A 537,659-nucleotide genomic window follows, 5' to 3' on the forward strand; every position below is an offset into this window, starting at 1 on the left:
AGATAGGACAATTTAAGAGGATGGTTCTGAGTTGAAGGGTTGCATTTGGGATGATGTGGGGGGAGGGGAGATTTGGGAACTAGTGAAGTCGATGTTGATGCTGTGTGTTTGAAGGCAAGCATTACAAATGTGCACTCATTATTGATGAAGTGCACAGTCAAGTAAACAAAAGGCAAAGCATCTTAGGGGGGCAGTTGTTTAGTGGAATTATCACTGGATTATTCATCTCGAGACCATGGTAATGTTCTGGAGATCTGAGCTCAAATCCCACCATAACATCTGATGGCAATTGAAATGTTTTTATCATCTGGCTTTAAGAGTCTAATAATGACCATTGTTGATTTTCAGATCTGAAGAAGGGTCACTGGACTGGTAACGTTAACTCTGCTTTCTCTCCTCAGGTGCTACCAGACCTGCTGAGTTTCTCCAGCAATTTCTGTGTTTGGAACCTTGACTTGTTTCTCCAACTCTGTTTTTAGTTCCCTGACTCATGGCCTATTCCATCTCTTATATACCACATCATAATTTGCTTTGGAGTGAACCGAATTGTGTCAGCTGTAACTTGGATTTGCCCTTGTCATTCTATCTTGACAATAGTTGGCATAAGCAGTTGGTGAAAGTCTGAGCTGATAACAGTGCAATGAGCGCAATCAACTATGTATTTCCTTTAACAAAGGATTGCGAAATAAACAGCACAAGAACTGAGAACGAAGTGCAAACTAAAGTGGATGAGTTCAATGTCAAATCACATACAGAAAGATGAAAAAAATGGAATTAAAATACAAAAGATAAAAGCAAAAAGAATTTTTTAAAATTGCATTTCACATTTTTAAAATCTCCACCAACAATTCAAAATTGAAGGAAGGACACTCCAGCCTTGTAACAGATAAATATTTGTGCCAAAAAGATCCATTGGCAGTAACTAACAGTTGGCTCATTGTCAAAGTCATCTCTGACTGATAACTCAGGTTTTGTTAAAATGTGTGGGCCTTGATTGACTCTATATTAGTCTCCTTGACTCATTTCAAACCAGCTGTTACTTCCTGTTGTCAGTTGAAATTGTATTTGTTGCACGAACAAGGTGCTGCTTCTCAATGGGTTTGGAAGGAGCGAGACAGACTGCAAGTTTGGTGAAGCTATTGGGAAATTACATCTCACATACACGCTGCAGTGTCCAAACAACAAGTGCTTCACTTCACCATTTTGACAAGAAATAATCACCATCATCTCTGCGTTAACAATATGTTTAGCCAAGCTTTAGAGCTGAGTTTTATCAAAATCGAATAAATGTCAGTCTTGGAGGGATTTGTGGATCTGATTATGTGTGCACCAGGTCTCGATATCACCGTGCTTTCGCATTAGTGTGTCTCACCAGTGGTGGAAATACATACCAACCAGGATCTGCTGAGATATCTGATGCCAACACCATATTTAAACAGGTCCATTGCTGCTTTGATTGATCACTGTTGGCAAACCTGACAAGCTACCCAGCTACATGTCTGTGCTAAAATGCAGGGCAAAAACAGTCCTCTCAGCCTGCAAGTTCTGACTGAGGCAACAACATGCTAAAAGGCTAAGTAAGGCGGGAATGATGGGAGCATCCGTGTGGATGCAGAGTGAGTGAGCATGAAGAGAGCACGCAAATAATGCTGAGATCCAGCTGCAGTGCTTGCGATGGGTGACTGACCCTGCACATGAATCAATTTAGCAACAGCATTGCAATGCCAGGTCAAATTACAACATCGAAGAGAAGAGCTGCATTCCAAGTGAGTCTGAGATGTGCCAACATGATGTGGTGAGGCTGATGTATGTTTGATGCCAACCTCCTTGGACAAGAGGTACAGATGGTCACTGCCCTTGGCACATGCCCTGAGACACTGTTGGCCAAGAGGAAGGTCACACAGGAACCAGTAGCTTGCTGGAATTGCTTGGCACCAGCTCTGACTTCCATGGCAGGAATTGTTGCGGTCGCGTTTCTGGGGAGAGTAGAAACCTGGTTATAAATGAGACAAGAATACGTAACAATGAGAAGTTTGCTTCGTAATGCTCACCTGTGAGATTCTCATTGCACTATTCAACCCTCAGGCATACAACCAAACATTACATTCTCAACATCAAATATCCCCTTATTTAAGGAATGATCATTTCTTTGGAGACAATTCAGAGAAGGCTCACTAGCCTGTGTATGGAGGGACCATTTAATGAGCAAAGGTTAAACAGGTTGGGATTCTACTCAGGGAGAAAGTGAGGACTGCAGATGCTGGAGACCAGAGCTGAAAATGTGTTGCTGGAAAAGCGCAGCAGGTCAGGCAGCATCCAAGGAGCAGGAGAATCGACGTTTCGGGCATGAGCCCTTCTTCCTGAAGAAGGGCTTATGCCCAAAACGTCGATTCTCCTGTTCCTTGGATGCTGCCTGACCTCCTGCGCTTTTCCAGCAACACATTTTCAGCTGGGATTCTACTCACTGGAGTTTAGAAGAATGAAAGTTGATCTCATTGAAACATATCAGATTCTTAATGGGCTTGACAGGGTCAATGCTGAGAGGAAGTTTCCCCTCATGGGGGAGTCTAGCACCAGAGGGCATTGTCTCAGAATAAAGGGGCATCAATGTAGGACTGATATAAGAAGGAATTTCCTCTCTCAGAGGTTTGTGAGTCTTTGGAACTCCTTGCCACAGAGAACTGTGGGGGCAGGGTCCTGGTGTGTATTTAAGGCAGAGAGAGAGATTTTTGATCAGTCAAGGAATCAAAGGAAAGGACAGGAAAGTGGACACGAGAAACGTAGATCAGCCATGATGTTAATGAGTGAAGAAGCAACTTGATGGGCCAAACAGCTGACTCATGTTCCTATTTCTTATACACCTATTTCATTTTTCCAATCTGGCTATACTTTCCAGTTGCATTTTGGTAAAACAAACAAGGGCAGGACTAACATGGTAGTGCCCTGGGTAGCATTGGTGAACAGAGAAACCTAAGCTTTCAGATGCAAACTTCTTTGAAAGTTGAGTCACAAATATACAAGGCAATTAAGAAGGTGTTTAGCACACTTACCTTCATTGCTCAGACCTTTGAGTGTGAGAATTGGGCTGTCATGTTGAGGCTGTACAGGGTGTTGGTGAGGCCCCTTCTAGAGTACTGTGTACAGTTCTGATTGCCCTGCTACAGGAAGGATATTATTAAGTTGGAGAGGGTTCAGAGAAGATTTACCAGGATGTCCTTGGCAATGGAGGGTTTGAGCTATAAGGATAGGCTGGATAGGTACGGACTTTTTTCACGGGAGCATAGGAGATTGAGGGGTGACCTAATAGAGGTTTATAAAATTATGAGGTGCATAGATAAGGTGAATAGCAAAGGTCTTTTCCATAGGGTGGGGGAGTTCAAAACTAGTGGACATATATTCAAGGTGAGAGGAGAAAGATTTAAAAGGAACATTTTTACACAGAGAGTGGTTTGTAAGTGGAATGAGTTGCCAGAGGAAGTTGTAGATGAAGTAAAAGACATTTGAATAGGGACATGAATAGGAAAGTTTACACAGTTAGGGGCCAAATACAGGCTAGTTTAGTTTGGGAACATGGTCAGCATGGACAAGTTGGACCATGGGTTTCTATGCTGTATGACAGTGACACTATAACTGGCTCACCATTGCCCACATTGTTCAGGGGCTGGAAAAATTCAGTCCATAATTTGTTTTTGGGGAGGTGAGATGTTGCACAAACTAATGTCCCTCGACCAGTAACCCCAAGCCCCAGAGTAATGCCCTGTGCACATGGAAGCTAGTGGAATTTAAATTCAGTACGTAAATCAGGAAGTAGTCTCAGTGCCATATAATCATTGTCAATTGTGATAAAATATATTAGATTTATTAAAGTCCTCTGAAAATGTTTTGCAAACCATTCAGTTCAAGTGCGGTTAAGGATGAAGCAAAAACATGCTGGCCTCATCAGCAACACCCATGGGCCTGAATGGGTGCAGTTCCAATGGCACACAAGAAGTTTGATGCCATCTAGGACAAGGCAGTCCTCTTAACTGGCACCCGATCTGCAAACATTCACCCCATCTACCACCTTTAACATTCACTCCCTCCACCACCAATGCTCAGTAACAGCAATGTGTACCATCTACAAGATGCACTGCAGAAATTCACCAAGGCATTTTATTCAGCACCTTCCAAACCCACAACCACTTCAACCTAGAAGGACATAGGAACACCACCATTCGCAAATTCCCCTCACTCACTTGGAAATATGTCCTGCAACACCATCCCTAATGGCATTGTGGCCTACCTAAAGCAGTGGTTTAAGAAGGTAGCTCACACCACCTTCTCAAGGGTAACTAGACAAGGGCAATAAATGTTGACCCAGCCAGCGACACCCACATCCCACAAATGAAAAGAAAATCCTTGAAGGACTAAAAAACAAAACACCGAAGGAATTTATAAATTTTAATTACCTTTTCTTTTCTCACACAGAGCTTTGTAACCGGAGGGGTTATTTTAAGCAATGTAATTCTATCAGCTGGTCATGATAAGTTCCTCATTACTAAGAGGAGTGCACCACTAAAATCTGATAAACTTCACGGTAATGAAACTGGAGCTAATAATTCAGGTATCAGGAACTAAACATTGCCCAAGGCTGGATTTGAACCCTGACTCCTATCAACTGAACGTCTAAGTGGCACAGATTTCTCCAGTCCTCCATTTTAAAGTGCTCATTTGGTTCAAAGAAAATTATTTTTTGGTCATTTGAAAATAAATAGTTAAGACATTGAGGTAACTGAGGCAAAAGTTATCAATTGGAACTTGGGGTCACTGTTTTAAAATAAAGCATTGCCCACTTAAGACCAAGCTGAGGAGAGCCGTTTTCTCTCGGGGACCTTGACTCTTTGGAACTCTCTTCCTCAAAAGATGGAAGAAGCAGAGTCTTCAAATAACCTTCAAGCAGAGGTAGATAGGTTCTCGATAAGCGTGGCGGTAAAGGTGTTCAGGGAAGTAGAATGTTCTGTGGGTGTTCAGAACACCTATCATCTTATTGAAAGGGCTGATTGGCCACCACCAGTCTCGAGTTGATATGCTCATACATCACCTTCTTTAATACCTTTTGGGAGGAAGGGAACTTGTTCCCTTTTTGAAGCTGCTATCTCAACCATTCATGTTCGTGAAATAGCTCTTCTCCTGTGTTTGATCTGTAAATGCAAATTCTGTTTTCAGACCGCTAATCTTACTTTGTTTACTAATTTTAAGTGAAACTATAACTGCAGTGCCAGAGAATTTAGATCTGTTAAGGAGTTGCTGCAGAAGATAGGCTGAAAGTGCAAAAGATCAAAGGCCTACATCACAATGACATTGGCCCAAATAAATAATGCCGTCCGTGATTGAACACTGAGATTGGGTAATTGGCATTGGAAAAGCATATTGTGAGGTTAGCACTGCTGCCTCACAACACCAGGGACCTGGGTTTGGTTCCACCCTCGGGTGACTGTGTTGAGTTTGCACATCTTCCCCTGTCTGTGTGGGTTTCCTCTGGGTGCTCCAGTTTACCCCATAGTCCAAAGACATGTGGGTTAGATGAATTGGCCATACTAAGTTGTGCAGGCTAGGTGGTTAGCCATGGGAAATGCAGGGTTATAGGGTAGGAGTTTGGGAAGGATCTTAGAACTTAGAATCTCTACAGTGTGGAAGCAGTCCCTTCGGCCCAACAAGTCCACACCTACCCTCCAAAGAGTAACCCACCCAGACCCATTCCCTTATTTCCTCTACATTTTTCCTGACTAACGCACTTAACACTACGGGCAATTTAGCATGGCCAATCCACATAACCTGCACATTTTTGGATTGTGGGAGGAAACCGGAGCACCCAGAGGAAACCCACGCAGACATGGGGAGAATGTACAAACTCCACACAGACAGTTGCCCGAGGCTGGAATCGAACCCGGGTACTTGGTGCTGTGAGGCTTCAGTGGTAACCACTGAGATACCATGCCACCCACAATCCTTTTCATAGGGTCACTGTGGGCTGAATAGCCTGCTTTGACACTGTGGGATTTTATGATTTGAAAACTTGTATTTAGAATTATAATGAAAGTTTTTTTTGCAGACAAACTTGAAAGCCAATTTACACACCGCAAGGTTCCTTTAAAAAAATGTGATAAAAAAGTCATTCCATTTGACTTTGGTTGAGAAATGATTTTGATCAAGGACAGCTGCCTTTCTCCTCTGAAAAATGCCAAGGGAATCTTCATGTTGTACCTGAAGGCTCGGTGTGGCAGTTATTGCAATTGTCTGTACACCAATAACAGAGACCGAACCAATCCTCTTTCCCAGCTTTACACTGCAGCCCCAGCCTAGATCATGTCTTTCAGTCCTGGGGCTAGTGCAAAGTACTAGGTGTCCTGGAAGAACATTTAGCCCTGCACCCCAAGCCCCCAACCAACAATTAACTTTCAAAAATGAATATTGTGCATCAATATGAATACAAGTGTCACTTGCAAAAGGAGAATTTGTTGATGGCACATTTTCATTGTTCAACACTTGTCACAGGATATCTACAGGAAAGTAAAGATTATAACATTCAATATGCCTCACATGATGTAATACTGTGCGTTCCTGCCCTAGTTACTCACCATTTACACAATGGAATGGATTAGATTAAATTAAGACTTTTGATATGATTGAAGAGTGAGGCTTTAGCTCAGGAGTCTTTGACAAGGAGGTTGAGTGAAGTGATTACGCCACAGTTGAAGAGGGTGAAGACATGACTGCCAAGCTGGTTCAGTGCTCTACCTGCTTGATGTGGGAGATCAATGACTCTGGTGTGTCTGGCTCGTATAAGTGTGGAAAGTCTGTGCACATTCAGCGACTGACAGAGCATATTGCAGCACTGATGAAAGAACTCGAGGACCTTAGGCTCATCCGAGAGAACGAGATCTTTCTGGACAAGACCTTCAGCGAGGTTATTACACCAATCATACCAGAAGAGAGCAAAAGAGAGAGGACGATGAGGAAGGCAGAGAGGAGACAAGTGCAAGAGACCCAGGGGGAAGTACCTGTCAGGAACAAGTTGAATCTTTTGGAAACCGTAGAGACAGATGACACTGCCAGTCCGCGAGGTGGCCAGGTCTGTCAATCAAAAGTTAGCGCAGAGGCAGAGCGGAAGAGTCAGTCATCGCACAGAGCCGTGATAATAGGGGACTCCATCGTGAGAGGAACTGACCGGGGTTTTTGTGCCAGCAGGCGGGACTTAAGGATGGTGTGTTGCCTTCCTGGTGCCAGGGTTAAAGACATCACAGACAGAGTGCAGGAAATCCTCAAGGACGAAGGTGAAGAGCCAGAGGTGGTGGTACATGTCGGCACAAATGATGTCGGGAAGAAGAGGAGGAACATACTACAGCGGGACTTCGGAGAACTAGGAAGAAGGCTGAAAAGCAGGACGTCCAAGGTGGTTATCCCCGGTTTGCTTCCAGTTCCTCGGGCAGGTGTGGCCAGAAATAGGGAGATAATGGACTTGAACGTGTGGTTGGGGAACTGGTGCAGGAAGCAAGGATTTAAATTCTTGGATCACTGGGGTATGTTTTGTGGTAAGCATAAATTCTACAAGAGAGACGGTTTGCACCTTAATAGGTTAGGGACCAGCATTCTGGCAGGCAGGTTTTTTACTGCAACACTGCTACATTTAAACTAAGTAGCAGGGGGGATGTTTAAGAAGGAAATTGAAGAGAGAGTTAGAACAAGGAAAGTCAAGAAAGACAACTGCATCAATGAAGCAGAAAACTCAAAAAGGGATCATGCTGTAAGGTTGAGTGAAATAGGAGTTGATGGGAAGGGTGAGGGCAGTAACAAATTAAAAATACTATACATGAATGCACGAAGCATTAGAAATAAGATGGATGAGCTTGAGGCTCTTTTGGAAATTGGCAGATACGATATTGTGGGGATAACTGAGACATGGCTTCAAGTGGACAGGGCCTGGGAAATGAATATTCAAGGCTACACGTGCTATCGTAAGGACAGACTGATGGGCGGAGGGGTGGGGGGGGTGGGAGGGGGGGTGTTGGCCATGTTGGTAAGGGATGATATTCAGTCCCCTGTGTGGGGGGACCTAGAATCAGTGTGGATAGAGCTGAGAAATTCTAAGGGTAAAAAAACCCCTCTTGGGAGTTATCTACAGGCCCCCAAACAGTAGTTTGGATGTTGGATGTAAGTTGAATCAGGAGCTGAAATTGGCCTGTCGCAAAGATGATACTACAATTGTTATGGGGGATTTCAACATGCAGGTAGACTGGGAGAATCAGGATGGTATTGAACCTCAAGAAAGAGACTTTGTGGAGTGCCTCTGAGATGGATTCTTAGAACATCTGGTGCTGGAGCCGAGCAGGGAGAAGGCAATTCTGGATCTGGTATTGTGCAACGAACCAGAATTGATCAGGGACCTCAAAGTGAAGGAGCCATTGGGAAGTAGTGACCATAATACAATAAGCTTCAATCTGCAATTTGAGAGGGAGAGGGTACAATCGGAAGTGACAATATTTCTGTTGAATAAAAGGAACTATGGAGCTATGAAGGAGGAGCTGGCCTAAATTCAATGGTGCAATACCTTAGCAGGGATGACAATGTCAGAACAATGGCAGATATTTCTGTGTATAATGCAGAAGATGCAGGATCAGTTCATTCCAAAAAGGAAGAAAGATCCTAGGAGGAGGCAGGGGTGGCCGTGGCTGACGAGGGAAGTTAAGAAACAAATAAAGTTAAAAGAGAAAAAGTATAACATAGCAAAGATAAGTGGGAAAATGGAGGACTGGGAAGCTTTTAAAGAACAACAGAGAAGAAAATACGCAGAGAAAAAATGAGGTATGAAGGTAAACTGGCCAAAAATATAAAGGAGGATAGTAAAAGCTTTTTTAGGTATGTGAAAGGCAAAAAAATGGTTAAGACTAAAATTGGGCCCTTGAAGACAGAAACAGGGGAATATATTACGTGGAACAAAGAAATGGCAGAAGAATTGAATTGGTACTTCAGATCTGTGTTCACTGGGGATGACACAAGCAATCTCCCTGAGGTAACAGTGGCTGAAGGACCTGAACTGAAGGGAATTTATAAATGTCAGAAATTGGTGTTGGAGAGACTGTTAGGTCTGAAGGTTGATAAGTCCCCGGGGCCTGATGGTCTACATCCCAGGGTACTGAAGGAGGTGGCTCGAGAAATCATGGATGCGTTGGTGATTATTTTCCAGAGTTTGATAGATTCAGGATCTGTTCCTGCGGATTGGAGGGAGGCTAATGTTGTACCATTTTTTAAGAAAGGTGGGAGAGAAAAAGCAGGAAATTATAGACCAGTTAGTCTGACCTCAGTGGTGGGAAAGATGCTGGAATCTATTATAAAGGATGAAATTATGACACATCTGGATAGTAGTAACAGGATAGGTCAGAATCAGCATGGATTTATGAAGGGGAAATCATGCTTGACTAACCTTCTGGAATTTTTTGAGGATGTGACTCTGAAGATGGATGAGGGAGATCCAGTAGATGTGTGTACCTGGACTTTCAAAAAGCTTTTGAAAAAGTCCCACATAGGAGGTTAGTGAGCAAAATTAGGGCGCATGGTATTGGGGGCAAAGTACTAACTTGGATTGAAAGTTGGTTGGCTGATAGGAAACAAAGAGTTGTGATAAACGGCTCTGTTTCGGAATGGCAGGCAGTGACCAGTGGGGTACCGCAGGGATCAGTGCTGGGACCGCAGCTTTTTACAATATATATTAATGATATAGAAGATGGTATTAGTAATAACATTAGCAAATTTGCTGATGATACTAAGCTGGGTGGCAGGGTGAAATGTGAGGAGGATGTTAGGAGATTACAGGGTGACCTGGACAGGTTAGGTGAGTGGTCAGATGAGTGGCAGATGCAGTTTAATGTGGATAAATGTATGGTTATCCACTTTGGTGGCAAGAACAGGAAGGCAGATTACTACCTAAATGGAATCAATTTAGGTAAAAGGGCAGTACAGAGAGATCTGAGTGTTCTTGTACACCAGTCAATGAAGGTAAGCATGCAGGTACAGCAGGTAGTGAAGAAGGCTAATAGCATGCTGGCCTTCATAACAAGAGGGATTGAGTATAGAAGCAAAGAGGTTCTTCTGCAGCTGTACAGGGCCCTGGTGAGATTACACCTGGAGTATTGTGTGCAGTTCTGGACTCCAAATTTGAGGAAAGACATTCTGGCTATTGAGGGAGTGCAGTGTAGGTTCACGAGGTCAATTCCTGGAATGGTGGGATTACCTTACGCTGAAAGACTGGAGCGACTGGGTTTGTATACCCTTGAGTTTAGAAGACTGAGAGGGGATCTGATTGAGACATATAAGATGATTAAAGGATTGGATACTCTGGAGGCAGGAAACATGTTTCCGCTGTTGGGTGAGTGCCGAACCAGAGGACACAGCTTAAAAATACGGGGTAGACCATTTAGGACAGAGATGAGGAGAAACTTCTTCACCCAGAGAGTGGTGGCTGGGTGGAATGCTCTGCCCCAGAGGGCAGTGGAGACCCAGTCTCTGGATTCATTTAAGAAAGAGTTGGATAGAGCTCTCAAGGATAGTGGAATCAAGGGTTATGGAGATAAGGCAGGAACAGGATACTGATTAAGGATGATCAGCCATGATCATATTGAATGGCGGTGCAGGCTCGAAGGGCAGAAAGGCCTACTCCTGCGCCTATTGTCTATTGTCTATTGTCTATTGATTTACTAGTTTGCATGTTTTTTGTTGGAATGGCTGCAATGTAAATACACAGAGAGTCTACTGCTGAAAGCCTGTTTGTCCACTTACACAGTTTCAAAAATCATTCATTCAAATTTTGTACTGTTCCCCAGATCTCAGTGACTGTCTGGTTTACTTCACGGATACACTGGCTCTGCTCAAGGCCTGGGGCTTTCTGCCTCAGAGGAAACATTACTGCTACTGAGTCAAGGTGACACTAACTAGGTATGGGTGGCAGTGTGGCTAGCACAGGTGCCTCACAGTGCCAGAGCTGTGGGTGACTGTCTGTGTGGAGTTTGCTCATTCTCCAAGCAGGTTAGGTGGATTAGCTATGGTAAGTGCAAGGACATGAGGATAGGGTAGGGGCATGGGTCTGCCTGCGATGCACTTCGGAGGGTCAGTTCAAACTGAAAGGGTTGAATGGCCTCTATCTGAACTATCAGGTTCCTGGTTCTAACATTGATCTGTTATTGCATCCAATATCAATACAGCATGATTCCTGTACAACACAGCATGAGTAGGCTGGTCAGAGTAGATGGAGAGAAACTGTTCCCACTGGTGAAAAGGAGCAAGCCAAACAGTCAGGGCAGGCAGGGACAAAACAGAGAACAAGGTAGGATTGATAAATTATTTCAATGCAAGGCACCTAACAGGGAAGGCAGATGAACTCAGGGCATGGTTAGGAACATGGGACTGGGATATCATAGCAATTACAGGAACATGGCTCAGGGATGGGCAGGACTGGCAGCTGAATGTTCCAGGATACAAATGCTAAAGGAAGGATAGAAAGGGAGGCAAGAGAGGAGGGGGAGTGGCATTTTTGATAAGGGATAGCATTACAGCTGTACTGAGGGAGGATATTCCTGGAAATGCATCCAGGGAAGTTATTTGGGTGGAACTAAGGAATAAGAAAGAGATGATCACCTTATTGGGATTGGATTATAGACCCTCTAATAGTCAGAGGGAAATTGAGAAACAAATTTGTAAGGAGACCTCAGTTATCTGTAAGAATAATATGATGTTTGCGGCAGGGAACTTTAACTTTCCAAACATAGACTGGGACTGCCATAGTATCAAGGGTTTCGATGGAAAGGAATTTGTTAAGTATGTACAAGAAAATTTTCTGATTCAGTATGTGGATATATCTACTAGAGAAGGTGCAAAACTTGACCTACACTTGGGAAATAAGGCAGGGCAGGTGACTGAGGTGTCAGTGGGGGAGCACTTTGGAGCCAGCGACCATTTTAAAATAGTGATGGAAAAGGATAGACCAGATCTAAAAGTTGAAGTGCTAATTTGGAGAAAGGCCAATTTTGATGGTATTAGGCAAGAACTTTTGAAAGCTGATTAGGGGCAGATGTTTGCAGGTAAAGGGATGGCTGGAAAATGGGAAGTCTTCAGAAATAAGATAACAAGAGTCAGAGACAGTATATTCCTGTCAGGATGAAAGGAAATGCAAGTGGGTATAGGGAAAGAAATTGAGGGTTTGATTAAGAAAAAAGGAAGCATATGTCAGGTATAGAGCAGAGAGATTGAGTGAATCCTTAGAAGAGTATAAAGGCAGTAGGAGTATACTTAAGAGGGAAATCAGGAGGGCAAAAAGGGGACATGAGATAGCTTTGGCAAATAGAGTTAAGGAGAATTCAAAGGGTTTTTACAAATACATTAAGGACAAAAGGGTAACTAAGGAGAGAATAGGGCCACTCAAGGACGCCTTTGTGTGGAGCTGCAGAAAATGGGGGAGATACTAAATGAGTATTTTGCATCAGTATTTACTGAGGAAAAGGATATGGAAAATGTAGAATGTTGGGAAATAGATGGTGATATCTTGAAAAATGTCTATAATACAGAGGAGGAAGTGCTGGACATCTTGAAATGCATAAAAGTGGATAAATCCCCAGGACCTGATCAGGTGTACTCGAGAACTCTGTGGGAAGCTAAGGAAGTGATTGTTGGGTCTCTTGCTGAGATATTTGTATCATCGATAGTCACAGGTGAGGTGCCGGAAGACTGGAGGTTGGCTAATGTGGTGCCACTGTTTAAGAAGGGTGGTAAGGACAAGCCAGGGAATTATAGACCAGTGATCCTGATGTCAGTGGCGGGCAAGATATTGGAAGGAATCCTGAGGAACAGGATATACATGTATTTGGAAAGGCAAGGACTGATTAGGGAAGTCAACATGGCTTTGTGCGTGGGAAATCACGTCTCATAAACTTGATTGAGTTTTTTGAAGAAGTAACGAAGAGGATTGATGAGGGAGTGGTAGACGTGATCCATACGGACTTCATTAAGGCGTTCAACAAAGAGTCCTGATGAAGGGCTTTTGCTTGAAACGTCGATTTTCCTGCTCTTCGGATGCTGCCTGACTGGCTGTGCTTTTCCAGCACCACACTTTGGTTTGACAAGGTTCCTCATGGGAGACTGGTTAGCAAGGTTAAATTTCATAGAATCAAAGGGACAACTAGCCATTTGAATACAGAACTGGCTCAAAGGTAGAAGACAGAGGGTAGTGGTGGAGGGTTGTTTTTCAGACTGAAGGCCTATGACCAGTGGAGTGTCACAAGGATGGGTGCTGGGTCCACTACTTTTCATCATTTATATAAATGATTTGGATGAGAGCATAAGAGGTATAGTTAGTAAGTTTGCAAATGACAACAAAATTGGAAGTGTAGTAGACAGCGAAGAAGGTTACCTCAGATTACAACAGGATCTTGATCAGATGAGCCAATGGGCTGAGGAGTGGCAGATGGAGATTAATTTAGAGAAATGTGAGGTGCTGCATTTTGGGAAAGCAAATCTCAGCAGCACTTATACACTTAATGGTAAGGTCCTAGGGAGTGTTGCTGAACAAAGAGACCTTGGAGTGCAGGTTCATAGCTCCTTGAAAATGGAGTTGCAGGTAGATAGGATAGTGAAGAAAGTGTTTGGTATGCTTTCCTTTATTGGTCAGAGTATTGAGTACAGGAGTTGGGAGGTCATGCTGCAGCTGTACAGGACATTGGTTAGGCCACTGTTGGAATATTGCGTGCAATTCTCATCTCCTTCCTATTGGAAGGATGCTGTGAATCTTGAAAGGGTCCAGAAAAGATTTACAAGGATGTTGCCAGTGTTGGAGGATTTGAGCTATAGAGAGAGGTTGAATAGGCTGGGGCTGTTTTCCCTGGAGCAGCAGAGGATGAGGGGTGACCTTATAGATGTCTATAAAATCATGAGAAGCATGGGCAGGGTAAATAGACAAGGTCTTTTCCCTGGGGTGGGGGAGTCCAGAACTGGAGGGCATAGGTTTAGGTGAGAGGGGCAAGATATAAAAGAGATCTAAGGGGCAACTTTTTCACGCAGAGGGTGGTGCATGTATGGAATAAACTGACAGCGGAAGTGGTGGAGGCTGGTACAATTGCAACATTTAAAAGGCAAATGGATGGGTATATGAATAGGAAGGGTTTGGAGGGATATGGGCTGGTGCTGACAGGTGGGATTAGAATGGGTTAGGATATGTGGTCGGCATGGACGGGTTGGACCGAGGGGTCTGTTTCTGTGCTGTACATCTCTATGACCTCATGGTGAAATGAACAAGAATAAGACGACTTCACGTGAAGTGATGAGAAATTTTTCCTTTCAGTGAGTATTTAAGGTATTCAATGGTTGAAGTGTTGTGGAGGGAGGTTGAATTGAGGCAATCAAGAGGGTATTGGATGATTGGATAGAAATTATGTGTAAGGTGTAGGAGGGGAAAGCAAGGGATTGGCTCTAGGTATTGACATTCTCCAGAAAGACGTCAATGATAAAGGGGGACATCTGGATGCAGAGCTCCACACTTTGTACCTGAATTATTTGATATTCTTCGATAATGGGTAAAGACAAAGTCAGAAGTCACACAACACTAAGTTATAGTCCAACAGGTATATTTTGAAATCACATGCTTTCAGAGCGCTGCCCCTCTGTCAGTGCTCTGAAAGAGCCTGGTATGGAGGGAAGGTCTTATGAGGAAAGGCTGAGGGACTTGAGGCTGTTTTCATTAGAGAGAAGGTTGAGAGGTGACTTCATTGAGACATAAGATAATCAGAGGGTTAGATCGGGTGGACAGTGGGAGCCTTTGTCCTCAGATGGTGATGGCTAGCACGAGGGGACATGGCTTTAAATTGAGAGGTAATAGATATAGGTCAGATGTCAGAGGTAGTTTCTTTACTCAGAGAATAGTAGGGGCATGGAACGCTCTGTCTGCAACAGTAGTAGACTCGCCAACTTTAAGGGCATTTAAATGGTCATTGGATAGGCAGATGGACAGGAATGGAATAGTGTAGGTTAGATGGGCTTCAGATTGGTTCCACAGGTTGGCGCAACATCGAGGGCCGAAGGGCCTGTACTGCTCTATACGTTGAGTCTAGGAATTGGGAGGTCATGTTGTGGCTGTACAGGTCATTACTTAGGGCACTTTTGGAATATTCTGTTAAATTCTAGTCTCCCTGCTATAGAAAAGATGTTGGGAAACATGAAAGGGTTCAGAAAAGATTTACAAGGATGTTGCCAGGATTGGAGGATTTGAGTTGTAGGGAGAGGTTGGGGCAGTTTTCCCTGGAGCATCGGATGCTGATGGATGATCTTATGGAGGTTCATAAAGTCATTAGGGGCATGGATAGAGTAAATAGACAAGGGTTTTTTTTTCCCCAGGATAGGGAAGTCTAAAACTAGAAGGCATAGGTTTAAGGTGAAAGGTGGAAGATTTAGAAGGGAGTTTAGGGGCAACTTTTTTCATACAGAGGGTAATGTGTGTATGGAATGGACTGCCAGAAGAAGGGGTGGAGGTTAGTACAGTTACAGCATTTAAAAGGCATCTGGATGGGTACATGAATAGGAAGGGTTTAGAGGGATATGGGCCAAGTGCCGGGAAATAGGACTAGATTACTGTAGAATATCTGATCAGCGTGGACAAATTGGACCGAACGGTCTGTTTCCATGCTTACATCTCTATGACTGTGATCACAATTAAAAAGTATTTGGATATATCCTAAGAGGTGGAAACAACCAACAGGGCAAGGGCTTGATAGTGATACTCGACTCTTTTACAGCCAGCACAGACACAATTGTTCAACCAGCGTTCTTTGTACCACAAATTTCTGTAACCCTGTCACCCTTCAATGAACTTCAACCCAAAAAAAGGAATACTTTGCACAAAGTTGCCTAATAAATCACACCACTGTATGTTACCCAGATAGCACAGGGTGAGATGATGAACTGTAACCATTTCTCTACTCCCCGTAATGCCCCAGCCAGTGGATAACTGAAATCCCTCAGAACTGGTGAAATGTAGAAAACAGAAAGTAACTGTTTTTGTTGGCCTGATACCAGCTTAATAAATTATTTTGAAATCCACATTTTCTGACTTTCAACCAGGAAAGAATATACTATGGCTCACCACCATGTTCTACAAGATAAATAGGGATGGGTAATAAATATTGGACGAGCCAGTGACACCCAAATGAATTTTAAACAATTATTTTTTTCACAGCCTGTAGCCTATCCCTAATTGCCCCGCTGGATCATTTAGATAGCAATTAAGAGTCAATCACGGTGGGTCTGGAGTCATGTGTGGTTGAGATGGCAGATCTAATTCCCTAAAGGGCAACAATAAACCAAATGCGTTCTTATGGCAAATTGAATATAAGTTCACCAGGCATCATGGTAGGATTCAAACCTATATTGCCAAGCATTAGCCTGGCCTCTAGATTATTAACCCAACACCACTACCTCTTTGCCAGCATCTCAAAAATAACTTGCTAACACTTCCAATTTGATTTATGGTAAGGTGATGGGTTAAGTTCCAAATTTCCAGTCTGAAACAGTGCACTTTCATTGTTTAGTTAGGGACAAAAACATAGAACCAGGAGGTCATTTCAGTGAGCTATTTGTTTGTATCCAGCATGCCCGATGGACAGAAAATTCAGATCCACAACGGCAGAACTGCCCCTGTTAAAAAATAAACTCCTATTGGTGCAGATTTTGTATATCACAGCTCCTTGTTTACTAAATAAAATCCTAGGACAAACATTATTCCACTGGATTGTGGCAGACAATGAAATTCAAAACAGAAATCCTTCAATGTCACTTTTTTTTTGCATATTTGGAGGAGTAGAAAATCATTTAAGGAAATGACATGCTACAGGAATGGATGTTCTGTGTGTTGCTTGAATAAATAAATAAATTGGAAGACGTCGATTGAAGTTTATTATAAACTCTCGCGTAATGTTGTTAAGACAACAGAGTCACAGTACAGTGGTCTAGTTATGATCAATGCACTCCTTACAATCGTTATTAAACAAAAATGAACATTTTACAAATAAGAGGCAGATTTCGAACACCGCTTCATAAAATAATGGGTCCAAAAGGAGAAAATAAATGCCCTATTGCAACTCCATGCATTTTTGTTCTTCTACAAGAGCACAAAGACAATACGGCAGTTGGCAAAAAAGCTTCACCTCTTACTGGAAAAACTCAACTTTTGGCAAATTACCATAGGCATGTGTACGCATTGGCAGTTCATTCACCTCAGTTTGATTAGTCACAATGACATCATTTCAGAACAAATAACCCTGTGAGAAAGGTTAAAACCATTTCATAACACGTGCAGATAGCAGTGATTGTGGGCTATTAGCTGTGGCTATTGCCGGTCTATCAACCAGTTTTGTTTAGTTTGTAAGAAAGCAGATTTGCTACCACTTGCATCCACTGAGCTAGCACAGACCTATTTAAATCCGGATGTATATTTACCAAGTAGGGTATTAAGACAGTGCACTGAAGTAACACGAAAGAAAATGAAATAAACAATATCTCCATAGACCCAATTGGTAAAATAATTTCAAGAGGAACTTCTGCACTTTACTGCACAAACCTGTCCCAAATTACTATTTACAAAACCACAGGGTGAAACTGTGTAACATTTTGAATTAATAAGAATGTTAACTTCTCATTAAGAAATATGGAAAAATCTAAATTAGAACAGAGTGCACAAACATACTGTAACCACAAATCTGAATACAACTTGACAAGACATCCCTAATATTGCAACCCAGCTCCATCCATGATACCTCATTTCGTTTTCCTGTCATGTCATCTCAAGTCACAAGGGATCATTCTTCTCTCTCTACATTAACTGCATCACCAAACGTTTGTTTTTGTGATATTCCTTGTCACTTTCAACAAGGCTATTCAGCCCTTTTCAACAGTTAGCACCAAACCACAGGGCACCAAATGACATCCTTAAAGACGAATGAATTAACACTTGTTTGTTCCTCAAGTTAGAACGTTATGCATTCAGAGACAAGTAATTTTAATAAGCCTGGATGATTCATACAAAACCCTAAACAGCCTGAAAATCCTAAATATATAAAACCAAAATCAGCTTTCGACACATAGTATGTTTAATTGATTAAAATATTCACTTTGCTATGTAATTCACAATTTGAAATTCATCTCTAGCTAAAATGATGTCCAATTGGACATAACAAATATGTTTTCTAAGTAGATGAACTATCATGTACTCAATTATGAACTGAAAGAATGCATTATTAGGGTTCTGTTTAGTACGAGCTAAAAAAGAATAACCACAACCCAATCTACCATTTATGTTAACAGTTGCAGACATCTAAAATATCGCAAACTCTCTAGTTAACAACTGACCAAAAGTGTCTCTAAATTTGTGTAATTCTTTATGAGTATATATCACTGTGATTAGTACAAGACTTTAAAAATGCTACACTTGTATGTACAAATCTGAAAAAAAATTAAAAACTAGATTAAGCACAATTCCAACAATCCATTTATAAATTTGAAACTGAAAAGTACTGACCAATTTATTTAAATAAAATGATTATGTTTTCAGTTGACTACATTTGTGTTCAATCCAATCCCAGATGCTGGTGACAAAATGTGAGCTTTACCTCTGCAGGAGATTGCTACAACTCAATGAATAACAATGAATTAAAGTCCAGGTTTTGACAGGATTGTCCAAAATTTGCTGCATAAACTGATGTCTATGCTAACATCAACAGATGGTTTCAAGTTACACTGTGAGAACTCTTATTGCATTTCCCATTAAAAGGAAGGCTACAGTTAATAGTGATTTAGAAATACATCATCTTGTAAAAAGAAATTGCTTTCTAATTGTGCATATTTTCTAACTTCAGAGGCAAAACCCTACAAAAAAATCCACCAAAAAGTATACTTGGTGGCTGAACGGTCAGATTATACCTTAGCTGCAAAGCACTTCCCAAATGAATCATTCTTGCAGCTTTATGCTTTTATTCAACTTCAGGAATCGGTGTGTAGTCCTTGCTTTTTAAGAGACTAAATGCTGTGCGTTCTTCAGTCCAGCCACTGGTTGGTGTCCTGCACGTGGGTAAATTCTGAACACCTTTCACAACTCGATGGGAGGTTTCAGCCACAGGAGATGGCGGTGAATCGCTTTGATATGCACGACATGTTGTGAAGGACGATGCCAAGTAGGAAAAGGAGGACACACGCCACGAGGAGAACAGTGCAAACGCCTGAGCAAGTGGACGTTTTCACACCATCCTGGCCCTCCTCCTCTTCCTGGTCCTCCCTGGGTCCATGTGGCACCTGGTGTTGTCGGGGCACCTGCTGCTGCTGCTGATCCCCGGGGATGAGCACGGCGGTTACAGCCTTCCGCTGATTCCCCGGCAACAGTCGGCAACTGCCTTCCCCTGGCAACAGGGCATTCTCCTTTGTGACAGTCAGCGGGACCATGTAGCAGCCGCTGGTCGGGAGTCTAATAAAGACCGGGGTGCGCTCTGACGTGTGAGGGATGCTGATCACAGTGATGATTTCTGGGTCGTCAGGCAGCTGAGACACAGACAGACTGGGAGAGAGTTTGGTGACACTTCGACACCAGGGACACATCAGCTCCTTCTGACTGCTCCTCATCTGCTGAAGGCAGACAGAGCAACAAGTGTGCTTGCAGTCCAACTGCTTCGGGCGGCGATGTGGGCTGTAGTAATTAAAACAAATCTGACATTCCATTTGTGAATCTTGGGAAACTGTCTCCATTGTCACGCCGGCCACAATCTTTGCCCCTTTCAGAGAGAATTCGAGGCTTCCAAGAACAGTTCAGCTCTTGCTGTGTTTTTTTTTTCCCCTCCCTTGAGGAGCCCTGGCTTTCTGGTTTTAAAAGGTTTTTCGAATCTTTACCTGGTTCTTCAGGAGGGAACCAGTTGTACATACACTGTCACTTTCAGCAAACACCCAGCTGATTTCTTTCACTCCCTGTGAAAGAAAAATAATAAAGATAAGACTGAAGCCAATTTCGTCATTAAGAAGTGGCCATGTGCTGGGTGGTACTATGGGCAGTCCTTACAACCCTTTGTTCCACATTGTGAAGTGAACTTGTCTCTTTCATTCCAAAATGAATAGGTAACCAACAACAGCTTATGTTGATAATTGCACCTTTAACATGATAAAACATGGCATGCTACTTCACAGAGTCATCACTACCAAAATATGCCACCACACCACAAAACCAGAAACGTGGTCAAACAGGTAGGTTTTAATTAGATGTCTTGAAAAGGCAGGAAAAATTTAGGAGGAAATTGCACAATCTGAGCCCAAGGTAACTGAAGGAGCGACTACAGTGATACTGTGATTAAAATTAGGGACACTCAAGAGGCCATAACTAGAGCCGCACACAGATCACAGAAGGGTGAAAAGACACTACAGATAATATGGAGGGGCAAGGCCATGGGTTTGAAAATAAGAGCGGGAATCTTAAAATTGAGATTTAATTGACTGGGAGCCAGCGTAGCTCAGAGAGCAGCGGTGACCCAAGTCTGCAGCGTGTAGAATTTGGGAGCCAAACCACCAGTAACTGGAACAATCTAGAGGTAATGAAGGCATAGAGAGTAGGTAAGCTGATTCAGGGACGAAGTCAGGTGGTCTCAGTGACTACGTAAATTCAAGATCAGAACTTCATCTCAGCAGCAACTGTGATAAACAGAGTGGCTTAACTTCACACTGTTGCTAGGGAGAGGGGTGGAGTGAATACATTAGGGAGCAGAATTTGGAGCAGGGTTTGAAAATGCTTCAGTCTTCCCAGTACAGATCCAGCTGATCAAAGAGCAGCACTCTGAAAGCTAGTGCTTCCAAATAAACCTGTTGGACTATAACCTGGTGTTGTGTGATTTTTTAACTTTGTACACCCCAGTCCAACACCGGCTCCTCCAAATCAGTACAGTTAGTTCTTCTATAACGTGATGGTTGTGTCTTGTACAACCCTACAATATAGAAAAACTACACTTTAGAAACAACACTTAAAGTGTTGGCGATATAATTGCATTACCACCAAATCACATTTTAAATAATTGTACTTTAGAAACAATGTCCCAATTCATCAATCACATTGTAGCAAATTCAGGTTAATGGAGTGTACATTATAGCAGAATGACCTGTATTTAATTGGAAGAAATTTCTGTTCATCCAGTACTGGCTGTCAGATAGTCACATACTTAACCATATTGAAATCTTCCCAAATCCCAGTTATCATCAAACATTTCATTGCACAAATTTAAAGCAAATTATTCATTAAATATGGAAAATATCTCCACTCAGTGGCCTAGTGGTAATGTCATTGACTAAGGTCAAATCCCACCACAGCAGCTGATGGAATTTAATTTCAATTAATAAATCTGGAATACAAAGTAATAGTGACAATGAAGCTATCATTGTTGCAAATGGTTCAGTAACACCCTTCAGGGAAGGTCACTGCCACCAATAAAAACCTGAAATTGAGGAACTCAGCAGGTCTGGAAATATCTGTTGAAAGAAAACGCAAGTTAGCATTTCAAGTCCAGCGATTGGTCTTCAGAACTGGTAACTACAGAAAGCAACTGCTGTCCTTATCTGGTCTGCCCTCCACATGCATCAACATAAGCAACTCATTCATTTTCTCATTCTTTAATTTTTTATTTTATAGATTATTGATATTTTTATACCATCCTGTGAGCTGCTCAATTCAAAGCAACAAAGGCTGGCTTTGCCAGCAACTGCCAGGTTCTATCAAAGATGAAGACAGAAGAATATATTAGAGAAACGAGTAAAAGTGAGGAAGTGGTATGCAACAGATAAAATTCCCTACAGTATGGAAACAGGCCCTTTGGCCCAACAATCCACAATGACCCTCCAAAAAGAGTAACTCACCCAGACCCAGTCACCTATCCTACATTTACCCCCGATTTGGCAACTTAGCATGGCCAATCCACCCTAAAACTGCACATCTTTGGATTGTGGGAGGAAACTGGAGCACCCAGAGGAAACCCACGCAGACAGGGAGAGAACGTGCAAACTCTACACAGTTGCCTAAGGCTGGAATCAAAGCCGGGTTCCCTGGCACTGTGAGGCAGCAGTGCTAACCACTCAGCACCGTGCCACCCCTATGCTGCCCCATTCCATTTGGCATAGCCCAGTTGGACTGTCTCTTATTAATTCACAGGATGTTGATTCCACAGGCCAGGCCAGCATTTATTACCCGTCCCTAATTGTTGAGTCAACCATATTGCTGTGGGACTGGAGTCACATGTAGGCCAGACCAGGTCAGGGCATTAGGGAACCAAATGGGTTTTTTTTCCAACAATCAACATAGGAATCAAGGTCAAAAAGTGTGGTGCTGGAAAAGCACAGCTGGTCAGGCAGCAGCCAAGGAGCAGGAGAGTTGACATTTCAAGCATAAGCTCTCTCCTCCTCCTTGGAGCTGCCTGATCGGCTGTGCTTTTCCAGCACCACACTTGCTGACTCTGATCTCCAGCAGCTGCAGTCCTCACTTTCTCCAAAGGTTTCCAGGTCACCACTTGTCTCTTAATTCCAGAAATTTTGCTTTTGAATTTATGTCACACCACCTGCCATGGCAGGATTCGAATCTGGATCCCCAGAATATCACCTGGGGACTCTGGTATGTCTCAACAAGGAAGAACTAAAAACAAAAGAGAGTCACCCTGGCTATATGGTACGCCACACGCTGTCTCACTGACACCTGCAGCATTAAGTCCCTACTTTTGTACTGAATTCCCCACGCAATAAACGATAACATTGTTAGTTTTCCTAATTACTTGCTGTGCCTACATACTAATTTGTTGAGATTCATGCACTAGAACATCCAGATCCTTCTGAAACTCCGAAATTTTCAATCTCTCATCATTTAGATAATATACTTTTTCCTGACACATTGGACAATTTCACATTTCCACACAGTAAGTTCCAATTTACCAGCTCTTTGTCCAATCATGAAGAAACAGCCTATTTGAACATCCTCTCAGACAGGAATAATTGGTATCAAGAGACTGCAGAAACAAAGAATACATGAGCGCACGCACACACACACACTTCCATCTGGGTTCTGCATGAGTGAAAAGATTGCAATCAGTAGAATGTGGTTTTCTATCTAGAAGGATAGTATTCCAATAGTTCTTTCATGAAATGAAATGTAGAAAATTATTATATGTCAACCATAAATCAAAGGCACTTTCCTGTCACAGAAGACAAGGTTAAAGATTTTGCAAACATTATTCTGTGTATTCCAGGTCGGTGGCCATTCAAACTGTGGGAAGCAAACAGATTTCACAGGCGGAGCCATTCACTATTTGCAGCTGAACTAATTTCCGGTTATTCAGAGAAATATTTCATATTTCTCTCCAACGTGTGGCTTGTTTGTCCTTCCAGAAGGAAAGATTACAGCCACAAATGTTACTGAGCTGCAAGGGGTCCAAAGATAAATTTACCTTTCACTACTTCAGGAAACCAAAGCAAAGAAATATTATTTTGAAACAAGTCAATGCTGCATTGTACTCAAACATAGCAGACAAATTGCGCACAGCAAGCTCCCACAAACTAAAATGAAATAAACGGTCAGATAATTTATGACACAATGTGGGAGATAATTATTTGTCAAGCCAGCTGCTCGGCTTCACTTTGAATAGTGTCACTGGTCTCGGATGTCAAGGCAGCTTCGGAAGGGCCTCAGTTTAAACATCTGAGAGACAGCATCCCCAACAGTGCAGCACTCCCTCAGGATGACACTGAAGTGTCAGTCTTTGTGGCTGACAGATGAGAATGCTATCACTGAACAAAGCCACTGTTACCGCACATCATCCATTAACACAACCACTTGATGAAGGAGCGGCGCTTCGAAAGCTAGTGTTTCCAATTAAACCTGTTGGACTATAATCTGGTGTTGTGTGATTTTTAACTTTGTCCACCCCAGTCCAACACCAGCATCTCCAAATCACACTCCCATTGCTATTCTGTCTCAATAGCAGGAGGCTGGTAGAAGGGTCAAGGAGTAGAGAAAACCAGAGGCAAAAACAAAGGAGAGAGTGGAGTATTTCAGATCTGGAACATGTGTGCAAGGCAGACTCAATTATGGTTTTCAAAAGGTTTACAGCAGGGTAAAAATAAAAGTGCAGGGCTACAGCGGGAAAAGGAGAAAGTGAGGACTGCAGATGCTGGAGATCAGAGTCGAGAGTGTGGTACTGGAAAACACAGCAGGTTAGGCAGCATCCGAGAGGCAGGAGAATCGACGTTTCGGGCATGAGCCTTTCATCGGGAATCAGTGGGAAAAGGTCAGGAGTGCAGCTATCCAAGTAGTTCTTGCAGAGAGAGAGATAGCATTGAGACTAAAGGCTGAACGCCTTCCTTCTGTGCTAAAATTCTTTTGTCAATTCTTTGTTCTAACAGCCGAGCAACAGAAACCCTCCCAACATATGAGGAATAGTTGACCTGTCAAAGCCAACGTCTCTACTTGACCCATCTGTTTATTGTCCTGGAGAAAGTATCGGCAGGAGGTGTTAGGCAGGGTGGTGGTGGGCCACACTTTGGTGTTAAAATGCATTGAGACAGACTAAGCAGTATAACCAAAACGACATATTCCTCCTATAGCAAGTTGTTCGTTTTAGAAAAAAGTTAAACAATTACAAACAATTGAAAAGATTATTTATGGTAACCCAGAAATGCATACTTTTTTAAAGAAGCAAAGTAAAACAAAATTGCACCTATTAGATCGGTAGTGCCCTCAATCCCATTGCCTGTCTGACAGTTCTGTTACACAATGCCCTCTATAGCACAGTACAGTGAGACCCATAGACTGAATGGGACCTGCTTTATCTCCTAAATGTCCCGTATTTAAAGCAAATATTAAGCCATTACTTTAAATCCCACGAAAACATCTGGACCAATATAAATGCGACACTTTTTGTTTTTAACCGCGAGGAGGCAGATGTTGGGTCTCGCTGGGTGAAATTTCTTTCGGATCTAAAAAGGGATTTGCAAAGCACCAATCCAACATGCAGATATTGTCACTTTTCCACACAGAGTCACGGGTCCGGGGATTTTTGCGATGTGCTAATTAAAGGGAGTCTTCAACCGATACCGATAGGAATTTTCCAGCCGTTTGGACCCTCTGCTTTAACCAAAACAGCTTCACGATTGCAGACATTTCTGCTCCAAAATCAGCAGGCTGCTTTTTTTTGTTGGATGTTCCCTCTCCACCTGATCACATCTCAATAAAAAAAGCCTTCGCTAAATATGCAGAGGGAAATAAAACAAGGGCAGCGAGATTAGGTAATGCCAAAGCTGCTGTATTCATCTGATGCTGACCCACTTGACGGTCCGAAGTATTATTTTGCGGAGTAAATAAACTATGATAGATCGCATCACATCAACATGTCCAAGGCTTCATCACAATTGTGGGAAATGGGTGTATCTCCCGCTGCTTTCTTTTTTGGTGATGTTTACATTATTCCACAATGCAGCCCTGACGAGCACTCGGCCCATTATACCCGTGCTTCCCCCCTTACCCCACCACCCAAACCGCATCTCCTGCTCGCGAAGCTCGCTTTATCTCAGCAACACTGGGCTGCAGAGGGTTTAGTAGCACTGCACGTCAATAAGCCCGCCTCACACCACAGCTCCGCATCTTCATTCAGAAGTTGCGATTATTTGGGTCGGCGATCCCTTCTCCGTTGCAAAGTGCAAAACGTCCCCGTGAACGACCCCGACCCTCCCTTGCAGCCTGCACTGAGCTTACAGATGACCAGCAGAATATTGCATCTGCTCCAGCGCAGCAACACAAGTCACTGACAGCTCCCCTGCCTTGCAATTGCAGCAGGAAGCAAACATGCAAACCTCCCAAAAGAAATTGTCCGGAGAACAAAAACACAAATACCTTCAACAAGCTCTGATACCACTTGCAAGCTTGTTGAGATTTTCACAGATTGAAGATTCTCTGATGAGTGGATGCCTGTCTCTTTATTTACTTATGTTTTCTCTGACGCCCGACTGCTCTGCAATTCTTCCCCCCCACCTCTCTGGAAATTGCTGTCTGTCTGTGTCTGTCTGCTCCCACTAGCTGGTGCAGCAGCCGCCCGTCCAATCCGTCTAATCCGCCGCTCCAGCTCCACTTTGTCTGGCAGCTTCCTCACCCAGCGCTAGCCTACATGTCGCTTCACTGGGTCGCGGGGCACGCCGGGAAGTTGTAGTTCCACAGCCGGCCCCTCCCCCTTGGCCGACCACTGCAGAGACTACAACCCCCAGATGGCCCTGCGCCAGCCTTTCCCCGGGCTCACCCAGCTGATGCAGGTGAGGGACGCTCATTGTTCCCCTTTGATTGACAGGTCACTGGGCAGGTGGAGCTGCTCATGATTGACAGTTCGGTCCCTGCACAGGTAACAGGCTCTGTATTTAGAAAGGACATATTTACAATGCAATGGGAGGCAATTTCTTGAATGCATTTAGCGTGCTTTTTCCCGTTTGTAGCTGAGCTGTCACCTAAGTTTGGCATTTTGGGCTGTGAATTGAAAGCATCAATAAGAACGCCATGCTTTGGAAACAATCAATGTACATTCAGCTCCAATTTCAACGCTTGCAAACGGTCAAATAAGCCCCCCGCCCGCACACCTTCAAAAGGCACCTTTCATTGCAGATCTCGCTTCCTTCCCTAGCTGAGAGGTCAGCAGTGTATTTTATGATTTCATTCTTAAACTACAGGAATACATTCGGGTTTTGTTTTTAAATACGCCGTGTAAAGATAACAAAAGAAAAATAAAATGCTTCCCCTGGGGTTGTCCACTTGTGGCAAGAAAGAACATTGCATTAAAACGATATTGGGCAGATGCATTTGCACCTGAGGAATAAAATGCTGTAAAGGTGCAAGAAAGATAAAGGTAAACTATGTAAAATGGCTTCACATTACTTCCCATAGTATCTGTCCTGTTTATAACGAGAGAAGGGAATAATTCAGTGTGTACCTTCTGCATGAGCGGTATATTATTGCATGAAGCTTTGATCCTTCTCTGTGTTGCTTCTCTTCCTGACCTAGCACTGGTTTCATTGCATTCTGCCCTCCCACTGAACGTCTGCAACTCGCAGACTTTACCATCCAGCAACAGCCAAGGAGTTAATGGGAAGATGAGCTCAGAATGGTCCAGCAGACAATTGGGAGGCCATTCAGCCCATTGTATCTGTGTTGGAGAAGAGGAACATTGTTCTGTAACTGCACCACTGGGAGACAGTCTGGGCATTGAAGGGTATCTGCATGCCACTTGATGCTAAAAGAAAGTTGGGGTGGGGGGTAAGGGGTACTCTTTCAGTAATGGTTCTCTCTACACCCTTCCCAGTTTGGATCACATATTGTGCCAGAGGGATAAAAAAAGTCTTGGTTTCAGAATGTCGCTCCAGTTCGAGAATTGCATTGGTCATTTCATTGGCCTTGGTGAAGAAGTCTTTGATAATGCAATTGTGCTTTTCCTACAAGTCAACATCACCTCACAAGTACAGAAAGTAATAGCGATAGTCCAGGTTGACTATCTCCCCAATATATCAATGGAAGATGATGGTTTAGTGGTATTATCACCAAGACACCCCCAGGTTTGAAACCTGCCATTGAGATAGAAATTTGTAATTAAGAATCTAATAACCATGAAACTGCTACTGAGAACTACCTGGCTCTCTAATACTGCTGAATGAGGGAATTCCATCATCTTTACTTGGTCTGGCCTACATATGACTTCAGATCCTTAGCAATGTGTATTTGACTTTTAACTACCCTCTGGGCTGGTCAATAAATGCTGGCCTAGATACAGTGCCCATATCCCATGAAGGGAATAGGGGCAGTAGTGTGGCTCAGTGGTTAGCATTGCTGCCTCACAGCACCAGGGATCCGAGTTCAATTCCAGCTTCAGTTGACTGTCTGCGGAGTCTGCACATTCTCCCGTGTCTGTGTGAGTTTCTTCTGGGTGTTCTGGTTTCCTCCCACAGTCCAAAGATGTGCAGATTGGGTGGATTGGCCATGCTAGATTGCCCTGTCCAGGGATGTATAAGTTAAGCGGATTAGCCATTGGAAATGCAGGGTCCCACGGATAGGGCAGGGAGATGGGTCTGCGTGGTCTTGTTGAGCTGAATGGTCTATTTCCACACTAGGGATTCTATGTTCCTTAAAAAGCTTTCATTTGGTGAGATTGCTGCATTAGTTAACTAAGTCTGGCACCGTTACAATGTCCTCAAAGGCATCAATGATATCACTGATGGATGGGATGAAGTCATGATGCTGTGGTCTGAGTGAAGAAGAAGGATCTCCCGATGCCGTCCCTGAGCTCCAGCATGAAATCAGGTCCTTTCTACAGGAGACTGAAATAGATGAGGCTGAAGTAGAGGAATTGATTGCATCCAATAGTGAGGAATAGTCCAATGAGTACTTAGCACTTATGAGTAAACAAGCTTGAAGGGAAAGCAGTGAAACGCTACCATCTATTTAAGTTTGTCAAAGAAACAACTGTCAGGAGCTTTCCAACTCATGGATGAGGTGATGGAAATCTTCACAGACAATGACCTGAACAGAGAGTGTAGTTCCAAAGCAAACCAAGGAATCAGTGATACCATGAGCTATTACAAGAATTCCTACAGGAAAAGATAAATGAGAAGTTTTCAGGAGGGACTGTCTTCTGGGGAGAGATTGGGGAAGTTGGGCCTGTTGAGTTTTAGAATAAGAGGGAATCTTATTGAAAATACAAGACTCCTAGGGAACTTGATGGGAGAGAGGTGGGAAGTTTGTTTACCCCTTGCGGACCAGACAGCATAATCTCAGGATAAAGAATTGCACAGTGAGAAATTTCATCTTGGAGGGTAGTCAATCTGTGGAATTCTTCATCACAGATAGCTGTTGAGACTGAGAAAGACAGTGTTTTTGTAACCTGTAACAGAATCAAGAGTTATAGGGAAATGCAAGAAAGCGAAATTAAGGATAATCAGTCATGATCAGAGCAGACTCGATGGGCTGAATGGCCTACTCCTGCTCACGCATCTTATTGTCTTATCCTTAAATAATTTTTCCAAGCCTGTTGGTAATGCTGGTTCTTCCTTCTGTTTCTTCTAGTAGGGACCTAGCTGTTCCAAACTGCCTGGAATTCAAAAGCAGCATAGTCTTCAAAAGATCTTCAAATTCCAGTGGTAAGACTGGCAGTACAACAGCAAGGTTCCACCCAGAGACTAAACACCAGCATTCATGCTCAACATGATTCAAAGCCACCTCCAACAGAATGCTACCAGAATGTCCCCAAGCATTTCGGAAGATGCCAAACATCTCCGGAAGTTCATGGTTACCAGCCAAAATTGGGACAGGTTCAGTTGGGAAAGCAGGAACGCAGTCATCAATTTCCAAGCAATATCTGACCACAGGAGGAAGAGTCTACAGATTGCACATTGAACTCTGCGCCGATCTCAGAACCCATTGGCTAAGCTGAAGCAAGTTAGTCCAGAGCCGGAGAAACTGGTAAATGATGCCTACTTTGAATTTACACCATATTTTTGTTATATTCAGTGATTTTCTTTTTATTGAAACTTATTTTAACTAGACATGCACAGTGCTGTACATCTTTGGTACAGTAATTTAGCTCATGCATTGCTTTTTTTTCTAGGCAAGAAATGTTTGCAAGAACCTTACATTGAGTTTGCATCTCAGAAACAGCCAATTGACCTAAAAGGTTTGTACTTCCCTTGATTCTACTCACACCCCTTCATCTCAGCCCAGAAACAGATCCTTCCATCCTGTTCTCCCTCCTGTACTTATCCTCCCCACAGTCAGCACAGGCTTCCTAAGAAACTCAGTGATGTAAGTTTAATTGTTACACCCGAAATCCACGATGTTGCAACAAGCCATCCTCAACTATCACCAGAAACTGTGAGCTCTGACTTGGTTTCACCAAGAGAATTCCGATGAGCTGAATTTTGCAATTCAGTTCAGTTCCAAACAGAACTGCTGCTATTTGTGGCGAGTTGAGACTTGCAAACATATATTGTTTTTAAACCTTGCTCTATTCACTGATTGACACTGGGTGGGGAAGGGATCCTGAGGGTATTTGTTATTCAGTTCTGTGCACATTTCTATTGCTGTGACTCTGGTTCACCACTGGATCCAATCACTGGGACTCTGACACTTATTCCTGTCGGACAGGGTTGTACTTAGTTCCTGAGTTTGAAGAAAATTTAAAGGATTATGTTTGGGCTCACACTCTTATCTGAGTCAGACACTATTTTCAAATCACAACGGGGGCTTACACCCAATCTCCAGAATTACACTGAGGCTGCCTTGTTCGATGCCTGGCCTCTTCGGGAGATGCTGAGGACATCATGGTGCCCTTTAGAGTAAAAGCAGGGAAGAACATCTCACCACAAACCTATCCTTCAAACAATACCTGCTCCATTAGCACATTGCCATTTGTAGGATCTTGCTGTGCACAGACAGATGTCACATTTCTGACATTACGAAAGAGGCCACGTGTAAAATACTTTGGAATGTCCTGAGATCTTGATAAGTGCTACATAAATGCAAGACTTTCCTTTTTAAGAATGTCTAACATTAAGATATAGATTTAATTCTTAATGTAGGAGCAAATTATTGCAGATGGTGGGATCCACCCTGAAAACAGCAAATGCTGGAGATCACGGCAGGTCAGGCAGCGTCCATGGAGAGAGAGCGAGCTAATGTTTTGAGTTTAGATGACTCTCCATCAGAGCTGATATGAAGTGTGGAGGGGGCAGCATTCATGCAATAGCGTGAGGGTGGAGTGCTGGGAGAGAGAAGGTGCTGATACAGCAGATTAAGTGATCGGAATGGCAGAACAATGGTGTGTTCTTAATGTTAAGGTGGCGTTTTGGTGGAGCAATCATTTGGAAGATCACGTCAACATATTTGTGCTGTATTGCATGATTAAATTTTGGCTCAAGGCTGTCTTAACGTATGCTACCAACAGATCAACCTCCAAGTCAACAAAGGCACATGTTGAAACCCCATCTAACTCCATATTACATTGCCTTAGTTTTTTCAAATACTGGTCTCTTCAAGCAGGAGGAGAGTAAGCGGGACAATTTAGGCAAGAAAGCTATAAGTAGTCAGCTCTCTATGTGTAAGATAAATTCTTTCAATCAGTCAGCATTGTTCAGGGATCTCAACCTGTTCAGTGTTTGAATGGATGATAGGTGTTTCAACTAATATAGCTTGCTTTAATAACAGTGATGCTAAAGTACTGAAGAAACAAGTGTCGCTGTGTCTGAAATAGGATTCAATTTCACTGACCATAATCTGTTAAAAAAGAAAACGCACATCTATATCATCATTTCTTTTCTATTTCCACTACTATGTAAATCTGCTGATTTTCTAGTACAACTACTCATTGACAGCAGAGATTTATTTTTTGCAGACTGCTGTATTAAAGCGTGGTGTAACTGCAACAGATATACAATGGGGGGGAATAGCCTTCCAGCTTCTGCACAGCGAGAGGCTGGCAACTGTGTGGAGCCCTAGAGCTGGACAAAAGGTGACCAAGCCTGATCCATTCACTCTGTTTCTCTCCCCAAAATGCTGCCTGAACTGCCAAGAGCTTTCTTTCTTCCCAGCTTTCCTTTTCATAGAATCGAATCCCTATAGTGTGGAAACCGACCCTTCAGCCCAAAAGACCACACGGACCCTTCAAAGAGTATCCCACCCAGACCCATTACTCTACATTTTACCTCTAACTAATGCACCTAACCTACACGTCCCTGAACATTATGGGCAATTTAGCATGGCCAATTCACCTAACCTGTATATCTGCAGGAGGAAACCAGAGCACCTGGAGGAAACCCATGCAGACACAGGGAGAATGTACAAAGACAGCCTCCCAAGGCTGGAATCAAACCCAGGACCCTGGTGCTGTGAGGCAGCAGTGCTAACCACTGAGCCACCCCACATTACCTTCTTATCCCTTCAGTTTTAGAAAATAATCTATCAATGTTCCAACAGGACTAGACAGGGAAAACACAGGAAGAATGTCCCCCAAGAACGGAGGAGTCCAGAGCCAGTGGTCAGCCAAAGGCCATTGAAGACTGAGATGAAGAGAACTGGCTTCATCCAGAGAGTGCGAAACCTTTGGAATTCTCCACCATAAAGTGGTTGGGGTCAAAACATTGAATATTTTCAAGGAGCTAGGTGTAGTTCATAGGGTGAAATGGATCAAAGGATATTGGGAGATAGGGTCAGGGGACTGAGTTGGATGATCAGCTATGATCATACTGAATTGTGCAGCAGGCTTGAAGGGCCGAATGGCCAACTCCTGCCCCTATGTTCTAAGTTTCATGCCTGATATGGGTAAAAATTGTAAATGCCTGGAGCATTAAAATCAAATTGAGGCTTCTCCAAGTGGAACACACTTACTTTTGGAGATAAGCTGTACTTCCTATAATATTCAATATGAAATGTTTTGGAATATACTTTTACAAATCATATGAATCTTCTAAGATGGCAGCTGAGTAGCACGCCTCAGCTGGAACTCATCCACTCAGTCCATTTTCTTTTTGGTTTTCTTTTTGTTTGTTTCCTTCTCGGCCATGTCACGAATCCCGGTCTCAGCCAGGGCCCGGCACGGGGGTGTCTGAGACACGACCCGGCATGGGGGTGTCTGAGCCACGACCCGGCACAGGGGGTGTCTGAGCCGGGACTTGGCATGGGGGTGTCTGAGCCACGACCCGGCACAGGGGGTGTCTGAGCCAGGACCCGGCACAGGGGGTGTCTGAGCCACGACCCGGCACGGGGGTGTCTGAGCCAGGACCCGGCACAGGGGTGTCTGAGCCACGACCCGGCACGGGGGTGTCTGAGCCACGACCCGGCACGGGGGTGTCTGAGCCAGGACCCGGCACAGGGGTGTCTGAGCCAGGACCCAGCACGGGGGTGTCTGAGCCGCGACCCGGCACAGGGGTGTCTGAGCCACGACCCGGCACAGGGGTGTCTGAGCCATGACTTGGCACGGTGGTGTCTGAGCCACGACCCAGCACGGGGATGTCTGAGCCAGGGCTCGGCACGCCGGTGTCTGAGCCGGGACGTAGCACGGTGATGTTTGAGCCACGACCTGGCACAGGGGTGTCTGAGCCAAGGCCTGGCAAGGCTGTCTCTGAGCCGGGACCTGGCATGGGGGTGTCTGAGCCGAAATCTGGCACGGGGTGTCTGAGCCAGGACCCGGCACGGGGGTGTCTGAGCCAGGACCCGGCACGGGGGTGTCTGAGCCCCGACCCGGCACGGGGGGTGTCTGAGCCACGACCCGGCACAGGGGGTGTCTGAGCCACGACCCGGCACAGGGGTGTCTGAGCAAGGACCCGGCACAGGGATGTCTCAGATGCCTTTGGCAGTCTCTCGGCCAGGAGTGGGGGTCCTTTTTTGGCCTGTTGTCAGAGAAGTCTGAGAGTGAGAGCAGGGCCTAGTGCATTCCCGGTGATCGGAAGCTGCATGCAGGTACCATCTGGGCATGTGGTGGAGAGAGCAGGAAGAGATTTGGGAGGCGGCAGCTTCAGTACCACAGCCCAATGTGGGATCACTGAGCAGTGAGAGAGATTCCCGGTTTCTGCGGCAGGAGGAACAGGCAGCAGAGGTCACCCAGAATGTGAGCTGAATGGAGGAGGTTTGCCCCAGCATGTCTAAGCACACAAAGACTTTAGAGTTCAACTTTATTCCTTTTATTTTACTAATTTATATTAAAAAGGACTTTAACGTTAGCTATTACCTTATTTATTTATTTTTCTACTTATTCTATGAAGGTTTGTAATGCTTATTTTTTTGAACTTTGTTCATCTCTTTTACGACAGATTGTTCTGTTATAATATGGTTTGTTAACAAGAATTCGCTGTAATGCGATTGACGAATTGAGGACTGTTTCTAAAGTGTGAACATTTATAACGTGTTGACCGTAACATAATTACATCGCCAACACTTTAAGTGCTGCTTCCAAAGTGCAATTTCTCTATAATGCAGGGTTGAACAAGAACACAACCATTGTCTTATAGAAGAACTGACTAACTGTACTTACACAAAGATGGTGGCATATGTGGCAACGTTATACACTTTTCACTGTACTCCTGTGCTTGAGTACACATAGCAATAAAATCTAAAGCTGAATCTAAAGTATAGTTTTGGAAACAAATCCCCATGTTGATGGAAGCTGATTTAATGGCATGTCTAACACAGGCATGCTTTTGTTGTTTGTGACGCCAATCTATGGACAGGACAGTAAATGGTATGATGCAAGATGCAAGGAGGGAGACAATCAATTACTAAACTGTTCACCTGCCAATCCCCTTCATTAATAAACATTAGGAAAAGATTAGTTACCTAAAATTATTTCTGGAAAGAGGCATTTTGATTTTGGGTTCTGTTGCCTCAATGCTATTCATATTTCCAGCTAATCTTAATAATACATTTTCAATGAAGTCCAGACACAAAGCCCTGAGTGCTTACTACCATAATAAGTTGCAAATGAAATGCTGATTGAGTGTGAATGATGGAAGGAGCACACTGCATACCACCGCCTCCTTTACCATAAGTAAGAGACCTTGACAGCTCAGTAACATCTGTACGTTGTACTTGCCAGATGTTTTTCTTTCAGGGTAAATTATGTGGCCACAGCTTTACATTTGTCAAAATCAACTGCCAATTATCATCTGTGACCAATGTTCACTGTAATACTAGACAAAGAACTGAGGATGCTGGAAATCAGAAATAGAAATTGCTAGTGAAACTCAACAGGTCTAGCAGCATCTGTGGAGAGAGAAACAGAGTTTATGTTTCAGATCTAGTGACCCTTCTTCTGTAACACTGGTTTTACAGACTCTGATTGTTACAACTTATAATTTCTGTAAGACCAAGGTCCCCCCCCCCACCTCCCCCCGCACCCCCCCCACCACCCCACCACCACCCCCCCACAAACACAATTTAAACCTTAAAGGGAACATCAATAGTGATGTCGCCATTTTCTGCACTGATCCACTGTCAGTGCGCAGACTCGTGAGCATCTGTGACCAGTTCAAACTGGTTTCAGGGCTAAAGGAAATTGAGGTTAGAGTGAGGCTAGGTACTTGAGGAATTGGGTCAACCAATTTTTTGTCTAGAGTGTGGTGCAGGAAAAGCACAGCAGGCCAGGCAGCATCCGAGGAGCAGGAGAGTCGACGTTTTGAGCATAAGCCCTTCATCAGTAATGGATGCTGCCTGACCTGCTGTGTTTTTTTCAGCACCACACTCTCAACTCTAATCTCCAGCATCTGCAGTCCTCACTGTCTCCCAATCCTTTATCCACTTCATCGTCAGGACAGATTGCCTGAAGATGCTGAGAATGTGGTTTGGTGGGGACTGGGGCTTGTGCAAAAACCTGGGAACAGCATATCACCAAGGTGAGGCAGAAATTGGGTAGATGGGAGCACCGGTTCCCCTTCATCGCGGGTAAAAGCCTGGTCATCAGGTGCGAGGTGCTCTCTCTCTTCTATGTGGCACAGGTCAGGCCCATTCCCAGAACCTGTGGCAATGTAGTCACCCAAGCAATCTTCCACTTCACTTAGAGGTCAAAGATGGACCCTGTCTGCAGGGACTCTGTATACAAAAACTGGAATGAGGATGCAAGGGGGAGTGAGTGGTACGTACCCAATGCCACCCTCAGCCTGATGGCCACCTTTGTATGCGACTGTATCAAGCTGTGCGTAGACCCTCGGTACACAAATACTAAGTGTCACTACGTACCAAGGTTCTACCATCCCCAGTGTTGCAAAGGACGGGTCTGTTGCCATGGAACTCTCTGAGTAGTTGGACCGTTCTGTATCACCTGTTCCCTGTGGAGAAATTTGTAAAGAAAAACACCTTTGACCATAGTCCATCAGGAAGTGGTCAGCACGTAGTGTCCTTGAGACCCTTCAGGAAAAGGAGAGGGTGGATCCTGTCGCATTGTTCCCTGAGCAAACTGTCAAAGTCATTTGGCAGGATGCCTCATCGCCAGAACTTACTCTCTTGGAACTCTTACACATTTGAGGAAAGGTTAGATAAGCATCTGAGGCAGAAAGGGAATGAGAAGGTTATGCTGAGAGGGTGAGATGACCAGAAGCTCAAGGAGATGCATCAAAAAGGTCATCATGATTCCTGATGAAGGGCTCTTGCCCGAAACGTTGATTCTCCTGCTCCTTGGATGCTGCCTGACCTGCTGCGCTTTTCCAACACCACATTCCAACTCTGATCTCCAGCATCTGCAATGCTCACTTTCTCCTAATTGGGCTGATTGACCAGTTTCTGCACTGTACATTTTATGTATTGGGAGTCCTTGATGTTTGGCAGTCTGACCAAGAAACACAATAAATTCGTTCAGACTTGCATCTTTTGTTCTGGTTCAGTGAAAATGTACTCGTTCACCATAAACACATAATACATTCTCATTTTAATGCTGCAAATTGGCCGGTTGGCATGGAAAAGAAAGCTTAGCAAATGGTGCAATTTGCTTGTAAAGGATTAATTTACCACAGAAAAAGACACAAGGACATAATGTGATGGCCCTTGCTATCACTGTGAATTTGAAAAAAACCTGCTTCATTGATGAAGTTTATTTTTTATCGATGTGCAAGGGATAAAGAATTGAGTTAAATACAAAAAAATTCTGCATAGTGCATTGTAGACATAGCATGGATTGGAAGTAAATTACACTCAATACCATTGGTTACAAAATGCTCCTCTAAAAGGTCCATAGACTCAGTTTGTGTTTGCAGGAAGGATAATTACAATATAAAGAGCAGAATAAATTAACAGCTGATGTACCTCAGTTTCAGCACAGTGAGAGGTAGGATTACTAACCTTACAGCAAACTTACAGCATTTCATGTTAACATCTGTTCTTATTAATCATTCCTTAAACGCCTTTTCATTTTGGTTGCAGAGCTGAGGTTTGACAGTGAACTGTTATTGTACTTATGAGTGATAGTGGAACAGACCTTTCTCCTCAGCCACCTTCTCCAGAACCCGGGTGCAATTCAGGCATAGAGTACCCAAAAATATTCCCATGTGGCCTATCCTCGGGGAGTTTTATGTTCCACACAGGCTCAGCAGTTCCTAGATTAAGGGCTGTGCAATGGCAGGACATTGAACTTGGAAACTGAGCAAACTCTGTTGGGTACTTTAACAGCCTAAATCAGTAGCAACTACAGAGAAAAGGGAACAGTACTGAATGTAGCTACTGAGCATCTGCAAAAGAAGTAGGTCAAGCAAGGTGATATGTAACTGGAGCCGTGTTCTTTCGAGCTGCAGATCTCTCACCATCCTCTGTAAGCATCCTGTGTAGATGGTACACATTGCTGCTACTATGCAGCTTAGGTGGAAGGACTGAATGTAGACAGCGGTGGATATGGTGCCAAACAAGTGTGCTACTTGTCCTGGATAATGTCGAGTTTCTTAAGTATTGTTGGGAGCTGCACTCATCCAGGCAGGTGGGGAGTATTCCATCACACTCCTGACTTGCACCTTGTAGATGGTGGACAGGCTCTGAGGAGACAGGAAGTGAGTTGCTGACTATAGAATTTACAGGCTCTGCTGCTGTTGTAGCTCCAGCATTTACATGGCTCAGTTTCTATTCTATGTTAATTCCCAGGACACTGATAGTGGGAGATTTAACATTGTCTCCCCCTGACATTCAATGGCATAACCAGCCATTGCCAGGCACTTGGATGGCATTATTGTTACTGAATGTTGCTTATTGAGATCAAATTCTGTTTTGATCTCAATGATAGATAGGGACTTGAAATTTTGTTGTCGGCACATATATACTCAATGGATATATTTGCATGAGATGCCTCTCTCTGTGATTGTAGTAGAGATAACAGTCCATTTCAACAGTGAAAATCAGCTCCAAGTTAGAGCAATTTTAGATGAATACATTAAACATTTGTATATTAATGTCCAACAGCATAATTTCAATTCCTTAGAGAATATTGGTAATCACGTTGTTGAATACTATCTTCATTCCATGATTAAAAGAACAACTCTCGAGAGATATTTTCACCAGATTTTATACATCTTCTTTATTCATTGAGGATGATATTACTGGGTAATTATAGAAAACTGTTGATGAAACTTATTAATATTTTGGTTAGAAATTGAAACAGAACGACACAAAAGGGATGTGCAATGGAGCTCTGATTTATTTGGGTTACAGCATCCCATGGATTTGATGAGTTTCGAAAGATTGAAACCATTGTGTTCAGTCTCAAAGCCACAACCAGACCCACCCTGGGCGACTATGGGTGCCAAGGGCAAATGACACCGTGTAACCCTGTCCCCAGTGGTAAATCACACTGTTTAACCCCTCTCCCCCAGGGGGCAAATCACACTGTGTACCCTCCCCCCCCGGGTGGTAATTCACACTGTGTAACCTCCTCCCACATGGGGTAAATCACACTGTATATCCCTCTCCCCCAGGGATAAATGACACTGTGTACCCCCCTTTCCTAGGGGGCAAATCACACTGTGTACCCTCCCCCCCCCCAGGGTGGTAAATCACACTGTGTATCCTCCTCCCCGACGGGGTAAATCACAATGTGTAACCCCCCTTCTCTGGGGGGTAAATCACACTATGTACCCCCCTCCCCCAGGGAGTAAATCTCATTGTGTAACACCCCTCCCCTGGGGGGGTAAACCACACTGCGTACCCCCCTCCTCCAGGGGGTAAATAACATTGTGTAACTCCCCTCCCCAAGGGTGCAAACCATACTATATACCCCTCTCCCTGAGGGTATATCACTGTGTAGACCCCACTTTCCCCAGGGGGTAAATCACATTGTGGAGGAACCCCTCCCCCGGCAGGGGGTGAGGAAGGTTAATCACTCTGTGTAGTTCCCCCAACTGCCCTGGGGGTAAATCACAATATAGCTGCCCTCTCCGGGGGGGGTTGACAATCATGTTATGTAACTCCTCTCTGTAAGTGAAACCTTGCTGCTTTCAAGTGCAAACAGAAATTTGATGAAAGGTCACACAGTGTCGCTCAATGTCAAACCCCCCGCCCCGGGGGGGAGCGGGGGAATGTGTGAACCCAGTGTGTGACCCTATCAAAGCTCAGGGCCTGGGGCAGTCCCTCCCTGACCCGCCGTACCCGAGTGACCATCTTGGCCACGTTTTCTGTTCCCGGATTCATTGAGTCCTTCCCCCCACCCCCTCTCTCTCTCTGTCACTGCAGCAGGAAGCAGACCATTTGCAATCTCAGGATCCCATCTCACCCAGAAGTCGGCTCCACCTGAGAGACCACCCATGCCCCCCTCCATGTTATTACCCATGTCTGCTTCTACCCTGCTTGCTGAAAAGCTTGTCCATGCTTTGCTCCTCCAGCCTTGACTATTTCTTTGTCTTCCTGCCAACCGCCACCTGTGGCTCTCTGCAAATTTTAGCTCACCCACCTTCCTGTTGCCTACAGGATAATTGGTACAAAGTCCCTTTCATTCATTATTGTTTACTCACCGTTAGCTGCCTGGAGGGGTGTGTGTGTGTGCACGTCCAGGCAGGGGCTTCTATTGCGGTGAGGTAAACTGCCTACCACTGGGATCCTCCAGGATTTGATGACCAAACAAGGTGCATTTATACCTTGTCCATACTAGTTGGCTATCACACTGAAATCTGATTAGCCAATCACCATTGAGAGCCAGAACTGTCTAATAACTGCGAGTAGCAGTGTCCTCACGTTTAAAAGATCCCATGCCCCACTGGTTCTTGCCCTGAGCAAGTGTTCTCCTCATTCTGAGGAACAACTTGAAAATTCTCATCCTCCTCTTCCAGTACATCTGCATTCAGACCTCTCTCCCTCTCTCTCTCCCCCTCCCCCCTCTCTCTCAGTGAGCTCCTTTCAAAAGGAGCTCTTAGCATTTCCAACAACAGAGTCCTTCTTGGTCACTCTGAGCTGGGCAGTGTGTACCCTCCTTGGTCACTGTGAGGTGGGCAGAGTGTACCCTCCTTGGTCACTGTGAGGTGGGCAGCGCATTCCCTCCTTGGTCACTCTGAGCTGGGCAGTGTGTACCCTACTTGGTCACTATGAGCTGGGCAGTGTGTACCCTCCTTGGTCACTATGAGCTGGGCAGTGTGTACCCTTCTTGGTCACTCTGAGCTGGGCAGTGTGCACCCTCCTTGGTCACTGTGAGGTGGGCAGCGTGTACCCTCCTTGGTCACTGTGAGGTGGGCAGCGCATTCCCTCCTTGGTCACTCTGAGTTGGGCAGTGTGTACCCTACTTGGTCACTATGAGCTGGGCAGTGTGTACCCTCCTTGGTCACTATGAGCTGGGCAGTGTGTACCCTCCTTGGTCACTGTGAGCTGGGCAGTGTGTTCCCTCCTTGGTCACTGTGAGATGGACAGTTTGTACCCTCCTTGGTCACTATGAGCTGGGCAGTTGTACCCTCCTTGGTCACTCTGAGTTGGACAGTGTGTACCCTCCTTGGTCACTCTGAGCTGGGCAGTGTGTACCCTCCTTGGTCACTGTGAGCTGGGCAGTGTGCACCCTCTGTGGTCACTGTGAGCTGGGCAGTGTGTACCCTCTGTGGTCACTGTGAGCTGGACAGTGTGTACCCTCCTTGGTCACTGTGAGCTGGGCAGTGTGTACCCTCTGTGGTCACTGTGAGCTGGGCAGTGTGTACCCTCTGTGGTTACTGTGAGATGGGCAGTGTGTACCCTCCTTGATAAAGACAAATTGTTATTTGTTATGTTTCTTCCACTTGCCCCTTTACCATCCCCATTTTGCCTCACACATAGACATTTAAATCTCTCCTGCCAACCTCCACACCAATCCAATCGAAGACCTTCCCTTCGTTTTTAATCTCCCTGTGCCCATGCCTTGTCTCTAATTGCTTCAAACTTGTTCCAGTTACTGATTTAAAACGTCAGTGTGGATTTTGTCCCTTTACAGATGTTACCAGACACACAGAATAGTTTCAGCGTTTTCAGTTCAGACTTCAGATTTCCAACACTCTCAGTGTCTTATTTCATATGTTCATGGTAATTAGAACTCTAAAATTTAAAACAAAATCTATTCAGACATGCAATGATATGCCTCCAGGGAAGGTAGGACTTGAATCTGGATCTTCTGGCCCAAAGATAAGGGCATTGCCACTACACCACAAGAGCCAAACCTAGATATAAGATTCCAGCATTTCTCACGTGCTATCACATGATCCTAATGTAGAGCCAATAGATGCATCTAAACTTTGATTGTTCACTCCCTAATGGAACGCCAAATATATGTAAACAGAACACTGTTTCTGCTAAAGCAACTGAGGAAGCAAGTTCAGACAAATTGGAAAAGTGTCCTGTGTTGTCATGTCACGGCGAGAGTGGTTACAAAATCCATAAGAACTACAGCACAAAACATCTGCTGCCGCTACTGAATGTGCCACATCCTCGCTTTTGTTCCCAGCATACAGCGTTGAATAAAATTCAAATCTGAACAATGTATTCTCCGAAAACACAAATCAGTGAATAATAATGGCCTGTTTCTGGGAAGTGCACACTATAGGGCAGATAAGCAGACTAATCAAACATGATAAATGCATTTGCCTTGGGTCTTGATCCGACCTGGGATTGTAAGGTCGGAGTTTTGACTCAGATTTATCATTAAGGTCTTGATAGTCTGTCATTTCTAGACTCATAGAATATTACATCATGAAAAGAGGCCCTTCAGCCCATCCTGTTTGTGACAGTATTCAATCATTGATTTACTCTAATCCTGTTTCCCAACATGTGGCCTGTAACCTTGTGTACAATGGCATTTCAAGTATTCATCTAAACACTTCGTAAATGTTGCGATGGTTTCCTGCCTCCACCTACTCCTTCAAATATCAAAGAAAGTTTTCCTTAAATTTCCCCTCTGAACCTTCAGCTCCTGACCTTAAATCTATGGCCGGTGGGTATTACTAATCCCTCAACTAAGGGGAATGTATTCTCCCTGGCTATATCTCTCATAATGTTCTCTTAGCCTTCTCTGCTCTAAAGAAAACTCTCCCAGACTATGCAGCAGCCTCTGTCCACCGCTGAAATGCTCCATCCCAGGCAACACCTTGGTCAACCTCCTCCACTGAGATCACATTCTTCCTACAGTGTGGGGATCAGAACCTTACAGAGTACTCTAGCTGTGGTCTCTTTTTTAATTGTGTCCCTTCTGCTCTTTGCACATTTTAGTGACTGATCAAGAAATATCTGCGTTCAGCTATCACTGACCAGACCCAGGGAATGTCAGAACAGTTTGTGTTAGAAGCACCAACAGGCCTGCCACGGAGTGAGTGTTGGGAAGATGTTTCCCTTAGCAGGAGAGACTAGGACCTGACGGCACAGCTTTAGAGTAAAAGGAAGGCCTTTTAGAATGGAGATGACGAGAAACTTATTCAGTCAGAGTGCGGTCAATCTGTGGATTTCATTGCCACAGAAGGCTGTGGAGGCCAGGTCATTGAGTATATTTAAGACAAGACCATAAGACATAGGAGTGGAAGTAAGGCCATTCGGCCCAGCGAGTCCACTCCGCCATTCAATCATGGCTGATGCGCATTTCAGCTCCACTTACCAGCGTTCTCCCCGTAGCCCTTAATTCCTCTAGACAACAAGAATCTATCAATCTCGGCCTTGAAGACATTTAGCATCCTGGCTTCCACTGCACTCCGTGGCAATGAATTCCACAGGCCCACCACTCTCTGGCTGAAGAAATGTCTCCGCATTTCTGTTCTGAAATGACCCCCTCTAATTCTAAGGCTGTGTCCACGGGTCCTCGTCTCCTCGTCTAACGGAAACAATTTCCTAGCATCCACCTTTTCCAAGCCATGTATTATTTTGTATGTCTCTATTAAGTCTCCCCTTAATTTTCTAAACTCCAACGAATACAATCCCAGTATCCTCAGCCGTTCCTCATATGCTAGACCTGTCATTCCAGGGATCATCCGTGTGAATCTCCGCTGGACACGTTCCAGTGCCAGTATGTCCTTCCTGAGGTGTGGGGACCAAAACTGGACACAGTACTCCAAATGGGGCCTAACCAGAGCTTTATAAAGTCTTAGTAGTACATCTCTGCTTTTATATTCCAACCCTCTTGAGATAAGAGACAACATTGCATTCGCTTTCTTAATCACAGACTCAACCTGCATGTTTACCTTTAGAGAGAGATAGGTTCTTGAGTGTCAAGGGGATCAAAGATTATGGGGAGAAGAGGGAAGAATGTGGTTGAGAAACTTCTCAGCCATGATTGAATGGCAGAGCAGACTTGATGGGCCGAATGGCCTAAATTCTGCTCTTTTTTGGTCATTGGTAAGCCAGTATTCCTTTGCCCTTCTCAGTTGCTTTGTAGAAGGTGCCTTCTTGACCTGCTCCAACTTACTTGTCATAAGTACACACACAACACTATTCCAGTTTCATTCCTTTCTCCACACATTTTAGTAATTTGATACAATGGAGTGGCATGCTCAGCCATTTCAGAGGTTAAAGTTTAACCACATTTATTCATTGATGGATGTGGGCATCACTGACTGGACCAGCATTTATTGTCCATCCCTAATTGCCCAGAGGGCGATTAGGAAAGAGCCACATTGCTGTGGGTCTGGAGTCACATATAGCTCAGACAAGTCTGTCTTTTCTAAAGAGCATTGGTGAACCAGATGGGGTTTTTACAACAAAACAAAAAGAATTGGTCAGAGTATCGAACATAGGAGTTTGGAAGTCGTGTTATGGCTGTACAGGTTAGGCCTCTTTTGGAATATTGCATGCAATTCTGGTCTCCTTCCAGAAGGATGATGTGAAACTTGAAAGGTTTCAGGAAAGATTTACAAGGATGTTGCCAGGGTTAGAGGATTTGAGCTATAGGGAGAGGCTGAACAGGCTGGGGCTGTTTTCCCTGGAGCATCAGAGGCTGAGGGGTGACCTTATAGAGGTTTACAAAATCATGAGGGGCATGGAGAGGCTAAATAGACAAATCTTTTCCCTGGGGTGGGGGAGACCAGAACTAGAGAGCATAGGTTTAGGGTGAGAGGGGAAAGATATAAAAGGGACCTAAGGGGCAATTTTTTCACGCAGATGGTGGTGCGTGTATGGAATGAGCTGCCAGAGGATGTGGTGGAGGCTGGTACAATTGCAACATTTAAAAGGCATCTGGATGGGTACATGAATAAGAAGGGTTCAGAAAATATGGGCCAAGTGCTGGTAAATAGGACTAAATTAGGTTACGATATCTGGTCAGCAGGGACGGATTGGACTGAAGAGTCTGTTTGCGCACTGTACAGCTCTATGATTCTAACTGCAGATGCCTGGAAATCAGAAACTCAGTAGGTCTGGCAGCATCAGTGGAGAGAAAGCAGATCTAATGTTTTGGGCCCAGTGACCCTGCCTCAGAACTGATTGTAGCTTGGAAAAGATTGGTACATATGCTGAAGATGGGAGGAGGGGGGGTAAAGGACTAAATGATAGGTGGGATCCAGACCAAGCAAACAGCAATTGGACAGACATAGGAATGGGTAAAGGTCAGCCTTGGAGAATGAATAGCTGCTGATGGGAACTGTTTGTGGGTGACAATGGGACAGTTGTGGTGGCAGCACATGTGATAACAAGGCCTGGTGTGTGGGGGTTGAGGTAATGACATGGAAGAAGGTGCTCAGACCCTAAACTTATTGAACTCGATATTGAGTCCAGAACGCTGCAAGGTCCCCAAGCGTAAAATGAGGTGCTGTTTTTACAGTTTGCACTGAGCTTTGCTGGAGCACTCCAGCAAGCCTGAGACAGAGATGTTGGCCAGGGAATAAGGTGGTGGGTTAAAGTGGCAGACAACTGGAAGCTCAGAGACATTTCTGTGGATAGAACATTGGTGCTCTGCAAAGCAGTCAACCAGTCTGGACTTCATCTCTCCAATGTAACACTGTGAGCAGCGAATGCAGGGACTAGATTGAATGAAGTGCAGGTATATCACTGCTTCACCAGGAAGGGTGTATATTGGGCCCTTGGATAATGAGGAGGGAGGAAGTAAAAGGACAGCTGTTACACCTTCTCTGATCACAGGGGAAGGAGCCAGGGGAGTGTTGAGCCGGCAGGGGTATGGGGAGTTGGGAGTGAAGGAGGAATGGATGAGGGTGTCCCGGAGCGAATAATCCCTTCAGGAGGCTGAACGGGAGGGGGAGGGGAATGTGTATCTGGTGGTGAAATCCCGCTGGAGGTGGTAGAAATGGCGGCTGATGATCCTCCGGATGTGGATGTGAGTGGGATGGTATGTGAGGATGAGGGGGACCCTATTGCTATTGCGAGAGGGAAGAGAAGATACCTTCAAGAAGGGGAGTAGGGATAATCCTAGTAACTATAGGCCAGTGAGTCTCACTTCTGTTGTGGGCAAAGTCTTAGAGAGAATTGTAAGGGATAGGATTTATGCACATCTGGATAAGAATGATGTGATCAAGGATAGTCAGCATGGTTTTGTGAAGGGCAGGTCGTGCCTCACAAACCTTATTGAATTCTTTGAGAAGGTGACGAAGGAGGTAGATGAGGGGAAAGCGGTAGATGTGGTATATATGGATTTTAGTAAGGCGTTTGATAAGGTCCCCCATGGTAGGCTACTGCAGAAAATACAGAGATATGGCATTGAGGGTGAGTTGGAGGTTTGGATCAGGAATTGGCTCTCTGGAAGAAGACAGAGGGTAGTAGTTGATGGCAAAGTTTCATCTTGGAGTGCCGTCACTAGCGGTGTTCCGCAAGGATCTGTTTTGGGACCATTGCTGTTTGTCATTTTTATAAATGACCTGGAGGAAGGGTTAGAAGGTTGGGTGAGCAAGTTTGCGGATGATACGAAAGTCGGAGGAGTTGTAGACAGTGAGGAAGGATATGGCAGGTTACAGCGGGATATAGAGAAGCTGCAGAGCTGGGCAGAAAGGTGGCAAATGGAGTTCAATGTAGCTAAGTGTGAAGTGATTCACTTTGGTAAGAGTAATAAAAAGATGGATTACTGGGCTAATGGTAGACTACTTGGTAGTGTGGAAGAGCAGAGGGATCTTGGTGTCCATGTACACAGATCTCTGAAAGTTGCCACCCAGGTAAATAGTGCAGTGAAGAAGGCATATGGCGTACTGGCTTTTATTGGTAGAGGAATTGAGTTCCGGAGTCCTGAGGTAATGCTGCAGTTGTATAAGACTCTGGTGCGGCCGCATCTGGAATATTGTGTGCAGTTTTGGTCGCCATACTATAGGAAGGATGTGGAGGCACTGGAACGGGTGCAGAGGAAGTTTACCAGGATGTTGCCTGGTATGGTAGGAAGATCCTATGAGGAAAGGCTGAGGCACTTGGGGTTGTTTTCTTTGGAGAAAAGAAGGTTTAGGGGTGATTTGATAGAGGTGTACAAGATGATTAGGGGGTTAGATAGGGTTGACAGTGAGAACCTTTTTCCACGTATGGAGTCAGCTATTACAAGGGGGCATACCTTTAAATTAAGGGGGGGTAGATATAGGACTGATGTTAGGGGTAGGTTCTTCACTCAGCGAGTCGTAAGTTCATGGAATGCCCTGCCAGTAGCAGTAGTGGACTCTCCCTCTTTATGGGTATTTAAGCGGGCATTGGATAGGTATATGGAGGATAGTGGGTTAGTGTAGGTTAGGTGGGCTTTGATCGGCGCAACATCGAGGGCCGAAGGGCCTGTACTGCGCTGTATTCTTCTTCTAGAAGGGTTGAAGGTCGAAGTGCAGGCGATGGATCGGACACGACGGAGGGCCCTGTCAGTCACCGTGCTGGGGAATCCCCGGTTGAGGGAGAAGGTGGACAATTGTTTAATGGTCATCATTAGACACTTAATTCCAGACTTTTTAAAAATTCCACCACTTGCTGTGATTCAATTCCAGGTATGACCAAGATCTTTGAATGACAAGTCCAATAACAATAACACTATCCTACTGCCTTCCCTCAATGCTTGGAAATAGTTTGGTGGATGACAGTCAGGAGTAGTGTCCTTGATAGCCAGACACATCAGTCACATTGACATTAACGTTTGGGCATAAAAGGAATGAAAGGTTAGGGATAGGACAGTACAACAGAATTCAGGTAGATGTTCAGCCATTGGGTACTGAATGGGACAGGAGGCTAAAAGGCTGAATGGCTTCCTCCTGTTCCTTTTTTATATGATCTTATGGCACAGTCTACATCAAATGGTCAGCTGCTACCTCAGAGAATACACTGACTCCACTGGACTCTATTCGAAATACAGGAGCTTACACCATTTCAGAACGTTTGAGGAACAATAGGGAGGTAATGAAATAACAGTAACATCACTAGACTAGCAATCCTGAACCCCAGGCTAATCGTCTTGGAAATTACTGTCAGTGAGGGCCTGTTTCCACACTGTAAGTAATCTAATCTAATCTAAAAATTTGCTTAATAAGACCTGGGTGTTACTGGCTGGGCCAACATTTACTCCCCGTCCCTAGTTACCCTTGGGATGGTGGTGGTGAGCTGCCTTCCTGACATTAATAGTTTAATGCTTGACATTAATAGTTCACTAATGCCACTTCGAGAGAGAATTCTGCCATCCTTAGCTAGTTTGGCCTGCATGTCACTCCGGACCCACAGCAATGTGGTTGACTCTTAATTGCCATCTAGGCAATGAGGGATGGGCAATACATCCACGTCCCATGAACAAAGAAAGAAGAAAACGGGTTGGGGTATTCATTACAAATGATTTTTATCACCTCTAAATTTGCTCTTTGACAGAATTAAGAAACTAGTATTATTCTCTTCCCTGATAACTCGTTTTAACCTATGTTTCTGAAGATACCTCAGCAGCACACAGTTCGATCAGCACAAGTCTTTGATTTCAAGGCACTCAAAGCAACTGACTTTGTCAGAGGTCTGAAAACAAACAGGTTTTCCTACTTATTGATCATAGAGTCATAGAGATGTACAGCATGAAAACAGACCCTTCGGTCTAACCCATCCATTCCGACCAGACACCCAACCCAATCTAGTCCCACCTGCCAGTACCCAGCCCATATCCCTCCAAACCCTTCCTATTCATATACCCATCCAGATGCCTTTTAAATGTTGCAATTGTACCAGCCTCCACCACTTCCTCTGGCAACTCATTCCATACACTTACCACCCTCTGCGTGAAAAAGTTGTCCCTTAGGTCTCTTTTATATCTTTCCCCTCTCACCCTAAACCTATGCCCTCTAGTTCTGGGCTCCCTGACCCCGGGGAAAAGACTTTGCCTATTTATCCTATCCATGCCCCTCATGATTTTATAAACCTCTATAAGGTCACCCCTCAGCCTCCAATGCTCCAGGGAAAACAGCCCCAGCCTGTTCAGCCTCTTCCTGTAGCTCAAATCCTCCAACCCTGGCAACATCCTTGTAAATCTTTTCTGAACCCTTTCCAGTTTCACAACATTCTTCCGATAGGGAGGAGACATAACATTCCACAAGTGGCCTAACCAATGTCTTGTACAGCTGCAACATGATGTCCCAACTCCTATACTCAGTACTCTGACCAAAAAAGGAAAGCATACCAAAAGCCTTCTTATGTTTTACCTCAAGCTCATTCTCTGCAACAATTTACATGCTGTTACTATTGTAACGTTGTTCGGATGTTTGGTTTGATGTTTACAAACTAGTCACGGACCAGCTACTATGTCCATCTGTACATATTAAAACAACAACTTGTATTTGCATAGCACCTTAATGTTGTCGAACAAAGCAAGACACTCCACTGGAATTGAACCAATACTTGTCACTGAGTCGCAAAGGAGATATAAGGAGAAAGCAATTAGGTCTAAGAAGCAACTTAGAGGGGAGAGAGAGAGATTGAGAGAAGAAATATTTTTATAGTTCATGGGACGTGGACATCAGTGGCTAGTTCAGCACTTACTGTCCAGAGGTCAGATAGCATTAACCACATTGCTGTGGGTCTGGAATCACATGTAGGCCAGACCAAGGAAGGACAGCAGATTTCCTTCCCTAAAGCACATTAGTGAATCAGATGGGATTTTACGATCATGGTTTGTCATTTGGGTAGCTATTATGTTTCTTATTTAGCAGGCTTTTTATTCCAAAGTTTGTTTGAATGAAATTCAAATGTCACCACCTGCCATAGTGGGATTTGAAAATTCCTATTCCCAGTCTGGGGCCTTCTGAGACTATCAATGCAATGACATTCACAGTATGCTACCACTTGCCCTAATTCCACAGGTTAGGACCTCAAACAGCTGAAGACTGGTCGTCAGTGGTATTGCAATGATCATCAGGGCCAGAAAGGCTAGAATTGAAGTGGCACAGATATCTCGGAAGGTTGGGGATGGAGGGGATCACAGAGGTAGGAAAGGGCAAGGCTACAGAGGGACTTGAGAGCAAGAATGAAAATTTTAAAAGATGCTCCAAGACACGATATCAGAGGAATCTACTGAGGAAAGTTTGATGCTGTGATACGGAGGTATGAGAGCAGATGAGCAATAGCTTGGTCACAGATATAGGTTTACTAGAAGAATGATATAGGTTTAGAACTGAATTCTCTGCTGGTGTGGAAATTCCTGAGTTCTCTCATTTAACTCTGTCCTTAGCCAGGTTACTCAATCACATTGTACTCAACCCTCATAAAGTAGCAAGTTAACAACAGTTTAATGATTTGCCACATAGAGATTGGTTATCCTTTCTTCTTTATAGAGTCTGGCCTTTAGCTATAGGGAGGGATTTAAGTCACATGTTAAAATCTGGTAGGTGATCACAAACAGAACTAAAAGATATTTTCCCTTCAAAAGATTTTTGAAAGTGTAGATTCATAACTCCATGTTTTACCCAGTTCATGTCATTAACTTTTCCTAACACAGCGAGAACAATTCCCTGGAACCTTTTGACCTGATCATAGGACAGCGATTCCTTCAATAAACAAAAGGGAATTACAAATGTTCCTTTGCAGCTGCCTTTGTTACTATTTTATCTTCCAATAAATTCCTATGTAAATTAAGACATCTGCAATAACTAGGACACTCCTACAGTGCACTAGTGCAATTTAAGATCACAACCACATTCTAAATAAAATGCTTTAGAATTACCCAAAATAAATCATAATTACTGATTCATTTGATAAAATTACTTGGCATTGTGTCTTGTCCAGTGTTTCTATTCTAATACTCAAAGGAAAAACACATAATTGAACTTGAATGCACAAAAGTTTAACACTGTTTTTTTTAAACTTAGTCAGCTTGTTGAATTATGGTCTTTCAGGAGCCAGAATGTAGGTTCCATCATCAGGAAGTATATCATTATATGTCGCTTTTTAAGAGGATGCTACGGTCACTTGTACTTTGGTTTCAGGGGAGTGATGCATCATTTTGTGTATGTAGGAATAATTAATAGATTTAATCTGTAGGATTCGGAGTGTGGCTGAGACATTAAAGGTACAGTAAAGTCATAGACATGTACAGCACTGAAGCAGACCCTTCGGTCCAACTTGTCCATACCGACCATTTATCCCAACCCAATCTCGTTCCATCTGCCAGCACTTAGCCCATGTCCCTCTAAACCTTTCCCATTCATATACCCATCCAGATGCCTTTTAAATGTTGCAATTGTACCAGCCTCCACCACTTCCTCTGGCAGCTCATTCCATACATGTACCATCCTCTATGTGAAAAAGTTGCCCTTAGGTCCCTTTTATAGCTTTCCCCTTTCACCCTAAACCTATGCCCTCTAGTTCTGGGCTCCCCGACTCCAGGGAAAACACCTGGTCAATTTATCCTATCCATGCCCCTCATGATTTTATAAACCTCTACAAAATTACCCCTCACCCTCTGACGCTCCAGGGAAAACAGTCCCAGCCTGTTCAGCCTCACCCTATAGTTCAAATCCTCCAACCCTGCCAACATTCTTGTAAATCCTTTCTGAACCCTTTCAAGTTTCACAACATCTTTCCGAAAGGAAGGAGACCAGAATTGCACGCAATATACCAACAGTGGCCTAACCAATGTCCTGTACAGTCGCAACATGACCTTCCAACTCCTGTACTCAATACTCTGACCAATAAGAGAAAGCATACCAAAACCTTCTTCACTATCCTATCTATCTGCGACTCTACTAGGAACTATGAACCTGCACACCAAGATATCTCTGTTCAGCAATTCTCCCAAGGACCCTACCATTAGCTGTACAAGTCCTGCTAAGATTTGCTTTTCCAAAATGTAGCACCTTGCATTTATCTAAATTAAACTCCATCTGCCACTCCTCAGGCCATTGGCCCATCTGATCAAGATCCCTTATCCGAAATTCTCATGCATACAGGAGTCAGGTTGCTCACTTTGGGAACTGATTGTTTGATTACATCTTGTACAATCCTTTTGATCAAACCGCGCTGACGGTATTTATACACGGTCCTATTCACACACACATATACGTAACCAGTGTGCATTCCTCGTGTATGCCTGAGACTCGGGAGATTGCTGTACTCAATTTCTACCTCTTGGTGAAGTGGATGTGCAGAGACAGCAGGATTTAGAGAGCAGCGAAACACTGTCCGGTGGATCACTGATGATTCAGTCTGACTTGTCAGCTGATAATGTATTGTGAAGTTTCAGGGTTCACGAACCAAAGTGTCCCTTCATCCTGAAACATTTTCAAAACTAGCCGGCAGTACTCAGAGTGATAAACACCCTTTACCAGCAGCCCAGGGATGACTAGAGGGTAGTTCTCTGACTGTGACCTTCATATCACAAGTGAACGTTCAATCGCAATAGCAGTAGAGTTGAAACTAGCTTTTTAACTTCTATCCTTATGCATTCTTCAAAGGGAATAGCACAAAGGGTGTCAGTAGTTTGGGGCTTAATCCACAGGAGGTAACTTGCTGTTAAACAGGGAGTTGTTAGGCCCTTGTTATTTTTATAGTCACAAGAGATCACAGTCTAATCTGTTTGAAGTTTCTTTGACACCTCTGGTGGTTACATTTCATCAGTACACAGAATTGGTTTAGACTGGTTATTTAGACTTCATAGCAATGTTCTTTTGAAAGACACATTTTAAAAGTGTCCCAAATATTTTGGGGCTCAAGTGCATTATCGCATCATATTTGAGTAACTGCACGACGGAGCAACAGTGAGAGAAGAAAAGGAAATGAATATGTAACAGCAAGGACTGGAAGACTCGCTCTCCTTGTTCCCTTTTCATCATCTTCAATGTCAGCACTGGTGAAAAAACACATCAGAGAAACATCCAGCACCAAGAACTCGATTCTACAAATTTCAATACTGCTGAGGATACCAGACATCAACTAAACAGTCATGGCCTCAAGTTCAATTGTAACAACTCAAGGACTCTAAGAACCATTTAAACAATACACTCTTACTGTTGTTACTAGACCCTCTCTCTTTTTAAGAACTTAATATCTGGGTTTGTGTTTAATGTCACATATTATTGCTTTTCCAGAGGTTAGTAAGTAATAAAATTTCTTTCTTTCCATTCAAAGAAACCTTGAAATTGGCTCTTGAACTTTGACAAGTACCACAGTTTAGTTGTAGTGAGCTATAGCTTCCTGCTAAAAAAGTAATAAAATATTTGCTGTGACTGACCAACAGAGAGGTTTCGGAAGAGGGGAGCCTTGTCACCCCTTCTCAGATATCTTACAAATTGCTTTTCAAGTTTATGAAGTGTCAACATAAGGTAGATAGTGATTGATATAAGAATCACTCACAATATTTGGCAAGATTAAACAACAGGTAATCACAAAAGAGATTTCAAAGATTTGAAAAAATATATCAGCAGGATAGAATGTGTAATTCTATGGCACAAACTGCCGAGGAAGCAGAGCCCATAAACATTTTTAAGTAATTGCTTGAACAAAAGATATTAAAGCACATGAAGTGAGGCTGAGATTGGAGCAGATGGCCTAATGGCTTGACTCTATGCAGTAACATTTTATAAGTGTCATTAAATGGCAGTCTCACTGATAGCTGTGTTGGACCAAACTTTATTATAATAAAATTGTACTTTTGCTTTGTTATTCCAAATAGTGGAGTTCTATTATCACAGCAGAAATGCTGGAATTTTGAGTCTTGGTGTTGCTGGGATTCCCTTTGAAAACTGATCTCTTGCAATATGTTTTAAAAAGCTTTGGTTTTCTGTAAAGAAAGGGTCACTGGACTCAGAACATTAACCCTGTTTCTCTCCACAGATGCTGTCAGCAATTTCTGTTTTTGTGTGTTTCAGATCTCCAGCATCTACAGTTCTTTGATTTGTTTTATCATCCTGGCTTTCTCATTCCTCTGTTTAACAAAGAACGTGTCATCTTTAAAAAAAAATCATTCAGAAGAATGTTTTAGAAGATGTTAGTTGGGGTATAATTACTATCCAGGGATTCTGGAAGAACAGCTCTTTGTCACATTATGGCATGGGATCATTTAAATCACCTGTCAGGGCAAATATTTCCTCAACTTTTATCACTTCTGCTTTGGTGAACTATTAAAGTATTTCTGATTTCTAGCATCTGCAGTTCTTTGGTTTTTTTTAACTAAAGTGTCAGGGTTATTCTTCAGGTTTGAACTGAGATTTGAAGACAACTTGGAAGGCTGAAGGTAAAGCTGACAGCTACACCAGATTTAAAGGCAGGAGCATCTAAAACTTTACGTCAGATATAAGGATTTTCTCTGGTTTTTGAATACTTGAAAGGCAACCATCATTAGTCGATAATAGTTCCTTTTTAACCCTTATTTTCCCCAAATGCATTGGATAGTGAAAGAAAATGCGAGGGAACATGCAGAGGAAATAATGATGCCTTGGATGAATAAAATGACTGGCAGTTGGATTAATAGTTCATATAGCATGTCAGGGATTTTGAGTTAAATTAACTGTTAACTTTCCACAAAACATTGCTGTACACTGTGTATTCTAGATTAGATTAGATTCCCTACAATGTGAAAACAGGCCCTTCGGCCCAACAACTTACACCGACCCTCCAAAGAGTAACCCACCCAGACCCATTTCCCTCTGACTAATGCACCTATCACTACAGGCAATTTAGCATGGTCAATTCACCTGATCTGCACATCTTTGGATTGTGGGTGGAAACCGGAGCAACTCCATGTAGACACAGGGACAATGTGTAAACTCCGCACAGTCGTCCAAGGCTGGAATCAAACCTGGGACCCTGGTGCTGTGAGGCAGCAGTGCTAACTGCTGAGCCACCATGCCGCCATCTATTTGTGCCACAGATGATTCAAAGTTATATAAATGCTTTGGCAACATCTGCCACCACTCTAGTATCTAATGTATAAAAATATTTGAAGCACAGGAAGCCATTCAGCCCATTCATTTACATCAGTTCTCTGCAATTACACTTTAGCTTGTACCATTCCCTTCTCTTCACCCTGCAAATCTTTTCTCTCGAAGGAGTTACTCAATGCCCTTTTGCAAGCCACTCTCAGGATGTTACAATGCAGGCTTATATTAATATTAATACTTGGATTCGAAAATGGAAATTGACTTTCAATTCTGTGAATATAGGAACTAGGAGCAGGAGCAGGCAATTTAACGTGATTGTGGCTGATTTTATCAACCCCATCTCTTCAACAGAAGCATATCTATTTCTTTCTTGAATCTGTTGATTGATTCTGCCTCCACTGCACTCTGGAGCAGTGAATTCCACAGATTCACAACCCTCTGGGGGAAGTAGTTTCTCTTCATCTTAGTTTTGGACCTGAAGAAGGGTGACTGGACCTTAAATATTAACTCAGCTTTCTCTCCACAGATGCTGCCAGGCCTGCTGCAGCAATTTCTATTTTTGTTTCTGATTTCCAGCATCAGCAGTTCTTTCAGTTTTCAATTTTGAACCTAGCCCCTCTCACTCCATATCTATGACCTCTTGTTCTAGACTGTCTCGTAAGAGGGAACATCTGTTCAAAAACCCATCTTATCTGAAGGTGACATTTATTCGGATCTGTCAGAATATCATTTGGAAGACAGAATTCAAGACAGTTTTCCAAGAAAACAATGACTACATTTCTCTGTCATCTGCCTGAGAGGTTAATTGCTGAATGCTCACAAACTTAAGTTTTATGATCCACAGGCACATAGTCAGGAGCCACTAGAATGTTGAGTTCAGTAAAAAAAAAGTTATACCAACAGTGGACAGTGTTCTTTGGTTTTTCTCCAAGTCTGTATTCTGAGAGAGTTGGAAATAAATTCCACACCATCAGCGCTAGAAAGAAATCTTAATGTCCTTCAGCAGTCTAAGGAGAAGAGCTAGAAAGAGTCTGTGAGTTAGTGTGTATTAATGTGCCTTAGGCAAAGACAGAGAAAACTGCATCTAGTGATTGTACAAAAGGTCAGTTGTGTGAGAAGCTTAAAGTGATTATACTTCCCTGAGATTGATTATCTGTAAGGGATGTTGCTGGGAACATTTTTCTTTTGTAGTAGATAGGATAGTGAAGAAGGCACTTGGTATGCTTTGCTTTATTCGTCAGAGTATTGAATGTTGAGGAACAAAGAAACCTTGGAGTGCAGATTCATAGTTTGTTTAAAGTAGTGTCGCAGGTAGATAGGATAGTGAAGAAAGCATTTGGTATGCTTTCCTTTATTGGTCAGAGCATTTAGTATAGGAGTTGGGAGGTCATGTTAAGACTGCACAGGACATTGGTTAGGCCACTTTTCAAATATTGTGTGCAATTCTGCTCTCCTTCCTATTGGAAGGATGATGTGAAACTTGAAAGGGTTCAGAAAAGATTTGCAAAGATGTTTCCAGGGTTGGAGGATTTGAACCAAAGGGAGAGGCTGAATAGGCTAGGGCTGTTTTCCCTGGAGCAGTGGAGGCTGAGGGGTGACGTTATTGAGATTTATAAAATCATGAGGGGCATGGATAGGATAAACAGACATAAACAGACACCCCAGACCCTAGGGTAGGGGAGTCCAGAACTAGAGGGGATAGGTTCAAGGTGAGAAGGGAAAGATATAAAAGGGACCTAAGGGGCAATTTTTTCATGCAGAGGGTGGTACATATATGGAATGAGCTGCCAGAGGAGGTTTTGGAGGCTGGTACAATTACAGCATTGAAAAGTCATCTGGGTGGGTATATGAATAGGAAGGGTTTAGAGGGATATGGGCCAAGTGATGGCAAATGGGACTATATTATGTTTGGATATCTGGTTGGCATGGACAAGTTGGACTGAAGGGTCTCTGTTTCTGTGCCAGCTAAGTACATCTCTATAACTCTATGGCATTTTTGTTAAGATTTTCTAAATTACCTTATACTGTCACCTTTAAAAACTATTTTTGTGTTTAATCAACTTTGATATTCTTTTGTTAAAAATGCATTGGCATGTGACCTATTCCAGATAGGGCTAGCAGACACAGCAGATTCACTAGTCTAGGCTACGAAATAGCCGGAAAATAGGGCTGAAAAACGCCAACTCACTTGAGCATCATATGTATATGTTCAATGATTGCAATTTGGTTACCATGGTGGTCAAAAAAAATATATTATGATCTATCAAACCAGTTTCACTCTCAGATTGGATTTGTCTGGAATTACCATCAGCTGGCATTATAATAGTGTTTTTCATATCTCAACCAAACACTATGGAAAAGCTTTTCTTTAAATCAGTGTGTCCTCTTCCCAATCCTGAAGATCAAAATTTCCATACACCTGGCAAAAAGCAATTGAACTGAAGTGGCCTCTAGAAATATTTAAAATTTACTTTCTGAAAGTACTGAGCCAGGTTAACAGCTCCAGACTATTTATGAGCAATGTCATAGATGGTCAGCAAGGTTAGAATGAAAAGTAATTTATCACTATTTTTGAATTATTTTATGTTGGTCTGTTTCTGTTAAGAGTTTGAACTGGCTAAAAATGAACCAACTGAAGCAAAGTTATACATTCTTTGTCAAATTGACCATGTGGTTGAGATGTTCCAGTTTGCACTCAATTTTCCACCTTAACTTTACTATGTTTGATGAATCCAAATTCACCACTTGCCATTATGTGAATGACCTCAAAATCTCTCTGGGTTTCTGGTCTAGCTCCATGGTGCATACACCACACCTCCAACATTACAGGCACTTTTAAGCTGGGGGTGCTATTTACATTTGAAACTGTGTTGACCTTGTCTAGACCTATTCCAGACAGGGCTAGTGGACAAAGCAGGTTCACCAGGGCGAAAGTGAGGACTGCAGATGCTGGAGATCAGAGTCAAGATTAGAGTAGTCCTGGAAAAGCACAGCAGGTCAGGCAGCATCCAAGAAGCAGGAAAATCGACATTTTGGGCAAAGGACCTTCATCAGGAATAAGGCAGGAAGCCCCCAGGGTCGAGAGATAAATGGGAGGGGGGTGGGGCTGGAGAGAAGGTAGCTAAGATGGAGATGGGGATGAAGGTGATAGGTCAGAGAGGAGGGTGGAGCGGATAGGTGGGAAGGAAAATTGGCAGGTAGGGCAGGTCACGAGGATGGTGCTGAGCTGGAAGGTTGAAACTGGGGTAAGGTGGCGGGGGGGGGGGGGGGGCGGGGGGGGGGGGAAACGAGGAAGCTGGTGAAGTCCACATTGATGCCCTGGCGTTTAAGTGTTCGGAGGCGAAAAATGAGGCGTTCATCCTCCAGGCAATGGGGTGGTGAGGGAGGCTAGCCAACAATCAGAGCCAAAAAACAGGGGTAGAAAGCACTAACCCATCCTCACTGTACATCCCAAATAGCACAGTACAACAAAATGCACACAATTTGGTCCTACAGAACAGGACACCTTAAACACACTTGAGGATAATCATTATCATATTATTTATCCAATGATCTCTAGATGTTTGGCTATCAGTGAGGATGTTGTAGTGAAGTGAGTGCATACTACTGTTGTTATAAATTTACCTTGGTGGGAAGATTGGTTCTTTTTAAATATATATGATGGTTGTGGAAACCTGTTGTGGATTGTAGGTTTCTTTTTGTAGGTCAGGCTAATAAATTGCTGTCGAGTTATAGCTTGCTATGCTGACACCTCGCAATGTTTTGTGATGCTTACAGCTGTGTGCTTGCTGATGCTGAGAGCAGTGAATGCAGCTGGTCAGTTTATTTTCAAAATGCCACCTCTATCCCTGTAAGGAAATCGTTGTATAGTTGGCTGTCATTGTATCTATGGGGAATGAAACCTGCATTCCAGTGACAATGTGCTAAACCAACTCATAAAAGAAAACTCAAGTTTGAGAATAACTGGCCAAGACAGGAGAGTGTGGGGTTCAGTTCCAATATGTGGTTGAAAAACTGGCAGTTATGGACTGAGAGATAAATTATGTTATGGTTTCAAGTTGATGACCTTTCATCAAGGTCTGGCAAAAGCTCACATTGTTTCTCAGTCCATGGAAGCTGCTGAATATTCTCGATTTATAATTTTAAAAAAATCAAAATTTGACTGGCGTGAAAAGGGAATGAGCTAAAACGGGAAGACTAAATAAGCTAATATCCCAGAACTTTTTATAGTTTATAAAATTTGAAGGTTACATAGATAAAAGTTAGCCCAGATTATAGGCTAAAATATAAAGGGCAAGTAAAGTCAAAGTGCATAAATTAAGTAAATTTCAAACAGTTATCAGGAAAATACTCCTTTGGATGTAGGTTTGCTCGCTGAGCTGGAAGGTTCAGTTTCAGATGTTTCATCACCATACGAGGTAACATCAGTGAGCCTCCGGATGAAGTACTGGTGGTATGGCCTGCTTTTCATTTATGTGTTTAGGTTTCCTTGGGTTGGTAGATGTAATTTCCTATGATATCATGTCCTGTTCTTTTTCTCAGGAGTGGTAAATGGGATCCAAGTCAATGTGTTGTTGATAGAGCTCCGGTTAAAATGCCATGCTTCTAGGAATTCTCGTGTGTGTCTCTGTTTGGCTGGTCCTAGGATGGATATGTTATCCCAGTTGAAGTGGTACTGTTCTTCTTCTGTATGTAAAGATACTAGTGAGAGTGGGTCATGTTTTTTTTTGTGGCTAGTTGATGTTCATGTATCCTGGTGGCTAGTTTTCTGCCTGTTTGTCCAATGTACTATTTGTTACAGTTCTTGCAAGGTATTTTGTAAATGACAGTAGTTTTGCTTGTAGCTGTATAGGGTCCTTCAGGTTCATTAGATGCTGTTTTAGTGGGTTGGTGGGTTTGTGGGTTACCATGATGTCAGTGAGCAAACCTACACGCAGAACCTCAACCTGAACTACAAATCTTCTCAAAACTCACTAATACTCCTTTATTTGAGGAATGATAAATTATTGAAATAATCCATTAGACAAGACAAGAGAGTTATTATCAGGACGATTTAAGATATAACTAGACACTTAATACAGAATTAATGTACTCAGGGGGTGGAATTCCATAGGCTAAATAACCATTTCCCATTCTTTATATTTTATTAATTCACAAAGAAAGAAACATATTACATAAAAATCTGGGTCACACACATTGAATAACAAGTCCATAAATATTCAAGTTGTGCACAGCACATTCAAACCATGACTATAATGAACTTAAGGCATACTGGATAGTTTCATTACATAGATAATTACATGGACTCAAAATGCAACATTTCAGAGAAGGCTACATTTGGGTCACTGTATTACAATTAAGCAAAAGTCCCAAAAGCTGGAATTGCCAGGTTTATACATGCATTTAATGGCAAACTAGTTGTCTTAACATGGCATCAACATTAATCCCATTTAATTAAAAAGTGACGCCAGACATGTAAACGTTGTGGTACAACTTATTCTGCCACACCCCTGAAATTCACCTGATACAGCATGTTCGAAGAAAGAGCAGTAAGGAGCATAAATTGAAATATGTATAAAAAAAAAAGAACCTTTCAAAAAGGCTTAATCATTAAAAGTGTTGGGTTTTACATTCCACCACAGTAACCTCTTCAGTACCTTTCTCCTTTCAGTTTATTATCCTTTAAATTTGGTATTTCATTTTGAGATTTCCACATTTTCTTTCTGGCAAATCATCCACACTTTTGCTCTCTCCATGCTCAATTACAATGGCAACTTTTGTCTTTGATCATCAACTTTCTCACTGCAATTTGCAGCCAAATACACATTCAAAACTGGAGGAGACTTTAGTCCAGTTGCAAATGGTACAATGATGCCCTGGTAAACACAAATGCTTTTCATTTATTGTAAGTTTAGTAAACTCTGAAAAGATTTTCTGAATTCAGTTTCAAATCTTCCAAAGCTAGATTAAAGTTGATCTTCGGTAAAATTACAATTGTCTAGTTATTAATATTGATTTCAGATGTTACAATGGCATATTCAAGCTGACTGCATATTAAAGTGATTTGCATCAGACTGGTAATAAAAACATGATTACAAACCTCTGGTCACTTTCTGTTTCTAGGTTAACTATTTCGTGTAACCAATTGGTAACACCATCTGGCACACAATGAGGATAAGCCAAGAAGGTTTGTGTGATCAGTCACAGTCAATGCATTTTGGTTTAGATTAAGACAGTCACAGTTAACCATTGCAGATCCATTTTAATCATTATGTTACTCAATCATTACATAAAATGCTGCTTAATTTTCTTGTGAAGTCCAATTCTCTGGGTAGTCAGGATCTTAGCCAAGCGACTTAGAAACATGAGAAAAATGGTCATCGACATCACAATGACGTAATGACTGATACTGCAATAAAGGAAAGATCAATTAATTTATTTAATTGCATAACTTTGAAGAGGAAATGTTGCTTTTGTACTTAAGCTATCAAATCTGATTAAATGTTTCTGCTATGATGGTTTTTATAGGTGATGTGGAGATTAATAGGGGTCTACCCTGGATAGGATTTTCCTTGCTTACTGAAAGCAGTCCAAACGCCAATCCAGAGAGTTACACAGAGAGTAATGCCAATACCCAAAGGAGCATCAATACATATGACACTTGCACTCTTTGTATCAAACTGTCTCACTACAGTCATTGCAACATTAAAGGTCTCATACTGGACTGACCATATTGGAAAATTCCCTGTTGTCAACAGTAGAAGATCTTTGTTGCCTCCCAGACCAGAACAATTATTATAAAAATTACTATTTACAAATTCTTCGTGTTGACACCAGTTTGCAGGTTCTCTTCCTGCAGTGCTGAACATAAAGTAGAGTTCTGTTGTTATATTTAAGTAGAGGTTGAAGCAGGTGGAAAAAATGCCTAACACCCCTGTCTCCTTGAGAAATTAGACCAAGAATACGTAGCACTGCCACAGGTTCCAGCTTTAACCACTGTCAATTCCTTTATAGCTGAAGGATATGACACAGGTGCCAGAGGTATAGGCTAAGATTATACTTGATAGTTGAGCTATTGTTTTGAACGAACCACATCAGATCAACAGGTAGACTCTGTGGCCACTCCAGACGTGTTTCTAACAACCCCTTACTATACTGTGCTTTCCATTTGAATGCAAACATATAATATAAAGACGATGTGAAAATCAAGGTACAGACCTGTAAAGTCTGAAAATGCTCAGATTGAACAACCTTTACTTAGAGCTGCTCACTCAGTTTCAAAATCGTGTTTCAGCTTCAGTGCAGAAGCCAGAATTGAAACTGACAGAAAATATAATGTAATAAGGCAAGTTACATAGATGGTAACTGTTCTATATCGATGGATTAACACCAGTTCAGTTTTATGGCAAACATGACTCAACATTATGATTGGGTCTTCTGAATGACCCGTAGAGAAATATAATTTTTATGAAGTTAAAAATCACACAACACCAGGTTATAGTCCAACAGGTTTAATTGGAAGCACACTAGCTTTCGGAGCAACGCTCCTTCATCAGGTGATTGTGATGAAGGAGCGTCGTCCGAAAGCTAGTGTGCTTCCAATGTTGGACTATAACTTGGCGTTGTGTGATTTTTAACTTTGTACACTCCAGTCCAACACCGGCATCTCCGAATCATAATTTTTATGAATTACAAAGCCAAATAAAGCAGTTAAAATCTCAAGTTCGCACTCTAGTTTGTGCTGTTCAACATGCACATTAGATGGGCTGATTGCTGTTCACTGCTCTTCAGATGGTCTCCATATTTCTCGGCGACAGAAAATAGTCTGATTGTGGCCCAGAGAATCTCATAATTTTGTCCAGTCACAGGAACAGACTTAGCCAAACTGCCCCCTCACAATCAATGTCTCAAATCACTTGTAAAGATTAGCCACAGACAGGCAGGCTTTTAATACCTTTACAGGACTCTGAGGAGATTTACCATAACATTTCTATGGACTATGACAATTTAAGTACATTTAAGTCATCCAACTTTAAGTACATTTAAGTCGACATTGGACAAGCATTTGGACGTACATGGAATAGTGTAGGTTAGATGGGCTTCAGATTGGTATGACAGGTCGGCGCAACATCGAGGGCCGAAGGGCCTGTACTGCACTGTAATGTTCTATGTATGTTCTAAAGATTGAGGCGAGATTTTATAAAAGGTGATGACAGACTTAGTTAAGATACACAGAGAAAACCTGTTCTCATTAGTTGATCTAACAAGGAGTAAGGGACCTAGATTTTAGGTTTTTGGCAAGAAATGCAGGGAGTGACAAGGAAAAGCCTTTTTTAATGCAATAAATGGTAACGACATGGAACTCTATGCCTACAAAGGAGGGTGGAGCTGAGACAATGATTTCAAAATGAATTTTGATAAACACAAGGGAATAACCTTGCAGGGCTACAAGGCTAAAGCATGAGGATGTGGTTGCATGGCGACCAAGCCTGGGAAATCAATATTCAAGGACATCGACATTCCAGAAGACTAGTCAAAAAGGAAAAGGAGACGGGGTTACTTTGTTAATAAAGGATGGTGTCAGTGTGGGCGTGTGTAGTGGTAAAGGTGTCATAGATCATGACGTAGAATCAATTTGCATGGAAATAAGGAATAGCAAGAGAAAGAAATCATGGGTAGGAGAGTTCTACAGACTCCTAAAGAATTGTATCACTGTAGGACAAAGTATTAATCAGGAGATCATCGAGCTGTACAAGGAGAGCATTACAATTGGTATGGGTGATTTTAATCTGCTTATTGACAAGACAAATTTGATGAGAAGGGTGACATGGAAGACAAATCTGGAGAATGCATGAGATATTGTTTCTATGAGCAGCATGTTACAGAATCTACTCAGGAACAGGATATTCTAGATCTAGTAAAGTTTAATGAAGTAGCGTAAGAGATCTCATCGTTAAGAATCCTCTGAGGGTAGTGATCACAACATGACAGAATTTCAAATATGAAGGAGAGCAACCTGGGTCTCAAACCAGTGTCCTCAACTGAAATAAGGGCAATTACAGAGCGGACTGTGAAAATAGATTAAGAGGAAGGTTGACAGAAGAGCAGTGGCAGATGTTTAAGCAGAGATTTCATAACGCTCAGCAAAAATATATTGTGGTTAACAAAGGTTGTCAAAGAGAGAATCCAATCAAACATTAAGGCATACAAAGCAGCAAAAACTCATGGCAGGCCACAGGAATGGGTATTTTGTTTTAAAACAAACCAGATGTGGATGATTAAAAAGCTAATAAAGAGGGAGAAAATTGATTATGAAGGTAAACTGGTACAAAATATAAAAAGCAAACGGCGATACTTGTACCGGTATAGAAAGATAAAGCAACTAAAGTGTGGGACTCTTGAAAGATGCAACTGGGGAATTAACAACAGAAAAATGACAGATAATTTAAACCAATAGTTTGGATTGGTCATCACAGTGGAAGATACAATGAAGATCACAAAGATAACTGATAAGAAATGGGAGGTAAGGTCTTGTAACAACCTCTATCAGGAGGGTCAAAATATTTGACAACCTAAAGGGATATAAGGGCGAGCAGACTGGCCTGCATCCCAAGGGTTTTAAAGGAAGTGACTGCAGAGATAATCGAGGCCTCTGTTCAAGGTGGGATTAAGACAGAAAGCAGAAAACTGAGAGTTACTTAGCCCAATGTCCACCATTAGGAATAAAAGATTTAGAAAAGCTTAACATAATCAAACAAATGGAATCAACATGATTTTGACTGGGAAAATGATGTTTGACACATTTGTTAAAATTCTTTGAGGATGTAACAAGCAGAGTCGATAAAGGGGAACCAGTAGATGTAATGCATTTGGATTTTCAGAAGGCTCTCAATACGATGCCACATAAAAGGTTACTGCATCAGAGAAGAGCTTCCAGAATTGGGTGTAACGTATGAGCACAAACTGAGGATCAGTTAACAAACAGAAGACAGAAAGAAAGCATTAATGGGCCTTTTATCATGCTGGAACGACATCAAGTCGAGTGACACAAGGAGAAGTCCTACAGGCTGAATTAATGACTTCAAAGAGAGGCAGAATGTACCCAAATCTGCCGATGGTATATAAGTGGGAAGGCATGTTATGAAGAGGACAGGTCAAGTGAATGGACAAAAACACGGCAGATGGAAGTTGATGTTGGAAAGTGCACTTGTTTCATACTTTGGAAGGAAGAATGAAAAGGCAAACTATTACTTAAATGAGGAGCAATTGCATTTCAAGGGATCCTGGTGCTCTTGTACATGAAATGCAAAAGATCAGCTGCAAGCAGCAAGTAATTAACATGACAAATAGAATTTTGGCTTTTTTGCTCAGGGATTGGTGTTCAAAAATAGGGAAGTCTTATTACAACTGTACAGGATGTTAGTGAGGCTGCAGTTGGAGTACTGTAGATAGCACTGGTCCCCATAGTTACGGATATATTGGGATTGGAGCAATTCAAAAAAGATTCACAACACTGATTCCAGTGATTAGGAATTTATTCATTATAGTTTAAAATGATGAAAGGTAATCATATTGAAAAACATAAGGTTCTGAGGGGGCTTGATGTTGGAAGGGTATTTATACAAGTAAGGGAATCTTGAACCAGGGACATAGTTTAACTCATTTAAAACTGCGATATAAAGGAATTTCTTCTGTTAAAAGGTAGAGTTTGTCTGGAATTCTCTACCTCAGAGTTGAGGAGGCTAAATTACTGTAAAGTATTTAAAGAGGAGGGAGATGGATTTTTGAAATCTCGGGAGTTGATGGCTATGAGAGATGGCATGAAAGAGGAATTGCTATCTGGGCAGATCAGCCATGATCTTATTAATGGCAGGCTTGAGGGGTTGACTGACATACTCCTGTTCCTATTTCCTATGCTCTTATGAACGGGACTGACTGGCCTGTTGGAGTTGAAACGTGTGTGCTGGAAAAGCACAGCAGGTCAGGCAGGATCAGAGGAGTAGGAGAGTCAACATTTTGGGCATAAATCCTTCACGAGGAATGTGATCCTTGTGGAGGGAGGAGGAGAACTTCTTCAAGGTGGGAATCCTTGGAAGAGGCTTCACTAAGGTTTTTAGCAACTAGGAGAAGGTGAGGACTGCAGATGCTGGAGAGTCAGAGTTGAAAAGTGTGGTGCTGGAAAAACACAGTGGGTCAGGCAGCATCTGAGGAGCAGAAGAGTTGACATTTCGGACGTAAGCCGTTCATCAGGTTGGTTGCTGGAAGAACCCCAGCTAAGAGCCGATGAACTGGAGTCTGAGCTTCAAACGTTGTGACACATCAGAGATGTGGAGAGTTGTCAGGATGCTGTCTTTGAGGAGACAATCACACCCCTTGGGCTAATTAAATTGAATTTGGCCAGTGGTCAGGGACAGAAGGGTGAGGCTGAGTGAGGAGTGGTAGAGAGATCCAGGACATAGAACCTGGATTCTGCAGGAGCCTCAGTCCCTGTCCTTGTCCAACAGGTTCAAGCGTTTTGCCCTCTGTGTGGATAGGAAAGGGGACTGCGAGGACGATGACTGAATGCAACACCGTGGTACAGAGAGCCATTCAAGTGGGGGGAGAGAAGAGAAATGTTGTTGTAATTGGGAATAGCATAGTTAGAGGCATAGACACTGTTCTCTGTGACGAGGATCGAGAGTCCCAAAGATTGCGTTGCCTCCCTAGTGCTTGGGTTTGGGATATTTCATCTGGGCTGCAGAGGAACTTAGAGTGGGAGGGTAAAGATCCAGTGCTCGTAGTCCAAGTAGGTACCAACCATGTTGATAAAACTAGGGCAGAGGTTCTTCTAAGGAAGTAAGAACAGCTAGGAGCTAAATTAAAAGGCAAAACCATGAGCTAATTGGCACAGGGTCAATAAGATTAAGCAGGTAAATGCGTGGTTCAAAGATTGGTGTGGGAGAAATGGGTTTGAATTCATGGGATATTGGCACCAGTACTGGGGAAGAAGGAACCTGGTCTTCATCTGAACTGTGCTGGGACCAGGGCTGTAGATGGGGCTTTAAACTAAATGAGTCTGGGGGGGAGGGGGTGTTCAGTTATAGGGGCAATTAGAAAACCCGAATTAAAGGAGAAGGTAAGAGTGCAGAACTCAGGAGAGTTTATTAAAATCTCCAGACACAAATAGGAGTGAGTGTTTGGAAAGGGTTAGCAACCAAACTTCAAGCACACTGGACAAACAAATGACAATAACAGGGACAGTTATTACAGGACTTAAAGTGTTATATCTGAATGCACACAATGTAATGAATAAGATAAGTTAGCTAGTGGCGCAGATCAAAATTGGCAGGTATGACGTGGCTGCAAGCGGATCAGGACTGGGAGCTGAATATTCAAAGACATACATCCTATCGAAAAGATAGGCAGGTCTAAGGAATGAAATTAAATCAATAGTAAGAAATGATGTAGGGTCAGATGGTGCAGAATCTGTGTGGGAAGAATTGGGGAACCGCAAAAGTGAAAAAAAAACATAGTTGGAGATATGTACAGGCCACTAAACAGTAGTCAGGAAACACCAGGAGATAAAAAGGACAGAAAAGGCAAAGTTACACTGGTATGGGAGATTTTAATATGGAGGTGGACTAGGAAAATCAGATTGGTAGTGGATTGCAAGAAAAGGAATATATGAAATGTCTAGATTAGCGTGGTGCTGGAAAAGCACAACAGGTCAGGCAGCATCCGAGGAGCAGGAAAATCAACGTTTTGGGCAAAAGTCCTTCATCAGGAATGAAGGCAGGGAGTCTCCGGGGGTGGAGAGATAAATGGAGTGGAATGTCTACGAGATAGCTTTTTGGAGCTGCTCACAGTGGAGCCCTATTGTCCAACGAGGCAGACTTGATAAGGGAGCTTAAGGCGAAGGAACCCTGAGGAAATAGTGATCATAATATGATTGAATTACTCTGCAATTTGAGAGGGAGAAGATAGAATCAGAAGTAAAGGTATTACAGTTGAATAAAGGCAACTACAGAGTCATCAGGGAAGAGCTGGATAGAGTAGACTGGGAGAGGAGCCCGGCAGGAAAGACAGTGGAACAACACGATGTCTCTGATCGTGTTTTTGGGATCCTTCGGGGGGAGGGAGAGCAGCCCCAAGTCGTGGTCCACATTGGCACCAACGACATAGGTCGGAAGAGAGATGGGGACTTAAGGGAGAAATTCAGGGAGCTAAGATGGAAGCTTAATGTTAGGACAAACAGAGTTGTTTTCTCTGGTTTGCTGCCCGTGCCACATGCTAGTGAGGTGAGGAATAGGGAAAGGAGTTAAACACGTGGCCACAGGGATTGTGCAGGAGGGAGGGTTTTGGGTTTTTGGATAATTGGAGCTCTTTCTGGGGTAGGTGGGACCTCTACAAGCAGGATGGTCTTCATCTGAACCAATATCCTGGGTAGGAAATTTGCTAAAGCTATTAAGGTGGATTTAAACTAATACAGCAGGGGGATGGAAACCAAAATTGTGGGACAGGTACAGAAGAGAATGAGAGTAGGGAGTTCCAAAATCAAGTATCTGACACTGGCAAGCGAGAACCTGGTTTGAAGTGTGTGTACTTCAACGCGAAGAGCATCCGAAATAAAGTGGGTGAACTGGCAGCGTAGGTTGGTACCTAGGACTTTGATGTTGTGGCCATTACGGAGACATGGATAGAGCAGGGACAGGAATGGCTGTTGCAGGTTCCGGGATTCAGATGTTTCAGTAAGAACAGAGAAGATGGTAAAAGAGGGGGAGGTGTGGCATTGTTGATCAGGGACAATTTTACAGTTGTAGAAAGGATGTTTGGGGACTCGTTAACTGAGGTAGTATGGACTGAGGTTAGAGACAGGAAAGAAGTCACCATGCTGGGAGTTTTCTATAGGCTTCCGAATAGTCCCAGAGATGTAGAGGAAAGGATAGCAAAGATGATTCTCGATAGGAGTGAGAGAGGCAGGGTAGTTGTCATGGGGGACTTCAACTATCCAAATATTGACTGGGATCACCACAGTACGAGTACTATAGATGGGTCAGTTTTTGTCCAGTGTGTGCAGGAGGGCTTCCTGACACAGTATGTAGACAGGCCTACAAGGGGCGAAGCCACATTAGATTTAGTACTGGGTAATGAGCCTGGCCAGGTGTTAGATTTGGAAGTAGGTGAGCACTTTGGTGATCGTGATCACAATTCTGTCAGGTTTACTTTAGTGATGGAAAGGGATGGGTGTACTCCACTGAGGAAGAGTTACAGCTGGGGGAAGGGAAATTACGATGCAATTAGGAAAGATTTAGGAAGTGTAGAATGGGGAAGGAAACTGCAGGGGATGAGCACATTAAAAATGTGGAGCTTATTCAAGGAAAAGCTCCTGTGTGTCCTAGATAAGTATGTACCTGTCAGGCAGGGAGGAAGATATAGAACGCGTGAGCCGTGATTTACGAAGGAAGTGGAATAGGTAAAAACAATGACTGCAGATGCTGGAAACCAGAGTCTAGATTAGAGTGGTGCTGGAAAAGTACAGCAGTTCAGGCAGCATCCGAAGAGCAGTAAAATCGACGTTTCGGGCAAAAGCCCTTCATCAGGAAACGTTGATTTTACTGCTCCTCAGATGCTGCCTGAACTGCTGTGATTTTCCAGCACTACTCTAATCTAGACTAAGGAAGTGGAATCCCTGGTTAAGAAGAAGAAGAAAGCTTATGTTAGGACAAAATGTGAAAACTCAGGGCGCTTGAGGGTTACAAGGAAGTCAGGAAAGACCTAAAGAGAGAGCTCAGAAGAGCCAGGAGGAGACATGAGAAGTTGCTGGTGGATAGGATCAGGGTAAACCCTAAGGCTTTCCATAGGTATGTCAGGAATAAAAGAACGACGAGAGTTAAATTAGGGCCAATCAAGGATAATAGTGGGAAGTTGTGTGTGGAGTCAGAGGAGATAGGGGAAGCACTAAATAAATATTTTTTGACAGTGATCACTATAGAAAATGAAAATGTTGGCGAGGAAGATACAGGGATACTTGCATCTAGAGATTGAGGTTCACAAGGAAGAGATATTAGATATACTGCAGAGTGTGAAAATAGACAAGTCCCCTGGGCCGGATGGGATCTATCCTAGGATCCTCAGGGAAGCAAGGGAAGAGATTGCTGAGCCTTTGGCATTGATCTTCAAATCATCATTGTCTACAGAAATAGTGCCTGAGGACAGGAGGATAGCAAATGTGGTTCCCTTGTTCAAAAAGGGTAGTAGAGACAACCCTGGTAAGTACAGACCAGTGAGTCTCACTTCAGTTATTGGTAAAGTGTTTGAAAAGGTTATAAGAGATAGGATTTATAACCATCTAGAAAAGAATATTCTGATCAGGGACAGTCAGCACGGTTTTGTGAAGGATAGGTCGTGCCTAACGAATCTTATTGAGTTTTTTGACAAAGTGACCAAACAGGTAGATGAGAGTAAACCGGTTGATGTGGTGTATATGGATTTCAGCAAGGCGTTCGATAAGGTTCCCCACAGTAGGCTATTATACAAAATGCGGAGGAATGGGATTGTGGGAGACATTGCAGTTTGGATCAGTAATTGGCTTGCTGAAAGAAAACAGAGGGCTGTAGTTGATGGAACATGTTCATCTTGGTGTCCAGTTACTAGCGGCGTACCGCAAGGGTCGGTGTTGGGTTCACTGCTGTTCTTCATTTTTAAAAATGACCTGGATGAAGGCTTAGAAGGGTGGGTTAGTAAATGTGCGGGTGACACTAAGGTCAGTGGAGTTGTGGATAGTGAAGAAGGATGTAATAGGTTGCAGAGAGGCATAGATAGGATGCAGAGATGGGCTGAGAGGTGGCAAATGGAATTTAATGTGGACAAGTGTGAGGTGATACACTTTGGATGGAGTAATCGGAATGCAAAGTACTGGGCTAATGGTAAGATCCTTGGGAGTGCAGATGAGCAGAGAGATCTCGGTGTCCATGTACACAGATCCCTGAAAGGTGCCACCCAGATTGACAGGGTTGTTAAGAAGGCATACAGTGTTTTGGCCTTTATTAATAGAGGGATTGAGTTCCGGAACCAGGAGGTTATGCTGCAGCTGTACAAAGCTCTGATACCGCCACACTTGGAGTATTGTGAACAGTTCTGGTCACCGCATTATAAGAAGGATGTGGAAGCTTTGGAAAGGGTGCAGAGGAGATTTACTAGGATGGTGCCTGGTATGGAAGGAATGTCTTGCGAGGAAAGGCTAAGGGCCTTGAGGCTGTTCTCGTTAGAGAGGAGGTGGTTGAGAGGTGACTTAATAGAGACATACAAGATAATCAGAGGGTTAGATAGGGTGGACAGGGAGAGCCTTTTAACAAGTATGGGGATGACAAACTTGAGGGGACACAACTTTAAAGTGAGGGGAGATAGGTATAAGATAGATGTCAGGTAGTTTCTTTACTCAGAGAGTAGTAAGGGTATGGAATGCTTTGCCTGCAACGGTAGTAGATTCGCCAAGTTTAAGTGCATTTAATTTGTCATTGGACAGGCATATGGACATACATGGAATAGTGTAGGTGGGATGGGCTTCAGATTAGTATGACAGGGCGGCGCAACATCGAGGGCCAAAGGGCCTGTACTGCGCTGTAATGCTCTATGTTCTACGTTCTAACAATGGCAAGAGTTTCTAGGAATAATTCAGGAGACACATGAGAGATTCATCCCGAGGAAAAAAAGCATGGTACAGGGATGATGAGACGATCATGGCTGACTCGGGAAGTCAGGAATAGCATAAAAGCAAAAGAGAAAGCATATAATGTAGCAAAGGGCAGTGGAAAACCAGAGGATTGGGAAGCTTACAAAGACCAACAGAAGGCAAGAAAAAAAGAAATAACGAGGGAGAAGATTAAATATGAAGTAATCTAGCCAGTCATATAAATATTGTAATAGTTTCTTTAGATATATAAAGACAGGCATATGTGGACATTGGGACACTGGAGAGATAGCAATGGGGAACAAGCAAATGGCTGAGGAACTGAATAATTACTTTGTGTCAGTCTTCACGGTGTAAGACATGAGTAATATCCCAAAAGTTAAAGGCAGTGAGGGGGCAGAGCTGAATATGATGGCCATCACCAAGGAGAAAGTGCTAGAATGGCCTGAAGGTGGATAAATCACCTGGATCAGATGACTATATCCCAGAGTTCACAGAATCATACAATCCCCATAGTGTGGAAACAAGCCATTTGACCCAAGTCCACACCGACCCTCTGAAAAGTAACCCACCCATTTCCCTACCCTATTACTCTACATTTACACCTAACTAACACTTACACCTAACCTACGCATCTTTGAACACTATGGCAATTTAGTACAGCCAATTGACCTAAATAGCACATCTCTGGACTGTGGGAGGAAACTGCAGCAGCTGGAGGAAACCCACGCAGACATGAGTAGTTGCCCAAGACTAGAATCGAACCCAGGTCCCTGGCGCTGTGAGGCTGTAGTGTTAACCACTGAGCCACCATGTCACACCGGTTCTAAAGGAGATAGCTGAAGAGATAGTGGAGGTGTTAGTGGTGAACTTTCAGAAATCGCTAACTTGATACACCTGCTCAAAGAGGGAGGAAGGCAAAAGATGGAAAATTACAGACCAATTAGCCTAACCTCGGTCATAGGTAAGATCGTGAAGGATGAGATTTCTGAATACTTGGAAGTGCATAGTAAAAAAGAACGTAGAACATAGAAAAGTACAGCACAGAACAGGCCCCTTGGCCCATGATGTTGTGCCAAGGAGTACTCCTAATCTAAAATAAAATAACCTAACCTATGCACCCTTCAATTCACTGCTCTCCATGTATATGTCCAGCAGTCACTTAAATGTCCCTAATGACTCTGCTTCCACCACCACCACTGGCCATGCATTCACAACTCTCTACGTAAAGAATCTACCTCTGACATGTCCTCTATACCTTCCTCCTAATATCTTAAAACTATGACCCCTAGTGCCAGTCAATCCTGCCCTGGGAAAAAGTCTCTGGCTATCAACTCTATCCATGCCTCTCATTACCTTATTTACCTCAATGAGGTCACATCTCTTCCTCCTTCTTTCCAGACAGAAAGGTTTGAGCTTAGTCAACCTCTCCTCGAAAGGCAAGCCCTCCAATCCAGGCAGCAACCTGGTAAACCTTCTTTGTACCCTCTCCAAAGCCTTAGTATTTTTCCTATAATACGGGGACCTGAACTGGACACAATATTCCAAGCGTGGTCTCACTAGGGTTTTATAAAGCTGCAGAAAAACCTCGCGGCTCTTAAACCCAATCCTCCTATTAATGAAAGCCAAAACACCATATGCTATCTTAACAATCCTATCCACTTGGGTGGCAACTTTGAGGGATCTATGTACTTGAACACCAAGATCCCTCTGTTCCTCCATACTGCCAAGAATCCTGTCTTTAATCCTATATTCAGCATTCAAGTTAAGCCTTCCAAAATGCATCACTTCGCATTTATCCAGGTTGAACTCCATCTGCCATCCCTCAGCCCAGCTCTGCATCCTGTCTATGTCACACTGCAGCCTGCAATAGCCCTCGATACAATCAATGGCACCTCCAACCTTTGTGTCACCGGCAAATTTACTAATCCACCCCTCAACCTCCTCATCCAAGTCATTTATAAAAACTACAAAGAGCAAAGGCCCAAGAACAGAGCCCTGCAGGACCCCACTCAACATTGACCTGCAAGCAGAATACTTTCCATCTACAACCACTCTGTCTTCTGCCAGCCAACCAATTCTGAATCCAGATAGCCAAATCTCCCTGTATCCTGACTTTATGAATAAGCCTACCATGGAGAACCTTATCAAATGCCTTGTGAAGTCCATATAAATCACATCCGCTGCTTGACCTTCATTGACCTGTCTCGTCACCTCCTCAAAGAATTCAATAAAGTTTGTGAGGCCCAACCTGCCCCTCACAAAGCCATGCTGACTGCTATGATTTTCCAAATAGTCATAAATCCTATCCCTCAGAATTTTTTCCAAAACCTTGCTGACCACAGACATAAGACTGACTGGTCGGTAATTGCCAGGGATTTCCCTATTCCCCTACTTGAAAAGAAGAACAACATTTGCCTCCCTCCAATCCTCCAGAACAACTCCTGTGGAGAGTGAGGAAGCAAAGATCTTCGCCAGCAGCTTAGGGGAATGTCAGCATGGAAATAGGGGAATGTCTGCATGGTTTCATCAAGTGGACGTCATACCTGTCAAATCTGCAAGCATTCTTTGAAGAAGTAACGAGCAGCTTAGACAAAGGAGAGAGTCAATGGATGTTATCTAGCTGGACTTCAAGAAGGCCGTTGACAAGGCCTGTGCCGCACATGAAGCTACTACGAAAGATAAATGCGCATCATGTTACAGGCAAGGTGCTAGCAAGGATAGAAACATGGCTGTCTGGCAGAAAGCAGAGAGTGGGGATAAAAGGGTCTTTCTCAGCATGGCGGCTGGTGACAAGTAGTGTTCTGCAAGGTTCAATGTTGGGACCACAACCTTTCACTTTATACATGAATGATTTGGGTGTAGAAACTGAGGGCATTCTGGTTAAGTTTGCAGATGATACAAAGATAGATAGCGGGACTGGTAATATTGAGGAGGTGGGGAGGCTGCAGAAGGATTTGGACAGGTTAGGGAGTGGGAAAAGCAGTGGGAAATGGAGTACAAGATGGGAGAATGTGAGGACATGCACTTTGGTAGGAAGAATAGAGGCAGGGACTATTTTCCAAATGGGGAGAATATTCAGAAGTCTGAAGTGCAAACAGACATGGGAATTCTAGTCCAGGATTCTCTCAAGGTAAACTCTTGCAGGTTGAGTCAGTAGTTAAGAAAGCAAATGCAATGATGGCATTTATTTTGAGAGGATTTGAATAAAAACAGGAATGTACTTCTGAGGCTATATAAGGCTGTGGTCAGACCACATTTGGAATATTTAGAAGAATGAGGGAGAGATCTAATTGAAACTTACAGAATAACGAATAGCCTGGTCTGAGTAGACATTGGGAAGATGTTTCCATTTGTAGGAGAGACTAGGACCCAAGGACACAGCCTTAGAATAAAGAGAAAGCCTTTTAGAAAGAGATAAGGAAAAACTTCTTCAACCAGAGAGTGGTGAATCTATGAAATTCATTGCCACAGAAGGCTGTACAGGCCAGGTCACCGAGTATATTTAAAACCAAGATGGATTGGCTCTTGATAGTCAAGGGGATCAAGGGTGATGGGGAGAAAGTGGGAGAATGAGATTGAGAAACTTATCAGCCTTGATTGAATGGCACAGTAGACTCAATGAGCAAAATGGCTTAATTTCTGCTCCTATGTCTAATGGATTGCTTTGCAGAGAACTGGCATGGACGCAATGAGCCAAATGACTATCACTCTATGATCAATGTAACTATACAGAAAGCTCACAAGTCTATGTTGAAGAGCAGTTTTTGAAATACTAGATGGTGTCAATGAGCACAACATAACTAAGACAGCTACAGTGATATTATTAATTGCGTTGCTAGTATCAGGGGAAAGGGAGGAATATGTTTGTCTCGGCACTGGAATGAGCTCTAATCTTGAAAGCAGGGTGGAATTTCCTAGAGTTAGGAGAGATTCACACATCAATTCTTACTCTCCAATTCCATATTGTGAACAGGGCAAGAAAAAACTTCAGAATTCATGTTTTCTAAGCTATTCTTTTCAACACTGTAGAATGGGTATAAATGATTCTAATGCACGCACACCATGGTATTAAAAAAAAGCAAGCCTGAGGCTGTATTCGTAGAAGACTGCAATTCAATCAACATCACACAGAAGCATCTATTCATTATTTTTTATGGCACTATGCCAAAACAATTAGGGTCTTCTTTCATGCACTTGGGGAAGTGAATAAAAGGTAGCAACCTATCATAACAGGCATTGACTTAAGGTGAAAATGGATCCATATCTAAAATGGTTGCCAACCCAGGGTCTGCACTGTTATGGGACATGACTTCCCAGTCTTTCAGTCAATGTTTCTTAGAAATTGCTCACTGGAGGACTTGTAACAGAGAAGCACATGTTAATGGATGTTAAGTATTGTCCCCTTCTTGATCCCTCTCAATGTCAAGAGTGAAAGAGGTAACCGACCAAAGATAAAGAGGCAACTTAAAGCTTCTGTGATGAAACCACCCATCCATCCATCCACCATGATTCTGAACGTGTGACTGAATCTGAAAGGCACTCAAACTTTGACGTGTTTTATGCTGAACAGAGGATGGGCCTGTACAATATGATCCAAGGTGAAAAAAAGTTGGTCAGTAGCTTTCTCACATTTGTATAGTACCAAAAAATGTCCAATAGTCAGTCATAGAAGAATATATGCAATATATATTTCACACCAAAATTGTAAAAAGCAGAAATGGAATAAATGTTGATACTGGACAATTTTGAATCAGGTGTTTCAGAAATGAAATCTGGAAGAGATGAATAACAAGAAACTGATTCAATGCACTCTCCCCCCCACCTACCCCCACCCCAATACAATAGCCAAAATCAATATCATACCAAATTTTCCCGAATAAAATCTAATAAACACTTCTGCGTTGTATTTTAATTGAATATATCAAAAACATTATAGAAATTGTTAAACACGCTGACTCTTAATCCAGCTACCAAAAACGCACATTTATTGGTGTCTCCAAGTTGGGGTGTGGTAATAACAGCGTTTGCAAAGCTAAGTAGGCTTGATTACTCTATTCCTCTCTATTCTTCTGTAAGATGCTTCTTAAAGCTCACCACTTTGGTCATTTATTGAGTCATCTGTCCCGATATTGCCTTACGTGACTCAGTGACAAATCCTGTTTGAAACATATTCCTTTGAAGCACTTTGCAATATTTTATTATGTTGAAAGGTGCTACATAAACACAAGTTACTGTTGCCTCAACCTCTCTAATTCTCCAAAATTGGAGCCATACAACTGATAATAATTACATAGCTTCAGATTAGCAACAGTGGAAAGTGATAGTGGGCTTTGGTGGAGTAGGTTTATAATTTGGGAGAAGATTTGTAGCTTGGGTGCTCGTTGTTGTGGTTCTGTTCGCCGAGCTGGGAATTTGTCTTGCAAACGTTTCGTCCCCTGTCTAGGTGACATCCTCAGTGCTTGGGAGCCTCCTGTGAAGCGCTTCTGTGCTGTTTCCTCCGGCATTTATAGTGACCTGTCTCTGCCGCAACAACCGGAAGCTGCAGAGACAGGCCACTATAAATGCCGGAGGAAACAGCACAGAAGCGCTTCACAGGAGGCTCCCAAGCACTGAGGATGTCACCAAGACAGGGGACGAAACGTTTGCAAGACAAATTCCCAGCTCGGCGAACTGAACCACAACAACAGAGTAGGTTTAAATCAGAGACAGAGGCAAATGCAAAAGGAGGGAGTTAGATCAGGAGTATGGAGCAAGGGATGAGGACGAGTTGCATTGTTTCAACCACAGACTGTTACTTTTCGTGACTAATTAAATCCTTGTGATTGAAGTGTTACTGTGCTAGCTGGATGTATCAACACCATAGCTCCAAGGTAGATAAAGGGCCACAACTCAAGTGAAGGGTTTAATTAAGTGGGAAATTCTAAAAACAGAAACTGAAAATCTCTCATTAATTCAGATGAGTAAAATGCTTTGAGCAATGACTGAAATTTGCAAATATTGCGACAAAGCCGAGGCTCTGGGATATCGTAAACTGGGAAAACAATAAAAAGGTTGCATTTAGTCAATTGAATGAATGCTTTCATTTAAAATGTTAAGGACTTTTGATGCTTTCTGTATGATCTAAACTGATTATGGGGATAAGACGAAAAGTAGAGTGAGGGATCATCAGGTTAACAATGAGCTTGTTGAATAGCAGATCAGATGGGCCAAATAGCCTACTTCTGCTCTTATGTTTCCTGATCTTATAAAATCATAAAACATAGGAACAGGAGTAGCCTATTCAGCCCTCAAGCCTGCTCCATCATTCAATAAGATCAGTTGCATCACAGGTAGACAGAATGTGAAAGAAGGTTAAAAATCACACAACACCAGGTTATAGTCCAACAGGTTTAATTGGAAGCACACTAGCTTTCGGAGCGACGCTCCCTCATCAGGTCGAAAGCTAGTGTGCTTCCAATTCAACCTGTTGGACTATAACCTGCTGTTATGTGCTTTTTAAACTTTGTACATAACAGTCCAATACCGGCATCTCCAAATTGTGAAAGAAGGTGTTCAGCACGCTTGCCTTCATTGCTCAGACCACTGAGTCGAGAAATTGGGACATCAAGTTATGGCTGTAGTGAACAAAAATGTCAATCCATTCTTCTTCAGTACTACTGATCTGACTCCATTTACACCAATGTATTGTCAGCAATTAATATAGGCTTGGTTACAACTCATGTTGCAGCATGCTAAATATCACTAACCAGGCTTTGACAGATGAAACTGACTACTGTGAAGTTAAATTCTCAGCATTGCAGAGTTTTTTCCAATGCTTACATTACTAAAATAGAATACTGTGGTGGCAAGTGGTGTAGATGAAAACTAAGGGAGGTGAAATTAAGTTTCAGTATGAAGGATTTGACAATATGCTTTCACAAAACAGTTTTGTCTTAACATGTGTGTGCAAGTACATATTAAGTTATATACATTTCACATGTACATATTTACATATGTCGACAAATATACATATTAATGTACATGAATAAGTATGTACACAATGAATAAAACCATCAAAAAAACCTCAAAACCAATACAAAAAGACGAATTATGAGGAGAACGCCACTCAGCACCTTGAGCCTATTCCACAATTCAACTACAGCATACTTGATTGATTACTTCATATTCTCACCCTGATAATCTTTCACTCATTTAATTGTCAAGAATTTATTTATCGCTATCTTAAAAATAATTCTATGGCTCCATTTCCACCACCCTTTGAGGAAGAAGATATAAGGATAAATACAGAAGACTTAAATACCTTGTTCCAATATCCAGCCAGCTTCCATAGTCTTTAACCAGGAAGAAGAAATGCTGTGATAATAAATTTGTAAATTAACACCACCGTCATTCATTGTAAAAAAGTAATCAACATTCTTTTTCATTAACTGAAAAGAATATTGCCTTTATTAGATTCTTGCCTTTAAAAGTTAAGAAAACAGTAGCCTGGATTTCCTGGACAGCTTTGTTCAGGTACATGAGCAATCAAGGGTACAAATCAATTGCAGAATTTTGAGCATGGGTGTGTTACAGCACATGTTGACTGTCCATCAATCTCTCTGCCTTTGACACTGGCCTAGCCTCAACCCATGTTCAGAATTGCAAAAAAACAAAAAATGCTGGAATTCACAAAGGGTCAGGCAGCATCCATGGAAAGAGAGCAAGCTAATGTTTTGAATCTAAATGACTCTTCATCAGAGCTGATGTGAAGTGTGAAGAATTGTATACTGTGCACAGTTGTGAAGCAAGGTCAGGTTAGGTGTGAAATTTTTGCTTTTTTTTCTCTACAGATGCTGACATACTTGCTTTCTTCTTCTAGCACTTTTTTTTAAATCTTGGGATATCCAGCATTCACAGATTTTTCAGTTGTTGTATCTGTTGTTTGCTGTTTGCTCAGACGTCCTGCAAATTACAACCAAATTTTCAGGTGTAACTGGAAACAAAATCACTTTATCATTTTTACTTTTTGTTAGGCTTGAGTTTTTTGTTAAAAAAAAAAGCAATCTTCACTGAGATCAGCTCTCTGTTTCAGTGAAAACATTTTCATGGCATCAATACAAACCAAGTTATAAAGTGAAAATCTTCCACAAATGCTGGATTTTCAATGTGTTGTGTCTTAGAGTCCTAGAGATGTACAGCATGGAAAAAACACCCTATGGTCCAACCCGTCCATGCCGACCAGATATCCCAACCCAATCTCGTCCCACCTGCCAGCACACGGCCCATATCCCTCGAAACACTTCCTATTCATATACCCATCCAAATGCCTCTTAAATGTTGCAATTGAACTAGCCTCCACCACTTCCTCTGGCAGCTCATTCCATACCCGTACCACCCTCTGTGTGAAAACGTTGTCCCTTAGGTCTCTTTTATATCTTTCCCTTCTCACCCTAAACCTATGCCCTCTAGTTCTGGACTCCTCGACCCCAGCAAAAAGACTTTGTCTATTTACCCTATCCCTGCCCCTCATAATTTTGTAAACCTCTATAAACCTCTGTAAACCTCTGTAAACCTCCAATGCTCCAGGGAAAACAGCCCCAGCCTGTTCAGCCTCTCCCGATAGCTCAAATCCTCCAACCCTGGCAACATCCTTGTAAATCTTTTCTGATCCCTTTCAAGTTTCGCAACATCATTCTGATAGGAAGGAGACCAGAATTGCACGCAGTATTCCAACAGTGGCCTAACCAATGTCCTGTACAGCTGCAACATGACCTCCCAACTTCTGTACTCAATACTCTGACCAATAAAGGAAAGCATACAAAACGCCTTCTTCACTATCCTATCTACCTGTGACTCCACTTTCAAGGAGCTATGAACCTGCACTCCACGGTCTCTTTGTTTAGCAACACTCCCTAGGACTTTACTATTAAGTGTATAAGTCCTGCTAAGATTTGCTTTCCCAAAATGCAGCACCTCGCATTTATCTGAATTAAACTCCTTCTGCCACTCCTCAGCCCATTGGCCCATCTGGTCAAGATCCTGTTGTAATCTGAGGTAAACCTCTTCACTGTCCACTACACCTCCAATTTTGGTGTCATCTGCAAACTTACTAACTGTACCTCTTATGCTCGCATCCTTTATGTAAATGACAAAAAGTAGAGGACCCAGCACCGATCCTTGTGGGACTCCACTGGTCATAGGCCTCCAGTTTGAAAAACAACCTTCCACCACCACCCTCTGTCTTCCACCTTTGAAGAATGTTGAATTGGTACTCAATGAAGACATTTACAGTCTGAGTTCATGCTTTTCTTGTGCCTTGATTGTTAACACTGATTTCCACCTATTTCACACATATTTTCATTCATTTTGTAGTGAACTAAACTGTAATTTTATATCAGGAGAATTAGCTTGGGATTGGGCACACAACTTTTAGGTCCAATGTATTTGAAAGTTGTCCATGCAGTAAAACGTCCAGCCCTTATCGCACCCCAGCCCAACTAGTAGTGGAGCAGCACTGCACAGATTTTCACTCCTGATATGTAGTGACATAACCTCAACCTTCAAGTAAATTAAAGTATCATCAATGACTCACCAAAGCCATGATGTCTGAGATGACGAGCACAATGAGAAATAAACTATTGGAAAAGAAAATGAGAAAATGTCTTAAAGAAAAGTTCAGTGATAACATATAGCCTTGACATTCCAACAAGTATCTAAAACTTGGAGAAGATAATTTTAATTTGGCGTACCTGTTTGAGGGCAAATGAGTTGAAACTTGAATACTTTCGAATGCACACATCACGATAACAAAAGGTATTAGTATCTGCAAAACCATTAGACATTGTGTTTGGTTCACGTTCTATACCATAGTGGAAACCTTCAAGGTAACTAACAGATGAATTACAAAACTTTAGGTTTTTCTTCAAATTATACCAAATGAGTAAATCAACCTAAAGACTTTATGCAACAGCAACACCAAGGTTTCGTTCCTTTATTCTTTCATGGGATATCAACATCACTAGCAAGACCACCATTTGTTACCCATCTCTAGTTATCCATGAACTGAGTGACTTGCTGGGACATTTCAGAGAGAGAAAGTGAGTACTGCAGATGCTGAAGATTAGAGTCAAGAGTGTGGTACTGGAAAGGCACAGCAGGTCAGGCAGCATCTGAGGAGCAGGAAAATCAATGTTTCAGGCAAAAGCCCTTCATCAGGGATCAGCTGAGACATTTCAGAGGCCAGTTAAGAGGAACCACATTGCTGTGGGTCTAGAGGCACATGTAGGTCAGCTTGGATAAGGATGGCAAATTTCCTTCCCAAAGGGCATTAGTGAACCAGATGGTTTTTAGAACAATCAATGATGGTTCCATGGTCACCATTACAGAGGCAAGCTTTCAATTCCAGACTGAGAAAGCAAATTTAAATCTCACCAGCTGGTGGGAATTGAACCAGTGCCCTCAAAGCACTAGCCTTGGCCTCTAGATTACTCATCCAGTGACATTACCACTCATAAAGCTGCTCTTTTCTGCATTATCAGATAGTGTCATATTGCCACATTCACAGCATTATTAGCAGTCACTGAAGAGTAATAGTACCATAGAAATAATAGCAGGTAACCAACAGAATTTGCAGTTTTGTTATTAGATGGCAGAAAACTCAATATAAGAAGAGGACAATCTTTCATATTGACAACAGGAAAGTTTTGTTTGATTATCAACTTTGTCATTCATGAGTCAATGTCAACACCACACTGAGATATAATAGGTCCTTTACAGGTCCTCGGTGTTTTGTTTGCATCAAGTCAAAGTAATAGGATTGGACTAGCAACCAGTTTTATCTAATGTGCCCTTCCTGCCTTCAGAAAGTGCTGGGGGTGTGTATATAAGTTTCCTCAGAACCCCAAGCAAAAAATCTATATTGGAATTCCACTGTAGTTGTAAGGGGTTCTACCATTATCTTTCAGATAAGATATTAAATCAAGACCCTTTCTGCCCTCTCAGCAAATGTAGAAGATATCATAACACCATTCAACCAATTGTAGGGGAGCTCTTGCTGGTGTGCTGGCCTATACTTATTCTTTAACTAACACTGCTAAAACAGATTACTGATCAGAAGCACATTGCTGTTTGTGGGAGTTTGCTGTCTGAAGGCATGTTTCCTATGTTACAACTATATTACATCACAAAATTAACAATAATCAAAATTATTTCATGAGGTGTAAAAGTACTCTGACTTATGAAAGATGCCATATAAAGCAAGAGATTCTTTCTTTATCACAATTTGAAGCAGAAATCAAAGGCAGCAAGCAAACTAAATTATGAGGACATAAAGAATCCATAAAAAGGATTTCAACAGGCTGAATGGGTGGACAAACCTTTGAAGATATGGTATTATATCGGAAAATGTGAACACATTCACTTTGGCACATGAAATACAGAAATATATGTTACTTAAATAGAGCGAAATTGCAAAACTGTGGTAGTGAGGGATCTGGGTGTCCTCATACATGAATCACAAAATGTCAGTATTCATGTACAGTAAAAGCAAATGGAATATTGCCATTTGTTGCAAAAAGAATGAAACGTTGCTACAATTGTACATAGCATTGGTGAGGCAATGAACATGGATCAGTACAGCATAGTATAGCCCTTCAGCCCTTGATGTTGTGCCAGCCTCTATTCTACTCTAAGATCAGACTAACCTACATACCCTTCATTGTACTAGCTTCCATGTGCCTATCCAAGAATCGCATAAATGTCCCTAATGTATCTGACTCTACTACCACTGCCGGCAGTGCATTCCATGCATCCACCACTCTCTGTGTAAAGAACCTACCTCTGGAGGAAGATTATGGGGAGATGTCAATCACTTTAAAATTATGCTCCTTTGAGATAGACATTTCTGCCATGGGAAAAAATCTCTGGCTATCCACCCAATCTATGCCTCTCAACATCCTGTACATCTCTATTAAGTCACCTCTCATCCTCCTTCTCTCCATTGAGAAAGGTCTCAAACTTTCTTCATAAGACATGCCCTCCAGTCCAGGCAGCATCCTGGTAAATTTCTGCTCCCTCTCGAAAGCTTCCACATCTTTCCTATAATGAGGTGACCAGAACTGAACACAATATTCCAAGTGTGATCTGACCAGGACTGTGTATATTTTTGGTCTTCTTATTTATGGAAAGATATAGTTGCATTAGAAGCAGTTCCAAGAAGGCTTACTTTATTGATTCCTGGGATGATGGGGCGATCATATAAAAAAGGAAATATTGGATAAATTGGATCTGCATCCACTGGAAGTCAGAAGAGGAAGATGTCATATGACTGAAATATCTAAGATCCTGAGGAGACGTCACAGGGTGAATGCTAAGAAGTTTCCTCTTATAGGAGAGACTAGAAATAAGGGGCATAAAATTATCAGATCTCCCATTTAAGATAGAGATGAGTTTTTTTTTTACTTGTGGAGGCAATTGGCCATTGGAATTCTCTACTCCTGAGAGCAGGGAAGGCTGGGACATTGAACATAATCAAGGCTGTGTTAATAGATTCTCGACTGACAAGGGAGTCAAAAGTATTGGTGGTAGACAGCAAAGTGGAGCTTAGATCACAATCAAGTCAGTCATAGTCTTCTCAAATAGCAGAGCAGATTTGAGAGGCCAAATGGTCTATGCCTTCTCCTACTTCATATGTAGCGATGGGAATATTCTTAGTTATTGACAAAGGATAATGATATTATACAGTTAGCACAGAATTTGAAACCTAGCAACAACCAAACTATCTTCCTTTGTGCAAAAGGCTGCCTGGCATTTAGAACTTTCTAGTTAGAACAGATTTTTAAAGCCCAAAAAAAGGGGAATGAACATCATAAATGAAAGATGTACCTGCTGTGTCGATTTAGATTAAAAAACAATGTAGTGACGCCTTGTGCAGGCACTGGGTTTGAACATGGATATTAGGGGGTACAAGACCAGTATCTAACGACCAAGCCACCTAAATCTCTGGAAAGCAAAATGTAACCAATAAAAGATACCTCAGTGATTTTGTAGTCAATTCAATATTTATTTGAGAATCTTCCCACTGTAAAAGGATAATAATCATGCACAAAATAAATAATGAAATTACTACTTGTTTTAGTATTGATTCTTCATATCTGTGGGAGTAATTGATGAAACAAAAGGTGAGCATTTTTTCAAAGGAAATCTTGAATCACTGAAGCTGTGCTGTCCTGAGCAATTAGTGATAAACCCTGGAGTCCTGACACAGAAACTGAACCACTCTCTGGATTTGAGAGATGAAATCAGTGACAGATTTGATCACTGACAGTACATTGCTTGCTGCTGATGGACACTGACTGAGTCACCAGTTCCTAAGGGGCAGCTCAGCTGTTTGAGCAAAAGTGAAAATGTTGATTGTCAACAGCTTAATTCAAAAGCAAAAACGTATCTAAAATAGAGTAATGAATAGCCAGAAAACTTTAAGAAAACGTAAAATCTCCCATAAATGCACATCATTTCCATGAGGAATTACAAGGCATATTGCACAAATGCTCTACTTATCAAAAAACCAGTAAATTACAATAAAAAAAGAAGCTCCAACTGAAGTATTTAAAAATACCACTGATGACTAAACTTTGAATGAACTCAGCACAGCACTGAACAGCACAACTCATGCTAGACAGTCCCCAAATTCTAACATTAGTAAATTGCCAGCTCTTAACTTTATTTATAAATATTAAGTGATCACGGTTAAGTATTAATTTGTATATGATTCTGAAGGACTTCATGTTCCTATTACATTAAGCTTCACCCAATTTGGGTGCATAGAGTTGAGTTCTACATCCACCTTTGTGGGGAACAGATGTATTCTGTACAGTTCCCGAGAGTCCTCAGTAATTATGCCTGACTGGTAATGTAAACTGTACCAATTGCCATCATACAATAAACTACTTAGTGATGTAAAATTAAATCTATTTCTGCTTAGACTCTTCAGTAGTCTATGCTGTACCACTGAAAATTATACAGGTCCAAGACTCAGCACAGAAGTGGCAGCAAAAATGCAGATTCGAGTATCGCTTGCCAACAGCAGTGTTAACTAATATTATGACTCTGGGGTTGGATTTATGTGAAGGCTCTGCCACTCATTCATACAGATTTAATGAAGAGCTGCAAAAATTATGCATTTAAGCCTGGAAATTAAGGAAAATGATCTAGTAAGGATATGTAAAATAATCAATTTTCTAAAAATATTACTTTCAGAATATGGGTAAAGCTGGTGAGGCAAGCGTTGATTGTATATTCCTAATGGCCGATGAGAATGCAGTGGCACGTTGACTTCTCCGGTACAACTGCACGGCTTCCTGGGCCATTTCAGAGGATAACACAGGATCAAACACGCTGAGTCGGACCAGTTAAATTGCCATCAAAATCGTTGAACCCAGGGTGTTTTTATAACAATTCAGTAGTTTCATGGTTATTTCTTTGCATTATTATTGTTATTATTAATTAATACTATTACTGACATAAGCTTTTTATTCAAGATTTATTTAATTGAATCTAAATTATCCAGTTGCGCGGTGGGATTTGAACTCATTGCCCCCACAGACTATTATTCAGAACTTCTAGATTACCGTCCATAACATAACCAATGTGTGTGATACCACAGAATGTGTATTTCTCTAGAATCCCTAAAGTGTGGAAACAGGCCAATCGTCACAATGAGTCTACACCAACCCTCCAAACAGCATCCTACTCAGTCTGACCCCTCTACATGTCCCTGTAACTCTACATATCCCATGGTTAACACACCTAACCTACACATGCTGAAAACAATGGTAATTTAGCTTGGCCAATTCACCTAACTTTCACATCTTTAGACCATGGGCATAAATCAGAGCACCCAGTGGGACCTATGCAGACACGGGGAAAACATGCAAACTCCACAGACACAGTCGCCCTATAGTACAGAAGGGTCTAATCCAGAATATCACCTTAAACCTAAGTATGACAGGAAGAAACTGGCTCAAAAGTAGAAACAGTAGACCAGTGTAGACCAGTTCCTCTTCTGTAATTCCAAACCCCCAATGTTAAGAGAAAATGTGGACTTCAGATAGAGCAAAGATAATATCTGGAAGTTCTTTTCATGCATGAAGCTTTGAACATATAAAATGAACTCCCAGCAGATGGGATAACCTCAGAATAAACTCAGAAACAAGTGGATGCTACAATGGGTGGGATTGGAGGGCATTTCTGGTTGAATGAAGGAAATAGGCTAAATGAATGACCTTATCTGGAATTATCTTGTCAGGATAAGAAAGTGAGCATGATCATGAAGACAGAAGTTTTCTACACATTAGGCTGCACATACTGACCTTTCACATCATACACATTAGGCTGCATATACAGACTTTCCGCATCATATACATTAAGCTGTATATTCTGACTTTCCACAGCATATACATTAGGTTGCATATATTGACCTCCCACATCATATACATTAGGCTGTATATACTGACCTTCCACATCATTAATGCTCCCATTACGAAAGGATTAAAGACAGTCAAGAAGCAGTAAACTGACGCAGGATCAAAACTGGAATGAGATAACAATGAGTAAAGTAGTTGTCGATTATGTATTTATTTGCAAATTGGTTTTTCTGCTCGTTAAAGTACACCTTCCAGAAAATGCTGAGGAAGACTTTTAAACAGAATCTGCTTTTCATATGAGTGCAATCATTTCTTCAAATAATCTAAAACCATACTCTGAATATTTAATGCTAAATCAGAAGGACAGAATGCGTGCAATCATGTGAATCAAGAAAATTCAATGCAAGCCTACGATGATTGTAATCTATAAGATTTCAAACACTTCTTTTCTTTGCATAAGGCAGGGACTATCTGCAACAGTTAACATAGGTAGTATTAAACTACTCTTCTTACCTGTTGATAGAAGCTATATTTCCAGTTCCAAAGAAAGCGGTCACAATTAAGAAAATCTTAAATTTCCAAGATAAGAAAAGTCAAGACTTCAAAAATATAAATCAATTTGAAGCAATGCACATTGGACTGAATTACACAACACCTTAGTTGGCTACTAGCCTAAGAATTGTACTTTTTTTACTCATTCATGGGATTTGGATATCACTAGCTAGATCAGCATTTATAGCCAAGAAGCACATTAATCTGTCCAGTCCAGTGACATTACCATAATTAACATTATCACCTCCCCTTATTTTTATACAAAATACTGCAAATCAATCAATGATATATTTCAAAATCTTGATATATTTCAATGCACATTGGAGTTCAAATTGAAGTGGTTCAAAACGGGAAAGTCAACAAGTGACTTCCATTATGGTTCAATGAAGTGTCTGCATTACCTAAATCAAATGAAATGTTTTGATTTGACAAACATTTTCATAACCCAATTTTAAGAGTAGATCCAGGATATAAAATTCTTCAACTCATCAATACTGAGAAAAACACTAGAGTCTATGATAAGCCATAGCTATTAATTTAACCTGGGGCAGTGTTTGTAGAGGAGTAAGATGGCATTATTTTCTGGGTCTGTAGATTGTGAAGGAGCAAAAATGGCCTTTACAGTGATATGTACTTCTTGTCAGATGTGGGAGTTTAAAGAGAGTTTAAGGATTACTGCGGATTATATCTGCCATAAATGCTGTTGGATGTGAATCTTATCTAATCGAGTGGATCGGTTGGAGAGACAGATAGAAGTGATGAGGCATTTGCAACAGCAACTGTGTGCAATGGATGGCAGTTATAGGAAGGGGGGAAAGTCTCAGATACAGTCACATAGATGGGTTAACTCCAGGAAGGGTAAGAGAGGTAGGCAGCTAGTGCAGGATTCTTTTGTGGATATATCCATTTCAAACAGGTATGCTGTTTTGGAAAATGTAGGGGGTGATGGATTCTCAGGGGAACATAACACGAACAGCCAAGTTTCTGGTATTGAGACTGGCTCGAAAGCAACGAGGGGTACGTCGGGTTCCAAGAGATCAATTGTGTTAGGGGATTCTGTAGTCAGAGGTACAGAGAGAAGATTCTGTGGCCAGCAGAGAAAAAGCAGAATGGTATGTTGTTTCCCTGGTGCCAGGGTCAAGGATGTCTCAGAGAAGGTACAGAGTGTTCTCACAGGGGAGAAGGGCCAGCAAGAGGTCATTATCCACATTGGAACCAACGACATAGGAAGGGAAAAGGTTGAGATTCTGAAGCGAGTTTACAGAGAGTTAGGCAGAAATTTAAAAAGGAGGTCCTCAAGGGTAGTAATATCTGGATTACTATCAGTGCTACAAGCTAGTGAGGGCAGGAATAGGAGGATAGAGCAGATGAATGCATGGCTGAGGAGCTGGTGTATGGGAGAAGGATTCACATTTTTGGATCATTAGAATCTATTTTGGGGTAGAAGTGACCTGTACAAGAAGGACGGATTGCACCTAAATTGGAAGGGGACTAATATACTGGCAGGGAGATTTGCTAGAACTGCTTGGGAGGATTTAAACTCGTAAGGTGGGGGGGTGGGACCCAGGGAGATAGTGAGGAAAGAGATTGATCTGAGACGGGTACAGCTGAGAACAGAAGTGAGTCAAACAGTCAGGAACAAGGTAGAACTAATAAATTAAACTGCATTTATTTCAATGCAAGGGCCTAACAGGGAAGGCAGATGAACTCAGGGTATGGTTAGGAACATGAGACTGGGATATTGTAGCAATTACGGAAACATGGCTCAGGGATGGGCAGGACTGGCAGCTTAATGTTCCAGGATACAAATGCTACAAGAAGGATAGAAAGGGAGGCAAGAGAGGAGGGGGAGTGGCATTTTTGAAAAGGGATAGCATTACAGCTGTGCTGAGGGAGGAAATTCCCAGAAATACATCCAGGGAAGTTATTTGGGTGGAACTGAGAAATAAGAAAGGGATGATCACCTTATTGGGATGGTATTATAGACCCCCCCCTAATAGTCAGAGGGAAATTGAGAAACAAACTTAGACGGAGATCTCAGTTATCTGTAAGAATAATAGGGTAGTTATGGTAGGGGATTTTAACTTTCCAAACATCGACTGGGACTGCCGTAGTGTTAAAGGTTTAGATGGAAAGGAATTTGTTAAGTGTGTACAAGACAACTTTCTGATTCAGTATGTGGATGTACCTACTAGAGAAGCTGCAAAACCTGACCTACTCTTTGGAAATAAGGCAGGGCAGGTGACTGAAGTGTCAGTGGGGGAGCACTTTGGCCAGCGACCATAATTCTATTCATTTTAAAATAGTGATGGAAAGGATAGACCAGATCTAAAAGGTGAAGTTCTAAATTGGAGAAAGGCCAATTTTGACGGTATTAGGCAAGAACTTTCAAAAGCTAATTGGAGGCAGATGTTCGCAGGTAAAGGACGACTGGAAAATGGGAAGCCTTCAGAAATGAGATTACAAGAATCCAGAGAAAGTATATTCCTGTCAGAGTGAAAGGGAAGGCTGGGAGGTATCGGGAATGCTGGATGACGAAAGAAATTGAGGGTTTGGTTAAGAAAAAGAAGGAAGCATATATCAGGTATAGACAGGATAGATCAAGTGAATCCTTAGAAGAGTATAAAGGTAGTAGGAGTATACTTAAGAGGGAAATCAGGAGGGCAAAAAGGGGACATGAGATAGCTTTGGCAAATAGAATTAAGGAGAATCCAAAGAGCTTTGACAAATATATTAAGGACAAAAGGGTAACTAGGGAGAGAATAGGGCCCCTCAAAGATCAGCAAGGCGGCCTTTGTGTGGAGCCACAGAAAATGGGGGAGATACTAAATGACTATTTTGCATCAGTATTTACTGTGGAAAAGGATATGGAAGATATAGACTGTAGGGAAATAGATGGTGACATCTTGCAAAATGTCCAGATTACAGAGGAGGAAGTGCTAGATGTCTTGAAATAGTTAAAGGTGGATAAAGCCACAGGACCTGATCAGGTGTACCCAAGACCTCTGTGGGAAGCTAGAGAAGTGATTGCTGGGCCTCTTACTGAGATATTTGTATATCAATAGTCACAGGTGAGGTGCCGGAAGACTGGAGGTTGGCAAACGTGGTGCTGTTTAAGAAGGGTGCTAAAGACAAGCCAGGGAACTATAGACTGGTGAGTCTGACCTCAGTGGTGTGCAAGTTGTTGGAGAGAATACTGAGGGACAGGATGTACATGTATTTGGAAAGACAAAGTCTGATTCGGGATAGTCAACATGGCTTTGTGCATGGGAAATAACGTCTCACAAGCTTGATTGTGTTTTTTGAGGAAGAAACAAAGATGATTGATGAGGGCAGAGCGGTAGATGTGATCTATATGGACTTCAGTAAGGTGTTCGACAAGGTTCCCCATGGGAGACTGATTAGCAAGGTTAGATCTCATGGAATACAGGGAGAACTAGCCATTTGGATATAGAACTGGCTCAAAGGTAGAAGATAGAGGGTGGTGGTGGAGGGTTGTTTTTCAGACTGGAGGCTTGTGACCAGTGGAGTGCCACAAGGATCGTTGCTGGGCCCTCTACTTTTTATCATTGACATAAATGATTTGGATGCGAGCATAAGAGGTACAGTTAGTAAGTTTGCAGATGAGACCAAAATTGGAGGTGTAGTGGACAGCGAAGAAGTTTACCTCAGATTACAACAGGATCTGAACCAGATGGGCCAATAGGCTGAGAAGTGGCAGATAGAGTTTAATTCAGATAAATGCGAGGTGCTGCATTTTGGGAAAGCAAATCTTAGCAGGACTTATACATGTAAAGGTAAGGTCCTCGGGAGTGTTGCTTAACAAAGAGACCTTGGAGTGCAGGTTCATAGCTCCTTGAAAGTGGAGTCACAGGTAGATAGGATAGTGAAGAAGGCGTTTGGTATGCTTTCCCTTATTGGTCAGAGTATTGAGTACAGGAGTTGGGAGGTCATGTTGCAGCTGTACAGGACATTGGTTAGGCCACTGTTGGAATATTGCGTGCAATTCTGGTCTCTTTCCTATCGGAAAGATGTTGTGAAACTTGAAAGGGTTCAGAAAATAATAACAAGGATGTTGCCAGGGTTGGAGGATCTGAGCTAAGGGAGAGGCTGAACAGACCGGGGCTGTTTTCCCTGGAGCATCGGAGGCTGAGGGGTGACCTTATAGAGGTTTACAGAATTGAGGGGCATGGATAGGGTAAATAGGCAAAGTCTTTTCCCTGGGGTTGAGGAGTCCAGAACTAGAAGGCATAAGTTTAGGGTGAGAGGGGAAAGATATAAAAGGGGCAACCTTTTCACACAGAGAGTGGTACGTTTATGGAATGAGCTGCCAGAGGAAGTGGTGGAGGCTGGTACAATTGCAGCATTTGAGAGGCATTTGGATGGGTATATGAATAGGAAGGGTTTGGAGGGATATGGGCCGGGTGCTAGCAGGTGGAACTAGATTGGGTTGGGATATCTGGTCGGCATGGACAGGTTGGACCGAAGGGTCTGTTTCCAGGCTGTACATCTCTATGACTCTATGACGTGATAACAGAACATTTGGAAAGGCTATCGGAATTGGGCAAAGCATACATAGGTTTATGAAAGGCAAATTATGTTTAATAAATTTACTGGAATTTTTTGATGATGTAACTAGTAGAATAGATAAGGAAGAATCAGGGGTATAAAATATTTAGATTTTCAGAAGGCTTTTGATAAGTTCCCTTGCAAGATTAGCGGACAAAGCTAAAGTATATATACTTCTTCCAATAGAATTTGAGCTGCACCTGAAACAACAATCTGGCAGTTCTGCCCTAAATTCAAGCCCCAGCTACAGCCTTTGGAATGTTGGTTGCTTAATATTTTATAATGAGATTGGATTATTGACATTTGTTTTCAAGTTTATAAATTTAATTGGTCAATCTCAGACTTTCAGCTACTTGGTTTCAGAATCGCTCTTAATCTCAGAATCTAGAAACTAACCAGATACAACTACCTTAAAATATACTCACAAACCATAAAATGAAATGCAGAAGGATACAAAGAAATAAGATCGTCTTATGTCATCTAGCTCAAGGTATCGAATTGGTGTTTCATCAGCTCTCTGGGCAAAATCTATCAGGGATAACTCCTGAAATGGAAGGAAACCACAGTCATAGGAGGAATTAGCATGAATGGAACTGTGCATAAGCATTTAACCAGGAGATACTGTACATTAAAAATATCAGAAAAATGCAACAAAATAGAAATTGCTGGAAAAGCTCAACGCATGTGGGGGCATCTGTAAACAGAAATCAGAGTTAACGTTTCGGGTCCTTCCTCATGAATGCTCTGTGCACGCCTCATTCCTTGGACGTTTGGCATAATTCTTGATGAGTGGAGCAGACCACAATATATGAAGTGCAGACGGGTCAAGGCCTTGTACAGTTTTTAGAGTGTCGTGTTACATTTGATTGGTATGGTACAGAAGCATATTTTTGTTTTCTTTCTGTCATAGTGACTTCAGTGTTTGAGCTAGTCTGGTGTCACGCTCAAACAACAGACCCACACAGGAAGGGATGGGAGTGCAAAGTGGAGACAGTGACAGGATGTGCCATCTGACATGTTGTCAAGGTCTGAAAAAGCAATTTTGGGCTTCATCCCCAATTTCATATCCAAAACAACACAACACATCAAATCATGGTGACAGGTTCTGTCATTTAACTACACAATCTTTTGGAATGAATTAGACAAGTGAATTTGCTGCTAAGATTCTTCATAAATTAACAGATACAGATGAGTGATGACTCGTTGTTCAATAATGTCATATCATTAAGTTGAATACATAGACATTTGCAGTACTTTTAGTAACTCTTCTCTGTCCTTTGGCAGTGAATGAGCAGAGATCAACACTGCATTTTGCTTGCCAAAAATGATCTCATAAATACTGGTTTGTTTTACTTTAGAATTGATTTCATATTTAATTTTGAAATTATTTTAGATTCTGTGCCTTATTCTTTTTCTCTGACGGGGTAGATTTTATCAATTGTTGCTCTGGCAAAGAGTTCACTTGACAGAACTGTGATCAGGAATTCGATTGCAGAGGATACCATGAATGAATTTTAATTAGTTGAAAAATCGTGCAGTGAGCCCTCATCTCTCATTTTGAATTCACAACATAGACTTGCATGGCAGTGAGCTTTGTGCAAGGAACACAAAGTTGTTAAATCTATTAATAGATATCATTTCCATGCTTCTGATTGTTAAAGCCCTGGGAATACACAAATGGTCTGTTGCTTGAACTGGTGAATTGAAAGTCGTGTCCATGAATGGAAAGTGTACTTTACTCATGACCCTTTTCTCGATAGTCTTCATTTTTAAAACTTTTTTGTCAGACAACAGCAAGCATGTTTTCATTGCTCTCACGCCTCTAATTCTTATCATCCCAAGCCCTTCTCTTGGGATTATGACTCTTCTGAAGCACTGCCAATACTATTAAAAGTCTGTTCAAAGTTGTACAAGAGTAACTCCCCACATTGTTTCCTCAGCTTCCCTGCAGAGAGAGCATCTGGCCTTCGTTCAGTTCCTCCCCATGGAGAGCAGCAAAGGTCAGGAAATCAGTTCAGTGACAGACTTGAAAATGCATCACATCTCCTCACATATGCCTCATAATTTCTGGTCAGGCTGCAGACTGACTTAGAAAGTGAGAATGAGACAACACAGGGAGGTCCTATCATGTATCCTGCTGTCCCACTGAGTACTGTCAGTTCTGGCACTGATGGTTCTGCAACTGTTGGAGCTCCATTTGTGATGGCTGATTCTCAGTGGGGCTAAGGAAGCATTTAGGAGTGCACTGCTAAGCCAATGTGCTCACTGAACACAAAAAACATTGGCTATCACAGTTAGATCAACAACTGGAAATGTTCATGTTGTGATAACAATATTGTCACAAGATTGTTTAGTGCTAAATACCCTTAATGCTGATTTGTATTTTTGGAACAACACAAATAACTTATTTCACTCCATGGATTTGTTTAGATAATACAATTTTGCTTTTTCAAGGACAAACATGCAATGTGACATTGATTACAATGTTGAGTAAACTACCAATTTCAAAACAATAGGTTTTTTTGTTACCTTTTGGGCAGAAGATGTACTGTGAAACTGGATTGTCTCTTGCTCCAGATTAATCCAAATAAACACCAAGCAGGCCAGTACTAGAGGAAATAAAGCTTCATATCTGAATAAAACACCAAGTTGTTAAAGGCTGAACCATTAAAAGTAATTTTTCAATATTCCACAATATCACACGGTGAAATCTGGGCCAGGTTATTATTTATTTATCTGCAATAAATAAAATAATACTAATTGTTTCAACATCACTTGGCAAGATGCATCTAATATCAAACATGTATGAAGGTGAGTGAACAACTCTGCAGAACGTTTTGATCAAAGGAGTGTTGCATTTTAATTTAGTTACATGTGTATATATGTCACTGGAAATCAGTTTCACAGGCACAGAAATTTCAAAACATGCCATAACTACAAGAAACCCGTTAGGACTGAAGTTCCTCACTGTTCAGCTGAGACAAGTCAAGATGCCAACCCTACAGGAAGGATTGGCCTGAAATTTCCAGGATTTAAACATTAAATTCTGAGACTCTGCTAGGGTGCCTTTTTTTTTAAACTAAAGAACATTTTCTTTCATCAGATAGTCAATTATTAGAGAAGGTGTGGGGCTGTGGTGTGGAAGCACAGGGTGGTGGGGGTGGGAGTGCTGGTGTTCGATTCGGTGGCACACATGGATTCAGAACATCGTGGGAGGAAACCTCCAGAATGTATTTGGAAACCTAGAATTAGCATGAATCTAAAGTGTCTTGTGCCTGATCTAACCTGCACCATTCTGCCTAGGGTTTCTGGACATGAGTTAGTTTAATAAATTTAACACATCTGCAGCTCAGGATGAAAGCCTCTGGTTTGAAATAGTTGAGCAGCCAAAAAAGCTGCAGATGCTGGAATCCAAGGCAGACGAGCAAGAAGCTGGAAGAACACAGCAAGCCAGGCAGCATCAGGAGGTGGAGAAGTCAACGTTTCCTGAAGAAGAGTTATACCCAAAACGTTGGCTTCTCCATGTTCTGATGCTGCCTGGCTTGCTGTGTTCTTCCAACCTCCTACCTGAAATGGAGGAAGGACAGCTAATCACTGCTGTTTTGCATTCATTCTTTCAAAAGACACTAGGAGGTACTTAGGCAGCGTAAAAGGCACAGAGACCCTACATCACAGATTATGCTTCTATTGGCATTCAAACCAACAGTCTTGTGAGTTGGACACAAGAAGCATGTCAGTGTATCTTCCCAGTTCATGCTCTCCCAGTGAATGTATCTGATCACATCTTTCACTTCAATATATTTGCGCAGGCTTATCTTGAAGAAATCTAAACCGCTGGTTCGGTAACATCACAGTAAGCCTTATCCTACTGTTTCAGTACGAAAGTGAAGTGAATGAGAAGTGAAGTGAATCATGCAGGAAGCATATGGAGCTGACAGCCTGGGATTTTCACGAAGTCAGGAGCCTCCATAGAGAAATGAAGATGACAGTTAGGATCCTCTTCTGGAATTCCCAGCTGATTCTGGAATTCCCAATCCCATTCCTGTGGTTTTCAACTTTCGGCAGTGCCTTTAAATGCTGTGGGCTCGTACGGGTCACAAACCCGCATCCTGTACTCACGATCGAACTGGTTCCATTGCAGAGGTAGATTACTCTGCTCCTCTGCAACTTCTGTCAATTTGGATCAGATCAGAGATGGCAGGACTTTTATTTCTCAAAAGGTTCCCTTGCCCCAAAATGTTTGAAGATGTTTTTCCTCATGTCCGCCATGCCAAGCCTGGAATTTTCTTGACTCCTGCTACCCATCTCAAGAATGAAGATTCAGAAGATATGTCTGGTGGCCAGGATTGGATGCTGACATGGTTGTGTTGATGGCGCAGTGCCCAGAGTGCCAACAAGAACAAACATTATTGCCAGTAGCTTCCCCACATTGATGGGAGTGGCTGGGTAAACCCTGGACATGGTGACATGTCGACTGTGCCACTCTTTTCATGAACCCTATGTTTTTAGTCATTGTGGATGCCTATTCAAAGTGGTTGGACATGCCTAGAGTTCATTCTCAAATATGGGGATGATGAATGAAAAGCTGAGAGGAGCTTTTGCAATACATAAATGCCCGTAGGTGTTGGTCACAGACAATGGGTCATCATTTAGCAGCTGGGAATTTGACTATTTCCTAAAGTCAAATGGTTGTTGGCATGTAAGGACAACTCTACACCATCCATTGCCCAATGATCTGGCAGAAAGAATAGTCCAAACTTTGAAGGCAGGCTTAAAGAAACAGCCCACAGCTTCACTCAATATCAAACTTTCCTAGCTCCTGTTCGATTATAGTACCACCCCTCATGCAACTACAGGGATAGCTCCAGTAGACTTGCTAATTGGAGAAGATTCCACACCAGGTTAAACCTGATCTTCCAGGAACTGAGCATTGGGGGTGGGGCGGTGTCGACACAGCATCAGGAATGCCTATGCCAGACTCAAGACTCCTCTAACTGAGACAGTTTACTTCAGGAGACAAAGTTTGGTCTCAACACCGTGGCAATGGCCCTGCATGGCTAACATGCATGTTCAGTGCGAGGTCAGGTCCCGTGATGTACACACTTCAGGTTGGAGAGGCAATCTTGAACATGCACGTGGACCACATGAAAGCTGCAACGTTGCAAACGGGGCAGGAGCAAATATACCTGACTCCTCAGAACACCCAACAAGACTGTCAGAACCTGTGAGTTCACCCTCTCCAAAGACACCCCTGAAGACGAGATGGACAAGGCCTCAAAGCCATTACCACCTTAAGATGAATTTTAGCTGTGACGCAAGAGGTGGGCTATGGTCCAGTACACACCACCAGTATCCAACACAGAGTCAGAAGAACCAGACTTGGTGTGAAAATGCCACAGGAGAAGTCGCAGGAAAAAGAACAGGCCTATGTCCTAGGATGTAGAAAGGGAGGATATAATGATTAGAACAAGGTCAACTAGGAAGATGTCAATAATTGATCTCCCTGATTGGGCCAGGCTAACTGCCCCAGTCAGAGAGTCCTGGCTGACAGACATAAACAGGAGCGTCAGAGGTTCTAGGAACTGGCTCTGACCTAGCTGGGCCAGTATCATTTGCTGTGCAAATGCAAATAAAGATGACTTGGTGACAGGGTAGTGACGTTCATTGAGTTATTTCCCATGGAGAAAGAAGGGCCCTGCTGAAAGGCCCCACACCTTACTGTGAGACTCACTACCCAATGCTCTTTACTCCTGTCATTGGTTCCCCTGCCACTCCTGCACCTTGGATGGATGCATCACCAGTAATCAGAGTTAAAAAGTGTGGTGTTGCAACAGCACAGCAGGTCAGGCAGCATCCAAGAAGCAGGAGAGTCAACGTTTCAGGCATAAGCCCTTCATCAGGAATGTCAACTCTCTTGCTCCTTGGATGCTGTCTGACCTGCTGTGCTTTTCCAGTGCCACACGTTTTGACTCTGACTCTCCAGTATCTGCAGTCCTCACCTCTTAGCATCACCAGCAATGCCCACTGCCTCACTGGTGGCACTCACGAGTAATGCACAATGCCTCTGATTGGCCAGCAGCTCTCAGAAAGTGGTATTTCCTCCTCCATGATCCTCAATTCACAGAAAGGCCCACTGCTATCCACTTCAGTGCCTGAATTAAATCTTAATCCACTTCCCAAAAGGAAATAGCAAATGGGATCTCCACAGACTTCATTAAAAATGGTTCCCAAGACTTTGGTCAACTGTCCTAACAGCTCTTTGCGTCTCTGGGACAAAAATGTTTTTATCTGTTGCTTGTCCATCACCATGGTGAAATTTGCTATACTAAAAGGCACTGCACAGAGATTACCAGCTTTTGTGATTGATTAAATGAATGACCACCTAATATTTGATCTATGGTGCTGGTTGAAGAGCATTAGAAATTTCTGCTTTTTTACAAGCAACAAAAATTCTTGTCACTCAGGTAAGTTTCATTCCAAGTACAGCACATACTACATTGGAGTGACAGACTAATTTATGCTCAAATGGGACTCAAATTGAGAACCGTGCGAGTCAGGAATTATAACAACTCAGCTAAGCTGACAAACATAAAACCTGTTTAACATTGTCTTACCACAAAGATTTGGTCATTTCTTTCCTCTTTCCTATTTATAGTGGAATTTGTAATATGATTGCTAGTCTGACCCCAGAGATTTATAATCAGAATAGTATTCATAATATGTGGAGTGAAATCTGTAACTAGTGAAAGCAGAACTGGGTAGATCTGATAAATGTTTTGGTGTGAGGCAAATAATTAATTACTATTAGCAAAGCTAAAATAGCTGAAATTACCTCACAATCATCCAGTACTTAACCCTTATGTCATGATTAAATCTGCAGTGCATGTTGGAAACTGCAAATTAAACTCAGGAGTAAGCTTTGAGATCCATGATCACACAATCTGAAAATGTGCATGAAATTTACTAACCAATCAAATGAAATCATAAATAGATCTACATGATAACATATTGTGATGTTAACAGTCAGTTATGGTTTTATCCAGCTGCCATACAGTTTATTGCTTTATTACATTTATGAAAAGATAATTACTTTAATTAAATTTTTATTTGAAATCAAAAATGAAATATAGCTAGATAAGCCATGGCACTTAAATTTTTTTGGAAATAACTAAAAATTAATTGGCTAATTTGATAGATTTCTAAAGAGAGTTTTTATTGCTGGCAGCTCATCAACAGAACTTGACAATTTTTATTTGAGTAGTATTCCTACAGGATATTCAAAACATGGCCTCCATAGAAGGAGGACAATCATGTAGGTTTGTAATAAACAGTTTTGAAAAATAAAGGTACAGTGCCCGAGTGAAGAAAGTGATAGACAACAATGACTTTGTAATATCTAGCACTGGTTATCCATGAGGTACTGAGCCATCAACAGCAGCAGAATTGTACTCCAACACAATCTGCGATCTCATGGCCTGTTATGTCCCTTACTCAACCTTAAACGTCAAGCCAGGGGATTAAGCTTGGTTCAAAAAAAGAATACAGGAGGGCATGCCAGGTGCAGCACCAGGCATACCTAAAAATGAGTTGTCAATCTGGTGAAGCTGTCAAACTGGACTACTTGCATGCCAAACAGCAAAGCAGCAACTGAGCCCAACACATTAGTGCAAAAGAGCAGGTTGAAGTATTTACAGCAATCTTCAGCCTAAAGTGCAGAGTGGATGATCCATCTTGGTGACTTCCACTGATACCCAGCATCGCAGAAACCAGTCTTCAGACAATTAGATTTACTCCATGTGACATCAAGGTACAGCTGGAGCCACTGGATACTGAAAAGACTGTAGACCCTAACAACGTTCCAAAATTCACAAACTTGACTGCCCCAGTCAACCCATTGTTTCAGCCTGCTCATGTCCCATTGAACTTATCTCCACATACCTTGACACCATCCTGTCCCCCTTGGTCCAGGATCTCCCCACATACATTTGAGATACCATCCACGCCCTCCACCTCCTCCATGACTTCCGGTTCTCTAAGCCCCAAAAGCCTCATCTTCACCATGGACATCCAATCCCTATACACATCCATCCGGCATGACAAACGCCTCTAAGCCCTCAGTTTCTTCCTCTCCCGCCAACCCAACCTGTACCTTTCCACCAACACACTCATTCGATTGGCTGAACTAGTCCTCACCCCTCAACAATTTCTCCTTCGAATCCTCCCACATCCTCCAGACCAAAGGGATAGCCTTGGGCACCCGTATGGGCCCCAGCTATGCCTGCCTCTTCATTAGGTACATGGAACAATCCATCTTCCGCAGCTACACTGGCACCATTCCCCACCTTTTCTGCCTCTACATTGATGACTGTATTGGCACCACCTTGTGCTCCCACTAGGAAGCTGAGCAATTCATCAACTTCACGAACACCTTCCACCCTGACCTCAAGTTCACCTGGACCATCTCTGACACCTCCCTCCCCTTCCTGGACCTCTCCATCTCCATTTCTGGTGACCGTCTCAACACAGGCATCTAATTCAAACCCACCGACTCCCACAGGTATCTGGAATACACCTCCACCCACCGTCACCCGTAAAAACGCTATGCCTTACTCCCAATTCCTCCACCTCCACCGCATCTGCTCCCAAGAGGATCAATTTCATCGTTGAATTTCCAGATGGTATCTTTCTTTAAGGACCACAATTTTCCCTCCCATGTGGTCAACCATGCCCTCCAGTGCATCACCTCCACTTTCCACACCTCCGCCCTTGAACCCCACCTCAATAAGGACAGAACCTCCCTGGTCTTCATCTTGCACCCCACCAACCTCCGGATACATCACATCATCATCTGCCACTCACAAACAGATCCCATCACGAGGGATCTATTTCCCTCCGCACCCCTATCTGTGTTCCGCAGAGATCATTCCCTTCCTTGTTAGGTCCATGCTCCCTACCAATCCACCCTCCACTCCCAGTACCTTTCCTCGCCACCGCAAGAGGTGTAAAACCTGCGCCCGGCCCTTCCCCTCACCTCCATCCAAAGCCCTAAAGGATCCTTCCACATGCGGTAGAGATTTTCCTGCACCTCCACACACATCATCTACTGTGTCCGTTGCTCTTGATGTGGTCTCCTCTACTTTGGGAGACAGGACGCCAACTTGCGGAATTTTTCAGAGAACGTATCTAGGACACACACTTGAAACAAACCCACTGCCCTGTGGCCGAACACTTCAACTCCCCCTCCCATTCCGCCAAGTACATGCAAGTCCTAGGCCTCCTCCACCACCAAATTCTAGCCTCGAGGAAGAACACCTCATCTTCTGCCTTGGAACCCTCCAACCACACAGGATCAATGTCGGTTTCACCAGATTCCTCATCTTCCCTGTCCCAGCCTTATACCAGATCCAACCTACCAACTCGGCAGAGCCCTCTTGAACTGTCCTACCTGTCCATTTTCCTTCCCACTTCTCCACTGCACCATTTGCTCCAAACTATTACCATCACCCTCCACCTTCATCTACCTATCGCATTCCCAGCTACCTTCACCCCCAGCCCCCTCCCATTTATCTCTCAGATCCCCTGGGCCTCCCCCACATTCCTGATGAAGAGCTTATGCTCGAAACATCGACTCTCCTGCTCCTCGGATGCTGCCTGACCGGCTGTGCTTTTCCAGCATCTGCAGTCCTCACTTTCTCCCAACAACGTTCCAGCAATAGTACTGAAGACTTGTTCTCCAGAACTTGCTATACCCCTCACCAAGCTCTTCCAATACAATTACAACTGGCATCTGTCTAACACTGTGAAAAATTGTTCAGGTAAGCAAGACAAATCCAACCTGGCCAGTTATCAGCCCATCAGTCTACACTTGATCAACAGCAAAGTGATGGAAGGCGGATCAACGATGCTATCAAGCAGCACCTGCTCAGCAATAAGCTGTTCAGTGACACCCAGTTTAGGTTGCATCAGGCCACTCAAATCCTGACCTCATTACAGCCTGGGTTCAAACTTAGGCAAAAGAGATCGACGGCCCTTGACACCAAGGCTGCATTCAATCGAGTATGGCATCAAGGAGCCCTAACAAAACTGGAATCAATGGGCATCAGGGGGCCTGCTCTCCACTGGTTGGAATCATACCTGACATATAAAAAGATGGTTATAGTTGTTGAGGGTCAGTCATCTCAATTCCAGGACATCGCTGCAGGAGTTCCTTAGGGTAGGTCCTAGGCCCAACCATCTTCAGCTGCTTTATCAATGACCTTTCCTCCATCATAAGGTCAGAAGTGAGGATGTTTGCTGATGATTGCACAATGTTCAAGACCATTCACAACTCCTCAGATAGGTACTGAAGCAGTTCATGTTAAAATGTAACAAGATCTGGACAATATCCAGACTTGGGCTGAAAAGTGGCAAGTAACATTTACACCACACAAATGCTAATCACTGACCATCTCCAATAACAGACAGACAATCTAACCACTGCCCTTTGAGATTCAATGGTGCTACCATTACTGAATCCCCCACTGTCAAACATCCTGGGGGTTATCATTGACCAGAAACTCAACTGAACTCACCACATAAACTGTGGCTACAACAGCAGGTCAGAGGCTAGGAATACTGTGGCGAGTAACTCACAATTAAGTAACTCCTGATTCCCCAAAGCCTATCCACCATCTACAAAGCACAAGTCAGGAGTGTGATAGGATACTCCCCAGAACAACACTCCAAAAGCTTGGCACTACCCAGGACAAAGCAGCCCACTTGATTGGCACCGTATCCACAGGCATTCATCCCCTCCACCATCTATTCTCAGTAGCAGCAGTGTGTACTATCTACAAGATTTACTACAGAAATTCACCAAGGACTCTTAGTCAGCTTCCAAACCCACGACCATTTCCATCTCGACAGACAAGAGCAACAGATACAGGGGAACATCACCACCTGTAAGCTCCCCTCCAAGCAACTCATCATCCTGATCTGGAAATATAATTGCTCTTTGTTAATGGTCACTGGGTCAAAATTCTGAGATTCCCTCCCTAAGGACACTGTGGGTCACCGTACAGCAGATGGACTGTAGCGGTTCAAGGCAGCAGCCCCTGCTCAGCAATAACCTGCTCAGTGACACCCAGTTTAGGGCAATAAATGTTGGCTGGTCAGTGCTGCTGATATATCACTAGTGAATTTTTAAAAAGTGTAAATCCTTCCATTCACTTTCTTCCTTGTCATTGCAGCACCCAAAACTTAAGCATTATTTTCATATGCTCAAGCCAACTCCTGTGACCACAATCAATATTAATTGTCTATATCAATTGTGCAGACTGCTCAGTTTGCACTGGTCTGCACTTCCACACCACAGAATGCCAAGTCACAAATTCCGTCACAGGAAAAGGAAAAGAGAGTGTACTGAGAAGTGAACATCTCTCATTTGAAGTCCAAGGCATTTTTTTTTTGGTTGGGTATTGTTAATTTGATGTTCTGATGGGGACTGGTCCAGTGCCCTATTTGAATACATTACAAAACACAGTTATTGCATAACTCTGATATCAAAGTATGATTTTAGGTGTACACTTTAAACGAAACTGAATCAATTAGATCATTCAAAACCCTGCTGCACACAATAATCCTGCTGCGTTACAATTTGCTATATGCTGTCTTCAATTACGTACAGGTGCATTTAATCAGACAAAACATATAAAATATTCTTGATTAAACAACCAATTTTAATGACAGATCAGGAGAGAAGCATAGAAAATAACACATAGCTTACAGAGCGTTCAAAGAGATGGACTGTACTTGGTATAAATTTACCCTCCAAAAAAGGTACTAAGCTTTCAGACTTGGTATTCTAACATTCTCCCAGAAATTATTAGCGGCAATGTGACTTATAAAGAAAAAGGATACCCTGTGCTGAGCAAGAGGTAGGTTGACATCAACGAGAGATTAATGCTTAGCAGTCGTTGGAAGAGTAATGTTGAGCTAAGCAAAGGAATCAGTAAGGAGGAGGCTGTAACAAAACATAATGAGGCAAAATCAATAGTGCTGCAGTGTCAAACAGCAATATAAAATGTGGTATTACATCTCTGAAAGGGTCATCCCTTTCACATTTACAGCTTATTAATTATTCTATGATGGCTGTAATTTCTGGTTGATCAGGTGTTGCATTTGTACAGCAGCAAATATTCATGTACAAGAGAACTTTTACTTGACTTCAAAACCAAATGTTCCAGTAAAATCCCTCATAGTTAAAAAAATTGTGAGCAAGATTCCACACACAACAATGATGTTGCTTGTGGGGGAGGCTAAGTGTTGGCCAGAATGCCAGGAGAATTCCCCAGCTACCTGCAAATCACATTACTGGAGCTTTAACGACAGCATGAGGGGTCAGGACAGGTCAATCTCCAGTTTAATGTTACTTCCAAAAGAAGTAGTCTCAAATGGTGTGACATCCTTCAGCAATACAAACTATACGGAGGAAATGGCAGGTGTTAAACTTTGCATCCATAATCAAGGTTGAACAGGAGCACACAATACCCGTAAATAAGGGTATAAGTCAAGAAGAAGAACTATGGATTTAATGGAGTTCTATGGAGTTCAGAAGAAATGCAAATGCAGAAAAGGATGGGAATTAAGATGGACTAATCTCTGGGATTTGATTGCTTCAGCCCCACATTGAAAAAATAAATAGATGAGAATTTTGCAGGACTATTAGTCATAATTTTATCAACCTCTCTAGATTCAGAAATTGTGTCTTCAGATTGGGCAGTGGCAAACTTTACTCCATTTTAAAAAAAAAGAGTTGCAGAGAAAAATTGAGTCACGGCAGACCTGTCAATTGAACATCAAATTTAAGAAAGCTACTCAAAACTATGACCAGAGACAGAGTTAAAGAACATTGGTCAACTATCAGTTGATCAATGTGCTATCATGGACTTGTGAAGGTTGGAGCATGTCTGATTAAGCAAGGGGAAATTTTTTTTATTTGAGGTGGTCAACAACATGCAAGGTGTTGGGAGACTATGGATGTTGTCAATATGGAGTTCCAGAAGGTATTTGACAAGGTTCTCCACCAGAGATAATTAGCAAAAATGAGAGCACATTGTGTTTGAGGAAATCTTCTAACATGATAAGTAATTATTGGGAGGCAGAAAAAACAGAGTTGGGATAAGTGATCTGTTCTTAATTTTGCACATGTGACAGGTCAGATTCAGGAACTTGTATAGGGTCCTCAACCATAAATATTAGTGATGTACACAAAGGAATCAAGAGTTGCATTTCAAAGTTTGCAAATTTTACTAATTTTGAGGCAGTGAGTTACATGGCAGGAGCAGGAATTCGCACAGAGACGCACGCAGACAATATGAGCAGACAAAACTATGGCAGACGGAATGAAACATTGAGTTATTACTGCAGATGCTGGAATCTGTATTGAAAACATGAAACGTTAGCTTGCTCTCTCTCCATGGATGCTGCCTGACCCACTGTGATCTCCAGCATATCTTTTTTTCAGTACAGATTCCAGCACCTACAGTAATTTGGTCCTACACATCAGCACAAATGAAGAGTCATCTACACTTGAAATGTTAGCGTGCTGTCCCTCCATTAATGCTGCCGGATCCGCTGTAATCATCAGCATTTCGTGTTTTCAATATGAAACTACCCACTTTTGATCCAAGAAAGCAAATCAGAACATTTTGTTAGCAGTGCCGAAACTAGGAAGGGTGACGGACAAAAGGGATTGTTAGCCATGCACTAAGGCTGGCAGAGATGTAAAGAGGAATCAAATGTGCATTTATCTCTGATGGTGGATATTTCACTGAGGAAGTGATAATTAGATTGGACTTTGATTAGAACCTATTTGGTGTATTGCAGTTATTTCTGTGTATCTTAGCAAACATTCTTGTGCATTGGGTGGAGGTTGGGGGGGCGGGGGGGAGGGTAATAGTGCATATTTATCATACTCAAGAAATTATGAAGATAGGTTACATAAACTAAATTAGAAAATTGAGGGTCAAAACAACTGAGGAGTTCATATTAAATGATTTAGTTGGTTATTTACAGAAAATCAATTTCCTTTGTTGGAAGAATCCAGAACAGGGGATGTAGTCTTAAAATAAGAGCAAGGCCATTTAGAAGTGAAATCACAGAGGTTTTGTTTTCACAGAAAGGGAAACAGAAATCAGAATTCACTCTAGGAGAGGCACCTGGAGGTCAAATGGACTTTTCAAACGGGTTAATAGCTTTTTGTTTGGTAAGAGCTGTCAAAGAAATGGATCAAAGGCCATTCAAATCCTTGGATCTATTTAGCAGCTCCATTTTACCAATCAACCTGCATCTCGATTGGGTTTACCCCCAAATCTCTGGGCTAGAACTTCAATCCGCTCTTTCTGATTCAAAGGGAATAGTTCTGCTACTTGCGTTTGATTTAATATAAAAACTGGCTTGTAGAAAGGGTGGGTTTCTTGTTACAATTCTACACTTGCACCTGTATCTGATCCAATCACAGAGATTGGCGTTGTAGTTGATAATGTTCCGGGGACCCAGGTTCAATCTTGCCAAGGCAGAGGGTGGAATTTGCATTCAATTAGAAGCTGAAATTAAGAGTCTAATTACCATGAATCCATTGTGAACTGGTGTAAAAACCCATCTGGCTCACTAATGCCATCCTTATCTGGTCTGGTCTACATATGAATCCAGACTCACAGCAATGTAGTTGACTTTTAATTGCCTTCTGAGATGGGCAATAAATGCTGGTCCAGTCTGTAACGCCTTCATCCCATGAATGGATTTAAAACAAAAATCAGATGCTTGTGTCCTGTATTGGTTCTTTGATAGAATTATGCTATTAGTCGTACTCCTCTCTCTTCCTTCAGACAGTAGTTCCAAAGTCAATTAAGCACCTCCCACCAAGCCCACAAAACCATATGGCAACGCATAATCACAAAGAATCAATTTTGTTCGGAAAACTTCCTATAGCACACACTCACCAAGCGTTGTCCAACTGATGATCTGACTGGCTAAAGGAAGCCCATGTTTATCGGCCAAACTGGAGTGTGTCATGTTCACAACATAGATTGATAGAACAATGCTTGTGATCTGCAAATGAATACCACATTTGTGTTAGGTTAAATGTTGCAGTTCCCAAAACATCCTTATGATTCAAGCATCCTGACAGGAAGATATTCTCACAATATAATTCACCAGTGATTTTAGTTCAGCTGTGAAGTAGGGAGAGCTGCTAAGTGAAACCGCTCACCCAGAAATGTGCGTGTCAGAGGGCTGCAAGGTTAAAGATAAGAAAACCCAATTACTGCAGAGGTGAATTTAACGCATCATCACCAACTACTTCAAGAAAACCTGAGCAGAAAATTGCTTGCTGTCCCAGGCTTGATATATAAACAATCGTACCAAAATAAATTGAAATGGATTACACGTGTATGCTATTATAAATAATTAAAATGAGTTCAAATGCAATGCCCAAAACATGAACTAAAAGTCTTGTCATCTGACTGATGAGGAAAACTTTGCTTTGCCCTTCTACCCATCATTAATTTGTTCTCCCAGTGTCTCCATACAGCATCCTAATTGGCTGCTAGGATTTCACTCTGTGCTGCAAGATTCTCAGATTAAGGGTCCGTGACATTTAAACTGTAATAACTTTTGTTTTAAAAAATAATTTGAAAATGAAAATAGTCTTGAAATTAAGGGACCAAAACAAAAAGAAGGTAGCCAAGGTTACTGCTCCTCATGGATGCTACATGAGTTCCTGATGTGAGATTCGTCGTTAAGGTTCACTCATGAATATTGGCAACTTAAGGGAGTAAGGAATCTGACAGCGCCTGGACAGGCGAAAATGAGAGAAGAGTTCATAGCGTGCATGCATAACAGCACTTCTGAGACCAAGAAAACAAACTGGAAACTGAGGTGGTTTCTTTTTGGCTTCTGCAATTTCTTTCTTTTTCTTTTCCATTGATAACCAGCAGTACGAAGTTGTATTGAAATTATTTGTGCAGATTTAACATGTTAAATTGTATATTTGACAAACCTGGTGAAAATCATTACTCAGAGCATTAACAGAATATGGAGGCTTGGGAATATTAGATTAGATTACTTACAGTGTGGAAACAGGCCCTTCGGCCCAACAAGTCCACACCGCCCCGCCGAAGCGCAACCCACCCATACCCCTACATCTACATCTATCCCTTACCTAACACTATGGGCAATTTAGCATAGCCAATTCACCTGGCCTGCACATCTTTGGACTGTGGGAGGAAACCGGAGCACCCGGAGGAAACCCACGCAGACACGGGGAGAACGTGCAAACTCCACACAGTCAGTCGCCTGAGGCGGGAAATGAACCCGGGTCTCAGGCGCTGTGAGGCAGCAGTGCTAACCACTGTGCCACCGCCTATTAGTCAATTACCATCCACAAAGCAGCAAGAAAAAAAATTAATTCTTTTTTCAAACGCCTCAAGGTAATTAAAGGTGTTAAATCTAAAAGTACAGGATGAGGAAAATAAAAGTAAATATGCAAACCTGTGCAGTGTATACACTTCTGTTCACTAGTGTTGTAGTTTCAACTGATTTTGCCATTGGAGTCTTGAAACAACTGAGGAAGATGAAGCTGCAGATGACAGTCAGTATTCCAGCTCCAGTTCTGTTTCCAATAAAAGACAACAAATTAAACATAGGCGTTCTCAGGGCCACAGGACAATCAGCCTGTCTTGTTTGTCAAAAATCACAGAATGATGCAGCACCCCAGGTGGTCAATCAGTCACTTGTGTCCTGTATTGGTTCTTCGGTAGAGCTATGCCATTAGTTATACTCCTCTCTTCTTTCCAAAAATTCTCCAAGGTTTACCTTTTCGAGCATATTTCCAAATTCAAGTATATGTCATTTTGGTTAATTATAAATTAGTAAAATATATTCCAACACTGAAAATCTTACTGTTTAGCCTTTGACATGGTGCAGTGTGTTTTCCTACTTAATGAAATGGTAATTTTATGCTAGATATTAGGGATCTCCTCTTCCCACAGAAAGGATATGATTCGAGCAATAAACTATGAAATATGAAGAAGCAGAAATAAAATTGTTGGTTGCATTTAAGGAAGGCTTGATTGTTCCATCGTTTCAACCCTCAGCTCTGTTCACCTCCTTTATTCCATATTCCTTAATACCCTTATTGCATGAAAATCTCTAAGCTTAATCCTGAGAATTTCAATTGACAAATACCCTCAGATTTGTAGGCGATCAATTTCCAATTTTTCATGACCCTTCACATAAAACACATGACCTGTTTTTCACACTTAAATGGTCAAAGCTCTAATCTTTTGTGTTCCCCAATCTAATTTTGGATTCAATCAGAGTTAGTAATTCTTTCTTTACTTATCAAATCAATTTTCATTTTGAAAAGTTGATTAGATCACCCTTCAATGTTCTAAATGCAAGCCAAATTTATGCAATCTGTCCTCTTGTTACAGCCCTTAAAACTTTATATTGGTGAATCAGCAACGTGCTTTCTCTGAGGCTTCCCTCAAGTCCAGTGCCTGAAATGAATGATCTGTCCAAGAGTCTGAATCACTGAGATGTAATTCCTCCTCTTTGAAATCCAATCCACTCAAGGTAAAAATCACCATTCCTTTGGTCTTTTTCGTTAAATTTTGTGCCTGTGCATCAGCTTTTAATGATTTGTTGCACAATAGATCTTTGCGATAAAAATCTTTTCACTTGTCCACAGTTCTTTGTCTCTCACCATAAAGAAAACACTCTAATTCACCTATTCTGATCTGAACTGATAAACCTCATGTATGAAACTCTATCTCTAAGTGACTGGAGTGGGAGATAGAACCAATAATTTCTTAAATCATGTCTCTCTCTTTCAATTCTTTGCTTATTGAAACCCTGTTTCCTTTCTCTCACTCTATGCACTCCTCACTTCTCTGCTCATTCACATCTATCAATCAACTCTTGGTCCAATTCTCTCAAATTTACTTTGAAGCATTCAAAGTTCTATTCAAGTAATATCAAATTGGAATGAAGAAGGAAGCTATCTTTTTCTCTTTCTCTCCTGGTACAGAAATCCTCGTCAATTTGCTCTCTCCCTATCCGAAGAACCAAAGTTAATTGCAAAGACCCCCAGTATTGCCCCAGTGTTGATTGTTCAGTTCAGTTTGCACTGAAGGCTTAACCTTCCTGGTCTATGCAGCACACTACACATATGTCCAAACAGCTAGGCAGTTTCAAGCTGAGCAAACATTAATATTTTAAAATTACTGAAGAAGTTACAGATTCAATAATTTTATATCACTATAATAGAAGTACAATGCTCTGCTTTGAAAATGATTTCTTCCTCAATTATTATTTAAAACATAAAAGCTCATATTTTATTTTTCTTTGCACCTACATCAGGATACCACTCTATTGAATTATGCCACCAATCTCCAAGTGACATTTAAAATTAAGTTTTGTTTCAAAAAAAAACTTGAGCAAACTTACACAAGAGTAATATTGGGACTCCTGCCAACGACTGGCATCAGTGGAAACACAGCCAGGATGGAGCTGAAAAAGATCCAGCTTAAAGACATGACCTAAGGAGATTAGAATACAACAAAAAAAAACAAAATTAACAAAAACTGTATTGATATACCAAATTAATTTTACATATTTTATAGCTAATGCAATGATATGAGTCAAAGGACTACAACATTGTATTTCATACATTCAAATTTAAATTTAAATGAGATTGACCAATGTGTAAAGAAAAGTCATATGTCATTTGTTTTAGGCTCATATGTTTGTGTAGTAAGTGCTATAATTACTGAAAAAGAACAAGTGCCATCTCTGGATCTATTGAACAGTGTATATACAAAGCAAACAGATTTCCTCTCCATTTTCACTCAGCCAGGACCATAATGACAAGAATAAAGTACTAGGATTCAAATGGATAACATTTTTAAAAATGGGACCTTTATTATTTTTGATACCATCAGAAAGTCTCGCCATTGCCTGCACAAAATGAAAATTCAGGAGCAGGGTGAGTGACCTTGTTCCTGCCAACTTGCCTGCTTGAGCAGACTCCAAATAAACCCAGGCCAAAGTGTTAAGGTTTTCAATGACACTTGCTATGCAGCAATTCCCAGTTGAAGAGAGAGAGGGGGAGGGACAGCGAGTGTGGATGCGCACGTGTATAAAATGATGAGGACAAATTACAATTTGTTTCTGATGCTTTCAATCCTCAAATAGTTTGCCAATAATGCAATGTTCATCTATCAAAATACCTGATCTGCAAAATATCACAAGGCTAACAACACTTGGAGATTTACAACAGGTGCTTGCATCCAATGCAAGGAAATGAGAACAGAGAGAAAAAGATGCATCTCATATGATATTAAGTTCTATCCATAAAATGGATGATGAGAAAAATCAGCCATTACTGGGATAAAACAGGATGATGCATGGCTGAAAATTTCAATAGTGCCTTCTACTGAACAGCACTGGTCGAGTGCAGCAAAGCACTTTCCTGTCTTTAGATTCAAAATACAGAAATCACAGTAATTGGCATGTAGCTTGCTGTTCACCTGACTTCATAATGCTCAGTACTGAAATGATATTCCATTCATCCACTACTGACTAAGAAATAAGCTTAAAGAGACTTTAAAGGCAAACACTATAAATTGCCAAGAAGTTTACTTTCCAAAGACAGTTACAAGAGCAGTTAACTTGGGGCGGCACGGTGGCTCAGTGGTTAGTTAGCACTGCTGCCTTACAGCGCCAGGGACCCGGGTTCAATTCCCACCTCGGGCAGCAGTCTGTGTGGAGGTTGCACATTCTCCCTGTGTCTGCGTGGGTTTCCGGTTTCCTCCCACAATCCAAAGATATGCAGGTTAGGTGAATTGACCATGCTAAATTGTCCATAGTGTTAGGTGCAGGGGTAAATGTAAGGGAATGGGTCTGGGTGGGTTGCTCTTCGGAGGGTCGGTGTGGACTTGTGGGCTGAAGGGTCTGTTTCCACACTGTGGGGAATCTATTGCCCAAACACAAAGTGTGTTTGTGGTACGTCATGTTTAAATGGATTAAAAAAACAAACTGCAAGTAGTGGAGATCTGAAATATAAACAGAAAGTGTTGGTAATATCAAAGAGAGCTTTCAGGGTCTGATCTTCTCCAGATAACACAGACATGGAAGACTGCCTAGATTTAGAGCTGCATAAGATAACATAGCACATGCTTAATTTTTTTTCTCTCTATGTAGCTGGCTTTTTCTGAAGCAGATAAGTAGTGTGAAGCCAGAGGCGTGACAGACACCATTTAACATCAAACATGGCCAACCAGGAGACTGTCCTTACCGCCTACCACAGGTATATTGGAAGGATATGTAAGTTGATAATCAACCTGGTTTGACATATTATAAATGCACATTCCATGGTCACCATGTGTGGGATGGAACTTGAACCTGGAGGACCTGGTTCAGATGCAAGGAGGGTAACCATTACACCACAAGATCTCCTATGGTGAACATATGAAACATTGATCTCAAGAACATTTCAAACACAAAGAGACGCCCACATTTCACCAGTCTGTATATTTGTGATTTATCGTTGATAAAGCTATTAGTATTCAGTTCATTCTATAGAAAGAAACACAAAGACAGAAACAGGAAATATTTGGAATGCTCAACAGGCTTGCAAAAATTTCTCAAGAAATAAAGTTAATTCAGTGAGTCAAACATGAAATACCAATCTATCATCCTAGGATGCCAATTGACCTGCTACACATTTCCAGGACCTCTGATGGAACTTCAGATTTTCAGCATTCTCCATTTTGTTTTAATTCTTGGTAAAACATACAGCTAATATTTGTAAGTTTCCCAATGAATATCTTGGTATGATTTTTAGTGTAACCAGCATTGCAATACACGTTCTCATGACTAGTCACTGGACAAGAAATGTTAACTGCATTCTCTTCACAGATCCTACCAGACCTATTGAGATTCTCCAGCAATTACTACTTTTGTAATGATTTCCAGTATGTGAAGATCTTGGTTTTTTTTTCATTCATTCATGGAATGAGGATGTTGCTAATCTAGCCAGCATTTTTGCCCATCCCTAATTGCCCAGAGGGCAGTTAAGGTCAAATGGAGTCAAATGTAGGCCAGATCAGCTAAGGATAGCAGTTTCCTTCCCTAAAGGACATTAGTGAACCAGATGGGTTTTCCAACAATCAACAATGAATTCATGGTCATCATTAGACTCTTAATTTCAGATTTGTTTTGAATTCAAATTCCACCAAGGTGGGATTCGAACCTGGGGCCCCAGAACAGTCCAGTGATAATACCACTAAGCCATCACCTCACCCTTTATTATACTACATGTTGTTGTGATCATGTGAAATTTGGCACTCTAGCACTTGTCCTGATGAGTGCAAATTGAAAAACTTCGACAACATCGTTCTCTTTTCAGGAATATACAAGCTCTGTACTGCTGAGTGGAAGTATGATTTAGGCTTAGGTAAATATATGCATATAGATAGTGTAACTGAAATATCTTTCAAAAAGAAACACTTTTTCATTTAAGGATATATAGCATATTAGATGTGTGAACTAAGAGATGGGCACCTTGTTCTGCCGCAACAGCTTTGAATGCACTGGCCAAATGGCAAACAATACCAGCCCAAACGTGAGGACTTGCCGGTAGAAAAAACTTGCAATCTAAAAACAATAAACATCCTACCATCAAACACAGATGCAAAGAGATATAAAGTCAGAAAAACTATTAAACAAAGCACAGATGAGCGAAATGAAAACATATTGCAGTGGCACAATGCATGATTTGCCAATACTCAGAATTTAATACTACTAGTTGCATGTCTGTTTCTTGCAATGGAACGTAAATGGTTAAGAGATACTAGCACTGCTAAATGTCAATAGGTTACTCTTACAGAGGCACACCAGGACGGGCTTTAATTATTTCTAATTAAATGTTCTAAAACTGCAACAATATTCAAGATGGATGTGCACAATTATGAGTAATTTTACTCAAGCATGATACACGAAATCCATCAGAAGGGTACTTTATAGCTTAAGTGATGTACTACATAGAACATTTCAACTGTAGCTCAGACAGAACATAATTTGCAAAAAGTACCTTAGTTCAAATGGGAAAGATTATGAAAGATAATGAAGGTTTGTCTTTTATTCATTCATGGGATGTGGGCATCGCTGCAAGGCCAGCATTTATTGCCTTTCCCTATTGCCCTTGAGTTGATGATGGTGAGCTCTGCATGATCCCTATAGTCCATGTGATGAAGTTACTCCCACAGAACTATTAGGGAGGTTTCCAAGATTTTGACCCAGGCATACGAATGGCTATTGCTTTTATTTAATCCTCTTCACTGAATACCCTATTAACTTCCTTAGGTAGGTAAACATATAAAAGTGTTGTAAATAAACTCTTAGCATCATCACAGCCTGTATCATTTATGCTATTAGCCATTCTACCTTGCCTGCTGATCCATACATAAGGAGTGTGATGTCGAAGAGCTGATCAGAGGGGACACTGGGATGAGGATTATCAGACATTCGTTCACAGTATCCTGGAGAGGGTTATTTGAATATAACAATTATTGATCGTTTGAAAACCTGAATTCATTCTCAATACCTCAAGTTATAGGGTAGGTGAAATAAACCATTTATCAAACTAGTCCATTCAAATGCTACATACCTCAGTGCTTGGCTGCTATGTGAATCTAATGTATTGGGTAAATCTGACTCAATGTAACACACCAAGACTGTTTTCGCACAAAATAGGCAGAAATCTTACAATCTGACCCAAGGACCCCTGAATCTCTTTTGCCAATGGGCATACTGCATTATTTAAGAAGCTGGTTGCAGCAATGTTGGCCATGTTCTTTCCTGCTCTTCACTCAGGATGAGTCTGACTGAACCAAAGTGCCTCCTTCATCCATATTTTGTGAGGTGTCTCAAATAACAAGGAATGGAGTACTTTTCCACTCTTTATCCTGGTCATCACCACTCAACTCTTCCAGGTCAGCATAACATGGGTTAAAGTACAGAATAAAGGACTCTTTTCTTGACCTGATCATCTTATTCCATGAAGACTAGTGAGGGGTGATGGGGAAGATAAAACTTGCAAAAATTTCAAAAGCAAACCCAATTATCTATTTCTGGTTTGACTGGAGGCGGGTTGGGACTCGAGTTGCCAGTCTTCTCTCAGAAGGCCTCGTGTAAATAGATCTTTAGAGAAGAATGCATGACTCCATTTTAATTAGATTTTAGTTTAATACATGGAACTAACATACAACTGAAAGATAGCAAGAAAGGCTAGAACCATGAGGTTAATGACTTCATAACATTGATTGTGGGCTAGGAGGAAGAGGAGTACATCCCCCAGGGCTGACAAGCTAACCTTCATGTTGTTGGACCTTGACATTACCTTGCTCCTACTCCCACAGCTTGCTGTCCTCCCCAAATCAGGATTTCAGACCGACTAGCATTCACTGCACCCAACTGCCTTCCTATCAGGCAGGGTGATAGCTGACTAATCTGGTGGATTTTTTTGGCAGAAAACCCATTGAAAGGGTTTTAAAACACCCTACAGTTAATATCTACAGGATGCTTGGGAAACCTAACTTTTCAGGTTTTGCATCAGGAATCTTTCCCTGTCCGGTCTCTTTCCCACTTGAGTAAATGTCTGAGCCAGTGCTTTTAAATTCCACACAAAAAAAATCCCAAACCATTCTACTATTAAATAGAAGAGACAGCACAGAAACAGGCTACTCAGCCCAATCTGTGCACTCTGACATTTATGTTCCATCTGATTTTTCCTCATCTAACTCTATTGTTTATCCTTTCTGATCTAACTCTATCAATATAACCTTCAAATTCTTTTTACTTAACATATTTATCTAGTTTGCTCTTAAATACCTCCAATCACCTCTCTCTTTGGTAGTTTTAAATGTAAATGTACTTATCCTCAGATCTTTACCTCATGTGAAAGACCATCACAAATCATTGATCATATTATGCTCAGAACTCATATCTATCAAAGTTGAGTTCCAAAGCATGAGGACATTCCCTTTAGTGATGAAAAAGAGTTTCATCCATAGATAAGAAAACAATGTTAGCGAAGTAGTTTATGCTACTTACCATTGTTTCAATGCCCAGGATAAAAAGTATTAAACAGCCCATGGATTTTGCAGGATGAGTTAAAACTAAATTGATTACATTTTGAATAAGTGTAAACCTGTTAAACAAATCAAAACAATAGGTTATTATTTTGGTTCAAGAAGATCATTGAATGTCTACTTAATTTCCAATTCACAAATAACATTTACAAAAAAAAATCAGAAATCAACATTCTTAAGATGAAAGTCATAACATAGGATACATGAACAGCATTTGCTAGAAATACACAAGTCAGAAGTAGCATCAAGTAGCACTAATAGTTTGAATTTTGATTTTCCATGCAGCAGGATTTAGTTAGGAGACTTGCACAGGCCACAAAGGGAATGGTCAGAGCCACTGTCTGCCTCTGGCCACTGGATATAATCTACACAGCACCACTGTGAAGCAGTGCTGTGAAAATTTATTGCCCTCCCCTGCTGTTGGGACAGGTGAGGTAAATCTATTTTTATAATCAATTTTTAAGCAATTCCATGTCCTAAACAACCAATTACTGTTTCAGAACTTTCAGGTTCTTAGAAGTTAAAAGTCTCTGCGGTAAATAATTCAATCAAACTGGAGCAGCATTTTCCACTTTCATAGCTTGAATATTATTATTTAACTCTTTTTGCCTTAATGCTGAGACATATAATGAATGATCTGGTAGCCTTTTGTTTGGAATAAAGAACCATGAGCTAATTAAAGCTTTTTGCCCAATTCTAGAATTGATAAAATGCTGAAATTCTCTCTTAAATATATAAAATTGTAAATAATTTCAGTTTTTAAACAGGATACCATAGTGAAGGATGTAAATTATAACTGCACATTGCAAAGCTATGCCTCCAAATAACATGGACCTCAGTTTATCTTGTTTCCATAATGAAAAATATCGGCACACATTTTTGCAATTGAATTTTGAGTGAAAAAAACTTCTGTTAAAAACAGCCACAACAAAATGTGTTGTCAGCGCAGCAGCAGTAGTGGTATGCTATCAACATGCAAGACTGCCAACTAGCAAATAAACAAAAAGAAAAATAAAGACAACAATAAAGGTGGAAAAAAAGTCTGTTCACGTTCTTCGTCACAATTTTTTGGCAGCTTTTCACTGCTATGAAGCCTAAGAAATATAACAATCAGATCTAAATTATTTCCCACTTACTCCTTTATTACTGCGTACCACACTGGGACTGGCAGCAGGCAATAAATGTAATAGGTCCATGGACAGCTCTGAATCAGCAGCAATAGCGTTATCACCACACCAGCCCCAATGAATATTGCAGGAAGGTGATCGCTGGAGGATAGCTGTGAAGTACATGAAATTCAACATAGATTTGCAGTGAGGTAGAATAGCTGCCTCTGAAATTACACAAATAATTCAGACTGAAACATGTCGAGGAAGCAGTGGCAATAATCACTTTTAGTGATTTCAAACTGCCATACTTTTAACTGTTATGAGACATTTTAATAGGCTCCAAATTATAAAAACAATTTTACAAGATACAAGTAGATTTTCTTTATTTGTTAAAGCTTTCTAAAATTATTGCTAAGGATAGGTATTTTTGATACTTTATTGGGCCCTTTCCACCTACCTTGTCCAGCTGGCAAATTGGTTTGTTTAGTTTTGTGTGGTGTTTGGCAATCAACACAAAAGCGTAAGTTGTCCAGCCCACAAATCCCAGCACTACACTGATTCCCAAGAAGACTCGATCATAGGTGTGATAGTAAGACAGTCCTTCCAGGGCAAGGTTTATTAATGACTTGCAAAGATTAATCTGTGAGATAAAATGTGATCAATGGAAATTATTTTATAAACAAAAGACATTGCCCTTAGGCAGGATTATCAAGATGTATGTTAATCCAGTAGAATTTTCATGTCAATGAATATCTATTATCAGTTCCAACGTGGTGCACAGCAATAAAGGTGCGAGTGTGAAATAACTTAGACCTGATGGCCAAAATTGTCTTGTTTCAATGCAATGAAAAGATGCAAATACTGTGCGAAAGAATGTAGTGTAACGTTTTAAAAAACCTTTTGGCTACCAGTATTGGTATAATGATACAGTATAGATTGAGACTGAACGTATTTTGTTGTGGCCGTTCTTAACAGAAATTTGCTTTACACAATTAATTATGATATATATGTTTTCTTAAAGCAATAAAATGATGATAATACCACATTTGCATGGCACTGAAGTCAGGTAAAACTCCAGATTGAGTAAGGATGGGAGCTCTCTTTAAATTAATCTGTGAACCAGTCAGGAATTTAGGACAACTTGATAGCTAGATTGTCACTTTTACTGATAGTATTAGAATGTTATATCAGCATTTCTAAACAATTTCTTCACACAAATACAGTAATTGAAAACTGGAACTCTCTCCCACAAGAAGCTGCTGAGGATCATTTATTTTTTAAAAATTTGAATAAATTTGAGATTCGTCTATTGTAAACTATTAAGAAAGATAAATAAGTTGAGATAATATCGGATAGTGGACCAGGCTTGGAGGAAGCTGAATGACCTCCTCCTTTCTCCAGGTCCCTGTGCTGGAATTTTGTCTCCATGACCAACCTAGGTCCATAATTACTTGAAGGGAAAGCCTTGTGGTATTATCGCAAGACTACTAATCTAGAGACCTTGTTAATGTTCTCGGGACTCAGCTTTGAATCTCACTATGGCAGGTAGTGGAACTTGGATTCAATAAGAGTCTGGAATTAAGAGTCTCACGATAACCATGAAACCATTGTCGATTGTTAGTGGTTCACTAATATACTTACCTGGGTTGGCCTACATGAGACTCCAAACCCACAGCAATGTAATTGACTGTTAACTGCCTTCTGGACAATTATGGACTTTCAAAGCTCATGAATGAATAAAAGAAAAATTGTTCCAACTGTAGTGTCTACACTTATTCTGGTGCTCTTCAGACAGTAAATGGGGAAGTCAGATAATGAGAGGATTAGTTTTTCCATGGGAATTGAAACCATGTGCTGGACCTTACTGGAAGCAATATTCCCTCCAGCTAGAATGTTGATCAGGAGCCTTCTCATGAAGGGTCATTGACTTGTTCGGTTTGGGGCTTCTTACCCATTCCCACCCCCCTGTAAATCTCACTTTAGACAGCTACTGGCTCTCAACTCTACATTCTGTAGCAGTGCCAGGTTTATAGCCATTTCCTAAGGTAAAAGAGCTAATCGGGGCTGGACTGAAAAAAATTCAGGAATGAGGGGAACAAAAGGGATCAGCTTTGAGAGGCTGTATCTTTGCTAGAAATGTTGATGAAACTAATTCCTGGAATGGGAGGTTGTCAGATGAGGAAATGTCGAACAGACTAGGCTTGTGTTCCCTGGTGTTTAGAAGATTAAAAGGGGAATTGATTGAAGCACATCATATTCCAAAGGAGTCTTGACAGGGTAAACATGAAAAGGATGCTTCCTCTTGTGGTAGAATCTTGAACTAGGGATCACTGTTTAAAAATTAAGGGTCATTCATTCAAAGCAGGGATGAGGATTGAACTCTACTCCTGAAAAGGTATCAGAATCAGAGCCTCTGAATATATTTAAGACAGAGGTACACAGATTCTTGATTAGGAAGGGAGTGAAAAATTATTAGGGATAGATTAAATATGGAGTAATCAGATGGGCCATAATCTTACTAAGTAGCAGCGAGGGATCAAGAGATGAGTGGCGTACTCCTGCTCCCAATTTTTACATTTGTATGATACAGGGAACAACCAAAAGACATTTTTCTCCTGTGCCCCATCCATCCTAGCTTCCCCGATACCAGATTACACAGTACAAGCTGTCATGCTACCTGTCAGGCCTGGGCCTTCTTCTGCTGTGGATAAAATCACACTTGTGGGATAAGGCACTTGTATGGCTGTTAAATTACCAATTAAGGGTCTCCACAGAACCAAGGGTGGGCAATCTGTCCAGCTTCCCCACTCCTCGGAACATGAGCGACAGGTTAAGGGTGTGCAGGTAAAAACTGCACAAGCATCCCACCTTCTATTTCATAATGGGGCACTGTAAAATCCAGGTCCATCATTTAAAACATACACAATAGCATGGGGGATGCTTGCAAAATCAATATAAAAATGAAATTTTACTTTATTAATCTTTTCACAAAATTGTCTCTACGGCAGTCAGTTTCCATAGTAGCTTATTTCAAGTGAAAAAATAAAAAAGAACAGAAGCATGGAAGGCTATTTACCAGAACATAACTTTTTTGAGAAAAAAAAGTTAAAAGATAAAATATAATTTTTTTCTTTGAAGTACAGGTCTCCCAAGATACAGTATAGTCCACTGAACAGCTGCACGTCATACTTCATCAACAGAAGACAAGATAAATATTTATTTCCAGAAAAGAGTAATAAATTTTAAAAATACACTTTAATTTTATGTTAAAAGAATAAATCAACAGCATACTTTTGTTTAAAAGGTGAATAAAATTAAATTAATTAATTTCTTCACGTGAATAATTGCACTTTCAATGTAATACTTACTGCTTCATTGTATTGGTGCTGTTGAATATATAATCGGGCTGTGCGAAGCATATCCTGCCCTTTGGAAAGGGGAAGAGGCCTAACAAAGGAAAATAAATATTCAAAACTCTGAATCCCCAAACAACTGCAAATGTTCACTGACACAAATTGGCCATTGATTTGTTCCAATTTCAAGAGCAAGATACAATCAGGGGGCAAACAAGATTATATATAACTAGATTTTATTATTTCTGTAAAAGGGAAAGCACATGTATAACTAGCTATAATTGAAACTCTCAAGAAAAATATACAATATCATTTCCTTAATCTGGTTAACCATCTGAACCAGATCAGATCAATGCCCCCAAACAGGACTGATACATTTATACAGGGATTGCATATATTTAGTCGCTAAATTAGTGGTGCTGGAAGAGCACAGCAGTTCAGGCAGCATCTGAGAGTCACACCAGCTGACCATTCCAAATCATTATATAATAAGAATGGATATGGTTGCAATATTCTGAAGGCAGTGCAACTGTTTGGCAATGTTGTTAATGTGACATAATAAATAACAGGTCGTTCTCGAGGACTTTTAAATGAGTTTCTGACATATTGATCAACGAGTTTACCAAAAAGAAATAGAGCTTAATAAGAGCAAAAATATGATTACTCTCCAAGTTTTGTGATGCATTTAGAAACTTGATGAAATTTGAAGACCTGCCTTCATCAAGTGGAAACCTAAATGGAAGAGTGTCATTTGATGTTGAGACAGATGGAGAAATGTAATGAGAGATCACTTCCCTTGAATTATTGGCAGAACATTAATGAGTTAAAAAGAACAAAAAAAAAATCAGCAGCAGCAAACTTAGTGTTGAAGAAAAAGTTTAAAAAAAAGACTTGTATCCATACAACACCTTTTATGAACTCAGGATACACCAACCAACATTGCAAGCTGGCACAAGTAGTAAGTTGAAGTTGATTGATAAATATTGACGATAACAACAGGAATAGTTTCCCTTCTCTTTGAAATCATGCCACTGGGTCTTTTACAGAAGAGACAAGGCTGTGGTTTGGACACATCCAACAATACAGCACTTCCTAGGCCTGCACTAGGTATTTGAGCTCAGGAATCTGCAACGGGTTTGGAATGTATAACCTTCTGATCCATAGCCAAGAGTGCTACCAACTGAACATGGATAACGCATTCAGAAAATGGGCAGTAGCATACATGGAACAAAATGGTATGCAGGCGCTATCTGCTCCCCCAATAAAATAATAAAATATAAAGCATTTCATCAACCAAGCCCGGAGTATACTTCCCCAATCTATTACTTCATTCTTTCACAGAATGTAGGCACTGCTGGCAAGACTGACACCTTTATCGTCTACACTTAACTGCTCCTAAACTAAGTGGTTTCCTTGGCCAGGAAGAAATTCAGAAGGCCATGATGTGAAGGTGTTGGACTGGGTTGGACAAGGTCAAAAATCGCACAACGCCAGGTTAAAGTCCAACAGCTTTATCTGAAAACATAAGCGTTTGCAGCGTTGCTCCTTGAGTGAGTGCTCCAAAAGTTTGTGCTTTCAAATAAACTTGAACTATAACCTGGTATCATGTGATTTTTGACTTAATTCAAGAGTAGTTAGGAGTCAACCACATTGCTGCCTGGCTAGAGTCACCTATAGCCAAACCAGGTCTGATGGCAGACTCCCTGAACTAAGGACATTAGTGAATGAGATGAGTTTTTACGACAATTGCTGATAGTTTCATGTTTACGATCAATGGGATGAGATTTATTAATCAATCAGCAACTATGAAAAAATTTGAACCAATGTCCCTAGAGTATTCTGAATTACTAGCCCAGTGTCAATGCATCCCCTTAAATTATGGCCAAACGAATCAGTTTTAATGAAGGGTCATTAGTGCCAAAATGTTAACTCTGTTCTTCTCTCTACAGATGTTGTCAAACATTGTGTTTCTCCAGCAATTTCAGTTTTTGTTTCAGCATTCCAGCGTCAATAGTTCTTTGTTTTTATTTTAGGAAAATTGGGAATGGATTAGTTATAAATTTCCAATACTCCAAATTATGAATGTAAAACATGGTGGCAAAGTCTTAGGTTGAAAGGTTAATCATTGCGGCCTGCAGGATGTGCAGTAATAACTGAAATGAGTGCAAACCTTTAGGTTTCTCTAGCCCAGAGGACTGCATCATCTCCATTGTTGAATAAATTTACAGCAAAGATTGACAGACCTTTGATCTCTCAGGGGACTGAAGGACATGGAGAGTGGCAAGAAAGTCCGGTGAAGCCCAAGATCAGCCTGAATCATATTAAATGGCAGAGCAGGCTTGACAGGCTTTTTGTGTGCTTGATTTGCTTGATTCAAGGAAAAGATCACTGTAGACTGGACAACAGCAAAAATCATATCCTTATAAAAATACGTTAAAAAAAAAAGACACACAGGACTGCTTCTAATACCAGTAGTTGAAAAACTGTAAAAGACCATCGCCAAATTTGGAAAATATAAATTGATTCAAAAGAATCAGCAAGACGTGAAAAATAGATCATGCCTAACTAACATAGCAGAGCTCTTTGCCATATGTGCACAGAGAAAGATCAATATCATTTACATGGCTTTTCAGATGACATTTGATACACGTAGCAGCACAGTGGCTCAGTGGCTAGCATTGCTGCCTCACAGTGCCAGGGGCTGGTTTCGGTTCCATATGCAGGTGACTGTGTGGAGTTTGCACATTTCTCCAGTGTCTGCACGGTTTCCTTCGGGTGCTCCAGTTTCCTCCCACATTCCAAAAATGTGCAGATTAGGTGGACTGGCTGTGCTAATTGCCCATAGCACCCAGCATGTGCAGGTTAGAGGGATTAGCCATGGGAGATGGAGGGTAAGGGGGCAGTGGGTCTGGGTGGGGTGCTCTTCTGAGAGTGGGTGTGAACTACAGGCATCCTATGAAAGGAGGCATTACTATGTAAAAATTGAGACACATGAAATTGCACAGGAACTGGGTAGAAGGTAGGATAGAGATGAAATAGAAGGAGTCTTTATTTTAAAAGGTCATTCCTGAAACGTAGGCACTATTGTTGAGGTCAGTGTTTAAGGCTTATCCTGAATTGTCCTGAACTGAATGGTTTACTAGCTCAATTTTTAAGGGACAGGTAAGACTCAGCCATATTGCTTTGGATCTTGAGTCACATACAGGGCAGAACATGTAAGATGAGCTTTCTTCCTCAAAAGGAGTTTAGTCAATCAGAGGGGTTTTTACAACACTCCAGTTGATTATATGCTCATAATTACTGGTACTCGCTTTTCACTCCAGATTGACTAAGTTAATTGAACATACATTTATCAGTTCCTGTGGTAGGATTTGAGCTGGTATTTTCAGATCATTAATCTAGATATCTGGCTTACTGGACCAGTATCATTTGCTCAAATGAGACACAAATTGTTTCCCAGTTTAACTCTACTTAGAGTCATAGAGTCAGAGAGGTACAGCATGGAAACAGACCCTTCAGTCCAACACGTTTGTGCCGACCAGGTAACCCAACCCAATCTAATCCCACCTACCAGCACCCGGCCCATATCCCTCCAAACCCTTCCTATTCATATACCCATCCAAATGCCTTATAAATGTTGCAATTGTACCGGCCTCCACCACTTCCTCTGGCAGCTCATTTGAGGTATTTTTACTTACTGGGTTTAGGAATAGAGGAAAGCATGTTTATGTTTGCATGTGATATCAACTAGGGGACACAACAAACCATGTACAATAGGGTAAAATTAGAAAAGAATACGGACAGACAAAATGAGTGGGTGCAAGGATTAGGTGGCGGTGCTCAATGTAACAAATCTGCAGGTGCACTTTCCTAATTTAAAAATTTTACATAGAAATACAAGTTGATCCAGAAAGCTAGAGTAGGGAGTGCCTGAGCAAGAGAGTTTACTTCACTTAGGCAGAGACTATCTTAAAAACTAGCTTGCTGATCTAAAAAGTGATCACAAAAGCCTTGGATAAGTAAGGCAGAATCATTACAGTTACATAATGGGCGGCACAGTGGCACAGTGGTTAGCACTGCTGCCTCACAGCGCCTGAGACCCGGGTTCAATTCCCGCCTCAGGCGACTGACTGTGTGGAGTTTGCACGTTCTCCCTGTGTCTGCGTGGGTTTCCTCCGGGTGCTCCGGTTTCCTCCCACAGTCCAAAGATGTGCAGGCCAGGTGAATTGGCCATGCTAAATTGCCCATAGTGTTAGGTAAGGGGTAGATGTAGGGGTATGGGTGGGTTACGCTTCGGCGGGGCGGTGTGGACTTGTTGGGCCGAAGGGCCTGTTTCCACACTGTATCTAATCTTATCTAATCTAATCTAATCTAATCTAATAATGCCTTGATCAGACCTCATTTGAATAAATGTGTTCAGTCTTTTGCATCCCAAAGTCCAAAGTGATTGATTAGTATGATACCAAGTATAAAGTGATTGAGCAATAATGAGACTGGGTCAACATCCCTAGAGGTGAGAAAGAAAAAGGGTGATATGACTACAAATTAACATTAAGCATATTGAGAGAAGAGTGGTTAGGGATTTCCCACTCCCTCCATCAAAAGGGCAGGGAAGGGTGCACATTGAGGGGAACACGGATTGTCCACAGCCATTTAAGGACCAGTAAAGATTGAAGGAGAAATTTCTGTCCCTCAGTGACAGGAAGTCCCACCTCACAGAGTTATTGACCAATCAGAAGCTGGCAGCACTCATGCACTTACCAACAGAGTACTGGATTGGGATTTAATCAGCACTTCAGGTCTTTGCAGAATGCCAAGCTGGCAGGCTTGAATGAGGGAGTTGGGGAAGAGGGGATAAAACTATGGTGTTCCCCCACCCAGCCAACCTCTGATAAACCCAGGAAGTCCAAAGAGATCCCACCCCTGCCCACCACTAGACCTCACAGGGAAATCTGTCTGGCTGGCTCCTGGAATAGATCTCTTTTGTTTCCATTTAAAGACCAGATGCAGTGTATGGGGCTCTCATGTGTGAGCTAACTGCCTACTTCAATTGAAGATAATCTTCAAACAAACCAGGCCGACAACAGTAGTAGACTCTGACCTTGTATTCATCTCAACACACAACTTTATCATAAATCTATATTCTTGCTGATACCTTTATCAGTTTTACTTGAAAACTACAGCAAAAGTTTTGCAAATAAATTAGCACCCATGTTAAGTTTGAAGTTTTGCTGCTTTCTTTTTTTTAAAAGAAATTGAAACACTCGCAAACTAAAAGTGGTCCTCACAAACAGATGCAATTTCAATCCATGGGCTACTACAAAAGCACAGCTGGAGTGGTCATGAGATTACCAACTCTCCAAGATACTTGCACTCTCTCCCATTCTGCCTCTGATACATTCCCAATTTAGGTGACTTCAGTTATCTGAGTCCGTACGTCTGAAGGTCCAACCCTAAAGCGCTCTGTCTGTGTCTTCAAGTGTTTCCCTTCACCTAAATTCCATAGTCTGGTTTTCAAAATGAAGCCTTTACTAAACTAAAGAATGACAAGCAATTTCAATGGAGCATATAGCAATTGTGAAGAGATTTGTTCAGATAGAGGCTGAGAAACCATTTCCCTTGCTGGAAAATCTGGAACACCGCACAATCTCAGGACTGGGGGTTGATCATTTAGTCGCAAGATGATAAGAAATTACTTCACAACCTTAAAGAATTGTCCATCTTTGGAATTCCCTGCCTCAGAAGATTGTGGATGCTCCATCATTGAACACAATTAAGGTTTGAATTGGCAGACCTTTGACCTTGGGGAACAATGGAATATGTAAACCGCACAAAAAGTGGAGTTAAAGCCAAACGTCAACATGACTGTATTGAATGATGGAGCAGGCCTGATGGACTGAATGGTCTACAAATGTTTTTTTTTGTGCTAAGTAGATTTAAAATTTCCATCACTCAGTGAACTGAGAAAGTTTCTTGTCACAGTGCACAGCATAAATGTTGGGAATGAGTGCTGTTGAAGTTTCTATGTCTGCTGCACTTGAAGAAGCAGCAAATTATCCCATGCAAAAAAAACCTTGCTAATTTTAGATCAGACTTTAAACCTAACGAGAAAGGCAATTTCTGTTAAGTTAGCAAAATTTTACAACAAAATATATGATATTTTTGAAACAGTTTGGATGTTTTACCTCTAATGAGCTGTAAGGCAAGTTTCAAAAAGCTGTAAACTGTAATTTGTACAGCAGCTGTTAAATAATATAACTGCATCTATACCGCTTCCACAGAGACAAAATGTCAGCAGATTTTCTTCAAGGTGCCATACCTGTTTTTAATTCCAATCAGTTGCATATAGACTCCCTGGAAAGTTCAGTTTACACTTCAATGCAAATTTGGCAACAATTAAGTAGTTTCATGTCATACATTTATGAAGGAGACAGGTGCCAAAACATAGCATGTTACAGTACTCTGCTGGGACAGAATGGATTGATAGATACGAGTAGCTGTCTCTCTAAAAAGGCCAATTTGGCATACAACTCATTTATGAGCCATTCTAGTAATTTCCTGTGGCCCTTGGGTCAATCTCAATCTTAATATCAACACTTACAAATAAAATAATAAGGCCCTTCCACCTTGATGGAGTGCTAAAGGCTGCAGACACTTGGCTTTCCTGCTAGTGATGGCAATCTGGAAGATAAATGTTCTAACCTCAGAAGCAATGACAGCAGCACAGACTATAATGATTGTAGCTCTTGCAATCTGCTGCGAAATTAACTGCTTCCTCTTCAGGAAAGCCAAATGTTCTGAGCTGGTTCAACCAGTCAGCATGCTAATGTTGTTTTGTACAACATTACCATCGTGACTGAAACTCTACTGCAGATCCTTCACTTTTGCTGGATCAATATCCTAGAACTCTCTTTTTAATAGAAGTATGGGTGAAAGCACCTTCTCAAGGACAATTAAGGATGGGCAATAAATGCTTGCCTAGTCAATGATGCTCAGGTCATAAGAAAGAATAAAAATTATTTCAGTGGTGATGTATGTATACTGCTGAACAGAGTCAGCTGTGTCAGTTCTCACACCCACTGAGCGCATCAAGATTTGCAATTGTCTCATGACACAGAACTCTCAGTTCTGTGACTCTGGTTTACAGAATAGCCAAGAAAGACATTTCTATCATTTACACCACCACATCACAGTCATAGTGTTGTGATATCAAGAGGCTCCAGAGAAGAATGGGACACAGTTTTATCAAATCATCTGCTGATGAAAGACTAATGATTCATAAATGTGAGAGAAAATCAAATGGAAGCCATTTTAGTGTAATTCTCTTGGGATATAAGGAACAGTAGAGAGAATATAAAATTAATCCCAATTTATGTTCCAAGATCAAGACCAAATGCAGAACTAAAGTTATGTCTGAAAATCTATAAGAAATCCCCTCAATGTAATACTGAAGCATTGATAATATAGCAGCAAGATACATTTATTATATGAAATACTTCAGAATTATTTAACAAAGTAACAAGATAGTGGACTGAGACTTTTCTGTCAGCAATTAACGAATAGTATCAGTTTGTAGACTTTGCAGTGGAACTTTATTAGAAAGTTAAGAGCTATATTGGAGCAGTGCCCTTTAAATGGAGCTGGGATCTGCGCAACAAGGGAAATTAAATGTGAATCAAACTAAGGCATCATTAATGAGCAGTACAGGAGTCATTTTTACAAATCATTCTGGAGCAGGGCTCTGTTGTGACCATGTTCCTGTCTCTGAGCCAGGACACCCAAGTTCAGGTTCCACCTGCTCCAAAGATGTGTCATAACATCTCTTAATTTAAAAAAAAGTCTCCAGGACGTGGATGCTACAGGTTGCTCCAGCATTTATTGCCCATCCCAAGCTGCCTTTGAGAAACTGATAGTGAGCTGTCTTCTTACAGTCTATTTATTTGAGATAAACCCATAAGTCTAAATTAATTATTTAATTGACCCATAAGTGTCAATTAAATAATTAATTCAATGTCAAATAAAGGTATAAAAAGCAAAACAAAGAGGAAAAAGAAAAGAGAGGTATTAAGAAAGAGAAATTAGAGAAAGGTATTTTAAAAAAAACTTTCCAACTATAATTAAAATTTGAAATCAATAGAAAACACCCTTCCAAAGTTTAATTTTTAGGAAAAGGGAAGTTGTTTGGCACTAACTAAAACTTGCCAAAGAACCAGAACAAAGAACAATACAGCACAGGAAAAGCCCTTTGGCCCTTCAAGCCTGCACTGACACATTTTGCTCTTCCTTATTAAAAATGTCTTCATTTCCAGGAATCACATCACTCTAATCATATATTTGTCCAGGTACTTCTTGAATGCTGCCATTGGGTCTGCTTCCACCTCCCCTGGCAAGGTGTTCAAGGCACTCACCATTCTTTGTGGGAAAAACTTGCCTCGCACATCTCTTTTAATCGTTCCCCACCTCATACCTTGAATCTGGGTCCCCTAGTAAGTGATCCCTCCACTCTGGGGAAAAAAGCCTCATTCTTTCCACTCTATCTATGCTGTTCACAATAATTTGAACATCTATCAAGTAATCCTTCAAACCCAGTCTATCCAACATTTCTTCATCGCTAAAATCCCCCAAACCAGGCAACATCATGGTACACTTGATCGGTACCCTCTCCAAAGCATCCACATTCTTCTGGTAGTGTGGTGACCAGAACTGTTTGCAATATTCAAGTGTGGCTGAACTAAAGTTCTGTAGAACTGCAACATAACTTGCTTATCTCTATACTCAATGTTCCCTCCAATGAAGGCAATCGTACCACAGGCCTTTTTTATTACCTTATCTACCTATGATGCTACCTTCAGTGATCTGTGGATCCACATAAGCAAATCTCTCTGCATATCAATGCTCCTCAGGGCTCTGCCATTCACTGTATAATTTCCACCTGTATTTGACCTTCCAAAATGCATTACCTCACATTTGTCCAGATTAAACTCCATCTGCCATTTTTCTGTCCATGCCTCCAACTGATCTATATCATGCTGCATGCTCTGACAATCCTCATTATCTGCAACTTCACCAATCTTTGTATCGTCTACAAACTTACTAATTAGACCAGCCATGTTTTTCTCCAAATCATTTATGTCGACCATGAACAGCAGAGGTCCCAGCACTGATCCCTGTGGAACACAGCTAGTCACAACCCTCCATTCCAAAAATATCCTTTCTTCTGCCCTCTGTCTCTTATGACTAAGCCAGTGTTGTATCCATCTTGCCAACTCACCCCGATATCATGTGACTCTACCTTTTGTACCAGTCTGCCCTCAGGCATTTTGTCAAAGACTTTACTGAAGTTCACGTAGACAACATCAAGCACTTTTCTCTCAATCATCTTTGTCACTTCATTAAAATCCACAATGGACAAGTCCCAACATTTTCTGGCGATCTTGGTAGATATCTACCATGTAAACAATGCAACTTCTCAGGGGAAATCAGCAATGGGCAACAAATGCTGGCCTTTCCATTCCATAAAGAATAAAAAAACACCCATGTCCTTCAATGCATTTCAATGCACAACCTTTAGGAAAAACATTGGTACAACAACTAGAGAAGGGAAATTGAATAGCAACTTGCTAATTTCCACATTAAAGTGTATAGTGGCTGGAAACTTTCTTATTTACTCCATGATACCTAAGCATTGCTATCCTTGTTGCTATCTCTAAAGCATTAGTGCCAATAGTCACTCAACTGAGAGCATGCTTGCCTCTGAAGTACAGGACTTTGGGTTCAAGTCCCCCTCTTGAGCTTATGCATAAAATCAAGGCTGACAAGCCAGTTCAGAAATGAAGGAATGTTGCACTACTGGAGGTGCCATCTGTCAGATGAAAGTTAAATTCAGGCCCTGTTTTTTTTTTCAGGTCTATATGACAGATCTCATGGCACTATTTCAAAGAGCGGGAGAATTATCCCCATTGCCTTGACCAACATTTATACCTCAACACTGCAGAAACAGATGATTATTAATTATCACTGCTGTTTCTGAGCATTTGCTAGGCACAAATTCGGTGCCGCATTTCCCACATTACAATTGTGACAACCCTACAAGAGGTACGACATTGAAACATTTAAGAGACAAGGTATAAAAATGTCATATGCAAGTCTCTCCATTATTTAATTTTTTCCAGTCTATCCCAAAGAGAACAACTAATTGCCACATTCAGATACCAGATCAGTAAAGCATCGGATCCCAGCAGGGTAACTATGCTACGTGTACAAAATGGTAATAAGCAGTTATATACAGAGCAAACAGAAATCCAAAATGAACACAGAATTGCATTCTTTGTTTTTATCTTTGTAATCCAGCCTCAAACCATCTACCCCACAGAACAAATCATTCCCAGCACAAATGCCACAAACAGTAGAATTCTGAAGCAAAAACAAGGAATGCTTGAAATACTCAACATACCAATTAGCAATCAGTTAACATTTCAGGCAGAAACATCTGAATTAATGATTGAACCCAGTCAAAACAAACCTTTTACCAATTGGTATACTTTCTGAACGTTGCATGAATAACAGCAGTACTGTCCATGATCACTTACCCTTCTCACAACAAGTCAGTCACATGCAACCTTTCAAGACATTTCTAAATTATTGTTAACATTTAATTGAGATAGTTTCACAGCCAGTCTCAGCAACAATTAACATTTATAGCATGGCTTTAAAACATTCCCAATGATAAAACAGTGGGGAAGCAAGAGGTCCTGAGTTCAAATAGGATCCTTCACAAATGAAACATCTTTTGCTCTTTTCCAAGATGAAGGTGATTTATGGAGGGAAAAATGGGTGCACTACTGAAATTGAAGTTTATAGGTGGCTCAGAAAAGAGCATTAATTGTTGAGAAGACACTTTGGAAAAACTGGTGAGGTATGGTAATTAAAGGAGAGCAATTTCATTGGAAACACTACTCATACAACAAACAGAATTTATGCCACAGTTACGAAGACAGGCATGAAATAAACACTGAAGAAATTGCTCGTTTCAAAAATAAAAATAAGTTCTTACAGAAGAGACAGTCAGTCAGTTATCAATGTAAGAATCAAATGCAAACAGCAAATCACATGCGGTGGCACTCCACTGGGGATCCACGTGAAGAATTTACTTCAATAATAGAAGCAAGTCTTTTTAGTCTACACTAACACAATCACAGTGCTAAGATGACAACTCTCAATATTCCTCAGTCAATTCACATTTACAGATAGTGGCAAAGGGAATGGCAAGCTTCCAAAATACAAATCCCCCTAAATGTTTAACAACAATTTTGTTTTTTACAATATTACTTATATACTAAAATCTAGATCTCTTTACAAAAGATCTTCTTCAGCAGGTCAATCAGAAATCACAACAAAGGCAGGAAACGTTAAAACGTTAGCAACAAGAAACATATGCTCTTGACAATGACAGCATACCCACCCCTCCTTTCAGCAGCACTAGCTGCTTTAATGAAATCTTCATTTCACATGTTGGCGTCTAGCACTGACAGCACAACTGCAGATTCCTGTTTTCCTTGAGGTGACATCGCAGCCACATGACCATTGTGCTAACAGGGTTACAGTCCTGGCTTGTATCTAACAAAAACAGAAGCAATATTGCTGTCTGCCATCTGGCACTTTGGTCGTTGACATTTTCAGCATTATCTATTCATTTAAATGTGTCCTCTCTAGTTAATAACAAGTCACAGTCAGACTTGTGCCATCTATTATTCAAGTGAAAGAGGAGAGCAAATGTTATTAACCTTTTCAAATTTAAAGTTGATTGCCAGCTGCAACACAGTGGAGTGCACTTTTGGTTCTGAGGTAGAAGGTTGGGGATAGGGGATACTTACAAGTTATTTAAGTAGAAAACCCAAGCTAATGTTCCAGCGCAGAACAGAGAGAGTTGCATTGTTAGAGGTGCCATTTTTCAAATAAAACAATTAATTAATGCCCTCATTATCTTGAAGTAAAGAGTTACATGGAGAAGCAATGAAATTCTCTCCAGCGTCTTGGAGCATTTACCCTTCAACCAACTTTACTAAAAAATGTCATTATCACAAATTGGCAATTACAAATTTCCGACGGACAAGAGCAATTGCTATTCAGAAGTATTTCATTAGTTGCTTAACACTTTGGTATGACCCAGGGTCATGAAAGGTATGGAACAAATGCAGGCATTTTCTTTCTTTCCCATATACCATCTGAACATCACAGTGGTATTAACACAAGTCACTGACACCTGAGCACTAAAATTACTTATGTTTAAATAAGGGATACTTTTCAGTTCATGGTTTATCTGAAATTACTGTCATTGAGGCTTTAAACTAGTGAATCTTCAAATATACTCCTGCAAGAATTTTGATTGGTGTGTGCACCAGAAAGGCCTAAAATTAAGCTGGAATGTGCCACTTTTATGGAGTTTAGAAGGGTGAGGGGAATCTGATTGAAACTTACAGAATAGTGAATGGCCTGGACAGAGTGGATGTCGGGAAGATGTTTCCACAGTTAGGAAAGACAAGGATGCGAGGGCACAGCCTAAGAGTAAAGGGAAGACCTGGAGAATGGAGATAAGGAGAAACTTCTTTAGCTAGAAAGTGGTGAATCCGTGGAATTAATTGCCAAAGAAGGCTGAGAAGCCAGGTCATTCTTGATTGCCAAGGGATCAAGCAAGAAAATGGGCTTGAAAAACCTATCAGCCATGATTGAATGACAGAGCAAACTCAATAGGCTGAATGGCCTAATTTCTGCTCCTATGTCTAATGGTCTTAAGTCCAAGTCCAAGTCCAAGTCAGAGAAGCCAGTCTGTTGAAGGCAAGGACTCCAACAAAAAAATGTCAGTTGAAGCTCCTGATGATCTTGAAGTCAATAGGTTCTGGTTTCAATTCTTACTGCAAAGTCGTGGGCACATTACCCTGCATTTAGATTACCAGTTCAATTCAATATTGAGGGAGCACCAAATGATCACTCCATGATTTTTGACATGAAACATAAACTAAAGTCTTATGCCTGTCATCTCAAAGATGTAGATGATCACATGGCTTTATTTCAAGGAAGAGAAAGGGAATTAACTCTAGTGTCCTGGTCAATATTTATCATTCAACCAACATTATTAAAAACAAATTATTTTCAGTGTTGCTAGTGGGTGGTTTCAGCATACAAAATGGTTGACCCATTCCTATTTACATCACTTCAACACTGGCTGTAAAGCATTCTGGGATTTTTGAGACCGTGAAAAGTGCTATATAATGCACTCGACAGGTATAAATTGTCCAGAACTATTCTCAACATTCGGAATTCCAAATCCTGCTTCTCAGAGAGAGTCTGGTTCTGAATTAGTGGTTGCATATTTGGTGAAAGCAAACAAAATGCTAATTGCAGGCAGAAATCAATATTACTGGAATTCCAGATTGAAATTATGGATCAGATCACTGAAGGCAAATACTATTAACATTTAATAAATATTGTATTAATCCCTCTGTGCTTCGGAGAACGGTCTCTGTATTTGCTATGTCCAACTTGGCTGCAGCATTTCCTACATAACAATGACTGCAAAATTACTTCATTGGCCCTAAGGTGCTTCTGACATCCCGAGGTCAAAAAAACGCCACAGAAAAGCAAGATTTTAATTTTGGCATTCTCTGACATGACACAGCAATCTCTGGTAATCACCTATCCACGGAGGGTGTCACAATCGCACTGAAATTTCAATAATGAGCTAATTTATGTTGCATTAATTATGAAATAGCTGAAAATGTGTTGCTGGAAAAGCGCAGCAGGTCAGGCAGCATCCAAGGAACAGGAGAATCGACGTTTCGGGCATAAGCCCTTCTTTGGATGCTGCGTGCTTTTCCAGCAACACATTTTCAGCTCTGATATCCAGCATCTGCAGTCCTCACTTTCTCCTTAATTATGAAATAGCTTGTTATATATTCTACATCATTTTTATTGTCAGAAAAGTTCTACAAAGCGTTCAATATGTTGAAATGCAGAGTAGAGGAGGCAATGTTGGTTATATTTTGACACCACAAAATATTTCAGTACTGGAGGAGTTAAATTAGCTTCAACATTACTTATGAATATGATTATTTCTATCAAGCTAGGAAACTAGCTGCAAAATAATCTGACACATCACTTAAAAAGCTGACAATTCAAGAACTGCCCTGATATATGAAAACAAGTTGTTAAACAGGTTATGAAACTTAACCACTGACAAGTGCATGATCTTCCTTCACTTGTATTGGAGGAAACAAAAAAGTTATGCACGTGGAACTCATTTAGGGGTAATCCAAATGCTGCAGGTATGATACTGATCTTGCCCTTCTGCAGGTTGGAAGGTCTGTACCACTTGAGATCAAAAAATATTATTTCAATTGTCATTCTCCCATTTCCAATCAGTTTCATATCACTGTCTTAGTTCACAAAGGTACTCTTAAGCTCTTCAGATATAGTCAAGGTTACTGTACCTCAGTCAATCCCCTACTCTTTTTTTGGAAGTATTCTCTTCATCCAACTTTCTCAGTTCATTTTTCACTATGAGAGTCATAAACTCTCCCTTCCAAACCAAATCCCTCTAGCTGGTAAGCTTCAGCTATTATTACCCCATGTCCACCTAAACTACTGAAACTAGTAACTTTCCTTCTAGCCCCCCAAGGTACTCGCCACTCACCTTGCACAATTTAATTTTGGCAGTTGCCTTCCTCCTATTCACTCAGCGAATGCCTCCTTTCTCCCCACCATCCCTTAGCTTTTTCCTTTTCCTATTGCATTTCGAACACAGCTTCTGTCCTTTAGTATTTATTACGATTATGCTCCCTTTGTCATTGCCATTTGTTTAATTCCTTCTTCATTTCTGTATATTTTTTTTCTCCTTTCGCTATTACCTTTTCCCCTTATAATTCCAACCATCACTACAATCCCTTCTCCTTTTACTGGTATCCACTTTGATTCCTGCTCTTCAAACTTCTCCCTCTGCTTGAGATCATTTCAGCTCCCTTCCCTCACTGTCTATTTCTGCCATGCCCCTCTCATATTTTCCTCCTATCCTATCTTGCTGCAGTTTAGAGTTTTCAGGCTTTGGTAAGTCGTGCTCTCTTTCCTGGCTTTGCCACCTTGGCATTCCACAAGTTGGAACTCTGGAAAGAGTTTCTACCTAACGTTCACAGATGCATCGCTGCTAATCATGACTCCTGGGAATATGCCAAGATGAGGAGTGGGAGCTGTCCAATATATTAGCCATCATATTGAAGAAAAGTAGGACTGAAGACGAGAGGAGGAATAGGGTTGTTTTGACAAACACTGGCACACTGACACCAACAATTAAGACTGATGCTTAGCATACATGCACTATATCTCTTAAACTTTAAATACTTCAGATAAATGCTTCATTCTCAATTATACAAAATGGAAAAATAAATTTCAACTCACTCGGGGCAATAAAAAAAACAGAATTTACTTACTTAAAGGGACTAAACAAAAAGGACAGTGTGGTCTCTTTTTTATGATTCATTTTCACCTGTAAAATAATTAAAAGTTTCAAAGTATGTTCCATGTCTAAGAGTTTTCTGGCATTTATACAGCAGTAATATTCCCTTTCTTCAATTTTATAAAAGAACTTGAGAGGTGTCCTGACATTAAAATTGGTGCAGCACTGATATGTGCATGGAGATATAGGAAGTAACTATTACCATGAAATTAAATCAACATTAATAAGATGTGGCTTAAAAGTAAGGTTTCAAAAATGTAATTAATACTCTGCACATCCTTCCTTGCTAATTCCTCTTCAATTCCTGAGCTAACGGCTCTCCATATTTAATGACTTTCTCAATTCGGATTTCTTTACAATAATCACACTGAGTGGGCAGAATTTTACGGATGATCAGAGATTCCCTCCCCCCAACATGAACACTTATTGGGGCGGGGGAGGATGGCATGATGGCTGCCTGTGAAATTTTCCCCTTCCTCTTGCAAACCCACTGACCTGAAGGCAGAGGTATGGGTTATAAAATTTTGCTCATAATATTCCACATCATGCACATATAAATTCTATGGACTGGAAGAACAAAATATTACACAAAATCATGCTTTGACATATGATAGACATAAAATTACTAAGTCTTCTGTTCTATCTCAACATTTCTAATGATGCTAAAATTATAGAATATTTCTTCCTCTTCTTAAATCTTGAAAGTTATTAAGTCCAAAGAAATGTCATCCAATTGTGATTTGCTGATTTCATCAATTTTACTCCTTTGACCAGGGTCCTTTCGCTGAAATAAATTATTGTAAATAAGTTGTTAAAAAATAAATTATTTTTTTAAAAAAGCATTAGTTTAACCAGGAGACCCTGAATTTCCTCAGTTGTCTGAACAATTTGTAATAATTTCAATCATTTGGACCTCTGCAGCAGGAGATCAGTCATTCCCTGCAGAGATTCAGAGCCAGAGTGCTCAATACATTTTGGCAGTGCCTTTGGCAACCACTGGATTTCCTTTGCTGGGAAATTCTAGCCACACTTTCAACTGAACTATAATCCTGGGTTAGCTTCACTGGTTCAGCAAGGTGGGCAGTCAAAAGGGTTCTCACCACCAAGAGGGAGTCCACCAAGGAAGACCCGGTTGGGGTGAAGCAGGGCTGGGGCCCAGGCCCAGGTTGAGGGAAACGGGGGCCTGGGACTGGGGCCAGAGTGGGGAATGGGGCAGACCAGCTTCTGTACCCATGGCCTTAAAGCGTAAAAAGGAGCAGCATGGTGGCTCAGTAACTAACATTGCTCCCTCACAGCATCAGGCACCCAGATTCAATTCTAGTCTCAGGCACTGTCTGTGTGGGGTTTGTACATTCTCCGTGTGTCTGCATGTGTTAGTTCCAGGTGCTCTGGTTTCTTTCCACAGTCCAATGTTGTGCAGGTTGAGTGGATTGGCCATGCTAAATTGCCATTAATGTCCAAGGATGTGTACGTTATGTGGATTGGCCATGGGAAATGCAGGTTTATAAGAATAGGGTAGGGAGGTGAGACTGGGTGGATGTCGGTGTAGACTTGTTGGGCTGAATGGACTGTTTCCATGCTATAAGGATTCTTAAGAAAAAGACTGGAAATAGGGCCTACTTGGAAACTCAGCAAATGGAAAGTTACCTTAAAAAGGGACAGAACCAACTAACAAACCACATCATGAGGGCAAAAAGCTTTTATAAAAACTCCTCTTTCCACTTTGGACATTGTGGACACTAGCTTAGCCTATCAGCTTCTAATTGGGCAACAACAGAAATGGTAAAAACGGGAGGTAACTAGGTGAGAAGACCAAACCATATTTACAAACAGTATTCATTTACAATAGCCCAGCAGAACAGGGAGAGTGAAGTTCATAGCCTTGGCTTTTTGCCCCGTTGTTTATTTCAGCATCTACCTACTGTGGAATGGCATAGGAGGTGAAATTCCAGTCCAAGTAATCATGAATTATATTTTCATAAAAAGATACCAATGTAATCGCAAAGCTGGAGTGCTATTAAAGTTATTGCGCTGATCCAAAACAAAAAAACATACTGCCTATCATTTTTGACCTATACGTCAACATAACTTGGCTCAGAATCAAGTAATGTCTACTTAAGTAAGCTCAGAAAATTTAATCATGAGATTTTGAATTATTTAATGCTACGATTCAGCTCATAATCATGAATAACAATACCCAGAAACATTGTTTCAGGATCTGAATCACCCTCTCAACACACTGGTTTTTTGGGTGTGCATTTAAACTTCAAAACAAAAATAATATTTAATAATTACAAACTGCATACCGTAAATTGTTCCAATATTTGCACAGTATTTGTTAGTATGCATTCAGCTTTAAACTGGTCGCTGTTGTTTAAGTATTCCAAAGGTAAAATGCCCTAAGAGAAACAAAATACATTTGACAAATTGAAACACAAACCACAAAAGAATAACCTAAAATATCTGAACCAACTGCTTTCAGTTATTTTAATACATTCTACAGCATCAGTTTTCTCAGGCTATATTTACTCTGAGTACAGAGTACCTCTCAGTTTTATTTAAAAAATAAAGTTAACAATGTGAAGCAGTTTATCAACAAAATAAAGAAATTAGTTCGACTGCCTAAGCAAGACAGCTATCAGATTTCACAACGTCGTGTACTCTTGAATAAGTGGATGCACTCTCCCATTCGATGTTATAAACTGATGAAAAATAACAGAAGTTATTTTTGAGAAACAAAAAGAAACAATAAAAATGTGGTGCATGTTGATAATCCACCTTAAATTATATAATTTTCAAAATAAACATCATAACATTGTGCTTCATGAGATAAAATGTGTAGTTTTCCTTTTCATTTTGAACAGGCTTGATGGACCAGCTGGTCTCTTCCTGCCTGTCAATTCTGTATAATCGTCAATTTCATATAAATGCAATTTGGCATGGTCTTACACAACCAAATGTTATACATCTCCTTGAAGGTTGTTTTGATTTTTTGAATGGCAGAACTCTCTACATGATGAAGGAGCAAATCGAGGTTAATACAATCAAAACAATCACTAACGGCCAACTTATAAACATTTCCTTTTAAAGTAGCACCATCATTTGCCTCATTTTGGAGTCAAGAATTCATACCATATCTGTAGAAATACTCCAAGTGCATTATTTTAATTCAAAGTAGGATTCTTTAAAACCAAACCCTTTCATACAAAGAAGGGATGACCAAAGCAAACTATTGTATACTGATAAAACTTACCTATAAACTAAAGCTCAATTCAAAGAATGATCTGGTTTGGCATCATGACAAAGGGTCTGGTCCAAAGCCACCCAAACTTACTTTGGACTCACTCCTTAATGAGGATATAAGCACACTGCTGCTCGTCCCAATTGAGAATTCTAATCATGGTAATCAAGATATTTTACATGGCAAACACTGCACAGAAGTGTTACTGAATCAGGTTGTCAGTGTTCTGGATATCCAGGTGCTCAGGCATGGGTGTAGGACCAGAGAGATGGTGTCTGCTATGGACCTATTGTGAATGTAGGCGAATTGCAGTGGATCAAAGCAATCTTGGAGACTGAAGTTGATGCGTGCCATTACTAACCTCTCAAATCACTTCATAATGATGAATGTCAGACCCACCAAGAAGCAGTCATTACAGCACATTGCATGACTTTTCTTTCGCACCAGGAGTACCTATGCACGTTGATCAGCAGGTTTTAATACAGGGATATAACTCCCTACAAGTATATCAACAATAATGTCAGTGCGTGGAATTCAAGGCGTCTTGCAACACAGGTAAGGAAGGAGAAGATTAAGGAAAGGCAGTACTCTGCATGGTAGATGGTGTTGCCTAAGAATCTGTACTTGGATTTTTGTTTTTCACTTTGTGGATGAATAACTTGGATGTAGAAATATTCTGCTGCAGTTCAAGAAGGGAACTTCCCATCACATTCTCAAAAGCAATATGGGATTGACAGTAAATGCCAACCAAGCCAACAACATTCACACCCCATAAAAGAATGCAAATGCATACAACAGGAAATTATATAATCATGTTTGTATTCAAGTTCAAAGACACAGTTGGATGTATCACTGGAAACAGGAACTTACAAAACAATGTTAAAAGAAAACAAAGTGAGTATCTAAGTGGAGCTCTACATTGGAGGGTAGCAAGTCACATATTCAGCACCTTTGAAAAACAAATCAGGAAATCTTTATATTGGTGAGAAGCTGTAGAGTAGCAAAGAATCCAGTGGCAAATTACTCACCTCCCAACTCCCCAAAGCCTGTCCACCACCTACAAGGTAAACATCAGGAGTGTGATAGAATACTCTCCACTTGTCGCATGTGCAACTCCAACGACACTCAAGATGCCTGACATTATCCAGAACAAAGCATCCCACTTAATTGGCACCTTACCCACAAACATTCAACTCCGCCACTCAAGAGCAGCAGTGTGCACCATTCATAAGATACACTGCAGAAATTCACCAAGGTTGTTTAGACAACACCTACCATAAGACCATCAGAAATAAGAATAGGAGTAGGCCATTCAGCTCCTCAAGACTGCTCTGCCATTCAATAGGATCATTGCTGATCTGACACTTCTCATATGCACTTTCCTGCCTTTTTGTTGTAACCTTTAATTCCCTAATTGATCCAGAATCTATCCGTTGTAGCTTTAAATATACACAAGCACTTTTCCCCCACAGCTCCCTGTTGCAAAGTATTCCATTGACTCACAACCCTCACAAGACCTTCAAACTCATCTCAGTCTTATATCAGCACCCCTATATTCTGAGTCAAGAGTGTGGTGCTGGAAAAGCACAGCAGGTCAGGCAGCATCTGAGGAGCAGGAAAATCGATGTTTCGGGCAAAAGCCCTTCATCAGGAATGGGGCCGGGAGCCTCTGGGTGGAGAGATAAATGGGAGGGGTGGGGGGGGGGCGGGGCTGGGGGGAAAAGGAAGCTGAGAGTGCAATAGGTGGATGGAGGTGTGGGTAAAGGTGATAGGTTGGAGGGAAGGGTAGTGCAAATAGGTGGGAAGGAAGATTGACAGATGGGCCAGGTCATGACCGCACTTCAGAGAACACCTCTGGGACACCCAGACCAATCAATCCCACCACCTGTGGCCCAACACTTCAACTCGCCCTCCCACTCTGCCGAGGACATGCAGGTCCTGGGCCTCCTCCATCGCCACTCCATCATCACCCAATACCTGGAATAAGAACGCCTCATCTTCTGCCTCAGGACCCTCCAACACCATGGCATCAAAATGGATTTCACCAGTTTCCTCATTTCTCCTCCCCCTACCTCACCCCAAGTTCCAAACTTCCAGCTCAGCACCGTCCTCATGACCTGTCCATCTTCCTTCGCAACTATCTGCACCACCCTCCCCTCCGACTTATCACCTTCACCCCACCTCCATCCACCTACTGCACTCTCAGCTACCTTCCCCCAAGCCCAATATCCACCCCCCTCCCCCAACATCCCCCTCCTCTCCAAAACCCCCCACCCCCGATTTATCTCTCCACCCCTGAGGCTCCCAGCCTCATTCCTGATGAAGGGCTTTTGCCTGAAATGTCAATTTCCTGCTCCTCGGATGCTGCCTGACTTGCTGTGCCTTTCCAGTACCACATTCTTGACTCTAATTTCCGACATCTGCAGTCCTCACTTACCCCTATATTCTGAGACTATGCCCTCTAGTCTGAGACTCTCCCATGTTTTAATGAACTAACCTCTTATTCTTCTAAGTTCCAGTGAATAGGATCCCAAGCTGTTTAGCATTTGCTTTTAAGAAAATCCCTCCACACCATGAATCATCCAAGTGAGCACCCAATTAAATATCTTTCCTTAAATAAAGGGTCTAAAATTGCTCACAGTACTCCAGATGTGGTCTCACCATCACCTTGTAGAGTTGCAGTAAGATATCCCCACTCAGACACCAATCCCAAGGGCCAACATTCCACTAGCCTTCGTGAATACTTGCTGCACCTATCTGTCAGCTTTCTGGACTTCAGGTACATGTATCTCCCAGTCCCTTAATGTTGTCACTTTCTGCAGTGTTTCTTCATTTAAGTAATATTCTGTTATTTTATTCTCTCTTCCAAAATGGAAACTTCACATTTTCACACATTATACTTCATTTTTGCATTTTTTCAGCTTTTTGCCCACTTTATTAACCAATCAATATCTCTCTGTAAACTGTTTGCATCCTTCTCATAACTTGTCTTTCCAACTATTTTTGTGTCGGCTGCAAATGTGGCTACAATATCCCTACTTCTGTCCTCTAAGTCATGAGCACACACTGCAAGCAACCCAAGACATTTACCATCTAGAAGGGCAAGAGCAACAGATACACAGGAATGTCACTACTGCAATTTCCTTTTCAAGCCACTCACCATCCCGACTCGGAACTATAGAATCCCTACAGAGCAGATAAAGGCAATTTGATCCATCGAATCTGCATTGACTCTCCGAAGAGCACACCACCCTATCCCATAAATCCACATTTACTACAGTTAAACCACCTAACCTGCACATACTAACTTGTCTTTGTTGAGAAAGAAGACAAGTTAGTTCTTTGTTAGCACCCATAAAGATGTCAGTGCCCAGGTGTACACCTGTACATATTCTACAAAGCTCCATAGCAACTATTTTCTTTTCTGCAACTCCACCAATACAATGGACACAAAACCCTGCATATATGAGCATGTGATGTGTTACTCAGCTTTTAGGAAATTTCTCCAAGGTAGTTGTCCTGCCATTTATCAAGATTTCCTTATCAGCTGCCTCCAACAGAATGGCTTTTCTGCAAACTAGTCAACAAAGGTAGGCACCCCACCTTGGATTATAATCCTATGGTATCACACTCAACCTCTTAATAACATCTTACAGCCCAAGATTTTGCAGAATTTCCTCATCAGTTGTACAACAGATATTTACTTTTGACACAGAAAACGATGAGGTAAGACAATTTCCTCATTTTTGAATTAAGTTAAAAGCTGGCATTATGTTTGTCCTTTTTTGAATTCTATTTGTCTCAGTACACTAGCTTTTAATGATCTTTCACTACTACTATCTTAACTTTTTAAAAAATCATTAATGGGAATGGGCGATAATGGCGGGACCAGCATTTATTGCCCATCTCTAGTTAGTGCATTGAACCACTGCAGTCCATTTGGTGTAGGTACACTCTTGTCAAGGAGTGAGTTCCAGGATTTTGACCCAGCACCACTGAAGGAACAATTGTATAGCAGCACGGTAGGCAGCTGATAAGGAAATCTTGATAAATGGCAGGACAACTACCTTGGAGAAATTTCCTAAAAGCTGAGTAACACATCACATGCTCATATATGCAGGGTTTTGTGTCCATTGTATTGGTGGAGTTGCAGAAAAGAAAATAGTTGCTATGGAGCTTTGTAGAATATGTACAGGTGTACACCTGGGCACTGACATCTTTATGGGTGGTTAGCACTGCTGCTTCACTGCCACTGGAACCCAGGTTTGATCCCGCCCTCAGGTGACTGTGCAAGTTCCACAAAGACACTCTTCACGTGTTTGCGTTGGTTTCCTCCGGGTGCTCTGGTTTCCTCCTACAGTCCAAAGATATGCAGGCTCGATGGATTGGCAAAGATGTTGAGAGTTCTTTGACATATTATCAGCATTTGTGGGGCACTGAATTTGCAGTAGTTCTAGCTCCTCATTCATTTTAAGATGAATTAGATTGATTAGAGCGCTACTGAAGACAAATTGCTTTTACCTGCTATTTCCTTAGCAAAGGCTCAAAGCTGCATTTTTTGTGGCGTCTTGTGAACGAGTAGTGACTATCTTCTTGGAAGGGCTGTATCTAAGATACAATAGAAGACTGGAGGAAATAGGAGACTCGAACCAATCTAAGTATTCAAGTTTAATAAAATCAAAAGTAAAATACTGCAGATGTTCAACATCTGAAATAAAGACAGAATGTGTTGGAGAAATTCAGCAGCTGGGACAAAATCTGTGGAGAGAGTAAAGGTTCAAGTCCAATATGACACTTCATTAGACCAAATGAAAAGTACAGAGAACGTAGAACATTACAGCGCAGTACAGGTCCTTCAACCCTCAATGTTGCACCAACCTGTGGAACCAATCTGAATCCCATCTATCCTACACTATTCTATTATCATCCATATGTCTATCCAATGATCATTTAAATCTCCTTAAAGGTGGCAAGTCTACTAATGTTGCAGGCAGTGCGTTCCACATCCCTACTACTCTGAGTAAAGAAATTACCTCTGACATCTGTCCTATATCTATTACCCCTCAATTTAAAGCTCTGTCTCCTCGTGCTAGCCATCACCATCTGAGGAAAAAGGCTCTCCACTCTATCTAATCCTCTGATCATCTTGTGTGTCTCAATTAAGTCACCTCTCAACCTTCTTCTAACGAAAGCAGCCGCAAGTCCCTCAGCCTTTCCTCATAAGGCCTTCCCTCCATACCAGGCAATATCCTAGTAAATCACCTCTGCATCTTTTCCAAAGCTTCCACATCCTTTCTATAATGCGGTGACCAGAACTGTACACAATACTCCAAGTGCAGCCACACCAGAGTTTTGTACAGCTGCAATGTGACTTCATGGCTCCAAAACTCATTCCCTCTACTAATAAACGCTAACACACCGTATACAATCTTAACAACCCTATCAATCCAAATGGCAATTTTCAGGGATCTATGTACATGGACACAGAGATCTCTATGCTCATTTACACTACCAAGAATCTTACATTAGCCTAATACTCTCTATTCCTGTTGCTCCTTCCAAAGTGAATAACCTCACACTTTCCCACATTAACTCCATTTGCCACCTCACTTCTGCAGCTTATCTATGTGCCTCTGTAAACTGCAACATCCTTCATCACTATCCAAACTCCACCGGCCTTAGTGTCATTTGCAAATTTACTAAACCATCCTACATCACTAGTAACTGAACTTCAGGATGAACATTTCCCATCAACCACAATACTGTGTCTTCTCTCAGCTAGCCAATTTCTGATCCAAACCACTAAATCACCCTCAATCCCATGCCTCTGTATTTTGTGCAATAGCCTATCATGGGGAACCTTACCAACTGCCTTATTGAAATCTATATACACATCAACCACTTTACCCTCATCCACCTGTTTGGTCACCATCTCAAACCATGACCTTTCTCATGATTTGCTGAACCTTAAAGTGGACTTGAAGCACTCAGCCTGCAGAGAGAGATACAGCCATCACCCTCCTCTCAGACAGTAAAGAAGAAATCCAACATGATCAAGGGTGATCAGCTGAGAGGACAGCAGACACTGACTCCGAAACCACACTGACCACCAACTTTCACAAAGTGTGCCGGCTGGGGAGCGAGGATCTAAAGCTGCAATCATAGAGTCATAGTCATAGAGATGTACAGCACGGAAACAGACCCTTCAGTCCAACCCGTCCATGCCGACCAGATATCCCAACCCAATCTAGTCCTATCTGCCAGCACCCGGCCCATATTCCTCCGAACCCTTTCTATTCATATACCCATCTAAATGTCTCTTAAATGTTGTAATTGAACCAGCCTCCACCACTTCCTCTGGCAGCTCATTTCATACACGTACCACATTCTACGTGAAAAAGTTGCCCCTAAGGTCTCTTTTATATCTTTCCCCTCTCACCCTAAACCTATGCCCTCTAGTTCTGGACTCCCCGACACAAGGGAAAAGATTTTGTCTATTTATCCTATCCATGCCCCTCATAATTTTGTAAACCTCTGTAAGGTCACCCTGCAGCCTCCGACACTCCAGGGAAAACAGCCCCAGCCTATTCAGACTCTCCCCATAGCTCAAATCCTCCAACTCTGTCAACATCCTAGTAAATCTTTTCTGAACCCTTTCAAGTTTCACAACATCTTTCTGATAGGAAGGAGACTAGAATTGCACGCAATATTCCAACAGTGGCCTAACCAATGTCCTGTACAGTCGCAACATGACCTCTCAACTCCTGTACTCAATACTCTGACCAATAAAGGAAAGCATACCAAATGCCTTCTTTACTGTCATAGGCTCATTACATTTGGACTTGAAACATTAACCCTATTACTCCCTATACAGATGCTGCCAAACCTCAGCTTATTTACAAGGGTTAGTGGGATTGAGCTAAAAGGGGAGGGTGAATAGGCTGGGCTATTTTCCCCAGAGTGTCGGAGAATGGGGGGGTGACCTTATTGAAGTTTTTAAAATCATTATTTGGAGATGCCAGTGTTGGACTCGGGTGTACAAAGTTAAAAATCACACAAACACCACATTATAGTCCAACAGGTTTAATTGGAAGTACTGGCTTTCGGAGCACTGCTCCTTTCATCAGGCCACAACCACAACCAAGTAGTAGCACTCCAAAATCAAGTGCTTCTAAATAAACCTGTTGGACTACAACCCAGTGTTTTGTGATTTTTAAATTTAAAATCATTAGGGGCATGAATAGGGTGAATGGTCAAGGTCTTTTCCCCAGGGTAGGGGAGTCCAAAACAAGAGGTCATAGGTTTAAGGTGAGAAGGGAAACAATTAAAAGGGGCCTAAAGGGCAACTTTTTCACGTAGAGGGTGGTGTGTGTATGGAATGAGCTGTCAGAGGTGATGGAGGAGGCTGGTACAATTACAACATTTAAAAGGCATCTGGATAGGTATATGAATAGAAAGGGTTTAGAAGGATATGGGCCAAATGCTGGCAAATGGGACTAGATTAATTTAGAATATCTAGTCAGCACGGACGAGTTGGACCGAAGGGTCTCTTTCCATGCTGTACATCTCTATGACGCCATAATCTGCTGAGTCTTCCAACATTTTCTCTCTTAGTTAATGAAATGTAAAGTGTTACTCAGTGTATTGCTTGTAACCTGACACCGTTCCCTCTCCTGAAATCACATGCCCAAACATTGGACACCGAAGGTTGCACAACAGCTTTGCATTCTGCAGCAGCCATCAGCGAGACTCTGGACTGCTGACAGAACCTCACAGAATATACACTTCATCATCCCAAAAATACAACATCAAAATTACAGAACTTTCACAATTATGCACTGTCTGCAACATAATTAGATAAAATTTCAAAATATTAGCTCACCACAGAATTAAGAGGGAAAGGAATTCCGATTAAAGCAGCTATCAGTGGTGCTACATCAGCCTGTGCAATGCAAAATAGAAACAATTAGTTGCAACATTTCAAGGTGAACAGCAGTAATAAAGTAATATCAACTTATGCACTCTGTTAAATCCAATAATTAGAAGAACCCATTGTCAAGGCCTTCACATTTTTTATTGGTGTCATTTTGGTTTAGAGCTGTTAACTAAGAGCTGAAGGTAACTTTTGAGCTCTTAAAAAAAGAACGAGAACAAACATATTTGTTTATGAGGCCAGGCTTGAAAGTTAATTCACTGTTCAAAAAACCTGTAGATGCTTCAGGTCTGGGCAGGCATTATGCTCAAATGATGGAAAATGATTGAATGTTAACAGAGATTTCAGAGGGAGGTTGGTACCCAGAGAATGTTGAAAAAAATAGGAAGAGAAACCAAAGTTTGTACAGGTTTTGAACTGTGTTTTTTGTCTGAAGGATTGTGGTTGTCAATATTACAGGATGGAGGTTTATCGCTCCCTGGCTATCCTCCCAAAATCAACTTCTGGAAAGTTTAACGAATAGAATTTGTTTTCAGAATTAAGTTAATATTCCACAGATCATACTGGAAACCGTTTGCATTGACCAGTGTCTTCAGAAACTACATTGATTTTTGTGTAAACTCCAGAAGCATCAAGCTGTTTATGTACCTGGCAACAAAAGCAGCAGCTATACTGAGTTCAGAGCATTTACTTGCATAGTACTTGACCCTAAATAATGGCACATAAAACCAGTGATGTCAGCATCTTGGATCGGGATTGAAAATCACATACAAAAGTGCATCTAAAAGAAGCTGAGAACTGAACTGCAGAAAGTAGTAACGTTGAAGGTTTTGTACTCATCAGGGTAAATACAAGAATGCCAAAATAAATCACAATTACAAAGAAAGGAGAAAAGAATGCTGGATTTTGAAAGTCTAATCCAATTGGCCAAGGGGTTTCAATAGGAACCTACAAGATTCCTAAACTTTTGCATAATTTTTTCAAAAAATAATGAACTCAAGGGATGTGAGCATCACTGACTGGGCTGCATTTATTGTTTATCTCTTGATGCCCATGAGAATACAGTGGTGAATTGCACTCCAATTGGTATAGGTAGATGCAGTGGGGAGGGAGTTATATGATTATGACCCAGCAATACTGATAAAAGAGTGAGATATTTCCAACGGAACCGTGATATATTTCCAACTCAGGATGGTGAGGGCTTGGAAGGGAACTTGCATATGGTTGTGTTCCCATGAATCTGCTGCCTTTGACCTTCTCACATGGTAGTGGTTGTGAGTTTGGAAGGTATTTCTTATGGGGCCTTGTTGAATTGCTGCAATGCATCTTGTAAACAGTACACACTGCTGCTGCTAAGCATGAATGGCATCGGGAGTGAATGAGATTGTTCAAATATTTTAGGATTTCTGATCTTACAAGGGGCAGCACGGTGGCTCAGTGGTTACCACTGCTGCCTCACAGTGCCAGGGAACCAGGTTTGATTCCAGCCTTGGGCAACTGTCTGCGTGGAGTTTGCACATTTTCCCAGTGTCTGCGTGCGTTTCCTCCAGGTGCTCCAGTTTTCTCCCACAGTCCAAAGGTGTGCAGATCAGGTGAGTTGGCCATGATAAATAATCCATAGTGTTAGGTGCATTAGTCAGAGAGAAATGGGTCTGGAAAGGTTACTCTTTGGAGGGTTGGTCTGGACTTGTTGGGCCGAAGGACCGGTTTCCACACTGTAGGGAATCTAATCTAAAAAAAATTAGGATACCTTTTCTTGAGCCAATTGTTCAAAAACGAGAAAATATATCATAGGTTTAGCTTGTGTTATGTGCATTCAAAGTATATTGTGAGTTTTAGTCTGCGGGGAGCAGTCCAAAGGCAGAGCAGCAGCAGCACGGAGTGAGTATAAAACTCACTGAACTGGGGGAGCTTGGCCTCGTCTGTGGGGAGCAGTCGGAAGGCAGAGCAACCGTAATAACATGGGGAAGTAACATGGAATGAGTATCAAACTTCTGCTGCAAAACAAATTCTGGAGTGATGGCATAGGGAAGCTGTGACCTGATTGGCTGATTGACTGCAGTGAGTTTGAAAAAGAGCATAGCAAAGAAGTATTAAAAATTAATTAACTCATAAGTATATATAAATTAATAAAGTATCTAACTAAGTAGAGATGGCTGGGCAGGTGATGTGCTGTAGGTGTATGTGGGAGCTGGCTGATTCCATTGTGAACTGCAGTGATCACATCTGCAGCAAGTGTTGGCTGCTGGAGGCTCAGAATTAATGAGCTGGAATCTGAGCACATCCAGGAGGGAGAGAGTTACCTGGACGCTTTGTCTCAGGAGGCGGCCACACCTTACAGATTAAGTAAACCAAATTCAGTCAGTGATCAGAGACAGCAGGGAGTGACTATAAGTGAGGCAGGTAGGGGGATCCTAAGTTCAGGAACAGAGGAGCTTCAGCTCTTGACCTTGTCCAACAGATATGAGGTACTTGCTCCCTGTGTGGATGAGGGAAAGGACTGCAGGGAGGATAAGCCAGCTGACCACGACACCATCATGCCGGAGGCCATTCAAGAGGGGGGAACGAAAAGGCAAGTGGTAGTTATAGAGGTTTGTATAATTAGGGGAATAGATAGTATTCTTTGTAAACCTATTCAGGAATCCTGCATGGTGCATTGCCTTTCCGGTGCCAGGATGCAGGACATCACTGACTGACTTGAAAGGATATTGGAACAGGAGGGGGAGGATCCAGCTGTTGTGGTCCACTTTGGAACAAACAACATAAGCAAGGCTAGGAAAGAGAACCTGACTGGGAATTGTCAAGCACTATAAACGAAATTAAGGAACAGGTCCTCAAGGGTTATAATCTCGGGATTACTACCCAAGCCACATGCAAATTAGCTTAGGGATAAGAAAATTTGATAAGTAAACATGTGGCTAGGGAAGTGGTGTGGGAAAGAGGGGTTCCATTTCATGGGGCATTGGCATCAGTTTTGGAACAGGAGGGATCTGTACCGATGGGACGGTCTCCACCCAAACCAATCTGGAACCAGTGTTCTAGTGAAAATAATTAAGTAGGGTGGTCACAAGGACTGTAAACTAGTGAGTCGGGGGAGGGGGAGGGGGGGGGAATGACAGGAAGTATGATGGTAAATAAAAAGGTAAGCAGCAGGTTAGCATGTGTGCAGGAGGGTTTAACAACAAGGCAGATTATGAAAGAAGTAAAAAGAAAAGATAACTAAGGAGATATTAGAGGTGTTGGAAATCATGAGGACACAAGGGCATTGTATCTGAATGCTTTTAACACTTGTAACAATGTTTACTTTAGCCAGTCTTTGTATTATGTGCTAGTTTTTTTCTCATTTTCTGTCTTACTTTTCTTCATAGCTCTTTTGGCTATAGCTCAAGTGGCTTTCTGTTGACCTTTAAAACTTGCCCAATCTTCTAGTTTCCTGCTGATCTTCTCTACTTTGTATGCCTTCCCTTTCAATTTGATAGCCTCCCACAAATCATCGGAAATGAATATGATTTAGTAGCCATTACGGAGACATTGGCACAGGATGGTCGCGACTGGGAGTTAAATATCCAGGGGTATCAGACTATTTGGAAGGACAGACAGGAAGGTAAGGGAGGTGATGTAGCTCTGAAATTCAAGAACGACACCAGGGCAGTGCTGAGAAATGATCTCGATTCTATGGAGAATAAGGTTGAATCTATTTGGGTGGAAATTAGAAATTCTAAGAAGGAAAAGTCACTGATAGGAGTAGCATTTAGGCCACTAAATAATAACATCACATGGACGGGAAATAAACAAAAGAATAATTAATGCTTGAATGGTAGGGCAATTATCATGGGGGATTTTAATCTACATGTCGATCGGTCAAATCAGCTCAGTCAGGATAGCCTTGAGGAGGGGTTTGTTGAGTGTATCCGCAATTATTTTCTTGAACAGTATGTAACAGAACCGATGAGGGAGCAAGCTATCCTAGATCTGGTCCTGCGTAATGAGACAGAAATAATTAATGACCTCACAGCTAGGGATCTTCTTGGAAGAAGTGATCACATTGTGGTTGAATTTAGAAAACAGATGGAGAGTGTGTAGACAAAATGCAATACCAGGGTCCTTGGCTTAAACAAGGGAGACTACAATAGGATGAAGGAGGACTTGGCTAAAGCAGACTGGAAACAAAGATTTTATGGTGGGACAGTTGATGAGCAGTGGAGGACTTTCAAAGCAATTTTTCAAAAGTGCTCAGCAAAAGTATATTCCAGTGAAAAGGAAGGAGTGTAAGAAAAGAGGTAATCTGCCATGGGTGCCTAAGGAAATAAGGGAAGCTATCAAATTGAAAGGGAAGGTACACAAAGTGGAGAAGATCAGCAGGAAACTAGAAGATTGGGTAAGTTTTAAAGGTCAATAGAAAGCCGCTCAAGCTATAGCCAAAAAAAGCTATAAAGAAAAGTAAGACAGAAAATTAGAAAAAAACTAGCACAGAATACAAAGAGTGGCTAAAGTAAACATTGGTCCTTTAGAGGATGAGAAGAGGCATTTAGTCATAGGATATGATGAAATGGCTGAGGTATTGTGTGTCGGTCTTCACAGCGGAGGACACGAATAACATGCCAGTAGTTGACAAAGAGACAAAAGTAGGTGAGGACCTGGAAACAATCATTATTACAGAAGAGGTAGTGTTAGGCAAGCCAACAGAGCCAAGGATAGACAAATCTCCTGGCCCTGATGGAATGCATCCCAGGCTACTAAACGAGATGGCAGAAGAAATAGCAAATGCAGTTGTGGGAAATTTTCCAAAATTTGCTGGAGCAGTTCCTCCTGAAAATAGATTGGAAAACAGCAAATGTGATGCCACTGTTTAAAAAGGGTGGCAGACAAAAGCTGGGGAATTATAGACTGGGTCACTTAACTTCTGTAGTCGGGAAGATGCTTGAGTCTATTATCAAGGAAGAAATAGCAAGGCATCTAGACAGAAATTGTCCTGTTGGGCAGATGTTGCATGGGTTCGTGAAGGGCATACTTTACTAATTGTTTGGAATTCTATGAAGACATTACGAACATGGTGGACAACGGGGACCCAGTAGATGTGGTATACCTAGATTTCCAAAGTATCTTCAACAAGATGCCACACAAGAGGCTGCTGCATAAGATAAAGATACATATCATTACGGGAAAAGTATTAGCATGGGTAGAGGATTGGTTGACTAACAGGAAGCAAAGAGTGGGGATAAATGAGTGCTATTCTGGTTGGCAATCAGTAACTAGTGATGTGCCTCAGGGATCAGTTATTGCAATTATTCACAATTGGGGACCACGTGTCAAAGTTTGCAGATGACACTAAGACGAGTGGCAGAGCAAAGTGTGCAGAGGATTGTGAAACTTTGAAGAGGAAGATAGATACTTTAAGTGAGTGGGCAAAGGTCTGGCAGAGGGAATACAATATTAATAAATGTGAAGTCATCCATTTTGGTAGGAGTAACAGTAAAAACGACTATTTACTTGAATAGTAAAAAGTTGCAGCATGCTGCTATGCAGAGGGACCTGGGTGTCCTTGTGTCTGAATCACCGAAGGTTTGTCTGTAGGTACAACAAGTAATTAGGAAGGCAAATGGAATTTTGTCCTTCATTGCTAAAGGAATTGAATTTAAAAGCAGGGAGGTTATGTTGCAGCTGTATCGGGTGCTGGTGAGGCCACACCTGGAGTACTTTGTGCAGTTTTGGTCTCCTTACTTGAGAAAGGATGTACTGGCACTGGAGGGGGTGCAGAAGAGGTTCACTAGGTTGATTCCAGAGTTGAGGGAGGTTGGCTTGTGAGGAGAGACTGAGTAGACTGGGATTATATTAATTGGAATTTAGGAGAATGAGGGGCTTCTTACAGAAACATATAAAATTGTGAAGGGAATCGATAAGACAGTTGTAGAGAGGATGTTTCCACTGGCAGGTGAAGCTAGAACAAGAGGACATAGCCTCAAAATTAGGGGGAGCAGATTTAGAACTGAATTGAGAAGGAACTTCTTCACTCAGAGGGTTTTGAATCTACATTCAGTAAATGTTTTTAAAGCTAACATGCATATTTTTTGAACAATAAAAGGAATTAAGGGTGAGGTGAGAGGGTGGGTAAGTGGAGCTGAGGCCATAATCTTATTGAATGGCAGAGCAGACTCGAAGGGCCAGATGGCCTACTCCTGCTCCTAGTTTGTATGTTTTAATCATTTCATCATTGATTCTGATGCCATGGGTCCATGGGTCTAGATTTCCCTCTCTACACCTCTCTGCCTCTATATTCTCCTTTAAGATGCTCCTTAAAGCAGATCTTTTTGAACACAATACACACAAACCTAAGTTTTTGGTCATCTAACAACTTTAATATTGACTTAAAAACAAAATAAAGCACTGAATCTCCTGCATCTTATTAGGTTAAAGGTGCTGTTAAAAGATATGCTGTTGCTATTTCTCTCTTTCTGAAAGATTAGAGCTCTGTCCAGTTTAATTTTTAAGGGAGCCTGGTGAAGGTTTTGAACGTTGTTTGGCATGGGGTAGGGGAAAGCAAAGAGGATCACAAATCAGGCTGACTCAGCAGGTTCCTGTTCCACAAACTGGTCAACACACTTATGACATGTTGGAAGCAGGCATGAGGCTCATTTAACTTTATATGGAATTCAAATGAATAGTAATGAACATATGATTCACAGTAGCCATGTGACACACATCCAACCCATCCTGATAAAATGGTTATTCCAGGTTGTCAAGATGGACAGTGATAAGCAAACCAGCATTTAAGGATCGATGGGAAAGTGAAGTGAAGGTAAAAGGTCAGCTGCAATTCTATTATGGTACTGCAAGTTCAAGGGGCAAATCATCTAATCCTGCTCCACTTTATGTTAACAAGATGGTATCTTTGTACTTAGAACCCTGGGCTTAAAAAGTGAGAATATCTTAGGTGTCAGTTTTCTTTTCACAATGAGAATTAGAATATAATGTTCATCTTTGAGCAAGATAAGGATTTTACCTGGTTTACATCTAATCTTCTCGAGTCATTTAGTTTCCATTCTGAAACAAACATCGAGAACAAATTTTAAAAATAAAAGGTAATAATTTCTCAAATCTTCCCTTCCCTCCACAAAAAAAAACAAAAATCTAATTAGTACATGCAATGTGAATGGCATTGGAAATTGCCTTGGAAAAAGACACTACTCCTCCAACTCACTTCCACTTTGGTAGCGAATGTAAATCCCCAATGACTGATAGCAAATCAGTGACTATGTAGAATGAGACAGAATGATGGATTGTCATCTAAGACTACAATTGCATCACTTTGCTCTCCTCAATTTCACTTACAAGGTCAATGATGAATAGCAGAAGTGAAGCAGAGGCATACATCTATCAGACTTGTACAAGACAAGATTACCTTGATGTTTCTGTTTTGAGCAAACCATTCAATGCTTCAGTAAGTAATAGAAAGTGGGCTACAGATCTTTTCACAAAAGCAGTGTTTTCCTTCACAACCACCTCTGGACCTTCCTCTGTACCCTGCTTTCCCCAGTAAGGAAAAGCAAGAGGAGTAGAGGAGCCCAGGAGAGTCCTGATGCACAGGCAGCAAATGAGTTAGGAGAGGGGTGATCCAGCCAAACATTCACTCTGCAGAGGATTCATCACCCCAAATTTCTGAGGAGTAAAGCACCACAAAGCAGGTTTCTCCAGGAAATGTTAAATGACTCATGCAGGAGACCTTCAAACTGGATCTTGCAGCATTGTCTTGCACTCTAACAAAATAGACATTCAATGACTCTACAAAGTAGACTTGTCCTGATCAAATGCAGAAGATTTTTGCTGCTGCTCAATCTACATGGGGCATCAGGTGTGCTATTGATGCTCCCTCAGAAGGACTAATTTGTACACTTCAACTTTCCCGGACATAAGACCATAAGACACAAGAGTAAAATTAAGCCATTCCAACCATCAAATCTGTTCTGCCATTTGATCATGGCTGAAATGTTTTTCAACCCCTTTCTCCTGCTTTCTCCCTGTAACCCTTGATCCCCAACCCATCAAAAACTTAGTTATCTCTGTCTTAAATTCACTCAATGACTTGCCCTCCAAAACCCTCTGCAGCAATGAGTTCCACCGATTCATCACCCTCTGGCTGAAGAAATTTCTCCTCATCTCAGTTCTAAAGGATTCTCCCTTCATTCCGAGCTGTTCCCTCAATCCTAGTCTTTCCTCATGGAAACATCTTCTCCACATCCACTGTTGCTAGGCCTCTTATTATTCTGTAAGTTTCAATCAGATCCTAACTCATCCTCCTAAACTCCATGATGTACAGACACAGAGTCCTCAACCACTCCTTATTTGACAAGCCCTTCATCCCAGGATCACTCTTGTGAAGCTCCTCTGAGCCCCCTCCAATGCCACCACATTTCTCCTTAGTTTCCGAACTCAAAACTACTCAAAATATTCTAAACATGGTGTGTCTGACCAGAGCCTTATACATCTTCAGCTGTACATCTTTGCTCTTCTATTCTAGCCCTCCAGAAAACTTTTGCATTTACCTTCCTAACTGCCAACTGAAACTACATGTTAACCTTGAGATTCCTGAACCAGGGTACCTAAGTTCCTTTATTCTTCAGATTTCCGAAGTCTTTCGCTGTTTAGAATGTAGTCTACATCTCTATTCTTCCTACGAAAGTTCATAACCTCAACTTACCCACATTATATTCCATCTGCCACTTCTTTGCCCATTCTCCCAGCCTGTCCAAGTCCTTCTGCATCCTCCCCACTTCCTCAACACTCTACCTGTCCCTCCATCTCTCTTTGTGCCACCTGCAATATTTTCAACAACACTCTCAGTTCCTTCGTCCAGATTGTTTATATATAACATGAATAATTGTGTTCCCAACATGGACCTCTGCGGAATTCCACTAGTCACCGCTTGCTTTCCTGAAAATGACCCACTTATTCCTCCTCTCTGCCTTCTGCCAGTCAGCCAATCCTCTATCCATGCCAGTAGCTTGTCCCTAACACCATGGGCTCTTAACTTATTTGGCAGCCTCCTGTTCGACACCTTGTGAAAGGCCTTCAGGAAATAAAAACAGATCACATCCACTGGCTCTGTTTTGTCTAACTTGCTCATTACCTCCTCAATGAATTCCACAAATTTGTCAGACATGATCTCTCCTTGATGAAACTGTGCTGACTCAGCCCTATTTTACCCAGCACATCCAAGTGCCACGTAATCTCATCCTTAATAGAGAACTCTAAAATCTTAGCAATGACCGAGGCCAGGCTAATTAGACTATAGTTTCTTGTCTTCTACCTCCTTCTCTTCTTAAATACCTTCAGACCTTTCAGCTTCCCCAGCTATGTCTCCTGAGTGATGGTCACTACATTCACCTGTGGAGGAGATGACATTGCACCTGCAGCCCAATGGCTCCTTTGCCTCAACACTGAGTTCTATTTTCTTACCATTTTCCTGGGGTTTGTCTTGAATTCAGCCTCATTTTCATACCTGCAAGTTCTGCTTCCCCTTGCAAGTGGCAACATAATTTTTACATCTTCCCAATCAAACTTCTTCTCAGAATTTTTGAGACCTCATGTCTCCTACAGTCTTCTTATCGAGAGAAAATAATCCCAGCCAGTTCAACCTTTCCTGCTAAGCATATATTCCAAGTTCTGGTATTATCAAACTTTGGTAAAGACGGAGAACCTCTTCATTGTTGGGAAAATGGTTCTGGAGGCCCGAATCCAGAAGTTCCCACTCCAAACTCAGGAATTTCAATTTTCATGGCAGGCAGGGGCCTTTGACTTTGTTTTATTTATTCACTGCAATGGACATAGTTGGTTCAGCCAGCATTTACTGTCCATCCCAAACCGCTGAGAGGGCAGTTCAAGACTTACCACATTGCTACGGATCGAGAGTTTCAAATTGCATATCTATCGCTCACAGAGGCAGCTACCCATATAAAATAGAAGCTGCCATGCCTGTTCTTTAATAGCCAGCACAGGTAGGTAGATTGGGCCTGATAGGAACAGAGCTAAAATTTGCAGAACTGCTTGGATAGACAGGGTATCATTTTGGCGAGTTGAGGTATCTCTGGTTATAGTCTCAAGACAACCTTGGGGGAGGAAAAGTGCCTTATGGCAGTGGTAAAGTTCTCTTGGGGATAGATAAAAAATGAAAAGAAAGTGCATAAAAACTGCATAAACATATTAGAATAGTCAAATGCAACTATAAAGCTATCAAGGCAAGTAAAACTCCTGCCCTTTTAAATATGTGAAAACAAACCATCTGTAATGTTATAAAAAAATGCTTACTATTTCACTATCTGTTGACATAAGCAATTCATGGATTAGTTCTGCATGACTGATTTCAGAACTTTCCATTATTACAGTAGAGTGCCTGCATTTCTTTTACAGTGTGATTGATACCTCCAAGTAGTTTGTCGGATTCCAGAATTAATTTTATCAATTTTATTAACCCAATCATACTAAACTGCTAAAATATTCATAAATTTAATATCTTACTACCTTTCACATAGTCGTGGCCTTTTACCATGGTTTCCACAGGAAAAACATTGAGCAGAACAGAAACAATAAAACGTAGAAGGTCTGAGCAAGAGGATGTCAGTCGACCCTTCAAGCTTGCATCACCATTCATCACGACCATGGCTGATCGTCTAACTCAACTGGATAATCTTGCTTTCTCCCCATATCCTTTAGCCCCATTTGCCACAAACACTGTATCTAACCACCTCTTGAATACATTCAATGTTTTGGCATCAACTCCTTCCTGTGGTAATGAATTCCACAAGCTCACTGCTCTTTGGGTGAAGAAATGTCTCCTCATCTCCATCCTAAATGGTCCTCCCTGAATCCTCCGACTGTGACCCTTCGTTCTGGACACACCCACCATCAGGAAGATCCTTCCTAAATCTACCCTATCTAGTCCTGTTAGAATTTTGTAAGTCTCATTCCCCCCTCATTCGTCTGAACGTCAGCGAAAACAATCCCAACCTCGTCAATCTCGCCTCACACGTCAGTCCCGCCATCCTTGAAATCAGCCTGGGAGACCTTCACTGCACTCCCTCCAGAGCAAGAGCATCCTTCCTCAGAAAAGGAACCAAAATTGCACACAATATTATAGGTGTGGCCTCACCAAGGCACTGTATAACTGCAACAACACATCCTTGTTTCTAGGTTAGATTAGATTACTTACAGTGTGAAAACAGGCCCTTCGGCCCAACAAGTCCACACCGCCCCGCCGAAGCATAACCCACCCATACCCCTACATCTACATCTACCCCTTACCTAAACTATGGGCAATTTAGCATGGCCAATTCACCTAACCTGCACATCTTTGGACTGTGGGAGGAAACCGGAGCACCAGGAGGAAACCCACGCAGACACGGGGAGAACGTGCAAACTCCACACAGTCATTCGCCTGAGGCGGGAATTGAACCCGGGTCTCTGGTGCTGTAAGGCAGCAGTGCTAACCACTGTGCCACCATGCCGCCCAACTCAACTCTGTACTTGAAACCTCTCGCAATGAAGGCCAACATACATTTGCCTTCTTTATGACCTGCTGCCCCTGCATGCTTACCTTCAGTGACTGGTACATAAGTACACCCAGGTCCCGCTGCACATTCCCCTCTTCCAACTTACAGCCATTCAGTTAGTAATCTACCTTCTTGTTTTAAATAGAAAATGGCTAATGTTAGGTTTTGAAAAATAGTAGCTTTTTCGAAAAAACAAAGTTCATGCAGAATAGTTTAATACTCCACAATGGTGACCACATTTGAAAAACGACTGAATGACTAAAGTGTATCAAAACATCTTATGGTTGTGCAAGATGTAAATAAATATCTGTCTTTCTTTAGTTAGCTTTTCCAAGTAGGCGGACTAGGGACAATCAAACTGGAATGTGATTAACTGTACCTTGGAGAAAATCGTCTTGAAATTGTTGATTTGAGTCAACCAATGGTCCATTTACTCCAGCTCCCCATGCAACCAAGGGTGTGAGGGTTTCTGAGGGGTGGCCTGCACCATGTGAACCTGTATCAGTAAACAAATTCAAAATTTACAAATGAATTTGATGTGTCAAGATACATCTTGTCAAGACCCTTTTGAAACAACGACAAAGACGCAAAGGAAAATTTGGTCTTGAACATTTTCTCACACACAAATTTTCAAACTGGTTTTTCCCATGCAGATATTATTCAGCTGCTAAGAAAATGGATCATTTTATGGAGAAATATCCCTGGAGAAAGGTCATTTTTTTGTCTTTTAACTTCTAACTTCTATTTATAGCTTCTAACTTCTATTTATAAATGAAACAAAAGTGGGACCAATATTGGAAAGCGGCCACTCAGATTGTGCCTGCTGTGATATTTAAAGCAGAGTTCGATCTGGGCAGTCAGTGCTCCCCCTGCAAAACTTGCAAGAAACTAATTAAAAGGCGAGGTCAATGGACTTCGTGGAATGGCCAACATTATTTTTGTCAAGTGCTTTATCTGCTACTTCCTGAATCCACTCAAACCTCAAACTCTATGGGTTTGTACAGGAGTGAGGGCACCCACTCCCTTTATGCTCATCAAGTATTAGCCAATCCCAGAGGCTGTCAGCAGCTGTTCAGTACAATTTATTTTGCTGGGAAAATAAGAACACAAGACATAAAAGCAGAAGTAGGCCATTTAGCCAATCAAGTTTGCTCCACCATGCAATGAGATCATGACTGATTTAATAATCTTCAACTCCACTTTTCTAACTATTCCCATAAACTTTGATTTCTTTACTGATTAAAAATCTGTCGATCACAACCTTGAATATACTTAATGACGCAGTCTCAACAGCCCTCCATGATAAAGAATTCCACAGGTTCAAAAACCTCAGAGAAGATATTCCTCCTTAAGTCTGTCTTAAATGTGCAACCCTTATTTTGAAATTATGCCCTCTTGATCTGGGTTCTTTGACAAGGGGAAACAGCCTTTCTACCCTGTCACATCCTCTAAGAATCTTATATGTTTCAATAAGGTCATCTCTCATTCTTTTATATTCCAATGAGTATGGGCCAAATCTACTCAACCTCTCCTTCTAAAACAATCCCTCGTTTCTGTGAGCAGCCTAGTGAACCTTCTCTGTACTGCCTCCAATGCCAGTATACCTTTCCTTCATTATGCGGCTCAAAACTGTTCACAGTATTCCACCTGTATTTTGACTAGTAACAACATAGTTTTAGCAAATCCTCCCCACTGCTATACTCTATTCTCGTTGAAATAAAGGCCACTATTCCATTTGCCTTCCCTATAACTTGGACGTAGCTTTTTGTGATTCTTGGTTGAGGCCTCACAAATTCCTCTGTTCTGTAGCTTTCTGCTATCTTTCTAAATTTAAATTATAATCAGCTCCTCTGTCCTTCCTGCCAATGTTCATAATCTTAATTTCCCCACAATAGATTCCATCTGTCAAGTTTTTGCTCACTTATTACCTTATCTATATCCCTCTTGCAAGGATGGGTTTCTCGGATTTTTTTTTCCTGCTTGGAAGGATATTTTGCCAGTCAGTCCAATTGCTTTATATTTGAGGATGCGTGCATTGGCACCACAAATGCAGAAGTCACACTGCCTCTGACATCACTTTCAGAAAAATCCCAGCAGGTGCCCGCACCCAAGTTGACGCAAACCAAATTTAATTGCAAACAAATACTGTTCTCACCTCCTGAGCCATCGCCACTCCATTTGCTCTCTCACTCTTTGCCCCTCTGCTCAGCCCTCATCAGTCCATTCACTCCCCTCCCCACTGCTAAGCTTGTGGCAAATAGTGAGGGCTTGGAAATGAGCAGTGAGCAGGAAGTGGTAGAGGCTCAGAAGAGAAAGGGACAACAAGTGACAGGTACTAAGTGTCCAGGAGGCAGTAAGCAGGCAGCAGATGACGAGTGCAAAGCAATGACATCTGCAGTGGGAGAAACCAGAATTGTGCCAGCAGATGGAATGAGGTGCCAAATGGGCATCAGTAACTGTTCCTGTTCAGTGGCAGGAACTGGAGAATTTCTTTTACAAAGGTATTTGCCACTCCCCAGTAAAAACATTGGTGCAGCACCACCTGATGGCAGATGTGATCTACTGCACCAAGAATTCAGACAAACAGCTAAATATCAGTAGATTAATGATCACACAACATTTGGTGCTAAATCATGCAGAGTTTAATACAAAACCTCATTATTCCCATGCTTCTTATAATGTCGTATCCTTGGAAAACCTGACAACAATCAATATTTTGTTAATTACATAATAGATTATTAAACACCAAATGGACAATAATCTCAATATTATTGTCCAGAAATATCAAAGTTCTTACCCCAATCTGTCATCCCATGATCAGAAGTATAGATGAAGGCAGTGTTCTTATCATTTCTGTAGAAATCTTCAATGATAGACACAACTTCTTCTATACCTTTATCGACTATTCGGATATTTTCCTTGTACTCGCTGAATAATAAACATTCGGAATCACGTGTAAGAAAAGCAAATGCACGCACTTCTGTCATTTACAGTGAAAGATTGCATTTATATGGTGTCTTTCATGACCTCAGGATGTGCCAACTGTTTCAGTGCAAAGGAAGTAGTTCTGAAGCATAATCACTGTTGTGGTGTAGGAAACATGGCAGCTAATCTGAGCACAGCAAGTTCTTTGAAATACCAGATAATGTTTTGTAATATTGAATCAGAAATAAATAATAGCCAGGATACAGGGATAACTCCTCTGCTCCTCTTCAAACCAGCGCCATGGGATATTTTACCTGTGAAGGCAGGTGAGACTTCAGTTTAAAGTTTCAGCTGAAAGACAGCACGTCTGACAGCAGAGCACTCCTTCAACACTGCACTGGAGTGCCAGCTTAGCATTTGTACCTATACCTAAGACTGGGACTTCAACTCATAACCTTCTGACTCTGAGGGGACTACCATACACTACCTTCTGACTACCATACACTACTGGTCTTTTGCCAGCTCATGCAAGCTAATTAGAAAACAAAGAAAATTATGCAATTGATGTTGTAGTCAACAACCACAAGGACATGATATTCCATAAACTTCTGAACAGCAGGTTCTATTCACCAAGTTCAAATGTCAAGTACAGGAACTTGGCAACATGGAGTGATGGACTGCTGGCTTTTCAAATCCAACAACCTGAACTTTAGAGTAGCGAGTCAGCTATCCAAAGTGAAATAAGTTTCAGAAATCTCAAATGGATTGATAATCAATTGTGTGACAAATTGAGAAATCCCTCAAAGAGCAGATGATGAATTGATGTCGAAGATGCACAAGTGAAAACCACATTCCTGGAATCAAAGAATTTCCAAATTCCGACGTCCCAGTGATTTAGATGAATATAATATGATCTGTGTGTGCACCTTACAACAATGTTAAGAATGGACATGCAATCTTTCAATGATAAAGTACTTACTGTAGAAAATCAATAACTGAAAATACCATGCAAATCTTAGCTACAGACATTTCAGAGAAATAGTAAGACCTGCATATCATAAATACTTGAGACAAATGTCAGCTGTCAACAAGTTTGTTATTGCCTCCAATGTTTACCTCAAAAATATATCTAATTCTCTGAATATTTATTTGGTGTACACATTGAATAATTTTGGCATAGGGACACAGTCTTTTCATACTCCTCTCTTTACTGGAAATCTATCTATTTGTCCTTCTAGCCTATTTGATCCCAAATCACACATCTTTACATTAAGGTAGCATTTCTATGTAACATGTCTATTAATAAATGTTTTTTCATAGTCTACAAAACATAGACAAAAGTCCTTGCTTATTTAGGATCATCAAATTTTACAGTGCAGGAGGTGGTCATTTGATCCATCGTGTCTGTACCAACGCCTGAAAGAGATACCCAGCTAGACCCATTCTCCGTAGCCCTCTAAATTCATCACATTCAAATATATATCCAGCTCTTTGTTGAAATCTCCTATTATATCTGCCTTCACCACTCTCCTCAGCAGCACATTACAAATCCTAATAATTCCAAGTGAAAATGTTTCTCCAAATCTCCCGCCTATCTCTTTTGCTGACAATCTTGAATTGTTATCCCTAGATACTAACATATCAGACAGTGGGAACAGAAGATCCTTCTTTACCCTATCAAAATTGCTCATAATTTTGAACACCTCAATAAAGTGACCGCTTAATCTTCTCTACTTCAAGGAGAATAAGCCCAATTTCTCAAAACTTTCCTTGTACCTAAAATCCCCCATTCTTGGTATCATTCTAGTCAATCTCCTTTACACTGTCTCCAGGGTTTTAACATCCTTCCTTAATTAATGTGCCCAATTCTGAACACAAAATTCCAAATATCGTTTGACCAATGCTTTGTAGAATTGCAGCATCACTTCCTTGCTTTTATACTCTATGCCTCTTTTATCAGCCTAAGGATCCCATAAGCCTTCTTAACAAGTGATTAAATTTGGCTGACCACCTACACAGAATCATGCACTTTTAGATAATTATTGAATACTTATGTTCTTAGGCTGCGTAAATGCTGAAAACACAGCACTATTCACAGAATCAGTCCAGCCCTATAAAATATCTCTCATGAAATCAAAGTGAGAAGTTTAGAATATAGGTTGAACATGAACATCAAAAAGATTCTTAAAATGTAATGAGAAGGAACATATTAGAAGAAACTAAAGGGAAGACTCCTAAAATGTTGATAGTGAGGAATTCAGAAGGCAATGCCACTGACTATCAAAGGGAGATGGTTTGATTCTCTCTTATCAGGGATGATTATTGCAGGGCACTTGTGTGGCACACTCATCACCTATCACATATCTACCCAAGCCTGAAAGTTGTCCAGGTCTTATTGCATATTAAAGTGAACTGCTTTTGTGTCTGAGGAGCCATGAATGGTACAAAACATTACACAATCATCAGCGAACATTCCCACATAATGGCAGGAAGGTCATGACAGAGTCATAGAGATGTGCAGCACGGAAACAGACCCTTTCGTCCAACTCGTCCATGCCGACCAGATATCCAAACCTAATCTCACTCCATTTGCCAGGACTTGGCCCATATCCTTCTAAACCCTTCCTATTTGTTTACCCATCCAGATACCTTTTAAATGTTGTAATTGTACCAGCCTCCACCACTTCCTCTGGCAGTTCATTCTCAACACTCACAACCCTCTGCTTGAAAATGTATGGGTAGCTTAGTCTTTTATGTTCAAGAGGCGTTCTTATTTCAGAACAGGAAGAAGGGTAATTTTATTTTTAGATTAGATTAGATTCCATACAGTGTGGAAACAGGCCCTTTGGCCCAACAAGTCCACACCGACCCTCCGAAGAGTAACCCACCCAGATCCATTCCTCTACCCTCTATTTACCCCTGACTAATGCACCTGAGTACGAGCACATGAAAACCATGACAAACAGCAAATTTTTTGACAGAAGTATTCTAGTTAGTTGAGAGATGCCAACAACATTGGATTTGACGTGTTGAATTGGCAGAGTGGTTTGAAAGCTGCTCTGCTTCCCAACAAACTGCCCACAATAAGGCGATAAGCTCATGACTAATCCTATTTGAGCAGCAGACAGGACTTATCCTCACTTAGTGCCCAATTTTTGGAATAAAACATTTGCATACTTGGGAGCATTGAGCCAAAATCAGACTGTTTTATTCAGTCCAGGGGAACACTTAATTTCTGGTGACAAGATATGCCCATGAAATGCATTAAATATCACAGCAAAAATATAATGGCATGTAGCGTAACCTCAACACATTCATCACTCTGCAACGAAAAGGTATTCAAAGCCTAATAATGAAAATGGCATTAAAACACAATTCATAAAATTTTACTTTATATCATATCTAGTTTTACATCAGAAGGGGATCTGATAGCTTCCATAGATAACTTGTATGACATAGATCTCTTGGTGGTATTTTTTCTGAAGTCTTCTTCTCGAGCTTTGTCATGCTATACCAAGACCGGACTAATGCTACGTACAGAGTCTTAGATCAATTGCAAGCATCAGGAAAATAAATTTCAACACTTTTTTGTTGCAGAATTTTCCAAGCTGCCGGAGGTAAGTTACTTGAAATTAGAATTGGTTTGAACTTGAAGAATTTTCTCAAGCCAACCAATTAAACCTGTTGGATTATAACCTGGTGTTGAGTGATTTTTAACTTTAAACTAAAGAATATCAGGATACATTATCCTCCATCTATGCATAGTACTGAACACGTCACTCTCATATTTAGCAATGCATAGTGTTTACAGCATAGCATCACGCCATTTGGCCCTCGAATTTCATGCCAAAATTTACATTTCGCACGAGTTTCTTCCCATCTCTCTTCATTTAACTCTTTCAACATTTCCTTCCACCTGTTTTTTCCTCATGTGTCTATTTAAATTCCTTTCAATACAGCAATACTATTTGTTGCAATGACTTATGACAGCAAGTTTCACATTCTAATCACTGCTGGGTAAAGAAGCTTCTGCTGAATTCTCGATTGGGTGTACTACAATTATGGCCTCCATTTTTGTTTTCACCCCCTAATGGTAACATTATCTTCACATTTACGCCACCAAATCCTTTAATGATTCTGAAGGCTTCCATCATGTCAGCCCTCAGTGACTTCTAGAGAAGAAGCCACATTTCACTGCAGTATTTCATCAGTTTAGATCTGGACTGCTGACTGTGCCAGTGTGCTTGGCATTTCAGGACAACCTGTTGTTTCACCAGTTCGCCTAACCAGGCACAAGGACATAACACCTTATCCGAATAGAGTAATCAAAGAAGTCAATGGAGTCTAATTAAAACACTCAGTAACCATGGCTCAGCTGCTTAATCCAGGTATCATCGAGATCATGATCACTAGACTTTCATCAAGGCACGTAGGTCTTTCCTAAAGGTAGGCCAAAATTATCAAAGCTTCTTGTCAGTATTTTCTACTGCCTTCTTGATCATACACCCTTCTCCCCACAGCCAGTATCAGCTACTAAATTTTAATACATTCCCAAGTCTTTCACATTTTCATATGGAATGAAAGGGGAAAGAATTCAATCTTTTTACTCCCAATTCCTTCCCTATTTATCGTGCTATGATGTTCATAATACCTCACCCCCATTTTGTTAGCAACCTTTCAGGTGGAACCATACTAAATGCCTTCTTAAATCAATCAGGTAAGATTTCCAAATATTAGTTTTTAATGGATTCTAGCAGTTTTCCAACTGATGATTTTAAACTCACCAGTATACAGTCCTTAACATGTCTGTTAAATTGGTTTTGAACAGTAGTTTTACACTTTCTGCCTTTCAACCAGGGAATGTGAAGCCAGCAAACCATGGGAGATGAAAAAGGTACAATTCAAAGTGCAGAAAAATGCTATAAAAATTAAGAAGTACAAGAGAGAATCACCTTGACATTGGCCTGTGAGCATGTCCGTTGGTATCCAGCCCTAGCAAATGAAGGAAATAAATAATTTGATCTTGTCTCATTTTCTTTGACAGCAGTTCATTTTTCTTTGCAAATTCAAAAAACTCCTGTTGGAAAACAAAAGAAAAGAAATGAGGACGTTGGGAAACAAAGATCAATTTGCACAGACAGCTACAATAATGTTCCTTCTGTTACGGTCCCACATCATGCCTCACCCTTCCATGTCTCATAACTGCTAAACAACACCCTCCACTATTCAATTTCATGAATTCACACAGCTCAAGTATGATTGACAAGTACTGTCAAATCAGGCACAGTACTGTGTTACCAAGAATTAAGATCTTAAATCCATTTCATGCAGGATTCTAACAGTGCGTAACCAGGAAGGTTTCATCTTATCTGTCCAGACAAGCTTCTGGCTCACACCCCAAAAGTGATAGGATCATGTCTTAATGCACTACACCAATCATTCCAACCTCCACTCCCAGAGATCTACTTCCAGCACAGCCAAAGGCATTTCTTATTATGCATTACCATTCCCTAAAGTCAGGTCAGTATTATTCTTGTCTGCAAAACTTTTTCCATCTGTATTTCAAAATCAGATCTGAGATTTTCAGGTCAGATTTTAAACAGCTACTGAAAATTATGGAAGTGTCTTTCTGAACATACGACCAAGAAACAAGAGTGGGCCACTCAGCCATTCGATCATGCTCAGCCATTTGATAAGTTTTTAGTGGATCTGATGTTAATTTATACTCTACATTCCTGCATATCTCAAATAATCTTTCAACCTCTTGATAATTAAGAATTTACAGCACAAGCAACATAACTACAACAGCATCTTTCATTAACTTGTATTTGTATAGCATCTTGAATATTGTCAACCATCCCAGAGCATTTCACAAATGTAATCTGATACTGAGTTGTATGACGAGATATTAAGTAAGATGACTAGAGAAGTGAAGAACTTTACAGAGAGAGTTCCAAAGCTTAATGCCTAACAATTAATGATGGAGTCGTGAAAACTGGGCATAGGCAAGAGGTCAGAATTAGAGGAGCATCAAATTAAAATGGGGACAGTAAGTATCTTCTGAAAGAAAGTCAGCATTTTCCAATTACTATTGGTAAACATGCGAACAGGTGAAGCACATTCCTGATACCTTTACTTCATCGAAAACCCAGGTATCCAGCTTCGATGCATCCTGAGCAGCAAAGTCCTCCTTCTCAGCTGGATACATTTGTGTGAAGACATGGTCACTGCTGGCACCTGCAGCATACAAGCATTTTGATAACTTAAACCAGGATCACCTAATAATGGAAAATAGAGACTTTGTACACAGGAGTTTGTACACCCTGATCAAACAAACATGTGAATTCAAACAGGAGCAGACCATTCGACACCTGGAACCTGCTCCACGTTTCAATAAGAAAGGCTGCACAGAGCTATGGACTCATTTAACAAAAAATCTGTCAGGTAGTTCAATTAAAGTTTTAACTGAATAATGAACCTTGTTGTTTTGAACCTTAGTAAAGCAGTATATATAGTGTTCTGCATTTCAATTTATATGCATTCTTAGATTTTATAACTGTAGAAAATAATTCCTATAAGGCACCACACATATCCAACATCCCTCCGCAAAGTCGAGGGAAAAGGTTCTCAGAAATGATGCGTTGCTTTCTATTTTAAAAACCTGGTCCAGAAATACATATGCATCAAATCTATAGTTTCACATGGTACGAGGATGTATCAGGTCATAAAAAATTGGAACAGGAGTCAGCCATTCAAAAGTTGACACAAGCAAATTGAATCAAATGACTTCCTGCTGTGCTGCATCATTTTAGAATTCTATGTTGCAGCAGTGCAGTGTAAATGTCCGTGATAGACAATGATAGCACTCTTAATGAACAACTGCTTGAAGTCATGGACCCATTTGCTCACAAACACCTCAAAAACTCATATCCAACAATATTTATTATATTGGCGAGTTTTGAGAAGATTTGTAGCTCAGGTTGAGGTTCTGGATATAGGTTTGCTCACTGAGTTGGAAGGTTCATTTTCAGATGTTTCGTCACCATACTAGGTAACATCATCAGTGAGCCTCAGGATGAAGCACTGGTGGCTTGGCCCACTTTCAATTTACGTGTTTAGGTTTCCTTAAGTTGGTGATGTCATTTCCTGTGGTGATGCTATTTCCTGCTCTTTTTCCTCAGGGAATGGTAAATGGGATCCAAGTCATGTGTTTGTTGATAGAATTGCGGTTGGAATGCCTATGCTGCTAGGAATTCTTATGCGGCATTCCAATCGGAACTCTATCAACAAACACATTGAATTGGACCCCATTTACCACCCCCTGAGAAATAGAACAGGAAACGATATCACCACAGGAAATGACAACACCAACCCAAGGAAACCTAAATACATAAATAGCAAGTGGGCCATGCCACCAGTGCTTCATCTGGAGGCTCGCTGATGATGTTACTTAGTATGGTGACAAAACGTCTGAAAACGAGCATTCCAGCTCAGCTAGCAAACCTACATCCATATTTATTATCTCTCCACCATAATGGCAGATCCAGTACTTGAGCCATGACATACTGCAACATTTACTTTTAGTAAAAAAAACCTTAATATTAGAGGCAGTTTGATGGTAATTCCACTCCCTCCCCCATTCCTCAAAACAGGAAGGTATACACATAATTGCGGATCATGTGACATCTATTTATGTCTCTTGCTTGTTTTCTTGAATTTTATAACCGTTCAAAAGTATTTTTAAAAAATGCTGAGTTTTTATAGCATACTGCAGTGAATACTCTGGAGTAAAAACTTGATTCCTTTCTTAGTTTTGTTTCTTTTTTTAAAAAAACTATCTTCCCATTTTCAAATCTCTCCATGATCTCACCTCTCCCTACCTGTATAATCTCCTCCAGCCCAGCAACCCTCCACGATGTCAATGCTGCTCCATTTCCTTCCTCTTGCAACTTCCTATTTTCACTGACCTTTTTAGTGGTTGCCATGCCTTCAGTTGCTTGAGCCTGAATCTCTGTAATACCTCCCTAAATTTTTCTACTCCCTGCCTCAAATCTCGTCTGGACATTCCTTACACCCTAGCTCTTCACCAAAGCTTGTATTTTTAAAAATGTTATTTTTGATACGGCTTATGTTGCAGCAGCAAGACCAGTGTGCCTTACCTTTCGCAAACATTGGCAAAATGTCAGGACTTCCCCAGCACCAGGTGTATTTGCTTTCATTAAAAACAGAATCAAATTCCACTGGGTTTTCTTTCCAACCTGCAAAATTATAAGAATAAAAGCAAGTAATTGCATCTACTTAATTAATAAATTACACCAACTTCTGAAATTCTGCCAACTTCTCACATTACATCAAGAGCTCGCTGAGTGGTGCCTAAGTCCAACCATATCCTTCAAATACTTTTACAATTATCTTCCCTTCAACATAACATCACATGATGAAGGAGCAGAAAATAGGCCATTGAATATGTCTGCCATTCAATGAATGCATGGCTGATGTGATAATCCTCAATTTATGGTTTGATGTGTTTTCCTCATAACCCTCGATTCCTTTACAGATGAAAAACTGCCTTTCTCAAATTTGAATATAGTTAATGATGCAGTCTTTACAACCCCCTGCAGTAAACATTTCCACAGACTGACCAACCTCAGAGAAGAAATTCCTCCAATTTTGTCTTAAATGGGTGACCTCTTACTCTGGCCCTTGACTCTCTCACAAAGGATGATAACCACCCCACATCTACCCTGTCAAACCCCTCTAAGGAGAGACATGGAAATGTTTGCAGATGAATGCAGTATCCTGTATCACTCACAACTCCAGATACTCAAACAGCTGGTGTCTATAAGACCTGGAGAACCTTTCTGAGCTTGGACTGCTGAATGGCATGTAACATTTGTATTTGAAAAAAGAAGCATCAGGTAATAATCATCTCTGAAAAAAAAATCTTTACCATATCTCCATGATATTCAATATTTTTACCATCATTCAATCCTGTTATCAACATCTTAATCAGTTACCATTGACTAACTACATAAATACTGTGACAATAGGAACAGACTGGGAAGTTAGCAGTGAGTAACTCACCCTCTGAGCTTTAAAGCCCATCCACCATCTACAAGGAACAAGACAGCAGCATGATGAATTACACTCCACTTGCCTGGATGGCTATAACTCCAACAACATTTAAGAAAGGTGATACTATCATGACAAAGCAGCCCCTGGATAGTACCCCACCTATCATGTTCAAATTACACATCTTTCATCAGTACACGTGCCGTCAATGTGTGACATCTACAAGATGCGTTGTAGCAATTCATCAAGTTTCTTTTGGCAGCACCTTTCAAACCTTCAACCACTACCAACTCGAGGAGAAAGCAGCAGATGAAAGGGAACACCACCACCTTCAAGTTCCAGAACTTGACTGCTGTTCCTTAACTGTGGCATCAGAATCCTGGAACTCCCTCCCTCGTGTAGCCCCACGGCAAGGATGGCAGCACTTAGAGGTCCACATCCTGAGTTTTTTGCTTCCTTGGTTACAAGGATAGTTCGTATGTCCATATCACTAACAAGGAGCCTTGTTCACTAGTAGTGCACACAGGAATTCAGGCATGAACTATTCATGATTTTCTAACTGTTATTGGTCAAAACATTGTGACTTGTACATTGCTGTGCTACTGAAGTGTCCCCGTAGTGAGTGACGTTCCCTGCTCATCCAGCCATACAGCATGAAAGCAGACCCTTCCATCCAACCAGTCCATACCGATCATAATTGCAAACTGAATTAAACCACCTGTCTGCTCCTGGCCCATATACCTCCAAATCTTTCCTATTGATGTACTTTCCAAATGTCTTTTAAACATTGTAATTATATCCACATCCACCATTTCCTCAGGAAGTTCATTCCACACACAAACAAACCTTTATATAAAAAATTTGCCCCTCATCTTTTTTTAAATATGTGTCTTAAAGATTGCACACTCTACAGATAAGCTGCTGAGGATTTTTGCAACAATGTGCATTCTGCAAGGCTAATTTTTATTGTTTTATTCACTCATGAGATCTCTAGTTACCTCTGAGAATATGGTGGTGAGCTATCCTCTTAAAGTGCTACAGTCTTTGTGCTTAAGGCTGAGCCAAAATGTCCTTAGGAATTCCAGGATTTTGACCCAACAGCAGTGAAGGAAACGGTGACATATTTCCAAGTCGAGATGGTCAATGGATTGAAGGGGAACCTGCAGGTGATGGTATCCCTATGTATCTGCTGCCCTTGTCTTTCCAGAGAGAAGTGGTTATGGGTTTGGATGACTCTGTCTAAGGATCGTTGGTGAATTTCTGCAGTGCATGTTGTCGCTGGCACACACTGCTGCTGAATATCAGTGATGGAAGGAATGGATTTTGTGGATGTGGTGCCAATCAAGCTGACGGATTTGTCCTGCATGATTGTGAATGTTGTTGGAGCTGCACCCATCCAAGCAATTGGGGAGTATTCCATCATAATTCTGGCTTGTGTCTTGTTAGATGGTGGACAGGCTTTGGGGAAGTCAAGAGGTGAAGTACTCACCGTTTCCAACAGAAACTGACATCATTTATCTGATGTGTTGTACTGTCATATTTTTAAAAAAGCAATAACTTCCACAGTTGCACACATCTCTGGAAAAGCAAGCATTTGCACATTTAGGTTTTGAACCTGAATGTTGCAAAACCACAAATATTTCTGTAGTGACTCAGCAAAATTGCCACAAAGTTAGGAATTCAAGGGACTCGGATCAAGTATACACACGATCAAATTGAAGCTTATAAAGACACAGACATGCGATCCTCTATTGCAATGCTGGAGTACGCTATGCTAATATAATAGGTGACATATCTGATTTCATAATGCTGAAGTTCTTAAATGGATGTAAAGCAAAGTTATAGCAAGGGTAAAACTTCTGGTTAATGATACATTTTACAAGTTAGATTGCATTCCATGGGACAACTAATATTAACATGCATTGCTATTAACCAGCTAAAAGGAGTCACAAATAATTCCCACATTATTAATAAATACAGTTAGCAAATGACTCCATGGGGATGGGGTTACTGTTTGTTTACACTGACCACATTTATTAGTTTTCTTTCTAGTACACCTTTAGAAGGGATGTTTAATTAGATTGCTTTGGACTTGGTAGAAAAGATAAAAAGAACAATGAGCAAGCCAAGTAAAAATATATAAATTCATTAAATACTGCACACCTTTAGCAACAGCACTGACATCTTCATAAAACCCTGCAATCAAAGCCACATGACCAGGTCTGGATTCAGTTGGAACCCGTGTGTGAGACACACCCCAGCTTCCATGGTGCTCAACCACATTCCTGTAAGCACATATACAATTTACAAAATTAAGCATACAAGGAGGAAGTTATTCCAAACATGCAGAACGTCTGTTTTTGGTCTGTGTGTTCCTACAGTCAAGTGAACATAGCAGTGAGCACAATACTAAACTGTTATTCATTACTGTAAACCCTCATATATCCCTCACCTTCCCCTACCTGCAAGGCCAAAGTGACCAATGCCAGCTGTACTCCCATTCTACACAGACATAGACACGCATATACTGACTCCCTTAATCAGATTCCTGATCTAGTTGCTGGGATGAGCTTAAATTAACTGGGAGAACATGAGGGCTGCTGATGCTGGAGATCAAAGTCAAAGAGTGTGGCGCACAGCCAGTCAGGCAGCATCCAAGGAGCAGGAGAATTAATGCTTTGAGCATAAGCATATGTACAAAACGTCGATTCTCCTGCTCCTTGGTGCTGCCTGACCGGTTGCACTTTTCCAGCACCACACTTTTCCACTCTGAGCTTAAATTAAGTCAAGAGGACCAAATTAATTTTTCAAAATTCACCACCAAAATGGCCATTTTGTGAGCTGTATGTGAGCCCCTTGCCCCTGTAAACTAAGTATTTTCTGACAAAGCAACAGTATTTTTGACAAGAAGTTTCAAGTTGTGGATTGCTATTTCTATAGTAAATTAAATCTGTTTCACATCTTCACAGACAAACAAAAATGAGTGTTTCTTTGTACCAATTAGTGCCTGATTTAAACACAAGTATATTATTCAATCACTAAACTTTTTTTTGTTTCTGTTTGCGATGTTTATATTTCTATAGAATGGTCCATTTCACTGTATGAAGTTGGAACAGCAGCAGTAAAACTAGAATTTACTGAATAATCTGCAATGTGCATTCAAACACTGGCGTTGATGCCAGATCATGTCTATATTGTTGATTGTACCTTGTGGTTCAATTCATCTAAAAAAAACTGCATTTATGTGGGCGGCACGGTGGCACAGTGGTTAGCACTGCTGCCTCACAGCGCCAGAGACCCGGGTTCAATTCCCGCCTCAGGCGACTCTCTGTGTGGAGTTTGCACATTCTCCCCGTGTCTGCGTGGGTTTCCTCCGGGTGCTCCGGTTTCCTCCCACACTCCAAAGATGTGCAGGCCAGGTGAATTGGCTATGCTAAATTGCCCGTAGTGTTAGGTAAGGGGTAGATGTAGGGGTATGGGTGGGTTGCGCTTCGGCGGGGCGGTGTGGACTTGTTGGGCCGAAGGGCCTGTTTCCACACTGTAAAGTAATCTAATCTAAAAAAAAAATCTATACATCTATAAAAAGACAAACTCAATTCAATTAAGGTGAATTGATTATGTTCATCTTAAAAGTCACTACTTTTAGAGTCATAGAGAACCTCCCCTTTTCTGAAAATATGGATTTCATCCTTAGATCATCCAACTGGATATTATTCATGTGTAAATCTGAACAATATGCTACTCTCAAGTATCTAATCAAAAGAAGTGTTCAACAGACTTCAATTTGAAGCCAAAATGCATGTACCATCATCAGATAAGGAGCGATAGTATTGCCAAATTACCACAAAATAATACTTCTTGCACTCAAACTAATCTTTTGGTGAAAATGTTTTTAAAAATGAACAAGATATTTAAAATATTTAAAGCTTTCTGCAACTAATGGAAATAAAACCAAAGTGGCACAAGTGATGAAAACTGTATACATGGAAGGACAATTGCTGGAAATGATCTAAAATTATAAGGTAAAGTATTTGAAAAACTTTACAAAGAACATTTGGAGTCATAGAGATGTACGGAATGGAAACAGACCACTCAGTCCAATTTGTCTATGCCAACAGATATCCTAAATTAATCTAGTCCCATTTACCAGCATTTGGTCCATATCCCTCGAAACCCTTCCTATTCATATACCCATCCAGATGCCTTTTAAATGTCGTAATTGTACCAGTTTCCCTCTGGCAGATCATTCCATACATGCACCACCCTCTGCATGAAAACATTGCCCAAGGTTCCTGTTAAATCTTTCCCCTCTCACCTTAAACCTATGCCCTCCGGTTTTGGACTCCCCTAGCCTGGGGAAAACCTCTTGACTATTCACCCTATTCATGCACCTCATGATTTATAAATGTTTATATGGTCACCCCCCTCAGCCTCTGACGCTCCAGGAAAAATAGCTCTAGGCTATTCAGCCTCTCCCTTTAGCTCAATCATTCTAACCCTGGCAATATCCTTGTAAATCTTTTTCAACCCTTTCATGTTTAACAGTATTTTTCATAAAGCAGGGAGCCCAGAAGTGAACGCATTATTCTAAAAGTGGCCTAACCAGTGTCCTGTACAGCTGCAATTTCAAGAACAAAATCTCATTTATATTGACGCTAAAACACAGAAACAAGTCATCCAGCCCAACTAGTGTTTTCATCTAGTAAAGTCTGGCAGGAAAGTCTGAAGTGAAGCAGTTCTAAAGATGATGGTTATATGTGAGTTGAGGGCAATTTGATTGGAACTTGTTTGGGTAACTATTATATATCTGTGAGAAAGTAGCCAGTGGTATGAGCTGTTGGTGTGTGAAGTGAGATGTTTGGGCCACACTAAAGATTCAAAGGTGAGGGCAAAAGCGGGTCAATTGGAGTTTTTAAGCTCATAGTTATTATCTCCTAACTAATGTGGCCATTAGAAGTAAGGCATGTACATAAAATGCCAATGTTGTTTCATTACAACTGAATGCAGTCACGCACAAATGGCAAAGTACACCATGTTTTGTGCGATAACATAAAGACAATACCTTAAATAATAGTCAAATAATATTAAACATGTGGGTCCACGTTAACACTGCTTCTCTGGCCATAATACGCCAAGACATTGCATGATCCAGTCATGGTAGGCTGAGCAACTGTAACTAGTTATCTAGTCTCAGTGAATGTATATAAACATTGTATCCATCATGGTTTGGACAGAGTGAGTGTGAAGAACTCAGCAGAACTGACTGGAGGCTCAATTGGTCCAAGCCGGTCTTTTCTCCACACAAGCATTTTCTCGCCTCTCTTAAGCTCAGGGTATCAATGTATCCTGCTGTTCCCTTCAGCACCATACTTTCACCCAGCCTCCACTGAAATGAACTTTTGTGATTTAGCTCAAGTCCTCCTTTTGCTAGCAAGTTCCACTTTCAAAAGACTCTCTTGGTTATAAAGTTTCCCTTGAATTCCTACTGGATTTACGGGTGCCTATACTTTCTTAATTATCCCTAAAAAAGGAAACCACAACTTGACTTCTACCCCTTTCAAATAGTTTCATGATCTTAAAAACGTTTCTTTGAAATGCTTCATATGACCACTCGTACCGGAGAAATGGTGAACGTGTTTGTCCATTCTGATCCAGCTCAAAAAAGGTATCTGCACGCAATCCATCAGCAACAAAGAGAACAAGACGCTTAGCTGGTGGTGGAAGTGCTGTTCGATGAGGAGTCGTTCCATGCACCAGGGGAGAGGTGAAATAAATGTCAAAAATGGAGGCAAAGAAGATGAGATGCACAAGCAAGCCAATCAGGAAGAATGTCAGCATGTTTAAACATAAATTTGATCACTTCATTCCAGGAGAAACTGAAATTCAAACAGAAACATCGAATTATTTTTAGCAATTTACACACAGCGGGTGAATTTCTAACCGAGCTGAATCCTTTCCCTAGTAACCACATTGTTTTATAATAGTTACATATTAAATTGTCTATTTTAAGACGTACTGATATTCAGAAACCTCAATTCTTGTAAGTCTTTATACAATGTTACAGATCTTTACAGCTAAACAATGTAAAAAACAATCGATTGTAATAAGAAATACCTGATTGGAAATGCATTTTTAAAAGTTTTTAATTATTAAAAATTGCGTTCATGGAATAAGGTGTTATTGCCCATTCCTAATTGCCATTCAGAACATTGTGCTAAGCTGCCTTCTTGAATTGTTGCAGTCCTCTGGATATAGAGCCACCATATCACTGTTAGGCAAGGAGTTCCAGGGTTTGACCCAATTACAGTGAAAGACTAGCAATATAGCTCCCAATCAGCTCAGTAAGTGGCTTAGAGGGGAACTCGCAGGTGTCAGCTTTCCCATGTATCAGCTGCCCTTGCCCTTCCAGGTAGCAAAGGCTGGAGGTTTGGAAAATGCTAGTGAATGCTTGGTGACCTGCTCCAGCATATATTACATAAAGTACACACTGATATCTGTGAAGAAGGTGATGGATGGGCTGTCAATCAAGTGAGCTGCTTTGTCCTGAATGGTGTCAAACTGCACCCATCCAGGGTAAGTCAAGAGTATTCCATCACACTCCGGACTTCTGCTTTGTAAATTGAAAACAGACACTATGGAGACACAGGTGAGTTGTTACCACTGAATTCCTCACATCTGACTGTATAAATTAACAAAGTACAGATTAATATAGCAAAATTTATCATTTACTTTCAAGACAATAGTTATGTCTAAAAGAAGGAAAGAAAAAACATTATTGCGAGAAATTAGATAGAGACAACACCAATTACAAACGCAAGTATATGTACTAAGGAAGAGAAGATCTCCTCACTGAGATGAGGAGGACCTTGTTTAGACTGAGGATGGTTAATCTGTGGAATTCATTGCTGCAGCAGGTTATGGAGGTCCTACCTTGGTATTACTGAGATAGATGAAAATTTGTGCTTTGGTATTATGAAAACGCCAGCATCAATATATAAATTAAGTATTTGGATAAACAACATTGATTGTAATTCAATTCATAAAGACAAAGATAGATAGGTATTTTGATTACAAAACAAAAACAGGTCAATTGACCTAACTGGTTTGTGCCAGAATTTGCACCGCAAATGATGTCCTTCCACCCTACCAGCATAACTTCTTGCTCCTTTTGGGTTTATCCAGATTTTGCATATATGCATCTATATAAAAGAAAAGTACTCCAGATAAGCCACCATAGTCTCTAAGGACCACAGAACTGGTCTCTTACTAGAAACAGACGACTGGTGATGAGTTTAACCTGAGGTCACCTCAAATCTGTGGAGGTTGAGAAGGCAGGATCTTCATGGTCATATCAGATAGTACAGAAATTGAACCAGTGCTGTTGGCGTTGTTGTGAAGTTGAACGCATATACTGTACCTTTAAGAGAGAGAGAATGTTGTTCTGTTCTGAGAGATTAAAAGCACTTGTGCATATGACTAGATGGCAGTCCCAGAGTTTACTGGAAAATTTAAAATATGCAACCTTTGGGTGTGAAATGGATACTTAAGTTTTGGTTGCTGTTTTGAGAACAATTCAAATTTAACCAGTTTACATTATGCTTCAGGAAACTAAAACCCAATCAAGTTTGAATTTATTGTTTTACCAACATCAAACCAATGAGACGATCTGAAGCTGGGGGTATAAGAGTTGGCCAGAGAGCAATTGCTGTAGAGAGAGAAACTCCTAGAGAGCTAAATTGCCCACCTAATATCTCGGTCTCAAAGATATTAGAAAACATTATCAAACGTACCTTCTTATGTGAAACATACTCGCAGTAAAAAGAAAGACAATGACCGAGGAAGATCAGCAGCTGGAAGAGTGAAGACACAGAAGACAACAGAGACTGTGTTTTTGAAATTAAGTTGATGTAATTTTAATAAGTGTCTTATTAGAACAGTAGTTTGTTATAGAGTTGGACGCAGATAGTAAGCAATTAAGAGAAAGGGGGGCTTAAATTTGTGAATAGTTTTTAGTTAATGTTCACTTTTAGAGTTAGAAAATAAATTGATGTTATTTTCTTTAAATAGTAGAATTTGGGAGTTTTCTGTCACTCATTTTAATAGATTATGAGGCAAGGTGAGGCAAGCTTCTCTGGGTATTTGAGTTAATTAGCAGAAAAAGTTTGCCTTCATTTCGCCATCGTAGCAGAAAAGGTTTGCCATCGTAGCAGAAAAGGTTTGCCATCGTAACAGTATCCCTCTGTAATACAAACTAATCATCCAGCCAACTAAGCTAACCAATCCACAGTAGTTGGAAGAAGAGTTATACTGACTTCAAAACATTTACTCGGTTTCTCTCTGGACAGATGCAGTCAGATCTGCAAAGTTTGTACTGCCCTCCTGTCTTAGTGCATCCATACTAAATCATTTTGGCAGCAAATTTTATATTTATACCATTGTTTATAGCAAAGAGTTTTCTCCTGAATCTCCTTGCAGCATAGAACAGGAGAAAACTATTTATCCCCAGAATCTGTTCCACTATTTAATGAGATCATGGCTGAGCTGTCATCTGTTGCAGACTACTCTCTTTTACCTTCTTAATAAATATTTTTGGATGGCCTTAATAACTTTGGTTAACAAAAATGTATCAGTCTCAGATTGGGAATGATCAGCCATGATCATATTGAATGGCGGTGCAGGTTCGAAGGGCTGAATGGCCTACTCCTGCATCTATTGTCTATTGTCTATTGTCTATTTAAAATTAAAAATTGATCTACTATTTGCAGAAAAGAATTCCAAAGTTTTACAAACCTTTGAATGAAAAAGCACTTCTAAAAGATCTGGCTCTACTTTTTTAGATACTATCCTTTCATACTAGATTCCTCAAACAGCAGTAAGCGTTTGTCTCCATTTAAACTATCTGTTTATCCTGACATCTTGAAATCTTGTGTTAATTACCCCTAGCCGTTTACAGCCCATCAGGTCCACATCAACCCACTGAAGAGTATGAGGTAAAAACAATAACTGCAGATGCTGGAAACCAGATTCTGGATTAGTGGTGCTGGAAGAGCACAGCAGTTCAGGCAGCATCCAAGTAGCTTTGCCCTACCCTCTCCCTGTAACCTTGCATTTCCCATGGCCAGCCTGCACATCCCTGAATACTACAAGCAATTTAGCATGGCCAATACACCCCAATCTGCACAGCTTTGGTCAGAGGGAGGAAACCGGAGCACTAGGAGAATGTGCAAACTTGACACAGAGGAGTGGAATTGAGCCTGGGTCCCAGGCACTGTAAGGCAGCAGAGCTAACCATTGAGCTACTATCTATATACCCTGGGTAGTCACTTTATGTCCTCTTCCCAACTTACTTTCCTATTTACTTTGTATTATCATCAAACCTTACCTTTGCTCTCTTCATTCAAGCCATTGGCACAGTTTGTAAAAACAAGTCGAGGTTCCACCACTGATCCCTTTGGCACATCACTCATTACATCCTGGGTGGAAGGTGAGTAAATTCTTGGTTGGGGTAAATCCTGGGGGAGGGGGATTAATGCTGTGTGTGTGTGTGTGAGTGTGAGTGTGTGTGTGTGTGTGGGGGGGGGGGGGGGGCGGGGATAGTGATCAGGACTGCACTCGATCACTCTCCACTGTCTGAACTAGAATCGAACTGACTTCCCCTCTCCCCGCAACAAAGTTAGATCCAAAAGCACAGGTCAGGTTATTTCAAAGTAAGACACGCTCATTTCCACATTTACCTGCATGATCAATGCCTGGAAACACGTCTATGGGAAACGGACAACACTTTACATTGATTCGGTCAATGCGGCGTACTGCGCCTGCGCGGCCGCTTTACAGTTGCGACCTTTGACCCTCTGCATTGAATGTCAAGTTTGCCTCCTTCAACAGCCGCAATCAATGAGTTATAAAATATAATAAAGTTTTTTCCAGCTGAGGAAAGGAGGAAACTACACGTTTTCTGTAATTATTAATACTCCATAAATGCTGTTGAAAGGCTGCGCTTGCTGACACCCATGAGCAGGCGCAGTTGCCCCGCGGTTTCGTAGGCGGGACTATCTCATTGACGGGTCTATCCTAGTTATTATTGGTGTAAGTTGCTGTCAGTTATTATGGGTGGGCAGCCTTCTTATCCAATCATCAGTTAGAGTGGGCAGGTCGTAGGTTTCTTCCGTATCGCTATCGCGAGATTACAACCAGGAAGACGAGAAGCAAGATGGCGGCGTCTAGTGTCAATCCTTTCCTCAGCGACTCGGATGAAGAATCTGAGAGAAGATCACGGAGGGGCAAAGATGTCGGTGCGCCGGGCTCGTCGCTCCCCGCCGCTCACATCCCCACGCTGCCCCTGTCACCTCAGCAGGAGGCGGGTTACGGTTACGCCGGTGTCGGGCTGAGGGAGACGGCGGTGGGGCTGCCGCTGGGGGCAGAGCCGCCTCGCGTTCCCCTGGATACCATCGCGGCCCAGCTGCTGCGGGACCAGTACATCCTCACCGCACTGGAGTTCCACACCGAGCTGCAGGAAGCGGGCAGGGAGCTGCCCCGGCTCCGCGATTACTTCTCCAACCCCGGCAATTTCGAGAGGCACACGTCCACTCCCCCCAAGGACCTGGCTCCCGCGCCCGGGCAACTCAGTGAGTGGTAGAGGTAGCACCTGCAGGGACTGGGGACACAGAGGGTGGCGACTGGGGGCTGAGCAGGCAATTGGAGGCACGGTCTGAAATGAAAGTGAAATGGCATTGAAACCTGCGGCAATAATGAGACTAAGGAAGCAGGGTCGGTGGGAATGGCAGAGTGATAATTGTGGAGTGAAGGCAGAATGAACGTTTCGGGTCCGGTGATCTTCCTTAAAATTAGAAGGGTCACTGGACGCGAAACGCTAATTCTGCTTTCATTCCACAGATGCTGCTAGATTTGCTGTTTTGCGTTTTTCCAGCAGTGTCTCTCTCTTTTTGACAAGTATGGGATTGCATTGTAAGTAGTGGGGGTTGAGTTCGAGAACAATATGCTTTTGCAGGAACGTAATGCATAACTCTTAAATCACGTTAAAATGATTGTGGTGTGCATAATAGCGAAGTACGGATGGATGGAACTGAGGCTCGGACTAGAGGGAAATTTGTACAAACGTACTTGTAATGCCTGTCAGTAACTAAAATCGTTAGAATTATTATTGATATGAATCATTTATGGTATCAATTTCGTTTTCGTCTTGGCCATACAAGAAAAATATTGAATATTCGCAGGAGCAGGTATATTGTGAGTTATAATTCCCTGGGTGTTTATAAGCTATTTGGTTCATGTCTGATAGCAATGTTCGCTGGAAGCATCGTGTTTTGTTTTCTATCAATTTCCTGTTTGCGACAGTCAGTATGACACTCACGCGTATGAATGCCAACCAATGTACCATATACCGTGTGATCACAAGGTAATTTGGGGAAAAGGCTTCTGGACTTGCTGTTTTGCATTAGAGCATCTAATTCCATTTTCAGCTACTATATGCTGTCTGTCTGTAAGTGGTCAGAAATCTGTTTCCTCAGAAATGCTGCTGCCACAAGCTGAACCCCTCTCATTCCTTCACACTCTAAATGACTACCTGTTTGACGTACAGAACTGGATGAAGAGATAATTTGTTCAATTAAATATTAAGAGCATTGCTATCATTAGACTCAGTCCTACCACCATTTTACCAAAGTTTTCCCTTCATGGCAAATATCTGAGACTTAATCAGTCCAATGTTTTACGCTGATGTGACTTCTTATTGCATATCCACATCATCACTAAGATGACCTTCCCACCCTATTAAAAATCCTCAACTGTGTCCCAGGTTTGTCTTATTCACTGTTGAAATGTTCATCACTACTGCACTTGACTTTTACAACCTTTTTTAGATTAGATTAGATTCCCTTCAGGGCGGAAACATGCCCTTTGGCCCAACTAGCCCACACTGACCCTCCAAAGAGTAACCCACCCAGGTTCATTTCTCTCTGACTAATGCACCTAATACTATGGGCAACTTACCATGGCCAATTCACCTGACCTGCACATCTTTGGACTGTGGGAGGAAACCCACACAGACGCAGGGAGAATGTACGAACTCCAAACAGACAGTCGCCCAAAACTGGAATCAAACCTGGGATCCTGGTGCTATAAGGCATCAGTGCTAACCGCTGAGCCACCGTGCCGCCCCAGAAATTGAGCTTCAGTGAGCCTGACATGATTTGAACACTCAACTGTCTGATTTGGAGGCAGACGCGCTACCATTGCGCCACAAGTCCACACTGCTCCAAATGAGTCTCTGTATTATTACCTGTAAACTGTGTTGGCTGTGTTGAAGGAGGAGTGAGGACTGCAGATGCTGGAAATCAGTCGAAAAGTGTGGCAGTGGAAAAACACAGCAGGTCAGGCAGCATTTGAGGAGCAAGAGAATCGATGTTTCAGGCATAAGCCCTTCATCAGGAATGGCATTCCTCGGATGCTGCTTGACCTGTTGTGCTTTTCCAGCGCCACATATTTCGACTCTGGCTGTGTTGAAGCCCCAATCACTTGATACTGTGTTCACTGACCTGCACTGACCCAATAAAGAGAGCCTAGCTTTTAAAATTGTCACCTTTGTTTTCAAATTTTGTTTTCAATACTTTAACTGTCCTTAACGCTCTACTCTCCAATCACAAAACCTGTGAATTATTGTTTTGGGTTCAGCTGTCTGAGCCCTGAGCTTCAGAATTCTCACCACAAACCTCTTCTGCATTTTTAAAACTTAATTTTTTGACTGAGACTTTGGTCATCTGCCTTAATATCTCAGTGCTTTGATTTATGATCGTGTGAAGCATATTATGTTACGTTAAAGGTGCTGTAAGATGATGTTGCAGCAGCTACATGTCGCCCATTCTTAATTTCTTCCTTTACTTATTTGTATTAACAACCTGTTGTCAGCTTTGGTACATATCATGCATTTTAGCAGATGGAAACAAGGTCTGTGTGAAACATTACACCTGCCAAGTTGATTTTGTGATAAAATTAATGTGCTTATTTCTCCATTATTGTGAAAGCTTTTTCTTTTTCTTTCTTTTTCTTAAACATAGTGAATAGAATAGACTGTCTCTGCATGCTTGCTTGAAAATTTCTGATCCATTGAATATTAGCTCCAGTTTCATTTATTTTATTTGATTCTAAGTTACAATTACAGTTGGAAGGTCCGACATTGGTGGTTTTAGGGCAGGATGTTTCTAAAAATCTTTGACTAAGTCACAATTGATAATCTTTAATGACTGCCCTTTTTTTTTCTATTTTACGTATCTTGAAAGATGTTTCAAAAAGCTTGGTTTAATTTCACGGCTTTAATTTTCAATTTTTAAAAATAATTATCCAACCTTTGACTGAAAAGTTCCCAAATCTCATTATAAGCTCACTTTCTTATTGCTTAGTTTATTGCTGATTTTAATCAGTTTACTGAGAAACCTTTTTGAATTCTTATTTAAGCATGAATTATGCCTCCTTTTCTGCTTAGAGATGTAATTGCAGCTGTGAGTGCTGCTAATAACATGCCCTTCATACATAGGTTTGTGCGAAATAGCATTTGTTCTTTACCATGATTTTAAGGTTTCTGCCTCAGCTCAGCACTGACATTCACAAGTTGAAAAGTAATGGATTTGAAAGCTCATGCCAGAAACATGATGACAACATTTGGTTGTCACTGTGGTGCAGTGTTGATGGAGCACTGCACTTTCCCCAAGATGGGCATGTTGTCTTTCAAATAAAATGTTAAATTGTGATGCCTCCTGATGTTGGATGTCAGTGATTGGATATTTCAAAAAGAATTGGGGATTTCTCTTGATGCCTTGGATAACATTTACCCCTCAACCAGCACCACGCAAGAGTAGATTGGCTGAACATTGCTGCTGGTCAGATTTGGTGCACAAATCACCTCACATTGTTAGCAATTTTTTTTAAATGTAAAAGCCTGTAAAATGTCTTGGGAAGTGTAGGATGTGAGAATGTTTTATAAATGTACTTTTTTTCTTGTGTCTCACACAGAGACAAGGTTAGAGTGGCACTGATCAAGGTAGTGAATGAAAACCATGTAGATAATCTCCCTAGACTCAAACTTCAAACAATTTTTAGCACATATTTTTTAAAAATCCAGATGAAGAATGTGTTTTCATTGCAAGCAGTATCGCTGCAAAGCACTTTTTGCTTCACATTGCAGCCGTGCTGCAAACACTGAACCTGGACTTGAATGAAGTGGAGGAGAGTGTTTAAGCCTTCACACTTTATTTATGCTTTGTGATTAGCATACGGGCAAGACAGTCATACTTCACGCTGAATCTCTGGGGTGTGAATGCATCATGCTGCCTATTAAGTAAAAATGTTTTAAATTGGGCAGTTATAGTTTGTTTTTGCCACTTCTGTGGCAAAACCAGAAAGTGCAGAAACATAACAGATGGGGAGAAAAAACAGTTAACATTCTTTTGTCATTGCACCTCAAATGTTAACTCTGTTTCTGTCTCCACAGGTGCTGCCAGACCTGCTGGGTTTCTCCAGCAGTTTCTGGTTTTGATTCAGATCTCCAGCATCCGTAGTATGTTTTATTTTGTTGACCTCTTCTGTGGAGTTATAATAAGCAGCTATATCTTGGAGCACTGTGTTGCTAAAGGTGCAGGTGTGAGTTTCACAAGGAGTATTATAGTAATAGTGATCACAACTCCCTGATCTTAACTGTACTTGTGGAAAGAGATAGGTGCAGACGGTATGGGAACATATTTTAATTAGGGGAGGGGGAACTACAATGCTATTAGGCAGGAACTGGGGCACCTAAATTGGAAACAGATGTTCTCAGGGAAATGCACGACAGAAATGTGGAGGTTGTTTAGGAAGCACTTGCCGATAGTGCTGGGCAGGATTGTCCCACTGAGGCAAGGAAGGGATGGTAGAGTGAAAGAACCTTGGGTAACAAGGGATGTGGAGCATCTAGTCAAGAGGAAGAAAGAAGCTTACTTAAGGTTGAGGAGGCGAGGATCAGACAGTGCTCTAGGGGGTTACAAGGTAGCCAGGAAGGAACTGAAGAATAAACGAGAGTTAGAAGGGGGCATGAAAAAGCTTTAGCAGGTAGGCTTAAGGAAAACCACAAGGCGTTGTACACTTATGTGAGGAACAAGAGGATGGCCAGAGTGAGACTAGGGTCAATCGGGGATAGTGGAGGGAATTTGTGCCTGGAGTTGGAGGTGTTGGAAGAGATCTTTAATGAATATTTTGCTTCCATATTCACTACTGAGGGGGACCTTGAAGTTTCTAATGACAGTGTAAAACAGATTGATATACTAGAACAGGTTGATATAAGGAAGGAGGATGTGGTGAAAATTTTGAAGAACATAAGGATAAATAAATCCCCTGGGCCAGATAAGATATACCCTAGGTTACTACAGGAAGCGAGGAAAGAGATTGCTGTGCCTTTGGTGATAATCTTTGTGTCCTCATGGTCCACTGGAGTAGTGCCAGATGATTGGAGGATGGCAAATGTTATTCCTTTGTTGAAGAAAAGGGATAGGGACAATCCTAGAAATTACAGACCAGTCAGTCTTATGTCAGTTCTGAGCAAAGTATTAGAGAGGATTCTGAATTTATGATTACGTGGAAAACCGCAGTTTGATTAGAGATCATCAGCATGGCTTTGTAGATCATTCCTCACAAATCTTCCTGAATTATTTGAGGATGTGACAAAACACGATGAAGGTAGAGCAGTAGATGTGATATACATGGATTTTAGTAAAGTGTTTGATAAGGTTCCCCATGGTAGGCTCATTCAGAAAGTAAGGATACAGGGAAATCTGGCTGTCTGGATACAGAATTGGCTGGCCCATAGAAGACAGAGGTAGATGGCTCAGCAACCAGTGGTGGTCCGCAGGGATCAGTTCTGGGACCTCTGCTCTTTCTGATTTTTTTCTAAATGACTTGGATGAGGAAGTGGAAGGGTGGGTTAGTACGCTTGCTGATGACACACAGATTGAGTTGGGGATAGTGAGAAGGCCTGTTGTAGGTTGCAACGGGACATTGACAGGATGCAGAGCTGGGCTGAGCAGTGGCAGATGGAGTTTAACCTGGAAAAGTGTGAAACTATTCACTTTGGAAGGTCAAATTTGAATGTTGAATACAGGGTTAAAGGCAGGATTTTTGACAGTGTGGAGGAACAGAGGGATATTGTGGTCTCTGTCCATAGATCTCTCAAAGTTGCCACCCAAGTTGAGAGGCTTTCATTAGCAGGGGAATTGAGTTTGAGCTGCAAGTAGGATAAAAAGCTGGCCCAACATTGAGGGCTGTACTGTTATACATTGTAGAATCCTACAATTTTACAATACAGTCCATCATATTGTACTGGCTCCCAAAAGAGCTAACCAGCTAATCCCATTCTTCAACTCTATCTCCATAGCCCTTTAAATTCATCATTTTCAAATATATATCCAGCTCTTTTGTTTTAAATCACTTGTGGAATCCACTCTCCCGGGCAGCACATTGCAAATCCTAATAATGAGTAAAAAGCTTCTCCTCATCTCACTCCTAACTCTCTTGCACGCAGTCTTGAAAGGTGGTCCCTAAACACCGATATATCAACTAATAGAAACAGAAAATCCTTCTTTACTGCATCAAAATTGTTTACCTTTTGACACCTCAATAAGGTCACCACTTGATCCTCTCTGCTTCAAGGAAAATGAGTCCAATTTAAGCAAAATCTTTCCCTGTATCTAAAATCCCTCGATCTTTGGAATTATTCTAGTAAATCTGCTTTGCACTCTCTCCAGTGCTTTATGTAGAGTCCTAGAACTGTACAGCATGGAAACAGACCTTTCAGTCCAACTTGTCCATGCCGACCAGATAGCCTAAATTAATCTAGTCCCGTTTGCCAGCATTTGGTCCATGTCCCTCAAAATCCTTTCTATTCTTATATCCATCCAGGTGCCTGTTTAAATATCGTAATTGTAGCAGCTTTCACCACTTCTGGCAGCTCATTCCATACACTCACCATCCTCTGCATGAAAAAAATTACCTTAGGTTCCTTTTAAATCTTTCCCCTCTCCCCTTAAACCTATGCCCTCTAGCTTTGGACCCCGCTACCCTGTGGAAGAGCACCATGGCCATTTACCTACTATGCCCCTCTGTAAGGTCGCCCCCTCAACATCAGATGCTCCAGGGAAAATAGCCCCAGCCTATTCAGTCTCTCCCTTTAGCTCAAACCTTCCAACCTTGGCAACGTCTTTGTAAGTCTTTTCTGAACCCTTTCAAGTTTCACAACATCCTTCCTACAGCAGGGAGACCAGGATTGAACGCAGTATTCAAAAGTGGCCTAACCAATATCGTGTACACCTGCAATGCCATCTTCCAACTCTGATATTCTGTGTACTCACAAATGAAGGTAAGCATACTAAATGCCAACTTCACTGTCCTATCTACCTGCAACTCCTACTTTCAAGAACTTTGATTAAATAAGATGCTCAATTCGGAACACACAACTCAATATCAACTCTCGTCTCTCAGATTGCCTCGATTCACTGCAATGTGTCTACTGATGTAACAGGTTCACAGCGGATGCCATTTCCCTAGCCCTGCACTCATCCCTGGAACATCCAGATAACCAGGACTACAGCTCCACATTGAACACCATAATCCCCTCCAGACTGATCTCAAAACTGAGACCTAGGTCTCAGCTCCACCCTCTGCAACTAGATCCTCAGCTTCCTGACCCATAGACCACAATCAGTGAAGGTAGATAACTGCACCACTTCCATGATAACACTCAACACAGGAGACCTGCAAAGACGTGTTCTCAGCCGTCTACTTTACTCCCTGTACGTTGAATGATTGCCATCTGCAAGTTTGCTGATGACCCCACCATGGTAGGACGGATATCACACAGCGATGAGTCAGAATGCAGAAAGGAAATAGACGGCTTGGTGACATGGTGCAGTGATGGCAACCCCTCTCTCAATGTCAACAAAACTAAAGAATTGGTCATTTTCTACAGAAAGGAAAGAGGAGAACATCAATGAAGTGGAGTTTGAGAGAGTTGAGAGCATCCAGTTCCTAGGAGTTAAGGAAATGACAACCTGTCCTGGCCTTCCCACATAGAAGCAATGATCAAGAAGGCACAACAACACCTTTTTTTTTCCTCAAGTGGCTCAGGAAATTTGGTATTTCCATAAAGACCCTCGCCAACGTTTACTGATGCACCATAGAAAGCATTCTATCTGGGTGCATTATGGCCTGAAATGGCAACTGTTCTGCCCTGGACCGTAAGAAACTACCAAAAGTTATGTGCATGGCCCAGACTATCAGGGAAGGCAACCTCCCATCCATGGAGAGGTTGCTGCAGAAAGGCTGCCAACATCATCAAAGACCCCATCCCACCCCTGTAATGCTCTCTTACAACCACTTCCATCTGGCAGAAGATATAGAAGCTTGAACACACGCACCAACAAATTCAAGAACCGCTTCTTCCCTGCCATTATTAGACTGCTAAACGGACTCTCCAACTTCAAATAATGTTGATCTTATTAATGTTGTTCTTGTCTGAAGCATATCCTGTGTGGTGTAACTTGTATGCCTCACTGTCCAGTTTTTTTTCACCCAATTTTCTGTATGTCCTTGTTTATTATGATCTGCCTGTACTGCTCGCACACAAAGCTTTTCATTGAACATGGGTACATGTGACCGTAAATCAAATCAAATCAGTACATGGTAAAAACAATGACTGCAGATGCTGAAAACCAAATACTAGATTAGTGGTGCTGGAAGAGCACAGCAGTTCAGGCAGCATCCTCGTTGGATGCTGCCTGAACTGCTGTGCTCTTCCAGCACCACTAATCTAGTATCAAATCAGTACATGGTCTGTCCATAAAATGGGAAAAGATAAAATGAAAGTCAATATTTGGTCGGAATCTCCAAATGCTGTACTCTTCCCAAAACAATTAAACAGCAGTTTCAAATGGAGATCTCTATCAGTGCAAGACCGTAACTTTCTGTTGCAGATCTGCCTTCCAAAGAACTCTTGATTTATGTGAAAAAGGTTGCTTTGCTAATGAGCTATTCATTGCCCCAATGATGTGACTGAGGCTCAGTATTCTTGCTGAGTTTCCCATGCTAGTGTATTCTTTTAAATATTCCACAAAATACATTTGGAGAAATTTGATGTTGTTTTCACCTGAAGCCAACCAAGTCTTTGAGATGTGTACCCATTTCTTTCCATTCTTGATGGCTATCCAGAATAGGTCTGAATCAAATCTCCAGATTTTTCATGCAGTTAAAGATAAATATTACTTTTCTTTAGTGGAAGGCTTTATCATTCTGCTGTACAAATGGACAGCAATCTTATTTAGCTGCATATATTTATTCCAATCAATTGAATCATGTTGTTGGGTCTGTCCCTCGTGGGAGATGGGAGTGTGAGAACCCATCGAGAGAGCTGAGAACCACTGGAATGTCCTGGAGCTGTGCGAGGGGCAACGAGTGTACGAGGGCTGTCCGATTAGCAAGGCGAGTAGTGGGGCTGCCTGAGGGGCAACACAAGTACCATGGCTGCCCATGGGACAAGGCAAGTACTGGGGTGGTACAACTTGGCTTGTTGCAGCTGAGTGCCAGTGAGGACCAGACTGGAAGCTTGGAGCAGAGCAGGACAGTTGTTGGCTGGTGCTGGTGATCAGACCACGTGCTGAACTGCTGCTATCTGAAATTCTTTACTTGACTATAATGTAAATCCTTTAATTCAGCTATAAATATCTTATTTCTAAGTTATTTTATAGATACTGGTTGTAATGCTACGACTTTTCCTTTTAATCCTCTTTTGTATCCAACATTTGTACCTAGGTATTTTTAAAGGCAGCCATTGTAAAAATGTTTCACTGTGCTCCTGTACTGGAGTACATGTGGCAATAAAAGATATTCTAATCTACTCTATTATAGTACTTTTATTTCTTCTACTGTCTTTTTAAACTTTCCTGTAATGGCAGCGATACACGTTGGGTTGTTGTTCAGTCGACAGTGGCAACACCTGTGGCATGTTGTCTATGGTTCATTAGTTTGCATCCTGATTCTAAGCTTGAGCAATCAGCATAAATGTCGTTGTTTCCATCAACAGCAGCTAGATTGTGAAGAGGGGCAAAGGCTGTTGGATTGGAACAAAAACTCAACCAACTCACCAATGGAAGGAAAGAAAAAAATTGGTGGTGAAGTGAACAGTGAAAAACAAGTGGAACTTGATCATATGGACTGGTGGGCTTAGGCGTGGCAGATGGAGTTAATTTAAAGAAATGTGAGGTGTTGCATTTTGGAAAGGCAAACCAGGGCAAGATTAATGGACTTAATGGTAAGATCCTGGGGAGTGGTTCCGAACAAAGACACCTGGGCATGCAAGTGCATAGTTCCTTGAAAGTGGAGTTGTAGGTAGACAGGGTGGTGACAAAGGTGTTTGGCATGCTTGCCTTCATTGGTCAATGCATTGAGTCTAGGAGTTGGAAAGTCGTGTTGCGGCTGTACAGGACATTGATTTGGCCACCTTTAGGATATTAAATTCAATTCTGGTCTCCCTGCAATAGAAAATATGTAGTTCAACTTGAAAGGGTTCAGAAAAGATTTACAAGCATGTTGCTTGGGTTGGAGGGTTTGAGCTATAGGGAGAGGCTGAATAAGTTGGGGCTGTTTTCCCTGGAATGTCGCAGGCTGAAGGGTGACCTTGTAGAGGTTTATAAAATCATGAGTGTGAATAGGCCAAGGTCTTTTTCCCCAGGGTATGAGAGTCCAAAACTAGAGGATATAGTTTTAAGGTAAGATCTGACCCTGAATTGTTCAATTTATTAGTTTGATTTATGATTAGTTTGTAGTCACGTCTAGATCAGACTGGATAAAGTTGGTACACCTACTTTCCTAAGGGGCATTAACAAAATGTGATGGCTTTTTACAACAACGTTACTAATCCTGACTTTACATTCCAGGTTTATTAGGTGAATTCACATTCTATCAGCTGTCACGGGGGGATTTAAACCCCTGTCTGTGAGCATGAGTGTACCTCTGGATCAACAATCCAGGAATATTACCATGACACCACTATCTCTCCTTACTGCTCAAATTTCTACTAGTTTGATCTCCAATGATAGTATTTTCCATAATGTACATACACTTTATTAACTGCAAAGGTCATCATAACTATGCTGTCCTTCCACATGTATGGCAATAAATTGGCACCTATTGACTTGAGTCAATAGCATCTGAGGACCAGGAGAATCGACGTTTTGGGCAAAAGCCATTCATCAGGAAGGGCTTTTGTCAGAAACATCGATTCTCCTTCTCCTTGGATGCTGTTTGACCTGCTGTGCTTTTTCAGCACCAAACACACACTCTTGATTCTGATCTCCAGCATCTGTAGTCCTCGCTTTCACCTATTGGCTTGAGTCATTTTTCTGATTCTGACCTATCTTACATAGCATTTAAAATTGTGCCACTTTAATATTTTCTCAAATGTGAAGTTGAAAGAAGTCTGACAGTGGAGTTTTCACTTAGGTAGTATATGGGAATTACAATGACTTGCCCTTTATGGGAAAGAACTGTTGCATTCCTCAATCCCAAGGGATCTCCCTACTACAGAATTTTCATACTTAAACAAGAACCAAATTAAACAAAACACTGAAAGCCTTTTGCAACATCAAAGCATTTAAGGTCACTGGAAGCCGTGAAGAGTTCTCATCTTTTTACATGTTGAAAATCGCACAACACCAGGTTATAGCCCACCAGGTTTATTTGAAAATACAAGCTTTAGGAGCGCTGTTCCTTCAGGTAGCTAGCTTGTATTTTCAAATGAACCTGTTGGATTATAACCTGGTGTTGTGTGATTTTCAACTTTGTCCACCCCAAATAGGCTGCCAGAGGAAGTGGTGGAAGCCAGTACATTTGCAACATTTAAAAGTCATCTGGATGGGTATATGAATAGAAAGGGTTTGGAGGGATATGGGCCAGGTGCTGGCAGGTGGGACTAGATTGGATTGGCACATCTGGTCAGCATGGACAGGTTGGACCGCAGGATCTGTTTCTGTGCTGTATATCTCTACGACTATGACTCTAGTCCAACACCAGCACCTCCACATCTTTTTACATTGGCTTCCTTTGGCAAACGTGGGCTTCAATCAACTACGAAAAAGTGAGGACTGCAGATGCTGGAAAGTCAGAGTCGGAAAATGTGGAGCTGGAAAAGCACAGCAGGTCTGGCAGCATCCAAGGAGCAGGAGAATTAACGTTTCGGGCAGAAGCCCTCCAGAATGTCAACACTCCTGCTCCTCGGATGCTGCCTGACCTCCTGTGCTTTTCCAGCATTACACTTTTCGACTCTGACTCTCCAACATCTGTAGTCCTCACTTTCTCCCTCCCGCTTCACCTTGGGAGGCATAGTTTGAATGGAATGGTTCCTATTTTACTTTACAGAATCTGTATTCTTTGCATGTGCCATTTGTAGTGTTGTATCTGTTTTACCTTTCTTAGTCAGATAATGTTGCTTTGGCAACATGAAGGATGCTGGGAAGCTAATGGTAGGTACTCTGCAGTCGCTTCCAACTGTAGTGCCTCAGAATTTGACAGATGTCACACTTGACTCTTGAATTATCATGCTTGCATAATAAAGTTTAAATATCATGAGTGATGAAGCAAAAATTCACATCAATTATTCTCTGCGCTCTGCATCCATTTCTCCCATACAAATGGTATTACAGAGGCTGGGTACTGTGAGGTATTGTATCATAGGTATCTTTACCAGCTCATTTTTTTTACTGAACCTGAGTTCCCATTCACTCACTCATTCAGAACTCCTTGTATTTACTATAATGCGTTTTCATTCATTCATCCCTTTTTAAAAAATCCTTTCAACCCATTAGTGCTTCTTCAATCCTTATCATCCCCACACTCTAATCTTGTTTAGGCCTATTTCTACATCAAAAGCTACCTCTGAGTAAGTGTCAATATAGTAACGTATTCAAAACAATACCCTCCCAATATAGTGTCTACATGACTCAACCAAAACTTTGGAAACATTATTATTATTATATTAATCAGCCTTTATCAACCGTCACTCAGGACCTGAATAGATTACAGAACATCAGTTTCCCCAACTACTATATATTAAACAGGGCTGCTATCCCCTTTGCCATCAAAACAGCACTTCTGTGAAACTGCATGAATAAAGGGGCACTGTCAAAATGGCAAATAGTAAATAAAATCTCTCGACCCAGCTGCGGTAATCAGTTTAAAATCCTTAATAAAAGAATAAAGTATATGTATAATTTCTAACTTATTTAGATATACGGGCCTACACTTTCACTAACAGTTACTAGCATTTATGAATTTTAAAGATAAAAGGATGAATACCTTTTAGTTATGCAAGCAGACTGAACACTCTTAGCAGCCAGCACTTAACAAATGTTTAAATGTTCTCTTGCTTCCAAACTTCTGTGTACAATAGATAAAGCTATGTAACCCTATAATAGTAGAATGTTAATGTGTGTAGGAATGGTGTACAAAGAGGCTACTGTAAGAATTGTACTTTGGGATTCCATTGTCACCTCGAACTATACTACTGCAGTTGCTGAATAGAGGCTATTTTCACCACTCAGTGATTTTGGTTGTTAATTGAATACAATCCCACTCTACTTTAGCTCCTGAAATCAAACGTTGTGTAAGTAGTTAGCCTGGGCTAATCCTGTGCACCTTCTTGAGGTGAGGTAACAAGTGGCATTGGTAGAAGTTGGAAAATTGATATCTATCTTGCTACTTTAGCCAGAATTGGTGAGTATAGACATAAGGAAAGGAAATGTGGACAAAAATGAGAGAAGTATAAAAATGACTAATGTTGTGAGGAGCGAATTTTTACAAAAGTATATTTGTGTTTTTTTTTTACTCCGTTTTAGTTTTTGTGATGTGCAGGTACCGGCATTGGACTGGGGTGGGCAACATTTAAAAATCTCAACACCAGGGTTATAGTCCAGCAGGTCTATTCAAAAGTACAAGCTTTTAGAGCACTGCTTCTTCGTCAGATAGCTAGTGGGGCAGAACCATAGTAAAAGATCAAAGTGTCGTTCAATTGATGCAAAGTATTGAACAAACCACGATTGCTATTAAGTCTTTAATTGCTGGTTTCGATTCATTAATATGTAAATTCCAGAACTTCTTTCAAGTCATATTCCTAAGATAACTGAAGACTTTATATTTACAAAAAAGTGACATCTCAACTCAGACAATGCATTAAAGGTGTAGGGTTAGAGTTTGTCTGTATTCCAACCTTGAGCTAGACCGGTTCTGTTTCCAAAGTAGGAATTTGTAAAATGTCACATGAACTGACTGCTGACAGATTGTGTGCTTTTTGAACAAAATAGAAGTGTCTGTACATACACAAATGTCTATGGGGTGAATTTATATGTGTGCGTGTGTGTACGGGAGAGTTGAGAGTGTGAGCGTGAGCGTGACTGAGTATATGCCTGTGAGAGGGTGTGTGTGTCTGAGAGAGAGAGTGTATGAGAGAGGTCTGCATGAGTGTGTGTATATAGTGTGGTGGGGTCACCTGTAGTGTAACATGAGCCCAAAATCCCAGTTGAGGACATCCTCATGGGTACCAAACTTTTCTAACAGCGTCTGCTCTCCAACTCTGCATTGATGCGTATCCCAAAGTCTGCTTTGGAGGATGGTCACCTGAAGATCCAAGGCCAAATGTCCTTGACTGCTGCTATGTTCCCCGACTGAGAGGGAACATCGCTGTCTGACAATTTTTGCACTGTGTCCATGCATCCATGCCAACACTGACATGTCATGCAGTGGTCGCCATGACAGGGTTGTATGGTGTTGTGGTCTATGTTGTCATGGTGACCACTGCAAGTCATGTTAGTATCAACACGGATACTACCATTACATGTAGGGACACCACCCACCGCGTGTGCCGCAGGTACTCATGTGACTCGGCTAAATGGCTATCTCATAGCTGCAGGCAAGGATGCCCGAGGCATGGTACATCGGCGAGGCCAAGCAGACGCTACGACAACTGATGAATGGACACCGTGCAAACATCACCAGACAGGGACGTTTCCTGTCCGTCGGCGAACGCATCAGCAGTTAAGGACATTCGGGTGACCATCCTCCAAGGCAGACTTCGGGATACGCAACAATACAGAGTTGGCTAACAGAGGCTGGTAGACAAGTTCGGTACCCATGAGGATGGCCTCAACTGGGATCTTGGGTTTGCGTCACACTACAGGTGACCTACATATATATATTCTACATATACGCGCAGACTCTCTCTCTCATACACATGCTCTCCCTCAGATACATGCGCGCACACACTCACGTGCACACCCTCTCTCAGGCATATACCCATGCACGCGCACACATTCCCTCTCTCATACACTCACACAGGTGCATGCACTCTCTCTTCCCCCTCTCACGGATGCACATCTATTTGCATTTACAGATTTATATTTGCAGGTACATTCTATTTTGTTCAAAAGCACACAATCTGTCATCAGTCAGTCCATGTGACATTTTATAAATTCTATTTTGGGAATAGAATGTGTCTGACTCAAGTTTGGAATGCAGGCAGACTCTAACCTCGCACCTTTAATACGTTGTCTGAGTTGAGATGTCACTTTTTTTACATAAAGCCTTAAGTTATCTTAAGAATGTGACTGAAAGAAGTTCTGGGACTTGCATATTTATGAATCAAAACCTGTAACCTATTCTAAGCAATTGAAGACTTAACAATGATCTAGGTTTGTTCAGTACATTGTATTAGTTGTAGCAAGCTTGGAATAAATAGACTATTTGGGTTGCCAGAGGACATCGTGGAGGCTAATACAATTGCAACATTTAAAAGTCATCCGGATGGGTACGTGAATAGGAAGGGTTTAGAGGGATATGGGCTGGGAGCTAGCAGGTGGGACTAGATTGGGTTGGGATATTTGGTTGGCATGGACGAGTTGGACCGAAGGGTCTGTTTCTGTGTTGTACATCTGTGACTCTATGACTATAACACTTTGATCTTTTACTATAAACTTTATGTCCTATGATCCTGCCCCACTAGCTACCTCATGAAGGAGCAGCACTCTGAAAGCTTGTACTTTCGAACAAACCTGTTGGACTATAACCTGGGTGTTGTGTGTTTTTTTTTAACCTTTTTTTTGTTTTTTAGACACAGTAATGGCTTCGTGAGAAGTAGTACTTAATGCAAACAAATAAATGTCAGTTCATTCAAGTCTCCTTGTCAGTGCTGAACCACTGAAACTCTCGTTAAAAATGAGCAAACTGTTTTTATGATCAGTGATTAATTTAACGTTTATCCTTTTCCTTAGACTTGTCAGCTGAGAGAACATTGAACCCAATCTTGCGTTTCATTCCTCAGGATCAATGTGAAGCTGCTATTTCTCCATAAAACAGTGTGCTTCAGCCCCAGTCTCTCAGCACTATCCCTTACTTTACCCTGGTGGCATTTATTCATTTCCCACTCAAACATCTTCAAGCTTGTCTAATTACCAATGAAGCTGAAAATGTGTTGCTGGAAAAGCGTAGCAGGTCAGGCAGCATCCAAGAAACAGGAGAATCGACGTTTCGGGCATCAGCCCTTCTTCAGGAATCTGAATTCATACCAATGAATGCAAGATTAAAGATAATTCTGTGCTGTTGACTTTTTGGATTGGATTCAAGTTTCTCTCACAAAGGACACTTGGAGTCTTTCTTTCTCTTTGTCTGGATAGATTTAAGCATTAGCGTGGAAGTAGTGAATGCGATGGCACTACCAAGTTCCATTGAACTCACCCCCATCTTCTGATGGGCAATAAATGCTGGCCCATAATGTATGAATGAATTTTTATAGTAGTCAAATTAAAAACAAAAAGAGCTATCCTTTTCCTTGGTGCAATTGAGCAGGTGTTGATGTTGAAATCTGCCTTCAGTTTTCCCCCATTTTAGACTTTACTCATTGTAACAAGTGTCATGGGAAATTGGCTAGTATTTTACAAATTAGACTCGTGTGCCTGGTTTTGTACTGTTCATTTCCTCCTGGGGTAATATTTATTGATGTAATTGAGACAATTCAAAAGGTTGTGCCCCCTCACCAAATTTGAGATGGTCACAGTTCTTGGTTTCATGCCAAAAATGAATCCAGTCCTAGCTTCCCGAGGCTGATAACTGTTTTCTGCTGTGCTTAGACTTTGAAACCCTGAAAATAGTTGCCAAGTGAATGGAGTTTCGCTCCCCCTTCAGTGTATCATTACAGCCTGGAGTACAATTTGTTGCTTCTACTTCCCGGCTACAGACCAATAACGTAATATAACGCAGTCTTGGTGCAAATTACAAAATCACAGATACAATTGGAGAATTCAATAAGATAATGGGAGGTTAAATTTTAACACCCATCCTTTTTCTTTATAGATCGAGCTGGCAGCATAAGCACATTAGATTCTTTGGATTTTGCTCGGTATTCTGATGATGGTAATCGGGAGACTGATGAACGGGTGGCAGGTAAGCATCATCTTGCATGTCTTGGCATAAACTAATACAAGATTTCTCTGATAGTGTACCTTTTCAAATTCTTTGTAAATGTGGCAAACTTATGTGATCAAGTCCTATTTAGGCTGGACAAATCTCTTATTTTTTTACAAATTTTACCCTGAAATTTGGTGAAGGGATTTCTATTTGACCACAAGTTAAATAAATTGTCATAAATACCCTCCCACCCCCAGAAATTGTATTCTCCCTTTTCATATTATAAAAAGGACTGCTATTCACAAATGTTATTATGAATGTTTCCCTTTCAGCCTTTAACTACAATGTGAAAATAAAAATCGGCAGTTGCTAGTATTTAAAACTAAAAATAAACCACATGAATGGTGGCTTGACTAGGAAAGCTTTGAATATTTTAGTTTCAACTTGGAGTTTGCTATTGCTCCATCATTAACTGATGCAGCTAGATCTGAGAGAGGAGAACTGACTGACTGACACTTTTTGTCTCCAGCCTTGTTTCTTTCAGTTAAACAAAGAGCATTTGGTTTTGTGAATACAAAAAGGTCTGAAATTGCCATTGAGAGAAAGTTAGTGCAAGTGCATACACCTCAAGAAACATTCATTTGCTGCAGGACATTTGAGTAAAGGTCTAGTACAAACATAATTTAAATTTTGGGGATATGGTACTACCAATTAATAAACACGTGGATTGGAAAATAAACTGTGACAATTATAACATCGATAGGAAGAAATAGTTGGAAAATTTGAGCATAAGAATTGTTTTCTTCTTCTTTACAGTGCAGCATGTTTGTATGTTTTCGAATGTAGTACATTCAACTAATATATTAGATATTGGCATTCAGTGTTAAAGTGAAGCACATTTTAGCTTGTTTGGATGCAAATGGGGTCAACGCAGACGTGTTTAGTAAGGAATTATGTTTCCAGATTCTATGCAGTGCTTTGGATTTATTGAATATTTCTGCGATCATGTTGAATGGCAGAGCAGCTTGAAAGGGCTGAATGGCCTACTGTTCTATTTCCCATGTTCTTATGGACAGGCTACCTCTTTATATATTTTAGCAAGATTGCTGAATTGTGCAAGTTGTAATTTATGTTAATTGTAACCAATTCTTTCTCATCCTTTTGAGATGTCAAGTACTATAACATTTAATGGGAGTACAACTGGGGTTCAACTAGTGCGAGATTGGTTTCTGACAACAGCGTGACTAATTTGATGGTTTCTTTGCAGGATAATATAAGTAAGAATTTGTCCAGCCAAACATTGTGTATTTTGTTCCCAAATAGTGGAGCAGTATCTTGGTTTGGAACTTAAGATACTTCATCTTAGAACGCTAACATTCCATTTTCCACCTTCGCCCCTACCAGAAGTTTGTTGTTCGTGTTGTTCAAGAAATCAAATTTAACCTTGCAAGTATGGAAGTCTTAAAGTGACGCTACATTTATTGTCACAGTGAAACACATCATGGAATTGAATTGCCAGTCAACAGTACACACTCACTGACTTCTACTGCTCAAGGCCTTCTTGATAAGTTGTAAGTGAAGTGTGTCATTGGTGAATCTGAATAGCTGACAGCTGCTATGTTCCACTTCATCATTTTCACTCCAAAGTTAAGGCCAATACTTTGCATCAAATTACAGGAAGCTCAATATTCTTTGTCACATGAATAATATCGCATTCAGGCAAAAGGCTATATAATAGTTCTGAATAGGAATTACAGTCTATTATTTGATTTCATTATTTAAGTTTGAACACAACCTACATGAGCTTGCTGTCGGTGAGTGTAACTGAAGACATTTACAAAGCTCCGCGTACCACAAAATCACTGCATATGACAATAGGTGCAGGAGTAGGCCATTCTGCCCTTCAAGCTTGCACCACCATTCAATATGACCATGGCTGATCATCCTTAATCAGTATCCTGTTCCTGCCTTACCTCCATAACCCTTGATTCCACTATCCTTGAGAGCTCTATCCAACTCTTTCTTAAATGAATCCAGAGACTGGGCCTCCACTTCCCTCTGGGGCAGAGCATTCCATCCAGCCACCACTCTCTGTGTGAAGACGTTCTCCTCATCTCTGTCCTAAATGGTCTACCCTGTATTTTTAAGCTGTGTCCTCTGGTTCGGCACTCACCCATCAGCGGAAACCTGTTTCCTGCCTCCAGATGATCCAATCCTTCAATCATCTTATATGTCTCAATCAGATCCCCTCTCAGCCTTCTAAACTCAAGGGTATACAAGCCCAGATGCTCCAGTCTTTCAGCGTAAGGTAATCCCGCCATTCCAGGAATTGACCTCGTGAACCTACGCTGCACTCCCTCAATGGCCAGAATGTCTTTCCTCAAATTTGGAGACCAGAACTGCACACAGTACTCCAGGTGTGGTCTCACCAGGGCCCTGTACAGCTGCAGAAGAACCTCTTTGCTTCTATACTCAATCCCTCTTGTTATGAAGGCCAACATGCTATTAGCCTTCTTCACTCCCTGCTGTACCTGCATGCTTACCTTCATTGACTGGTGTACAAGAACACCCAGATCTTTTTGTACTGCCCCTTTACCTTAACTGATTCCATTTAGGTAGTAATCTGCCTTCCTGTTCTTGCCAGCAAAGTGGATAACCATACATTTATCCACATTAAACTGCAACTGAGCTGCAACTGCGTAGAATGTTCACGATTGGATGTATTACTTTTCCAATTAAAATGAGTTTTGGATTAATCTTGCTCTCCAGTGTAGATTATATAGTTAATATAATTTACCTGTTATTCTGTGTGACACCGAGTGTAGCAACCTGAGTTCCTGATGGGTAGGTCTTGCACAGCTGGCTGGAGCTGAGAGGTTGAACTACAAGGATTCCCTAATCCTGATAATCAAAGAACTTGACTTTCATCTAGTTTTGGGACTGCATTTAGTGAATCAAGACACTTTACCTTACGCTAGATTAGAGTGGTGCTGGAAAAGCACAGCAGTTCAGGCAGCATCCGAGGAGCAGTAAAATCGACGTTTCGGGCAAAAACCCTTCATCAGGAATACCTTACACTGCCAACCACCTGAGATCCAGTGCCTCGAGCTGGTAGTGTTTGTGTAAGTTGGGTGTAGCGTGAAGTCCAGTCAGATTGCTTATAACATTTTCCAGGAGAGTCTGTGCTGGCATGATGGAAGGTAAACAATTGAATAGCATGAGGCTTTGGAATCCAAATGAGGTAAGCAGTAATCAAGAGGGCAAGGAGGAAGTGTTACCAATGCTGGCTATAGCACTGGAACAGTCTTGCTGGCTGGACTGCTCCATTTGACTGAGAGCAGCAGAGGAGAGATGGTACAAGGAAGGTGAAATTTGATGGAGACTTTCACCACCAAGAGGGCACATTCTAATAATTTGGTGGCAACACACGTTCTGTAAAGTGTCTTCTGCTTTCACCTTGTTTATTGTCCATATGCGATTATGGTGCGGGGAGGTAAGAGTGGTTGGTAAGCTGTTAACTTTAAATGATCTATAATACAAGATATATATCGTGGGATCACAAAAGTACATGAACAAAGCTCAAAAGGCCTTTGTTGTTCAAGCTTTGTTTATGTTTATATTTGGTTATGTGCCATGAATGAGAGCAGCTCTGTGGGAAAGCTATATTTATCGAAATGTTTTTGTTAAAGGTAGGTGCTTTTATTTTTAGCATATCTCTCTAAATTTCTGTACTTCTGTTGAACATTGAACCTGAATCCTATTCCAAATGGAAACATTTGCACATGTGGCATTCTTTAAACACTTGTCTAGAGCAATTGTAGACAAATTAGAAGGTTGCATAAATTATGCTATAGGCCTGACATTTCTGTCAGATTTATTTTGCCATGATTAGAATTCATTTGGGGCATGTTATGTATAAGTCTAAACCTGTTGATTGTAAAGATATGTACATGTATAGCACAGAAATCATGATCATGGTGGTGCAGTTTGTGTTTTTCCACAGGCTGACATAAAGAACAATCTAATATAGTGTGATGTAAATGACTGGTACTACTTTTTTCCTGAGGTCTTTTTTAACTGTTGATATTTATTATTAGCATAGTCAAATGAACAGCAGAGTAAGATATATTTCACAAGGCATACATGAAATGAAGCCATGTTTAAACCAGCAACATATGCATAAAGGTGCCTTAGTACTTATCAGTGCTGAGTTGTTGCTGTAACCTGATCTCACGTGATCCCTTTCTGTTTCACAAGTATTGTGTTCTTTGTGCCTGTAGTTCATTGAAACTGAACCTTGCTATTTATTGTATTCTGCTCCATCTGTGAAATTCTGTAGTTTCTTTCCTTTTGCATCCATTTGAATTAGTTGTCCTGCACTGTTGATCTGCATTATTGGGACAATAGTAAAAACAATTAAATTTACAAAAATATCTACTTGTTCAGCATTTTAGTTTTATCGAACTTTATACTACTTGGAGTTTAAGAAATGGGGAAGGGGAATGATCTTCCATAGGCTTAATACTACTTGAATTCTTATTTGGAAGCACTGAGACAGTAATTAACCAACTGCAGTCTGTTGTTCTGGTTCCAAAACTCATACCAAACGTGTAGCAGCTGCCTCACTCATTGCTTCCATACGGCAGTGCATCAGGTTTGGGGCTTGAGGGAAGATAAAAGAACAGTGTAGCATGCAGGTTCCCTCATATACTCTGCTATTACTAATAAAACAGCATTTCTTTTAAACTCTATATTTGGTTTCATTTTCAATTCCAACAAAAGAATTAGTGGAAGATCAACTGTAAATCTGCTAATTCAGTAATTTTCTTCAAAGTCATTCAGTTACAGCATAAAACAATTTCCAAGTTGCTGTTTAGTTGATGTATATGTAACTTGTGGATCTGTTTAATAATTTAAACTAACAGCTTACTCAGGCTAAAATAAAAACAGAACCACAATCCAGATTCCTGATTGCTGTCACTGATCCTAGTTGGTAACACTCTCACTTGTGGATTCATGTCCCAATTCGGGGTTTAAGAACAAAATTCAAAAGCTTCTACTGTAAGACTGAGAGTATTCTGCATGATTGGAGGTGCTGCTTTCTTTTGCTGAATTGAGGTCCCCTCTGCTGTGAAGTCAACCAAAAGAAAAATCCCATGGCAGAACGTGGCAGACGAGTAAGGAAGTTATCTTAGTGTACTAGCCAATATGTCACTCAAATCACATCATAAAAATAGACTTTTTGGTTATTATCATATTGTGTTAGTCAGAGCTTGATACATACAAATTGACTTCTAAGTTGCTTGCATTGCGATAGTGACTATGCTTCAAAAAAACCTCCTTGGCAGTAAAACGTTGACATACCCTGTGGCTGTGAAAAGCACCAAACGCAAGTTTGCGTTTTCTTGTAGGAAATTATATGTCTCTGAATATTGGAAGCATTTGCAATTTGAGTACAACTTTACTTGCAGTCCCACGTTTCCCAGTCAAATACATATGATAGTGCATTCATCGTAATAACTTCTTATATGGAAAAGAAAACATATAAAACATTTTGACAATTGGAATTATTCTGTTTTAAAACCAAGTAGTAAGTTAAACTAATCTTTAAAGTTGACAAATTTATTTGAATTATGAGAATTAATTCATCTTTTTTCAAACCCTCTTCCATTCCAAAGACTGATTCCAACTAGCAAAATAAAAGGTAAATTACTTGCAATATTAATGAAAGGAGTTTAAAGGATATTTATTATTCAGAACTTTCGGTGATGAATGCCAGTATGAAAGTAAAAGAAAACGTGAATTATTTTCCCTTTAGGTTAGGAGACTCCTGGTATGAAATTTCCTTAGGACAGCGTACATCAATGGCACTTTGCATCAAAGCAAACTTTCCAAGAAATTTCAAAACTTTGAAATGTTCCAGATATATAAAGTATTTTTACTACTTTAAGGTAGTTTTGATTAAGTTGAAATTTCACCTTAGCAATAATTTGAGCTAATTCAGGATTGAGGTGTCTTTCATTTTATGTGGTGGGCCTAATCGGACATCCCGACAGTTGGGCCACAATCATGAAATGGTCAGAAATAGTTTGCATTTCACCTTTTCTTTCAAATGTAAATGTAAAGGACTTGTATTAAGTCTGAACTGGCAACATAACTGCTATCATATTGATTCTCATCATGATATTTAAATATGTGAGAAAGAGTCCTACATGTGCTTCAGGACTCTTACAAAATATATGGGAAGTTGGCTGGAGCATTTGCATGCTCCAGATAGTCTTGCAGTTTGACCATAGCCTAAACAATGCACCTTTTAAAGGGACTACTCGAGGGTGTTGTAGAAACATAAGCAAATTAATTCTTCACCTATCTCCACTCCAACTTCTCTGCTGGCCACTACTAATCTGTACTCCAATTTGCTGCAATATTTTCTACTCCCTGTCAACCTTCTTTTCCTTCCCACCATTTCTCATCAAACTCCAATCAAACTAACTCCAACTTCTCAATCCCCAAAACTGTCATTGATGGCAGTTATTCAATGTGATTAAGATAATACTCACAACTTGGAAAACAGCACATCTGTTGGTTTATTTACTGTATGTGTGTGTGTTCAAGAGAAAGATTTCCAAAAATTCTCTTGGCGTTGAGGCTAAAATGAGTAATTTCATGCTAAAGCTGCATTGTTGACTCAACCAGCCAGCAACTTTCCTACTGTATAAGGAATATAGCAGGACTGCTAACCTTCCTGTTCATTAAAGTTGACTTGAGGAAAATTGGGTAAATGCTACCAGAAGCGATTAATAACTTACATCTATATAAACACTTCAATTACAGCACACTCTCCCAAGACTTGTCACAAGAACATTATGCAGTTCCATTTCAAATATTCAATAATGACATTGTAGAATAGATGAGCAGACATTTGGTCAAGCATGGCATTTTAGGAACATCTTAAAGGTGTAGGAGAAGCAGAGAGATCTAGAGCGGGAATTCTAGAGTTCAGATTTAGCCAACTTGAGCATGCCAGTGGTGGAGAATGTGTCTCAATTTCTGATCCTCCTTTGCCTCCAGTCAAGTTTGCAGGATTGAAATAAAGCTGATGTTAATTTCTAAAAGCAGTCACAGTGACTGCAAGTATCTCCAAGTCAGTCTGTCTCGATACCATTTTTGCAAAGTGGATTACAAAGTGGATTGCAAAGTTTTCAGTTAATGTTAGCAAAGTGCATTTGCTCTGATGGACTGGCAAGAATGGGACAGCAAGAAAGTAAGACATGGTTGATCACAAAGTAATGTCCAAGACTGAGTAACTTTCAGCAAAGCAGGTTTGATCTTCCAAATCTCCAATCACTATTTGCATTCCATATGGAGTTGCAGATCAACAATGCATTAGAATACTATGTAGCCCATGCTTGTATCTCTATCAGCTCTTGATCTGTGCATACATAACATTATGTCAGCACATTTCAAGACCAAATTAGATAATTTTGTTTTCGATCCAAACTGAAATTTTATGATTCGTTGGCAATTTTAAACTGTGAATTTTTTTCCATACTGTGTTTTTGTTTCAGCAGTGATTTTCTGTTTTGCTTTTAATAAGATGTCGGTTAAACGTACACAGTTGTGGTTGACAGGAGTTTAATATCAATAGAGAAATGAACAATACTGCTTTTCTTTTTGCAGGAGAGGTGGGGAAAAATATAATGGTAACCTTTTCAGTTGGGTTTGTGTGTGATGGAAGTTCCTGACATTATAGTTATGATAATTGGGTATTAAATGTGGCAGGCAGATTTGTCTTTTCTCATTCTTTATATGGTCTTGCAATTGAGGTACCTTCAGGCAACTGTTGTGCAACAAGAAATATCTGAACAGACGATCTAATGAATGCTAACTGGTATTTGCAGTTTTTTAGTCAAATAAAATCTTTGTATTGTGTAAGATTGATTATGGTCCTGTTGCCTATTGTGCATAGGGATGCAGGTTGCTGTTCCAATAAGTATTTTGATCTGGAGTTTTCACTCAATTACATTTTTTAAAATAAAATCAATCTCCTGTTGGTATACCTCATTCAAAAGGGTTACAGAATCTTGAGCACAATTTGAGTTTTTACCAACTTTTGTACTGTTTTTAAAGCTGATTTTGTGGTCACAGCCCCCAGGGTGAACTCCTCTATATTGGGAGTTTCAATAATTGAATATGGCTACAGGCCTTTGAGGAGGTTTCAAAAAAATTCAACTAAAACCTGTGAAAACTTAAACTGTATAAATTATGAATGTCAATTAATTGTTTCTTTACACTTACTAAGGAGCTGACTGCTGTACTTGAATCTGAACGCAAAATAGGTTCTTTTTGTGTGAACTACTTTGGTAATTTCAAATCCACTTTCAGTTGATAAATGCATGTATTTCCTGAAACCCATTTATTACTATATTATTCAACCTCCAATAGGTTACTACTCTAAAGAATGTAAAGTAATATTTTAAAAAGCAATTAAAACAATTGGGCCAATTGGAGCATAACATTTTCCATAATTTACCATGAGTATTCTTCTTTGGCACCCACCCTTCCTCGGAGACACAATTAAATGTTTTGCCTTGCTTTGTTTGTGACTAGAATTAAGTAATCAGTGAGCTTCTAGCTGGTATATCAGCAGCTACTATCTATTTGAAAATTATTATTTAATTAATACCCACAAAGAATTCATTGTCACACAACGACTTGTATAAAGGTTGTTTTTTGTCCAACAATAAGATATTTGTACTAAATTGTAAACCATTTAATATGACAGTTGAAAATTATAAATTCAATGAAAAATGACCTCCAACCTGAGGTCTCCCATTCACTGTTTCTCGTGAAGCTGTAAATTGTAAGATACATCTTCCTCATCATGGCTGGAAACATAAGTATGTGTCATACCGAAAGAGTAAAGCTCACAATTTTGCATATGCAAGATAGCAGTATCTTGTGACAAAGCTAAATTTGGGTTTTCTTGGCAATTTGAAAATATGCAGTCTTATCCTTAATGAGAATGTGTTACAAAATGGAGTATGATCATACCTTGTTCAATTGCACTATGTTCTTGTCCTACTCGTGAGTGAATGATACTTGGCAACTTATTGCCAGACAAGCCTTTCAGAAGATAATGTATTGTCTAAGTTGGTGGAATGGGAGGTGTCAGCTACAAAATTTATCTTGATAATGCCATAATAAGGATGCAAGCAGTACCATTGTACCTTAACCAGTATGCAGCTAATTGCAATCTGTTAGATCCAAAACCAACAATGGAAGTGCAAAGACTTCAGCAGAAGCTAAATGGGACTAAGTTTGAAAACACTGAGCTTCCACTGTCTGGTTCCAAAAATGGAGCAAGCCCATACAACTAAAACTGAAAGTCAGCCTGGTCATTTTCTTGACAAAGTGCAAGCTTAGACTAGAAGTTTAAAAATGTATATTTGGAATGGTGGCACAGTATGTCCACAAGATTTGTTAGTCATGCCTACCTTCCTTGAACCTCTATGCTCACCAGTGTGCTACAGGGGACAACAGCAGGAGAGGGTTATTCAATCTACTTTTAGCATTCCAGCTGGTGAAATTACCCATCCAAAAGTGGTCCTGCTTGTTATTGAAGGTTTTAGTTATTAGAAAATTTGAGAAAACTGCAGAGTCTCCAGAACACTGCACCGCATTGTATAAAGTAAATGACACTGGAACCAGTACCAGTGCTATGGATATACAGAACCTGTTGAGTACAAGAAAGCGTGAGACCGTGTCATCACATTTGTACTCTAAATTTCATAATATCTATTTACTGGTGGTAATTATGCATAGGGTCTTGTGTTCTCCAAATGAAAAGGCTTATTGTGAAATGTTTTCCTGTTGTGTTGTGTGCCTTCACCTTTCCTTTAGGATTGTTATAAAGGAACTCTTGTTTAGCCTTTTTTTACTTTTGCAGTTGCTGCTGTAGTTATACCTACTGGGATTATCTCTAATGTATTTTAATTCAAATTGGAATATCTTGCTCAGCTTTCATTGCATCTTTTTTCTTTTGTCAGCTTAACTTGATAATTCCCTGTAACTTTTGTATTATTTGCCAATAGTTGCTATAGGGATTAAGTATAACTACACTACTTGAGGCTTCAATATATTTTTGTGCAATTTAACCAGGATAAATTTTTTTCTCCGTGATATCATTTTACTGTTTTCATTAAGAAGCTCCCTTTCCTCTTAGAAACAAATTTAAGATTTGGATAAATTGCATTAAGTATATGAAAGTATGGAAAAAATTTCACCAAGCTGTTCTGATGCAAACTCTGCTGCATGTATTCACAAGATTCCATAAGTTGCATGCGTTCTGTTTTCAAAACTGTTTTTTCTTTTATTTCACACCCATCCTTGTTTTTATTTTCCCTTTTTCTTGGTTGGATTCCTCTGTGTGTTTAATACAATCCCTGTCCAGTCCTGGAATTTGAACTACGGAAAGCCAAGGAGACCATTCAGTCCCTTCGTGCCAACCTGACACAAGCTGCAGGTGGTGTACATTATACTTTCTTCTCTTTCTGCTTTCATAATGCATAATCAAACCTAGAACATTTAACATTCGTGTTAATCTACTTTTGCTTTTTCAGCCTTCACAGAGAATGATGTTCCTTTACAGGAACGGAAAAATTATAAATCCAGCCCTGAAATTCAGGTAAGATTTTGAGGGGGGCAAAGCAAATGAGTTTTATTTTATTGGAAAGCTTGATACTACCAGAGGAAGTAAAATACTTTCTTGGATCAGTTTTTTTTGTGTTTGAATACCTGGATTTGTTGTGTTTGGCATAAAGGTGTTCTTAATTGGTGGGGTTAATAAGAGAGTATTGATCCATGCTCCTTTCAAGTGAATTGTTTGTGTCTGAAAACATTGTTGAAATATGCTTTGTCTATCCTATGATAAATTCCTAAATTTTCTTGGTTGCATACAGAGATATGTAGTGTCCATTCATACCAACATTGTCTTTTCTCAGTTTATCCTTGATATTTTGTGTCTGTAATTATAATTAACTGCTGTAATATTACATTCTGTTGAGTTGCAATCAACAGAGGTACCTGAACAGCTTCAATGATTTGGCACATTGCAATTCTCAACAATATTTGCTAATGTAGAGTCTACTGTAGCCTCTTGATTTTGCCACATCAAAGGCCAACAGCAAGAATAAGGATGTGGCAAACATTTTTAGTTGTGGACAAGTTATATTTCCCACAAGTCTGATTCCCACATACAGTCTGTCACTCTACATGTTTTCCTCATACATTTCCTTGCTTGTGTTCAGTTAGTTCTCAAAAAGTCTAAGCATTAAGATTCTTGTCACTCATCTGAATTATAAATTAAACTTTTTCTCCTTGATTCCTAGAAAGCACTGTTGCCTTTTTTCTCCTTTGCTGGCATTTGCAAAGGTCACTGCGCAAAATAAGAAGCCCTGATGTAAGAAGGGGGGAGGGTCAACATTTTAGCATACTTGTTATTTGGGATTCCAGAAGTAACCCATCTTTAATAATGTTAAATTTCTGTGATCTAACTGGAATGCATAAAGCAAAGAATGTTGTATTGATTTGATTGTTGAAGTTCACTTGTATTTCAAATTGCCTTTTCATCTGTGTAATCTGAACTGTTTTCTAAAATATGAAGCGATGCACTGTATTAGATAAAGCATTGAGTATGATCAGTGGTGCAAACTGAGCACTTTGTAATCTCCAAGACACTCATTCTGATTGTTAAATTTCAATTCTCAAAATTATAATGGCATCTTCTATTGGGTTGATCTTGTTCTTGTTTTCCTTTTACCATTTTTAATGTGTGTATAGTACTTTTGGATGTAGTATTTTAAATTTGTATTCAAAAACTGTTCCTACGATGTAAGGCCTGAGAGAGATTAACGAGATTTACGGTGACCAAAATTGATGAAGTTGAATAAGTAAATGAGTAATATATTCCACCAGCAGGGGAGTCATTAACCCAAGGACGCAGCTTTATGATAATCGGCAAGAGAGCCAGGGGTAGATGAGGAGAAATTATTTTTATACAGCAAATTATGATTGCAATTCACTGCCTAACAGATTGGTGAAAATGGGTACAAGAGTAACTTTCAAAAGGGAATTCAATAATAATTGAAGAGTATATATTTACAGGACTGTGGAGTAGTATTGAGGGAATGGGACTAATTGGGTCCATCTTTCAAGAAGCAACATAGGCACAGTGGGCCTTCTGCCTTTGTTCTGTTCTGTACGATTGTGTAGAATGATTCTATAAGGTCCAAGACATTCCATTTCTTAATGGAGCAATAATTGTTCTAATATTCTGCATCAAACCCACATCAAACGGAGCCCTTCTTGAGCTAAATCTTGGTTTTTGATTATTTGCCATTTACTTCCACTTTAACGAGATTAAATAAAATTGAATCGATATGTTTACAGTGCATTTTTACAAAAATATGTAAAGTTGTAGTTAAAGAAGCCAGGGTTGTATGTTTCTTAAAGAAAGTAAGGTGAGTCTTGGTCTCTACAGTGAGCCTGGGGAATTATCAATGGTAATAATTCGAATTGGTAGAAGCATGCAGATTTTGTTTTCACTCTTGAGGACATAAAAAATGTCCCAGAAATTCTTGTAAGCCAAAAAACAAAATGAAGGGAAGGACTTCGAATAGTTACAATCACCAACAAACTAGAACTGAAGGCTGTCGACTCACTAGGACCTGATGGCCTGCATCTTAACATAAAAGAAGTTGCTACTGAGATAGTAGATGCATGGTTTTAATTTTCCAAATGTTAGAAAAACAGGAGTTATAATTTAGAGTCTAGTCACCCTTCATCAGAACTGATAAATGGTCATTGGACTCAAAACATTAACTCTGTTCCTTTCTACTGAAGCTGCCAGACCTGTTGAGTTTCTCCAACATTTTCTGTTTTTGTTTTGAGTTCCAGCACCCGTAGTTTTGGCTTTATTTGAGCTACAGATCAGTTTGCTTGATATCTGTCATAGACAAAATGCTGGAATCTTATTAGTGTGGTTATAGCAGGACACTTAAATCTCAAAACAATCAGGCAGAGTCAACATGGTTTTGTGAAAGGCAAATCTCATTTGATAATTTACTAGAGTTCTTTAAGGAATGCAACAAACAGTATGGACGAAGGGAAACCCTTGAATGTGGTATGCATGGATTTCGAGACATTTTCAAAGGTTACTGCATAAAATATGAGGTCCTGTTGCAAGGACAGGAGGGTCAACATTTTAGCATGGAAAGAGGATTAGTTGACTAACAGGCAGCGAATAGAGATGATTGGCTCTTTTTTTTATGTTGGCAAGCTGTAACTAATGGAAATCTTGGTTTTTGATTACCACTGCTCACAGGGAGCAGTGCTGGGGCCTCGACTATTCACAATCTATATTAATGATATGATGATATTGAATCTAAGTCTGCTAGATTTACTTTGTCGAAAAGAACAGAAAAGCAGCTTCTGTTTCAATGGAGAGAGTTTGCAGAACCCCACAATCTGGAGAAAATTGGATGAATCACAAAAAGTTACTGTGCAGCTACATCAGGTGATTAGGAGGTTGATGGTATTATTGCTAGACTATTATTTCAGAGATCAAGATAATGTTCTGGGGGTGTGGGTTCAAATCCTGCCATGGGAGGAGATGTGATTTGAATTTGGTTTTCAAAACAAAATCTGGAATTAAGCATCTAATGGTGACCACAAAAGCATTGTCAATGTTAGAACCTATCTGATTCACTAATTCCTTTTTAGAAAGGAAACTTGCCATCTTTACCTGGTCTGACCTATGACTACAGACCCACAGGAATGTGACTGACTCCTCGATGCCTTCTGGGTTGCTAGGGATGGGCAATAAGTACCCATATCCCTTGAATAATTTTTAAAATCCTTATATAAACAAATCAATAATGTCATGAGTCTACTGTTTTGGAAAAGAGTCATCTATCTTTTAATCATGTTCCAGTGATATGAGTGTGAAATCATAATGTGAAATTATATTTCTAAGGTTTTGATAACTGCTAAAGGATTTGATAACTGATAAAGGATTTTTAGGTTAACATCTGTAGAATGGTGAAGTTTGTTTGGCTACTTTCATCTAGCTTGAAAATTTGAGAAATTAACTCTGCACTTTTAAGATAGCAATTTTTGAGAAGATTTGTAGCTCAGGTTGAGGTTCAGGATGTAGGTTTGCTTGCTGAGCTGGAAGGTTCATTTTTAGACATTTTGTCACCATAAAAGGTAACATCAGTGAGCCTCTGGATGAAGCACAGGTGGTGTAGCCCAATTTCTATTTAAGTTTGTGTTTCCTTGGGTTGGTGATGTCATTTCCTGTGGTGATGTCATTTCCCTGAACATCAACCTGGCTAACAACAAACACATTGACTTGGAGCCCATTTACCACCCCCTGAGAAAAAGAACAGGAAATGACGTTACCATAGGAAATGGCATCACCAACCAAGGAAACCCAAACCCAAAGCAGGCTACACCACCAGTGCTTCATCCGGAGACTCACTGAAGATGTTACCTAGTATGGTGATGAAACATCTGAAAACAGACCTTCCAGCCCAGCATGCAAATCTATATCCAGCATTTTTAGGGTCTCCTGTTTTGTGGAAAGAACTTGATGTTTTCCATTCACAGAATATTCTTAGATGCTTTGCCTTATTGAGCTCAAACACTCTTCTTTTTTTATATATAGGAAGCTGTTAAACCTCTTGAAAAAAGAGCATTAAATTTCCTCGTGAATGAATATTTATTGAAGATTAATTACAAACTCACCTCAATAACCTTTTCAGATGAAAATGATGACCAGGTAATATTTCAAGTATACGTTATGTAAAAGCAATCGTTAATTAATATTCGAACAGTGTTTTCTTTCTATGATGTGTAATGCACTTGTTTATGTAAAGGTTCCCAGTAAGCTTTCAATGATATTTCTTAACAGAATGATTGGTGGAAGAATCACCACTACATTTATATCTGATTATTTGAAATAATTATTTGAATATTCAAGTGTACATGACATTTCGGAAGGACGGGGACCTGGGAATAGGTGATGAGGTACCTTTGTTAATTAAGAAAGAAATTAGCCCTCAGTTCTAAAGATAAAGAATCAGTTTGGGTAGCGATCTGAAATAGTAAATATAAGTAGTAATTTGTGGAAGTTCTTTATATGCCCCCTAGCAGAAGGGATATACAAGAAGAAAATAATGGTTTTTGCAAGGAATGATTGTGTATGATTGCAATCTATATAGATTAGACAAATCATATTGGCAAAATGTGAATTTAGCCTGGAGGATAGGTTCATGAGTATTTTTGGGACATCATTCTGAGAGCAGCATGTTCTGGAAAGAAAACTATTCCAGATCTGGTAATGTGCAAAAAGACAGGATTACATACTTCATGGTAAAGGTGCCCTCAGGAAGCAGTAAAAATAAGTCTTTTCATATATGAATTACTTCTTTTAAGCTCTTTTTTGCTTTTTTTTTCCTGTAACTTCTGTTTGTGAAGAGAGAGGGAGAGGTAAATTCTTTCTGGCTGCAACATCTGGATGTGTTTTCTATTCTGCTTCTCTTGGCGCCTACAGCTTTTTAAAATTCTGTTATTCACTTAATGTTGCTTTTTGGAAGCACATCATGACACACAGTTAACCAAAATATGTAACACTTGATCTTCAAGTTGCAGAACTTTCCTGGTGCTCCAGTTATAGCAGTTTAACTTCCATTACACTTTATACTCGCCAAGAAAAGGAAAAATGCATGATCACTTAAAATACCTGCCAATGTTTTGTCTGTGCTTAATTTAATCAATGTCTTGAACACAGCCCCTGCAGTTGATGTCTGATCCAGGTGAGGATTCATCACCGGTCCTCCATTTTTAAACTTCAATAAAGTAGGACCATGTACATTTTCCTCTGGTTATTGTAGAGTTGTGAGATTAGGTACTAAAAATTTCTATTTTGTCACAAGGCACTTGTGTGTAATCAATATTATACTTTGTAATGCATTTAATTTATGATGATGGAAAAGCTCCCATGGAAAATATTCTTCAGTATTTTTCTTCAACCTGTTTAGGATTTTGAGTTGTGGGATGATGTTGGATTAAACATTCCGAAACCGCCAGACCTGTTGCAGATGTATCGGGAGTATGGCAGCCATGCAACCTCATCAAAAGAAATGAAGGATGTGGCTGTTCAAGCGGAGCCGGGTGACTTGGAAGAGCTCCCAAGCGTCGAAGAACCAGCCACATTACAGCAACTGCAATTAGAAGAGGTGAGAGAAATTTCAACTGAGCAGAACAGTGTCAACGTTTTGAAACTAGTTCACTGTGTGAACAGCTGTGTGACAGTCAAAGTTTAATGCTTCTTACATTTACCATGTTGTTGGGATAGCAGATTAAGGCTTGGAAATACAGTTTAAGCTGGTAGCAATTTAATAAACACTTAAATCAAATGAAACGTTCACCTTTATTTTAGGAAAGGTTTAAAAGTAAATTGTTTCCCTTGTGTCAGTAATTTTCATAAATGTATAAGTATACTCAGTACTACCTTGCATTGTGAAAATGAGAAAATGTTCTTTTGGTAGCCCCACACCTGATGTCTTGTGGGATCAAGCAGATCAGGGTGAGTTCAGGTCCAAGCAGTGCTGTATACTTACCTAGCTGTTTTCACCAAAGGTAGAGGTTTACATTGAACTGTTGGTTCATATTCAGAGATATTACCTGTTCGTTGTAGTCCTATTCATGTACAGCATGGAAACTGATCCATGCTGACCAGCTATCCTAAATTAATCTAATCCAATTTTGCAGCATTTGGCCTATATCTCTCTGAACCCTTCCAATTCATGTACCCGCCCAAATGCCTTTTCATTGTGCCATCCTCCGTCGCTTCCTCCGGTAGCTCATTCCATACACTCACCACCCTCTCCCTGAAAACGTTGACCTGTAGGTCCCTTTTATATCTTTTCCCCCCCTCACCACCTCCATTCTAATTGCTAAATAAGCAACCCAATTACACGTTCTAATTAGGGAATTTCTGTGAAATAAAGTTTTTAAAGTGATTTGGAAGATGCTTACCCTTGAGTTGGTAATGTCCTATTTAAATATTTAGATTAAACTTAAATAATGGATAAAGGTATGCTTAAAATAGCATTACAGAATCTCTGCAAAGCTGTATTAAATTGATTTCTACATGTTAACATAATGTATATTTTTCTCCAGCAAACAAAAATAGTGCAAGAGCTGCAAGATCAACTTCATGTCTTAAACAATGAGAAAATATCCCTTTCATTGCAAATCCGACAGCTTAAGAGGTATGTGAGTTTGTGAAGGAATGTGAAGTCGTCACTTTGTCCAATTTAGCTGAAATTTACCTCTGTCTCCTGTGAACATTTTAAAATTCCAATACAAAAAACTGGATTTAATACAAGAGAACATTTTATCACTCATTTGTTGACCATTCTTTTCACTGTATGCAGGTCTGTAAGTTATCATTGGTGCTTAATCCTAAAAGCTTGCTTCAATTTTAATTGAGAAAGAATTCAAATGTGTTCCATATTAGTCATTCGAAATCGCAGCAGTGCTAATCTGCGGATGGCGTCTACTTAGTCTCCACGTTCAACATTTCTCAAGTCCTTGCCCCTCCACCTAACTCAGTTGGCAAAATGAAACTTCTGATCCAATTTGAACGCAGTTCTTTTCCTGTATTAAAGTTAGCTGAACTCCAATATCTGTTCATGCTAGGATTCAAGAATATGCTTTTGCACAGATCTTGCATAATTATCACTAATGCTTATTACGTTATAGCAGTTTTCATGAAATGTTATTGAGCATGCCAAATTTTGGAAATTGCATATTACGTGGTCACGGTTTTACAACACAGTCAAAGTTTAAAAACTCTTTAACAGAATGTCAAAAATCTTGTATTATGCCGGTAATTGATTTTATTTTAATTCTAACAGTGAAATAGAAACCCTCAAGCGGCAGAGCTTAGCTGCTGTGCCTACCACCACTGATAGCATGGTGCATTCTCCAGCCATGACAGAACAAGTGCCTGAGAATCGACCCGTGGATAGTGGGGAGTACCTGGATATCAGGAGTTTTGAAAGGAATAGCTGTAGCGAAGAGAAGGAGGTCTCCACTACTTACCCAAAAGACACTATCACTGATTCTACCTGTCCTTCTGTCACTTCAGTTACAGCAACAACACTAACGACAAATAACAAGAAAGAAATTGAACCGGCGATAGTTTGTTCTAAGTCAATTCATGAACGTGTACAGTTTGATAAACCAAACAGGTCAGTCTCTGTTGTCAGTGCCAACGGAATAACGTGCAATTGATCTGATTCATAGGAATAATATGCTATGCATCTCTTTTATTTGTTTTGCTTTCATGTATATTAATCTCATCTCCAATTTTGGAAGAAATCTATTTTGACAAGCTGTTAATCTGCTTGTTATGCTTAATCACTGAGCATCTTTTTGGATTACTGTTCACTGTCATCAGGAAAGGACTCTTACAAAATCAGTAAAATACATCAGTAGAAATTTTGAACTACTTGTGAAAACTATCATCATCCATGCTGCGCTTTCTATATTATCAAATTTATCACACATACTTTTCATACTTTTCACACATGTTCATCACAGTTAGAGCAAGTGATTATGTAAACATTTGCTATCCCAGGAACCATAATATGCTGGGTTCTGAATAGATCTGAGCAATTGCAAGCACTTGTCCTATAATCGTCAAATGCTTCAAGTGGGTCAGCAATTTGGTTTCCAGATCTTTGGGATTTGTTATATGCTTCACTACTGAAATTTTTTTTTTGGACAAGGGGTGTGACTGTTGAGCTAAGGGAACAGTGAAAGTTTAATCATACATACTCAGGATATTGCAGTGATGACTATCCACACAAAAGTAATCACCATCCACAGTTTAAAGTTTTCACTTATTCATATTCTGTTGCGAAATCATTACTTGCAAATGGTCAAGTGTCAGTAGTAAATATCACTGAATGTAACACAGCTGAACATTCACAGGGGTGGTGAATTTGGTTTTGCTTTTGTTTGGAGGGGTAAATAGGGAGTAGAATGTTTTTGCTCCCTTGGCTCACTGGTCACACACTTACTGCTGTGTCAGAGCATTAAGGGGTCAAGTCCTATTCCGGTGACTTGAGGACATAATCTAAGTTGGAATTTGCAGCACAGTATTAAAGGTGTGCTACACTGTTAGAGGTGTCACCTTTGAAAATAACAACTGGCCCCTTAAGTCCAATGTAAGAGATTACATGGCATCAATCAAAGAAGGACAATGAACATCTGGTCAAGATTCATCTATCAAACAGTGCCTGAAAGTTGTACGGCCTATCACGCCTGCCCTGCCTCTTCAAACAAGCACCATTACCAAATGCCAATCTCTTGCTTTCTCCCCATATCCTTATACACTATTTCTATCCAAATAATCATCCAATGCCCCTCTTAATTGTCTCAATTGAGCCACCTCCATCACATTTCCAGGCAGTGCATTCTTTACCCTAACTACTCTCTGTGAAAGAGATTTCTTTTTTAACATCACCCTTGCTTCTTAAGCATATGACTTCCAATCTTGTCCTCAAAACTAAAGTTTCTCATTTTGGAACCATTCCTGTAAATCACTTCTGCAGTCTCCAATGAAATCATATCTCTTCTAATAGGTGGTACCCACAACTGTACATAGTACTCCAGCCGAGGTCGAACAAGTGTCTTATTATATGTTTCACTGCTGGTGTACCAGTTGACTGCTGCATTGCTGACATTACAATAGTGATGACCCTCCAAAAATACTTAATTTGCTTAAGGAGCTTCAGGGCATTCCAAGTTTGTGAAAGAATATATAAATCAAGTCCTTTTTTATTTTTCTTTCATCTTTCTGATCATAAGGCTGGAAGATGTCAGAGCTGAAGTCGCCAATCAGCCCATTTGTGTCTGCTCTAATGATCCTCAACTTCATTTTCCTGCCTTTTCTGCATATCCCTTGATTTCTTTGCTTACTCAAAATCTGTCTATCTCAACCTTGAACCATGCAGCCTCTACATCCCTCCATGGTAAAGATTTGCAGATTGGCTACCCTCTGAGTGAAAGAAGTTCATCTCATGTCTTAACTGGGCAGCTTCTTACTCTGGTCTTAGAATCTCCCACGAGAAGAAACAACATCTCCACATCAACCCTGTTGAGCCCTCTCAGGATCTTGTATGTTTGGATTCAGTTGACTACTTCTTAAATACTAATGAGTACAAGCCCATTCTACTTGAATGTCCCTTCATACCCTTGACCAATGTAGTGAACCTTATGATCATTTGTCAACAAGATCCAGTTCAAGAGATACTGATTGTGGCTTGTGTTGATTTTAACATTGTTATATCCCACAGGATTAGAATCCAATGCTGAGAGAGAATTTGGTCTTTTCTAAAATGAGCAAAAAGAAAATTTGGTTGTAGCTACTGAAAGCTAATCCTCTCAGCCCAAGCCATTGCTGCAGTAGTTCCAGACAGTGGCAGCTCAACTTTTCTGAAGTCTGACTGGTAATCTTACCCTCCATTGTAGATTCAGAATTGAGAAAGTTAACTGATGACTCCACAGTGTTCAGTTCCATTTTCTCTAGTTATGAAACGTTCATTGCCTATATTCAACTAAATCTGTACAACATCCTAAGTTGGGCTAATGAATGTTCCTTGCCACTTAAATGTCACATAATGAGCATGACAAAACAGAATTGAACCAACTCCCTTTGACATCGCAATTGCTAATCCATCTGCACCAATAGCCTGAAGGTAACCACAGACATAGCTGGATCAATTTTATAAGTATAAGGCAGAGATTAGAAATTTGGTGTTAAGTATCAGCTCCTGAGTCCTCCAAGCTTGTCCACTGTCTACACTGCACATCTCAGGAGTAGGTAACAAGTCACTTGAGGAGAAAGTGAGGACTGCAGATGCTGGAGATCAGAGCCGAAAATGTGTTGCTGGAAAAGCGCAGCAGGTCAGGCAGCATCCAAGGAGCAGGAGATTCGACGTTTCGGGCACGAGCCCTTCTTTCATGCCCGAAACGGCAATTCTCCTGCTCCTTGGATGCTGCCTGACCTGCTACGCTTTTCCAGCAACACGTTTTCAACAAGTCACTTGACACCAGGTTATGGTCCAGCAAGTTTATTTGAAATCGCAAGCTTTTGAGACGCTACCTCTTCATCAGCTGACTTCACCAGATGTAGGAGTAGCAGTATGAAAGCTTGTGATTTCAAATAAACCTGTTGGACTATAACCTGGCATCATGTGACTTCTGACCATATCCACCTCAGTCCAACACCAGCACGTCAACATCAATTCAGGAGTGTGATGGAATATTCTTTACATATTTGCATGAGTGCAATTCCAACACCCCTCATGAAGTTCAGCCCCACCCAAGATGAAGAAGCCAGCTTGAACATTGCCCACTATACCTCCATATTCCCCAGCACTGCTCCATGTGTACTATCAGCGAGATGCACAATGCAACAACTCGCCAAAGCTTCAACAGTGCCTCTCAAACCCAGAATCTCTACTCCCTGATGGAATAAAGACACCACCACCTCCAACTTCAGCTCTGAATCTCACGTCAACTAGTGCGTTATTGCTATTCCTTTTTACTGAAACACGATCCTGAAGCTCCCTATCTAAAAACGGAGTTTCCCTTCACCACATGACTGCAGCAATTCCCGGAAGGCCATTCGCCACCACATTCCGGCAATTAGAAATAAATTATTAATGTTGATGCTGTGACATATCCCATGAATTAATTTTTAAAATGTCAGTGAACATCATGAATCTTGGATGATGTGGGCTTATAGTAAATTTTTCAATGTGGTACAACATGATTTTTCCTCTTCGCTAGTGGAATGAAGACCATCTGAAACAAAGAATTAAGTAGATTTTTCATTGGAAGTTACTTGGCTCTATCTCACATCCTGAGCTCGATGATCGTGACTACTGTTTAACTGTAACATTAATTACAAGTTTTTACACTTGGGATGAGCAAAGAGCAAGGTGAGATGTACCCAAGAATAGCTGACCATTAAACTGTTTATGATGGGTTTTATTAAGCCTATTGTAATTGTACACGGTAAAAGTTCCAATTCTAAACTTTTGTTCGATACTTTTTACAGGACGTTATCACCTGCATTTCATCAAGCATTGATGTCCTTTTGCCGTATGGCAACTGACAGTCGCTTGGGCGCAGAGGTAAGCTCTTGATCCAAAATTTGCGCATTTATGCAGACCTAAAGCATGTTCTCTGGAATCTTTAGAATCAGATCCCTGTATAATATGTTAAATATAGTAGCCGTCATGTGAATCGTAATTTCTGCAGCTTGCTGTTTGTGAGACTGTCCTATACCATTCCACTCCTACTGTTCACTTGTCAGTTCAGAGTTGGGTGACGGATGCTAAATGCCTCTATTTTTCTATTATTGATAGTTAATGATTTGTGGTAGCTTTTAGTTGGAGATTGGAGGCATCCAGTTTTCAGGAGAGAGCCTTATATTTGATGCAGCCACAATAAAAATACACTGTCCTTTGAAGGATAATAACTTCAAACCAGTGAACAAAGTGAATACTTGCATGGAAGGTGGGTTCCATTTTTCACTTCCTGTTTATACGTGGCATGATGGCTCAGTGGTTAGCAGTGTTGCCTCACAGCACTAGAGGCCTGGGTTAGATTCCAGCCTTGGGCGACTGTCTGGGTGGTGCTTGCACATTCCTTTCGTGTCTGCGTGGTTTCCACTGGGTGTCCCAGTTTCCTTCCACAGTCCAATAATGTGCAGATTAGATGGATTGGCCATTCCAAAATACCCATAGTGTCCAGACATATACAGACTAAGTGGATTACAATATAGAATAGTACAGCACAGTACAGGCCCTTCGGCCCACGATGTTGTGCCGAACACTTACCTTAATCTAAAATTAACCTAACCTCTACACCCCTCCAATTTACTGCCATCCATGTGCTTGTCTAGCAATCGCTCAAATGTCCCTAATATCTCTGACTCTACTACCACCACTGGCAGTGCATTCCGTGCACCCACCACTTTCTGCGTAAAGAACCTACCTCTGACATCTCCCCTATAGCTTCCTCCAGTCACCTTAAAATTATGACCCCTCATGACAGCCATTCCTGCCCTGGGGAAAATCTCTGGCTATCTACTCTATCTATACCTCTCAGTACCTTATACGCCTCTATCAAGTCATCTCTCTTCCTCCTCTCCAGTGTGAAAAGCCCAAACTCGCTCAACCTCTGTTCATAAGTCAAGCCCTCCAGTCCAGGCAGCATCCTTGTAAATCTCCTCTGCACCCTCTCTAAAGCATCTACACTCTTCCTATAATGAGGCAACCAGGACTGAATACAGTATTCCAAGTGTGGTCTAACTAGGGTTTTATAAAGCTACAGCAAATCCTCACGGCTCTTGAACTCAATCCCCCTGTTAACGAAAGCCAAAACACCATACGCTTTCTTAACAACCCTATCAACTTGGGTGGTAAGTTTGAGGGATCAATGTATGTGGACCCCAAGATCCCGCTGCTCCTCCACACTGCCAAGAATCCCGTCTTTAACCCTGTATTCAGCATTCAAATTCGACTTTCCAAAATGAGTCACTTCGCATTTATCCAGGTTGAACTCCATCTGCCGTTTCTCAGCTCAGCTCTGCATCCTGTCAATGTCATTTGATAGTGATAAATGTGGGATTCTGGAATGGTCGGGGGGGGGGGGGCTGGGGCTGGGTCTGGGTCTGGATCTGGATGGGATCCTCTTTAGAGGATTGGTGAGATTCGATGGGCTGTATGGCCTCTTTCCACACTGCAGGGATTCTGTGATCTTCTTTATTTTCCAATTATGCATTGAATGCCTGTTGTACAGCTAAGAAACCGGCAAGGATCTCAGAATTTTGGTTAGCATGTTCTGTACATAGATCAGTGCAGCACTTGCTGACCCTATCTTGCATGTTTACTCCCATTTCAAAGCAAAATGTGAGCAAGAAGGATAAGAAGGTTTTCAGAGAACATTTACCCAGTACTTTCCCAATGAAAGCTGTGTTCTTGTCCTTGTTCACAGTTTCACAAGGAAAAATGATGTACATGGTTTGAGACCTCTACCCTCGAATGACAAGGTAGCTTCCAAACCTGGACAGAGCACTTTGAAGTATGGATGAATTTGCTATTAATGGAGAAAATTTAATTTGTGAAACTGAGGAGACATTGGACATGTTGAACTAGTTAGTAAGACATGAGGAGCCCTTGCACTTGCACCTGAGTACAGTAATGGATAGACAATCTTAAAGGTCCATGGGTGCTTTATTGAAAAGATAATTCCACCGCTCTTGATTGGTGAAGCTGGTCAGTTAGTGATATCATAGTGGTGACACCATCATTTCAGAAAATTATGACTCTGACCATGTGTTTTTATTTTCAATTTTATTTTGCCAATTTGCAATGAAAGCACAATTTCAAACAACAGATCTGTGCAAAGAGTTGCGTAAGTAAAGTTTATTTACCTTTTGTCCAGGTTTCTCGAATCGCAGATAGTGAACAATGTGTAATGCTGATGTTGGGACGATGTCTACCACACATAGTGCCGAACGTGCTGTTAGCGAAGCGAGAAGTAAGAGAAAAGAATTATTTTGTTATAAGTACAGTTACAAAGATTTTATCATGCTTTCGTTTTGTCTCTTACAATTTGATTAACATCACTCCTGTTCTGTATTCTGGTGCAAGCCTGTGTTATAAACTTACTCTTGTACTTGCATTTCTGATCCTAGAAAATGGTTATACATCTCTGTCAGGTGAGTTAAGAAGACCTCAAGGTATCCAACAGACTTCCTCCATTATTGCTGCTACAGTTTTTATATTTTTTTGCTGCAGCTTTGATGAATTAAAAGCCTCAGGTTAATCCATTTAATTCTATTAATATCCTAATGGTCATTTCACTAAGTGTTTTGCCTTTTTAAAGAGTAGATTTCTTTAACTCCTAAAACTCTAACTTTAGTGTGAGGCTGACTGTGAGGAAGCTAATGCAGTTAGTGTCAACCTTGCATCATTTACAGTGTGGATTTTGGTTATTTCAAACAGAATTCACTGAAATTGTTAACAATGTTGGGAGTAAAACCTCTTATAGTGTTTTCTTGTAGGTTTTTTAAATTCACTCATGGGATCTCAGTGTCCCTGGCTAGATCAGCATTTATTGCCCATCCCTAATTGTCCAGTGGGCAGTTATGAGTCAACCGCATTGCTATGGATCTGGAGTCATGTGTCAGCTAGACCAGTTAAGGATGACCATTTCCTTCCCTGAATTGACAATGGTTTCATGGTCATCATTAAATTCTTAGTTCAAGATTCCTTATTGAATTCATAATTTGATTCTCAGTAACCAGAATGTTAGCTGAGTTTATGGATTTGCAGTCTAGTGATAATACCACTGGGCCATTGCCTCCCCTTTTGCTGTTGAAGAGGAAAAATTTAATCTCATTTGATTTATTTCAAACGGTATTTTTGTGTTACTTTTCCTGTCCAGCCCCCAGCACTGTCTCTGTGGCCTTGCCACCAGATACATCACCCTTTCATGCACTCTTAACAAACAATGGACAGATAACAGCAGTGTCCTCTTCAAGCTGAATCTCTGACCCCATTATCCTACACCTCTGCTTCAAAGCCTTCATTCCATGGGATTGTTCAGGATGAAGGTGTCAAGTTCAGAGACAGCCAAGGGCCTTATTTTGAGAGTTGAAGAAGGATCTTGGGGTTAGTTTTGCACTCTGGAATACATTTTTGAGGTAAACTATAATCCTATTAGGGTCCAGGCGAACCAATGCTGATGCACACCCTGAAATTGTTAGCATGTGGCTCTATTGTTAAAAGGCCTAAATCTTGTGTTTCGAAGCATGCTTCTTTTTCTCTAGCTAGTCTCTTTGTTTTACGTGTTCAGCCTGAGCAACAAATTTGGGGATAAAGTCTTGCATCTCTTTGAAGCTGGAGTAGATTAACCAATAGTTATCTAAATAGCTGGGTTGTTTTTTCAAGTTTCCCTAGGAATTGGAGTGTTGACATTTATAAACCGCTGATAACAACTTTTCCACAAGTGTTCCCTCATGTGCGGCTGTGCTTTATTAAGATAAACATGGAAACAAAGTAAAGTTGGCACATGCTTGGCATGCAACAGGATATATGTAGTGTGGTGACTGTAGCAACCAACCCTAATTTCCCAGGATAACCAGGGGGCTAAGCAAATTGAGGAAAGAATGAAGCAACCGCAGAGGACAAATTAATGTTTTGCCTCCATTCATGGAGAATAATTTTACAGCGAGAATGAAAGCATTTACGATGAGGTGGAGCAATTAGCAGGTTAAGCACAGTCAAGGTTGTGGCCATGGAAGGGAGAGGGAGGAAGGAAGGACAGCAAGATCTCAAAAACAGCAGTGTAATAATGACTAATGAGTTTTGAATGATATAATGGTGGGTTTTTTCTGTTATTTTATTTCTTTGAATGGCTTCATTTATTTTCTAATCAACCTGTTCAGAGATTTTATTGCACACCTCCTGGAGTAGATGGGTCTTGAAACGAGGTTTCCTGGCTCATAGACAGGGACACTAGCACTGCTTAAAAGAGCCTTACCATATTGGTGGTTTTAAAGTATAAAAGGCTTTGGACTTAGATGGTATGGCTTATAGCTTGCTGAGGATCATTAAATTGAAGAGGATATAACCACAATGTTCTTAGATATGAAAGTTGTACCAGAGGACAGGAGGGGCATGGCATGGGGGGGTAAAGCAAGCAATAATAGACCTACTAGTCTGACACCAACAGTGTCTAATCTTTGGAACCAATCTGCAAGTTAAAACCAATGCTTATAAAGAAAGAACTAAATGAATTGTGATCTGATACCAAAAACTTGTTAAATAGTACACTGGGTCTGGTAATCTGGATAGTGCTCTTCGAGAAAATAATGCAATGGACTGTTAAAAGGTATGCAATAGGCCACGTATGCATTTTCAAAAGGCATTTGATATTTTGCCAAATGAGAGCCTTGTTGATGAAATTCAAGTATTTGATTTGAAAGGAAACGTTGCAGTATAGGAAGTTGAAAGAGCAAACATATTGGTGGTTAATAGATTTTTTTTGGAACAGAGGAATTTTAACAACAAAGTCCCACAGCAGTCCATTATTTGTATTGATTGTGCAAATGATCTGTTGTTACAGGGCATCAATGGAAATTGTAGATGACAAAAGGAATGTTGGGATTAATGGAAGTGGACAGTTAACAGAAAAGTGCTTGTATCTGGACCAAATCGGGTCAGGTTCAATGTGGGGAATTGTGAGCTACTGTGCTTGTTTGAGTGAGTGATGGCAAATTAAATATGAATTATGCACTAAATGGTAAATTCTTGCGTAGAGACATTTTGCATGAAGTTGAATAGTGCACCAATTGACATTTCTGCAGTATGCGCAGTCTGCTCTGACTATACTGTGGTCACGTGGGTTTATTGGCACTGATCTTGTACCATAAATTGCCTGTAAGTACAAGTTGAGTACCTCCACAGTTAGGTCAGCACTCTGCTCCTGCCAATGATTTTAAGTACTTTGCAAATGCAAAAGTCTAGTCAGTTGCTGGTGCTTGTATTAATTACCTGAAAGACTTGTGTGATACCACAACTTGCTGCCTCTTGTGAATTCACAACAGGAATAATCACATCTCGTTAACCACACCATGAGCATAATAAATACCAGAAATGCACGTGACCATGTGTCAGTATGGATTGCTGAGCAAAACTGGCATTGCCATGTGTGACAGACCCGACAGTTGCCTGAGGCAGGAATTGAACCTGAGACCCTGGTGCTGTGAAGTAGCAGTGCTAACCACTGAGCCACTGTGCCGCCCTAACAGAAACCGATAAAAATCTAACAGGATCAAACCAAGTAAATGTAGGAAGTTTGTTCCCAATGACCGGAAAGTCAGAACTATGGGTAATCATTTTAGGATACATGTAGACCATTTATGACTGAAATGGAAAGCAGTTTATTCACCCAGAGAATGGTGAGCCTGTGGTCTGCTCTGCCACAGAAAGTCACGTAAACATTGCATGTTTTCAAGAAGGTGTTTGATATAATTCTAGGGGCGAAAGGGATCAAAAGGTACAGGGAGAAGGTGGGAACAGAGAGCTGAGTTGGATGATTAGCCATGATCATTATTAAATGGTGTGAGACAAAGAAATTGCAGGTGCTGGAATCCAAAATAGACAGGCAGGAGGCTGGAAGAACACAGCAAGCCAGTCCTGAAGAAGTGTTGCACCTGAAATGTCGAGTTCTCCACCTCCTGCTGCTGCCTGGCTTGCTGTGGTCATTCAGCCTCCTGCCTGTCCATTCCAAATGGTGTAGCAGCCTCAAAGGGATGAATGGCCTGCTCTTGCACCTAAAGACTAGATTGTGGATTGTTGAAAAAAAAATGTGGCTACACGGTTACCATTAGACCAGCTTTTTAACATAGATTATTGTTGAAATCAAATTTCACTTTTTTTTTCCCCCATTAGTGAGATTCAAATCCATGTCCCCAGATCACTTGCCTAGGGCTCTACAGTACTAGTCTAGGGGCAGTAATGTCACTCATAACTAGCAATTAATGGTCAATCTACATCAGTTGCATTGGAAGTTGTCTTGGCTGGGATGTTTGGGTAAGGTTAAGGATTGGTGTAGAGTGTTGCAGAGGGAAAGATCATTTTGGGACATTAGAAAGAAAAAATTGGTGGCATCACACTGGAACTATCGTTGAAAGAAGTGTGAAGGGTAAAGCCAAATTACTGAAATCAATATTGCGAGAGAAGATCATTTACTTGGAGAGGCATAGATTCATCTGAGATAATCAGCACAAATTTGTTAAGGGAAGTTTGTGTCTTACTAACTTCTATTTTTTTGAAGAAATAACAAGGAGTTACAGTGGATGTTATCAAGGTGGATATTATGCCTTTGACTTTGTCAGATGATTGTTAAGAAAAATTAAAGAACATGAGATAAAAAGGAATGTGGCAACCTTAATCCAAAATTGCTTCAGTGACAGGAAACAGGATAAATGTGAACGGATCTGTTGTGGTTTCTTTTTTGCAAATGGATGATGAGTTTGGTGTTCAGTTTTGGGTCCCTCGCTGTTTGTGATACATAATGAAGATTTAGACTTAAATGTGGAAGGCATGATTGGGAAATATGCAAACAATCCAAGAATTGGTAATCTTACTGATAATCAAGAGAGTGGCTGTTCGGTCTGGAATACATCAATAATTTGATCGAGTAGGTGGGAAAGTGATAGATGGAACTTAATCTGAAGAAATGTGAAACAATGCATTTAATGAGTGCAAACAATCCACTATAAATGGGAGGATGTTGGGAGGGGTGAAGGAAATGAGAGCTCACGGAGTGCATGCCAACAGGCCCCGAGAGGTGTTGGGGGCAGACAGATAGTGAAAAAGAAGATATTTGGGATGATTCCCTTCATTGGGCAAAGTATTGAATACAAGAGCAGGGACGTAATGCTGGAACTCTGAGGCCTCAGCTGATGTTTTGTGTACAGTTCTGGTTATGACATTACAGGAAGAACATAATTGTTTTGGAGGTAGTACAGAGGAGGTTTACAACAATGTTGCTGGAACTTGAAAATTACAAGGAAAGACTAGATAGGTTAGTTTTTTTTCTTGAGAACAGCGGAAGCTGAGGTGAACAAAATAATGAAGGGCTTCAATAAAGGGGGGGGCATGTACATCCTTTGCCTCAAGCAGAGGAGGTATGTTACTTGGGACCACAGGTATAAGATTACAGTAAAAGGATTACCTTTTTAACCAATAAGGTGGTCTTGAATTTGCTGCCCAGTTCAGTGGTTGTGGTGGAAACCCCCAACTCCTTAAGAGGAGCTTGGATCTGCACCTGAAATGCTGTGGCCTGCTCTAGACAGGTGCTGGAAAGTAGGATTAGAATGGGCAGTTTGTTCAGCCAGCACAAACATGATGGGATGAATGGCCTCTTTCTATGCTGTAACCTTTAGACGGTAAATGATCTGTTGTATATGGATGCAGGTGGGGTTGAAGATGAGGGCGAGGAATACCAAAGTCATAGTAAGTTCATCCAAACCTGGTCTATTCATCTTTGATACCTGTAATTGCTGTTTTGAAGTTTACCACTAGATGGCATCAATATTTATTGTTTTGGCTGGTGTTTACATGTGCTTTATCTGTAAATAAACCCCAGTTATTGGGATAACTTCACCATTACTACATAATACCTAAAAGTTCACATCACCAAATCACCTATTTTAAAAGGAAAGTAGGAGAAGTAATTCTCAGTTGCAGAATGTTGAAACACTAAGTTGAGTGTTATTAACATTCAGGTGCAAGTTGCCAGGCATCTGTTGGCAAATTTCAGGAAGGATAATGTTCATTTACATTGTCTTCGTAGTTGGTCAGAATGGTGGTGAGTGGATGAGTCCTTAATACCCCTGATTGAATGGAGTTGGGATTGCAAAATAGATGCTTTGCATCTGTTCCCTGTAATACTATATGCTATTTCTGCACCTAAACTACTTGGCGATTAATCAAAATCACACTCTTTCATTTTACATGTTTTGTACAACATTTTAATTTTATTTTTGAGTTCCCCATGATGTGACTTCATTTACACCTCCTCCCTACCTCTTGTAAAGATGTATCCCATATTCCCAGTTCCTCTGCCTCCGCAGCATCTGCTCCCAGGAGGACCAGTTCCACCACAAAACACACTAGATAGCCTCCTTCTTTCAAGACCGCAATTTCCCCTCCCATGTGGTTGATGATACCTGCCAGTGCGTCTCATCCACTTCCCCTACCCCTGCCCTCGAACCCCCACCCCTCCAAGCACAACATGGACAGAATCCCCTGGTCCTCACCTTCCACCCCACCAACCTCCGTATATATCGCATCATCCTCTGCCATTTTCACCACCTACAAACAGACCCCACTACCAGGGATATATTTCCCTCTGCACTCCTATCTGCTTTCCGTGACTACCTCATCAGGTCCACTCCCCCAACAACCCAACCTCCCCTCCCGGCACCTTCCCCTGCCACTGCAGGAATTGCAAAACCTGTGCCCACAACTTCCCCCTCACCTCCATCCGAAGCCCCAAAGGAGCCTTCCACATCCATCAAAGTTTCACCTGCACTTTCACAAATGTCATTTACTGTATCCGCTGTGGTCTCCTCTACCTTGGGGAGACAGGATGCCTACTTGCAGAGCGTTTCAGAAAACATCTTCAGGACACCTGCACCAACCAACCCCACAGTCCTGTGGCTGAACACTTCAACTCCTTCTCCCATTCCACCGCAGACATGTAGGTCCTGGGCCGCCTCCATCACCACTCCCTCACCACCCAACGCCTGGAGGAAGAATGGTCTACTTGCCACCTTGGGACCTTCCAACCCCACGGTATTAATGTGGATTTTGCCAGTTTCCTCATTTCCCCTCTTTCCTCCCCCCCCCCCCCCCCCCCACCTAATCCCAGTTCCAGCCTTCCAGCTCAGCACTGCTGTCCCACCTGTCCATCTTCCTTCCCATCTATTCATTCCACCCTCCCCTCCGACCTACCACTTTACCACCACCTCCATCCACTATTGTGCACTCAGCTACCTTCCTCCGAGCCCTTACCCCCATTTATCTCTCCAGCCCCAAGTCTCCCAGCCTCATTCCTGTCGAAGGGCCTTTGCCTAAACGTCGATTTTCCTGCTCCTCAGATGCTGCCTGATGTGTGCTTTTCCAGCACCAAACCCGTGACTTCATTTGGCTTGAACTACAGCAAACCATATCCGTCCTTTGTAGATTGTAGTGGTTACTTCGTAAGAAAGGAACTAACTCTGCAATCTTCCCCATTTGATTTTCCATCACTTCATCTTATTCAGAAGGTGTTATTCGCCAGTTCAGTTAATGGTCCTGGAAAAGCTTATTTTAGGATTCCCTGTTAGTCTGTCACCTAATGATGAGCCAGACCTCCTTTTGTCTCCTTTAACCATGTTGTGTTTACGGCATTGCCTTCAGTTGCAGTACCCTTCAAATTCTAAAAACAGCAATTGTTTCCCCTCTGTATCTTCTCCTTTTTCATTAAGAGCAGTTTGTGTAATTGGTCCATTTTAATCCGATCTTTTCATTGCCCTAACCGTTCTTGTTGCTCGATTTTGCTGCTCTTCAACAGCTGCAGTAACCAAGACTGTACATGGTATTCTAATTGATGTTTCATCAGCAATTTACAAAGCTTCAGGATTACCTCACAACAAGGGGTCTATATTGACCTTTAGATACATATCCCATCATCTGATTTACTTTAGTCATTTTCACCGTGCATTATTATGGTAACTTTTGATTACTGTCAATTAAATAGATCCAAGCACCTGTTTTCCCTCTGATTTTTACAGGCCTATGTTGTTTTGTCTCCATGTCAAGCACTCCTAAATTTCTACATTGAATTCAATCTACCAACAATCTAGAAAATTTGAGTCAAATCCCTCCAGTAGCTTAAGGTTCTTACTTTTGATAAAATTGGCTGAAAGATCTATTTCTCACAATAAAATAAGTCAAGCTTCAACGTGACTGTTGGGAAATGTAACTGTAAAATTGGAATTTTGATCATTCTGTGTGATACAGATCCTACTGCAGTGTACATGTTGGATCAAGTTGAAGTGACAACTTTAAATTGAATAGAAATAAAAAATAGACAATTGAGATAATGAACAGAAAATGAAGGCTAGGAAAAGGAAAAACAAGACAATTAATTTTACGTAGTTATTTTTAAGAATTTGTAATTAATTTGAATTCACTTGAGATTCACACTGAGTTTGTTTTCAGCTCCTTCATTATATTGCTGCCTTATACTCTCAAGGTATTTTGTCTCTCACTAATGATCCTGATGATGTTCGGCAGTTGAACCAAAATTAATAGAATGAGCACACGGGGTTGAATTGTGTCCTAGGAATTTAACTTCAATAACCGCAAAGTATAAACCAGAAATGCATCGTATCAAAGGCGAGATCTAAAACGAAAGGAGAGATGAATCTTTCAGATTTATTCTGGACATTCAGGTCTATTTGCATTATGAAATTAGGAGCTTGGGGTGTGGGGCTGACTGGTTGCTGGGAAGAAGGGGCTATGAGAGAAAATGGAACTGGGTGGGGGGGACATCAAACTAAACGGTGGAGCTTAATGGTGAAACCAGGGGTGGAAAGAATGACTGATGCATGCGTTTGAGACCAGACTGGAGGTAGGAAATGAGATTCAAGGACAGTTTCTCTAAAAGGTGAGAAATATAGCCAATACCCCTCGGGGTGATATTGGCTATATTTTCACAAACCTCGCTGTGACACAAAAAAGGGATCACTGGCAGCCTCTAGTCTGGACCAGGAAAGGGTCACGCCAATCAGGTCAGGGAAGGTACTGCAGTAAACAGCATTATCAGCAAATCCTGAGAGGCTCAATGAGATTTCTGGTCCTGATAACCTCATAGCATTGAACTGAAATGGACAGTTTTAAATTGGACTGCTTGTACCGTCTTTGAAAATGTGTAGGTGGAGCATGAGAATGTTCTAAGGTATAGAGTCATAAGTTGTAGATCACAGAAACAGACCCTTTGGTCCAACCTGTCCATGCCGACCAGATATGCTAAAATAATCTAGTCCAGTTTGCCCGCATTTGGCCCATATCCCTCTAAACCCTTCCTATTCATGTGCCCATCTAGATGCCTTTTAAATATTGTAATTGTACCAGCGTCCACCATCTTCTCTGGCAGTTCATTTCAGATACGGACCAACCTATGAGTGAAAAAGTTGTCCTTCAGTCTCTTAAATCTTTCCCCTCTCATCTTAAACCTATGTCGTCTAGTTTAGGACTCCCCTACCCTGGGAAAAAGACCTTGACTATTCACCCTATCATACCCATCGTAGGTTTATAAACCTCTATAAAAAGTCATCTTTCAGCCTCCGATGCTCCAGGGAAAATAGCCCCGGCCTATAACTCTCTCTCTCTCGCTCAAACATGTCAACACCGGTAGCATCCTTGTCAATCTCTTCTGCACTCTTTTTCAAACTAAACAACATCCTTCGCATAGCATGGAGACCAGAATTGAATGTGGTATTCCAAAAGTAGTGTAATTAATATCTCTTGTATAGCCATTACATGACATCCCAACTCATGTGCTCAAAGCATTGACTAATTAAGGAAAGCATACCAAATGCTGCCTTCACTACCCTGTCTACCTGTGACTCCACTTTCAAGGAGTTATGAACTTGCACCCCAAGATGTCTTTGTTCAGAAATACTCCCCGGGAGCCTACCATTAAATGTACAAGTCTTGCCATAATTTGCCTTACCAAAGTTGTTTTGTATTTTAGGAAAATTGCAGTTTGTAGTTATGATTGTATAAGGAAGAGGAGTCAAATGCAACATTCCATCTTGTCTCCTCAAATTACTGCAGATAATACCCTGCAACTCCTCTTCCAAGCACAAATGAGTGTTAGGCTAATGTCAGCTTAAAACCCCCAGTCTTTGTGACTGTTTGTGAAAACCTAAATTAATTTGAGAAAACCTGCAATAGAAGAAATAAAGAATAATGTATTTTATGTTATGTTTGGACAAAACACATACCTGTAACCTTGTGGCAGATTCTTGGACCGGTGACTGACTTTAATGGAAGAGCTTATCAAATTTGATCAGCCGATTGAATCATTGCCAAATCTTGTGTACTGAAACTACAGTGCACATTAAAAACAGTTGAGTCGAGCATGAATTTAAATTCTTATACAACTTGGGCAGCTTTTTATCAGTTTATCCTGAATTAGCATTTGCTGATCTTGTTTTAATGAATGGGCAATTTTATTTTAATTTCAATATACTAATGATTATTAATGCTGCTTAAGGTTCTACCATTTAGACTGATTGACCTGATCTGAATAAGTTGAGTTCAGTGAAAGGCAGGTATTATTAAATACAAAACACATTGTAAAGGCTTAATGGAATAATGACCTTTATCTGGGTGCTAGTATCCAAAAGAATGGAAATGGTGTTTGTTATTTCAAGCTCTGAGCAGACCACAATTAGAGCAAGGGATTCAGTTCTGGGCATTCTGTCAAGAGAGGCTTTATTGACCTTGGTACTCAGATTCATCAGAATGATAGAGTTATATAGCATGGAAACAGACCCTTCAGTCCAACTCGTCCACGCCAACCAGATTATCCTAAAGTGATCGAGTCCCATTTGCCAGCATTTGGCCCATATCCCTCTTGAATCCTTCCTATTAATGTACCCCTCCAGATGCCTTTTTAAATGCTATAATTGTACCAGCCTCCACCACTTCCTCCAGCAGCTCTCCCACACACGCCCCACCCTCTGCATGAAAAGGCTACATCATCTTATACCTTTGTAAATCTTTCCTCTTTCACATTAGACCTATGTCCTCTAGTTTTGGTCTCTCCTACCTGGGAAAAAGACTTGGGCTATTCACTCTGTCCGTGCCCCTCTAAAGAGTCACCCTTCAGCCTCCAACACCGCAAGGAAACAGCTCCAACCTATTCATCTTCCTATAACTCCACCTCCAACCTCAGCAACATCTTTAACTTTTTTAACTGGGTGAAGTGAGTTGAATTGAGGCCAGGTTTGTAGTCTAGTCTTCTACCCTAGCATTTAGAAGATTCAGTGTCAAACTAGTTGAAGTATTTAGCATTTAAGAGATTTCTTTTGATTAAGAGCAACAATTTCCTCAGGTAGGACAGTCCAGAACAAGGAGCAGAGATGTTAGAGTTTGGCCACTTGGGGCAACATTGGGAAGTGATTCTTCAAACAAAGTATTATGGAAATCTCTAGCTTTCTCTCCTTCACACGAAACCCACTCCTTCCACCTATGCTGCCCCAAAACATTGGTGTGATTAGAAAAGTCAATTGAGAATTTCAGAGCTGACCAGAATTATCAGGATATGATGTTTTTCTTTAATGCATGGGACAAAGGTGTCACTGGCCAGCATTTATTGTCCATGAGCCTTCAGTAGATAAGAGTAAAATTGCAGATCAGGCCTTACCTGTAATGTTGGACACATTCTGTTGATAAATGGTCTCCACTGGTTTCTAGTCCAGTGTTCTTCCTAAAGTCTCTCAACGAGGAATTAAAGATGTGAAAAAGTGGAGTATGTAAAGTTTTGTCCACTGGCGTTCAGCATCTAGTTAAATGTTGTCTTTTTTTTTTGCTCCAGGCCTACACTTCAGCTGTTTTATAATGAGCTGTTTTGGGTTTTTGTTTTGCTTAAGAATTCTGCATTAATTTTTTTTAACCTCCACTGAGCATGTGCTATAACATGAGTTTTGTATAAAACTGTATATGTAATGTGGTAGCTAAAACTGGAAATGTAAGTGTACCATTTTGATTTTATTTAATCTACATTCAAAGGCTACCTATGTGAACTTTATTTTTAACAAGTAGTTTGTTTTATGAATCTTTCAAACTTTATCACTTTTAAGCATGAAGCTACATAGCCACCTTAAACTGAACCCTGGTTATGATATCTGTGTTTTGTCAAACATATATGATCTTAATCACCGGTAAATGCCTTTCACTTTTCAAGTTTTATCCAGAATACTGTCCAGCTATCGTGCCCAAACTCTGGAATTTTCTTTGGGCCTTTTCTGGTTTGATATCTTCACTCATTGAAGTATAGAAGTCTTACTACAGTTAAGCAGTGCATTGATGAGACCACACCTGTAGTAGTGTGCGTTGGCTTGGCTCTGAGAGGGAGTGCACCGAAGAGACTGATTTCTGGGTGAGAGGATCATCTGAAGAGGAGAGGTTGAGTAATCTTGACCTGTATTGTCTGGAGTTTAAAAGAATGAGCAATGACCTAAATGAAATATATAAAATTCTTAGTTAGCTTGATAGGGTATACGCTGAAGGAAGGATTTCCCTGGCTGGGGAGATTCAAACTTAGGGTCTCAGTCTCTAAATGAGGTTCTGGTAAATACTTATTCTGATTCCCTCCACACATTTGGCTTGACTTGCTGAGTATTTCCAGCATTTTCTGTTTTTGCACCAAATAATGGGACCACTGTCTACTGCTGAATTAGAGAAATGTGTTCACTCAAACGGTCATAGATGTTGGGAATTCTGTACCTAAGAGAACTTGGAATGGTTAGCCTTGTGCATCTTTGTGACAAAGGTCAATAGTGTTTTTTTTAAAAGGGCAAGAGAAATGATATCAAACCAGAAAAGGCCCAAAGAACGAGAAAGTGGAGTCATAGAAGATGATCAGCAATGACCTTGTTGAAGGGCATATGGGTTAGTCCAGCTCCTGCTACTTATTTTTGTAAGTGGTAACAACTTATGTCAATTGTGATATTTGGAGATTAAAAGGGACTAAGGGATTGACAAAAACATGAGAAATAAGAACTGTAGTAGACCATTCAGCCTGTTGAGCTATTCTGCAATTCAGTACGATTGTGGCTGATTTTGGGTTGAACTCCAGTTTTCCAGCTGTTCCCCATTTCCATAAATTCCCTGAAAGGTGAAGAATCTGTCTGACCTATCCTTCAATGTGTTCAGCAATGGAACATTCACAATCCTTTGGATTAGAGAATTCTGAGGATTCACAAAATAATTTCTCCTCATTTTTGTCTTAAATAATAGGCCCCTTAGCTGACTGAGCTCCTCCCAACCATGTTTTAGGTTCCCAGGAGAAACAAACACTGAGTCTGCCTAATAAAGCCCCTTCAGAATTCCGCATTTCTTAATGAGATTGCCTCTTATTCTTTTAAACTCCAGAAACTATGACCCAATTTATTCACGATAGGACAGCCCTTTTTCCCACAGGGGAGCTCATCATAACTGGAGAAAGGTGCTTAAATTACAATGAGCGGGGAAAAGGAGTCTTCTAGCAGGCAAAGAAGATATTCTTGAATCTTGTCCAGAAATGTTGCAGCAACAGGTTGCTCAAGACTGCTGTGTATTTGACCTGGATGGACGTAGGCCCCTTTAGGAAATTAAATTGTTGTTTGGAAGGAAACATTTAGCACAAAAGTGGAAGCTGCATTTCTGAAGCAGCATTAGTATTGAAAGAAATATGGATGTTTTACCAAATATTCAGCAACAGAAATCTAGAGGTGTGGAAATGCATAGAAACAAAGCAACTTTTGTTGTATGATGAGTCACTCAAAGGCTAACAATTGGTTCTGTAATTTGGGAAAGCTCAGTGTAAAAGAATGAGAGAACGAATCTGCATTTGTCATGCCTTTCAGTGCCTCGGGGAGCCTGACGTTATTTTGCAGCCAGTCAAGTGATTTTGGAGTCTGGTCACAGTTATAAAGTAAGAAAGAAGGCACTGAAAAGAGAAGCTAACAAGTTCAGCATCTGAGGATTTGCAGAAGATTCAGCAAGCAGGAAAATAAATCACCCAGTAACAGGCTAATGATCACAACTTCATTGGCACTCTGAAAAAAGATCAGAAGAGTGAAGAGTTAAAAACAAAACACCAAGTCATGCTTCAGGATGAGAACTGCAAGAGTTCTGTTACTGATTATGAAACTCAGAACACTGGACCTAAATAACCTGTTGAGTGAAGAAATGTCAAAGTTTTTTTTGTAGATTTAAAAAAAAACAGCTGTATACAAATACAATATTGCATGTTATTTATCTGTTTCTTTTCCCTCCCTGACTTAGGAGCTAATTCCTCTAATCCTGTGTACAGCTTGCCTCCACCCTGAACCCAAGGAGAGGGATCAACTTCTCCACATTTTGTTCAACCTGATTAAACGTCCAGATGATGAGCAGAGGTAGGAGTTGCTGTGTATCTCAAACTCGTTTCTTAACAACAGTCACCACATTTCCTTGGCATGCACGTGCTCTCATTCCAATGCATAGCTGTTGTTCAGTATTGTTGACCAGACCAACATTGTGCCTAAAGAACCTCCTGAAGTATTCTTGCGTTGATCTGAAAAGCACATTAGTGTTTTATTAAGTACGTAAATAGAGACATAAGAAATAGGAGCAGGATTAGCCCTTCAACTCCTCCAGCCTACTTCACCATTTAATATGGTCATGACTGATCATTGAACTCAATATTCTAATCCTGTCTACCTCACATATCCCATAATGCCTTTAGCTGCAACCTTCTCCTTGAGAAAACACAATATTTTGGCCTCAGTCACTTTCTGTGCTACTGAATTCCCCAGGGTCACCACTCCAGGGGGAGGCACAGTAGCTCAATGGTTAGCACTGCTGCCTTATAGTGCCAGGGACCAGAGATCGATTCCAGCCTCAGCCGACTGTGTGGAATTTGCACATTCTCCCCGTGTCAGCATGGGTTTCCTCCACGTGCTCCAGTTTCCTCCCACAGTTCAAAAATGTGCAAGTTAAGTGAATTGGCTGTGCTAAGTTGCCCAGTGTTCAGTGATGTGTTGGCATTAGTTGGGGTAAATATAAGGTGGGGGAATGTGTCTGGGTGGGATATTTTTCGGAAGGTCAGTGTAGAGTTGTTGGGCCGAAGGGCCTGTTTCCACAATGTAGGGATTCTAATTCTAATTCCTTTGGTGAGGAAATTTCTAACTATGATTCATGGTTCTGGACTGTCCCCATCAACAGGGATATCCTTCCTGCCTCTAATCTGTTTAGTTCTGTTAGCACTTTAAGGATTTCTAAAAGATTATCCCTCATTTTCCTGAACTCCAGCGAATAAAATTCTAACCGACTCAATCTCTCTTCATATGTCCATCCAGAATTCAATGTGGTAAACTTTTGCTGCACTCCTTCTTTCATAAAAGCGTCCTTCCTCGGAAAAGGATAACAAAACTGCACTCGGTATTCTTGGTGTGGCCTCACTAATGCTCTGTATAATTCCAGTAAGACATCTTTGTTCCTCATCTCAAATCCTCTTGATATGAAGGCCAAAATACAGCTGCCTTTTTGCTAACTACTGTTGCACAAGGCACCCAGGCCTCATTGAACATTCCCATCTCTCAATTTACAGCCAATCAAATAATATTCTGCCTTCCTATTTTTGCTATCAGAGTAAATGACCTCCCATTTATCTACATTACACTGCATCTGCCATCCATTTGGTCCATCACTCGGCCTGTCCAAATCACACTGCAACATCTCTGCAAATTCCTGACAGCACATCCTCTAACGCTCTTCCACCGCTTGTCCTCTAACCTTTTTACAGCAATTATTCCCCACGTTTGCCCACCTTTTCTTGTAGAATATAAATTTTAAAAGACTAAGTTAAAAATAACACAATGCCAGGTTATAGTCCAACAGGTTTATTTGGAAGCACTCTAGTTTTTGGAGAGCCGCTCCTTCATCAGGTGGTTGTCACTATTACCTGAAGAAGGAGCGTCGCTCCGAAAGCTAGTGTGCTTCCAATTAAACCTGTTGGACTATAACCTGGTGTTGTGTGATTTTTAACTTTGTACACCCCAGTCCAACACCGGCATCTCCAAATCATGTTTAAAAGACTACTTTAATTTCAAAAACGTTAGGCCTTTCTTAACTGAAAGGAATAAACTAACATCTATGATCTCACGATAGGGTACTGGCTAAATAAATACCTTTAAATCAAATGAAATATAATTCACAAATTGAATTCAATAATCCAATTATAGTCATCAAGAATGAAGAGTTGTTTGTGGTGGAGGCACCTTGAACAAAATATTCCACCTGTAATAATGCTTACCCTGAAACTAAAGTCGATGGTTAACCTTGGTTTCTGATGTGACTCCCTTTTGTTCATTGCATAAACCATTCCTCAGTTCCTTTTCAGAAAATATCTTGCATCTGATCCAGCATTTTGGGGCACCCATGTATGTGAGATAGTGGACTTGCAAATAAAACGGAAAGGGACCTGAACTTGTTTCATCAAATGTGATGAATATTTTTCAGGATGCATAATCTCTACTTTAATAATCTAGAATTTTTCTTCCCCCTTCAATCCAGACAGATGATTTTAACAGGCTGTGTAGCATTTGCTCAGCACGTTGGACCAACTCGTGTTGAAGCTGAACTTTTACCACAGTGCTGGGAGCAGGTAAGTGCAACATTCTAACTTAAAATTCAGTCATTGCCTTCTGATTTGCTGCTTTTTCAAATATAACTTGAGCTTTAAAGTAATAAAAGTGACTTGGTGAAGACCGTAACTTGATTAAAGAATCTGTTTACAGACATGATATGGGTCCCATGCGGATATAAAATCTGGAGCATTAAGATGTTTGATTATTACTGCTCAGCAGGTAGTCATTGCAGAACTACCTGAGCCACTCAGTGCAAACAAGCATTTGAATGTTGGTTATGCAAATACCAGGGGAAAATTGAGATGTTGTAGTTAATGTTGCATAAGGACTATATGGAAGATATTCCTCACAAATATTTCATTGTCAGGGAATCAAATTTTTTAAACACATTTTGACACATCTATTGGTTTTGACACCATAGTAAAAAATCACCTATCAACTCTGCTTCCTGAAGACATTTGTGTAATTGGCTCCCTTTCTGCCATTGTAAACATCTCCTTTTGTTTTTCTCTTCTACTTTTAGAATTTTAGATATATTAGGTTCTCTTGTGAAATCCCTAACTTTCATGTGCCACTGTTGAGAAGTTCTGATTATTCCTTTTACATTTTAAAAACAACTCTGAAGTTTGTGTTCTGTGGAATTGACAACAATACCTTGTGTTACCCGGCCTGGAGTCGTGTCAGTTCAGCTTGATGAATTCTCTCTTCATCTATGCTTTCATGTCATGGATTATTCTGTCATTGATGTGCAAGGTACTTTGCCTGTGGTTATGAGAAACCACCTGAAAGATGAAGCCTAATGTAGATTTAACACAGTATGTCGTCAGGCCTTCCTTCACTCAGTGCAAAGTTATCTCATTGATAGAGATGGGAAAATTGGATTTTCTCCTAAGTGAAGCATTAATGAACTTGTTGCAAAATCTCATTAGTAAGCCTAATGACAAAGTGACACCTAAATAGGCTAGCAGAGTGGAACTGTATATTACCATGGTTCCTTCAGTTATATAAATGGTTTACAGTTTCCAAGAACACACAGAGGTGTTTCTCAGCCACTGCATTGGGTTTATGTAATTGAGGCTTTTCAAAGACTGCTTTTAGGTTCACAGCTGGAGGATATTAGATAAGTTGTACCACTGGTACTTTCAAAAGAATAGGACTCTGGAGAGAGATGTGATGGAATCAGGCAATAAGACCAATTTTGACACCTGGAGCATCTCTTACTCTTATACTTTTTACAAGTGACTGTAAGATTCTCGTGAGGCACTAGCAAAATGCAGTTGATGATGGCTATTGTCTGTTAAGTGCCTTGTTTATGTCGCATTAATACTCAGACTCCATTTTACCAAACTTGCCAAACAAGATTGAAGTAGAGAAACTCAACATGGAAACCAGAGCAAACGCCTGACAAATCCAGCTCACCACTTGATCCAAGCAATCTCCTGCTGGATAATGGGTACCAACATTTCAGTGCTCCCTGGACATTCGCCATACTCAGCCCATGTCCACAAACATGGCATCCAATATGTTCCAGCCTCTCAGAACCCACATGGCACATCTGTGATTCACTTAAGGGCAATTCTGCATTTTAATACTGCACCTCAGGCTGCATTGCCTGCTATCATTATCACGTTGCAAGCTCAGCCAAACATGCATAGAACGCATGATTGGACCAGGCTGCATCCCTAAAATGCTCCGTGTCATTGCATACTCTCACTCTGGACATTCCTGGAAGCTGTCAGCTTTCCTGCTTTGTTGCTTTACCATATAGAATGTAGAATTTTACAGTACAGAAGGAGGCCATTCAGCCAATCATGTCTGTAGCAGCTCCAGAAGTGCTGTCCAGTTAGTCTCATTCTCTAGCCCTATCTCCATAGCCTTGTAACTTCGTCACTTTCAAATATATATCCGACTCTCTTTTGAAACCTCATATAGCATCCGCCTTCACCACTCTCCCAGGCAGCACATTCCAAATTCCAGCAGCGCTCTGACAGGAAGACAGATTACTACCTCAATGGAATCCATTTAGGTAAAGGGGCAGTATAGAGAGATCTGGGTGTTCTTGTACACCAGTCAATGAAGGCAAGCATGCAGGTACAGCAGGTAGTGAAGAAGGCTAATAGCATGCTGGCCTTCATAACAAGAGGGATTGAGTATAGAAACAAAGCGGTGCTTCTGCAGCTGTACAGGGCCCTGGTGAGACCACACCTGGAGTATTGTGTGCAGTTCTGGTCTCCAAATTTGAGGAAAGACATTCTGGCCATTGAGGGAGTGCAGCGTAGGTTCACTAGGTCAATTCCTGGAATGGCGGGACTACCTTATGCTGAAAGACTGAAGCGACTGGGCTTGTATACCCTTGGGTTTAGAAGACTGAGAGGGGATCTGATTGAGACATATAAGATTATGAAAGGATTGGACACTCTGGCAGCAGGAAACATGTTTCCGCTGATGGGTGAGTGCCAAACCAGAGGACACAGCTTAAAAATACGGGGTAGACCATTTAGGACAGAGATGAGGAGAAACTTCTTCACCCAGAGAGTGGTGGCTGTGTGGAATGCTCTGCCCCAGAGGGCAGTGGAGGCCCAGTCTCTGGATTCATTTAAGAAAGAGTTGGATAGAGCTCTCAAAGATAGTGGAATCAAGGGTTATGCAGATAAAGCAGGAAGAGGATACTGATTAGGAATGGTCAGCCATGATCATATTGAATGGCAGTGCAGGCTCGAAGGGCTGAATGGCCTACTCCTGCACCTATTGTCTATTGTCTAAAGAAGTATCTCCTCATCTCACTCTTGGCTCTGTTGCTAACAGTGTTGAAATTGTGACCCCTTGTTACTGATTCACCAACTAGTGGAAGCAGAATATCATTCTTTACTATATCAAAATTGTTCATAATTTTGAACGGCTCAATAAGGTCACGTCTTAATCTTCTCCTCTGGTCCAGAGAGAATAAGCCCAATTTCTCTAATCTTCCCTTCTCTCTGAAATCCCTCATTCCTGGTATCATTCTAGTAAATCTCCTTTGAACTATTTCCAGGACTTAAAATCCTTCCTTAAATAAGGTGCAATGCAATCTTTTTCTAAATTTGTGGGATGTGGGTATTGCTAGCTGGTCACCGTTTATTGCCATCCCTAGTTGTCCTTGAGAAGATGGTGGTGAGCTGACCTCTTGAATCATGGCAGTCCACAATGCCATTAGGGAGGGAATTCCAGGATTTTGACTCAATGACAGTGAAGGAACAGCAATATATTTCCAAGTCAGGATGGCAAGTGGCTTAGAGGGGAAATTGAACGTGGTGGCGTTCCCAAGTATTTGCTGCCCTTGTCCTTCTAGATGGAAGTGGTTGTGGATTTGGAAGGTCTGTCTGAGGATCTTTGATGAATTTCTGTTCTTGCAGATGGTGCACACTACTGCTACTGAGCATCAGTGGTAGAGGGAGCTTGTGGATGTAGTGCCAATCAAGCGGGCTGCTTTATTCTGAATGGTGTCAAATGTTGTGAGTATTGTTGCAGCTACACCCATCCAGACAAGTGGGGAGTATTCCATCACTGTCCTGATTTGTGCCTTGTAGATGGTGGACAGGTTTTGGAGAGCAAGGAGGTGAGTTACTAGCTGCAGTATTCCTAGCCTCTGACATGTATTTATAGTCACTGTGTTTATTTGGTGAGTCCAGTTAAGTTTCTGGTCATTGGTAACCCCCAGGGTGTTAACAGTATAGTATTCAAGAGGCGGTGGTTAGATGGTTTCTTATTGGTGATGGTTATTGTTTGGCATTTGTGTGGCACAAGTGTTACTTGTCAGCCCAAGCCTGGGTATTTTTCAGATCTTGTTGCAAATGAATATGGATTGAGGAATCACGAATGGCATTGAACATTGTACAATCATCAGCAAACTTCCCCACTTCTGATCATTATGATGAAGACACTGTCATTAATGAAGCAGCTGAAGATGATTGGGCCAAGGACAATACCCTGAGGAACTCCAGCAGCGATATCCTGAAGCTGAGATGAGTGACCTCCAACAGCCACAACCATGTTTCTATGTGTCAAGTATGACTCCAATCAGCCCCCTTATGCCCATTGATTCTAGTCTTGTTAGGGCTTCTTGATGCCGCACTCCGTTGAACGTAGCCTGGATATCAAGGGCTGTTGCTCTCTCCTCACCTCTGGAATTCAGCTCTTTTGTCCACGTTTGATTTTTTATTGTTGTCGCATGTACCGAGAAATCAATATTAACATTTGAGAGGTCCATTTAAATGTCTGATAAAAGCAGGGAAGAAGCCATTCTTGAATCTGTTTTTATGTATATTCAAACTTTTATCTTTTCTACCTGACTTAAGATGGTGGAAGAGACTATAACTGGGGTGCGAGTGGTCTTTAATGATGTTGGTTGCTTTCCTGAGGCAGCGGGAAGTATAGGTGAGGTCAATGATACATGTAATCAATATATGAACCAAGGTTGAGGTCAGGAGCTGAGTAATCTAAACTGGGCATCGCTGAGGAGGTGGTTTTTGATGACGCCTTCCATCACTTTACTGATGATCAAAAGTAGACTGACTGACTGACTGACAGGACGGTAATTGGCTGGATTGGACTTGTCCTGTACTTAAAAGGCAGGACATATCTGGGCAATTTTCCACGTTATCGGGTAGATGCAAGAATTGTAACTGTATTAGTTGCTAGACTGTTGTCAAGGTCTGTGGCCTTTGCAGTATCCAATGTGACTGTTCAACTGTTTCTTGAGATCATGAAGAGTGAATCAAATTGGCTGAAGACTGATATGTGCTGGGGAACGACTGGAGGAGGCTGGGATGGATCATCCACTCAGCATTCTGACTGAAGATCACTGCAAGCCTGCTGTCATCTGAGATGGTAACAGCAAAGTATGGTCTTTAAGGAGAGGTATCAAGTGGAAAATTATTGATGGCGTGTCTAAATTTTGTGTAGGTACTGTTTATAATTTCTATAAATAGTGGTTTGCTAGTTGGGATGTTCCATTGCATTTTCATGTTTGTTCCTCATCTGGAGGATTGCTTAACTCGTACTTTAAGGAGAATAAGGGAGTTCCCCTTATTTGAAGCAAGTAAAGGAGACCCTTGGATTAGCCACTCATTTTGGTGACACATTGCATAAACTTGAGAGTGAGAAAAATTATTTTTGAATGAGCTTTATTTCAGTTATGTTCACTAATCATTTCAGTACTTCTGACATCTTAAGTAGCCTTAAGTAGTTGATAGAAAAGCATTATCTGAACTCCAGACACTGATGCATGAACTACAGCTGACACAGTTTTTTAACTTAAATTCTACTCAATTTATTCTCAATTGGCAATAACCTTTCACGCAAAAATATGCTGCATTTTATGGTAGTGAGCTGGTTGCACCTACTCGGTGCTGCAGTGGTAGGTGCAGACAGCACAGTACTTGACTTCACAATCTGAATTGTGAACCTGATTTCTTCTGGTTGGGAGAGATCCCTTTCATCTAAAGCAAAACCAATGTCCTAAGGATATTAGCAAATGTTTAGAAATGGCTGTGCCCTTGGCTTCACTGCAAAACATTTATGACTGAGTCCCATATTTGTACGTTATTTCAGATTCCTTCTAGCAAACTTGTGATGTTAACCTAGAAATAAAAATGTAAAGCATTTCACACATTGTTTAGTAGTTAGATTTTATTTAATTCATGCATGAAATGTGAGCATTGCTGAAACATTTTATTGCCCATTTCTTATTGTGCTACAGCGATGATCGTGAACGAGAATAACTGCAGTCCATGTGTTGTAGATACTCTCTCCCTCAGTCATTTGAAGAGGGTGCTGTGCAGCACTGTTGAAGGAATAGTAACATACTTAGTCAGTGTGGTATATAGCTTGAAGTGGTAGTGTTCTTTTGTGCGGCCCCTGGTTTGTACAGCTTGTGGGTTCAGGAGGTGCTGTTGAAGTAATCTTCATGATTTGCTGCATTTGATGATGTAGATGGTCCATACTGCAGCTGTGATGTCAGTGGTGGTGAGTTATGAATAATAGGTGGCGTGCCACTCAAACAGACTGCTCTGTCATCAACTTGTGTTGAGAAATTCTCAGTAACAGTGAGCTCATGAGAAGATCGGCAAGGTTTACATTGATGTCAGTAAGTAATGAACAATTAAAATAGCCAACAGCACCAGGGCTAATCCTTGGTATTTTCAAGCTTTTAGCTTCAGTAAGTCTCTTGTGATAGCTGTGCCTATTTGATCATTGCATAGCTGGTGTTTGGATTTTTCATTGGTTGTCATGTTATCTTGCAAATGGCCCTACCAGTGTTGGCAGGTCCTTATCTAGACAAAACTTGGATCCAGACTTCAGCAGAAGGCAGCATTTGAACTCCAATATTTCATTGTGTGTCAGTGTGTTGAAGAATTAAGCCAACCGGTTAAAAGACAAATGGCAAGATAAATACTTTATTTGGTTATGCCTACTTACTCTGCATGGGAATGACCTGCAAACACAATTTTACAGCGTCAGTGGAAATGCTTGTGAATTGAATGGCCTTCGGTTTCCTGTTGTCTATCTGTATATCTGTTGTTGATCATTCTGATTTGAATTTGATCTGAGGTATTTGTCTTCATGGAGAATGAGGAAATTGATGAGTCTTTTATTCATGTCACAGTATTATTTCTTCCCTGCACCCCACCCCCCCCACCCAGATTAATCACAAATATCCCGAACGAAGATTACTGGTGGCTGAAGCCTGTGGAGCCCTTGCACCTTACTTGCCTGTAAGAAGCATTTAACTCTTTTTTTTTTCTGTTTTAAAATGACCCAATAACCATAGTGATTACTGTGCTAACTTGATTGCTCCCACTTCCAGAAAGAGATTCGCAGTTCACTGGTGCTCTCAATGCTGCAGCAGATGTTGACGGAGGATAAGGCAGATCTTGTGCGAGAGGCAGTCATTAAAAGCCTTGGTATTATTATGGCTTACATTGATGATCCTGACAAATATTTGCAGGTATAGCACTGTTACAGATCAAAATCTTCATGGAAGTTCCCACATTTTACTGTTCCTCTATAAAACCTTGTTTTCTCTTCCCCAACCACAGGGTTTTGAATTGCAGATGTCTGCCTTAAATGACCCTTCAGAAAGGGTAATTAATGCTACACATCAAGTTTTCCTGCCAGCTTTTGCAGCATGGACCACAGAGCTGGGTAAACTCCAGTCCCATCTCATTCCAACACTTCTAAGCAACATTGAAAAAATACTCAGGGTAGGTTAAAAAAAATGCCATTTTAAAACTTGATGCAAATCCAGTTAATTGATTGTTATTGAACAGAAGTGCTTATTTATGATTGCAATCCATTGCTACTTCAGTGTTAAAATTCTCATCTTTCCCTTTTTATCCTCCATGTCCTACCTCCTCCTATCTCAATATTCTACCCAGCCCCATACTTGCATGAGAATTCCACCATTTGTTCAGTTTGAGCCCCTTGACTATTCTCACATCTAATGGATCCACAATTGGCAATCATGTCTTCAGCTTCTTGGGTCCAAGTTCTAGAATCCCCCTTCAAAACATTTTTGTATCCTTACCCCGCTCTGCTTCTTTAAGATGTTTTCTTAAAACTTGCCTATTTGAACAAATTTTAACTGTCAGACCAGGTTACTTTTCAGGTAATACTCAATTTCAGATCTTGTTTGACAATAACCTTGAGACAGTTTAGGTATTATATAAATTCACACCGTTATTCTTTTTCCTTTTAAAATATTTGTTGAAATTCTTAAATGTCTGTTTTTATATTTTTGTCTAGCTTTCTTTCTGACTCTTTTTTTTTGTCATTAATCTTTTGACCATTTCTTAAAGTGTGATGCTATCTTAAACATTTCTAGTTAACTATAGATGTTGCATCCACCCTTGGAGTTTTGCTTCCTGTTTGAATGTGTATTCTTGAATATCCCTTTAAGTGTCTGTCATGGCATCTCTGACTGTTCCTTTAAACTAATTTACCAATTCACTTTAGCCAGCTTTGCTTTCCTCCCCTCAATTGTCTTTATTTGTCCTTTATTTCCTCTCCCTCAAACGGAATGTGAAATGCAGCATGTCATTTTTATCACTTTTAGGGCAGCCATTGCTGAGAGAGTTCATTAATTGTACCTCATTGCACAATACCAGATCTAGTATAGCCAACTCTCTCTTCTAATAAACTAACCTGAAAACTATATCTTTTTTACATAAAGTATGTAAAATCTCTCACTTTTGACTTGTAAGTACTTTTCACAGATATCTACAGGTAAAAAATACACCTACTGGATGTAACCTGATTTGTATTCCATTCAGAAATGGAAAATTTGAAAAGTGAAATATGTTAATATTTACTTTGCTTTAGTTTAAAAAAAATTTAATTTGATCTGGAAGACAATCTTCAAAGTGATTATGAATGCTGCAGAATTTTAAAAATAATGTATATTGATATTTGGCTTTGTGTGGATCATATAGTAAATTTGCTTTTTAAAATAGGTATTACTGATACAAATCTGAGGCCTAATTTATTTCTAAACCCTATTCTGTTCACTATTCTGTTTCTGCATATAGGATGGAGAGCATGGACTTGATGATCATAAGCTCCACCTATATCTTTCAGCCATGCAATCGCTGATTCCACCACTCTTTGCACTGGTCCTGAAAAATGCTCCTTTCGCAAGCAAAGCAAAGCTTCAAGGAGAGGTGCCACAGATAGAGGGTATTGCATTGTACAGTGATTTGCTTGTGCACATTGTTTATGAAAAATGCCCCAAGTGCGGTTTTGGTGAGGCACCTTTCGTAATTGCAAGTATTTAGAGTGTCCTATATTCCAGTGTACATTCAGTGCAAATTATTGCTTCATGTCATGCACTCATGAAATTTAGTGGGAAAAAAAATCTAGGGTTTGATACTTAGTGTAAGAATTACCTTTGTCATTCAGCTCAATATGATTCTTTATTGGAATATAGCAACATTATAATTACAGTCATAATCAGATTCTGGTAAATAGCCACCAGATTCTTCTGTTCATTTTACTATAAGCTAGCAGATCGACCATGGACAACCCAAGAAAAATAATATCTTCCAGGGTCTTCTGCAAGTTGTGAAGGACAAGCAAGAGAACTTGCTTCAACCTTAGCCCCCTCCTTGTCTCTTAATGTAACCATCCTCTTAAAACTCTTCTTTAAAACTATTGATATTTATTATCATTATATGAATTATATTACATTTTGGTCACCAAAGTTTTCTCTTCAAAATAATAAAGTGGACCAAATTAATGCCTCATCAATCCTATTACAATGCCAACTAACAGCAGGAGTAGGCCTTTTAGCCCCTTGACCTGGCTCTGCAATTGTGTAAGATTATAGCTAATCTGATTCTAACTTCAAACCACATTCCCATCTACCCCTGATAATCTTTCACCCCCACCCCCCACTTTGTCAAATCACTTAACCTATCGTTACACCATTTTAGTTTTCTTTTGTACTCTTCAGACTTACTTGCCAAGCTATCTTTAGGTGTCTCAATCTTCTTTAAAGTATCTCATTAAATGTTTAAAAAGTTGATACTTTTGAAGATAATCATTCCTGTTCTTAGGTAAATGAAATGTAATGCTTAGAGATGTGAAATGTTTAAATTTGGTAGATAAGATACAGAAGGACAACATTTTAATAAAGGTTGCAATTTTAAGCAGGTGATGGAGTAGAAGGCTCTGGGTGTATATGTGCACAATTTGATCCAGATGGCAAGACCGGGTTAAGGGAGCGGTCAGTCAAGAACGGGTCATCCAGGTTTCATCAGTGGGGACATGGAAGCAAGGAGATAATGTTGAGCTTGTGCAAGACTAATTGGGCCTCAGCTGCAGTACTGTGGCCAGTTTTGGGCACCACACTCGAGGAAGGATGTAGAAAATACTCACGCGAATGATCCCAGGGGTGAGGTATTTCAGTAATGTACATAGATGGGAGGATTTTCCATGGAGAAGAGAAGGTTGAGAGGAGATTTGAGAGCCATTCAAAACTGAGGAACCTGGATTAATAGATAGGGAGAAACTGTTCCCATTTCTCAGAGGATTAAGAACCAGTGGGCAAATTGGAATTGATTGGCAAAAGAAGCAGTTGTGATATGAAGTAAAACGTTTGTGATGCAATATGTGACCAGGATCTAGAACACACTGCCTGAGTGGGGTTAGAAGCAGGTTCAGTCAAGGCATTCAAAAGGGAAATTGGATCAGTTTCTGTAAAGGGCTAATGGGTAGAGATGTGGAGTGATGCTCAGTGAATTGTTCAAGCAGAGGGCCAGGATGGACAACGTGAGCCAAATGGTTACAGGGTGGAAGGATATTTTTTGGTGTTTACGTGGAAGACAGCCAATCAGAAAGTAAGGGTTGAATGGTGGAGTTCTAAGTAATGCTAAATGTTTTGGAAATGTGCTTTATTATTGGAGATGATGGAATTGAAATGTATCTGTGGAAAGCATTTTCTGTAAGGTAGAGTTGGTTGTGGTCTGTAAATTGTATAAACCTTTTATCAATGAGAAGCTAATGCAAACTATGCTCCCAATGTTACTGCACCCAAGCATACAACAAGGGACAAGAGTAGACTACTGACCCTTTGAGCCTGCTGTGCACTCACCTGAGATCAGCAATGGGACCAAACTGGAAATATCCTACTTCTACAAGATTACATTCATCAAGCACTCCAAGGTTGATGAATTTTAATGCATCCACAAAATTTGTGAGGAGAATTGGCTAATGCTTCTCCTAAAACATGGTCATGTTTTATTTCATCCGTGAATTAATTTTATTTTCTTTTTAGTGACAAGATTCCCTCGACCAGCCTCCCCTCTTCAAGATGTGGCGACAATCATTGGAAGCAGAGAACAGTTATCGGTGCTTTTGCAACTCTATGATAATCAACTAGAACACGAGGGTACAACTGGCTGGGAGAATCTTCTGTGGGTCGTTAATCAGCTGTGAGTTAGTCTCACTCTCATCCTCCCTTCACCAGTGACCCTTCAAAGCTGTAATTTCTTATTGACATCCAGTTGTCAGCCATTTTAATGTGGATCCATGTTTACTTGGACAATGATGAAAGTGAATTTCTTGAATATGAAAAATAGTTTATTTTAAAACTTCATATCTTAAAAGAAGCTTTTAATTTAAAACTTTTTTTTTAAACTCTTGTGAGTTGACTTGAAATCTTGCAGACTGAATTTGCATTTTAAAATGTTGAGTTACTGTAAAGATTTTGGAGTACTCAAAACTGAGGGTTCAGCCACAAAACGGAGCAGACGTTCTAAGTGACTCACCATTGTTTTGTTCCAGATTACCACAATTGATAGAAACTGTTGGTAAAATTAATGTCACCTCCACATCCTGTGTCCATGATTTCTCCCGGTATTTCTGGAGGTTGTGTCGGACATTTGGTAAAATTTTCACAAATACAAAGGTGGGTTAATTTAAACTCCTTGTCAGTAGATGCTCAGCTGACCCAATTATTCTTCAAATGAATGTCGGAACAATGCAAGTGTTTGTGTAACTTTAACCATTATATGGCATGGACAAGTTTACAATGCCTCTCTTTCAGAAACTCCGAATTAATCTTTTGGAAGTGAGTTCTGCAGTCGGAGCATAGAAAATAGGAGCCCCATTCAGCTTGAGCTTGCAATACTATTCAACTAGATTGTGGTTGATCTTCCACCTTAGCACCATTCTCCTGCACTATCTCCATATTAATTTCAGGACAGCAAGGAGCATTAACAGGGTAGTTATTGAAATATGCTCCAGCATAGCATGAGTCATTTGTATCTTATGAAATATTTGATTATTCCAGCCCTGTGTTGTCAGAACATATTGGCAGTTGGACATAATATTTGAGACTTGTTCATTTTATTCGCGACTTGTCTAAATCCAATTAAATTTGTTTATATTTTTCTCTAGAATTGTGGAGTATTAAATTACCTTGGTCCTCCATATCCATTCTTTTGTAGAGTCAAAGTGCAGCTTTGGGAGTCTGGCTTTGAGGCTTGTTCTGAATTTCAGTTACATCTGATTTGAAAACTCAAGTCATAATTAGATGCTTGAATTTCTAAAGCAACAGATAAAAGGACAGAACATGAAGCAGCTTCTCCTGTCTAAATGATAATACTGCTGGATGTCCAAACTGAGAGTTGACGATTATTCATTCTGCTCGTAATTCCCCACTTCTATTCGAAAATTAACAAAACGAGTAAATGTGTACTACTTCTCAGATGTCTTGAGTACTTTTTTAAAAAAAGCTTAAGTTCAGTCATTGTTCAGCTTCCTGAGATGGCTTTTGTGCAGCAGAACCATAAGACCATGTATAGCAAAAGATTAGTGTTATACAACTGACATGATATATTGAACAAACCTAGAACAGAAATCCAGGTTTGTTCAATATATCATGTCAGTTGCGTGACACTATAATCTTTTGCTATAAATTCTGTGTCTTATAGTCCTGATCCACAACCACCTGATGAAGGAGCAGCACTCCGAAAGCTAGTGCTTACAAATAAACCTGTTGGACTATAACCTGGTGTTGTATGATTTTTAACTTTGTCCACCCCAGTCCAACATCGTCGGCTCCTCCACGTCATGTGTTTTAACAAGCAGCTGCCATAGTGGGCGTGTAGTTTTGTTTGACTTGAGATTGTTTTGTCTTTGTTTAAATCTAACGTGATGTATTATACATCCTTAGGTAAAGCCACAGTTCCAAGAAATACTGAGGCTTTCCGAAGAAGCTGTTGGTAAGTGCACCCACACACTGGACCCCTGTAAAACTATCCAGTGCTGCTAATTTATTGAAAGCCTAATTTTGCTGTTCTGAGCAAGAACAGACTATAAAAGCAATGAGTTATGGTTGGCTATAATTTATATCCACTCTATTTTGAAATGTTCTGATTCTGCCCATCTGATAGTTCAGTTTTTTAAAGAAAATTGTAGTGCAACTTGTGTTGATAGTAATTGGCTTTCTCAAAATTTTAACAAGCATTACTGTAAAATTTCAGAAACCTATTGTTGTTATATAGGTTTCCACCATTGTTGAGAAAGTAGTTTTAAAACCGTGGGGCGGCACAGTGGCTCAGTGGTTAGCACTGCTGCCTTACAGCACCATGGACCTGTGTTCGATTCCTGGCTCGGGTGACTCTCTTTGTGGAGTTTGCACATTCTCTCCATGTCTGCGTGGGTTTCCTCCAGGTGCTCCGGTTTCCTCCCACAATCCAGAGATGTGCAGGTTAGGTGAATTGGCCCTTCTAAAGTGTTAGGTGCATAAGTCGGGGGTAAATGTGAGTAGATGGGTCTCGGTGGGTTACTCTTCGGAGGGTCATTGTGGACTTGTTGGGTCAAAGGGCCTGTTTCTACACTGTAGGGAATCTTAAAAAAAAAAATCTGTGCTCTTTTGAGAGGTGACTGTGACCACCTGGAGTTAGAAAATGAATTAATTGCATTCAATGGCATAACATTTAACTTAATTGTTCTATCCACATTATCACATCAAGTCTAGAGATTTGTGCTGTTCATGTGGTTGTATAGAAAAAGGTTATGTTGGCAGAATTTATTGTAAATTCTGGTTTCATTAAAGCTTCAGTTGAATTGTTCCAAACAAAAATTCCATTTTGAAGTATCAAAATATAATTCCATGGCCAGTTAATGTGCAAAAATCATGATACAGTTAAACAAAAGGCCACTGAAAAGGGCATAAATTGTAACAGATCTAGGATAAAGTGCATTGACGTTTGTTTCTTGCTTTACAAAGATGTATCAGCGACAGCTGGCAACGGGGTACTAACAAAGGCCACAGTTCCCATTTATGCAACAGGGGTACTCACTTCTTACAATCAGGTAAAGGAAGTTGACATTTGTAATTTTAGACTTGGTAAACTCCTCTTGATTTAGTAATGAATTTACTAAAATGCTGAATAATCCTGCAGGAAGAAGACCGGAAACTCCTCGTGGGATTTTTGGAAGATGTAATGACCACGCTTTCATTATCTCATGCGCCCCTTGATAGTCTGAAGGCTTCATTTGTGGAACTGGGGTAAGATATTCCACCATTTATGAAAACTCTATACCTTTGAATTCTGTTTGCTCCCATTTTCTGGCATTACTTGTTTTTGATGTTCTATTTGTAATTTTATTCTATGATAGCCACCTTCAAATTCAATATTTTATTTCTGATGTTTATGTCTTATTATAAGCAGTAATTATCATTCCCAGTGTCTGCCTTGACCAGTGTCTGTCTTGTTGTATCCAAGGCAGAGGTAGGGATGTTATCACCGTGCCTCGTGAGCCCTGACTTTCTCTGGTGAAGTTAAAAAAGCAATTAGTATTAAATAGGCATTTAAAAAGAAATCAAGGAGACTGGTGGTGGTCATTATCTGACGTAAACTTGAGTTATGTATGCTAACCAGCATTTTTCTGGAGGTTCAAAGTATCTCAATCTCTGAACTTGCTGAATATTGCATCCATTTGCCTTTCTTCAATATATACTATTGTAACTTCTAGCTTGCCATGTTCCAGCACACATGGCTATCCATCTTCCTAAGAAAAGAATCCATCATAAGTACAATTTTTCTTTACTCTTCAGCTTACTCCTTTGTCCAAGCTAGTCCCCCTTATTTGTTTCCTATGATCTTACTTTCCCGTACATTTTATGGCCAGTGCGTGGTATCATAGAACAATGTCTTCAGTCTCTAATGATAGCTAGTAATCTCACTGACCTCCTGCCTTCTGTCTGCATTTAACTTCCTGCCTTTTATAAAGCTGTAAACCATTTCCTTGAACTGAACCTAGTTTCCATATTTGTAAACATCCCAAGCAAACAGGCCTCGTTATCCATTTAATTTACTCTTCATTCAGCCACTTTCCCTTTCTGTCGTCTTTTACTGCCCTCACTTCAGTTCCTTATAGGAGCTTTTTAATTGTTGTTTTCTTTCTCAAATTGCCCATGTTTAAAACCATCCTTTTCCCAAGAGTCATATGGCATAGAAACAGGCCCTTCGGCCCACCATGCCTCTGCCAACCTCAAACACCAAACTATACTAATCCCAACTACCTACACTTGGTCCATAGCCTACAGGGCCTGGAGTTTTGTGCTCCTCCAGATGCTGCTTCAATGTTGAGACAGTACCTGCATCCACCACCCTCTCAGGCAGCATGTTCCATGTTTCTGCCACCCTCTGGGTGAAAACATGTTTCCTCAATTCCCCTCTAAACCTCTTAACAACTCATCCTAAACTTGTGTCCTCTAATTTGAGACATGGCTGCCATGGAGAAGAGATTCTGATGATCTATTCTGTCCATGCCCCTCATAACTTTGTATACCTCAATCAGATCCTCCCTCAGCCTCATCTGCTCCAGGGAAGATCAACCCAGCCTATCCAGTCTCTCCTCATAGCTGAGGCTTGTCATCCCAGCTAACATTCTGATGAATTCCTTCTGTACCCTTTCCAGTATAATTACACCCTTCTGCTAGAGTGGCGACCAGAACTGCACATTCTATTCCATCTGTGGCCTAACCAACATTCTATAAAGTTGCAAAAAGTCTTGCTTGATCCTATATTCTAAGCCTTGGCTAATGAGGGCAAGCATCCCATGTGTATTCTTCACCCTGCTTTCCTGTACTGACACCTTCAGGGATTTCTGGATTTGTACACCAAGGTCCCTTTGTTCCTCCATACTCCCTAGGGACTTACCATTTATTGTGTAAATTCTTCCCTTATTGGGCCTCTCAAAATAAATCACCTTGCACTTATCAGGACTACATTCCTTCTGCCATTGCGATGCCCAATTTGCCAACTGATCAATATCAGACTGATGCCTGAGACCATCCCCCTCACGATCAACAGCACCGTCAATGTTTTTGTGTTATCTGCAATGATCCTTCTGATATTGTGCTCCTGTTAAAATGCTATCAGATGCCTTCCTTAACATTATTTCATTTCACTGGCTCCTTTTAAGTTTTCATTCTTGTGGTATTTCCCTTTCCTGTGACACTGTGGCCTTGAATTATCCCAAGAGTTTTTCTTCCCCTTTTGTACGTGTTGCCATTTTGATTTCCCCACTTTGGAAGCTCCACACCATTTCAGCATCTTTCGAGAGTTGGTTCTGATGTTGCAGATTCCTTTTCTAGTCAGACTACTTATTTCCCAATGGAATCCATCAACTGTTTTAAGTTCCAAGTGTGGGATACTTTCAGTTCGATCTGTTTGGATTTATGTTTGTGCATTGCTAAGGTCACAGCAATGCCAGTGGCCAGAAGTAGAGAATTGGTAATTCTATTCTATTCATTCTGTACTTTGAAATTTAATTGGTTTTTGAAAGACAATTATTTTAAATTTTTTGAGCAGGGCTTTGTTCCAAACTGATTCATACCACCTCTAGTTTGAGCTTAAAACTGGAATTTCCCATTGTAGTTTTAACCACCTAATGATCAACATAATCCTGCATCTTTAATCATGATTGTAAAGGAGATGTCAGAGAAGGCTGTCTGAACAATTACTTTTGTTTAAAATGCTTTCAACAGAAACTGGAATGTTTGTGGGTAGCAGAGGAGGAATCGTGGGGAAACACCTCTTGGTGTTGAGTCTGTGTAGGAAGGACATGTTTTTCCTAAAAGCACTCAACATTTGATAAATGTTTTAAGTCTGATCTTTCTAATTCTCCTTATTTTGTTAGAGCAAATCCAGCTTACCATGAGCTCCTGTTAACAGTTTTATGGTATGGAGTTGTACACACTTCAGCACTTGTCAGATGCACTGCTGCGAGAATGTTTGAGGTAAGGATTTCGATGAAATCATTGTTTACAAAAATCAAGTGTAAAATAAATCAGCTTCCTGAAAATGCTATTGATATTCTACGGAGAATAGATATTAATAAGTCCTTCTGGTAAGAATATAACTGAATGGGAGTTGAATGACTTTAATGTAAAATGTTACGGTGGTGGCATATCTATTAATATAGAGTTGTGTGTGATCGCATAGTTATTACCTTTGTTATTTACCTACTGTGTTTTAGTTCGATGTTTTTAGATTCTTCCGTGCTTTAAAATGTAAGCTTTGTCTGTCAGGGTGAGATCCTTTTATGCTTCTGTACCTTACCAAAGCTGACAGATCTGATTCAGCACAGTTGCGTATTTTTTGAACAGCATGGTACCCTGCAGAATTGCATCAGCTGCTAGTAATTCAATTTCAAATTCAGGGGAAGAAACTTAAGGGTGGGGTAATGTGTTGGGGTTGGGCTTTTTGGGTATGGCTTGACAGAGCTAGAAGTCTAAGAGGCTATTTACTGTGAATGGAAGATCTAGGGAGGAGAAGGAGTTAAGAGGTCATGTTTCACAGTAATGAGTCACTATTTAGGACTAAGATGGGAAGATTCTTTGACTCTGAGAGCTGTAGATGTTTAGTTGATGAGCATATTTAAAATAGAGATTGAGAGTTTTTTGGATATCCATAATAGTATGACTTAAGTGTTTGTATCAGTTGTAATTGGAATAACTGCAATTTTCCTGGAAAATAAGAAATACTGATCAATTTGACCTGGCAACCCTTGGAATTCTGATCTGTGAGATCAGCTGATCAGCTTTGGTACATGCTGCTACTTCATAGAAATTTTGAGCTGTTGTAGTGTTTCAAACCCTGTAAATGTTGAGCTGTTCTGTAGAAATTGTTGCTTCTCTAATTTTTGTTTGCTCTTTTGTTCCTCTCTCTCTTCGATGTGCCATGCTACTTCCCATGATATTCTGCTCACTCTTTCTACGTATCACATGTGACATCCCTTGTTCTGCTCAATCAGCTGTTGGTGAAGGGGGTGAATGAAACTCTGGTAGCTCAGAGAGTTGTCCCTGCTCTTATCACTCTCTCCAGTGACCCTGAAATGTAAGTTTCTTCCTAACCAGTTGAAATGCATCTCTTTTCAGTACTTTGCTGAGAAATCACCCTTTGATTTGTTCACTTGCTGTCACTGCAGTGATGCACAGCTAATCTTGTAACCAGCTGCTGCAGACATTATGTTAAATGTGCAAGGTTATGTTAGAATTGACTGTGACTAAAACATGCTTATTTTGCAATGTCTGGCTCCTTTTTCTAATTTTGAAATTGTGGAACAGGGAAGGAATGAGCTATGCAAATATCTCAATTCATTTTTGAAATCATTCACGTCATTGCTGTTTGAAATCCTGAGAAAAGCACTTTGCGTGTCATGCAAATAAGCTTAAATTATGCAGTGTTTTAATTGGGGTGGATGAGTTTTTGTTTAACAAGTTTTAAGGTTGAAGTCACCTCCTTCAGATACATTGGTTTTATCAAAGAGGAGTCTTTTACGTCAGTTGGCACAGAGCTATCCAAGCTTCAATCTGTTCTTTATGTTTTGGCTGCTATTTACTTCCAAGAGCTTTAAACTTAACAAAGTTACAAGAATATCATCCAAATGATTCATTTTCTAATACTGGCCTCCCAACACAGCTCTTCTGGCAAAATATCAAATTAGATGGGTGATTTTTTTTTCAGAGCTAAAGAGATGCGTGCATTTTATTTAACCTGACTAATTTCTCACAGGTTGATATTAACTAGCTGTTGAGCATGTGCCATATGCCTTATCTTTATGGAGTGTGTGGTTGAATACTTCCTTGAATGAACTGAGAATCTAAGTGCTCATCCTCCGTCAACTAATCAATCCTTTTCATCAATGTTTTTTTTGTTTTATTTTTGTTGCATTTTGTTTTTGACTGGTTACAGCTGATCGTGCGAGGCATGAATGAAGCCTTAATTGACAAGCGGGTTGCACCGGCTCTTGTTACCTTATCCAGTGACCTTGAATTGTGAGTTGTTCAGACTGAGACCATAGACTTAAACCGAAAAGAAAAGCAGAAGAGAAAAAGAAACCTAATCGTCAATTTTGACACTGACTTCTGTTTGATAACATTGCAGTTGTCTTGCCAGATTTGGTAGCTGACCAACTGATAATTCTGTTCAGAGCAAACTCTTGCTTAAATCTTATTAAGTTAGCTTCCCTTTGCAAGTTGTGCTCAAATGCATCAGAGTTTATATTTGAACATGTTGCCTTTTGTAATGTAAATGTTTGATGTACTCTGTAATCATTAGCTCAGGCATCTACGAAGTGCTGATGAAGAAATTGTATGTTTTAGATTTTATGCCCACTAACTATTACGTTGAAACAGTCTAACAAAACTTACACACTAATTTTTACTACAAATATGTATATATTTTAAGTTGATACTTTATGGAGGTACAAAATTGCTCACAGCTTTCTTCCTCTTTCTAGCTCCGTACGAATAGCTACAATACCTGCTTTTGGCACCATTATGGAGACAGTAACCCAGAGAGAGGTACAGTCATCTGAATATCTGTTGCATTGTGTCTAGCTGTTGTTTCACACAACATGGCAGTTTGTAATTATTATACTGTAATAGATGCAATGCATGTTGTGATGCAATGGATCCAATACAAAGCTGAGCTTGAGGCAATGAATGCCTCTGAACGTGTGTGATTTATTATGTGCTTTGAGGCAAATTGATCATCCTAAAGCCAAGTGTTGCAGGCAGAAATTGAAGACACAGGGAAAACCGCAGCAGATCTGGCAGCAGCTGTGAAGATGGAATGGAATACAGAGGAACCGCAATTATCTGTATGAGCTGGGCGGGCAATGTTTTATTTGGATAATTGATTATTCAGTTAATTGATTCAATGCCTCTCCTCTGGTGCTTGGAGTTTTCTGAAGTTTCCTTTTTCCTCACTCTGCCTGCCTTGCTCCCTCCCTCTGTCCCAGGGTTTGTTTCTGAGCAGACACACCCTTGTGTGTAAGGAACCTGCAGCATTGCTAAAGCGGCCCCACCCCCAACATCAGTTCAATGGGATTGACGCAGTAAGCACTTGCTAAGTCTGCTCCCCATTCAGGACACTAGGCAGCAGCACACCATCCACAAGCCCCCACAGCCCACGCTTGCTCTGTTTCCATTTCGGGCTCCCACCACTACTCCGTTCCCAGCTTGGCCCACGCTCACGCTGCTCCCTGCTCCAGGACAAGCCCCACAACCTGTCTTCCTTCGTCTCACCTCCATTCTCCAGGTAGGGCAGTTTAAAAAGTTAGTAGGGGAGGGGATGTGGGGGGAGAAAAGAGGGAACAAAAGAAAGGAAAGGGAACTGGTGAGCAGAGGAGCTCCAGATGGAACGTCTTAATCTGCCACTATCTTGCGGCATAGAAGTAACTAAAGTCTTGGCTTATTGGTGTTTTCTCAGAAGTGGAAACTCTTCACAAATGTAACAGACTTTAAGTAAGTGCAAATAACAAGAATGTATAAAGGGGAAAGGTCTATCATAGACAGAAATTAAATGCACTTCCTTACAGCCTGTCACGTGTCTTTTTACAGTTCTGTGTAAGACTGTTGACCTGAAATGTTTGTTGCATTGTATTTCTTCACAGATGCTGCTAAACCCACTGAGTATTTCAAACATTGTTGAGTTTTACGTTAATAATCAAAACTGACCCAAAACAAAAATAGTTTTGTACGTGCATTAAAATTATGGTGAAAAGATGCGTAAACAACACAATTTAAACCAAGGCTGAAATGGTGAAAATTAATGGGTTTTTTCAAGTGTTGGTTTTGGGTGGAGTTTCTTTGAATTGCACAAAGACAAATGAGCCACTTTTTTACGGAGTTTTGCAAAGCTGCAGTGAGAAGCATTGACTATGGTCACTGGATAGACATTGACGGCACTTGAAAAGATACTGGATTAGTGGTGCTGGAAGAGCACAGCAGTTCAGGCAGCATCCAACGAGCAGCGAAATCAACGTTTCGGGCAAAAGCCCTTCATCAGGAAGGGCTTTTGCCCGAAACGTTGATTTCGCTGCTCGTTGGATGCTGCCTGAACTGCTGTGCTCTTCCAGCACCACTAATCCAGTATTTGATTTTCAGCATCTGCAGTCATTGTTTTTACCTTGGCACTTGAAAAGAGTCCAGTTAGTGACCCATGCTCATCTTTTCTTCTTCCAGGTCACTGTGCTATACAATTCCCTTTTTTTTTTAATGCCAGTTAACCTTGTTTTGTTCAGCAATTGAAGATTATCCAGAGGTGATGAAAGCTGTATAATTTACATATACTAATATAATTTTTGGAATTTAGATTTCAGGATAAAGATTAGATTAGCGATTAGATTCCCTACAGTGTGGAAACAGGCCCTTCGGCCCAACCAGGACACACTGACCCTCCGAAGAGTAACCCTCCCAGACCCGTTTCCCTCTGACTAATGCACCTAACACTATGGGCAATTTAGCATGGCCAATTCACCTGACCTGCACATCTTTGGACTGTGGGAGGAAACCGGAGCACCTGGAGGAAACTCCACAGACAGTCGCCTGAGGCTGGAATCAAACCTGGGAATCTGGTGCTGTGAGGCAGCAGTGCTAACCACTGAGCCACCGTGCCGCCAAGCTGTGTTTTGGTTACTTGTGAATGGTTTCCTGTTCGAAAACAAAAAGATGATCAGGAAGTCCTTCTGGAATGCAGTTTTGTTCCAGCATTTTGTCAGGTAGCAGGAGACTGCAGACTCCTGTGGTGTTAATAGAAAGATGTTTACACTTTGGGATTTATGACCTGTCATATGTGCATGTAAGGTCATTAACTTGTTTTCAATTCAGAAGAAGGTTGAGCAGGGTTTTTGATTAATTCAATTCATAAATCACCAGTGTTGACTGAAAACAAAAAGTTCTGGCAGTATCTGCAGTTCAAGCAGCATTCATGGACCGAGGATAGGCTAATGTTTCAGTCTACATGACTTTATTATCAGAGCTGACCAAAGTTTAGGTTCTCCAGTTTGTGAAAAGTTCATGTTGACAGTTTTAGAAATGACTCATTAAACTGCACAATCCAGAGGAAAGAATGTGGATGGTGTCAGTTAAGTAGAACCCTAAAAAGCTGAGATGGGGGTGTAATTTCTTTAGAATCTGTAGCAATATTGGAAAACTGCTTAAAAACTGTTTTAATGTATGTTGTGATAACCTTATATTTTCTGTATTTAATAACTGTTTTTATTTCATCTCTTCTGTAATGACCTTTTATTTTAGAAAAAGTCTACAGCCTCATGTGAAAATTACTCTGACCATGTTAACTGACAAAACAAAAATAAAAAGATCTATCTTCTTGAATCTGACTTGTTCAGTAGTACTTTCAACTGGGATCGTAACACAGTGAGAATAGGAATAGAGTCCATTGTTTAACAAAGTTTTGACCCGGTCTTTAGCAAGAATGCAATGTGAAATGACTGAGATTCAATTTTTGTAGCAGCCTGGGTGTTAAAATGCTAATTGCTTTCCTCCATTCGATATTAACAGCTTTTGGAAAGAGTGAAGATGCAGTTGGCTTCGTTTCTTGAAGATCCACAATACCATGATCAACACTCTCTGCACATGGAAATAATCAAGACTTTTGGAAGAGTTGGGCCAAATGCTGAACCAAGATTTAGGGATGAATGTATGTTTTATTTTAATGCTTTACATTCTCTTTCTTTTCTTGCCAATATCAACATTCATATTTTGACTTCCGTTGCAAAACACGGTAAAGTTTAATATGTAGGATAACTGTTAATTGGAGATATTTCAGAGACTGTATGTTAATATCCGATAACTTTTAAGACCTTCAGTATGTAGATGGTACTTAATGCCAGGAATATAAGGAATGGTGAAGGAGTTACATCAAGGCGGAGAAAAAAATAATGACACCTTCCATAAAAATGAAAACCTCTGCCTGTGCCAGGCATGTTTTTATTGTCACTGTAATTGTATATTTAGCTGAGTGAGCACCAAGTTACTTTTTCACTTGGGAAGAGTTGCAGTGATAACTGAGTATCTTTGTTTTTAAGTAAAGATTATTCCATTGACGGGAAGAACAATTGGTCTTCCTTACATACTTGACAGTGTTAATTTTTTTCTGTTGACACTATAGACCACTGTAACACTTGCCAGACTTAAAATAAATTATAGCATTGTAACTTCATCTAGATCACCAGCTTTCCTACATGGCAGGGTTCTCATACTGCCTGCAAGCTCTCAATCTGTCCAGGTTACACAGTGTAATTTATTTTGTTGGACCTGTGGCCTAATAGAACCTGATTTCCCGTCACGTCATGGGAGAAGTCGAACTGTGAGACCCTCCCCCATGATCAATATATTGTCATGACTGAAAGGATATAAAAGAGATATAAACAAGAAATCAAAGTGTTGACTAATCGGAGAACATAAAGGAAAAGATGATGCCAGCATTACATTCCACTAACTCAGTAGAACTCATTGCCGCAGAAAGCTTTGAAGGCCAAATCATTGAGTCTATTTAAGACAGAGCTATAGGTTCTTGATTAGTAAAGGGGATCTTGGGTAACTGGGAGAAAGCTGGAGAATGATGTTGAGAAATATCAGCCATGATCAAATGATGGAGAAGATTTGATGGGTGGAATGGCCTAATTCTGTTTCTATATCTTATGGTCTTAAGGCCTGCCTCCATTCATTTTGCTTTGCATGTGAGCTGCCAGTCTTTAAGTGGAAGCCAGGTACTTCCCCACACAATAAAAATAAAACATTTTCAAAGAAAAGCAGGAGAAGCTGAAATGAGGCATACAAATAGCTGTCTTTACACTAGGGTTTGTTTTGCTGGCTTTGTTTTTTTTCTTGTAGATTCTCAGGCACATGCTAAATGGAGAGGTAAAGTTCAGTGTAAAAGAGAAAGCAAGTTCACCTTCCGTTTCAAAACAAAAGTTACCCATTGTCTTTCTTCCCTTTTTACACAGTTGTTCTCCCTAACCTACACAAGTTAGCGATCTCAAACAACCAGAAAGCAGTTGACACAAAAAGATTGGACATTGCCATTCAACTGTTTGAAGCCTACAGTGCATTGTCCTGTTGCTGTATCCTTTTGTATAATGTTTACTCTGACCTAGTACTAATGAATTGCAAAAAGCATTCCCATTCTGAAAAATGTGAATGTTGCTATTTAAATTGTTTTGTATTTAATTATCATTTATCTTTAATCTCATCACTGGTTAATGCATTTGTATGAAAAAAGATTACTTCTACATTTAAGCATCTCAGCAGCTCTTAATTTGCTAGTGATTTATTTAACTGATCAATTGTTAAGTCATATTTGTTTAAAACTTTTGTTTCCAACAGTTTCATTGATATAGGAGAAACGTATTTAAAACAGCTATTTCCATAATTACACAAGTGAGAGTGTTTGAACACCGGCAGAGAATTTTCATGTGCCTTGTCATTAGATCTCTGGTTTGGACCTGAGCCATGTGCAGCCAGCCAGGCACGTAGAGTTTCATAGATCCAAACTAACACTACTTTAAACTTCTCAATACCATGTGAAGAGTTGTATCATAAGTCACACATCTGGTTGTAGTTTGACCTGTTCTGGTCCCCTCCCTGGACCCATACAATTAAATCAAGGCATATAACAATAATGACTGGATGAGACTGTGTCCACATTTACAAATTATTTTGGTCAGACAGTGGTGAACGAGAGAAATTCCACAACGTGAGAACTAGATTAGATGTGGTGGAGTACTAAGTGGGAGTGGGTCTATGTATTCAGGAAGCGTGGGTAGCAAATTCAACTGGGCGGCATGGTGGCTCAGTGGTTAGCACTGCTGCCACACAGCACCAGGGTCCCAGGTTCGATTCCAGCCTCTGTCAACTGTCTGTATGGAGTTTGCACGTTCTCCCGTGTCTGCGTGGGTTTCCTCCGGGTGCTCCGGTTTCCTCCCACAGTCCAAAGATGTGCAGGCCAAGTGAATTGGCCATGCTAAATTGCCCGTCATGTTAGGTACATTAGTCTGGGTGGGTTACTCTTCGGAGAGTCGGTGTGGACTGGTTGGGCTAAAGGGCCTGTGTCCACACTGTCGGGAATCTAATCTAATCTAAACAATGAAGCTCACAATGAGAGGATGAAACCAAAAGCAGCTAAGGAGAGGAAAATAAAATGTTTAAATCTAAAATAAAAGCAAAATGCTGTGCATGCTAAAGATCTGAAAGGAAAAAGTGCTGGAGAAACTCAAATTTGGTATTTCAAAGAAGAGCCCTATTGTACTGTACTCGCGACAATAATAACACTGTTTCTACCTCCATAGATGCTGCCAGACATACTGAGTCTCTTAACAGTTACTATTTTTATTTATAATCTGAATGTGTTGGACTCTTGCATTGAGGGTGAAGGACCGTTCAGTGCATTTGGGAATAGCACCTCTTGGTCTGATTTAATTTTTCCGTCTAGATATTATAAGATATTGTATGTGGTTGTCCACCTGTTCTGATTTAGACCATTAGGAATGACTGGCTATACCTCCATGAACAGGAGAAGAAACAGCATTGCTTCATTATGAGTTCAACTTCATCATAAAAACATTATAGTTTCAATATAATGCTGCCTGATCTTAACCTTTGAATGAACTGCCCAGGTTCAGAAGGCAATCATAATGTTTTTTGTAAAATATGCAAGCAAAGTGAATTTAGGTGGTCTTTCCCATTTCTTCTACATAACGTACACCTTTTCCCCACCCAGGATTTGACAGGAATTAATTCTGACAGTTAATTTCCTTTGTCTTGTAGTTAACATTAGTCAGTTCATGGCAAAATCAATTAAAGTTTAATTAGTGGAAGAAATGCTAAGTAAAACATGCTGTGGATGATGGGTTGGTTACTAAAATATGTGAACAATATGCTACATTTTGAAGAATACGGATTCAAAGTGTATAGTTTTTTTTTCAGTGTTCTGAACCTGAATCAGTCATCTGAATCTCCTAGCCTTAAAGTAGTTTCCAAACAGTGGTTCATGAGATTGCAAAAATAATGAATCACTTTACATTTATTTCACACATCATGAAGCTCGTTAAAACTTTTATGGTTTTATGAATTTTTTCAAAGCCTTCGGAAATAGAGCAATTACTTGGAGCTTATTCTTCACAGCTTTTAATTTCAAAGAACTTGCTATCTTTCAAATAAATATAAAAGGATACAAATGTTTGACTAGAAACCAAGAAACTCCATTTAATCATTTCCATTTATAATTTTATAACCCGATATGTACCTTAACCTCTTTTATGATCATTCCCAATGTCTAGTTTGTAATTAGTTCTTAATGTGTTGCCTTATTTTCAATGTGAGTGCTATGTTAAATAAACCGTAATGTCATGACATAAAATTTCGTAACTAGTTCGGGGGAAATGAGTGATGGACTAGTAGCCATATAATGGCTTTACGTAAATTCTTCGTATTCCTCCTATTTCTCTGACTGTAATTTTTATTAAAAATCTTAGATTTTTTTTTAGAAACAATCCGTGTCCTAAGATATGAAAGTGTTCATGTTTCCAAACCTGAAAGTATTTGATAGCCTTAAAATGGTTAGTCAGTGTATTATAAAGTGAAAGTTAATTATCCTTAACAGTTATGCTTGCAGTTATTTCAGAAGAACTGATGGTATGCCATTTTCTCCCTGGACTAAAGTGTTTGCGAACAGATATGGAGCACCTTTCCCCAGAGCATGAGGTTTGTACCTACAAATTAAGTGACCCCACCCCCATCTCCTCTATTGAATAATTTACATATGTAGTTTATTGTTTCAGCACAAACCGCCAGCAGCCCATCCACCCCAACCAAAATTAAAAGTGAAGGATGTTGGTGGAGTAGTGGTAACATCACTGGACTAGTAATCCAGAGTCATAGAGATGTACAGCACAGAAACAGACCCTTCATTCCAACTCGTCCATGCCGACCAGATATCCCAACCCAATCTAGTCCCACCTGCCAGCATCTGGCCCACATCCCTTCAAACCCTTCCTGGGTAATCCAAGATGGAGGACAGAAAAAAAATTCTGGCTGTAACAGCTACTCCTTTTTTTTTTGAGGTATTTCGGGTATTGGAGGTGATTTCCTCGAATTCCAGGAGCAGCAATTACTGTTTTATATGCGTTGCATTGTTTTGGAACTTCGGGCGGGAAAAAAGTCAAAACAACAGCAGTTTTAAAAGGGAGCACATGGTGAGGTCGGTGCAGGAGAGAGAGAAAGAAACTGACAGAGCAGTGAACCTGCACAGTTACTGCCCTTGCTGTTTGAATTCAGAGCTTCAGACTAATGTTCTGGGGACGTGAAATTGAATCCCACCATCGCAAGTGATGAATTTTGAATTCCATAAAACGATGGCCAAATGACTGCCAATTGTCATAAAAACTTACCTGGTTCACTAATGCTCTTTAGCGAACAAAATCTGCACCCTAACCTAACCTTATTCAGGAACTATGAGGAAAGATCGGCAGATAACATGAAGGAGAATCCTAAAGTTGCCTTTAGGCAAATCAATTGTAAAAGACTGATTAAAAAGTGAAGTAAGGCTGATCATGGGCTAAAAGAGGGGGTTTACGCACAAGGCAAGATGAGTGATTTAGGTGTTAAATGAGTACTTTTTATCTGTATTGACCAAGAAGGTCAATGCTGCCCAGATGAGACAACTGGAAGCTCTGCCGCCATAAAGATTCAAAATTGATGGAGGGAATTAAATTGGATAGGCAGTTGATACTTAGTTATCAAGGCACCAGGGCGAGAGAAGATCCATCCAAGGATATTGAAGGAGTTAAGGGTGGAAAATTACAGGTGCACTGGTCAAAATCATTCCATGTTCTCTAGATTCAGGAGGTACCAGAAGACAACAAGAGTGCAAATATTACCCCTTTTCTCAAAAGTACATGACCAGCAATCTCAGATCAGTCGGTTTAGATTCTGTGCTGGAGCAACTTCTAGAAATGACCTGTTGGGTTATAATTTGTAGCTGCAGCAAAAAAAAAGTGTTGAGGAAGATCTAGCGTGGATTTCTAAAGGGGAAATCATTTTTGACAAACTTGCTGGCGATTTTTGAAGAAGTAAATGGAAAGTGTTCATGAGGATAATGCTGTTCCTGTGGTTGTAAATGGACATTCGAGAGGTGTTTGTTATGGTGCCACATAATAGACTAAGAAACTTAACTTCTAGTTCATGGAATAAAAGAGCCAGTTGCAACATGGATACATGGGAAACTGAGGAGGGCAGTATAGAGCTCCAACAGGACAGTGACAAGTTGGTGGTGTGGGCAGATGGATGACAGATGACGTTCAATGCAGGGAAGTGTGAAATGATTAATTTTGACATGAAAACAATGTAAGACGGAATACATTACTTAAAGGGTCACTAGAGCAGATGGACATGGGTGTAAATGTGTGTAGATCATGAAGGTGGCAGGACAGATGGCAAGAACAGTTAATAAAGCAGACAGTGCCCAGGGCTTTATTAATAGAGGCATGGAGTACAAGGGCAAGGAGATTATGCTTAATTTAGACATTTGTTAGATCGCAGCTGGGAAATTCTGTATAGTTCTGGGTGCCACACTAAGAAGGGTGTGAATGCATTGCAGAGCATGCAGAAAAGATTCTCACAAATAGTTTCAGGGATTAAAAGCTTCATTTATGGGAATGGGTTTGAAAAGGTGGGACTGTTCTCTTTGGAGACAAGAAGGCGAAGAGGAAATCTGATAAACGTTCTTAAAATGAGGAGAGGTATGGGTAGAGGAGCTAGGGAGAAACCATTCTCAAAATGAGAGTGCAGATTGAAAGTGATTTACAAAAGTAACAAATGTGATGGTGAAAACAGTTTTCACATGGCGACTGTTTCAGATCTGGAATGCATTGCCTGGAGCAATGGGAGAGGCAGAGTTAGTTGAGCCATTCAGGTGGATATTGGATGATTTGAATAGAGGCAGTGTATTTGGGTATGGGGAAAAAGGCACAAGAACAGAACGAAGCCATGATGCTCATTTGGCAAGATGGTGCAGACACAAATGGCATTGGGCAGTCTTAGGTTAATTATAACCTGAACCAAATGGAGAGTGGAACTCCCTCAATGCGTGTACACCCCATCCTATTAACCACACATCAGTGCTCTCAAACTGCTGAGTGCAAATTTTATAAATCACACTTGGGGGTGGGTGGGGGCAGAAGAGAATATAAAGAATTGAGTCTTATTTAATGTTTATTGTAGTGGTTACATTTGCTAAATTTCTCTATTATTGTCTCTGGTTTGTTCTTCTATGGGTCTTAACTATGAAGGTATTTGAATCTGATGAACGGCTGAGGATCCTGAGATTGTACTCATTAGAGTTTAGAAGGTTGAGGGGTGATCTAATAGAAACTTACAAGATAACGCATGGCTTAGAAAGGGTGGATGCTGGGAAATGATTTCCATCAGGCGGGGGTACTAGGACCCGTGGGCACAACCTTAGAATTAGAGGGGGTCAATTTAGAACAAATGAGGAGACATTTCTTCAGCCAGAGTGTGGTGGACCTGTGGAATTAATTGCCACAGAGTGCAGCGGAGGCCAGAACATTATCAATCTCTCCCTTGAAGACATTTAAATTCTTAATCTTGCAAGGAATTAAGGGCTATGGGAAGAGTGCGGGTAAGTGGTATTGAAATGCCCATCAGCCGTGATTAATGGTGGAGTGGACTCTTTGGGCCGAATGGCCTTACTTCCGCTCCTATTTCTTATGGTCTTATGGAATCTGTACAAATTAACTGCAAACCTTTCCCAATCCAAATTGTTTTTCTCTGTTGTAAATTCAATTGTAAGACTTGGTTAAACAAAATCCTTCAAAAGCAGAAAACTAAGTAAAATATTAGACGTTTTGGCCTCCAGTTCTTGTTATAGCTTCAGAGTCATTTAAGGCACAGACAGCCTGTCCAGTCTATACTGGCTACTTGTGGAGCAGTACAGTCATTCCCACTGCCTCACTTCATCCAGTAACCCTGCAGAGCTGTTTGATTCAAATACCTATTTAACTTTGTTTGTAATATTGATCATGCCCATATCCATCACCCTAAGGTAGAAGTTGTCACAACTCAGTGTATAGAGCTGTGCTCCTACATCATGTTTGGTTTAATTTGACATTGATAGTTGTAGGTTGGGTCTTCAATATCTGCCCGACTGCACTGTGAACAGACATCAGCTTGATCACATGATGCAGCATGTGAGGAGTGCTAGATTGTGCATTCTTCGTTTCAGGCTGTACCTCTGCCCGTCTCTCCAAACACAAAGGTCAAGGTCATTTGCTGGTCACTGAGTGATTTCGAAGCATTCATTTTGTGTTCCATCCTTCTCCATTTACAGAGAACCATTCACAAAAGCTTCAATCCAATATCCCAGATGTCTCATTGACCAACCCACAATGGCACCCTTGCATGGATAAATGAGCATGGAGCCTTAGTTGTTGGGTTTCTTGTTGTGTAGAGTAATGTGAATTTTCAGTAATTTCCTCTTTCAATAGTAGACGATGTGTTGGTACCAAAACAAAACAAGTGATAAATGAAATTTGTCTTTGAGTATCAAAGTAACCCAGCCTTGCATTTCATATTTTAGCTCTATGTTTTGCAATCTATTCATACTCAAAGGCTATGATTCCCTTTATGATATCAACTATGATGGAATTAATAGGAGACTCAGCAGACAAATATTAAGTTATTGAAAAGAATCTGGAAATTTAAAATAGTTCCCACATTAGTACATTCTGCATCTGGATCAGATTTGGAAATGGTTTTACAAATATGGAACATTGGTAAAGTGGAAATCTGCAACTGACCTTACATATGACTTAGGCACTTTTGCTTCAACTGAAAGGAAAAAAAATGCACCAAACATCAGTCCTTCAGCAATTAATGCCTACGGTGCCGGGAAAAGTTTGAAACTCTCTGAAAAGCAACGTTATGAGTAAGGACGGCGTGTGGGGTGGAAGGAGGCTTTTGTAGGGGATAAACTTTGGCAATTGACCACATTAGCTGCGACTGGCCAGACTCTGGATTGGTTCCATGTCAGCACAGAAGGAAAGCATTCACAGTTCCAGAGTACTTCATTGGCTATTATGAAAGGTGCTGGACAAATGCAGTGTTGTTTTATGTGCAAGTAATCGCTACATGTACTAAAATAATGTTGAGTGTTATTCGCTATGCTTCATTTTAGGTTATTCTTGGCTCCATGATTAAGGAATGTGAACAGAAGGTAGAGAACAGGACAGTCCAAGAGCCCCAGAGGTAACTATTCAAAATCTGTTGTTTGTCTTGGTAAGACAGTCAAAAACAGAAATTGCTGGCGAAACTCCCAAGTCTGGGCAGCATCTGTGAAGAGAAAATGGAGTTAATATTGTCAGTCCATTGACCCTCCTTGAGAACTAACGGCAGCCAGGAAAAGTGGTATTGTGCTGATGAGGCAGTTGGTGGAGGGGAAAGGAGTGAGCTGACAGATACTGAATGTTAACTGTTTCTCTGTCCACAGATGCTGCCAGATCTCCTGAAATTCTCCAGCGATTTCTGTTTTTGTTTGTTTCAGATCTCCAGCGTCTGCAGTTCGTGTTTCTGTTTTAGGGATTGGGAGGAGCAGGGGGCAGATAATCATGACAGCTGACGTAGTTTGATGTTCTGATAGCCAAATTTCTGATGCAGATGGGGGAGTGAATGAGAATAAACCATTTTACACCTAAGTCTCGTAAGTGTTGCAAAACAATTGCACTTCGTCAGACTGCACTTTCAGATGCTTGACGAGTAGTTTTGCTAGAATCTTATTTCAAGAGAGAAAGGGACAAAAACTTTCTGTCTATGTGTCACTTACTGGCCTGCTTTTCATAAAATCTGGCAACATTCTTTTCTACCTTAAATAAAAATCAGACATGTTGCAGAGCTGTCTGCTGTTTTCAGCCTGGAATTTAAAAACTTCCAAAAATTTCACACCGGAACAGAATAAAAACTGAAATTGCTAGAAATGCTCAGCAAGTCAGGCAACATCTGTGGAGAGATTGTGAGGACCCTTCTGAGGAAGGGGCATGCGACCTGAAACGATAACTCTAATTTCTCACCACAGATACTGAGCTTTTCCAGAAATTTCTATTTTTGTCTCTGAGTTCCAGCTGTGATCCGTAGTTCTTGCGGTTTTTATGAGAGTGATTTAAAAATGGGTTAGCGTTTCAGATTTGTGATTTTTCAAACGAGCTTTCATGTGGTGCTTTGCTTTTATGTGGCAAATAGTGGTGCCTAGTGTAAATGGATAAGACTGCAGGCACCTCTGATCTGTCCAGACAGCTGAAGTGCTTTATCAAGCTGGATTCGATCTGTGCTTTGCTGTCCTAACTTTAAACTGTTCAATGAGCAAGCTGCCTCCTCAGAAACTGAAATGTCGCAGTTGTATTTTTCCATCAAGTACTCCATCTCCAGTGCGTTAGGACAAAAGGAAAGGGGACTTTCTCCTCAGGCAATGTTTTAGTAGGTGGATTTTCATGAAGGTGTGAATGTGTACAGGATTTCAGAAGACTATCTCACATCAGCGACCCCACCAATTTTAAGAAATAGTCAGTATAGGAGAATTGAGTGTGCCTCTACATTCACGTGGCAGGGGCGAAAGTTAGTGAAATTAGTTTCCTTGTGTCCAGCAGATCATAGGAACAGGAGTAGTTTATTTAGTCCATCAAGCCTAGCCTGCCATTAATATGATAACGGATGAACAAACGCCAATAGCTTTTACTTACCCCATAACCATGTATGTCACCGGTAATTGGAAGTCTGTCAATCTTTAACTTAAACATACTGAAAAAAGACGAAGAATCCTCAGTCCCCTCTGGTAGAGAATTCCAAAGCTTCACATCCTTCTGAGTAAATGAATTCTCCTCATCTCTGGCCCTAAGTGGCATCCCTGTTATTTTTAAATTGTACCTTGTGGTTCTAGGTTCTCCAACCAGGGGAAACATCAGAGAGCATTAGATGATTATTTAGATAAAATGGAGTTCAGGACTATGGGGAAATTAGCACTCTGTGCCTGCACTGATTCTGAAGCAATCAGCCAAAGAGCCTCCTTTTGCACTGTAGCAGTTCTGTGATTCTGGGATCTTTCTTGTATTTAACCTGTCTACCCCTTTAAATATTTTGTAAATTCCAATGAGATCATGCCTCGATCTTTGAAACTCCGGAGGACACAGACCCAACTTGCCCCATCAGTTACTTGCTCACTGTTTCTGTAAGCTATAGATGAACTGATGTTTCTGTTTTCTGCAGCAGCTTAGAACGGGCTAGGAGTGAATACAGTCATGCAAGTAATGACTCTGATCACTGACAGTGTGATCCTCGTGGTGGAGATTACATTCCAAGCAACAGTCCAGCCTATCTTCTGAGAGACCAAGGCTGTTTTCCACCAATGTTCTGTTTCACACTGGATATTACTGAAACAATGCAGAAGGCCCCAGTGGAACAACATTTTATGCTACCATTAAACTAGTTTTTTTTCCAATCTTGGAATGTGGTCATCACTAGCTACACCAGCATTTATTGCCCGTCCCTAGTTGCCTTTGAGAAGGTGGTGGTGAGCTGCCATCTTGAACCTCTGCAGTCCTTGTGCTTTAGGTAGACCCACATTGCCTTTAGGGAAAGAAGTAGAATTAGGTTTTATTATCATATGTACTCCAAGTATGGGTGTACAGTGCAAAGCATACAAAACCCAGGGATACTGAAGGAACAATGATATATTTCCAAGTTGGGATGGTGAATGGCTTGGAGGTGGTGGTGATCCCAAATTCAGTGAATTTTTATCCTGTTGTATTTTAACTCTGCAATTATTGGTTATTTTTGTTTCGGTGGTTTGGAATTTTAAGGTAAGTTGTAACAGACTGCAATTTGATGCATAAGTTGAGGTAACATGAAAAATTGCATCTTTAAATGAAGTGTGAATCCTGAGACGATGAAAAGTCGTTTGATGTGTGTCAGTTATTGAACTTGAACCATGTTTTCAGCAGCCAAGTTCAACAGAACCTCAAGTTATTTTTTGTGTTTGTTACTTCAGCTCAATGTCTATTGCTGCAAGTCTTGTCAGTGAAGACACAAAGACAAGGTTCTTGAACAAAATGGGTCAGCTCTCCACTTCCGGTGCAATGTTGGCGAATGTCTTCCAGAGGAAGAAGTGATTTGAAGCAAGACAGTCCATTTACACACTAAAATGACCTCTTGTGGGTCAAAAATCTTGTACTTGAAGTAAATTTTTTGCCTTTTTAAAAAATTTTGTTCTGGTAATTATTTTATTCTAACTTCCAAAGATATTTGCACTTAATATTTTTGTGTGTATATTGCTGTTTCCTGTGTGATGGGTGTAAAGACGATAGTGTCGGTGTCTATGTATTTTGTTGTCTTCTTTTGCTGTATCCAGTATTTTCTCCGATATGGGCAATTTTTTTTCTCCTTTATTCTGCAATGAGACTTTGAACAGTAAATACTTGTATTATACACTGAAGCACTATATCTGTAATCTCTTGGATATATTGTAAATTCCACATTGGTGTCAAAATAATGAAGTGAAACCATTTGTGTATTTAATTATGGGGGATCCATTCAGACTGCTTTTATTGACTGGATTCTTGACTGATGATTAAAAAGTCACCAGCATATTCCTGTGCCTTCCTACCAGAAGAAAACAAGACTACAGCATAATACATGACCATGGAAATTGCCGTAGGGAAGCTGTTTTGTCACTTAGTGTTTCTTTTTTAAATTCAGGACTATTTTCTGTTGTGTTGCAGTAAAAAAAAAACCTCCTTTCTTTGCAATAAGCAGTTAAATAGTTCAGTTGTGTTGATGAAGAAGCCACGATTTCTTTACTAACTTTACACTTATAAAATCAGGAATGTGAATTAGCGTATCTGTTTTGTGATGTTTATATAAAAAGACATTGCAGAAAGGCTGTGAATATTGAATTCCTGCATTGCTTTTAATTCAGCTCAGTTTTAACTGTGACCAAGGATGTCGGTTACATTTAACTAAACAATGAACCAAACGCAAGCTGCATGAGTGTACTGTTTACCCTGCAGTGCAATACACTTTTTTTCCATGTAAAGTTCAGAGATTATTATATTTCACTAGCTGGAAGTTTGTGTAATCTTAATATAAATCTTATAATGTTTGTTTGCGCTGGTTGAAAGATTTCATGTAAAACACAAGTAGATTAGACATTCAATAATGTAATTTTAAATAGTTTGTGAATGGTGATTGGAACAATAAAAGTATTTCTGTGCCGCGATCCTTTTTACATTAATTATGCAGCATTCTTACCTTTTTCGCAAAACAAGAAACTGACTAAACCACTTGCACGAATAAAGTTTAAAGATTTTTGTTTTTAATCTATTTATTTATGAGCGTGGTGGAGTGTGTGAAACACTGCTACATACCAGGTCCTGAACATATCCCAGTTCTTTAAGACCTAAACACTAGATTCTGATGCAACAAATTAGCATTGTGGTAACATGACTGGATTCATAATCCAGAGGGGGAGGCTATTGCTCTGATTTCAATAGTTATCAGTTTTACTGAATAATGTCCATATAGTCTCAGGGTGGTGAGTGGCTGGATGGAAATTTGGAGGTGCTCTCATGTATCTGCCACCCTTGTCTTTTGAAATGGTAGTGGCTATCGGTTTAGTAGATGCTCTCTATGGACCCTTAGTACATTTTGTGATGATACCATGGGGTTGAGGTGGGTTTTTTTATTTATGAAGAAACATTGAGACAGAGGTTCAGAGTGGTCTGCTCAAAACCAATAAAGTAAACAACTTGTGAGGCCTTGGGTTTTGAAAAAAATGTTGAATAATCAAAATAGCCTGAATGGATGAGGTCAGGCATCCACAGAACCAGAATCTGAAGTTTTAGCTTTCTGCATTTGGTAGGACTTGGAAACTGGAAGTGCAAGTTCTTATTTCTCTCTCACACAACTATCATCTGAGGTTCTCTTCACCGAATTTGTCTTTGTCAAGGGGATGTTTATGGGATGTGACTATATTGTATCAGTTAATTAGTAATATATAGTTTAAGCATTTTGATAGTTTCAGTTAAGCTGATTCTTTAATTTTTTATTCTGTAGGTTAAATGTAGTGTAACCTCCAGTGTGTTTGGCTTAGACTGGAGTAGTTTAACCAATCAAATTGTATCTGGAGGGGCTTTAGTCTGGTTCATAACAGTTTCTGCAATGCATCTTGTAGCTAGGACAGATAGCTGCTATTGAGTGCCAGTAGTGGAGAGAGTGGATATACTGCCAGTCAAGCAGGCTGCTTCATCCTGGATGGTACAGAGTCATTGGCTGTTGTTGGAGCTGCTCTCTTCCACTCATTCACCACCCCCCCCCCCCCCCCTTGAATTATTAATGCCCTTCACAACTGCTACATGGTGGTAGCAGGGAGTGCCATTTACAAGACACACAGCAGAAACACACATACACCCCCAACAGCACCTTCCAAACCCAGAGCTCTACATTTTTAAAAATATAAGGACAATTCCAGATATGTGGGGCCACCAGCAAGCTTCTGTCCAAGGCGCAAAAACCATTCTCACTTGAAATTCTGTTGCTCTTCCTTCATTATCGATGAAATGAAAATTTTGGAACTCCCTTCCTGACAGCACTGTGGTTGGTCCTACATCCCAAGGGCTGCAGCAATTCAGAAGGCAGCTCTCAAGGACAGGTTAGAATGGGTATAAGCTGCTGGGGCATCCAGCATATGCAATAAACATAAAGAAACGTGGGGAGAGATCTGGCCCTTCCTCTTTCTGTTGTGCTGCACTTAATTCCATCTGTGTATCCGGGGGGAGGGGGGTTTAATTCAGTCTGTGTATCCATGGGGAGGTGTGTTGATTCCACCTGTGTATTGGGAGGTGGGGACAAAGGCAGATTGTTAATTCAGTCTGTGTATCTGGGGGGCAGTGTTAATTCAGTCTGTGTATCCAAGGATGGGGGAGTGTTAATTCCACCTGTATATCTATGGGAGGGATGAGTTAATTCTGCCTGTGTATCCAGGGGAGGGAGTGTTTAATTCCGCCGGTGTATACATGGAGGGGGAGTGATAATTCCGCCTGCGTATCCAGGAGGGGGGGGGGGGGGGTGGTGGGGAGAGTGTATTAATTCCGTCTGTGTATCTGGGGAGTGTTGTTGTAAATAATGTTTCTGTCACAAGTCAAGGCTCTTGGAAAACCATTTTCTGCCTGAGCTGATGATTGAGCAGAAGTGTCTGAACCTGCCAATGTCCTCTCAGTTTATCGTAACCCTTGGCTGGTTTCTTCTGCAATTGCTCACAAAGTTGTGTTGTAATAAATAAGTTAGCCTGCCGAGCTGCGCAATATGTAATTGCCATATTAAAATGCATGTACTTCTATATTTTAGATATGACCTTACAACTGATTTATTGTCTCTTCAATGCACCTGTCCTTAGAAGTGAACCTTAATCTCCATGCTGCTACAGCTATACCTCAAAGTTTGGGAGAAGATTTGTAGCTCGGGTGCTCATTGTTGTGGTTCTGTTCACCGAGCTGGGAATTTGTGTTGCAGACGTTTCGTCCCCTGTCTGGGGGCCATCCTCAGTGCTTGGGAGCCTCCTGTGAAGCGCTTCTGTAATGTTTCCTCCGGCATTTGTAGTGGTTTGTATCTGCTGCTTCCAGTTGTCAGCTCCAGCTGTCTGCTGCAGTGGTCGGTATATTGGGTCCAGATCGATGTGCTTATTGATTGAATCTGTGGATGAGTGCCATGCCTCTAGGAATTCCCTGGCTGTTCTTTGTTTGGCTTGTCCTAGAATAGTAGTGTCGTCCCAGTCGAACTCCTGTTGCTTGTCATCTGCGTATATGGCTACTAAGGATAGCTGGTCATGTCATTTTGTGGCGAGTTGGTGTTCATGGATGCGGATCATTAGCTGTCTTCCTGTTTGTCCTATGTAGTGTTTTGTGCACTCCTTGCATGGGATTTTGTACACTACATTGGTTTTGCTCATGTTGGGTATCGGGTCCTTCGTTCTGGTGAATTGTTGTCTGAGAGTGGCTGTTGGTTTGTGTGCTGTTGTGAGTCCTAGTGGTCGTAGTAGTCTGGCTGTCAGTTCAGGAATGTTCTTGATGTATGGTAACGTGGCTAGTCCTTTGGGTTGTGGCATGTCTTCATTCCATTGTCTTTCCCTTAGGCATCTGTTGATGAAATTGCGCGGGTATCCGTTTTTGGCAAATACATTGTATAGGTGTTCTTCTTCCTCTTTTTGTAGTTCTGGTGTGCTGCAGTGTGTTGTGGCCCTTTTGAATAGTGTCTTGATGCAACTTCTTTTGTGTGTGTTGGGGCGGTTGCTTTCGTAGTTCAGGACTTGGTCTGTGTGTGTAGCTTTCCTGGATACCTTTGTGGTGAATTCTCCGTTCGGTGTTCTCTGTCCCATCACGTCTAGTGCCATAGAAACCATGGTCTCATTTGATGTAACGGCACTGTTCACCTCTATCGACAAAACCCTAGCCAGAGAAACAATAGCCAACCTGCTGGACATACAGAACAGACAACAGGACATTGAACCTATCAACAAAGAGTGCATACTCAAACTACTGGACCTGTGCCTCACAACGCACTTCACATTCAACAACCAAATATGGCACTCATCCACAGATTCAATCAATAAGCACATCGACCTGGTCCCCATATATCGACCACAGCAGCGGACAGCTGGAACTGACAACCAGAAGCGGCAGATACAAACGACTACAAATACCGGAGGAAACATCACAGAAGCGCTTCACAGGAGGCTCCCAAGCACTGAGGATGTCACCTAGACAGGGGACGAAATGTCTGCAACGTAAATTCCCAGCTCGGCGAACAGAACCACAACAACGAGCACCCGAGCTACAAATCTTCTCACAGACTTTGAATAGAGTCATAGAGTCATAAAGACGTACAGCATGGAAACAGACCCTTCGGTCCAACCCGTCCATGCCGACCAGATATCCCAACCCAATCTAGTCCCACCTGCCAGCACCTGGCCCATATCCCTACAAACCCTTCCTATTCATATACCCATCCAGATGCCTCTTAAATGTTGCAATTGTACCAGCCTCCACCACTTCCTCTGGCAGCTCATTCCATACACGTACCACCCTCTGTGTGAAAAGGTTACCCCTTAGGTCTCTTTTATATCTTTCCCCTCTCACCCTAAACCTATGCCCTCTAGGTCTGGACTCCCCCACCCCAGGGAATTGTTGCACTTGAATAATTGTTAGGGTCTAGTAGAGGCCATTCAGCCTATCTTGTATATCATGACTTGATGCCATTCTCTTGTCCCCGTGACCCAGTACATTGTTGTTATTTAAATAACCATCCAATGCCCTCAAGTGACTCCATGAAATCTGCCTCCACCACACTTCCCAGGCAGTGATTTCCATACCCCAACTACTCGCTGTGTGAAAAGAGGTTTCTCACAGATTACATTTGCTTCTTTCTCAAATGATCTTACATCTGCGTTCCTCATTCTCAATGAGAGGGTATAATTTCTCCCCATGTACACTGCTCGGCCCTCAAGTGTCTTTGAAAACTTCGACTGAAACTTCTCTTAGCCTTCTTCTCTGGAAGGAAAAGTGTCCCAAACAATCTTCAAAACCGAAGTGTCCCATCCCTGGAAGTGTTCCTTTCTGATCAATACATTGCCATCCTGTCTGAAGTGTGGTGATCAGAACTGTACACAATACTCCAGCTGAGGTGGAATAAATACCTTGAAGAAGTTTATTGTAACCTCCTTGCTGTCTGTCCATAGCTATATTAATAAAGCCTAAGATGACGGATGCTTTATCAGCTGCTTGCTCTACATGTCTTGTCACTTTTAGTGACTTAGGCTCATATGCACTGCATCAAGGTCCCTCTGCTTCCATGCCCCTTTAAGAAAGCACCCTCGCTGTTGTACTGTATCTCTATGCTGTTTCTGCCAAACCATATCACCTCCCACTTCTCAGCATTGAACTTCATCTGTCAACTCCACCAATTTATGATGTCCTTTTATCATTTTATGCAGTCTTTCTCACAGTTTACAATATTTCCATGTTTTATATCATCCCACAAAGTTGGAAATTGATTCTTGCACAATCCCTTCATAGCACCAAGTCAGAAGTCACACAACACCATGCAGACACAGGGAGATCATACAAACTCCACACAGTCTCCAAAGCCTGGAATCAAATCAGGTGCCTGGAACTGAGAGGCAACAGTGCTAACCACTGAGCCACCATGCGGCTAAAATTACTCTCAATGCGGTTTTATTTAGTGGAGTTCTGTTCATATTCTCAAATTTCTTAATATATTTTGCAACTGATGTCTATATAGTTTAGAAACCCTACAATGTTTAGAAACCTCTTCCAATTGTGCATGGTTGACATCTACTTGATTGTCTACCAAACTGGTTTTTTCAGTGTTTACAGTTTTCCTTTTGAAATGTTCTACCTTTTGGAATTCCCCAAACCAGCACCACTCCATTTCTGGAATGGTATTTTATCGAGATTCACTGAAAATGTACACTGTCATTTAATAAGAAAAGCCTCATACTCATTGGGTATAAAGTTAGTTCATAATCACTTTAAAATGATTCAAAATATATGTTTCTAATTTACCTGTTAGAGGGAATTTGTTTTAATTAGGTGCTGCTTTTGCAACAAACTGCAGTTCTAAAACAAGATTACATCCGAAATTTTCTTGCCCTCCTTTTAGAAGCTTTAATTCAGTCATGTATTGTTTGAAAATGTTGTTTCAGTTAAATTCACAAATACCTTTTTAAAGTGAGTTGCACAATCCCTATTGTTTGCCTGGTTGTGAAGCTATGATGTGGAGGTGTGGGTATTGGCCTGGGGTGGACAAAATCCGAAGTCACATAACACCAGGTTATGGTCCCACAGATTTATTTGTAATCCCAACACTGACCCACACTATTGGAGGTACAGTATTTTGGACAGTGTGTAAAACTAAGACCCTCAACTATTTTATTCAAGTGAACATTCACGTATCACACACGGTACTATTTGAAAATACGGTGGGGATCTCTCTCATTGTTCTAGCCAGTGTTTATCCCTCGGCTAACATTATCAAGTTAAGAAATTAACAAATCAAAGCAGATTACCATTCTCATTGCTGACTGTGGGACCTTTCTGCTTGCATAGTCATCTCCACATCTTGCAACAGTGACCACATTTCCAAGCTGATTAATCAGCAGAAAAATGGTTTGGTTATCCTAATGGTGTGAAACAAATTCTAAAACTATCATCTCCACCTCAACAATTTCTTCTGAACTTTTTTTTTAATGACACATGATCCAATTGCTACTCAATTCACTTCTTCCAATACCAACTTTCAATTTCTGGGTTTTTTATGCTGACTTATTTATGTTGGAATCAAATTGTGTAGCTGTTGTTGTGGGACTGAAAGTCAGATTCCCTGGGATTAGGAATCCAAGCCTTTGTAATTGTGGGGAAGTCTCAGCTGGATCTTAGTTACAATCATGTTCATTCTCAGTTTCGATCCTAGTGCCATGAGAAACTGGTTCTGATGGAGAGAGGAATCGAATCCAATCTCTAAATAGAATGCTTACGGATGAACAAAGCCCCTGATCTTGTTAAAGCAAAGTCCCATCTATCGAAGAGGTATGGCCAGTTGCTGTTCTGAATCCCAGGTGGATAAACAGACAAACCAACATGCAAAGATAATAGATAGGATCAGTCTTTCCATCTAACTTCATACAGGCTATAGTGGTTTATTTATACTTCGATGGGATATCAGCTTTACTGATTCGGCCAGTACTTGTTTCCCATTTCTGATTTCTATAAACTGCATGGCATGCTTGGCCACTCCAGAGGCCAGTTCAGAGTGCACCACATTGCTGTGGGTCTGGAGTCACATGTAGACCAGACCAAGTCAGGGCAGCAGATTTCCCTGTTTAAAAAAACATTGGCAAACCAGATCATTTTTTTATGACAATTGGTGATAGGTTCATGGTCGCCAGGGGTGACCCTATCGAAATTTTTAAAATCATGACCAATATAGATCAGATGAATGGCAAGGTGTCATTTCCCAATGGTGGGATAATTCAAGGCCGTGTGGCATATTTTTAAAGTTAGAAGAGAAAGGTTTAAAAAGGACATGGGGGCAACCTTTTTTTTTTACACAGAGAGTGATCTGTGTGTGGAGTGAGCTTCCAAAGGAAGAGGTGGATTCAGGTACAGTTCTGATAGTTAAAATAAATTTAGATACCATATATACTCGAGTAAAAGGTGATCTCATGTAAAAGTCGACCCCCTATCTTTCGTCAAAAAATCTGGAATTTTCCATATATCTCATGGAAAAGACAATCCTAATTCTTCATATGATTCACACTGACTTTTGGCTTCAGATTTCTTAAGTTCAGTATTGAGCGAGCGCTATAATAAGCAGAATTAGTATTCACTTTTTGTTTGGCTGTTCCTCGTCACTCTGGGCCTCCAGTTTGCCGGCTGTCCTGCTCCATTCTGGGACTCCACGCTTCCGGCCGTCCCACTCCAGTCTTCCGGCCGTCCCACTCAACTCTTCCGGCCGTCCCACTCAACTCTTCCGGCCGTCCCACTCCAGTCTTCCGGCCGTCCCACTCCACACTTCTTGCCGTCCCACTCCACACTTCCGGCCGTCCCACTCCACGCTTCCGGCCGTCCCACTCCACACTTCCGGCCGTCCCACTCCAGTCTTCTGGCCGTCCCACTCCACACTTCCGGCCGTCCCACTCCAGTCTTCTGGCCGTCCCACTCCACACTTCCGGCCGTCCCACTCCAGTCTTCCGGCCGTCCCACTCCAGTCTTCCGGCCGTCCCACTCCACACTTCCGGCCGTCCCACTCCAGTCTTCCGGCCGTCCCACTCCAGTCTTCCGGCCGTCCCACTCCACACTTCCGGCCGTCCCACTCCAGTCTTCCGGCCGTCCCACTCCACGCTTCCGGCCGTCCCACTCCAGTCTTCCGGCCGTCCCACTCCACACTTCCGGCCGTCCCACTCCAGTCTTCCGGCCGTCCCACTCCACGCTTCCGGCCGTCCCACTCCAGTCTTCCGGCCGTCCCACTCCAGTCTTCTGGCCGTCCCACTCCAGTCTTCCGGCCGTCCCATTCTGTTCTTCAGGCCATTCTGCTCCAGTCTGGGATTCTAGTCTAGCCCTCGGCTGCACTGATGATGTCATTGCTGCTCCAAGCTAAGTTTTATTTATAAAAGAGAAAATAACAAGAATAAAAAGAGGCAGGTGGAGTAATTACTAATTCAGTTTTGTTTCTGTTCTCTTTATCAGGTAATTACTGTAATTCATTGTGTCATTTTCTTTATTTGTTTAGAGATCGACTGGGCTTCTAATGATATGGTCTGAGTTTTGATGGGCATGAATTTCAGCCATTAAAAAGTAGTTTCTATGTAATAGTCGACCACATAAATTTAACCTTAAAACATAGTCTAAAATATTCGACTCTTACACGAGTATATATGGTAAGTGCATGAATAGGAAAGGTTTGGAGGGATACAGGCCGAGCGCAGGCAGGTGGGACTAGATTAGTTTGGGAACATGGTCACCGTGGACTGGTTGGGCTGAAGGGTCTATTCCCATGTTCTATGACTCTATGACTCTCTTACCAAGGCTAGAACATGCATTTAAATTCCATGTTTTTATGCACTGAAATAAATGCATAACATTTTTATTCATTTAAAATTCCAGGGAGATGAATCTATAAACCAATATACAAAGATGGGATCAGCCCTTTGGTCTATGCAGCAGATTTTCTGTTTATTTATTCTTAAGTTTAAATTTGAGCAGCTGCTGTGGTGGGATTTGACCTCTGTTCCCAAAAGCATTAGGCTGTGGTTCTTGATCCCTACTGTTTCCCCCACTATCTTTTGTCTGAAGTTTAGATTAGATGAGATTCCCTACAGTGTGGAAACAGGCCCTTCGGCCCAACAAGTCCACACCGACCCACCAAAGCATAACCCACCCAGACCCATTCTCCTACATTTACCCCTTCACCTAACACTACGGGCAACTTAGTGTGGCCAATTCACCTAACCTGTGCATTTTTGGACTGTGGGAGGAAACCGGAGCACCCGGAGGAAACCCACACAGACACAGGGAGAATGTGCTAACTCCACACAGAGAGTCGCTTGAGGCGGGAATTGAACCCGGGCCTCTGGCGCTGCGAGATAGCAGTGCTAACCACTGTGCCACCATGCCACCCTCAAAGTATCTATCCATACGCCCCAGCCCCCACTGTCTCACCACATGCCACCATTGAAACTTGCGGGAGAGCAAATGAAACCCATGTTTCACTGGCGAGTTTACTTTGCGAATGCAACCTCAGCAACAACTTGCATTTATATGGTGCCTCAAAAGTAGCCAACTTCCATGGCAGCATTATTGATGCCAAGTCACATGATGAGAAATTGGGACAAACAACCAAGAGTTTGGTCAAAAAGGGAAGTTTTTTATGTAAAGTGTAGCATAGCTCCAGACGACTGAACTTTCGTTACAGAGACACAACTGGTGGTGCTTTAAACAGGGAGACATCATGCCTCAGACGAGGGGAGAGGTTGAGAAGGAGAGTCCTTCATTGTAACCTTGGTCAGTGTGGGAATTGAACCTGTACTGTTAACGTCATTCTGCATCACACATCAGCCTTCAGCCAACTGAGCCAACTTGAGGAGAGTCAGGGAATGGGCAGCAGAGCTTTGGATGAGCTCAAATTTGTGGAAAACAGAAGAAGGGAGGTGTGCAATAACTGGGAGGAGGGCAAGCAGAGTATTGGAAGAATTGAGTCGAGTAAATCTGAATTGTCATCTGCTCTCATGTTCCACCTGACAGTTCAGATTCAGCCGTCAAGATTCAGATTTGGTGGGCTGAAGGTCCTCTTCTGCACTGGACGTGCGTGTTACATTCAGAACTTTCTCGCAAAGTATATCTGCTGTAATTGTGCTGTCATTTGGTAACACAAACGTCATCTGGCACCAAATGAATGACGCCGAGAATTCAGAACTGTTTATACCTCAGGAGAAAACGTTTCCATTCAGAGCTCATCGAGCAGTTAGTTTGGTCGTGCAAAGGTCCTTTGTTCTCGTAACCTTGAAGCCTCACTTGTTTAGCCGGGAAACTTGTCAAAATAAAGAAAATTTAGAGTGAGGCATGTTATCCAACACAGTAAAGAACATCTCATGAGTAAGTGGCAGTTAAGCGATAATATGCAAATCTTCCCCGAAGAAACAAAACAAGATTCTAGTCGCAGCTTCTAACTGATGAATGTTATATCTGCAGGCGTCAATGTGTGAATGTGGCATTGTACCGAACAGCACCAGCATGTTCAAACAGAGCAGATTCAGAACAAACACTGCCCGGATTTGTTTTCCCTGATTGGAACTGCTTCCCTGGAAACTCATCAGTAGATACAGATCCAACAGAGGCCACGATCACAATATTGTCATGTACTATAACAGTCTGTGTGTTACTGACGCACTGCCGTGTACTGTAATAGTCTGTGTGTTACTGTCATGCTGCCGTGTACTGTAACAGTCTATGTGTTACTGACACACTGCCTGTACTGTAACAGTTTGTGTGTTACAGACACACTGCCGTGTACTGTAACAGACTGTGTGTTACTGACAGACTGCAGTGTACTGTAACAGACTGTATGTTACTGACAGACTGCCGTGTACTGTAACAGACTGTGTGTTACTGACACACTGCCATATACTGTAACAGTCTGTGTGTTACTGACGCACTGCCGTCTACGGTAACAGTCTGTATGTTACTGACACACTGCCGTTTACTGTAACAGTCTGTGTGTTACTGACGCACCGCCGTGTACTGTAACAGTCTGTGTGTTACTGATGCACTGCCATGAACTGTAACAGTCTGTGTGTTACTGACGCATTGGCATGTACTGTAACAGTCTGTATGTTACTGACACACAGCCGTTTAATGTAACAGTCTGTGTGTTACTGACGCACTGCCATGAACTGTAACAGTCTGTGTGTTACTGACGCATTGGCATGTACTGTAACAGTCTGTATGTTACTGACACACTGCCGTGTACTGTAACAGTCTGTGTGTTACTGACACACTGCCGTGTACTGAAACAGTCTGTGTGTTACTGAAACATTGCCGTGTACTGTAACAGTCTGTGTGTTACTAACGCACTGCCGTGTACTGTAACAGTCTGTATGTTACTGAAGCACTGCCATGTACTGTAACAGTCTGTGTGTTACTAACGCACTGCCGTGTACTGTAACAGACTGTGTGTTACTGATGCACTGCCGTGTACTGTAACAGTCTGTATGTTACTGACACACTGCCGTGTACTGTAACAGTCTGTGTGTTACTGATGCACTGCCGTGTACTGTAACAGTCTGTGTGTTACTGACACACTGCCATGTACTGAAACAGTCTGTGTGTTACTGATACACTGGCATGTACTGTAACAGTCTGTGTGTTACTGTGGCACTACCGTGTACTGTAACAGTCTGTGTGTTACAGACACACTACCGTGTACTGTAACAGTCTGCGTGTTACTGATGCACTGCAGTGTACTGTAACAGTCTGTGTGTTACTGACACACTGCCATGTACTGAAACAGTCTGTGTGTTACTGATACACTGGCATGTACTGTAACAGTCTGTGTGTTACTGACACACTGCCGTGTACAGTAACAGTCTGTGTGTTGCTGACGCAATGCAATGTACTGTAACAGTCTGTGTGTTACTGTGGCACTACCGTGTACTGTAACAGTCTGTGTGTTACTGACACACTGCCGTGTACTGTAACAGTCTGTGTGTTACTGATGCACTGCCGTGTACTGTAACAGTCTGTGTGTTACTGACACACTGCCATGTACTGAAACAGTCTGTGTGTTACTGACACATTGCCCTGTACCGTAACAGTCTGTGTGCTCCTGACACACTGCCATGTACTGTAACAGTCTGTGTGTTGCTGAAGCAATGCAATGTACTGTAACAGTCTGTGTGTTGCTGACGCAATGCAATGTACTGTAACAGTCTGTGTGTTACTGACACACTGCCGTGTACTGTAACAGTCTGTGTGTTACTGACGCACTGCCGCGTACTGTAACAGTCTGTGTGTTACTGATGCACTGCCGTGTACGGTAACAGTCTGTGTGTTACTGACACACTGCCGTGTACTGTAACAGTCTGTGTGTTACTGACGCACTGCCGTGTACTGTAACGGTCTGTGTGTTACTGGCACACTGCCATGTACTGTAACATTCTGCGTGTTACTAACGCACTGCTGTGTACTGTAACAGTCTGTGTGTTACTGATGCACTGCCGTGTACTGTAACAGTCTGTATATTACTGACACACTGCTGTGTACTCTAACAGTCTGTGTGTTACTAACGCACTGCCGTGTACTGTAACAGTCAGTGTGTTACTAACGCACTGCCGTGTACTGTAAAAGTCTGTGTGTTACTGATGCACTGCCGCGTACTGAAACAGTCTGTGTGTTCCTAACACACTGCCGTGTACTGTAACAGTCTGTGTGTTCCTAACGCACTGCCGTGTGCTGTAACAGTCTGTGTGTTCCAAACGCACTGCCATGTGCTGTAACAGTCTGTGTGTTACTGACACACTGCCATGTACTGAAACAGTCTGTGTGTTCCTAACGCACTGCCGTGTACTGTAACAGTCTGTGTGTTCGTAACGCACTGCCGTGTGCTGTAACAGTCTGTGTGTTCCAAACGCACTGCCGTGTGCTGTAACAGTCTGTGTGTTCCAAACGCACTGCCGTGTGCTGTAACAGTCTGTGTGTTCCTGACACACTGCCATGTGCTGTAACAGTCTGTGTGTTCCTAACGCACTGCCGTGTACTGTAACAGTCTGTGTGTTCCTAACGCACTGCCGTGTGCTGTAACAGTCTGTGTGTTCCAAACGCACTGCCATGTGCTGTAACAGTCTGTGTGTTCCAAACGCACTGCCGTGTGCTGTAACAGTCTGTGTGTTCCTAACGCACTGCCGTGTACTGTAACAGTCTCTGTGTAACTGACACCCTGCCGTGTACTGTAACAGTCTGTGTGTTCCTAACGCACTGCCGTGTACTGTAACAGTCTGTGTGTTCCTGACACACTGCCATGTGCTGTAACAGTCTGTGTGTTCCTAACGCACTGCCGTGTACTATAACAGTCTCTGTGTTCCAAATGCACTGCCGTGTACTGTAACAGTCTCTGTGTAACTGACACCCTGCCGTGTACTGTAACAGTCTGTGTGTTCCTAACGCACTGCCGTGTACTGTAACAGTCTGTGTGTTACTGTGGCACTACCGTGTACTGTAACAGTCTGTGTGTTACAGACACACTACCGTGTACTGTAACAGTCTGTGTGTTACTGATGCACTGCAGTGTACTGTAACAGTCTGTGTGTTACTGACACACTGCCATGTACTGAAACAGTCTGTGTGTTACTGATACACTGGCATGTACTGTAACAGTCTGTGTGTTACTGACACACTGCCGTGTACTGTAACAGTCTGTGTGTTGCTGACGCAATGCAATGTACTGTAACAGTCTGTGTGTTACTGTGGCACTACCGTGTACTGTAACAGTCTGTGTGTTACTGACACACTGCCGTGTACTGTAACAGTCTGTGTGTTACTGATGCACTGCCGTGTACTGTAACAGTCTGTGTGTTACTGACACACTGCCATGTACTGAAACAGTCTATGTGTTACTGTGGCACTACCGTGTACTGTAACAGTCTGTGTGTTACTGACACACTGCCCTGTACCGTAACAGTCTGTGTGCTCCTGACACACTGCCATGTACTGTAACAGTCTGTGTGTTGCTGACGCAATGCAATGTACTGTAACAGTCTGTGTGTTACTGATGCACTGCCGTGTACTGTAACATTCTGTGTGTTACTGACACACTGCCGTGTACTGTAACAGTCTGTGTGTTACTGACACACTGCCGTTTACTGTAACAGTCTGTGTGTTACTGACGCAGTGCAGTGTATTGTAACAGTCTGTGTGTTACTGACACACTGCCGTTTACTGTAACAGTCTGTGTGTTACTGACGCACTGCCGTGTACTGTAACGGTCTGTGTGTTACTGGCACACTGCCGTGTACTGTAACATTCTGCATGTTACTAACGCACTGCTGTGTACTGTAACATTCTGTGTGTTACTGATGCACTGCCGTGTACTGTAACAGTCTGTGTGTTTCTGATGCACTGCCGTGTACTGTAACAGTCTGTATATTACTGACACACTGCTGTGTACTCTAACAGTCTGTGTGTTACTAACGCACTGCTGTGTGCTGTAACAGTCTGTGTGTTACTGATGCACTGCCGCGTACTGTAACAGTCTGTGTGTTCCAAACACACTGCCGTGTACTGTAACAGTCTGGGTGTTCCAAACGCACTGCCGTGTGCTGTAACAGTCTGTGTGTTCCTGACACACTGCCATGTGCTGTAACAGTCTGTGTGTTCCTAATGCACTGCCGTGTGCTGTAACAGTCTGTGTGTTCATAACACTCTGCCGTTTACTGTAATAGTCTGTGTGTTACTGACGCACTGCCGTGTACTGTAACAGTCTGTGTGTTCCTAACACTCTGCCGTTTACTGTAACAGTCTGTGTGTTACTGACGCACTGCCGTGTACTGTAACGGTCTGTGTGTTACTGGCACACTGCCGTGTACTGTAACATTCTGCGTGTTACTAACGCACTGCTGTGTACTGTAACAGTCTGTGTGTTACTGATGCACTGCCATGTACTGTAACAGTCTGTGTGTTTCTGATGCACTGCCGTGTACTGTAACAGTCTGTATATTACTGACACACTGCTGTGTACTGTAACAGTCTGTGTGTTACTAACGCACTGCCGTGTACTGTAACAGTCTCTGTGTTACTGATGCACTGCCGCGTACTGTAACAGTCTGTGTGTTCCTAACACACTGCCGTGTACTGTAACAGTCTGTGTGTTCCTAACGCACTGCCGTGTACTGTAACAGTCTGTGAGTTCCTAACGCACTGCCGTGTACTGTAACAGTCTGTGTGTTCCTAACGCACTGCCGTGTGCTGTAACAGTCTGTGTGTTCCAAACGCACTGCCGTGTACTGTAACAGTCTGTGTGTTCCAAACGCACTGCCATGTGCTGTAACAGTCTGTGTGTTCCAAACGCACTGCCGTGTACTGTAACAGTCTGTGTGTTCCTAACGCACTGCCGTGTACTGTAACGGTCTGTGTGTTACTGGCACACTGCCGTGTACTGTAACATTCTGCGTGTTACTAACGCACTGCTGTGTACTGTAACATTCTGTGTGTTACTGATGCACTGCCGTGTACTGTAACAGTCTGTGTGTTTCTGATGCACTGCCGTGTACTGTAACAGTCTGTATATTACTGACACACTGCTGTGTACTCTAACAGTCTGTGTGTTACTAACGCACTGCTGTGTGCTGTAACAGTCTGTGTGTTACTGATGCACTGCCGCGTACTGTAACAGTCTGTGTGTTCCAAACACACTGCCGTGTACTGTAACAGTCTGTGTGTTCCAAACGCACTGCCGTGTGCTGTAACAGTCTGTGTGTTCCTGACACACTGCCATGTGCTGTAACAGTCTGTGTGTTCCTAATGCACTGCCGTGTGCTGTAACAGTCTGTGTGTTCCTAACACTCTGCCGTTTTCTGTAATAGTCTGTGTGTTACTGACGCACTGCCGTGTACTGTAACAGTCTGTGTGTTCCTAACACTCTGCCGTTTACTGTAACAGTCTGTGTGTTACTGACGCACTGCCGTGTACTGTAACGGTCTGTGTGTTACTGGCACACTGCCGTGTACTGTAACATTCTGCGTGTTACTAACGCACTGCTGTGTACTGTAACAGTCTGTGTGTTACTGATGCACTGCCGTGTACTGTAACAGTCTGTGTGTTTCTGATGCACTGCCGTGTACTGTAACAGTCTGTATATTACTGACACACTGCTGTGTACTGTAACAGTCTGTGTGTTACTAACGCACTGCCGTGTACTGTAACAGTCTCTGTGTTACTGATGCACTGCCGCGTACTGTAACAGTCTGTGTGTTCCTAACACACTGCCGTGTACTGTAACAGTCTGTGTGTTCCTAACGCACTGCCGTGTACTGTAACAGTCTGTGTGTTCCTAACGCACTGCCGTGTACTGTAACAGTCTGTGTGTTCCTAACGCACTGCCGTGTGCTGTAACAGTCTGTGTGTTCCAAACGCACTGCCGTGTACTGTAACAGTCTGTGTGTTCCTAACGCACTGCCGTGTGCTGTAACAGTCTGTGTGTTCCAAACGCACTGCCGTGTGCTGTAACAGTCTGTGTGTTCCAAACGCACTGCCGTGTACTGTAACAGTCTGTGTGTTCCTAACGCACTGCCGTGTGCTGTAACAGTCTGTGTGTTCCAAACGCACTGCCGTGTGCTGTAACAGTCTGTGTGTTCCAAACGCACTGCCGTGTGCTGTAACAGTCTGTGTGTTCCTGACACACTGCCATGTGCTGTAACAGTCTGTGTGTTCCTCACGCACTGCCGTGTACTGTAACAGTCTGTGTGTTCCTGACACACTGCCATGTGCTGTAACAGTCTGTGTGTTCCTAACGCACTGCCGTGTACTGTAACAGTCTCTGTGTAACTGACACCCTGCCGTGTACTGTAACAGTCCCTGTGTTACTGACACACTGCCGTGTACTGTAACAGTCTGTGTGTTCCTAACGCACTGCCGTGTACTGTAACAGTCTGTGTGTTACTGATGCACTGCCGTGTACTGTAACAGTCTTTGTGTTACTAACGCACTGCCGTGTACTGTAACAGTCCCTGTGTTAATGACACACTGCCGTGTACTGTAACATTCTGTGTGTTCCTAACACTCTGCCGTGTACTGTAACAGTCTGTGTGTTACTGACGCACTGCCGTGTACTGTAACAGTCCCTGTGTTACTGACACACTGCCGTGTACTGTAACAGTCTGTGTGTTACTGATGCACTGCCGTGTACTGTAACAGCTGTGTGTTCCTAACGCACTGCCGTGTACTGTAACAGCTGTGTGTTCCTAACGCACTGCCGTGTACTGTAACAGTCCCTGTGTTACTGACACACTGCCGTGTACTGTAATAGTCCCTGTGTTACTGATGCACAGCCATGTACTGGAACATTCTGTGTGTTACTGACACACTGCCGTGTACTGTAACAGTCTGTGTGTTACTGATGCACTGCCGTCTACTGTAACAGTCTGTGTGTTACTGACACACTGCCGTGTACTGTAACAGTCCCTGTGTTACTGATGCACTGCCGTGTACTGTAACAGTCTGTGTGTTACTGACACACTGCCGTGTACTGTAACAGTCTGTGTGTTACTGATGCACTGCCGTCTACTGTAACCGTCTGTGTGTTACTGACACACTGCCGTGTACTGTAACAGTCCCTGTGTTACTGATGCACTGCCGTGTACTGTAACAGTCTGTGTGTTACTGATGCACTGCCGTCTACTGTAACAGTCTGTGTGTTACTGACGCACTGCCGTGTACTTTAACAGTCCCTGTGTTACTGATGCACTGCCGTCTACTGTAACAGTCTGTGTGTTACTGACGCACTGCCGTGTACTTTAACAGTCCCTGTGTTACTGATGCACTGCCGTGTACTGTAACATTCTGTATGTTACTGACGCACTGCCGTGTACTTTAACAGTCCCCGTGTTACTGATGCACTGCCGTGTACTGTAACAGTCTGTGTGTTACTGACGCACTGCCGTGTACTTTAACAGTCCCTGTGTTACTGATGCACTGCCGTGTACTGTAACATTCTGTATGTTACTGACGCACTGCCGTGTACTTTAACAGTCCCTGTGTTACTGATGCACTGCCATGTGCTGTAACAGTCTGTGTGTTCCAAACGCACTGCCGTGTGCTGTAACAGTCTGTGTGTTCCAAACGCACTGCCGTGTGCTGTAACAGTCTGTGTGTTCCAAACGCACTGCCGTGTGCTGTAACAGTCTGTGTGTTACTGACGCACTGCCGTGTACTGTAACAGTCCCTGTGTTACTGATGCACTGCCGTGTAGTGTAACAATCTGTGTGTTCCTAACGCACTGCCGTGTACTGTAACAGTCTGTGTGTTACTAACGCACTGCCGTGTACTGTAACAGTCTGTGTGTTACTGACGCACTGCCATGTACTGTAACAGTCTATGTGTTACTAACGCACTGCCGTGTACTGTAACAGTCTGTGTGTTACTGACGCACTGCCGTGTACTGTAACAGTCTGTGTGTTACTGACACACTGCCGTGTACTGTAACAGTCTGTGTTATGGATGCACTGCCGTGCACTGTAACAGTCTGTGTTATGGATGCGCTGCCGTGTACTGTAACAGTCTATGTGTTACTGACGCACTGCCGTGTACTGTAACAGTCCCTGTGTTACTGACGCACTGCCGTGTACTGTAACAGTCTGTGTTATGGATGCGCTGCCGTGTACTGTAACAGTCTATGTGTTACTGACGCACTGCCGTGTACTGTAACAGTCCCTGTGTTACTGACGCACTGCCGTGCACTGTAACAGTCTGTGTTATGGATGCGCTGCCGTGTACTGTAACAGTCTATGTGTCGCTGACGCACTGCCGTGTACTGTAACAGTCCCTGTGTTACTGATGCACTGCCGGGTATTGTAACAGTCTGTGTGTTACTGACGCACTGCCGTGTACTGTAACAGCCTGTGTGTTACTGATGCACTGCCGTGTACTGTAACAGTCTATGTGTTACGGACACACTGCCGTGTACTGTAACAGTCTGTGTTATGGACACACTGCCGTGTACTGTAACAGTTGCTATTGCCATCAGACTGCTACGTGCTAACCTTTTCAATATTGATCCTTTCTAACTCTCACACCTTTGTACATGCTCTAAAACACTGTGCATTAAAGTTATTGTGTGGCTCTTGTGTGGCAGGAGACTTGGGTTCAAGTCCCAGATTTTCCAGAGGTCTCTAATAACATCTCCCAATGGGTTGGTTACAAAATATTGACAGCACAAAATGTGACAATGTCTTCAGCAGAACTGTTAGAATGATGGTTAGTTCAAAGTGTTGAGCAGGAACGTTATAGCTACTCCATAAACAAGAGCCATTATTTATCCTATCACTCCTTATCATGTCCTACTGTGAATTCTGTACATAATGAGATACAGGAAAGATCATACAGGATATTAATTTCCCTTTTAGTTCCCACACTTATGATTTAGAAGCATAGAGTAGTACAGCACAGAAACAAATCCTTTGATCCAATTAATCTATACCAACCATGTTTCCAAACTAAATGAAACCTTCTTGTGTGTGTTTGGACCATACCCTTCAAAACATTTCCCATTCATGTATTTATCCAAACTTTCTTTAAACGTTACATTCACCGCTTCCTCTGGCAGTTCATTCCACATATGAAGTACTCCCTGTGTGAACAAGTTGCCCCTCATCTCCTTTTTAAAACTTTCTCTTCTCAACTTAAAAGTACACCACCTAGTTTTGAACTCCAATGCCTGAGGGAAAAAATCCTTGCTGTTCACCTTATCTATGCCCCTCATGTTTTTATTAACTTCTATAAGTCATATGCTCTAGTGAAAAACGTCCTAGGCTATCCTTACAAATCAAACCGTCCAGTCCTGCAACATCCTGCTAAATCTTTTCTGAATCATCTCTAATTTAATATCGATCCTGTAGCAAGTCCACCAGAACTGGACACAGTGTTCCAGACGTGGCCTCACCAACGTCCTGTACAACCTCAACACGATGTTCCAACTCCTACACTCAAAGGTCTGACCAATGAAGGCAAACTGGCCAAAGATCTTCGGAACCATCCTGTCGACATGACGCAAATTTCAAAGAATTATGAGCCTGAACCCCTGGGTCTCTCTGTTCTACAACATTATCCTGGGCCCTACTATTATGTGTATAAATCCTGCCCCTCTTTGTTTTTTCAAAATGCAATACCTCGCATTTAGAGTCATAGAGCACGGATACAGACCCTTCAGTCCAACCCGTCCATGCTGATCAGATATCCCAACCCAATCTAGTCCCACCTACCAGCATCCGGCCCATATCCCTCCAAACCCTTCCTATTCATATACCCATCCAAATGCCTTTTAAATGCTATAACTGTACCAGCCTCCACCACATCCTCTGGCAGCTCATTCCATACACGTACCACCCTCTGCGTAAAAACATTTGCCCCTTAGGTCTCTTTTATATCTTTCCCCTCTCACCCTAAACCTATGCCCTCTAGTTCTGGACTCCCCCACCCCAGGGAAAATATTTTGTCTATTTACCCTATCCATGCCCCTCATAATTTTGTAAACCTCTATAAGGTCACCCCTCAGCCTCCGATGCTCCAGGGAAAACAGCCCCAGCCTGTTCAGCCTCTCCCTGTAGCTCAAATCCTCCAATCCTGGCAACATCCTTGTAAATCTTTTCTGAACCCTTTCAAGTTTCACAACATCTTTTCGATAGGAAGGAGACCAGAATTGCACGCAATATTCCAACAGTGGTCTAGCCAATATCCTGTACAGCCGCAACATGACCAACCAATTCCTGTACTCGATACTCTAACCAATAAAGGAAAGCATACCAAACGCCTTCTTCACTATCCTGCGACTCCACTTTCAAGGAGCTATGAACCTGCACTCCAAGGTCTCTTTGTTCAGCAACACTCCCTAGCACCTTACCATTAAGTGTATAAGTCCTGTTAAGATTTGCTTTCCCAAAATGCAGCCCCTCGCATTTATCTGAATTAAACTCCATCTGCCACTCCTCAGCCCATTGCCCCAGTTGATTAAGAGCTCTTTGTAATTTTAAATAAACTTCTTCATTGCCCATGATACCTCCAATTTTGGAGTCATCCGCAAACTTATTAACTATGCTTTCTATATTCTCATCTAAATTATTTATATAAATGATAAACAAAAGTGGGCACAGTACCAATCCATGTGAACACTACTGGTCACAGACCTTCAGTCTGAAAAACAATCCTCCCCCACTACTCTCTGTCTCCTACCATAAGGCCAATTTTGTAATCAATTGGCAAACGCCCCCTGAATCCCATGTGATCTAACTTTAATAATTCATCTACCATCCAGAACCTTGTCAAAGGCTTTACTAAAGTCCATGTAAACAACATCTACTGCTCTGCCCTCATCAGTCTTTTTGGTTGCTTCCTCAAAAACCTCCATCAAGTTTGTGAGACATTATTTTCCTCACATAAAAACCACGCTGATTATCCCTAATCAGTCCTTGCCTCTCCAAATGCCTATAAATCCTAACTTTCAGAATCATCTCCAACAACTTACGCACCACCCGATGTCAGACTCACTGGACTGAAGTTCTTAGGCTTCTCCTTACAGTCTTGCTTGAACAAAGGCACAACATTAGCCACGCGCTAGTCCTCAGGCACCTTACCTGTATTTATAGATGATACAAATATTTATGCCAGGGATCCCATAATTTCTTCCCTAAGTCCCCACTACGTCCTGGGATACAGTAGATGAGATCCTGGAAATTTATCCATCTTTATGTTTTCCAAACCCTCCAACTGGACCTCACATCCCCCTTCACCCCGCTCCCCCCACCACTCACCAACTGCTGATAAACATCGACTCTCCTGCTCCTCAGATGGCGGCCTGAGCTGCTGGGCTTTTCCAAGGCCTCCCTATTCAACTCTAACACCTCCAGCACTCTGTCTTCCGTAATGTGAACTGTTTTCAAAACACCAGTATTTATTTCCTCTGTAGCCTCCATTGCTTTCTCCACAGTCAAAACTTCTTGTAATATTCATTTAGTGTCTCTCCCCAGTCCTGACATTCAAAACATAGATGACCTTGTTGATCTTTAACAGGCCGTACTATCTCTACTGGCTCTTTCTCTCTTACTGCACTTGTAGAATCTCTTTGGATTATCTTTAACTTTATCTGCCAAGGCTGTTCTCATTATCCCCTCCTTGCCTTCCTGACTTCCCTTTTAAGAATACTTCTACACTCTTTATACTCCTCAAGAGATTCATTTGATGCCAGTTGTCTGTATCTAATATATAATTCTTTCTTATTTCTTTATAGATATAGATATATCTACCTCTATATCTATAAAGGTATAGATACTCAATACCTTTATTCATCCATTGTTCCATACTCCTACCAGCCTACCAGCCTTACCCTTCACTCTAAAAGGAACATAATACCTCGGAACCCTCGTTATCACACTTTCTAAAGCTTCCCCCTTGTCACTTGTCCCTTTACCTGTAAACAGTATACTCCAAGCAACTTTTGAAAGTTCTTGTCTCATACCATTAACATTTGTCTTCCACCAATTAAGGACTTTAACTTTTATGGAAGACTTATCCTTTTCCCCATAACTATTTTAAAACTAATAGAATTACAATCACTAGTTCCAAAGTATTCCCCTACTAACACTTCAGTCACTTGTCCTGCCTTATATTCTACGGGAAGGTTAGGTTTTGCACCTTTTCTTGCAGGTACATTTACATATTGATAAACAAAATGTTTTTGAGCACATTCCTCACTATCCAAACCTTTAACACTATGGCAGTCCCAATCAAAGTTTGGAAAATTAAAATCCCCTATTATTACAACATATTATTTTTACATATATCTGAGATCTCTCCAAATATTTCCTCAATTTCCCTCTGACTATTAGAAGGCTTATTGAACAATCCCATCAAGGTGATCATCTCTTTCTTATTTCTAATTTCTAGCCATATAGTTTCACTGGACAATCCCTCAGAAACTACCTCTCTAATTAGAATTGTAATGTTTTCCTGAATCAAAATCGCCACTCCCCCTTCTCTCCTGCCTCCTTTGCTATCTTTCTTCCAGTATATAAAACCCAGAACATTGAGCTGCCAGTCCTGTCCTTCCCTCAGCCAAGTTTCTGTAATAGCTACAACGTCTCAGTCCCATGTTCCTATATATGCCTTGAGTTTATTAACCTTGCCTGTCAGACATCTTTCACTGAAATAAATGCAATCTAATTCTTCAGAGCTGCCTCATTCTCTGACTTGCTGTTGTCTGCCTTTTCTAATTAACTTGTTATTTTCTGATTCAAAACCATCCTCATCTGTTTTTCTATTCTTACTGCTACGTGGGAACCCCACCAGCACACTACCTCCACCTCGCCACCCCAAATAGTTTAAAGGCACCTAAAATAGAACGAGCAAATTTCTGCGCCAGGATATCAGTACTTTCCAGTTCAGGTGAAATCTGTCCCTTTTGAACGTGCCCAAAAAGAGATCCCAATATTCCAGAAATCTGAATCCTTGCACACTGCACCATGTCCTCAGCTGTTGGTTCATCTGCCCTATCTTTTTATTCCTCCTGTCATTGGAATGTGACACTGGGAGTAAACCAGAGATTACTACCTTTGAGGTTCTGTTTATAACTTTCTACATAGCCTCTTATATTCACCCTGCAAAGCCTTAACCCTTTTCCTAACTATGTTGTACCTATGTGTACAACAACTTTCAGCTTCTCACTCCCCCTTTTGACAATATGCTTCAAACATTTTAAGACATCCTTAGCCTGGCACCAGGAGAGCAACATACTATCCTAAATTCACGGTCACCACTGCAGAATTGCCTGTCTGTGCCCCTGATAGGAGAGTTCTGTATAACAATTATTCTTTTAAGTCGCGACAAACCCGACTTAATATAAGATTAATTCTTAGTGCTCAAGACCTGACTGGCACTTCTATTTTCCTCTGAGAGACTGTCCCCTTCAATAGTACCCAAATGGAATATCTGTTTGAGAAAGGAATAACCACAAGAGACTTCTGAAGTACCTTCTTACCTTTCCTGACAGTCACCCATCTACCCTGACTGATCCTGATGTGTGACCACCTCTCTAAATCTACTAACTATCACACTCTGTGTCTCTTGCAATGCCCTCAGTGACATTAAGCCTGAAAGGAAAAAGTGCTTAAAAAACCTTTTATATTAAAAAACTTGTTTGGACATGTTATGTTACATGTCCATAGCAGGCAGGTATTTTCATAATCGATCTGTTCAGAGATACAATGATACATCTCTGGAGCAGGTGGAAGGTGACCTGGGCCAGAGGTAGAAACACTACCAGAGCCCCAAAAGGGCACGAATTTCCTTTTAGAACTCCTATTCCAAACATGAGGTAGTCACAAATAAATCCAATAAGAAACTCAGGAGAAATGTCTTTACCCAGATAATGGTAAGAATGTGAAACTTGTTATTGTAATAAGTGGTTAAAGCAAATAACTTGAGTGTTTTTAAGCACGTGAGGGAGCAAGAGATAGAAGAATATGTTGATTATTTGAGATGAATTAAGTGGGAGGAGAATCCTAGACAGCATACATTCCAGACAAGTTGAGTTGAATGGTCTGTTTATGTGCAGTGGATTGAATGTGGCTCACCTATTTACTACTCGTTAGAAATAAGATGGCAATCTTGGGCTGGTGAACACCCTATAAGATTGATCAGAATGAAGTTCTGGTATTAATCCAGACACAGTCACAATGGAATTCCAAGGAGATTGTTCTGGTCTCTTTGCTATAATTCTAAGGTAAACTCTTCTTGGCATTTACTCCAGGGATGTGGGTGTCACTGGCTGGGCCAGCATTTATTGTCTGTTCCCTAGTTGCCCTTCAGGAGGTGGAGGTGAGTTGTTTTCTTGAACTGCTGCAGTTCATGGGCTGTAGGTTGACTCTTAGGGAGGGAATTCCAGGATTCTGACCCAGCAACAGTGAAGGGATGGGGATAATATTTCCAAGTCAGGACGGTGAGTGAGGAACTTTCAGAGGGTGGTGTTCCCATGTATCTACTGCCCCTGACCTTCTGGATGGAAGTGGCCATAGGTTTCAGTTTTTTCTAAGAATCTTTGGTGAATTTCTGCAGTGGATTGTACACACTGCTCCTACCGAGCATCAAGAATAGAGAAAGTGTATGCGAGTGAAAGTGTGCTGCTTTGTCCTGGATGGTATCAAGCTTCTAGATACTTGTTGGAACGGAAACAATCCAGGCAAGTGGAGAGAATTCCATCACACTCCTGACTTGTGCCTTGTAGGTGGTGGACAGGTTTTGTCATTAACTGCCAGTTCCTCATGGGGTTATAGCATTGATATCCTGAAGAATCTAATGCTCGCATTTTTGCTGGGTTTAAAGGTGTGAAACAAAAGGAAAACAAAAGCATTCCAAATGAAGTTGAAGTTTCAATGTACTGGCATTTTGCCTGTTGCCAGTACCTGCACAAGTTGCTGCCAATAGGGACGGGTAGGCTGCCCTTGCCATGCTCTGATTGTCTCTGCGTGAACTTCTGTGAAAATGTAGGATGCAAACTTCTGGGGATGTAACTGTACATTTCTGCTGAAGCAGGACATCCTGTGGTCTGTGGTGTTACTCAGACATAAGCTGACTCACTTATTGACAATACGTCTCAATTAGTGAGCGTTATGATGGTTATTAAATTTATAAAGGGGACTGGAGTAAGTGAGGGGGCAAAAGGTTTGACAGATAGAGTATACATTGGGAAAATGTGAGGCTACCCATTTTGTTAGGAAGAATCAAAATGGAAATGGAGAAAGAAGTTGCAAAATACTGTGGTCCAGGAGGATCCGGATGTTCTTAATGAATCAAAAAATTTATGAAAATCATTGCAAACAAGGAAGGAAAACGGGGTGTTGGTCTTTATTGCAAATGGAGATGGAGTTTTGTTTTGTTTGTTTACCGTATGTGGGCATCACTGGCTGAACCAGCATTTATTGCCCATCACTAACCACCCAGAGAGAAGCTAGGAGTCAACCACATTGCTGTGGGTCTGGGGTCACATGTAGGCCAGACCAGGTAAGGATGGCAGGTTTCCTTCCCTAGTCAGAATTAGTGAATCAGATGGTTTTATATAACAATTGGCAATGGTTACATCGTCGCAATTGGATCAGCTGTTCAAGGCATATTTTGTTTAAATTTCATCATCTGCCATGGAAGGGTTTAAATTCACATCACCAGAACATTGCCATCAGGCCACTTACTTCCTTAAACCCCTGCAAGCAGTTTGGAACAAATCCTGGGGTAGAAGGGTTGTCTTATGAGCTAGTTGGTCCCCATATACATTGGAACGTAAGAAAATCAGAGACAATCTTATCAAACGTGGGTGGGATTTCTAGGACCGATGCGGAGAGGATGAGGATCCAGCCCCAGGGCTTCAGCACATATAAACCAAGATTAATATTCCAGTGCAGTACAGAGCGAACACTGTACATTGGAGCTGCTGACTTTCAGATGGGATACAAAACCAAGGTCTTGTCTGCCTTCAGGTGGGTGTAAAAGATCCCGTGGCACTAGTTCAGAGAAGAGCAAGACTATTTATTGGCTAATATCTATGCCTTAATCAACATCATAGGGGGAAAGAAAAACCAGAAGATCTTGTCAGTAATACACTATTAACATATTCAGAATAAAATGGTGTTGATGGAGTGCAGATGATCATTGTGAAGTGGAAAATGAGTCATTGTCACAGGACAAGGGTTTTTTTTAATGCAAGATGGAGATAATGAGGATTTGTTCTTTCAGGGGTCAATAATTTTTGGAATTGTCTGTCCAAGAGATTAGTGAAGGTCGGGATATTGAATATATTCAAACCAAAATTCTTCAATTCTTTTTTTTATGGCAACTGGAAGAGAAATGGGTTTAAGATTACAATAGGATCAAGTATGATCTTACCGAATGGTGGAGCGGGGTCAAGCGGTCAAAGGGAGAAAGTGAGCATTGCAGATGCTGGAGATCAGAGTTGAAAGGTGTGGTGCTGGGAAGAGCACAGCAGGTCAGGCAGCATCCGAGGAGCAGGAGAGTGGCCTTTCATCAGGAATGTTGGGGGGGGGAGGGGGGGAGGTGTGGAGATGGGGAAGAGGGCTAAGAGATAAATAGGAGGAGGTGGGGGGTAGAAGGCGATAGATAGATGCTAGTGGGGGGTGATGATGATAGTTGGAGAAGAGGGTGGAGCAGATAGGTGGGAAGGAAGATGGACAGGTAGGACAGTTCAAGAGGGTGGTGCCGAGTTAGAGGGTTGGATCTGGGATAAGATGGGGAGAGGAAATGAGGAAACTTTGAAATCACCACGACTCTGTGCAGTTGGAGAGTCCCAAATTGGAAAATGAGGCATTCTTCCTCCAGGCGTCGGGTGGCTAGGGTTTGACAGTGGAGGAGGCCCAGGACTTGCACGCTCTTGACGGAGCAGACAGGACAAGTTGGTGTCCTGTCTCCCCAATGTAGAGGAGATCACATCGAGAACAACAGACACAATAGGTGACGTGTGTGGAGGTGCAGGAAAATTTCTGTCAGATGTGGAAAGATCTTTTGGGCTCTTGGATGGAGGTAAGGGGGAAGGTGTGGGTGCAGGTTTTACACCTCTTGCGGTGGCAAGGGAAAGTGCTGGGAGTGAAGGTGGGTTGGTGGGGGGGGCGTGGGCCTAATGAGGGAGTCTCGGAAGGACAGGTCTCTGTGGAATGCTGAAAGGGGTGGGGATTGAAATATATCTCTGGCGGTGGGGTCTGATTGTAGGTGACAGAAATGGCAGAGGCATGAAGGTGTCAGAAATGTGCTGTATTTGGAGGTTGATGGGGTGGAAGGTGATGACCATGAAGGTTCTATCTTTGTTTCAGTTGGAGGGGTGGGATTCAAAGGCAGAGGTGAGGGAAGTGGAAGTCATGCACTGGAGGGCTTGGTTGACCATGTGGGAGGGGAGATTGTGGTCCTTGAAATAGGAGGCCTCCTGGGATGTTCTGGAGTTGAATTGCACCTCTTGGGAGCAAATATGATGGAGGCGTTTTTACAGGAGGTGGGGGTAGGAGGAAGTGTAGGCCAGGTAGCTGTGGGAATCTGTGGGTCTGAAGTAGATTTCTGTGTTGAGTCAGCCATCAGAAAAAGAGACAGAGAGATTCAGGAAGGGGAGGGAGGTGTCCAAGATGGTCCAGGTGAACCTGAGGTCAGGGTGGAAGGTGTTTGTGAAGTTGATGAATTGCTCAATCTCCTTGTGGGAGCACGAGGTGGCGCTGATACTGTCATCGATATAGCAGAGGAAAAGGTGGGGAATAGTGCCGGTGTAACTGTGGAAGATGGACTGTTCCACGTATCCGACGAAGAGTGAGGCATAGCTGAGGCCCATGCAGGTGCCCATGGCTACCCCTTTGGTTTGCAGGAAGTGGGAGGATTCGAAGGAGAAGTTGTTGAGGGTGAGGACCAGCTCAGCCAATCCAGCGAGTGTATCATTGAAGGGGTATGGTTGTGCCGGATGAGGATGACAGTTTCCTTCCCTGAAGAACATGAGTGAACCAACTGGGCTTTTCCCCAATAATTTCATGGATTCGTCATTGGACTCTTTATTCTAGACATTTTTCTCAAAATCATAGTCAAATTCCATCATCCCAGGTTCCCAGATCATTACCTGGCTCTCTGGATCCCTCGGTTAGCAATAATACCAGTACGCCATTACCTCCCCATGCAATGTGCTCAAGGGAAATAAAAAGCTCCCCTCCAATTCCTACTTCTTGTGTTTGAAGATGTTCAGATCAGGCAGAAAACCTGAGCGTTATTTAGCAGGACGGATTGGACAAAAATCTAGAGAGCACACCTCTTTAACAAGGAAGCAGTTCGATGATGATTAAGAAACCTCAACAGGGCATAATTACATTGAAATGGAACTGGAATAATTTCAGGCATGGTAGAAGTTACAACATTGTATTAATCCTTAGGAAAGATTTGCCTAAATTAGTGGTTCAAGTCACTTCCGTGTCATTCGTGCTGAGCTTGATTTCGACTCCCAATGTTAATATCCTCACCAAACTAGGGGATTGGACAAACTTGCAGTGTCGATGCACTAGTGTGGTAAAATGATGAATGTAGTGACAGGATGGCCATGGATATTCTGAGATGGTGCAGATGATCAGACAGGTCAGGATCACCACACGCTCAGTTTACTCTGCAAGAACTGTGAGGAGCAACAAACACCCTTGCCTTGTTCTTGATATTGACCTGTCTATTAAAGGCATGTCATATCCCTGACTTTTAAGATGTAGATCTTTGTCCACTTTTTAAAGAAAAAGTCCATTATCGATGTGCTGCAAAGATGACTTCCCAAGGTCAGATGGCCTCACTATATGTACTTAAAAACTGCCTCACAGTCTAAATGGAGACAAAATGGCACATCCCCGATGGAAAAGCTTGACATTTTCCTGAACTCAATGGCTCTTTCTTCCAACGAAAAAGGTGATCATGTTAAATCCTCTGATGAATGTTTCAAAACAGAGTGTGCCTGCCATCTAACACTACCACCACAGTCAGAAATAAAACTGCAAACGGTGCATGAAAAAGCAGTCATGTTTGGCGCTTTGTTATCTTTAAGTGCCGACTTCAGAATGTCAGGCAGAGTAACAGAAGAGACAGGAACATCAATGTCTTAAGAAGCAAAATTGCAAAGTTACAAAACCTGTTCCTTTTTGGGTTTATCAATTGTTTTGCTGACAGACCAGAACTCCCAAAGTACAGCAGACATTTTTAAGTTGTCATGATAACTTTTATCTTTTTGGGGGCTTCTTCCTAAATTCTATTCCATGTGTCTAGAGTGTGTTTGTGCATTTTTTTAAATCACGGAACTCTGCAGATTAAAAGAAAGTCTGCAAGTCTAAATTTGGAAACAAAAACAGAAATTGCTGGAAAAACTCCGCAGATCTGGCAGCAGGGAGAAAGTGAGGACTGCAGATGCTGGAGATCAGAGTTGAGAGTGTGGTGCTGGAAAAGCACAGCAGGTCAGGCAGCATCTGAGGAGCAGGAGAATCAACGTTTCAGGCATGAGGCCTTCATCAGGAATGTAGGGGGCGCCCAATGGGACTGAGAGATAAATGGGAGGGGGGTGTGTGGCTGGGAGGAAGGTAGCTGGGAAGATCTGCCAGCAGCTGGGGAGAGAATTCAGAGTTAACGTTTCGGATCCAGTGACCCTTCAGAACACTACCGGTTCTAAAGAATCCATAATGTTAATTCTGATTTCTCTCCACAGGTCTGCTGAGCTTTTCCAGCAATTTCTGCTATTGTTTCTGATTTCCAGTTTGCAGTTACCTCGGTTTTTTATTAAGTCTAAATTTGGTACTGTCTAACAAAGTTCTATCTGGGACCCATGGGCTATCAGAGGCGAGAGTGTGGTGATGGAAAAGCACAGCAGGTATGGCAACATGGTTTTCCATCCTGACTCTGAACTCTAGCATCTGCAGTCCTCACTTTCTCATGTGAGCTATCACACCTGCAGAATATCAGGGAAACTTTGAATAGAAAAAGAAGGTTGTAACAGGAAGAAATAATCAGGGAATTCTCTGTTTTACCCTCTCTCAAGAGAAAACCATCTCTTTCAGACACCTTTGTGTAGGCATGTAAAATGTGTTTTGCAGCTCAAGGCGATCATAATAATTGAACTTTAATTTGTGTAAAAGCTGTAAATGTGCACTATTCTCTTTGTTATGACACGGGGTAAATCCATCCGCTAATTTAAACCAGCAATACAGAAAAGATTCACCTCGTGCTGTAATCTGTTAAAATTCAAAAGCAAAGAGCTATCCCAGAGGTCACTATTTCAAGTAAAAATTAACAACTTTTTTCCTTTACATCCAACAGAGAATATTAACTAACATCTATTTACAACTCCTTTCTCTTAAACCTAACTTTTACCTCCCACTCTACAATACTATTCTATTAAAAAAAATCGTGATTACGATTTACGAAAAAAAATCACGTTTCAAAACCAGTCAGTTTTGCTGTGTCTCCTTTGTAGACTTTCCTCTGTAGATTCTCTCCAGGTCAGCCTCGATGTTCTGCACCTTCCCTTTCAGAGAGCTCTTGAGCTAGTAGTCTCTGTGGCAGCTCTCTCTCAACTGTTCAAACATGTACAGTTTTACACCACAAAACATTGGAACTTTTCATTGGTTTTAATATTATCAGAACAATAAATTCAAACTTGATTGGAATTTGGTATCTTGGGGCATAATTTAAATTGATTGGCCGAGTTCAAATTTGTTTTTGTCTCATGGCAAGCCAGCCACTACTAGCTGTTTTGACCAAATGTTACATTGTTACCTTGTTCAGAACACTTTGTGCTGTGTCCAGCAGGCCTTGCTAGCTTTTTAACTCTCTTAAAGGCACAGGATCTCATAACGCCTCCCCGTTAAGAAAAAATGAACCATCATAATGAAAAGATGGTTTAATTTCTTTTCCTCTATTCCTTAACCACAATATCATGACATACATATGATTTTAATCTAAGTTCATATTAACTTCTTTCCACATAAATATGACATTGAATAGATATCAATCTTATCTATACTTTAACAGTTAAATCCGTGATTACATTCTTATGACCTGCAACATGTACTAAATGTAAAGTAGCAGTCTGTAATGTAAGACTCCAATGAAATAGTCTCATATTCTTGTCTTTAAGGCATACTAGGAATGCGATCCGTGTATACATCCATCTCCGATACATTATTCATTACGCACATTTTAAATGTTGTAAGGCCAGTCCCAAACTCAATCATTCTTTTTCGATAGTGGAGTAATTCCTCTGATGGATGTTGAGTTTCTTCAAAAAGTAACCAACTGACAGTTCAATCCCATCCTCGTCTCCCTGTAGCAGTACAGCCCCAACTCCTATGTCACCAGCATCGATGGCAACTTTAAAAGGTTTTGAAAAGTTTGGTGTAGCTAAAACTGGTGCAGTGGCCAATATGGCTTTCAAATGGTGGAATGACTCCTGGTGTTGTTCTATCCACCAAAACTTAGTGGTTCTTATTCAACAAATCAGTAAACAGTGCCACTACACTGCTGACATTTGGAACAAACTCCTGATAGAATCCATTTAGTCCTAAGAATCGAAGCATCTCTTTCTTTGAGGTTGGTCGTGGAAATTCCTCGATGGCCTCTGTCTTTGCATTGCGTGGGGTCAACCTTCCATGACTGATGCTATGTCCCAAGAACGTCACCTCTGCTTTTGCAAATTTAGTTTTGTTTAAGTTTACCACCAGTTTTGCTTTTCTTAGTCATTCAAAGAGCTCTGCCAACTGTACCATGTGATCTTTCCAGGACTTACTAAAGATCATTAGATCGTCCAAACAGATTGCATAGTTTGTTAACCCAGCCACAACTCTGTTCCTGAGTCTCTGGAATGTGGCGGGTATGTTTTTTATTCCAAAGGGCGTCACTTTAAGCCGATAGAGCCCGTTTGGGGTTACAAACGCAGAAATTTCTTTTGCTGTCTCTGATAAAGGTATCTGCTAGTAACCAATCATTAAGACCAACTTGGTGATGCAATTGATTTGTCCGACTTTATCGATACAGTCCTCCAATCCCGGAATTGGATACGAGTCTGATTTTGTCACGGCTTTGACCTTCCGATAATCCATGCAGCATCATTGAGTCCAGTCCGATTTGGGAGCTATGACGCTCGGCAAACTCCACTCGCTCTGGCTCAGTTCGATGATGTCCTTGTCAAGCGTGGCCCCCACCTCCTTCTCGACCTGTCTGGTTTTGAAAGGATTAAGCCAATAGGGGTATTGTTTTATTGGAGCAGTATTCCCTACTTCTACTTCATGTACTATAGCATTAGTCCTCCCCAGGAGGGCCTCTCACTTCATGCCCAAATATTAACTCGAAGAGAGTGAACAGAGTAGATTCATTTGGGCCATCTCCAATGGCAAACAATATGAATGGGATACCTTTATCCCAATCATTCGGGTAATCCTGACTGTATGCTCTCAACATGGTCTTCAAGGTCTGATTCCACTTTTCTAAAGCTCCCTGGGATTCAGGATGATACAAGTGCTGTCTACCTAAGCTATCCATAACCTCCTTAAACAGCCTAGCAGTAAAATGTGACCCTTGGTCCAATTGAACCTCTCTGAGTAGCCCATGTGAAGAAAGCTACTGACTCCTCCACCGCACTTTGTGCTGTGTCCAGCAGGCCTTGCTAGCTTTTCAACTCTCTTAAATGTACAGGATCTCTACACCTTCATTGCATCTTCAACTGTACTTTCCCTGGGTATGTTTATCTCTCTAATTATGTGAGTGAGTTCCCTTTTGTTAGATTTCAGAGCGAGCATGTGAATAAATTAATCTCTTTACTTAATCCCATAGCTTGCCGCTGATTGTTAAATTGTCCACATGATTAGATTAAAAACACACATCTTCCTATGCAGTGTAGATCTACCAGACAGAGTCCAGACAGGACTGCAAAGGGTGAAGTATAAGAAGAGATGACACAAGCTAGGGTTCTATTCTCTGTAACTTAAAACCATAAGAAATGATTTGATTAAAGTTTTCAAGGTCTGATAAGTGAGATAGAGAGCAGCTATTTGTGCTGTTTGAGGGGAGTGAAACAAGGTGGGGTGGGTAGTCCTTTCAGGAGTGAAATTAGGAGACATTTCTTTATGGAAAGAGAACAGAAGTTTGTAATTTTCTCCTCTAAATGATAGCTGATGTTAAGTCAATTGTTAATTTTAAGTCAAAGTTGATAACTCGTTAGTCAGAGCGATTAAGAGAGAGGTGGAGAGTGGGATGGCATGTGAAGGTATCTCACATTCAGTCATGGCCCTCATTAAATCGTGGGGCTAAATACCCCTTTCCCATTCCTCTTTGCCACTCATCAATCACCTAACAAAAATCCACATGATATATGAATGCAATTGAGGCTGTTGGAAATAAATAGACTATTTTTCAAACAAATTGGGAAAGAGATCCCACCTTTATACAAAGCATCAGGACAGGAAATCAACCTCAACAGAGAAGTTGAACTGTGAGGAAAGATAGATTTCTATCATTTTTCTAATAGACTGAGTTCAAGTTTGTATATTTCACTTGTGTAGTGGTCTCAAACTAACAGAGCACATGATGTTTTACTTAATAATTTCATAGCCATATAAGTTTGCTTTTGGCATATCGGAACAAGATGTCCATTTTAATGTCACAATTTCCTTGCCTCCTTTATTTTTTAATTATGTAAAATGGGAAATTTTAGTCTTTTTATCATATTTATAGGCTCCCTATAATGTGCTGTTTTAATAATAAGTTGTAGTTTTGTTCATTTATGCCTAAATCTGGCACCATATAAATGTGGCTTATTTATTGTACTTACCAAATCGTCTAACAATTAAGTCTTATGTTGGGCCTCCGTTATGTTCCCAGTCATGCTCCAGGCACGACCTGAAAATGGTGAAATACCAGCAGAAAGTCCATCAAAGTTTTCCGAAGATGTTACTGGAAATGAGAGTTATAACGAACCAGAAAGATTAAACACAATGGGGCTCATTACTGCAGGGGAGTGAAGACTGAGAGTGTGACCTGAGAGACTTTTTGGAAGGGTTTGATGGGTAGATGTGGAGATGATGTTTAGACTTGGGGGGGAGGAGTGCAGACAGCAAACTTAGAGACGGGTCGCTAATAGATTCCAGAAGGAAGTCAGAATAAGCTTCTTTGCCTCATGAGTGGTGAGAATGTGGAAATTGCAGTACAGAGAGTTAGAACATTGTCTGGCTTCCCTTTAATGCACCAATCATGAGGGAGAAGAAAGAGGGGATAGGTGGCTAGCAGGAGATGAAATAGAGATTGAAGGAGGATTTTGGAGTGTAAACAATGGTATGGAACAGTTGCTCTCTTTCAGTGTTGTGAACACAATGTGATTGGATCAACTTGTTGCTTCAGGTATTTAAATGTCTCAGTCAGATTTGTGGTTGACTTAGAGGATCAAGGCATTTTAAAAAATGATTTTTGGTGTTGGGGAGGGAATGCACAACATGGAATTCAGATCAAAAACTGGTCTGTTATGCATAAACCAGCAAGAGTTACGTCCCAGAAACCATTCAGTAACACATAGACACCACTTGACTACCAACATCAATGAGCTCTCGGTTAGCAGACATCCAAAGATGGAGAACAAAGATCAAGAATAGTGGCAGAAATGTATGGAAAAGGGAAGAAATAATGGGAAAGGGAGAGAGTGGGAGAAGAGGAAGTAGGTTTCCATCAGGGATTAAAGGTGAGTTTTTCAGGGTGTTGCTGGCTGGGCTAGCATCAAATGCCCCACCCCTCCCTGCCCTAATGTCCTGAGCACTGGCAGAAACAACAAAAGCCCAACAACTCATTGAGATTTTCTTTCTCATATTGGCTGAAGTCAGTTATCAGGTATAAAAATATTTGTTAAAAAGACTGCTTGATGGGGTAGGGAAATTGGAATTAGGATAGAACTCTCCAGCAAAGCGACCCAAACCTGAGATGCCGACCAGAAATAATAAAAAAAAAAGTGGTGGAAAAACTCAGCAGGTCTGGCAATACCTGTGGAGAGAGAAACAGAGTTAACGTTTGGAGTCTGATCTGACTTCTTCAGAACAGGGTTCAGTTTGACTGGATTTAACGCGCTCTCACTCAGCCGCGGCCAAACCTGCTGAGTATCATCCCCCACAACTTTTCTGCTTGTTCCAGAATGTTAGCCCCAGAGAATTCCCAAAGATATTCCCAATTTCATTTTCGGATCTATTTATGGGCTAGACTGAACAAAAACCCCATCAACTTGTCCCTGAAACATTAAAAGGGGAACCTCGGCGGTGTTTGATCAATACCCGTGCTCTTATCTCGCTGTTACATATTGGCGGAGTCACGTAGCTCGCCAGACAACTTCCGCAAAATTCATGTTGCAGTCGGTTTTTGCAAAAAGAGCAAGTCAAACCGAAGCCCGAATGTGCCAGAGTCAGCGGTGGGTCCTTTACTGACAGACAGTCAGTGCCTCTTGCTGCAGGAACCAGAACCCTCAGCTGGAGGGCTATTCATACCTGAGCTTTGGTCTTTTCTACAATGGACCTCCGTTTGCCAGCGCCCTGCATTCTGCAATTGTGGACGGGAACCCTCCTCTGTGTCCTCGTTCTCTCCGCACATGTAAGTACATGTCCCCTGGAGCTTTCCCCATGTGTGGAGTTTGGGTTAAGAGTTGTGATGCAGCTTGTCAAAGACTGCAGCCCCCTGGTATGTCGCCTTTCACCCCCAAGGGGTGGGGGCAACTTGCCTCACATCATAAAATCTTCGAGGAGAAAGCGAGGACTGCAGATGCTGGAGATCAGAGCTGAAAATGTGTTGCTGGAAAAACGCAGCAGGTCAGGCAGCATCCAAGGAACAGGAGAATTGACGTTTCGGGCATGAGCCCTTCTTCAGGAATGAACAGGAATGAAGAAGGGCTCACTTTCCTCATTCCTGAAGAAGGGCTCATGCCCGAAACATCGATTCTCCTGCTCCTTGGATGCTGCCTGACCTGCTGCGTTTTTCCAGCAACACATTTTCAGCTCACATCATAAAACCCACTTCTGGTATTCGAAGCAAAAGCTTTCCTGTGTGCACTTTTGGAATCTGAAAAGTTTTACCGGCAGGTACAACTGCTGTCCCATTGGGGTCCCCAGAGCTGAGGGCAGGGGAGAGGTTGGGAAGGAGAGTCCTGTGGTAACCTTACCCAGTGTGGGAAGTGAGCCCACGCTGATGGCATCACTCTGCAACCTTCCAGCCAACAAAACCTCTCAAATCCACATTCCAGGAGGGTTGTGGCAGCACCGAAGAGGGTGCAGAGGAGATGTACCAAGATGTTGCCCGGGCTGGAGAGTTTCATGAATGAAGAGAGATTGGACAGACTGGGCTCCCAGCAGAGGACATTCACTGATGTTGGGGGGGGGGGGGGGGGGGGTGCAGGTGGGAGGGAGGGCGGGGAGGGGGTTGGGGAATGATTGAGGTGTATACAATTCTGAGGGACACAGATAGTGTAGACAGGAAGAAACTTTACCCCCTTATGGAGGGATCAGTCACCAGGGGCATAGATTCAAGGTAAGGGCCGGGATATTTAGAGAAGTTATGAGAAAAACCATTTCACCAAGAGGGTGGTGGGAACCTGGAATGCATTGCCTGTAAGGGTGGGAGAGGCAGATAACCCTCCTCACATTTAAGAAGCATTTAGATAAACACGATGCCAAGAGATACAGGTTTTGGGCCAAGTGCTGGAAGATGGGAAAGAATAGTTTTGGCAGTGTAGATCGCTATAGCACTATTAACAAAGCATTTACTTCTTGCAATGATGTGCTATAAAACTGTAAGTGTCTGAGGATTAATGTCCAAATAAATTTAAGAAACAAAATGCAATTACTGCATTATTCTCCACCATGTTTATTCAAACAAAATTAAGAAAGTGAGAGAAGTATGATTTACAACTAAAAGTCATTCCTACTGTTGCTCCCAACTTTGGGGAAAAACTAAATTTCCTTTTTTATTAAAAAAGTAAAGTTCAGATCAGGTTGATGGTACCCGTCCCCCCCAGTGTTGTTGCTACTAACTGCTAACATCATGAAGGTGATGCATTCCCAGTTTTGGAGCTCACTTTAAATAGGAACACGCACTGGAGTTGTGCAGTCGGATGTTTTCCTATGGTAACAGGGATCATCTTTATGAACTGTTGAAAAGTACTCTATTGTTCACAAGACTTTCAGTGTAAGGTGAGGAGTTAGACTACAAACGCACTAACACTCAGCAATGGGACAGGCTGACGGTGTAAAGGAGTTCTAACTGCACACCCCATAATTCATTCTGGTTACGTCTTGAAAAGGATTAATTTTCAGCATTTTTTGGAGAAATAGTTGTGGTGTTAAACTAAGTCAGACAGCTCTTTCAGAGAGTGGGTATAGGCATGACATATAAACCTACCTGCAAACTCAGAGGAGACCATTCAGCCCCTTTTCTTCTGCTCTACAATTCAGCAAGATCATGGCTGATCTGGCTGTGGCCTTAATCCACATTCCTACCTACCTGAATGCCCTTATCAGTCAATAGTCTATCCACCTCTGCTACAATACCACCGTTACCACTCCCTGTGGCCATGATCCCAAAGGGTCACGATCCTTTGAGAGAAAAGATTTCTCCTCATCTCAGTCTGATACAGGAGATCCCTCCAGGGTCCCAAGCTTAGTCTCCCTCACAAGGGGAAACATGCTTTCTGCATCTGCCCTGTCAAGTCCCCTCAGAGTCTGAAATCTATTAATGAGATCAACCACCAATGGGCACAGATCCAACCTGTCTAAATGTTTCTCATAAGATAACCACAACCACTAACCCCCACCCCATTCCAGTAATCAGTCAAATGAGAACCATCTATGAACTGCATTTACATTGTTTCATCGAGAAGAACATCAATAAAGACTAAGTGACCTCCTTCTTTCTTGTAAAATTCATTGACTCCATCTTGAGGTTCATTGCAACTAAATCAGAAATTATTTCTTTAAATCTGTTCAAAGTACTTTATTTTGTTGTTTTTGTTATAATTTGCAATCACTTCCCATACATTTGCTATAACTCTGATTTCCTCATGTGCTTAAGGGTGGATCTGTGGTTCAGGGTTAAGTGGTTACTTCAATTTTTCTGTCTGCTTCCTCAAGCCAGGAGGAATGTCGCTTTCAATACAAAACAATTTTGTTCACTAGGTTCATGATCCCTGGGATTTATAAAGCTGGGGAGTAATTGGATTGAAGTTTTCAAACTATTAAGCAGACTGTTAGGGTAGATAGTGAGCAATTATTTGCACTGGTCTGGGGAGTCTAGGACAAGGAAACATTGTCTGAAAACTAGGGCCACACCTTTCAGAAACGAAATTGGGAAGCTTACAGAAAGGAAGGTAGAGAGCTGGCAATTCCTTCAATGATAATTGATGGTAGATCTATTGCTAATTAACACTGAGATTAATGCCAAGTTAGTTCACATATCGACCTTGATCTTATTGAATGGCAGAAGGAAGCTTGAGGGATTGAAGAGTCTTCTACCATTCCTAAAGGTTATTGGATTCTCAACAGTAGTAGGGACATTCTAGAAGTTTTTTTAGATTCGGTTACTTACAGTGTGGAAACAGGTCCTTTGGCCCAACAAGTCCACACCGATCCTCCGAAGAGCAACCCACCTAGACCCATTCCCCTGTATTTATCCCTTCACCTAACACTGCGGGCAATTTAGCATGGCCAATTCACCTGACTTGCACATCTTTGAACTGTGGAAGGAAACCAAAGCACCCAGAGGAAACAGTATTAAAGCATTTCATAGGAAAGAAGGATGTGAGATGCACATTATAGAGGGATATGATTGCACTGCAGAGGGTGCAGAGGAGACTTACCAGTTGGCTGTCTGGACTAGAGAATATTGGTTCTGAAGAGATTGGACAGATTGGAGTTATTTTCCTTGGAGCAGAGGAGACTGAGGGGGGACGTAATTGAGGTGTAGAAAATTATGAAGGACCTAGGGTGGTTGGCAATAAACTTTTCCCCCTTGGTGGGAGTGGGGGGGATTGGGGGCAGTGGGTGGGGGCATTGATTTGAGGATTAGGGCAGGAGGTTTCAAAAGGACGTGAGGAGAATATTTTTAATGCGGAGTGGTGGGAACCTGGAACCTACTGCCTGTAAGGATACTGGAGACAGAAACCCTCATAACATTCAAGGCACCCACGGCTATGAGTCTGGCATATGGCTATGTTGTAAAATGTGATTAGAGTATGTAGTTAGGTGATGTGTTTCTTTCACTGTTGCAGTGGGCCAAATGGCTTTTTCTGTACTGTGGTCCTCTGTGGCTCTATGGCCCTATCTAATCTGACCTTCACCAGATTGCCCCTCGCTGAATGTTATTGGGTTGTCTGGGATGTCCAGTATCCACACAGGACAGTTCGCAGCTGGTCAACCCAGCTTCACATGGGGACTTCAAGACGTCCTGTATTTTGGTCTAACACCTCACCCAATGAAACAAAAGAATAGTGAAACAAACAGGCCGAATGATGGAGAAAAGACAGAGGGTGATTCAAAGTCAGATTCAAGACAGAAAAAAAAACTTAGGGAAGAAAGGACGTAGTAGATTCAGAAGGAGATCAAAAAGTGACAAAATATGAAAAACAAGATGATATTGTAACCAGGCTGTTTGAAAAATCTTGTGAAAACACAATAATGCGAATACTGGAGATTTAAAATCTAAACTGACCTGTTCGAAAAAATGATCACAGGATTTGAAACGTTAGTTCTACTTCTCTGTCCCCAGTTGCTGCTAAAATTGCTGAGTTTCTCCAGCGATTTTGCTCTTGCTTTCAGATCTTCAGAATCTGTAGTTCTTTGATTTGTTGAAACAGTGTTAACACTTTTGAGTCATAACTGAAGAAGACGAGTCAGGCTGGACTTGAAACATTAACTCTGTGTCTCTCTCCACAGATGCTGCCAGACCTGCTGAGATTTTGTTTATGTTTGAAAATTCTTGTATTGGTCTTTGAGAATTTAATGTATGAGTGGCAGGATAGATATATGAAAAATACAAACATTCTTGAGGCAAGAATTGTAGAATCAGTATGATCATCACAATTAAGAAAAGTGCAACTGTTTCAATAGAAACAATTCTAAGTGTGAAAGCTAAGGGTCATTGAGTTCATTTTCTATGATCCTGGTAATCTTATAATAGTGGAGTTATTCACTCATCACATGATCAATCTCTATAAATGAGGCCTACAACACTCCCTAATATGAGGTGAAAAAGCATGTGGAGAGAGAGGTTCAAAATCACCTAATCCTCCCAGATGTCAGATTATTTGTGTAACAAACACTCCCCTAAAGATTTTGTTTTTTGAAGGAAATCTATCTAAATTGCATTTCTAAGCTTTGAATCAACCTTTTACCCCGAATGTTCACCTTCTGTTGTTAAAAGGAGTTTGGATGTCAGGGCTGGTGTAATGATACTGCCAGGAAATATATACGTTTTAAGATTATGAGCAGCAGTTTATAATGAGGCCATTCAGCCCATTGAAACCATACCACCATAGCGTTTTGTTTGTTTCAATGCTAAAGCTACTGGTGAGGTTGCAATTCTTTCATTATTTGGGAATCAAAATATTTAGAAATTAGTTGGGAGTTGGAGTGCATGGTGCATCTCCACTTCACAACAAATTGCTCGATTTGTTTGTGAGGTACTAATGCCGATTGCCAGAATTCACTGTCATTTTCCAGAAATTTATGTTCTCACATAGCTGGGAAGGCTAGAGTGGATTAAACCCAAAAACACAGATTTTACTCCCATGGAAAAAAAGTGAGCAACTACACTTAGACTGTATGAAAAACTCTGGCAGGAGGGAACATATTTCCGTTGATGGGGGAATGCCGAACCAGAGGACACAACTTAAAAATACGGGGTAGACCATTTAGGACAGAGATGAGGAGAAACTACTTCACCCAGAGAGTGGTGGCTGTGTGGAATGCTCTGCCCCAGAGGGCAGTGGAGGCCCAGTCTCTGGATTCATTTAAGAAAGAATTGGATAGAGCTCTTAAAGATAGTGGAGTCAAGGGGTATGGAGATAAGGCTGGAACAGGATACTGATTAGGAATGATCAGCCACTATCATATTGAATGGTGGTGCAGGCTCGAAGGGCAGAATGGCCTACTCCTGCATCTATTGTCTATTGTCTATTGTATGCTCCAGTGAAAATGTGCTGATAATGTTAATGCATGTGGGGGTACATTTCCATTTTAACACTGGCTGAAATGCACAAAAACACGTGAGAGAAAGAAGTGGGAGCAGGTCATTTGGCCTCTTGATCCAGCTGTGTCAATACATATGATCGCCTGATCCTGGCCTTCAATATGAAATGGCCCGCAGTTGATACTCTGACTAGGAAAGCCTTTATAAGAGTGGTACCAATGTAACCTAACCCTACTGGACAATGTTGGAGAGGCACTAAAGCTGGACAGAGCTATGACAGAAGTAGCAAGAAGGTCGGGAATGAGGAGGCTAAATGAGTGGGTGGCACGGTGGCACAGTGGTTAGCACTGCTGCCTCACAGCACCAGAGACCCGGGTTCAATTCCCACCTCAGGCGACTCACTGTGTGGAGTTTGCACATTCTCCCTATGTCTGCGTGGGTTTCCTCTGGGTGCTCCAGTTTCCTCCCACAGTCCAAAGATGTGCAGGTCAGGTGAATTGGCGATGCTAAATTGCCTGTAGTGTTAGGTAAGGGGTAAATATAGGGGTATGGGTGGGTTGCGGGTCGGCGTGGACTTGTTGGGCCGAAGGGCCTGTTTCCACACTGTAAGTAATCTAAATAGTTTATCGTTGATTTCATTTGATTTACTGTTGTCACATGTACCTAAGTGAAGTGAAAGATTTTGTTTTGTGAGCAATACAGGCAGATCATAGCAAACAAGGACATACAGATCATAGGATGCTTAGACAGAGAGAGGCACACAAGATTACACTGTACAGGAGGTGCACAAAGTAAGATCAACAATAGATTTGAAATTAGAGAGTCCATTCAGAAGTCTGATAACTGTGGGGAAGAAGCTGTTCTTGAATTTGGTGTGTGTATTCAAGCTTCTGTATCTTCTGCCGGATGGAAGGGGTTGGAAGAAAGTATTATCGGGTGGGAGGGGCTTTGGTGATGTTAGCAGCCTTGAGGCAATGGGAAATGTAAATGGAGTCCTTGAATGGGAGGAGAAAGTGAGGACTGCAGATGCTGGAGATCAGAGCTGAAAATGTGTTCCTGGAAAAGCGCAGCAGGTCAGGCAGCATCCAAGGAACAGGAGAATCAACGTTTTGGGCATCAGCCCTTCTTCAGCCATTCCTGAAGAAGGGCTGATGCCCGAAACATTGATTCTCCTGTTCCTTGGATGCTGCCTGACCTCCATGGATGGGAGGTTGACTTTTGTGGTGGTCTGGGCTGTGCACACCACCTTCTGTAGGTTCTTACAGTTCTGAGCAGAGCAGTTGCCGTACCAGGCCATAATGCATCAGATAGAATGCTTTCTGTGATGCAGGTGTAAAAGTTGGTGTGGGTCCTTATGGACTTGCCAGATTTCCTAAGTCACCCGAGGAAGAAGAGATGTTGTTGTGCCTTCTTGACTGTCACATCTATGTGGCAGGCCCAGGACAGATTGTTGGTTATTGTCACTCCTACAGTAGAGGCTGAGAACACATTCTTGGGGGAGTTGCTGTGTTGAGGGTTATCGTGGAGGAGGTGCAGTTATCTATCCTCACTGATTGAGGTCTGTGGGTCAGAGAGCTGAGGATCCAGTTGCAAGGGGGGGTGAGCTGAGACTAGATCTCGAGGTATTGAGATTAGTCTGGTCGAGATTATGGTGTTGAAGATAGAGCTGTAGTGGATGAGAGGAAGCCTGATGTGGGTGTCCTTAATATCCAGATGTTCTAGGGATGAGTGCAGGGCTAGGGAAATGGCATCCACTCTGGACCCATTACATCGGTAGGCAAACTGCATGGGATCAAGGCAGGCTGGGAGGCTCGAGTTGCTGTGGGCCATGACCAGCCTCTCAAAGCACTTCATGATAATGGAGATCAGAGCCACTGGGCGGTAGTGGTTGAGGCACGTTGCATATGTTTCTTCAGTTCTGAGATGATGGTGATCTCCCTGCAGGAGATGGACTTCAGATTGTAGCGAGGAGAGGTTAAAGATCTCAGCAAATATCTCCGCCAGCTAGTCCACACAGGATCTAAGGCAGGGGACTCAATCACAATCATATGGGATGTTATTACTTTTTATTCACTTGTGGGGTGTGGAGGTTGCGGACAGACATTTTTATTGTCCGTCCCAAGTTGCCCTTGAGAAGGTGGGGGTGAGCTGCCTTCTTGACTTGCTGCAGTCCACATGCTGTAAGTTGACTTAGAATGCCCTTAGGACGGGAATTCCGGGATTTTGATCCAGGGACACTGGAAATGGTGATATAATTTCAAGTCAGGATGGTGAGTGGCTGGGTGGGGAAATTGCAGGTCATGGACTTCCCATGTATGTGCTGCCTTTGTCTTTCTAGATGGAAGTGGTCGTGGGTTTGAGAAGTGCTGTTGGAGGATCTTCAGTGAATTTCTGCAGGGCACCTTGTGACTTTGATCTGTGAGTTTTGGCTGCTTGTTGCAGGGGGTGAAACCTGATTGGAGGGACAGGGTTTTTGGATTGATGGGCATAGATTTTGGGAGGTGGCAGAATGATTCACAGACTTTGGAGAAGAAAGGGTGGATGGTGATTAAGTGCAAGGACGGAGGAGTGGAAGTTTGTCTGTTTTTGAAGGAGATGCGATGACGGAAGATTTGAGGGAGAGAGGAATAATATCTGAGCTGAGAGCGCTGTTAACGTGTCAGCTAGCATGGGAGGTCAGCAAGTTCAGAAGAATAGAAGCTAAAAAGCAAGAGATCGGTCTCATCAGGGCATGAAGGACACTTTTAAAGACACTTAAAAATAATTCAGGACCAGGGTGTGGAGAGTCCTTTTTAAAAGAAGTTTGACCTAGTTGGCTAGGTGAAGGGACGAAAGCAGCAGAGTCAGTGGAGTTAATGCTCTCAATCTTTGTAACAATAAGAATCATGAGGAAAGGATCAGGAGAAATGTAGGAGGGTTTTAGTTTGTTATGTCCTCAAGCAATGAACCTAAATTACATGGACAGAAATAGAAGATTTACCCTAACCATTCCATGCCCACATTTAGGTCATTGCAGAAACAAGCTTTTTAACAAGGAAGTGGCTAAATACTTAGAAAAAAAGACTCAGAGCAGCTGATTAGACTTAATGGCTAACATAGTTCCACTTTCCAGTTCCCACACTCTAAATGGTTCCCTGTAAACTTCTACAATTCTCTGTCCAATAAGCAAAAACACTGCTGTTGAAGTCCTTTTAGTCTGATCAGCCAGACATGTTCATTGCTTCTGGGCTGCAGCTTCGAGAGAATGAGCTGAGTTTATCCACTCAGGGACTTCCCACTGTTGGTGGGCGTGCTTGTACCATGAGTTTCAAGGAAGGTAGAAGGGGTCATTTTCCAACTTCACAGTCCTGCACCTTTTAAGTCCCTTGGTGGCGATGGTGCCTTCAATAACTTAGACCCTTGGCTAAGAATTCCACCACCCCCTGTCTGAGATCAATATCTCTCCGTCCACATTTCTTAAAACCTAACTCTTTAACTCATGCCTTATGTGATCTGGTGTTCAATGTTGTCTAATGATGCTCTTGTGCCTTGACGCTTGACTATGTAAATGCAAGTTATTGTTGTGGACTTGGCTTTATAGGTATTTTATTCCAATAGACTCCAATATCTCTTGATCTCAATTTTGACACTAGTTTACATGATTTCCATATTGTGATAGATTACTTTTTTTCCTTTTGTCTGAACTCTCTGCAGTTTAAGAAAATAGGTTTGTGACATTAAACACATGGGTTCTATTCTATTGTTTGATGCTTCCTTTGGTCTGCCACATGTTTGTCAGACTAACACTATTTCCCTCTTAAGGATCAGCATTTTCTTCCATGCATTACAAAGTGGTTTAACACTTGAAGGGAAAAAAAAATCAGTCACCTGGCAATGTACCAACTCCAGTCAAAATAATCCCTGGGATTTCCACAGTTAAAACTCAAGAGTATCTGTGATCTCACCACCGCTCTTGTCTTGAATTGTATTATGTTTATCTACGGTGCATGCAAAGCTGTCCAGGTCCACACAGAACTTTCTGACAATCTGGAGGGTTTCTGTCGTCACAAGTGAGATGTTCTACTCTTACGCTTTGAAGCAACTCAGCCAGCTTACAACTTAATAACATGAACATGAATTAGCTGCTGCTTGCAAAATAGCTTCTTTGTTGTTTAATTAATTGTTCTGCATCTTAAGACCTTGAAGAATATCATTAAACTATACTGCAATCTATAACTCCAAAATGACTGGTTTCCTAACTGAGGCACTGGGTCAGTATCATTGAAACAGACAGGTCAGGAGCATTCTGTACCATTCTCTACCCCGGAGATTGATGAGATCATGATCACAATAAGATTGTGGCTGTTTTGCTTGTGGCCTCAACTCCACCTTTTTGGCTGCCCCCTCTCCCTCCCCACCTCACACATCACCTGACGAAGGGGCAGCGCTCCGAAAACTTGTGATTTCAAAGAAACCAGTTGGACTATAACCTGGTGTCGTGTGACTTCTGATTTTGTCCAACACCAGCATCTCTACATCATGACCTTGTACGTTACACTCCTATCAATCAAAAATCTAACAAAACCCTGAATATATGCAGTGACCTAATCTCTGAGATCTCTGGGGTAGGGAATTCCAAAAACTGATGACCTTTTCAGAGAGAGCTTTTTTCCTTGCCTCTGCCCAAATGGGAGATCCCCTACTTTGGAACTGTGCCCCCTGGTTCCACGTTCCTTCAGGAGGGGAAAGGTCCTCTCAGCAGCCAGTGTGTCCGATTCCCTTGGCTTCCTATGTCATTTTCAACTTCATGGTCCTGATCTTCAATAAGATCAGCTCTTGTTTCCTAAATTGTAAGGAGTAGCAGCCCAATCTGCTCAACCTTTCCTCATAAATAAACCCCTTAATTCCCCGGATTCAGCCAGACGATCCTTCCCTCAACCACCTCAGATACAACTATATCCCTCCTTAAATAAGGAGGCCAAAACTGTACTCACGTTCAGGTGTCGATATACAGACACATAGGAACTAGGTCAGCCCTTTGAGCTTGATCTGTCTTTCAATAAGATCACAGCTGATCTGAAAATCCTAGCAAGGCTTGGCACAAAGGTCAGCCGTAATTAGCATGCCCCAGTCCCTCAATTTTGGGTGTCACCTCTTGTCCATAAATCAGTTACTTTGTAAAACCATTATCTGGCTTCCCCTCGATTTTGTTGGTGTTTTCCATCTCCCTTGCCATCTTCTCTGTCTTTTTCCAGTCACCCACTCTTTCCATGAAGTAGTTAAATGCAAGAAAAAAGGCTGATGTTGCTAGAGCATTTCATAATATCAAGATGTTTCGATGTGTTTTTCAGCTAAGGAACTACTTTGACGTGTGGTCACTGAGGATGCACTGCATTCCTTTGCAGATAGAAAGCTCCCACAAACAGCAATGGAATAGCGGTCAGACAGTCAGCTTATTTGTGATTTCCCTAAAAGGACAGATATTGGCCAGGATTCCCCTGAATCTTTTCTAACTACTGCCATTTTATAACCAACTCAGAGGACAAACAGGACCTTGATATAACAACTTCCCTCAAAGATGGGGTCCCCCATTGAGCAGTATTTAACAGAGTCACAGGCCTATGTTTTGTGTTAGAGACCTGGAGTGAGACAGCACTCCCCAACCCTTTGTTTCAGGGGCATGAGGATTATCCATTGGCAAATGACTGTGAAGGCTACTATTGCTAACATTTAGTCTCTCCACCACCGAAGCTCAGGAGATGCAGTGTGTACCACCTGCAAGATGCACGGCCAAAATTCACACAAGCCCCTTAGGCAGCACCTTCCAAACCCAAGGCCTGTACCATTCAGAACAATAAGGGCAGCATATGCATGAGAATGTCACCATCCGCAAGTTCTCCTTCAAGGCAGGCACTATCCTGACTTGGAAATATATTGTCATTCCTTCCCTGTTGCTGGGGGTCAAAATCCTGGAGCTTCCTTCCTGAAAGTACTGTGGGTGAGCCAACACCATATGTACTGTAATGAAAGTTGGCATAGCCCCAGGGAACCATTGTCTGCTCTGTCGTTAGAGAGAGAGAATCCTGCTGGAGGGTTTATCCTAAGGGTCACCGCACTCAGGTGAGATTGAGAAGGAGGGATCTTCAAGGTCACCTCAGCCTGCAGGGGAATTGAACCCACACTGTTGGCATCACTCTGCATCATATACCAGCCAAATGAGCTAACCGACCTCCAGCGTGGTTCATAGTAGCTCGCTGATACCTTCCAAAGGGCAAATAGGGATGGGTAACAAACAATGGCCTTGCCAGGGATGCCCATATCCCATGAATGAGTAAAAATATCTTGTATGCATGTGGGAACACCCCTTGAGGATAGAGTTCCTTGTAATGCAGTAGGGTACAGTTTGTCTTTCCCTCTTAAAACCCATAAAACCAAGTCACCACTGAGCTGCCTCTTGTCTGGGTGTTGGTCCCAGTTTCTTTTTACTTGACGGCAGTTGTGGTAGTGCCATAGATGCTCACATCTGACAAAATAACATTTTTTAAAGATCTCAGAACGTATGAACATGCCTGCAGATGAAAGCACTAGGAACAAGTGTTGGCCATTTAACATCTCATGCTTGCTTGACCATTCAATGTAATCATGACTGATCTGATGGTAGTCCCAATGTCACTTTCCTGCCTGTCCCCTGATAGTGTTTGATTCCCTTGTCAGTCAAAAAACTGATTTCTGAATTGATTTACTGGTGTCATATGTACCTAGGTACAGTGAGAGGTTTTGTTTTGCATGCAGTGCAGATAGATCATAGCTTAAAAGATCAGAGGGTGATTGAACAGAGCGAGGAATACAAATTGACGGCTGCAAAGGTGGTGCACAGAAGGCAAGATAACATTAGAGTTGAAATTAGTGTGCTCCATTCAGAAGTCTAATAACAGCGGGGAATAAGCTGTTCTTGAATCTGTTGGTACATGTGTTTTAGCTTTTGTATCTTCTCCCCCTCGTAAAAGGTTGGAAGAGATTATAACCGAGATGGGAGGGGTCTTTGATGATGTTGGTTGCCTTTCTGTGGAAACAAGTAGTATAGATGGAGTCTATGGATGGGAGGTTGGCTTGTGTGATGTGTCATGGAATAGGCCAGACCACTCAAAACATTCTTAAGCAGCCAGCTCAGACTATACCTTTGCAATTTGTTTCAGTAAGTGTCCAGTGAAAATTATCTGGAGTAAGTTAGTGAGGTTGATTACCAGGTTTTAAAACAGATAAAAATTTATTCACAAAATTGCATAATGAAACACAAAGAACAGAATAAAGAACTCCTACAGAATTCAGTCTATCCAAACTAGACTTAATTATGCTGTTCCAAATATACACAACAGTTCCAATAAGCAAACCCTTTTAAAAAGCAGTAAATATTGAACAAGTGCTTACAGGTTGAAGTTATAAGGGCAGAAGGAGAGGGAGAGTTTTACAGCCTGTTTCCATACAGCTGAACTCCTAACTAGTTCTGGGTGAACTGCTCAGCTAGAGAGCTGACCGCTCCCCTTTCATTATACAGGTCACTTCTAAAACATTACCACTTTGGCCTGAAGTCTCATCTGTTTACATAGAAACAAAAAGGCCTCTCAACATCCTTTTTCATCTCTGCACCAAACTAGTCACTCGGAGCTGGGAGGGTGTTATGCCCCCTCTGAAAAAACCCAAGGACACAGTATCCTTGATAAAAGGAACAGCTTTTAGAAAAAAAGGACCAGCTTTGTGACACCTCCCCCCTTAAAAAAAACCATCAATATCACAAGATGGCTTCATTTTTAAAAGCCCTTCAAAAAACCTGGTTAGTAGTCTAAACACACACATAAGCTATACTAACTATACACATGCAAACATGTACAACCTCATGCAAATTCAGGCCACTGTACACCCGCCACCGAATGCCTCTGTATCTCACTCGAGTCTCGATAACGCATCAGCAGTCACGTTTTTGTGACACCTGCACAATTATCAAATTGAATGGCTGCAACAACAAGCTCCATCTAAACAGGCTGGCGTTTTTGTTCTTAAATTTTTCCACAAATGTCAATAGGTTATGATCAGTGTATGCGATTGTCTCAGATGCATTGCTGGTAATATAAACACTGAAGTGTTGTAATGCCAACACCAAGCATAAAGTCTCTGTTGGTGAACATTCAACTTCCTGGAAAAATACCTGATGGGACTTTGTATTTCCTCGTCATCCTCCTGCAGGAACATCGCACTGACCCCCACATCACTGGCATCAATAGCCACCTTGAAAGGCTTTCTATAATCCGGTGTGGTTAATACCAGGCACTGGTTAACACAGTTTTTAGGCTGTCAAACGCCTTTTGACAGTCCATTCTCCACTGAAACTTCTTGCCCTTTTTTAACAATTCAGTGAGTGGAGCAGCCGAACTGCTAAAGTTCAGCACAAACCTTCGGTAAAATTCAGTCAACCCCAAGAACCATAGCACTGCTTTTTTTGTCGATGGTGTGGGAAATTCACTAATTACTTTCATTTTTGCAACCCCTGGGCCATTTGTCCATGTCCAATAACATGGCCCAGGAAAGTGACCTGGGCTTTGACAAATTCACTTTTAGCGAGGTTTACCACCAAACCTGCCTTCTGAAGTAAATCGAACAAGTCCAATAAATGCTGTAAGTGTTCCTTCCATGAGTAACTAAAAATCACTAGGTCATCAATGTAAACAACACAATTGGGTAACCTGGTAATGACCTTATTAGTCAGTCTCTGAAATGTGGTTGGAGCGTTTTTCATACCAAATGGCATGACTTTGAACTTATATAGTCCAACTGGCGTTGCGAAAGCCGAAATTGCCTTTGCTTTCTCTGACAGAGGTATTTGCCAGTAGCCTCTGAGCAAGTCCAAATTCGAAATGTAAGCTGCTTGTCCCACTTTTTTGACAGTCCTCCAACCATGGAATTGGATATGCATCAGTCTTTGTAAAGGCATTGACTTTGCAATAGTCCATGCGTAACTGTTGGGTACCATCTGGCTTTGGCACCATGACTATGGGTGAGCTCCAGTCACTGTAACTCCCTTCGATTATGCCATTTTGGGGCATACACTCTATCTCCTTCTGAAACTGTGCCAACTTTAGAGGGTTTTGCCTGTAAGGATGTTGCTTAATCGAAACAGCATCTCTTACCTCTACATCATGCACAATTAAGTTAGTACTTCCCAGTTTATTTCCACATATCTCTCCATGTGATAATAATAACTCTTTCAGGTCATTTGGATTTTCTTGTGGAAGGTAACTCAATAATTTATCCCAATTTTTGATAACTTTCTCATTGTCCAATTTGATTTGAGGAATGTCCAATTCAGAATCCTCTGAACTTGGTTCTTCCTTCTGTGCTGTATTCATTAACACCTTCTCCTCTTGCTTTCCTTCCCTATCAAAATACGTTTTCAGCATATTCACATGACACACTCTGTGAGATTTCTTCCTGTCTGGAGTCCTTATCAAGTAGTTCACTTCAGTTTCCTCTCTATTTGATGAAGTCCACTAAACCTGGCTTTTTAAAGACTCACCTGTAACACCAATAACTTATCCCCAATTGCAAAATTACAAATGTGTGATTTATCTGCTTTCTGTTTCATTGTGTGCTGTGATATTTTTAAATGCTGTCTAGCCAACTCTCCAGTTCTATTTAATCGTTCTCTAAAATTGACACAGAGTCCAAATGGGTTGTCTCTGAATTCTGACTTATTAATTTCTCCTTAATCAACTTTAAGGTCCTCTTACTTCATGCCCAAAAAGTAATTCAAATGGACTGAATTTGGTCGATTCATTTGGTGCATCTCTGATTGCAACAGGTACAAACGGAACTCTCTTATCCCAATCATCTGGATAATCCTGACCATAAGCCCTCAACATGGTCTTTAATGTTTGATGCCATCTCTCTAGCACACTCTGCAATTCTGGAGTGTACACAGTAGATTTTAATTGCTTTATTCTCAAATTATCCATAACCTCCTTGAATAGTTTGGATGTGAAGTTTGATCCTTGATCTGACTGGATCTCAATTGGTAGTCCATATCTCATTAAAAAATTAAATAATTCCTCTACAACCCTTTCAGTTGTGATGTTGTGTAATGGGATTACCTCTGGAAATCTAGTCAACACATTGATTATTGTGAATAAATACTTATTCCCACTTTTTGTTTGAGGTAGGGCACCTACACAATCAATCAAGACCCTTGTGAAAGCTTCCTCAAATGCTGGAATAGATATTAAAGATACAGGTTTTATTACTGTCTTTGGTTTTCCAATTAGCTGACATGTGTGACATGTCTGGCAAAATTCAACTACATCCTTGTGTAGTCCAGGCCAGTAAAACTCTTTGTATTTTAGCCTGTGTTTTCCTCACCCCTAAATGACCTCCAAGTAGAAGCTAATGTGCCACTTGCAGTACCTCCTTTCCATACCCTACTGCCAAAACAATCTGATGAATCTCTGCCCATTTCTCATCTGCTTGAATGTGTGATGGCCTCCATTTCCTCATTAAGATATCATTTGTTAAGTAAGAACACACAGGTATGCATTCAGTCTCCTCTGTAAATGCCTTTTGATACAACTGTTTTAACTTTTCATCTTTCTGCTGTAACTTAATAAGCGTAGCAAACTAAAGCATATTTACCTAGTTGCTCTGTCCCACTTATCTGATCAAAAGAAGTCCTTGATAAAGCTACATTAGCTTCCTTATATGTGCCTTTTGATCTCTCTTGCTTCAACTTGTGCCTCGGTGGTCTTGTGATCACACAATCTGGGAAAATTCCTGAATAAATATCCTCCATTTCTTCAGTTGCCTGCGTCTCCACTAGCTTTACAACTTGAGTAGGCAGTACGCTTATCAGTGAATTAGCAATATCATTTGCAAGGACAAAGTGTGTTTCTGGAGCTGAGAGTTTGTCCAGTACTCCTACCATAAATTTCCCACTCTTCTCTGAACTCTCTAGCCTCACTTTACATAATTGAGCACTTTTTGTCTCACCATGAATTCTTGTTACCAGTACCTTTTCTGGCAATAGACCCTGAGGAGAGTACATATCTCCTCATCCTTCAGCATTACAAACTGAGTGGATCCTGTGTTCCTTAATATTGGAACCTCTTTCCTTGCTACTCCTGGCCCATGTGAATAAACTTTACCCTTGCATATTTTTTCTTAAGCAGATCTGGCACTTCCTCCTTAATCAACCTCTTAGTCCACTCTGAGGCAATTGTCTAACTTCCCTTGTGCTTTTTGTTACTTGTCCAACAAAACTCCCAGGCTTGTCCAGTTTTCCTACATCTGCCTTTCTCCTAGCCCACCAACACTGTGATTTCATGCCCACTTTATTACAATGAAAACACCGGTGCTTTTTAACTTCTTTGTCCCCTTCACTGGTTTCTTTTTTACCCTGTGGGAAGATATCCTTATGATCTTCCCTGAGATCTACCTTTCCCTTTCCACATGAGGATTTCTCATTGCCCCAATTTCTATCCCACTGATTCTGGAAACCAAACCAGCTCATAATCATCAGCCACTTCAGCTGTTAACTTTGCCATTTTAACTCTCTGCTCTTCCCCATGAATTTGCACTACTGCTGTTAGTGAATTTTTGAATTCCTCCAAAGTACTTGTCTCTCCAAGGGCATCATAGGTTTGCTTGATTTTTAAAGCTTTTATCCATCTATCGAAATTACTTTGTTTGATCCTTTCAAATTCAATGCAGGTTTGACCTGGGTCCCTCCTTAGATTCCTGAACATTGTCTGTAGGCTTCTGATACAAGCTCATCTGCACTTCAAATGGCTTCTTTTCACTTCCTCATACTCCCCAGATACCTTCTCTGATAGGGATGCGTATACCTCACTAGCCCAACCTACAAGTTTCGTTTGGATCAACAAAACCCACACTGCCACTGGCCACTGCATTTGTTTAGCTACCTTTTCAAATGAGATGAAAGAGGCTTCCAAATCCTTCTCATCAAATTTAGGCAATGCTTGAACATACTTAAACAATTTCTCACTCGGCTTCTGACTACCAGGGGCTTGCTCATTCTCACTCTCTTCCTCACTAAGGCCAACCCTCAGCCTTTATCTCCAGCCCTCTAAGCTGACTTTCTTTTTTAAGTGTTAGCTTTTGAAGTTCAAAAGCTCTCTCTTTTTCCCTTTCTTCTACTGCTCTCTCTTTTTCCCTCTCTTCTGCTTTTAACCGTAACTCAAACGGTTTCATTTCTGCTGCCCTTTCCTTATCTCTCGCCTCTAACTCAAGCTGCTTCATTTGCAATTGAACCCTTGCCATCTCGATAGATTCTGATGGTGTCTCCGGCAAGTTTAAATGCTGAGCTACTGCTGTGATAATCTCTCCTTTCCTCACAGAGGCAGGCAGTTCCAATTCCAGCTTCTCTACTCATTCCTATAACTTGGTCTTATTCACCTTTTGCAAAACTTCCAAAGTCACCGCATTCACTTCCAGAAAACTTTTGGCGACTGAAAGCACTATTTCTAGCCCAAGCTTTGCATCCCCAACCAAACCAACACCCAAAATAAAGACACTAGCACCTACCACTCGCTGTTTAAAATCCCACAAAGAGCCCCCAATCTGTTATGGACCATGCCAGACCACTCAAAACATTCTTAAGCAGCCAGCCCAGACCATACCTTTGCAATTTGTTTCAGTAAGTGTACAATGAAAATTACCTGGAGTAAGTTAGCTACATTAACTACCAGGTTTTAAAACAGACAAAAATGTATTCACAAAATCACACAATGAAACTCAAAAATCAGAAGAAAGAACCCCTACACAACTCAGTCTAAGATAGTCTTAATTATGCTATTCCAATATACACACCAGTCCCAGTAAGGAAACCCACTTAAAATCAGTAAAAATGGAACAAATGCTTACAGGTTGAAGTTGGAAGAGCAGAAGGAGAGAGAGAGTTTCATAGCTGAATTCCTAATTAGTTCTGCAGTGAACTGCTCAGCTAGAGAGCCGATCACTCCCCTTTCATTACTACAGGTCAGTTCTAAAACATGACCAATTTGGCCCGAACACTCATCTATTTGCATATAAACAAAAGGTCTCTCAACATTAATTTTTAATCCCTGTACCAAACTAGTCACCTCGGAGCCAGGAGCTGCTTACGATCCCTCTGAAAACAAAAACAAGGACATACTATCCTTGAGAAAAGGAACAGCTTTTAGAAAAAAGGGACCAGCTCTATGACAGATGGTCTGGGCTGTGTTCACAACTCTCTGTAGTTTCTTATGTTCCTAGGCACAGCAGTTGCCATACCAAGCCATGATGCATCCAAATAGAATGCAGGTGTAAAAGTTTGTGAGGGTTCTTATGGGCATCGATCCCTGCCTTTAAAGTATTCAATGATCCTTCCTCCAGTGTTCTCTGGAGAAGAAACTTCTGCAGACTCACAACTCTCTGAAGGCATTGGCAGTGTGTCCTGATCTACAAATGCAAGGAAGGGTGTTGGAATCTGTAACTGTTGATCGCATAAGCTCTGCACTGTCCAGTACTCCAGAAATGGCTATGGTTAATGGTCTAAATGACTCTTGGAGAGACTTTACATTTGGCTACATAGCCTACTTTCCTATAATTTTACCAACAGAATAAATGCATCCTTTGAAATCTTGAGGTGATGTTCAAAACATAAGACAAAGGAACAGAAGTACACTATATGGGTCCTCCAGCCTACACCAACATCAATATAATCATTGCTGATAAGCTACATCAATGTGACCTCCTTAGTCTATCCTCAATTCTCTTGGATCTCAAAAATCTAACTTGGTATTGAATCTACTTAACAACTGAGCATCCCCGAGATCCTGGGGTAAAGAATTCTAAAACTTCAGAATTGAATGAAGCAATTTCTCCTCAACTCAGTCCTTATTGATTGACCCTTTCCTCAAGACACAGTGTTCCAGTGTCCCCAGCAAGTCTGGAATTCAAAGTCTAATGTCATCAACATCTTTTGTAGAGGCAAGAAATAGATAGCACCGATGATGGAAAGTGAAGTTAAAAATTGTAGTTTTTGTACATTCACCTCGTTATTTTGTACCGGCTAAAGCTACAATTCCCAGTTGTGGACTGCCTTGGCTTGTTGGAAACCAATGCCCTCAAGGGTTTTTACAAACGTAGGATCAAACTAAGATAAATGCGTTGAATATTTATTGGCACAAATTATTTGGAGTCAGCCAAATTTGAAGCATTTCCACTTCAGCGTTCACCCCAAGCAAAGCCCAATATGGAATACAGAAGTTTAATGACTATTGGTCTTTTGGGGTCATATCAATTACAAGGAAAATATTGTGTTTTCCATATACCAGCATTAAAGTAACAAGGGGGCCTTGCATTTAGTTTCTGAAAGGACTCCAGTAATGGTTTGGTGTATAACCACTGTGGTGTAGTTTACCAGCCACTTCTGCAAGATAACATTCAACAGAAAAGCCCACGCAGCAGATAAATCAAGTCTGGCTTCAGTAAGTTTCAAAAAAACTGTCCGTGTACTTTCAGGAAGTGACATCATTTCTACCATGGTGTAGGAGTTTGGGGTGATCTTTATCATATCTAACCCAGCAAATGAGGGAAGGGAAGCTCTCACATATTTCCATTTTATATTTAAATATGAGGTCATTTCTGATCACTTCCATGTATTGCTCTGCATCTACCCACCTTTTCTCCCTATGTTTGTCCCTGGAAAATACACTCGCAATTCAGCTACCCCTTCATAGAGCCTTTGGCCTTCAATCTGACAATCCTGTGGCTAATGGTCTGCTGATCCACACTTTCACTTCCACCAGTGATGTTCTTATCCCTTTGAAAATGATTATTGCTTCTCATCCTGGTCATTCCCTCAGTACAGCCTTTACCTCTGCTCCTTAAGTTCAACGAATGCGATGGACAGTTGGTTTAGTCATTCACCGTCAGATTTGGATGGACCACATAAAGTATTACTGTGTCTTCTGGCCCTCTGAAACTGCTTCTAACTTGAGCAGAGACAGTGGTATAGTGGTAATGTCACTGATCTAGTAATGCACTGGGCCCAAGCTGCTCTTATTGGGACCATGGTTCAAGTCCAACACGATTAGCTGATGGAATTTAACACTGAAATTATTGCCAATCATTGTAAAAAAAACCATCTGGATCATTTTAGAGAAGGAAGTCAGCCATCCTGACCCAGTCTGGCCTATTTGTGACTTCAGACACACAGTGATATGACGGATACTTGCCTTCACCCTTCGGGGCATGGAGTACAAGAGTTGGTAAACAATGTTGCAGTGATATAAAACCCTTGTTAGCCTGCATTTGGGGTACTGTGAACAGTTTTGGTTGCCACACTACCAGAAGGATGTGGAAGCTTTGGGGAGAGCACAGAGAAGGTTCACCAGGATGTTTGCCTGGTCTTGAGGACATTGGCTATGAGGAAAGGTTAAAAATACTGGGATTGTTTTCACTGGAAAGACAGCAGCTGAGAGGAGACCTGATACAGGTCTACAAGATTATGAGAGGCATTGGTAGGGTGGATAGTCAGAGGCTTTTCCCCAGGGTTGTAGTTTCAATTACAAGGAGGCATAGGTTCAAGGTGAGAGGGGAAAGTTTAAGGGAGATGTGTGAGGGAGTTTTTTTTCAGGCGGAGAGTGGTAGGAGCTTGGAACACACTGCCAGAGGAGGTGGTGAAAACAGGCACAATGGCAATATTTAAGAGGCATCTGAATAGTCACATGAATGGGGAGGGAATAGAGGGATACGGACTGAATAAGGGCAGAAGGGTTTTTCTTTTAAGCTTAGTTAGGTCATGATGATCGGCACAGGCTTGGAGGGCCAAAGGGCCTGTTCCTGTGCTGTACGTCTCTTTGTTCTTTTTTCTGAACTGCCCTCTGAAATGGCTGAGTTAGCAACTCAGTTCAAGGGTGATAAAGGGATGGATAACAGACGTTAGCTTTATCAGTAATGCTCACATCCATGAAAGAATCATCAAAAAAAAGATTATTCTTGAGTATAAAGAAAACTCCTGGCTTATTTTCTCAACTCCACATCAGCCTCTTCAACTCCTCTGCTTGGTCTACTCCTAATCTTAGCCCCTGCTGCTTTCTTCCCTCCCACTTGCTCACAGGCCCACACTACCTTTCAGGATTCCCCCTCTCCTGGCCTTGAACTCAAACTGTTCTCTAGTTGCTCTCCTATCTTTCTTCATCTTCCTGAAGAAGGGCTCATGCCCGAAACGTCGATTCTCCTTCTCCTTGGATGCTGCCTGACCTGCTGTGCTTTTCCAGCAACACATTTTCAGCTCTGATCTCCAGCATCTGCAGTCCTCACTTTGTCTACCTTTCTTCATAAGCCAACCTTGTCTGTGAGACCCACCTCAGAGGAAACTACTACTTTATTTTTAAAAAGTCATACTTACAACTGTCCGCCTTTGGTGTACTGCAGCTCCATTTTGAAGCCAATGATATGAGTTAGTTCAGTCTATGTCATTTGCACGATTTGCTGTTTTTTTTCCTTCTGGCACTTCCTGCTTTCTCAGTGTTATCCCCACTAGGTTGCTGGACCCCCATCTTCCCTTCCTGGTTCCCACATTAGCTGATATTGTTAACAATTCTCTCTTCTTAGGCTCTATGTCCCCTTCCTGCAATCTGCCATTATCAGTCATCTCCTCCAACCAGTAACCCTTGACTAGTGAGCTGTCTTCCTCAGCTGCTGCAGTACTGGGTCATCCATGTTACCGTTAAGAAGGGAGTTCCTTAATGGGGATGGTGATGGATGTGGTGCCAATCAAACAGACTGCTTTGTTCTGGATGGCATGAAATTGTTGGAGCTGCACCCATCCAGGCAATTGGGCAGTACTCCATCACACTCCTGATCTGATTTGGAGATGCTGGTGTTGGACTGGGGTGTACAAAGTTAAAAATCACAAAACACCAGGTTATAGTCCAACAGGTTTAATTGGAAGCACACTAGCCTTTGGAGCACTGCTCCTTCATCAGGTGATTGTCGCTCCGAAAGCTAGTGTGCTTCCATTTAAACCTGTTGGACTATAACCCAGTGTTGTGTGATCTTTAACACCCAACTTGTATCTTGTAGGTGGTGGACAGGCATCCTTTCAAATAGCTCTGTGGGTCTAGCTACAAGGCTGTAGTGGTTCATGATGGCAACTCACACACGTCTTTCTCAAAGACAACTAGAATGGCTAACACATGCTGACCTATCTATAGTCACTGGCATCATAACTCCATGGTTGTTTGCTGGAACACCTCCTTCTATGTCTGTGTTGTCAAATGTTGTTTTATCATTGCTCCTGTGAGGCTGTTGGAATGTTTTATTGTGCTCTCATTGACATATAAATGTTGGTTGTCATTGAAAGTGTTGCATATGGATTTATAAAAAAATGGATTTGATTTAGGAAGCATTTGAAGATGAGAAAACAAGAGTCTCCTTCACTCTCAGAAAAGTGTTGTGTCTTTATTATGAAATATGAACAGTTCACAGATTGATTGCTGCCTATATGTTTATGTAACATGTCCTTTGTTATATAAACACCATCGAATCTACAACACTGATAACTGTAAAGGAAGTGCAATGTAATTAGTAACCATTGTGGCAACGAGAAAACTAGTCATACTTACAGAGCACAGAAAAAACCCTTCAACTATCACATGCACGTAACTATTCTAATCCCATTCAGCAGCACTTGGCCAATAACCCAGTATGCCTTGGTATTACAAGTGCACATTGAAACACAAATGTGATGAGGGCTGCTGTCTCTCCCACCCTAACAGGCAGCCTCTGGGTGAAAATGTTTTCACTCCCATCTCCTCTCAACCTTATGCCCCTTACGTTAAATCTCTGCCCCGTTCCTTGGTCTCTTCCTCAAGACCATAGATACAAGGGCGGAATTAGACTATTCAGCCCATCAAATATGCTGCAATATTCCATCATGGCTGATAGGTTTCTCAACCCCATTCTTCTGCCTTCAACAGGAAAAGTTTTTTTTGTGTCTATGCCCCTCATCATTTTATACATCTCAATCATGTCCCCCCTCAATGTCCTCTGTTCGAAGGGAAACAACCACAGTCTGTCCAACTTCTCTTCAGAACAAAAGTTCCAGTCCTGGCAACATCCTGATGAGTCTCCTGTGCACTGTCTCCAGTGCTGTCACATTCCTCCTATAATGTGGATTCCAGAACGGCAAACAGTACTCAAGCTCTGCCCTAGCCAGTGCTTTAATCCAGGTCAGCATAACTTCCCCACTCTTCAACTTTATGCCTCTACTAATAAAGGCAAGTATATCATATGCCTTCTTAACCACGTTATTCACCTAATCTGATACTTAAAGCACCAAGGTCCCTCTGAAACTTGATGTTTCCCAGGGCCCTACCATCTATTCCCTTGCCTTGTCTGTCCTGTCCAAGAGCTACCACCTCACATTTATTTGGATTGAATTCTATTTCAATTAGCCCGTCTGACCCACGTATTTACATCCTCCTGTAATCTAAGGCCATCCTGCTCACTATCTATCACCCCACCAATCATTGTATCCTCTTTGAACTTACTGATCAGCTGTCCTATGTCCAAGTCAAAATTATTTATATAAACCTCAAAAAGCAAGGACCCCAACCCTGTCTCCAGTGGGGTCCCTCAGGGGTCAGATTTCCAACTAGGAAAACACCGCTCAACCATCACCCTCTGCTTCCTGCCTCTGTCAGAATTCATCCAGGCAAATGGAAGTCAAGATGGAGATTGAAGTTGCTGAATGTAAGAGGGGCAACATTGTGAGTCAGTCCAAGTTTTTGCTTTGTTTAAATTCTTTCGCAGGATGTGGGGACTGCTTAATAGAGTGTTTATTGTCCATCCCTAATTACCCTGGGAAGTGCTGTCATTGCATCTTGTAGATGATACACACTGGTCCAAGGAATGGATGTTTGTTGATGTGGTGCCATTCAAGTGTGTTGCTTTGTCCTGGATCGTGTGAAGTTTCTTGAGTGTTGATGGAGTTGCACCCATCTAGGCAACCGAGTACACTCCTGATTTATTCCTTGTAGATAGTGGACAGGCTGTGGTGAAAGTGAGGACTGCAGCTGCTGGGGATCAGAGCTTAAATATGTGTTGCTGGAAAAGCGCAGCAGGTCAGGCAGCATCAAAGGAGAAGGAGAATCGAAGTTTCGGGCATAAGCCCTTCTTCAGGAATGAGGAGGGTGTGCCAGGCAGGCTAAGATAAAAGGTAGGGAGGAGGGACTTGGGGTGAGTCAGGAGGTTAGTTACTCGTTACAGTTTTCCTAACCTGTGACCTGCTCTTGCAGCCACTGTACTTATATGTGCCATAGAATTCCTACTTCTAACATGCTTTTGTAGCCTTAGTCTTTATACGGATCAGCCAGACTGCCTTTGGCCAAAGGTAACCTCATCCACTACATGAGGCTGGGGGAGAAGTTCAGATATGGTAATGCCTTTTAATGTCAAGGGGAAGATAGTTGGATGGTTAGGAGTTAAATTATTTTGTAAACTTTTCTCCATTCCTGTAACTTAATTTTCTTTGTTGAACATATCTGGCTCAAAGGTAGAAGACAGAGGGTGGTGGTGAAGGGTTGTTTTACAGACTGGAGGCCTGTGACCAGTGGAGTGCCACAAGGATCAATACTGGGTCCACTGCTTTTCATCATTTACATAAATGATCTGAATATGAACATAGGAGGTATAGTTAGTAAGTTTGCAGATGACACCAAAATTAGAGGTGTAGTGGACGACGATGAAGGTTACCTCAGATTACAATGGGATCAAGTGGGCCAATGGACTGAGGAATGGCCGATGGAGTTTAATTTAGATAATTGCGAGGTGCTGTTTTGGATAGCAAATCAGAGCAGGACTTATACAGTTAATGGTAAGATCCTGGGGAGTGTTGAAGAACAGAGAGACCTTGGAGTGCAGGTTCATACTCCCTTGAAAATAGAGTCGCAGGTAGTGAAGGTGGTCTTTGGTATGCTTTGATTTATTGCTCAGAGTATTGCGTACAGGAGTCATATAGCGGCTGTACTGAGCATTGGTTAGGCTACTGTTGGAATATCGCGTGCAATTCTGGTCTCCTTCCTATCAAACTCGAAACTCGAAAGAGTTCAGTAAAGATTTACAAAGGTGTTGCCAGGGTTGGAGGGTTTGAGCTACAGGCAGAGGGTGAATAGGCTGGGGCTGTTTTCCCTGGAGCATTGGAGGCAGTGTGGTCAGCTTACAGAGGTTTAGAAAATCATGAGGGGCATGGATAGGGTAAATAGACAAGGTCTTTTCCCTGGGTTGGGAGAGTCCAGAACTAGAGGGCATAGGTTTAGGGTGAGAGGGAAAAGATATAAAAGAGACCTAAGGGACAACGTTTTCATGCAAGGGGTGGTGTGTATATTGAATGAGTTGCCAGAGGAAGTGGTGGAGGCTGGTACAGTTACAACATTTAGAAGGTATATGAATAGGAAGGGTTTCAAGGGATAAGTGCTGGTAAATGGGACTAGATTAGCATAGGATAACTGGTCAGAATGGATGAGCTGGACCGAAGGGTCTGTTTCTGTGCTGTACATCTCTATGACTCTCTGACTCTGACTCCAATAGAAAAATTATTTTCCACCGGAGTAAATTTTTCTTAACTAGTCACATGGATTAAAGATGGTGAAGGAAAAGTTGCCATAGTATGAGAAGACCGCTGCTCTCTCATTAAAGAGAAACAATTGGTTGTGGTTTAACCCAAGGGTCACCGTGCCTTCATGGTAACCTCAGCCGGTGCAGGAATTGAACCCACACTACTGGCATCACACTACAAATTGAAGGTGGTCACACTGACTCATAATTCGAGTCTTCAGAGTCTAGAAGACGACCACCAAGTGAGCAGGAAGCTGTTTGAATGTATTTTCATGATATGGCAGCAAGTAGAATTGCCAACGGTGTGTCAGAGTGGAATAAAAGTGCAAAAATGCGTGTTTTCTAAATGTCACAAATCATCATTGAAGGTGAAGGAACATCTTTTCCCTCAAAATTCGCCACTTTTGAAAGTTTTATCCCAAGTTATATTATTAGAAAACTTGATATACTTTGTCAGTGCTACTTCTTCTATGGAAATTCCCTTTTATTCAAGAGGTCTTGGCATAGACACAAAAACAGCGAGGTAATCCAGCCCGCTCACTAATCAGTGTCAAATAAACAGGAACTCCTTACAGGTGAAATTATGAATTCAATGACAAACACTTTTAACCGTTTATACTCACTCATTTGAATAGTTCCTTTTTTTTGGCAATCTTGTGATTTAATCTTTGGATCTGGGGACAGAAGCGTTGATTTAGTTGATCACCATTACAGAAGGAGGAGGAGAAGCTTAGAAGCTTACGTTGCTGCAAAATAGAGTCATAGAGATGTACAGCACAGAAACAGACCCTTCGGTCCAAGATATCCATACCGACAACATATCCGAAATAAATCTAGTCCCATTTGCCAACATTTGGTCCATATCCCTCTACACTCTTCTTATACATATACCTATCCAGATGCCTTTTAAATGTTGTAATTGTACCAGCCTCCACCATTTCTTCTGGCAGCTCATTCCATACACACACCACCCTCTGCATGCAAAAGTTGCTCCTTTGGTCTCTTTTAAATCTTTCCCCTCACGACCTAAATCCATGCTCTCTAGTTTTAGACTCCCCTACCTTGGGGAAAAGCCTTGTCTCGTTATACCCTACCTCATGATTTTATAAATCTCTATAAGGTCACCCCTCAGTCTCTAATGCTCCATGGAAAATAGCCCCAGCCTATTCAGCCTCTCCCTGTAGCTCAAACCCTCCTTGTAAATCTTTTCAGAACCCTTTCAAGTTTCACAACATCTAAGCCATAGCGGGGAGACCAGAATTGCAAACAATATCACTGCCCTGTGCAGCCACAACATGACACCCCCCCCCCCCCCCCCCCCCCCCCCCGCTCCCCAGCTCCTATACTCACTGCAATGAACAATAAAGGCAAGCTTGCCAAACGAACAGGCTGGGGCTGTTTTCCCTGGAGCATCGTAGGTTGAGGGGTGACCTTATAGAGGGTTATAAAATCATGCATAGGGTAAATAGTCAAAGTCTGTTTCTTACAGTGGTAGAGTCCAAAGCTAAAGGGAATAGGTTTAAGATGAGAGGGGAAAAATATAAAAGAGACTAAAATATATGGAATGAGTTGCCAGAGGAAGTGGTGGACGTGGGTATAGTCACAACATTTAAAAGGCACCTGGATGGGTATATAAATAGGAAGGACTTAGAGGGGTATGGGCCAAATTCTGGGGCATATGGGACTAGATCAGTTTCAGATATCTGGTCAGCATGGATGAGTTGGACCGAAGGGTCTGTTTTCATTATGTGTAAGTGAATGACTATGACTCGAAGTGGATACGATTTCCTGATGCCAAAGAGGACAGCAGCTGCCTGACATTGATTACTTGTTTTTATAGACTTACACAGCCGTTATGTTCAGTCTGTTCATCCCAGTCTGAAAGGCTGAAGTGATTCTTGTCTCTCCTGTCCACCCACCCCAAGCTTGGCAGGGTCACTGAGCTGCTGTTACAGCTTCTGGGCTGATAATTGGCTCAGGCCCTATCTTTCGGAAAGCTGTGTCTCTGCGAGCTGCCAACCAATTAAACGCTGAAAATCCCTCGTCTCAGCAGCACCCCCCAGGAGTGCAGGCCACAAGTAGAATTGCAGGCAGTCCACAATGATGAGTATTGACAGAGCAGGATTGGATGAACAGTTGGATTCTTCCACAGGGGCCAGCTTGGCAGGACTGGCTCAAGGACCAGGATTGGGGTAGGATGAGACCCATCCACAAGGAACAGGGAGAATCTAGAACTAGGTGCTCCTGTTTACAAATGAGGAGTTGTCCATTTAAGAAGAATTATGAACTTTTGGAACACTCTTCCTTCCATGTATGTGTAAGGGGCCCAATGTATTAGATGGTCCTTTTAGACTTCCTTTCTTCCATTTTGCTTAAGATCAGATTCCCTACAGTGTGGAAACAGGCCATTCGGCCCAACCAGTCCACACCGACCTTCTGAAAAGCAACCCACCCAGACCCATTCCCCTACATTTACCCCTGACCCATGCACCTAACACCTATGGGCAATTTAGCATGGCCAATTCACCTAACCTGCACATCTTTGGATTGTGGGAGGAAACTGGAGCACTCAGAGGAAAACCACGCAGACATGGGGAAAATGTGCAAACTCCACACAGACTCACCTGAGGGTGGAATCGAACCCAGGTCCGCTAAGAGGCAACAGTGCTCGCCACTGAGCCACCATGCTCCTCTCAGCATCATCCAACATGAGGTGGGCACAGAAAGTTCATTGCTGCTGTGATCTTTTCTAATGACAACATAAAGACTCAATGTTATTTTCTGCTTGTGTTTTCTCACATCATTTAAAATTTGCACCTTTTTCTCCTGATCTATTCTTATCCTGTTTCTTCAAACAATTTTGAATAGGAGGCAGCAGTGGGAGATTAGCCCACGCAGTTGAGCTTAATCTGTCTTGAAAGAATGTTGACTGAGGGAGCTGTTCATTTATGGTTAATTTCAAGTTATTTTAACCAAGTGCATGCTTAATTTTGAGTTGCAATGGATTTTAATGTTACCTCTCGGAGGATGAAGTGAAAAAGACTTGCAGTAGCTGTGGCTCTTTGAGTGGCATTCTTACCATGGCTTCAAGATTCACATCAGAGATTACAGCTCCAGGGGATCGAGACTGGCGCTGCTGTATCATTCTGAGGGAGGGCTGCGCTACTGGAGGGCATTCCTGATGAAGGGCTTTTGCCCAGAACGTTAATTTTTCCTGCTCCTCGAATGCTGCCTGACCTGCTGTGCTTTTCCAGCACCACTCTAATCTCGACTCTCATCTCCAGCATCTGCAGTAACCACTTCTGCCTGCGCTATTGGAGGGGCCATTACTCGGGGGCGACATTAAAATGATGTCCTGAATGCTCTCCCACATGCATGTGAAAGCTCCCAATGGCTGTATTGCCTGTGGTCACTATTTGTCACTGAATCAGTATCTGTTAAAAACAGATAACGTGATGAATGTATTTTCTACATTTCAACAGGATTGGAGCAGGATGCTCTCCACAGGGAACAGCAAGAACCTAGAACTCGGGCCCTCTGTTTACAAATGAGGAGTCCGCACTTCATTAGCTGCAAAACACTTTGCCTTGTTGTGACAGGTGCTAAATAAATGCAAGTCTTTCAGTACAGGTAGTGTGCAGTGACTGTGTCCCATGTAACACTCTGGGATTCTTTCCTGGACTCATTGGTAGTGGAAGCTGAGTGAGCTCATGTATTAGGAAGCAGTAGATTTCTCTTGTGTGTGAACACTGTCAATTTTTAACTGGAATCCTCAGCACATCCAACTACTCTGTTTGGGATTAATAACACTCTCTTTATTTTCCCCGATGATTCAATCATTGTTGCTAGAGAACAAGCTACCTTTTTTTGACTCCGACAGTTCAGAGCTGTTAGAATTGATGGTTGGAGCTGTTATTTAATCTTTGGATTCATACCCAGTACTTTGCACCTGTTGGGTACTGTTTCAGCTGACATTATTTACACAATGGTAGAGAGCTCCCTGTCATGCACTGTTGGAAGACCTGTTAAACCAACCAGAGAGTTTCATTAAAGACTGTAGTGATGCATTCAAAGAGAGGCTTTCCCCAATATACAGCCAGCACCACAGTCACTACACCAAACCAGGCTCACACACACACACACTGTGGGGAGACAAAGTTAAAAATCACACAACACCAGGTTATAGTCCAACAGGTTTAATTGGAAGCACACTAGCTTTCAGAGCGACGCTCCTTCATCAGGTGATTGTGGAGGGCTCGATCGTAACACAGAATTTATAGCAAAAATTTGCAGTGTGATGTAACTGAAATTATACATTGAAAAATTGGTTGATGTGGGAAAAATGTGGGGAGACAGCACTGCAGAGACCCCTATTGACAGCAGGGAATAGAGGATGGGGCTCCTTATCAAAACTTTCAGAATTGTCAGTAAATCTCACAGGAGGGATAAACTGATGCTGAAGGTAAACAAAGCAAATGGAAAATTCATCCCTCATTATTACTGCTGCTCCCAAAATTCTACAAAGCCTCCCATCAAAGGGAACCATGAGGCTGTTGTGTGCTGTGTTTTACAGACACATGGCTCACTCCTCCTTCACCTGATGGTGCATTACAACCTGAGGGCTTCGTAATGGGCCTCACGGCATCAAGGGGTCTGCCCCGTGACCAATACCTCAGAGTGCTCAGACGTGAAGACCCTCTTCTCCGAACCCAGAATATCTAACAGTGAAGTACCATCTCTACCTCCTGCTGTGGGAGTTTACTTCTGCAAATTTGACAGCAGTTTACATCCCACCACATGCGGAAACAGAGAGTGCACTTGGCGAAATGTGCACTGTCAAAAACAGATGAAGCAGAATACTCCAAGGCTTGTTCATTGTAGCCAGTGACATCAATTGGACCAACCTAAAGACCTCCTGTCCCACCAGAGCCCAAAATGTCCTGGACCATTGCTATGCAACTGTCAAAGTCGCTTACCACTCCATCCCCACCCTCCCCACCCATATTTTGGTAAATCGGACCATAAGGCTGTGCTGCTTCTCCTGGCTTACAGCAGAACCTGAAGCATGACAATCCAGGACAGGAAATCAGACAGTGCCTGGATGAGGTAACGGAGCTCCAGTGTGACTGTTTGGAGTCAGTGGACTGGTCCATATTCAAAGAACTCAGTTGCCAACCTAAATGAGTATACCGCTACCATTACAGACCTCGTCAGTAAAGGGCTGCTTGCTGAAGAGGTTCATCCAAGGGTTCCCCAACTGGAAACCATGGATGAACCGAAAGATCCACTCCCTACTAGAGTCCTGGTCTCAGGCATTCAAGTTGGGTGTCCCTGACCTACACAGAAAATCAAGATACAATCTTCACAAAGCCATCAGGAGTGTCAAGAGACAATACCAGACTGAACTGGTGTCCCACACTGACCACACGAACATGTTGACTGGGGCAAGGCTAACATGATATAACAGGCTACAAGGTGAAATCAGGTAAGAATCACTGACAGCAATAAATCCCTCCTCAATAAGCATAATGCATTTTATGATGGTGTTGAAGAAAAGGTGAGTGAAATGATGTCACCTGCTCCAACAGCCTTGCGTGCACCTGTACTCAGAGTCACCATCGCAGATGTCAGACCAGCCTTCTTGAGAGTGAACCCATGGACAGTGATTGGGCTGGGTGGAGACCCTGGCTGTGCACTCAGATCCTGCCGTGACCTGCTAGCAGGAGTATTTGCAGATGTGTTGAACCTCTTCTTGCTCTGATGTGAGATCCCCCCTTGCTTCAAGACAACCACTATTATCTCAGTGACAAAGCAAAATCAGGCAATGTGCCTTAATGACCACCACCCAGCAGCTCTGATATCAATCATTATGAAGTACTTCGAGAGGTTAGTAATAGCACACATCATTCCAGCCTTCCAGATTTTCTTGATCCACTATAATTTGCCAACTGCCCATGGCAGGTACCATTTCCCTGACTCTAGAACATCTGGATAACAAGGACACCTATGTCAGACTCCGATTTATTGACATTAGCTCTGCCTTCAATACCATAATTCCAACTAAACTCAACTCCAAACTCCAAGATCTAGAACCCTGCTCCCCTCCTCTGCGACTGGATCTATACTCCTGCCACATCCAACGGAGAATGGTGGTGGACAATTAAAGAACTCACTGGAGGAGGAGATTCCACAAATATTCCCATTGTCAATGATGGAACAGTCCAGCACATCAGTGCAAAAGATGAGGCTGAAGCATTTGCAGCGATCTTCAACTCAAAGTGCTGAGTGGATGATCCATCCCAGCCTCCTCCAGTGATTCTCAGCATCGCAGATACCAGTCTTCAGCCAATTTGATTCCCTCCACATAATATCAAGAAACAGTTGGAGACACTGGAAACTGCAAAAAGCAATGGGCCCTGACAACATTTTGGCAATAGTACTGAAGACTTGTACTTCTGCAGGAGCTCCTCAGGGTAGTGTCCTAGCCCCAGCTAGCCCCAGGTAGTGTCCTAGCCCCAGCCCCAACTGCTTCATCAATGACCTTCCCTCCATCATGAGGTCAGAAATGGGGATGTTCAATGAGGACTACACAATGTTCAGCATCATTTGTGATTCCTCACATACTAAACCAGACCATGACCAAATGCAATAAGACCTGGACGATATCCAGGCTTGGACTGAAAAGTGGCCGGTAACAATTGCGCTACATAAATGTCAGGCAATGACCATCTCAAACACGAAAGAACCTAGCAATCCCATGACATGCAATTGCCTTTCTATCACTGAATCACCCACATCTTGAGGATTACCGTTGACCAGAAACTGAACTAGACTAGCCATATAAATACGGTTATAACAGCAGGTCAGAGGCTAGGAGTCCTGCAGGGATTAATGTAGATAAACAGAAAATAGGAGCAGGAATAGACCAGTCAACCCATCCAACATGATCCACCATTCAATATGATCATTAATGATTACCCACCTCAGTACCCTGTTCCCATTTTCTTCCCATACCCTTTGATCGCTTTAGCCCTAAGAACTATATGTAGTTTACCTCCTGTCTCCCCAAAGCTTGTCTACCATCCTGAAAGCACAAATAAAGAGAATGATGGAATACCCCCCATTTGCTTAGATGTGTTTAGTTCCAGCAACACTGAAGAAGCTTGCCACCATTCCCAGGTCAAAAGCAGCCCGCTTGATTGGCACCACATCCACTTTCTCCAGCAGCGACACCCGATAACAGCAGTATGTACAATCTATAAGATACACTGCAGAAATACGTGAAGGCTCGTTAGACAGCACCTTCCAAAGACATGATCACTTCCATCTAGAAGGGCAAGGGTAGCAGATACATGGAAATACCACCAGCTACAAGTTTCCCTCCAAGCCAGTCACTATTCTGACTTGAGTTTATTCATTCAGGGATGGGATGTGGGCGTTACTGGCTGAACCAGCATTATTGCTTATCCCTTGACAATACGGTGGTGAGCTGCCTTCTTGAATCATTACAGTCCATGTACTGGAGGTGTAAACACAATGCTGTTAGGGAGAGAATTAAAGAATTTTGACCCAGCAATAGTGATGGAACTGTGACATATTCTCAAGTATGTCTGCCCAGTCAGCAAAGTCCACATCCCATTATTGAATTTTCTTTAGATAACTACCTGGGAATAGGCTATTTCAGATCCAATAATGCAAAAGTGGTAGGATAAATAAGAGAATTCATAGTTAAGGATCCACTAGGGTCTAGTAATTTAAAATTCAATTTGAGGGTGAGAAACTTGGGTCTCAAACCAGTGTCCTCAACTTAAATAAGGACAATTGCAGAGGTGTGAAGAGTTGTCCAAAGAAAGCTGGGAAAACAGTTGAAGGGGAATGTTGATTTTGAGCAGGGAAACAGATAGTTCATAACACTGAGCAACAGGTTCTTCTCCCAGAGTGTAGTGAATGTCTAGAAATTGCTGCCCCAGCGAGAGATGGAGGCCAAGTCACTGAAAGAGGAGGTTTAAAGAGGAGATAGGTAAACCTTTGAAATATCAAGGAGCTGAGGACAACTAGGAATTGACGTGAAAGAGAAGATTTGAGGTCGGATCAGATCAGATGTGATGCAGCTGGGAAGGTCTGAGGGGCTGAGTGGCCTGTTCCTGCTCCTGTTTCTTATGTTCTTACATTTCTAACTTGTTTTTACACTTTGCAGGTAAACCCACAGCATTTGAATGCAAGCTGTACCCAACATTATGACAAAAAAAATCATTGCTGCAATGAATGTCAAGCAGGTGAACCTTTTTCTCTCATTGTCTGTAAGATTTCTCACTGTAGACGCTGCCGCAGTTGGAATGTTTTCATAATATTCCTGCCCTGTGACTCAGTGGTTAGCGTCTGTCATCATAAAGGAGAGCATCCTATGATCCTTTTTGATTACATGTTGTACCGATGATGAAGTAACTTTTTGTGACTCTTGCAACAGAATGCCTAGATACCTCTGCACCCGACAATTCTACAGTTGTTCTCCATTTAAGCAATACTGTGCATTTTTATTCATCCTGCCAAAATAAACAAAAGCACGTTTCCCACATTATACGCTATCTGCCAGATTTTTGCCCACTCACTACACCGTCTCTATCCATCTGCAAGTTTCTTCACAATGAGCTTTTTCTACCTTTCTTGGTGTCATCTGTGAAATTAGCTATCATTCTTTTGCTCCCCTCATCAGCGTAACTGGTGGATATTGGACAATGTTGAGGCCCAGGGCACAGAGGCCTGCGTTGAGGAAGACTCTATCAGAAATAAAACGTTAACTCCATTCCTGTCTCGACAGATGCTGCCATTCTGTGAATTTCTCCAACATTCTCTGCATTTTACTCTATATTTCTTCTTGTATACTGTGTTCCACATTGTGAATGCAGTTATAGAGTCATACAACATGGAAACAGGCCCTTCAGTCCAACCCATCCAAGCACCAAGTTTCCCAAATTAAACCAGGCTCACTAGCCTCCATTTGGCCCATATCATTGGAAACCTTTCCTATTCATGTACTAAGTCAAATGTCTTTTAAATATTGTAAGCATACCTATACCTATCGTGACCTCAGGCAGCTCATTCCACCTACGCATCACCCAGACTGTGAGGGATCCTGTAATGTAGATCACTCCCCGGTACACTTCTCTCATCTCCTATTCATCATACTGCCCAATCAGATTCTATATCCTGATCTCCTGAACCAAGGTCATGTCTAGTTATTGCATAAATGCATTCCTTGATTAACACTGCCACCCCTCCAGCTTTATGTAGCTTTCTTCTAAATAATACTGACTAATTGCACACTCCTCCCAGTCTGATTCACAGCGATACTGTCTCACTGTGCACTCCTCCCAGTCTGTTACACTGCAATACTGACCAATGGCACACTCCTCCCAGTCTGATACAGAGATACTGACTCACCGCACACGCCTCCCTGTCTGTTACACAGCGATACTGTCTCACTGCGCACTCCTCCCAGTCTATTACAGTGATACTGACCCGTTGCACACTCCTCCGAGTCTGTTACACAGTGATACTGACTCACCGCACACTCCTCCCAGTCTGTTACACAGCGATACTGACTCACTACAAACTTCTCCCAGTCTGTTAGTGATGCTGACCCATTACACACTCCTCCCAGTCTGATACAGTGATACTGACTCACCGCACATGCCTCCCAGTCTGTTACACAGCGATACTGACTCACTACAAACTTCTCCCAGTCTGTTAGTGATGCTGACCCATTGTACACTCGTCCCAGTCTGTTACAGTGATATTGACTCACTGCACACTCTACCCAGTCTGTTACACCACGATACTGACTCACTGCACACTCCTCCTAGTCTGTTACACAGTGATACTGACTCACTGCACACTCCTCCCAGTCTGTTACACCACGATACTGACTCACTGCACACTCCTCCCAGTCTGTTACACAGTGATACTGACTCACTGCACACTCTACCCAGTCTGTTATACAGCGATACTGACCAATGGCACACTCCTCCCAGTCTGTTACACAGCGATACACACTCCATTTGAGTGGGAGCAGCGGCCGAGGAAAAGCGAACCCGGGAGACTACAGCTAAGGTAAGACAGTTTGTTTCAAAATTACTTACCTGTAGCGGGCAGCGGAAGTGAGGTTGGAGCGCATAGCTGGGCGGGAAGGTAAGTGATTAGTATTTGAGTGGGTGTGTTCAGTCATGGCAGCGCAGGCGGTGGAATGTTCCTCCTGCAGGATGTTTGAGGTAGGGGTGACCACCGATACTCCTGCCGACTTCGTCTGCAGGAAATGCAGTCAGATCCTGATCCTCACTGAACGAGTTAGGGAACTGGAACTGGAGCTGGATGAGCTGAGGATTATTCGAGAGGCTGAGAGGGTGATCGATAGAAGCTACAGGGACATAGTTACGCCGGAGAACAGAGGTAGCTGGGTAACAGTTAGAGGTGGGAAGGGGAAGAAGCAGGCAGTGCAGGGTTCCCCTGTGGTCGTTCCCCTAAACAATAGATATACAGCTTTGGAAACTGTTGGGGGGGACAGCCTTGCAGGTGTAAGCTGCAGTGAAGGGGTCTGTGGCTCTGAGACTCAGAAGGGAAAGGGGGAGAGGAGGAGAGCGCTAGTTATAGGGGACTCTCTAGTTAGAGGGACGGACAGGCAGTTCTGTGGACATGGGCAAGACTCTTGGATGGTTTGTTGCCTCCCGGGTGCTAGGGTCCGAGACGTCTCGGACCGTGTCTTCAGAATCCTTAAGGGGGAGGGTGTGCAGCCAGAAGTCGTGGTGCACATTGGCACCAACGACATAGGTAGGAAGAGGGGTGGGGAGGTCATTCAAGAGCTCAAGGAGTTAGGCTGGAAGCTAAAAGCTAGGACAGACAGAGTCGTCATCTCTGGGTTGTTGCCGGTGCCACGTGACAGTGAGGCAAAGAATAGGGAGAGAGTGCAGTTGAACATGTGGCTGCAAGGATGGTGTAGGAGGGAGGGCTTCCAATATTTGGACAATTGGACTGCATTCTGGGGAAGGTGGGACCTGTATAAACAGGACGGGTTGCACCTGAACCAGAAGGGCACCAATATCCTGGGGGGTAGGTTTGCTAGCACTCTTCGGGGGGGTTTAAACTAATTTGGCAGGGGGATGGGATCCGGACTTGTAGTCCAGCAAGTAAGCTAGCTGTGTGTCAGGATGCCCAAGACTGTAGGGAGGCTGTGGAGAAGGTAGCACTGACAGGGACTACTTGCGGACACAGAGATGGGCTCAAGTGCGTGTACTTCAACGCAAGGAGTATCAGAAATAAGGTGGGTGAACTTAAGGCGTGGATCGGTACCTGGGACTACGATGTTGTGGCCATCACGGAAACATGGATAGATGAGGGACAGGAATGGCTGTTGGAGGTTCCTGGTTACAGATGTTTCAGTAAGATTAGGGAGGGTGGTAAAAAAGGAGGGGGGGTGGCATTGCTAATTAGAAATGGTATAACAGCTGCAGAAAGGAAGTTTGAGGGGGATCTGCCTCTGGAGGTAGTATGGGCTGAAGTCAGAAATAGGAAAGGTGCAGTCACCTTGTTGGGTGTTTATTATAGGCCCCCCAATAGCAGCAGAGATGTGGAGAAACAGATTGGGAAACAGATTTTGGAAAGGTGCAGAAGCCACAGGGTCGTAGTCATGGGCGACTTCAACTTCCCAAATATTGATTGGAAGCTCTTTAGATCAAGTAGATTGGATGGGGCGGTGTTTGTGCAGTGTGTCCAGGAAGCTTTTCTAACGCAGTATGTAGATTGTCCAACAAGAGGGGAGGCCATATTGGATTTGGTACTCGGTAATGAACCGGGACAAGTGGTGGGCTTGTTAGTGGGTGAACATTTTGGTGATGGTGACCACAATTCTGTGACTTTCACCTTGGTTATGGAGAGAGATAGGTGCACACAACAAGGAAGATTTTACAATTGGGGGAAGGGAAATTACGATGCTGTAAGACAGGATTTGAGGAGCATACGTTGGGAGCATAGGCTGTCAGGGAAGGATGTGGTGGAAATGTGGAACTTTTTCAAGGAGCAGATACGACGTGTCCTTGATATGTATGTACCGATCAGACAGGAAAGAAATGGTCGTGTAAGGGAGCCTTGGTTGACGAGGGAGGTTGAATGTCTAGTAAAGAGGAAGAAGGAGGCTTACATAAGGTTGAGGAAACAGGGTTCAGACAGAGCAGTGGAGGGATACAGGATAGCCAGAAGGGACCTGAAGAAAGGGATTAGGAGAGCTAAGAGAGGGCATGAAAAATCCTTGGCGGATAGGATCAAGGATAACCCCAAGGCATTCTATGCGTATGTGAGAAACCTGAGAATGACGAGAACGAGGGTAGGTCCGATAAAGGACAGTAGTGGGAGACTGTGTATTGAGTCGGAAGAGATAGGAGAGGTCTTGAACAAGTACTTCTCTTCAGTATTTACGAACGAGAGGGACTGTATTGTTGAAGAGGAGAGTGTGAAACGGACTGTTAAGCTAGAAGAGATACTTGTTAGGAAGGAAGATGTGTTGGACATTTTGAACAACTTGAGGATAGACAAGTCCCCCGGGCCTGACGGGATATATCCTAGGATTATGTAGGAAGCAAGAGAGGAAATTGCAGTACCGTTGGCAATGATCTTCTCGTCTTCACTGGCAACGGGGGTGGTACCAGGGGACTGGAGAGTAGCGAATGTTGTGCCCCTGTTCAAAAAAGGGAATAGTGATAACCCCTGGAATTACAGGCCAGTTAGTCTTACTTCTGTGGTAGGCAAAGTAATGGAAAGGGTACTGAGGGATAGGATTTACGAGTATCTGGAAAGACACTGCTTGATTAGGGACAGCCAGCACGGATTTGTGAAGGGTAGGTCTTGCTTTACAAGTCTTATTGAATTCTTCGAGGAGGTGACCAAGCATGTGGATGAGGGTAGAGCAGTGGATGTAGTGTACATGGATTTTAGTAAGGCATTTGATAAGGTTCCCCATGGTAGGCTTATGCAGAAAGTCAGGAGGCATGGGACAGAGGGAAATTTGGCCAATTGGATAGAAAACTGGCTAACCGGTCGAAGGCAGAGAGTGGTGGTAGATGGTAAATATTCAGCTTGGAGCCCAGTTACAAGTGGAGTTCCGCAGGGTTCAGTTCTGGGTCCTCTGCTGTTTGTAATTTTTATTAATGACTTAGATGAGGGAGTCGAAGGGTGGGTCAGTAAATTTGCAGATGATACGAAGATAGGTGGAGTTGTGGACAGTGAGGAGGGCTGTTGTCGGCTGCAGAGGGACTTAGATATGATCCAGAGCTGGGCTGAGGAGTGGCAGATGGAGTTCAACCCTGCCAAGTGTGAGGTTGTCCATTTTGGAAGAACAAATAATAATGCGGAATACAGGGTTAATGGTAGGGTTCTTAGTCAGGTGGAGGAACAGAGGGATCTTGGGGTCTATGTACATAGAACTTTGAAGGTTGCCACTCAGGTGGATAGAGTTTGTAAGAAGGCCTTTGGAGTATTATCGTTCATTAGCAGAGGGATTGAATTCAAGAGTAGTGAAGTGATGTTGCAGCTGTACAGGACTTTGGTTAGGCCACAGTTGGAGTACTGTGTGCAGTTCTGGTCGCCTCACTTTAGGAAAGATGTGGAAGCTTTGGAGAGGGTGCAGAGAAGATTTACCAGGATGTTGCCTGGAATGGAGAGTAGGTCGTACAAGGATAGGTTGAGAGTTCTCGGCCTTTTCTCGTTGGAACGGCGAAGGATGAAGGGTGACTTGATAGAGGTTTATAAGATGATCAGAGGAATAGATAGAGTAGACAGTCAGAAACATTTTCCCCGTGTACAACAGAGTGTTACAAGGGGACATAAATTTAAGGTGAAGGGTGGAAGGTATAGGGGAGATGTCAGGGGTGGGTTCTTTACCCAGAGAGTGGTGGGGACATGGAATGCGCTGCCCGTGGGAGTGGTAGAGGCAGAATCATTGGCGACCTTTAAGCGGCATTTGGATAGGTACATGGATGGGTGCTTAATCTAGGTTAGAGGTTCGGCACAACATCGTGGGCCGAAGGGCCTGTTCTGTGCTGTATTGTTCTATGTTCTATGTTCTATGTTCTATGATACTGACTCACTGCAGACTCCTCCCAGTCTGTTATACAGTGATACTGACTCAATGCACACTCCTCCCAGTCTGTTACACAGCGATACTGACCAATGGCACACTCCTCCCAGTCTGTTACACAGCAATACTGACTCACTGCACACTCCTCCCAGTCTGTTACACAGTGACACTGACTCACCGCACTCTCCTCCCAGTCTGTTACACAGAGATACTGACTCACTGCGCACTCCTCCCAGTCTGTTACACAGTGATACTGACTCACTGTACACACCTCCCAGTCTGTTACACAATAATACTGACTCACTGCGCACTCCTCCCAGTCTGTTACACTGTGATACTGACTCACTGCGCACTCTTCCCAGTCTATTTCACAGTGATACTGACTCACTGCGCACTCCTCCCAGTCTGTTACACTGTGATACTGACTCACTGCGCACTCTTCCCAGTCTATTTCACAGTGATACTGACTCGCTGTACACACCTCCCAGTCTGTTACACAGTGATACTGGCCCATTGCACACTCCTCCCAGTCTGTTACACAGTGATACTGACTCACTGCGCACTCCTCCCCTGTCTGTTACACAGTGATACTGACTCACTGCGCACTCCTCCCAGTCTGTTACACAGTGATACTGACTCACTGCGCACTCCTCCCAGTCTGTTACACAATAATACTGACTCACTGCGCACTCCTCCCAGTCTGTTACACTGTGATACTGACTCACTGCGCACTCTTCCCAGTCTATTTCACAGTGATACTGACTCACTGTACACACCTCCCAGTCTGTTACACAGTGATACTGGCCCATTGCACACTCCTCCCAGTCTGTTACACAGTGATACTGACTCACTGCGCACTCCTCCCAGTCTGTTACACAATAATACTGACTCACTGCGCACTCCTCCCAGTCTGTTATACAGTGATACTGGCCCATTGCACACTCCTCCCAGTCTGTTACACAGTGATACTGACTCACTGCGCACTCCTCCCCTGTCTGTTACACAGTGATACTGACTCACTGCGCACTCCTCCCAGTCTGTTACACAGTGATACTGACTCACTGCACACTCCTCCCAGTCTGTTACACAGTGATACTGACTCACTGTACACACCTCCCAGTCTGTTACACAGTGATACTGGCCCATTGCACACTCCTCCCAGTCTGTTACACAGTGATACTGACTCACTGCGCACTCCTCCCCTGTCTGTTACACAGTGATACTGACTCACTGCGCACTCCTCCCAGTCTGTTACACAATAATACTGACTCACTGCAGACTCCTCCCAGTCTGTTATACAGTGATACTGACTCAATGCACACTCCTCCCAGTCTGTTACACAGCGATACTGACCAATGGCGCACTCCTCCCAGTCTGTTACACAGTGATACTGACTCACCGCACTCTCCTCCCAGTCTGTTACACAGTGATACTGACCCATGGCACACTCCTCCCAGTCTGTTACACAATAATACTGACTCACTGCACACTCCTCCCAGTCTGTTCCACAGTGATACTGACTCACTGTACACACCTCCCAGTCTGTTACACAGTGATAGTGACTCACCGCACTCTCCTCCCAGTCTGTTACACAGCGATACTGACTCACTGCACACTCCTCCCAGTCTGTTCCACAGTGATACTGACCCATGGCACACTCCTCCCAGTCTGTTACACAGTGATAATGACTCACTGCGCACTCCTCCCAGTCTGTTACACAGCGATACTGACTCACTGCACACTCCTCCCAGTCTGTTCCACAGTGATACTGACCCATGGCACACTCCTCCCAGTCTGTTACACAGTGATAATGACTCACTGCGCACTCCTCCCAGTCTGTTACACAGCGATACTGACTCACTGCACAATCCTCCCAGTCTGTTACACAGCGATACTGACTCACTGCACACTGCTCCCAGTGTATTGCACAGGGATACTGACTCTCTGCACACTCTTTCCAGTCTGTTACACTGTGTTACTCACTCACTGCATACTCCTCCCAATCTGTTACACAGCGATACTGACTCACTGCACACTCCTCCCAGTCTGTTCCACAGTGATACTGACCCATGGCACACTCCTCCCAGTCTGTTACACAGTGATAATGACTCACTGCGCACTCCTCCCAGTCTGTTACACAGCGATACTGACTCACTGCACAATCCTCCCAGTCTGTTACACAGCGATACTGACTCACTGCACACTGCTCCCAGTGTATTGCACAGGGATACTGACTCTCTGCACACTCTTTCCAGTCTGTTACACTGTGTTACTCACTCACTGCATACTCCTCCCAATCTGTTACACAGCGATACTGTCTCACTGCGCACTCTTCCCAGTCTATTTCACAGTGATACTGACCCATTGCACACTCCTCCCAGTCTGTTCCACAGTGATACTGGCCCATTGCACACTCCTCCCAGTCTGTTACACAGTGATAATGACTCAATGCACACTCCTCCCAGTCTGTTACACCGTGATACTGACTCACCGCACTCTCCTCCCAGTCTGTTACAGTAATACTGACTCACTGCACAATCCTCCCAGTCTGTTCCACAGTGATACTGGCCCATTGCACAATCCTCCCAGTCTGTTACACAATAATACTGACTCTCTGCACACTCCTCCCAATCTGTTACACAGCAATACTGTCTCACTGCGCACTTTTCCCAGTCTATTTCACAGTGATACTGACCCATTGCATACCCATCCCAGTCTGTTACACAGTGATACTGATTTACTGCACACTCCTCCCAGTCTGTTACACAGTGATACTGACTCACTGCGCACTCCTCCCAGTCTGTTACACAGTGATACTGACTCACTGCAGACTCCTCCCAGTCTGTTACACACTGATACTGACTCACTGCGCACTCCTCCCAGTCTCTTACACACTGATACTGACTCACTGCAGACTCCTCCCAGTCTCTTACACAGTGAGACTGACTCACTGCATACTCCTCCCAGTCTGTTACACAGCGATACTGAGTCACTGCACACTCCTGACTCACAGTACAGTCCTCCAAGTTTGTTTTTACAGCAATTGTCTGTCTTTGTCACAGATGTCAAAGCTGATGGAGCATAGATGGGAATGTGAAATTCAGAACTCAGCCAGATTGGCCATGTGAATTTTGAATGGCAGAGCGGAGCCAAAGGGCCGAATGGTCTCCTTCTGCTCTTCCATTCCATCTTCATATGTAGCTGATCCCTGAAATTCATCACTGTTTCTCAGCGTTCACTAGTTTGCTGCTTGTTTTCTTCTCATTAACTAACCTTGAATCTGTATCATTACATTTCCTCCCAAAATATAAGACATTCAAGAACTGATGGTAGTGCTCTCCAAGTCAATCAACAAAGGCAACTAGCAGACTGTAGTGGAAAATGTTCTTGATGTGACCCAAATGTTTAAATGAACAACTGGATCATAGGTTCTAACTGAGGGGAAGTCACTTTGTTTCATGTGCACATCATATGAATGGTCCCATCAAAAATCTCTAAATACGTAATAATCACTGACGTAATGTGTGTTCCTCACCGAGTGGGAATGGTGTTTGGTTTGGTGAGTCACTGGGAAAATAATTCAGTTCAATGAGTTAAGATCTTGATGGTTCTTTGTAATTGTATGATCTGTCTGTGGGTGTCTGAGGTGGTCCACGAAGTTTTCCTTCCTCCCTCCAACATGCATGGAATGCCCAATTGGGAGCACATCTTAACCAAATGCTCTGACATAGGTAGCACACAGATTATTTTTATTCGTTCATGGGATGAGGATGTCACTGGCTGGGCCGGCATTAATGGCCCATCCCTAATTGCCCAGAGGGCAGTTAAGAGTCAACCACATTGCTGTGGTCTGGAGTCACATGTAGGTAAGGATGGCAGTTTCCTTCCCTAAAGGACATTAGTGAGCCAGATGGGGTTTTTCTACAACTGATAATGGTCATCACTGACCTCTTAATTCCAGTTTTATTGAATTTAAATTCCACCATCAGCCATGGCAGGACTCAGACCCAGGTCCCCAGAACATTAGCTGGGTCCCTGGATTAACAGTTCAGGGATAATACCAGTAGACCATCACTGCCCCTTGAAGTAACATCCCTGAATATCTTTTCATTGCTACCAACCAAGTACATTTGTGCCAGATGACACATTCTGATATTAACCCTGTACCTTCTCTTTTAGGCTTCCACGTCACCATTCCATGTACAAAAGAGAAACCTGTGACCTGTCAGCCGTGCGGGGAAGGCGAATACCTGGACCACAGTAATTCTCAGACAGAATGTTTAAAACAGATCGAGTGTGATAACAGTTAGTATCTTTTGATCAAACACAATGACTGATACTGCCAAGCTGAAAGTAGCTAACTATTCGAAAGGTTTGAAAATTATCACTATCGTCAATCATTACTTCTTTAAAGATGCTTAGAAACCAACACAGATCTGAGGAGAGGGAGTGGGTGTGTGCAAATATATTCAGATGCCGTACGCAGTACATCCCCAAACTCGAGATCATCCCAAACTCTGCTGCATTCGTTTGAAACTAGGATGAGGGAATGTGGACTTCAACAGTTTCCTCATTTCCCCTTCCCCCACCTCACCCTAGTTCTAAACCTCCAGCTCAGTAACTGTCCTCATGACTTGTCCAGACTTGTCCGACCTGCCTATCTCCTTTTCCACCTATCCACTCCACCCTCTCCTCCTTGACCTATCACCTTCATCTCCTCCCCCACTCACCCATTGTACTCTATGCTACTCTCTCCCCACCCCCACCCTCCTCTAGCTTATCTCTCCACGCTTCAGGCTCACTGCCTTTATTCCTGATGAAGGGCTTTTGCCCGAAACGTCGATTTCGCTGCTCGTTGGATGCTGCCTGAACTGCTGTGCTCTTCCAGCACCACTAATCCAGAATCTGGTTTCCAGCATCTGCAGTCATTGTTTTTACCTCGTTGATTTTAACCCTACTGTGAATTCTCTTGCAAGGATGCCTGCCTTGAAGAAGTTTTCCTCCTCTCTCTACAAGAATTTCAGGGAGTCCCTCTCCCACTGCAACTCCCAGATCATTTCCTCTGCCCTGAAGCTCTTCAACCATGTCGTGAAACAAACTCGGTACCACAGCCACATTTGGTTCCTCAGTGCATGTCTCCGTAACCAACTCATCCCACACGGACTCCAGACCACCTTTAAACCAGCAGAGTTCAGACCTGAACAGGACAAACAGTACAGACTACAGATTCAAAAACACCAGCAACAGTTCTCCTTCAAGATCCTCCGCTCCACGCTTGCAGCAATGCGCCGTCACCTAACCTCTCTCCAGTCAGCCCTGCCTCAGCTGAGGGCCACACTCTCTCAGAATTGCAAAGGACCCACTCTGTACTACATCCTCAGGAGAATTCATACTCTCAACAAACAGTATTTCAATTCCATCTCAAACATCAAAAACTGTAAGTACAACAAACTTTTATCCACCCACCTCCATAACCAGCGCTCCTCAAACATTCCAGAAGATTCCCCTGACCTCGGAAACGCTATTAGCCATGCGGCTGATGCAGCTACCACCCCCACGCTGAGTGATGACGTCACTTCCACCCCCCATCATGGCCACTCCCACAGCCACTTCCGCCCCTCACATCATCGCTGATGCCACATGCTCAGTGACTTCCGCCACCCCTACTGCCATGATCACCACCACTTCCGCCCCTACCAGCGCCACTCACCTGCATTCTGCTGACACGCCCCCCACAGACCCCACTGTCACTATCCCCACCCCCCAGAACCCCAAGGGGAACATTACCCCAGCTCATGCCTCCACCCCCATTCCCCCCACCATCACACCCACTCCAGGTACTGGCTCCGACCCCACTCCCAACTCCACACCCGCACCAGATCCCAGCTCCCGGCCCTGCCGAGTTTTCACCATCCCCCCAGACCTCCCCCTCACTGAGGACGAACGATCAGTCCTCAGCAAAGGACTCACCTTCATCCCCCTCCGTCCACGCATCAATGAATTTAATACACGCCGTGACATCGAACACTTCTTCCGTCGCCTCCGCCTCCGAGCTTACTTTCACAATCAGGACTTCCGCCCACCTTCCGAGGACCCCTTCGCCCACCTCCAACACACTGCATCCACCTGGACACCCCGCGCTGGCCTATTACCTGCCCTCAACCTCTTCATTTCCAACTGCCGCGGGGACATAAACCGCCTCAACCTGTCTACCCCCCTCCCCCACTCCAACCTCTCACCCTCACAACGCGCAGCCCTCCAATCCCTCTGTTCCAATCCCAACCTCACCATTAAGCCAGCAGATAAAGGGGGCGCAGTGGTAGTCTGGCGCACTGACGTCTACACCGCTGAAGCCAAACGCCAACTCGAGGACACCTCTTCCTACTGCCCCCTCGACCATGACCCCACCTCCCATCACCAAACCATCATCTCCCAGACCATACAGAACCTCATCACCTCAGGAGATCTCCCACCCACAGCTTCCAACCTCATACTCTGGGAACCCCGCACTGCCCGGTTCTACCTCCTTCCCAAGATCCACAAGCCTGACCACCCTGGCCGACCCATTGTCTCAGCATGCTCCTGCCCCACTGAACTCATCTCTACCTACCTTGACATTGTCCTACCCCCCCCCCAGTCCAGAAACTCCCCACATACGTTCGAGACACCACCCACGCCCTCCACCTCCTCAAAGACTTCCGTTTCCCTGGCCCCCAACGCCTCATCTTAACCATGGATATCCAATCCCTCTACACCTCCATCCGCCATGACCAGGGCCTCCAGGCCCTCCGTTTTTTCCTCTCCAGATGTCCACAACAGTACCCTTTCACTGACACTCTCATTCATTTGGCCGAACTGGTCCTCACCCTTAACAATTTCTCCTTTGAATCCTCCCACTTTCTCCAGACCAAAGGGGTAGCTATGGGCACACGTATGGGTCCAGCTATGCCTGTCTCTTTGTTGGCTATGTAGAACAGTTGATCTTCCGTAATTACACCTCTTCCTCCGCTACATTGATGACTGCATTGGCGCCACCTCGTGCTCCCGCGAGGAGGTTGAGCAATTCGTCAACTTCACCAACACATTCCACCCTCACCTTAAATTTACCTGAACCATCTCTGACACCTCCCTCCCCCCTTCCTGGACCTCTCCATCTCCATTAATGACGACTGACTTGACACTGACATTTTTTACAAACCCACCGACTCCCACAGCTACCTGGATTACACCTCTTCCCACCCTACCTCTTGCAAAAATGCCATCCCGTATTCCCAATTTCTCTGCCTCCGCCGTATCTGCTCCCAGGAGGACCAGTTCCACCATAGAACACACCAGATGGCCTCCTTCTTTAGAGACCGCAATTTCCCTTCCCACGTGGTTAAAGATGCCCTCCAACGCATCTCGTCCACATCCCACACCTCCGCCCTCAGACCCCACCCCTCCAACCGTAACAAGGACAGAACGCCCCTGGTGCTCACCTTCCACCCTACAAACCTTCGCATCAACCAAATCATCCGCTGACATTTCCGCCACCTCCAAAAAGACACCACCACCAGGGATATATTTCCCTCCCCACCCCTTTCTGCCTTCCGCAAAGACCATTCCCTCCATGACTACCTGGTCAGGTCCACGCCCCCCTACGACCCACCCTCCCATTCTGGCACATTCCCCTGCCACCGCAGGAACTGTAAAACCTGTGCCCACACCTCCTCCGTCACCTCTATCCAAGGCCCTAAAGGAGCCTTCCACATCCATCAAAGTTTCACCTGCACATCCACTAATATCATTTATTGTATCCGTTGCTCCCGATGTGATCTCCTCTACATTGGGGAGACTGGGCACCTCCTAGCAGAGCACTTTAGGGAACATCTCCGAGACACCCACACCAATCAACCACACTGCCCCGTGGCCCAACATTTCAACTTCCCCTCCCACTCTGCTGAGGACATGGAGGTCCTGGGCCTCCTTCACCGCTGCTCCCTCACCACCAGACGCCTGGAGGAAGAACGCCTCATCTTCCGCCTCGGAATACTTCAACCCCAGGGCATCAATGTGGACTTCAACAGCTTCCTCATTTCCCCTTCCCCCACCTCATCCTAGTTTCAAACTTCCAGCTCAGCACTGTCCCCATGACTTGTCCGGACTTGTCCGACCTGCCTATCTCCTTTTCCACCTATCCACTCCACCCTCTCCTCCTTGACCTATCACCTTCATCTCCTCCCCCACTCACCCATTGTACTCTATGCTACTCTCTCCCCACCCCCACCCTCCTCTAGCTTATCTCTCCACGCTTCAGGCTCACTGCCTTTATTCCTGATGAAGGGCTTTTGCCCGAATCGTCGATTTCGCTGCTCGTTGGATGCTGCCTGAACTGCTGTGCTCTTCCAGCACCACTAATCCAGAATCTGGTTTCCAGCATCTGCAGTCATTGTTTTTACCTCATAGGATCACTGTGCTTGGAGGCAGGGGGATGGGGTGGTTGTTTTATCAAATAAAAGGGACGGGTTCTGCAATCCAATTTCTAGCTGAGTGATTTTTAGTGTAAGAGATACTTGGTGCAGAGCATTCCAGGCTCTGAACGATGTGGACTATGGCAAGAAACCTGAGACAATTGCCTGGGAAGTCCAGCAAGTCCTTTCTCAATGCTGGAGCAACAAGCCACAATTTCCAACTAAGCTCTGGACCTGGAGACAAGGTTCTATCCCGTGAGCATCGACAGGTCCATTAACACGAACTATAATGGGCATTATTGCTCTTTGTCTCTCTCATTATTACTGCATTAATGTGCAGGTTCCCATTCTACCAAGAGAAACTAGACGCTGAGGATTCCCGAGATGAAAGTCAGAGCAGGTACCTGGTGACTCCAGATCACCACTTGCTCCCTCAGACATCTGTCTCGGCTACCAACATCTCAGAGCACACTCCATGGGCAGCAGCTGTATCCACTCCAAATCTACAGGTCCTGGCATTCGACACCTGTCAGCCTTTCTGCATCAATCTCTTCGATCCACTTGCCATACACTTCTGCACTTTAATGCTGCAAGGCAGCTGCAAAGGAAGCTGTGTGCTCAGGGACAGGCACCCGGCTCACAGACTGGACCAGGCTGCATCTCACTGGTCCTGCTTTGTCAGTGCACACTCACTGAGCGTGTTCCTGGATACTTGCCGCATTCCTGCTCTGCCTTTAGCACTTTGCCCCCTCAGCCTGAGCTAAAGGTACAAGGTACCCCGGTCCTGTCTTGCCTTTTTGTGCAGACAGGCAGCTTGTCCTGGTTGTTAGCAGTCATCAATGAAATGGGGTGGACATGTAACTGTATAGCACCATGCGGCATCAATCTCGCACTGGTACCGTGTGCCAGCAGTGTACCTGGCAAACACGTGCTATGAGCTTCAACCAGATGGCCATGTCTCAAAGTCACAACCCATTAAATCAAATGCAGCCTCCAATCTCTGTTCAGGAGCTTGGGCACAAAGATTATGTCAGGATCCTCTCCTTGCATCCTCCTGTCCTACTGTGGCGGCTGTTTTCTCCTGGAGTGAGAGAGAGGGAGGGTAAGAAGGCAGGCATCACAGCTGTTAGTGCTGGAGCAGGAGGTGAGGTTTCCTGACTGACTGAGTAGACAGTGCAGATAGCAAGCACTATTCGTGGGGTGAGGGAATTGGGTGTGTGGAAGTGAGTGAGGAATGACACTCCATGCAGTACTGACAGCAGTAGAGTAATGTGAGGTGTCCCAGACAAACTGAGTGAGAGTTGGTTGCAGAGAGAAACTGGTGGTACTCACCCTGGTGGAGTAGGGAAGGTCATTGACCTTCATCCTGCTCTGCTGGGCATTCCGGTAGAGGGCTGGGATCACACTGACAAGATTGGGAATGTCGGAGCAGACTGCAGGCTCTGGTGAACCCTGAGGGAAGAGGACATCTCACCTCCACACCAGAGCCTCCCATTTCCTGCCCGCAAGGCAAAGTGCCAATTTCCCCTTGTCTGCCACGTCCAGGGCAAATGTCACAATCCGTGCAGGCAGCTCTGGACTGACTCCACTGCTCATGACAGTCTTTTAAAGATGGCACTGGTGCCATGGATCCAGGCAGTGACAAGATCTTCTGTCTGTGATGAGTGAGAGAATCAGGCTAGCGTCAGACCAGAAGAGCCCCATAGTATCATGTAAGGAGACAAGTTTGGGATGATACCGCGAGAAAGCTCACTAAGCTTCAAAAAGCAAAACCCTCCATCAAACTCCATGAAGGTAAAACTTTGCCAAGGTATAGTAAGATTCAGCCCAATGAAAATAGCTTGAGAAAAGGAATAATGGAAAAGTGAGACATCCTTCTTAAGATGCCACCAAACGTCACCATGTTATTCTGTCCTGAAGCTTGGCACATAGAGCAGAAGTTGCGATTTTTCAAAACATTGAAAACATTAGGCCATTCAGCCCTTTGAGCCTGTTCTGCCATTCAGTATAATCATGGCTGATCATCCAACCCGCTACCCTGTCTCCACTTTCTCCCCATATCCATTGATCCCTTTGGCCATAAGATCTATGTGGATCTTTGATTAGAAAATCATAAAATCCCTTCGGCCCAACAGGTCCACTCCCACCCTCTGAAGAGTCAGACCCATTCACCCTACATTTAACCCCTGACTAATCCTTGAACACTGTGAACAATTTTGCATGGCCAATTCACCTAATCTGCACATCTTTGGACTGTGGGAGGAAACCCACACAGACATGGACAGAATGTGCAAACTCCACACCACCAGTCTTCAAAGGGTGGAACCGAACCCAGACCCCTGGCCCTGTGAGGAAGCAATGCTAACCACTGACCCACCGTGCCACCCAAATCCTTCTAGAAGTCATTCAATATTTTGATCGCAACTGACCCTTTGGATGAAGAAATTTCTGCATATCCTCAGTCCTAAATGCCCTATCCTGTTTCCTTAGACTGTGGCCACTGGTTCAGGATTCTCCAATCATGGAAATATCCTTCTGAAGAACATTCTTCGCTATATCTTTCTCCACACTGCAATTTTAATTTGATACAACTCGGAATCTGCCCAAGGCTGTTGCAATAATATCTTGGCAATAAGGAACTTTATTATTTCATGAAAACTCTCAATTGAGAAACAATATCTCTTGAGGGTTGAGTGAATTATTATAATCTGTGGCGTTATTAATGCATTGAAGAAAAGAGTTCATATTCTTCAAACAAATACATTGTCAATTCTGACGCTAGCTCTCTGCTTCAAGTGGATGTCAGGGAAAAGTTTAACTTCCATGTAGACAGGTAGGTTTGGGTCAGAGGGAAAGTTAGAAAAGGCAACAAGTGTCTAATCTGACCAATTTACATCAGATGCACCGAATGTGATTTTAATGAGTTGACCAACCGATCTATTTTCAGGATGCAAGCTGCCCTTTGTTACAAGTTAAAGAGGGAGTTCCAGCTGGATGTTATCACTTATCATTGAACTGTAACATTGCAGCATTCTTTATTCTTTCATGGAATATGGGTATCGCTGTCAAGTGATATGCCCATCCCATATTGCCCTTGATCTGAGTTGCTCACGAGACCATTGCAAAAGTTAGTTCAGTGTCGACATATTGTTTGGAGTCACATGTGGGTCAGACCAGGTGAGGATGGCAGATTTCTTTCCCTGAAGGACATTGGTAAACCAGATGGGTATTTATGACAATTGGCAGCTTTGTGGCAACTATGGTCAATACGAGCTTTATTTCGCAGATTTTTATTAACTAAATTTAAATTCTACCAGCTGCCATTGTGGAATTTCAATCCGTGTCCACAGATTTCCTCTGGATTAATTCTCACCCCAGGACAGAACCACAACAGCCCATTTCTTCCTGTGTATCTCAGCTGCGAGTGGTCATTAGTTATGATTGAGTCTGAGACTGCCTTGTTTCCTTTCTAGTGAAAGGATTTGAAATTCTGCATGAAGGAGATTCGATGACTGCCACACGGTGTACCTGTAAAGCCAATTTCCACTGCTCCCAGGATTGTGAATACTGCCTCAGAGACAGTGCGTGTTTCCCTGGATTTGAAGTGGAGGTGAAAGGTGAGCAAGTATTGCATTGGAACGCTGTGGACTTGAGGCAAAAGTTAAACTCCATGAAAACATAAGTGTGTAATGTTTGTGTAAATTGAACTGACAAAAAGTTATTGGGAGTTAGGTATTTCTTTTACAGATCAATGTACTAGTGCTAACATCTTGTTAATTTGTGTTTCACTTGATGATCAGTTTATAAACCTGGCCAAGTTGTCTGATCTGGTACCAGGAAGATGAGAGATGATGAGCTAGCTGTAGAATAGATGTATTATTAGAAAGAATATTGTGTATTCATCACAGCAGGTGTTTGTAGGATCCTGGGAGGATATAACATAATAGTTACCAGTTCTGGGCAGATTTCAGATCTGGCGTAACCTCCAGGTGGTGATATAGGCATGGTGTAATTAATAGGTAAAGATAAAGTCACCATATCCTTACCAGACCTTAGGGCTGCTCTCTCTTTAGAGACTGACAATGGTGGTGGTTTAACCTGAGGGTCACCAAGCCTCAGGCAAGGGGAGAGGTTGAGAAGGAGAGTCCTTCATGGTCACCTCAGCTGGTGTGGGAATTGTACCCCACACTGAAGGTGTCACTATATCGCAACCTGTCTGTCCAGCCAACTGAGCTAGCCAACCCCCATAATAATCCTGACCAAATAATAAGAGTACAGTCGAATGTTTTCTCAGTGTGTTAAAGAGATTTGATGACCAATCAATCAATCAATCAACCCTTTTCTCTCATATATGTTGCTAGCAGTGTTTAACCCCCAGAACTCTTAAATTGGCAAAGTAATAGTCACTGGTTTTTGTATGTCTCATCCTCTCCGATCTGTATGTATGTATGTGCCTGAATTGGACTTTGTGGCTGATGTGCACCAGTACACAGACTGAGAAGGCTCCCAAACCTCAATCCAAAACCTCAATGTAACTGGGACATTACAATTTCCCAGATTAATTTCATTTGGTCCAGCTGGCCTCAATTGCAAAGTAGCATTTCTGAATTTGAAATATATCAGGAGACTATTTCATCCATGAAGAAGTTGTAAATACAGGAAATCTATCAGGTGCTTTGTTGTTTTCAAATCAGAACAATTGACAATTTGCAGCATTTTGACTGTCCTTCATATGAAAATAAAGCACATTGCAATCGAATCACTCCTTTGAATTAAGGAGAAACACAGGAATACATTGATCTCATTAAGAACATGGGAATTTAGCCCCACTGCCTAATCTTCTATTCAATGAGATCATGACTACTCTGTGACTCCATTCCAAATTTGTCCCTGATCCCAGGAGTGTTTCCTGATTTCACTCCTGAAAGGTCTAGTCATAATTTATTGACTCTTCCCAGCCCGTTCTAATCACCCAAAAGAGCAGAAGCAATTTCTCTCCTTCTTCCATATTTATTCCACATCAAAACACATCAGTATTTGTGCAAACAATTTAAAATAAGGCAAGTTTCGATTCTCAAAGCTATACGTAAATAAAGTAAATCATGAAGTGGAGGTATTGGTGTTGAGCTGGAATGGACAAAGTTAAATATCACCCAACACCAGGTTCTAGTCCACCAGGTTTATTTGGAAGTACGAGCTTTTGGAGCACTGCACCTTTGTTAGGTAGATAGTGGGGCAGGATCATAGGACTCAGAATTTATAGCAAGAGATCATTGTATCATACAACTAATCCGATAAATTGAATAAACCTAGATTGCTGTCTTTCATCTTTAAGAATGGGTTGCAGGTTTTGATTTATTAATATGTAAATCCCAGAACTTCTTACAAGTCACATTCCCGAGATAACTTAGGGTTTTATAAAAAAAGGTGACATCTCAGCCCAGACAATGCATTAAAGCTGTGAGGTTAGAGTCTTTCTGTATTCTAACCTTGAGTCAGACTGGTTCTATTTCCAAAGTAGGAATTTATAAAATGTCACATGGATTGACTGCCTGCAGATTGTGTGTTTTTTGAACAAAATAAAATGTATCCGCAAATACAAATTCACCCCATAGACATATGTGTATGTGTGTGTGCGTGTATGCGAGGGACAGTGTGTATGTGAGAGGGAGGAAGAGAGTGTTCATGTGCGCCTGCTTGGTAGAGTGTGTGCATGAGTGTGATGGAGTATGTGCCTGTAAGAGGATGTGAGCATGGGAGTGAGTGCAGGTGTGTGTTTGTGTCTGAGAGACAGCATGTGTATGAGAGAGGGTGTGCATGACTGTGTAAGTATGTAAGAGTGTGTGTGTATGTGTGAGTATGTGTGTGAGAGTGTAGAGTGTAGTGGGGTCACCTGTAGTGTGTCATGAACCCTACATGAAACCTGAAGTTATCTCAGGAATGTGTCATGAAAGAAGTTCTAGGATTTACATATTAATAAATCAAAACCTGCAACCCATTCTAAAAGATGAAAGTCTTAACAGCAACCTAGATTTGTTCAATATATTGCAGCAGTTGTGTGATACTATGATCTTTTGCTATAAACTCTGCATCTTTTATGATATTGCCCCACTAGCTACCTGAAAGCTTGTAGATTAGATTACTTACAGCGTGGAAACAGGCCCTTTGACCCAACAAGTCCACACCAACCCTCCGAAGACCAACCCACCCAGACCCATTCCCCTACATTTACCCCTTCACCTAACACTACGGGCAATTTAGCATGGCCAATTCACCTAACCTGCACATTTTTGGACTGTGGGAGGAAACCGGAGCACCCGGAGGAAACCCACGCAGACACAGGGAGAATGTGCTAACTCCACACAGACTGTTGCCTGAGGTGGGAACTGAACCCAGGTCTCTGGCGCTGTGAGGCAGCAGTGCTAACCACTGTGCCACCATGCCATACTTCCAAACAAACCTGTTAGACGATAACCTAGTTTGTAAAATAAATCATGGCTAATTTGTGGCTCCCACATCCCTAACCCTGATGTTTTGAAGATTGAGCGATCCTATACCAGGTTGTCAGTTTGAATTTCTCTTCCTGATTCCCTTCCCAGTGACCCTGACATGAAGGTAAATATGTCTCCTCAGTCAGGGCATGAAAACTCACTGCAAGATATTTCCATCAGATGATTTAATATCATTAAAGTTAGGGAGTTGTCCAAGATGTGGTGCAATTGTGTAAAAAAACCAATCCCAAGTTGACATTCATCTTCACAGCTTTCCCCATTTTATTGAAAGATTGCTAATGATTCTGTACCTGTGCGAGAATTATAATAGTAAAGGGCAACAGAGATTCATTATATTGATCCTTGGGATGAGACTGTTGTCCCATGAGGAGAGTTCTATATTCTCTAGAGTTTGAAAGAATGTGAGGTGTTCTTAATGAAACATTAGATTTTGAAAGGACTTGGCAGGGTCGATTCGAAGATGCTGTTCCTTGACTGGATGGTCTCAAACTAGGAGGTGACTAATGGGAAGGTCTGGACTTGAGGAAGTGACTTTTTTGGATAAAGATAAGTAAAGTTTCATCTCTGAGGATTGGAATTTTCTACCCCAGACAGTTATGAACGCTCGGTTACTGAGTCAAGGATGAGATCGATAGATTTTCATTCATGAAGGGAATTGAGGGCCATGGTGATAGAATGGTAAAACCATCATGGAACTGAGTGGCAGAGCAGGTAGAAAGGTCCAAATGGCCTCTTCCTACTCCATTTTCCTGCTCATTCCTGATGAAGGGCTTATGCCCAAAATGTCGATTCTCCTGCTCCTGGGATGATGCCTGACCTGCTGCGTTTTACCAGCAACACACTCCTTGACTCTGATCTCCAGCATCTGCAGTCCTCACTTTCTCCTACTCCTTATTCTTGTTGATATTGAACTTAGTTTCAAATTGGAAAGGATGTTAACGGGATGCTGATTCGTTATTATCTTTTGGACATTACACACAACATTAAGATGTATCCACAAGTACGTTAGGCTTAATGGGCTCAGCTGTTTTTTTGCGTTTGATGTACTTTTTAATCAGTTGAGCAGTATGGGGCACCATGTAGCTCAGTGGCTAGCACTGCTGCCTCACAGTGCTAGGGTCCTGGGTTCAATACCACCCCTATCTGTGTGGAGTTTGCACATTTTCCCTGAATCTGTGTGGGTTTCCTCCTACAGTCCAAAGACATGTGGGTTGGCCATGCTAAATTGCTCATAGTGTTCAGGGATATGCACTCAAGGTGGATTAGTCATGGGAAGTGCAAGGTTACAGGGATAGGATAGGTCTGGGTGGGATGCTCTTTGAAGGGCACAGTTGGGATTCTGTGAATAGGATGCATTCTGAAATTGTCAGTTCCTGCCTCAGTACTGTGAGTTCAGTAGTTACATTACTGACCATGAATCTGCCAGTTTGAAGTAAATCCCATTTGGGTCACTGATGTCCTTTAAGGAAATCTTCCATCCTAACCCAGACTGGCTTCTATGTGCTTTGGGGTTGACTTCTAATTGCCCTCTGAAATGGTTTAGCAAGTGATCAGTTGCCTAGGGATAGAGAATAGTTGCCGGCCTTACCAGTGACACCCATATCCTGGGAATGAACGACAAAAGTAAGTCTTTCATCGCTGACAATTTCTTCAGAATTTTGCTTGCATTCCGTTTTCTAATTATTATTGTGATCTTTCACAGCAAACCGGATATCTGATACTAAATGTAGGCCGTGCCCTCCAATGCACTTTTCCAATGAGATCTCACTTACCCTGCGGTGTAAACCAAGGACCAAGTAAGTCTACTATTCATGATAAGAATCATAATGTTACAGTATGATAATTTTTTTAAATGACTGCATTTGTTTTATTGTTCTTTAATATCTGTTGCAAAGAATTTTACACACACAGAAACAGGCCATTTGGCCTCGCTGATGTTTAAGTTCCACTCTTGCCCAGCCCCACTTGATCTTCATCCAACCTCATCAACAAATATCTCTATTGAGTGTTATGGACCAGGCCAGACACCCTCAAAACATTTCAATAAAGTAGCCCGGACCCTAACTTTGCTAGTTGTTTTAAGCAGGTGTGAAGATATCCCAGGAGAGATGCAGCTGGTCAAATCACTTAGTTTCAAACAAAACAGAATTTATTTACAAGTTTACTGAATGAAGCACAAACAAAAGATAACAGAATACCGAATAACTTAACTTATCCAAAAACCCAGCAGATTATCCCAACTTAACAATGCTGTTCCAAGTACTTGTTACAATCCCCATAAACACCCCTTGGCACAAAAAGGAAAAATCAAACACAGATTCTTACAAGAGAGATAGCGGAGAGAGACGATCAACATGGACCTGTTCCTTTGGGTCCCGAAGCTTCACAACATGACTGCTTACTAAACAAGCCAAACCAGAGAAAAGCTGAGCTGGGAGAACTGGCCACTGCCCTTTCATTGGGAAAGTGTTTTTATTAAACTTTAAAGCCTTTTGCCTGAGGCAGTATCTGTTAGCTGTAATCCAATTGGCCCTAAAATTCATCCAAGCCAATCTTTTCAGAATCGCTGCTTTTATGACTTCTCTGAAAAAAAAAGCTGCGGACAACGTAACCTTGTTAAAGGAGCAGCATCGTCACACTTGAGGTGCTTTCATGAAACGTGGTTATGTCATAATACCTTCCTCGCAATATCATGACAATATTCAATTGTGATCAACTTCTTTTTGCATTATGAAAGGTATTTTTTCAAATAACCTGATAGCAGTTTATGAATCTAAATCTTCACAACTTAAGCAAACATACTTTTCAGTGTACACTGTGACCTTTTGTTTCCCCCACTGTTATGAAGTTGAAGGTGTGTACTGTACCTTTAAGAGAGAGAGTGAATGCTGTTTTGCACTAAGTGCCTACAAGCACCTGTCATGTGACTAACTAGCAGTCTCAGAATGTATTGGAAAATTGAAAATATGTAACATTTGGCCATGAAATAGATACCTGGGTTGGTTGCTGTTTTGCCAATTATTAAAATTTAGTCAATCAGTTTAAATTATGCCCCAGGATACTAAAACCCAATCGCGTTTGAATTTATTGTTTTTGCCAACCTCAAACCAATGAGACGATCCAATGTTTGGGAATATGAAAAAAGCGGTGTAACTGCCACTGAGAAAGACTGCCACGCAAAAACACTGTCTATCAAAAGTACCTTTCTTATATGAAAAATATTCGCAGTGAAAGAAAGAAGATGGCCCAGGGAGATCTTCATCCGGAAGAAGACAGACACAAATGACAGCAACCGCTGTATGGTTTTGAAATTAAGTTGGTGTAATTTTAATAAGTTTTTTTATTGGAACAGAATATTGTTATAGAGTTAGAGGCAGATAATAAGCAGTTAAGAGAAAGGGGGGCTTAGAGTTGTGAATAGTTGTTGTTTAATGTTCACTTTTAGAGTTAAGGAATAAATTGATACTATTCTCTTTAAGTAGTGGAATTTGGGAGTTCTCTGTCACTCATATTTTAACAGATTAAGAGGCAAGCTGAGCTTTTCTGGGTGTTTGGTTTAATTAGCAGAAGAATTCACCGCTGTGTTATAACACCGCCTCTAAGTAACGGGCTGTCATGGCTCAAATTAATTTTGCCAGAGCACCATGCAAAACAAGGGTTAGAAATCTGTTTTGGGCCTAAAATAAATAGAGCCAGAGGCCTAAGGCCAACTCAGTATTGAATCAGGGCTCTCTGCAGCATGTTATCCATCCATGAGGTTAAAATAGGGCCCCACCGGCTCATTGAGTGGAATAGCTGAGGCGTTGTATTGGGCAAAACTCAATTATAAAGGTAGTGTTTCATGGGCTATAGCTTCTGCTTATTTGTGCAGTTTCCCAGAAGGTTGCAAAAGATCATGGAATCTATCACGTTTTCACAGTCTTTAAAAAGCATGGACTAGAATATTTTCCCACTCACCAAACTGGCCACGTCCATTAGACGTTTCTGCTAAATGTGCTTGTTTTCAGGCCTTTAAGAAGGTTTCGGGAATCAAACTGGATCTTGTGCCCTAAGCCACTAATGGGTACATTTTGAAAGCTTTGTACTAGCTCAAGATTTATTGTATCCAATATAATTAGCAAATGTTCTGTATGTTTCTTCAGTTATTTAAAATCAGGTCATTTATAAGTGGTGCACACTCTGATTAAAATAATTATTTTTCATGATAAAACCATTTTTAGCTGAGTTGATCAAATGCACAAAATTGACACTCTTAAAACATCAGGAATTATTTTTGAACATTAGGTTTTGAAATGCTGCCTAATTGCTCTGTATCATTACACATTCATTGATATGCAAATATGTTTGAGTGAAAACTTGAAGGAAATGTATAGTTCTTAAAATTAGTGCATGTTTGGATCTAGCTTGCATATAGAACACCTAGCCATCATGTCCAAACCACAAACTCTACCCTGCATTGAGTCAGTTGGCAGAGATAGCAAGCAAGCTGTGAAAGTGTGGGTAATGTGCCCTTGTTCTTTCTTCTTCCCCTGTCATTGTCAGTCTGACAGCACCAACCTTTCCTGCCACTGCTACATTACACTAAGGCTTTAAGGGTCTTTTATGCAATGGCTCATGCTCTCCCCATGCATGGACAATATAAACATTTTTCCTCAGTCTATCATTGTCAATTAAACATCAACCCTTTGAGAATATGTTCCATGTCAGCTCATTTGCTATGTTCAATATTATCAATGAAGTCATATCACTTCTAATATGAAACACAAGCAATGTTATAATAATTTCATAGAACCCTACAATGTGAAAGCAAGCCATTCAGCCCATCGATTCTGCATCGACCCTCCAAAGAACAGCATCCCACCCAGACCCACAAATCTGCATTTCCCATGGCTAATCCACCTAACCTGCACATCTTTGGGAAGGAACTGGAGCACCCAAAGGAAACTCACGCAGACTCAGAGAGAATGTGCAAACTCCACACAGACAGTCACCCAAGGTTGGGATTGAACTCAGGTGCCTGGTGCTGTGAGGCAGCAGTGCTATCCACTTGCTGGTGTACCTACTTTGCTATTGTAGTGTCCCTAGCTAGGTCAATATTTATTGCCCATTGCTAACTGCTCTTAAAGTTAGTGGTAAGTTGCCTTCTTGAATCACTGCGGTTTCCGGGTGCAGGGACACCCACAGTGTTGCTATTCTGCCCACATCTCAAGCACTGCAGTGGTTCAATTGGTCTCTGTGCTTCCTATACATCACCACTAGTTGGAGTCACCCTTTCTCCATCAATTAATGAACTTGTGCTGCTGGATCAGGGGATTCTGAGAGCTGTCTCATAGCATAATAGATTTCCTTGGTGCAACCTTTGCACAGTGTGTGCTGCTGGAGGGGTTTGCTTTGTGGAACCTGTCTGCTGTATCGACTATACTCTGTGAATCTGTTGCAATTATACTTTCTACAATCCTGCTGTCTGTCTAGCCACTTCCTCTGTGGATCACCACACTTCCTGAGTATGAAGAAGGCACAAGGGCTAAGAGTTCCACATTTTGCCCTAGTCTGCAAAACAACCTTAGTGCTGTATCTCCCTCTCAGGATTAGATTTATTGGAGAAGTAGGAAAGAATTCAATGGTAATATTTTATACCTCTTTAAATGTTATTGATTCTTAGTTGCTTGACCTGTTATGTTGTTACAACAACCATATGAGGTCAGTTGTATAAATATGTACAGTTCATTTGTCACCATACTGAAAAGATATCCAGTACAGTGTGTGTTACAGGCAACCTAAATGGACTTATTGCAAAAGTAGTTCTGATAATGAAGCATCTGCGATCTTTGCCAACATATTGAATCTGACACACTGTATTCTAACTATGGCCCAGCCAAACACAAATCTCAAATCATATTTCCCTACATTGCAACAGTGACTACTCTTTGGAGGAACATCATTGGTTATAAAGCACTCTGGGATGCCTTGATGACATCAAAGCTTCTACATACAGTAAATACAAGCTGTTATTCCTTTTCCTGTATTTGCATTTTATGTAAATTAGAATGTTCAACTGTATTACTCTTGGTAATGCTGTTCTCCAATCCCTGTTCCAATTTCCCAACCACACCAAAAAGTGCCTTCCTCTTTCCAAATTCCCAACATTGAAAATATGGTACTTTTGTTTGGGAGAATATGTTGTGTGTGTAATAACATGTATATAGCCATTGTAATATTTTGAATAATAACGACAGTTGCTATACCTGATTTTATTGAGAAATATTCTGGCCAATTTAGCCCTCAATCAACATCATTAAAATAATCTTGTCATTATCTTGTTACTGTTTGAGGAAGCTTCCTGTTTACAAATTGGCTGCCACATTTTCTAAATTGCAACACACACTGTGGGCAGGACCTGAATGATGTGGGCTATGCTGAGATTTCTGATAAAATCTTTCGCAAAGTCCAGCGAGCTGACCATGAGATCAGGAGCCACTCACTGCATCTTTTATACTTGCGTAAGTAGCAAATTCTTGCTGGGCAGTGGTGAGTTATTGTTGAAGCTTACCAAGTGCCTCATTAATACCACAATTTACCTCACTAATATTCTGCGTCCAAACTTAGCAAAACGTGCTGAACCAGCTGGACATTGCCAGTTCTCGACTTGGAAGTCGAACAGGTACCTAGTCCATTCAACTTGTTCCAAAGGAACTCCAAGTTGCTCGCTGGGCACCAATATTCTCGGGCATGAGCCTGCCACATGTCGCCCACATCCACAGACATTGGCTTCCAACATGTGGTAGCCCTAGGAGCCCTCATGGCATATCTCCAGGACACATCAGCATTTTAATGGTGCACCTTGGAGTGCAGCAGTAACTCTCATGGTAATGCTACATCAAGGACACTGTCCACTCAGGGACATGCTCCCAGCTTGAGGGCTGGATCAGGCTGCGTTTCCTACCTGTTTCCTTGCTGTCTGAGTGCTCACTCACTGTGAGTGTCCCTTAGCCTTCCTGGATGGTCACAGTATTCCTGCCTTGCATTGCCTTTTGCAGTATTCCCCCTCAGCCAGTGATACCTGCTTCATGATGCAGCTATATTGCCAAGTCTTTTGGTGCAGTCACACTGCCCAGGAACCTTGTTATGGTTGTCGGCAGTCTTCAGCCAAGTCAAGGGAGATAGACTTTGGTCAGGGGTAGGTCAAGGGCAGCCTTCAATGTCCATCCAGGAGTTTGGACATAGTCAGTCAGCTGCTTGGGGTGATCAGTCAGGATGCTGTCCATGTCGGGATAAGGAAGCAAATATTAGACAACCCATCATCTATCTTAACTCTTTCTGCCCTACTGGGGAGTGTTTTCCTCCTAGAATGATAGAGAGAGGTAGGTATTGAGAGAGATTACAGAGGGTGACTTAGCTATTACAGGGGGGAAGGGGGGAAGATGTCCCAAGTGAGTGAGAAAGTAACACAAGGGAGCATGCAGGGTTCATGATGTTGAGATTGGGTGGTAATAGCAGCAAGGGAAGATATTGCAAGCAATGGTGAGAGTGGCAGAGCATGAGCCTTGGAGAACGCTGGGTACAATAGCAGTGAAAGCGTGAGTCTGAGGTAAAGGAGAGAGGATGGTGGCACTTGTCCTGGCTGAGTGGAGAAGGCCATTGACCTTCTTCCTACAGGGTTGGGCATTCCTCCAGATGTCTGAGACTGCACTGACCCGGGGTGGGGGGAGTGTGGTAACCCCAGGCCAGGCTGTTGTTGTGATCGTCACTGCTGGTCCTGGGGGAAGAGAATGTCCAATGTCTGCAATACCCGATCCTGCAGAGCCTCCAGGACCCTCCGTGCACAGTGGAGTAAAGATCTCCCCCTTGTCTGAGATGTCTGTGGCAAATGTCAGGAACCGTGCAGAACAACTGATGGTGTTTTTCCAGGTCTGTAACAGTCCTTATATAGATGGCATCAGCGCAGGATCCAATGAATTCCGTATACCCCAACAGTGGTGAATTGTTCTGGGAATGGTGTGCGAAATTGAGCAGGAGGGACACCATAGGGTTGGGGGCAGTAGTTAATGAGATGCATTTGGTAAAATACAGAGTCAATTTTCACGAGGGCTCAAGCCTTCCAAATAAACTCAACACAATTAGCATTAGCTTATCTCTCCAGCCTTCAGGCTCACTGCCTTTATTCCTGATGAAGAGCTTTTGCCCGAAACGTTGATTTCGCTGCTCATTGGATGCTGCCTGAACTGCTGTGCTCTTCCAGCACCACTAATCCAGTATTTGGTTTTCAGCATCTGCAGTCATTGTTTTTACCTTGTTGATTTTAACCCTACTGCGAATCCTCTTGCAAGGATGCCTGCCTTGAAGAAGTTTTCCTCCTCTCTCTACAAGAATCTCAGGGAGTCCCTCTCCCACTGCAACTCCCAGGTCATTTCCTCTGCTCCACCCTCTCCTCCTTGACCTATCACCTTCATCTCCTCCCCCACCCTCCTCTAGCTTATCTCTCCATGCTTCAGGCTCACTGCCTTTATTCCTGATGAAGGGCTTTTGCCCGAAACGTTGATTTCGCTGCTCGTCGGATGCTGCCTGAACTGCTGTGCTCTTCCAGCACCACTAATCCAGAATTAGCATTTAGCCCATAAAATGTAAGATACCTGCATTTCAAAAAAAAAATTTAGTTGTCTGTAAATTGTTTTGGGATATCCTGAGGTTCTGGAAAGTATTTATTATATTTGCTTTTAACATTTTTATTGTATTTTATTTTCTATAGTTGCACAGCCCTTGGGATGGTGGAAAAAGCTCCTGGTAATGCCACTTCTGATGCCATGTGCATTCGTGCTTCAACACCACCCAGTTCAGGTACTGTGGCTGTAAAATCTATCAGGTGTAATTAAGTGCCATTTGGAGCTTTGCATGTGTAATACAAATATTGAGCCTTCAATAATATCATTTTTGTTTTATGTATTTTCTTTCATGGGATGTGGGTGTCACTGACAAACATAGACCATAAGATATAGGAATAGAATTAGGCCATTCGGCCATTGAGTCTGCTCCACCATTTGATCATAGCTGATGTTTTTCTGAAACTCATTCTGCTTCTTTCTCCCTTTACCAATCAAATACCTATCTATCTTGGTCTTGGGCATTTTATTCTATGAATGGGTGCTAGGTAGCACATGTCTGTGTGGAGTTTGCACATTCTCCCCGTGTCTGCGTGGGTTTCCTCTGGGTGCTCCGGTTTCCTCCCACAATCCAAAGATGTGCAGGTGAGGTGAATTGGCCATGCTAAATTGCCCGTAGTGTTAGGTGCATTAGTCAGAGGGAAATGGGTCTGGGTGGGTTACTCTTTGGAGGGTCGGTGTGGACTGGTTGGGCCGAAGGGCCTGTTTTCACACTGTAGGGAATCTAATCTAATTATCCATCCATCTCTCCACACCTCCCCCACCCACTCCCCTGGCAAGATTACCCACCAGCATGTTTCCCAACCTATCACAGGCCTTGACATTAGCAAACTGGTGTCTGAAGTCTGATCATTGTAGGAATCTGCTGACGATCCAGTGAAGAGAAAGTAAGTCTTGCTTTCCTTCTTCTCGTGAACGTCCTGAGTAAATGGGTTCATGGGATCATGGAAAGAAAGAGAAGATATGTGGCTTTCAGAGGCCACCTCTTCTCTCCACATTCGACTGTCCCCAGATTCCGACAAATGGAAGTCAACACCTCGCCCCGGCTCAGCACATAGCTGTTTAAGTAGCTGTTTCTGTCCTACCAGGGATGCACACAATCGGGGGATGGCAAGCTGAGGTCTTTAAGTGACTATTTAAAGACCCTAATTGCCAACAATTTAAAGCAGATGTACGATTGAGCCAGTCTTTAATGCTGGCCGTGTTTGGGATTCCTTTCAATTTGTTCATGGGAGGTGGGTGTCACTGGCTAGGCCAGCATTAAATACCCAACCCCAACTGCCCAGTAGGTAGTTAAAAGTCAGCCACATTTCTGTAGGTTTGGAGTCACATATAGGCTAGATGGGGTAAGGACAGCAGATTTTCCTCCCTCAAGATGGGTTTTTGTGCCAATGGTTACATGATTCTAGTTTTTGATTGAATTAATTCAAATTTTAACTACCTGACATGGTGGGATTTGAACCTACGTCCCCAGAACATGGACATGGAATTCTGGATTACTACTGACTGGGATGTTACCACGAGATCACCTCTCCCCCATGGAGCACAAAGGAAGTGAGTTTCTCTCCACAGTCAACTCGTCCAATTATTTCCCCTTTGTGCCATCGCTGTGCTCCTCTCCAGGAAGGGGAAAATTGTGGCTGGTTAATCATTATCTTAAAATGCTCATTACTAAGGCAATTAGCATTTGGTGCTTAATAATGGAATCAGAGATTGACCAGTTATATTTTGAGAGAAGTTGAATATTTGGATGGCTTCACCCACTTGTCTGTAATTAAGACTTGGATGATTTCATAGCACAGAGGAAGCCACTCAGTCTATCAGCTCTGCACTGACTCTGTCTGAAGGAAATGCACAATTTAGTCAGCTGTCTTCAGATTTTTCCTTTAGCCCTTCACGTGTTCCAGATCGCATCAAAATTCTACATGAAAAGAATTATATGCACTTCTCCTCCTCTCCTTGTTCCCTGTCGCTGTGTAAAAATGTTTCTGGATCCAATTCTCTTTTTAACATGTATTTTGAATGTGCTTCCATTACCCTTTCAAAGGGATCCAAAGAGTTTGGGCTCCCTGGCACCTGTGCTTTGGGCAAACATGCACACATCTGTCAGGATCCAGACCAGACTCCAACTTGCCAGTGTATACTAGAACAGTACAGAGTTGGTACATCGTGGTGTGACAATAAGACGTAGGAGCAGACGTAGGTAAAAGTAGAAGTATTAATGCTAGTACGTGCCAGCTTTTTCTAACACTGTATTAAATTTGCACAGCTGAAGGTGAATTTGGCAAGAAAGAAGCCAAACTGGTGCCATTAAAAGGGATCCTCAACCAGTTTGGAGCTGATTAATTTCCACTCTGGCCCTGAGTTGCTCTGTTTGAGAAGGGCTGTCTTTCTGATCATGATAATAAGGTGTTAATGTAATAGTGGTACTGGCAGACATGTGCTACACACTGAAGGAAGGATTGAATGGTCTGTGCTTTAGGAGATTGTACTCACCAAGAACAGTGTTAAGCACAATCATGCAAGTTCGAGTTTGCAGAACTTTATAGAGTCACATCTGCCAAAGTACTTTGGGCTGACATGTGAAAGGGAGATGGCATAAAAGTGACAAAGAAGAGGAAGAGTTGTTCATAGAGGGAGATGAAGGAAGCTCTTCAAAAAGTGGAGTTGAGGATTATCAGATCAGCCATGATCTCATTGAATAGTGGAGTCGGCTCAATGAGTGAATGGAACACAACTGATCCTTCGTCTTATGATTTTATAAGAGGCTTTAACCATTCAAGTCTTCAGGAAGCAATTGCCACCCCAGAAGTTAAGCTAACTTTGCTCCATCAACACTCTTCACAACGTTAAATGCCTCTGTCCTAACCTTCTCAGCTCTGGGAGGAGAATATTCCCAGTTTCTCCAATCACCGCACATAACTCAAACCCATCAACTTTATGTTTATCCTGCTGAACCTCCTCTATACTCTCTCCAAGGCTCTGATGTCTTTCCTAAAGTGTGGAGCTCAGGATGGAACACAAGCTCCAGGAGAGCTGGAGGATCATTTAAACAGTAAATCTCAGAAAACACCAAAGAAAAACAACAGTTATTTTTCTATAGTTGATAATGTAATATTTCACCAAATTGAGAAACTCCAATTAGGAAGCAGTATGGTCTACTGAAGTTAAAAATTGCTTCCAGTATTCTTGATCATTACATCTGGAGTATGGTGCCTGTTGCAACTAATATTTATGTGGGGGAGGTGATGGCCTATTAATCCAGAGACCCAGATCGTGTTCTGGGGACTCAGGATCAAATCCTGCCATGGCAGCTGGTGAAATTTGAATTCAGTTTTTTTTAAAATTAGAATTAAGAGTCCAGTGATGACCATAAATCCATTGTTAACCCACTTGGTTCGCTAATGTTCTGCAAGAAAGTTAATTGCCATCATTACCTGGTTTGGCCTACATGTGATTCCAGACCCACAGCAATGTGGTTGACTTTTAACTGGCCTATGGGTAATTAGGGACAGGCAATAAATGCTGCCTTGCCAACAAAGCCCTCATCCTGTGAATGAATAAAAAACCTTATTTCAAAGACACTACGTATTTAATATTGCTTAGATGACTTCAGTTTCGAAGTATTGTGAAAAATTTGGCTTATTTCAAGTTTCATGGAAATATTTGGAGGGTTTTATTTGAAAGAGGTCATTGAATTGTCATTGGACATTGGAGATTTAGCATCACTTCTTAGAAATCACATGACTGACGATGACTGTTTTCTTTGCTGTAGACCCCTGCTGGAGTATTTGAACAGTGACTAGATTGAGAGATTTGGTATTTAGTCTGCAAATGGGGAATAAGATGACTGTGTTGACTGGCTATCCAGTTGATCTCTCCCCTTTCAGGTAGTACTGTCATGTTGAGTTCAGAGTGTTATGAAGTTGAAGGTATGTACTGTACCTTTAAGAGAGGGTGAATGCTGTTCAAACCTGAGAGCTTACAAGCACCTGTGTGATCTGACTAGATGGCACTCTCAGAGTGTACTGAAAAATTGAAAATATGTAACGTTTGGCTGTGAAGTAGATACCTGAGTTAGTTGTTGTTTTGACAACAATTCGAATTTAACCAATCAGTTTAAACTATGCCCCAGGATACTAAAACCCAATCAAGTTTGAATTTATTGTTTTGCCAACATTGAACCAATGAGACGATCTGATGTTGGAGATAAAAATGCAGGCATTTTGAAAATTAGAAACAGAGCAACAGATCCAAGAAATTAGGAAACACTCTCTATCAAAGGTACCTTTTCATATGAAACATATTCACAGTAAAGAGAAAGAAGACGACACAGAGAGATCCTCAGCCGGAAAAAGGCAGACATCAATGATGACAGCCGCTGGATGGTTTTGAAACTAAATTGGTGTAATTTTAATATTACTGTCTTATTGGAACAGCATATTGTCATAGAGTTGGAGGTAGGTAATAAGCAGTTAAGAGAAAGGGGGGCTTAGAGTTGTGAATAGTTATTGTTTAATGTTCACTTTTAGAGTTAAAAAATAAATTGATATTATTTTCTTTAAATAGTGGAATTTGGAAGTTGTCTGTCACTCATATTTTAACAGATTATGAGGCAAGGTGAGCTTTTGCGGGTGTTTGATTTCATTAACAGAAGGGTTCACTGCTGTGTAGTAACATAGATAGAACATAGAACAGTACAGTAGAGGCCCTTCGGCCCATGATGTTGTGCCAAGCATTTATCTTAATCTAAGGCCAACCTAACCTTCACACCCCTCAATTTACTGCCATCCATGTGCTTGTCCAGCAGTTGCCTGAATATCCCTAATGTATCTGACTCTACTATCACCGCTGGCAGTACATTCCACGCACCCACCACTCTCTGCATAAAGAACCTACCTCTGACATCTCCCCTAAACCATCTTCCACTCACCTTAAAATTAAGACCTCTCTTGACAGCCATTTCTGCCCTGGGGAAAATCTCTGGCTGTCTACTCTATCTATGCCTTTCATTACCTTGTACACCTCTATCAAGTCACCTGTCTTCCTTCTTCTGTCCTGTGTGAAAAGCCCAAGCTCACTCAATCTCTCTTCATAAGACAACCCCTCCAATCCAGGCAGCATCTCCTGGTAAATCTCCTCTGCACCTTCATTAAAGCATCCACATCCTTCTTATAATGAGGCAACCAGAACTGGACACCATATTCCAACTAGGTGAAAATAATGACTGCAGATGCTGGAAACCAGATTCTGGATTAGTGGTGCTGGAAGAACATAGTAGTTCAGGCAGCATCCGAGGAGCAGTATATTCCAAGTGTAGTCTAATCAGGGTTTTATAGAGCTGCAGCAAAACCTTGCAGTTCTTAAACTCAATCCCATGTTAATGAAAGCCAAAACACCATACGCCTTCTTAACAACCTGATCAATTTGGGTGGCAACTTTGAAGGATCGATGTACATGGACCTTAAGAGCTCTCTCTTCCTCCACATTGCCAAGAATCTTTGGCCTTCCAAAATGTCCAAGTTCAACTCCATCTGCCATTTCTCAGCCCAGCTCTGCATCCTGTCAATGTCTTGTTGTAGTCCTTGATACTATCTACAACACCACCGACCTTTATGTCATCGGCAAACTTACTAATCCACCTTTCCACTTCTTCACCCAAGTCATTTACAAAAACTACGAAGAGGAGAGATCCAAGCACTGATCCCTTTGGGACACCACTGGTCACCAACCTCCAGGTGGAATGCTTTCCATCCACTATTACTTGCTGTCTTCTTTTAGCCAGCTAATTCTGTATCCAGACAGCCAAATTTCCCTGTATCCCATACCTTCAAACTTTCTGAATGAGCCTACCATGGGGAACCTTATCAAATGTTTTACTGAAATCCACGTCCACCACATCCACTGCTCGAACTTCATCAACTTGTCTTGTCACATCCTCAAAGGCTTGAGAGGCATGACCTGCCCCTCACAAAGCCATGCTGACTATCTTAAATCAAACTATGTTATTTTTTCCAAATAGTCATAAAATAGTCATAAATCCTATCTCTCAGAATCCTTTCCAGTACCTTGCTTACCACAGACGTAAGACTGACTGAGCTGTAATTCCCAGGGATTTCCCTATTCCCTTTCTTGAATAGAGGAACAAAGTCATCTCCCTCAAATTATCCGTTACTACTCACAAGGAGAGTGAGGATGCAAAGATCATCGCCAGAGGTGCAGCAATCTCATTCCTCGCTCTCATAGTAATCTTGGATATAACTGGTCCGACGCTGGGTGCTTATCTATCTTGATGCTTCCCAGAATTTCCAGCACATTCACTTTGTTAATATCCATCTGTTCAAGCCTATTAACCTGGTCCACCGTGTTCTCACTGTCAACAAGGTCCCTCTCTCGAGTGAATATTGAAGCAAAAAACTCATTTAGGGTCTCCCCTATATCTTCAGACCCAGGCACAAGTTCACTCCACTTTCCCTGATCATTTTCTTATTCCTCACATACATATAGAATGCCTTTGGGTTTTCCCTATTCCTTCTCACCAAGGCTTTTTTGTGCCCCCCACCTCGTTCTCCTCAGTCCATTTTTGAGTTCTTTCTTAGCTACCCTGTAATCCTTTAAACCTGTGCCAGATCCTTGCTTCCTTGACCTTAAGTAAGCTTACTTCTTCGTCTTAACGAGAAACTCCTCTTCTCTTATCATCAAATGCTCTTTCACCTTACCATTCCTCGCCTGTCTTAGTGGGACTCGCAGCAAGTGCTCCTTAAACAGCTTCCACATTTCTGTTGTGCATCTCCTGTAGAACACTTGTTCCCAACAGCTCCTGTCTAATAGCAGTATAATTTACCCTCCCCCAATTAACTATCTTCCCTATTTGCTCCTGTCTCTCTCCATGGCTGTGGTAAAGGTGAGGCAGTTGTGGTCACTGTCACCGAAATGTTCCCCCACCGAGAGATCTGACACCTGGCTTGGCTTGTTCCCCAGCACCAAATCCAATATTCCCTCACCCACTAGTCGGCCTATCTATATATTGAGTCAGGAATCCTTCCTGGATACACCTGACAAGATTGGCTTCATCCAGACCATCTGCACTAAGGAGGTTCCAATCAATATTGGGGAAATTGAAGTCACCCATAACAACAACTGTTACATCTGCACCTTTCCAAGATCAGCTGTCCAATCTGTCCTTCCATCTCTCTGTTGCTATTGCTGGGGGAGGGGGGGGGTGTCTATGGGAAACACCCAATAAAGTGACTGTTCCTTTCCTGTTACTGACTTCTACCCTTGCCGACTCAGTAGACAAACCTGTGATGCACTCTCTAATTAACAATGCTACTCCCCCTCCTCTTTTACCCCCTCCCTGTTCTTTTAAAAAGATATAAACCCTGGAAAATCCAACAACCATTCCTGCCCCTGTGAAATCCACATCTCCATTATACCCACAACAGTTCCCAGTACTGATCCATGTTCCCTGTCCATAACTCTTATTCCTGACACTCCCGGCATTGAAACAGACACACTTTAACCTATCCGTTTGCCCTATCAACAGCGTATCCTTCCTGAAAGACTCGCTGCATTCTATTTCTGCCCATTCAACAATTCCCTCTCCTCTGATCTGTAGCTCTGGTTCCCATCCCCCTGCCAAACTAGTTTAGACCCTCCTAAAGTGGTCGAGCAGCCAAGACATTGATGCCCCTTCAGGTTAAGTGCAACCCATCCTTCATGTACAAGTACCTGAATGTAACCCAATGATCTACGTATCTGAAGCCCTCCCTCCTGCACCAGTTCTGTAGCCATGTGTTTCGCTGCACTCGCTCCCTGTTCCTTGCCTCATTAACATGTGGCACCAGTAGTAATCCTGAGATTACTACACTGCTCGTCCTGCTTTTTAGTTTCCAACCTAACTCACTGAAATCACGTTTTAGATCTTCATCCATTTTCCCAGCTAAGTCATTGGTGCCAATGTGCACCACGACTTCTGGCTGCTCACTATCCCCCTTCAGAATCTTGTCGACTCGATCAGAGACATCCCAGACCTTGACACCTGGGAGGCAACGTACCTCCTGGGAGTCCCATTCGAGAGCACAGAATCTCCTGCCCGTTCCTCTAACTATTGAATTTACTATCACTAGCACTTTTCTAATCTCCCCCCTTCCCTTCTGAGCCACAGAGCCAGGCTCAGTGCCTGAGACCTGGCCACTATGGCTTTCCCCGAAAGGGCATTCCCCTCACCACACACCCCCCTCCTCCAACAGTATCCAAAACAGTATATATGTTATTGAGGGGAACAGCCACAGGGGATCCCTGCACTGTCTGCCGGTTCCCTTTCTATCCCCTGACTGTAACCCATCTACGTTTTTCCTGTACCTGAGGTGTGACTACTTCCCTGTAACTCCTCTCTCTTAGCCCTTCCACCTCCCGAATGATCTGAAGTTCATCCAGCTCCAGTTCCCTAACACAGTTTCCAAGGAGCTGGAATTGGGTGCACTTCCTGTAGATGAAGTCAGTGGGGACGCAATTGATGACCTTTACCTCCCACATCCTACAGGGGGAGCATGCAACTGCTCTAACACCCATTCCCACGGTTCTGAATTACCACAGTGACTATTGAAAAGCTCTTAATCTTACCAAATCGGCACACAGAACCTTTTTTTTTTGGTTAGAAGAGGAGGATGGGTGGGAGACACTACCTAAATAGTGTTTCGGGTAAAGCAACTGCCCAAATATATTACCTCACTTACTCAGCAGTCCCGTGTCTGCTCCTGCTCAGCGGCGCTCTGCCTATTTATGAGATAAGTTAATGAAGGATTCATTTATCTTCCCGGCCACCTCCAGTCCTCGCTCTTACCACTCCCACTGCTGCTGCAGAAATGGAGGCTGCTGATCCCACAAGGTAAGTTTTTAAAGGATTAATTGACCTTCCCAGCAGCCCCCCATCATCACTCTCACCGTTTCCATTGCTCCTGCAAAAGAAAAGCGTAAAATCTATTTGTAATTCTAATAGATTGGGGAAACTTCTCAGCATTGAATTTCCTGAGCAAGCTGTGTCTGCCAAGACTCCAGCAACAACTGTGTAGCATTAGTGACTTGACTGTATATGCCAGACTTTGTATTATGATAAAGTTTATCCTTTTGCCTTCAAAATAACCCATTGGCTAAAATGGCCTTTTTTTTTCAAAAAGTCAGTCTCTACAGAGAAATTATTTTTATCCTTCTCGTTTCCTGAAGTTTTAGGGATATTTTGAGTGATAAGCATGTATATTTCTACATTATGGACTGTGAATGTTAACTAAAAGTTGCATCTTTATTAAACAAATTTTGTTTTGATAAACCAGAAGTTATCTTTATTAAGAAACCTAGTTGATAGATCTTGTTTAAAATCTCATATAGTTAAGAAAATTAATTGACCATTATTCTCCCCGTGTCTGCGTGGGTTTCCTCCGGGTGCTCCGGTTTCCTCCCACAATCCAAAAAATGTGCAGGTTAGGCGAATTGGCCATGCTAAATTGCCCGTAGTGTTAGGTGAAGGGGTAAATGTAGGGGAATGGGTCTAGGTGGGTTACGCTTCGGTGGGTCGGTGTGGACTTGTTGGGCCAAAGGGCCTGTTTCCACACTGTAAGTAATCTAAGTAATCTAATCTAATCTAAAAATGATGGTAACTAGGGAAAGTGATATTATTTCATGTAGTGATCCATGGAGCCATTGGACCAGTGATGGTGCACTCTCCAGCCTTGATCAGAAGAATAGACTACCAAATTTCCAATGGTCTTGCTCACAATAAAATCAGAAACTTTACAAGGACAGTAAAATAAGGCATCATATTTTTCTGTCAGGTCTATCATGATCACAAAATCTAATTCTAGCCCAAAATTTGATGAGCAAATATCAGTCTGCAAATCACCCCTATCGAACAACAATTAAATTGAAAATGCTGTGTTCAGTCATAGTAATTAGTTTTCCAGTCCTTCAAGAATTAACCAAAGCTTCACATTGGCAGCAGAACAGTCTTATGCAGCAGACAGTGTAATATTCTCAGCATTATAAAACAGAGCGACTTGCTCAGACTAACGCCACTAGAGATCTGCTAACACATAAGTGCACACATTAAGGTGAAGCCAGATGCATTTGTAATAAATTTGACCTTAGTTGTCGTTGGGAATGCAGACTCCAATTTTGTTACTTTCTTTTCATTTCTAATCTTATAAAGCTTGTGTGAAAATAAATGCATTACAAATGCATTTGTGCCATCAATGAGTTCATGCTACCAGTTGCAAATTACAGAAAACATAATTTTCTATATTCCACCTGTACAAGCACTCTTCATTCAACTGCCACCAGTCAGTTCTATCCACGATCGAGTTTGGAAAGTTGAGGGCAGATCTAATTGAAACTTACAGGATATTGAATGGCCTGGACAGAATGGACATTAGGAAGATGTTTCCATGGTAGGAGAGACTAGGACCCAATGGGTCCTTAGAGTAAAGGGAATACTATTTAGAATGGAGATAAGGAGAGATCTCTTCAGCCAGAGAGTGTGGTGAATCTATGGAATTCATTGCCACAGAAGGCTGTAGAGGCTGGGTCACTGAGTATATTTAAGATGGAGATAGATAAGTTCTTAAGTATCAATGGGATCAAGGGTTATGGGGAGAAAGCGGGAGAATGGAGTTGAGAAACTTAACATGCATGATTGAATGGCAGAGCAGACTCGATGGGCCAAATGGCCTAATTTCCCCTCCTGTGTCCAATGGTTTTGATCTGTTACTTGAAGCTCAGGTACCTGTGCAATTGAGAACTCTTGGCACTCATTCAGGAGAGAAACCCACCTCAGTGTGACTCCAAACAGGGCTGAAACCAAACTGGAAACTGACAGAGTGAAATTGAATGAGAGTCACAGAGAGAGAGAGAGAGAGAACTGCTCCCCTTCAGGTTGTGTGCTGTAAGAATCCAAGGGGAATCCCCTGCACAGGGCTTTTTCCTATTGATGTGCAAACATCGATTCAGCCCCCTCCACAGCTTGCCATTCAATAAATTCACTTTGGGTCAGATGTGACGTGATAAAGACAAGGACGTTGCCAGGGTTGGATTACAGGGAGAGGCTGAATAGACTGAGGCTGTTTTCATAGAATCACAGAATCCGTACAGTGTGGAAACAGGCCCTTCGACCCAACAAGACCAACCCTCTGAAGAGTAACCCACCCAGACCTATTCCCCCACCCCTATTACTCTACATTTACCCCTGCACCTAATCTACAATCCCTGAACACTATGGGGCAATTTAGCATGGCCAATTCACCCTAACCTGCACACCTTTGGACTGTGGAAGGAAACCGGAGCACTCTGGAGAAAGCCACACAGACATGGGGAGAACGTGGCTGGAATTGACCCCAGGTCCCTGGCACTGCGAGACAGCAGTGCTAACCACTAAGCCACCGTGTCACTTTCCCTGGAGCATCGGAGGCTGAGGGGTGACCTTACAGAGGTTTGTAAAGTCATGAAGTGAATGAATAAGGTAAATATACAAGTTCTTTTCTCTGGGGTGGGGGAGTCCAGAACTGGATGGAATAGGTTTAGGGTGAGGGTGACAAAGGGACCTGAGGGACAACTTTTTCACACAGAGGTTGGTACCTGTATGGAATGAGCTGCCAGAGGAAGTGGTGGAGGCTGGTACAATTACAGCATTTAAAAGGCATCTGGATGGGTCTATGAATAGGAAGAGTTTGGAGGAGTGTGGGCAAAGTGCTGGCAAATGGGTCTAGATTGGGTTGGGATATTTGTTTGGCATGGATGAGTTGGACTGAAGGGTCTGTTTCCCTGCTGTACATCTCTATGACTCTATGACATAGTGTACTTAATGTATCAGCTTTAACATAATTATTTATCCCTAGATCTAACATGAAAGGATGGATTGATTGTTCCATCAGTTGCAGTGTAATAGTGTGCCTGTCATGTAGCTAAATTATCCATGGAATTACAAAGCCCGTTCAATATAATTTTTAAAATGTCTTCTTTCTTGGAATGTGGGCATCATTTGATTAAGACTGCAATTGTTGCACATCCCTAATTGCCCCTGATTTGAGTGGCCTGTAGGACTATTTCATAGGGCAGTAGGTCTGGAGTAACCCCAATGTGTTTTGACAACAAAGTCACGACAACATTACCTGTGTCTCAAATTACTAGTCCAGCGATGTTACCAATTTCTATGCCACCTTTTCGATTACAATCTGATTCTGTTTTATTCTTCTGTTGTAGGTTACTCAATACTGGCAATCACTGTGGGCCTTGCATTTGGATGTGGAATAATTATATTGTTTATCTACACCTTAAGGTCCCACAGAAAGTATCTGACAACACTTACAGGTATGTTGTGACCATCCGTATGGTTTCACACAAAGTCATAAGTTAATGAAATGATAGTAAGTCTAGATTGTCTTCGGTTGTGTCATTCCTGAGGCATTGAAGAGAATATTCTTCAGAACTGCTCCCTCTGTCCCAGAATCCCATTGGTAGAAACCCAAACAGTTCCAAGGCAATTCCGGGCCAATACATTCTCCACAGTTAATGCATGCACTTTTATATTTGCCAGTGTGAAGGAATATTTTGTAAGTTTGATTGCCACAACATCTCTTCAGGACATATTTCTAAACCACCACTGCAAACTTTCAGCAGAAAGGTGAACTCTAACTGCGAGTGCATATGGATTTTCACCAAAGGTGATGAGGCACAGAGCAGGAGAAGCCTGTCAAATACATTATAGGAGAAATAAGACTTGCAAGTGGTTTCAGTCAGGACTTTCCTGCTTTTTGTTATACAGTCTATCTCCTGTCAAGAGAGTAAATGTTACAGGCTGTGGTATTTCGTTGGGTTTTTCACTCTGGCAGTGGTAGTTCATTGTGTTTATTACTCTGTAGTGATAACTCATTAGGTTTATTCCCTAGTGGGTTTGTTGCCCTGGTAGTGGTAATTCATTAGGTTTTTTTTTGCCTCATTACCAACAATTTGTTGAGGTTATTTTCCTATTAGTAGTAGTTTATTGCCCCAGTACTGGTAGTACATTGAGTGTTTGCCTCAGTAGTAGTAGGTTATTGGATTTTTTTGCCCCATTAATGGTAATTCTTTGAGTTTATTGCTCCAGTAGTGATCATCCACTGGGATAATGGCACCAGGAGTAATCTGTGTAAGTTATGGGTCAATTTTTATTCTACCTATACTTCACAATATAATGCAACTGTTTTGTTGGGAAATAAGGATTGATTTTAGTTACAACTTCTGGTTTTGATACTATATTACAATCTGATATTTGACATGTTACCTTCCATGTAGATTGTGTTCAACAGAGATTTGTTGATGCCTGGTGCAGCATTAGAGGAAAACAGAGAAATGAGGTGAGTTCAAACCAATTAAAACCCAAAACTGTATAGAACTGAAAAAATAGTCAAGACTTTCATAATTAATAGAGCCCCTCAACTTCCCTTTAAGGGAAATATGCTGCCCTGACATCTGAAACTATTATAAAAGGAGAGACACGAACTATTACAGTGGGTCTCAGTCCAATTTTAAGTTTAGCATAATAATTAAATTTGATGATGTAAAATCCATTAGCTAAGCTTTGTGGTGTTATTATGTTGAATTACATAGGACAAAATTCCTCTTAAACTGTCTGAATATGCCCAAAAACCTTGGGAAGGGGATATTTTCCAGTTCAGTCAATAAGCACCATCAAATGTCCAATAGTTGAATCTCGATGCTCAGAAGACTTTTGATCTGATTTGATTAGCGATTGTCACATACCTAGGTACAGTGAAAAGTATTGTTTTGCATGCTAACTGGACAAATCAACTCTTACCTAAGTACATCAGGGTAACAGAACAGAATATAGTGTTACAGCTACAAAGAAGGTGCAGAGAAAAAATCAACTCTAATATATGAGAGGTCTGTTCATAAGTCTGACAACAACAAGGAAGACGTTATCCTTAAATCTGTTGGTACGTGTTTTCAAACCTTTGTATCTTCTGCCCAATGGGAGAGGATGAAAGAGAGTATAACCAAGGTGGGAGGGGTCTTTGATTATGATGGTTGTTTTCCCAAGGCAACAGGAAGTGTAGACAAAGTCAGCTGATGAGCAGTCTCTTGGGGAGTTGGCATATCATTATTCCAATTTTCACAAGGACAGTTTTGCAGTTTATCTGGTTGGATTGTAATTTATACTGAATTGGGAATGGTGGTTTGAATTTATGCCAGTGCCCATTGGAAGCTGAATCAAGAGTTCCCAAACTAATTTCATGAAGCAGTTTTGTAAGGATACTTTTGACCTCCAATCTGTTCTGATTTTAAAACATTGCAACCCCTGATTTCTGACAATGCAATACACTGTCAGTAAAACAACTCCCAAAAGGAAGCCAATTTTATTACCAAGTGACACAGACTATAAAATTTGAATCTACAACTCAGTTATTTAGAGATGTCTTGATAATGAAGAAAATAAAGATTTTTTAGAAAACGGGAGAAAATATAGTGGAAAGGGATGGACAGAAGTAATCTTTTGAAGGTGAAGGATGTATTAACAAGAAAACCCAAGTTTATAACAAGGAAAGAAGAAGTCAGAAGATGCTACATTCTATTCATTTTTCATTATACCTTAGAAGGCAAAGTCTTTTCCCTGGGGTCAGGGAGTCCAGAACTAGAGGGCATAGATTTAGGGTGAGAGGGCAAAGATATAAAAGAGACCTAAGGGGTAGCTTTTTCATGCAGAGGGGTGGTACGTGTATGGAATGAGCTGGCAGAGGAAGTGGTGGAGGCTGGTACAATTGCAACATTTAAAAGGCATCTGGATGGGTATATGAATAGGAAGGGTTTGGAGGGATTTGGGCCAAGTGCTGGCAGGTGGGACTAGATTGGGTTAGGATATCTGGTCGGCATGGACGGGTTGGATCGAAGGATCTGTTTCCATGCTGTACATCTCTATGACTCTATGAATAAGTATGGGAAAAAATTGTGGGCTTTGAAATGTGGCTACTCGGACATCTGCTAATCTTTTCTTGGTCAGTATCCCATCTCAGATACCATTTCTTAGTGTATGGTTTCATGCCACAGTATAAGGTGGATTCTTTACAGATTGGTTGAGGAGAAAACAAAGATTATCTTCAGGCTTAGACTTCACCAAAATACTATTCATTATTCATTAAAAATGAATAATCTCATACATGATAGTTATAGACATACCAGGCACTGACTGACAGTTACATTAGGTAATCACTAGTATGTTTTCTTCATATGTTCATGTCCTATTGCTGTCAGTCTCTCTTCCAGGGAGACACATTCCAGCAGGGCCTTCCAGAAATCTCCCTTCTTTCTCTGTACACTCTGGTATTTATAGTCCGTGATTTGTAGCTCTGAGGCATATTAGCAAGATTGCTCTGGGATCCTGATGCCATTACACAATAGTTAACATTCCATGCATGGAACATAAGACCAAGAAAGAGGTACTTGAAATAACAAGAACCGAAGAATCTTAAAAAACTGCCACCCAGAAAAGAAACTCTCAGTATTTTGAGCATTTGATTAGAGCTGTGCACGGCAGCACAGAGATCCCCTCCAGAGGACAAGTTAGAGGGCAGCACGAAACGAGGTCAAGCTAGGCATTGGTGGTTGGTGGACAGAAGTGACAGAGCAGTTGCACACAGGCTACTCGTGATGTGTGAGGCTGACACAACAGGATGACGTGGCATAGCTTTCAGATCACAGTACTTATCACCGTACACCAGGATAGTACACCCACACAACACAATTACTATTTCAAGCCCATCAGCCTGAAGGGAATTTCTAAGACTTGTCAATGAATTAATTAATTTGCAACCTTAAGCACCAAAATGGACCAACATATTAACTCTGTTTAATTGCAGTTTTCTTGATAGAATCACAGGATTTGGTCAAACGTAATGTTTTCCTTTGATATCTTTGCCCATCACTCTGAAAACGTTCTGTTGTCTTTCCAGAGACATCCACCTGCTGATCAAGCAAATAGTAGGTTGCCAATTGATAATCACCACTGGAATCCAGAGAGTGAGCTGTTTGTATTACCCAAGACTCCGGTGAAGGCAACTGATCATCTCAGTGGCTCTGAATTTTATGCATTTTCAGAGCATCCAGTTTGTAACACTGCGTTGAAGTCTTGCTGCGAAGTTGAGTCCCTGTGCAATGCCACACATTTTTTAAGGATCCCAAGGGAGAATCCCGATGGCAAATGCTATGCTGGAAACCAAGGGGAAGGCTGCAGTGCTGCACATTTGGAAGACCCAAGCACAGGATCAGTTAAGCCCCTATTGCCCTCTGGACATACAGTAGAAGAACCAACTCTCCTTAATTTATCCACACAAGAAAGCAGACACAGTGTCCCCTGCACTGTCCCCTGCAGAGACTGCCAGGCAGAATCATCTGGTAACCCTTGGACCTTGGGTAGCTCAACTCCATTGCCTTCCAGAGAGTTGACCAAAGGGCATACTGTGAAGTGTGATTGTCACCCGAGTCGTCAAAGTAACTCTTGCAGATACAGTCAGAGCTCTGACAATACCAATGGGGACAGTTCTAACAACACAGACCCTGACCACCCAAATCTAAGTGATGAAAACAGTCAGAAGTCAGCCAATTCAACACCATCTGGTAAACCTCTGTCCCTTAAACACTTTTTGGCTTAAAGAGAATTTATTATAAATATGTAGGAACTAGGAACAAGAGTGAGCCATACAGTTCTTCAAGCTTGCTCCACGTTTCCAATGACCTTCTACATGAACTGTACCTTCCATAACCCTTGATTTCCTTAATGTCCAATATTTTGTTGACCTCAGATCTTGAACGTACTCAAGATCTGAGTATCCACAACCTTCTAAGGATAATTCTCATGATTCAGAACCTTCTCCTCGTGTTTGTGTGGGTTTCCTACGGGTGCTCTGCTTTCCTCCCACTGTCCTAAGATGTGCAGTTTAGTTGTATTAGTCATACTAAATTGCCCATAGTGTCCAGCGATGTGCAGGTTAGGTGGGTTAGCCATGGGAAATTGAGGGTTACAGGGATGGGATAGTGAGGTGGGCCTGGATGGATGCTCTTCAGAGGGTCGGTGTGGACTTGATGGGCCGAATAGCCTGCTTTTGCACTGTAGGAATTTAATGATTCTCTCCATCCCAGTCCTAAATGACTGATCTTTATTTCCAATACTCCTCATTGACTCTTTTCCCACTAACGCCCAGGTCTTTGTGACAATAATGTGCATTGTTACTAAATATTTGTTTCTAAAAGTATCTCCATTCTTTGCACTGACTTCCTCTCAGTGGATTCTCTTGACTCCCTGATGCAAATTACCCTTTGTATCTTTACATTTTGGAATAATGTACCCATGGCTCCTATTTGTCCATCAAAACTAAAGATGTATTCCAAATGTTTGTCACTTCTCCAATATGCTAATTTCCAATATGCTGATGTGGTGGTTCAAGTATTTTAAACTTTTAAAAAAGCTGAAAAAACATTGAACATTTTTTCGCTTAATTTGCCAGGATTTTGTTGCGGAGGTAATGCCACACACAATACAAGCAGTCAGTCCATGCTGAGTGTCGGTGGATCAGTTGTCTTCAATGTAATTGTCAAAGTGAATCACATGGCAGAACAGAACAGCAAAGGAGACATGAATACAGGAGCTGATTTTCCTGCGAGGCAAGAAACCCACAAGGATAATGGCACATTCCCTACAACAGAGGCAACGCCAGGCAACAGCTGTGAGCTTGGAGCAAATGCAGGCTTGCCTGTGCAGGAAGAAAACTTTGAGGAAAGTGTGTGTGTCCCCATCCAAGAGGAACAGAACAGCGAGCATGGTCATGAGGTTCACATTCCAGTGCAAGAAGAAAACAGCAGGGAAAACTTGGAAGGAAGTCTGGACTTGGCCAGTGGAACAGTCAGACAGGAAAATTGGGTGCATCCCAAAGAAAGTACATTCATTCCTGAGCAGTAAGGTGGAAAATCTGAGCATTTACACCACAAGGAATAGAATTGGTGATTAAAACAGTTGGGATCGATATGGGTTTTTTTGCAGTTCTGGACTCTGTCTTTTGCAAGTTATGTTAGACATTTCTGAAGATTGTACACTAACACTCTGGGAGAGCTGCTATTTATCTATTTCTTCTAGAGACAGGTAATTGAATTGTTAGGTTTTGGTATGTTCACCAAGATGTTTTACTTTTTTTTGTAGCCTATTGGAATTATTTCTTAGTCTCAGAGAAGTAAAAAAAATGGATGGGGGCATGGAACACAGTACAGGCCCTTTGGCCCTCAATGTTGTGCCAACCTGTGGAACCAATCTGAAGCCCATCTAACCTACACTATTCCATTCCCATCTGTATGGGACTTCGATGTTGTGGCCATTTCGGAGACGTGGATAGAGCAGGGTGAGGAATGGATGTTGCAGGTTCCAGGGTTTAGATCTTTCATTAAGAACAGGCAAGGCGGTAAAAGAGGGAGAGGCATGGCCTTGTTAGTCAAGGATAGTATAACCGTGGCTGAGAGAACTTTTGATGAGGACTTGTCTACTGAGGTAGTGTGGGCTGAGGTTAGAAACAGGAAAGGAGCTGTCACACTGCTTGGAGCTTTTTATAGGCCTCCGCAGAGTTCTAGGGAGGTGGAAGAGAGGATTAGCAAAATTATTCTGGGAAGGAGTGAAAGGAACAGGGTGGTCATTATGGGGGGGACTTTAACTTCCCCAACATTGACTGGAAATGCTAGAACTCTAGTACGTCAGATGGATCAGTTTTTGTCCAATGTGTACAGGAGGGTTTCCTGACACAGTATGTCGAAGGGCCGACAAGAGGGGAGGCCACACTGGATCTGGTGCTTGGTAATGAACCAGACCAGGTGTTTGATTTAGTTATAGGTGAGCACTTTGGAGAGAGTGACCATAATTCATTTACGTTTAGTTTAGCAATGGAACGGGATAGGTACATGCCACAGGTCAAGAGTTATCAATGGGGCAAGGGCAATTATAATGTGATTAGGCAAGAATTAGGATGCATAGAATGGGGTAGCAAAATGCAGGGGATGGAGACAATGGGAATGTGGAGCTGGTTTAGGGAACAGATATCACGTGTCCTTGATAGGTATGTCCCTGTCAGGCAGGGAGGAAGTGATAAGGTAAGGGAACTGTGGTTTACTGCGGAAACTGCATCTGTTGTTATGAAGAAGAAGGAGGCTTATGTGTTGATGAGGCAAGATGGTACAGATGAGGCGGTAGAGAGTTACAGATCAGCTGGGAAGGATTTAAAGAGAGAGTTAAGAAGAGCAAAGAGAGAACACAAGCAGTCTTTAGCAAATAGAATAAAGGAGAACCCTAAAGCTTTTTATAGATATGTGAGGAATAAATGGATGATTAGGGTAGAAATAGGGCCAATCAAAGACAGAAGTGGGAAGTTGAGTGTGGATCCTGTGGAGATTGGAGTGGTGCTAAATGAACATTTCTCATCGATGTTCACTCAGGAAAAGGAGAATATTGTAGAGGAGAAGAATGAGATACGAGATATTAGACTAGAAAGGATCGAGGTTAGTTACGCACAGGTGTTATCAATTCTAGAAGGAGTGAAAGTAGACAAGTCCCCCGGGCCGGATGGGATTTATCCGAGCATTCTCTGGGAAGCTAGGGAGGAGATAGCAGAGCCTTTGACTTTGATATTTGAGTTGTCATCGTCTACAGGTTTGGTTCCAGAGGACTGGAGGATTGCAAATGTTGTGCCCTTGTTCAAGAAGGGCAGCAGAGATGACCCAGATAATTATAGACCAGTGAGCCTTACTTCTGTTGTCGGAAAGCTTTTGGAAAGGATTATAAGAAATAAGATTTATAATCATCTAGCAAACAACAATTTGATTTCAGATAGTTAACAAGGTTTCGTCAAGGGCCGGTTGTATCTCACTCACCTCATTGAGTATTTTTGACAAGGTGACCAAACATGTAGATGAGGGTAGGGCAGTTGACGTGGTATACATGGACTTCAGTAAAGCCTTTGATAAGGTTCCATAAGGTAGGCTGTTGGAGAAAATGCGGACAAATGGAATTGAGGGTGATTTAGCAATTTGGATGAGAAACTGGCTTTCTGAAAGAAGGCAGCGAGTTGTGGTTGATGGAAAATATTCAGCCTGGAGTCCGGTTACTAGTGGTGTGCCACAAGAATCTGTTTTGGAACCACTGATGTTTGTCATTTTTATAAATAACTTAGATACAAGCATAGCTGGATGGATTAGTAAATTTGCAGGCGACACTAAAGTCAGTGGAGTAGTGGACAGTGTGGAAGAATGTTACAGGTTGCAGGGGGACTTGGATAAACTGCAGAATTGGGCTGAGAGGTGGCAAATGGAGTTCAATGCAGCTAAATGCGAGGTGATGCACTTTGGGAAGAATAACAGGAAGGCAGAATACTGGGTCAATGGAAAGATTCTTAGTAGTGTAAATGTGCAGAGGGACCTTGGTGTCCATGTACAGAGATCCTGAAAGTTGCCACCCAGGTTGATAGTGCTGTTAAGGCGGCATATGGCATGTTAGGTTTCATTCGTATAGGGATTGAGTTCTGGAGCCGCAATATCATGCTGCAACTATACGACCACACTTGGAATATTGTATACAGTTCTGGTCCCCATATTTCGGAAAGGATGTGGAAGCATTGGAAAAGATGCGGAGGAGATTTACCAGGATGTTGCCAGGTCTGGAGGGAAGGTCTTATGCAGAAATGCTGAGACACTTGAACCTGTTCTCATTGGCAAGAAGAAGGCTAAGAAGGGATTTGATAGAGACATACAAAATGATCAGAGGATTAGATAGGGTAGACAGTGAAAGTCTTTTTCCTAGGATGATGACGTCAGAGTGTACGAGGGGGCATAACTACAAATTGAGGGATGATAGATTTAAGACAGATGTCAGAGGCAGGTTCTTTCTGCAGAGAGTGGTAAGGATGTGGAATGCCCTACCTGCTAATGTAGTCAACTCAGCCACATTAGGGAGATTTAAACAATCCTTGGATAAGCACATGGATGATTTTAGGATAGTGTAGGGGGACAAGCTGAGAACAGTTCACAGGTCGGCGCAACATCAAGGGCCAAAGGGCCTGTTCTGCGCTATATTGTTCTATGTTCTATGTTCTATATGCGTATCCAATGAGCATTTAAATGCCCTTAAAGTTGGCGAGTCTGCTAATGTTGCAGTCAGTGCGTTCCACGCCCCACTACTCTGAGTAAAGAAATTACCACTGTCATCTGTCCTACATCTATCACCCCTCAATTTAAAACTATGTCCCCTCATTCTAGCCATCAGCATCCAAGGAAAAAGGCTCTCACTGTCCACCCTATGTTACCCTCTGATTATCTTATATGTATCAATTAAGTCACCTCTCAACTTTCTTCTCTCTGATGAAAACAGCCTCAAGTCTCTCAGCCTTTTCTTGTAAGATCTTCCCTCCATACCAGGAAACATCCTAGTAAATCTCCTCTGAACCCTTTCCAAAGCTTCTACATCCTTCTATAATGCAGTGACCAGAACTGTATGTAATACTCCAAGTGTGGCCACACCAGAGTTTTGTACAGCTGCAGCATGACCTCATGGTTCCGAAACATAATCCCTCTACCAATAAAAGCTAACACACCGTATGTCTTCTTAATAACCCTATCAACCTGGTGGCAACTTTCAAAGATCTACGTACATGGCCACCGAGATCTCTTCGCTCATCTACACTTCCAAATATCTTACCATTAGCCCAGTACTCTGCATTCCTGTTACTCCTTACAAAGTGAATCACCTCACACTTTTCCACATTAAACTCCATTTGCAACCTCTCAGCCCAGCTCTGCAGCTTTTCTATGTCCCTCTGTAACCTACAACATCCTTCTGCGCTGTCCACAACTCTACCAACCTTAATGTCATCTGCAAGTTTACTAACCCGTCCTTCTATGCCCTCATCTCTGGCTAGATCAGCATTTATTGTCCATCTCTAATTATCCTTGAGAAGCTGGTGGTGAGCTTCCTTCTCGAGCTGTTGCAGTCCATAGGGTGTAGGGGCACCTCACGATATCCTTGAGGGAGTTCTCTCCCTTAAGGAGGATTTTGATTTCGCGACAGTGAAGGAACAGCTCGTAGTTCCAAGTCAGGGTTGTTTGCTATATCATTTGTGGCAATGTTAGTTGTAGAGAGATTTCTTTACAATATTATAGAATAGTAGAACATTAAAAAGGAGCAATATGCACTTAAGCAAAACTTGGATTTCTGATATGTCTTTAATGTTGTAAAATGTCTTCATGGGATAATTATTAAGCAAAAGGTCATATTGAAACAGAAAGCCAAAGGTATGTTTTAAGAGCATCTTTAAGAGAAAACTGAAGCTGAGAGGCTCCTAGGTTTGAGTAGGAGGGTAATTCTCGAGACAGTGGGAAGGTGGGAGCCTGTGAAACTGAAGGCATGGCTGCCTAAGGGGAAGCAACTAAACCTAGGGATGCTCAATTCTTATTGACAGTCCTCTCTATTCCAAATTTTCATGATCAAAATAAGAAACCAACTCAAATTAAATTAAGACACTAAGAAATTTTTAAATGATAAGCCAATTACCAAGCATTTGCATAGGTAGAAAGGAAATTCTGTCATTTTGCTTAGTCGGGGGGGGGGATGGTGGAAGGGATTTAACTGGGAAACTTTCATCAAGTTGTCAGTTTGCTGGTTGAGCTGGTGGGTGTGTTCTCAGATGTTTTGTCACCATGCTGGGTAACATCGTCAGTGAGCTTCTAGTGCTGATGATAATACCTAGCATGGTGATAAACTTCTGAGAACATACCCACCAGCTCAGTGAGCAAACTGACAATCTAATCCACAACCTGATCTACAAATCTTCTCCAAAATCTCAATCTTTCATCACTATTAGAGTGAAGAGACATGAATGTACAGGGTGGATGAGGTGATTACTATAAGAATTATGGGTCCATCTATTGGTGCTTTCACTTCCATGCTCTAAGAGAAATAAATAAATTAATTAAAATGCCACTTATACAGGACATTTGAGTTGGACAGTAAAGTTGCATGTAAGTAGAAAGGTTTGATTATGTACTACTGTAGAATGATTGAAGCAAAAGGATAAATGTTAATTTGCATCTTTTTATTTTATATTGTGATAAATTTTGTTCAATCAGCTTCGTGTGTAACTCGCAAAGATACAATGCTTAAACGGCTATGTTACAAAGTATAACCTTGGGACTTGACTTCCCAATGTTCATTTTGTTGGACTTGGTAAACAACTAGAAAGACCTCATCTCAAAAAGCTCTTGTTTGACACTTGGTTTTATTTAAATCTGGTAACTTATAAGAAGCCAAAGTAGTGGCAATTTTCTATATCAGTGACTCTAATGTCAAAGAGAGCAATAATGGTTGGGTTTAGCAAACGTCTTGTTTGAATTGAAAAATGAAATCCTAAGGTCAGCAATGCAAGTGATTGCAGAGATTGAAAAGAAGATAGAAAATGATGAGACAATATATTGTGTTTAAAAACCTGATGAGAAGGTTCACTGAAAGTAGTAACAGGTGTTAATAAAGCTATATTTTAAAAAATCAAACATATCTTTCACTTTTCAATTCTTATAATCTTAGCAACACCTTATAACGAGCTGAGAAGGATCAAGCAAGTGATATAGCCTGTGTTGTGAAAGTGCATAGCAGCTGAAGAAATGCCCATTTTTTGCATTAGATGCTGATGCCATTTTAAAATAGCAACTGGCCAGTTCCAAGCCAGCAATTAACATTCCTGCTCAGTGTAGAGATGGACCCTCATTTCTGGAAGAACGTTTCAAGGCTTCAAATACGCCAGTATCTACAGTCAGAGTAATTATTAACTGTCTGATTTTCCAAGTTACTCACTCTATCTCCAATCTTAAATTAGACAATAGACAATAGGTGCAGGAGTAGGCCATTCTGCCCTTCGAGCCTCCATCACCATTCAATATGATCATGGCTGATCATCCTTAATCAGTATCCTGTTCCTGCCTTATCTCCATAACCCTTGATTTCACTATCCTTGAGAACTCTATCCAACTCTTTCTTAAATGAATCCAGAGACTGTACCTCCACTGCCCTCTGGGGTAGAGCATTCCACCCAGCCACCACTCTCTGTTTCTCCTCAGCTCTGTCCTAAATCGTCTACCCTGTATTTTTAAGCTGTGTCCTCTTGTTCGGCACTCACCCATCAGCGGAAACATGCTTCCTGCCTCCAGAGTGTCCAATCCTTTAATAATCTTATATGTCTCAATCAGATCCCCTCTCAGTCTTCTAAACTCAAGGGTATACAAGTCCAGTCGCTCCAGTCTTTCAGCGTAAGGTAGTCCCGCCATTCCAGAAATTGACCTTGTGAACCTACGCTGCACTCCCTCAATAGCCAGAATGTCTTTCCTCAAATTTGGAGACCAGAACTGCACACAGTACTCCAGGTGTGGTCTCACCAGGGCCCTGTACAGCTGCAGAAGAACCTCTTTGCTTCTGTACTCAATCCCTCTTGTTATGAAGGCCAGCATGCTTCTTTACTATGTATAACTCCACAAGTTGACCTTTTAGATTGTATCGAATATTTATAATTTTGTTCTGACTCACTGAAATATTTCAGCATTGTCGTTAATGAAAATGGAACAGTTTAATCTCAAGTCTTAGTTTCAAATAAAAAACCTTCTTCCACTGACGCTGTCATATTGAATACTAATTCACAGCCACAGCCACGTTTATGTGATTCCCATTCAAAGAAGATCTTGAATATTCAGCTATGCTGTTATCTCACTTTGAAAACCCTTTTTGAAATTAAAATCAGTAAGCGAATGCTATAAATCAGAAATAAAAACAGAAATTCTGGAAAAGCTCAGCAGGTCTGGCAGCATCTGTGGAGAGAAAGCAGAGCTAACCTTTGGGTTGAGTGACCCTTCCTCAGAACTGAGGTATTGAAAGTATTGAAAATCATAGCCTCACATCTTTCTTGGACAACACGAGGTATCGGGAGTTGAATTCCCACCAGGGAATGGCAATGTTAATTGAAAAGATAATTCAAAGTGGGCACCTTGTTTGATGAGGAATTGAGACCTCTCCTCCACAGGGACAAAATGGGACTTAGCTCTGTCTCCATTCCTGTCCCAATTTCAATCATCCTTGAATCTGCTCCCACTTTGTTCACTGCCCTCAGTTTCTCTCCAACATCATTTATTTCCTTGAGTCAGTACCACTTGGTTAACTGCATCTGATTTCCTTGATTTCCAGCATTAAAATATAAGGCGATGTTAATCAGAGAAAATTAGCACATACTCGTAAAACTGGGTGAAGAATGTGATTAATGTTATTTTTAGCTTACTTCGTTCTTACAAATATTCTGGTATTTCTTCTGATAATGTGATGAGTGACACTCTAAGTAATAATTTTTTCTCCAATGCACATAACCACAAGAATATGCTTGTTACAATAAAAATGTGCAACAGAAATATTAAAATGCGGTTAAAGACCTCATAACTTGCAATAATTGTTTCAAGATTTTAATATACTCTGTGCAGAGATACTTTGTAGTTCTGGATCAGTTAACAGGGTTAAAGTCAAGTTCATAATTTTACTTTACAGGAGACCAGCTGTAGCTCTCATGACTAGTGTAGTGCAGGAAATTCAGCAGCCAATTAGTACACAACACAGTCCCACAAACTGAAATGTAATAATGATCTACAATGGCTCCGAGCAACTTGTCCCATGTAATCTTCTACATTTCACTTCATTAATTATACAACCTGGCTTTAAGGCACCTTTCTCTGGGAACTATGTGGCCAGAAATGCAGAACTGTTTATCACTTGTACGATCATGCAGTGTACTAGCCTCTGGTATAATTTCTAAAGCCCAGCTCCTCACCATCTCACTGGGAGCCATCCAGGAACTCAGCCTCACCCTGTAGTACTTGGCTTCATTGTCCAGAACATGGCCCTGAGGAAAGAAAAACATGCTCCCCGTTTTACAAACAATGACCTGGAGGTGGTGCTGGATGGGGGGATGGAGAGATAGTGAGGAGTGCCCAGATGGAGTGATGGTGGGGAGTGCCTGAGAGGGCTATGGAGAGGAGTCTCTGGAAGGGGGGATGGAGAGGAGGGCCCAGGTGGAGGAATGGTGAAGAGTGCACAGTGGGGGGATGGAGAGGAGTGTCTGGATGGAGGGATGGAGAGGAGTGTCTGGGTGGAGGGATGGAGAGGAGTGTCTGGATGGAGGGATGGAGAGGAGTGTCTGGATGGAGGGATGGAGAGGAGTGTCTGGGTGGAGGGATGGAGAGGAGTGTCTGGATGGGGGGGGATGGAGATGAGTGACTGGGTGGGGGGATGGAGAGTATCTTGATGGCGGGAATGGAGAGGAGGGTCTGGGTGGGGGGTTGGAGAGGAGTATATGGGTGGGGGGGTGGAGAGAAGTATCTGGGTGGGGGGATGGAGAGGAGTGTCTGGGTGGGGGGTTGGAGAGGAGTGTCTGGGTGGGGGGATGGAGAGGAGTGTCTGGGTGGGGGGTGGGGGAAAGGAGGGGTGGGTCTGGGTGGGGGGATGGAGAGAAGTATCTGGGTGGGGAGATGGAGAGGAGTATCTGGGTGGGGAGATGGAGAGGAGTGTCTGGGTTGGGGGATGGAGAGGAGTGTCTGGGTGGGGGAATGGAGAGGAGGGTCTGGGTGGGGGGATGGAAAGAATTATCTGGGTGGGGAGATGGAGAGGGGTGTCTGGGTGGGGGAATGGAGAGGAGGGTCTGGGTGGGGGGATGGAGAGGAGTGTATGGGTGAGGAGATGGAGAGGAGTGTTTGGGTGGGGGGTGGGGGAAAGGAGGGGAGTGTCTGGGTGGGGGGATGGAGAGTATCTGGATGGCGGGAATGGAGAGGAGGGTCTGTGTGGGGGGATGGAGAGGAGTGTATGGGTGGGGGGTTGGAGAGGAGTGTCTGGGTGGGGGGATGGAAGTATCTGGATGGCGGGAATGGAGAGGAGGGTCTGGGTGGGGAGATGGAGAGGAGGGTCTGGGTGGGGAGATGGAGAGGAGTGTTTGGGTGGGGGGTTGGAGAGGAGTGTCTGGGTGGGGGGATGGAAGTATCTGGATGGCGGGAATGGAGAGGAGGGTCTGGGTGGGGGGATGGAGAGGAGTGTTTGGGTGGGGGGTTGGAGAGGGGTGGGGGGATGGAGAGGAGTGTCTGGGTGGGGGGATGGAGAGGAGTGTCTGGGTGGGGGGTGGGGGAAAGGAGGGGTGGGTCTGGGTGGGGGGATGGAGAGAAGTATCTAGGTGGGGAGATGGAGAGGAGGGTCTGGGAGGGGGAATGAAAAGGGGTGTCTGGGTGGGGAGATGGGGAGGAGTGTCTGGGTGGGGGGAATGGAGAGGAGTGTCTGGGTGTGGGGGGATGGAGACGAGTATCTGGGTTGGGGGGAATGGAGAGGAGTGTCTGGGTGGGGGGATGGAGAGGAGTGTCTGGGTGGGGGGTTGGAGAGGAGTGTCTGGGTGGGGGGATGGAGAGTATCTGGATGGCGGGAATGGAGAGGAGTGTCTGGGTGTGGGGGGATGGAGACGAGTATCTGGGTTGGGGGGAATGGAGAGGAGTGTCTGTGTGGGGGGTTGGAGAGGAGTGTATGGGTGGGGGAATGGAGAGGAGTGTCTGGGTGGGGGGTTGGAGAGGAGTGTCTGGGTGGGGGGATGGAGAGGAGTGTTTGGGTGGGGGGTTGGAGAGGAGTGTCTGGGTGGGGGGTTGGAGAGGAGTGTCTGGGTGGGGGGTTGGAGAGGAGTGTCTGGGTGGGGGGTTGGAGAGGAGTGTCTGGGTGGGGGGTTGGAGAGGAGTGTCTGGGTGGGGGGATGGAGAGGAGTGTTTGGGTGGGGGGTTGGAGAGGAGTGTTTGGGTGGGGGGATGGAGAGGAGTGTTTGGGTGGGGAGTTGGAGAGGAGTGTCTGGGTGGGGGGTTGGAGAGGAGTGTCTGGGTGGGGGATGGAGAGGAATGTCTGGGTGGGGGGGGAATGAAGAAGAGTATCTGGGTGGAGGGATGGAGAGGATTATCTGAGTGGGGGTTGGGGGAGTGGAGAGGAGTATCTGAGTGGGGGGATGGAGAGGAGTGTCTTGGTGGGGGGGTGGAGAGACGTGTCTGGGGGGGGGATGGAGAGGAATGTCTGGGTGGGGCTGAGGGGGTGGAGAGGAGTGTCTGAGTGGGGGGGTGGAGAGACGTGTCTGGGTGGGGGGATGGAGAGGAATGTCTGGGTGGGGGATGGGGGGATGGAGAGGAGTGTCTGGGTGGGAGGCTGAGAGGTGTCTGAGTGGGGAATGGAGTGAAGTGTCTAATTGGGATGGAGTAGAGTGTCTGGGTGGGGGGTGGGTGGGATGGAGAGGAGTGTCTGGGTGGGGCATGTGGGATTGAGAGGAGTGTCTGAGTGAGGGGATGGAGTTGAGTGGGTGGGGGGGATGGAGAGGAGTGTCTGGGTGGGGCATGTGGGATTGAGAGGAGTGTCTGAGTGAGGGGATGGAGTTGAGTGGGTGGGGGGGATGGAGAGGAGTGTCTGGGTGGTGGGGTGGAGAGGAGAGTCTGGGTGGGGGGTTGGGGGGATGGAGAGGAGTGTCTGAGTGGGGGGGTGGGGGAGTGGGGAGGAGTATCTGAGTGGGGGGATGGAGAGGAGTGTCTTGGTGGTGGGGTGGAGAGGAGTGTCTGGGTGGGGGGATGGAGAGGAGTGTCTGGGTGGGGGATGAAGAGGAATGTCTGGGTGGGGCTGAGGGGGTGGAGAGGAGTGTCTGAGTGGTGGGGTGGAGTAGAGTGTCTGAGTGGGGGGATGGAGAGGAGTATCTGGGTGGGGGGATGGAGAGGAGTGTAGTTTGTATAACAGCTGACAATCAATCACAGGAGGCCATGACCCCACACAAAGCCTGCCTGGATCTAGATAGTGACCTAAGTCAGTGCCATGCCCCAATAAAATGGGACGCCCAGCACTACAGGAAGGTCAATCAGCTTCTTTGCTCACCAAGGGTATGTGCCTCCATCATCTCTCTCATACCCACACCCATAACACACACTCTGTCACTGCACAAACCTCTCACCAAGACTCATGTAGCACAGCTCTCATTGTTACAAGCATCATGACCATTCAACAACTCTCACCCACCTCATCCCCCACAATGACTAACGTCATGCCCTCCGCACTGCCTATTCATCATGAGGAACCTGTCTTCCATCTCCTGCTCTTCTGCAATGAGTAACCACTTGTTCATTCACCCTTATCATAGTCCAGCTCTCCTTTTGTCTTATTGAAGGATAAAATGTCCCACAGACTGAGAAGTCTGAGACTATGCTTCTCAGTCCCTACAGGGTAAGACTTCTAGTGTTGGCTTGAGAAGAGTGTGATTGCTCATGTGGGGATCGAGGAACCTCAATGAACAACCTACACAGTCAGCTTCCTGGTTATGTGCTGCCCTGCTCTCCCATTGCCACCACTGCTCATTCAGTGTTAATCTGCACAAGCTTTCATCTCTGTTCAACAACTCAATCCCTCTCTTGTCTAATGCTGGCACAGTCAGCACCTAACTAGCCTCCACAAAGAGGCCAACACCGGACACTCTCAGCTCCACCATCACTTCTGAGGGGGGAGCCACTAAGCGTTCAGAGGTGGCACCAGCAAGGTATTCACCAAACCCTATACCAGTTCAAAGACTTTCTCCTCTCTAGCTACTCTTTCACAATCAGACCCAGGAACACAGTCTGGTGAGCACAGCACTGACACACTTCCACAGTCAGTCAAGGAAGGAGCATACATGGAGAATGTTGGAGAAACTCAGCAGGTCTGTCTGCACCCGTGGAGATAGAAATAGAGTTAATGTTTCAATTTTTAAAAATTCATTTAAAGGATGAGGGCATCGCTGACCAGGCCAGTATTTATTGCCCATCTCTAATTGTTTCGAGGGCAGTTTAAGAGTCAACCCCATTGCTATGGGTCTGGAGTCACATGTAGGCCAGACCAGGTAAGGATGGCAATTTCCTTCCCTAAAGACAGGAGATCAGATGGGCTTTCCATACAATCGACAATGGATACATGGTCACCATTAAATTCTTAATTTCAGATTTGTTTGAATTCAAATTTCACCCTCTGCCATGGCAGGATATGCAACCAGGTACCTAGGACTTTACCTAGCTCTCTGGATTAATAATCTAGTGATCATACCACTACGCCATCGCCTCCCTAGTATGGGAATATAGGATGACTCATTCCAGAGTCTGGTATGACTTTTCTTCAGAAGGAGTCTCCCAGTCCTCTGACACTTAAAGGACTTCCAGGGACCCAACACCTCAGTTGGCCCAGCTCGAGAGAGAAGACAATCCCATGGTGTTGATCATCCATCATTCCATGAAAATGCACAGGGCAGAGACAGGAACAGGCAGACACAGAGGTCCGAGGAATAGTCTGACAGGACTCAAAACATTAAGCCCGTTTCTCTCTCCGCAGATGTTGCCATACCTACTGAGTTTCTCCAACAATTTCTGTTTATTTTTTAGATTTCCATTATCTGCAGTATTTCACTTTAATGAAAGAAGTTATATTGGCTGAACATTGCTCATCTCCCATGAGTATCAGACCCCTGGACAGCAAATAACCCCAGACCATAATACAGCCTTGATTCAAACATGAACAAAAGAGCTGAATTCCAGATGGGAGGTGAGAATGATAGCTCTTGATGTCAAGGTCACATGAAAATCTGTTCAAAGTGCTGCCCCTCTGACATTCAAAGCTTTCTTATAGGATGCTCAAGCATTTCAGGGTATCTTAGTAGTCTATGAGAAATCTGAAATATTGAAGGGTCAAAGGGAGATTAACAGTGTGAAACAGCAAGCTTGACCTGTTGCTCAAACTTTTGAGATACTAAAGGATTCCAGGGGAATCTGAGGTTGACTGGGAAACTTTTCAAGGAAACAAAGTGACAGCCTGCCATTCATGAATGAGTCTATGTGATATACGGTGAGGAATGATTGATCAGTGTCATCATTATCCCACAAGGTGGCATTCTTTTTCAACATCAAGCTTCAATTTCAGAACATAATCAACTTCAGTCCTTCCAGAACACTATTAAATTGCCCTGGACGGTGTCAACCTTCTTGAGTATTGTTGGACCCCCACTCATCCAGCCAAGTGGGGAACAACTCATCACAATTTTGACTTGTTTCTCATAGATAGTGGACAGGCTTTGGGGAGTCAGGAGCTGAGTTACACACTGCAGGATTCCTAGCCTTTGTTAGTGTTTAATTCACTTGTACTTCTCTTCCAGAATGATTACATTGAAAAAGTTCTTCTGTTTCCAGTGGCAGAATTTCAATTTTCTCTCAATAAAACATATAACATCTGAGACACCTGAACTTTTAATGCTAGTTTTTCTCTTTACAGATGCTTCCTGCCCTGCTGAGTATTTTCAGTATTTTCTTTTCATATTTCAGATTAATTAGATGGGCTGACATTGGTCAGATTGTATATGTTCTGTGAATAATTCAGACTTGATCGGTCAAGCCAAATTTATTTTTGCTCTGTTCTCGAAAAGTGAGCATCCCAGAAATAGCTTTATTTTCAATTTGAATAGATTAAGATTTTGCAAACAACACCAGCAGCTCAAGTTCCCCTCCAGGCCACTTCTGACTTCGGAATTTATTGTTGATCTTTCAGTGTTGTTGGATAAAAATCCTGGAATTCCCTCCTTAACAGTATTGTGGGTCACCCTACAGCCTGGAGACTATATTGGTTCAAGAGAGAAGCTCACCACCATCTTCTCAAGGGCAACTAGGGCTGGGCAATTAAAACTAGCCAAACAGAGACTCCCACATCCCATGAATGAATATAAAACAAAGTTGTGAGTTAACTCCAACAGAGGGAGCCTTTACATCACATTTGGCAATTAGGCCTTTGCAACACTTTACAAATTGTGCATCTCGGGATTGTGTTAACTCCATAAATATTAAACTATTCAGAACTGAATAAGCTGGGAACACTTTATTGTTCTGAGTATTGAGAGAGCAGTTAGAAAGATCACTACTTTTAGTCACTGTCTGAAATGCAATGCTGTGGTGAATTTTAATTCCTTTATAAACCATTCATGTGAATAACTGATAGGAAAGAGGGAAGTAACTCCCCTCAACATCCCCCACCCACCCTTATATTGTTTTCTGTGTTTGGATTGGATAAAGTACCTGCAAAGTACTTGTGTCTCTTTGGTATTGTAAGAATGTCATCACAACTTTGCACTTGAAGTGATATTCCATTGTTTTTAGAGCACATAACACACCAAACTCTGTCCATTCTCTATAATTATTTGACAAGGTCCATTGAAGTTGCAGCAAGTTGATTTGGTCAGTGTTCTGTAACAGTTTAAAATTTCGGATCAAGTACTATTAGATTACTTACAGTGTGGAATCTGGCCCTTCGGCCCAACAAGTCCACACCAACCCGCCGAAGCGCACCCACCCATACCCATTCCCCTACATCTAACACTACAGGCAATTTAATGTGGCCAATTCACCTAACCTGCACATTTTTGGACTGTGGGAGGAAACCGGAGCACCCGGAGGAAACCCACGCTGACACGGGGAGAATGTGCAAACTCCACACAGTCTGAGGTGGGAATTGAACCCGGGTCTCTGGCACAGTGCTAATCACTGTGCCACCGTGCCGCCCATATTCTGAGCACCATTTACAGTACAGTAGCACCTTGACATACGACCGACCCCGTTCATGAACAAATCGGTTTATGAACAGGATTGTACGTAAAATTTTGCTTTAATGTACGTACGAAAGTCAAGGTACGAACGAAGGTACGAACGCAAAAAACCCGTGTGCGACCACATGGTTTCATTGTTCTGCTTTGCTACGCGCGCTTTGATCGCAAAAGCTCTTGGGCACGTGCGCTGTGAACATCGTTCGTTGCTACGTCCAAGCATTCTTACGCTATCCGAGCAATAGGAAAAATTGATTCAGTTCGCAAACTTTTCAGTTTGCCAACCGGGTCCCAGAACGGATTAAGTTTGTAAGTCAAGGCACTACTGTATTATTATTAAAATACTGATTTAAGGGAAAAGCCAACATTTATACTGTGTGAAAGGAGACTGCTGTTTGATTGTTAAGTGGGCAGCCATTAGGTGACAGCTATTTGCTGGGTCATTTCTTTGGGCAATGCTTTGACTGACTAGAGTCAACCTGCCTGATTTTAACCTTAAACAAAGACTGTCAGTTTTCATTACCTTGTGCATTCCCTGCAGTTACTCCTGTACCATACAGAGGTCAGCTACAAACCAATCATGATTTTCATCTCCTGCAGTATAAATATTGGTACTCCCCTTAAATTAGTATTGTTGCAAATTGTCCTGATAAGTGTAAACTTTAAAAAATGTCTTTTTTTTTCTAGAAATTTTCAAGTTCTACACAACTAAACAAATAATTGTTATAACAATATTACTTTACAATATTTCAGAACCAACAGAACACTTCACTGGGGCTAAACCAGAAGCATTGTACAGGTTTTTGGTCTCTATATTGAAGGAAGGATATAGTTACCTTAAAAGAGGTGAGATAAATAATCACTCAATTGCTTCCTGGATTAAGGGGATTGCTGAATGGGGAGAAATTGAATAGAATGGTGTTCATACTCTATGAAGGTTTGAAGATTGAGAGTTGGTCTAATCAAAGTTTTTTTTAATGTACAAGATGAGGGTGTCGCTTGCTTGGCTAGCATTTATTGACCACCCCTGAATGCACAGAGGGCAGGTAAAAGTCAACCAAATTGCTGTGGATCTGAAGTCACATGTAGGCTAAACCAAGTAAGGATGATAGTTTCCTTCACCAAAGGACATTACTGAACTAGATGGGTTTTTTTTTACCCTGACAATCGACAATTGATTTATAATCACCATTAGGGCTCTTAATGTCAGAATTCTGTTGAATTGAAATTCCACCTTTGTATTTGGCAGGGTTCAAATCCAGCTCCCCAGAGTGTCAGCTGAGTCTCTCGATTATTAGTACAGCAATGATACCACCAGGTCATTGGCTACCCAAAGCGTGTGAGACTCAGACAGGACTTCACATGGGAAGATATTGAGGGGTTATTTCCTTTGGCTGGTGAGACTGTAACCAAGAGACAGTGTCTCAGGAGAAGTGCTCAGCCATTTAGGACTGAGATGAGGAGAAGTTCCCCTGCCCAGAAATTTTTGAATCTTGGGTATTCTTTATCCCAAAGAGCTAAGGTGCGCAATGGTTGAGTACATTCAAGATTTCTGTATATGTTGGATTCTACTGGAAACACCTTGGGTAGAATCACTCTCATTCTTGCTATTATTAGTCTAAGCTGCTGATGGGGAAGGAGGTACATGCAAATTCTTCATAAGAAAATAGGCTTAATCCTGAAAAAGAATAAATGGGTTTATTGTATATTACTTAGTAGCTATTACGTTGCATCAAAGATGCATCATAGTCTCCTGTGAGTCTATAAGGCTGAACTTAAGAATTAGGTACATGTGACTGCTTTAGTTAACTGCTGTTAACAGTTTCTAGATTAGAGTAGTGCTGGAAAAGCACAGCAAGTCAGGCAACATCCGAGGAGCAGGAAAATCGACATTTCAGGCAAAAGCCCTTCATCACCTGCCTGAAATGTCGATTTTCCTGCTCCTCGGATGCTGCCTGGCCTGCTGTGCTTTTCCAGCATCACTCTAATCTAGACTCTGGTTTCCAGAATCTGCAGTCCTTGTTTTTACCTTGCTGTTAACAATTTGATAATCTCTGAAACATTATACCCTCCAGTGAACACGTACAGAACTCATAGAATCAGGATTAGCTCTTCTCAGGGACAGTCTTTACAGCCTGATGGGAAAAAATGATATTATGATATCAGTTAATTCTTCAGGTATTTTCTGTCTTATGCATCAGAGGTCAGTAGATTTTCAGACACGAGGAGAATCAGGCGATATGTGGGTAGTGGAGGAAGGTGTGGTCATGGTAGAAGATCAGCAATGACTTTATCATATGGCTGAGTAAGCCCAAGGGTCAAATGGCTCTGCCCTGCTCCTATTTCTTATTTTGGCAGTGTGTTTTATAATAAGATATGGCCTACGTTCTTGAAGGTGAACGTTACTTATTCAATATAACTATATACAAAGGGTGTGAGAGATGAAAACTTTCTGGAATGTCACAGACTCAGGCTCCTGTTCCATATCCTCTGACGTCATAATAATAAAATATATTTATGCACATACTCAGCAGCTGTTCTTAGAATGAAGGCATAATTAACCTTTTACTCAACAGGTTACAGTAAGCTAATCTCAATTAAATGCTAATTACAATTATGATTCATTATTAAGCATTTGATTACCAAAAAAAGAAGAAATCTGCATTTCTACCATGCCTTTCACAACCTCAAGTTAGCTGAACTTCAATAGAGAATGATGTACTTTTCCAATGGTTAGTTACTCTATTCCCTGCCTGTTCATATATCTATCAAGATGCCTCTTAAACCTTGGCATATGTTCTGGGTGTGGAATAACGCAAACATTTAAATATTTCCTGCTGTTTGTGGAGCTTATCAACCTACTTTTTGTTAGTGTGGTGTGAAACAGCATCTAGTGGCTGATAGTTAATTGGATTCATGTGAAGATGTGGCAGAAATTAGGCAGGATCTGTTGAGGTTAAGGTGATTCACAATGAGTCCAAAAGAAGGCCATATCAGACTCAAAATGCTAACGCTGTTTCTCTCTCTGTCGATGCTGCCAGACCTGCTCAAATTTTCCAGCATCTTCTCTGTTTATTTCAGATCTCCAACAAGTAATTTGCTTCAAATGGGAAGGACACCCCTGACAATGAAAGGCAAATAGGTCAACCTGCTGCGGCAGAATGAGTAAGTGGGTAGGCTAAGAGGTGGTGCACTGCTTCAGGGCATTATTGATGATGAGTCAATCATTCTGGCTCACTAATGGTACCTAAATATCTTTCCTCTTTCAGGTGGACTCTGAGACTGAAGCCCTGGGTTGTCCTGGCTGAACGGGCAGCAGGAAACTGATGAAAATGTTCAAGCAAGGTGGTCTGGTTTAAACAGTATCCCTGCGTATGATTGAGGATTTGAAACCTTATCACTGAAAGCCTGCACCTACGATTTCTAGACTTAGGTTTTTGAAATATGCCCATTGTCAATTATAGAGCGTACTCATTTGTTGGAAAAGGGGCATTACCAGTGAGTATAGATTTACCACTTATTTGTGGTAAATAAGCATGATGACTGCTTTCACATGTATCAAACACCCAGCTAACATTGTTATATTAATGTTATGGTAGACTCTTAAGGTTAAAAATTCAAACATGCTGTTATTTGGGTTATATTGAGGATGTCAAATCACACAATTACACAGTTGTAGCTCACAATTCGCTGTATAATAATGGCTGGAAAATCACATAGTGAAAGTGCACAATCCTGTTGCACATCAAGGAGGGAATATCATGGAACTTTTGTTCCTTTATCACACTGGCTCAGTGGTTAGCACTGCTACCTCACAGCACCAGGGACCCATGTTTCATTCCAGCCTTGGGTGACTGTCTGTGTGGAGTTTGCACATTCGCCCCATGTCTGCGTGGGTTTCCTCCCACAGTCCAAAGATCAGGTGAATTAGCTATTCTATATTGCCCATAGTGTTAGGTGCATTAGTCAGAGGGAAATGGGTCTGGGTGGGTTACTCTTCAGAGGGTCGGTGTGGAATTGTTGGGCCGAAGAGCCTGTTTCCATACTGTAGGGAATCTAATCTAATCACTTTACAGTTTGTAGTGGCATTGTGAAATGCTTCCTGACTATCTTTGCAGAATGAGATTTGTTTTCTGGGGTAGAATTCAGTTGTCAGGCAACAGGTCTCATTAATGTACATGCGGCAATTAATATCATATGAAGTTTTATCTCAGTACCGCCCACCAGCTCTAAGCTGGTGCAACAGAGGCTGGGCCTGGTGATTAATACAACCAGGAGAAAGGTAGACCCAGAGCAGTGGGAGGGGAGGAGAAATGGCTGATTCAGCTGGGGCTTGGGAACCTAGTGGCAGCCTTCGTTATTCTCCCAGAACCTGGGCAGCAGTCTTGCTTCACCTCGTCAAAAAATGGAACTTGCGTTTTTACTTAATTGGGTTTCTTCAGTTGTACCAGCAGTTTTTACTGGGCACAGCAACACCAGCCCTGGTAAAATAGTCAAAAGGCATTGTATAAGATGGGCTGAAGGGCTAAAATTGTTGATGATATTTGACAGCTGCATGACCTTGAAAAGAGTCCTGTGAAGATTCCTGTATGTGCCAAAGACGGCATAATCAAACTTGTTTTCTGTGCTGTTTGCTGTGCTGGCTGTTTGTGATGCTGAATGAGAGAGAGAGAGTTTCATTCCAAGTTGTTGGACTTCACCTCAGACTGGGATCGTGAATGGTGCCAGGAACTAACCTAAGCTCACTTGTTACTGGCTGCCGACCTGGGAAGGACCCTTTTATCTCCCCTCTCTGCTTTCTGCCAGACTGCCAAGCTTCTATCCAAGCTAACACCTTGCCTCTGACACCACCTTATCTTACCCAATAGTGTCCTGTGTGGCTCCTCCTTCCTTTTGTCATTTTTATAATTTCTTAATATTTCAGTCACTTTTTCCCTTTCTTTTCCATTTTCTTATTATTACTTCATAATCATTCATATTTAAGCAACAGCGCCAGGAACAAAGCTAAGCCCCTGGATGAGCCATCGGTCGAGGGTTCCCTGACAGAAAGAAGGGCATAAGGCTCATTGCTTTCTTTTCCATAAAACCATAAGGCGTAGGAGCAGAAATTAGGCCATTCAGCCCATTGAGTCTTCTCCGCCATTCAATCATGGCTGATAAGTTTCTCGACTCCATTCTGCCATTTTCTCCTCCTAACTCTTGTTCCCCTTGACAATCAAGAATCCGTCTATCTCACTCTTAAATATACTCAATGGCCTGTCCTCCACAGCCTTCTGTGGCTAATGAATTGCATGGATTCACCAGTCTCCAGCTGAATAAGTTTCTCCTTATCTCCATTCTAAAAGGTCTTTCCTTTACTCCAAGGCTGTGCCCTGGGGTCTTTGTCTCTCCTACAAATAGAAACATCTTCCAAACATCCACTCTTTCCAGGCCATTCAATATTCTGCATGTTTCAATTAAGTCCCCCCTTCCTTCTGAACTCCATTGAGTATAAACCCAGAGTCTTCAAACATTCCTCATATGTCAAGCTGTTCATTCCTGGGACCATTTTTGTAAACCTTCTCTAAACACACTCCAGGACCAGTGCATTCTTCCTGAGATATGGGACTCAAAACTGTACACAATACTCCAAATACAGTCTGACCAGACCTATATAGAGCCTCAGAAGTACATCCCTGCTTTATATTGAAGTCTTTACAAAATATCATTGCATTTGCCATCCTAACTATTGACTGAACCTGAGAGTTTACCCTGAAAGAATCCTGGACTAGAACTCCCATGTCTCTTTGCACTTCAGACTTCTGAATTTTCTCCTCATTTAGAAAACAATCCATGCCTTTATTCTTCCTACTAAAGTGCATGACCTCACACTGACTCACTCCGTCTGCCATTACTTGGCCCACTCTCCTAACCTGTCCAAATCCTTCTGCAGCCTCCCCGCCTCCTCAATACTGCCTGTCCCTCGACCTAGCTTTGTATCATCTGCAAACTTAGCCAGGATGCCCTCAGTTATAGAGTCATATGTACACCACAGAAACAGACCCTTTGGTCCAACCCGTCCATGCCGACCAGATATCCCAACCCAACCTAATCCCACCTGCCAGAACCCGGCCCATATCCCTCCAAACCCTTCCTATTCATATACCCATCCAGATGCCTTTTAAATGTTGCAATTGTACTAGTTCCTTTATCTAGATTATTAATGTGTAAAAAGAAAACATATGATCCCAACACTGAGCCTTGCAGAACTCCACTTGTCACCGGCTGCAGTCCGGCTGCAGGACCCTTTTATCCCCACTCTCTGCTTTCTGCTTCTATCCATGCTACTATCTTGCCTCTGTCACCATGGGCTCTTATCTTACTCAGTAGCCTCCTGTGTGGCTAATCCTTTCTTTTGTCATTTTTTTATTATCTAATAGATGTTCATATTTCAGTCACTTCATCCCTTTCTTTTTCATTTTCTTATTATTACTTCACATTACTTCATAAAAGTTCATATTTAAGCAAATTGTTATTAAGCAAGCTGTTTTATATTGTACTGAATTGTATTCTGACCTGTGTACAAACATACTCAAGAATGGAACCCATTTGTAATCTGGGATTGCCTGTACGGTAATCGAGAATCCAAAAGAACCACTTGCATACACTCTGATTCAAGACAGCATTGGAGTGCTGGGCATGTAGGATAATGTGACTTCGGTTAAGTTTAGGTATTTTGACCAGACAGTCCCACAGCAGGTGAAACAAGATCAAACCTTGAAAATCTATTATCTGCTTCCACAGCTTGGTCACCAACCTAACTGCCACCAGCACCACGACCCACTGAATGGTATCAAGACCTCCTCTGAGTCCTCCTACATCATCCTCCAGGAGCTTACACTGGCATATTGTGTTCTCTTTAGGATGTGAAATAAATGGTCTCAACAGATGGAAAAGCCAGCATGTGTGGCCCACAAATTTCAATAGTGCACTTGTGACAATCAAGGCAGTTCATGTGAACTCAAATGTAGAAAATCCATCCTAAACAATTTTCCCCAATTACTTGACTAACTGCTAATTTTTATGTTCCAACTACAATGTAGTAATCTGACATGTATTGTAGGAGGATATAATAGAGACAATTGTTTGCAGTGGATTAACAGCCTCTAGATGCCTTAGTTCTCATTCTTAATTCTCTTTAGTTCTACATATGCTATTTGTAAGTGGCATTAGATGACGGTCCAGGGACATGACTAACTGCCATGAATTAATAGTGTTACGGTTACAGAGACACAATAATTTTTCACTATGGCACTGACAACAAACAAGTTTTCATTCAAATGCCAGGTGTTGTGGATACTGAAGTCTACGTGATGTAAGTTAGAATGTGTTATTGTGATGTAGCTGCTGCCTCTCGATAGTTGCAGAAGTGCCTGGCAACCACTTTGTCACTAAAGAGTGAGATCCCTGGAAAACACACCTCAGCAAAGTGAATGTCATCTGTTTAATGAAGGTAGCTACTTTACAAGAACATCCATATAATGTAATTCCAGTACTTTGTCACTAAAGACATTTTGATTATTACGGATGGTCCCTGACTTACAAACATCCGACTTAAGAATACTCATACTCACAAGCGGGATCCCATACAGGGGTGTGTTAATATTAACCTTAAAAATTCCAACTTCAACATTTGCTCGTACTTTCTAACAGCTGTTTTATATTGTACTGAATTGTATTCTGACCTGTGTACAAACATACTCAAGAATGAAACCCATTTGTAATCTGGGATTGCCTGTACAGTAATCGAGGAACCAAAAGACCAACAGTACAATGTAAGCAAAGGAAAGTTATAATAGTGAGTATAATTCAGGTTTTTAATTTAACAATTGAGGCTCAGAATTAGAAATCAGCTACGCTCACATATTATACTTAGGCTTCTTGAATGCATAAATTTTTCCATGTCCTATAAGTGCTTCTGGCTAATTTTTAACAGGGATATTTAAAATTATTGAGGGGTTTTAAAATTAAATTGGACAGAAATATAATATTTATAGTTCGTAAGGAAATTCAGGAGAAAACCCGTGACTGCTCAAGTGATGAGAATGTGGATTTAGCATCTTAAGGAACTGATAAACGGAACATCATGGATCATTTAAGGAAACAAGTCCAAGAGGGGAATTTATTGAAGGATATGCTATTAAGCTGAGATAAAGGACTGGGGCATGAATACCAATGTAGACCAACATGTGACCAAATAGTTTATTTCTCCATTGTATCTTCTAAGTAATTCCATATTCATACTGTATGAATGTTTCAGGTCACATCTTGTATTGCTTACCTTTCCCTGCTTTCCCTTTCTTTTGTGCCTTCATACATCCATCCCAGTAACAAGTGAATGAACACATCCAAAGGAAACCCAGCCAATCAACTTTAGCAGTGCCTAGTCCACCCTAGTGTCAAAATCAGAAGTCACACAACGCCAGGTTATAGTCCAACAGATTTATTTGAAATCACAAGCTTTCAGAGCACTGCTTCTTCATCAGGTGAAGTCTTCTGAAGGCTTCTGACTTTGTCGACCCCAGTCCAACACCAGCACCTCCACATCATGGCTATCCTAGTGTCAAACAAGGCCGTTGTATTCCATGGCTTTTTTGTAAAAGACTGTGTTGAACTGAAGAATTTAACAAAAAATTGCCTCGCTTCTTACCAAAGCCTTCCTGCCGAGCTGCAATCTCTACAATTGCCACATTAGTAAGCATATTGCCCTAGCTATCTCAAACTCAGGACCATCGGTAAAGTGTGAGTATTTTCTTTTACTGCCTCATTCATGCTTTAGAGGATATAAATACCCAGGCATTGATACTAAGCAAGCCAAGTTTATGAACTTTTCCTCTCTCTTCAGTCAGAAATTTAGAAGTCTACATTGGTATTAATGCCCCAGTCCTTTATCTCATCTTAGCAGCATATCCTTCAATAACTTTTGGAAAATATTCTCAAGAAACTCTAACAAGGTTGGTCAGCCACTCATATTAACAGTGGTATTGGTTGATGAAACAAATTTTTATTCTTTCTGGAATTAAGGACAAATTCAAAAGAGTTCTTTGATGAAAAAGAAGTTGAATTTATATATTGCCTTTAAGGTAGATAAACTTCCCAAGATACTTGACAGAAGTTCAATGAGTCAAAATGCAATGAGTCACTGAGCCAGAGAAGGAGGATAAATATTATTTTGATTTTTATTAAATAGTTAGTTAAAGGACTGTCTTAAAGAAGGAGAGATGCAGTGTTTAGAGTGGCTGCAAAATCTTGCAGTGGTAGTGAAGATAGCACTTACTGAAACTTTTGATGTTATTGGTAATGAGAATGTGGCTTGTTGTGAAACAGTCAGGTAAAGTTGTACTGTTTAGAACAGTTTTAGAAAAATGTAAAGAAAGGATTTTTTAATGCAATGCTAGGCCTACTGTTATGACCAGGTGAGGAAGGGTGATTAAGCTTCCCTTTCAATAGCACCCTTTAGTCAGTTGCAACTAATATTCTTAATTTCTTTTAACACACAGCTAGATCACATGTTAATAAGTATGTAGTTCAGAAGATCAGAACAAAGGAGCCCAAGTTCCTTGAGTGAAAGAGAGAAGCAGTTAATACTTATTAACCTTGAGGAGCGATAACAAAAATACAACATCAAGCTTACACACTAATGCTTAAAAGGGAGGATGTTTGGTACAGACAGAAAGAATAACTAGCCTACTCAGGGAATTTCGCCCAAAAGGTGGGAAAGTGGATTGACAGATAGATTGGAGCATGAAGATGGCAAGGGAGCAGAAATAGGAACATGAGTCTGAAATAACTCCACAGAGACCAGTATCCCATCACCAAGTCACCCTTTATTTGCACATATCTAGGACTTGACAGTGGTCCAGCTCCCTCAGAGCCAGCTCTCAGACTGAACAGAACCTCTGACATTTTATATTTGTTTATACTGTCTATATCTGTCAGCCAGTGCTCCCTGATTGAACCAGATTAACAGTTCCAATCAGGGAACTCATATTCTATGAAATCCAGAAACAAAAACAGAAGTTGCTCGAAAAGCTCAGCAGGTCTGGCAGCATCTGTAAAGAAAAATCATTTGAGTTAACATTTCAGGTCTGGTGAACCTTCCTCAGGACATCACCGGGCCTGAAACGTTAACTCTGATCTTTCTCCACAGATGCTGCCAGAGCTGCTGAGCTTTTCCAGCAAATTCTGATTTTGTTTCTGATTTACAGCATCCTCAGTTCTTTTGGTTTTTTATATTCTGTGAAGTCCACCTGGCTGACCAGGTGGTTGCCAAAATGGGAAGTAGAGAAGAGAAAAATATAAATTAAATCTAAGGTATGACAAAAGCAAAATGGCAAAACTTGGATACTCAACAATTTTGTCATATTATTAAATGCTTGTCAATATTGCAAAGTGTCTACCTATCACTCTACCAGTAACGTATTTCTGGAAATATACTGTAATATACTGTAATCTTGTAAACACTACAATCTCACTCAAACCAAAATCTGTGATTGGATCCATGAAAAAGAAACTGATTTTGGATATTGGATTCAAACTCAGGAAATAATCAAGAAACTGAAGTATCAACCCTTAAGTGCCAACCTAATACAAAAACAAGTTTTACTGCAGCTGCACAGGACATTGGTGAAATTACATCTGGAGCACTTTGGACAGTTTTGGCTTCCTTATTTGAAAAGAAAAAGGATATAATTGTATTCAAAGCTCAAGGATAGTGGTGTAGTGATAATGTCACTGGAGCAGTGGTCCAGAGCCCCAGTTTAATGCTGTGGGAGCATGGGCTTGAATCACACCAAGGTGAAATTGGAATTCAATCAAAATATGATATAGCCCAATGGTGACCATGTAACACTGTTGATTGTTACTTGAAAACAAAACAAACCCATCTGGTGCATGAATGTCCTTTAGGAAAGGAAATCTGCCATCCTTACCTGGCCTGTTCTACTTGTGGCTCCAAAGCCACCGCAATGTGATTGACTCTTAGCTACCCTTTGGCCAATAAATACCCAAATTCCATGAAACAAATAAATAAAAATTTTAGAATATGTTCTCATAACTTATTCCAGGGATGTGAGGGCTTATTTTATGAAGTAAGATTGGGCCTATACCCATTGGGTTTTAGAATAAGCAGTAATCTTATCAAAACATATAAGATTCTGAGTGAACTTGCCTGGAAGGATATTTCCTCTTGTGGGGAGTCTAGAAATATGAGACACAGTTCTGAGTTCATTGTTCCTTTGAGAGTTTTTGTAGGGAAACTAGACAAAACTGATTACTTAAAAGGGAAGAGGCACGTGCATTTATATTAGGGAAGAGGAAGCATGCATTCAGGAAAAGTAAACAAGTTCAGTATTAATCTGGTAATTCATTGTGCTTTGTCTAAAATGCTAATAAAATGATGTGTGGTGAACATTTTCTGTGATGACAAAACAACATCACCTATTTGATACAGATTTCCTTCGTTCCTGGCACATTTTTACTTTGTTCCAGTCATCTCCTCTGAGGTAAATTGAGATAGTTTGCTGTTAGGTCATTTCACCTATAGATGCAGACAATGCTTACAGTTTGAATTTGTGACTGTTGTTTCCCACGATCTGTTCCCATTTTACTGCAGAGAACAATGTGATGTGCACTGAGTCTCCAAGCTGAAAGAAATATTTGTCTCTCCTGTTATTTCATAACACTGGCATTTTAATCAAAATGTCATGTTACGTTATGGTATAATTATCTCCTCAAAAACAATGTATTTCTTAATGAGTTGCCAACTTTTAACTGATTCTTTTGCTACTTATAGGTAGAAATGTTATTGTGTGTCAAAAAGCTCAAATGATTTTCACAGTTCAAACTTGTGGGTTGTTGGTCAGAATCTTATTATCATGTTTTACCCTGCTAAAATGCACTCTTTTATTTCAGCAGTCCAACATGATGAGTTTGCATATCATCATGGAGACTTGGGTGAGCGATGTTTCAGCCAGTCTTTGTTTAGTCCAGGAACACCCAATTCGGTGAGCTAAAATCGTTCAACATCGCATATGTACAAACTTGAGGAGCAGAAATGACAAATACTGTAGAGTTCAACACAAATATCACCAAATGTTTTACTTTTCAGCTTAAAGGTACAGTAACGTTTTGATGATTTGAATGAATTGAATTAAATTTTACAAAGTTTCTTTGATGCTACACTCAGCCAAATACTGCCTGGTGTCAATGACAGAGACAAAAAAACTGCAGATGCTGGAATCTAAGGTAGATAAGCAGGAGGCTGGAAGAACGCAGCAAGCCAGGCAGCATCAGAAGTCAAAGTTTCAGGTGCAACCCTTCTTCAGGTTTGGGGGTGGGTGTAAGGGGAGCTGCAAATAAAGGGGATGATGCGAGGGGAAGGATGTTGGGTGGGGAGAAAAGCAGTGGGGCAAAGTAGTGATGGGTGAATACAGGTAGAGTGTACTGCCTGGCTGGTCAATGGGAGGAATGAATCCAATTGGTAGCTAGAAGGAAGGGTTGGTCAGAGGACTGGAAGAGAGAGGGGTATGGGCTGGAAAGGGAATCGGGCAATGGGTGGAAAGGTTATTTGAAATGGGGGAACTCAATATTGAGTCCTGTAGGCTGCCCAGGTGAGACGTTCCTCCAATTTGCGGTTTGATTCACTGCGGCAATGGAGGAGGCCAAGGATGGTCATGTCAGAAAGGGGAATTAAAATGGGCAGTGACTGGGAGGTCAGGTCAGCCCCTCAGACCTGGCTGAGATGCTTGGTGAAATGTGCCCTTAGTTTACATTTGGTCTCACCGATGTAAAGAAGGCCACATCGAGAACACCGGATACAGTAAACTAGGTTGGAGGAGAGGCAGGTAAACCTCTGTCTCACCTGGAAGAACTGTTTGGAGTCCTAGATGGAAGTGAGTGGGGTAGTGTGGCGACAGATTTTGCATCTTTGTAACTGTACCAAGGGGGTGGGTTTGGGTGGGTGTGGTGTTGGGTTATGGTACAGGGGATTGGTGGGGAGAGTGATGCTAACCAAGTTTGGCGAAGGGATCAGTCCTTGCGGAAGACAGAGAGGGGCGGAGAAGGGGCGATGTTCTTGATGGTGGGGTCTAGATGGAATGGCAGTCAATTGGAATGGCAGTGGCAGTCAATCACACCTTGCCACTGGAATTTAACCCTTTTGCCCATGTTCAGACCAAGGCTGTAATGAGGTTTGAAGTTGAGTGATGTTATCATCTAATAAGGTCTGGGAGGGATGGCTGAAGCCTTCGGTATTTAAGGAACAGTTGATGGAAGTATAGTTATTAAGGTTAACCAGACCTGGCAGAAAGCAATCAGAGCATCAGGGCACAGGCTATTGGTGAGCAAGTGCTCATTATTGGCACTGTCAATGGCATCTTCTGTCACTGGACTGGATTGCTGTTGCTTTTTGTATACAGGACATATCTCGACCTATTTGTCAGACATTATCAATGCTGTAGTTATACTAAACACATTGGCTAGAGATACAGCTACTTCTAGAACACAAATTTTCAGCTGTACAGCAAAGTTATTCCCAGACCAATACAGTATCCAATGTATTTAACAATTCCTTAATATGGCACAGAGTGAATTGGATTGGCTGAAAACTGCTTCTGCAGTGGTGGTAACTTCAGGAGAAGATTGAGATGGATCATACACTTGGCTCTTCAGGCTGAAGATGGTTGAAAATACTTCAGCAATGTCTTTTCAACCAATGTGCTGGGTGCCATCACTGAGGTTGTTCATTGACCCTTTTACACCTGTTAGTCTTGGATTATCCACAACCAATTACAACCGGCTATAGCAGAAACACAAAGTCTTGATAAGCTCTGCTGCTTGTGGGATTGCTCCACTTCCATTTATAGCTGTATTTACCAGTTCCATTATTTATTTTGGATCTAGTCCTTCCTTGTAGGTCCACCACACTGCCAATTCATGTTAGGGTTAGGAGCTTTTCCTAGCATGCACTTCTATATTTGCTAAGTGAGATCTGATTTCCCAACATAATGGTAATGATAGAATGAGGAATGCACTGAGCCAAGAGGTTACAGATTGTGTTACAAATCTACTCCTGATGATTCAAGGCACCTTGTCACTGTCAATTTTCAGATGATAAATCTGCTCTGAGTCAACTTCATTTGGCATGGTGACAATGTCACACACTACAGGATGCCCTCAGAGCAAAACTATGACTTTGACTCCACAAGGATTGTGCAGTGCTCACTCTTACCAATAATGTCATGGAATAATGCAACTGTGACAGGTAGGTTGGTGGGAGTGGCATCAAGCATGCTTTTCTATGTTGTTGGTTCTCACATCAGTCTCACAGGATGTAGCAATGATTCTACCAAGCCCCTCTTAAAGATGGACACTGACTTACCTCCGCAGTTCTGCGTCCTTGCTAATCTTAATGTTTCTTCCGAGTGTTATTCACCCTTGAGGAGACTAATTGACCAGCTAGGGAGGGCAGGATGTGATTAAAATTCTACTCATTCTACACTGCTTTGTGACCGGGGCCTCAGTCCAACAATGTCCACATTCTAAATCATTCACCTTCATTAAAGTAAAACATGCATTTATATAGCTGCCCCATAGTACTTTGTAGTAAATTAAACTCCTTATATTGAAGACGTGTTTCTGAAGTCAAATATTTATCCATAAAGCCAGTGATTAGTTTCTGCACCAGTAATGTTTTTGAGGAGTTGAAATCCATTCTTTCCCATCACCTTGCTACATCACCCTTTAATGTGTGATGAAGTCCATTTCCAGCATTCTTTGAGATTATAACATTCAGAGAGCAGAACATTCCAAAAGATTTGGGTAGCAACATTCAGTTCTGCCTTGTGATAGGCCAGGGCTTATTGTAAGGGCTTCAATAGGACATAAAGGACAGTATGAAGGTCACTTAAAAGCAGTTCCAGACACAGAGAAGGAGAGATAGAAACAATCAGAACATCTTTGTTCAGTAGATCTGCTAGAAGCTGGATTGCTAAGAAGGTGTCGAGGAGTAGAATATTTCTGTGTTTTCAAAACTAACTCAGGACGAACTTCTAGGAATTAATAACCAACCAAGAGTTCGAGTTGAGATTCAGAAGAAGTGTTGAGGAGCTGAGAACGTGGGAAGATTGCTGACTCCATATTGGAAGAAGAAGAGAGGGCCTTGGACGAAACCTGTGTGTATTAATATTTCAGTGCTGCTGAAATAGTAGGGATCGAAAACCTGATGAAGGGCTTTTGCTGAAACGTTGATTTTCCAGCTCCTCGGATGCAGCCTGACCTGCAGTGCTTTTCCAGTACCACTCTAATCTTGACTCTAATCTCCAGCATCTGCAGTACCCACCACTGCCCAGTATCTACTTGGTAAAACTGAGCAAAGTTAGAGTTCAGGGAATACTCAGGGACAGTTGTTAACTTGGTAAAGGTGGCTGTCATTGAAATGCTGGAGTTGTGCCTGTGACTAATCACTGGAGTGCAGTTCCAGAGAAGGGACATATAAACCCAGAACAGTAAGGTGATTGATGTGAAACAAGTAATTGTTGAGACATTTGTGATGGAATGGATCTTGAGAGAGAGTTTCAAGGCCATATCAGCAAAGTGAAGAGTTGTAATCTCTTGCGAACTTTATGTAGATTTGAGATTATAATCTTGGTGGAGAGGGGGGAGGGAGAAATGTTGTTGAAAAACTCATGGAATCTGTCCTGATTGCATTCGATATTTGATATGTGCTGTGGAGTCTTCCATCACAGTCCATTACCCATGTTTACTACATTCATTTAGGGCATTAGAAATAAGGAGTGCACAAATTGTCAATTGTATTATTGTTCTAACTTGTATAGAAAGGTTATTTTAAAAAAACTTCATTTATTGCAGGACCAGCATCTATTGTCCATCTCTAACTGCCTTCAATCTGATTGGCTTACTAAGAGTGCATGTGAGAGTCAACCTCATTGCTGTTGGTCTAGAATAACATGAAGGCCAGTCCTAAGGACAGAAGATTTACTTTATGATTGGCCTTATTCTCTTACTAAATTCCCTAGATCTCACCTATTGTGTCCTTTAATGAAAAGGGTTCCTAACCAGATTGTAACGTAATTTAGTGATCTTAACCAGAATCATATCATAAAGTTGCAGATGTTTCTGGGATCATATTGTGTGGTACATCAGATGATCACAGAATTCCAGGTCCAATCTCCTGTCAACCTAAATATGTCACAAAGGAGCCAAAAATTATTTTATTATATGTACAAAATAAAAGTGTCTTGGAGTCAGCCATTAATTTACTTATACATGGACTACCTACAGATTGTGTGATTTTTGATCAAAATCTGTAGGTGGTCAGTCCATTTGACATTTTATAAATAGAAATAGAACCGGTCTGACTCAAGATTGGAATACAGACAGGATCTAAGCTCACACCTTTAATGCATTGTCTAAGCTGAGATGTCACCTTTATTTATAAAACCTTAAGTTATCTTGGAATATGACTTGAATGACTTTCTAGGAATTACATATTAATGAATCAAAACCTGCAACCAGTTCTGAGTGATTAAAAACTTAACAGCAATCTAGGTTTGTTCAATACATCACATCAGTTGTATGACACTTTGATCTTTTACTATAAATGCTGTGACCTATGATCCTGCTCCACTAACTACCTGACGAAGGAGCAGTGTTCCGAAAGCTTCTATTTCCAAATAAACTTGTTGGACTATAGCCTGATGGTCTGTGATTTTTAACTATATCCTACAATAGAAGACTTTTTCTCAATATATGCCTTGATGGGCACTCCAAATTTTCCCCAGCTATGTTTTGAAGATGTCTTCATCATTAATCAGTTATCATGAATATGGATGACTACCCCTCTTGTAAATTATTGTTTTGCAAGGATATTTTCTTGAATATTACCATCAGTTTAAACATTCCCTGTTGTCCAAGCATGACAAATAATGGGAAATCAACTCTTGTCTTCACTAACACTGATTTTTCTGCAATCTTGCTCACCATTTGAGTGGGGCTGGCATTCAAATTTTTTTTTTCAGTTTGGTACTATAGTTAACTCCTTTGGTTAACCAGAGTCTGTATATCCCCTTTTCTAGAATTCTTCCTCCTTGCTGCAAGTTATGAACTATTTTAAACATCTGCCATTGTTCTTCAGCTGTTATTTCTATTGAACTCCTTTCCTGGTCCACTGTCCCACTATGTAATTAATCTTATTTAAGTCCAGCTCAGTTGTTTCTGACTCAACTTTCTCACTCTCAAAGTGCATGCTAAATTCACTATGTTATGGTCACAGTTCCTGAGGGGATCTTCTACTTTGAGATTATTTTTAAACCTCTCTCATTACTCACCACCAGATCAAAAATCGCTTGATTGGATCCATAACAGAGTGAACTACAAAAATGTCCTGAGTACACTTCATGAATTATTCCGTGTGGCTACCTTTGCAAATTTTATTTTTCTAATCTCTGTGATGTTTACATCACCCATGCAAGTGTGCAACCTTTTTTTAACATACCATCATTATATCCTGATTAATTCTCTTTAACACAGAACAGCTTCTGTTAGGCAGCCTATAGACTACTCCCACCTTCTGTTACTTCTTTGGTTACCTATATTGATTCTGCAACATTCAATCCTCAATAATTTCTTCCAATTGCGCTTATTCCATCTCATACTAACAAAACTACCCTGCCATCTCTCCCTTCCATCTTTCCTTTCCTGTCTATTCTTTCAAAATGTCATATATGCTTCATTATTTCGTTCCCAGCTTTGATCTCCCTAATGGCTATAAGATTATACCAATTAACCTCTATTTGTGCCATTATTATTATTGTGTCATCTGGATGGGTACACGAATAGGAAGGATTTAGAAGGATAGGGGCCAAGCCAATGCTGGTAAATGGGACTAGGTTAATTTAGGATATCTGGTCGGCATGGACGAGATTGACTGAAGAAGTTTGTTTCCGTGCTGCACAACTCTATGACTCTATTAGTAAAGATGTTAGAGCAGGGAACTGGAAAATTCAAGGTAACTAGACAGGGTCAATGCAGTTTTGTGAAAGGGAGTTTATATATAACCAGTAGAATTTTTGAGGAAGTAACATGAGCTGAGAACAGAACAGAACCAGCAGATATACAGCTTTCTGATTTCCAAAACATGTTTGATGAGGTGTCACTTCAAACGTTAGTGCAAAAAGTTAAAAAAAACTCATGGTGTAGTGGATCACATGTTTGCATAGATTAAATAATGACAAGCAAATGGGAACAGAGAATAGGCAATAAATGGGCCTGCTAGTTGGTAAGATATAATGGGTGGTTTACCATATGTATCAATGTTAAGGCCTCTAGCCTTTCTCACTTATGTAGAAAGGAATAAAGTGAAAAATATAGGCAGCAAAGTAAATTGTTAAGAGGACATAATAAGGCGACAAAAAAGATATAGATTGGCCAAGTGAGTTGGCACAAGTCTGGTTAATGGAGCTCAATGTTGGAAAATGTAGTATTATCAGTTTGACAGAAACAATAAAATAAAGCATATTATCTAAATGGTGAAAGATTCCAGAGCTTTGAGATGGAATGGGATCTGGGATTCATAGAGCTTAACTCACTGAAAATTAATGTTCATACACAGCAAGTAGTTAGGAAAGACAGAAATGTGGAGTAATCGGATCAGCCATAATCATTTTGAATGGCACGGCTGGCTTGAGGTGCTGAGAGGCCTGTACCTTTTCCTAATCCATATGTATGTATGCAGAACCTTCTCAACTGGATGGTGTACATTCACCAGTATTATCTTCCCGTAATAGAAACAGCTGCATAAGCATATTCAGTTTCTGTATCCTGCCTCTGACTTCTTTAGCCTGCCTGTACTGCACCATTGGACTCATCGATGGTACAGCTGAGCTCCAATGCCCCTGCATGCCTTCACACCTCAAACAGCTTCAGTCCATCCGTACATTTGAGTTTTCAAATCTCAGGTTTTGTTTTTGTTTCCTTATACACCAGAAGGGCCAGTTTCCTTTTGCCTTTTCAGTTTCTTTGAGGGCCTGCCTCAAAACACGTCAATCAGATTCACTCACAACATTATGGACATGTGATGCAATTTCCAGTTACCACCCACTGCAGATTTAACAACCAAACTATGGAACGGGGGCCAGTAAATCTAAGCTAAATTGTTCAAATTTATTTGCATGCAGAAAACAGACTTTTGGGCTAAGACATTGAAGGGCTTTTGTTCACGTGGAATTGTATTCCATTAGGAGTTGGTAGTTTCAGCAGAGAAAGGAATCTGGAAAGTAAAGCAGAGGGTGTTTTAAGACTAGGAGAAAGTGAGGACTGCAGATGCTGGAGATCAGAGTTGAAGAGTGTGGTGCTGGAAAAGCACAGCTGGTCAGGCAGCATCCGAGGGGCAGGAGAGTCGACGCTTCGGGCATAAGCCCTTCATCAGGGATGTTTTAAGACTGTTCTGTTCTAGAAACTAAAAAGTGATGATGCCACTTTAAGGAATCAGTGGAGAAATATGAAAGGGTGCTGACAGCTAGTGTGGACAGAAACATGCTGGAAGAATTGAGTATAAGACAAAAAAGAAAACATTTGAAATATTAAGTGAAACAAGCTAACCAAATTGAAATGCTAATGTGCTTGGAACTGGGTGTGAATGCAATTCTAATCCCCATTTTATGGTGAAAGATTTTTGTACAGCTTCAGTTATTTGTTCAGCATTGGGAAATACCAGGAAATGCCTGTGTTGCCCATTCAGAACCAGTGAGCAGCATAATTGTTAAAACACAGATGTTGAATATTACTTATTGGCTCAGTTTTCTTGTGAAAGGTAGAATTTCATATTTGTACCCACAACAGAAGAAGACTGTATGATCTTTCTCTACTGGGAATCTCACTGGAGGAACTTGCAGATTACATTAGCAGTGTGAAAAGTGCTGTTTGAATGTGACCTTCCAGCTCTTTCAACGTGACCTGCTGATCCTTTGGGAGTTCTTGTGTATTTGTGTGAAAGTAATTTTTGGGAAAAGGCTGCTTCCTGAAGGGTCTGCTTAGCAACGTTCAGCAGCAGCTAAGAGCAAATAAATGAAAGACTAGCCAAGCAGTCCAAAGAAAATACAGGAGCATGGCGCTATTAGGCTAGGGAGAGCTTAAACTATGCGTGAGGGAAAATTCTGTGTGTGTATGTGTGTGTGTATATGTGTGTGTTTATCTCTGCATGTGTTGTGTGTGTCTGAATTTGTATCTGTTTGTGTGTGTATTTGTATGTGTGGCTTTGTCTGTGTACCTGTGTGTATGTGTGTTTCGGAGAAATAATCCATTTTAAGTATTCAATCACTGTTGGCCTTTGGTTTTTAATTTATTTTAATCCATGAATCAACCATGTGGATCTGGTTCCAGTTTTAAAAGGAATTGTGGATTGTGGACTACATGAACAGGATGTTCAGAGATTTGGAGCTGGCCAGCATGCTCAGATTAGATCAGATGGAGAGACCAAAAATCTGTTAGCAACTCTACTTCCAACAAATTCCAACGTCCGAGGTAAATACCTAAATCTCAGTCATCTGAAGTGCCACAATAGCTGGGCGTTGGTCTTCTAAAGGTGGGGAGACATGGAGGAAGGGATGAGAAATGAATACTGGGCAGTCATGTGTGAGCCTTGCAGTCGGCTTTTTATTTCATGTGTACATCATTGTCGGCATCACTATCTAGGGCAGCATTTATTGGCCATCCCTAATTGTTCTCAGAGACAGTTGTGACGTGCCTTCGTGAAAACCTCTGCCAGTCCTTGGGGTGTAGGGGCACCCACAGTGCTTTTAGGAAGGAAGGTCCAAGATTTTGTCCCAGTGACAGTGAAGGAATGATGATGTAGTTTCAGGTTAGAATGGAGTGTGGTTTGGCCAGGAACTTGCAAGTGTAGGTGTTTGCATGGACCTGCTGTCCTTGTCCTTTTTCAAACAATAGCAGTTGTGGGTTGGGAATATGCTGTTCAAGAAGCCTTGATGAATGGCTGCAATGCATCTTCTAAATGGTACACACTGCTGACACTGAAATGCTCCTCAACCACCTCTCAGAAACAAAGCAGTAGGTGTAGCTATCCTCAGCCCACCCAGGCAGGACTCAAGCCCAGACCTTTATCAATTTTTTCTGTGTTGAAAGCCATCAAGCATGATTGAAGACCACTTGGCATAACCCAGACAAAAATGAAAGAATTTTCTTAGCTAAGAATTTGCCCCCAGTGTCCAGCTCTTGCTAATGCAAAGGACTATGTCAGGCAGGGCATTGGTTGTGGCCAAAAGAAACCCAGTAGAAACTTGGAAGCCCATAAATCCAGGCATATCTGCATCAAAATGCCAATCACTGATGCTCTCTGCCACACTCCTGACCGATATATTTTAAGATTGTAAGCTTAAAAAAAATCACAAAACAACATTAGTTTATAGTCCAACAGGTTTATTTGTAAGTACAAGCTTTCGGAGTGCTGTTCCTTAATCAGGTAGGAACTTTAACCTGTTGGACTATAACCTGGTGTTGTGTGGTTTTTAACTTTGTCCACCCCAGTTCAACACCAGCACCTCCGCATAATTAAGATTGTAAGACTAACAGCACAGATAGTCAATTTCAATACTTCTACATGTTTTCTTTCTTTGCAAAATTACTACTAGGCTGCCAAAACTACACCCCTGTGTTTGGAAGACCTGAGGTTAGCTTGGACTGGCATCTAAGGTTATATTGTATAATTTGTCTCAAAAGTAAAAAGATATTTAAGTACATAAATAAGCAGAGCATTTAAACCACTACAGTGTGATATGATTCACAATTTACAACTCAGACTAAGCAACTGGGAATATACAATTCACTGCAAAGGCTCTGAAAATTGAAACAAGCCAGTATCTGGAGACTTAGGTGCAAAACTGAAGGTAGGATTCTTGTGCATTACCAAAGGAGTGCCAAACTGGTGGAGTGCTGTCTTTTAGATTAAATGTTAAAGGGTTCCATCTGCTCTCACAGGAGAATGTAAAATATCTCATGGCAAAATTTGTGAAGTTATCCTTATCCTAGCTAATAATGATCCCTCAACCAGATTGCTAAAAACAAATTGATCATTATCATATTGCTCTTTATGGGAACTTGCTGTTGAATTTTCTAAATTACAGCTGTGACTACACTTCAAAAGTACTTCATGGCTCCTTTTATGTGACAAGAGCAAAGTGCCAGGATAACGTCTTCAGTTGAGCCTTCACTGAAGAAATAAATTGAAAGATTCTTACATAGTATTTTCGAGTATTACTGAAAAAAGAAGTTTGCTAAAGCTTTTTGTTTTGCACTCATCAGGATAATTTGCTAGAAAACCAATTTGAGGAAAAAAATCAGCATATTGCGTGAGAGGAGAACGCTGATTGATTAGCAAGTGCACTTTGATTGGTGAATGTGTTGCCATGGATGGTGCACCAATAAATGGTAATTAACAGTTAACTGTCATACTTAGTTTACATTTCAAATGTAGACTAAGGCATGTTGTTTCTGATTAGTCAGGGAATCGTCTTGAGGCTGAACCTGGTTTCTGTGTATGAATATATGTAGCTTCAGCACATGCAAGGGTATTACCTGCTTGGTCTGAAGGTGTAACAGCTCACTAAGATGAATCATCAACAGATCTTGTTGCATCTCCATGCCAACTATGGTCCAACCAATTTGCACCTCTTCACATGTTGTATAAATTGTTCTTTCCTCTCCTCTCTAAAGTTGATTTTGTTGTGTTTCAGTCTAGATCAATGTAAAAAGAAAAGATTCAACTCTTTTTTTCCAATATTAAATTTTGTACTACCGAACAATATTATATCTCTCTTGCCAATCAATCTGGTCATTAATTTTATCTTGAATATAATAGTTAAAAGTGTTGAACTAATCACCTTTCAGAGTGCAAGAGAATTTGATGAACTTCTTACATTATCTCTCAATGCATCGTGCCATATTAAAAGAGGAACTGGTATTCTCGTGTCAAGCTAGCTCCTGTACAATACCTATTAGGATACAGCTTCCATTTCCCAGGAGACTGGCAATACCAATAAAAACTGTCTGCCTGAGGTGAACACGTGATAAAGGATTACAATATTCTGAGGTGGAAAAAACATACCGTGAACATATTAGGGTGAGAACTGAATGCTTCAGTAGGTCAGAGGACGTTTTACAGTATGCTTCTGGATTCGTTAGAAAATTTGTGGTAGCCTGCTGCAAGCTATAGTACTGTAAAGGACAGAAGCAGTCTAGTTAATAAGGTATCACACTTAGAGCTTGACAGAGGGGAGGAAGATGGTGAAAAGAAAGCAGATGCAGATGGAGATTTGGCATAGGAAAGAAGCCATGTTTGTTAATTTTGTTGCTCATTTAATTATATGTTTTCAATAATAGGGCAAGTTTGAGAAGCAGCGAGCCATAGTATGTATTTCTAGTAAAGTATTTCCAAAGACATGGCATTGGGCTTGTAATGAAACTCAGGCACCAGGACAAAAAGACTCGTTTTGCATTGCCACCTCCACAACCTACAAAACCAGATGGATATCCATGCACTATGCTGAAAAATATATGGAGCCAACAGATAGGAGCGTATGTTTTTTAAATAAAGACTGACAGTAAGTTTGCTTTTGTCAAAGTAGCTGAACAACAAAAATGTCAGCAGGCAAAAATGGCAAAAGTGCCCTAAAATGAGTGGAAACAAACAACGTAGCGATTGTGAGCTAAGTTTCCTTGTCAGAGCAATGTTTCTCAAGCAGTGTTTGTTTTCTGCAGAGAATCTAGGACAAGGCTTCCCAAAGTGGGGGCCACGATCCCATGAGCTGAACTTTTGGGGTCATGAGCTCAGAGACAGAAATGGCTGCCATGGAGTGCACTCCTAACACCCCCACCCCACCCCCACCCATCACTCTCTCAGATCTCCTTTCTCCTACAATTGCTCTTATAGTACACACACACACACACAATTGTTCCAAATACATGATAGAACTTTTCCTTAAGATGCCTAGTTCACAGCCTAGTATACAAAGAAAATGGTCAGCTTTTGTACTCCTCCCAAATTCAAATTAGAATTCCTATAGTGTGAAATAGGCCCTTCAGCCCAACAAGTTCACACCAATCCTCCAAAGAGTAACTCACCCAGACCCATTCCCCTAATCTATAATCCTATATTTACCCCTAACTAATGCACCTAACCTACACATCTTTGGATTATGGGAGGAAACCGGAGCAATGACACAGGGGAGAACATGCAAACTCCACATTGACAGTTACCCAAGGCTGGAATCAAACCCTGGTCCCTGACGCTGTTAGGTAGCAGTGCTAACCACTGAGCCACTGTGCCGCCCCTAATTAGTCTGGTAGCTTCCACACTCACCACAATTCTTAAATGTCCTTATGTTCCACATTCTGCCTAATTCTTCAAGTATACCTTAGAAATAAAGCAATTAATTTAAGTTCAGCATCCTTCCTGATCAAATCAAACCTTTACTTGATGTTTACTTCTCATAAGGTACACAGAGGCACTAATTCTATCTCTAACAGTGTGTATGATACAAAGGCAATGTGTGGTGAAGGAATCCTAAGAGCAATTTAATGATTCATTTTTTCTTTACACATGTCAGATTTGTCTTTCCCATGTGTATCATACTATGTGATGTTGTTGATCTGCTACAACTAAAGTAGGTTTAATTCTAATACTGTTGGAGTATTTCTTAAAACCGTTCAATATGCTGATAATAACAAGAGGTCATGCTTTCAAGGTGAGAGGTGGAAAGTTTAAGGGGGATACATGCAGCAAGTACTTCACACAGAGGGTCGTGGGCGTTTGGAACGTTTTGCCAGCAGAGGTGGTAGAGGCAGGCATGTTGGATTGATTTAAGATGCGTCTGGACAGATGCATGAGTAGGTGGGGAGCAGAGGGATACAGATGCTTAGGAATTGACTGACAGGTTTAGACAGTACATTTGGATCAGCTCAGGCTTGGAGGGCCGAAGGCCCTGTTCCTGGGTTGTAAATTTTCTTTGTTCTCTTTGTTCTTTATGATTTATAAAAAGCACATAAATTTAATATACGTGTGCCACCACTATTGATTTGCCCTGGAACTAACTGTGATAATTTGATGGTGGTAGATAAGTTCTTCCTTACTTTTTTTGGAAGCAACTTGTCCTGAACATATTATTTACTTGGTTTTGCAACCATGCTTGGCAAGTTATGTTCAGCTCTTTGAGTTATCCCCATGAGCCAAATATTTGTGATGCTGCATCCTGTGAATAATAATAATGCCTGCTGGAAATCAGCCTCTGTCTTTTTTTAGATACTTTCCTTATTTGTGTTATTACTACATCACAATATAGCATTCTGTGCAAACTAACTTCAGCTTACATTAATTAATTGGTTATTAATGTTTTTAAATCAATTATAATCTTAAGAGCTGTAGTTTTCCATGGCTTCTTGGGTTTGCACTACTGCAGATGAATGAGAGATCCTGAAATGAATAGTGTATTACTCGGGGTATTATTAAGAAGAAAATTATTAAGGTACAAGTGTTAAGAATAACCTTGGGACAATACTTTGTTTGTGCATCTAATTCATTAACAGAGAATAGTGGATTGTGAAGGCTGGAGCACACTTGGGTGTTCACCAGTCTGGTATTTTCCAACCTTTACTTTGCCAAACTCACGCACTAGCCCAGATGTAAACATTTTGTTTTGGTTTGTAAAATCATCATTTTTGACTTTGGAGCATTACTTTACAACTCATCCTAATTTTTCTAAGAATTACTTGAAATATCACATTGTCTTAATTAGAATGACATACAGTGCTCCCCATTAATTCTAATTGATTGCTATGTGAGTTCTCTTTAGATCCAAATATAAATATTCTTATTTTCAAGCCTCCTTCATTTACCACTTCAGGAAATGATCATAGCCTGTTATTCTCTTTCCCAATTGATGGTCCATTTTAAATTTTACACACTGCAACAGATTAGAGATCAAATGTATAATCTACATAACATGCATCTGTGTAACAGAAACCATATTCCATCAGGCTGTTTAATCATTGCCCCCAATAAGAACATATACATCTTGGAGTAGAGCACAGCAGCCTTAATTGTCCTTTCTACCATATACAGCTGGCACATTAAAACGAGACAGCGTTCCTCTAGGACTAAGGTGCTATATGAACACACAGACTACACGAGAGTACAGTCATACACAGGGCAGCATAAAGTGCATTGAAAAGTGTAAACATGCAAGACAGTACAGTAATTCCTGACAAGACAACAGACAGAGTGGTGGACAAATTACAATGTAACAATTGGATGCTGCCTGAACTGCTGTGCTCTTCCAGCACCACTAATCCAGAATACAATGAAACAATGACTGATCATTAATAAAACATTGTTTAAGCAACAATTTAAAATGGAATTGAGCCTGATGGCATAGGGGAAGAAACTATTGCACAGTCTGGCCGTGAGAGACCAAAAGCTCTGGTATCTTCTGCCAAATGGCAGGAGGGAGAAGAATTTCAATGAAGGATGTGTGGGGTTGTCCAGAATGCTGTTAGCCTTTCGGATGCAGCATGTGGTGTAAATGTCTGTAATGGTGGGAAGAGAGACCCCTATGATCTTCTCAGCTGTTCTCACTATCCGTGGGGTCTTAAGAACTGATAAGGTGCAATTCCTGAACCAGGCAGTGATGCAGCAGCTCAGGGTACTCTCAATGAACCCTCTGTAGAATGTGGTGAGGGTGGGGGATGGGAGGTGGGCTTTCCTCAACCTACGCAGAAAGTAGAGACGCTGCTGGGCTTCCTTGGCTGTGGAGCTGGTGAGATTCTCTGCCAGGTATACGCCAAGAAATTGGGTGCTCTTCACAATCTCCACGAGGGAGCCATCGATGTCCAGTGGAGAATGATCGCTCTGTGCCTTCCTGAAGTCAACAACTTCTTTAACCCACTTTAAGACAGGAAACTCTTCCAAAGTGCTTTCACTGCTGTTTTTAGTTTTGTCATTGTTAAGTTCCCTCATTGTCAATCACATGAGTTTCTTCTCTGAGCAAAAACTGAAACTAAAACTCATGTCAATATCATGCCTAGAAGAATATTGCAGAGGTATTATGTGACTTTGTTTGAGTGACTCACCACTTGACCATTCCAAGTCCTTCCACCAGCTATGAAGCTTGTCAGGAGTGTTGTGGTTTTCGGTATATAATATAATCTCAGTGTTCCTAAAATATTAGCTCTTGAAACAGATACCACAAAGACTGGGCTCTTGTTGACAGAGTCGGCTTGAGGTTTATTAACAACACTATTTCCGCTTATGTAAGATTTCAGACACACATAATCTGGGGTCTGTGTTTATTGACTACAATGAGCAAAAACATAATAATGCTGTTTTGGCCATGAGCCCTTCATCAGGAATGTGGGGGCGGTGGGATGGGAAGGAGGCTGAGAGATAAATAGGAGAGTGGGTGTGGGGCTGAGGGAAGGTAGCTGGGAAGGTGATAGGTATATGCAGGTGAGGGGTGATGGTGATAGGTCAGAGGGGAGAGTAGAGTATATAGATGGGAAGGAAGATGGACAGGTAGGACAGTTCAAGAGGGCGGTGCAGAGCCGAGTTGGACAGGGTTGGATCTGGGATGAGGTGGGAGGAGGGGAAATGAGGAAACTGGTGAAATCAACATTGATGCCATGTGGTTGGCATCAATTTCAACAAATGTAGTGACTACATAACCATTACTACAGCTGTGAAAGATAAGTTGGATACCTCTTTATACATCACTTATCCAGTCATCATCTACATACCTGTCTGGTCTGGATCCATGGAATGAAAAAAAGGAGGAGGATGAAATACTCACTGTTTATTTTGACATAGATACGACTGCTTCAAGGTACAAGACTTTAGACAGCATTTAGATAAAGCAGTAGGCGTGACCATCACCTTGTCACTGGATTCAATATCCTCCCATCTACCACTGGCACACTGTAGCAGTTTTATTTATATTCATTTACAGGAAATGGACATAACTGGCTGGGCCACTATTGCCCATCCCTAGTTGTGCTCTAGAAAGCAGTGGTGATTTGGGTGTCACTGGCTGGCAAGCAATTATTGCCCATTCCTAGTTGTCCTTGGGAGGGTGGTGGTGGGTTGTCTTCTTGAGCTGCTGCAGTCCATGTGGCTTAGGTGGAACTGCAGTGCCATTTTGGAGGGAATTGCTGTATTTTGTCCCAGGATTATTTAGGAAATGGTGGTATGTTTCCAGGTCGGGATATTGAGTGGCCTGGAGGGGAACATCCAGATGGTGGAATTCCCATGTATCTGCTGCCCTTCCCATGGATGAAAATGATTGAATTTGGAAGGTGATGTTGTGGGAGCCTTTGTGAATTTTGCAATACTATAGTGTGGATAGTGCACATTACTGCTACTGAGTGTCGGTGGTTGAGCGAGTGGATGGTTGTGGATATGGTGCTAATCAAGGGGGCTGTTTTGTCCTGGATGGTGCTGGAGATTGTCCTGGAGAGCTGCATTCAAACAGATAGGTGGGGATTCCATCACACTCTTGATTTGTGCCTTGTAGATGGTGGGCAGAGTGTGGGAGTCAGGAAGTAAGTTACTCAGTGCAGGATCCTTAGATTCTGAGCTGTTCTTCTGACCGTTTTATTTCTATAGCTGGTCCAAACCGGTTTCTGGTCAATAGTAACCCTCATGATGTTGATAGTTGTTCAACATGATTTGAATTTTATAGTGGCCCAGCAATGGCTTGTTGATCTAAGGATATGATGCTCGCTTATATAATGTCAAGGAGTGAGAGGTCCCGGGTTCAAATCCCAGACGAGCCCTCATATCTAGGGCAGCATGGTGGTTCAGTGGCCAGCACTGCTGTCTCACTATGCCAGGGACCAGGGTTTGGTTCCAACCTCCAGCGACTGTCTGTGTGGAATTTGCACATTCTGTCCGATGCTCCGGTTTCTGTCAGGTGCTCCGGTTTCATTCCACAGTCCAAAGATGTGCAAGCGAGGTGGATTGGCCATCTAACTTGCCCATAGTTCAAAGTTTGGGAGAAGATTTGTAGCTTGGGTGCTCGTTGTTGTGGTTCTGTTCGCCAAACTGGGAATTTGTCTTGCAAACGTTTCGTCCCCTGTCTAGGTGACATCCTCAGTGCTTGGGAGCCTCCTGTGAAGCACTTCTGTAATGTTTCCTCCGGCATTTATAGTGGCCTGTCTCTGCCGCTTCCAGTTGTCAGTTCGAGCTGTCCGCTGTAGTGGCTGGTATATTGGGTCCAGGTCGATGTGTTTGTTGATAGAGTCTGTTGATAGTTGCCCATAGTGTCCAGGGATATGAGGGTCTGAGTGGGATGCCCTTCAAAAGGTCAGTGTGGACTTGTTGGGCTGAATAATCTATTTCCACACTGTAGGGATTCTATGATTCTATAACTATCTTACATACATTTGCATTATTGTCATTCTTAGCAACAAGGTAGTTCAGAGCAGTGAATGAATTTAGAGTTTGTTGCTCCATGTCACAGATATCAGAAACAATTAGCTGCAGCTTCATACACAGAGTTCTCATTGGTTTTTTCTCTTGCTCTGTGACATACCTGCTTTTCTCTTCCAATTTCACGTTCATTTCCAAATCGCCAGTTGCTGCAGAACTGTTGGAGGAATGAGTTTTGCTTCAATTTTTGTTCTCTCTCAGATTGTCAGGCTGGACTGAGAATTGTAAATATCTGTGATATTCAGAGCTTTATACATGTAGGCCTGCAAATGCTGTCAGGGAATGGGTACAGATTGGGCCAGCCTAATGATGAAGAATCAATCCCACACATCGGTCCTCTGTGTATCTCCAGGTAAAAGTGGAGCCAGCTTTGAGTTATGTACACTGGCAGCCCACACCCATTGGGAGCACAACCAGTAGACCTCTCCTCTCTGATACCAATCAAAATACCATACAGATACAAAATACCTTCTATTTCAGACTCTACCACCTGAGGATCTGGTTGGCAGGCATTTGAAGGGAAGTGCAGTTAATCCTTCTTTTGTTTTATTACTTGGAACTCATCTACAAAAGTCCCAAATTTAAATAACAGTGAAACCTCTGGAGACGGCTTTCACACAACCATTTATGTTTTAATGTAACTGCTAACATCTTTTCTCCACACGCTACAGCTGCTACCCACACCACCACAACCCCCCCACACCCCCAAACTATAACATAAATGCTGACACTCCACACTTCACTTTAGCCCTGATGAAGCGTCATCTCGACTCAAAACGTTAGTTTGCTCTCTCTCCGTGGATGCTGCCTGACCCACTGTGATCTCCAGCCTTTGTTGTTTTCAGTACAGATTCCAGCGTCTCTAGTAATTTGTTCCTACATTTTGCCTTTGTTCGATGTTGCTGCAGATTACTGAATCAGCAGTGAGATAACTGAGGTGAACTCAGAAAACAGGCCATGTATCATGCGCAAAATTTGACACAATTGCATTGGCCAAGTTCCTTAAAGGAGCTGAAGATATCACCCATCTCTTGCTCCCAGAACTGAGCTGCACTCATGGGACACACACATCAGAGATTTCCTAGTGACACTAGCTCTCAATGTGTGCTCTCTTTCAGGTCAATGATGGGAATATAGAATTGATCTTTTTGTTTACAAAAGCTACATATAAAGTCGCCATGCAACATCAAACTTTTGTAACTTTTAATGTACAAATGACAGAAGAAAACTATAGGTAATATGCAACAGCTTAATTCTTAACTTTTAAAATATTTAATAATGCTGAAACTAATTGAAAATGACTGTAGAAGAATAGGTGAGCAGTTGGGAATTCAGATAGAAAAATAAGCCCCAAAACATTGTCCTTTCATTGTGGCCTAGAAATTTAAACTGCATTGTGTTAAAACGGTATGATTTAAACTTTCACGTACGATATGACTGTAATGGTATTTACCTTTAAGGAGGAGGTCCTCTGTGCTGTTTCTCTTGCAGAGAGGTGTTGCAGAGATTTTTCCTTCAGACAGGCAATTGGTTAACAGCTTTTGAGTTCTCCCTGGATGTTTTTCTTAAATTAGGCAAAAGAAGCATGAATGTGGCAGGGTCAGGCCCACACAGAACCAAGGAGTTTGGACTTTGCTTTCAGTTTGATTTTGAGTTAGCTGGCTGCTGGAGTTAATCAACAGAGCTCCCTCACTCTCCCTCTCTGCTACTAGCAAAGACTTAGACAGAAGGTTTTGCCTCTTAGAAATAAAAGAGGCAGGATGTTTTTGTTTTCAGGATTTCTTTCAGCTAGACTGGAGAAAGACAGCATGTGAGAATAAAACTGTTTTGCTAAATTGCCTTGCCAAGGGTGTGTTTATGGGATGCTGCTCATATTGGAACAGTTGATGATTAGTGGTTAAATCACATATTAGCTTGTTAAGTATTTCAATAGAGTTAAAGTTATGCCAGTTTTGTTTTCTTTTCGTATTTTAACTGTGTCATAAGAAGAATGCGTGTTTTGCTAAAAGCCTAGTGGTGGACATTCAAATTATATCTGGAACACAGCGCCTTGCACTTGCCTTTAAATAAATATAAAAGTTAAGGTCTAGGTAGCCTTTTTACTATGCTTTGGCAGGGCATCTAGTCTGGTCTATAATGACGACTATAAGACACTGGAGTAGAAGTAGGCCATTCAACACAAATCTACTCCGCCATTCAATAAGATTATAGCTGATGTGATAATCATGTTAATGTGCTATTTACAATTTGTTTCTACTTGATGTACTTACTAAATTATTAAAGTCTAATATCAAACAAGGATTTAATTTGCACAATATATTAATGACAAGACTGTGGATTTTCTTTAGAGATAACACTGCTTTGCCAAACTGTAATGTCAATTGTCATTTATTTTGCAGCATCTTCTCCTGGTATGATTTATTATTGCTGAATATTTCTTAGAAAAAAGTGGAATGTTAACCTGAAAGCAAGAAAGGCAGATTCGCAGGTGAGTGAGAATGTGGAGGTGGTTCACACAGCATTTCCACTAATTTCTGAATTTGAAGTGCCACTGAACCTTATAAGAGACATGGAAAAGCAAGCAAAAGGGAATGTCCATCTACTACTTTAGACAGCTCTTGACCTCAATCCAAATCATGACAATGGAGTCACTTGAAAATTTGGGAGAAGTGCAAAACAGATTTATCAACCCAAATGAAAAGGTGGAAATCGGCATGGCCTCATAATATCCTGAAAAGATGCACCTGAGGCCCACAGTTCTCAAAATTCTTTAAAAGATCTCTAGTGGGAGAATCTTGAACTACAGGATATAGTTACAGAAGAAAGGGGCACTCATTTAGATCTGAGATGGAAAAGAATTTCTTCTTTAGTGGAAGTAAGTGTCTGGAATTCTTTACCCCTTAGTTGTGGAGGCTAGATCACAAATATTTAAAGAGGAGGTGGATAGATTTTTGAAATCTCGAGTTGGGAACTTTGAGGAGCTGGCACAAAAGAGGAGTTGACGCCTGGGGCAGATGAACCATGAACAGTGGGACAGAGGCAGGCTTAAGGGGTTGAATAGCTTACTTCTGCTCCTATTTCATATGCCTTTATGTTCTCCACTCATCAAGGAGCAGAGTGTTGGATTACCAGCTCCTGAGAGTCCCACTGGGTTATTAAGAGTAATCTGGGTAGAATTTCAATATAGCCAGGAATACTCCTGCAGATCTTTCTATAAAAGAATTTTATTGAGATTTGAAAATAAAATTGTAGTTTTCAAGTTTTATGTGACCTGGAGATAACCCGCCTATCAGCAACAGAATGCTCTCTATATGACCATAAGACCATAAGATGTAGGAGCAGAAGTGACCATTCCGACCATTGCCATTCAATGAAATCATGGCTGATCTGATAATTCACAACTCGACTCTTATGCCTTTTCCCTATAGCCCTTGATTCAATTCCTGATTAAAAATCTGTCTATCACAGCCATGTAAGCTCTTAATGTCCTACTCACTATCCTCCGAGAGAAGAAATTCCTCTTCATCTCAGTCTTAAATGTGGGAACCCTTATTCTGAGATTATGCTATTTCGTCCCAGATTCTCACACAAGGGGAAATAACCTCTCTGCAGCTATACTGTCAAGTCCCTCAGAATCCTATATGTTTCAAGAAGGTTGCCTTTCATTCTTCTCATCTCTAATAAGTACAGTCTCAACATCTCCCTTATAAGAAAATCCCTCCAGGCTGGAATCAATCTAGTGAGCCTTCTCTGGACTGCCTCTAATGTCAATTTATCTTTCCTTAGATAAGGTACAAAAACTGTATACAGGATTCCAATTGTGGTCTGACTAGTGCCAAATATAGTTTTAGTAAAACTTCACTGTTTTAATACTCCATTCCTTTGAAGTAATGGCCAATATTACATTTGCTTTCCCTATTAACTATTGAATTTGGATGCTACCTTTTTGTGATTCATGGATGAGGACTCACAAATCCCTCTTTTCTGGAGTTTTCTGCATTCTTTCTCCATTTAAATAACATTCAGCTCTTCTAATCTTTCTACCAAAATGCATAATCTCACATTTTCCTGTATTATATTCTATCTTTAGATTTAGATTTTATTGTCAGATGTACAAAATACTGAGATACAGGAGTACAGTGAAAAGTGTACAATGTCACCACAATATGGTGCCATCTTAGATACAAAGTAACCTAGGTACCAAAAACATGGGTACAAAGTAGTAAGAGAAACAAAGTTAAAAACATCTTACTTGACCTCTGCAAACTCTTTGTGTTTTTCACATCACTAGCCTTCCCACCTATTTTTATGTCGTCTGTAAACTTAGCAATAGTGCATTCACTTCTGTCATCCATTAACACATATTGCATAGAACTGTGGCCCCAGCATTGATCCCTATGGTACTCTTCTAGTGTCTGGTTGCCATCCAGTAAATACCCCATTGATCCCAACTCTCTACCTTCTATTAATTAGCCAATTCTCTATATGTGTGAATATACTACCTCTAACACCATGCATTCTTAGGCTTATCTTACCTGTCAAAAACTTCTGGAACTTAAAATATATAATGTCAACTGTTCTCCTTTATCTGTCCTGCTTGTTACATCCTCAATGAATTTTAATAAAGTTGTCAGCCATGATTTCCTGTTCATGAAGTCACAGTAATGCTGAGATCCTATTATGTAGTTCTAAATGCTCTGCTGTTATATTCTTTTAATAGAATCTAACATTTTCCCAAGAATAGATGTTAAGCTGACTGGCCTATAATTACCTTTTTCTTTATCCCTCTCCCTTTTTGAATAAGTTTTCTGATAGTCTGGAACTTCATCCTGAATCTGTGGATTCTAGGAGGTTAACTACAAGTGGATCCACTGTCTCTGTATCAACTTCCTTTAGTATCCTAGAACACAACCAATGTTCCCACTGAGCTGTGTGGCCACACACAGTGTTTGAGGTACTGATGCATTGAGTTCCTCTTTTGGAAGTAACTGGTACACACAGACCTCAGATTAGCTTGTATCCATTGTTTCTTTATGGGGTCCAGGGAATTTATTGGGCCTTAGCCCCATTATTTTCCATAGACTTTTTCTAGTGATAATTATTGCATTCATTTCCTCCCACCTTTTGTCCCTTGATTATTTGTTTTTTTTATTTTTGGGAAGCTATTAATATCCTCCACCATGACAATTACAGAAATTATTTATTCAACTCCACTGCCATTTCCTGGTCCCTTATTCTTTATTGTCTAGAGTTCTCTATGTTCAATTTACTTAATAAAGCTTTTCTTATTCTCTAAAGCTTTTAATTCTAGTGACATTGAGTATATTAGCTCTCAGCTATGCCACAGTGTCAGGATTTATCTAAATGATTGTTCTTTATTCTGTGCCTGTGTCCTGTAATCTAGATTCCCCAACCAGTAGAAACTCCAGAGAATAAAGGCCCAGTTTTACTCAGTCTGTCATCATAGGACTACCCTCTTATTTCAGGGATCAATCTAATAAACATTTGCTGTATATATATATATATATTTTATTAAATATGGAGATCAAAAATACACACAATACTCCAGGTATCATTTCACTAAAACCTTCTACAATTGTGGCAAGAGTTATTTATGTATTCCAATCCTCAGCAAGAAAGGCTAACTTGCTATTTGCCTTTCCAATTTTTATTTGTACTTGCATGTCAACTTTGAGTTCCTCATACCAGCACACCCAACTGTCAATAAACATCAAGATTTACAAGTTTCCCACCTAGTAACAAGTATTGTTATCCTTTGCTATTCTTTCAATTACATCATAATCCATTATACTCATTATACATTATTATACACATTATACTCAGTTTGCACTTTGTTGCCCATTCACTTAATCTCTTGTATTTCTTTACAGTTTCTGTGTCCCCTTTGCAGTTCCAATTTAGGTTTGTATCATCCACAAACCAAGATACTTTGAGCCAGATATTCCAATGCCAGATAGTCATCAGAACAGAGCAGAATGGAGTTATGTGTTGAGACCATGTGGAATTCTAGTTTCAGTCGACTCTTGGAATTGCCTAGAAATCTCTGGGACACTCGTCCTGACGCTGAACGCTTTAACTCCCCCTCCCAAGGAAATGCAGGTGCTGGGCCTCCTCTATTGCCTAACCCTAACCACCTGACGCCTGGAGGAAGAACGCCTCATCTTCTGCCTTGGGACCCTCCAACCCACGGGATCAATGTGGATTTCACCAGTTTTCCTATTTCCCTTCCCCCCCCACACATTATCCCAGTCCCAACCTTCCAACTTGGCAACCCCCTCTTGAGTGATCCTACCTGTACATCTTCCTTCCCACCTGTCTGCTCCACCCTCCTCTCCGACCTAACACTTCCACCTCTACCTATCGCATTCCCAGCCACCTTCCCCCAGCCCCATCCCCTCCCATTTATCTGTCAGCCCCCTTGGCCCACAAGACTCATTCCTGCTGAAGGGCTTCTGCCCTAAACGTCGATTCTCCTGGTTCTCGGATGTGGCTGTGCTTTTCCAGCACTGCACTCTTTGACCAGGGAAATGAAAATTCTGATGGGCAATTCCACTGTGTGGAACTCGCTGAATAAACCACCTAAATTTAGGGAATTTGTAAGGGTTCCATTTCTGTTAAGTTAATAGCTATTCAGGAGTTGATCTAGATGTTCAATCATCTCACTTTTCTTGGATATTAAACAGACTCCCCAATTTAGCACACACCACCCAGCAACAACACCTCCAAAACCCCACTGCCCTGGCAACCACACATTCAGAATCCTCCTCCTAACCAACAAGTTTCCAGCCCCTACCCAACACCTGCCAGCCCCACATCCCCTTGCTCCATTGCTGCTGGCTCCAACACACTCACATCTCCCAACCCACCAACCTCAACACCCCCATGGTGTCCCTGAAATTTTATCCCCCTCCACCATCAATTCTTGTTTCTGTAAGACATGTCTTATAGCAATTATCACTTCAGTTGCCTTAAGGATGGGGAAATTGACCTAGCTAGGTTCGAGGGAATTAACTATTCAATTATTTAAAAATAAAATGACAAAATGTAATTCAAAGATATATAATGAGTGAAAGCAAATAAAAAAGTATATAAAATATATATTTTAATTAAAATCAGATATATTATGAATGGGATATAAATTATATTGAATATTTTATCAGGTCAGGTCAGCTCATTTAGAGTCGTAGAGTTATACAGAATGGAAATAGGCCCTTCAGCCCAACTTAACTGTGCGACCAGGTCTTCTAAACTGAATTAGTCCCATTTGCCCTCATTTGGGCCATATCCCTTTAAACCTTTGCTCTCCATGTACCTGTCCAAATGCCTTTTAAAAAATCTACCTCTACCACTTCCTCTGGCAGCTTGTTCCACATATGCACCACCCTCCGTGTGAAAATACTGCCCCTCAGGTCCCTTTTAAAACTTTCCCCTCTCACTTTAAATCTATGTCTTCTAGTTCTGGACTCCACTACTCTGGGGAAAAGACCTTTATATACTCTATCTATGCCCCTCAGGATGATAAAAACACCACAAAGTGATTTGCTCATACTGAGAGCTGATGCAAACACAGTGGGATGGATGTCATCCTTCTGCATTGTAAGGACTCTGTGATTTTAGAGTGAAGAAAACACTGACACAACTGCCTCTGAGAACAGTACAATTGTTTCTAATTAACAAACAGCCTGGCATCAGAAATTATGCAAAGGTGGCCAAATTTGCAGAGGGAATCAAATTAGGAGAGGCAGTGGAATGCAATGTTAAAAAAACAACAGAATGCATAGGGCAGTCGGAACAATGACAAATAAAGTTTTAATGTAGTTCTATTTAAAACTTTACACACAGGAAGAAAATTTGATGACACATTACTTCATGAATGGTGTCAAACATCTAACATGAAACTGAAAGTGACTGATTCATGAACTCAATGATTAACCTGGTCTGATAATATTGTCAACAAAGCCAATTGGATCTTGAGTTACAGAGCCAAAATGATAGAACTGAAATGAAACTTACGAGGTAACTCTAGTCAGGATTAACAAGAAATTGGAGAAATATTCAAAAGTTGGAAGGAAGTACACTCTTTAAGATCAATGTTTCAGATTAGAGACCTTTAGGCCTTTCAGTCTGGAAAACAGCTATCTGAGAGGTGCTATGAAAGCCCCATACAAAATTGTTCAGGATATAGAGAATTTTAATCTGGCATATTACTTGAATCTAAACTGTGACAGCAGATTTAGGAAGCAAGGCTCGAACTAGAAAAGGAAAATATTAAGACTGATATTTGGGAATTCTTTATTCTGCTTTACAAAGCTTAGTCTTTTGGAATAATTTTTCACATTAAGTACATATAAACTTATAAATTAGCTACTCAGCCCCAGAGCCTTTTCAACCATTCTTTAACATTATAACTGATCTGTTTGTGGCTTCCCCTCCACTCTCCTGCCTAACCACATACCCTTTATTGCCCTTGTCAATAAGAATCTATGTAACACTGCCTTAAAAATATTCAGTGACTCGACCTCAAGTACTCCTTGGGGAAAACAGTTCTGCAAATTCATCATCCTCTGGGAATAAAAAAAAACTCTCCACCTTCGTAAATGGAAGACTCCTGATTTTTAAACCTTTCCTCATAATGTTTCCTCATAAAATAACCCCTCCTCCCCGGAATTAGGCTAGCGAACCTTCTCTCAACTGTTTCCAAAGCAATTATGTTCTTCCTTAAAGTTGGAAAACAAAACTATCCAGAACTCTAGAAGTAATCTCACTAATGCCCTGTACAACTGTAGCAAAAACTCTTAACTTTTCTGAAAAAGAATCAAAGAAATACAGATGCTGGAAATCAGAAACAGAAATTGCTGGAAAATCTCAGCAGGTCTGGCAGCATTTGTGGAGATGAAGCAGAGTTAACATTTTGGGTCGAGTGATGCTCTTCAGAACATCTTCAGAACAGTTCTAAAGAATTAACTCTGTTTTCTCCCCATGAATGCTGCCAGAACTATTGAGTCTTACCAGCAATTTATGTTTTTCTCTCTACTTTTATATTTTGTTTCCCCTTCTGATAACTGACTTATCTTCCTAGTTACTTGTCCATACTGACCTTTTATGATTTTTGTGCTGAAACACCCAGATCCATCTTATTTTGGGATATGGCAATACTTCTCAGTTTAAGCAATATGGTGTTGTTTTTAGTTAAAATTTGGTACCCATGGGGTTGGCCTCAACCTTGGGTTCATGTCAAACTACGGGTGACCCCACTATACACACACACACATACACACACACACACACACACACACACACACAGACCCTCTCTCATACACAAGCTCTCTTTCATACCCTCACACATATGCTCCCACACTCACAGGCACACATGCACCCTCTCACAGACTTATACCCCTTTACACTCACACTCACACATATACAGACACTCTCTCCCAGACACTCATAACCACCTTCCCCCACCCCGCCCCACACACACACATGCACACACACACAGGTTTGTGGGGTGAATTTGTACTTGCAGAATTCCATATTATTTTGCTCAAAAACTGCATGAATCCATGTAAGATTCTGTAAATCTGTTTTTTAGATTAGAATCAGTCTGAACATTGTGGCACAGACAGTCTCACATAGGGCACCACACACCTTCAATGCATTACTTGGGCCAACATGACACCACTGATTGTTAAAGTTCACTTGAGAATGTAACTTTATAAATGTTCTGTGACTTACATATGAAAGAACTGAAACCAACATGTTCATTCTAAAAGATAAGAGACTTAACAAACAATCCAGGTCTTTTCAATAATAATTTCAGTTACATCACAGTGTAAACTTTTGCTATAAATTCTGTGTTTTACAATCTTATACTCCACAACGACCTGATGAAGGAGCAGTGCTCAAAAAGCTAGTGCTTCCAAACAAACTTGTTGGACTATAACCTAGTGTTGTGTGATTTTTAACTTTGTACACCTCAATTCAACAGCGGCATCTCCAAGTCATTTTTTTTTATTATCCTGCCTAAATGGACAAGTTCACATTTTCCCATGTTATACTTCATCTGCCAAACTTTGGGTCACTCACTTGACCTTCTGTTTCCCTTTTCAGATTCCTATGTCCTTTTCACATCTTACATTCCAATCTATCACTTCTCCCCATACTCACTTACTTTCTACATTATAAGCTCGAAATTTGTGTAGCCAAAATTGAAATTTAAACCTGATAACAATGCTTGAGGAGGATGTAAGGATTCCTTTGGAGCATTAAAGTAAATAGACTATATGGTCTTCCTAATTCATAATTATTGTGCGTTAAGACCATAATAAATAAGAACAGGATGTTCAGTGCTCCTTCAGCTTGCTCGGCTATTCAGTAGGATCATGGCTGATCTGACATTCCTCATGTCCACCTCCTTGTCCTTTTTCCATAGCCCCTGACTCCCTATTGATCAAGAATCTATCTGTCTCAGCCTCAAATATATACAAGGACTCTGCCCTCACAGCTCTCTGTGGCAAGGAGTTCCAAATACTCAACCATTTGAGAGAAGAAATTCCTCCTCATCTCTGTCTTAAATTGATGCCCCTGTACTCTGAGATAATGCACCTCTTCCATGAGGGGAAACCTCCTCTCAGCATTTACCCTGTCAAATCCCTTAAGAATCCTATATGTTTCGATGTGATCGCCCCTCATTCTTCTAAACTCCAGTGAGTAGAGTTCCAAACGGTTTAGCCATTGCTCAGAAGACAATTCCTCCATACCAGTGATCATCCTAGTCAACCTTCTCTGAATTGCCCCTAATGAAATGATATATTTCCTTAAATAAGGGGACCAAAACTGCTCACAGTACTCCAGATGTGGTCTCACCAGCACCTTGTACAAGTGCAGTAAGACTTCCCTACTCTTATACTCCAACTGCCTTGAAATAAGGATTAACATTCCATTAGCCTTCCTGATTATCAGCCTGGGTGCTAACTTTCTATGCTTTTCCTGCACAAATACCCCTAAGTCCCTTTGTGTTGCAGGTTTCTGCAGTTTCTCTCCATTTACATAATATTCCATTGTTTTGTTCTCCCTTCCAAAATTAACAAATTCATGTTTTCCTACAATATACCCCTTTTGTCAACATTTTGCCCATTTGTTTAACCTAGGAGAAAGTGAGGACTGCAGATGCTGGAGTTCAGAGCTGAAAAATGTGTTGCTGGAAAAGCGCAACAGGTCAGGCAGCATCCAAGGAGCAGAAGGGCTCATGCCCGAAACATCGATTCTCCTGCTCCTTGGATGCTGCCTCACCTGCTGCGCTTTTCCAGCAACACATTTTTCAGCATTTGTTTAACCTGTCAATATCTCTTTGTAAATTATTGTATCGCTCTCATAACCTGCCTTTCCACCTATTTTAGTGTTGCCTGCAAATGTAGCTATAGTACATTCACTTCTTTCCTCCAAATTGTTAATATATATTGTAAACAACACTGATCCCTGTGGAATCCCACTGGTCACAGATGGCCCAACCTGAAAAAGAACCCCTTAGCTCCATGTTTCCTCCCCATGAGCCAATTCTCTATCCATGCCAATATAACACCTAGATTACTGTGGGCTTTTGTCTTATGACTAAACTTTTTGTGAGGTGCCTTGTCGAATACCTTCTGGAAGTCCACATTTACTGGTTTCCCTTCTATCCACTCTGGTTGAGGTTCCCTTTCATGAAGCCATGTTGACTCTGCTTGATTAGATTGTGACTTTCCAAATGTTTTGTAATTGTTTCCTGAATAATTCATTCCAATATCTTTTCCAACAACACAAGTCATGATTTGGAGATGCCGGTGTTGGACTGGGGTGTACAAAGTTAAAAATCACACAACACCAGGTTATAGTCCAACAGGTTTAATTGGAAGCACACTAGCTTTCGGAGTGCCGCTCCTTCATCAGGTGATTCGAAAGCTAGGGTGCTTCCAATTAAACCTGTTGGAATATAACCTGGTGTTGTGTGATTTTTAACTTCCAACAATAGAGTTAGGCTAATTAACCTATGGTTACCCGCATTTTGCCACCTCTCCTTTTTGAAATTTCAGCATCACCTTAGCAATTTTCCAATCCTTACTGTGACTCAGTTCATTGAGCATGTCCACCAAAGATGAATGACACGTAATGGAAATAACCATGATGAATACTCCTTGTGTTCAAGGGATATTTTACCTTTAAAAACTTCTGACAATGGTAAAAGATCAATGCAATTTATTGTACCAGTAGCAGAAGCTGAGGCTCTGTGGGTTCCAGAAGTCATTGCTCGACTTTGGGCTTGATGGTGGGGTTTGGGGAGTTGAAAATCGCAGATTGATTGAGTGGTGAGAGGCCAATTATGACAGGTTAGCTTGTGGGGTGAAGTGGAAGGTGGGGAGAAACCCCACCATCCTCAAGTCTTGCTTTCTTTTAGCTGTCAGATTTACAAAGTTCTCCCAGCAACTGATCCAAGTTTATTAAAATCTGAGGCACGTGAGTCTTATTAGCATACTAAAATTACTGAATCTTTGCTGTCTGGCTTAATAGCAGAATAGGCTTACATTTCAGATTTTGCAGAATTTATCCTACCTCCCACTAGCCTGGGAGGCAGAATTCCTACCTGTGTGATGCCATGAAAAACTGTGTTTTTGCCTTTGCTGATCTCTTATCAGTTGTTTGTCCCAGTCTTTGCTTTCACAGGAAATGAAACTGAAACTTGCTTTTCCAGCCTTCCAAACAAGATTGTTCAACAAGCAAAAACAAAACTTTACTAGAAGGAATTATTTCTTCTCTTGCACTATTAAATTCCAACTCACTGTGTTAACGGCAAGAATAGGCACCCTTCCACACCTCATCGACTACAGCTAAATGAGAGGTGCCTTTCCCTATTCTATTGTATTAAAGATAAACTGCAAGTGCCATTTCCCCACACGCTGAGAATAAACTATAGTGTCCTACAGTCACATTATACAAAGCAAACAGCTGATCATAGAATCTCTGACAGTTTGGAAACAGGCCATTTGGCCCATTGAGTCCACACCAACCCTCCAAAGAGCATCACACCCAGACCCATCCATCTTATCCCTGTAACTCTGCATTTCCCATGCCCAATCCACTTAACATGCATATTTTTGGAATATGGGAGGAAAGCAGCGCACCCAGAGGAAACCCACGCAGCCACCAGGAGAATGTACAAACTTCACACAGACAGTCACCCTAGGGTGGAATCAAACCTGGGTCCCTGGCACTGTGAGAGAAGCAGTGCTAACCACTGAGCCACCATGCTGCCCACAATAGATATTAATAATTCTTTTGTTGAAAATAAATAATGGAATGTGGGAAGCTTTTGATGTAATATGGAAAAAGTTGGGATTTCAGATTCACAAGCAGAGCCTCAAGTGGCTTGATCACTTAAAAGTTAATGGAATGCAGGATTTAGTGTGAGAAACAATGCATTGTAAAATTGAAGAGCCAAGTTAGAATACTGTACAGTTTTGAGTTTCATATAGAAAAGATGTTGAGAAAGTATAGAGAGAGAGGGTACAGATTCATTAGGTTGCAAACAGGTGTAAAGAACACTGAGAGACATTTGAAAAATTGGGCTGTTAGGAAATTGCTTGGTGATTTGTGGTCAGTCATTGGAGCTACCACAGGATAATCACTCTACATCGACAGTGAGTGAGAGGTCTAGAATAGAGATGCCATAGATTTACAATTAAAGCTAACATCTAGGACAGAAAATACAAGGTAGCTTTTTAACGGTCAAGTTAGGAAATGGCATCAGTTTGTGTTGGAACATTTTTTCAAGAGGGCTATTCACTTTAGCTGACCAAATGGCTAGGTTGTGGTTCAGAGCAACTTTAAATGTGCGTTCAATACCTATGCTGTCAGAGTTAGTTCTTGGTGCATGCTCCAAAGTGATGTCATGACGCAACCATGATTGGAAATCCTCAGGCAACAAGGATAGTATAGGGAGAGAGGGATGAAACTTCTAACATTCTTCTATACCCCGTTGCATTATAATTTAGCCATTTATCTTTTGTATGAAAAGGACCTTTTTGGCCCTTCAAATTACTTAGTTTCAAAGAGTATAGTTATTTTCTCCCATGCTGACTGAACTTTGATGGTAGAAAAACGCAGAAAGATTAAATGCACAGAAGGAACTAATTCTGTCCATTGTGTCAGTAGCAGGTGAAGAAGGTCTCTCAGCTAAATCCCAGTTCTTCCAGCCCTTGATCCATATTCCCATGGTACACCTCAAGTGCACACCTGGCCATTCTATGAATTTGGCCAGGATTTCTCCCTCAAGTACCCTTTCAGGTGGTGAATTCCATATCTCTGATATCCATTGAATGAAAAAAACACTTTTCTAATTCTCGTCCCTACACCAAAGTTTACAAGGGTTAGGAGAGGGGTGTGTGGACCTTGAAAATATGCTGGGCGAAACAATCACACAGTGCTGGATTGACAGTAGGATGGTGGAGTTTGGTTTAGTGGTAGGTGCAGACATCCAGACATCCTTGTGATCCGAATCAAATTGGGTGACTTTCATTGAGGACTTTCATAGACAGTGAAGAGAAGGGGTCTGGTCTGTTCCAATTTAAGGGATGGATAATTGACAGGAGAGGCAGGGGTTCTTGAGTGAATTGACAAAAGTGTCAGGTTTTGGAGTCTGTTGATTGATAGGTGAGATGTGGTTTGGAAGCTGATGATTGAGAGGTAGGGTGGGGTCTGGGGTTTTTTGATCATTTGCAGGGTGCAGTTTAGTGTGAGTAATTCACAGGTGGGGCAGGGTTTAGTTGACAGGAGGCAAGGTATGATTGACTGGAAGAAAGCATTTGGTACACTTCCCTTTATTGGTCAGTGGAATGAGTATAGGAGTTGGGAGGTCATGTTTCAGCTGTATGGGACATTGGTTTGACCACTTTTGGAGAACTGTGTTCATTTCTGATTTCCATGCTGTAGGAAATATGTTGTTAAAGGGTTCAGCAAAGATTTAAAAGGGTGTTGTCAGGATTGGAGAGTTTGAGTGAGAGGGAGTGGTTGAATAGGCTGGGGTTGTTTTCCCTGGAGCATTAGAGGCTGAGGGGTGAGTTCACAGACATTTATGAAAGCATAAGAAGCATGGTGAATAGTCTTTTTCCGACGCATCAATGAATTTAATACATGCCGTGACGTCGAACACTTCTTCTGCCGCCTCCGCCTCCGAGCTTACTTTCATAATCAGGACTCCCGCCCACCTTCCGAGGACCCCTTCGCCCGCCTCCAACTCACTGCATCCACCTGGACACCCTGCGCAGGCCTATTACCCGTCCTCGACCTCTTCATTTCCAACTGCCGCCGGGACATTAACTGCCTCAAACTGTCTACCTCCCCTCCCCCACTCCAACCTCTCACCCTCACAACGCGCTGCCCTCCACTCCCTCTACTCCAATCCTGACCTCACCAGCAAGCCAGCAGATAAAGGGGGCACAGTGGTAGTCTGGCGTACTGACGTCTACGCTGCTGAAGTCAGACGCCAACTCGATGACATCGCCTCCTACTGCCCCCTCGACCATGACCCGACCCCCCATCACCAAACCATCATCTCCCAGACCATACAGAACCTCATCACCTCAGGAGATCTCCCACCCACAGCTTCCAACCTCACAGTCCAGGAACCCTACACTGCCCGGTTCTACCTCCTTCCCAAGATCCACAAGCCTGACCACCACGGCTGACCACGTCTCAGCATGCTCCTGCCCCACTGAACTCATCTCTACCTACCTCAACACTGTCCTATCCCCCCTAGTCCAGGAACTCCCCACATACGTTCGAGACACCACCCATGCCCTCCACCTCCTCCAAGACTTCCGTTTCCCCGGCCCCCAACACCTCATCTTCACCATGGATATCCAGTTCCTCTACACCTCCATCCACCATGACCAGGGCCTCCAAGCCCTCTGTTTCTTCCTCACCCGACGTCCCCAACTGTACCCTTCCACCGACACTCTCATTCGTTTGGCTGAACTGGTGCTCACCCTTAACAATTTCTCCTTCAAATCCTCCCACTTCCTCCAGACCAAAGGGGTAGCCATGGACATCTGTATGGGCCCCTGCTATGCCTGTCTCTTTGTTGGCTACGTAGAATAGTCGATCTTCCGTAATTACACCGGCACCACTCCCCACCTCTTCCTCCGCTACATTGATGACTGCATTGGCGCCACCTCGTGCTCCCGCGAGGAGGTTGAGCAATTCATCAACTTCACCAACACATTCTACCCTGATCTTAAATTTACCTGGACCATCTCTGACAACTCGCTCCCCTTCCTGGACTCTACATCTCCATTAATGACGACCAACTTGACACCGACATTTTTTACAAACCCACCAACTCCCACAGCTATCTGGATTACACCTCCTCCCACCCTTCCTCCTGCAAAAATGCCATCCCGTATTCCCAATTCCTCCGTCTCCGCCGTATCTGCTCCCAGGAGGACCAGTTCCACCACAGAACACACCAGATGGCCTCCTTCTTTAGAGATCGCAATTTCCCTTCCCACATGATTAAAGATGCCCTCCAACGCATATCATTCACATCCCGCACCTCCGCCCTCAGACCCCACCCCTCCAACCGTAACAAGGACAGAACGCCCCTGGTGCTCACCTTCCACCCTATCAACCTTCGCATAAACCAAATCATCTGCCAACATTCCTGCCACCTCCAAACAGACCCCACCACCAGGGATATATTTCCCTCCCCACCCCTTTCTACCTTCTGCAAAGACTGTTCCCTCCCTGACTACCTGGTCATGTCCACGCCCCCCAACAACCCACCCTCCTGTCCTGGCACCTTCCCCTGCCACCGCAGGAATTACAAAACCTGCATCCACACCTCCTTCCCTCACCTCCATCCAAGGTCCCAAAGGAGCCTTCCACATCTATCAAAGTTTTACCTGCACATTTATTGTGTCCGTTGCTCCCGATGCGGTTTCCTCTACATTGGGGAGACTGGACGCCTCCTAGCAGAGTGCTTTAGGGAACATCTCTGGGACACCTGCACCAATCAACCACACCGCCCTGTGGCCTAACATTTCAACTCCCCCTCCCACTCTGCCGAGGACATGGAGGTCCTGAGCCTCCTTTACTGCCGCTCCCTCACCACCTGACGCCTGGAGGAAGAACACCTCATCTTCTGCCTCGGAACACTTCAACCCTAGGGCATCAATGTGGACTTCACCAGTTTCCCTATTTCCCCTTCCCCCAGCTCACCCCAGTTCCAAACTTCCAGCTCAGCACTGTCCCCTTGACTTGTCCTACCTGCCTATCTTCTTTTCCACCTATCCACTCCACCCTCCTCTCTGCCCTATCACCTTCATCCCACCCCCATCCATCCATTGTACTCTTTGCTACCTCTCCCCACCCTCATCCCCGACCTATCACCTTCATCCTGACCCCCACTCACATATTGTACTCTATGCTACTTTCTCCCCACCCTCACCCTCCTCTCATTTATCTCTCCACCCTTCAGGCACTCTGCCTGTATTCCTGATGAAGGGCTTTTGCCCGAAACATCGATTTTACTGTTTCTCGAATGTTGCCTGAATTGTGTGTGTGTTTTTCCAGCACCACTAATCCAGAATCTGGTTTCCAGCATCTGCAGTCATTATTTTTACCTTTTTCCCAGGGTACAGGAGTCCAAAACTAGAGGGCATGGGTTTAAGGTGAGAGGGGAGAGTTTTAAAAGGGACCTAAGGGCCAACTTTTTCACGCAGAAAGTAATGCACGTATGGAATGAGCTGCCAGAGGAAGTTGGTACAACTACAACATTGGGAAAAAGTGAGGACTGCAGATGCTGGAGATCAGAGCTTAAAAATGTGTTGCTGGAAAAGCGCAGCAGGTCAGGCAGCATCCAAGGAACAGGAGAATCGATGTTTCGGGCATAAGCCCTTCTTCCTGAAGGGCAAAATTCCCACGACACCAGGTTATAGTCCAACAAGTTTATTTGAAATTAGAAGCTTTCAGGGCGCTGCTCCTTTGTCAGGTGAAGTCAGGGTACATAAACAGGAAGGGTTTACAGGGATGTGGGCCAAATGCTGGCAAAAGATATTAGATGAACTTAGGATATCACGAAAGGGTCTGTGCTGTACATCTATCTGACCCTAAGAGGGTACAGAGAAACAGACATGAGGGGGTGTGGTTCAGTGAGTGATTGACAGGAAGGGGGCGGGGTTTAGTATGTGAATGACATGGGGATTGGAATTTCGTGAGTGGCGGCCAGGAGATGGGCGGGGTTTCGTGGGTGATTGACATGTGGGGGCGGGGTTTAGTATGTGAATGACATGGGGATCGGGGTTTCGTGAGTGGTGGCCAAGAGGTGGGCGGGGTTTGACGTATAATTGACATGGGGAGCGGATGCTGCCGGAACGACTGTGCTCTTCCAGCACCACTAATCCAGAATGGGGAGCGGAGTACCGCTTGACATGAGAGGCGGGGTTCAGCGAATGATTGACATGAGGAGGGACGGTGTACAGCGAGCGTTGGGCATGGGGGCGGGACTCAGTGCCTGATTGACATGAGGTGGAGCGGTGTATGGTGAGCATTTGCCATGGGGGTGGGGCTTAGTGACTGATTGACATGGAGATGGGGCGGTGTATGGTGAGCATTTGCCATGGGGGTGGGGTTTAGTGACTGATTGACATGAAGGTGGGGCGGTGTATGGTGAGCATTTGCCTTGGAGGCGGGGTGTAGTGCCTGATTGACATGAAGGGGGCGGGGGGAGGGAGGCGGAGACTTTAAATCGAGTCGGCTCACCGCTGCCATTCTGAAGCTGAGATAAACTGAGAGGGGGGGAAAAAAAAACCCAACGGAACGAAATCACCGGCGGGGTCTAAAAATGTATGAGGAGATGTCGGCCCATTTCCAACTGATTAATTAATTATTTTGTTTGTTTTCCACCCTCCCCGCTGGGGTTGTGCGTTATTCGCATTAACTTGATGACGATGAAGATGAAGGTGCTGATGAAGCTGCCTGACCCCGAACCCGAGGAGGAGGAGGAGGAGGAGGACGAAGAGGAGGAGGAGGACCCGAGGAAAGCGGCTCCTGCTATGCCACCGCCGCTCTCCGAGCTCTGGAAGGAGGGGGTGTACGAGTGGTTCGGCTCGGTGCTGACCTCGGCCCAGCGCCTGGAGTTCTGCTGCGGCCTGCTCGACCTGTGCCACCCGCTGGAGCTGCGCTTCCTGGGCTCCTGCCTGGAGGACCTGGCCCGCAAGGACTACCACTCGCTGCGCGACTCGGAGATCCGCGCCAACAGCGTCGCCGACCTGGCCGGCGTCGGCGACCCGCGGGACGAGGTGACCCGCAGCAAGCTGGTGGTCTCCCTGGCGCTGCTGGGCTCCGAGAACCGCGAGGCGGCCGCCGTGCTGGCCCGCGCCCTCACCCGCGGCCCGCTGCCCCTCTCCGAGCGCGGCGCCCAGGAGTTCCTGCTGCTGCTCACCATGGCGTCCAACCACCCGGCCTTCTCCTTCCACCAGAAGGAGACGCTCCGAAGGCAGCTCGCCGAGCTGCAGCGCAGGCCCGGCAGCGGGGGCCGAACCTCCCAGAGCTCCGGCTGCAAGGTAACCGGGGGAGGGGGAGGGGCAGGGGGGGCGGCCGGGTATTGGGGGAGGGGCGGGGGGGGGGGGTAACGGTGAGGGACAAAAGGAGAGCGGGGAGAGAAAGATCAGGGTTTGGGGGGGAGGGTTACTGACGGGTTGGATCGTCAGTGGGCGGGAAAATGATGGGGGTTTGGGGGTTTTTTTGGGGGGGGGGGAGATGACGGTTGGGGGGGTGGAGGCGGGAAGATGATGGAGGTGGAGGTTTACGGGGGGCACGATGGTGGGGGGGGTTTGGGGCATGTTGAGGGTGGGGGTAACGGGGCCGGGAAGATGAGGGTTTACGGGGGGGGTGGGCGGGGATGGTTGGGGGGGGGTTTCAGGCGGGGTTAGAGGGGAACGCAAGAAAAAACGTGAGGATGGGGAATCTGAAGTGAAGGTGGGGGTGGGGGGGGGGGTAAACAGAGGATTGGGGGGGCAGGGGGAGAGAGAATGAAATGAGGGAGCTCATGACCAGCCTTTGCTATTCAGAAAATGAAGCCCTTCTCTATTGAGTGTTGTATCTCCTTTGAATAACGACACCTCAAACAAACGTTTGATTTTTAAATTGAAATAGCGGCAGTTCGGTCCTCCGGCCGCCATGGGGCGGGATACTCACTATGGCCCTGGGCTAGGTCAGGCTGGAGGGCTGGGCGCAGGCGCATTAATGTTCCCCTCCTACTTCGGCCTGTGGGCGGGGGAAGGGGGAGTGGGAGGGGGCGGGGGCGGGCTGGGGAATTTGTGGTCTTCCGTGTCTCTCTTTTTGAATGGGCCGTTGGCGCTTGAAGCAACCAATGAAATACTACACTCAGGTCGGAAGCAGGGAGGGGAACGTTGCAGGATTTGGATTACTTGTGCTCTGTTTGCATGTGTTTCATCAGTAATCTCACCCAATCATTATAGGGACTCCCTTTTACCCACCAGTTTGAGTAAATAAAGGCCTAAAGCCTTTTACTGAATTTAAAATACAGAACAAAAACAGAAATTGCAGGAGAACCTCCACAGGTCTGCCAGCATCTGTGTAGAAAAAGCAGTTTTGAGTCCAGTGACCTTTCTGCATAACTCTTAAATGGGAGCATTAACTCTGTTTTCCCTCCGCAGACACCAAGTTTCTTCATCGATTTATTGTTTTTTTTGTTTCCGATCCGCACTGCACTGTCATACAAGAGACTAAATAGAGTCTGTCTGTCCCCGACATGGATGCCCGTGTAAAACTTTGGGTTCAAGTCTGAAGTGGAGTGGGAATATTGCATATTGAGAGACGATGCTCTGGTGGTACTATTGTTGAACTGTTCATCCAGACCCTTGGGTAAAATTCTGGGGACCTGGATTTGAATCCCTCCACGGCAGATGAAATTAGAATTCAATAAATATCTGAAGTTAACAGTCTAATGATGACCATGAATCCATTGCTGATTGTCAGGGAAAAACCCATCTGGTTCACCAATGTCCTTTAGGGAAGCAAAACTGACATCCTTGACTGGTCTGGCTTACATGTGACTCCAGACCCACAGTAAAGTGGTTGACGGTCAACTGCCTTCTAGGCAATTAGGAATAAGCAATAAATGTTGGTCTAGCCAGTAACTCCCTTGTTCCCAGGAATTAAAAAAAATCTAGCCAATATTTTCAGTTGTCGTCATAAAGCAGATGGTGTAATTGTTACATAACTGTTTGCTGTAGCACAGTTAACTATATTTATAAGAATTTCATTTCATTTAAAGCACTTTGGGTCTCATAATTTTGAAAAGCCTGATATATCTGCAAATCTTCACCTATTTTGGAGCAGTGTGTGATTTGCCTCTTCAGAATCCCCATCAACTGCAACTCGTTGTCTGGTGTAATTTTGGGAATTTCAGACCATGTGTATCCTATACCAGATGTTTGCCTTTGCAAGTTTTACTATTGTCCCCACTTGCAACTTGAAATCGCAATGTCTTGTTTAATGACTGCAAATCCCCAGAGCTTTCACTTGTTGAGATTTTGATTAGTCTGTCAGTTAGCCTGTAGAGGGACACTCCTTTGTTTATGTGCAGCATTGTATTTCTTCACAAATCCATTAGGGGTTTATATTGAGAGTTCCAGCAATAGAAGTTGGTGGTGTGCAGGTACTCTGGCTTCTTCTAAACCAATTTTAAATGGATGGCTCTTACTAAGGTTATTCAAAGACTGCTCATAGAGAGATGGAGTTTATCGCAGGGAAATTGGTGACTTCCCAATGCTTCATGTTCCTTAATCCAAAGGTTGTAGTCTGGTAGATCTTTGAGGAAGATTGCTCCATATGGGAGACCAAGGTGAAAGATGTGCAGTTCGTGGCTTCAGCAGGTCAGCATGGAAAGGAGAAATGATGCACCACATCAATGGTTTTTAACAAGCTTTTATGGGCTTTCTGTCAGTTGGTAAACATGTGGGCAAGTGATATTTGAATGGCTTTCACAGCAGTGTTGCTTTTAATGTGGACACTTTGTCTCTGTCTGACGCAACACAATTCCTTACGTTATTTAATGTTTGCTGCTGCAATGTTCTCTAATTACCAGTAGTTTCCAGGGTATGGTTGAGGTAGACTGGTTAGCAAGCTTAGATCACATGGAATACAGGGTCAACTATTCATTTGGATACAGAATTGGTTTGAAGGTAGAAGGCAGAGGGTGGTGGGAGGTTGCTTTTCAGACTGGAGGGCTGTGACCAGTGATGTGTCACAAGGATTGATGCTGAGTCCACTATTTCTTGTTACATAAATAAACAGCTTTGTATGTGAACCTAGGAGGTACAGTTAGTAAGTTTGCAGGTGACACCAAAATTAGACATGTATTGGACAGTGAAGAAGGTTACCTCAGAACAAGACCTTTGATCAGATGGACGAATGGGCTGAGGAGTGGCAGTTGAAGTTTAATTTAGATAAATGTAATGTGCTGAATTTTGGAAAGGTAAATCAGGGTGGGATTTTATGCTTAATGGTAAGGTCCTGGGGAGTGTTGCTGAACGGATTGTTAAAGTGGAGATTTGAGACGGCCCAGGGAATCCCTTGTGTATTGGGTAGTGAAGAAGGTTACCTCAGAACAAGACCTTGATCAGATGGGCGAATGGGCTGTAAGCCCCTCTCTTGGTTCGTCCCAGAAATCGTACTCTTTGGAAGTCTGGAATAAAAACCTCTGACAGACAGTTCAATTTAATTTTAGTCATCACCTTTATTCACTAGTAGCATCAGTGTTACAACATCACACTGATACTTATAAGTGAAACTAACTAGGTTCTCCTAACCTAGGAGAAGTAGGGTACCAGCTCTTCAAATGCCCCATCAGGCTTCTCCAATTTACTGATACAAAGTGGATTCCTTTACACAAGTTTGAAAAAAAAAAGCATGTTCTTAATTAGACAGATAAGTGAAAGACAAAAATTCATAAGGAAGAAAAGTCTGTGTACACTTGACTAAACCCCCCTACAGGCCCTAAGCCATTCATCAGGTGGGAAAAACCAACCCAGCCTACTAGCCAGATAAGGTTCTACTATAGAGGTACCAGTCTGAGCTAATTGGAGAGTCCATAAGTAACCTTGCACAGCTCTCTTGTCTGATACACTTGTTTACGAAATGGCTTCTTAGCAAGGAGGGCAAACTTTTGACCATAGAATGGCTTCCTGACAGATTGTGTCAGAATCTCTTCCATGTTAGATTTAGAATAATTTTAAGCTGGGAGCAGATTCCCACTGCTTATCTTTAGCACAGAATCACTCTGTACCTGAGGCTGAAATGTTACTGCAAGATTGTATTTAAAATGATTGATTAATCTTGAATTAAACATGCCTTCTTTTCAAGTTTGTGCTTCAAATTCAAATAAGACATAAGATCTGACTAGTTAGAATTGACAGTGGGGCAGTCATGGTCTGTAAAAATAGCAAGTAAGTTAAAGCCTTATCAATGTTACCTTTTACAGAGTTTGTGTTTCATAACCAGTAATGGCTACTCAAAATTATCAAAAACTCTCAAAATGCAATTAAATTCAATCCATGGCAGATAAGCACTAAGTTAATTTTCTGATGGATTCAACAGTCTCAGCACTAAAATGATCTGTCTCTAGTGTCCTTTTGAACTCAAGTCGGTGAAGATTTTTTCTGTCTGCCACGCTTGCAAGGGGTAATAAGAATCCATTATAATTGGCAGCATCTGACCGTTAATTACAAAGTTTTTGATAGTACTGAGTTTCATTTCAGGGTCAGAATTGAACACTGTCATTAATTTCACAAGGGAACGGTTGCGACTGTTATCGCTTGGTGTCTTGTTCACTCAGATTCACCAATACTAAGACAAATGTTCTTAATTGTCTTACAGCATCCTGTTATCACTTGGTGAGCATAGGTGTTCCTAGCTCTTACATTCTTTAAGTTCCCCCTTTTTCTGAGCCTTTCTGCCTATTTTTTTGTGCAGTAAATGTGTTCTATAGTTCAGCATTGCATTTTAGTCTAAATGTTTAAAGACTTTCTCATTCCCTCCTTTTGTCATTTCATGACAACTACTTGGCTTATACAAGTATAATTAGTCCATTCAGTTGATTTGTATTCTTAACAAGTCAAGTGTCCCCTCTAGCGAGTCATCGTCCGGAGGAGCAGAATCTGAAAAATACTGGATTTCAGCATGAAAGTTTGAGCATGGAGGTAAAGGGGGAGACATGGGTGGATTAATCAGATTCCTCTTTGGCTTAGGTGAAAAGCATATACCCAGAACTGGAGGGCATAGATTTGGGATGAGGGGGGAAACATTTAAAAGTTTTTCACACAAAGGTGGTGTGTGTATGGAATGAGCTGCCACAGGGTGTGGAGGAAGCTGGTACAATTGCAGCATTTAAACCCATCTGGATGGGTATATGATTAGGAACCGTTTAGAGGGATATGGGCCAAGTACTGACTAGATTAGTTTAGGATATCTGATTGGCACGAACAAGTTGGACTGAAGGGTCTGTTTCCGTGCTGTACGTTTCTATGACTCGAAGTATAATTTTTTTAGATGTGAAGCTGCACCATAATGATGGTGAGATATTCAGCCGCTGATCGTCACAGCCAAATCCCATTCTCTTTGCAATAATGTGATGGCGATTGGCAGCAAGAAGTATCAGTATATGACTTAAAAAAGCCATCTTCTGTACAATGTAAATGTTCAGTAACCTCACTTTCCAGGAAGTGTTGATTCTGTTGTGATTTTGAACAGATTGTCAGACTGAACAACTTACTTCTCTACTTTCTAATGTTTATACTGAAGCTTTGAATTCAGGCCTAGTTTATTGAAATGCTCTTTGAGCTTGTATCTGTGTGAGCACAAAAATTAATTGTCTGATGGTCAGATGGTTTCAAAGTATTTACACTATTGAATGTGCATTTACACTATCGTGTGACCGATACTTCAATATAAAGAATAAAATCTTGTGTTAATGTTTATTAGGGTAATCTTTCTAACTTTAACTAAAAGGTTACAGAGTCAGAGTCATAGTCACAGATGTACAGCACAGAAACAGACCCTTCAGTCCAACTTGTCCATGCCGACCAGATATCCTAACCCAATCTAGTCCTGTTTGCCAATACTTGGGCCATATCCCTCTAATCCCTTCCTCTTCATATACCCATCCAGATGCCTTTTACATGCTGTACTTGTACAAGCTTCCACTACTTCCTGTGGCAGCTCATTCCATACATGTATCACCCTCTGCGTGATAACGTTGCCCCTTAGGTCCTTTTTATATCTTTCCCCTCTCAATTTAAACCTATGCTGTCCAGTTCTGCACTCCCCCACACCAGGGAAAAGACTTTCTCTATTTATCCTATCCATGCCCCTCATGACCTTAAATCTCTATAACCCTCAGCCTCTGACTCTCCAGGGAAAACAGCCCTACCTTATTCAGCCTTTCCTTTATAGGTCAAACCCTCCAACCCTGACAACATCCTTGTAAATCTTTTCTGAACCCTTTTAATTTTCCCAACATCCTTCAGATAGGAAGAGACCAGGAATACATACACTATTCCAGAAGTGGCCTAACCAATGTCCTGTACACTACAACATGACCTCCCAACTCAATACTCTGACTAATAAATGAAAGCATACCAAACGCCTCCTTCACTATCCTCTCTACCTGTGACTCCACTTTCAAGGAAGCATGAACCTGCACTCCACGGTCTCTTTGCTCAGCAACACTCCCTATGGCCTTACCATTAAGTGTATTAGTCCTGCAAAAATTTGCTTTTCCAAAATGCAGCATCTTACCTTTATGTAAGTTAGACTCCACCTGCCACTCCTCAGCCCATTGGCCCATCTGATCATGATCCCGGTGTACCGAGGTAACCTTCTTCGCTGTCCACGACACCTCCAGTTTTGGTGTCATCTGCAAACTTACTAACTATACCTCTGATACTCATATCCAGATCATTTATATAAATGACAAAAAGAGGTGGATCCAGCACAGGTACTTGTGGCACTCAACTTGGTCACAGGCCTCCAGTCTGAAAAGCAACTCTCCAGCACTGCCCTCTGTCTTATACCTTTGAAGGCAGTTCTGCTTCCAAATGGCTAGTCGTCCTTGTATTCCATGTGAGCTGACCTTGCTAACCAGTCTCCAGTGCAAAACCTTGTCAAGCACCTTACTGAAATCCATATAGTTCACGTCCACTGTTCTGCTCTCCTCAATCCTCTGTTATCCTTCAAAAAACTCAGTCACGTTTGCTATATTTTTGGGCCTCTTTCAAGTCTGGTGCGAAGTTGAGCAGAAAGGACTTTTAGACGACAGGCACTTGTAATGTTCGAACAAAAAATAGTGGAAACATTATGTAAAAGTGTCCAGTATGACGACTCAGATGCAGAGAACCTGGGTCTTTTCTAGCACTTAAGTTGATGCTGGAAATCTGAAACAAAAACTAATTTTGCTTCAAGACCTGATACTGCTTTGCTGTATGATTTATTTATACAAAAAAAATGTTTCAGCCGTAATAGCATGAGGCTGTTCTTGCTGCAGTAACCATTCTGTAGTGCTAGTTGGGTGAAAGATGTTAGGCAGGGCTGGTTTGGCCAACTATTCATCAGTCTCAAATATATAGAATTAAGACAATGGAGAGACAGCTGGGAAACTTATAGTTTGTATATCTGCACTGATTTTTTTTTTGCTCTAAAGTCAGTGATCAATATACTATCTGAAGTTTTAAGTTCTGCATGAAAGTAAGGTTTAATTGCAATTTTAAAATTACTGTCATTGTTTGATTTGCCACAATAATGTGATTCATCTAACACATTAGAAGATGCTGCAGCATTTCAAATTGCATGGCTCAGTGAGAGCTTCCTGCTTTTCATAACCAATTGCTTGTGCCTTAATGGTTTGCATTTAAATTGGTTGACAAGATTTGTGAGCATGAGGCCTGATAATGTAGGATGGGTACAGTTATTGACTTTGTGCTGATAAATCCACGGAGCAGTGCTGATGGAGCTTCTGATTGAAATACGTTATGACACGTTTAAATGGTCATATCGTCTGCTCTTATGCATTTAATTAAGATTAACTGATTCTACAGCTATGAAATAAACTGAATAATGTCCCAAAATGCTTTACAGTCAATGAAGCACTTTGTGAAGTATAGTTACTATTGTAATGTGGGCAATCTGGCCATTAATTTGCAAGCTCCCCCAAATGGCAATAACCAATCCAATGATCTATTGTAGTTACATTTAGGTATAATGCTTTCCATCTGAAATGATACATCAGCACTACTGATTTTGCAGCATTCATTTTAGCCATTTTAATGTTTGTTTGGAGTCCATGCCAGAATATAGAACATAAAACAATATAGCGCAGAACAGGCTCTTCTGCCCTTGATGTTGTGCTGACCCGTGAACTAATCTAAGCTCATTCCCCCTACACTGTCCCATCATCTGTGTGCTTACCCAAGGATTGTTTAAATCTCCCTAATGTGGCTGAGTTAACTACATTGGCAGGCAGGGCATTCCACACCCTTACCACTCTGAGTAAAGAACCTGCCTCTGACATCTGTCTTAAATCTATCACCCTCCATTTGTAGCTATGCCCCCTTGTACAAGCTGACGTCATCATCCTAGAAAAAAGTTTTTCACTGTCTACCCTATCTAATCATCTGATCATCTTGTATGACTCTATCAAATCCCCTCTTAGCTGCCTCCTTTCCAATGAGAACAGACCCAAGTGTCTCAGCCTTTCCTCATAAGAACTTCCCTCCAGACCAGGCAACATCCTGGTAAATCTCCTCTGCACCTTTTCCAAAACTTCCAAATCCTTCCTGTAATGGGGCAACCAGAACTGTACACAGTATTCCAAGTGCAGCTGCACTGACTTTTTATGTAGTTGCAGCATGACATTACGGCTCCAGAAGTCAATCTCTCTACCAATAAAATCTAACGCACGGTATGCCTTAACAGCACCCATCAAGCTGAGTGGCAAATTTCAGGGGTCTATTTACATGGACTCCAAGATCCCTCTGCACATCCACACTACCAAGAATCTTTCCATTGACCCAATTTTGTTATTTCCAAAGTGAATCACCTCACATTTATCTGCATTGAACTTCATTTACCACCCCTCAGCCCAATTCTGCAGTTTATCCTGGCCAATTGCAAGTATTCTAATGTAAATTGAATTTCGGTAATCTTATTAATGAGTCTGTGTGGCACTGAATTGCCCCATTTCAACTTGCTACAATAAATTGGTTCTGCTTGGATGCTACAAATGCTGGAGGAGAGGTGGTCCCATTGATGGAGAAGGTGGCATTGTAGAATTTTGGTTAAATAATATTTAAAATGTTTCATCTGTATCTGAATACCAAAACTAAACTATACTTCAGTGAAGTAACTTTATTCTTGTGTAAAATATGTTTCACATTTAGAAGGAATTTTAAAGCTTTAGATTAAAGTTGAAAATGTGACTGCAGGGCTCTTTACATTGGGGAAATAGAATTATTTGGAGGCTTTATGGTGCTTATCACGTTTTCTTCCGAGCATGCCTCAAAGTCTGGCAAATTTTCAAATGTTGTAGCACTTCATGAAGAAAGGGTACAAACAAAACCATTCACAATCCTAATGTAAATACCTAGCCACGCAAAGTAAATTTTGTTTTCTATCAGGTTGGTGGCTTGTAAAATATTGGTCTGTCACAACCACCCCTAGTGGCTAGTTAGATTCACTTGGTCAAGATTCTGTATCTGCAGGAATTTCAAGAACATATTTACTGAGGTTCTTGGCTCCTTTTGAAATGGGGGTAGGATTTATGTTGGTGTAGGTATTTTAAAATGAGAAGTTAAAAATTACTATGTATAAAAGATAAATAACAGAATTCAGTGGATGCTGTGAGAAAAATAGATGTTTGATACACCTGGAGCAGGTTGAACTTGACCCTGGGTCTTCTGGCCCAACAGTAGGGACATTACCACTGCTCTATAAGTGTCCCTACTAATTACTTTCTAGATTCATCACCAAATGAGAATTGTGGATATTATTATTCAGCTAGTCTGTTACTACTTTGGCTCAAATCCATCCACTGTTCCTGCCCGTTTCCATCTTTTGAACTTCCTCTAGTTATACAATCTTCAGAGAGCTATATACTGGTCATTTGTTGTCCCCTTTCTCTTTAAGGTGTTCTTGCCTCTTTGCCCAAGGATTAGTCTTTTTTTTTCTGATAGCTGCCAAATTAAAATGCAACTTCCCAAATGTACCATTTCAAACATTCTCAGTTTTTAACCCTACCTGATTTTTTTTTATTAATCCTCTAATGAGCAGGTTTATTATGTTGTTCTCCTAAATTTATTATTGCTATACAACAAATCCTTTGCATATTTTCATTATATAAAGCAATAAAAATGAGTTTGAGTAGTTTCACTTCCTATCCGTTGAGTAGGGCAAGTTGGATTCAGTTATCAGTAAACTTCAGATGTGCAGATTAGTTTTAGAATGCGTACCATGTGATTGACATGCTGGCTGGTAAATAGCTTGTAATCCAGTCGATAGTAGACTTTTATTTTTTGCCCTTTGTTCACACAGATGGTGTTTTTTATTTACATTACCATCTTTGACTTTTAGTTACCTTTGAAATTTACAGATTTTGTGGAAGAAGTTTTTTTAAAAAGATGAATACTATATTGGCTAAAATGGAAAATAAAGGTTTAATGTGCATTTCTCCACCATTATAGAATTGCGATGCTTGCTTTAAAGTTTTAATGTATTTTTAGATTAGATTCCCTACAGTATGGGTGCAGGCCCTTTGGCTCAACAAGTCCACATCAACCCTCCGAAGAGTAACCCATTCCCTACATTTACCCCTGACTAATGCACCTAACACCGTGGGCTAATTAGCATGGCCAATTCACCAGACCTGCGTGCAATCTCCGCGCAGGAATTGAGTGTACAAGCTCCACGCAGACCGTCACCCAAGGTGGGAATTGAACCTGGGTCCCTGGTGCTGAGAGGCAGTGGTGCTAACCACTGAGCCACCATGTTGCCCTCAAATGAAAGTTAGTGATGGAAGCAATTTGGTCAGTATGCCAAAGGAACGCTAGTGTAGTGATAGTGTTCCTGGGTTAGCAATGCCGAGGCCTGTGCTTATACTGGGGGAATATGGGTTCAAGTGCCACTGGAAGTTGGAAGAATTTGAATTCAAAAATGTAAGAAATTAACTTTATTTTAATTTTTTAAATTCTGTAAATTAACTCTAGTACAATTAAATGATTGATATCATCATAAAACCCCATCTGGTTCTCATGTCCTAGTATGGCCTTTTTGCGATTCCAGATCCACAGCAGTGTGGTCAATTCTGAACTGGCCTCTACAGTGTTGCTCAATTTAGAGGCAGTTAGGTATCGACAACAAAGATGCTACTAATCTAAAAGCGCTAACCAGTTGAGTAGATTAGAATGCAAGTATTAAACATTTTGTCCTTTTGTGGAGCTTGAAGGGCCAGTAAAGAGAACCTGAATGTTCTGAGTTGATAGGATAGCATCATGTCAGTGATTGAAAAGAGGCCAGATGTTAAATGTGTTGATCCGAATTTTGGCAAAGCTTCACCGGTCAAGTGAATGTTGAAAGTTATGGTTTTTGCTGTGCAACTGTTATGGGTGTAAGCAGTGGTGGAGAGGCTTAGATCTGGATGTTGTGTATGTAGAAGCTGACTCCATGCTTGATGCAGATTATCATACCATAGGGCTGCTTGTGGACAAAAGGAAATCCGACTTTGAGGATACCCAGGAGGACACATGCTGGCTAATGGAATGGATGAGAGACTACTAGAATTAAGCTGGTACTGTGGAAGTGGAACTTGAAAGAAAAATATTGAACACTTCAATAGTCAAAGAAAACACAATGGTTGCAATCAAAGATTGGCTATTATCAGAATAGTTGACCAGTGACAAACTGGGAATCAGAAGAAATTGTCCCAGGAAAATGTGAAATTATGGTGGCAAGTATTCCAGAATTTTCTAGAAAAGTGGGAAGGGTAAGTGGAACAGTTGGCAAAGTGGGAAAGATAGAAATACTGTGACAACCTGTAAAAGTATTATTGACAATGTCAACAGAAAAAGATGATTACGCAGAATTAAAAAGGTGAGCAAGGACAAGGAGGAGTTACTAAATGATGTGGCATGTTTTATTTGCAAAAAAAGATTAGATTGTTTAAAAACTGCAATTATCTTTGAAAGTTGTGCATTGTCATCTCCCTAAAGGCAAAAATATATTGCCATTAAAATTCAATTGATCGACAGATTTGCCATTAGATGGTTCAGTGGAATTGTGACCTTCATACTATCCTTTTGGATCTTGTTTTCAACTTGTGGTGCTCAATATTTTGGGTAAAAAGTTTACCTTCCTCATTCCTGAAGAAGGGCTCATGCCCGAAACGTCGATTCTCCTGTTCCTTGGATGCTGCCTGACCTGCTGCGCTTTTCCAGCAACACATTTTCAGCTCTGATCTCCAGCATCTGCAGTCCTCACTTTCTCCTAAAAAGTTTACTATAGCAAGTTCTTAAAACCAAAAGCTGCTTGAAGAGAACCAATAAACCTGTTTAAAAAAATGTCATTCCTGGAAATTGTTGGCATACAGCTTTTAAAGTTAATTTTCATTTTTTAGTATTAAACATTAATCCAATATTTAGAAGGGATACTTTTTAGGGAAGGAAGGTGCAAAAATTGGCTTTAGTGGTTGCTTCACTTTTTTTTAAAAACAAATTTTTGTATTTTCCTTTTTTTTGAAAGGATCGACTAGCCAGGAAAAATTATTCCTTGGGGATGGAGAGTAGCTACTATGAAAGAACTCCCCCATCATCTTGTGAAGAGGCTGCAGCAATTGCTCAACGACCAGGTAAAATTTAACCTCCTTGAAACAATTACATTGGCAAGAATATCAATCAATCAATTCCTAACATACAAAATTGTTCAACATGTTCATTAATTGCCATTCAAAAGATTGAGACTTTTTCCAGAGTATAATTGTATGCTTGAATGCTAGCAGGAGGGCTCCAAGTGCTCCTCAATTTTGTCAACTTTACCACTATCTAATCCCCCAGCACATGCAGAATTTTTCCTGGTGTTCAGTTTGGAAAAGCTGTTGCACACCTGGGCAGGGAAATCACCCAACAGAACAAATTTTAAATAAACACATCTGAGAAGTGTACTATCTCATCATTTTACTTGATCTTGACTTAAGTTTGTCAGGATGCTACCTGTTTTTATTTGTCAGCACTAGACTGGAAGTAGACCATTTATAGTAGTAATTTTATAGGTTAGGTAGGATTTGTAGCTTGTAACTTGGCCAGTACTGCACTGGCTTAAACGTTATTTTTCTCCACAACAATCCAGATTGGATCTCAGAAATAGCCAACAAACTTGTGCGAATGTCATACCACTGTATTGCTAGGTTGGAGGTCACCATGTGTAAGAAATTATCCAATTAACATCTTTCATGGCCAGTGTGATCTTGGGAACTGATTTTGATCATATAACTGTTTAGCAAGGAATTTCTAAGGCACTCTCTGCCCCAGTTGACCAGTGATTCTGTGTGCCCTTAGACTCGTCCAAGGTGATTATATCATTCCAGGTGGTTGGGGCGAGTCTGCATTATGTTGAATAAGATATCACAACTGTATGGGATAAGTATAGTGTTTGTCAGGTATAATTAATTACTGTTGGTACAGCTACTCTAACATATCAGCTGACCTTCCTCTTATAGCATTAGAAAAGCATAGGAACAGATTGAAGGTAATATTGAGTTAATTGGGTTGACAGCAATCTATTTAAGTATTAACTTTTTAAAGGAAACAGTGTAGTGGTGTTATTTATTTTGTATAGAAAGTATTTCCATTAGCTTTTCTTCTTCCCTTCTGCCAGAATTGAACATCAAATTTTATATGACCACAGGCATCCTGTAATGACAATGTACATTGTGTAATGTTATATAAATAAGGAAAGATGGCCTTGTTCTCTTGAAATGTCATTCCTCGTTAGATGATCTGGGGTGTTAGAGGCATCCCTACCTTTTATCTTAGACTGCTTGGCACACCCTCCTCGTTCCTGAAGAATGTCTATTCTCCTCCTTTGATGCTGCCTGACCTACTGCGCTTTTCCAGCAACACATTTTTAAGTTAAGTATTCGAGGCATCCCAAAAGTCAAGAATTATTCGGGCACAATTGCCTCTTAACCATGACTTAACTGAGGATCAGGTGATGTCCTAGTTAATAAAACTCTCAGCAAGGCACTAAAACCCTTTAAGATTAATTCAGGAAAATACTAGGGTTTCATTAATATTGACTGTTCTGTCCACGAAGGCAGAATGCATATTAGAAAGGCATATTAGAAAACTGTCAAAGATAAAGCTTATGGATTAAATAAAAATTGAAAAATTTGCCTTGTAATTGCTCGCCTATCCATTCACCTTATTACAGATATACTCCTTGCAACTTTTCAACAAATTCCCTCTGATTTAGAGTCATAGAGATGTACAGCACGGAAACAGATCCTTCAGACCAGATTTCCTAAACTAATCTAGTCCCATTTGCTAGTACTTAGCCCATATCCCTCTTAAACTCTGCCTATTCATATACCCATCCAGATGCCTTTTTAAATATTGTAATCATACCAGTCTCCTCCACTTCCTGTAGCAACTCGTGTATCACCCTCTACGTGAAAAAGCTGTCCCTTAGATCCCTTTTATAGCTTCCCCTCTCACCTAAAGCCATGCCCTCTAGTTTGGATTCCTCCACCCCCGAGAAAAGACCTTGTCTAGTTACCCTATCCATGCCCCTCGTAATTTTATAAACTTCGACAAAGGTCACCCGTCAGCCTCTGATACTCCAGGGAAAACAGTCCTTGACTATTCAGCCTCTCCCTATAGCTTAAATCTTCCAACCCTGGCAACATCTTGTAAATGTTTTCTGAACCCTTTCAAGTTTCACAACATCTTTCCATGAGGAGGGAGACCAGAATTACACACAATATTCCATAAGTTTAATGATTATATGATTGTAGCATTTACTTTTTTTAGTTAACTGCCTTTCAGGAGTGAATAGAGTTCTGAATTTTACAAACAAATAAAAAATCACAATTTCAGGGGTAGTATTGAAGTGTGCATTGCAATGATGTGACAATTGCTAGACTAATGTAGTGTAGAATCTGGAGGAAATGAGAAACCTTTTTTAAACTCTTTACTCCAGTTTGGTGGTGTACCCTTCCGTCTTGGCTCCCATCTTGAGATGTGTGGAACCTGAATTGAAGTGAATTCAGATGTTTTAAGCTCAAGGCAAAATTCTCCAATATTCAGTTCATCATTGTTTACTTTTTAGAATTCTGTTTACACTTTAAGTTCAATATTAGAGGGCAACTAATTTCCACTTTAGATATGTGCTGAGTTTGTTGAAATAGTGCAGTTTGGATCCAGCCTCACTCCATAGTGGGAAGGGAAAGTGAGGTGCAATAGTAACACAGCACTTGTAGCATTATAACACTAAATCTGGGGTGGGTTCACACATGGCTTATAGACTGCTTTGGACCTACTGATTTGTAACCCATAACTGTAAAGTAAATGGCCCTCTAAGTCTTAAGATTCCAGAATTTTTGTAAATTTGGTTTCCTGAAACACAAGCACAAATGTAAGGTTTATCCAAAAGTCTTGCAACTAAAGTAGTTAACAACATAAGCTGACTGTGTGCTTGTTTCGATGTATTCTAGTAAACAAAAGTTATTTTCAACTGATCTTTTTTGTAAATATGGTTTCATTTTCAGGTGCACAGATTGAGAACATTATATTCAAACCTCTATCAAAAAAGAGAGCTGACATCTACTGGGAGTTTGATGTGAGTAATAGATGATCTTCAATTTGATCCGTATTGGCAAAAATAAAAACCTGGAAATCTGAAGTTAAATACAAAAGTGTTGCTGCAGTTTAACTGCTGTTAATGATAGCAAAATAAGTAGTTCAGATTTCATGTGAAGAGCCTAATTTAGTCTTTTGATTTTGGTTGAAAACTGCATGGTTTATGGAGATTGTAAATAGATAAAGACTTAGGATTTCTGAAGTAAAAGCTGCAATGAAGGACACTTCATTAATATAAAGTTTAAACTCTTTTGATATGGCTTGATAATATTGCATTCACCATTAGTTTTTGTAGGAGTGCGGAAACTGTTAGCTTTCCTATCTAGGAAGGTCCAATAATTAGCACGTTTGAAAAATGACATTGGTGCATCCAGTGCTTGTTTCATTTTAATCTACTCGTGCATTACAGCCTGCATTGGAGGAATAAATTGGAGCACACTGTTATCGAATGATTTATCATTCCTGGAAAAAGAATATCCTGATAATGACTTTACTTAACCACCTCTGATACGTAGTTTTTATACAGAAAGGAGATTTCAACAATCCGATAATTTGAATTAAGCATCAAAACTGATCAAAGGGAAGTTTAATATTTGATATTTAATCATAATATTAGTTCAAAAACTGGATGAATTGCCAGAATTTTTAGGTTCTGAACATTTTTAGAAGCTGTACTATAGTGGAGGACAAGGATGTGGACGAACCAGATTTGTACATATTTAAATTATTCTTAAAGTGAACAATCATAAGAACATAAAAACTAGGAGCCGGAGTAGGCCATCTGGCCCTTCGAGGCTGCTCTGCCATTCAGTAAGATCATTGCTGATCTTTTTGTGGCCTCTGTTTCACTTACCCATCCCCTCACCGTAACCTTTAACTCCTTCATTGTATAAATAAAGTCTATTTTAGCTTCAAAAACATTTACTGAAGTAGCATCACTACTTCACTGGACAGAGAATTCCATAGACTTTCAACCCTGTGGGTGAAGAATTCCTTAGATAGTTCCCTAACTATCTATCCCCCTAATTCTAGAATTGCCTATAATCACCACTTGTCTTTTTGCCTTCCCCTGTTAATTGGCCTCTAGCGCTATGGTGTCATGGTCAACTGCCTCATCCATACCGTAGCCCTTTTCCTCATCTACACAGCGAGCAAGTACCTCATACCTGTTGGACAAGGTCAAGAGTTGAGGGTCCTCTGCCCTTGAACTCAGGATCACCCTACCTGCCTCACTTGTAATCACTCCCTGCTGTCTGTCTGTCTGTCTATTACTTAATACACCAGGTGTGACCGCCTCCTGAAACAAAGCGTCCAGGTAACTCTTTCCCCCTCCAGGATGTGCTGTGCTATGGTGTTTGAAGCTCAGATTTCAGTTCATTAATTCTGAGCTGAAATTTCTCCAGCAATCAATGCTTGCTGCAGATGTGATCGTTGCAGTTCGCAATACGATCAGCCAGCTCCCACATCATACGGCTACAGCGCGTCACCTGTTCAGCCATCTCTACTTACGTTTTTATAAATTAAAAGTAACTATGAGTTAATTAATGTCTAATACTTCTCTGCCATGCTCTCTTTCAAACTCATTGCAGTCAATCAGCCAATCAGGTCACAGCTTCCCTGTGATGTGTCTCCAGTATTTTTTGCAACAAGTTTGATACTCACTCCATGTTACTGCTGCTTCTTTGCCTTCTAACTGCTCCTTGCAGACTAGGCTATGCTCCCTGGGCTCAGTGAGTTTTTTAATACTCACTCCATGCTGGATTAATGGTGCAATATGATCAGTGTTTGAGATGGACTGTAAGTGGATCGTTAATTAAATTATCTTAATCTGAAAATAATAAATTTCCAGACGTTGTGTTACCCTACTAGGTTACATCTTCAGTGGGCCTCACACAAAGCAATGCTGAAAATTCCTGCTTTCTATTTGTTTGGGTTTCTTTGGGTTGATGTTATTTCCTGTGGTGAAGTCACTTCTGTTCCATTTCTCGGGGTGGTAGATGGGAGTCTAACTCTGTTTGTTGATTAGAGTTCCGGTTGGAATGCCATACTTCTGGGAATTCTTGTGTGTGTCTTTGTTTGGCTTGTCCTAGGATGGGTGTGTTGTCCCAAATTGGTGTCCATCCTCCTCTGTATGTAAGGATACTTGTGAGAGGGGGGCGGTATGTCTTTTTGTGGCTAGTTGATGTTCATGTATCCTGGTGGCTAGTTTTCTGCCTGTTTGTCCAATGTAGTGTTTGTTACAGTCTTTAAAATGGTAGTTTGTAGATGACATTAGTTTTTCTCATTGTCTGTATAGGGTCTTTCAAGTTCATTAGCTGTTGTTTTAGTGTGTTGGTAGGTTTGTGGGCTACCATGAGGCCAAGGGGTCTGAGTAGTCTGGCAGTCATTTCCAAGATGTCTTTGATGTAGGGGAGAGTGGCTAGGGTCTCTGGACGTGTTTTGTCTGCTTGTTTGGGTTTGTTGCTGAGAAATCGGCGGACTGTGTTCATTGGGTACCCATTCTTTTGGAATACACTGTATAGGTGATTTTCCTCTGCCCTGCGTAGTGTGTGTTGCCTCATTGAAATGTTCTGATGCAGCTTTGTTTGTGGATGTTGGGATGATTGCTTCTGAAGTTCAATATTTGGTCTGTATGTGTTGTTTTTCTGTAGACACTGGTTTGAAGTTCCCCATTGGCTGTTTGCTCTACTGTGACATCTAGGAATGGCCATTTGTTGTTGTTTTCCTCTTTAGTGAATTTTATGCCAGTGAGGGTATTGTTGGCCCTGAAGGCTTCCTCTAACTTTTTTCGTTTAGTGATAAAGGGTCATCCACATAGCAGAACCAGAGTTTGGGTTAGATGGTTGGCAGAGCTGTTTGTTCAAGCCTCTGCTATTCATGGCATTCCAACTGGAACTCTATCAACAAACACATCAAGTTAGACCCCACCTACCACCCCCTGAGAAATGTAACACGAAATGACTTCACCAATGCAAAGAAACCAAACATAAATAGAAAGCAGGAATTTTCAGCATTGCTTCTCATGAGGCCCACTGAAGATGTTACCTGGTAGGGTTACAAAATGTCAGGAAATGAACCCAGCGAGCAAACCTACATCCAAAACCTCAACCTGAGCTACAAATCTTAAACTTGCTGAAAATAATTAAATTAAATCACATGATAATTATGGAAAAAGAAAGCTCTTCATTCACCTTAAAGGCCAGTCTTACTGTATGTTATCATTTTTGTTACTGTATCAGAAAGTTTGTGCATTCAAGCCCCAAAAACTTGTAATCTAAGCTAACACTCACTGTTAGCTTAGTGTTGGAGTGTTACCGTTGGTCTGAGGTGCCATCTTTATAAGAGATATAAAACCTTTTTATGCAATAGATAATTGAATGTGGAAGTTTTTTCATCACAATCTGTTGAAGTTGAGTAATAAATACTTTCTTTTAGGTATTTAAGGCAATGGGGTGTAAGGGAATGAGATTAGCCTGGAAAGAGAGAGATTAGTGTAAACTCTAGTTGATTGCTTTGTGCTGTAAATGTGATCTTTATTGCATCTGTCCCATCATTCACAACATCTAAAATTGCATTTAAGGTCACATGGACTAATCTCTCGATGTGCACTGTGAGAAAGACTGATCAAGAGATTCATGAGTTTTTAACTAAAGTAAGTTTTTACTCACTCTCTAAAATTTGAAATAATATTGAAGGTGTGAAGAAATAAGATGTGTAGATGACAGACTAGTTCAGGTTTGGATAGTTTAGTCGGGAGGAGGCAATTTGTCACCTCAATAATTTTACATGGAGAATCTGCTCTTGGAATTGAAACCAAAGTCGAACCTAATAATCATTAATAATTTGGATGTGTTATGCTGGTTAGTTATTTGCTGTGCTTGAGAATAGAACTATTTTTCTGAGGTTGGGAAGGACAGGATTGTGGCTGGATCTTAACTGTTCATCCTAATGACAGATAAAATGCAACAGCTCCGTGCATTTCTGGCATTGTCTTCTCAGTAGTCCAGCTTAATTGGATGTCACCTTGATTTTCTGTGTAAAGTAAGTTTCATGGTATACTAAGTGATTTTGTCTTTTTAATAATCCCGTTAAATTGGTCAGGTTTTTCACTCTATTTTGTATGGCTATTCCAAAAAACAATAAGTAGAACGCAAGATGATCCAAAGTACCATCTGTTGAGGTCTATTCTTTTGTATTCTAATTTTTTAAAAAATAAGTGGTCTTTAGAATACAACAGCAATTCACTCAAAGGTTTCATTGATCAAGGGATGCTTTGCAATTTGTTTCTTTGCACAGCAAAGACTGAAAAGTATTCATTAGGGTAATTTAGTTTAATGCAGCAACCTTATTTGATCAAGTGGGCTCGAGTGCTTGTGCACTTGCTACTTTGATTTTTGTCTTTCGTTTTCTTCTTCTGTCCTTGTTCTGAACAGAAAATTCGGTCACTGGATGTGAGTATTGTTGTCCAGGTCAGTATTTTGTCCATCTCTAGTTGCTCTTGAGCCAATGGAGGTAAAGCTGATGATTTATATAGCTGAGGATTATGCAGCCACAAAGATCAACACTTAGCAGTTGTCAGTCTAGAAGGGAAATTGACATGTTGGTAGAAGGATGATTGTTCTGTCCATACTAATGTTAACGTAGTATTTTAAGAGATGCATTTTCTGAAATTGGTATTGCTGTAAAGGACTGGAGTACAATTTTGTTTTTGTTTGTTCATAGTTGTCATATAAACTAGTTAACTTAGAGCAGTCTACCTTCCAAGGTAACTTTTTTCCTTACCAGCATTTGGTCTTTGGTAATGTATGTTTCTGCGAAGTGTGATGGAAGCAAAATGGCCACAGATATGACTGTCCGATTCCAACCATAAGTTTTTGGCCAACACACTCCTATCAATCAGATGTGTTTGGTTGAATGTAAATCCGTTTTCTACTGAACTTGCTTAATTTTTCTGTTTGTCCAATTCTTGAAGGATTGTAAAGTTATATTGCCAATAATTGAACAAAAATGACTGCTGAATGTTTTTGTTTTTCAACTGGTAAATCTGTGTATATTTATCACTTTTTGACTTTAAATGGAAACTGCTAGTTTTTTTTTATTTATGAAAGGTGATTTCATTGGTTTGGCTAACATTGCCATCCCTAAATGATTTGAGGTGATGGTGAGCCACCTAATTATGATTTTTAAGAGGAGTTGTTTTCATTGATTGGTTTTGGGTCATGCACAGTTAATGCAATCTTCCTATTGAGAGATTTGAAAGCACTATTTTTCTATACAGCTGCCTAAGGAGCTTTCTATTGAAGCTTCTGGCAAGACTACATTATGGTCATCAAATCACAGCTCGCAGACAAGAGAAGACAGGCGTCATTTCAATTTGGAGTCCACCATAAGGTAACTAATGGACACATTAATGAAATTAGTGTTAATTTTTCTTGTTTTGTACATGTATTTATAAAACATACTGATTGCTGTTTTAATTGTTGTGCTTATCTAGCTAAAGCCAGAGTTTATTCAGTTTAATCTAAGTCAGTGTAGTACTTTTGAGAATAAGGTTTTTATTGGCAGCTCAAAGTGAAAGTTTCCAGAAAGGAAATGTTGTGCAATTAGAAAGCTTGCAACTTCAAATTTTAGTAAGATTTAGTATTGCTGTTCATCAAAAAGTGCTTGTTGCCACTTTTTTCTCTTGTCCCCTCCTTTAAATCCTTTCTACTGTGAAATTTGCAAATGACCATATACATCACTTTTTGCAATACTTGTATTCTTGTCGTTCACCGCAATCACAACAATTCAGTCCATCTACCTAATTCATTTATATTTAACATTTTGTGAATTTACACTGCTCGGATTCTTTTATTTTGATGTCTGAATAAACATGTGGTGTTTTTAGCGTATCAAGGGGGGAAATGATAGCCTAGTGATATTATTGCAGGACTGTTGATCCTGGGACCCAAGTTTGAATTCTACCATGACGGGTGGTGGAATTTGAGTCTACGGGTGACCTTAAATCCATTGTCAATTGTTGGGAAAAACCCATCTGGTTCACTGTCCTTTTTTAGGGAAGGAAACTGCTATTCTTACCTGGTCTACATGGGCTCCAGACCCACAGCAATGTGGTTGACTCTTAACTGCCCTCTGGGCAATTGAGGATGGGCAGTAAATTAAGGATGGGTCGTGCCAGTGACGTCCGCATCCTGCAAATGAATAAAGGAAAAGTATTGTCATGAAATAATAAATCTAATTTGTAAAAGTTTCTTTACCCTTGTTCACCTGTATCTTTTAATTTTTTTTGACTCTGCGTAGTTAAGTTTAAAGTTTCATTTCTTTGCTCATTCTGACTGTTAGCAACAACATTTCAAGTGTTCTACTTTCAGCAATGATCTTTTTGTGTTCTTATAAATAGTCACCATTTTTCAACATCATAAGGTAAAACAATTGATTGTAGTCACGTCCCTTTTAGCTGTTTTGTATTCCATTTTTGTCCAAAACATTTGCCAAGGTGATTTTTAGCAAATTTTTGTTTTTTGGGCCGATTTTCCTACATGGTCCTTGCTCCAGAGAAGATTCTGCAGTTTTGGATCGACAAGATCCTGACTGAGTGTCTTCCACTCCTGTACATCATCTTTAGAGACTAAATAAGTTTTTCCATTAATTATCCAGTTAAGAATACTACTTAACTTCATCAACCCAATAGGAGTGCTGACCAATTACGTCATCCTTGCATGTAGCTACTGCCAGGACATGAGTAAGGAATCCCTGACATCTTTCTTACAGCCCAAGCAAACCAATAAACAGAGCGTAACTACAAATGGATGACTGTATTTTCACAGATGGAAAATGTGATGTGCTACTGAGAGCTTATAAACTACTTTTCATACTGAGCTGTCTGACAGCCTTCTCTACTTTAGTTAAAAAAAACACCAAGAACTGTATTTTGTGTCTCAACATTGTAGGGAAAACTCAAGCTCTTTTTTTTTTGAAAGGAGTGGAAAGATTTAAAGCTGTTTTCACAATTCTATTTCAAGTTCAAGAACCCCTCCCTCCTCCCCACCTCTACTTCTGTTTGTATAATATCTACAAACAAAATGAAAGGCACTGATTTTTAACTGTCCTTTTTGGCAATGTACAATTGTCAATCTGTGGTAAGCTTTTAATAGAATAAAGTTCATTTGTCTGTTTGCTGGTTATGCTTATCATGGGAGTTCTATATGTTCTGGTGCTATTAGTTAAGGTCTTAATCTTTAAATATAGTTCTATAAACTTCCTGTATGAAAGTTGGACATGACTCCAGAACAAAGGACCAATTGATAATGATTGAAATTTAACTCCATTGGATTCATGAAATGTTTAGTCATTGCAAGATGGACTAAAATTAGAACCATAGAATTATAGAGTGGGAAAAGACCATCAGCTGAACTACTGGCCCTACAGCCTGCTGTGCATAAGTTAGCATCTCTTTTCAAGCCTCATCTGATCGATGATACTGCCACCTTGGCTAGGGAAAGAACACATCTTCTGAAGTCACTCCAAACTAAATGAGGATGAACTATTTGGCACTAATTGAATCCATGCCAGTCATCCAGACTTCATCCTCCTCTGTCGTTGTTCAATTTAAGGAAAACGTTTAAAATTCAGTCATCTGTGTTTGTTGCATATAACCAGATGCAATTGCAAATTCTTCATGCTCTAACTATTTTAGTAAACAGAGTTTGTAGTCATGATAGTGATATTTTGATCATTTTATTTTGTCCTTATGGTTAATTCTGATAATGAAAGCATCCCAAAACAACTTTAAAGTATTGTAGTGAGTTTTGAGAAGATTTGTAGCTCAGGTTGAGGCTCTGGATGTAGGTTTGCTCACTGAGCTGGAAGGTTTAAAGTATTTTCCTAACCTGCATCCACAGCTCAGCAGCCATAATTACACTTTGACTTGGGGGCCAGTTACAGATTTGATGAGCTGACTTGTTGAATTCAAGTACTAAATTCTGTGTGGTTTTTGGATCTGTACATAACATCACATCATCCTGTTTTTTCCATATCCTTGCATGTTAAACTATTTCCTTAAGATGTATCTCCACTTTATAGTGTTATTCAAATAAGACTTGTCACCAGAAGACTGGATTGTTTAATGTATTCTTGATAGTATATTCATTTACTCATACTATTGTAGGTTATTTGTATTGCTCTTTTCAGGTAGTAAGAGTCAGAATCTTACAGCACGGTAACACATCCTGTTCCTGGACCAATTCCACCCAAACCTTCCCTATTTAAATGTCTGTTAAACATTGTAATTGTACCAGCATCCACTACTTTCTATTTGCCTCAGTCTTTTATAAATCTGCCTTCTCTCTCCTTAATGTGCCCCCAGTCTTGAAATTCCCCCATCCTAGGGTAAAGACAGCTACCATTAACTCTATCTATACCTTTCATTATTTTATAAAATAATCAGGTTGCCTCTCAGCCATCTATGCTCCGGGGGAAAAAGTCCCAACCTCTCCAGCCTTTCTTTATAACTCAAATTTTCATACCTGCCAACATCCTGGTAAATCTCTTCTCAACCCTGTCCAGCTTGATAATATCATTTCTATAACTGGGCGACCAAAACTAGGTACAGTATTCCACAACTGGCCTCATTAATGTCCTGTACAACCTCAACGTCCCAACTCCTATACTGAAAAGAATGAGCAATGAAGGCAAGTGTGCCAAGTGCCTTTCTTAACCATCCTGCCTGTGATTCAAGCTTTAAAGAATTATGTACCTGTACCCCTAGGTCCTTCTGTTCTACAACACTACCCAACACCCTACCATTAATTACATAGGCCCCACCCTTGTTTATTGTACCAAAATGCAATTCCTGGCATTCATCCAGATTGACCTCCATCTGCCATTTTTCAGCCCATTAACCCATTTGATCAAGATCCCTTTATAAACTTAAGAAACCACCTGCACTGTCTACCACTTGCTCAACATTCCTTCTATATTCTCCTCTAAATCCATTATATAAATGACAAATAGAAGAGGACCCAGAACCAATCCCTGTGGAACACATTAGTCATAGGCCTCTAGTCTAAAAGCAACTCTCCACTATTAATCTGTCCCTGCCATTAAGCCAATTATGTATCCAATTGGCAAACTCAGTCCCTAATGTGTTTGTAAAATCTCTCTGGCAGGTAAGGTTGAGGATAATCCAGTGCTATCTCCGATCCCCTCTGTCTTCCTGATTTCTCTCTCAATGCCCCCACACTCCTTAGTTGATTAAGAAATTCAATTGAACCCAAGTTAATATATTGTAAAATAAGCTCTCTTTTAATTTTGACTAGAACCTCAATATCTTTATTCATCCATTGTTTCTTAATCTAATCAACCTTACCCTTCACTCGAACAGGAACAAAATGCTTCTGAACACTCCTCATACTCTTGAATGCCTCCCACTTGTCAGATGTTCTTTTATCTGCAAACAATCTACTCCAGTCAACTTCTGAAAATCCTTCCCTTTCCGTTTTGGATCTGTTTTGATACTGAGCCTTTCTAAGTTGCCTGCTTTAAATATATATGCTATGCAACTTCTTAGTTGTTTCTTGACATTTGCGTGGTTTGGACAAATTTAAGTTTTAATTTCCAACTGTCTATATTCCTCCTCCTCTTCCCCCTCCCCCATTTACTTCCATTTTAAGAATCTGGTGTTAGTCACCTTTTGCAACCTAGCACGATGTCTTAAATATCTGAACCTTTCCCTCCCCACTCAAGCATCTTTCCTAATCCTGCTTTTGCTGTCCAGTTCAATGTGCATGAATTGATAGGATTTTAAAAGAATATTACAGTAATCTTCCGTTCTGAATGGGAAGGGCAAATTGTGCTGTGATTCTGTTCAATCAAAGCAAAAATGTGTATCCTGATGGCAAGCTCAATATTATGAAATGCACGTTGATCGAGCCTGCCAGTCATTCTCAGCATGTGCTATACTTTTACAAAAAAATGCAGTTCTTAGTTTGTAAAACTGCAGCAAGTGGAATAGACTTCATCTAGTGATTTGTTCCTAGTCTTGTATCTGAGTAGTTGATCAGAAAAGAACTGATGAGCCTTTGTTAATACAAGCATGAGAACCAATACTATGACCACATAACAAATGAAACAATAACCGGATCAGAGAGTGCTCATTTTAATTCTAATTTATTTGTTACTGGTGTGGGATGTTGCCCAAGTCTGCCAAGCACATTAGGTGATTGCTTGTTTTTATTCATTAGGCAGATGTTTTTATCTCCATCTCGAGCTTTCTTAAAAAGTGAATATGTTCGTGAATTCTTCTTTGGGAAATTATCTGACTGCAGTCAACCTCACAGTAAGTGACAATTATGCAGAATTGCTTTGTATTCTTTTAATGAAATAAAGGTATGGAGGATTATGCATATTTGTTTCCTTGGAGGAACATTGTATAATACAAGGGAATAAGTCTGGTAAATGTAAGGGAGAAAGTGAGGACTGTAGGTGCTGGAAATCAGTTGTGTGTGGCCTGGAAAAACACAGGCAGTCAGGCAGCATCCGAGGAGAAGGAGGATTGATGTTTCGAGCATAAGCTCCTCTTCAGGAAGGGCTGATGAGGAGCTTGTGCTTAAAACGTCAATTCTCTTGCTCCTTGGATGCTGCCTGACTGCCTGTGCTTTTCTAGCACCACACTCTCAATCTGGTAAGTGCAACTTCAAGCGTGGGTTATCTTCTGCCTAGACTGCATTTTGTAACCACCTTCCCATTATTCTTTGATCCCTTAAGGGATCAGGAATCTACTACAGCCTTGAGAATACTGCAAGTTATGGAGTATTAAGGTAAGCCAAGTCTGCTGCATGGATAGGGTGAATAGTAGAGGCCTTTTCCCCAAGGGAGGGGAGTCTAAAACTAGGGTACGTAGGTTTAAGGTAAGAGTGGAAAATTATAAAAGGGACCTGAGGAGCAGCTTTTTCATGCAGCGGGTGATATACATATGAAATGAGCTGTCAGAGGAAGTGTGGAGGCTGGTACAAATACAACTTTCTTAAAAAGTACCTGGATAAGTATGTAAATAGGAAGGGTTTAGAGGGATATGGGTCAAATGCTGGCAAATGGGGCTGGATCAGTTTAGGGTATCTGGTCAGCATGGACATGTTGGACCAAAGGGTTTCCATGCTGTATAACTCTGACTCTAACTAGACTCTAATTTTGTTGTCTTAAAATTATCAGCTTGCTTTGATTTTGGCATGGTGACCAAAATCCTTGTGGAAGAATTGAACTCCAAGCATGGTTTTGAATGAGGATAGGTAGTAGATGATGTATAAGTTTTATGGGATGGCGTTCCCAAGCAGTGGGGCTAAATTTGGTGAATGCTTGCTGCCAGCAATGGGGTGAAGGAAGAATGGGTGTCTTGCGATTGGTAAATGTTAGATGGCAAATGAGACTTGAGTGTGGGATGTACAGGAGAAAGTTGGAATAGGGGAAAGTGAGGACTGCAGATGTTGGAGATCAGTTGGGAGTGTGGTGCTGGAAAAGCATAGCAGATCAGGCAGTATCAGGAGCAGGAGAATAGATGTTTTGGGCACAAGCCCTTCATTGGAAATGGGAATTGGAATAGTCAGGTCTGCTAGTGATAAAGAAGTAATCAATGTTTTGCTCATAGATGAGCTGAGGCAGGTGTTGGAGTTTATGTCCTGTTTCTACTTGAGGGAGCAATTGTAGAGTATGCAGAACATGCAGTTCAAGCAAAATAAGTCTGCACTTTAGAAAATGAGAGAGCTGACATATGGGAGCACCTTGAAATATGTTCACAACAGGAAATTTTATGGATGACAAAAATAGGTGGGGAATGCACGTGGTGAGGCTGACCTTCTGCATATAGACAGGTTCTGAGTCGGCAAAAGCCTGGTAGGTGGTACACAACATGGGGAAGTGTGAGGTTTTATGCACTTTGGCAGGAAGAATGGAGCAGTTGAATATTATTTTAACTACAGAAAGTGACCAGATTAGAGGGGTTTGGGGAGTCTTTGTCCATGAATTATAACAAACTAGCTTTCAAGCTGAGCAGGTAATACAGAAAGGAAAGTAGTATAAAATAGGGTAGTTCTACTAAAAAAAATACAAGTCAGATCACAGCTGGAATACTGTGAACAGTTCTGAGCCCCTTACCCAAGGCAAGATACACTGGTATCCAAAATAATTCAGACAAGGTTTACTAGACCGATACCAAGTATGGATAGACTTTTGAGGAGAGGTCCGTTGATTTGGCTTGTACTGGGAGTGTAGATGAATGAGGCCAATCTTAGTGAAACATACAGGCTTCTGAGGACCTGACAGGAAAGCTGTAGAAAAGTTGTTTCCCCTTGTGGGAGACCATAGGACCATGGCATAATCTCGGAATAAGGGAATGCCTAGTTATGACAGATGAGAAGGGATTTATGAGGGCAGAAAAGCAGAGTCCACAAAAACAAATTGGCAATTGAGCTTCTAGGATAGCTTATTAGAGATGTAGTAACAAACATTTTAAGGGGATATTCTGGAAAGTGCAGAATTAAATACATTCCAGCAAAAACGATTTTCAGGTAGTGGTCCACCACCTCTGGTTAACTTTAAAAAGTCAAGAATAGTATCAAACTCTAAGAAAAGTCTTAATTATGCAAAGATAGGACAGAATATTTTAAAATTCTTAAAGATTAATAGGGAAAAATTAGTGAGGACGTTAGCCCACAACATAAACACAAAGTTTGGCCCCATAGCGAATGAGAGTTGGAGAATTGCATATGGAGGATAAAGTGAAAGATAAACAGAGATTGTGCATCAGTCCTCTCCAGAGAGGATACAAACAGCATCCTGGAACTAGCTGTAAATTCAGGAATCGAAAGTGAGTGAGGAACTCAAGAAAACTGCAATTACCAAGGAAGCAGTACTGAATAAATTTTTGCTAATGAGTTGACAAGTCTGTGCCATGATTTCATCGTAACATCTGAAAACTTGTATCTAGTGAGATAGTTGTGGTAGATTTCATTTTGCAAAGACTGATTGACAGATGTAGAAAAGGTTCCTGTTTGATTAGAAAATAGCCAAAAAGTGAGAGGCTGAAAGCAGGAAACTAAGCCAGTTGGCTTAAAATCTGCAATCGTGAAAGAATTAGAAGCTATAATTATAGATTACAGATTACTTAGTGTGGAAACAGGCCCTTCAGCCCAACAAGTCCACACGGACCCTCCAAAGAGCAACCCACCCAGACAGATTCCCTACATTTACTCCTTTATCTAACACTACAGGCAACTTAGCATGGCCAATTCACCTAACCTGCACATTTTTGGACTGTGGGAGGAAACCGGAGCACCCAGAGGAAAACCACGCAGACACTGGGAGAATGTGCATACTCCACACAGACAGTTGCCTGAGGCAGGAATTGAACCCAGGTCTCTGGCGCTGTGAGGCAGCAGTGCTAACCACTGAGCTACTGTGCCACCAATTATTGACGTTCTAACATGGCACTTGGATAAATTCAAGGTGATCTGGTAGAGCCAACATAAACGTTATTTTCCTTAAAATAAATTACCTAATTTATTGTATTCCTTTTGAAAAAGTAACCTGTCTAGATAAGAGAACTAGATATTTTTAGATTTCCGTCGAGTGTCACATCAAAGATTGCAGAAAATAATATCTCGTGGTGGGACTAACGTCCTGTCATTGGTAAAAGATTGGCTTACTGACAGGAAGCAGAGGTTAGGAGCAAGTGGGTTGTTTTCAGAATGGCGGGAAGTTGCAAGTCTTGGACCAGCTGGTGTTGGGGTCTCTACTTTATTTTTGCAATTTAACAAATGATATGTTTGAAGGGATCAAAGGTATGGTAGCTAAATTTCCTGGTAAGATAGGAAGGAAAGTGAGTTGTGAAGAGGACATAAGGTGCCTACTAGGGAATATAAGATACATGAGTGGGCAAAGATCTGGCAAATAGAGTACAATGTGGAAAAGTCTGAAGTTGTCCATTTTTGTCCATTATTTGAATGACAAGAGGAGGCAGAAAGATTTTGGAGGCCTAGCCAGTGAATCATGAAGTTAGTATGCAGTTAAAGCAAGTAATCATGAAAATTAATAGAATTTTGCGAGGGGAATTGAATGCAAGATGGTGGTACTGCTTCAGTTACAGAAGGCATTGGTGAGACCACGTTGGGAGTAGTAATGTATATGGTATTAGTCACCATATTTATGGAAGGATGTTAATCGTTGGTAGCACTTCAGGAGATTTAAAAGACTAATACCTAGAATGGACAGATTGCTGCATGAAGAAAGACTTGACAATTAAGTTGTCTGTATCCTTGGGTTTAGGAGAATTGGAGATTACTTGAAACATATAAAATCCTGAGGGGACATGACTACGTGGATGTTGAGAGGATGTTTCCTCTTGTGGGAGACTCTAGCTAGGAGTCCAAGTTTACAAAAAAGGGGTGCCCATTTGAGAGATGGGATACTTTCGGAGGATTGAGTGTCTTTGGTATTCCCTTCAAAAGGAATGGATGTAGAATCATTAAAACTTTTTAAGGATGACATGAGTTCTTGATTAGACACTATTGGATGAAACACTATTGGGGTATGCAGGCATGTAGAGTTAAGGTTTAAAATCAGATCAGCTATGATCTTATTGTATGATAGAGCAGGCTTGAAGGGTCAAGTGGTCTACTGTTCATTATTTGTATGCACTTAAGTGTTGTGAATCTATGGAATCCTTTACTACAGAGGGCTGTCATGGCTGAGATAGACAAGTTTGTAATCACTAAGGGAAATGAGGGTTGTGGAAGAAAGGGCAGGAAAGTGGAGTTGAGGGCTATTGGAACAGCCATGCTCTCATTGAATAGCAGAACAGATTGGATGGAGTGATTGGTCTGCTCTGCTTTAACATGTCTTAAGTCAGACCTTTCTTACAGTACAGACCTCCAATTAGTTTGAATTTGCCTAACTGGCAAATATATAATATAATATTTATTCACTTAAATATTATAAATGCAGTAAGATGTTAGTTAATTTTTTAAAATTGCTTCCAATTTCTTCAGCAAATTTACAGCCAGCGTTAAAGTTGTCTAAATCTCTAGAACGCTTCAAAGAAGACAGTTCTGAGGCTTCCAGCCAGGAAGAAGGTACATGACTTTACACCTTGTGCTCAATGTGCTTCTTAATCCTTAGAGTGCTCTTTGTTTAGGAAAATATAAAATGCAGAATTACTGGAATTTGTGTAGACACTTTTCAGTGTACTGAAAGGAAGGGATTACCTAACATGGGGAACTTAATTCTCCAAACGATTGTGACAACGCTAACCTTGTTCATGGTGAATAATTTAGGGGAGAAGCTCAACAAAGCTGACAGCTCTTCTCTCAATTGGGTTGTCCAGCCCTTGGTATGAGCACAGCTACCTGAAATGTTAATTTTTCAGTTAATTAGTATTTGTTTCTATAATATATAAAAAATCACTTTATGAAAGCTTTTTCAAAAGAACTGAAATGTAGAACTGAACTTGAGACAAGAGAAGCTCTTTATCTACTCTTTCCTCATCCATTACCATGTCCTCACTGCCAATCCGCAATGTTTCAGTTAATATGGATGCTTCACTCAGAAATTTCAAAAAGAATTAACTGCATGCATTTAGCTACATGGGGGTTGTCAGGCAAGTTAACAGGGTAGGCGGCAGTGCTGTTGTGTGCAGGTCACTGGAACATGCTTTTCAAACTGGGGGGAAAAGGAGATGCAAATTGGTCTTAAGGGCTGCTTTTATGATGGTATGATGGATACTTTATAACAATAACTCTTGATGTGTTTCCAGATGGACAACAGTTGATTCATCAGAAGAAAAATATGGGGAAATCAATAGGCTGCAGGCAAGTCTATCTAGATTTTCTTCTGATGTTGACTTAGAAGAATGTTTATGCTTAAGAATGATCTCCATTCTGGTTGCTGAGCAATTCTGAAGTTTTGAGAAGTCTTTTTAAAAGTGTGCATTGTATTTTGGTTTAATATAGCAATAATAAAATTTACGTTATCACTTCACTCCTCAGGATGAAATTGCTTGCAAAATTGATCTTTGGCATTTACTGTTTGTGAATTTAAATTCTATGACTAAGCTCAGCTGAGTGAAGTCTTGCTTCCAATTATTACAACCCGCTGGGTCTTTTCAGATGTATTCAAATGGCTCCCAGGAGAGTCAGTGTTTTCTTTATAATTTTAGTTTCATTAATTCAGTAGAAATTCAATACAAAGGGAAGAATAACTTGAGGTCTAATTTTTAAAGTCAGATTCTATTCTTCTTTTATGGTTTGTACCTCCACTGTCCAGTGCACTGCATTAAAGGTTTTTACCGTCGCAACATTTAAGGGATACTTAGGTGATCACTTGAAATGCCACTACATAAAAGGCAGTTGGCCAGGTGAGGAAAATGGGGCTAGGGTAAATTGGTGCCTGATGACTGGCAAGGGCACGCTGGGTAGAAGGGTTTCTTTCCAAGCTGTAAAAGTCTGACACAACCCTGACGGTAGACCATATTTACAAATCAGTTAATTTTTTTTGTTTTCCTGAACACACTCTGCTTCTCTTTACAGTGGCTCTGGTACAAAATCTCAAGGGATTGGTGTGAACTTACAGCACTCTGAACAAAATGGTATACTGGACTGGAAGAAAAGAAACTATAGTACAAAGCACAGTACCGACAACTGTACAGCTGTGATGGCACATGTGGGTGTGAAATGTTGCCTTAACATATTAGTTGTTGTTTGAACGCGTGCAAAACTCTAGAAAGCCAGCCTTGTATCATCTTAATTCCACAATTTACTATCTAACAGTTTTGAAGTATTTTTTTTCCTACAATGATGAGATTAATAAAGTCAGCACTTATTTCCCACTCTAATTTGCAGTCAGTAAGATGGTGGTGAGCTCTTGCCCTAAACTGCTGAAACCCATGTGGTGTGTATGTAGCCATAATGCCAATAGAAAGGGAAATCTAGGATTTTGACCAGCTGAAAAAATTGCAATATATTTGCAGTCCAGGATAGTGAGAGACTCTGAGGGGATCTTAAAGGTGAATGCATTTCCTTGTGGCTGGTGCCCTTGTCTTTAAATACTGGAGGTGGCAGCCATTGAACTGTTTTTAAAGCAGCCTTGACGCATTGCATTCCATACATAGTACACATTGCAGAGGAGACAAAAGAGTGAATTTCTGAAGCGATTGTCTTAGTGGGTTGTTTTGTCTTGTGTATTGCTGACAGTGGAAGTATGCCATTGCACTTGTGATTTGTATATGGTGGACTGGCTTTGTGAAGTTAGGTTCACAGTCGAAGTGCTTTTGTCTCCCTTGAGCAAAACAGTTATTTGAGCTCTAGAGCCAGAGTGCGGGTTGGTTGACATGAGCTGCAGAAGTCGTCATTGAGTAACTTGTGACTTTAGTCTTCGAATGTCCTGCCTTGGCGACCTAATCAGACAAAGATAAGAAAGAGTACTTATTGAATTAACTCCTCACAAAATTGAACTCCTAATTTGCAGCACGAAGACTTTCAGACAAATCACAAGTTTGGAATTATGTTGCCGTTCCTTTTGCTGAATCAACATCCTAATATATGCTGCCTATCACATTGTGGGTGTACCTACACCAAATGGACTGCAATGGTTCAAGAAGGCAGCTCCCCCCCTATCTCAAGGGCAACTAATGATAGGGAATGAATGTTGGCCCAGCTAGTAATGCCCATGTCCTGTGAGTGAATGTTTTTTAATAAAACCTTCCCTTGAAGCAGTTTGGTTGCAATGGTTTGAATTTTGGTTGATTGGAAATATCAAACTTGTACTGTGACTTGTCTTAAATTTCTTAACTTCCCTTGTCTCTTGTGCCACCTTAGATGCTTGTTTGAGGTTGGGCCAAGTTTGTTTTGAATGTATAGTTTTCACCCTCAGACAAACTATTCTGCCTCCCTTCACCTAAGATGTAGGAACTGAAACAGACCGTCCAGCCCATTGAGTCTGCAGCATCTGCTCTACTTTTAATTGAGTTCTTGGCTGATCTAATAATTATTAACTCTTGTTTTCTCCCAATAAACCTTGATTTCCTTACTGATTTTAAAGAAGTCTGTTTGTGTCCACTTGATTTCCTGTCCTCAGCAGCTTTCTGTGGCAAAGAATGCCACAGATTTGCAACCCTCTAAAGAAAATCCTCTTCTTTTCTGAACCAACTGAGCAACTCTTTCACTCTTGAAAATGCTCTCTGGTCCTAAACTCTACCACAAAGGAAAACAGCCTCCCCAACGAGACCCTATCAAGTCCCTAAGAACTTTTAAAATTTTTTTTTAAATTCACTGATGAGAGGTAGTTGTCAACTGTCCAGATTGTTACAACATGTCTTTTGATAGGTGAGAAATGTCCTCAAACTGTGAACCAGGATTTTATATTAGTTTACCAAAAGTGATGATTCATGTCTGTCTTGTGAAGAAAAGCCTAAAGAGGGAGTCTGAAAACCCCAGTTTTGAAGTTATGTAGGTGCAATCAATAAGAGTATATGCATAAGCCCCAGGTGGCTTTTATATTGTCATTTAGTTAATCATCCTGCTGTTCTACATTGCATTAAATAATGCAATGGCTTAATCAAACTGTTATCTACGGAATGTTTGATAACTTCTGTAAATTTGAATGGCATCCATTCTTTAGTCTAAACCGATGCCAGCTTGGAATAATAGAAAATGGAGTACATTGAATTTCAATTAGATCATCTTGTGTCTCAGTTGTTGCTATTGATATTGTACTTGCCATATTTCCAGATGTTCAAATGGATTCTGATCATACATTTTCCCCCCAATTAATTGTAGTGTTTATCAGAAGATAAAAGAAGTACTTCATCTGGGAGTAAGAAGCTGAACACTCAGTCAGACATGTATGTATTATGGAAAGGGTAAAGTGTTTTCTTTTGTGTAAAGTAACTGTTAGGAAGGTAAAGCATTGAAATTCCTGAACATCAATAAGTTGGGATAAGAAGTCAGTCTTTGAGAGAGGATGGGAAGGCAAGCAGTAGATGCGAGAACTGGCATTGGTGCCCTTTGGAGGGTGAAGTTATTATTTATTTCCAGTTATTCATTTAACCTGAGAGTTGGAACAATGAATCAACCTTGCCTGCGCTACCCAAAATATTCATAAACCACTTCTAATTCACCCACTGTTGTTTATACTTAGTCTCCAATAATTGATGAGGTTCCATCATTGGATGGCATTTGAGAAATAATCCTGAATGTAAGAATTATGCTGACAATCAATTTAAGATTCAGTGAAACTCCTCTATGGTGGCATGATTGCATGTACTGTAAGCTACACGTTACTATGCAAGGCCTTGTCTCTTCAATCTTTAATTCTTACACTTGATTATTTCACGAGTACCGTCCAATCATGGGACTAAATCAATTATTGGACACTATAAGCATAAAGGTGGGTAAATTAGAAGCTGTTTTCAAATACCTTTGGGTAGTGCAGGCAAGTTTCATTCAATCGCTGTCCCAACTCTTATCCAACTGGATAAATAACCGTGGTTTCTTGGTATTTTTACTCTCCGACCGAGGGGCACCAGTCAGTTCTTGCAACCCCATCTACTGTATACCTTTCCAATACGCTGAACTAAAGAACATGTACACATTGCACTTTTTTCAACTTAACACAATAGAGGATACATAGTGTCTCGTTCATTACTCCTGGTCAAGGCATTGCTCTGAGAAATCAGCCTGCCCAGTTTAAATCTAAACAAAGCTTAGCAGTAAGATATCTGCCGTCTAACTGGCGCATTTGCTTGCCAACTAGTTGGCATCCAATACAGTCTGCAATGATACTCCCCTTGAGATGCCCAAGAATACCAAATGTGATGAATGTTGGATGAGAAACTTTAAAATATATTTTTATGTTGTCATTGAATACATTCTTTGGACTTCCTGTTATACACGGACAAAACTAAGATTTGAGTTGGAAGAAAAAGGAAGAATTAACGTTGTGATCCATTCCTAATTGTTTTACTTTCTCTTATTTAGCAACAACAAGGTTGATCGAGGGAGTCATAGGGCTCCTGTCGGCAATGGTATCCTTAGAATTCCACCTGTACAGCATGTGTGGGCTGTGCCAGGGAAAGGTAAGGACTTTTATCTTTTTGTATCATTTCCTAAATAGCATATGGCTATTAATGTGCTATTACTAGTCCATTTCTACCAAGAATAGAGATTGTGGTCGGTGTTAAAAATCATAGGTGAGGGGATTGAAACATTTTGCTGGCAGTTTTTTAAAAACCAGAAAAGTGCTTTAAAGAGTATAGGTTAGATTGGTGGCATTGTCGATGAGCGAGTGAGGTGGGGGAGTGCCTAGTTGAGTGACCAAGTCAAGGGGCCTGTGGCGGCTTCATTCTTCAGTTCAAAATCATGATCGGAAGTTGTTTGGGATATAATTGTAGGCTAATACAAACTTTTAGAGAGCTGGACTGTCATCAATAATATTGCACTCCACCTTCATTACGTGATGTCAAGTAGCCTCAAGACCTGTGTTGTGTTTTACAACAAGCAATATGGGGAGAGATTGTCCTTTAACTGTGTCAATGGAGCAGAAATGTATTTTTCAGTACTGTGCCTTATGGATTGAGAGGAGTATGTGCTGAGGGTGGGGCATATGTCCTAGGTTTTATGTTGACAAAAGATAGGGAGGGTGTTGGCAAAATGCAAATCCGTCGTACGTGACTGGAAAGTAGAAGGAAGTTATATTGTTAGGTTTTGAGGGAAGTTGACTTGGAGACAAGAATAGTGAAAATGGGGGTCACTCTTAATTTGTACATAATACTTAGGGGAGAAAAGAGTATTCTTTGTGATTTCATAGAGGGGAGGTATGTTGCGTACTCATTTAGAATCACCTGAAATTGTATTGAAATTAAACAATGTTTTAGCATGATAGCTAAATAGTTATAAGGCATGATACTGCATGCCTTATAGGGAAGTCTCTTGGTCAAGATGACTTTCTTGGGCAAGATATTTCTACAAGTCACAGAGGATATTACTATTTTTTTTTTCCAGAGCATTTTGGGTAACTGTTAGCTTAAAATGAATTTTAGTCTATAGAGAGATGTGATCAAGGGGCAGCGTTTCCATTTCTAAAAGTATGGAAACCAAGTGTCATTATTGCAGGAAAGCTGAAATAGGAAATTTTACTCTGTTCAAGCTGCAAGATATGGTGCCTAAACTGAATATTTATGGTACTGTTCTGTTTTGTTTCTAATGAATATTTACGTGGAGATCATGTTTGGAACATTAATCCAAAGTTTTTCACTGCCATTATACAGGTTTGGAAATGTGTGCTGATGTTGGTCACGTTCACCTGTAGAGATTTGCTTTGGTTGTGCACTGAATTCCTTGAGCACAAAATAATGAGTCTGCCAAAAGAATCTTTTGTTATTCTGCATGAGGTGAAAGAATTTTCAGACAAATTAGGCTCATTTTTTTCCCCTTCTAAGGAAGTAAAAGTTTACAATTATTTTGGAACCCATAAACATCAGAAGTGCTTCACAGGAGCATAATTTGATAAATTCATAACCCTATAGTTTCGTTAAAGTTCGTTACTTGAGAAACTAGTAGGAATTCACTTTTAAGCTATTGACAAGGTGGTTGCATGGGTTTTAGTTTACCCAAAATCCTGTTGATTCAGGGGCTGTTCTGTTGGTTTGGAATATAACAAATGTAACTTTTTTACTTACAATGGGAGGGCTACTGAAAGCTGGAAACTTTAGATCTGTTGGATTTGAAGTGGTAATGTTCTGTGGATCATGGGAACTGGCAAATGTATTTGGATTTCCAGAGGCTTTTGATAAGATTGGTGAAAGGAACCAGTGCTGGGATTGGTACTGGATCTCCACTGTTTAAAACTTGTACGACAATGAAAGATTTGGTGGCTAAACTTACTCTTGCCAAAAAGGTAGGTAGGAAAATAAGTTGTGAAGAGGGCATGAGGCTACAAAGGAAAATAGACTAGTTAATTGAGTGAGTGAGCAAAGATCTGGCAAACAGATTATAATGTGGGGAAGTGTGGAATCAACCATTCTGGAAGGACAGAAAAAACTATCTGATAAAATTTTGCAGACCTCCTTGAGATGCACAAGAATCAAAATAGTTGTTATGCATGTTTCACAAGTAATTAGGAAAGCTAATTGAATGTTAGGAATTTTTCCTGAGAGGATTGAATATAAAAATGGGGAGATTAAGTTGATGGTGGGGATATTTGGTGGTGGTAACGCCATTGACTGTCAGGGACAATGGTTAGATGATCTTTTATTGGAAATGGTCAAAGCCTGGCATTTGTGTGACAAAAATGTTACTTGTCGCACCAAGTCTGGATACTGTCCAGAGCTTGTTTGTATTTGAACGTTCTGCTTCAGTATCTGAGGTAGTGATGAAGGGTCCTGAACATTGTGCAATTATCACAAAACCTTCCCTCTTGCTATATGATGCAGAGGGCGGGGGGGATCATTTGAAGCAGCTGAAGATAGTCGATCATAGGACAGTAGTCTGGGGAGTTCCTGCAGCGATGTCCTGGAGCTGAAATGACTGGCCACCAACAACCATGACATGCTCCCATGTGCCACGTGTAACTCCAAACAATGGAGACTTTTCCTCCTGATTCCCTTGATTTCAATTTTGCTAGGACTCCTTGATGCCACACTGGATCGAATGCAGCTTTCATGTTAAGGCCTGTCACACTCTCCTCACCTCACCTTTGGAATTTAGCTCTTTTGTCCATATTTGAACCAAGGCTGTAATGAGGTCAGCAGCTGAGTGGCCGTGGTGGAACTCTAGCTGGGCATCACTCAGCAGGTGCTGCTTGATATTATTATTGATTACACTTTGTATCACTTTAGTGATTTAAGTAAACTGATGTGGCAGTAATTGGCTGGGTTGGATTTGTCTTGTTTTTCAGCTGCAGGGCTTAACTGGGCAATTTTCCACATTGTCAGGTTGATGCCTGTGCTAAAACTACTAAAATATCTTGGTGAGTGGAGGGGCAAGTTCTGGAGCCCACGCCTTGAATGCTATTGACGGTGTCGTCAGGACCTGTAGCCTTTACAGTATCCGTTGTCTCCATGTTTTTTGATATGATGTGGAGTGAATTGAATTAGCTGAAGACTGGTATCTGTGATGCTCATGACCACTGGAGGACTCAGTCATAGACCTTGTCCAACCTGTCCATGCTGACTAGACATCCCAACCCAATCTCGTCCCACCTGCCAGCACCCAGCCCATATCCCTCCAAACTCTTCCATACCCATCCACATGCCTCTTAAATGTTGCAATTGTACCAGCCTCCACCACTTCCTCTGGCAGTTGGCATTTCTGGCTGAAGATTGCTGCAAATACTTCAGTCTTATCTCTTGCACTGGGCTCTTCCATCATTGTGGATGGGGATATTTATGGAGCCACCTCCGGTGAGTTGTTTAATCAACCACCATCATTCATAAGTGGCTGTGGCAGGACTGCAGAGCTTTAATCTGATCTGTTGGATATGGGCTTACTTAGCTGTATCACTTGCTGCTCATGCTGTTTGGCATGCAGCTAGTCCAGTTTGGTAGCTTCACCAGGTTGACACTTCATCTTTAGGGATTAGATTAGATTCCCTACAGTGTGGAAACAGGTCCTTCGGCCCAACAAGTCCATACCGATCCTCCAAAGAGTAACCCACTTCCCCCTGACTAATGCACCTAATGCTATGGGTAATTTAGCTTGGCCAACCCACCTGACCTGCACATCTTTGGACTGTGGGAGGAAACTGGAACACCCGGAGGAAACCCACGCAGACACGAGAATGTGCAAACTCCACATGGACAGTTACCCAAGGCTGGAATCGCACCGGGTCCCTGGTGCTGAGAGGCTGCAGTGCTAGCCGTGCTGCTACTTCTGGCATGTCCTTCTGCATACTCCATTGAACCAGGGTTGATCCCCTGGCTTGATAGTGATTGAGTGGGAGATGAGCTGGGCTATGAGCTAGCAGAATCTCACACCTTTACAATCTGCAGTTGATGGCCCGTATTGCCTCATGGATGCCTAGACTCGAGTTGCTAGATCTGGTTGAAGTCTGCACCATTTAAAATGGTAATAAACCATGCAACATGGAGGTTACACTCCATATGAAGGCAGGACTTTGTCTCCAAGAGCTGCAGTCTTACCAATACTGTCACGATCAGATGCATCTGCTGACTGGATGAGAACAGGTATGTCTTTCCCTCTTGTTGGCTTCCTCATTACCTGCTGACCTTCTATTAACCCCCCCCCCTCCCCACCAAGTACAATACATTTTGGTGGCCTTGCCATCCTCCAGTGTTTCCTCCAAGTGTTGCTCAAAATGGAGTGCAATTCATCAACCAAGGGATGACTGTACGTGGTAATCAACAGGAGGCTTCCTTGTCCATGTTTAACCTGAATCCACAAGACTTCACATGGTCTAGAGTCAGGACTCCCATGGCAACTCCCTCCTGATGCACCACCACCTCTGGTTTGTCCTTTTCAGTGAGACAGGACATATCCACGGATGGTGTGTAAGATATTAAGATATGGTTCTGAAAGTAGGACTGTAAGGTTGTTGGGTGACTGGTCTGTGAGACAGCTCCCCCATTTTCCCTCTTTTTTTTTTTCCCCCCCTTCCTTTTCCCTCCCCAAAAGATGTCAGTGTTGACAGGGAAGAATTCACAAACTTAAGCTTTCTTTTTAAAAAAAGTGAATGAGACTGAGATGCAAACATCTGCCTGATGGTTGACTTCAAGAGAAAGTTCTGAAGAAGTCACTGGACCTGACACATGTACTCTACTTTCTTTCCACAGATGCTGCCAGACCTGCTGAGTTACTCCAGCAATTTGTTTTTGTTCCCTTGCTAGTCCCCATGTGTTTATTTGGCTTGGCTAAATTAATTAATTAACTTCTCTGGTTTGAGATTACATCAGATTGTTGGTCAGAAGGTGGTATGTAATCACTGACTGGTGAGGGGTGGTGCTGGAAACAGAGCAGGGTCACAAGGGTGATGTGAGATTGGTTGATCTTTGTTCTGGAAGAAGAGATCTGTACTGTTTTATATAGTGCTGCAAAGGCTTATGGATCCAGCCCTTTTTGTCTCTTACCTGTCCTAGCGTTTAAAGTAGAACATTGAATATACAGCACAGGAATGTGCCTTTTGGCCCATGATGTGCTGAACATGATGCCAAATTAAATGAATATCTTCTGCATGCCCTTAGTCCATATCCCTCCATTCCTTCATATTCATGAGCTTATATAAAAGTCCCTTAAATATCTTATCGTATCTGCCTCCACCATCATGCCTGGCAGCATGTTCCAGGCTCCCGCGACACTATTTTTAAAAAAAAAACCTGTCCTTCATCTCCTTTGAACTTTCCCCTCACCTTACATGCGTGTCCCCTAGTACTAAATATTTCAACTCTGGGAGGGACGGGGAGTGTGACTGTCAAATCTATCTATGCATCTCAAAGTTTTATAGACATGTATCAAGGCTCCCCCAGCCTCTGCTAGTCCAGAGGAAAAACCTGAGTTTTTCTAACCTTCCTTTTTAGCTCCTACCTGCTAATCCAGGCAGCATGCTGGTAAACCTCTTCTGTGCCCCCTCTAAAGCCTCCACATCTTCCTGTAATGTGGTGACAAGAATTGAATGCAGTATTGTGTGACCTAACCAAGATCTTAAAAAGCTGCAACTTGTCATCTGGACACTTGTACTCTGTTCCCCGAGTCTCCATGTCATATTCTGCCTTTCCCTCCCTATCTACTTGAGTGGCTGCTTTCAGGCAGCTATGGATTGAACCCCAAGATCCCTTTGTACATCAGTGCTATTCAGGATCCTGCCATTAACTGTATACTTTCCTTTAACATTTGATCTCCCAAAGTGCAACACGTAGCAATTGCCCAGATTAAACTCTTCCTATTTCTTCGCCCACATCTGTTCCTGTATCCTTTGACAATCTTCACTGTCTACATCTCCACTGATCTTTTGTATCATCTGCAAACTTTTACTAACCTATCCATCTATGTTTTTATCCAAGTCATTAAAATATATTACAAACCGAGGTCCCAGTGCAGAACACCACTAATCTCAGCCCTCTAGCCAGAAAAGCACCCTTCTGCCACTACCTTTTGTCTTCTATAGGCAAGCCAGTTCTGAATCCTAGTGACTGTGGATCCCATGTATCTTAATCTTCTGGATGAGCTTACCATGAGGGACCTTATTGAAAGCCTTACTAAAATCCATGTAGACAACATACACCATTCTAAACTCATCAATCACCTTTTTTCCCTCCATTCAATCAAGTTAGTAAGACATGACCTGCCCCCTCACAGCCATGCTGACTGTCCCTAATTAGGCCATGCTTTTCCAAATGCCCGTAAATTCTATTCCTATAATTCTCTCCAATGGCTTCCTAACTACTGAGACTCACCAGTCTACGGATTCCTGGATTATCCCTGTTTCCCTTCTTGAACAGAGGAACCATTTGTGCTACTCACCAGTCCTCCAGGATCCCCCTCCATTGGCTGGGGTTACAAAGATTTTGGTCAAGGCCTCAAATCATCTGTTTTGCCCACTCAAATAACCAGGGGTAGATGCTATCGGGCCCTGGGGACTTATCCTTGTTAATGCTCCTCAAGAGACCCAATACCACTTACTTCTCTATCTCAATGTCCCACCATATTAGCGTGCTCCACACAATCTCACTATCCTCCATATCCTCCTGGGTGAATACAGATGCAAAGTTTTTTTTTAAAAAATATAGGGATATACAGCCTCTTTAACCTTTTCATGAGACAAGTCAGTCATTTATGGATTAGTTGCCTGTTACAACCCTATTAAACCAAAAGTGGGCTGATTTGAGTTCAGTTTGAATTTGTTCTGAAAATTTAAACTTTAACGAGAACCACACTTTTTAAGGGCTAAATTTGCACTGATTAAGTTCTGCAGTTGGCTTGGTAGGGACATCTGCCAAAATCAATTCAAGGCTGAAGTTTAAAATTTCCCAGCAATGTATCTCTGATGCACTTTGGGGTCTACAACATAATGTACTTCTATTTGGCGAAAGTGAGAACTGAAGATGCTGGAAATCGGAGACTAGGTTAGAGTGGTGCTAGAAAAGCACAGCAGGTCAGGCAGCAGGAAAATTGATGTTTTGGGCAAAAGCCCTTCAGGAATAAAGCAGGGAGCCTCTGGGGTGGAGAGAGAAATGGGAGGGGGAGTAGGGCTGGGGAGAAGGTAGCCAAGAGTACATGAGGTGGGGAAGAAGGTGATAGGTCGGAGAGGAGGGTAGAACGGATAGGTGGGAAGGGAGATGGGCAGGTAGGACACGTCATGAGGATGGTGCTGAGCTGGCAGGTTGGAACTGGGGTAAGGTGGGGCAGGGGAAATGAAGAAACTGGTGAAGTCCACATTGATGCCCTGGCATTGAAGTGTTCTGAGGTGGAAGATGAGGTGTTCTTCCACCAGATGTTGGGTAGTAAGGGAGTGGAGGTGGAGGCGGACCAGAACCTGCATGTCCTCAAGAGTGGGAGGGGGAGTTGAAAGGTTCAGACACGGGGCGGTGGGGTTGATTGGTGCGGGTGTTCCAGAGATGTTCCTTAACGTGCTTCTATTTGGCTTACTTTGAGAAGCAGGTCAGGATTATAGTGCTTGGTAACAAATTACTTGGAGATTAGTGCAGAGATTTCTTCAGTCACACTCTATATTCTTTTAAGTGCAATGTTTTGCTTTTTCAAAAAGATGTTTTTGTCCCCTAGTGAAAGAACTTTGAAATGAGCCAATTCATTTTCCTCTAGTTATTTCTTTGCATCGTGTCTTTAAAACCGCCTGCTTCAATATCTTGCTAACTTTCATCTCAAGTTTAACATTCCAGTCTAGCAAACAGAGTCCAATTAAATTCAAAAGTTGTTTTGTTGCTTGTCCGTTTTGATGTGATTGTAAATAACTTCACTGACAGCAATATTAATGTGACATTCAGATCACTTTTATACACCATATTTAGAGACGAAGTATACAAAGGTAGTGATTTTACTTGTATTTTTGTAGATAGTGATTTAGGAAGAATCTATGCAAGTCAGAATTGAATAAGTCATTGAGCTGGAAGTGTTGGCCCTTCCAAGGGCAATATGACAAAAATCAGTGATTAAAAGCTTGATTTGTCAGTAGTGGAAAAGATGCCAACTGTAGCTGGAAACTGAGGCAAGAAAGATTTATTAAAGGGTTGCACTCAGCTTGTAAAATATTCCATACTGAGGGGATGACCCAGAGAACTGGATCTTTCCAGCAAGTTGCAAACTGATTTCTAATCGTCTTGGAAGCATCATTTACGGAATAACTTGCAGCTTTAATATTTAATTTAAGACCCTTTTAATTGGGTCTTTTCCTATTCTAAATTTGCAGTTGATTTGTCACAGTAAAGATTATAAAGTATAGTATTATGGTTCATGTGCTTGGAAAGTTGACTGCAGCCCCAATAAACTTGTGCAAAATATTCTATATCAGAATTGAAACTGGAAATAGCTGTACTGTAACTGCCACTAGAATTCTAGAATTGATCATTCAGATCTTTTATAAAGAATAACTACTGTTGTCCCTCCTGTGGTTTCTCACAATCTTTAGATTTTCATAATACTTACATGAACCTTTAGAAAGTCTATTGTTTCTTGTAACCCTGTGAGGTTTGTGTAGAGCCAGGGAAGCAGGAGAAGAAATGCTTAGCATCTGCTTCGTATTCGCTTCAATGAAGCGAAGCCCGGTAACTCAATGTGGGAGTATTGGCTGTGAATCTGAGTATGGTGCCTTACAGTCAATGAGCAAGTCTGCCAGTCAGATACACAAATTTCATTTTGAAGTTTTAACACCACCTAGTGGTTAAAACCGAAGTATGTCACTAATATTATTCCAACCTTTGTATTGGTGTTGGACAAAAGGAAATTTCTCAATGTTATTTGTTCATATCTGATCCAGTCCACTTGCAGATTGAGTATTTTTCAGTTTGAAAATGTCATTCATTTGTGCTTTTGCCATTTAGAAGTTGTATTTTGTTTGCATATTTTGCAAAATTGTGGTGTTGCAATTGGATGTCTCGTGACAAGAAATGAACTGGATGCTGTAATGTTGTGGATTGTCATTAGTGGCAATGCAAATGTCCAAATTCTGCAGTGTACTTGCATAAAGGACAGGGATAAGAGTAAGTGCAAACAAAGTATTTTACAAAATAATGCAACTAAAGAGTTGTTTGGCTTTCTTATCATTCAAATGTACCTACCTGATTTGTTCTAGAATTAAGGGATGTTGGCTCTGGACTGGAGGCATGTGGAGACAGCTCTTCAGAAAGCTACAGTTCTCCCTCCAGCCCAAGACATGATGGAAAAGAGAGTTGTGAAAGTGAAGATGAAAAAGACAAAGGTGAGTTATTTTGAATTACTAAAGTCCTTCTAAATAGTTTATAACATGCAATTATAAGAGACCATTTGACAGCACATGGATACTGGACTAGCTTCACTGCAGGTGCCCTGTATTTTATCTTGAAACATTCAGTGAAGTTAGTAATGATGTGTCAAATGATTAGATCTCAAGTGGGTATTTGAAAAGTATTCAGAAAAGGTATCCAAAAAGATTTTGAACCAGTTTTAAATATTCATGCTCCTGAAGATGAAATCCCAATTTAGAAAACAATTCTAAATGAAATATGGAAGGACTTTTGTATGGGAACTGTAAATTTTGCTGTGTAATGTGTAACAAACTACTAGAAAATAATCACCAATTTTTAATTCTTTAATCATGTATTCCAGTATAAATTTGGAATATCAGCTTATTGAGAGCACTTGAAATGTAGCTCAAATGTGGACCAAAAATGTTTTAACATTAGAAGAAGTTAGTTTCATTAGTAGTGGCTACAAAATTATTAATTTTTGTCAAAAATCAATCTCGTGTTCTCATGCTGTTTTGGAACCAAATCTGCCTCATCGCCTGAACTGTTCTACTTGTGACTCCAATGTACTGTGTGATTTGGCTCTTAACCCATTGAAATGGCTTAACAAACCACTGTTCAAGGGCTATAGAGACAGGCAATAAATGCCTAATCTTGCCAGCAAGACTGACATCCACGAAAGAATATTTTTACAAAAACCTTGATTCCTGTAGCTTTCAGCTAAGTTTGACAATGTGTGTTCCTACCCCTTTCCTTGCTGATAAAACATATACACTCTCTCTTTTTAGTATCAGGTACTTTACTATATTTGTATTTTCACACTAATATGTTCATTTAGTGATTTGGTAATCTAAGGATCAAGTCACATGAACAGTTAAGTCTGTATCAATGTGAGCTCCTCCAGAACCCCCTCTTCTGGTTGCTTGCCATATTTTATTTTGCTCCAGTGACGGCTATTCCTTCACCGTTCACTCATTTGCTTTTGGGAAACTTCCAGCCCAAAACTTATTTTCTTACTACCTTTTCTGTAATTGCTTTTAACTTCAGGACACTTTGACAGTCTGTCAACTTGACCCTTCAGTCTCTATGCAAGAGTTGTTACTAAACAAAGTTGAATATGTCATGAATTGACTGCACTCGTTTTGTTAACTTTGTGTAGTTATATACAGCTCAGAAATGACCTATTCAACCCAACCAGTCCATGCTCCACTTGGTTGTCTCTCCTTTTGAAAAGAAAGGGATGTCAATTTTAATTTGTATTTTGGGTATTTCTTCTTTGCCTTCCAGTTTTTATAGCCTTTTTGATAATATCACCACCAGATTGCAGGCAGTATTTTAACTGTGATTCACCTAAGGTTCAATAAATTTGGCAAAACTTCTCTCCTTTTCAATTTTGTTCTTCAAGAATTGGAGCCTAGAGCTTGCTTTTACTTATGACCTTGCTAACCCATATTGCAACTTCTAGTAATAAAGCTGGTGTTCACCTGTTAGCAGTGAAGTCTGTAGTTCCACATGTTAAGCTAGTTAGTCTTTCAACTATTGACTAGATTGCAAGTGAACTCTAATTTACAGTGCAATATTCTGAATGTGCAGAAATGCTTTGTGGAAGTTAGTTTGGAAGTGAAGTCAATGTAGCACAAAAATGTGATAGCAAGTTTGTGTATTCAAACAGGAATGAGATGTATCTCCAGTTAAGCAGGTTTTGGGTTGGCTATGAAGTTTGGTCAGAATTTAAGAAAGGGAACTCTGCCAAGGGAGCTAGGATGTAGGACCTGCTTCTGTTAGGCAGGCAAGGCTTCAGTTAGATACCCATCTTGAAAAATGTCATTGCTCACAAACTTCTATTGCACGTTGTGTTAGCCTGCATTATATGTCCATAGTCTGAAATGAAGCCATTACCACCACAAATGCATGTTGTTATTGTTGCACCAGGCTGACACTTGGGGTACGATTAATGTAGTATCATTTAGATGAATGTTTTAATTACCTTCTCAATGTCTTGCTGTTGTATCAAATATTCCAATCTCTGTCTAGTTGATAGTATACTGGTGACTTTGTATTTTCCTATAAGAATATTTGGAGAGGTTTTTGAGCATGTGCAGTTCCACACAATTTGGAACTTGGCTTTAGGCTTTAGGTGTCATTCTTAAATACAGGTATTAGAAGTGTTTCTTGCAGTCAAATGTTCTCTTCCTAACACTACTCATTTTATGACAGTAAATAAAATATTTAAAATGATGATCCTCAAAGCGCTTGTTTTGTCAGGCAGTAATTTGAACAAATTTTCAAGTCTGAATTTTAAATCATGTAATGAGTATCAAAAGTAGATGGATCAAGGGCAAATAAATGTGTTGGGATACAGGTCAGCCATGATCTTTTAATGGATAGCATGCACACGAAAGTCTGAGTGGCCTGCTTTTGTATTCCTTGAGCAAAATCCTGCTAGATCACTTCTTGAAGATTAGTTGTTCATTTGTGGCAAACGTGAACTTTGCCACTGTTTTTTTTTTTACAGCCTATACTTTGGTTATTGCAGTAATACCATAATTTTCCTCCTTTTACTGATTCACTGAGCATTAATTAATATCTAGCATATTTGTGTATAAATACCAACTTTAGCTAGATTTGTAATTGCTTTTTTGTTTTGTTTCTTTTGAAATTAACATGTTACATGCTGCTTTTTTTTCCCCGATTAGATTCTGATAGCACTTCAGAGGATTCTGGGAAAGATAAGCACCAGGAGAGGCCCCCCTGTAATCTGGCTCGTGGAAGTACTTCGCGGCCAACCGCTCAGGTTGCTCCAGTGCAGAGCGAGAACTGTACTCCTCCAGGGAACCCGCCTATCCCTTTTCTTCCTCGCATTCCTTTAATGCCTCCTATGCCCTATGTGATGCAAAATGGTGGAAAGAAGCCAGACTGCATTGCTCCTGTAGACAAAACTGTTGGGATGATTGTGACTGTCCCTCCTGCTGCCACCTCTCTTCGGGAATCTTCACATGTAGCACCACTTGGTGCTGCTGAAGCTGGGAAGCGAGTGGACATGATCCCCTCCCACCTTTCAGTAGCGACACCTTTCCTTCTGCAGACTGCTAACCCTGCCCTGCATCCCATGACGCACAGACATAAAATGACAGCGTCACAAATGAACTTTGAGAACTGCCATGTTCCAGGACCCCAGACACCAGCAGGCACAGTGAATATTGGATCAGCCAACACAGCTTTCATCCCAGTTCACAGCCACTCTCCATCTGGGAAACTATCAACACCCTCCGTTTTGGATCCCACGACTAAAACGTCACAGAACATTGTAGGACTGAATGCTTTGTTGCCTCAAGCTGATGGAAATATCGGCACTGTACCAGAATCTGCTAGTTTAAAGGTGATGCTTCCTGCAGCTGGCCTGCTACCACCACCTGGCTCATACAACCTAAGTGGAACTCCAAACAGTGTTTTGCCTTTGCAGGGTTCAGCAACCCCTCCATCTCCTGTAGGTCAAATCCAGTCTACTGGATCCTCAGTCCCCACCCACACCCCAGGCCCTGTGCCAAGCCTCAATACAGCATTAACTCATAGCACAGCTCAGAGTGACAGCACCTCTTACATCAACACAATAGGAAATACTAGTACTAATGGGACCATTCAACCAAACCAGCAGCTTGGCTGTGGAGCTTGTAGTTCCTGTGGATGCCGAGGTAGCTGTGGGACCAATAGTAACCCTCATCTAAACTACTACTACCCTAGCACAATACCTAGCCATCTTATCAGAGTTCCTTTTATCCCTTTCAGTGGGGTAACCTCTCTTTGTAATGGTAGCTACCTCAACCAAGCACATCAAAACAATGGAACACAGATGCCCTTTTATCAGAACCCTTATACTAGTGGATTAATGCATGATCCGATGGCAAATCAGACGAACTACGGGATGCAACAAATGCCTGGATTTTTCAGAGGATTTCCATTGATGTATCAAGTGGCCAACATGGTCACCAGTGTAAATGGTATGGGACCTAAAAAGAATGGAAATGCATCCTGTTATAATTGTGGTGTAGGTGGACACTATGCTCAGGATTGTAAACAGCCATCTATGGAGGCCAGTCAGCCAGGTAAGCAGAATGTGTTCAAGATAATTCAAACAGGAATCTGCTTCAAACATTTTAGTTTGATTTGCTCCCAGAATCTTGAAATGACAGCTTAACCGCTACTGAATTTGAAACTATGCCATGGCCTTGCTTCTATTTACAAAGCTATTTTGAGATTTGCTGCCCTGTCAAATATAATGTGATTTCTGATTTAACCATTGAACTCTGTTAAAGACACTTGAGTGGATCTGATAATCTAATCCGCAGGTTACGGAGTGACCAGTGAAATTATTGCATTGTTAAATATTAATGTGCTGCATATTCTGAGGAAAAGCTTAAATTTGTAATTGGCAGAATTTGTCCTGTATCCTGTAATTGTGAATATACAGCTTGTACTTCAGTGCATTGATTTGAAAAGGGAAGATAAGATATCTTTGAACTTGTTCCTATTGCTTTTGTTCAATGCATTGAACGCCCAGGCTGGAGGTGCATCTGAAACCTCCGTGGTATTTTCAACATTAGCTTTTTTTAAGCTTTCAAAATTACTTCCATTTTCCTCTTCTCTATACTGATGGCATTGCTGGAATTTGTCATATTGTGTCTCTGGCTAGAATAGTGATTTGTAAACTAATTTGATCAAATTTATTATTAACTGAAAGACAGTCATGGGCACTTGTTCAGAGATGGTTGGAGCTAATTGTGTCCCTTTGCACTGAGAAGGGGACAGATTGAAAGAATCATGAAGATGATCGAGCAGTAAGTAGCAAAATTACTCCCCAGGCTAATCAAGCGCAACTCTGTCTCACTGACACTGTAAAGTCTAGCAGCAACCAAGAATGCTACTTTCAGTTCTGATCACCAGCATACTGGAGAAATACCGAGTGATGCTGGGAGAGAACAGCATTGATTCCGGAGGCCTTGATTTACATGTGGGAGCATTCACTTTAAAAAAAACTCTAAGCAAGTTCCCAGTAGTTTTGTGAGTAAGATGTGTTCCATGTGGCTTATCACATTATTTGTTGCCAGGCTCCACTGCAGGAGTCCAGTTAGAATTGTACCACCTTTATTTGTAGTATGAAAAGATGTTGGTGAAAACTCTTGACTGATAACTTCAGTATTTTGGTATAAGGATACTGGTGCCTATGTTTGTAAGTAATGCAGAAATGACCATCTGAGTTGTGTGAGAGGCACAAACTGTAGATCATTACAAATACAATGGGAGGGAAGTAATGTGAGTCTTCCCTCATCTCCACTATCTTTATGAAGTGATACATTTAAAGTTCAAGTGACAAATGGAGCAGCGTGCACACTTATTGCAAAAACACATACCCGCTCGAGTTTAATACAGAAGTAAAACAATTTTTTTATCTGTGGGTTCAACATTCAAACATTCCCTTACAGTTTAGGGATGAAGGAGCTAGTGATTGTACAGAACCATTTCTGTTTGGGATTGCTAGGCACATGAATGGCTGTACAAAAGTTAAATTTTAACTCCTTTAGAGTTCAAGGCATAATAATGAGAAAACAAATGGAAATGAGTTATCTTTCTCAAAGTATTCAGATCAGCTTATAAATGAAACTTTAATCTACCAACTGACTAGCTTATCACGGCTCAGCAGCCCTGTCCTGTAGGTAACTTACTCTTTGGACCACAGAAGTTAAGTCCTTGCCTGTCTTGGACTTCACCTCTTATAAATTGTGTTTTAAAGTTCACAGAGCCAATGCTTTCTGATTACTGTCATGTTTGTTTTATGGTCTCTGTGTCTCTGTGTCTCTGTGTCTCTGTGTCTCTGTGTCTCTGTGTCTCTGTGTCTCTGTGTCTCTGTGTCTCTGTGTCTCTGTGTCTCTGTGTCTCTGTGTCTCTGTGTCTCTGTGTCTCTGTGTCTCTGTGTCTCTGTGTCTCTGTGTCTCTGTGTCTCTGTGTCTCTGTGTCTCTGTGTCTCTGTGTCTCTGTGTCTCTGTGTCTCTGTGTCTCTGTGTCTCTGTGTCTCTGTGTCTCTGTGTACTTGAAAACATCTGTGTGCTACTAACTGGATCACAATGACAAGCAGAAGCAACTCTTTTTTTTTGTTTCTAAATGCCATCACTCCTCATCACTGCTCAAGAATAAGTTTTTAAATAGTAGAATGAAAGCAGTGTTGAACTTGCAGCTGATTCTGGTGATTCATCCTTCTTTCTAAATATGCTTCTAGATTTCTTTTAGATTTCAGTAGTATAAGATTTTTATTTAAGTCCTCTTGCAGTCTTCCCCATGAAACTTAACAATGATTGCACAATGGAGACTTGGACCAGTTGTAGTCATACAGCATGAAACAGACCCTTTGGTCCAACTAGTGTGTGCCAACCACTTTCCAAAACCAAACTAGTCCCACTTACCTGCATTTAGCCCATACCCCTCCAAACCTTTCCAATTCTTGAACTTATCTAAATGTCTTTCAAAAGTTGTAAATGTACCTGTATGTGCCATTTCCTATGGCACATGAGCAACTGTTATTTTAAAAAAAAATGCCCCTCATGTCTTAAATATTTCAGAAATACAATTTTTAAAAATTCCTGTAGGTGGGATTAAAATTATCGCAAGACTCTTCTGTACTTTGACCAGGCCAAAGTGATTTTCAAAAAGGATTTTTTTTTTCTCTCAGCATGAAAGAATCCTATTTAACCCCTTTTGTTTTCAACTTCCAAACGGTGACGTCTTCTATCAAAACGATCCTTTGGCAGGATCTGCACTGCATTTGGCCAAAGTAGTCTTTTGTGGTCTTCTACCTTATTGCAATATAATGTGTAAACTACACCAAAACATAATTGACAGTGAAAATTCTCTCCATGAAGTAAACGTGTCTTTTACAGCGATCTTGTAATGTTTTGAAATACTGCAGTGGGCTTTTTAATAAAATTAATTTTCTTCTCACTTTCAGGTGCCTTCAAATTAAAGTTTGCGCCATCTCATGATTTGGATTCAGCTGACTAAGCTAAAGGGTTATATCAACTTAGAAATGAGCCTGAATATATAGGTGTGACCCGAACAACACACTTGATGCTCTGTTAGTCCAGCACAAATGGTTTCTCCATTAGATTGGAATTAGCACATGGTCACTGAAGCCTGGGTTGTCTTGAACTTGTGGCATTTTTTTCAGTGTATGGACATATTTTGACCTATTTTGGCTGCGGTGTTCATGAAGCAAACAGAGCAGTCGACCTAGAAATATATAATATTGACCTCTCTATTTGCACTGATGAATGTATTATACCAAGAGGCACGTGCAATGTTCACTGTTATATTTTATGGCAGTGTTTGAGAACTGACTTGTCCGACAAAGACACTGGGCTGGAATGAGCAGACTGCTGCCGGTTAAAATGCCAGGTCACATCTTGCATCATGGTACATCTTCTGTCTGCGTCAAATTGTCTTCAAATTACAAGTCTCTCCCTTTTTTCTGTTGTGTTTTTTTAGTTTTAGTTGATGTAGAAACCACTCTGCTTTCAAAAGGTAGATGCATGAATTTAAATACTTCTGTTTGGAATAGTGGGTAAGAGTAAAAATGCAGATTGATATGGGTAACGTTTTTTATTGTTTTTTGAAGAAAAGCTTTTGAGTGCCTGTATTAATCCAGATAAAAATAACAGGAAACACAATTTTCAGAATACTGCCTGTTTAGATTTTTAGGCTTTAAAAAAAAATTGAAAGCATTTTTTGAATAGCTGATTATCTTTACTTTTTGATATTTATGATGACTCTTTAAATTTGTCAGAAGTGTGAATGTGTTTTTAAATTTCTTTAGATCAAACCATTGAATACCCAGAACCATTTTGTGAATCCCGTCTTTATACTGTACCATAAGTGTGCATCGGGTGTTACTTGATTTTCTTTTTTTAAAAAAAAGGCTCTAAGCTGAGATTGCTAGTGGGGAGATGGTGTTTACTTGGATTTTAGAATGTAAAACAAATTTTATTTTACTCCTAGCTCTGAACAAAAGTTACACTGCTCCATGATGAAAAACAAAAACCACTGTTAGATATTTATTATAGCGTGGTGTGATCTCTGCAGATTTGACGTGGTAGTGATTTCACCATTTCACTTGCATTTACCACTACTATAATGTGAAGATGGATGCTTGATATTTGTAAATGGTATTAATCATGTCAGCTTGTCAGTAATTATTGCTGCTTTTTTTAGGAAGAGAGGTAAAAGCCAGTATGCACTATTCTGCTTCCAGGTTTGTTTAAGTGCACTGAGGTGATTTGCAAGATGATGGCAGTTTTGAGGGTTGCTACATCTTACAGCAACAGTTTGAATTAGTGCTGTCCAAGCTTGACAGTTGACATTCCTTAACATTAATGGGAATATATGGAGTTGTGATATTGGCATGCAGCAGTCTGCTTTTTGTAAATGTATAGAGTCTTACTCTTTTTTTTTGAGTGGATTGATGTATGTTGACTTGAAAATGAGTGAGTGTCATAGGAGTTGAATGTGCTTTTTGTCTGTAGGCTCTTAAGGAGCCTTTGTCTTGTCTTTAAGGCCCATGTCAACAAAAAGCTGTCATCAGAGTATTTTTTTAAGGGAAAGAAAAATTGCAGTTGACTTGATCTGTCCATACTTTAGTCAAGCTGCTTTGACCCAAACTACTTGCATGTAAGAAATAACCAGTTGACATTTGAGCCTTTAATGCCACTCGTGTGAATCAGTTAATAATTGTTTCTAGATCGCTAGAGGATGACATGTGGCATTTATTTTCCTTAAATGTGTTTTACTAACTTTGGATGACCAATTGAAAACAAAACCATTATCTTGCTGCAACAGTGCTGTTGAATTCTATAATAGATTTAAAAAAAAGGTAAGCCACGTGAACTTGTAAGACGATATGTTGTAAATAACTTGGCTATATTGAAACTAATTTTATGGTTTAAAAACTGTACTGTATATAGGAGGTATGCTGCTACCTTCAGTTCATTCATATGTTTACTGTATTCTTTGATATTCAAAATGTTATGTACTGGAAAGGTCACTTATATTTCTAGAACAAATTTTTGGATTTTATGCAACTTTTTTCCCTGAATTAACAGCAATAAAAATTATACAAATCTTTTATTACAGTTTCCTCTTAATTTAAACACTGTTCTTACGTTCACAGATCCAAGAACCAGATTTGTTTTGCTATTATCATTTACAGTAATTCATTAAGAAAATGGTGGTCTACACGAGAGGAATAGTGTTTGAATCCCAACCTTTGTAGCTATACTTTGCCCAAATGGTAGCTTTGCTAATTGAAATGTGGTTATCAGTCGGCAGCAGAAATGGCTTCAGGGGCTAGGCCCATCTTTCGCATTCATGTACAGTTGCTGTGATAGAACAATGACTAGACTACAGTCTTTTTTTAAAAAAAAGTAAAATCTGTTTTGCACATACGGAATTCTTTTCCATAACATCAATATTTTGATCAGAACGCTTGTTTCCATGGTGAGATCATACTGATGTCTTTTAACTTTTGTCACTTTCTTGGTCCCCGTACCCCTCAATTAGTAGCCATAATTGTTTAGGGAATACTATCTGCTTCACTTTTGAGGCCCATTGTTTGTGTTTGCTATTTAACTGCACCACTAACTACTGAGCCTGGGGTGATGAGCAATTAATTTAGTGACCACCCTGTTTTTCAAATTTGCATCTTACTGGTGTGCTAAGATCCACCAGAAAGTGAAGAGTTTGCCTTCGTGAATGGTGATGCTATCTTGACTAATCTGGCCATTGAGACTGAAATCTGAGACCTATAAAATCCTAGCAGGAAGGATAGTCCTGGTAACAGTGGAGTTCAGTACCAGGGGTTGCAGTCTGAACCATACAGAGTGAACCATTTAGGACTGAGATGCAAAATGTCTTCACGAGAGTGTGGTAAGCCTATGAAATTTGGACCATAGAAAGCAGTCAAGGCCAAAACATTGTGTAATTTCAAACCAAAAAAAAAGTTGGGTGTAGTACTTAACACTAAAGGGATCAAAGGATATAGGACGAAAGTTGGGAGTAGGGTATATTAGCAAGATGCAGCAACTTGCCAAAATTAAAAACTGCTAAAGTTAGATGGCAAATGATTTGGCTCTGCTAAGTAGTCAGATAACTATAATTTAGTGTCTTCGAAATCACTTTGTCTTGTTAGCAGCATGACTGTTGGTTAACACGTCACTTCTATTTTTGACCAAACTGATCTTAATCCCGTATGCAGATGTTTGCTGTTATGTCCAATCCCATGACCTAATACAATCTGGCACATTGATAAGTGGGAAAACATTTGTTTAATGCAGGAATCTCTTTTCCCAGTTGGATTTTCATGTTGAATAGCTTTGCATGGTGCACTTTATAAAAGTTGTAAAGGCTTGATTCATTTTATTGGCAGACATTGTCAATTATTTTCAGCTGCCAGATAATGTGGCCAATGCACTTTTCTTCAACTGTGATTTACTGTTTTACGGCTACAAAATGTGCCAATTAGGTACAAACTGTTTGTTAATTTGCTGCCACGAATGTGATCACTGACAGTCACAATTGACAAACAATTGGCTTCCCTGTTCTTCCATAATAAGTCAAAGTTCACAGTTTGAATGTAGAGCTGGTATGAACATGCATGTGGCTACTGGACAGACTTAGAAATAATTCACAGTGCCAAGTGTTCCATGATTGATCCCTGGACAATGAGGCAGTTAGGATATTTGTATAAGCTGGACCTGTACGAGGTTTGTTTTCCCATGGTGTGGCTTAATGGATCAGAGGTTATGCAATCACAAAGAGGTACAGTTATATGGTAGTAGCGAGCAGTGAATATCTTTGGCAGAATTGTAAAGGTGGAATCGTAGCTGCCTTGTCTCGTCTTTGTTTTGTTTCATTTCTTAAAGACTATCATTCTTTTCTGTCCCATCCCACGTCAAAAAGTTAAGACTAAAGGAAAAGCTAACTGAATTGTTGTTGCAATTCTAAGAATAAAGGTTTTACTGATTACATAAAATATACTTGTATTGAATATGTAGCACTGTGCGGAGTTTGCACATTCTCTCCGTGTCTGCGTGGGTTTCCTCCCACAATCTAAAGATGTGCAGGTAGGTGAATTGGTCGTGCTAAATTGCCCAGTGTTCAGGGATATGTAGGTTAGATGCATTATTCAAGGGTAAATATAGGGTAGGGGAATGATCTGGGTGGATTACTTTTCTGAGGGTCAGTGTGGACTTATTGGGCCAAATGACCTGTTTCCATACTGTAGGGATTCTATGAAATGGACTATTTAGCCCCCAACAGTCCATGGCATTTATCATGTGTTTAAGCCTTCTCCCATCCTTCCTTTGTTAACAATGTGCACGAACATTCCCTTCCTCATGAACTTGGCTGTCTTCCTCTTAAAAAGCATCAGTATCATTCACCTCAATCTCTCATTACTTGGTAGAGTTCCATATTCTCACCATTCCATCTGCAGAATTTTCTTATGACCCTTTTTAATCCCTTGGTGACTATTCAATGTTGCCGACCTCAAGTTATACCCTTTAAGTTTAAAAACCTATTTTGTTCCATTATTTGTTTTGAAGACCATTTTGGATGAGCTCTCGGCTTTCTCTTTGAGGAAAGAAATGCACCCTGTTTATCCTTGCCTGGCTAATCATACAGTTCTGGTATCGTTCTTGTAAATTCTTTTGGCAATCTTCAGGTAGGAAATGATGCAAATACATTTTCACAAATACTCTCCAAGTTCCGTGCAAGCAAATTTTGAAATGCTTAAAATTGTAAGAACAGATGTTTGCAATTTGGGATTCAACAGTGATGTCCCTGTGAAAGATACATGACTAAATTCCTGGGCTTCTCAAAAGGACAGGTCTCTAATGCAAAACAAAATGCTTTCGGGCATTTAGAATCTGTAAAATGTTCTATAGGATTTGCTTTGTAATGTTAAAGATTCATGTAAAAGGACACCCTGAATAATATCCATCTGGTACAGTAAGAAATTATGAAAAATCTTTTTATGGTGGTTGGCGTACAAGACCAGCAATGCCTTATTACACTTGTATATTGTTTTTTATAAAAAGGTTTTTCTTTAATTCTCCTTTCAAAGTTTGGTTTTATGCCCCCGATCCTAACAAATACTAATTTAAAATTTGTGTAGGGCCTTCAGACTCCACGTGGTGCCCTGTCATTTTGTTTTCACTGCCTGAGAGAGAATATACTTTGAGAGTGCGACTAAAGATTCAACTACACAAGCTGAGTGTTTCTGTACGAGAATGCCTTCACTCCAGGAACTAGTGATGCTTGGAAAGGTGAGAAGAAATGTACGAAACTGGACTGTGTAAGGGAAGGCACATGGGAATCCGTGCTCAGTGAAGAAGAACACTAATTCTTATAGGGAGGCAACGGAATAAAGACATGCTTCTGCTAAGAGTGAGAACAGAAGAGCTCCAATGCACGTGAAAGATGAGTAAAGTTTCAGGTGCGTGAAGACCTTGCGGTTGGATGCTTTGGTATTGGATGCTTTGGTAAAGACACTATCAATACTTAAGTAAAAACGAAAAGAATTGTGGATGCTATAAATCAAACTCAAACAGAAGTTGTTCAACAAGCTCAGCAGATTTGGCAGCATCTGTGAGGATAAATCAAAGTTAATGTTCAGGGCCAATGACCCTGCTTCAGACCAAAGTTCACGACTCTAGGATAACTTTGATTTCTCTTAGATGCTGTCAGACCTGCTGAGCTTTTCCAGCAACTTCTGTTTGTAACTAAAGGTACTTGATGGGTGAGTTCAGTCTACTTTGATCTGATTTATATCAACTGAGTTCCTACATGTTTTGGTTTTCACAAGACTGGTATCTCAAATCCTTTGATTTGGTATTGTTTTGGAGGATTGTAGCAGTGATTAGTTTATTGTTAGTTCAGTGTAGCCGTTGGTGGATGGACGCAAGTCCCCCAGACATCAAATCAAACTGCCATGTTGAGGGTAAAATTAAAATCTGAGCTATACGCCTCCAAGGAAGAGAGGTGTTGTCTCTTAACAGTGAATTATTTTAAATGTACAAAGCTTTAAATACTAAAAGTATAATGAGCTTTCATTCTTTTGGCCTTTATATTAAAAAAGTAATTTCTAAATTCAAATTAATCCTTCATGTAAAATCCTTCTTTAGGTGTCCCTGACATTTTATTGCTTACCTTCAATTACCCTCCATCAGGACTATTGTATTCTGTGTTGGGCATGGGTTGTATTCTCTGGGTTTCATATAGCAGATGGATAATCTGAGTTGAGATATCTATTTGGATAGAGAGAGTTGATGGAGAAGTTGTTCTGTTTCATTGAGGAATCCAGGACAACAACAGAATCTCCAGGCGATGGAGTCTAGAATTTAAATATAAAACTTCAAAAATTTGGAATTTACTACCACCATCCCTCTGTGTTGTGAATTCAAAGTCCAATAAAACTTTCAAGTTTAAGGTGAATAGATAAGAGAATCAAACGGTATGGGAAAAAAATGGGTAAAGACCGGTACACATCAACCAAAACTATTTAAGTTGGAAGGACTAGATGACCACTTCCACTTCATTTGATGAGGGAGCCTTTTATAAATCAAAGAACAAAGAAAATTTACAACCCAGGAACAGGCCCTTCGGCCCTCCAAGCCTGAGCCAATCCAAATGTACTGTCTAAACCTATCACCCAATTCCTAAGCATCTGTATCCCTCTGCTCCCCACCTACTCATGCATCTGTCCAGACACATCTTAAATGAATCTACCGTGCCTGCCTCTACCGCCTCTGCTGGCAATGCGTTCCAAACGCCCACCACCTTCTAGGTGAAGTACTTGCCACGTGTATCCCCTTTAAACTTTCCACCTCTCACCTTGAAAGAGTGACCTCTTGTTATGGAGATCCAAGATGGCAATCCAATTAGTCTGCTCTGCACCAGAACCCAGACAAAGTGGTGCATTTACCCTCCCTTTCCTACCCATTGTGGTAAAAATCAGTAGTTTTTGATCTCCAGGATGCTGTATGTCAGTTTAAGTGAGGTAAGGAAAATCTCTAAGGGAAGAGGAGCACAAGATCGCAACCAGCAGGGCACTCCCCTGCAGCAACGGACACGTCCACGGCTGTGGTGTTCGCTTCTGCAATCGCCCCTGGGGACTTACCTAGGGAGCAGCCTGGTCTCTAAGTTCACGAAACTCCGAGAGAAGATCGATTCAGCAATGGAGGAGACCCGGACCAGGCGGAAACTGATCTCTGCCATGCTGCAGAAGCATGACTGGAAGATCCAGTGTCTCGGGTAGCGTATCATAGAAGTGGAGCAGTGGACCACGGCTTCCTAAAAGGTGGCTGAATCCTCAGTGAATTGGGTCCAGGCCCTGGAATGGCAGGTATGGGCCTTTTGTAGAGCAGGTCGACAACCTCCAATCAAGGCCGTTGGAAGCACATCCGCCTGATCAGGCTGCCGGAATGGGAAGAGGGAGGCCAACTTATCAGCTTCTTGGAGCAATAGCTCCACAGTGTTTGAAGCTGGAAGTTGGGTTGGGCTGCGTGTGGGTCGTGTGGGCCCACCGGGTCGCAGTGCACAGGCCCAGATTGGACCAGTGTCCTAGTGTGATTCCAGCACTACAGAGATAACCAAATGGTGCTAGAAGCTTCTAGAGCGCTGGGGAAAGATCCACAGGCCCTTATGTAAAAAGGGTCATGAGTTATGTTTTTCCAAGACTTTTCTTGCGGCCGCAATCCATAAAAGGAAGCTGAGGGACTTGATTATTCAGTACTCTGTAAAATATCCGGCAATTTTAAGTTTCAGCCATGGAGTGTCTGTGTTCAATTTTGATTCGCTGGAAAAGGCAAAGGAGTTCCTGCACACCTTTTTTTAAAATAGACTGGCTGGCTCAAATAATATGGACAATAGTATTCTTTCTGTTTTTTCTGTATTTTGCCTGGTTTACCTGGTTTTAGGGGGTGACAGCCTGTTTTGGACCGCTATGGCTCATTGTTCGTTTAAATGGTGCACCTGAAATGTTCAGGGGAGTCATTCACCAATTGAGAGAAAAGCTGCTTTCAAACCTAAAAAGGTTCGATGTAGCCTTGCTGCACAAAACACATCTAACTGATAAGGAGCACTTGAAGTTACAGCAGGGAGGGTTTGGCCGGCTGTTTTTCTCATCCTTTAATTCAAAAAGTAGAGGAGTTACTATACTCATCCAGAAGAATCTCCCATTTCAGCTGTTAGACCAAATTAAGGATAAATATGGGTGGTTTATGATTTTTAAAGCTTTAATGCATGGAGAGGAGTATGGAAATTTGAATATATGTTGCACCCCCCCCCCACTAGGCAATTATATTGGGGTCCCTCTGAATGGTCTCTGCCAATGGCTCAATCACCAAGGTAAACAGTAACTGTGAAAGGGCGCACCGTTGTCAGCTGCCTCTACCAATGCTAAAATTGTCAGGTAGCTGGGAGCTGGGGTTGGTGAATGTGTGGAGATGTCTTCATCCTGAGGGTAGAGATTTCACCTTTTTCTCTAACCCCCATAATTGGTATACTAGGATTGATATGTTTTTTTTGCCCCATCGGCCTTTTTGAATTCTGTGGTGAGGCAGCTCCAGTGTGGTAAACCGTCTGGCCCAGACAGATTTCAGTGAGGTTTGTGAACGTGCTGGCTGGGCCAATGTTGGATATCTATAATACTCGTACAGCCAGGATTGCCTCCCATCCTCTGAGAAAAGCAAATATTTCTTTTATTCTCAAGAAGGGGAAAGCCCCAGAGGATTGTACTTCATACAGGCCCATATCGTTTTTCAGCGTGGACTTTAATATTTAGTCAAATGCTAGTGTTGAGTTTGGGGAAGGTTTTGTCCTTCGTCATAAAGGAGGACCAGGCAAGTTTTTTTTATTAGGGCCGCAAGTCTTTAATAATGGAGTACTAAATATGGTTCAGGTATGCCAGAACAGGTTGATTCCTTGGCTTGGTAACCTCCTTGGATGCAGAGAAAGTGTTTTGACCAGGTTGAGTATCTGTACCTCTTCCATGTCCTGGAACTGTTTGGTCTTGGAGGGTTCTTTGCCAGGTGGGTGGCAGTGTTATATGTGGACCCTAAAGCGGTGGTTCTCACTAATGGTATATGGTCTGACAATTTTAGCATTGGTAGAGGCAGCTGACAACGGTGCCCCCTTTCACCGTTACTGTTTACCTTGGTGATTGAGCCATTGGCAGAGACTATCCAGAGGGACCCCAATATAATTGCCCCACAGGGCATAAGATCACCCTTTATGCAGATGGTGATGTTCTCTTTCTAACTGACCCAATGATATTTTACAGACTGAAATGTATAGATGTAGTAATTTTTATATTCCCTCTTGTAGGAGTATTGGCAGCTTTAATGTTTTGCACTCTCCTTTAACACCCTGTATTCTTAAGCCCTTCATGACTGAGCTTCATCTTGCACTCATCAGAACTAGGTTGGTGTATTGGTGATTCAGGCACGCCACTCACCAGTTAACTACAATGCAACAAAAGCTCTCTCTCCAAGTAATCATTACATCTTATCCCACACCTACACTCTCATTCAAATTTTACTATGAATCATTTGTGCTTTAAGCCGATAAAGTAGCTGCTAGTGAAGAAGTTCATTAAGTGCTTTTTCAAAGTAGAAGTATATATGTTTATGGGACGTTTTACTTGGTGTGCTACTTCTAGAGATGTGATTTTCTGCATACTTCAGAGTTTAAATGCGGAAATAAATTATGCCAATGAGGAACTTTCAAATGAATACCTTCATGATCTTCTAAACAAATTTTTGATCTTCACACAATTGCTTTTTGCATGTTTTGTTTTAAATAAGGCAATTGAGAAAGTAAAGTTGAATTAATGAACCAAGCATTAAATATGTATTTGGGAAAATAAACCATTATCTCAAATAGCAGCAAATGTTCAGAACTACAGATTCTATTTGTGGATATAGAAGAAATATTTAGACTTCCAAGAATGTGTTTCTAGCTGTCTATTTTGTTGTGTAGTTGAGGTTTCTGACACTACCTTCTGCTACCAGGGATCAGAATTAACAAAGAGATTGCAAAATCTGATGGTCTTGAACAAGGGATTTATAATCCTTTTTTGGGGGGATCTGCTGGAGGTATATGTGAGCATGCTTCTGGCTGGTTAGATGTACGAATCCATGAGGAAAAGTATCGTTACCCTCATTGACAAGTGGAAGAGGAAAGGAATACAATTAGGATTTGGTGACCAATCTCACCGCTAAATGCAGACCATCCAAGGCAATGTTCCCAATAAGCTGCGTTACATATCCTATGTACAGCGATCTGTGTGCCAATCTGCATGACAGCATTGATTTCTAGATCTGGAGGTTGTTGCCACACATGGACTTGAGGTTCACCCGGAAGGAGAGCAACATTAAGGTTAATGCTGGTTCAAAGTTGTCACCAACCAGATCAGGTCTGCTCTGGGATCGGTGATTCACCTTGACCAGACCTGTGATGTATTAGAAAGGAAAATCTGCGGTTTATAATCCTCCTGACAAGATCATTGTCATGGAGGGTAGGCCTTTCAGAACGACACGAACCTACATGAAGGATATGTTGTCCAAAATTGCTTTTAACAAGGGAATCTGAGGATTTGTCTGCTGAACGCAAATGTAAATGGTACATCAACCAGGGGGTAGGAGTCTTAACTTCCTGATCAAATCCAGAGTCATGCAGGGCTGCCATTTCTGTTTCTGCCTTTCTTGTATTGCTGAGTCCATTTGGTAGGATGCTTTCTTAAGAGGGGTGATGGTATATGGGCAATGTTGCAATCTTCTAAAATTTATTGTCACGGTGCTGACTTTACCTTAGGAACCAAACTAAATCAGGGCAATTTTTTAAGGAACTGAGCTGACCCAACCTTTGTTCCCTTCACTGTCTAGCCAGATTACTATATGCTGGGCATATGATTTGGAAGAACCCAGACATGCTTCCAAAACTCAGGAGCATAACACCAAGGTGAGGCAGAAACTGGGCAGGTTGGAGTGCTGCTTTTCCTGAGCTGATGACCAGGCTTTTCCCCTCTATGGAATTGTTGCTGTATCTGGCCTGTTCCCTGAGCCTGCACTACAGCAGGCACCTGAGCATAATCTACTTCATTTAGAACCATGGCCACCTTTTTATATCTGACTGTCAGTCTGCATAGTACGAAAGTGGCACTACATGCTGCAGTTCTACCTGGGTTTCTTATGAAGGATAGGTCTGGCCACCTTGCTGCAGAACCTTCCAAGTCCAGGTATTTGAACTGTACTGTATCTTAAGGAAAATTTTGTCCACCAAAAAGCCTTTGACCAAAATTCATTAGGCAGTGGTCAGTGCGTGATGTCTCTGAAGCCCTGATGGGAAATGAGAAGGTCAGTCCTCTTGGATGGTTCCCTTTCAAAGCTATTTGGCAAAAGCCTTATTGTAAGAACTTTGTAACAAGCATGAAGACACAGCTTCATCAGTTCTGCCAGGCTACTTTTCAGATTGTTAATGTATGACTCGAAGATCGATTAGTGCCCATTACTACAGCGATGGATCTCTGTGCAGACATTGAAACTGACAATGACCACATGGGACTGACAGACTGTAACAAAACTATCAACGATTCTGTAATGACTGTCTTTGTTACAAGGTTTGTTTATGGCAATCTCATCACTGACCTATTGTATCACAAGATGTATAAAAGTTTCTTGGCGTGCTCTGGGTCGAGAGAAGACTCAGCTGACCACTGTGCTGTTGGTGTCTTTCTCTCCCTGCGCTCCAGTATTTCCTTGTACAATAAACTCAGTCAGAATCTGGAATAAATGATAGACTGGTTGTTTTTCCCCCAAAACAATTGGCACTGCAAGCAGGGTCCCTTTTTTTTTTACTGGTGCCCTAGTCGAAGGCCACGATCGGGGGACCACGTTAAGAACCAATTTGTACCTGCAAATGGGAAGAGTCAGACTGGGCCAAGGACACAGTTTAAAAGGTGTACTGATTCTGGATGTAGGTTTGCTCACTCAGCTGGAAGGTTCATTTTTCAGATGTTTCACCACCATACTAGGTAACATCTTCAGATCTTCTGATGTTACCTAATACGCTGACAAAATGTCTGAAAATGAACCTTCCAGCTCAGCGAGCGAACCTCAACCTGAGCTACAAATCTTATCAAAACTCTGTATATGGATTGTGATGTTAATTTGCTACAGTACTGAGTTTAAAATCTTTAAAGTGCATGTTGGTGGAGAAATAAGTGTTTTAACTGTATTAACTGCTGTAAGAATCTGCAGCTTGTGCTGAAATAGCCAGAGGACAAGGTAGTGCCTGTCTTAACTCTTTCTCCCCACAACTCCCACCAGCCACATGGCGGTTGGGGTTTAAAATGATTTGGAGATGCCAGTGTTGGACTGGGGTGTACAAAGTAAAAAATCACCACCAGCTTATAGTCCAACAGGTTTAATTGGAAGCACACTAGCTTTTGGAGCGATGCTCCTTTGCAAAGGAGCAATGTCCACGGATGAATGGGCACCGCACAACAATCAACAGACAGGAGGGTTCCCTCCCAGTTGGGGAACACTTCAGTGGTCCAGGACATTCAGCCTCGGACCTTCGGGTGACCATCCTCCAAGGTGAACTTCGGGACAGGCAGCAGAGGAAAGTGGTCGAGCAGAGGCTGATAGCGAAGTTCGGTACCCATAAGCGAGGGCCTCAACTGGGACCTTGGGATCATTACACTACACACCCGCACGCGTGTTCACTCTCGCATACACACGGACACCCACACACACTCCTGCACTCTCACATGCACCCCCTCACAGACTTGAGACACTCTGCACTCACTATACATGCGTGCACACACACACACGTGTCAAAAACTGCATACAGGCATGTAGAACTCCTGAGCTCACTTTAGATTAGAATCAATCTAAACATCAGGTCATAGACAGAGAACAGAGGGGGCTAATACCATTGTTAACAGCTAATCTGCAAATGCAACTTTTTTTAAAAAAAAGGGTTTGTGATTTACACATGAAAGAAGTGAAACTATCACTGTATTCTAACAGATGACAGGCTTAACAGACAATCAATTTTTCAATGTATAATTTCAGTTACATCACACTGCAAATTTTTGCTATAAATTCTGTGTTACGATTGAGCCCTCCACTATTACCTGATGAAGGAGCGTCACTCCGAAAGCTAGTCTGCTTCCAATTAAACCTGGTGTTGTGGGAATTGAGGCACCAAGGGTGCTAGGAGCTGTGAAGCACAAGTGGTAAAGTCTGATAACGTTGGACTCTGTCAGGGTGAACAATGCAGAGTCCACTCACAGTTTAAGGTTAAAGTTGGGTGCTGTCAGTACTTGCAACTTCCACTGTGGTGAGGAAGAGGAGCTGATCACTCTGCACAAGAGCCAAACCTCAGTGGAGTACATGTATCCAAGGTGGGGAGTGTGGACACTGAGTAACCATCATACCCTATCAGTCTGTAGCAGAATGACAGAGCTGGTGCAGTGGCGGGGAGGCTAAGCAGTCCCACTTGTAGAGAGCATGCCAGGCTAGGTTTCTGGGCCTCCCGGGTGGTGTTGGGTCAATAGAGGTGGCTGGGAGGCTAAAGCGTCCCACTGGTAGAGAGCGCACCCTAGAGGTAGGTACTGACTAGTAGCGTAGAGAAGTCCTACCGCTGGTGAGCATGCCTAGCTACGGCTGTGCGCACGGTATCGGGGGCAGCATTATCAGCCAGGGTAGAGAAGTCCCTTGGGATCAGGAACACTTCACTGTTGGTAGTATCCAAGGATACAGACACTGCTAAATGGCAAATCAAATTTCTAAAGGGGATACTGCAAGTTCTCTTATTGAGAAGTAAGGGCAACAGACAAGGAATGTGGTTGGGGCCTATTCCAGAAATTAGTACAGAGAAAGTAGATGGATAAGCAGAAATGGCATAAAATCAAAAAAACGGGGTAATGTTAGTGTGCCAATTAGCAGGCCTAATTGAACAACTGCGTGCCTCCTGTGAGTAGGTGGATGAAAGGACCAGGAGCAAGTTAGAGAACTGGAGGCCAGAATAAAAAATTTAAAATTCACCTTAAAAAAAAATTGTCTCCTCTCCTACGGAACAGTCCTCCAGGGGCTAACTGCTCCCTCTGTTGGTCAAACTATGCAGGAATATAACTTAAGTACTTGTTACCAAAGGAGGCAGAGTTGCAACCTAAAGTGAATTATAAGCCCCTCAGCCCCAGGCGTGAGGCAGCAGAGTATGACCTCTGGGTAAATTACAGGTCTGGAGTGTCAACACCAGGTAATGGGAAGAGCTGGATTGTTTATGGGTAGGGCACCAACTACACCTGAGGGACATACACCAGCTGGTCTGGGCAGCTTGCCCAGCAGACAGGTAGCTGGCACACCCAACGCCACAGCAGCCTGAGACTTTAGGGGAGGATGGTAGACATAGGCCATTGCCCCCTCAGCACAGATAGATGCCCAGCAGACCCCAGTCACTGACTTTAAAGAAGAAGAAATCCAGAGGGTGCTAGGAAATGCTCCCACGAGCTGGAGTGGGATCACGAACACTAAGCAACTTAGAAGCTCCTTCCCCTTTATCAGTAATGCTCAGGGTGAGCAAACCCAGATCAGGGGGACCAAGCTGTCCTAAAAATGGGAGTGATAATGTCCCAGGATTTTGATGACCTAGTGAAGTGGGCCAGTGGGGTGCAGGATGCAGAAGCTCCTGCAACAAAGGCAAGACCTGACAAAACAGCCTACTGGAATGAAGGCGAGAGTAGAATAAAGCAATCGTGCCATAACTGTGGCTGCCAGGGACACTTTGTTCCCTGGTCTATCTCCTGCTCGTGGGCCCCTCTCTTGCAATGTAAAATACCGCAGCCACTGCAAACAAACAGGACACACAGAAGCAGTGCTGGGAAAAGCATGAGAGAACCACAGGAGTACTGAGGTCAGTAGAGCTGACAACCAGCTGCCCCCCCCCCCCCCCCACTTTGTGAAGGCAACAGAGAGGGAAGAATTTACGCAGTAATAGGAGGGAGGCAATGTGAGATGCTAGTGGACACAGGAGCTGCTATATCCATCACAAATGTACCCTTACCCCACACAAACAAAACGATTCACTCACTTGGGATAGGAGGGGATAAAACACCAGCTTACCTAAGCAGAACTGCCCTGATAGCAATAAATAACACATATCCGCATGAGATTAGATGCATACCAAGGTAACAAGAGCACCATAATGGGCAATGATCTCGTGAGAGAATATGATGTTCTAATCGATTGTGCAAAAGGGAAATTGATTTGGCCCAGATAGGAAGACTGAGATTGGGAAACTTACAAGTCACCTTGAAACTATTAAAGTGGCTACAGTCACCAGTAGGGACTGGAACCTCAAAGCGGGTATTTGGAGCCATCAGGGCCTCCGTCCCCAGAGACTGGGCAGAAACAAAATTAGATACAGGTCTAGTTAACATAGACCCAGTAAGGATTCCCAGACCGGAGCATAAGCCCCACTGGCAATACCCAATAAAACCCGAAGCAGAATGAGCAGTTGTGAAGATAGTGCAAGGGCTAGTGAAACAGGGAATCCTGAAAGAAACTGCAAGTACAACAAATTCTCCAATGTGGCCAGTACTAAAGCCCGATGGGAGCTACAGGCTGATCATTGATTTATACAGGCCTAAATAAGGTCACCCCCAAATTGCATCCCATTGTAGTAGACCCCGCCACCATTTTAAGCGGCTTGGCTCCCGAGCACAAGATTATTTACTGTTTTAGACATAACCAAAGGCTTCTGGTCTATTCTGTTACACCCTGAGTCTCAATAAATTCACTTGTAGAGTGAGAGGCAGATACACATGGACTGTCCTGCCACAAGGGTTCCACAACAGCCCCACTATTTTTCACAGGGTGATGAGCGACATCTTAAAGAGACTAGATTTACCAGAGGGTAGCACTGCCCTCCAATATGGAGATGATATCCTAATTGCCTCAGAGTCCAAGTCAGGACCCCAGGAAGCTTTAGGGCTAGTATTGCAGGAATTGGCAACTGCAGGGTTAAAACTTAGCCCCACAAAGGCTCATTGGCAAAACACAAGCCTTCTACCTGGGACAGTTTATATCCCAGGCACTCAAGGAAACGTCCAACGACCGCAGGAAGGCAATCCAATAGACGCCATGACCTGCCACTGTCAGGGGAGTCAGAAAGGTCATGGGGCTATTCAACTACAGTTGGAGCTTTATACCTGAGTTCAGAAAATTGGCTGAACCAATCCAGAGACTAATTAAAGGAGGCAAGCCAGCCTAGGAAGATGTAACCTGGGGGCCAGAACAGGAGGAGGCATACAGTCAGGTTAAAACTCATGTTGGCTGCCAGATCCCAGCAAGGGTTTTCACATCCACTGTAATAACAAGTGAGAGTTTTACTCCACAATGGTTACCCAAGACCACGGTAACAGGAGAAGGCCTGTACGGTACTACTAAACTATGGAAGGGCCAGTAGGTACCGGCTTGCCCAGGTGCAGAGCAGCCTTAGACTGTGCTGCTTGGGAATAGTAATGACAGGGGAATGTCGTCCTCCACATTTTAAACACCTAGTAGAGATGCTTAATACAGGGAAACTGAGGGCTGTTTCCAATATGAGAAAGGCAAAGTGGGAGGTAGTTCTTTTACCCTCAATTAGTCCGTGGTAATAGTCAGGGATGCAGGAGTAAACCCATCTGAGGCAATTCTTGACGCAGGGGAATCGTACAGCTATGGAGATATAGATGGGGATGAGGATAGAGTAAATGATACCCCCCCGCCCCAAACCCCCAGACTCAGCTGGGGAGACCCCTCTTCATAGATGGGTCACAAAAATACGTAGCAGGGTCGACCTGAACAAGATGGGCTGTGGTAAATGATAAGTTAGAAATCGTTATGTCCAGAGGGATTGATGGAAATCAGTCCGCCCAGGTAGCAGAACTGGTAGCGTTCACCAAAGCACTGGAACTAGCAAAAGGAAAAACCGTGAATATGTAAACCGTCAGTCAATATGCCTATGGGTGTAGACCATGACGACATGGTGGCATAGGGCCGAAGAGGGTTCACCACTGCAGGGGGATCCCTTATCAGACACTAGTTAAGAATTCAGGCACTACTGCATGCCAGTGAACAGCCAAAAGAGGCTGCAGTAATAAAAATAAAAGCCCATCAAAAAGAACCAGCAAAAGAGAGTCCAGGTTGGTCAAAATTCAAAAGAATCCAAGCAGCAGCTGAGCAGCTCAGAAAGCCCTAGAACAAGAAGCCAATAACGAGACTGCAATAGCCACTATTGAGTTAGTGAAAAATGCTATCCAAGTTCAGCAGCCACAGGAGGATACCCCACAGGAAGAGAAAGAACAATGGAAACTGCAGGGGGCATTCAAAGGGGAGGATAGTGTCTGGAGGCAAGCAGACAAGATGGTAGCACCAGCCTGTATACAGAACACATTGCTTGAACTACACCACGGGCTCTCCCATACAGGTAGAGAGGCCATGATAGCAAGCCTAGGGAGAGAGTGGTGCTGGAAGAGAATGGGAAGAGACGTGGCCAGGTACTGCTGTATGTGCATGATTTGTGCACAGCATAACCCAGAGAGACTTCTGGGACCCTGGGAACACCTTCAGATAGATTTTACAAGGCCACTATCACCTTCCTGTGAGAAAACATACTGTCTGGCTATCATAGACCAATTCACCCAGTGGGGAGAAGCATTCCCAACCAAAGGCTGCACTGCAACCACTGTGGCCAGAATATTAGCAGAGGAGGTGATCCCTTGGTGGGGTGCCCCTCCAAATTGACTCAGACCAAGAGACACATTTTACAGGAAAAGTCATGAAGATTGTATGTGGATTGCTTGGCATTAGATAAAAATTCCACATCCCCATCACCCCCAGAGCTCAGGAATGGTAGAGAAAATGAATAGAATGCTCAAAAATGCTTTAGCTAAGGCTGTACAAGCCTCAGGCAGAACATGGACTGAAGTGCTGCCAACCATGCTAATGAGATTAAGAGCCACCATGAATCAGGCAACCGGGTTAATACCATATGAATTAATGACTGGGCGAGCAATGCAATTCCAGAGACAATAATCGCTGTGGATTATTGGGGGAAATTAATAAAGGCTGTGCTGTATCAAAGCTATCAACAATCCTGCAATGATTACCATAAACAAACCATGTTCACAAAGACAATAATCTCATCATTGACCTATTGTATCACAAGATGTATAAAAATTTCTTGACATGTGCTCCAGGTTGAGAGAAAACTCGCAGCTGACCACTGTGCTGTTGGTGTCTTTCTCTGCCTGGAGCTCCAGTATTTCCTTGTGCAATAAACTGTCATTGAACCCCGATTCTGACTCTGAGACTGGCGTTTTTCCCCACAACACTCTCAAGCCCTCTTAACCTTATATGTTTCAAAAAGATCACCCTTCATTCTTCGAAACTCAAAGGCCTGACCTGTTTAGCTGATCTTGAGACTACTTCATTCCAGTAATGCGTAGTGAGCGTCCATTGAGTTGCCTTCTGTGCCAGTATATCTCTTAAATATGGGGCCAAAACTATACACAGTGCTCTCGGTGTACGAACATGCTGTACAATTGTAACAAGACTACCTTATTTTTAAATTCTTAATTTGCATTCTCCAAAGATCCCAGTCACCATTTAGCTACTGTTTTTGTAAAGCTGTAGAAGCTCTTGCTATTCACTTTTGTTTCTTGTTAGTTTGCTTCCATTAAGCCATTTTCTCCCCTTTTTTATTAGCCTCAGTCGCTGGTTCCAAAAATAAATTCCTAACCCTCTGGCCTCTGGTTTCTGCTGCTGTATATGCCTTAGTTTTTGATTGGATACTCTCCTGACTGCCTTTGTTAATCTTCTCATCAAGTCCTTTTTCACTGGAACACATTTTTACTGAGAATTATGAAATATGTGCCACAGCTCATCCACTGATTTTCCTCTTAGTCTGTTTACCTAGCCCACTTTATACAACATTTTTTTATATCTCGCTAATTGCCTTTATTTAGGTTGAGTGCATTAGTTTGAAATCAGGGTTGCTGTTTCTCAAACTGAGTTTGAAATTCTACAATGGTGTGATTGCTATCTCCTAGATCTTATGTGCAAGATCTCTTATGAATCCTACCTCATTGCACATACAAAATAGCCTGTTCCTGGTAGGTTCTGTAACATACCGCTCTAAGAAACAATCTCTGCGCTCTACAAATTTGTCTACATTTTTGAACTTGACTGTCTAACTATCCAGTCAATATATGATCAAACTAATTGATAACACATTATAATCTATTGCACCTATATTACTAAATGTTGCCAAATTCTTACCAGTAAGTGGGGCTGCTCTCATTAGAGATAACTGATAGTGGTTTCACCTGAGTGTCACTAAACCTCAGATGCAGTAGAGTTCAAGGAGAAGTGTCCTTCATGGTACCCTCAGCTATGTGGGAATTAAACCTATGCTGTTTATATTATCTTGTATCAAACACCAGCCATTCAGCCAGCTGAGCTAAATGATACCACCCTTTAACAGAGCTACCCAATCTACTTTGATGTTCCAGAAAAAAAGCAAATGCCCTTGAATATTGAGTTCTCAGTCTTGATTGCCCTGAGCTTAAAATTGTGTTGCTGGAAAAGCGCAGCAGGTCAGGCAGCATCAAAGGAGAAGGAGAATTGACGTTTCGGGCATAAGCCCTTCTTCAGGAATGAGGAGGGTGTGCCAAGCAGGCTAAGATAAAAGGTAAGGAGGAGGGACTTGGGGGAGGGCCGTTGGGAATGCGATAGATGGAAGGAGGTTAAGGTGAGGGTGATAGGCTGGATAGGGGGTGGGGGTGGAGAGGTCGGGAAGAAGATTGCAGGTCAAGAAGGCGGTGCTGAGTCCGAGGGTTGGGACTGAGATAAGGTGGGGGGAGGGGAAATGAGGAAGCTGGAGAAATCTGTATTCATCCCTTGTGGTTGGAGGGTCTCAGACTCCTCCCTCCCCTTCCAAGACCTCTCCATCTCTATCTCAGACGACCGACTCAACACGGACGTATAACCAATACCGAACAACCCAGATGGCCTCCTTCTTCAAAGACCGCAATTTCCCCTCAGACGTGATTGACAATGCTCTTCACCGCATCTCCTCCACTTCCCACTCCTCCATCGCATCTCCTCCACCCTTGAACCCGGCCCCTCCAATCGCCACCAGGACAGAACCCCACTGGTCCTCACCTACCACCCCACCAACCTCTAGATACATCGGATCATCCTTCGTCATTTCTGCCACCTCCAAACGGATCCCACCACCAAGGATCTATTTCCCTCCCCACCCCTATCAGCGTTCCAGAAAGACCACTCCCTCCGCGACTCCCTTGTCAGATCCACACCCCCCACCAACCCAACCTCCACTCCCGGCACCTTCCCCTGCAACCCCAAAAAATGCAAAACTTGCACCCACACCTCCCCCCTCACTTCCCTCCAAGGCCCCAAGGGATCCTGCCATATCTGTCACAAATTCACCTGCACCTCCACACACATCATTTACTGCATCCGCTGCACCCGATGTGGCCTCCTCTACATTGGAGAGACAGGCCGCCTACTTGCAGAACATTTCAGAGAACACCTCTGGGACACCCGCACCAACCAACCCAACCGCCCCGTGGCTGAACACTTTAATTCCCCCTCCCACTCCACCAAGGACATGAGGGTCCTTGGCCTCCTCCATCGCCAGACCATGGCAACACAACGCCTGGAGGAAGAGCGCCTCATCTTCCGCCTCGGTACCCTCCAACCACAAGGGATGAATACAGATTTCGCAAGTTTCCTCATTTCCCCTCCCCCCACCTTTTCTCAGTCCCAACCCTCAGACTCAGCTCCGCCTTCTTGACCTGCAATTTTCTTCCCAACCTCTCCACCCCCACCCCTTATCCGGCCTATCACCCTCACCTTATCCTTCTTCCACCTATCGCATTCCCAACGCTCCTCCCCCAAGTCCCTCTTCCCTACCTTTTATCTTAGCCTGCTTGGCACACCCTCCTCATTCCTGAAGAAGGGCTTATGCCCGAAACGTCGATTCTGCTTCTCCTTGGATGCTGCCTGACCTGCTGCATTTTTCCAGCAACGCATTTTTCAGCTCTGATCCCCAGCATCTGCAGTCCTCACTTTCTCCTAGTTGATTGCCCTGAACCCACCATTCCATGTAGTAATCTCATTCAATTAATTTTATCTCTGTGATCACGTCATCTTATTTTTTTCACATGCTGTGCATATTCAGATGAAGATCCTTAAGATTTGACTTTGGGTTCTAATTTCAGCTGGACTTTCTGCATATTTTGTCTACTCCTCCCTATCGCATTTAGATTTTTTTTAAACCTCATCACTACACTGTCTCATTGTCTTTAATTTTTGTTTTAAATGTGCCTTCAATTGAATATCTCCCCACCCCACACACTCAGTGTTGGCTGTTTTGGATTTATTTAAGATGGTAGTTTTGTACAGTTATACATGAAACAAGTGACTCATTCTGTACGATTATTAGAATGAGATTTTAAAAACATGCTGTTCAAGATGTTACATGTTTTGTGATTGCTCAAGATTGTGAACTTATCGCACTGACAGAAATAACTCCATGAGAGAAACTGAAATTTGTGGTTGCAACATCACTTTGAAATGACTGTTGATTTTAACATCTATACAGATAGAGAAAGTATCAAATAATGGGAATAGTACAATTTTGAGTACCATCCTGCTTACAACATTCTTATCCTACGTTTTCTGAAACATCAATTTTGTTGTCAAGAGAATAGTGATCTAATGGATCTCCTTCCTTGCTAATGTGCAATCATAAAATTATTCATAGTTGCCAGAACAACACACTGGGCCATTCTGGAGTCGGTGTTAGATTTAGAGTCCTCTGAAGGACAAGATCACAAAGAAGGGTGTGCCACTAGACCTCTTTGTGTGAACATCTATCCCTCTGGGACACAGCTTTGGATTTGATCGCCATAGTAGGTGACTTCATTATTTGATCAAATATACTTATCAACCTGTTAGTCTTTTGATGTACCCAATAGCTGGCAAAGAGTGAGCATGTTTCTTCATTAGTCATGCTGCAAAAGACTATGGAAAACTATTATTGGAGTATCTTACCAACCATAATCTTGTACCAACCATAATCATGTACTAACATCAATCCAATAGAAATCCATGGTTGCCAATGCTGCCTTGGGGCATGATACCCGAGAAAGAAGTTGGACCAACCGTCCATCCTTCATGTTTCAAATCTTAACCTTTTTTAAAATGAGAATGCAGAGTAAAGAAAACTTGATATGAATGTGCCTATTCACTCATTTGCACCAGTGATGGTTGACATTTCCCAGTACTGTTTTTTTGTAGGCCATAGAGATTTTATGTAATTACATTCTTCCTTAAATTTACAAAAATTCTTAGGTTTGTTATAGCTCCATTGTATTTTCTAGACAGTGTGATCTATTGATGAGCATGTTACAATGTTGGATCTCAATCACAATCACTTTTTAGAATAAATGTTTTTTACACTACATTGTTTTGGATGATTTTGTCTTTTTCATGCCCTGTTATTGTCCTTTTGCAGCTATGTATCGTATAATTTTCACACTACTATTAATAGTTTGAGGTCTAGAAAACTACATCAGGCACTGTTCCCCATGCTCTGCATGTGAGTTTCAGGCCAGGTGATTCCACCATGAATGTAAATTGGTCATGACGTTACCAGCTACAGCACACAGAAAATGGATTTCACATTGATTTTGGTGAAAAGTTAAGGTCCAATCATTGACTTTCAAGATTGTCTTGTATTCAGTTTATATTCCAAACAGAAAGTCGTGTCAGCCTGAGCACTGAATTGATGTACAGTAAAACATAATCAAATAGTAAAGTTTGAATTACTCCTATTTACTGTGCACTTATTGTACTGAACTTTAAAAGAGTTGGCCAATGCATGCATTCACAAAGTTTGTGAGCATCTATCTCTGTGTACTTATCCCTATATTTCAGGGAATTATCTTTCTTATTCACTTCATTTTATCTATGAAAGAGTATGGTTCTGACAGATGTTCATTTATTTGGCACCTTTCACAAACCTGGATGGTCAAAATGTCTTGGCAGTAATGAAAGCATTTTAAAAATCTGGGTATGGTTTATGTTTAGGATTATAAAGTAAGCTAAGAACTGAAATCTCAATGTTGAGCGCCAAAGAATATGTGCATATAGATTTGAGTTTGTCCAGTGAGGACATGATGAACAAAGGTTGCATTTCCTAGCGGCAATCAGGGAAAAATTGGATGTCATAGCTGGGTTAATTGTCATCAGATGCAGACTGATGCCAACACATGTTCAATTCCAGTACCAGCTGTGCTTACCATGAAGGTCTCTCTACAACCTTTTCCCTTTGTGTGAGACATGATGACCCTTGGGTTAAACCTCACCAGTTATCTCTCGAATGAGTAGCCCTATGGTCTGATAAGACTATGGTGGCTTTACCCTTATTTAACTGCCAGAAACAATAAGATGGTTTCTAGAAGCAAAAGCCTGGACTTTGGGACTCTAACTTTAGGGGTCAAAGTGGGCTGCAAGCTGCACTTCTTGGCAATTGGCTGCCTGTATGTTTATCATCCAGTTAAAGTTGGCAGGTAGTCTCCTAAAGCCCTGGCCTAATCAGAGGGCTGGAAGCTCTGAAACCTCATTAAATGGCTATATAGAACCATTTTAATCATCCACCACTGGAGACTGCTAATGGGACTGTACCAGGGAACTGACCTCCACTCAGGAAGTAAAAATCAGCCCAGCTATTCATGTGTTCTCTCATTTAAGCTGAATGTCTTTTACAATGGTTTTAAAAAATAGATTAAAACATAAAGTTCAAAAAGTACCCCAAAATCCCCATGACAATATTTCAAAAGAAGTACATCTAAAATCATTGTTAAATTTGATTTACATCAGTCCTTGTCAGCAACGATTATCTCCAGAGAGGTACTCAATCTCTGGCAATAAATATAGGCCAAATGTTTCCCTTGGAGGAAATTCAGGTGGAGAATCACCACTAGCTTTCCTTGTACAACGTTTCTGTTTAATGAGATGGAAAATCTAAAAACAGTAAGTAGCTCAGGAAGTGGTTGATCTGACATGTTACGTAGAGAGTGCTGATGAGTCCATAACCCCTCAATGAAATGACTCACCACACTAAAATTAAATATATCTTTTTATATATATCAATGAGCTTGCTTTTCCCCGCCTACTCTGTCTGAGTTTAGGAAAAAAAACTGGGACAGTTTTATCATTTTCTCCACCTAACCAAGAATGAAGAGGGAAAAAGAAAACAACCCGGCAACAACTCCAAGAGTGACCTCTTAAAATCTTGCAAGGAATCTCAAATCGTGAGAAAATATAATATCGTTCACTCATCCTCAATAATTAAGGACTTGCACAAAAACATTCCCTGCCACATGGTCTCAACAAATAAGGCTTCCTTAATCGTGTCTTAAATTTTACTGTAGTTCAGAAATTTTAGTTCTGGTCAAAGTATCTTTGCAAATCTCCGCAAAATCATTATCTACGTTCAGCAACTTTAAGTAAACAAACATACATGAAATAGAGTAAGCTGCTGCTTCCACAATACTTCCCCTAGGTGGCATTTGTGCACTTAAATGAAGAACAGAAATTGGTTGAGGTGCTTTTTTTGTCCCGTTTGCCAGAATTTGGCCAGTATGCCTCTAAACCTTTCCTATTTATGTACCCACCCACCCAGCTGCTTTTTAAATGTTGTAATTGTGCTATACATGTTTCACCCTCTGCATGGGAAAAGTCCCTTGGGTTCCTTTTAAATCTCCCCCCCCCCCCTTAAACCTATGCCCTCTAGTTCTGGACTCCCTACTCTGGGGAAAAGACTTTGACTGTTCACCCTATCCATGCCCCTCATGATGTTATAACATACTATAAGATCACCCCTCATCCTCCGAAGCTCCAGGGAAAATAGCCCAAGCCTGTTCAGCCTCTCCCTATTGCTCAAACCCTCTAACTCTGGCAACATCTTTGTAGATCTTTTCTGAACCCTTTCAAATTTCACAGCATCTTTCCTATAGGAGGGAGACCAGAATTGAACACAGAATTCCAAAAGTGGCCTAACCAATGTCCTGTGCAGCTGACCTCCCAACTCCTATACTCAATGTGTAGCGTACTAAGTACTTTCTTCACTATCCTGTCTCCCTGCGACTCCACTTTCAAGGAACTTGCAAGGAAGTGGAGTCCCTGCCTTTATTCCTGATGAAGGGCTTTTGCCCGAAACGTCGATTTCCCTTACTATTAAGTGTATATATTCTGGTCTGATTTGCCTTATCAAAATGCAGTACCTTACAGTTATCTAAATTAAACTCCATCTGCTACTGCTCGGCCTATCTACTTGTGCCAAACATCAGAACAAAGAGTTTTGGAACATTCTCCACTTTGTCTTTTTGCTTTCAAAAATAACCCATTGTCTAAAGTGTTTATTTTCTTAGGGGAGCCAAGCTCTGCACAGAAATCTTTTCTTATCTCTTTTCCTGAAGTGCTACTGTGTTTTGGCAATACTTAAAATGATAACAATTTGTACTTCTATATTACCTACTGTGAATGTTAACCAAATATTTCCTTCTTGAATGAGTTTTGCTTTGTTAATAAGCTCATGATTATGTTTTTAAGAAATCTGGTCAGTAGATCGATCTTGATTAAAACCTGATATGGGTAGCATTGGTCACCTTTGTAACTGGAAATAATATTTTTATGCTGTGAGTGATAGTCACACTGGAGCAGATGGACTAAAGCAAGAGTAATACCTCTAGCCTCAATCGTAACTTTTTTTGTTTATGCGATTGTTGGCTAGACCAGCATTTATTCCCCATCCCTGATACCCCTGGAGAAAGCTATAATGAGCTGCCAATAAAAAAATCCCATTTTAGTTAAACTAGATATTTTGAAATTCATTGTCCTATTTAACCCTCATCTAATCTTCCAACTCCAAACCAAGTCCACCCTGTATACATCCAACTTAGTCCATATGCTTCCTTAAGTTAGTCCACAGGCCACTGGACTCTCAACTATACTTTTATCGAAAACTTTGCTTCTCATGTCCTAACTTGTACCAGGTCTGCTTTATCTATTTAGCAAATGCAAATCCCCAGAGTAAAGAGATTGTCTAATTTGCTGAGTTTCAGGTGATTAGGCCACCTTTTAAAGGGGACACTCCTTGTTAATGTGCAGCATTGTTTGTAACTTTCTATAAATGCATGAGGTTTGTACTGAGGCTCCAGCCATCTATAAATTATCCAAATTAGCTTGTGGTCCTGCCTATATTCAGCTTTGTGACCTCTTCCAGCACAATTCTTTCTTCAAACTCTTTGTTCCATTTATTCTGGCACCTCATGTATTTAACCCACTTTTTGCCCCATAATTAGCAATTGTTTCTTCATCTATCTCTAACCAAGCAGTTGGTAACACCTATTATTGCTTCCTTTGGTTCAAGGTCCACTTTCTGGCTACACTTTGGAAAAGCACATAAAAGCATTTCAATCTTAAAAGTGCCATGTAAATCTCTGGCAGTGCTGATTTGCCTTCACATGTTAGAGCAAGAATTTATCTTAATATAAAAGTAAATTACCAGGTTTGAGTCTATATGTATCAATAACATAATAACTCATTCTCTAATTCCAGACAATCTTTTGGTTGTGCATTAGCATTGAAACAAATCTTAATCTCATCTTTGTTTTCTTAAGTGCATAATGGCTGCCAAAGTTCAGCCTTTGCCAGATGTTTACGGCCGTTGTACAGAAGGCCAAAATTTGTAAAAATTTTTGCATAGTCTGCAATTGCAGGTATGTGTAGATTAACCCTGGTCAAAACAGCTTGTTACAATTCTGTGCAACTCAGTTATATTAAAATAAATAATTAATGTAGGTATAGCACACATTATTATTTTGCAGTCTGAGTGAGCAGACAGTGAAGTTGCAAATGAGTTACTGTCTACTGTACTATACGGAATTGGAATTGTGCCCAGTACCACACTTTATGCAGTATGTGCATTTTTAAAAGAATTGGTTGCTTAACACAAATAGTTTGTTTGTTTGATCTATTGTTGTCACATGTACCTAGATACTGTGAAAAATGCTGTTTTGTATGATATTCAGGCAAATCGTATCATATAAAGTGCATTAGGGTAGCAGAACAGAGTGGAGAATACAGCGTTACAGCTGCAGAGAGGGTACAGAGAGAGAGATCAGAATTAACCTTTGAGGTCCGTTTAATAGTCTGATAATAGCTGGGAAGAAGCTGTTTTTGAACTGTTCAAATGTGTGTTCAAACTTTTATATCTTCTGCCCAATGGAAGAGAGTGGAAGGAAGTATAATCAGGGTGGGAGCGGTCTTGATTATGTTTGTTGCTTTCCTGAGGCAGTGGGAACTATAGATGGAGTCAATGTATGGAAGGTTGGTTTGCTTGATGGATTGAGCTGTGTTCATGACTCTAGTTTCTTGCAGTCTTGGGAACAGCAGTTGCCAGATCACTGTGATACATCCAGATAAGATGGTTTCCATGGTGAATAAAAATTGATAAGATTTCTTGGTGAACATGCCAGATTTCCCTGTCCTCCTGAGGAAGTAAAGATGTTGTGCTTTCTTGACTGTCGAGTCAATAAAAAATTATTTTGGAAATTCAAAGGATATTTATGTAAGATGGAGTGCAGAGACTATTTCAGTCCAATGGAAGAGACTGGAAGATAGCAATGAAAGTGTAAGCACAGCCAAAGTGATGTTAAGTATATTTAATTATGACTTACTTCATATAGAATGTAGATAAATATGGACTTATTCCGGCATCTGTGAAATTTCCACAGTATTGGTGGGAGGGTACTTGGTGAATAAAGAATTGGGTAGACGGGACTTTGAGGACTAAATGTTTACAGAAGATTGACCCTCTGTTTTATTGGTCTGTCCTCTCCTACAACCAGACCCACAACCAAACAAATGAAGTGTTAATGACTCAGTGCCAGAAAACTGTCCCTAATGACATGGATATGCAACTTCCCACTTTACAATGTCCATTCCCAGATTGCTGCTAAGGTAGTTGGTTCTCAGAGTTCAAATTCTAGAATTCCTGTTGCTTAAATTTAAATTCTGCACAACATATCTGTATTTTCTGAGGAATGAGAGGTTTCTTAATAGCAAATTGTTCTGCTGTTTAAACTGTAGATGGATGAAAGTGAGCACCAAGTTCTAGACTGCCCGTGAACACCAACAATTCACGTCAGCCAGGCTGGGTCCCAAATAAAATTTGCATTCACACAGCACATTTACTGAGTGCAGGGTGACCCAGAAGTACTTTACAATCAATCTTATGGAGGGCAATTAGTCACTGTTTTATGAATTGCAGAAGCCAACTTTCTCAGTTATTCAATAATGAATGATTAGCTCTGTTTCCTGTGGTAAAACACAGAAATTGCTGAAGATGCCTGTCAGCATCTGTGGAGAGAAAACAGTGTTTGAGTTCAGGGAGTCTTCTTCTAAACACTGGAGTCAAAATGTTCGCTGTTTCCTCTCCACAGATGTTGCCAAACCTGTTGAGTTTCTCTAGCAATTTCTGCTTTTGTTGTTTTCAAATTTTCAGAACTGCAGTTCTTTGATTTATCTTTCTGCGATTTTGGCAATGGATTAAATATTGGCCGGACCAGTGACTCAGCAAATGCTAATTGAAATAAGGTCCACGTGTAATACTTTTGATCTAAAAGCTGGCAGATCTGTTTCTTTACACAAGAATTTTTTGAGTGCAATGCTAGAATGAATATCCCTCAAAACTGAAGAAATTTACTTTTGATGCAGAGTGTCAAAGTATGAATCACTAAGAGCTCAGTGTAAGCGATTATCAAATATTTTCCATGATGTGGAGGAGCTGGTGTTGGACTGGGATGGAAAAAGTTAAAAATTACACAACACTAGGTTATAGTCCAACAGGTTTATTTTGGAGCACTAGCTTTTGGAGTGCTGCTCCTTCATCAGGTGCTTGTGGAGATTAAGACCATAAGACAGAGAATTTACAGCAAAAGATTAATGTCATTCAATTGAAATGATATATTGAACAAACCTGGATTAGTGTTAAGTCTTTCATCTTTTAGAATGGGTTGTAGGTTTTGGTTCATTAATATGTAAATCCCAGAACTTCTAAGTCACCTTCTTGAGATAATTTAAGGTTATAAAACAACGCATTAAAGGTGTGAGGTTAGTTTATCTGTATCCCAATCTTGAGTCAGACTTGTTCTATTTTCAAAGTAGAATTTATAAAATATTATGTGTATTGACTGTGTATTTCTTGAGCAACATTGAATGTATCTGAAAATACAAATTCACCCCATGTGTATGCATGTGCATGAGAGGGAGAGAGTGAGTGCACCTGAGATGGTGTATGAAAGTTTAGTAAAGTGTGGGTATGAGTGTATATGTGTGTGTGTGTGTGTGTGTGTGTGTGTATGAGAGAGCATTTGCGTGAGGGTTAGCGTACGTAAGTGTGTGTGTGTGAGAGACAGTGCATATAGTGTAGTGGGGTCACCTGTAGTATGAACCCAAGGTCCAGGTTCAGGCCACCATGTGAGGAACGAAGCCGATAATATTCCGAGACAGGCGGGTGCTTTGAGTCATCAATAGTTATCACATGAACTTTGCAGACAGACACAAGATTGTGAAGCTAACAGGTTCGGATCCGCTGGACTGTTTTCGGCTCTGGAAACTTCCACTCATGTTGTCCCGTGCTGGAAAAGAAATTTCCTCTCATATCACAAAGCGTAACACAGGAGCCGATCTCCGCGCTTCCATTTCGAAAGAACGCCTCCATACCGTTCAACGGTCAAGGTCGCAGGCGTCGGGACAAGCGCACTGTCCCACGGGAACTGTAGTTCGCACAGTCGGGCGGCACGCGTTCTTATTCAGGGGAGGACTACAATTCCCGGGGTGCTTTGCACACAGGGTTGGTGTTCCCCATGGTTGGGTTGGCGGGGGAAGCGGGAGCCCCTTCCCAACGGCCAGGTCGCGAGGACGCT

At 41.7% G+C, this 537,659-nt stretch overlaps 4 protein-coding genes across 14 annotated transcripts; 2 read left to right on the top strand and 2 right to left on the bottom strand.

Annotated features, from left to right (window-relative positions):
- Window positions 1-16,948: 16,948 nt before the first annotated feature.
- Window positions 16,949-19,803, bottom strand: rnf152 (ring finger protein 152). Its single transcript, XM_072560353.1, has one exon. It carries the CDS (start codon window positions 19,801-19,803, stop codon window positions 19,174-19,176), a length of 630 nt encoding a protein of 209 aa, XP_072416454.1. The 3' UTR covers window positions 16,949-19,173.
- Window positions 19,804-19,907: 104 nt separating this feature from the next.
- On the bottom strand, window positions 19,908-180,618 carry pign (phosphatidylinositol glycan anchor biosynthesis, class N). Of its 7 annotated transcripts, none has more exons than XM_072560350.1 (29): window positions 180,089-180,618; window positions 175,972-176,230; window positions 172,518-172,639; window positions 169,442-169,540; window positions 167,413-167,519; window positions 166,235-166,359; window positions 161,155-161,285; window positions 158,737-158,853; window positions 153,815-153,855; window positions 146,764-146,823; window positions 137,947-138,039; window positions 135,615-135,670; window positions 120,151-120,229; window positions 117,240-117,422; window positions 116,810-116,952; window positions 115,636-115,732; window positions 113,086-113,178; window positions 109,969-110,060; window positions 108,010-108,130; window positions 106,461-106,569; window positions 103,378-103,480; window positions 94,009-94,111; window positions 91,934-92,023; window positions 86,872-86,927; window positions 86,449-86,524; window positions 80,686-80,759; window positions 80,529-80,571; window positions 78,258-78,310; window positions 19,908-20,019 (listed from the first exon to the last, which is right to left on the bottom strand). In XM_072560350.1, the coding sequence occupies exons 2-29, from the start codon at window positions 176,190-176,192 to the stop codon at window positions 20,013-20,015; spliced, it is 2,694 nt and encodes an 897-aa protein (XP_072416451.1). In that variant the 5' UTR covers window positions 176,193-176,230; window positions 180,089-180,618; the 3' UTR covers window positions 19,908-20,012. The 7 variants fall into 7 exon arrangements, 6 of the variants coding, with proteins under 6 accessions (XP_072416451.1, XP_072416447.1, XP_072416449.1 ...); XM_072560346.1 differs by lacking the exon at window positions 19,908-20,019 and adding an exon at window positions 59,376-60,694; XM_072560348.1 differs by lacking the exons at window positions 19,908-20,019; window positions 180,089-180,618 and adding exons at window positions 59,376-60,694; window positions 179,737-179,834.
- relch (RAB11 binding and LisH domain, coiled-coil and HEAT repeat containing) lies at window positions 180,534-274,188 on the top strand. Of its 5 annotated transcripts, none has more exons than XM_072560342.1 (29): window positions 180,534-180,979; window positions 197,781-197,870; window positions 208,288-208,359; window positions 208,457-208,521; window positions 212,563-212,676; window positions 213,938-214,135; window positions 215,082-215,173; window positions 215,822-216,157; window positions 220,039-220,114; window positions 222,432-222,527; window positions 236,612-236,724; window positions 238,883-238,973; window positions 245,637-245,708; window positions 245,801-245,941; window positions 246,033-246,197; window positions 247,521-247,668; window positions 249,767-249,923; window positions 250,276-250,399; window positions 251,669-251,717; window positions 252,728-252,813; window positions 252,903-253,009; window positions 255,649-255,748; window positions 256,765-256,847; window positions 258,253-258,316; window positions 261,320-261,458; window positions 262,768-262,884; window positions 265,434-265,522; window positions 270,012-270,082; window positions 272,871-274,188. In XM_072560342.1, exons 1-29 carry the CDS (start codon window positions 180,565-180,567, stop codon window positions 272,989-272,991), a joined length of 3,591 nt encoding a protein of 1,196 aa, XP_072416443.1. In that variant the 5' UTR covers window positions 180,534-180,564; the 3' UTR covers window positions 272,992-274,188. The 5 variants fall into 5 exon arrangements, 4 of the variants coding, with proteins under 4 accessions (XP_072416443.1, XP_072416444.1, XP_072416445.1 ...); XM_072560343.1 differs by lacking the exon at window positions 256,765-256,847 and adding an exon at window positions 257,706-257,788; XM_072560344.1 differs by lacking the exon at window positions 208,288-208,359.
- A 180,673-nt stretch (window positions 274,189-454,861) lies between these two features.
- On the top strand, window positions 454,862-509,653 carry zcchc2 (zinc finger, CCHC domain containing 2). The gene is made up of 14 exons (XM_072560354.1): window positions 454,862-455,673; window positions 467,921-468,026; window positions 470,943-471,013; window positions 474,614-474,685; window positions 476,312-476,424; window positions 481,275-481,369; window positions 486,072-486,155; window positions 486,836-486,890; window positions 487,608-487,740; window positions 489,855-489,919; window positions 491,055-491,152; window positions 500,335-500,460; window positions 503,182-504,588; window positions 507,483-509,653. The coding sequence occupies exons 1-14, from the start codon at window positions 455,053-455,055 to the stop codon at window positions 507,533-507,535; spliced, it is 3,099 nt and encodes a 1,032-aa protein (XP_072416455.1). The 5' UTR covers window positions 454,862-455,052; the 3' UTR covers window positions 507,536-509,653.
- Window positions 509,654-537,659: the final 28,006 nt, after the last annotated feature.

Source organism: Chiloscyllium punctatum, chromosome 41, assembly GCF_047496795.1.
Source record: "Chiloscyllium punctatum isolate Juve2018m chromosome 41, sChiPun1.3, whole genome shotgun sequence".
NCBI lineage: Eukaryota > Metazoa > Chordata > Chondrichthyes > Orectolobiformes > Hemiscylliidae > Chiloscyllium > Chiloscyllium punctatum.

What these genes read in the sequence shown, in the direction of transcription:
- rnf152 (XM_072560353.1), bottom strand. Translation starts at nt 19,803, where the DNA reads ATGGAGACAGTTTCCCAAGATTCACAAATGGAATGTCAGATTTGTTTT.
- pign (XM_072560346.1), bottom strand. Translation starts at nt 176,192, where the DNA reads ATGCTGACATTCTTCCTGATTGGCTTGCTTGTGCATCTCATCTTCTTT. An exon ending in GCTCACAGGCCAATGTCAAG is followed by an intron (nt 161,286 to 166,234) that starts GTGATTCTCTCT and finishes TTTATTATTCAG; the next exon opens with CGAGTACAAGGAAAATATCC. An exon ending in TCATGGGATGACAGATTGGG is followed by an intron (nt 158,854 to 161,154) that starts GTAAGAACTTTG and finishes TTACTGATACAG; the next exon opens with GTTCACATGGTGCAGGCCAC.
- relch (XM_072560342.1), top strand. Translation starts at nt 180,565, where the DNA reads ATGGCGGCGTCTAGTGTCAATCCTTTCCTCAGCGACTCGGATGAAGAA. An exon ending in GACTGATGAACGGGTGGCAG is followed by an intron (nt 197,871 to 208,287) that starts GTAAGCATCATC and finishes ATCCCTGTCCAG; the next exon opens with TCCTGGAATTTGAACTACGG. An exon ending in TGCTGTTAGCGAAGCGAGAA is followed by an intron (nt 222,528 to 236,611) that starts GTAAGAGAAAAG and finishes TCCCTGACTTAG; the next exon opens with GAGCTAATTCCTCTAATCCT.
- zcchc2 (XM_072560354.1), top strand. Translation starts at nt 455,053, where the DNA reads ATGACGATGAAGATGAAGGTGCTGATGAAGCTGCCTGACCCCGAACCC. An exon ending in AGCAATTGCTCAACGACCAG is followed by an intron (nt 468,027 to 470,942) that starts GTAAAATTTAAC and finishes TTTCATTTTCAG; the next exon opens with GTGCACAGATTGAGAACATT. An exon ending in TATGGAGGCCAGTCAGCCAG is followed by an intron (nt 504,589 to 507,482) that starts GTAAGCAGAATG and finishes TCTCACTTTCAG; the next exon opens with GTGCCTTCAAATTAAAGTTT.